The sequence below is a fragment of the Pinus tabuliformis genome, chromosome 7 (assembly GCF_031772625.1).
Source record: "Pinus tabuliformis cultivar Carrire ecotype Pingquan chromosome 7, CPIR1, whole genome shotgun sequence".
In the NCBI taxonomy this organism is placed as follows: Eukaryota; Viridiplantae; Streptophyta; class Pinopsida; order Pinales; family Pinaceae; genus Pinus; species Pinus tabuliformis.
Genome location: NC_142293.1, coordinates 1,183,768,822 through 1,184,345,537, shown reverse-complemented (window position 1 = coordinate 1,184,345,537; position 576,716 = coordinate 1,183,768,822). Strand labels below are relative to the sequence as shown.

At 39.6% G+C, this 576,716-nt stretch overlaps 1 protein-coding gene and 1 pseudogene across 2 annotated transcripts; both read right to left on the bottom strand.

The window, feature by feature from the left end:
- Positions 1-102,422: 102,422 nt before the first annotated feature.
- Positions 102,423-566,254, bottom strand: LOC149251678 (glutathione gamma-glutamylcysteinyltransferase 1-like). 2 transcript variants are annotated; one of them, XM_089459519.1, is made up of 9 exons: positions 565,976-566,254; positions 534,276-534,432; positions 511,070-511,308; positions 434,676-434,839; positions 412,492-412,543; positions 291,384-291,611; positions 290,758-291,270; positions 202,534-202,584; positions 102,423-102,884 (listed from the first exon to the last, which is right to left on the bottom strand). In XM_089459519.1, exons 1-9 carry the CDS (start codon positions 566,201-566,203, stop codon positions 102,789-102,791), a joined length of 1,728 nt encoding a protein of 575 aa, XP_089315645.1. In that variant the 5' UTR covers positions 566,204-566,254; the 3' UTR covers positions 102,423-102,788. The 2 variants fall into 2 exon arrangements, with proteins under 2 accessions (XP_089315645.1, XP_089315646.1); XM_089459520.1 differs by lacking the exon at positions 202,534-202,584 and having other exon boundaries at positions 565,976-566,252.
- LOC149251679 (DNA topoisomerase 1 alpha-like) lies at positions 500,303-509,735 on the bottom strand (annotated as a pseudogene).
- Positions 566,255-576,716: the final 10,462 nt, after the last annotated feature.

The following is a 576,716-nucleotide window of genomic DNA, read 5'->3' as shown; positions in this document are numbered from 1 at the left end:
CGAAACCTTGTGAAGGAAGAAGGGTTTACCTCTTTGGGAACCAAAGCTAGAAAGGTGGAATTTGTTTCCCCTCCTATTCTTGAATACCATTAAATATATTACACATTTGTATCAAAGAAATTTTAGTAATGTTCCAAGATCACTTTTAGAAGTGAAAGGTAAATCCATTTGTTCTTCGAGCTTAATTAGGAACTAGATGATTAATTGTCTCCAAGACCTCCCCTTGGCTAATTAAAGTAGGAATGTTGTTTGATAGACTTTCTATATCCCCTCTTATTATGCCCTTCCTTTTTTTAGTATAGGTCTTCTTAGTGCTTCAATTTCTCTTTTTTATTTTGACGTTAAAGGAATTTAGTCTCTCCATATGTTTTTGTCATTTCCTTGACATTGTCTTGTCAAATCCTTCCACCTGCTTGTCTATAGAAGAAATGAGTATTTTGGTCTCTTGCTTGTAATAATTTTTTTTTGGATTTTAACCCCCACCTCTCTTATTCTTCTCATAGAGATTTCTAGAATTTATGAAAGATTTAATCTTCCTCTATAATCATATAAAAAGTGACTTGTTCATTCTCTATATTTTCTTAAATGAGAGCCAATTTCTCATTTAAATGTTTAGCTCTTGATTTGCAGATTGAAAGTCAAACTTAATCCAATCCTTCAAAGTGATAATTATTTCTTAAGCTTCTACTACCAAATCAGAACCATGGAGCCAACTACCCACTAGCTCCAAGATTGGGGAACAAGGTAAAAAGGAAAGGGTCCTATATCCATAGAGAGGTAAAACGAAAAGGAATAGGGCAATGGTTGGGGATGTCATTAAGAGATAAATAAATGGGACAATTATCAAATCCATCCCGATAGAGGATTTGGAAAGAGAGTGAAAAATCACTTTCTAGAAAGGTGCTTTGATGCAGAACTTGTTAAGCCTTGCCACTATATGTTGATTTGGGGTAGCATCAGATGTGCTCTAGCTATGAAAATTGTTGGAGAGGCTAAAGCACATGAAATCTCCAAGACCCAGAAATGGTTTGGGTAATTTCTGCCCGATGAAGGAGATATTAAAATAATTAATATTTTTAATGGGTTCCTAAGTCTAAACTTAGGAAAATAAAAATATTAATGGGTATTAATATAAAACTGGGTTAGAAGGTTCTAAATGACATGGATCAAGCCAAATCTAATATTAGCCATTTATTATAGATGTAATCTCATCCGTTGAAGACTCAACAGAAAAAGTATAAGGGGAGGCTTGGAGATACACCAGAGTGATCAATTATTCGATTTTCTAGAGCGGGGTTTGCTAAGAGAAATTGAATCAGTGATAAAAGTTACAATGAGGGGTAGTGAGTATGAGGAAGAGAGATAGAGATAGTGCCGGAAGACCAACGTAGAAGCAGGGAGGCAGACGCAGAGCTAGAGGGAGCCACGCAGAGGCCATCAATGACTGCGCAAAGGCCAGAAGGGCTTGCGTCATCCACGCAGAGGATGTAGGAGTGACGCAGAGGGCCAGAGAGGCTACGTAGAGCCTCAGAGGTTTGACGTAGAGGGTTTCATGAGGCAGACTTTCAGAATAACTGCTTCCAAAGAGAGGTATTACTACCAGATTTTTATCTCTATTGGGTGAGCCAGTTTGGCACCCAGTGTACTAAAAAAAGCTGCTTAATGATAAAACCCTCAGAACTGTTGCACCAGTTTTCCCAAGTTGGGTTTTTCCGGGGATGATTGTCCAAAAATAATGGTGTCACTTGTGTGTTTGTCTCTTTCTTTCAGTTGTTGATCTATAGATGGTTGAGATTGTATTGTGTTTATTTCAGTGTTTATATGGTTAAATAACTTGTTAGTAATTAAACAAGTAGGCGAAATAAACTAGAGAATACAGATAAAATTTCTAACGGGTAATACTTAGAAATTTCAACATGGTATCAGAGCATTGCAGATCTCAGGAGAGATGAAGGCGCCAACTGAATCAGAGAATTTGCAGTAAAAGCAGTTGTCTCGAGTGACATAAGTTGTTCCTAGGTAGAAAGCAGCAGAGAAGGGTTGACGCAGAGAGGCTGTGTCATCAGTTTGAGCCAGAGGGAGGCCAACACAAAATAAGTGAGAGGCAAAAGAGGCTAACGAAGAGCCACGCCAACTTGTGCAACCAAGTAGGAGTGACATAGTTGGCTAGTGGAGCGATTCAACCACTGCCGGGATTGAGCCTAGAGGGTCAGTTCTTCAGTAGCTGGGGCATAGGAAGCTATGTGAAGATTATGGAGTGTGAAGCTAGTGGGGTGTTGTTGCTGTCGAGGAAAAACAATACCTAATGGGAGAGAACCAAGGTAGAGTGAGTCGCTACCTAGGCAGATTTCTAGCTAAGAAATCCAGATCAATATTGCAGAAGCAAAGGAGATCAGAGAGGTGTGATTCAATTGTTGGTAGAAGGAATTCCAGGAGGGAAGTAGAGACTCAAAGGGAGTCTAGAAGAGAACTTTGATAAGGGAAGTAAAGACTCATAGGAGTCGAAAAGAAGAGTGGAGATGGCCATGAACGGACTGAGGGATCAGGACAGGCTGGACGGGGCGTCCAACTTTGTCATCTAGAAGGCCAGGATCATGTATGTTCTGTGTGCCATGAGTGCTCATGTACCTCTAGAGAAGAGGTGGGAGACATCGATCTGTAGTCAGGAGGACTACATGAGATGTGGGGTAAGATCCTTGAGGTACCCAAACCCTTGGATCATATCTGGCTACGAGAGCCCTAAAGTGACAGTAGTAGGATGATGGATGTCGGTAGAAGCAGATGCAAATGGAGTGGAAGAGAGTGCTAGAGTGCAGTAGTCCCAGGCAGCAGAGAGAGGGTTGCAGCAGTGCAGGAAGGCACAAAGTTGTTTTCAATGGTGCAAGAGGCAGAGTTGTTGCAACATCGTAGAGGGAGCACAGGATAGCGTCAGAGAGAGATTCAACATCGAGAGGGTTTCTAGCCTGACAAGGATGTCAGTAGTTGGGTGGATCAATTAATTCTCATTAACTGAGCTACAGTGCAGTAGCAGTAGTAGTAGCACGGTGCAACATGATGAGAGAGAATTGCAGTGCAGATGCAATGTTGGGAGAAAGGACTAACAACAACACATATGTAGAGGGAGTTGCCGTATAGATGTAGCCGTGGCAGTGGCAGATCCATGGGAAATAGTAAGGATGAAATGGTGTAGAGGATGTTGGGCAGGAAGGCCTAGCATCAACATAGGTACCAGTGCTGTATAATTAGGGTGATGCTCAGTGGTGTTGTTGGGAAAAGTATCTATTCATAACGCCCCTATCCCACTCTAAGGTGTGACAGTGCCTTAGCAACAAACAAGGAAAACTACTTGAGTATTCTTCTTTATGAAATGTAAACGAAGAGGAAGGATAAACTAACCTGTGTCTTGTGCTAGTTTGTTGATCCAATCGCTCCTCTCTTCAATAACTCCCAGCTCCCTGCTCCCTTACCAGCCCAGCTTCACCAAATTCCTGCAAGATCACAGAAGAGAGAAACTACACGAAGATATAGATTTACATTCATAAAAAGCTTAGGATCAGATTAAGCTAAACATGCAAATATAACAAAACATCATTGATACACAGCATGTAGGCGAAACTCAAATAATTTTATTGATATGATAAGAAAGTCCAAGAGGAGATACAACCAAGTGAGTCCCGATCCAGCATCTACCTCCCAGCAAAGGAATCCCTTCCTCACCTCCAACAAAGCATAAATCACCCAATGCACTAATCTCAATCTCAAACCAACAGCAATTCTCTGCAAAGTACAAAATTCCAGCCTCTGGATCTCTGGGATGAGGGATCCATATATAGATGTAAGCAGAGAGGATGAGTCAGCTTATGTTTTGACTTGTGGCTTCTCTCTGTCAGTTCTTGCTTCCACTTGGAGGCTGATAGCCTCTTACTCATCCTTGGTCGAACTCAGTGAGGCAAGTGTCATTGAGGAAGAATCTGGAAGCTTCCATTGTCTGTACACCTCGCGGAATGACACTGCCATTTGGCATTTCTCACTCAGCGCACCCTAGTAGTGCATTTAGGTGCGTTGCAACGCACCTAGCTAGTGTACTGGGGTGCTTTGCAACGCAGGTAGCTAGTAGAGCATCTGAATTGATCCTAATTTGACTGATTCTGAGTAGTTTTTGGTGGAGAACTTCTGGGAGAAGCTGTCATTGGTTGACCTTGTTCCTTTAGGGGCAGGAACAACACTTTTAGGGACTTTGGATCCCTTGGATTATGGACATTTCATGCCCAAAGCTATAAGGCACAAAAATGTCTATAACAGTTGCCCCCTAAAGTATGAGGCCGTTTATCGGGTGAAATGCTTTATTAGGAGGATCCGAAGTTCTTTCAATGCTGGGAGGAGACCTGTAATAAGATACAATACAATACATTATTTTTCATACCGTTTTCATGATCTAGCTGAGGCGGGCATTCCCATGCTCAGCTTTATAAATTCATTTTTATGTACATAGGACAGACAATCGTCTGATGGTAGACTGATGATTCTGATGAAATCATCATCCTTTCTGTAGGATGATTATCTGTGCTGCAATGCTGTACATGTCAATGTCTTTATTTTTTCTGAATATATATCGCAGCTCGGATGGATGAAACTAGATCCGGGGTCTTCAATCTCGTCTGATCTTCACTCTAAGTACAAGTTGATCCATGTGAGAAATGTTTTGAAGTCGAACATGGAAAGACATCGCTTGATTACCAGTCAATGATGTAAACTGTTAACAAGCGCGAGAGGAATCACCGATAATGATAATGACCCTCAAGGTACTGCAGTACAATTCACGTGGTGTGAATAAAGGACTTGGCGTCGAACACCACACAAAATCTTTCGGTCGAAGGTCATTGATGTATACCTGTCGCCGGAAGTGAGAAACTTGCCATTGAGGCATGCAAGCTTCAAAGTACTGAAGGGGGTGTTCCTAGATCAACTTCTTGGATAATGAGTTGATGTCGACAAGAAGCGATCCGTCAAAGGAGGGCCTTAATGAATCCCACATCAATGACACGGAATGGAGTAAATGATTTTGATGGAGGTGAAAACGATCTGATGATATATGGTTCAGGGTGGCGGTCATGAAAGAATGAAGTATAATGTATGGCAGTGGATGGGACATGGGTGACTTCTCTGGATGACTTCTCTTGAACATGTCGGCGACACTTATGTGATGGATCGGTAGAATTTACCCCAAATGTGGATGGTATGGCGAGACCATGGTGATGTGACCGGTGAATGAAACAACCCAACCCGACTCAGGCACGGAGTGGAAGTGTCATGTTCAAGAGCGACTTGCTACCAATAAAGGTTCTTTGAGTTTCTTCCCAATTTTTCCCCAGTCATTGCTGACCAGTACCTCTTTATTTTTGTCAAGCTTGAGGAGGATAACATATGCTTGTTCTATAATTTTCCCTTCGGGTAAACCCATCGCTATGTTTTAACGAGCCTAGCGATAGTGAAACTCGTTCTCGTCTAAAGACAAGTTTGTCGCTATTAATGTTTTTAACGAGTTTAACGACAAAGATAACTCGGTCCTTTTCCTTTTTAGGGAGTCTGAAAAGGTACGTAAAGATAACTTCGGAAGTCCTTTTTCGTCATCTAATCCCTTAAGTTCGAAAAAGTATAAAACAATACAAAAGGGATGAATTTTCGATAATTTTAACGAGCCGAATAAAACAAGCGCTCGATCTTTTTGTGCAATAATCCCTCAGGTCCAAAAAGATTAAAATCTAGAGGAGGGATAGCGCTTCCGGTCGCTTTAACGAGCTGGAAGGCCAAAACTCGGCAATCTTTTCATATTTTACGAGTCAGATGAAAAGAGCTTAAAGAAGACTCGTCTTTTGAGGAACGAGTGATAAAATGGGTAGCAGTTGATTCGAGGTAAGGGTTGGAATTTTCCAAGCACAGCAGTGTCACAAGGATGGCTAGTGAAATCACTCTTCGCAGCTGTTCCTCAAAATGGGTAAACAATCAAATGGAGGTGAATGATCGGCCAATGGGAAAGTGGAGGTGACGGTGCAAACACGACCAAGGATTTAATGGCTGATAATGTTACATTCACGGTGGTTATTTACTGGAGGATAGTTCATTTTTTAACGAGCTTAAACGCGGATTGAAACACTTGCTCAGTCTTATGTTTATTTTTTAACGAGCTTGAACTATGTGCTAAAACTGCTCGATGATAAGTTTACATGCCCCCAGCATAATAACGCAAATCGAGGTGCATGCCCCCCCAAGCTTCATTGCATTCAACTCGGTGGTTGGAATGAAGGTTTACCTTTGAGATTTGGAAAGGGGATTGTTTCATTTTTTAATGAGGTTGACACAGTAAAAGAACTATCCTCATGACTCCTTGTTTCATTTTTTAACGAGGTTGACACGAGATAAGAATCGTCCTCGGAGTCCAAATCCATTAGATATAGAAGGTTTCATATTCCACTGTGGCCACTTCCGCCAGATTACTCGGGGGCGGTAGGGCAAAAGTACCCATTAAGGCAGGGTCTTTTAGGAGACCTACTCCGATATTTTGGAGCGAATGATTGCTTCCATGGATCATTGGAATGCTTCCCGTAACTTGAGAACCATTGGGGAGGAAATTTTGTTGGTCGATGATTGTAATCCCTCCTTGAAAGGGAAATGCAATCTTTCTAAAATAGGTCGATACAATAGCTGCCATGGCATATATCCATGGTCTTCCTAGTAGGATGTTGTAATCAAGATTCCCATCGATGACTTCAACATCTATTTCTACCGTTTTCCCTCCTAGTTCAACTTTCAAGTTATTTAGGATACCATATGGGGTATATGTCCTCCCATCAAATGCTTTTAATGTCGTCGATGATCGTGACAAGGTTGGAGATCCTAAAAATTTAAAAAATAAATAGCCGCCCCTTGCTTGCACTCCAAAAGGTTTGCATGCCCCCAGGTATAAAGTACGATTTCAAGGTTACCCCTCAATTTGCAGATAAAACATTTGTTCTACCAGGAAAGGCCTACCTCTTTCAGGTTATTCAAAGTCTGTTTTATTTGTGGTGGCAAACAAAACACTTCTTTGACGATGTCTACCGAGATAAACAAAGGTAAGCGGCGCTGACCCAGCTTACATAACTTTGACAAGAGAATCTTATTCTAGAATAACCCTCTTCCAGCATGGGCGGGGTACAGACTAGTCATATTCTCCCGTGGAAACCTACCCTATACCCAAAGTTTTCCTGCCGAAGCAGACCAGGACGCATGCCCCCTGGGTTCTAGTCATATCCTTCCGAATCACTCGTGCTCATCGGGAGGACGGACTGTGGATTGAGACATTTCTTGCGTGAAGAGACCATTTAGGGATGGCATATGACTATTTGCGATGCGTGATCCGGGAAATGAAAGCTGGTCCACGAGCTTGACCACTCTTCCTTCGTGCGGAAAACACATTACTCTAAAGAGTGAGGAGACGATGGCTCCCATGCAATAAATATAGTCTCGTCCAAGGAGTAGGTTATAATCCAAGGGTCCTTGAACGACCATCACGTTCATTTGAACGGTCTTCCCTTTCAATGTTATGGGCACATTGGGGAGGATCCCTAAAGGTCGACTGGTTCCTTTATCGAAGCCTATGAGATTTCTCATCTCAAGCAAAAGCGATGGCGAACCAAGCGCTTTCCAAGCAATAGAGGAAAGGATACTCACAGATGCCCCCTCATCAATGATGGTGCCAGCCATGACCATTCTGTATATTTGAACGATAATTCGTAATGGTATGCTTGCTGGCAAACGGGGTCTGCCTAGTTGGTTCTAGTCGAAGGATACAACTAGGTTGCTTGGTGGTGGGACTGAGTAGACGGCCGGGTATCGCTCTGACGAACTTCCTTCCTACGATAAAGGAATGGGTGGATTGCCCCCGTGTTCGTCGGAGTCTGTGTTGATGAAGAGAATTTGGACGGTGTCATCTTTATCCTCTTTAGTGACTGTATCATTCGAAGATAAAACCTCTGAAGGCAAGACCGGGTCAACTGCCGCCTCGACCTTTTGACTTTCATCTGGTATGGATTCAAATGGTTTATCTTCAATGATAGATGCTTCAGCTGACCACTTGAGCGGGCTAGCTGGATTCTCAACTAACGAAGGACTCGGCAAGAGTTTATTATATCCAGGAGGAAGTCGTAACGGTGAAACCGGACGATCTTCCAAGACTCTTTTAGCCTCGTCTAAGAAGGGACAACGGTGGAGGGCATGGTCGCCTTCGCACAATCTACAGGGAGGTCTAGTTCTCCCTTTTTTCCCTGGAACTTCACTTTCGCTAGTTGACGATGTACTTTCAACATGGCCATCAGAGGTTGACGACACCGGATTGTGCAAACGGGGAGACCAGTCCCTTAGTATCCGAGGGATGCAAGGACAATCTCTGTGAAAGTGGTCTCCCTTGCAAATGACACATGGCGATTTAGGCCTGGTCAGTGCTGTGTGTGGATTTTCATTAGACGACACTTGCTTTCCCTTATTTGCCTTTGGCTCCTTCCTCTTTTTCTCTTTCTTCTTCTTTTCCTTTTTCTCCTTAGGAACTTGGTTTTTAGCTTTACCAGTCCCGTCACGCGAAGAGGAAGGAAGAGAGGAAGAATTAGAGGAAGTAGAAGGTTGGTGGGAAATTCTGGACTCGTCTAACTGCTGATTCGACTGTTCATGAATAGTGGTGTTCTGAACGACATTGGTTGAGAAGAGCCAGACCGGCAAGCCAATTTTCAGTCCTGGAAGCGACAATGTAGCCATATGGGGCGCACCAACATCTCCCCAAGAGGAGAAGGGACTAGGATTTCCACCAAGGGGAATTCCTTGGTTGGTAGGCTCCATTTTCTCAACCTGAAGATCAACGCAGGAAAAAGGGTGTGAATATTCCGTTTAAAATAAATTTTAATGACGCTTGGACACAACTTGCTTTTTCAATTTTAAAGAGTCGAGAAAAAGCAAAAGATGACTCTAGTCTCCTTCGATTTTTAATGAGCCTGAAGTGACAAGTGCTCAAATGGACCTTTTCTGTTAAGGAGTCTGAAAAGGAACGAAAGGGACTGCTCTGGATTTCTAGGTAGAGGGTGTGCCAAACCAATCGCAAAACCGCAGAATACTTTTTAGGGTACGGGCGGTCAATCTTCCCGAATGCTGTGTTCAGTGCATTGCGATCAGTAGGGCGGCCGACACAGCTTCCTATGGATAAAGGTTTTGAGTCTATAGGGGTCTCCCAATATATACTCGATGGTACGTGGGAGCACAATCCATACTGACACTTATCGTCTCTCAGGAGGAATCACCCAACCATCAGTGAGGCCAACAGTTACCAGGTTTTACGACGCCGGAACACGTCTCTAGCCTAGACCTCTATGTTGTGCGTTAAGTTCCAATGCGTCGTTAAGTTCATTCAATTTATTTTAGGTTGATCTTTCTTAGAAGTTTTCCTTTTTGGATCACCACGAGATGTAGATACAATTCCTAAATGCAGTCTAAAGATGATAATCAAGCTTTTATCTCTTTTCAACAATGAAAATCCTAGCTACAAGGGGAAAAGAAAGACACAATCTTTTCTCAAAGAGCATAGAGCACACTGTAAATGCACTTTTCCTAAATCAATCCATACAAACTGTCAAAATGCAAATGCACTTGTGCATGTATTTGTTTTCACTTTCTTAATATTGATGCCTAAAAAGAAAGTTGTTGTACAAATTTGAATTCGATTTCAAGTGAAAAACACAAACAAGCTTCTTTTTCGAAATCAACAAAGTAGAGACGATTACGACACTTTATGATTTTGAAATAAACACTTGTTTCGACACTATAAATTCATAAATTCAAACAAACAGACAAAATTAAAAGCGTAATCAACTGTCAACAGCAAACAAACTCACTCCTAAGATCAAAACGACACTTACGACAGGTCTAGATCTAAGGGCGACAGTATGACTAGTTTACTTTTGTAATGGGAAACTGCAAATGATGTAACAAATACACAAAAACAAATACAGTTTCTTTTATACAACTGAGGCAGAATTAAGGCAAAGAAAAGGGGTTTTTAGATAGGTACACTCACTGATAACAGACTGCAAAAATCAGAGATAAAACTGAACAAAAAGAAGCAAAGAACCACAGCTGCACAGGGCAAAGGCTGATCAGCGCACATGTTGCACAGAGAAACTGAATTGCAGCGCAGGTAGCCCTCTTGGGACCTGCGTTGAAATGCAGAGTCTCTTCACAGAGCCTGCGCTGAAGCAGAAACGAGATTTGTCTCCGGGTTCTGGGTCACGGTTTGCAGTTTGATCTAAGGTTTTTGGCCGGATAAAAGCTATCAACAAGGTACAATTAGAGGGATGATTTAAAGGAGGACTAAGAGCTATCACAAAAGGGAAATTAGAGAATTTGTGGATCAGCTGTTCAGATCATAAACAGGCCCAGTGAATGGACTAGAGTAGCAGATCTCTACTTTGCATTTGTAAATGGCAAATGCAGTTCAATTCGCCACTCCTGAGTTTATGAGATGAACAACAATAGAAACACAAATAAACTAACTAGACACGATCCCCAACGGGGTCGCCATTTTGTTGTTGGGAAAAGTATTTATTCAGAACGCCCCTATCCCACTCTAAGGTGTGACAGTGCCTTAGCAACAAACAAGGAAAACTACTTGAGTATTCTTCTTTATGAAATGTAAACGAAGAGGAAGGATAAACTAACCTGTGTCTTGTGCTAGTTTGTTGATCCAATCGCTCCTCTCTTCAATAACTCCCAGCTCCCTGCTCCCTTACCGGCCCAGCTTCACCAAATTCCTGCAAGATCACAGAAGAGAGAAACTACACGAAGATATAGATTTACATTCATAAAAAGCTTAGGATCAGATTAACCTAAACATGCAAATATAACAAAACATCATTGATACACAGCATGTAGGAGAAACTCAAATAATTTTATTGATATGATAAGAAAGTCCAAGAGGAGATACAACCAAGTGAGTCCCGATCCAGCATCTACCTCCCAGCAAAGGAATCCCTTCCTCACCTCCAACAAAGCATAAATCACCCAATGCACTAATCTCAATCTCAAACCAACAGTAATTCTCTGGAAAGTACAAAATTCCAGCCTCTGGATCTCTGGGATGAGGGATCCATATATAGATGTAAGCAGAGAGGATGAGTCAGCTTATGTTTTGACTTGTGGCTTCTCTCTGTCAGTTCTTGCTTCCACTTGGAGGCTGATAGCCTCTTACTCATCCTTGATCGAACTCAGTGAGGCAATTGTCATTGAGGAAGAATCTGGAAGCTTCCATTGTCTGTACACCTCGCGAAATGACACTGCCATTTGGCATTTCTCGCTCAGCGCACCCTGGTAGTGCATTTAGGTGCGTTGCAACGCACCTAGCTAGTGTACTGGGGTGCTTTGCAACGCAGGCAGCTAGTAGAGCATCTGAATTGATCCTGATTTGACTGATTCTGAGTAGTTTTTGGTGGAGAACTTCTGGGAGAAGCTGTCATTGGTTGACCTTGTTCCTTTAGGGGCAGGAACAACACTTTTAAGGACTTTGTATCCCTTGGATTATGGACATTTCATGCCCAAAGCTGTAAGGCACAAAAATGTCTATAACAAGTGGTGGAGTATTACTAGAGCACATTCCTCGCTAAGAGGGAGTGTTGATTTGGGGTAGCATTGGATGTGCTCTAGCCATGAAATTTGGTGGAGAGGCTAAAGCACATGACATCTCCAAGGCCGAGAAATGGTTTGGGGAAATTATGCCCAGTGAAGGAGATATTAAAATAATTAATATTTTATTAGGTTCCTAAGTCCAAACTTAGGAAAATAAAAATATTAATGGGTATTAATATAAAATTGGGTTAGAAGGTCATAAATGACATGGATCAAGCCAAATATAATCTTAGCCATTGATTAGAGATGTAATCTCGGCCATTGAAAAATCAACAAAAAAAGTATAAGAGGAGGCTTGAGGGCCAGTTGGACATACACCAGAGTAATCAATCATTCAATTTTCTAGAGTGGGTTTTGCTAAGAAAAATCGAATCAGTGACTAGAGTTACAGCAAGGGGCAGTGAGTACGAGGAAGAGAGGCAGAGATAGTGCTGGAAGACCAACGCAGAAGAAGAGAGGCAGACGCAGATCTAGAGGGAGCCACGTGGAGGCCAACAGTGACTGCGCAAGGGCCAAAAGGGCCTGCGTCATCCACACAAAGGCTGCATGAGTGATGTAGAGGGCCAGAGAGGTTGCAAATAACCTTAGAGGGGTAATGCAGAGGGTTTCAGGCTGACGTAGAGGATAGGAGGGCTGACACAGTGCTTCAAATTGTGCTGGAGAGAGTTTCGTGGGGAAGACATTCAGAATATCTGCTTCCGAAGAGAGGTATTACTGCTAGATTATTTAGCTCTGTCAGGTGAGCTTGTTTGGCACCCAATGTACTCAGAAAAGCTGCTTAATAATAAAACCCTCTGAACTACTGCACCATTTTTCCCAATTTGGGTTTTTCCGGGGACGATTGTCCAAAAATAACGATGTAACTTGTGTGTTTGTCTGTTTCTTTCAGTTGTTGATATGTAGATGGTTGAGACTATATTTTGTTTATTTCAGTGCTTATATGGTTAAATAACTTGTTAGTAATTAAACAAGTAGGCGAAATAAACCAGAGAATACAGATAAAATTTCTAACGGGTAATACTTAGAAATTCCAACACTATATGTCTAGGTCCATTTCTCTTATTTTTCTATTGACATCAACCCTTGATTAATCTAATCTCTACTAGGTCCAATAAGGAGATGAGATCTTCCATTTTTTCCCTATTTGGATTCCTTATAATTATTCCACCTTTTTTCTCCCTTTGATGTAAAGTAAGTCAATAGCTAAAATGCTACACACTTGTCCCTGCAAAAAACACCCTCCAAAATTTCGTCTACACTTGAATTTTAGAGCCTAATTCAAATCCTACGATCATTCGTTCCATAGTCACTTTATGGTCCTTCGATGCTTTGTTAAGTATTCTAGTCTTCTTCTTAGTTTGTAAGTGTCAAAGTCACCTGCTCACACATGCTCAGTCTGTAACATGCTCATGAACACACTCTTTTATGCAAGCTTGAACAGGCATGACACACATCCAACAAGACAGTGCCTATGCAATTTTCAATCTATGTCGATAGTCAGTACACACTTTCAACGATAGTCCATCAATTTTGGTTGTGATTGTTCTTCTATTTCAGTGAGTTTTTCCAACTGTCTCTTTTGCACACCTTCGATTTCACAAGTATCGATTTCATGTTTACAATTGTTGCTTTTACTTATTTTCACTTTTTTAAGTGTCATTTTCATGTTATCTTTGCTTTGACATGTGTTGTTTTCAATTTCGTTCACATTTTGCAAGTGTCATTTGCACTTTCCTCTTACTATCGCAAGTGTCATCTTTTAGCATGACAAGTGTTGCACATCGTACATATGTAGTTATTGCTTGTTTCAAGGGGTACACTTGGTGTTAATGAGCTATTCTTATCATGTAGACATGTATCACACTCATTCCCAAAGTTTTAAGCATTTCCGCACAAGTGTCTTCATTCTCGTCTCAAAGTGTACCATCAGAGTTGAACTTGGGGAAAGCTGTCACAATGTCATCGCATTGAGGGAAGTATTTTTTTCATGCATTGTAATTTATCTATGTTGTGTCTTCAACTATTCTAAGTGTGTGATATGCTCTAGTTTTGTCCTTGTTCACTTTGGCCTCACTAGTCCCACACTTAGCCAAATCTAGAAAACTTCCTGACCAAGAAACCTGGCCTCACTCAACCTTCCTAAACTGCGCATTCCGCAGTATTATCACTCAAACTCAAACCTTGCCTCTTGGAACTATGAAATGCGTAGTACTTGCCTTCCAGAACTACACACTACTCAGTCTTAGTGCTCGATCCTGACCCTTGAGCTCCAAAACCACACAATCTTTTCCTCAGTCAGTTTCCTTTGTGCACTCTGTAGTCTTAAGCAACAAGCCTCCGCATTGAGCTCTTTCATTGTGCAAATCACAATCCTTTGGTATATGTCCCTCGAGGACTATGCAGTGGGCAAACTCAAGGCTCAAGTCTCAAACCTGACCCCTTAAGCCCCTCAACTGTGCATTTACCTTGCCCGAGCCCCCATGAACTGCGCATTTCGCAGTCTCAAGGCTCAGTCCTGGCCCCTGACCTCATGATATGATCAACTGCACAATTCCAAAGCCTGTCTCCCAACCTATCACTCGGTTACAACACAATTAGTGGTTGTCATGACACATGTTAGACTAGGGGTTTTATTTGACTGATCTCGTCTTGTCATGAGTGGATTTCAATTGCAAGTATTCTATCATGTTGTGATAAGATTCTAATGAAGGAGATGAAGAAGGAGACCCTGCTAGAAGACACCTTTGTAGTTTCAAAGACAAGTGGATCAATCAAGACAAACAAAGGGACACCAAATTACGACAACAATTGTAAATCAAGATCACATTGAAGACTCTCTATCTTCAAGCCTTATGGAGGAGGAAGAAGAAGAGCATGTTCTATCATTCAAGAAGACAGAAAGAAAGCAACATCAAAGAATGGATTGACATTCCCATGTCATTATGTAGTCCATGTCATGTCATTTCATGTCATGAGTCATCATTTTCCACGTCCTTTGTGGTTTATGTAAATTCAATATTGGAGAAATGCAATGTAAAGTGGAAGTCCAAGAGTCATCCATAGAATGTGAAAAGTCACGAAGGAGTCAAAGAGTCATAGAGAAGTCAAACAATCATGAGGTTATTCGAAGAGTCACAAGGGAGGTGAATGGTCAGCCCATTTGTTATATATACACCCTCATAGCTCATGCAAAGGAATTTTCACCTTGGCTCCTCCTACTAGGCATTAGAGAGGAAAACAATTCTTTTGGAGGAGAAAGTGGTTTCTCTAATGCTCCACTATTGGGGTTAGTGGTGTTCGTTGTCTTGATGTATCTTGTAACTTTTTCTTAATTCAGAGGCTCATAGAGCCAATGCACTTTCATGCATATGTTGTAAATATTGTAAGACTATTCTTTGAATGTCTGCGATGTATGTTTTTTCATATGTACTAAAGAAATTGAACTATTTCGGTGGATTTGGTACTTATCTTGTTGAAGGTGTATTGTATGTGTTTTAACAATCATTGCTTCTATGTGAACTATTTCACTAGTTGTCTTGTTGTCACTCACCGCATTGTGGGTTTCAAATAGTCAAAATTTCCCAAGGAGAGTGAAGTATGGAGCCCCTTTCCCAGGCCAAAGAAGAGCTCAAAGCTGAATCTGACCCTTGCCATTGCACAGTGCTTAGAAATAGCTTTCCAACAATATATGGAAGTCTAAAAATGGACTCATGGAGTAGAAGATAAAGCATTTTGAAGGTCTACCTTGGAAAAGCCCAACAAACCAAAAAATGGCTAAGTATGGAGGGAAAATCGCAATTGGCAATCGGTGGATTCCCGAGGCTCACACTTAAGGATTATCGGCGGTTCTCGACACCAAAGGTTGATATCACAATCTCGCAAACCGGCTGTCATCGCAGTCACTACATACTCCAAGAACTCGTGGGGGGTGATTTGCGATATAATGTTGTATCGTTGGGGAAGGACTAAAACAATTTAACATAGGAGAGGCAGACAAAACAGGGATGGGCGACCCCATTTCTCTCTCCTCCATGTGGCATCGGTGATTGGCATTCAGAAGATTGACGGGGTTTCAACTTAAAAATACCTGCGAACCACTGATATCTTGATAAAGTGGTACATCGTCGAGGGGTCGAGAAAACCAAATACAAAGGAAAAGCATGAAAAAATAAGGTCAGGCAGGCCTTTTTCTCTCCTCCAGGGGGGCCACATGGTGACCTCTAATTGGTCCTCATAGTGGACATGGCAGCTGATGTCACCAATGACGTGGCAGTATAAAGGTCACATGGCAGTACAGATGCTGATGTGGAAGGTGGACACATGTCACCTAATTTCAGTGTTTTCAAGGGTCCTATGGGGTCATTTCTAGGTGACACGTGTCACCACTCACAGGGTGACATGTGGCAAAGGTGACATCATCCCGCATATCGGCGATTACAACTTCTTAGCGAAAAAACTTAAGGGAAAGTGTATTCAGTGCCAGATGCGGGATTGCGATTGCGATAAGAAAAAGGGGCCCCAGATGCAATGATCCATAGGCTGTATTTCATAAGGTTCTTGCATCCGAGATATCGGCCAATGTGGTGTAAGGGGTTATTAAAGGTTTTTCAAGCAATAAAGGAAAAGGCCCCGGCACGATAATTGAAAGCCTCAGCGCCCAAAGGACTAGGTGTTCGGTTAAAGCCCTTAATCACATAAAAGAAGAAGTGGAAGAGGGTTGTATTCCCAAGGGCATAAATAGAAGTTGGGCTCGTCTGTTTCATGGTATTCCTATGTTAAAAGGCTAGCGTTCGAAAGGCTCCTGGGTACTCCATGAAACATGACACTAGACTTTTTAGGGCACCGATATTGTCTAACAGAAAGTTAAAAAGGCGTATGAGTTGGCAGCTATTTCAGAGGTTGTTAAAGACTGAGAGTGACCCGGAACCAGCTGAGAGACTATTAACCATGACTTAGCAGGAACATGTTAGGACCAAAGGATAGCAAAGAAGAGCAGCATGAAGATATTTCCAAAAACCATCATTTTAGTTGTGATGGATTAATTCTCTTTTGTTATTTTGATCACTGTATTATTATTCTGTTTTGCTTTCAAGAAAGGAATCTTCCTGTTGTAATGATTAGAGGATTTACATTGAGACAACCATTCATATAGAAATCTGTAAATTTCTACCTGAAGGTATTTCTGTAACTGCTTTCTTACCCTCCCTCTCATTATAAAAGGGAGGAAGAAACATTGAAGAAAGGTTCTGAATTCTAGGAAAAAACTGTATGTGCTTCTGAAGTTGTATGGATTCCAGATCTACATCTTTATTAATATGAATGAAACAATGGTGATTCCCATGTTCGAATATTACAATATGTTGTTTCTTTGTTAAACTTCCATTATGTTCGCACTTCCTCCATGATTTCAAGCAATTGTAGCTGTCAGAAATATCTCTTACATTCTTATAGATTCATTGGTGTTAATGATCCAGGTGGATGTTGGTGGACACCCACCTATCCCATTTGGACCCCCACAACTGTCTCTTTCAGTTTTTCAGTTTCCTTAATTATAGCGCAGTTTACTATTTTTAGCAGTTTTTTAGGTCCTAAACTTTCGGAGCCGTTTTGAGGCCCTAAACGATGTTTTTTAGATAAAAAAATCGTCTTTTCCATTGTAGTCCTCGGAGAGATCTTTCCAACGGGCTATCATGCGCGTCAAACGGAGATCGTATGCCAAAGTTACGACCCCGGGAAGTTGATGTACCAATTTACCCAAACGGGGCCCATAGTTTGGCGTTTCATCTTCTAGGGTTAGGTTTTGGAATGTTAAGGGTTTTCCATTGTTTCTCAATAATAAATAGGCCTTCGAGCCTCATTGTAAACACAGTTCGAAACAGTTCAGAGGCATGTAGCCGACACATCTCTTCTCAGAGATAAGCTACCATCGCCCTAGCTGGGTTATTTCTATTTGTAAGCATATTTCAGTATTCTCCATTAATGAAATAAAGTATTATTTCTGCTGCATCTCTGTATTTATGGTTATCTCTGTAATCTATTGCGTTCCTTCTTAAATTCGGATCAGTTAACTAGTTAATACATATGCATGTATGCAAGTATGAGATTATATATTTAAATGTGTGCTTCCTGAAATCATAGCATTCACTCTTCTTACATCCACCTGTCTATATTTAACTCAGATAAGTATAGAACTCTTGATGTTTCAAGATCTATGTGATGAGTTATTATTCTGTTTCTCTTCTTTCATTATTTTGCAAAATCTGATTAAACTGTAAGTCCTTGATTACTCGGCCTCCACTTTTTTTTTCCTTATTCTTGTGAGTTGTATATGTCAAAGGATACTAGAAATACATGGCTTATCTCCTTGGATGAAGGAACCAAACCATGCTGTTATGTGTATATTTGTAATTACTTTGTGTAGAAGATGCATATGATGCCTTCGGTTTCTTCAGGATCATATGAGATACATAGAGTTTAGATGTTCCCATGCACTGGTCTTGTAAGCAATCCAAGGTTGTCTCTGGGAGAGACAACATGTCCAATGATTCATTTCTATGTACATGCTCGTGTGTCTTTTCTAGATTAGTATTATTACTTATCTTTAAAAGGGTCACTTTTCTCTTCTCTTTCGGTAAAATAACCCTGATACATTTTGCAACCAATCATTCCAGAAGGCATACTCACTTGCTAATATGAAACTACCTGTGTATTACTCTCTCATGCTGAACATTGAAGCCAAGGCATATCTTTAAGAAGATGGCACCTAGGCATTATTTCCGAAAGGCCCCCCACACCAAACAATCTGAAGTATGATTGGGACTTTTCATCAGGGAGACCCCCTTGGTTGGTGAATTTTCAGCACCGTCAACAACACCCTAATTTGAATCTCGAAGAGATGACATTGTTCTCCACCATTCCACTTTTTCCAAATAAATGATAGGCATATCAATATTGACCACATTAACCACCTTCCCAATAAGAAGATCAATAATGTTGACAAATAACCAATTTTAAGTGTGTTGATTATGATTCAAATGAAAAAGGGAATTGTTCCAAAGAGTACAAAGACCCCTAGATGCTCCCCTTTAGTTAATTGCATGTCCCTCACTATACTCCAAATATTACTATATTGTTGGACAAATTCATCAACATCCAATTTCATCATCTAGAGTAGAAGTATATTGGTTTTTTATAATCTCATAAAATCTTCAACTAATTCCATTTTTTTGCACTAACTGAATCCTTGCGGTTCAAGGGAATTATTTTCACCATTTACTAGTTGATTTGAAAATATAACTTCTTGAGGGTTTTCTCCACTCTCATTCCTTATGGTTCTCATGCCTTTTATATACATCCTATCCAACTTAGTATGGGTTCCCAAATCCTTCTCTTTATCAACTATATCTTCTCTTTTTTCTTTGTACAACTTACTCCTAGTTTTTTACATTAACTAGCCTTCAACTACCTTTTTTTATTTCCTCATTTACAAACGGATGGCACCCCAAAGGTATAAACAAATTTAGAAGGAGAATTATTAATCTAATCTTCATGTTCAGGTTTATTTATTTCAAGTGAGGGTCAGGCTTTAGGGTTTCCTTCCAATATGGGCATTATTGTAGATTTTCTAGTGGCTATAACAAGATCATCAAGAGTTTATGGAGATGGAATATTATGTTGTTGAGAAAATATTTCACACATATTCTTATTAGGGTTGTGCTCTAGTATATTAGTTTGAATCCCATATTCCTAGGTTATTTCTATGATATATCTCTAATGATATGCCCGAGGGTTTGTTAATTTTTCTTAGGGCTATATTTTTCTTGGCTTTGATAATTGCATTTCTTCATTAACACATTAAGTTTAATCCAAAACATCATAACATTATTCAGATTTACATCATTATTCAAAAACATATGCAACTATGTAGAAAGAACAATATCATCATCATCAATGCAGCGGAACATAAAAGAACAATAGAAGAAAAGCATTCACACATAGAGACACCAAGATTGGTTGGAGACCAGGGAAAAACCCATTATGGGGAAAACCCTTTCAAATTGTTCTTCTTATTATATTGTCATCAAATGATTCAAAAAAAGAGAGTATAATGATCCATATCTTAATTCATACAACTATTCATCAAAAGCAACTACAACATCCATGAAATGAACCCAACAATGCTTATACTCAAAATCCTGATTCTGAAGCCTATACTGAATTATCATTTTATTCGGTCAGCTGTCGAACACTGCGGTCACAATTGACGAAAAGCATTCACACATAAAAGACACCAAGATTGGTCAGAGACCAGGGAAAAACCCATTATGGGGAAAACCCTTTCAAATTCTTCTTCTTATTAGATTGTCATCGAATGATTCAACAAAAGAGAGTATAATGATCCATATCTTAATTCATACAAATATTCATCAAAATCAACTACAACATCCATGAAATGAACCCAACAATGCTTATACTAAAAATCCTTATTCTAAAGCTGTAATGAATTGTCATTGTCTACAGTCAACTGTCAAACACTACGGTCACTGAGAAAAATATTAAGACAAATGAAATTCCATCATTTAGGTCCCAGTCGCATGGAAGAGTATTCATGTGTGCGACTGAGAAGCTTCTAGTCGCTATCTGGAGCTTGCAAGTGAGTGACTGCAGTCTGCAACTGAGATTCTGAAACCCTAGATGTCGGTCGCACGAAGGACGAGCTATGCGTGTGACTGGGATGATTCGGTCGCACAGATGAGCCTAGTAGCGAATGACTGTAGTCCATATCTCTCTGTCCCATGTCTGCGACTGAGGCCCAAAACCCTAAAACAAAAATGCGAGCTTCAGACCCTGCAATTTCATCTTTTAACGAGCCTCTTCCTCCACAGATGAGCCTCAAACCTGTGCGAGCCAAAAAATAAGATAGAAGAGTTTCTCATGATGATTTCCAAATGAGATATAGATCACTTGTATTTATAGCCTTCCAAGGTTATACAATTTTCTTTAGTGACGACCTGATCAAATATGCACATGTGGACTTCATAAGAGCACTTTCCCTTATCCGATTTCAGTGATATTTAAGTCGATTTTGATCTTCTTGAAAAGAGGAATTCAATGCAATAATTATCTCCATCAAATGAATTGTCCAAAGTGGAATTTGACCATAGTTTCATATTTTAACACTCCCTCTCAACTAGGGATAATTCCACCTACATCATGTCATGAGTATCCTGTCAACAAATCATATCCAGTCTCAGGTATCTAATCATCACGTATCATCACTGATCATCTTAATTCATCTCTTGCTTATTCATGCTTATCTCTTGATTGTCCCTGTTCATATGTTGAATATTCTCGAATCGAAAGAAAAAGAATTTGACATTGGTGGGGAGCTCAATCTACCACACTTTATTCATCGGGGAGCCACTATTACCACCTGGAATCTTTTCCAGCAAGGAGCCCAATGCTACCACCCGGGAAACATCAATGGGGATCCAATTCTACGACCCACATCATCATCAAAGATCATATCATCAGGGAGCACATATCAACCTAGAACCACATTGGGGAGAACACCTCAACCCAAAATATCATGGGAGATCTAAACATCTACGACCCCATATCAAGAAATAGGTGTCATAGGGGAGCTACTACTCAACCCATCCTATTGCCTACCAATATTCCCAACAATGACCCTCAAGATTCATGTGGTAGAGCACCTACATCATAATCAACTTTGGTTACACAACCCCAAGTACACTCTCAACCCGTTGTCCAAATGGGGAGCAGTGATCTCAACAAGTCCAACTTGTAGGTATGATGCCATCTGGGGTATACTCTACAAATACCAAGATAGGGGAGAAACATCTCCAACCCTATGGGTAACAGATAGGGGAGCAACATGTACGACCATATTGTCCAGAGATCCCTCAACTCCAAGAGCCCTCCATATCAATTCCTCACCCTGAGAGCTAAGACAAGGGGGAAGAGTTGGCTCAGTGTTCTCGATCAGTGATGCTCTCTATAGATCAGCAACATTTCATCATGCTCATATTTGGTAATCATCATGTCTCAATAGAAATTATCTCCTATTCATACAGGACATCAAATCAAAAATCATATTAGAACAAATATATATATATATATATATATATATATCACAAAAAGGATACCATAGTCATCCTCCCTCTAAAGGAGGTACCAACCATGAGCCTGAGATTGTATTATACAACAAATTTGTCTCAATATATGAAGGTATCTTAGTCCCATCTATATATGGGATTTATGCCAATCAAATCCACTAATTGTTTTTGCAATGTATCCCTGCCATATCCAATATATGCTCAAACATCTCTCCAAAGATCTTCTTCATCCTACCTCACAGCTAGCTATGCTAGCAACATCGTACCCAATGTCGATCGTATTACGAAATTCTCATCCAAAACATCATGGTAGATCTCATACTAAGGTAGCATCTGAATGTGCTCGACAATAACGATCCCAATCATAATCAATATATCCATGCAGTCACATATCACAGGAAGAGTTTCTTAGTCCAAATATTGTTCATTCCATGCAAATATCTTGAAGGGTGCTCAATGGAAACTCTATGTGTATGAAGTGGCTCAATCATAAACCGGCTTAGGTTCTATGCACAACATATATGTATACAAACGAGTGTTCAATTGGAACATCAATGCTTCAATCGACTATCGGTTGCCAAGTTGAGTTCAACAATTTCTCTTCACAACTTCTTGAAATTCAACCGGAATGTCCAAGTACTTGCATTTCCACTTTCCAACAATTCTTTAATAGATTCTCAATATAGATTTTCTTTTCCCAGCTTCAAAAATTGATTCATCATACCATGATTCATTATTTCGAGCTTCATAAGCCATCTCCCTCTTACTTAGATCATCAGAGGCTCATTACCTGTCAATAGTATATTGTTAACATATAAAAGCAAAACCAAAATAAAAATCATACCTTGTAACAATTTTGAAGTAGAGGTTTGGATCAACACATCATCCTGGCTTCACCAATAACTGTCAATGCGAACAGATCAAGATCGAGGAGCTTGCTTCATACAATCTCTTTGCAAGCATAACACTTTACCAAACCAATATGATCAACCTTACATAAGTCAATATTGTGTAATCAAATCAACTAAGTAAACTTTTAGATGCCATATCAAAATTAATATCAAACTCATCAATATCATTGTAACAAATTCATTAGACCAGGTGACAGGTAAAGCTCAAATCAAGTTGTGACTTTATCTATCAACAAATTATCATTTACCAAACAATATATATCTGAATTTCATCAAGTCATTCTCATGATCATAATATAAGTCACTAGATGCAAAAAAGAATAAGTTATGCAGTTTCCATCCATTTATTGTGAGATTACTTCATACTGAATCAAAACCATCAATACTTCAACCATTGAATCAAAGCTAATGATGTCAACACAAAATACCAATATAAGTCACTGAAAGTCACTATGTCCACATAGCATTGTTGTCAAGGAAAATTATCAGTTGTCAAATCAAATCATTAGTCATCAAGTCAAATCCCAAATTTGCTATCACAATGAGATCTATAGCCCAAAACATATCTCAACATCAAGTGAAAATTCTAAATCATTATCAAGCATCATGTCAGAATTCAAAATACTGCTTCTATATATCAGTCGACCAAATTTAGTCAAACCCTTGCAACTGTTATCAAATATCGTCATACACAAGCCTCAATGGTTAAGTCATAATGACATATTGATATGCATATCCCGGTCACCTGAAAAAACAAGTTTAGTCAACATATTCACATTATAGTAAGTAAATCATTCAAACTTCTCTGCTCATAGAAATTTATATTGTCTACTCCATGTCTGTAGGACTGACATTGTTCAGGTGTAATTTTGATTTTACACACAAAGCTTCACTCTTGTGTCCTATAGGCATAGTCACACGCATAGGCCTTCCTACGAGTGGTTGGGAGGCTATTGTCGCACCCTTGAGCTTCCATCTGTGCAACTAAGGCTTAAAGTAAGGGAAAACTCTACCTTCTCAGGTCATAACTTTGCTTCAGTGTAAGAATATCAGATATTTGTCTATTCATGCCCATAAATCATATTTCAGCAGTAAAGAGTCTTCTATACATATAGTGCAAATGATAAATAGGAGTAAGGATCTTATAGAGAGATTCCCCCTCTAAATGGGAAGCCACTTCAGTCATCTTCATTAAAGTCATCGATTTGTCTATAATATTGTCATGCATCAATAGATTTGTTATATCATAAATTCAAACATATATCCATCATGTTCATAACATGCTAGCATCATCTATTTCATCATTACATCATGACATCAATATTTCATCAAGGGTTAGAGTCAAATAGCTAATAGGAGTATAGTTCAAGAATCATGATCACAACATTATTTCTTTGTCACATAACTCAATCAAGTCAGGGCATTCAGTTTTACCATATGCCATAGTTACTAAGCACATCAAAACATAACCACGGTAAAAAGATCCTGAATATCAATCTCATTGTTACACTTCTATCATCATGGCTATCATGCTTTTCACAAACAATATCAATAGTATCAAGTTATCATTTACTATAATCAAGGAGTTAGCCTTCTTTATGGAATCAAGATATCCAAAATGATAGGTGTTAGCCAAACATCAAGTATACCAATATATCAAAGATCAATATTAAGTAGCTTCATAGAATCAAGAAATTCATCATGTTTAAGAAGTAAGATATTTGTTCAATACCAAGTGCACCATTTCATCATAAGAATCATGAATCCAAAACACTTTCATATGCATGAACCATTTGTGAAGGAGACACTCTCATCATACCTTAGGGCTTACCTTGCCATCAATATTTCAGCTGAAACATAACATTGGAGCAATATATCATCCATACCTTGTAGTATTCAAATACCTATGCACCTTCTTATTTGACATAGGAAACTTACAACACTTTGTCACTTTTTCATGAGGTGCCTAGATCTTATCTTCCTGCGCTAGCCATGATCCTCAAGAAGGACCCACTTATCATAAATCATAAGGAGGTTAGAAAAACCTAAATACTTAAATATACATGCAGGAAGTATAAGTAATACAATAATCAAATTAATAAGTTTAAACAAAATTAAAGACATGATGAAGCATTATAAATTGAAAAGTACTTATATTCAATGAGAGGTGATCATCTCCCTCTTGAACCAACCTTCAAGAGCCATCACTATCCATAATCTGCTTGATGCCCTCAATATATATTCATCAACTTCATCAGCAACCAAGCCTAATAGAAACTATCACATCTAGTGCTTCATCAAATTTGTCACAAGTGCTAGAGCATCTTCACATTGACCATGCTAGGGTTTCTCTAAAACCCTAACCTCATAATATCGATCAAACCCTAATACAAATATTGCCTAAGGTCTTCTTCAAACCCTATAATTCTTTTAGGTCTCCACCATCCTCTCTTTCATCCATCAATGGTGTCATCATAGGGGTGATCTCCATGACTTTTCTTCAGCCCAAATCTAATACCATGTTAATTTTTCTTATGGCTATATTGTTCTTTGCTTTGATAATTGCATTTCTTCATTAACACATTAAGTTCACCCAATAACATCATAACATTATTAATATTTACATCATTATTCAGCAACATATGAAACTATGTATAAAGAACAATATCATCATCATCAATGCAATGGAACATAAAGAAGAAATAGAAGAAAAACATTCACACACAGAGACACCAGGATTAGTTAGAGACTAGGGAAAAAACCCATTATGAGGAAAACCCTTTCAAATTATTCTTTTTATTATATTGTCATCGAATGATTCTACAAAATAGAGTAAAATGATCCATATCTTCATTCATACAACTATTCATCAAAAGCAACTACAACATCCATGAAATGAACCCAACAATGCTTATACTCAAAATCCTGATTCTGAATCCTCTAATGAATTTTTCATTGTTTGCGATCAGTCACTAAGCGAAATATTCGAACAACTGAAATTCCATCATTTAGGTACCAGTCACATGGACAAAGAGTCATGTGTGTGACTGGGAAGCTTCTAGTCACTCTCTGGAGACTACAAGCGAGCAACTGTAGTCGGCAACTGAGATTCTGAAACCCTAGATGCTGGTTGCACATAGGACGAGTTGTGCGTGTGACTGGGATGCTTCAGTCACACATATGATCCTGGTAGCGAGCGACTGTAGTCCATATCTCTTTGTCATGTGCCTGCAACTGGGGCCCAAAACCTAAAACAGAAATGCAAGCTTCAGACCTTGCAATTTCATCTTCGAGTGAACATGTTCCTTCGTGGATGAGCCTCAGACCTATGCGAGCCAAAAACCAAGATAGAAGAGTGTCTCATGATGATTTCCAAATGAGTTAGAGGTCACTTGTATTTATAACCTTCCAAGGGTGTCCAATTTGCTTTAGGTCGACTTGATCAAATATGCGCATGTGCACTTTTCTTCATAAGAACAATTTCCCTTATCCAATTTGAGTGATCTTTAGGTCAATTTTGGTCCTCTTGAAAAGATGAAATCAATGCAATCATTTTCTCCATCAAATGAGCTATCCAAAGTGTAATTTGACCGCAATTTGATATTTTAACTAGGTTGAGGTAGTCTTGAGGATGGCCTAGATCTTGAAGATTTAAGTTTATAACAACAGGAGGAGTTTGATTAGGTTGAAGAGGACCTACTTGTTTGTTTATGGGAAATTTATTCTTAGGTTGTTGCTATTGCTCATCCTTTTTCATAGATCCTTGCTCAAGTGGAGCCACTTTAGTGATTTTGTTTTCACAAAATGGCCATATTCATGACACATTTTACATTTAAATGGAAGTTTCTCATAGTCCATTGATAGAATGTGTTTCCAATTACCTAGGGTTTACTAAACAATTTTTGGTAGACCCTTCTCCAAATCTATTTTGACACAAATATAAATTCACAAGAAAACATTATATCTTGTGGCTCAAACCGATCAATGTACTTCCCCAAGGTATTGTCAATATTTTGAATGATATCCTCATTCCAACAATGCAAATACAAAAAAATGAACCCATATTGGTATTGTAGAGGGAATGCTATTTTTAGGATTGAAATCCAACATCCATTTGTTGAGATAAATCCCATGAGAACAAAAAAATAAGAGTCACTTTTGTAAATTGAAGCCCAATCTTCTTCTTTAAAAGGAAGGCACAAAACCCTCAACCACAGAAGGAGAGGGAAACATGGACTTGCATTAGTGGCCTCCAAATTTTGTCCACCCAAATTAACACCGGTCAAGGGGATTCCCATAGCCCTATGAACCATTCAATCAAACTTTGATTTGCTAGCTTTAGTGTCATATTGCAAGCATTTGAGGGATACATATGTACTTTAGGTATTTCATCTAGCTTCTTCCCAAAACACGATGGTGGGATTCTTGTTGACTTTCATAGGGAGGACACTAGAGATTGGAAGGCAACAATATTGGGGATTGGGGGGGGAGGAGTACCACTCCCTTTTGTGGGCACAACCATGGTAGAATCCAAACCTCTAAATTAGGGTTTCAGAGGTAGTGTAGAGCATGAATATTCTTCTTTAATTGACACTACCACACACTTGTCACCTAATCAATACCACCTCAGTCAAGAATTTTAGCTTCAATTTCAAATATTGTCATGTAAACAAATTGATTTTCAAGAGGCTATAATTCTAAAGAATAAATCTGCATTTGAGCTTGTCTACACCTTGTTAAAATCAAGATATTGTCAATTTTTTTGTTCATTGTTTTTTCTTTAATACCTAAATAAACATTACGCTAGGGTGCAGGTGGCATGGTTATTGTAATGTTTATTTTTCCATCATTTTTAATGCTCACATCTTTATTAAGTGAAGATGAAAGGGATGTAATGTTTAGAGCATATTTACTTTGCCATATACATGAAATAAGGGTGGTTGTAATATTTTTGTTGAATGGTGTTGCCATTGATCCCAATGTCAATCTTTGAACGCTCTTAATATTCATCTATGGATTGTATTGATTGGAAGCTCTAATGTTCAAGAAGCCCTAGAAGGATGAGAAGCCACTGCATTGTGGTCATGATGCCACTTTGATGAAGAAGTTGGATAACAAGGTCAATAAAATTTCAAGCGAGACCATCTTCATTTGATATACCTCATTGTGTTGATTCCATCGATAGGTGGCTCACCCCATAACTCCTCATGGTTGAGGGGATATGCCTTGTCAAATTTAGAGCCCCATTTTGTGGTCAAGAAGCCCCAAAAGGAAATGCTAAAGGTCGCTTGTTGATTGATTAAATGATGACAATTATTCTCAAAATTTTGATTTATTTATGGTGAGCTTATCCACCCTCCAAACGAGTATTATCCCAACCCAAATAAACTTGTAAAGAAGGCTCGTAAATTATAAAAATTTGGAGGTTAAGTCTGCCTTAAAGGATGTTTACTTGTTCGCTCCAAAATTTTCAATTTTGAAAATCTAACTTTTAAATTTTGCAAGGTAGGCTCCATGAGTTAAGGCCATGTCCACCCCTCTAAAAGCCACCTCCAACTCTATATATATGAGCTCGGTTTCTCCATGAAGTGCATTAATTCATTCACGAAATATCAATCAAGCTTAACTTTTGTTCTAAGGCGAGGGGCTTACACATCTGTTGAAGTAGAAGACCGAAGTATTATTGAAGTTAAACATAAATTTGTATGGATTAAATCTGAACTGAAAGGTCGAGTTCTGAGGAAAAGTCAGGCTCATTTTCTGAGGCATCCCGAGGGTTCTATTATGAGGATATTGGGATTAGTCTGAGGTGGATTGGAAAACTATCTCGAGGAGCATTTTTGTGGTTTTATTTCTAAGGCTATTTGTGGGTTAAGAGCATATGCACGGGCTTGATTCTACACTCTCTTATGGCTCATTAGCATCTATTCCTAACCGTGTTGGGGTGATATCATCACGGAAGAAAATTACAAAGCCAAAACTGTTGCAGTTGCATGGTATTTGATTCATTTATTGGTTCTAAATTCAAGTTTGGGACAATCGTTTGAGTCACAATATAGGTCACCGACATTTGGAGGTAGAGTACATTTGTTAATTTGAAATCCCGATAACAGCGATTTGGTTACCGTATATATGAAGGATGATCATTTGATTTGGTTTCGTATTGGACAAACAAACTATCCCAATGTTTGACTTGGCATTTTAACTCAATGTTTTGGCTTCATATTGGATAATTGGTCTAATACATCGCTTGAGCTATCTTTGCAAGTAGATTGATACATGGCTACACAATGATTTGAGCTATATACAAAATACCCATATTGAATATCGTTATAAGTCGTAGCCATTTGTCGAAAGCCTGAAACATTAGATTGATTCAGTCAGCGTGGAATAATGTATATGCGTCGGAGAGATCAAAGGGGTTATCCAATGACCAAGATTACCAACTTGAGATAAATGATGTGGTTTGACCGTGTATTTGGTTGCGTCAGATTCATGATTATAATGGTGACTTAAAGGATACCTATAACAAGCTCCGTAAAGCACCCTTCATCGATCCTCATCATTGGGTTTTGAGTATCTTTGTTTATGTAGCACCGCATTGATTGATATGTTGTCTCGCGTACGTTGTTTGGCTCTCTTATCGCTTGCACAATGTAGGAGTTTTTGTATTTTATATTTGTAGCTACAAGGAGCTACTAGGGCGTGTATACTGCATGACTGAGATCACAAAGTTTGTAGATTATTGACTTGCAAAAAGTTTGGTCAATTATGGTTAACCGTTGACAATTAGTTCAAATCTCATATATCTCATATATCTCATATAATGTAGTTACATCAATGGTCATCACACACCATAGAGATGTGATGATTAGCCCGATGTGCTTAATATCTTGAGGAATTTATTTGAGAGATTACAAGTGTTACTAATCATAGCTGCCATTTGTTTTCTCATGACGATATTCAGAGGCATTAGTCGAAGTTGATAAATTTATGATGGCTTTATCTGAGTTAAGTTTTTATAAAATGGAAATGCTTTCCTTTTGAGTTTGACGTGAAACAATGTGTAGTGTGTTTGGTCCCGTGACCAACAAATCTAGTAGGCCTTAGAGAGGGAAACCCTATAAGACAAAAGCTAGATAATGTGCTAACAATGGGGTAGAGGCCCAATGTTACCTCAACCAAAAGCCCTTGTTCTTTACGAACTTTCACCAATGGGAGGAGTCTTGGTAGGATAGGATCACTTAAAATATATATGCTAGGTATAAGGCACAAAGTGATCAATATAGAACTCATTCAAGAGAGAAACTCAATAATGGTTCAAGGCTTTAAAGAAGCAAAATGCTCTCAAAGAAAAACCCTAGAAAAGAAGGCTCAAGACATAGGGTTTAGAGATTTTTTGATGGTGATAGGTATTCACAAGGTCAAGGCTCAATAGAAATGGTTTCTTACAATGATATTCAACTAAGCCAAGGATCATGAAACTTTCAAGAAATGTCCTCAAGTTGAGGGGAAAAGAGATTAGGGTTTCCTTCTTGAAGCAACAACTAGGGCAAGAGATTTTATAAATGATATTTGAGTGGATGCTGACCAAACTTGAAGGTTAGATAACATAGACCCTAAGCTTGATGTTTAGGCTCTCAAATCACCAAAAATCCTCCTCCCTAAAATTTTGTTGCAAGCCTTAGATTTTCACCCTAGTCTTAAAAGGATCGATTTTAAGGAGAAAAAGTTATCGAAAAAATTTAGGATTTATCACCAATGACTTGGGCTAGTGCCTTGTCCGTTAGGATATGGAGTCTAGGATGTGATAGATAAGCCAAATTTGTTGCTAAGGAGGCCAAAATTGGATTCTCTAGGTATCAAAAATTTAACATTTACCCACTCAATGATAAATGGAGTTTGATGGAGAGTTATAAGAATTCCTCCACCAGGAACATTCATTACATGTTATACAATGAGTAATATATGAAATTCTCAACTAGATAGCCATCAAATTTATTTTCAAAAAATTAGGGCACAATCAGGCATAATGTAGAAGCAACAATTCCATACATTAGACAAATTCAAAATGATAATCTTCAACAATAGGCACTTACAAGATAACATGTAGTATATCCATCCATTCACCAAAGAAAAAGCTCCAAAAACAATCCAAAATAGCTTCCAAATATCAAAATGCATTCCAAAAATCTCCAATAGCCAAGAAGGAACAAGTGTGAGTTTCTCTCAAGAGGTCAAATTGTCCAAGAGATGATGTTGAGAGACTCAAATGAGGTTTCTTCTATTTATACATGTCTAATTAATGTTAATTTAGCCTAGAAGACCATCTTAGTTGTCAAATGATGGGTTAAAACTAATTGAGCTTACAAGCCAACCTCATAGCCAATGTTAAAACATAAGAAAACACCCACAAGAGGGGCAGAATAATGAAGTCATGCATGTGTAGGCCCTTCTAGGGCATGCGTTGGGATCCTCCAGTGCCAACTCGAGTGTAGAAGGCTCCAAAAATCAAGATCTAGGGGTTCGCCCCTAAATCTCCATGCAAATAATCTTGTGGACTACAATTTTGTGTTTTAAGGAACAAAATGGGTCTCATGGGTGTTCTGGTAATAGAATAAGATGATTTTGCTCTGATGTTGAGGGCTTATAGAATGTTGCTATCCCTCCCATGTCTCAAAGGGTGAGACAAACCTCATTTGGGCCTCAAAGCAACTACCAAACCACATGTACACTAGTAAGCCAACTAGGGCATGCTAGTCCAAGTGCATAATCTCATGAATAATATGTGGGCAAAGCGTAGACTGTTAAGGTGTTGTAGGTGCCCATGGAACGAAATGATGGGTTTCAAGAGATATAAGTCCCATGGCTCTCAATGCTTCACTTGTAGGTTGAGTATGTATGCCTTCATACACTTAGTAGTCAAATCGTTGCACGGAGGTGAGTCCCTTGTCCCACAAACAATGGGGGTCTCATACACCAATTTGGTGTCTGGCTTGGCCGTGACCTTAAAATTGGATAATAATAATAATAATATGCTCCTCCAATGAACTCAAGCCCTAGTTAAGTTTTCTAGCCTGTGATAAAAACCACCTTCCAAGCACACATAATTTCCAATGCCACATATTCACCATTAGGTACGATTAATCGTTAGTGCATTTAAGTGAACCAATCTTGTTAATCAAGGGACATTGAAACTTCATATGGGGCTTCTCTTCTAAATTTGGGGTTTTGATTATGTAATAGTGTTACCTTCCTAGGTAGGAGTGGCTAATAAACGATCTTGTTAGGTGTTCCTAACCATTAAGGGGAATACATGTTTTTAGTACACTCTTTATATAATAGGTTGCATGTGAGTAATGATGAAATGGATGGGGCCAAAGGCATCTCAAGGCCAAATGCCATAGATACAAAGATAGAAATAATGAGGACGCCCACATATTAGGTATACAAATGTGATGAAGGAGAAAACGTGGCTACATGAGTTACCCTAACCTTTGTTTTTCCACCCTTCTTTATTTTCCTTACGCCTTCTCTTGATTTTATTTGTATTATTGCTCAAATCTCCAGGGAATGGGAGCATGTTATGGATGATGTACAACATTTATTACCCCCTTAAGGTTGGGGTAGTTCATTTCCCACCACGGGTTGGGACATGCATGGGTTCCTTTAATGATGTGAGGGGTACTCATGGGCCCTAGGAACTAGGATGATGGCCATAATGATAATCGGTAGAGATCATGATTGGATTTTTCCCACGTGCTATATTAAATGTTCTAGACATCTATTTCATTTTATGATATTCTTTTCCTTTGTCTCTTGCTTGTGGCCATGATGTGCTTTTAACTTTCTTTTAGCTGCATTGACCTCTAAGGAAACATTTCTAGGCTTGACCCATACATGTGGACAAGGGGAGGTGGTGTGCCAGTGCCTTGTGGACTTAGTAGTCATGTGGACCCAAAGAAGGGAAATAGTTAAAGATGGCTTGTAATGTGTGTAGGGGAGTGAAAAATGTGGAACGCGAACATGAGACCATGCTACGAAAATCAAGGTTTCCCAAGTAGTTCCCTTCCTAAAGCCATAAAAAAATAAGGGAGATCCCATGGGACTAAGATTGAATATTAACCCCCCATTTAAGGTGAGGGAACAAAACCACGGTCAAATACCTTCCTTTCTCCAAGTCACCCAATAATCGATGCCCAAAATGCCCAAATAAAAAACATGCATAAGCACCCAATTGCACAATGAAAAACATGTTGAAATATGTAACTATGTTTGGTCTTCATAATGACATATGTTATCATGATTTTATGTATTTGATATTAAAGAGAAAATAGATTTATTATTGTCATTCTTGATGCATGGGTTTCATTCTCAAGGCTATTTAATTTATAAGTCAAGCACCCATTAAGTGCTTCTAGGGCTTGTCATTGAGTCAACAAGTCAATTGACTCATTGTCATGTATGGAAGACCCTTTTGGGCATGTTGCATATTGTAAATAAAATTTATTTAAAGTCAAAAGTGTCATATAGACCCTCCAAGACCTTGTCATCATCAAAAGAACAAGTCGGTCTTCATGAGTGGACAAATCGGCTTAAAGGCAACAATTCGACCTAGAAAGAAACCTATAAATAAGAGACTTCAATCTCGTTTGAAGATTATCCAATCAACTCTCAAGAAGTTCAATCTAAGAGTAAAAGAGGGCGAAAAAGGAAGCCAAATACCTAACAAAGAAGGAAAAGGAGAAAGCAAAGTTTTGAGATTGTCTTTGGGTTAATATCCTTACATGTGCAAAAGAATTAGGGCACCTATTGCAGCAACTAGAACAAATTGTAGACTTTCTACAAGAAGTTGAGTTAGGGTATACTTTGCAAGATGAGTTCCATAGAAGGAAAAACCAAGTCAAGCGAAGAATAAGGAAGAAATAAATCACCATTTTCTCCCACACGTGCAAGATCTAGGGTTGTTGCAATAGTCGAAATTGCATAACAAACTACTGAGGTCAAAGTTGTTGGAAAGATTGTTGAGGTCGAAGTTGCTGGAAAAGTTACTAAGGACAAGTTTGCTAAAAGAAGTTGTTGGAAGGCTCATCAAGGAGGAAGGATCGAATTAGTCTTGGAGGGGTATTTTACAAGGCTATTAGGTCTTGGAATTCGTCATTTGAAGTTCTATAAGAAGAGAAGAGTTCTTGTGAGTTTTCCTTTCAAGAGGAGAGATTTTGGCCTTAGCTGATAGCCTATATTGTGTCCTCTTGTCTCATTGTTCTTTCATTGTTTGGTAGTTGTTTGATGATAAGAGACTTAATAATAATCAAGTGAAAGAAGAAGCTAATCAAGTAAAAACACATCATAAGAAGTTATCGAAGTCAGAGAAATTACTTAACCTAGCTACCCTAGATTTTTCAACATGGAATCAAAGTTAAGGTGACAAGACAATAAAATGCAGCTTGAAGAGAATATCTAAGGAGAATAAAGGAGGAATACCCATCTCATCTCAAGGATCATACCATCTAGAAGCAACAACAACAAGAAGACCTGAAAGACTACTTGAAGAAGGACCCTACCTCCACTCAAAGAAATAAGGACTACACATTTAAAGCATCTTGAAGTCTCCATATTCTACACTTCTACATCCCAAGGAAGCAAGAAGAAGCATTGTCATCATCATCAAAGAAATCAAGGTGATCTACATCTCTAGAAGAAGAAGTATTGTCATCTTCAAGGAAGAAAACATCATCAATCATCAAGTTGAAGATATCATCATCAAAGGAGCATATTCATTAACAAGTAAGTAGATTTATGTCTATGTTTGAATCTACTTTCAAAATGACTTCATTCTACAAGAAAAAACAATAAATTGGTTGGGTCATCAAATTTCCTTGCGTGGAAGAAGAGGATAGATTTAATCCTCATAGAGAATGAAGTTATTGGACATGTTAAGATTTCATTATCCAAACCATGACAAGAGGAAGCTCAAGCATTGTCAAAGTATATGAAAGGGGAAATACGGGCTTAAAGAATCCTTATACAATCAATCAAGGATCCCCTCATCCCTTATGTAGAAAAGTTAGAAATCAAAAGAAATATATGATAAATTGGTAGAATTGTTCTCCGTAAGCACTACAGGAGAAGTTATATCTATGAGAACTGAGCTATACAAGATGAAGGTATTAAAAGAAGAAGGGATATCCTCATATCTTATGGGGGTGTCACAAATAAGAGACCAACTATAAGAGTTAGGGGAAATAATGTTTGATAAAAAAATGACCACCATTGTGCTCAATGCACTATCTGATGAATGGGGTAATTTTGCATCAAGTATCTATGGAAAGAAGGAAGCCACTCCATTCAGTGAACTTTGTTCATTATGTAATATTGAAGAAACTAGGTTGAAGGCAAAGAGTGATGTTGGATAAAATGAACAAGTTCAAGCATATGCTGCCATGGCCAAGAGAAAGGAAAGTTTGGAAAGTTTGGTCCTCAGAAAAAGAAGAAGATTGAGATGTCAAAGATACAATGCTATGAATGTAACGAATATGAGCACTTTAAAAGGAATTGTCCCAAACTCAAGAAAGAAAACAAGAGGATAAAGAAAAGAAATGAAGCTTGTGTCATCAAAGAAGTGGAAAAACTTTAAAAGAAGAAATCAAAGAAGGAGGAAGTGAAAGATCTCTACTATGACTGAGATAATCTCCTTCACTTAGTTCTTTTCATTTTTATAGAAAATAACATTCATGATGGAAAGCATCACTAGCATCAAGATGCATTAGAGTAAAAATAGAGATAACAATGTCATATAAGATTGGAAAGAAAGATGAACTAGAAATCTACATGGTTGTAGCAGTCATCATAGAAAGAAAGTAGTTCACGACATCTCCATTGGAAGCATATAAGGACAACTGAAGTAGCAGTACATATGGTTGGAAGAAATTGATCTAACATGATAGATGATAAAGAAATCATCATACATCATTTGGAAGGAGAATTTGCAGGACGAGGATAATCAAGATCCTCCATTGGCAACTTCATTAGAAGTTTACCTCTACTTGGAAGAAGCAAGTGTCTCGTTGATAGTCTATGGTCCACCTTGTGTGGGACCACTGGTAAGGTATGATGATGAAGGTGTGCAACATGTTGATTTGTTTGAAGTACTTTCATCTTCAATCAAGGAAAGGAAGCTGCTAGAAGGAAGTCTAGGTGACTAAAAGAAGGAAAAGTTATGTATATATTTGATAGATAAAGTCATGTCATCATATAATTGCAGATATCATGGTTGAATGTTCAATCTCATGAGTATGATCAAAGGAGAAGGATCTCTTCCATTAGAATGATGCATGTAGGCAATTTGCCTTGAACTATTCTACCTATTGAGAAGATAAAATCAACATAATATGATCTCATATGCAAGATGAGGTGGTTGATAGTGATGGTTCCTATGATAAAGGAACTATATATAGAAGTTCCCGAGAAAGAAATATTCAAAGAAAGGAAGAAGATTTTGTGAAAAGATGAAACTATAGTGAGATAAGATAAGTGATCAACATCCGATAACTAGAAGAATTAACTATGAAATATCCATAGAGAAGGAATGAAGAACTTGATAAGTCTGGAAAAGAAGGATACCCATGATATTGAATTTATTGGAGATGGAGTCATACATGTGCAGATATTGATGTTGCATAAAGTTGATGTCATGACGAAAGGCCATCATAAAAAGGTAATTTTGATTTGATGTTCATTTATAATTTTTGAAAACATTTGGTTGGGTTGTTACAGGACTACCAAAAGAAAGTTGTAGATGTCACCTACAACTAGTATTCATGTGATTGGATGGAAGATCCTGAAAGAAACATGACTTGGAAGAGGTAGTTATATGAAGCAAAACCAGATTTGGACTATAATCACTTTCCAATAAATCGAAGGATGGCATGACTATAGGTTCAACACCATGGTTTGTTGAAGGGAAAGTGCCAATGCCCTAAGATAAAGTGATGATGAAAAATGATACATGATGAAGAAGATGAAGTTCATGGCATTGGGAAGAGGAGCCATACAAACAACTGGTAGTACCATGATATCCACCAATGAGCAAAGAGATGATGTTGGAAACAAGTCCCTAGTTAAGAGGGAGCTTGGGAAAGTACCTGGTTAAGAGGGAGCTTGAGTATATTCCTTTTTATAGGAATAAGCATATCCTCCCTAGTTGAGAGGGAGAGATAGACACATCATTATTGTCTTCATGTTATGAAGAAAGAATGGAGGATTGGGTAAGGATTTGAGATTGATTTCAATACTCTTTGAGAATGTGGTAGGAATCCAATAGGAAAGAGTAGTCGAAGAGGAAATTCCTTGAGGATGTGTTATTCCAAGACAAGAATTTTCCTAAAAGGATATACCCTTTGAACACTTGGGTGGGGTATGTGCCTTGAGAGACAATGATTTAGTTGTTCATAAATCATTGGTCTTACAAGAGTTGTGCTCTAATCTTGTGGAGAGATAGAGCTGTTAGTCAAGCACTTGCTATGTGACAATGTTGTTGGTATAATAAGATGCACTGGTATGAGCTGATAAGATAGCTTATGAGATGGCTTATCAATCTGACTCTTCTTATGAGAAATATTCAATATGAAAATTGTTGAAAAATGTGTAACTAGGTTTGGTCTTCATAAGTATGAAATGTATTCTTTTAAATTATAAAATGAAAAGAAATTATTATTTTTGGAGCATGGGTTTCATGCTCAAGTTCTTTTATTTTATAGGTCAAGCACCCATTGAGTGATTCTAGGGTTTGTCCTAGGTCTAAGAGTCATTGTCGTATATTGAAGACCCCCGGGCACATTGTATCTTTTAAATAAAAACTATTTTTGTCTTTAAAGTGTCCAAATTCCCTCGAAGATCAAGTCGGCCTACAAGCTATCAAGTCTGCCTAAATGAAGAGGCCTATATAAAGATAGGAACTCGTCCTCCAAAGGATCACTCACTCATCTCTCATTCTATGCGAAGAAGTGGACGAAGAAGAGGTCAAAGGAGAGGGCGAAGAAGAGGTCAAATGAAGTCGAAGTGTTTGGGCTAGTTCTCTCTCCCATGTGCAAGACAAAGCTAGGGTTTTCGTGCAAGGGTCATCTTTGGTTCGACCTTTGAAGGAGGAGAAGAAATAAGTCAAGTGAAGGTCACTTAGGGTATATATCTAGCCCCAAGTCTCAAGGAAAGGCAAGCGAAGGGAAGAAGAGGCTCTAAGAAGAAGATCAAAGTCTTCTAGTGGGGTAGCAGCAATTGTCGAGCAGTCAAAATTTTAGATCTACAGTAGGTGGTCGAAGTTCTTGCAACAGGAGGTTGAGTTGATCTTGATCTTTGAGGGTATTTGTCTGATTCACTAGATCATGGTATTCATCAATTGAAGGATCTATAAGAAGAAAAGTGATTTAAGGGTTTTCCCCTCAAGAGGACGAGTTTTGGCCTTGGCTTGCAGCCTATATACTGTGTCACTGTTCTTATTGTTTTTGGTAGCTATTTGATGTATCTAACATTATAATAACGAGGAACAAAGCTAATAGAGAAAAGGGTAACACAAAAAATTATCAAGTTAAAAAGAATTAACATATTCATTGCCCTATTGAATTCTCAACATGGTATCAGAGTTAAGGTTGGAAAAGGGCATCATGAAGATCTCCTCTACAATGAAGTAGTTCATGAAGAAGTGTTCCAAGATAGAAAGCCATAACATGGAATGTATCAAGAAAGCATGGAGCCTCTTATTTTCTTCAAAGAAGGTATCAATTAAGGAAAAGGATGAAGGTCTCTTATCGTCTCTCTCTGGCACATTCCAAGATGAAGACATTTGGGTAATCGATAGTGGTGCATCAAGACACATGATTGTCCATTCCAAACAATTCAAGACCTTATCAAAAGGAAAATCCACCTATTTAGTGGAACTTGGAGATAACAAGATCTATCCTATAAAGAGTATTGGATCAACATCCATAAAGCCCTAGAATGGAAGAAACATCCACCTCAACAACATTCTATTTGTTCCAGGTTTGCATAATAATTTACTTTCCATTTCAAGCTTGGAAGATAAGGGTGATAGAGTAACTTTCATTGATGGAAGGGTTTGTGTGTGGAGTAGATGGAATACTTGAACTGAAGGAAGGTCATGAAGGAGTATGTAAGGGATGTGCATTGGGTAAAAAGACCAAGATACCATTTGGAAGTAGTGCTTCACGATCAAAAGAAATCTTGGATCTCATTCAATTTGATGTATGTGGCCCCATGACTCCTAAATCACTTGGAGGTTATCTATATTATGTCACATTTATAGATGATCATTCAAGAAAGACCTGGGTTTATTTAATGAAAACCAAGGACGAAGTATTCACAAAATTTCAAGAATTCAAAGCTGAAGTGGAGAACCTTACAGAAAGAAGAATCAAGATACTAAGATATGATAATGGAGGAGAATATACATCCAAAGAGATTATAACATTCTATAAGGAGTTTGGGATTAAGAGGGAGTTGATAGTCCCATATAATCCTGAGAAAAATGGAATTGCATAACAGAAGAATAGATCCATTGAAGAAAGTGTAAAAACAATGTTACATGATCAGGATCTACCTAAATTTCTTTGGGGAGAAGCCACGAAGACAGTTGTTTATATACAAAATCGAAGTCCCCATGGGTCCTTAGACAACAAAACTCCAGAGGAAGTGTTCACTAGAAAGAAGCCATATGTAGATCATATTTGGATCTTTGGGTGTCCTGTATATATCCATATACCAAAGGACAAAAAAGAAGTTGGATCCATTAGGCATGAAGGGAACATTTGTTGGGTATAGAACCTCATCGAAAGCCTATAGGATCTACATAAAATAAGGACATCACATATAAGTCAGTTGTGATGTCATATTTGATGAAATCACAACATTCAAGAAATCAAAGGAACTTTCCATAGACTCTGATGATGAAGAACTTTTGGTATTTGAGGAAGAAGTTGACAAGGGAGAGGAAGAATCACATCATGAAGAGGAAGGTCCTAGTGAGCATGTTCAACTTGTGGTCATCCCTGAAACAAGGAAAAAACCTAATTGGTTGGAATATATAGTACTTGATGCAGAAGGTCATGGGGTAGCGAAAGGATCATTTAGAGAAAGAAAGAAACCTAAGAGATATTTTGGGTATGTTACATACATGACAAAACTAATAGAAGCATAACCATCCACTTTTGAAGATGTTGTAAATAATCAGGAATGGAAAGATGCCATGAATGAAGAGTATCAATCTATAATTAAGAATGGAGTCTGGGAGATCCTACCTAGGCCTAAAGACAAATATGTGCTTACCTCCAAGTGGATCTACAAGATCAAACATGCGATAGATGGAAGTATAGATAAGTATAAAGAAAGATTTGTGGCTAGGGGCTTCTCTCAATTAGAAGGCATCGAATATGAAGAGACATTTGCTCCAACATCAAGATATACAATGATTCGATCATTAGTCTCTTTGGAAGCATCGATGGGATGAAACATCCACCAAATGGATGTCAAGACTACTTTTATGAATGGCACAATAGATGAAGAAGTCTATATAGAGAAACCCTTGGGATTCAAAGTTAAGGATAGGAAGACATATGTTTGCAGATTGGAGAAAGCATTATATGGCCTCAAGAAAGAACCAAGGGCATGGTATGATAGAATGGATGCATACCTGCAAAGAATAGACTTCACAAAATTTCTCCTAATCCAAACCTTTATATTAAGGTTGTATATGGAGAACATGTAATCATTATTTTATGAGTAGATGATCTTCTCTTGACAAGTGTAAAAGGTTGAATTGAAGGATGTAAGAAGCAACTAGAAGCATAATTTGACATGAAGGATCTTTAGCTGATGCATTACTATTTGGGAATAGAAGTATGGCAAGGACATGATGAAGTTTATTTGGGTCAAGGAAAGTACGTGATTAGGATGATAAAGAGGTTTGACATGATGGATTGCAAACACATGACCACTCTGAAGATCACAAATTTGAAGAGACTAAGGAATTCTGAATCAAGCCCTATGGATCCTTTCAAATATAGGCAACCTATTGCCTCATTGATGTACTTGGTGAATACTCGACCATACATAATCTTTGTAGTAAATGCTCTCATTCAATTCCAAGTGGATCCGAAGCATGATTATTGGGTAGCAAAAAAACATATTCTGAGGTATCTGCGAGGAACCATCCACTACTCTATGAAGTATGATAGAAGGAATGATGTCCAACTGATTGGATATACGGATTTCAACTGGGGAGGCAGTGAGAAAGATGGAAGGAGCACTACATGAGGATGTTTTAGTTTGGGATCCTTCATGGTCTCATGGATGAGCAGAAAGCAAGACACAATTGCTTTGAGTAGTGTTGAGGCTGAATATGTTGTGGCTTGTGAAGTAAGAAGAGAAGCAGTATGCCTGAGGAAGTTGTTATCCGACCTGTTTGAAGGACCGATGAACCCTACATTGATACTTTGTGATAACACCAGTTGTATATGTTAGAGTCGGTCTAGTAGCCCTCCACCAGAGATCAAAGCTCTTTGAATTTCATGATTAGGTGTCCCATCAATGTGATCATGTTGCATTCCGTTAGGCATGCCATAATCCTGGTGGAGGGAGTTTGTGTCGTTATTCCCCTCCTGTTTGGCACTGCTGGTTCAGGTTTGTTCAAGTAAATAAAATCCTCAAAGGGTCACTCATCTTGCTTTAAGTTTTAAGGTCTTAGGTCTAGGGTTGAGTCCATTTTTGTCTTGAGAGGTCATAAAGGACCAGCAGGCCAGAGGGATGTCCTTCATTAAACATTATTTCAAAAATTCTCATCATTGTACAGCTAAATTTTCACCTTGTTCTCAAAAACTCTGTTTTTGAAAACAAAGGTCATTATCTCATTTTTGTAAAAATTCTCAAAATTTCAAATTCTTCAAATGTCGAAGTGCAGCCTTGGTCTCCTTTGCCAAAGCATCCTAGAAGCTATCCCTGCAAAAATTTTCAGAAGAAATCATCATTTCAACCAATTTTTCAAAGAAAAGAAATCAAAGGTCAGACCCAATTAATTCAAAAAGTTTCAACACTCAAAACATTACAAAGTGGGTTTTGGGCAAGTAAAAATCAAAAGGAAACCTATAAAAGCACATCACTCCTCATTTGCAACTCATTTGCCTCTTACAAGCTAAGTGAATCCTTGCAAAGTTGATTTGAGGAGTTCTTGAGCAAGTTGAGCAGTTTTAGGGGCGCGCTACGCGTCAGGAGAGGCGCGCTACGCGTCAGAGGGGCGCTATGCTTTGGGCAGGGCGCGCTACGCGTTGGGGTTTCAGCTCAACAAACTGCCAGCAAGTCATCAAATCGATTTTTCTCTCAGGCAAAGTGCAGGTAGGCTTCTCCTCTATGCCTAGATTTGGTTTTGCAAGATGAAAAAGAGAATTAATATGTTCAAATGCTATGTAAATGATAAATCAAAACCCTCCCTTGTTATGGAAAATTTAGAGTTTCAATGGTACTAGGGTTTCAAATTTCTCTTGCTGTCCAAGGTTGCTCATTTATAAATCCCTTTTCCCTCATTTTCATCACCTTTCTCCCTCAAATTTTCCCTTGAAATCTCATCATTCTCCTCTTTAAAATTCCTAAAAGCATACTTAATTCCTAAACCCTACTTCACTTTAAAATCCCACAATTTTGTAATTTCCCATGTTTGTCTTCCCTAAATTCCTTCTTTGTGTTTATTCTCCCTAATTCCCACATGTTCCCCTATCCCTAACAATCCCCTTGTATTTATGTCCCCTTGGTGACAGCATTTGAAAAAGTCAAAAAGCAGTTAATTGGGTGCCAAGTCAGCAATATATTTCAATCATCTTGCCTTCATAACCATGTCAGAAACCGAATCAGATTATGAGCAGAGCTATGACAGTGATTCAACACTAGATGTAGAAGTTCCAAGGAGGCATCATAAGGGTGGTAAGGGTGGTCGGCATGTAAGGGAAGAGCCCACTTCATTGGCTCATTTGCAAGCTTGTCCACTTGCAATGTCATGTTTTCGGTATCAATCATGCTTTGGATATTGTGAGAGGATCTCACAAATTCAACACCATAGAGAGCTGGTCCGCTTGTTTGTCCTACATTTGCACAATGGCCATGTGAACCTTGCAGGAGTGGATTTCACCTTATCACCTGAAATGGTTGCTCAAGCCACCGGGATAGCAAATGTTGGGGAAGAGTGGACGAAGCACAAGATGCTAGACAAATTTCATTATCAACCATACATCAAACCCGGATGCATGAGGCACCTTACTGCTGTTTTTCCTTTCAGATTCCTAAGGGATGAGTATGCACCCTTGATGAGGCTCATTATGCGTTATTTCACTTGTGAGGGCAGATTTTCATGTTTATATTCGTACCATATCCGTTTGTTGATGCATTTCACCCGGGTACGAATGATGAACATTCCATTTTTCATGTGCCGAAATATAGAGAAGATGGTGCCCGTAGTGCAAAGGAAGAATCCCGCACAGCAGCTCAAAAGTATATATCATTATGCACTGATCGAGATCATAGTGATGCATCAGTTGGCATAGCAGGGTATTGCTTGGGAGGATTTCATTTCTCGCGACTTCTTCATGGTGCCACAGCCACCTCCCGAGGTTGTCCATGATGAGGGAGGGCCTTCACAGCAGTTTGATATTCCTGAGCCATACCATGTCAGCACTCCTCCTTATGTTACATATCAGAGAGGCCACAGGGCCTTATTTGCATCTGCACGGCGAGTATTATCTCCACATCAGGTGGAAGGGGTCTCGCCTTCTTCATCAGCACAGCGAGTGTTATCTCCACATCAGGTGGAAGGGGCCTCGTTTTTGACAGCAGCACAGGTACAAGAGAGAGGCAAGCACCCCAAGATTGATGAGGGGCCATCAGGTGATCCAGACATAGATATTGTTGACCTTGATATCAATTCTCCTAGCTTAGATCCAAAGGAGATCATCTAGCAACTAAGGGCTGAAAATGACTTGTTGCAGCAAAAGTTGGAAATGAAAAATTGGACAATCACATACTTAGAGCAGCGCAACAAGAAATTAGAGGATGAACACACTCTTGATGAGTTGCGGAGGATCCGAGAAGACTGGAACTTGGCTCGCAAGAGACTCGGTGATTTGATACCTAAGGAGCAAAGCTCTATGCTCATTCAGGTGAACACACATTTAGAGAGGTTGATAGCAAAGGCAAACAGGGACAAATATATGCTCCCGCTCCGCCACATGAAGAACCATTATTGGGCCCGCATGCATGTGTGCAAAGCAAAAATGAAGGTACTTAAAGCACGCTTGGCCAAGGCACTAAAACGGAGGAAAAGGCCTGATCCGCTTCAGATTTTGCCTGAAGCCACCTTGAGGGAGCATGGTGCTCAATGATACACCTCCAGCTCAAAATTCAGGAAATTTGGAGCAATTTTGGTCAATTTTGAATTTTTTGTGCCAAAAACAGGTTTTTGCCCTCAACGCGTAGTGCGCCGCGCGCTACCCTTAAGTTGGGGAGGTCCATTTCATGAAAACTCAGCATTTTTGGATTTTTCATGGCAAAATACACTTGCTCAGCCACTGCCAAGAAGTTTCATGGAGATTTGAGCCCCCAAAAGGTCAAAAAACAAGCAAAAAATGACCTTCTGCCACTTTTTGGACACACAGGAAGCAGTCTTGGGAGATTGCAATTTTGGAGGGGCAAATGGCCACCAAATTAAGAAATTCCACTTGGCCTGGAGAGTAGAAATCCAGACCTTTCCAACAAGCCCACGTGTGCCTCATTTGGGTGTCGGGAAGTGCCTCAAAAGTGGCCTGAAAGGCGCACTACGCGTTGGGAAAATTTGCCAGTTTTGCATCTTCAGCACAAGAAAACGCAGCAGTGACAAGTTTTGACTTTTTGGTTGGATTTTTCATCCTCCTTGATGTATTTGATGTAATTTCATGATTGACATGACACTTTTTACCTATTCTAGAAGATTCATTCATAAAATGGCAAAAAATTAATGAATGAATTGGTTTCCTAGCTTATAGAGGCAAGTTGTTTTGATTGCCTAGATTGTAGTGCTCAGTTTAGAATTGGTTGAAACAGCTCCTAGGATGATGAGCTCGACCCCTAGAGGAAAGGAAGTGTGTTAGCTTGCCTATATTATGTACTTTCTTAGTCATTTTCATGGTTGGACTCTTGAGGGATAAGCTTAGACTGTTTTACTCTTTGTATCTCTGCAATTTTGGCAAAGGAAAGACCAGGGTTTTGCAGCACTATTTGGGATTCCTGTGGTGTTTTGTGTTGATGGTGTGCTTCTCTCATGTACTTGTAAGTTTTTTATGTGTATCATTTTCCTACTTCTCTTTTCTGCACATTAAGTAAATGAAGTGTTAAGGTAGAATTCATGGTTTCTATGCTCTGCCTTTAAGTTTGCTTAATATCTATGTTTTCATCTGTCTAAGGAGAACTCTTGAAGGTTTCTTGCTCTCTTTAGCTCCTCACCGGTCATTTCTATCCATTCAATTAATTCAAAGACATCAAGACAATCTCCTACCTTGCCCCAAAAAGACCTCTGCAAAAACTGTGTCTCATCCCCGCACCCAAAATTGCTGTGCTCAGTTTTCCAACAAAACTCCAAAAATTTAAAATCAAACTTTCCCTATCAGTTTACTAGCCTAAAATCAGTGTTCTTTATTGGTCATCTCCGCCCTTTGAAGACATTTTTCCGAGATAGACTCGGAGAGAGCCCTCTCCTGTCCCCGTAGGGCTAGCTACGAGGCTAAGTGGTTTGATGTTGCCTTGGATTTTGTCTTTTTCAGCCTGAGGCCAAATTCAAGCGCTAACAGTATACATTTGTTTGAAGAACTAGTGTTTCATGGAAAGACAAAGCATATAAACAACAAGTATCACCATATTCGAGAGCTAATGCAGAATGGTGTGTTGCAGCTACAATACATCTCCACTGATGAGCAGGTAGCTAACATATTGATAAAGTCACTTTCGAACAATAAGCTCGTGTATTTGAGAGACAAGCTTGGTTTGGTTGATTTATCCTCCCTAATTTAGAGGGAGAGATAGACACTACATTCTTGTCTTCACTTGGGAAGAAAGAATGGAGGATTGGGTAAACATCTGGAATTCGATACTCTTTAATAATGTGGTAGGGAATTCAAGACAAGAGTAGTCGTGGACTGATATTATTTGAGGACTAGCTATCAATGATAAGAATAGTCCAAAGGAAGGTCATACTCGGTAAACACCCGGGTGGAGTATGTACCTTGAGATACAATGATGATGGTGTTTATAAATCTTTGGTCTCACCAACATTGTAATATGATCTTGTGGAGAGATACAGTTGTTAGTCAAGACCTTGCTATGTGACAATACTAGTTAAATATGATGCTAGACAGATGGGTTATCAATCCGACTCTTTTATGAGATCTCTTCAAATCAAGAATGACCATGTACCTCTTATGAATACCTCCGTAGTTAAGAGGGAGTACTGAAAAATGTGTAAATAGGTTCGGTCTTCATAAGTATGAAATGTATTATTGTAAATTATAAAATGAAAAGAAATTATTATTATTAGAGCATGGGTTTCATGCTCAAGTTCTTTCATTTTATAGGTCAAGCATCCATTGAGTGCTTCTAGTGTTTGTCCTAGGTCTAAGAGTCATTTTCATATATTGAAGACCCCAATGGGCAAATTGTGTCTCGTAAAGAAAAAATATTTTTGTCTTTAAAGTGTCCAAATTCCCTCCAAGATCAAGTCGGCCTAAATGAAGAGTTTCTTCTACGCTTGAAGAGGCCTATATAAAGAGAGGGACTCGTCCTCCAAAGGATCACTCGCTCATCTCACATTCTATGCAAACAAGTGGACGAAGAAGAGGTCAAAGGAGAGGATGAAGAAGAGGTCGAAGGAAGTCGAAGTGTTTGGTCTAGTTCTCTCTCCCATGTGCAAGACGAAGCTAGGGTTTCTGTGCAACAGTCATCTCTGGTCCGATCTTGGAAGGAGGAGAAGAAAGAAATCAAGTGATGGTCACTTAGGGTATATCTCTATCCCTAAGTCTCAAGGAAAGGCAAGTGAAGTGAAGAAGAGGCTCTAAGAAGAAGATTGAAGTCTTCTAGTGGGGCAGTAGTAGTTGTCGAGTAGTTAGTATTGTGGATCTACAATAGGAGGTCGAAGTTATTGCAATAGGAGGTCGACTTGATATTGATCTTGGAGGGTATTTGTCTAAGTCACTAGGTCATGGCATTTGTAAATTGAAGGATCTATAAGAAGAGAAGAGATTTACGGGTTTTCCCATCAAGAGGAGGGGTTTTGACCTTGGCTTGCAACCTATATATTGTGTCATTGTTCTTATTGTTTTTGGTGGTTGTTTGATGTATCTAACATTATAATAACGAGGAACAAAGCTAATAGAGAAAAGAGTAACACAAACAGTTATCAAGTTAAAGAGAATTAACATATTCATTGCCCTATCGAATTCTGAACAAAAATGTCCAAGTACCTTGTATGGATTACGAATACCTCCCTAGTTAAGAGAGAATGTTGAAATATGTAACTAGGTTCGATCTTCATAATGACATATATAATCATGATTTTTATGTATTTGATATTAAAGAGAAAATAAATTTATTATTGTCATTCTTGATGCATGTGTATCATGCTCAAGGTTATTTAATTTATAGGTCAAGCACCCATTGAGTGCTTCTATGGCTTGTCGTTGAGTTAACAAGTCAATTGAGTCATTGTAATGTATGGAAGACCCTTTTGGGCATGTTGCATATTGTAAAGAAAATTTATGTAAAGTCAAAAGTGTCATATAGACCGTCCAAGACCTTGTCATCATCAAAAGAACAAGTCATCCTTCATGAGTTGACAAGTCGGCCTAAAGGAAACAATTCGACCTAGAGAGAAGCCTATAAATAAGAAACTGCGACCTCATTCAAAGATTATACAATCAGCTCTCAAGAAGTTCGATCTAAGAGGAGAAGACAATAAAAAAGGAAGAATACCTAACAAAGAAGGAGAAGGAGAAAGCAAAGTTTTGACATTCTCTTTGGGCTAATATCCTTCACATGTGTGAAAGAATTAGGGCACCTATTACAGCAACTAGAATGAATTACAAACTTGCTACAAGAAGTTGAGTTAGGGTATACTTTGCAAGTTGAGTTCCATAGAAGGAGGAACCAAGTCAAGAAAAGAACAAGGAATAAATAAATGACCATCGTCTCCCACATGTGCAAGAGCTAGTGTTTCTACAATAGTTTGAATAACATATTTAACTGTTGGGGACGTATTTGATGGAAAAATTATTGGGGTCGAAGTTGCTAGAAAAGTTATTAAGGAAAATTTTGCTAAAAGAAGTTTTTGGAAGGCTCATCAAGGAGGAAGGATTGACTTGGTCTTGGAGGGGTCTTTAACAAGGGTCTTAGGTTTTGGAATTTTTCATTTGAAGTTCTAAAAGAAGAGAAGAGTTCTTGTGGTTTTTCCTCCCAAGGGGAGAGGTTTTGGCCTTGGCTGATAGCTTATATCTTGTGTCCTCTTGTCTCATTTTTATTTCATTGTTTGGTAGTTGTTTGATGATAAGAACACTAATAATAATCAAGTGAAATAAGAGGCTAATCAAGTTAAGTAAAAATACATCACAAACAGTTATCAAAGTAAGAGAAACCATTTAACCTAATTTCCCTGGATTTCTGGACAAAACATACCTTTTGGATAAGATTGCCCACCTTCTAACATGTGCTCTCGCTAGATGGGTGAGGAAAAATACAATTGATGCAGGGAATGGAGATAGAGTAGCACAACAGATTGACTACAAGGTGGATCTCAAGGGTTGTTGTCTACCAACTATAAGATGTAGAGGAGAAAGACTCTCCTAGGGGCACCCAATTTTGGTGGGAAATAGGTCTAGAACATGTATTGTGTAACAAAGATTGTGGTTTCAAAAATGCGCAACAAGGTCAAAATTTTATCTTAACCTTGGACCATAAAATTCATTTTTGTTGCACAGTTTGCAATGAAAGGTGGTGGCGCTGGAAAGGGGAAAATTGTAGAATGTTTAATTTATATATGGTACTTTTGGAATATTGAAGTCAATATTGATCGAAATTAAAAATTGGAAGAAGCACTAAGATTAGAACTTAGAGATGAACCTTGTTGAAGGCATGAAAAATTTACTGATGTATCTTTAATGTTAATTTTAGGCAATAATGGTATGTTCTATGATTTAGAGCAATTTTACTTCAATTTCTTTATTAGCCCAATATCAATATTTAGATTAGCAATCACATCAACAAGATAGTAAAATGTTGATAGAAGATAAACATAATGAGTAGAAGACAAGCCAAGACAAAAGGACGCAAGATGTGGTACCAGCAAGAGATAAACCCCAATGTGGGGAAACCCTTGATCAAATCTTCTTTTAGTCTTCAATAGTTCAACACAGAGAGATAGTACAATTTACAAATATGATAATTTATAATAGAAATAAAAGAGCCCTAACCAGAAAAGTCAACGTCGATCAATAGGGCATATTTGACCCTTAGCAAATCAGCTAACTTCTGTCAACTTCAGCCTCCAAACAACAAGATAAAACAACCCCCAAAATAGTCAAATTCAGCCCATTCAAAGTTTGGTCAAACAACCCACTTGCGTTAGCCCTAGTTGCAGTCAACGCTGGTCAACAATAAACGTTTAGCCTCGATTTTTGTGCCCATAAATGTGGTCTTCCCAAATAGAGATATCCCTCACAAAAAACGTAGCCAAAGGACGTCAACGCATGCTGGTCAACACTTGGTAAAACAGTCTAGAAATTCAATCTCCTGAAATTTCGGCCTCCTGAAATTTTGCTCTCCTGAAATTTCAGAGGTGTGGAGAGAGAGAGGCCCAGAAATCCATAGCCAATCAATGAGGGGAGAGAGAGAGAGAAGTGTGAAGATGAGTGTGTCCAAATGAGGCTAAGTCACCTTCTATTTATATGCAATGTTGAGGATGAATAGACGTGATTGTTGGGCTTCTGAACCTACATAATTTTGATGGTCGACCTTGATAATTTGACCATAATCAAAATAAATTCATAACTTCATTTGTACATGTCAGAATCAGATGATCTTCAGATCAATCCTATGCCTCTCGGAGAGAGGAATCCAAGAAAAATATCAACTATTATAAATAAGATGACCCATGTGGAGTTTGGCCCTAGTTGTCAATTTTAACACTCCCTCTCAACTAGGGAGAACTCCATCTGCTAATCCATCTACCAATATATACTATCTCTGCCATCAATGCATTGTTCTACATTGTTGTGCTATGCTAAACTATGAAGAAGAATAAGTGACCAAGAATGTATCATACCATTCTCTACTGACCCAAATTCAGTCCCAATCAAAGGAGAGTGTGCCATACCACTCTTACTGATCCGAAGTCAGTCACAATCAAAAGATAGTGTCTCATACCACTCTTACTAACATGAAGTCAGTTCCAATTGATCCAAGATCAATATCGATCATCCTAGCATAGGGATTAAGATAGTACACGGTGCATCAATCAGTAGTACTATGGTCCCTATCCTCATTTCCCTACTCATTGGCCAGATGAGAGGCACTTCCAATGAGTCCCAAACTGCATGGGTAGGATATCTCAATAGGAGAAGGATGAACCACTCATCCTGCCTACATGTTTCCAAGGGGTATTGCAGGGGAAGGCTGAACCACTCACCTTGTACACAACAAACCACTAGGGGAAGGTTGAACCACTCACCCTATGGTTGCTCCTTGCTCCAAGAACTATCCCAAGCCCCCAGGAGCTCCTAGAGCTCAATGTCCATCTCATGCAAGACCCTCATAAGAGGGTCTCTCCATGACTCTAAGCCGTTCTCGGAAGGCCAAGAACTTGACCTTGTCTAGGGGCTTTGTCCGAATATTGAAAACCTACTCATTAGTCTCAATGTGATGGAGCCTTATTGCTCGTTGTTGTACCATATCCGAGATAAAGTGGTACCTGATATCTATACGCTTGGATCGATCATGAAACACAAGATTCTTTGATAATCGAATCCCACTCTGGTTGTTGCAGAGGATCACGGTGGTATCGAACACATGTCCAAATAGCTCACTGAAGAGTTTCCTCAACCAGCCAACTTCACAGGAGGCCATACTAGCAGTTATGTATTCGGTCTCGACGGTGCTCAAGAAAACTGATTTCCACTTCCTTCTCATCTAGGATATCGAAGCAAAACCCAAAGAAAAACAACATCCAAAAGTGCTCTAGTGATCCACCACACTATTAGCCCAATCAACATCAGAATAACCATGCAGGTCAGCCTCACATCCCCGATAGTGTATCTCAGTCCATGAGTGATTGTACCCCGAGGATATCTAAGAAGATTCTTGGCATCACCAATGTATATGATGAGGCTCAACCATATATTGGGTCAATGTGTTAATTGAAAAACATATGTCCAGACGGGAGTTCACCAAGAACATCAGTGTTCCTATGAGTTGTCTATACTCATAAACATTTTCCAATTCTAGTCCAGCGTCACTACCACATAACTTCTTAAAGTTAAGTTCCATCGGAGTAGTCACAGGCTTGCAGTCCACCATCCCAAATCTTTCCAATATCTTCACAACATATTTTCCTTAAGAGAGGAAAATTTCACCTGCCTTTTGGCAGACCTCCAACCCTAGGAAATAGTGCATCAGTCCTAGGTCCTTCATCTCAAATTCAGAAGCCAACTCCCTCTAACATTTGTGAATGAGAGGATCTGCACCTGTCAGAAATAGTTCGTCCACATAAAGTACCAGTTAATATAGGTTGTCATTAATGTCAATATGGCACTAGCCGAGATGGAAAATATTATTGAGATGCTTGGTTCCAATTGATGATGTCATAACTCTTGTTTCATAAGGATTCCATCAATAAATATGTCAAGTAACTAATGAATAAGTCTTAAGAAGTGCCAAGTGCTAAGTATTTAGAAGCCCTTGATGACATATGGAGGACTACATTTGATGATTTCATATTCTTGATGAATGACCAGAATTGATGATGGCACTTGATGAGGTCTTGATAACATGGTTGGAGATCATTTGATGGTTGGAAGATTATTTTGGAGTTATACTAATGATGTTGCACTATGACTACACTAGTATATCATGACATTGTTCTTGCGTCATGCTACATGGATGTTGCACTCCTACATAATGACTATGATGCTATGATGACATTGATAACAATGGAGAAGCCAAAGAATGAAGAAGCCATGCTGTCCCAAACATTCCTCATGCTATCCCAAACTTTTTATTCATAAAATTTAAGGACATTCACAAAGAAAAAATATTTGGACACCTTGGAGGCATCTTTTGAAAATGGATCCTAGACCATCTTAAAGAGGATTTTTTCCTCTTTCTAACAAGCCTTTATTTACCCCGAAACTCCCAATAGTATGTGAGATATTGAATTTTTAAGTTAAGGAAATTATGCTTAACAGTGAGCCAACCTACACTCAGTCATACAAGTCGGCCTCACATCAAATAGACGTGTCCCTTCAGTGATAAATGAAATCTCTATAAATAGATGTCTAAACACTTCATTTTAATCAACAATTCATGCAAGAATTCAGAGATACGAAGTACAAGAGAAGACAAAAGGCCGAGGAGAAAAAGAAGACTATTGTTTAGGATGAAAAAAAAGGATAATTTTGTTTGGGCATAAAATCTTGGTCGAAGTTGCCGTATTTTCCATGGTCGAAGCTGTCGTAGTTGCCATGGTCGAAACTATCATAGTTGTTGTGGTCGAAGCTGCCGTAGCTTCCGTGACCGAAGCTTCCGTAGTTGCCGTGGTTGAAGCTACCGTAGTTGCCATGGTCGCAGCTGCCGTAGTTGCCATGGTTGAAGTTGCTTTAGTTGTCGTGGTTGAAGCTGTTGTGGTGGAAGTTGTCATAGTTGTCATGGTCGAAGTGTTGATTTATTGGGATTGGACAAATAGAGCTTGTTGAAGTCTTCTATTGAGAACATAATAGGGCAAAATTGGAGAACTTTGTGAAGCAACATATTGAATATTTGTGGAGATCATTGAAGACCATGATGCATTGAAGCGATTATGAGGTGACCTTGAATAAGTTTTGTTTGGGTAACATGAAGAGCAGTGGTGACACCTTCATGTGAAGAACAAGGTTGTCATTAATGATGTGACATGGAGACCAAGTGAAAGCGTAGCTAAAGATTGATAGGGCTTGTTGAAGAAAACATTGGGTGCCGTGAAGTATAACCAAACATATCTTGACAAAGTGAAGTTATAGGGTTGGAGCACTTGGGGTTGGTGCCTTGGAAAGTCCAAGTTTGTGTTTGTGAAATATAGGATTGGTGTCCTTGGAGTTGGTGCTCCTAAAATCAATGTTGGTGCCTTGGATAAGATAGGGTTGGAGCCCTAGAGGATCAGAGTCCTCAAGAAACCAGGTCGGAGCCTGAACTAGATATAGGGTTGGAGCCCTTAAGGTTGGTGCCTCAAAATTGACAAGGTTGGAGCCTTGGAAGTCCAAGTCGGTGCTTGGCAAATACAGGTTGGAGCCTAGGAGATTGAAAATCGGTGTCTTCACCTAGGGTTGGAGCCCTACATATATTGTACTTGATTTATTGAATAAATTAATAAAAGCATTTATTCTTATTATTCATTTTAAAGTGATATAACTGGTAAAAGTAACAATTGAAAAGAAATATTGATTCACCCCCTCTTAGTGTTTCCAACAATTGGTATCAGAGCCATTACCTTCACTCAAAGCCTAACAGCTTGAAGGTTGATCATTATAACACAAATGGCAAAGTCAAGGAAGAAAGTCTCCAATCCTCCTAAAGATGTGTCTCCCTCAACCACCGAAATTAAAGTCAATCAATTTATTAAGGCTCCATTTTTCAATGGAAAATTTGACATATGGGAGGCAAGAATGAGAAATTTCTTAAAGACTCAAGGTATTGAAGTCTGGAAATCAGTGGTTGTCGATAACATGATGGATGGAGAATCCAAGGAACCTAATACAAGAGCAATGAAAGCAATCTTGAATGGGATACCTGATTCCATGAAGGCCAATTTTGAAAAATGTTCATGAACAAAAGGCATATGGGATAAAATTCATGATCTTCACTCAAAAGGAGCATTGACAATGATCTCTAGTCAAGAAAATAATGGAAAACAAGAAGGAAATCCAAAGCCCATCAAGGAAGGTGAAGATAAGAGTGATAACATCAAGGCTAAAGAAGACCTAGAAGATGAAGGGAATGAAAAATATTTTGAAGAAGATCTCCTCACTAAACTTACAACTACCATGGAAGGGATTAACAATTTGAAAAAGGAAAACGAGGAACTTAAGAAGAAAGTGCAAGTTGGTGACCAGGACAAGACAAGGAAGGAAGTTGACCTTGTCAAGCTTCAAGTACAAGAAAGAGATGAGGAGCTGGCCAAGATTAAGGAAGAATTTCATCAAAACAAGAGAAAGCATCATGAAAAAGTCATATCCATGACAAATAAATTGGATAAGGCAAAGAAATGGGAAGATACCTTGTCAAGCCAAATTGAACAAAGGCACAAAAGCTTGAACAAACTTGAAGCAGAGATTGGTCAATACAAGGAAGAGGTCTCCTCCCTTAGATATCAAATAAAAGAAGCAAGGAAACAAGCACAAGGAGTCGAGACTGTTATGGAATATTTGACATTCATAGAAGGACAAGTTGATGAAGCAGAAAAGGAGAGAAACACCATGATATGCCAACTAGAAGAAAAGGATGATGACATCACCAAGTTAAAATCATAAATCACTTCTCTTAAGGCCGAATCATGTGAAGCAACCAAGATGATGGAAGAAATGAAGAAACAACTAGTTATGAAAGATGAAGATTGTGAAAAGTTGGAAGAAGAAATTGTCTTTCTTAGAAAGGAAGTTGACTTCCTCAATAAGAACTTGAAAATCTCTCAAACCCTAGATGACATCTTATATCATCAAAGGTCTCCCATTGATAAATTAGGGCTTGGCTATGTAGGTGAATCCTCAAACAAGAATGATGCAAAACCTAAAGCTTCAAAAAACAAGGATGTGAGGAAGCCTGGAAGAAATGTTGATGCTCCCAGTTCCAGCAAAGGCAAGGAGAAGAGTCAAGACAACTATGGAAGAAACCTTCCTACAAGAAGAAATGCATATGTTGTCAAGGATGCAAGAAGAAATGGTTATCATCAAAGGATCCCAAGGCAAAAAGACTTCAGAAGTACATCAAGAAAACCTTCTTCTCCATAGTACCAAAGTATATTTCTTGGTTATTGCTATTCTTGTACAAACTTTAGGCACATGGCAAAAGATTGCAGGGCATATCACAAAGATAATTATAATGTTCCCCGTCAATATCTGAGAAGCAATTTTGCAAGAAGTCATGAATTCTTATTCATGAACAACATAGAGTGCTTCAAGTGTCATAAAATTGGACATATGGCACATAATTGTAACTTGACTTGGGCACCTACTCAAGATAGAACTATGCCAGAAAAGAAATTTACACAAGTATGGAGAAGGAAGAAAATACAATCCGAAAATCTCTTGAACTCTCTAGCCAACAACACATGTTGTTGACCTAATCTTCGACAATATAATCATTTGATGGGGAAACTCTGCCAAAAGGAAGACCATGCATACAGTTAGGGGAGCTTATGATGATTAGGAATTCTTACATAAGCCATCTATGAATGAGTCTTATGAAATCCTTGATGAGCTATATGGACAATCATTCTTTGATAGATCATCTCTCAAGAACACTCCTTGAAGAATATAATCCTTATTCATCTGATGGATTATTATTGAAGATATCTTCCACTTGATCATTAGCAGGTAATATTTCATGAGGGGGAGTTGGTTCATCACATGAAGGAATTTAAGAACATCTACGATGGACCGCATTGCCAGAAAGAATAGCACCATGACAAGGGGAGTAACATACCTATGAAGAACTACTATTGGTAAAGAAAAGAAGCAGCTTGACAGGGGGAGTACTTGGGCACCCCGTTTTCCATTGATGTCAATGGGGGAAAAAATGTTGAAAGGGAAAGAATATTGCCATCAATGATAAAGGGAGAGATTGTTAATCTAGGTTGTTATTGATGTCAATATGGCACTAGCCGAGATGGAAAATATTGTTGAGATGCCTGGTTCCAAATGATGATGTCATAACTCTTGTTTCATAAGAATGTCATTAACCAATATGTCAAGTCACTAATGAAGAAGTCTTAAGAAGTGCCAAGTGCCAAGTATTTAGAAGCCCTTGATGACATATTGTAATGTCCCTTAATAATAAATAATAAAAATAATAAATAATATTAAATATTAAATATTAAATAATAAACAATAAATAAAATAATAATAAATTAATTACATGCTTTAAATAAATATAAATAAAAGAAATAAAACAAGAAAAATAGTAAAAATCAGTAAAACTATCAAAAAGTAAAAACAAAAGAATAAAATAAGAAAGCAGTAAGTTGCATGTTGACACATGGAGTGTGTGCACGTGGTTCCCCTTCTAATGTTTGCTCTATTTAATAGATGGTGAGGAAGATGAGAGGTATTCCATCATTCCATGATTCCACCATCCATTCTCTTAGGAGAATAGTGTTCTAAGGCAAAGGATTCCCTGGTAGTAGTACGTTGATTGAGGGCTCGGGGGTGGCCAGTTGTAGCAAGTTTTTGTACAACTGAGCCTACGGTTAGGTGGAGAGTCCTCCCCAAAACCTTGTTTTTAAATTCCATCATTCCATGATTCCATCATCCATTCTCTAGGAGAATAGTGTTAGGAGACAAAGGATACCCTGGCAATAGTACATTGATTGAGGGCTCGGGGGTGGCCAGTTGTAGCAAGATTTTGTGCAATTGAGCCTATGGTTGGGTGGAGAGGCGTCCCCAAGACTTTGTTGTAGTTAGCAAAAGAATTCAACTAGCGTTCCACAGGTAAGTTGTCTCTACTCATATCTTTTGAAATTTAATGTTAACTAGTTGATAAATTGTGTGTTGATTATAAATCACGTGATTAATCTAATTAATTACATGTTTTTATTTTGGGGCTGTTACACATATGGAGGACTACATTTGATGATGTCATATTCTTGATGATGACCACAATCGATGATGGCACTTGATGAGGTCTTGATAACATGGTTGGAGATCATTTCATGGTTGGAAGATTATTTTGGAGTTATCCTAAATTATGATGCTGCACTATGATTGCACTAGTATATCATGACATTTTTCATGCGTCATGCTACATGGATGTTGCACTCCTACATAATGACTCTATGATCTTATGATGACATTGATAACAATGGAGAAGCCAAAGAATGAAGAAGCCACATTGTCCCAAACATTCCTCATGCTATCCCAAACTTTTTATGCATAAAATTTAAGGACAATCACAAATAAAAATTATTTTGGACACCTTGGAGGCATCCTTTGAAAATGGATCCTAGACCATCTTAAAGAGGTTTTTTTCCTCTTTCTAATGAGACTTTATTTGCCCCGAAACTCCCAATAGTTTGTGAGATATTGAATTTTTAAGTTAAGGAAATTATTCCTAACAGTGAGCCGATGTACACTCAGTCATACAAGTCAGCCTCACTTCAAATAGACGTGTCCCTTAAGTTACAAACGAAATCTCTATAAATGGACGTCTAAACACTTCATTTTAATCAACAATTTAGGCAAGAATTTAGAGATACAAAGTACAAGAGAAGACAAAAGGCCGAGGAGAACAAGGAGACTATTGTTTAGGACGAAAAAAGGGATAATTCTGTTTGGGCATAAAATCTTGGTCGAAGCTGATGTATTCTCTGTGGTCAAAGCTACCGTGGTTGAAACTACCGTAGTTGCCGTGGTCGAAGCTGTCAAAGTTTCCATGGTCAAAACTACCGTAGTTGCCATGGTTGAAGATGTCGTAGTTGCCGTGGTTGAAGCTGCCATAGTTGCCATGGCTGAAGCTGTCGTAGTTGTCGTGGTTGAAGCTGTCGTGGTGTAAGTTGTCATAGTTGTCGTGGTCGAAGTGTTGATTTATTAGGATTGGAAAAATAGAGCTTGTTGAAGTCTATATTGAGAACAAAATAGGGCGGAGTTGGAGAACTTTGTGACGCAACATATTGAAGATTTGTGGAGATCATTGAAGACCATGATGCATTGAAGCCATTATGAGGTGACCTTGAAGAAGTTTTGTTTAGGTAACATAAATATTAGTGGTGACACCTTCATGTGAAGAACAAGGTTGTCATTGATTATGTGACATGGAGACTAAGTGAAAGCGTAGCTGAAGATTGATAGGGCTTGTTGAAGAAAACATTGGGAGCCATGAAGTATAACCAAACATACCTTGATAAAGTGAAGCTATAGGGTTGGAGTCCTTGGGGTTGGTGCCTCAAAATTGACAAGGTTGGTGCCTTGGAAAGTCCAAGTTGGCGCTTGGTAAATATAGGATTAGTGTCCTTGGAGTTGGTGCTCCTAAAGTCAAGGTTGGTGCCTTGGATAAGATAGGGTTGGAGCCCTAGAGGATCAGAGTCCTCAAGAAACCAGGTCGGCGCCTGAACCAGATATCGGGTTGGAGCCCTTGATGTTGGTGCTTCAAAATTGACAAGGTTGGAGCCTTGGAAGTCCAAGACAGTGCTTGGCAAATACAGGTTGCAGCCTGAGAGATTAAAGATCAGTGTTAGGTCCCTATAATATTAGTGATTACCCCATTACTATTGTAGTTATATCCCTTATTAATATTGTTGTGCCCCTATTGTCCCCATATTGTTATTACTGTGCCCCTTAAAATCCATCTATTGTTATTTTTGTGCCTTTATATTATTATTGTTAGGTCGGCTGGGTTATATTGTGACTCCTTAGACTCCTATATATAGAAAGGAGGTTTTGTCATTTGAATCATGAAAGAATCATTCATTTTTATAATGTAAAGGAGGTTTCCCCCTCGAAGAGGCTGAATTCTAAGGCGTTGATCTATCTTTTCTATCTTTTTGTGAGCTGGTTTCATAACATTTGGTATCAGAGCTTTGGATTCTAGGGTTTCGCTGCTCCAAATAGGTCATTGTGGCATTTTCGCTATAAATTTTTTCTGTGACATTTCAGAATCGAAAAAAACTCATTTGAGAAAAAATCACACTGAACCTCGGGTCTGAATTTCAGAGCTTTTCGCGCTATATTTGCAGAGATATGATCTGAGGAATTTGGTCTTTTTGTAGACTCCTGAATTGCATTCCAAACAGGTGACCTGGGGAAAATCGTCATAACTTTATCTTTGAGCATCAGATTGAAATTTAGTAAGAAATTATAGAAATAGAAAGGACTGTAGTTTGTTGTATATATTTTTCAGAGCCAAAGGTCGAAATAGGGACACGTGGCACGTCGTACAAGTTCGCTCTAGAGAACTAGTCTATAATCAGGTCACTGTGGGAGATTTGGCATAACTCTTCCTTAGAGAATCCAAATAGGATCAGACTGGTGGCATTGGAAAGAGGACACAGAGGGCTACTGCGGGTCGCAATTTCAGAACTGGATGATCCGAAATTACAGAGATACATCAAAGGCAATATCGAGCTCCTACAAAGTGAAAAAAGGTGTATAGATTTTTTTTAAATTTTTTTGCTTAAGCTTGGTTTGAAAATTTATTTTGAAGGAATTCAAAGGGCATAGTAGAGAATTATTATCGGTAACCAATGCCCTGAGGAAAGAAAATGCAAACACCTAGTAAGAAACCTGAAAGCTCTAGCATGACTCATGAAGAAGAGGAAGAAATGCTACATGATATACATCAAAATTATAAGACCAAGTGCAACAAATTTCACTGTCACAAAAGCTAACAGAAGCTAAGATAGATGGCGTAGAATCTAAGATAAAGGGCGTGGAAGCTAAGATGAATGGCATTGAAGCTAAGATTGACGATTTGAAGATAGATTTGAAAACAGATTTGACAAATTTTCTACAAGAAATACTTACTAATGGTGAAAGGGTAGTAAAAGAAACTCATGATGCGAACAAAAGAAATGTTAATCATGATTTCATAGACTCTAATGTTGGATCGAAGACCCACCATATTCCAAAAATCGATATGAGGAAGTTTGATGGCAAGGATCCCGCAACATGGATATTACAAATGGAGCAATTTTTCGATCTCAATAATGTGCAAAACACACAAAAGGTACGTATTGCAACTTTATATTTGGAACCAAATCAGTTTGTATGGTATCAATGGCTTTGCTCTCGTAAACAAATTATCACTTGGGCAATTTTTATGGAAGAATTGACAGCACATTATGAGGATACAAAAAAGCAACACTTTTTTTAGCCAATTGATAAGTCTCAAACAAAAGGGTTCAATAATGGAGCACATTGAGGAGTTCCAAAAATTGAACATAAGGGTAAAAAATATTCCAGAGGAGCATAGGATTGATGTGTTCATAGGAAATTTAAAGGATAATATCCAACATGATGTTCACCTTTGGGAACCTGATTCATTAGAGAAGGCATTCAGGTTAGCAAGAAAAATGGAAAGCAAAATTATGGCAACCAGGAAGCATACCACTCACAACTATAAAGATGGAAGTATTATTGCCCCTAGTCTTCCACAACCTATAAGGTTGACACCACAACAATTGGAAGAAAAAAGAGCAAAAGGGCTTTGTTACAGTTGTGATAGCAAATACACTAAAGGTCATAAGTGTGCTAAGAAGAAATTATTCTACATAGATTGTGAAGAGGAAGAAGAAAAGGAGCAAGAAAGGTCAAAAGAAGAGGATATACTCCAGGATCAAAACCTAGCTAAAGAAGAAATGAATCCGACCATATCTTGTAATGCATTGGCTAGAATTACCACTCCTCAAACCATCAAGATAGCAGGACAAATTAAGAAGAAAAAGGTAATAGTGTTGATTGATTCAAGAAGTACCCACAATTTTATTCATTGTAAGGTAGCAAAAAAATTGAATTGCTTCCTATATCCAGCACCAGAGTGTCAAGTGATGGTTGGAAATGGAGAAACAATAAATTTATCTAGAAAGTGCCATAATATCAAGCTATCCATGGGAGAATATGTATTGACTAGCCCAATGCTTTCCATTCCAATGGGAGGTGTTGATGTTGTACTAGGAGTCCAATGGCTACAATCCTTGGGTACAATAGCTTTTAATTTTCAAGAACTTTTCATGAAATTTTATGTGGAAGGAAAGGAAGTTGAATTAAGGGGTATTGCAAGGAAACCAGGAAAGATAATCAGCTCTAACGGTATGAAAAAGCTTCTAAAAAAGGAACAAAGAGGTGTAATTGCACAATTATGTTCGCTAGATGTTTCCACATCAAAATCATCTATTTCTCCAGATCTCCAAAAAGTCTTGGACAATCATTCCAAGGGATTTAAGACTCCCAAAGGTCTCCCACCTATCCGTGATCATGATCATGCTATTCATCTGATTCCAGGAAGTGTTCCTCCAAACATCAGGCCGTACAGATATCCCTATGCCCAAAAGAGTGAAATTGAACATATGGTTGCAGAAATGCTAGAGGCTGGTATAATTCAACCTAGTCAAAGTTCTTTCTCTACTCCCGTAGTATTGGTGCACAAGAAGGATGGATCATGGCGCATGTGTCCGGATTATAGGGAGCTCAACAAGCTCACTATTAAAGATAAGTTTCCCATTTCTGTCATTGATGAATTACTGGATGAATTGCATGGATCAATTTACTTCACCAAGTTGGATCTTCGTTCAGGATATCATCAAATCAAAATGAAGACTGAAGACATTCCGAAAACAACATTTAGAACTCATGAGGGTCATTATGAATTTTTGGTCATGCCTTTTGGCCTTACTAATGCACCTTCTACATTTCAAGGTTTGATGAATTCCATTTTCAAACCCTTCCTTAGAAAATTTGTGTTAGTATTTTTTGATGATATATTAATCTACAGCAAGTCTTGGAAGGGTCATGTTGAACATGTTGATAGGGTGCTACAACTATTGGAGGAGAAACAAATATATGCAAAAAGATCCAAATGTTTCTTTGGAGTACAAGAGGTGGAATATATGGGTCATATTGTATCTCATGAAGGAGTTAAGGTAGACCCTAGCAAAATTAAAGCCATTAGGAAATGGAAAATCCCCACATCCATAAAGCATCTGCTAGGATTTCTCGGGTTGACAAGGTATTATCGCAAGTTTGTTAAGAAATATGGGAGAATAGCAGCACCTCTAACAACATTATTGAAAAAAGATGCATTTTCATGGACTCCAGAAGCAACAAGGGCCTTTGAACATCTTAAAGAGGCGAAGTGCCAAGCACTGGTCTTAGCTGCACCGAACTTCACAAAAACCTTTAATGTGGAATGTGATGCTTCATGAAATGGAATTGGTGCTATTTAAATGCAAGATGAAAGACCCATTTCTTTTGAAAGTCGTCCAATCAAGGGAAAGTTTTTACACAAAGCTATTTATGAGAAGGAAATGTTGGCAATACTACATGCACTTAAGAAATGGCGACCCTACCTAATGGGAAGACACTTCAAGGTAAAAAAAGATCATGATAGCCTTAAATACTTTTTAAAACAAAGATTATCCTCTGAAGAGCAACAAAAGTGGGTCACAAAGATGTTGGATTATGACTTTGAAATCATTACAAAAAAGGAAAGCAAAATGTGGTGGCAGATGCACTCTCAAGAAAGGATGAGGATGTGGAAGCATTGTTGTGCGCCATTTCTATTATCCAACCGGATTGGATAAACGAAGCAAGGAAGGAATGGAAGAATGATGAAGAAGTGTGGGCACTTATTCGAAAGTTACAACAAGATTCTAGTACATCTAATACATTTAGCTGGCAAAATGATTTGTTATGGTACAAAGATCGCTTATACCTCTGTAAGAATTCCCAACTCAAACAAAAGATTCTTATGGAATTGCACACTTCTCCCTTAGGAGGGCACTCAGGATTTTTAAAAACTTATCACAGGGTTAAGAAGGAATTTATTTGGGATGGCCTTAATTCGGATATTCAAAATTTTGTGGCAGAATTTTTGGTTTGCCAACAAAATAAAGTTGAAACAATTAAGACCCAGGGTCTATTACAACCTTTATCCATTCCAAACCAACGTTGGGAGGAGGTTTCAATGGATTTTATCACAGGTTTACCCAATTCTGAGGGAAAGAGTGTCATCATGGTGGTAGTTGACAAACTTACCAAGTATGCACACTTTTGTGCATTATCACATCCATTTAAAGCCAGTACAGTTTCTACTGCATTTATGGAAACAATTCAAAAGCTACATGGAAACCCAAAGATTATTGTAAGTGACAGGGATCCCATTTTCACTAGAAATTTTTGGACATAATTACTTTCTTGTCTCGGTATTCAGTTAGCTCATAGCTCATCTTATCATCCTCAATTTGATGGGAAAAATGAGATAGTAAACAAATGTTTGGAAGGATATCTTCGTTGCTTTGTATCTAATAAACAAACACAATGGGTCAAATGGTTGCCTCTGGCTGAATGGTGGTATAACACTTCCTTCCACACACAACAAAAATGACCCCATATATGGCACTTTATGGATATCAACCACCATCCATCACATCATATTTAAGAGAAAATTCTAAAGTTCAAGTAGTGGAACATCACATCGAGCATCAACAAGAAGTCCTCCAACTCTTAAAGGATAACCTCGTGTTGGAGCAGAATAGAATGAAACAACAGGCAGATCAACATCGAAGCAAAAGAATTTTTGATGTAGGTGATTGGGTATTGTTACGGCTACAACCATATAAAAAAATGTCCCTCAAGTAAGCTAAGAAGGATAATAAATTATCACCAAAGTATTATGGTCCGTACAAGGTGTTGCAAAAGATTGGTACTATGGCATACAAATTGGAGCTTCCTGCAGCTTCTCGAGTGCACCCAGTTTTCCATGTTTCATGTTTAAAGGAGGTTATAGGCGACAAGCTCCTAGTTCAAACAATATTGCTAGAATTTGACGAGGAAGGAAAAATTATATTGGAACCGGAAGCAGTCACAGAAACAAGAAGTCGACAACTACGAAATCGATCAATTTCGGAGTATCTCATCAAGTGGAAGAACTTATTCGCTGAAGATTCCACATGGGAGGATGAGAATTTTATGCAGAACATACAGAACTACTCAAGCATTGAGGACAACACTTTTTTGAAAGAGAGGGGCATGTTAGGTCCCTATAATAATAGTGATTGCCCCACTACTATTGTAGTTGTATCCCTTATTAATATTGTTGTGCCCCTATTTTCCCCATATTGTTATTACTGTGCCCCTTAGAATCCCTCTATTTTTATTTTTGTGTCTTTATATTATTATTGTTAGGTCGGCTGGGTTATATTGTGACTCCTTAGACTCCTATACATAGAAAGGAGGTTCATTTGAATCATGAAAAAATCATTCATTTGTGTAATGTAAAGGAGGTTGCCCCCTCGAAGAGGCTGAATTCTAATGCGTTGATCTATCTTTTATATCTTTTTGTGAACTGGTTTCATAACAATTAGTGTCTTCGCCTAGGGTTGGAGCCCTACATATATTGTACTTGATTTATTGAAGAAATTAATAAAAGAATTTATTCTTATTGTTCATTTTGTGTTCTAAATATAAGTGATATAACTAGTAAAAGTAACAATTGAAAAGAAATATTGATTCACCCCCCTCTCAGTATTTCCAACAATACCAGAATGAGAGGTTTATCATTTTCAACCTTAAATTAAGGGTTTGGATAGGCTTCACTTCTGGTGAATGCCAACTTCATCGGATAGCTATCGATCCTCTCATACCAAGCCCGAGGCACTTGCTTCAATCCATAGAGAGATTTCTTCAACCTGCATACATGAGATTCTTGATCATGAACCTCAAACCCCTCGGGTTGTTCCGCATAGAATTCATCTTTGATTGAACTATGCAAGAAAGCGGTCTTGACATCCATCCGATGTAGGTTCCATCCTTGCGAGGCAACAAGGGATACGATCAAGAGATGGTGGTGTATCAGGCAACAGGTGCAAATATTTCATCGTAATCTACACCTTCCTTTTGAAATAAGCCTCAAGAAACAAAGAGAGCCTTGAACTTTTCTGCACTTGCATCAACTCCATGCTTGATTTTGTAGAGCCACTTAGAGGTGACAACCGATTTATCTTGGGGTCTAGGGACCACATCCCAAACATCATTCTTCATAATTGACTCGTATTCTTCATTCATAACATCCTTTCATACTTGATGCTTCACAACTTCTTCGAATGATGAAGGCTCATTTTGAATGATAGTGCTCATGGCGGTAACATATCCTTGATTCCTGTTCGGCTTCTTGCTTTCATGGAAAGTCCCCCTTGGTGCAATGTGTCTCTCGACATCTTTGAGAGTCTCCCTAAGCCATGAGGGTCTCCTTTGGAGGAGGAGGGCTCATGAGGGGGAGGATCAATAGGATCCATAGGTTCATCAACATCAGGCATCATTTCTTCTTCTTTTGCATCTTGATTTTTGGTGTCAGCTTCTTTGTCCTTCCTTAGGATAGGAAGGTTGTTGATCTTCCTAAGGGCCATATCTTCATCGAAGGTGACATCATGACTTATCTCAACTTCCTTTGGACCAACCACATAAATTTTGTATCCCTTACAATTTTCACTATAGCCAACAAAGATTCCTTTCTTCCCAGATGCACCTAATTTGCTTCTTTTCTCTTTCAGCACATGAAAATATACGGGACTTCCAAAAATTGTAAAATGAGAGACATCAGGTTTCTTACCAATGAACATTTCTTTGGGAGTCTTGGAGTCCAATGCTTGATGAGGGCCGATATAAGATATAAGATAGTACTCTTTTTTCTTATTGTTAACAACATTTGATTCTTCATACCTGGAGTTCCTTGATTTCTTGGAGGGTCGACCATTTCCTTGATGTCCAACATTCCTTTTTCCTTTGGCATTGGACTTGCCATTCCTTTGATCGTTGTTGTTGAAGTTGCCCCTGGAATGATTATGATCATCATCATGCAATGTGTCCATTCTATTTGGACACTCCCTTGCATACTGGCCAAACTTATTGCAAACAAATCTCCTGCCCTTCCCTCCTCCCTTAGATCCAGGCTTTCCATGGAAATGTCCTTTACAACTTACATTATTTCTCCTTTTGGCATGAGTGGAGAATGCAGTGGGGCTACCTCTATTAGAAGGAATTTCTTGCTCCACCATTCTTGTTTCTTCTTGAATGCATCTCGACATCAATTCTTCAAACCCTGGAATTCGATCATTGTTGAGGATGGTGGTTCTAAATACATACCACTCAGGTGGGAGTCCTCCAAGGGTGGTGAGAGTAAGTTCCTTGTTAGGAATGACTTCTCCAATCGAGAGTAGATCATTCTTGATCTCAGTAATCCTCAAGAAATAGGATTGAATATCCTCGTCCTTACCCTTCTTAATATCCTTCAACTTATTCTTGAGAAATAGAATTCGAATAGTATTCCTAACCTTGAACATGTCGACCAACCTGTCATAGATCTCCTTGGAGGTCTTCAATTCAGAGATGTAGGCCACCATATGCTTGTCAATGGAATCCTTGGTAATCTTCTTTGCTTTGACTTCAGCCCTATTGTACTTGGTCTTTGCAGCAACTGGTGCATTTGAAGGAGGTTCAGGGATTTTACCCTCCACATAGGCCATCACTAATTTTTCTTCCAAGGTAAAATCAAGAGACATCTTCCATCCATGATAGTTATATTTATCATGGAGCTTGTCTTCAGCCGAAAAGTAGGATGAGGAACCCATTGAACTTTTTGTCCTTGTCCAATTGTCTTTAGTGATTTCTCTTTCACTCTTTCTTGGGCTTTGTCTTCACCTCAACTCTGATACCATGTTAATTTTAGGCAACAATGGTATGTTCTATGCTTTAGAGAAATTTTACTTCAATTTCTTTATTAGCCCAATATCAATATTCAGATTAGCAATCACATCAACATGATAATAAAATGCAGATATAACATAAACATAAATAGTAGAAGACAAGCCAAGACAAGAGGACACAAGATGTGGCACCAACCAAGGACAAACCCCAATGTGGGGAAACCCTTGATCAAATCTTCTTTTAGCCTTCAATAGTTCAATAGAGAGAGATAGTACAATTTACAAATCTAATAATTTATAACAACATCAAAATAGCCCTAACCAAAAAGTCAATGTTGGTCAACATGGCAAATTCAACCCTCAACAAATCAATCAACTTCTGTCAACTTCATCCTCCAAACAACAAGATAAAACTGTTAGCACTTGAAATTTCACCTCAGGCTGAGAAAGGTAAACCTCAAGGCAACATCAAACCATTTAGCCTCGTAGCTAGCCCTACGGGGCAGGAGAAGGCTCTCTCCGGTCTATCTCGGTAAAATCTTCAATAGATGAGATGACCAATAAGGTAACACTGATATTAGGCTAGTAAACTGATCAAAAGGGTTGATTTGGGGTTTTTTTGGGTTTTTGGTGGCAAATTGAGGAGAGGGCAATTTTGGGTGCGGGGATTGGACACAGTTTCTGCAGGGGGTTCCTTGGGGCGAGGTAGGAGACAGTGTTGATGCCTTTAATTGAGGTGGATGGTCAAGAATGAAAGGTGAAGAGCTAAAGAGAGCAAACAATAACTTTGAATTCTCTTTAGACAATAGAAAACATTGAAATTAAACAAACTTAAAAGCAGAGCATGGCAGGCATGAATTCTTACTTTAACACTTCATTTGTTTAATGTGCAGAAGTAAAAGAAAGGAAATGAGTCACATAAAACGCTTACAAGTACATTGAGAAACACACCATCAACACATGAGTCCACAAGAATCCCAAAGAGGACTGCAAAACCCTGGTATTGCAGAGATACAGTGAATAATACAATGATAGCTTCTCCCTCAAGAGTCCAACCTTCCAACCTCTGAAAATGATTAAGAAAATACATAATATAGGCAAGCCAACCTCTTCCCTTGCCTCTAGGGGTCGAGCTCACTATCCTAGGAGCTGTTTCAACCACTTCTAAACTAAGCACTACAAACTAGGCAGTCAAAACAACTTGCCTCTATAAACTTGGAAAACAATTCATTCATTTAATTTTCACCCTTTTCATGAATGAATCTTCTAGAAGAGGTAAGAGTAAAAGTATCATAAAAGTACAATAATAATCCACCCCAAAAAGTCAAACAGGGTCAAACTGCGTTTTTCTGAGCTGTACACTGAAAATTGGAGAAATTTGTCTGACGGGTCGCACGCCTTTGGGACCATATTTGGGGCACTTCCCGGTGTCCAAATTGAGCAAGAGTAAGCTTGTTGGAAAGGTCTGTGAGTCTACTTTCCAACCCAACTGGAATTTCTGAATTTGGTGGTCATTTGCTCCTCCAAAATTGCAATCTCCCAAGACTGCTTTCTGCAACTCAAAAATGTGGCAGAAAGTCATTTTTTGCTTGTTTTTTGACTTTCTGGAGGCCTAAGACTTCATAAAATCTCAAGTCCATTGATGAGCATATGTAATTTCTCATGAAAAATCTGGAAATGCTGAGTTTTTGCAAAATGGAGTTGCCATGATGAAGGGTCGCGCGGGGGGTGAGACCCGTTAATGGAGAAAACCTGTGTTTGGCATAAAAAATTCACAAATGACAAAATTTTCTCCAAATTTCTTGAAATTTGGGCTGGAAGTCCCCAATCAAGTACCATGCTCATTCAAAGAGGCTTTGGCCAAAATTTGGAGTGGATCGGGCGTTTTCCTTCGTTTTTGTGCTTTGGCCAACCGTCCTTGGAGCACCTTCGTTTTCGCTGGTATTTTTGACATTTCTTTAAAACCATGACACCTCTACAAAAAGTGAATGAGGTTTTTCTTCCTTGGCATGTTGTGGACAAAAACCTCTCTCAGTTTTCCTAAATTCATCTTTTATTGCTCTGGAACATCATTTGAGTGCGACTTGTCCCGATGTGTGAAACAAGGAATTTTGTCGAAATGGAGCGAAATGAAGGGAATAGGGGGTTTCTAAATTCTTGGGGAAATTTTTGGAAGTAGGGAGGGATGTTAGGAAGCAGGAGAAAGTGTAATCTTAGAGATTGAGTGAGGGGAAGGGGTCCAAAAGGGCAAAACACAGGCCCAACCTAGAAAATTGCCAGGTTGTAGCTAGAAACTAGGGTTTGTGAAAAAATGAGGAATTTGGCGGATCTAAGGGATGGGAAGTGTTTGATAAGGTACTTTAAGGATAGGGGAAGGTGTATGAACATCAGGAAACAAGTTTTGCCGGTGATTTGACCATCCAAGAGAAATTGCCTTCAAAACCCTAGGAGAGGGAAATGACCTTGCCTAGGCACAACTGAAGCATGAATAAGGTGTAACATGACCCAATGGAACCTAATATGATGATAGCAACCCTTTGAATGATGATAGGCTCAGCTGAATGATGACATGGACTGACATTTGGACAACTTTGAAAAGTGTGAAAGCAAACCCTAGACCTAATGCCTAGTGACCAAATTTTGCTTGAAGACTCACTGAAATGACAAAATTTGACCTTGACACTCTGAGACCACTTTGTAAGAGCATATTTGATCACTGGAGGAAGGCTGGAAAGACTGACACTAACAAAAACAACCCTCAAAATAGTCATGTTCAGCCCAATCAAAGTCTGGTCAAACAACCCACTTGTGGTTAGCCCTAGCTACAATCAACGTTGGTCAAGAGTCAAAGTTTAGCCTCAATTTATATGCCCAGAAATGTGACCTTCCCAAATAGAGATAGCCCTCACAAAAAACATAGTCAAATACAATAGAAGTGGGTAATCCAAAATGAACCCATACATGTTCAAAGAATAATTTTGCAGTCTGTTCAGCTGTAATCTGTTTATTACAAGGTATCAAAATACACATTTTGCTAAACCTATCCACAAAAACATATAGATAATCATGACCTTTCCTAGATTTAGGCAGTCCTCCAACAAAATCCATGTAAACACTTTCCCAAGGGTGAGAAGGTAGTGGTAAAGGAGTGTACAAGCCTAGTTTTCTATTGCTAGGCTTGCTTTTAGCACACATAGTACATCCTCTTACATATCTAGAAACTGTCTCATTCATTTTTGGCCAATAACAAAACCTTTGAAACTGTGCAACTGTTTTACTTACCCCAAAGTGACCTGATATCAGAGAAGTGTGTGCTTCCCTAATTATCTTTACTCTCTCAGTTTGTGGAATGCAAAGTTTCCCACAATGGTATAAGAGTCAGTCTTTCACATGATAATCCAGTTCTTATACTCTTTTGCCTTGACTCAAAGTTGCATATACATCTTTAAAGTCTATATCTTGAGCATATTGTTCAATGTAGCTTTCATGTAATACAAAATTATGTTGAAGTATAGTAGATGCATTTATAATGGGTCTAGATAACATGTCTGCAACTTTGTTATGTATGCCCTTTTTATATCTGATGACTAAATGAAACTGTTGTAGAAAACCCATCCATCTGTAGTGTCTTGATTGCTGCAACTTAGTTTGGGAGTGTAGATATTGAAGTGGTTGATGATCAGTATGTATTCCTGTCTCTTTTCCCATTAAGTAATGTTTCCACTTTTTCACACTCTGAATTAATGCATACAATTCTTTATCATATGTAGGATACTTAACTACTGCAGGATTAAAAGTCTCAGAATGATAGCATATGGGTTTACCGTGCTGTGTCAACACTGCTCCCATGGCATAGTCACTAACATTTGTTTGGATCTCAAAAGGTCTTTGCAGATTAGGTAGTGCTAGTACAGGTGCTATACTAATATTTTCTTTCAAGGTGTCGAAGGCTTTCTGATGTTTTCCTCCCCACTGAAACACCTTGTTCAATCCTGTTAAAGCATGTAAGGGAGCTGCAATTGAGGAAAAGTTAGAAATGAACTTCCTCCAATATTGTGTTACTCCTAAGAAGCTTCTCACTTCTGTAGCAGACTTGGGATTAGGTCAGTTTACAATGACTGCCACTTCAGAGGGATCTATCTTCAATTCACCACCCCTACTATATGACCCAAGTAGTTTAGAGATGTTTTGCCAAATTCATGTTTTGGGAGTTTAACATAAATTTTTTCTCTTTTCAAAACATCTAATGTCTGCTTAACATGCTTTAAGTGTTCTTCACACGTTTTACTAAAAATCAGAATGTCATCCAGGTACACAATAACAAAATCATCAAGAAAAGATCTGAGTACATCATTCATTAATCTCATGAAAGTAGAAGGAGCATTAGTTAAACCAAAATGCATAACCAGCCACTCATACAATCCTTGCTTTGTTTTGAAAGCAATCTTCCATGCATCTTGTTCTGCAACTCTGACCTGATGGTATCCACTGTGCAAGTCTAGCTTGGTGAAATAAACAACTTCCTTCAATTGATCTAAAAGATCATCTATGCGAGGAAGGGGATAATTATTTTTGATTGTTATCTTATTCAGTGCTCGGTAATCAATGCACATTCTCCACGAGCCATCTTTCTTTCTCACCAAAACGATTGGTGACCCACATGGTGATGTGCTAGGCCTGATGAACCCCTTCTCGAGCAACTCCTGCACCTGCTTCTTGATTTCAACATTCTCTAACGCTGACAACGTGTACATCCCAATGTTAGGCAATGGAACATCTTGCCGTAAAATAATATAATGTACTATTTCCCTTTTGGGTGGCAGACCTTTAGGTTCCCGAAACAAGATATCATATTCTGAAACAACCTTTTCTAAATCAGCTTGCTACTTAGCATTACGGCCCTCAAATACATTGGTTTTTTCAGGTTTCTTTTCCTTTACAACCATTAGTAAGAATTGTTTGCATGAGTTTATCATTCTTTTCATCTGCCCTGAGTTTATGAGAGTATAATTATTCTTGAGCTTATAAGCTCTTACAAAGTATTCGATTCCATCTTTAACAAGTAGATACTTATTCTCAACTCTATAGAAGATAGCCTTCTTATCATACAAGTAAGAACTTCCTAAAACAATTCCATATATATCCAAAGGAATTATGTCTAACTCCATCTCATCTACAAATGTTGACCCAAAAGAAACCTTGAGTTTGCACTATCTAGTCACTTGTAGTTGTGCTTTATCATTCAACCATACTAATGGGTATGGTTTCTTATGAGGTGTAGTTGCTAATCCCAATTTTTTTACAATTGCTTCAGAAATTAGATTTACTTGTGAGCCACTATCAAACAAAGTATCAATCTTTTGATATTTGGAAACAACTCGAATATGGAAAAGCTCATGTCTTTTTCTCTCATTTTCTTCATCAATAACAGATTGAGCAGAATCACTAGTATATGCTTAAGAATTCTTACCTTTTATAACTGTGGCTGCAATAGTTGTTTCATCTCCCGAGTCTTACTCCAAATCTTTTTGAATAGCTGCAGCAGTCTTCTTCTCCTTGCCCTCGAACTTCTTAGGTCTCAGCTTTGGATGCAGAATCCAACAATGCTCATCATCATGCCCATCCTTTTTACAGTGTTAGCCTTCATTGCTTTCCACTTCTGCTTTCTTTTTTCCTTGATTTTGCTTGCAGTGGGTTTGGATGGTCCCCTAACTTCTAGATTTCCATTCTTTCGTCTAGCTTTTAGATGAGTAGCTTGTACAGATACCTCATCTATACTAGTGGAATTAAACATGAGGATGGGATGCCTCATGTAGTTGTGTAGACCACCAATGTACTTCAAAAGAGTCTCTAGTGAGTCTAATGAGAGCCCTAGAATCAATGTTCTCTTTCTAAATTCTTGAGTGTACCCTTGCACACTTTGCCCTTTCAACTGTCGAAGAGTTTGCCAACTCATCATGGCTTTTTGCATGTAGGCCAGTGGATAGAATTGCTTCTTGATTGCAGAAACAAAGTCACTCCAGACAGAGATAGTCCTACCATGTCTTCTCATATCAGCTTGGGTTCTTCCTTCCCACCAAACCAAGGCAGTGCCTCTTAGGCGTAGGCTTGCCAGCTGAATCTTACTCTTGTCTGAGTCAATGTTTTGTACCCTGCAATAAACATCAATTTGTCTAATCCAATTGTCCAACTTTTCAGCATTTGGCTCTCCATCATATATAGGCAAATAAAATTTAACATCCAGCTTGATCAAGGATGCCTTCTTGTTGTGCACAGGGCTATTAGGAGTTGTGAGAAAGCTTTCATTTTTCCCTTTTCCCTTGGAGTGGTCATGGAAGTGAGACTCATCTTCTTCTTTATCTTGTTTAGAACCTGATGAATCCTCATCCTTATGCTTTCTAAAGTCCCTATACATTTCTTCTACCATAGAATTTATAGCTAGGATATGAATTGAGGGTTTGGCCCCACAGAACCTTCCTCTGACATTGTATTCCGAGGATAGACTCTCCCAATTTAGGATTAGTTTTGACCAACTCTCCTTCTCCTAATTTGAGCTTTGATCTAGTGAGCATTCAACAGCTAAACCAACACAAGCTTGTCTAAAGATACCACTTGATCTGATAATCACCCTATGAGTGACCTCAGTTAAAAGATTTATTGAATAAAGATATTACAAACTCATGTGCTAGTGTGTGTCTATGTTATTTAGGCAACAGATCGATCAGATTGCAAATACACGACACTTGAAATGGAAAACAACAGAGAAATACAGTAAGCAATATAAGAACACAAGGATTTAATAAGGAGTTCACCCTATCCTCCAGGGCTATGTCTCCGGTCCAGCTCTCAGTGTTGGACTTTTTTTATTGTTTCTTAATGTAGAGAATTACAATGAAGGAGCTCAATGTGAGTCTCCTGAACAGAATTTGCTTGGCAAGGTGGTTCTTGGATGCCCCAAGCCACTAGAGTATACTGACTTTTTTCCTTACCAGCTCTGTGACCTTTTGGTCTTTAATGGAGAGAGCCCAATGTGGTGCTCAGTCCGGATAGATCCTCTCTGGGATGGCTTGAATCCCTCAAGCTCTTTGCTGCTTATTGCTGCCTTCGGTCAGCTCCGCCCTCTGTCTTCTGTTCTGCTTCTGCTTCACTGTCTTTCTTTGGTTTCTCTCTGTCTTATTCCTTTTTCTGTTTTTGTCCTCCTCTCGGGGTTCTCCTGTCCTTTTGCTTTACCTGTGCATGGCTTTAAGGCCATTCGTTCCCATGGTTATTCAATTCCTCTTCCACTTCCCGTCGGATCACCTGCTACAGCTTCGCTTGGAGTTCCTTGTTCGGCGTCATCATCAGGCTCACACGGAGTGGCCACTTGTCCTCCTGCAGCTGCGCCAACTCACTTCGTCGGTTCGATTCTTCTGTTACGTCGTGGAATGAGTCTTTCGCCAACTTGGCAGTCAAATCGGATGTCAAATCTTTACAAACTGTGGCTTAACCCCCCGTCGATTCCGCTTTCCCATCGGGCGTGATCTCAGCCATTAGATCTTGTGCCTCCAGATCCAACGCCATTTGCACGTTTCGCGCGGTTGACTTTCTCGATCGTTAGTGCGCAATCAGCGGTGGTTTTCTCTCTCCTCCGCTTGCCACGCATAGGGCGCTGAGAGGAATCGCTCCATTTTCGCCAATTTTGCTTACCGCTTGAGGGTGCCCCCGATCAATATTATCGGTTTTCCGGAGCGCGGGTCCTGCCTTGTCCTTTAGCCTTTTCCCCACGGTTTTCCTGGCTCTCCATGCGACCGAGTGCTCAGGGCCTTCCCATTTCAAGGGGTTTTTCCCAGCGATGCGCGATCAAAAACTACCTCTGTTTCCCAATCCGTACTTCCCAGGGGCTAGTTTTACCTCCTGCACAGTCTCCATGGGCCTCAGTCAACGTGCTTTGACCGAGGTCCTCGTCGCTCCATGGTGGCTGCTAACTGCCACTGTTCAAAGGTGTTTTGATGGTTGTTTCTTAATTCTTTGATGTCTGTCCCGACCTGATACAGTCATGGTCCTTCTGACAATTCTTCATGGATCCAATTCGGATCAAACAGAGGTAGGTGCTACGGAACGGAAGCGAAGCACTCGTACGCAGTGTACATGATATGACAAAGTAGTTGTGATTGTGCACCACATCAGCTAGACCATCAATGTATCTTGTATTCTTGTACTAGTGGATGTATGAGGGCCACTATCCCTGGTATGGGAGCCCTAGACTGTTGTATTATATGTTTGATTAATATAATGAAGTTGGGTTGTTGTATAAATATGTAAAAAGTTGTATATATTTTGTACACTAGTAGACTTACTGTTGTATATTGTTCTGTTGTGCAAATTAGTCGTGTTGTGATACTTGGATTGGTAGCGTCAGAAATTTAAGATTCTATCCTAGACTCCAGTTTTGTGGAAAAACAACATGCCTTGACTTAATGATGTTAATATTCCGAAGGAAAATGGTTGAGTAATGTAATAAAGAAGTGATGTTATGATTATGATCCTTGAAGTATGAAGATACACTTGTCAGCTGCCCTAATTATATGACACTAACCTTGATGAATGTTTGATGACATGTTCATATGTGACAATGAAGCAACTGATGATGACTTGTCATGACTATGATGTATATATGTTTGAGAACCTGATATAGTTTGACTTTGTGATCTGAAAGTTTTGTTGATGCATGACAATATTATGATAGACAAGTTGATGTCTTGATTGATGATGATTGAAGAGGCTTCTCATTTAGAGGGAGAGACTCTCCATGAGATCCCAACACCTATTATTATTTGTGATGGATGATTGCAGAATAAAGAAAGGCTTCTGGACATGAATAGATGATCATCTAATGTTGTTGAAGGAAGATACCATAGTGATTTCATGATACATTACAGGATGTTAAGAGATATGTTCCTTCCAAAATGACCTACAGAGAAAGCAGGAAGCCATGTTGATACCAAGCATACATTGTAATAATAAGCTCCATCATTCAGGTTGAACCTCCTATCTTTGAGGAAGCAATGAAAGAGCATGTTTGGGAGTGTTGAAGAATCTAGGGCAATTAGATTTAATGTGATTCTTCTTAGCTTGATAACTATTTGTGAGGTGTTTTAACATTACTTCTTAGCATAATCTTCACTTGTTATTATTATTAGAGTGTGTCTTCTTCAACAAATTTCTACCAAAACAAAGATACAAGAACACAAGATCTTGGCTTTCTGCCAGGGCCAAAACCTCTCCCTCTTGGAGAGGAAAACTTGCACAAAATTCTTATTATAGAGATTCCAATTGGCAAATACCAAGACCATGACCCTTGACCTATCATGCCACTCCAAGACCAAGACAATAATCCTCTTCTTTGTCACTACTGAGATCATCATCATTGTTGTTTCATCATTGAACCATCTTTACTTAGATCATTGCTGCACACTTAGATCATCTCTATCACCATTACTGTTCCAACATTATTGCACCTCGTTGCACTACTATGGAGATCTTCATTACTGTTGTGTCCTCACCGAAATATTTTCCACAACATAGAGATTTGAGATATATAATAGAGCTTCACTTAGATTCACCAAGAAAGAGTGTCACTTCAGGATCTTTCTCCTCACACATTTGCTGAAATAGTGAGGCTGATTCACTGTGTTAGTAGGCTGAGACCGTAACCATTATTAATACCTTCATTACTAATTGCAACAAAAATATGATGACTGCTTTCCTTGCACCGATATCATTATTGTAGACAAGTTTAGATTGCCACCACCGAGGAGTATTTGACTGCAGTTTTTCTCACTATAATAGCCCATGAAATTGCAGAGGCATCCGACAACCCTCCTGCACCCTATTCGAAGTCTGTACTTATCCGAGATTACAGTAATGTCCAAGTTCTATGTCACTGTTATGCGCAGTCCTTGACGGGGTATTTATAGTGGTTACTCTCCAAAAAATAAGACGGCATAGCTGCTCTTCTTCATCGTTTAGCTTAAAGACTTATTCTTGTAAATGTCTTGGAGGGTTGTTGAGACTTTGTACACATTATACATGAAATTGACTCTTTGACATCCTAAGGCTCACAATGGGAGCCACTAAATAAATAGACCTATTTCTCATGAAAACCATGTAGCAAGGAATAATAAATTCATTTTACAAAAATAATAATTACAATGTCATGAAGACCGAACCTAGTTACACTTTCTTCAACAAGGAGGCTACCATGGCTGAAGAATATGAATCAATTGTGAAGAATGATGTATGGGATGTTGTTCTAAGATCCAAGGAAAAGTTTATCATAACTTCAAAATGACTATACAAAATCAAGCATGGAGTTGGAAAAAGTATTGTGAAGTACAAAGCAATATTTGTGGCCCGAGGTTCCTCCCAGAAAGAGGGAGAAGACTGTAGTGACATATTTTCTCTTGTTGCACGATATAGTACCATTAGATCAATTTTTGCCCTTGTTACTAGTCAAGGATGGACTCTTCACCAAATGGATGTAAAAACGACATTCCTTCACGACATACTATAGAAAGAAGTATATGTTGAGAAGCCTCGGGGATTTGAAGTGAAGGACAGGAAGATTCACCTTTGCAAGATGAAGAGGGTATTATATGGTTTGAAGCAAACTCCCTGAACTTGGTATGCATGTACCAATAGTTACCTGGTGAAGCTTGGATTCACAAGAAGTAGTGTCGATCTGAACCTCTACTTCAAAGTGGTCCAAGGTATGCCTTTGATTTTGGTTTTATATGTTGACGATCTATCCTTGACAAATAGTGAGCCCCTGATGATCAAATGTAAGGAGGATTTCACATCCAAATTTGAAATGAAGGATCTTGGTATGATGCATTACATTTTAGGACTAGAAGTTTGGCAGAGACCTGGAGAGATTTTCCTTTCTCAAGTAAAGTATGTGAAGCTATTGGAAATATTTGGAATGAATTAATGAAGGTCTCTAGCTAAACCAATGGAAATTAACTTCGATAAGTTATGTGGAGATGCTACTAGACCTAACTTGATGAGCCCCTCTAAGTACCGCCAATTGATTGGGGCATTGATGTTCCTAGTGAACACACTTTCGGATATATGCCTTGCAGTGAACACTTTGAGTCAATTCATGACTGAGCCCGTTCATGCACTTTGGGTTGCTGCTAATCACATTCTAAGATATTTGCATGAGACGATCAATCTTGGTCTAAGACATACTTTTGGAGACGTGAGACTGCATGGATACACCGATGCTGACTACACTGGAAACGTTATTGATAGGAAGAGCACATCTGGGTGTTGTTTTAGCTTGGGATCTGCCGTGATATCTTGGATGAGTAAGAAATAGAAGTATGTGGCTTTCAGTATGGCAAAGGCAAAGTATATTGCTGCTAACATGGCTAGTTGTGAGGTAGTTTGGTTGAGAAAGCTCTTTGGGGAGCTGTTGGAGCAACTCCTAGATACAACATTGATATATTATTAGGTCTCTATAATACTACTGTATTCCACTTATTATTATTGTTAGTGTAGCCCCTTATTGTTATTGGTGTACCCATGTATCCCCCATGTTGTTATTGTTGTGTCCTTACATTATTATTCTTATGTAGGATCTGATTATATTGTGACCCCTTAGACTCCTATATATACCAAGGAGGTCTTAACATTTGAATCATTCAAGAATTGCTCATTTAGGTAATGTAAAGGAGGTTTCCCCTTTGAAGAGGCTAATTTTTACGTCGTCGATCTATCTTCTATTTTGTCAGCTGGTTGCATAAAATTTGGTATCCGAGCTTTGGATTTTAGGGCTTCACTGCTTCAAACAGGCCATCTTGGCATTTTTCCTATAACGTTTTTTCTATGAGGTTTCAGAAGCTGAAATTGCAACCATGTGGAGCCAAAATATTGGTGAACTTCGTGTACAAATTTTAGATCTTGGTTTGCTATATTTTTGGAGATACGATCTGAGGAAGTTTGGGTTTTTGTGGGCTTAAAAATTCAATATCAAACAAGTGACCTAGGGAAAATCGTCATAACTTTCTCTTTGAACATCGGATTTGAATTTCCTAAGAAGTGACTAAAAGTGCATGGACTACAGTTTTTCGTGTACCATTTTCCAGCCAAAGGTCGAAACAGTGACACATGGAACCTCATACAAGTTCGCTCTATTGAACCAGTTTATAATCAGGTCACCATGGGAGATTAGGCACAACTCTTTCTTGAAGAATCTAATCTTGTTCTGACTTGTGGGGTTGGAAAGAAAACTCAAAGGGCTGCCACAGGACAAAAGTTCAGGCTTTGGAGATATGCAATTGCAAAGATCCAACAGCTTCAACATCAAGCTCCTAAAAAGAAAGAAAAAAGTGTGTATTTTTTTAAATTTTAAATAACTTTTGTTTGAAAAATCAGTTTGAAGTGATTCAAAGGCCATATTGAAGCATAGATATCAGTATTTGGTTATAAAATTCCTCCCAAACAAAAGAATTCTACACCCATTAAACCCTCAGAAAGATCTATTATGACTCAATAAGAGGAAGAATTGCAAAATGTTAAATTATGGTATGTTCTATGCTTAGAGCAGTTTACTTATTTTTTTCTTATTAGCCACAGATTAGCAGTCACATATACATTAAGTAAAGTGCAGATAAAACATTAAATGATCAACAGAAAACAAGCCAAGACAAGAGACACAAGATGTGGTGGCTAGCCAGGGACAAACCCCAATGCGAAGAAACCCTTTGATCAAATCTTCTTTTATCTTCAATGGTTTAGCAGAGAGAAATAGTACAAAATCTGAATTTTGTAATTTTATATCAACAACAACAAACCCTAGATCAACAAAGTCAAACTTGGTCAAACTAGTTGAAATTGACCTCTAAAATGCTTGGTCAATTTCCGGTCAACTTGTCTTCGAACAGCCTGAAGAAACAACCCTTGAACAACCCCAAAAGTACAGTCAATTTGCAGATTTCTAAAGTCAACTTGCAACCCTAAACTAGGGAAATCAACACCGGTCAAACCAGAGGTTAGATCACCTCGGTTTTCGTGTCAAAAACTGCAACCTACTTAGGAGAGGCAACCACACCCAATCCACACCTCTGGATGGTGAACACTTGGTCAATGTTGGTCAAAGAGATGACCTGCTGCCCTAACATCCTTTTTTCTGCATCTTCCTTGCCCTACGATGTCTTCCTTTCAGCCACACGTGAGAGAGAGAGAGAGATCCTTTTATGCGTAGGGGAGAGAGAGAGAAGATGAGTGAGTGAAGTGTCCAAATGAGGAGGAGGCACCTTGTATTTATATGCAAACGTTGAGGATGAATAGACGTCACTGTTGGGCTTCTGAGCCTACATAAGTTTGCTCGCCGACCTTCATAATTTGTCCATAATCAAAATAAATTCATATCTCCATAAATACTTATCAGAATCGGATGATCTTTAGATCAATCCTACACCTCTCGACGAGAGGAATCTAGGAAAAATATCAGCAGCCATAAATAAGGTGACCCACATGGAGTTTGGCCCTAGTTTCCAATTTTAACACTCCCTCTCAACTAGGGAGAACTTCATCTGCAATCCGTTTGACCGTTGCTGCTATCTATCCATCAAATGCACTGTCCTGCACAACTTGACCCCACTCTGCTCTGCTTTGCTTTGCTTTGTTCTGCTCTGCTCGAACTATGAAGAAGAAGAAATAATTGAGGATGTATCATGCCATCCTCCACTGACACGAAGTTAGTCTCAGAGTGTGTACTACTCTCATTGATCCCAGATCAATGGAGGTCATCCTAGCATAGGGAGTATGGTAGATACAATGATGCGTCCATCGATAGTACTACTAAGGTCCCTATCCTCATTTCCATACTCATTGATCAGATGAGAGGTACTTCCCATGAGTCCCAGACTGCATGGGTAGGATGCCTCGACAGGAGAACTAATCATCCTATCCACAGGAGAACGAATCATCCTATCCAGTGGATGCCACAGAGAACTAATTATCCTGGCCTACAAGAGAACTAATCATCTTGTTCCACAGTTGCCACGGAGAACGAATCATCCTGGCCCACATGAGAACTAATCATCTTGTTCCACAGTCGCCATGGGGTGTCACAGGGGAAGGTTGAACCTTTTACCTTGTACATAGTGCACCACCAAGGGATGATGAGTCGCCCTATGGTCATATGTCACTCCAAGAAGTACCTTGCGCACCCCTAGAGCTCCCAGAGCTCAATACATCATACTCAACCCTCATAAGAGGGTCTCTGAACGATACCAAGTCGTTCTTGGAAAGTCAAGAATTTGACCTTTCCCAGGGGCTTTGTCAAAATGTTGGTGACCTGTTCATCTGTACTATGTAGGAGCCTTATTTCTCCTTGCTGCACCATATCTTGAATATAGTGGTACTTGATATCAATATGCTTGGAGTGATCATGAAATACGAGATTCTCTGATAAACGAATCTCGCCCTGGTTGTCACACAGGATTACAGTGGTATCCAATGTAAATCCAAACAGCTCACTGAAGAGCTTTTGCAACTAGATTGGCTCACAGGAGGCCATGCTAGCAGCAATGTACTCTGCCTCGGCGGTGCTCAAAGCCACTGACTTCTGCTTCCTACTCATCCAGGATATTGAGGAAGATCCCAAAGAGAAATAGCACCCGAAAGTGCTCTTTCGGTCCACCACATTGCCTGCCCAATCAGCATCAGTATACCCAAGTAGTCTCACATCTCCGACAGTGTATCTCAACCCATGAGTGATTGTGTCACGAAGATATCTCAACAGATTGTTGGCACCAATCCAATGTGAGTGGTGAGGCTCAACCATATGTTGAATCAATGTGTTGACTGTGAAGCATATATCTGGATGGGAGTTCACCAAGAACATCAATGCTTCGACGAGTTGACGATACTTGGTAGCATTTCGTAAAACAGGTCTGACAACACTATCGCTTAACTTCTTGAAGTCAAGCTCCATCAGGGTAGTTAAAGGCTTGCAGTCCATTATGCTGAATCTCTCCAATATCTTCACCACATATTTTCCTTGAGATAGGAAAATCTCCCTTGGTTTCTGCCAGACTTCCAGTCCTAGGAAGTAGTGCATAAGCCCTAGGTTTTTCATCTCGAACTCAGAAGCCAACTCCCTCTTATATTTGTGAATGAGAGGGTCTGCGCCTGTTAGAAAGAGGTCATCAACATATAGCACCAGTATGAGAGCCTTGTCATCTATAACCTTAAAGTAAAGGTTAGGGTCAGCTTCACTCCTAGTGAATCCCAACTTCATCAAGTGGCTATCGATCCTCTCATACCACGCTCGGGGTGCTTGCTTTAGCCCATAGAGGGCCTTCTTCAACCTGCACACATGAGATTCTCAATCATAAATCTCAAATCCTTCGAGTTGCTCCACAGAGACCTCCTCCTTGATTGAACCATGTAAGAACGCAGTCTTGACATCCATTTGATGTAGGTTCCATCCTTGCGAAGCAGCAAGGGCTATGATCAAGCAGATCGTGATATATCGAGCAACAGGGGCAAATATCTCGTCATAGTCTATACCTTCCTTTTGGGAGAAGCCACGAGCAACAAAACGGGCCTTAAACTTTTCCGCACTTCCATCAACTGCATGCTTTATCTTGTAAAGCCATTTTGAAGTGACAACTGCTTTGTCCTGGTGTCTAGGGACCACATCCCAAACATCGTTTTTCATGATGGACTCATATTCCTTGGTCATAGCATCCTTCCATACTTGATGCTTCACAGCATCTCTGAATGACGAAGGCTCATTTTGGATGATCGTGCTCATGATGGTCAGGTATCCCTGATACCTGTTCGGCCTCTTACTTTCACGGAAGGTTCCTCTAGGTGCAATGTGTCCTTCAGCATCATCAAGTGTCCCCCTATGCCATGAAGGCCTCTTTCTAGAAGAGGAAGGCTCTTGCGGAGGAGGATCAATAGGATCCATAGGTTCTTCCACATCGAGCATCGTCTCATCTTCCTTTTCCTTTGGTTCCTCGGTGTCAACTTCTTTAGATCCCATTAAAGTAGGAAGATTGTCTACTTTGCTAAGAGCCATATCTTCGTCAAAGGTGACATCATGACTAATATCTACTTCCCTTTGACCATCTACATAGATTCTATAGCCCTTAGTATTTTCGCTATAGCCCACGAAGATTCCTTTCTTTCCAGATGCACCCAATTTATTCCTTTTCTCCTTTGGCACATGAAAATATACAGGGCTTCCAAAAATTCTAAAATGAGATACATTAGGTTTCTTACCGATGAACATTTCTTTAGGAGTCTTGGAACCCAATGCTTGATGAGGGCATCAATTTTGTACATATACAGCGATATTCGTAGCTTCGGCCCATAGAAACTTCGGAAGTCTTTGATCATGGAGCATAGCACGAACAACTTCCATAATTGTATGATTCTTCCTTTTCGCCACACCATTCTGCTCAAGAGTATATGGTGTAGTAGTCTGCCTCTTAATGCCAGCCTCTTTTCAAAATTCATGAAACTCATTAGATTCATATTCAGTCCCATTATCAGTCCTTAAGGTCTTGATATTCTTTTCAGTTTGATTCTCGATCAAAGCTTTGAAGTGCCGAAACCAGGAGAACACTTCATCCTTCTTTTTCAAGAAGTATATCCATGTCTTGCGAGAATAATCATCTATAAAAGTGAGGTAATATAAATATCCTCCCAAAGAGTTCATAGGCATCATACCGGATATGTCTGAGTGAACGAACTACAATATATCGGAGGTCTTGCTTTGGCTTGAGGGGAATGGTCCCCTTTTGAGCTTTCATTCGACACATCCTGGACATACACCTTCTTGCTCTAATCTAAACTCGGGCATCCCGGTCACCATTTTTCTCACATCGGGTAGAGTTTTATAATGAAGGTGAGCAAACCTCCGATGCCATAGTTCGGACTGAAGAGATGTGTCACAAGACATGACACCCAACGGACTTCCTCCGACCTGATATAATGAATCAACTTGAAACCCAAGAGTAAAAGCATCTTTAAAGTTCTTTTTCCACACACGTACCTTGCCATCACTGAAGGCCACCTTGTAGCCTTTGTCTTCCATTGCCGAAATGGACACCGGGTTCTTTTAGAGATCAGGTACATATAATACATCTTGTAAATGGATTGTATTTCCCTGATTCAATTGAAGAGTGACATTTCCTACACCTTTCACGAGATATTTTGAATTATCTCCAAGAAAAATTTCCAGGTTGGTTTCCTTCTCTACTAAATTATAGAGAGCCTCTTTGAAACCAGTGAAGTGCCTTGAGGCACCACTATCAATAAGCCAATTTCCCAGCAAGTCCGGGGGAGCAGTAGTAGCGAGAGCCGCTAGTAGATAATATTCATCTTGCTTATTGTTAACAGTGTTAGATTCATACATGGAGTTTCTTTCCTTCTTGTAGGGTTGTCCTCTTCCTTGATTTATGACATTTCTTTTGCCTCTGCCATTTGACCTGCCATTCCTTTGGTTGCCTTGAGAGTGATTTTGATCTTCGTCCCGGTGTGAGTCCCTTTTATCAGGGCACTCTCTCGCATAGTGGCCCGTTTTATTGCAATTGTAACATCGTCCTTTTCTTCCACCCTTTGGTCTAGCCTTTCCTTTGAATTTAGCCCCGTAATTGTTTCTTCTTTTAGCATGAGAAGAAAAAGCAAAGGGATGACCTTTAAGTGCGGGCATTTCTTGTTCTTCCATCCTTGTTTCTTCTTGAATGCATCTAGCCATCAATTCCTCAAATCCAGGAATTACGTTGTTGTTGAGAAGAGTAGTCCTGAATATATACCATTCAGATGGCAGTCCTCTAAGAGTGGTGAGTGTCATTTCCCTATTAGGAATTACTTCCCCAATAGATAGGAGATCGTTCTTGATCTCGGTGATCCTTAAGAAATATGCTTGCATACTCTCATCTTTGCCCTTCTTAATTTCCTTCAGCTTATTTCTAAGGAAAAAAACTTGATTTGCATCATTAACTTTAAATAAACTCACTAGTCTATCGTAGATTTCCTTGGAGGTGGTCAACTTAGAAACATAGACCACCAAGCGCTTGTCGATAGAGTCCTGGATGATCTTCCTTGCTTTGACTTCTCCCTTGGTCCATTTGTTCCTAGCAGTAGCAGATGCATTTGATGGAGGCTTAACAATTCCACCTCTCACATGGTCCAACACTTCCTGCTCTTCTAATGTTAAATTGAGAGACATCTTCCATCCGTGATATTCAGAGTTCTCACGGAGTTTGTCTTCAGCAGGGAAGTGTGTTGAGGACCCCATGATTTCTTTAAGATAGCCTTGCCAACCTTCTCTTCAGTGATTGCTCTTGCTCTTGCTTGGGCTTTGTCTTCACCTCAGCTCTGATACGATGTTAAATTATGGTATGTTCTATGCTTAGAGCAGTTTAATTATTTTTCTTCTTATTAGCCACAGATTAGCAATCACATATACATTAAGTAAAGTGCAGATAGAACATTAAATGATCAACAGAAAAGAAGCCAAGACAAGAGACACAAGATGTTGCGGCTAGCCAGGGACAAACCCCAATGCGGGGAAACCCTTTGATCAAATATTCTTTTATCTTCAATAGTTCAGTAGAGAGAAATAGTACAAAATCTGAACTCTGTAATTTTATATCAGTAGCAGCAAACCCTGATCAACAAAGTCAAACTTGGTCAAACTAGTTGAAATTGACCTCTAAAATGCTTGGTCAATTTCCAGTCAACTTGTCCTCGAATAGCCTGAAGAAACAACCCTCGAATAGCCCCAAAATTACAGTGAATTTGCAGATTTCTGAAGTCAACTTGCAACCCTAAACTAGGGCAATCAACACAAGTCAAACCAGAGGTCAGATCACCTCGGTTTTTGTGTCAAAAATTGCGGCATGCTTAGGAGAGGCAGCCACACCCAATCTGCACCTCTGGATGGTGAACGCTTGGTCAACACTGATCAAAGAGATGACTCGTTTCCCTAGCATCCTTCTTTCTGTGTCTTCCTTGCCCTACGATGTCTTCCTTTCAGCCACACGTCTGAGAGAGAGAGAGGCTCCTTTGATGCGTAGGAGAGAGAGAGAAGATGAGTGAGTGAAGTGTCCAAATGAGGAGGAGGCACCTTGTATTTATATGCAAACGTTGAGGATGAATAGATGTGACTATTGGGCTTCTGAATCGGATGATCTTTAGATCAATTCTACACCTCTTGACGAGAGGAATCTAGGAAAAATATCAGCAGCTATAAATAAGGTGACCCACATGGAGTTTGGCCCTAGTTGCCAATTTTAACACAAAATGATATATCTAAATTATGAAACCAAATGCAACAAATTTCACTCTCACAAAGAGCAAACAATAATGAACTAAAAAGCGACATGGATGGTTTAAAAGTAGACATAAAAGGCGACATGAATGGTTTAAAATCATAAATAAAAGCAAACATGGAAGGTTTGACAAAGTTACTAGAAAAAATGCTTCCTAATGGCGAAAAGGTATTCCATGACATTCGTGAGGAGAATAAGAGGAATAAGAATTATGATTTTAGAGACTCCAATGTTGGGTTTAAGACCCACCACATTTCAAAGATCGATATGAGAAAGTTCGATGGCAAGGATTTGGTAATATGGATACTATAGATGGAACAATATTTTGATCCCCATGATGTGCAACAAACACAAAAGGTACACATTGCATCTTTATATTTAGAACCCAATTAAGTTGTATGGTATCGATGGTTTTGTTCTCGTAAACCATTTGTTACTTGGTCAATTTTTACGGAGGAAATGATAACACATTATGAGGATACAAAGAGAAACACCTTCTTTAGCCAATTGATAAATCTCAAATAAAAGGGTTTAATCGCAGAGCACATTGAGGTCTTCCAAAAATTGAATATCAAGTAATTGATATTCTAGAGGAGCATGGGATTGATATCTTAATAGGGACTTTGAAGAATAACATCGAACATGAGGTTCGCCTTTGAGAACCTGATTCATTGGAGAAGGTATTCAGAGTGGCAAGAAAAGTTGAAAGCAAAATTATGGAAACAAGGAAGTCTACCAATCTCAACTATAAAGATGGAAGTGTTGTTTCTCTTAGCCTTCCACAACCTACAAGGTTGACACCACAAAAATTGAAGGAAAAAAGAGCAAAAGAGCTTTGTTACAGTTGTGATAGAAAATACATTGAAGGTCATAAGTGTGTCGAAAATTTTTATTCTACATAGATTGTGAAAATGAGGAAGAAAAGGAACAAGAAACATCAAAAGAAGATATACACCAGGAACCTGTTGGAAATTGTAACTAGGTTTGGTATTCATTTAATATATTTGAGTCATCATGAAATGTACTTCTCAAAAGAATAAAGAAAATAGTTCTTATTATTGTAACAATGACTTATTAAAGCATGAGTTTTATTCTTGGGTCATCATTATATTCGTCAAAGTCCCCATTGTGGACTCCTAGGATTAATATTGAGTTTATAGAGTCATTGTACATTCAAAGAGACCCTTCTTGGTCTTTTGAATCATGTAAAAAGGTTAAGTATTGAGTCAATTATGATTTATGTATCCTCCACATCAAGTTGGCCTAAGGACCCTAATTCGACCCACAAGAAGCCTATAAATACAAGCTAGTCAAAGTCATTTTGTGCATCACATCTCAAGCTAGTTCGATATCTCAAGAGTAGCCGGGGAAGTGCGAAGTTTGTTGCCAGGAAACCAAAGGAAGTGCGAGCTTAGGGAAGTCTAAGGAGAAGAAGAAAATCAAACTTTTGGTGTCTCTCTCTCTGTTTCGTGCCCTAGTTTGGGAGATCGAATTCTTCCAATTCTCGCTATTGCCAGAAGCTACTACACAGTTGAAGTTGTTGGAAGGGGTCGAAGATCTCGGATGCTGACTTGGTGTGGAGGGAAGGTCTAATCTTTGTCTAGGGTGAAGAGTCTCAAAGAATATTATTGAAAGGAAGAATAATCTTCACTGGGTTTTCCCCTCAAGGGAGGTTTTTTCCTTGGCATAGTGCCTATATCTTGTGTCTCTTGTTTTGTGATCTTCATATACACATAATATGGTAATTTCTTGATGAAAGATAAGTTAATAAGAAGTAAAAGAATCCAACACACTCACAAGTAATTATCAAGAAAGGAAAATCACACCCTAATATAACTACTTTGATTTTCCAACATGGTAGTAGAGCTAAGGCTAGGAAGTGTCGAAGATCACTTTGTTAGCATGGATTCTCCCTCTATGATGAATTGCATAAGAATGGGTATCAACATTGCTGGAAGCTGGATCAAGAAGGTCATATACGACTTGTTCAACAAGGTCAAAAGTCAAGGATTCTTGGCTGCTCATACAAGTTCTCTTACTGATGACAATGCATGGATCATAGATAATGGAGCATTAAGACACATGATAGGAGAAAGTAAACAACTTCATACACTATCAAAAGGGACATCTTCTCATCTAGTGGAATTGGGTGACAACAAAACCTATGTTGTTATAGGCCTAGGATCAACATCATTGAAGATGGATAATGGATTGAAGTTTCACCTCAATAACATTCTATATGTTTCAGGTTTGAAAAAGAATTTTCTTTCTATTTCTTGTTTAGAAGATAAAGCGGAAAGAATTGCTTTTGTTGATGGAAAAATATTGGTTTGGGACTCTAACATTGATAAAGCTAGGGTTACTAGAGTCTGTGAAGGAAGTCTTTATAGAGTCATTACACCACCTCCTCAAGCTCTGGTTCATATGGAAATAAGTCCCATTGAGCTATGGAATAGGATGTATGGTCATCTACATTAAAAGGTCATCCCTACTCTTAGTCAACTGGTTCATGGTATTCCTAATATGAAGTTAGATCATGAATGTGTGTGCAAGGGATTATCTTTGGGAAAACATACAAGAAAGCCATTTCACAATAGTGAAACTAGGTCTAAGAGATATTAGACCTCATCCATTCCGATGTGTGTGGGCCCATGTCTGACAAATCACTTGGAGGTCATTTCTACTATGTGATATTTATTGATGACCATTCTAGAAAGACATGGCTCTACCTTCTCAAAACAAAAGATGAAGTATTTGATAAGTTAAAGGAGTTTAGCACTGAAGTGGAAACCCTAACCAAAAGAAAGATAAAAACTTTGAGGTCTGATAATGGTGTGGAATACACTTCTAAGGAATTGATTGCATATTGTAAGGAAGCAGGTTTGAAGAGGGAGCTCATTATTCCCTATTATCTCGAACAAAATGGATTGCTAAAAGGAAGAATAGGTCAATTGAAGAAGGCATTAGAACTATGCTCCTTGATCAAGGTCTACCAAATTTTTTATGGTTAGAAGCAGCTATGGCAGTCGTATACATTCAAAATGGAAGTCAGAAGTCGAGTGTGGATCACCTTCGAATCTTTGGAAGTCTAAAATATATCCATGTTCTGAAAGATAAGAGAAAGAAGTTGGACTCTACAAGTATCAAGGGAGTATTCGTTGGATATAGTCTCTCTTCAAAAGCATATAGAATCTACATCAAGGAAGAAAGATAGATTGAAGTAACAAGGGATGTCATATTTGATGAAAATCAAGCATATAAGAAATCAAAGGATATTCCTATTGATTATGATGACAAAGAAGTTCCCATATTCGAAGAAGAAGAAATTCATCATGAAAACTCTACTATATATCTCAAAGAAGAAGGACCAAGTGACACTATTCAATCGGTGGTCATCCCAACCACAAGGAAGAGGCCAAATTGGTTGAAAGATACATTGGAAGATGTTGAAGGACATGAAGTTGCAAAAGTACCCTTCAGGGAAAGAAAGAGACTGAAAATATATTTTGGTTATTCTGCAAATATGACAAAATTGATAGAAGTTGAACCATCTACATTCAAGGAATTTGCGCATCAAGAGGTTTGGAAGAAAGAAATGCAAGAAGAATATCAATCCATCATGAAGAATGGGGTTTGGGAAATCGTTACTAGACCTAGTGACAAATCGATTATTACATCTAAATGGATCTATAAGATCAAATATGCAGTTGATGGAAGTATAGACAAGTATAAAAAAGATTCATTGCAAGGGGCTTCTCTCAAAAGGAAGGCATTGATTATGAAGAAACCTTTGCACCTACAACAAGGTACATTACCATTAGATCGTTGGTTTCATTGGCTGCTACAATGGGGTGGAATATCCATCAAATGGATGTGAAGACTGCATTTCTGAATGGGGCCATTGATGAGGAAGTGTACATTGAACAACTCGAAGGCTTTGAAGTTAATAACAAGGACTCTTGTGTTTGCACACTTAAGAAGGCCCTTTATGGCTTGAAGCAAGCACCTAGGGCATGGTATGCAAGGATAGATGCATATCTACTTAGATTTGGGTTTGTGAAGAGTTTTGTTGATCCAAATCTCTACATCAAGGTTGTGAATGATGATCTTGTCATTATTCTGCTATATGTGGATGATCTATTCATCACATGTGTGGAGCAAAGAATTCAAGAATGTAAGAAGATGTTGGCAACTGAATTTGAAATGAAGGATCTAGGATTGATGCACTTACCTAGGTCTAAAAGTATGGCAGAAACCTGGAAAAATATATTTGGGGCAAGGAAAGTACATCATCAAGTTGTAGAAATTTGGGATGATGGATTCCAAGCCGATGACTACTCTTATGATCACCAATCTCAAGAAGTTGAGGGACTTTGGCTCTAGTCTCATGGATCCTACCTCCTATCGTCAGTTTGTGGGTTCCCTAATTTATGTGGTAAATACTAGGCCAGATATATGTTTTAAGGTAAACATTCTTAGTCAGTTTCAATTGGAGCCCCGTCACGATCACTGGATAATTGCTAAACATATATCGAGGTATCTTCGTGGCACTATATATCACAACCTAAAGTATGATAGTAAGGAAGTCAAGCTAATTGGCTTCACAAATTCTAATTAGGGTGGTAGTGAGATCGATGGAAGGAGCACTACCAGAGGATGTTTTAGTCTGGGAGTTGTTATGATCTCATGGATGAGTAGGAAGCAAGATCTCGTTCCATTGAGTAGTGTTGCGACAGAATATGTGGCTGCATGTGAAGTAGGAAAGGAGGTTGTTTTCTTAAGGAATCTTCTGGCAGATTTGTTCGAGAAGTCTCTGGGTCCTACTGTGATTAATTGTGACAATCAAAGTTGTATCAATATGTTTGGAGATCTCGTGTTTCATTTGAGGACGAAACATATCAATAATAAGTTCCACTTTATTAGGAACCTGGTGCAGGATGGGATCATGAAGTTGGAGTAAGTCTCAAAAGATGAACAAGTAGTAGACATACTAACAAAGGCTCTTATGAATAAGAAGTTTGAGTATTTGAGAAACCTGCTGGGTTTGTTAGACATTGTTGATTGTATTGATGATAAGGGAATGGAAGAGATTTGTTGAGGCTTTGTGAGTGAAGCATTGCTTGGGAGGACATCTAGCCGACACTTTGTGTTGAAGTCTAGGTCCCAAAGTATGGAAGGTTGGCGTGGGTCATAGAGCTCTGACCATGGATACGCACCTATGTCCATGGATTGGTGGTTATAAAGTGAGATTGGTGGTACTTAGAGGGGTTGAAAGCTTGAGTCCACTTTATTCCCACTTGGATAGATTGCCTTGATCAAGAATCTAGTCTGTGGCATTGCAGTGCCTAAAGTGTTGAGAGACTAATGGATATATTTCTCTCGTCAAGAATCTAGTCCATGGCATTGTGGTGCCTAAAGTTCTTCATTGTTTCATATAGTTTGAGATCTCCTATTGTATTTGTACAATTAATAACTCCCTAGTTAAGATGGAGTGTTGGAAATTATAACTAGGTTCGGTCTTCAATTAATGTATTGGAGTCATCATGAAATGTACTTGTCAAATGACTAAAGAAAAGAATTTTTATTATTGTAACAATGACTTATTAAAGCATGGGTTTCATGCTTGGGTCATTGTTATATTAGTCAAAGTCCCCATTGTGGACTCCTAAGATCAATATTGAGTTTATAGAGTCATTGTATATTCAAAGAGAGCCTTCTTGGGCTTTTAAATCATGTAAAAAGCTTAAGTATTGAGTTAATTATGATTTATGTATCCTCCACATCAAGTCGGTCTAGAAGAGATCAAGTTGGCCTAAGGACCATAATTCGACCCACAAGAAGCGTATAAATACAAGCTAGTGGAAGTCATTTGGTGCATCACATCTCAAGCTAGTTTGATATCCCAAGAGTAACTAGGGTAGTGCGAAGTGTAATGACCCATTTCGATCTATAAGCAAAAGAGTATTAGCATGCATACGATGTATGCATATAATAGCTACATATACATACATTGCATGCCTTGCACTAGTATACTTATTGAATAATTAGGAAAAATGTTTAAATGAATGAAAATGGGCTAAATATCTAAATTATTGAGAAGAGAGATATTACCTAAAAAATCGACACTCAAAATGCACATATTAAATACTTCGTACTTATAAGGTTGTTAAATAAAATTTACAATTCCAATCTTTCTAATGTAAATATTGATCACTATAGAATTAAAGTTATAAATTAATTATTGTTAATATATATATTTGTGTATATAAATATATATTTATAAGTTAAAATTTCTAAATTAATACAACAAACATTTGATATATATATATATATTCATTTGTTATATATTATAATTAAATTTTATAAAAGTTAAAGTTATTAAGTTTAAACATAACAAACATAACTATATAAACATACGTACCCTCACCTCCTGATTATACGTAAAGTTATGACTGTAAAATAAAAATCTGATGACGGATAGTCGAAAAGGGTGGTGATCGCCTAGGAAGGGTATTTATCTCGAGTACACATAACCATTTGGGGAGGGATTTTGGGGGTAAGAAAGACTGGAAGGAGAACATGAGATCTGAATCAGAGTTGAAGATTTGATTCATAGCTGGATATTCGAATCAAAACATGAGATTTGAGCAATTATTTTTGAAAACTTCGGGCACAAAGGCCAAAATACTCCAATTGAGAAGTATTTTGGCGTTGGGTACCAAGGTTGTGCTCAACTTGATTGGGAGGATTTGGTCATTTGGCATAGGGAGAAATTGGGGCTACATCAGCACAAAATCAACATCGAACTCAAAAACCAGGTATGTATATGTAATTAAATTGATAATTTATGCCTAGATTGTAATTGGTAAATCCTGTAGAAATTAGTGGTTTAAATTGCGTTTGGCCTTTAGACAAAGTATGTTGTCAGGAAGCCAAAGGAAGTGCGAGTTTGTGGAAGTCTAAGCAGAAGAAGAAAACCAAACTTTTGGTGCCTCTCTCTCTTTGTTTCATGCCCTATTTTGGGAGATTGAAGTCTTCCAAGTCTCATTGTTTTAGGAAGTTGCTACCTAGTCAAAGTTGTCGGAAGGGGTCAAAGATCTAGGACGCTTACTTGGTGTGGAGGGAAGGTTTGATTTTTGTTTAGGGTGAAGAGTCTCAAAGAATACTATTGAAAGGAATAATTATCTTGACTGGGTTTTCCTCTTAAGGGGGTTTTTTTCCCTGGCATAGTGCATATATCTTGTGTCTCTTGTTTTGTGATCTTCATACACACATAATATGGCAATTGCTCGATGAAATATAAGATAATAAATAAATAAAAGAAGTCAACACACTCACATGTAATTATCAAGAAAGGATAATCACACCCTAATATAACTACTTTGATTTTCTAATAGACCCAACCCCAGAGAAAGAAGAAATGAATTAAATCATATCTTGTAATGCATTGGCAAGAATTACCACTCCTCAAACTCTCAAGATAAAAGGATATATCAAGAAGAAAAAGGTATTAGTGTTGATTGATTTGAGTAGTCCCCATAATTTTATTTATTGTAAGATAGCCAATGAATTGAATTGTTTCCTTTATCCAACACTAGAGTGTCAAGTGATGATTGCAAATGGAGGAACTATAAATTGTTCTAGGAAGTGCCATAATATCAAGCTAACCATGGGTGAATATGTATTGAATAGTTCAATGCTTTCCATTCCAATGGGTGTTGTTGATGTTGCACTAGAATTCCAATGGTTACAATCTTTGGGGACATCAACTGTTAATTTTCAAGAACTTTTCTTGAACTTTTTTTTGGAGGGAAATGAAGTTGAAGTAAGGGGTATCTTAGGGAAACCAAGAAATATAATCAGCTCTAATGGCATGACAAAGCTTTTGAAGAAAGTACAACAAGGCATAATTGCACAATTATGCTCACTAGAGGTTCAAACATTGAAATCATCTATTTCTCCAGATCCCCAAAAAGTTTTGGACAATCATTCCAAGGTATTTAAGACTCTCAAAGGCCTCCCACCTATTCGTGATCATGATCATGCTATTCATTTGATTCCAGTAAAGTGTTCCTCCAAACATCGAACTTTACAAATATCCCTATGCCCAAAAGAGTGAAATTGAGCATTAGTTGCAAAAATGCTAGACGCTAGTATAATTCAACCTATTCAAAGTTATTTCTCCAATCCAGTAGTATTGGTGCACAAGAAAGATGGATCATGGCATATATGTATAAATTATAGGGAGCTCAACAAGCTTACTATTAAAGATAAATTTCCCATTCCTATTGTTAGTGTCAGTCTTTCCAGCCTTCCTCCAGTGATCAAATATGCTCTTACAAAGTGGTCTCAGAGTTTCCAAGTCAAATTTTGTCATTTCAAAGAGTTTTCAAGCAAAATTTGGTCACTAGGCATTAGGTCTAGGGTTTGCTTTCACTCTTTGCAAAGTTGCCCAAATGCCAATCTATGTCTCTATTCCGCTGAGTCTATCATCATTCATAGGGTTGTCATTATCATACCAGTGTCTAATGAGTCATTTTACACCTTGTTCATGCTTTAGTTGCACCCAGGCAAGATCATTTCCTTCTCCTAGAGTTTTGAAGGCAATTTCTCTTGGACGATCAAATCATCAGCAAAACTTGTTTCCTGATGTTCATACACCTTCCTCTATCCTTAAAGTACCTTATCAAACACTTCCCATCCCTTAGATCCGCCAAATTCCTCATTTTTGCACAAACCCTAGTTTCTAGCTACAATTTGGCAATTTTCTAGGTTTGGCTTGTGTTTTTCCCTTTTTGACCCCTTCCCCTCACTCAATCTCTGAGATTCCACTTTCCCCTGCTTTCTAACATCCCTCCCTACTCCCAAAACTTTTCCCAAGAATTTAGAAGCCCCCTATCCCCTTCATTTCGCTCCATTTCGACAAAATTCCTTGTTTCACACATCGGGACAAGTCGCACTCAAATGATGTTCCAGAGCAACAAAAAATGAATTTTGGAAAATTGAGAGAGGTTTTTGTCCACAACATGCCAAAGAAGAAAAACCTCCTTCACTTTTTGCACAGGTGTCATGGTTTTAGTGAAATGTCAAAATTACAATCGCCGGATCCAAGGCGGTTGGCCAAGGCACAAAAAAGGAGAAAGAGGCCTGATCCCCTCCATATCTTGGCTGAGGCCTCACTGAAGGATCAAGGCACTAATTAGCCCAGCCACAGCTCAAATCCCAAAAAATTTTGAGAATTTTGGATAATTTTGGCAATTTTTGGAAATTTACAGGTTTTGGCTCCTCAACGGGTCTCACCCCCGATGAGACCCTTTGTCATGGCAACTCCTTTTTGCAAAAACTCAGCATTTCTAGATTTGTCATGCAAAGTTACATATGCCTATGGATGAACTTGAGTTTTTATGGAGTTTTGGGCCTCCAAAAGGTCAAAATACATGCAAAATTTGACTTTCTGCCCCTTTTTTGAGTTGCAGAAACCAGTCTTGGGAGAATTAAGTTTTGACAAGGCAAATGACCTCCAAATCCAAAAATTCCAGTTGGGTTGGAAAGTAGACTCACAGACCTTTCCAACGAGCTATCCTGCACCCAATTCTGACACCTGCAAGTGCCTCAAATAGAGCTCCCAATGTGCGCGACCCGTTGAGTAGGGGTGCATGACCCGTTGAGCAGATTTTGCCAGAATTGACTTGTTCAGCCCAGAAAACACAGATTTGACTCTTTTTGACTTTTTGAGGTTAATGATGGTCCTCTTGCATGTAATTGTGACACTTTTTAGATACTTTTACTCTTGATTAACACTTCTAGAAGATTCATTTATGTAAAGGGTAAAAATTGAATGTATGAACTGGTTTCCAAGTTTATAGAGACAAGTTGTTTTGACTGCCTATTTTGTAGTGCTTAGTTTAGAAGTGGTTCAAACAGCTCCTAGGATAGTGAGCTCGACCCATGGAGGCAGGGAAAGAGGTTAGATCATCTATATTATGTACTTTCTTGCTCATTTTCATGGTTGGACTCTTGAGGGAGAAGCTATCATTGTATATTTTCACTGTATCTCTGCAATTTTTGGCTAAGGAAGACTAGGGTTTTGCAGTCCTCTTTGGGATTCTTGTGGACTCATGTGTTGATGGTGTGTTTCTCAATGTTCTTGTAAGCTTTGTTATGTGATTCATTTCCTTTCTTTACTTTTGCACATTAAACAAATGAAGTGTTAAAGTGAGAATTCATGCTTGCCATGCTCTGCTTTTAAATTTGTTTAATTTCTATGTTTTCTATTGTTTAAGGAGAATTCAAAGTATTATTTGCTCTCCTTAGCTCCTCACCGTCTTTTCCATCCACTCACCTCAATAATAGGCATCAATACGGTCTCCTACCTCGCCCCAAAGAACCCCTTGCAGAAACTGTGTCAAATCTCCGCACCCAAAATTGCAATTCCTCAATTTGCCACCAAAAAACCCAAAAAACCCCAAATCAATCTTTCTAATCAGTTTACTAGCCTAATATCAGTGTTACCTGTTTGGTCATCTTATCAATTGAAGATCTACCGAGATTGACCGGAGAGAGCCTTCTCCTGCCCCGTAGGGCTAGCTACGAGGCTAAATGGTTTGATGTTGCCTTGAGGTTTACCTTTTTCAGCCTGAGGTGAAATTTCAAGCGCTAACACCTATCATTGATGAATTCTTGGATGAATTACGTTGAGAAATTTACTTCACCAAGTTGGGTCTTTGTTCAAGGTATCATCAAATTAAAATAAAGATTGAATAAATTATGAAAACAACATTCAAAACTCATGAGGGTCATTATGAATTTTTGGTCATGTCTTTTGTCCTTACTAATGCACCTTCCACATTTCAAGGTTTGATGAATTCCATTTTCAAACCCACCTTTAGAAAACTTGTGTTAGTATTTTTTTGATGATATACTAATCTACACCAAGTCTTGGAATGATCATGTTCAACTTGTTGACGAGGTGCTCAAATGATTGGAAGAGAAACAATTATATGAAAAACCTCCAAATGTTTCTTTGGAAAACAGGTGGTGGAATATTTGGGTCATATTGTATCTCATGAGGGTGTTGAGGGTAGACCCTAACAAAATTAAAGTCATTAAGGAATGGAAAATCCCCACAACCATAAAGCATCTTCGAGGATTTCTCAGGTTGACAAGGTATTATCGCAAGTTTATTAAGAATTATGGGAGAATAACAACACCTCTAACAACATTACTAAAGAAAGATGCATTTTCTTAGACTCTAAAAGCAACTAAGGCATTTGAACATTCTAAAGATGCAATCTGGCAAGCACTGGTCTTAGCTACGTTATACTTCACAAAAACCTTTATTGTGGAATGTGATGTCTCAGCAAATGGAATTGGTGTTTTTTTAATGCAAGAAGGAAGACCCATTGCTTCTGAAAGTCATCCAATCAAAGGAAATTATTTACACCAATTTATGAGAAGGAAATGTTGGCAATACTACATGCACTAAAGCAATGACAACCTTACCTAATGGGAAGACACTTTAAGGTAAAAACAGATCATGATAGTCTAAATATTTTTTGGAACAAAGATTATCTTCAGAAGAGCAACAAAAATGAGTCATAAAGATGTTGGGTTATGACTTTGAAATCATCTACAAAAAAGGGAAGCAAAATGTTGTCGTAGATGCACTCTCAAGAAAGGATGAGGAAATGGAAGCATTGTTTTGTCTCATTTTTATTATCCAACCTGATTGGATAACCAAAACAAGGGATAAATGGAAGAATGACGAAGAGGTGTGGAAACTCATTCAAAAGTTGCAGCAAGATCCCAATACATTTGATACACTTAACTAGAAAGATTATTCATTATGGTACAAAGATCGCTTATATCTTCGTAAGAATTCCAAACTCAAGCAAAAGACTCTTTTGGAATTGCTCACTTTCCCCTTAGGAGGGCATTAAGGGTTTTAAAAACTTACCACTGGGTCAAAAATGATTTTTGGGGATGACCTTAAATCTAATATTCAAAAGTTTGTGGTAGAATGTTTGGTTTGCCAACAAAATAAAGATGAGACAATTAAGACATAGGGTCTGTTACAACCTTTAGTCATTCCAAGTTAGCGTTGAGAGGAGGTATTATCGCAAGGAAAGAGTGTCATCATGGTGGGAGTTGATAGACTTATCAAGCATGCACACTTTTGTGCATTATCTCATCCTTTTAAAGCTAATATAGTTGCTATTGCATTTATGGAAACAATTCAAAAGTTACATGGAAACCCAAAGATTATTGTAAGTGGCAGAGATGCCATTTTTACTAGAAATTTTTGGACAAAATTATTTTCTTGTCATGATACTTAATTAACTCATATCTCATCTTATCATCTTCAATCTGATGGGAAAACTGAGATAGTGAACAAATGTTTAGAAGGACACCTTTGTTGCTTTGTATATGATAAACAAACACAATGGGTTAAGTGGTTACCTCTCGCTGAATGGTTGTATAACACTTCCTTCCATACTGCAACAAAAATGACCCCATTTATGGCACTTTATGGATATCATCCATCATCCATCACATCATCTTTAAGAGAAACTTCTAAGGTTCAAACAATGGAAGATCACATCAGACATCAACAACAAGTTCTCCAACTCTTAAAAGGATAACCTCACTCTGGCACAAAATCGAATGAAACAAGAAGCAGATCAACATCGCAGTGAAAGAAGTTTTGCTGCAGACAATTGGGTATTTTTACGACTACAACCATACAAACAAATGTCCCTCAAGAAAGCTAAGAAGGATAACAAATTATCACCCAAGTACTATGTTCCTTGCAAGGTGTCGCAAAAAATTGGTACTATGGCCTACAAATTGGCATTGCCTGCATCTTCCTCATTACACCCAGTTTTCCATGTTTCATGCTTAAATAAGGTTATTGGTGACAAGCTCCCAGTTCAAACAGTGTTTCCAGAACTTGACGAAGATGGACAAATCATATTTGAGCCTGAAGCAGTCACAGAAACAAGAACCCGACAACTACATGATCGATCAATTTCAGAGTATCTCATTAAGTGGAAGAACTTACTCGTTGAAGATTCCGCATGGGAGGATGAGAATTTTATACAGAAGCATCCAAAACTACTCAAACATTGAAAACAATACATTTTTGGAGGGAAATGTTAGGTTCCTATAATACTAGTGTATTCCCCTTATTGTTATTGTTAGTGTAGCCCCTTATTGTTATTGTTGTGCCCTTACATTATTATTGATATGTAGGCTCTGATTATATTGTGACCCCTTAGACACCTATATATACTAAGGAGGTCTTATCATTTAAATTATCAAGAATTGTTCATTTATGTAATGTAAGGTTCCCCCCTCAAAGAGATTATTTTTTAAGTCATTGATCTATCTTTTCTTCTATTTTGTGAATTCGTTGCATAACATATATTGCGACAATAAGAGTGGGATCTGATCGACAGATAATCTCGTGTTTCATGACAAGTCCAAGCATACTGAGATCAAATATCATTACATACGTGACATAGTGCAGAGAGGAGCCATGAGACTCTATCATATTTCGACTAATGAGCAGATTTCAAACATACTCACCAAGGCTTTGCCAAAAGGGAAGTTTTTGGTCTTAAAAGAGTAGCTTGGACTGATGATTGTGACCCTCCTGGGTAAGGGTCCCGACTGATTGAGGACATTGAGCTATGCTCTTTCCCCCTATTTAAGCTCCCAAGGTGAGGAATTGAGCCTTAGAGCTCCTGGGGTTGGGGGAACTCTGCTTAATAGAGCATACCGTAGTTGGCATCTAGTTTCCCACCCATCTAGCCACTGGGTGTTGGTTGCTTGAGTTAAGCGTGATCATTATCATTTATGGTAAGTGGCATCATGTTCAAGCTAGAGATGCAAGTGTTCTACCACTGACTCTTGTGGGTCAAATTGGGAAATTCAACAAATAATAGGATATGGCGTGATCCTTACCATTTATGGTCAATGGTATCCCTCCTATTATTGCTAGACAGTGGGATAGGCATGATCCTTACCTCATAAGGTTATTATCCTCTTTATTATATGTGGATTCCTGGGTAGTAGCATTGGTTCCCCGTTGGAAGATGATTCTTGGGTAGTATCATTAGCTCCCCGCTGGCAAATGATTCCTGGGTAGTAGCATTGGCTCCCCCCTAGCAGTGATTTCGAGTGGTAGCAGTGGTTCCCTAATGGATAGACGGTGGTAGCTTGAGCTCCCCTATGATGTCAAATTCTTCTTCTTTTAGATTCAAGAGTGTTCAACAGAGCAACGATGAGTAGTGACAACAATTTATTTCATGATTACAAGATATTTGAGATGGGATATATCTTGCAATCGGTAATTTCTCCCTCGCTGAGAGGGAGTGTTAATGTGGCAGCTCAGGGACAAATTCCCTCCTTTGGACAACCTTCCTCATCAGGAAAGACCCCTCCTAGCCCTCGGAAGAATTTAATTTGGTTAAGGAAAAATGTATTTTTAATATGAAAACCCACATGTGCACAAAAGGGCAAGTTGACTTTAAAGAGAAATTGGACATCCTTGGAAGCTTATAAATACAAGTCAAGTGAACCTCATTTGGATATCATCATCAAGCATCTTCTTCTTCTCTCTTCTTTGCATTTCCTCGCACAAGTCTGAGATTGGTTCACGAAATTGGTTCGTATAGGTCCGAAATTGTAGGGTCCGAGCTCACACATGTGAAGTAGGGTTTTTGTTTTGTAGCCACAGGGTTGGAATAATGAATTCTCGGTTGTAGCCGCTCACATGACTAGTGCTTCATGCAGATGGAAGGCTTCATCTACACAGATGTTCTCTAGCTTTGTGTGGTTGTGACCTAGGGTTTTTTTGATAGTTGATCGCTAATTTTGACTATAGATTGCAGACTTGGAAATTTTGTTCTGGTTCAGATCTATATATTGGGCTCATTGTTTGCTTGGTTTTGCTAGATAGTCTTGAGATTGGTGAATTGGATCATTGTACTCTTTCTTTGCTCAACATTTTATGACAATTTAATAAGAAGAAGAATTTGGAAGGGTTTTACCCCTTGTGGGGTTTTTCCCTGTTCTCTGACCAAATCATGGTGTCTTTGTTTATGCATGCTTTTCTTCTGTTGTTCCTTTTATTATTGCGTTACATAGTTGATGTTATTGTTCTTTCTACATAATTTATATTGATGTTACGAAGATATGGGATGAATGCAATATATAAATGATGAGAAGTTTGTTAATGCATTTATCTAAAGCAAAGAACAATATTTCCCTAAGAAAAATTAACACTTTGTTTAGCAATATCATTCAATCCTTAACACTCTTGTATGACATGCAACCCAAGCTAAATCTTAATTATAGTCATATAAAAGGTTGTATAGTTGTAGAAATAAGATACCCTATAAACATTAAGTTTGCTTGCTCATGTATTCTCATTTGAAGGGCTTCCTATCCTTGCTCTATTGGACAAATTTCACAATATTTCTAGGTTAATTCTCTATATTTGTATGTCACAATGCAAAGCTTGCTAACTTCATTGGGATACCCATTGTTATGTCTCTTATTTCGCTCTTCTTCTTCTCTTGGGTGCCATAACTACAATGTATGCTGACTATGACTATTTCATTTTCCTGCATATGCTCATTTCTCATTTCCACTACAAGGATATTTTTTCATTGATATACTTTTAATATTCATGGCTCATTTCTCATTTCCACTTGAAGGATATTTTTTCATTAATATACTTTTAATATTCATGGCACATATCCATAAGACCTAATTATGTAGATATGGTGTGAGCGCATTTAACATGCATGCATTCTCAATGATCTCATTCTAGTTTCAATAGAGACCCGAATAATACTTAATATTAGGGTGTTACCGTTCAACAAAACATTGCAATTTAAAGGGAACAAAATTATAAATAATTAATCACAATAGTCAATTCTAACAAGTTGAAACATTACACTCCACTAGTGAGCTAGTACGTTTTTCAGAAAGGTTGAATGGAATCAACATATTTTTTATTAGGACACATGAATTACTAAATTTTTTTTTCTGAATTTTGTTTCTACAAAAAAATGCAAACTTCTCATTTTATTCTTGATAATGGGATCAACATCATATCAATTAATCAAAGCCTATATATATCACACATGAAATGGATATTATTGTGAGGACTCCAAATGTATGCAGAAAATGATTATGCTTATTTACATATAGATATTTATCACCTAAACTATTTTCCATCCATTCCTCCCTCCCTCTCAACCATGCACACAAACACAGATAAATGCTAACCAAAACATGTTTACGAAAATTAATTACAATTGCATTCTTAAAATTTAATGTGAAACTTTTTTATTATGTGTTAGACATACATTTTGCAATTTACTGGTATACAAAACAAAGACAATAAGCAAGATGATTCTAAATGGAAGAAACGCCCTAAAAGTAGTGTAATTTTAGAATACAAGTGAATATTAGAAGTCTCCATGCTACATTCCTCCTTTAGTATAAGGCCAAAGAAGGTTTGCCTATATGGCATGCTAGTGTGAATGAGAAAGATGCACGATAAGATACAAGACCATTTCAAGAGTTACATTTAATAATAGCCAATCATGCTAATATGACGGCCACCAAAGGATATCTTGGCCCCTTTTCTAGTTAGCCAATTTGACAGATTATCTATAAGAGATGTTGACATTCACTTCTATATGAAATACCCGCATGAATTGCTAAACTTCTTTAGTATCATCTCCCATCATTCCATGACCACCAAAGGGTCTTGGAGATCCTCTTCTAGTTTTCCAATTTGAAATTTGTACAATAAGCGAAGTTGGAGTCGCAAATGCAATACCTAAATGAATAGAACAAACTTCTTTAGTTCTCTCTCATGCTCACAAGTTCCTAGTCATGCGTTCAAACACGTAATAGTAATTAAAAGGAATAATAAGACCTAGTTTAGATGGAATTATGACATGTTTCAAAAACCTTACCTTTCATTATTGAAAAATCTGACAATTCTCTCTCTATCACATACACACACACACACAAGATAATACATGCCAACAATGGAATGATAACATTCTAGCAAAGTTACTAAATAATAAAAAATATGTTGCTTTGAAAAAATATAAAAAATAGATGTCAGTTAAGAAATTGAAATATATATGCCAATATGCATATAAAATTAATATGAAAAGAACAAGAAATCACACATACGGGGAAAGTTGTGTTGTGAATTTCCCTACACCTACCTGTTCAACAACTAAACTTCAACAAAGTTCAGATGTACTATTTTGACACATTCAAAGTAAAAAGCTATTTCAAATTATTTTATAATTTGCCTTGAATTTTATTATAAGGCTGTGGTTTGGCAATCAACATTTCATATTTGAGAAACCATCACAAGATTTGGATATTTGTGTAGCATGACCAGTGCGTATACTTCGTGAATAAGATGATTCAAGTGTTGATGAAGGAATTCATGGTGCAACATCATAAGAGTATCCCATATCCTAAACAAATAGCACAATAGGAACATTCTGGAGAATGTTTTGACAAAGATTTGCAATGTTGGGCATGATGGCTGAGATGAGAAGATTCCAGCTGTCTTATATTGTACGAGACAACTTATAAAAGACTAACAGAACATTCACCATTTGGACTTGTCTATGGAAAGGAAGTTGCGATGTTGGAGTTTGTAATACAAAGCTTGTGAATTGCATTAGCAAGGAGGATAACTGAAGAAAAATCACTTAATCAGAGACAAATATTTAACAAAGCTATAAGAAGACAAGTTTATAGCACAATTCACCTAGACACTGAAAAATCATAGGCAAAAAGCATGGCATGACAAGAAGATCAAGAAGAAAGACATTAGAGCCTTGCTAACTAGCATTTTTAATGTAAAAATATCTTAAGAATCCAAGAAAGCTCAAGATGCAATGGTTAGGGCATTTTAAAATTATTTATATCTTAGAGAATGGTGTAGTGAAGCTAAGACACTTGGACAGGGAATCCATGAAAGGGCATGCAAATGGTCAAGGGTTGAAGCCCTTCCAAAATGTAGAGTTAAAACTTAAACGTGATTAAAAATAGTTAAGGATATGATTTTGAGTACATGGTTTAGCTTTGTTTCACTTGTGTGTACAGTTTGTTGAGAGTGTATACAAATATGTCCCAAAAACTTGGCAGTTGAGGCGAAAGTCATATGAAGGGTCCCTGAGATACTGTTCAATAGAAGTGAAAGAATTATGTTGTGTTGAAACTTGAAAGTACAAGTGTATAATGTGCTAGAGTGCATGAAAGAAAGAGAGAGAAAGAAAGAAATCATAATGTATGAACTGCATTGGAGATTGGTGTGTACCAAAAGGCATCATGCCTGTCGAATGTCACATCAGAAGAAGCGAATGTACAAGGAATACCAACTTACACGAGAAAAGCTTAAAACTCTAAAGGCAGGTAGCAACATTAAATGTATAATAACAATGTATATAAAGAGTAAACGGTAAAGGGTACATCACCTTGTGACTAGTCAATGCATATAAGTATACTGTCACAAGGTTCATTGTAAATCATCATTCTTATCAGTCTTATCAATCATTTATTACCGAATACACCTTTATCTGCTTGCTGAAATATTCTTGCAATCTCATGATAAACAAGTTTGATTATCCCAATTGGTATTAGGGCCAAAGTCTTGGTTGAACTTGTGGATTAGTTTTGTACAACAACCACTCTGTTTAAGCATGTAATGAGACATGACACAAGAACTAGCGGAAAAGGCTTTAGCCATCTCTATATTCTATTCATAAAATGATATCAATATAGAGCACAGGAGTGTAATCACACCATGAACTGAACAGTGTCAACACATTGACAATTCATCAACAGATAAGGATAGCAGTCCATAAAGAGGTAAGTTTAGACTTTGTGATTGTCTAAGGACTTAACTGTTAACATTCCCCAACACCCACAATCATAAATCTGAATAATTATACCAGTATGGAAACAAGGACTAGTGCATAGATTGGCATCATCTTCAATCTTCAATATGAAACCTTTGAACTCAGCTTCTACAAAGATATGCTTAAAAAACCACCAATGTGGATGCTAAATGGTTTCTCTAAAATGAAATTTGAAAGGGAGCAATTGGTATTAGAGCCAAAGTCTTGGTCAAACTTGTAGATTAGTTTTGTACAACAACCACTCTGTTAAACCATGTAATGATATGACACAAGAACTTATGCAAAACACTCTAGCCATCTCTACATTATATTCATAAAATGATGTCAATATATACCACATGGGTGTAATCACCTTGTGAATTGAAGACTGCCAACACATTGACCACTCATTCAATAGATAAGGATGACGACCCATAAAGAGGTAATCTTGGACTTTGTGGTTGTCTAGAGGCTTACATGCTAACATCTTGTAATGTCCCTTTCTTAGAAGATCAATTTAATTATTCATTTCCAATTGGAGAGGAAAAGTAACATCAAAAGTGAAATGAATAAGTAAATTAAAAAGGGTTGTGAAGAGAAAATCCATGGTATTTTGAGGACCCATGGTATTAACCATGGTATTTTAGCGACCCATGGTATTTGGAAGGGAAAAATTATAAAAAGAAAGATGAGAGTTCATTCAAGACATGACTGGTTATTGATATTCTGATAATTGTTTCAAGAGCTCTTGCAGCTTATGATTCGAGGGGAAACCCTAGTGGAGAACCTACTTTTGGTGTTGAAACACACACCCTCGCTTGTGGCAATTATTCATTTTCAATTGGAGAGGAAAAGTAACATCAAAAGTGAAATGAATAAGTAAATTAAATAAGGATGTAAGAAGAAAATCCATGGTATTTTGATGACCCATGGTATTACCCATGGTATTTTAGCAACCCATGGTATTTGGAAGGGAAAAATTATGAAAAGAAAGATGAGAGTTCATTCAAGACATGACTGGTTATTGATATTTTGATAATTGTTTCGAGAGCTCTAGCAGCTTATGATTTGAGGGGAAACCCTAGTGGAGATCCTAGTTTCGGTGTTGAAATACACACCCTTGCTTGTGGCAATTAGTTTAAGTGGTGAAACATCCACGCTAGCTAGTCAAAAGGGAGAACTACTTCAGGTTCTTCATTGGCGCTCATCAAAGAAGAAGGGTTGAGGATCAGAGTCCAGAAGAAGGGTCTAGTTACAACCACTAAAGTGAAGCATTGAAACCCAATGAATCACTAAAAAGTGAAACACTTCCCTCAAAACTAAAGCCCAATGGAAAATCTAAGCAACTTTCTCCTGCACATATGCACTCATCCCTATCAGTGGTTGAACTGCCAAACCTTGCAATACCAGGGTCCCATGTTAGTCTCAAAATGAAACCACCATATTAACCTAGATCACTCTGGTCCTAATTTCCTACCTATCATGCTCATATGAGTTCTCCTCTCTTAGAACCCCATGCCAAAATATTTAGAAGTGCCAAACCCACAACCATGAAGCATAGGTGCTAAGGAATCTTGGTGAAGTCAAAGTCTACCAATCCACAACTAGACTTGATCCTTAATGATGAAAGGGAAAACCAGTCTTTCCATATAGAGAAAATCTCAACAACCCCTCTCCTGACAATCTAATAACGAAGTAGACCAATCACTATGTTAATTTTAGGTATGTTCTATGCTTAGAGCAATTTATTTCAATTTTCACAGTTAGCTCAATATCTTTTCTAGATTAGCAATCATATCAGCATTAAAGTAAACCACAGATAGAACATAAACATAAATCACAGAAGACAAGCCAAGACAAGAGGACACAAGATGTGGCGCTAGCCAGGGACAAAGTCCAATGTGGGGAAACCCTTGATCAATTCTTCTTTTATGTTCTTCAGTAGTTCAACAGAGAGAGAGAGAGATAGTACATTTACAACAGAAGTCAACACTTTCACTTATCTAGATAAGAGCATAGATCATCTCTAAAAAGATGATACATGAGATCAGTTGAAGAAATGTTGCTTCAACTGATTCTCCGAGGTGACTCCTTCACCTATCACTGTGTTGCATCTTGCCATCATGCTGCTCACCGTGCTGCACCATGTTGCACCCATCATTACAATGCTGGGCCTCATGACTGCTACACCTTATGCTGCACTATTGTCCCATGTGCCATTGTTGAACCATGTTGTCATACATCATGTCTCATGTGCTATTGTTGAACCATGTTATCATACAACTTGTCTCATGTGCTTGCAGCACCATGCTATCCATGTTGTCCATGCTGTCCACGCTTGTCATGCTGCACCACGCTTGCCATGCTATCTATGCTTGCTGTTGTCCATGCTTTGCTGCCTTGTCATAGTTGTTGTCCCACTCATGCCACTGCTGCACAATTGTCATAACTGTCCTATGTCATTGGGTTGTCCCATCAAAGTTGTCATCCCAACATGCTATTGTCCCATTGTCCTATTTGTTAGTGACATTGCAACTCCTATGTGGCAGTATCCAACACCTCTGTACTTCTGTTCATGGACAGAATTCAGTCGTTGGTTAGGGCACCCTCTTGTAACCTATAACAGTCCAATGATCAACCCATAACTCACCTTGAATTATGCGGCCTCTCTTTCTTTAAAAGGTAGGTGACCTCGTTGGTTGAGGAGACACCTACAGCACCATGTAGAGGGTTGTTTTGATCATCAATATTCAAAACAATACTTACAGGCTTGCGACTTTCACACAGAACTTGCTGCCTCTTCAAGCGGTCACAAGGGTGACCTTAACGTCCCTTCTCCTTCGCTGAGGTAGGCCTTGTATTGCTGCCTTCTAGCCCAACTCTTAGGCCCTCCTAATAGTAGCTCAGTCCTCCAAAAGACCCATGACTTTGTTGCGGCTAGGACGTATTAGGGTAGCATATATCCTTTTCTTGACTGTGGCTAGGTTACCCTTGAGATAGCATAGGTTAGGGCTGCCTTAGGATAGTGTTAGGGATGCCTTCCATCTGTGTGTAGGGCTACCTCTTTTCCTCCAACGTCTAGGGCTTCCACTCCTAGATTTCTCTTCCACTAAAACCCAAGACAAGTGGAGAGAAATCAAGATAGAAGTGAGTGTGAGAAATGACTCTCAAGTCATCTCCCTTTATACTAAAACATTGAGCACATGTGGGGTTTATTTGGTTGCTAGCTGACCTTGACGAATTGTCTTATAACACAAATAAATTCATAACTCCATGAATACTTATCGGAATCGGATGATCTTTAGATCAATCCTACACCTCTCGATGAGAGGGATCCAAGAAAAATATCAGCTATCATAAATAAGATGACCCACATGGAGTTTGGCCCTAGTTGCCAATTTTAACACTTCCTCTCAACTAGGGAGAACTCCATTCGCTGATCCATATGTCCGACTGTACTATCTCTTCCATCAGTGCCCTGCACTGCTCTGCTGAGCTCTGCTATGTTCTGCTGAACCATGAAGAAGAAGAATTGATCAAGAATGTCTCATACCATTCTCTACTGACCCAAAGTCAGTTTTATTGATCCCAGATCAATATCACTAGAGAGTGTCTCAAACCGTTCATACTGATCCTAGATCAATGGAGTTCATCCTAGCATAGGGAGTACGGAAGATATAACGATGCGCCCATCGATAGTAATACTATGGTCCCTAACCCCATTTCCCTGCTCATTGGCCAAATGAGAGGTACTTCCCATGAGTCCCACACTGCATGGGTAGGATGCCTCAACAGGAGAACCACTCATCTTGTCCTTCAGTCGCCATGGGGTATCACAGGGGAAAGCTGAGCCATTCACCCTGTACACAGCGCACCATTAGGAGAGGGTGAGTCGCCCTATGGTCGCTTGTTACTCTAGTAAGTATCCCAAGCCCCCCGAAGCTCCCAGAGCTCAATGCATGCAACATGCAGGACCCTCATAAGAGGGTCTCTCAACGACTCTGAGTCGTTCGGGAAAGTCACAAATTTGATCTTTCCCCAGGGCTTTGATAGAATGTTTGTGACCTGTACATCAGTCACAATGCGATGGAGCCTCCTCGCTCATCAACGTACCATATCTCGGATAAGGTAGTATCGATGTCTATATGTTGGAGCAATCATAGAATACGTGATTCCTCAACAATCAAATCCCCCCCGGTTGACACATAGGATCACGATGGTATCCATCATGTGTACAAACAACTCGCTGAAGAACTTCCACAACCAGGCAACTTCACATGAGATCATACTCGTAGCTATGTATTTGGTCTCAGCGGTGTTTATAGCAACCGACTTCTGCTTCCTGCTCACCCATGATATTGAAGCAGAAACCAAAGAGAACGAGCACTCAGAAGTGCTTTTGCGATCCTCCACACTGCCTGCCTAATTAGTGTTCGAATAATCATGCAACTTCACATTTCTTGCAGTGTATCTCAATTCATGAGAGATTGTGCCTCGAAGATATATCAGAAGATTCTTGGCACCAATCCAGTGAGGCTCAACCATATATGAGCTCATCATGATAACTGCAAAACATATGTCCGGATGGAAGTTCACCAAGAATATCAACACGAATGAGTTTATGAAACTTAGAGGCATTTCCCAAATCTAGTCCAGCATCACTACCATATAACTTTTGAAAGTTAAGATCCTCGAGGTAGTCATGGGCTTGTAGTTTACCATTCCACATCCAGAATCCAACTCCCTCTTACTTTTGCAAATGATAGGGTCCTTAGAAGGTGCGAGTATGAGAGGTCTATCATTCACAACCTTCGACCAATGGTTAGGATCGTTTCACTCCTAGTGAATCTCAACTTCATCAGACAGTTATCAATCCTCGCATACTACGCCCAGGGTGTTTTGCTTCAAGCCATAGAGGGCCTTCTTCCACCTATATACATGAGATTCCCGATCATGAATCTCAAACTCCTCAGGTTGTTCCAAACCTGTGGACCTGCTACATGAGGGGAATGGTCCCCTTGTAAAATTTTCCTTCGGTACATCTTAGATATGTACCTTCATGCTCTTCTTGAATTCAGGCATCCCTCTCACCATTTGACTCACATCAGGTAGGGCCCCATAAGTAGACCTCCGATGTTATAGATGAGATATGTCAATTGACATGATCCCCAATGGACCATCCTACAACTTGATACAAACTGCCAACCCTAAACCCATGAGAAAAAGCATCTTTGAAAATTCTATTTTCAAAGACGTACCTTTCCATCAATGAATGCCACCATGAAACCTTTGATTTGCTGAAATGGACACGAGGTTCTTCTTGTGATCAGGTACATAAAAGAGATTCTGTAAATGAATCGAGTTACCCTCAGTCAGTTGAGGGGTAACATTCCCTAAACCCTTTCCGGGATAGGTGGCATCGACTCCAAGTATAATCCCACGATTATTTCCATCTCTACCAAATTAGAGAGAGCACCCTTCTATCGGATGAAGTGCCTTGAAGCACTACAATCAATAAGCCAGACTCCCAGAGAATCTGAAGGAGAGGGCCAATACAAGATAATGCTTCTTAATCTTATCAAAAACAACATTTGATTCTTCATACCAGGGGTTCCTTGCTTTCTTGAAGAGTCGATCGTTTCCTTGATGACCTGCATTACCTGTCATTCCCTCGATCATTGAAGATGTCCCTGGAATGATTGTTATCTTCATCAAGAGACATGTCCCTGCCATTCAGACACTCCTTCACATAATGGCCAAACTTATTACAAACAAGGCATATGTCTTTCTTTCCACCCTTAGATCCAAAGTTCACAAAGAAGTGGTCTTTAGGTAGGCCATAAGAAGCTTCCGCTCCACCATTCTGATAATGTTCTCTGCTTCGACTTCACCCTTGGTGAATTTGAAGAGGGATGAAGAATCCATTGATCCTTTTGTCCTTTCCCAACTGTCTTCGATGATTACTCTTTCACTCTTGCTTGGGCATCGTCTTCACCTCAACTCTAATACCATGTTAATTTTAGGTATGTTCTATGCTTAGAGCAATTTATTTTAGTTTTCACAGTTAGCTCAATATCTTTTCCATATTAGCAATCATATCAGCATTAAAGTAAACTGCAGATAGCACATAAACATAAATCGCAGAAGACAAGCCAAGACAAGAGGACACAAGATGTGGTGCTAGCCAAGGACAAACCCCAATGTGGGGAAACCCTTGATCAATTCTTCTTTTATGTTCTTCAATAGTTCAGTAGAGAGAGAGAGAGAGAGAGAGAGAGAGAGAGTACATTTACAATAGAAGTCAACACTTTGACTTATCTAGATAAGAGCATAGATCATCTCTAAGAAGATGATACATGCGATCAGTTGAAAACATGTTGCTTCAACTGATTCCCCAAGGTGACTCCTTCACCTATCATTGTGCTGCATCTCGTCATCACGCTGCACCTCACCATGCTACACCATGATGCACCCATCATTACAATGTTGGACCTCATCCCTGTTGCACCTTATGCTGCACTGTTGTCCCATGTGCCATTGCTGAACCATGTTGTCATACAGCATGTCTCATGTGCTATTGTTGAACCATGTTGTCATACATCATGTCTCATGTGCTTGCAGCACCATGCTTGCCACTTCTATCCATGTTGTCCATGCTTTCCATGCTTACCATCCTTGCCATGCTATCTATGCTTGATGCTATCCATGCTTTGCTGCCTTGTCATAGCTGTTGTCCCACTTGTGCCACTACTGCACAATTGTCATAGTTGTACTATGTCATTCCATTGTCCCATCAAAGTTGTCATCCCAACATGCTGCTGTTCCATTGTGCTATTTGTTAGTGACATTGCAGCTCCTATGTGGCAGTATCCAACACCTCTATACTACTGTTCATGGACAGAATTCGGTCACTGGTTAGGGCACCCTCCTGTAACCTACAACAGTCCAACGATCAGCCCATAACTCACCTTGAATTATGCAGCCTCCCTTTCTTTACAAGGTAGTTGACCTCGCTGGTTGAGGAGACACCTACAACTCCATGTAGAGGGATGTTTTGACCATCAAAACAATACTTACAGGCTTGTGGCTTTCACACGGACCTTGTTGCCTCTTCAAGTGGTCACAAGGGTGACCTTAACGTCCCTTCTCCTTTGCTGAACTTGGCCTCGTACTGTTGCCTTCTAGCCTAGCTCCTAGGCCCTCCTAATAGCAACTCAGTCCTCCAAAAGACCCATGACTTTGTTGCGGCTAGGACCTATTAGGGCAGCATATATCCTTTTCTTGACTGCAGCTAGGTTACCCTTGAGATAGCGTAGGTTAGGGTTGCCTTCCATCTGCATCCAGGATTACCTCTTTTCCTCCAATGTCTAGGGCTTCCACTCCTAGATTTCTCTTCCACTAAAACCCAAGACAAATGGAGAGAAATCAAGATAGAAGTGTGTGTGTGAAATGACTCTCAAGTCATCTCGTTTTATACTAAAACGTTGAGCACATGTGGGGTTTATTTGGTTGCTGGCCGACCTTGGCGAATTGTCTTATAACACATAAATTCATAACTCCATGAATACTTATCGGAATCGGATGATCTTTAGATCAATCCTACACCTCTCAATGAGAGGGGTCCAAGAAAAATATCAGCTGTCATAAATAAGATGACCCACATGTAGTTTGGCCCTATTTGCCAAACTCCATGTGGATCATCTTATTTATGGCAGCTGATATTTTTCTTGGATCCCTCTTATCGAGAGGTGTAGGATTGATCTAAAGATCATCTGATTATGATAAGTATTCAAGGAGTTATGAATTTATTTGCGTTATAAGACAATTCGTCAAGGTCGACCAACAACCAAATAAACCCCACATGTGCTCAACGTTTTAGTATAAATAGAGGTGGCCTTCAAGTCATTTCAACACACTTGGGATCTCTTCCTCTCTCTACTTGTCTTTGGGTTTTCGTAGGACGAGAGATCCTATGGAATAACGTTGCCCTGATCCAAAGGGCAGCAAAGCCGGAACTACTGGAAACGCCGGAAAAGCCAGAACTGCCGAAAAAGCTGGAAAAGACGGACCTGCCGGAAAAGCTAGAACTGCTAGAAAAACCGGAAAACCCAGAACTATCAGAAAAGTTACAACTGCCGGAAAAGACGGAACTGCCAGAAAAGCCGAAAAAGCCAGAACTGCTGAAAAAGTCGGAAATGTCAGAAAAGCCAGAACCACCAGAAAAGCCGGAACTACCGAAAAAGACGAAAAAGCCAGAAAAGCCGGAACTACCGGAAAAGCCAGAAAATCCGGAACTGCTAGAAAAGCTAGAACTGCCGGAACCGCCGGGACTACCGGGATTGCCGGAATTGCCGGGAACAACTAGAACTGCCGGAACTGCCAGAACTGCCGAAACAGCTGGAGCATCTGTCTCCAAAGGAGAGCAGCATGCAAGGGACAACTAACTAACATTGGGACAGTTGTATGGTACTTAGCAGCAAATACACCAAGCATGCAATGTTACAACTAGCATGCAAGGGACAACTAGCATGCAACAACAAGCATGCTAAGGACAACAAGCATGCTAGGGACAACAAGCAAGCAAGGGACAACAAGCAAGCAAGGTGCAACCAACACATAGGTCAGGATGGAAACATGGTGCAGCAATGGCACATAATGCAGTACAGTGATGGGTACAATCATGATTAATGAAGCGTGATGAGATGCAACATAGTGATGATGGGTGCAGCATGGTGCAGCGCGGTGAGGTGCAGCATGATGACGAAATGCAACACAACGATAGGTGAAGGAGTCACCTTGGAGAATTAGTTGAAGCAGCATGTCTTCAACTGATCTCATGTATCATCTTCTCACCGATGATCTATGCTCTTATCTAGATAAGTCAAAGTGTTGACTTCTGTTGTAAAATTACTATCTCTCTCTCTCTCTCTCTCTGTACTAAACTATTGAAGAACATATAAGAAGAATTGATCAAGGGTTTCCCCACATTGGGGTTTGTCCCTGGCTAGCGCCACATCTTGTGTCCTCTTGTCTTGGCTTGTCTTCTGCGATTTATGTTTATGTTCTATTTGCAATTTACTTTAATGTTGATGTGATTGCTAATCTGGAAAAGATATGGAGCTAACTGTGAAAATTGAAATAAAGTGCTCTAAGCATAGAACATACCTTAAATTAACATGGTATTAGAGCTGAGGTGAAGACAATGCCCAAGCAAGAGTGAAAGAGCAATGATCGAAGATAGTTGGGAAAGGACAAAAGGATCAGTGGATTCCTCATACCGCTTCAAATTCACCAAGGGTGAAGTCGAAGTAGAGAATATTATCAGAATGGCGCAGCGGAATATGGCCTACCTAAAGATCACTTCATTGGAAGACCGGATTTCAGGGTCTTAATGGTAGGGACACATCACTTGATGATGATAACAATCATTCCAGGGACATCTTCAATGATCAAAGGAATGACAAGTAATGCAGGTCATCTAGGAAATGGCCGACTCTTCATAGAAAGCAAGAAACCCCAGGTATGAAGAATCAAATGTTGTTTCTGATAAGATAAAGAAGCATTATCTTGTATTGGCCCTCTCCTTTAGATTCTTTGGGAATTTGGATTATAGATTGTAGTGCTTCAAGGCACTTCATCGGATAGATGGGTGCATTCTCTAATTTGGTAGAGATGGAAATAATCGTGGGATTATACTTGGAGCCGATGCCACCTAACTCGAAAAGGGTTTAGGGAATGTTAACTCTCAATTGAATAAGGGTAACTTGATTCATTTAAAAAATCTCTTTTATGTACCTGATCGCAAGAAGAACCTGGTGTCCATCTTGGAAATGGAAGTCAAAGGTTTCAGGGTGGCATTCATCGATGGAAAATTACGTGTTAAAAAATATAATTTTCAAAGATGCTTTTTCTCATGGGTTCAGGTTTGGCAATTTGTATCAAGTTGCAGGATGGTCCATTGGGGATCGTGTCAATTGACATATCGCATCTATAAAACCAGAGGTCTACCTATGGGGCCCTACCTGATGTGAGTTAAATGGTGATAGGGATGTCTGAATTCAAGTAGAGCATGAAGGTACATGTCTGAGATGTACCGAAGGAAAATCTTATAAGGGGATCATTCCCCTCATGCAGTAGGTCCACAGGTTTGGAACAACCCGAGGAGTTTGAGATTCATGATCAGGAATCTCATGTATATAGGTGGAAGAAAGCCCTCTATGGCTTGAAGCAAAACACCCCGGGCATAGTATGAGAGGATTGATAGCTGTATGATGAAGCTGAGATTCACTAGGAGTGAAACCGATCCAAACCATTACCCGAAGGTTGTGGATGATAGACCTCTCATACCGGCATCTTATGAGGATGACCTATTTCTGACAAGTGCAGACCCTCTCATTTGCAGAAGTAAGAGGGAGTTGGATTCCGGATGTGGAATGATAAACTGCAAGCTTGTGACTACCTCGAGGATCTTAACTTTCAGAAGTTATATGGTAGTGACGTCGGACCAGATTTGGGAAATGCCTCTAAGTTCCATAAACTCATTCGTGTTGATGTTCTTGCTGAACTTCCGTCCAGACATATGTTTTGCAGTTAGCATGGTGAGCTCATATTTGGTTGAGCCTCACTAGATTGGTGCCAAGAATCTTCTGAGATATCTTCGGGGCACAATCTCTCATGGATTGAGATAAATTGCTGGAAATATGAAACTGCATGATTATTCGAATGCTGACTGGGTAGGCAGTGTAGAGGATCACTAGAGCACTTCTCAGTGTTGGTTCTCTTTGGATTCTGCTTCGATATCATGGATGAGTAGGAAGCAGAAGTTGGTTGCTATAAGCACCCCCGAAATCGAATACATAGCTACGAGTATGATCTCGTGTGAAGCTGCATGGTTGCAGAATCTCTTAAGTGAGCTGTTTGTACACATGATGAATACCACTGTGATTCTTTGTGACAACAAGAAGGGGGATTCGATTATTGAGGAATCCCGTATTCGATGATTGCTCCAGCAGATAGACATCAGATACTGCCTCATCTGCAATATGGTAAGTCGATGAGCGAGGAGGCTCCATCGCATTGAGACTGATGTACAGGTCGCAGACATTTTGTCAAAGCCCCGGGGAAAGGTAAAATCTGTGATTTTCTCGAATGACTTGGAGTCATTGAGAGACCTTCTTATAAGGGTCCTGCATGTTGCATGCATTGAGCTCTGGGAGCTCTGGGGTCTTGGGGTACTCACTGGAGCAACATACGACCACAGGGCGACTCACCCTCTCCTGGTGGTGCGCTATGAACAAGATGATTAGTTCTTCTGTGAGCCGGGATGATTAATACTCCTGTGGCAACTGTGGAACAGGATGATTAGTTCTCTTGTGGGCCAGGATGATTAGTTCCCCGTGGCAACTATGGAACAGGATGATTGGTTCTATTGTGGGCCAGGATAATTTGTTCTCTGTGGTGACTATGGAACAGGATGATTAGTTTCCCTGTGAGCCAAGATAATTTGTTCTTTGTGGCGACTGTGGAACAGGATGATTAGTTCTCCTGTGGGCTAGGATGATTAGTTCTTCATGGTATCCACTAACAGGATGATTCGTTCTCTTATGGATAGGATGATTAGTTCTCCTGTCGAGGCATCCTACCCATGCAGTCTGGGACTCATGGGAAGTACCTCTCATCTGATCAATGAGCAGGGAAATGAGGATAGGGACCATAGTAGTACTATCGATGGACGCATCGTTCTATCTACCATACTCCCTATGCTAGGATGACCTCCATTGATCTGGGATCACTATGAGTGGTTTGAGATACTCTCTTGTGACATTGATCTGGGATCAATGAAACTGATTTGAGATCAGTATGAGTGGTTTGAGACACTCTCTTGTGACATTGATCTGGGATCAGTATGAGTGGTTTGAGACACTCTCTTGTGATATTGATCTGGGATCAATAAAATTGACTTCGGGTCAATAAGATTAATGTGACACACTCTCTTCAAATGAAACTGACTTCGGGTCAGTAGAGAATGGATGAGGCATTCTCGATCAATTCTTCTTCTTCATGGTCCAGCAGAGCAGAACAAAGCAGAGCTCAATAGAGCGGAGCTCAACAACAAAGAGCATAGCAGAGCAATGCAGGGCACTGATGGCAGAGACAATACAGTCGAACATATGTTTTAATGAATGGAGTTCTCCCTAGTTGAGAGGGAGTGTTAAAATTGGCAACTGGGGCCAAACACCATGTGGGTCATCTTATTTATGGCAGCTGATATTTTTCTTGGATCCCTCTCATCGAGAGGTGTAGGAATCTGAAGATCATATGATTACGATAAGTATTCATGGAGTTATGAATTTATTTGCGTTATAAGGCAATTCGTCAAGGTTGGCCAACAACCAAATAAACCCCACATGCGTTCAACGTTTTAGTATAAATAGAGGTGGCCTTCAAGTCATTTCAACACACTTGGGATCTCTTCCTCTCTCTACTTGTCTTTGGGTTTTAGTAGGAGGAAAGATCCTAAGGAATAACGTTGCCCTAATCCAGAGAGCAAAAAAGCCAGAACTGCCAGAAAAGACGGAACTGCCGAAAAAGCTAGAAAAGCCGAAAATGCCGGAATTGCCGGAAAAAACGAAACTGCCGGAAAAGCCAGAAATGTCGGAACTACCGGAAAAACTGGAAATGCCGGAACTGCCAGAAAAGCCAGAACTGTCGGGACTGCCGAAATTGCCAGGAACAACCGGAACTGCAGGGAACAGCCGGAACTGCCAACACTGCCGGGAACTGCTGAAACAACCGCAGCATCTGTCTCCGAAGGAGAGCAGCATGCAAGGGACAACTAACAAACATTGAGACAGTTGTATGGTACTTAGCAGCAAATACACTAAGCATGCAATGTTACAGCTAGCATGCAAGGGACAACTAGCATGCAACAACAAGCATGCTAAGGACAACAAGCATGCCAGGGACAACAAGCAAGCAAGGGACAACAAGCAAGCAAGGTGCAACCAACACATAGGTCAGGATGGCAACATGGTGCAGCAATGGTACATAATGCAGTACAGTGATGGGTACAATCATGATTAATGAAGCGTGATGAGAGGCAGCATAGTGATAATGGGTGCAGCATGGTGCAGCGTGGTGAGGTGTAGCATGATGACGAAATGCAGTACAACAATAGGTGAAGGAGTCACCTTGGAGAATTAGTTGAAGCAGCATGTCTTCAACTGATCTCATGTATCATATTCTTAGAGATGATCTATGCTCTTATCTAGATAAGTCAAAGTGTTGACTTCTGTTGTAAACATACTATCTCTCTCTCTCTCTCTCTGCTAAACTATTGAAGAACATATAAGAAGAATTGATCAAGGGTTTCCCCACATTGGGGTTTGTCCCTGGCTAGTGCCACATCTTGTGTCCTCTTATCTTGGCTTGTCTTCTGCGATTTATGTTTATGTTCTATCTGTAGTTTACTTTAATGCTGATGTGATTGCTAATCTGGAAAAGATATGGAGCTAACTGTGAAAATTGAAATAAATTACTCTAAGCATAGAACATACTTAAATTAACAACATAACAGTACACAGGGAGAGAGAGTTCCTTAGCAGATCGAGCTATCCTAGTTGCAGAGTTTGAGCCAGAAGGAGGCAGAAGTAAAAGGGAGAAACAACAAAGATTTCTGGTGGAATTCTAGTGTCAGAAAACCAACATAAAGGAGGTCACATATTTCCATAGAGAGGTTGCGTTGGGCCTGCGCAGGAGCTTCACTGAGGCAGTTCAATTCAGCTAGAGAGGAGTTCGATTCATGTGCTAGAGGCTGGGAAAATTACCAGTAGGCCAAGCGAATTGATTCTGGTGGCAGAGACAGGAAGATTGACACACATCGAAGTAGATCTAGCTAGTGCGAGCTACAAGCTATGCAGAGGTAGCATAATAGCCTATGCAGGGGTTGTCGAGTGGTAGTTCGAGTGGCCAGGAAGAGGCTGAATTTCTTGTGGAGAAGGCAAATTGTCCCTCAGATTTTTGTAGCGATATTTTTGCTGGAGGCTTGCTAGTTCGGCATCCAGATATATGTACTCAGGTTTTGTTGTTGCATAATCAAATAAAACCCTCATTTGCTGCATTAGTTTTCCCTTCGAGGTTTTTCTAGGGACTTTTGTCCAAAAATATTGGTGTCATTTTATCGTGTGCGCATCTATTTTCTTAGTTCTAGTTTTATTTTCCGCAACATAATTTTATTGTGAAGAATTGCAGTGTGATTTATTTGTTATTTGTCATAACAAATAAATTTCATAATTAATCAATTAGAATAATAAATTTCTAGTTGTTGCAATTTTAGACAACCACAATGGTACCAAGCATTGGTGGCACACGTTGTAGAACGTTCAAGCTATCAAGAGGCCGCACAACATCATGTGTGGATAAATGCCATGGTGGAAGAATATAGCTCCATCATGACAAACGATGTTTGGGAGATAGTGTCAAGGTGTATGGACAAGTCAAGTGTGGGCTCTTGGTGGACCTATAAGATCAAGAATGCTGTAGATGGCAGCATGGAGAAGTATAAGGCTAGGTTCATGGAAAAAGGGTATGCCTAGAAGGAAGGCATAGATTATGAGGAGACCTTCACCCCAGTTGCCAGATATACTTCTATCCGATCGGTAATAACTCTAGCAATGCAGATGGGATGGTAGATTCACCAGATGGATGTCAAGTCAACATGCTTGAATGAGGTGATAAAGGAGGAAGTATACATCGAACAACTGGAGGGTTTCTAGACACATGAGAGGGGAATGCGTGTGTGCAGACTGGAGCCAGCTCTATATGGGCTCAAACAGGTTCCTAGGCCATGGTATGGTAGGATTGATAGCTACTCGTAGCAGATGGGATTTGTCAAGAGTGATGCAGATCCCAACCTTTACTATCTCATGGTAGAGGGTGAGCCCCTTATCCTAGTATTGTATGCGAATGACCTTTTTTTGATTGGGTCATCAGGGCTCATAGAGGACTGTGAGAGGAACCTAGTAGCAAAATTTTGACATGAAGGATTTGAGGCTAATGCATTACTTTGAAGGCTTGAAAGTATGGCAAAAGGACGGGGAGATCTTCCTTGGTCAAGGGAGATATGCTATAGAGACTCAGGATGCAGGACTATAGACCTATGTCTACACCTATGATTACGAATTGGAGGAAGAACGATGCATCAAAGGATGAGGATGTTGACACAACCTTGAAAACGGCTTATCGGTTCTCTCATGTATTTGCTCAACACTCGGCTAGATATTTGCTTCGCAGTCAACAATCTCAGTTAGTTCATGGTGGGACTCAATAGAGTGCATTAGACAGTAGCGAGGCACATTCTTAGCTATTTGTGTGGCAAAATCAAGTATGATTTGAGGTACACTCAAGGTGATGGTGTCAGAATATGTGGATTCATAGATGCAGATTGGGCAGGCAGTTTAGTAGACAGGAAGAGCACATCATGATGTTGCTTTAGCGTTGGATCAAGGGTTGTTTGAATACTATGGCACAATCCCATAATGACTACCAAGTATCTGGCTGATAGGTGTCTAAAGTCTCATGTTGTAAGCCAAAGTACTAGTGTCACAAAATTCTAGCAATCCCATTTGACTGCGGAAACTTGGTTCCAACAGCCCCCCGCAACATCTCAGGTACTTCATCCACTTTGTGGCTGATGTTGAAGGAGTCGATGCTGAGCAGGTTTGTTGGCCAACTGCACAACAAATCCCAGGTCTGTTAGAATCTCTCGTGTGAAAAAATGGTTTTGTTGTGGGGACCGAGATTGTTGTATTATGAGATTTTTCTGTGATAGAGATGTGGAAACCATGGAATCCCACCAAGGAAGAGATTAATTGGTGGTTTAAGCAGAAGGAGCATGAGTTTGCAGCAAAAGAAATCAGGAATAAAAAATTGAGCACAGAGAAATGGTTGCAGAAGTATGTGCTTACTGAACTCCATGATGTTTTCTTTGGAGAACTCTCGAATATTTTAACTGAGTGGGTTCAACGGTTGAAAGATAATAATTCAACCTATTGACAATGTCGAAGAAAGTGTAACTAGGTTCAGTCTTCATAATGACATGATCTTTGTAAATGATGAAATAAAAGAAATAAAATTATTTTGTATAGCTTCTTACATGGGTTTCATGAGCAAGAGGTTTATTTGTTAGTGGCTCCCATTGAGAGCCTTAGGATTTATTATTGAGTCAAAGAGTCAATGTCATGTATGAAGAGCTCTTCTTGAGCCTATGTTAATTGTATACAAGTCTATAGAAATGTCTAACAACCCTCCAAAGACAAGCACAATCCCTCTTGAAGAAGTCGGCCTCCAAACAATAGCAAAATAAGTCATGTCAGCTCACCTATGGAGACACACCCGTTCAGCGTGACACGTCAGCTCATTTATGGAGGTCAAACTACTATAAATACCCTGCTGAGATTTTCGCATAAGGACAGGTTCAGGATCTCGGATACCTTTGAAACTTTAGTGGTAATTACAGTGGGTAATTATTGTAACAACTTGGCTATCTCTGAGATTTTCGGAAGTCACCACAGTGGTTCAGTATTTTGGATAGATCAGCCTTTGTATTATTCGAATGGGTATCCCAGAAGTAAAGTCTCGGCGTCCTCACAATCATCATAATCACTGTCTTGGCATGCTAGACAATGTTGGCATATCTATAATCATAAGGATCTCGGTGCAGGAAGAGAACACTTTGTCTCGGCATACTTCTAGATGCAGTCATGATCTCAATATATTTGTGAGGTGGAGATCTCACAGTGACACACTCTGTCTCGGCATACCTCTAGATGCAGTCATGATCTTGGTATAGATCTAGTCATGATCCTAATGGAGATGTAGTTACAAGATGAAGATCTCAGTGAACTCATAGCTATGGTGCAACAATAATGATCTCGTTGTTTTGGCAAATGTTTCAGTGAAGGTGCAGTAATGATGACCTCGGTGAAGCAGCGGTGACGATGATGATCTCCCCAATGACAAAGAAGAGGATTGGTGTTATGGTCTTGGAGTGGCCTAAAAGGTGAAGGGTCATGGTCTTGGTATTCATTAATTGGAATCTCTATAAGAAGAATTTCGTGTGGGTTTTCCTCTCAAAGAGTGAGAGGTTTTGGCCCTGGTAGAAAGCCAACATCTTGTGTTCTTGTCTGTTTTGTTTTGGTAACTATTTGATGAATTAAGAAGACACACTCTAATAATAAAAAGTGAAGATTGTGCTAAGAAGAAAAAATTAAAATACCGCAAAAATAGTTATCATAGCAAGAAGAACCTTATTAAACTTAACTTGCCCTAGATTCTTCAACATGGAATCAAAGCTAAGGTGTTGAAGTCAAAGGAGGGAAACAAAAGGAGACATTCAAGGATCAAGTTTTAATAAGGAAATCAAAGCAAGTTGAAGGTCATCAAAGAAAAGCGTCAAGATCTACATTGAATAATCAAACCCTGATTTTGATCAAACCCTAGATCAAAGAAGTAGTCCACAACAACAAGAGCTTTTGTTTCGGTAGTCATCAACAAAAGGCCACCAAGACCCTCATCAAGTTCTCTACAAAGGAAGGTAGCTCGAAGGAACTCAAAAACGAAGATCACATCATCTTGGAGAAAGTTGAAACCATAGAAGTAGTTGTTAAAATTGGAAACTAGGGTCAAACACCATGTGGGTCATCTTATTTATGGAGCTGATATTTTTATTGGATCCCTCTCATCGAGAGGTGTAGGATTGATCTAAAGATCATCTGATTCCGTCAAGTATTCATGAAGTTATGAATTTATTTGTGTTATAAGATAAATTGTCAAGTCGGCCAGCAACTTGTGTAGGCTCAGAAGCCCAATAGTCATGTCTATTCATCATATACCTTTTAGTATAAATAAGAGAGGACTTGAAGTCATTTTGGAGACACATTCTTCATGTCTCCTCCTCTCCACGTCTTTGGGTTTTTGGTGAAGGAGAGAGACACTAAGAGTACGTTGGACTAAGTAGATGATGCCCTAGGCGCAGTAGCTGATGTCCTAGCTGCAGTGATGCCCTAGTCGCAGTTATCCGCAGTCATGAAAAGGAACTACAGTCAAGACATGTAGCCGCAGAGAGCCACAGTCATGAAGAGGAGCCACAGTGATCTCCACATGAAGCTGATCCGTAGCAAAGGGTTTGACTACACCTCCCTTTAGGAACAGTCATAAACTCGGGTGCTTGAGGAACAGACTAATTATTCGGTCTCCTAGCAGCCTCAGCATATAAGTATATATATACATGTATCTCGGTGTTGTCATAATAGTGCATTATCTAGGCACTTATTCCATACGCAGTCACAGTCTAGGCATCATTGTGAGGAGAAGATTTACAATGATACAGTCTCGGCATCAGTACAATAGATCTCGGTGCAAGGAGAACTTAGCCTCAGTGAAAGTGCATACACAGTCCTAATCTCATGGTAAAAGTAGGATCTCAGTGACTATATCTCGGTGTAATGAGAAGAAGCAAGATCACAGCCTCTACATAATGAGAAGGCACTGTACCATAGCCTCAGCATAATGAAAAAAGGAGAAGTGACAAGGATCATCTGTCTCAACCTGATGATGATGGAAGGATCTTATCATGTTCTTGAAGATCATAATCTTGATGAAGGTTACAACAGTAATGAAGATCTTAATGGAGCAGTCATGATGTAGCAGGGACCTAGCTGAAGGAGCAGTCCTATCACAGTTGTGATGATTAGTTGGGTACTGTGTGTAGATCTTACTTGTTGTTGGGCTAGGCTGCATGCCATAGCCAACAGCATAGATTGTGTTGAGGGTTGCACTAGTCAGTGTTGCAAGTATGGCAATATTGTAACCTCAACTTGATGAATGTATCAAGGATAAGAACTGAAGTTTAATGCCCCAGCCCATGTAGCTGTGACAGCTTGTACTGTAGGAGAAGGACAACATTCTCATGGTGCAGCACAGAGAAGGTGCAGAAAATGGACGAGGTGCAACACTATGTTAGGTGAAGTTGTCACCTTGGAGAATCAGTTGAAGCAGAATGTCTTCAATTGATCTCATGTATCATCATTTTAGGAGATGATCTATGCTCAGATCTAGATAAGTCAAAGTGTTGACTTCTATTGTAAATGTACTATCTCTCTCTCTCTCTCTGCTGAACTATTGAAGAACATAAAAGAAGAATTGATCAAGGGTTTCCCCACATTGGGGTTTGTCCCTGGCTGGCGCCACATCTTGTGTCCTCCTGTCTTGGCTTGTCTTCTGCGATTTATGCTTATGTTCTATCTGTAGTTTACTTTAATGCTGATGTGATTGCTAACTGTGAAAATTAAATAAATCGATCTAGCATATAACTTACCTAAAATTAACATGGTATCAAAGCTGAGGTGAAGACAATGCCCAAGCAAGAGTGAATCACCGAAGACAGTTGGTAAAGGAACAAAGGATCAGTGGATTCCTCATCCCTCTTCAAAGAAGTCGAAGCAAAGTATATTATCAGAATGGCGCAACGGAAGTTTTTGATGGCCTACCTTAAGATCACTTCATTGATATAAGGGTGGAAGGAAAGGCGGATGCCTTGGTTGCAATAGGTTCGGCCATTATGCGAAGGAGTGTCCAAATGGCAGAGACACATCTCTTGATGAAGATAACAATCATTCCAAGGACATCTTCAATGATCAAAGGAATGACAAGTAATGCAGGTCATCAAGGAAATGGTCGACTCTTCAAAGAAAGCAACAAACTCCAGGTATGAAGAATCAAATGTTGTTTTTGATAAGATAAAGAAGAATTATCTTGTATTAGCTCTGATTGTAGTGCTTCAAGGCACTTCATCGGATAGATGGGTGCACTCTCTAATTTGGTAGAGATGGAAACAATTGTGGGATTATACTTGGAGCCGATGCCACCTATCCCAAAAAGGGTGTAGGGAATGTTACCCCTCAATTGAATGAGGATAACTCGATTCATTTACAGAATCTCTTTTATGTACCTGATCGCAAGAACAACCTGGTGTCCATTTCAGCAATGGAAGTCAAAGGTTTCAAGGTGGCACTCATCGATGGAAAGGTACGTGAATTTTCAAAGATGTTTTTGAGTTCAGGGTTGCATCAAGTTGCAGAAAGTCCACTGGGGACCATGTCCATTGACACATAGCACTGGAGGTCTATGAGTCAGATGGTGGCTGGGATCCCTGAATTCAAAAAGAGAATGAAAGTACATGTTTGAGATGTACCGAAGGAAAATCTTACAAGGGGACCATTCCCTCATGTAGCAGGTCCACAGGTTTGGAACAATCAGAGGGGTTTGAGATTCATAATCAGGAATCTCACGTATGCAGGTGGAAGAAAGCCCTCTATGGCTTGAAGCAAAACTCCCCGGGCATAGTATGAGAAGACTGATAGCTGTCAGATGAAGCTGAGATTCACTAGGAGTGTAATTGATCCAAACCTTTACCTGAAGGTTGTGGATGATAGACCTCTCATACCGGCACCTTATGAGGATGACCTATTTCTGACAGGTGCAGACCCTCTTATTTGCAGAAGTAAGAGGGAGTTGGATTCCGAATGTGGAATGATAAACTGCAAGCCTGTGACTACCTCAAGGATCTTAACTTTCAGAAGTTATATGGTAGTGATGTTTGACCAGATTTGGGAAATGCCTCTGAGTTTCATAAACTCATTCGTGTTGGTGTTCTTGGTGAACGTTTGTCCGAACATATGTTTTGCAGTTAGCACGGTGAGCTCATATTTGGTTGAGCCTCACTGGAATGGTGCCAAGAATCTTCTGAGATATCTTTGGGGCACAATTTCTCATGGATCGAGATACACTGCCGGAAATATGAAACTGCATGATTATTCGTATGTTGACAGGGCAGGCAGTGTGAAGGATCACTAGAGCACTTCTCAATGTTGGTTCTCTTTGGATTCTGCTTCGATATCATGGATGAGCAGGAAGCAGAAGTCGATTTCTATATTCACCACCGAGATTGAATATATAGCTACCAGTATGATCTCATATGACGCTCCCTAGTTGAGGAAGCTCTTTAGTGAACTGTTTGTACACATGATGAATACCACTGTGATTCTCCATGACAACCAAAGGTAGGATTCGATTATTGAGGAATCCCGTATTCAATGATTGCTCCAGCAGATAGACATCAGATACTACCTTATCTAGGATATGATAAGTCAATGAGCAAGGAAGCTCCATCGTTGTGAGATGATGTACAGGTCGCTACACTTTGTCAAAGCCCCAAGGGGAAAGATCAAATCTGTGATTTTCCCGAATGACTTGGAGTCGTCAAGAGATCCTTGTAAAAGGGACCTGCAGGTTGCACACATTGAGCTCTGGGAGCTCTGGGGGCTTCGAGTACTTACTGGAGCAACATACGACCACATGGTGACTCACCCTCCCCTGATGGTGTGGGCTAAATAGGATGATTTGTTCTCCTGTGGGCCAGGATGATTCGTTCTCCGTGGCGACTATGGAACAGGATGATTAGTTCTCCTTTGGGTCAAGATGATTCGTTCTCCGTGGCAACTATGGAACATGATGATTAGTTCTCCTGTGGGCTTGGATGATCTGTTCTCCATGGCGATTGTGCAACAGGATGATTCGTTCTCCTGTAGGCCAAGACGATTAGTTCTCCGTGGCATCCACTGGACATGATGAATCGCTTTTGTGTGGACAGGATGATTAGTTCTCCTATCGAGGCATCCTACCCAGCAGTCTGGGACTCATGGGAAGTACCTCTCATCTGATCAATCCACAAGGAAATGAGGGTAGGGACCATAGTAGTACCGATGGACGCATCATTGTATCTACCATACTCCCTATGCTAGGATGACCTTCATTAATCTGGGATCAATGATACTGGTCTGGGACCAGTGAGAGTGGTACCCACTATGACACTGACTTCGGGTTAGTAGAGGACTGGTCTGGGACCAGTGGTACACACTCTGAGACTGACTTCGGGTTAGTGGAGGATGGTATGATACATCCTCGATCACTTCTTCTTCTTCATAGTTCAAGCTACGCTGAGCAGAGCAGAGTTGAGCAGAACCAAGCTGAGCTGAGCTAAGCAGAGCTGAGCTGAGTAGAGCAGAGCTAAGTAGAGATGAGTTTAGCAGAGCTGAGCAGAACAAGCAGAGCTGAGCAGAGCTAAGCTAAGGCGAGCAGAACTGAGCAGTGCAGGGCACTGATGGCAAAGATAGTACAGTTGGACATATGGATCAGCGGATGGAGTTCTCCCTAGTTGAGAGGGAGTGTTAAAATTGGCAACTAGGGCCAAACTCCATGTGGGTCATCTTATTTATGGCAGCTAATATTTTTATTGGATCCCTCTCATCGAGAGGTGTAGGATTGATCTAAAGATCATCTGTTTCCGTCAAGTATTCATGAAGTTATGAATTTATTTGTGTTATAAGACAAATTGTCAAGTCGGCTAGCGATTTGTGTAGGCTCAAAAGCTCAATAGTCATGCCTATTCATCATATACATTTTAGTATAAATAGGAGAGGACTTGAAGTCATTTCGGAGACACACACTTCATGTGATCTCCTCTCCACGTCTTTGGGTTTTTGGTGAAGGAGAGAGACACTAAGAGTACGCTGGGCTAAATAGATTATGCCCTAGCCGCAGTAGTTGATGCCCTAGCCACAACTGATGCCCTAGCCATAGTGATGCCCTAGCCGCAGTTATCTGCAGTCATGAAGAGGAACCGCAGTCAAGACATGTAGCCATAGAGAGCGGCAGTAATGAAGAGGAGCCACAGTCATCTTCACATGAAGCTGATCCGTAGCAAAGGGTTTGACTGCACCTCGCTTTAGGAACAGTCATAAACTTGGGTGCTTGAGGAACAAACTAATTATTCGGTCTCCTAGCAGCCTCGGCATATAAGTATATATATATACATGTATCTCGGTGTTGTCACAATAGTGCATTATCTAGGCACTTATTCCATACGCAGTCACAGTCTAGGCATCATTGTGAGGAGAAGAGCTGAGCAGAACAAGCAGAGCTAAGCTAAGGCGAGCTGAGCTAAGCTAAGTCGAGCAGAGCTGAGTAGTGTAGGGCACTGATGGCAGAGAAAGTACAGTTGGACATATGGATCAGCAGATGGAGTTCTCCCAAGTTGAGAGGGAGTGTTAAAATTGGCAACTAGGGCCAAACTCCATGTGGGTCATCTTATTTATGGCAGCTGATATTTTTATTGGATCCCTCTCATTGAGAGGTGTAGGATTGATCTAAAGATCATCAGATTCCGTCAAGTATTCATGAAGTTATGAATTTATTTGTGTTATAAGACAAATTGTCAAGTCGGCCAGCAACTTATGTAGGCTCAGAAGCCCAATAGTCATGTCTATTCAACATATATGTTTTAGTATAAATAGGAGAGGACTTGAAGTCGTTTTGGAGACACACTCTTCATGTGATCTCCTCCCCTCCACGTCTTTGGGTTTTTGGTGAAGGAGAGAGACAGAGTACGTTGGGCTAGGTAGATGATGCCCTAGCCGCAGCTATCCGCAGTCATGAAGAGGAACCACAATCAAGACATGTAGCCGCAGAGAGCCACAGTCATCTTCACATGAAGCTGATCCGCAACAAAGGGTATGACTGCACCTCACTTTAGGAACAGTCATAAACTCGGGTGCTTGAGGAACAAACTAATTATTCGGTCTCCTAGCAGCCTCAACATATAAGTATATATATACATGTATCTCCTAGCAGTCACAATAGTGCATTATCTAAGCACTTATTCCATACGCAGTCACAGTCTAGGCATCATTGTGAGGAGAAGATTTACAACGATACAGTCTCGGCATCACTACAGGAGATCTCGGTGCAGGGAGAACTTAGCCTCGGTGAAAGTGCAGACACAGTCCTAGTCTCATGGTAAAAGTAGGATCTCAGTGACTATATCTCGGCGTAATGAGAAGAAGCAGGATCACAGCCTCTACATAATGAGAAGGAACTATACCATAGCCTTGGCATAATGAAAAAAGGAGAAGTGACAAGGATCATCTGTCTCAACCTGATGATGATGGAAGGATCTTATCATGTTCTTGAAGATCATAATCTTGATGAAGGTTACAACAGTAATGAAGATCTTAATGGAGCAGTCATGATGCAGCAGGGATCTAGCTGAAGGAGTAGTCCTATCACAGTTGTGATGATTAGCTGGGTACTGTGTGTAGATCTTACTTGTTGCTGGGCTACGCTGCAAGCCATAGCCAACAACATAGATTGTGTTGAGGGTGACACTAGTTAGTCTTGCAAGTATGGCAGTACTGTAACCTCAAATTGATGACTGCATCAAGGATAAGAACTGAAGTTTGATGCCCCAACCCATGTAGCTGTGACAGCTTGTACTGCAGGAGAAGGACAACATTCTCATGGTGCAGCACGGAGAGGTGCAGCAAATGGACGAGATGCAACACTATGTTAGGTGACGCCGTCACCTTGGAGAATCAGTTGAAGCAGAATGTCTTCAACTGATCTCATGTATCATCATTATAGGAGATGATCTATGCTCAGATCTAGATAAGTCAAAGTGTTGACTTCTGTTGTAAATGTACTATCTCTCTCTCTGTTGAACTATTGAAGAACATAAAAGAAGAATTGATCAAGGGTTTCCCCACATTGGGGTTTGTCCATAGCTAGCGCCACATCCTGTGTCCTCTTGTCTTGGCTTGTCTTCTGCAATTTATGTTTATGTTCTATCTGTAGTTTACTTTAATGCTGATGTGATTGCTAACTGTGAAAATTAAATAAATTGCTCTAGCATAGAACTTACCTAAAATTAACACGGTATCAGAGTTGAGGTGAAGACAATGCCCAAGCAAGAGTGAGAGCAATCACCGAAGACATTTGGGAAAGGACAAAAGGATCACTGGATTCCTCATCCCTCTTCAAAGAAGTTGAAGCAGAGTATATTATCATAATGGTGTAGCAGAAGTTTCTGATGACACCAGAGGTCTACGAGTCAGTGGTGGCAAGGATGCCTGAAATCAAAAAGAGCATGGATGTACATGTCTGAGATGTATCGAAGGAAAATCTTATAAGGGGACCATTCCCCTCATGTAGTAGGTCCACAGGTTTGGAAAAATCCGAGGGGTTTGAGATTCATGATCAGGAATCTCATGTATACATGTGGAGGAAAGCCCTCTGTGGCTTGAAGCAAAACTCCCTAGGCATAGTATGAGAAGATTGATAGCTGCTAGATGAAGTTGAGATTCACTAGGAGTGAAACCGATCCAAACCATTACCTGAAGGTTGTGGATGATAGACCTCTCATACTGGCACCTTATGAGGATGACCTATTTCTGACATGTGCAGACCCTCTTATTTGCAGAAGAAAGAGGGAGCTGAATTCCGAATGTGGAATGATAAACTGCAAGCCTGTGACTACCTCAAGGATCTTAACTTTGAAAAGTTATATGGCAGTGATGTCCGACCAGATTTGGGAAATGCCTCTGAGTTTCATAAACTCACTCGCGTTGGTGTTCTTGGTGAACTTCTGTCCGAACATATGTTTTGTAGTTAGCATGGAGAGCTCATATTTGGTTGAGCCTCACTAGATTGGTGCCAAGAATCTTTTGAGATATCTTTGAGGCACAATCTCTCATGGATTGAGATACACTGCCGGAAATATGAAACTGCATGATTATTCGAATGTTGACTGGGCAAGTTGTGTGAAGGATCATTAGAGCACTTCTCAATGTTGGTTCTCTTTGGATTCTGCTTCGATATCATAGATGAGCAAGAAGCAGAAGTCGGTTGCTATATTCACCGCCGAGACTGAATACATAGCTACGAGTATGATCTCGTGTGAAGCTACCTGGTTGAGGAAGCTCTTTAGTGAGCTGTTTGTACACATGATGAATACCACTGTGATTCTCCATGACAACCAAAGGTAGGATTCGATTATTGAGGAATCTCGTATTCAATGATTGCTCCAGCAGATAGACATCAGATACTACCTTATCTGGTATATGGTAAGTCAATGAGCAAGGAAGCTCCATCACTGTGAGATGATGTACAAGTCGCTACACTTTGTCAAAGCCCCGGGGGAAAGATCAAATCTATGATTTTCCAGAACGACTTGGAGTCATCAAGAGACCCTTGTAAAAGAGTCTTGCATGTTGCATACATTGAGCTCTGGGAGCTCTGGGGGCTTGGGTACTTATTGAAACAGCATACGACCACATGGTGACTCACCCTCCCCTGATGGTGCGCGTGGAATAGGATGATTAGTTCTCCTGTGAGCCAGGATGATTCCTTCTCCATGGTGACTATGGAACAAGATGATTAGTTCTCCTGTGGGCCAGGATGATTCGTTCTTCGTGGCAACTATGGAACATGATGATTATTTCTCCTGTGGGCCTGGATGATCTGTTCTCCATGGCGATTGTGGAACAGGATGATTTGTTCTCCTGTAGGCCAAGACGATTAGTTCTCCGTGACATCCACTGGACAGGATGATTCGCTCTCGTGTGCACAGGATGATTAGTTCCCCTGTCGAGGCATCCTACCCATGCAGTTTGGACTCATGGGAAGTACCTCTCATCTGGTCAATGAGCAGGGAAATGAGGATAGGGACCATAGTAGTACCGACGGACGCATCGTTGTATCTATCGTACTCCCTATGCTAGGATGACCTTCATTGATCTGGGATCAATGATACTGGTCTGGGATCAGTGGTACACACTTTGAGACTGACTTCAGGTCAGTGGAGGATGGTATGATACATCGTTAAAATTGGAAACTAGGGAAAAACTTCATGTGGGTCATCTTATTCATGGCTGATAATATTTTTATTAGATTCCTCTCGTTGAGAGGTGTAGGATTGATATAAAGATCATCCGATTCCGATAAGTATTCATGGAGATATGAATTTATTTTGATTATGGAATTATTATCAAGCCGACCTACAACTCATGTAGGCTCAGAAGCCCAACAGTCGCATCTATTCACCCATGAACGTTGTGTATAAATATAAGAGGACTTTTCCTCATTTGGACTCACTCATCTCATCACATCTCTCTCTCTCTACTACGCAAAAATGAGTCTCTTCTCTACTGCACTGAAATGGGTCTCTCTCTCTCACACATGTGAAGCCGGAAGCTGTTGAATTTGAAGCTGCAACTGCAGAAGTAAAGATTGACTTGCGTAGCCTAGAAGATCTCCTCTTTGGAACTGCGTTATAGGTTCATCTGAACCTCCTTTGAAAGCCGCAACTTTTGGTGGTGGAATGAAGTCAATCCGACGAACGGTTTGCAAGATATCGACTGCCCTAGTTTGAAGCCGGAAACTGCTGAAACTGAAGCTGCCACTGCAGAAGTAAAGATTGACTTGCGTGGCCTAGAAGATCTCCTCATCTGAACTGCGTTGTAAGTTCATCTGAACCTCCTTTGAAAGCCGCAACTTTTGGTGGTGGAATGAAGTCAATCCGACGAACGGTTTGCAAGATATCGACTGCCCTACTTTGAAGCCGGAAACTGCTGAAACTGAAGCTGCAACTGCCGAAGTAAAGATTGACTTGCGTAGCCTAGAATATCTTCTCATCTGAACTGCGTTGTAGGTTCATCTGAACCTCCTCTGGAAGCCGAAACTTTTGGTGGTGGAATGAAGTCAATCCGACTGTCGGTTTGTGAGATATGGTCTGCCCTAGTTTGATAATGAAGCCACTAATGCTGATGCTACTGATCTAGGGTTTGCTACTGCTGATATGAATCAGATTTATTGTACTATTTCTCTCTGCTGAATTATTGAAGATAAAAGAAGATTTGATCAAATGGTTTCCCCACACATTGTGGGGTTTGTCCCTGGCTAGCCGCCACATCCTGTGTCTCTTGTCTTGGCTTGTTTTCTGTCGATCGTTTAATGTTCTATCTGCACTTTACTTTATGTACATGTGATTGCTAATCGGTGGAATATAATAAGAAAAAGAAGTAAACTGTTATAAGCATAGAACATACCATAACTTAACATGGTATCAGAGCTGAGGTGAAGACAAAGCCCGAGCAAGAACAAGAGCAATCATTGAAGAGAAGATTGGGAAGGCTATCCTAAAAGAACTATGGGGTCCTCAACACTCTTTCCTGTCGAAGACAAGCTCCGTGAGAAAGCTGACTATCACGAATGGAAGATGTCTATCGATCTAACCCTTGAAGGTCAAGGAGTGTTGGACCATGTAAGAGGCAATATTGTCGAGCCTTCATCAAATGCATCTGCTGCTGCCTGGAACAAATGGAAAAATGGAGAAGTCAAAACAAAGAAGATCATCCAGGACTCTATCGACAAGCACTTGGTGGCCTACATCTCTGAACTGGACACCTCCAAGGAAATCTACGATAGACTGGTGAGTTTGTTTAAAGTTAATGATGCAAATCAAGTTTTGTTTCTTAGAAATAAGCTGAGGGAAATCAAGAAGGGTAAAGATGAAAGTATGCAAGCATACTTCTTAAGAATCACCGAGATCAAGAACGATCTCCTATCTATTGGGGAAACTATTACTGACAGAAAAATGGCACTCACAACTCTTTGAGGATTTCCATTTGAGTGGTATGTGTTCAACACTACTCTTTTGAACTATAATGTAATTCCTGGTTTCAAGGAAGTAATGGCTAGATGCATTCAAGAAGAAACAAGGGAAGAAGTGCAAGAAATGCCCATGCCTAAAGGTCCTCCTGCTGCCTTTTCTTCTCATGCAAAGAGAAGAAAGGACTCACACCGGGACGATGATCAAAATCCCTCTGATGGCAAATCAAAGGAATGACAAATTCAACAACAAAGGTAAGAGGAGAGCTGGAGATCGAGGAAGAGGACAACCATTCAAGAAGGCTAGAAAGTCTAGAATGTATTAAATGCACCTGACCTCAAAAGGAACCTAGTGTGCATCTTGGCAATGGAAGACAGAGGCTACAAGGTAACCTTCAGCAATGGCAAGGTATGTATATGGAAAAATAATGTTAAAGATGCCTTTACTCTTGGGTTTAGTGTTGATTCATTATATCAGGTCGATGGAAGTCCGCTAACTGTCATGTCTTGTGACACAACGCTTCAGTCCGAACTTTGGCATCGGAGGTTTGCCCACCTTCATTACAAAGCTCTACCCGATGTAAGACAGATGGTAACAGGGATGCCTGAATTCCAAGTAGAGAAAGAAGGTGTATGTCCGGGATGTGCCGAAGGAAAGCTCAAAAGGGGACCATTCCCTTCAAGTCAAAGCAAGACCTCCGATATATTACAACTAGTTCACTCAGACATATCAGGTATGATGCCTGTGAACTCCTTGGAAGGATACTCATATTATCTCACTTTTACAAATGACCATTCTTGAAAGACCTGGATATACTTCTTGAAAAAGAAGGATGAAGTGTTCCCTTGGTTCCGACACTTCAAAGCCCTAATCGAGAATCAAACCGAAAAGAAGATCAAGATCTTAAGAACTGACAATGGGACTGAATATGAATCTAATGAGTTCCATGATTTTTGTAAAGAGGCTGGCATCAAGAGGGAGACTACTACACCATATACTCCTGAACAAAATGGTATGGCAGAAAGGAAGAACCACACAATTATGGACGTTGTCCGGGCCATGCTACATGATCAAAGTCTTCCTAAGTTTCTATGGGCTGAAGCTACAAACACTGCCGTAAATGTACAAAATCGATGCCCTCATCAAGCATTGGGTTCTAAGACTCCTGAAGAAAAATTCACCGCAAGGTGAACAATCTTCCGAATTTGAGGAGCTCTCAAGAAGCCGACAGCAGGGAACCGAAAGAAAAGGCTGATGAATCAATGCCTGATGTAGAAGAACCCATGGATCCGATTGATCCTCCTCCACATGAGCCTTCTAGGAAGAGGCCTTCATGGCTTAGGGGCCTAGTTGATGATGTTGAAGGACATGTTGCACCCCGAGGAACCTTTTGTGAAAGTAAGAAACCTAATAGGTATCAGGGATACCTGACCATCATGAGCACGATCATACAAAATGAGCCTTCATCATTCTCAGATGTCGTCAAGCATTAACTATGGAAGGGTGCTATGACCATAGAATATGAGTCTATTATGGAGAATGATGTCTGGGAAGTAGTTCCCAGACCCCAGGGCAAGACAGTTGTTACTTCCAAATGGATTTACAAGATATAGCATGCAGCAGATGGAAGTATGGAAAAGTATAAGGCTCGTTTTGTTGCTCATGGTTTCTCCCAAAAGGAAGGTATAGACTATGATGTGATATTTGCACCTGTTGCCAAATATACGACCATCTGCTCGATCATAGCCCTTGCCACTTCACAAGGATGGAACCTACATCAGATGGATGTCAAGACTGCGTTCTTGCACGGTTTGATCAAAGAAGAGGTCTACGTGGAGCAACCCGAAGGATTTGAGATTTATGATTGAAAATCTCATGTATGCAGGTTGAAGAAGGCTCTCTATGGGCTGAAGCAAGCACCCTGAGCATGGTATGAGAGGATCGATAGCTACTTGATGAAGTTGGAATTCACTAGGAGTGAAGCCGATCCTAACCTTTACTTTAAGGTTGAAGATGAAAAGCTTATCATACTGGAGTTGCATGTGGATGACCTCTTTCTACAGGTGCAAACCCTCTCATTCACAAATGTAAGAGGGAGATGGCTTCTAAATTTGAAATGAAGGACCAAGGACTTGAAGTGTGGCAGAAGCCAAGGGAAATTTTCCTATCTCAAGGAAAATATGTGGTAAAGATTTTGGAAAGATTCGGTATGATGGACTGCAAGCCTGTGACTACCTCGAGGATCTTAACTTTTAGAAGTTATATGGTAGTGATGTCGGACCAGACTTGGGAAATGCCTCTAAGTTTCAAAAACTCATTCGCATTGATGTTCTTGGTGAACCTCCGTCCGAACATATGTTTTGCAGTTAGCATTGTGAGCTCATATTTAGTTGAGCCTCACTGAATTGATGCCAGGAATCTTCTGAGATGTCTTCAGGACACAATCTCTCATGGATTAAGATACACTGCCGGAGATGTGAGACTACTTGGATATACTGATGTTGATTGGGCAGGCAGTGTGGTGGACTGTAAGAGCACTTTCGAGTGCTATTTCACCTTGGGATCTGCTTCGATATCCTGGATGAGCAGGAAGCAGAAGTCGGTGGCTTTGAGCACCGCCAAAGCAGGATATATTGTTGCTAGCATGACCTCATGTGAGGCAGTCTGGATGCGAAAGCTCTTCAGTGAGCTGTTTGGATTTACATTGGATACCACTGTGATTCTCTATAACAACCAGAGGTAGGATTCGATCATTGAGGAATCCTATATTCGTCGATTGCTCCAGCAGATAGACATCATCTGGGATATGGTAATTTGATGAGCAAGGATGCTCCATCGCATTAAGATGATGTACAGGTTGATACACCTTGTCAAAGCCCCGAGGAAAGATCTAATTTGTGATTTTCCCAAACGACTTGTAGTCGGCAAGAAACCCTTGTACAAGGGTCCTGCATGTGGCATACATTGAGCTCTGGGAGCTCCGAGGGCTTGCGATTATTATTGGAGCAACATACAACCACAGGGTGACTCACCCTCCCCTGGTGGTGCACACTGGAACAAGATGATTCGCTCTCTTGTGGGACAAGATGATTCGCTCTCTTGTGGAACAGGATGACTCGCTCTCCTGTGTAGCAGGATGATTAGTTCTTCTGTGAGGCCTGGATTGATGTGTTCTCCATGGCAGCCTGGATTGATGTGTTCTCCACGGCGATTGTAGCAGGATTGATTTGTTCTCCTGTGAGGACAGGATTGATTAGTTCTCCTGTCGAGGCATCCTACCCATGCAGTCTAGGACTCATGGGAAGTACCTCTCATCTGATCAATGAGCAGGGAAATGAAGTTAGGGACCATAGTAGTACCGATGGACGCATCGTTGTAACTACCATACTCCTTACGCTAGGATGACCTCCATTGATCTGGGATCAATGATACTGGTCTGGGACCAGTGGTAGGAGTTGTACCATACTATGACGCTGACTTCGGGTCGGTTGAGACTGGCCTGGGATCAATGGTACATACTCTGAGACTGACTTTGAGTCAGTGGAGGATGATATTGGTCTGGGACCATTGGAGTTGTACTCACTATGACGCTGACTTTGGGTTGGTTGAGACTGGTCTGGGACCAGTGGTACATACTCTGAGACTGACTTTGAGTCAGTATGATACATCCTCGATCATTTCTTCTTCTTCATAATTCAGACAAAAGCAGAGTAGAACAGAACAATGCAAGAGCAGAGCAGAACAAAACAAAACAATACATATCAGTGCAGGGCAGAACAAGACAAAGCAGAACAGGCAAAATAGAGCAGAGCAGGGCAAGGGTCAGGCTGTACAGGGCAGTGCATTTGATGGATGAATAGTAACGACCGATAGACAAATTGCAGATGAAGTTCTCCATGGTTGAGAGGGAGTGTTAAAATTGGCAACCAGGGAAAAACTTCATGTGGGTCATCTTATTCATGGCTGATAATATTTTTATTAGATTCCTCTCGTCGAGAGCTGTAGGATTGATATAAAATCCGATTCCGATAAGTATTCATGGAGATATGAATTTATTTTGATTATGGAATTATTATCAAGCCGACCTACAACTCATGTAAGCTCAGAAGCCCAACAGTCGCATCTATTCACCCACCAACGTTGTGTATAAATATAAGAGGACTTTTCCTCATTTGGAATCACTCATCTCATCACATCTCTCTCTCTCTACTACGCAAAAATGAGTCTCTTCTCTACTGCGCTGAAATGGGTCTCTCTCTCTCTCACATGTGAAGCCGGAAGCTGTTGAATTTGAAGCTGCAACTGCAGAAGTAAAGATTGACTTGCGTAGCCTAGAAGATCTCCTCTTTGGAACTGCATTGTAGGTTCATCTGAACCTCCTCTGAAAGCCTCAACTTTTGGTGGTGGAATGAAGTCAATCCGACGAATGGTTTGCAAGATATCGACTGCCCTAGTTTGAAGCCGGAAACTGCTGAAACTGAAGCTGCAACTGCAGAAGTAAGGATTGACTTGCGTGGCCCAGAAGATCTCCTCATCTGAACTGCGCTGTAAGTTCATCTGAACCTCCTTTGAAAGCCGCAACTTTTGGTGGTGGAATGAAGTCAATCCGACGAACGGTTTGCAAGATTACAAAATATTTTTCGGCGAAGGTCACATGAGACATCATTTGTCGACGCGTTTCGAACCAACCAGTGTGGTTTATCGTCAAGACAAGTTGAAGAACCAGATCCAGCCTAGCAGTTTAAATAGGCAGAGCAAAGCCCCCAGCGGTTAAAAAGACTAACATCTATTTTTGACTAGGAATCCTAAAAAATGCTACCCGGGGGGACCAGCCCTTTAAATAAATTAATAATGTGATAAAAATATTAAAAATAATAATTAAAAATATATAATAGTTAGTTCAATTATAACCTAAAATTAATTTATGTTAATAGTTAGTTAAAGACAAATAAATAAAATCATATGTAAGGGGAAAAATTACCCTAGGTGGGGGACAGTTCCTCAAAAAAAAAATAAATAAATAAATAAATAAATAATTATGTTCAATTAGTAAAAATAATTTATAAAAATAGTTAGTTAGAGATAAATAATTAAAAAATTATATCTAAGGGAAAAAAATATTTCTCATAGAGGGACCAATCCCTTAGAAAAATAAAATAATTAAGTGAAAACTTTTTTATTAATGAAACTTATATGATAATAGTTTGTAATGATAAAATTATATTAAATTATATTAAAATTATGTTAAAATTAAAATATAATTAAAACTAAATTATATTAAAATTAAAATTAAAATATAATTAAAATTATATCTAAAGTTAAAATTATATTATTACATTATATTAAAATTATGTTAAATTATATTACCTAGGGGGACCAACCCCCTAAAATAAAATGATTATATAATTCAAAAATTAAAATTTTTATTATTATTATTATTATTAATTTTTTTTTTTAAGTTAGGTTAGTAATTAAAAATACTTAGTGATAATATTTCGTTACAAATAAATTATTAAAAATAAGAAGGAAAATTAGGAAGGAAAAACAAAATGAGTAAAAAATATAAATAAATAATTAATTAATTAAATTAAATAAATACATAAATAAATAAAAATAATACTACTAAAAAAAAAACGAGGACTAGGACGAGAGTGCTGGGACCCAACATCGACTGATTTTTCAGCCATCATCTCTATTGAGATTACTCGGCCTCTTTTCAATCTCAAGCGCCTCCCTAAATTTCCGATGATGGGAGGCGCTTGAGATTGAAAAGAGGCCGAGTAATCTCAATAGAGATGATGGCTGGAAAATCAGTCGATGTTGGGTCCCAGCACTCTCGTCCTAGTCCTCGTTTTTTTTTTTTTTTTAGTAGTATTATTTTGATTTATTTATGTATTTATTTAATTTAATTAATTATTTATTTATTTATATTTTTTACTCATTTTGTTTTTCCTTCCTAATTTTCCTTCTTATTTTTAATAATTTATTTGTAACGAAATATTATCACTAAGTATTTTTAATTACGAATCTAACTTAAAAAAAATAATAATAATAATAATAATGTTAATTTTTGAATTATATAATCATTTTATTTTAGGGGGTTGGTCCCCCTAGGTAATATAATTTAACATAATTTTAATATAATGTAATAATATAATTTTAACTTTAGATATAATTTTAATTATATTTTAATTTTAATTTTAATATAATTTAGTTTTAATTATATTTTAATTTTAACATAATTTTAATATAATTTAATATAATTTTATCATTACAAACTATTATCATATAAGTTTCATTAATAAAAAAGTTTTCACTTAATTATTTTATTTTTCTAAGGGATTGGTCCCTCTATGAGAAATATTTTTTTCGCTTAGATATAATTTTTTAATTATTTATCTCTAACTAACTATTTTTATAAATTATTTTTACTAATTGAACATAATTATTTTTTTTATTTTTTATTTTTTTTTTTTTAGGGACTGCCCCCCACCTAGGGTAATTTTTCCCCTTAGATATGATTTTATTTATTTGTCTTTAACTAACTATTAACATAAATTATTTTTAGGTTATAATTGAACTAACTATTATATATTTTTAATTATTATTTTTAATATTTTTATCACATTATTAATTTATTTAAAGGGCTGGTCCCCCCGGGTAGCATTTTTTAGGATTCCTAGTAAAAGTAGCTGTTGGTCTTTTTAACCGTTGGGGGCTTTGCTCTGCCTATTTAAACTGCTAGGCTGGATCTGGTTCTTCAACTTGTCCTAACGATGAACCACACTGGTTGGTTCGAAACGCGTCGACAAATGATGTCTCATGTGACCTTCGCTGAAAAATATTTTGTAAACTTGATATGGATCACAGAAGCCTAAACTCTATGGTTTGCAAGATATCGACTGCCCTAGTTTGAAGCCGGAAACTGCTGAAACTGAAGCTGCAACTGCAGAACTAAAGATTGACTTGCGTGGCCTAGAAGATCTCCTCATCTGAACTGCGTTGTAGGTTCATCTGAACTTCCTCTGGAAGCCGAATCTTTTGGTGGTGGAATGAAGTCAATCCGACTGTCGGTTTGTGAGATATGGTCTGCCCTAGTTTGATAATGAAGCCGCTAATGCTGATGCTACTGATCTAGGGTTTGCTACTGCTGATATGAATCAGATTTATTGTACTATTTCTCTCTGCTGAATTATTGAAGATAAAAGAAGATTTGATCAAAGGGTTTCCCCACACATTGTGGGGTTTGTCCTTGGCTGGCCGCCACATCTTGTGTCTCTTGTCTTGGCTTGTTTTCTGTCGATCGTTTAATGTTCTATCTGCACTTTACTTTATGTACATGTGATTGCTAATTGGTGGAATATAATAAGAAAAAGAAGTAAACTGTTATAAGCATAGAACATACCATAACTTAACATCGATCACTTCTTCTTCTTCATAGTTCGAGCTGAGCTGACTAGAGCAGAGCTAAGCAGAGCCGAGCTGAGCTGAGCAGAGTAGAGCTGAGTAGAGCTGAGCTGAGCAGAGCGAGCAGCGCTGAGCAGAGCTAAGCTGAGCAAAGCTAAGCAGAGCAATGCAGGGCACTAATGGTAGAGATAGTATAGTTGGACATATGGATCAGCGGATGGAGTTCTCCCTAGTTGAGAGGGAGCGTTAAAATTGGAAACTAGGGCCAAACTCCATGTGGGTCATCTTATTTATGGCAGCTGATATTTTTATTGGATCCCTCTCATCGAGAGGTGTAGGATTGATCTAAAGATCATCCGATTCCGTCAAGTATTCATGAAGTTATGAATTTATTTGTGTTATAAGACAAATTGTCAAGTTGGCCAGGGACTTGTGTAGGCTCAGAAGCCCAATAGTCATGTCTATTCATCATATACGTTTTAGTATAAATAGAAGAGGACTGGAAGTCATTTTGGAGACACACTCTTCATGTGATCTCCTCCTCTCCACGTCTTTGGGTTTTTGGTGAAGGAGAGAGACACTAAGAGTACGTTGGCCTAAGTAGATGATGCCCTAGCCGTAGTGATACGCTAGCCAGAGTTATCTGCATTCATGAAGAGGAACCACAGTCAAGAAATGTAGCCGCGAAGAGCCACAGTCATGAAGATGAGCCACAGTCATCTCCACATGAAGCTGATCTACAGCAAAGGGTTTGACTGCACCTCGCTTTAGGAACAGTCATAAACTCGAGTGCTTGAGGAACAGACTAATTATTCGGTCTCCTAGTAGCCTCAGCATATAATTATATATATACATGTATCTCGGTGCTGTCACAATAGTGCATTATCTAAGCACTTATTCCATACATAGTCACAGTCTAGGCATCATTATGAGGAGAAGATTTACAATGATACAGTCTCGGCATCACTACAGGAGATCTCGTTGCAAAGAGAACTTAGCCTTGGTGAAAGTGCAGACACAGTCCTAGTCTCATGGTAAAAGTAGGATCTCAATGACTATATCTCGGTGTAATGAGAAGAAGCAGGATCACAACCTCTACATAATGAGAAGGAATTGTACCATAGCCTCAGCATAATGAAAAAAGAAGTGACAAGGATCATCTGTCTCAACCTGATGATGATGGAAGGATCTTATCATGTTCTTGAAGATCATAATCTTGATGAGCGTTACAGCAGTAATGAAGATCTTAATGGAGTAGTCATGATGCAGTAGGGACCTAGCTGAAGGAGCAGTCCTATCACAATTGTGATGATTAGCTGGGTTCTGTGTCTAGATCTTACTTGCTGCTGGGCTAGGCTGCAAGCCATAGCCAACAACATAGATTGTGTTGAGGGTTGCACTAGTCAGTCTTGCAAGTATGGCAGTACTGTAACCTCAACTTGATGACTGTATCAAGGATAAGAACTGAAGTTTGATGGCCCAACCCATGTAGTTGTGATAGCTTGTACTGCATGAGAAGGACAATATTCTCATGGTGTAGCACAGAGAAGGTGCAGCAAATGGACGAGATTCAACACTATGTTAGGTGAAGCCATCACCTTGGAGAATCAGTTGAAGCAGAATGTCTTCAACTGATCTCATGTATCATCATTATAAGAGATGATCTATGCTCAGATCTAGATAAGTCAAAGCGCTGACTTCTATTGTAAATGTACTATCTCTCTCTCTGTTGAACTATTGAAGAACATAAAAGAAGAATTGATCAAGGGTTTCCCCACATTGGGGTTTGTCCCTAGCTGGCGCCACATCTTGTGTCCTCTTGTCTTGGCTTGTCTTCTACGATTTATGTTTATGTTCTATTAGCAGTTTACTTTAATGCTGATGTGATTGCTAACTGTGAAAATTAAATAAATTGCTCTAGCATAGAACTTACCTAAAATTAACAGTAGCCCTGGTCTACACTACAAAAGAAGGCAAAGGATATTGAAGGCAATAAGGCATTGTCATCTTCAAGGATATAAAAACAAGCAAGGATCATCTCCTTGCCCTAGAAGCAGATCATCCGAGGATGCAGCAAGTCATCCTCATCAAAAGGAGCAACATTTTCTATTGAAGAAAGAATTTTTCATCTGAAAGAAGATCATCCAAGAGGAAGCTCTAATACATCTTCTTCAATCATCATCAAAATGATCAAGTGGAAAAGTTCATCTTCACTTGTCAAGTAAGTATCTTTCATCTTATAATCAAGTTTGATTAAATGACTTCATGTGTGCAAGGAGATCTATAAATAGGTTGAGTCATCGAAATTCCTTGCATAAGAAATAAGGATAGATATAGTCCCTGGAAGAGAAGTCATTGATGTCCATGGAAAAGTCTCTGAAGGTCAAGCATTGTTTGAATGCATGTAAAACGAACAAGGGACTCATAGGATTCTTATGAAATCAGTCAAAGATCCTCTCATCCCTATGTAGCAGGAGAGGAGACATAAAAGAGATATATGAAATACTAGAAGATATATTCTCTAAAAATGCAGTAAAGAAGGTCATATCACTTAGACCTGATCTACACAAAATTGAAGGTATCAAAGAATGAAGGAATATCTTCATGAGATCTCAATTGGGAGATCTGGGAGAAATGATAAGAAGATAATCATCATTGTTCTAATTGATAAGCAAGGTAACAAATGACAAGAAAGTTACCTCATTCAACTTGTGGTCTCTATGCTAGATAAAAAAAGGCAAGTTGAGGGCAAAAGTGTTGAAGGTTAAAAGACTCAAACATTTGCAGAAAGGAAAGGGAAGTTTGATCCTCAAAACAAGACAAAACAATATAGCTAAGATTCAATGCTATAGAAAGATTATGAAAAGAAAGCTCATATCACCGGAAAGATGGAGGAAGTTGAAGAAAAGGGCCAAGGAAAGAGGGAGTAATAGATCCCTACTATGATTGAGATGGTATCCATCACAAAAGGGTCTTATTATAAGCTCCTAATATTTTGTTAAAGATAAGACCATGATAATAAGATGCATCGTGGCATCATGGAAGCATTAGAAACAAGAGCTCGTGATATCACCATGGGGAATCATGAAGGACAGAAGGATCAAAATCCATGGTAGTCAAACATGAAGGATATAGCCCTTGGGAACCTCATTGGACATTGAAGGAAAGGAAGATGTCATCCAGGGCAAGGCTCATCATACATCAAGACAAAAAGGAAACATCTTCCAGATGGAGATATGCAAGACCCTCAAGATTCTCTAATGAAATCCTCATCGGAGGGTTCACTAATTTAGAAAGGAAGCAAGTGTTTCATCAGAAACTCCAACTTGTGGAATTCATGGATGATGTTATGATGACATAAGAGATGAAGCAGATCAAGGGCTTGAATATCTTTTCAATCAAGGAAACTGCCGAAAGAAGCTTAGAAGACCTAAAGGTAAAATGAGGTATGTATGCTCGTATTTAATATTATAAAGTTATGTTGTATGGTTGCAAGAAACATGGATCACTACTTCTATCTTGAGAAGCATGATCAAGAGAAAAAGGATCTCCTCCTCTGAAAGGATGCGGGAAGGCATAAGTCACACTAGAAGAAATCAACATAATATGTCCTCATGTGAAGTATGAAGTGGTTGAATACAATTAAGAAACTTTGATTGAAAGCTCGTAGAAATGGAATGTGCGAGAAAGGAAGAGATCGTGAGATATGAAACCATGATGAAGGCGATCAACATCCAAAAGACAATGAAGATTTGACTAGGAAGTCTCTCAGAAAGATATGAAGACTGTGATGGAAGTCTGAATAAGATAAAGACCCTTGACAATGGATATCTTTGGGAGATGTGTCAACATGTATGTCGAATATTGATACCTACATGAAGATGTCATGATGAAGAGTCGTCTCATAAGGTACAATTTGACTAAATTTTATGTTTTGATTTCTTGAATAATATCTGGATGAGTTCATGCAAGGCTACTAAAATAAGAGTTGTAAGTACAAGTACAACTAGCATTCATATGATGGATGGAAATTCTTGAAAGAAACATGATGAGGAAGAAGTAGCCATATGACGAAGGTTCCAGATATGTATCAAGAAGGCCACTTTCCATGAAGAGAGGAATGACATGACAAACCAAGAGGGAAAGTGATGGATAGCTAATGCCCTACAAGGAAGAATCTCGACTAAATTTCATGACATCAAGGAAAGAAATTAATCAAGCAGCTGAAGGACCCATGAAGAAGAAGTTGCTGATGAAAAGATGGTCCCTAGTTAAGAGGGAGCTCTGACAAGTCCCTAATTGAGAGGGAGCTTGGGCAAGTTCCTGGTCAAAGGGAACTTGGGTACATTCCTTTACAGGAATGAGCATATCTTCCCTAGTTGAGAGGGAGAGATAGACACAACATTCTTGTCTTCACTTGGGAAGAAAGAATGGAGGATTGGGTAATCATCTGGCATCCGATGCTCTTTGAGGATGTGTAGGGCATCCAAGATAAGAGTAGGCAAGAGGACCGATATTCTTTGAGGGTTGGGAACCCAAGACAAGTATAGTCTTAGAAGGTCATCCTCAGTGAACACTTGGGTGGGTATGTACCTTGAGAGACAATGATGAAGGTGTCTATAGTCATTGGTCTCGCCAACATTGTGCTCTCATCTGATGGAGCTGTCAGTCAAGGCCTTGCTGTGGAAACAATGTTGGTTACTATGATGCTATATAGATGGGTTACCAATCTAATTCTTCTTATGAGAAATTCTTCAGATTGAGAATGACCAAGTACAATTATGAATACCTCCCTAGTTAAGAGGGAGTGTTGAAGAAAGTGTAACTAGGTTCAGTCTTCATAATGACATGATCTTTGTAAATGATGAAATAAAAGAAATAAAACTATTTTTGTATAGCTCGTTGCATGGGTTTCATGAGCAAGAGGTTTATTTGTTAGTGGGTCCCATTGAGAGCTGTAGGATTTATTATTGAGTCATTGAGTCAATGTTATGTATGAAGAGCTCTTCTTGAGCCTATGTTAATTCTATACAAGTCTATAGAAATGTCTAACAACCCTCCAAAGACAAGCACAATCCCTCTTGAAGAAGTCGGCTTCCAAATAATAGCAAAAGAAGTCATGTCGGCTCACCTATGGAGACACACTCGTTCAGCATGACACGTCGGCTCATTTATGGAGGCCAAACTACTATAAATACCCAACTGAATTTTCGCATAAGGACAAGTTTAGGATCTCGACTACCTTTGAAACTTCGGTGGTAATTACAGTGGGTAATTACTGTAACAACTCGGCTATCTCTGAGATTTTTTAGAAGTCACCACATTAGTTCAGTATTTCAGATAGATCAGCCTCTCTACATTTTTCGGATGGGTACCACAAAACTAAAGTCTCGGCGCCCTCACAATCATCATAATCATTGTCTCGGCATGCTAGACAGTGTTGGCATATCTATAATGATAAGGATCTCGGTGCAGGAAGAGAACACTCTGTCTCGGCATACTTCTAGATGCAGTTAGGATCTCAGTATATTTGTGATGAGGAGATCTCACAGTGACACACTCTGTCTCAGCATACCCCTAGATGCAGTCATGATCACGGTATGATCTCAGTATAGATCTAGTCATGATACTAATGGAGATGTAGTTACAAGACGAAGATCTCAGTGAAGGTATAGCTATGGTGCAGCAGTAATGATCTCATTGTTATGATGAATATCTCAGTGAAGGCGCAGTAATGATGAGCTCGGTGAAGCAGCGGTGATGATAATGATCTCACCAATGACAAAGAAGAGGATTGGTGTCTTGGAGTGGCCTAATAGGTCAAGGGTCATGGTCTTGATATTCGTCAATTGGAATCTCTATAAGAAGAATTTTGTGTGGGTTTTCCTCTCAAAGAGTGAGAGGTTTTGGCCCTAGCAGAAAGCCAACATCTTGTGTTCTTGTCTCTTTTGTTTTGGTAGCTATTTGATGAACTAAGTAGACACACTCTAATAATAAAAAGTGAATATTGTGCTAAGAAGAAAAAGTTAAAATACCTCACAAATAGTTAACATAGAAAGAAGAATCTTATTAAACTTAACTTGCCCTAGATTCTTCAACAGACAAGAGGGACCAAGACAATGGACTCCAGAGGAAGTACATCAGTTGCAAGCGGTAAGTAATAAAATTTCACGTGTTGTAGATTTTTGGTTTGAGAGCATGTTGGAAGGTTATATTGTTGAATTTGCAATAGAAGCAATAATATCCTATAGTGCAGTGCAAAGGAAATTCCTGAAAGGACTGTGAACCTAATTCATAAGGTCATTGCCATTATCCATTAAGATGCTATTGTGTGACCACAAAGTTCTACCATTGGAGTCAGATAGCATGAGCCGCTAAATCGTCTACGCGGTAGGGGAAAGTGGGGAAGAACCAAGAGGTAGTGTGAAAGAACAGGAAGGAGAAAGGGCAGGAAAAATGCGGTGGAAGCGAATAGTAAGGGACTGCATAGGTGAGAAAGAAGAGATAGTATGGAAATAAGGAGTTTTGAGAGTGGCACCTTAAAGAGTAGACAGAGGATCTGACGAAGTGATGCAGGAGGTCAGTCATCGCCGAAGCCTGCCCAAGGAGAGGGGCAAGGAAAGGCCGCCAAAGGACAAGGAGTAGTGTGACTGACCACAGTTCTAAGGGAACACCAATTAGTACCCCGCGCACTGAAGTGGACAAATAAGAGCAGCACAGTCCACGTAGCACGAAGTCCCTGGACCTTGGACGACAAAGTCAGACCATGCTTAGTGTCGGATCCACAACCCCACGCACTTCTACAAATATAGAGGTAAGTACTAACACACTGTAACAAATAGTGTAGAAGGTAATTATAGTCAAGGGAGAGGAGGTGCTAGTAGTAGTGGAGTCGGTCAAGCACTAGGTAGAGCGACACAAGGTGCCCAAGTTTAGTTTGGTGTGCAGACAAGTGCACAATTTTCTAGTAGTATAGTGGGTGCGACTGAGAGTACTTCATCAGGATGTACTGCACAGAGTACAATGGCAGGTGTAGAGATAAGGATGCCTATGTTCCATGGTGCTGGGAATGAGGACCTAGAGTGACACTTGTGTGGGAGGCCATCTAGACAACCAAGTGGGTCCAAGATGAGGCAACAAATATTGCACAGTTGGAAGCTACTTTCATAGATCGCACATTGACATGGTACATGAAATTTAAGAGTGTGGCCCCCATTGGGATGCTAAATGACATTAATAGGCATTTATCAGGGAGTTTCAGAAGCTAAAATCAAAATCTCAATGTATTACCGAGCTGAAGGAGATCGAGAAAGGTTCAAGTGAGTCTGTCTGGGATTTTAACTAGCGATTTAAGATTTTGAGGGACGAGATGACATTTGAGATTCCAGGAATGTAGCATAAGAAGTGGTTCATCATTGGATTGCTGCCACATATTAGGATATCGTTGATGCAACAATGATTGGACTCACAGTCAGAGGCATTGCAGCTCACGTTGAATCTGGAAGCTTCACCAACCGAGAATGGAGAGAATAATGGAATGGCACAAATGCAGTCACAACTGGTTGCGCTGACTCTTCAACTACAAGATCTAACCAAAGGAAAGGAGAAGCGAGAAGAAGTGTTGTGTACCATTTGACAGGACAAAAGGTCAACACCGAAAGGAATGCAAGTTGTTAGACTATATGGCGACCAACGCAGCGAATCTGCTTGCGCAGAGTAGAGGGTTGTGGTGTGAAGTAATTTTTAAGGCTAGATTGTTATCTGCTATAGATAATTGCATTTTCAAACCTTTTCATCATTTACATATTACATTCACCCCATAACATCATAGCATCATTAGCAATTATGTAGAGAGAACAATAACAATAACAATGCAACGAAACATAAAAGAACAATAGGAGAAAAGCATGCACAATAGAGACACCAAGATTTAAGTCAAATACCAAGGAAAAACCCCACAAGGGGGAAAACCCAACCAAATTCTTCTTCTATTAGATATTCATCAAATGTTCAACTGAGATACAATGTATAAATATCATGAGACATAGGTATTTCATCATAAATCGCATTAGACCACTAAGGAACAACCATAGACCATACTAGATGGTTGTCCACACATCTCTGTCATAGAGGCAATGTCACATATCATTGTTAAGGAGGCACTATCACATCAACATTGTCAAAAAGACTCTATCACAATATCATTGTCAAATAGACACTGTAATAGCCATACAAGGTCAATGTCACATCACTGCCATTCAAGGTCACCACCATATTACTACTATTCAAAGTCACTGCCATACCAGTGTCATATAGGGTTACTGTCAACCATCATACAACTAGTTTACCGTCATATATCAAGGTTTGCTGCCATGTCAAGATTATTTCCGTACAATAAAGTAATTGCTATACTACCATATCAAGATTATTACCATATCAAAGTCACTGCCATATAATATTATCATTGTCAACACATGTCATAGCCATACAACATACTACCTTATATTATGAGGTCACTTCTCATGTATCTCAGTCACATAACTTAGTTATGTTATTCACGATCTCACTGTATATAGTTCACTATCCATACATCATGTTGTGAGCCACAAGAGCTACAAGGTACGAGTCATAATATAGATGCAAACAATAATATAAATCATACGAACTATAACCTAAGGTATTCGAACCATAACATAAAGTGTGTGAGCCTCAAAATAGATGCAAGCCATACCAAGAATATGATGTGAACCACAATGCTTCATATAGAAGCCACGAGCCATATAATGCTAAACACTATGAGGATGTGACCCATACTGTATAGAATGTGGATCATTATTAAGAGCAGGCCCTAATGTACATAGTGTGAGCTACTCATAAATAAATGTGACTGTAGAAATGAGCCATAAAGATCAAGGTATAGAAATATATGTGATGCACAAAGTATAGCGATACAAGATATAGAAATGTGACAATGTCACTGTAATGCTATGTCAATGTAATGCGATGTCACAGAGATAAATGAGCAACAATAATGCAATACCACAGAGCCAATGAGAATGTGAGTCAATGTTATAGCGAGACATTGTAGAATGCAAGCCACTATAAAATAGATATGGTCCACAAGCCACATGTATACAAAAAATGCGAGCCACATGTGAGACAAGTCGGACCTTTGTAATGTGATGCCACAGGGAATACAAATCGGATCTCTGTAAGTAATGCCACAGAGAATACAAATCAGACCAGTTAGAGATATATGAGCGAGCCACTATAATTGGGAGTGAGTCATTGATTGAGAGCAAGTCATAGAATTGAGAGTGAGTCATCGAGATTTGATACGAGCCTCAAATAGAAAAATGTGAACCATAGAACAATAGAAATGAGATATGAGAGTTCACTTTTTGGAGATGGATCGATCCATCATTTGTATACTAGCACATGCTCCAAAGATAGATGCCTTCAAAGTCAAAGCCGACCTTAGAGACTTGGAGGGAAATTATTTTAAATTCAAATTTGCTTATAACAATATCAAATATGTTTTTCACGTGCCTTAAAGATTGGTTTCCCATATTGATTTGATGATGGCTTGCCCCAAATAATTTTGTCACATTAATTAATAATAATATTACTTTACCCAATTTCAATTTTTCTTTTTGGGGGCAAGATGGGCTTCATTTGGGGTTTTTGGGAAATATGTCCCATAGCTACCCCAATTCTCAACACTCCCTCTCAGCTAGGGAGGAATTTCCATCTGCATCATAAGTCTCATCTTGGATGAACATGCCTATTGCATCATGTTTCATCTTGTCTCATCTCATCTCATCTCGTCTCATAGAAGAAGAACAATCCACAACCAATGGTAGGGGAGATCGATTAGATCTTCCAAACCCTAATGGCCTTCATCTTAGTTGACCAATTATATCTCGATCTAAAGAAGAAGAAGAATCATAGGGGAGCTCTAGCTTCCACCCTATATCCACAGAAAATAGGGGAGATTAATATGCCATCCTATATATCCGATCGACAATAGGCAGGATACCACTTACCATGAGAGGTAAGGATCACACTCTATCCTATTGTTTATTGATCTTCCCACCTTGACCCTCAAGAATCAAGTGGTAGAACACCTGCATCCACTACCTTGGGGGAGATACACACTTACCATGAGAGGTAAGGAATAGACACGCCCAAGGTACTTGGTGGAGATATACACTTACCACAAGAGGAAAGGATCAGACATGCCCAATACTCCTCACCCATTGGCCAAATGGGTGGCAATCCCTACCAGCCCAGCTTGTGGGTAGGATGCATACTAGGGTTACTTAGTAGGGGTAGATAAACACTTACCATTTCTGGTAAGGACACAATCACATTAGGGGAGATACACACTTACCATGAGGTAAGGATCAAACACACCTATTGTCCACGAGTTCCCTCAACCCCAAGAGCTCCCCAACGCAATTCATCTCCGTGGGAGCTCAAACATGGGGGTAGAGCATAGCTCAGTGTTCTCAATCAGTTGTGACCTTTTCTCCAAGAGGGTCACATCCACTAGTCCAAGCTGCTCTTTGAAGACCAAGAACTTCCCTTTTAGCAAAGACTTGGTAAGAATGTCTACTATTTGCTCATCTGTTGAAGCCTTAGTGCTTCAATTCCATAACAAATCAATGTCAGAGCCTCACTACTCCTCTACACCATATCCCAAATATAGTGATATCTAATCTCAAAATGCTTGGACCAGTTATGAAACACATGATTCTCAGAAAGTCAGATCCCATTCTTAATATCGCAACATATCATAGTGGTGCCCAGCACATGCTCAAGCAACTCTCCAAAGATCTTTGTCAACCATACTGCCTCACATCTAGCCATGCTAGTAGCAATATACTCTGCCTCTATTGTACCCAAAGCAAAAGACTTTTGTTTCCGACTCATCCAAGAAATTATGTCAGAATCCAAGCTACAACACCTAGATGTGCTTTTCCTGCCAAGAGCATTTTCGATCTCAGTCATTCATCGATGTATCCATCAAATTTTCGGCAGTGTGTCTCAGTCCATGATCAGTTTCGTGTAGATATCACATGTTTAGAAGCAATCCAATATACATGTCCAAGATCAATCGAGTTAAGAGTACATGATGCATAACAAGGATCCATCTGACTGCCCGCTCATCATGGGATCTATCATATCTAAATCTGAAGATGAGTCTCTCTCAACTGCTTCAATGAAATTCATCATTCCAAGCATACTTTCCTTAACAAAGAAGTTCTAAACATTTCTTTGTTACATTATTAATGTCAAGATGTTGATCATCTAGGCTTAGAGATCAACTTCCTCTATCACTGAACACTAAGATGATCTGATCCTGTCAGCATATAAAACCAAATATCAAAGACATACCTGCAACCTTAAAGAGAGGTTGGTGTCCGCATCAAATGTCCATCGATCCAAGCATGCCAGGTCCAGGGGACTAGTTTGAGTCCATATGGGACTTCCTTCAATCTATAATAATGAGTCTCATCTTATGTGCCTTCAAGCCATGAGTTAGCTCCAAGTGCGTCTCTTCCTTAAGTACAACATGAAGGAAGTCAACTTCACATATATCTGATAGTAATGCATCAGGGAACGAGAGCCATGATCTCATAATAGATTTCTCCTGTTGAGAGAATATTCCTTATCCTTGTTTCGTATCACAGAAGCATCTAAGACTGCAACATCTTTGTCATTAAGAATGGTCGTTGTATGAAGGACATACAATTCTCAACATCTCCTCATCTCGGAATATCTTGTTTGATTATATTCTCTCTGAATGGGAAGCCTCTTCATTCATAGATATCAACCAGAGAGACTAGGATTATACCTTCAAGGACTAAGCTCTTGCCTAATTTCAAGCACCGCTCGTAATCATGGGATGGCTAAACATCCTCCTCAATTTCGATATAGAGGACTTGGTCCTCACATTCATCAGATGTACCTGTAGACCCCAAAACCATAACAAGAGCAATAAAAGAAAATTAAATAAACATGAGGCAAGTCTATCTTTCTTCTCTAGATATGAGAGTGGCTCATTCATTTTCCTGCACCAACCCCCTTTTAGAGCTAATCCTTCATGCAATACTCTACATCTTGATAATCCTCAAGATGGATCACATCCTCATCCAAGAAATTAGTAAAAGCAGAATTCAAGTATCATGCAAGAAGAACAAACAATAGTCCAAAAATGATAATCTAAACAAGAGCAGTGCCATAAACAAAATAACATAAGTCTTGAAAGTACTTATCTTCAACAAGAATTGTCAACTCCCTCTTGATCCTGCACCACGAACCATCATCCATATGTCAATGTCATCTACAAAAGAAGAAATTCTTCCTCTTGAACACCACCTGTATCCTTGATCTTTTTCATCAATTATCAATGTAGACCATTGAATCACCATCATACCATTTCCTAGGGTTTCTCTAAATCTGTCATGTGCTTCTCATTGATCATTTCACACTAGAGTTTCAATACGATGGAGCCCAAGGCTTTTCCATATCAACTCCTAGGATTTCTCCCAAACCCTAGCCTCTAATTGGAAGAACAAAAAACTCCCTAGGGTTTCCTTCAAATATTAGCATTATTTTAGCTCCCTCACATCTTCATCCCTTTCACTCTGCTTGATCATGAACTCCATCATAGATATCTCCATGAAGGTGATCACAATGACTTTTCTTCGACCTAGCTCTGATCCCATGTTAATTTTTAGGGCTAGATTGTTCTTTGTTGTAGATAATTGCATTTTAAAACTTTTTCATCATTTACATATTACATTCACCCCATAACATCATTAGCAATTATGTAGAGAGAACAATAACATCAACAATGCAACGGAACAAAAAGGAAAAATAGAAGAAAAGCATTGCACAATAGAGACACCAGGATTTAGGTCAGAGACCATGGAAAAATCCCACAAGGGGGAAAACCCAACCAAATTCTTCTTCTATTATATATTCATCAAATGTTCAACTGAAATACAATGTACAAATATTATGTGACATAAGTCTTTCATCATAAATCACATTATACAACCAAGGGTCAATCCTGGTGTTAGTTTTTGTAGCATCAAACAAGTGTTGTAGTCTCAATTTGTGTCTAAGAGACTAAGGAACACAAGATTTCCAAAACCCATAAAAGGTTTCGTGAGATAAGCTTGTGAAATACCTTAAATTAATTATCCATCATTCAAATTTTTCCTTAGTCTAACTTAGGAAGACTGGTTAATTAATAGGAACTAATTAAGGAAAGGTTAAAAAGCTCTAGAAACTCACACAAATAGAGTTTGAGATGATCTTAGTCGTTGATAACGATTTAACGATGGTCGTTGGTGATCCAACAAGAGATTATAAGAGGAAGTTGAAGGGGATGAAGAAGATGCACTTGAGCAACGCAGTGACACATACAGAGAGCAAGTTCCTTGGTAGATCAAGCTATCTAGCTGTAGAGTTCAAGCCAGAAGGAAGTAAAAGTAAGAGGGAGTAGCAACAAAGATTTTTGGTGGAGCTCTAGTGCCAAAAAGCCAACAAAAAGGAGGTCGCATATTTCCACAGAGAGGCTGTGATTGGCCTGCACAGTGTTGAAGGCTCTAGTGCAGTAAGCATTAGATAGATTCTTCTATACTTGATAACAATTTCTGAAATGCTTTTACTATTTATCTTATCTTGGTCTTCTTCTTATTATGAGTGTTTGTGTTTACTTCATCAAACTACTACCAAAACAAAGAGATAAGAACACAAGAAGTTGGAATTCTACTAGGGCCAAAACCTCTCCCTCTTGGAGAGGAAAACCAGCACATAATTATTCTTATAGAGATTCTAATTGACAAACACCAAGACCATTATACTTGACCCTCTATGCCACTCCAAGACCAAGACACCAATCCTCTTCCTTTGTTACTAATGAGATCATCATCATAGCTGCTTCAGGACTGCTCCTTTATTGAAATCTTCAATGAGGTTTCCACATATATGACTGATGTTTGTCCATAACTTCACCGAGATCATGACTATCTCATGGTTGCACCCTTAACTGAGATTATAGTCTTATGATTGTGTCTTCATTGAAATCATATTACTACACTCTTGAGACAGAGTATCTTCCCATCAAGTTTATACCGAGACTATTTATGCCACTGTGGTTTAGTAAGATTCCTGAGATCATCCTTATCACTATGGTTATGACTGTGTTTCTTCCAATGAGATCTTCTCTGCCACAATGAGACTGTATCACTGTGCCATTGTAATTATCTGAGATGTCTGCACCCTTGTCCAAGATTCCCGCAATCCTGCACTTGTCCAAGATTCCTGTAATCCTGTACTTGTCTGAGATTCATTGTGCCATCCGAGATATGTACTCCCTGTGCCATTTGAGATATGTACTCCCTGTGCCATCCGAAATTGCAGAGTAATCCGAAGCTTTGTGCTTCCTGCACCTCCTCTACCCATCCACAGTTGCAAAGACTTGTCTGAAAATCTAAGCTTTTGTGGTGACCTCAGTGGGTTATTTATAGTTGTCACGTCTCTATAAATAAGCCGACATGACAGTGAAGTGTTGTGTCACTTGATTGGAGCCGACATGACAGTGAAGTGTTGTGTCACTTGATTGGAGCCGACATGACTAACCTTTGTGTCGTTTTGCTGGCCGACTTGACTGTATTTGACATCGTTTTGTTTGTTACTCTTTTCAAGAGGATTGTGCTTGTCTTGGAGGGCTAATCTAGTTACTAGGTAGACTTATATTCATTACATATATGCTCAAGAAGAGCTCTTTACAAGTCTTTGACTCTTTAACTTTCCTAGACCTATATAATGAGCAAGAAACTCACTCATATAATTTATAAAAATAATAATTATTTTTCTTGACAAGTACAAAGATCAAAATTACATTGACAAATTCGAACCCTAGTTACTCTTTTCTTCAACACTCCCTCTTAACTAGGGAGGTATTTACAATGGTACTTGGTTATTCTCAATTTGAAGAATTTCTCATAAGAAGAATCAGATTGGTAATCCCATCTGTATAGCATCATATCAATCAACATTGTCATAGTGCAAGGCCTTGACTAACAACTCCATCTCTCCATGAGACCATGAGCTACAATGCTGGCGAGACCAATGATTTATAGACACCTTCATCATTGTCTCTCAAGGTACATACCCACCCGGGTGTTCACTGAGTATGACCTTCTAGGACTATTCTTATCTTGGGTTCCCAGCCCTCAAAGAATATCAGTCCTCTTGCCTACTCTTATCTTGGATGCCCTACACATCCTCAAAGAGTATCGAATGCCAGATGATTACCCAATCCTCCCATTCTTTCTTCCCAAGTGAAGACAAGAATGTTGTGTCTATCATGTGTCTACATTTCCATTCATGGCCTTCATCTAGACTTACGGTTGTTAGTCCTGGTCTAGTGCATGACACATGAAATGAAAAAACACAATTGTCACTCCTTTGTAATCAAGGGTGATCTAATTCAAACTCCCTCTTGATCAAGGACCTGTCAGAGCTCCCTCTTAGCTAGGGACTCTTTTATACATTGGCAACTTCTTCTTTATGGGTTCTTTAACCGCTTGATCAACTTCTCTCCTTGATGTCATGAAATTTACTTGAGCTTCTTCCTTGTAGGGCAACAACCATCAATCACTTTGCTTCTTATTCCATCATGTCACTCCTTTCTTCATGGAAAGTGGCCTTCTTGGCATACATCTAGAGCTTTCTTCATATGGCTACTTCTTTTCTCTCCATGCTTCTTTCAATAGTTTCCATCCATCGCATGAATGTTGGTTGTACTTGTACTTACAAGTCTTGTTCTTGTAGCCCTACATGAACTCATCCAAATATTATTCAAGAAATCAAAACATCATATTAAATTAAATCATACCTTACGAGATGGCTCTTCATCATGACATCTTCTTGTAAGTATCAACATCTTGCACACTTATTGACATATCTCCCAAAGATATCCATTGTCAAGGGTCTTCATCCTTTTCAGACTTTCATCAGAGTCTTTATATCTTTCTGGGAGATTTCCTAGTCAAATCTTCTTGGTCTTTTGGATGTTGATTGCGTTCATCATGGTTGCATCCATTTCCCGGAGCTTTTCATCAAAGTTTCTTAGTCCACTACCTCATACTTCATATGAGGACATATTATGTTGATTTCATCTCGTGTGACTTATGCCTTCCTGCATTCTTTCAGAGGAGAAGATCATTTTTCTCTTGATCATGCTTCTCAACATAGAAGTAATGATCCATTTGCTACCTGCAACCATATGACATGACATTATAATATTAAATACAAGCATACATACCTCCTTTTACCTTTAGGTCATCTAGGCTTCTTCTAGCAACTTCCTTGATTGAAGAGATCTTCAAACCCTTGATCTGCTTCATGTCATCACATCATTATCCCATGAATTCCATAAGTTAGAGTTCCTGATGAAACACTTGCTTCCTCTCTAGATTAGTGAACCCTCTGATGAGAATTCCATGAGAGAACCTTGAGGATCTTGCGTATCCCCATTTGGCAAATGTTTCTTGATGTATGATGAGCCTTGTCCTAGATGGCATCTTTCTTTCCTTTAATGTCCAATGAGATTCCCAAGAGTTATATCCTTCGGTTTGATTGCCATGGATTTTGTCCTTTTTGTCCTTCATGATTCCCATGGTGATGTCACGAGCTCTTGCTTCTAATGCTTTCATGATGCCATGACGCATCTTATTATCATTGTCATATCTTATAACACAAGATATAGGAGCTTATGATAGGATCCTTTTGTGAGGGATACTATCTTACTCATAGGAGAGATTTGATACTCCCTCTTTCCTTGGCCCTTTTCTTTAGCTTCCTTCATCTTTCAATGATATGAGCTTCCAAAAGCCTTTTTATAGCATTGAATCTTAACTATACTTATTTTCGTCTTTGCTTGAGGACCAACCTTGCCTTTCCTTTCTACACATGGTCGAATTCTTTTATCTTTTAATACTATAGACTACAACTTGTGTTTCTCTATCTAGCATAGAGACCACAAAGCGCAGGGTGAGGTAACCTTCTTTGCTCATTGATATTTGTTACCTTGCTCATCAATGATGACTACCTTCTTATCATCTTTACTAGATCTTCATGAAGTTATTCCTTCATTCTTTGACACCTTTCCTATTGTGTAGGTTTAAGAGACCTTAGTTTAATTTCCGAGTATATCTAGCATTTCATATATCTCTCTTTATGTCTTCTCTTTTCTTATTTAGGTATGAGAGGACTTTTGAGTGATATCATATGAATCCTATGAATCTCTTGATGGATTCAAACAATGCTTGACCTTCATAGACATTTTCATAGATATCAATGATTTCCCTTTTCTATGAGGATTATGACAATCCTCCTTATTCTATGCAAGGAATTTCAATTATCTAACCAATTTATAAATCCCCTTGCAATCATGAAATCATTTAACCAAATCTGATTATAAAATTGAAAGATACTTACTTGGTGTGAAGAGGAGATCTTCACCTTGATGCTTCTTTTGCTTGAGCTACCAATCATTAGTATCCTTTCATCACAACTTACTTGGAGACCTTCTAGCACCATGACATTAGTGGTCTTAACATCACCGAAACTGCTCCATGACCTTCCCAATTCATCTTTAAGGTATTTTTGACTTCAACATATTGTTGACATGCTAGTGAGACTATGTTCTGATCCGACCATCATGCTATTGAGATCATATTCATAGACAGAATTTGAGACTGTGACAAGTATATTGATATGGTACTGCACTGAGACAGTGATGTCTATGTGCATAGAGTTGTGTAGAGATGAAATGTATAGAGAGCCCAAAATTGTCACTGAATAACATAAATAAACTGTGGGTGGCACTGTATAGAGAGGCCGCCTCATCACTGAAATTACCTTGATGTAATAACTATATTGAAACAGTGATGTAATCATGGATTGTGAGAGGTGTTCCTTGGATTACTAATGCAATATATATATATACCTGAGACTATCTTTTATGGCATGGAGAAAGTTCAGTGATCAAGAAGTGAGGATCACTTATATACTCCATCAAACTGAGCATGATTTAAGTGCATGACTGTAATTACTGAAGTTCATACTCCATGACAGTTGTATACTTTCTCCTTTAATCCTTTCAACCTGCTTTGATGTCCTTGAAGACAGATCCTTGTATGTCTCTTTTGTTGCCCTTTATTTGACTTCAGCACCTTAGCTCCGATACAATGTTGAAGAATTTAGGGCAGTAAGCATTCGACAGACTCTTCTATACTTGATAACAATTTCTGAAATGCTTTTATTATTTATTTTATCTTGATCTTCTTCTTATTATGAGTGTGTGTGTTTATTTCATCAAACTACTACCAAAACGAGGAGACAAGAACACAAGAAGTTCGCATTTTGCCAGGGCCAAAACCTCTCCCTATTCGAGAGGAAAACCCGCACATAATTCTTCTTATAGAGATTCTAATTGACAAACACCAAGACCATTATACTTGACCCTTTATGCCACTCCAAGACCAAGACACCAATCCTCTTCCTTTGTTACTACTGATATCATCATCATAGTTGCTTCAGGACTGCTCCTTTATCGAAATCTTCAACGAGGTTTCCACATATATGACTGATGTTTGTACTTAATGTTGGAAATACTGAGAGGGGGGGTGAATCAGTGTTTCTTTTTCCCACTATTGTTTCACCAGTTAAAACATATATATTCAGAACACAAGATGAACAGCAAGAATAAATGCTTTTATTAATATAAACTATGCAGTAAAATAGATACAATATATAGATGGTTACAATCAATTGCCAAGCTCCAACTTGGACTTTGGTGAGACTCCAACCTCCAAAGCACCAACTATATTTTGCCGAGACACCAATCTTGGACTTAGGAGCACCAAATCCAAAGGACTTCAATCCTTCCTACTTCTGAGGCATCAACCCCAGGGACTCCAATCCTACTTACTTCTGAGGCACCAGCCCCAAGGACTCCTATCCTTCTTGCTTCTGAGGCACCAACCCCAAGGACTCCAATCCTTCTTACTTGTCAAGATTCATTTGATAGTAATGTTCTGCTCTCAGAACTCTTCTCTGCTAAGTTTTGTTTATTTACAACTTCACTGTAGTCTCCAAACTACAGTATCAATGACAACCAGTCTTCTTATGAATAAGTCCTTACAACTCTGCACACTGCCCACGCGTAGTCTCCAATAGCCTTCATGCTCTCTGATAATGTCTTCACACAGCTCTAGTCAATCTACTGTTAGCTGCACTAAGCTCTGCATAAAGAACAACATCTTGTTCAAGCTTATGTTCTCGGCTAGCTATTTCTCCCCTTCGACTATCTGCTGTCCTGTTAGCCCTGCGACCCTCTTTCTGTTCTGTTGTTTTCTCCAACTGCTTCAACAGTGTTCAACAGCTGCAGCAGCCTTCACCAGCGTTCACCAGCAACTTCATACAATGCTTAACCACCTCTGTTGCTTCTGCTACCTCATATTCTGGTTCTTCGCAACAACAACAGCCCCACAGTCCTCTATTTTTACTGTTTTATGCATTCCCATGCCTCTATCCATTCGTTTCCTCTTACACCATCTCTTAGACTTCCTTAACGCTCGCTGTCATTTCCTCTATTCTCGCTTGCTTCTTCAGCTTCCTAGCTTTCGGTTTCCTCTGTCTATTCGTGCTCATAGGACACGTTGATTCAATGGCGAGGACCGAGTCATACGCAGAGGACACATTCAGAAAACTGTGACAGCGCTCCTGTTTTCTCATGATAGCAGGCATACACAGGGGCTGCTTCATTTAACGGACAGCCACATCCTATCGCAATCATAATCGCCATGATTCATCCTCCTAAACTATTGGGACCGTTCCTTAATGTATTTTTGCCTCAGAACCCAGCGGACAACAAATATCAAATACACAGGGAATCAGAGAAGAAACACGAGCGAAGCGCTAAGGGCGCACTTCAATTTTAATTCACCTGAGTCTATAATGTATCGGGTCCGCCTTGTAATCGCAATTGGCAGTCGCTAATGGCCGATGGCCGATGGACGCGATATGACATTAAGCCACCTTTCAATGTTGCATCAAGTCCGGTCTTACAATCGCAATCGGCCAGATGAGGCTTCCTGGGGTCTTTTATATATTGATCCCATGACATCGCCGATGGCCGATGGGTCGATCCTCCTGCGGACACGATATAATAATAGGGTGCTATATAATAGGACCATCGGGTCCGTATACATTATCGCAATCGCCACTTTTGGAGGTTCTTCTATAAGTCGAGCCTAAATCATTGTCGATGGTCGATGGCCGATGGCTGATACCGGATGCGATATTGTATTAAACTGTTTATAATAAGTTCGTCAGGTCCACAGTTCTATCGCAATCGGCGCTCTCATAATCCCACTCCGTTGTTTATATATATATATATATATAGATATTGCTCCGTTGTTTTAACTTTGTTTATATGCTCCTCCACTTATGCACCTTACTTTTGGCATATGTGATAGCTCTACTCCTCCAATAGCTCTCGATAGTGTTATCTGTGGATATATGGCTCCCGATAGCTCCCAATAGCTGTGTCTTCTTCCTCTGTGGCTCCGACGGCTGTGTTTGTTGCGTCCCATGTCTCTATTTGCTCCTCTATTTTCTCTATCGTTGTGTCCTCCGCTCTTCCTCTATGCTTCTTTGATAGGTCTTCCTTTGGATTGTTGCTCTAATAGCTGTTAATGCATATATAGATGGGTTTTGCCTCCGATAGCTCCCGATTGCATAATCTGCTTCCTCTGATGCTCTGTTTTGGCATTGTTTGCTATTAAATGCATCCATTGCTCCTCCCGTCTCCATCTGCTCCTCTGGTGGCTCTGTCTACTCCTCTCGTCTCCATCTGCTCCTCTGGCTTGGCAGCGTCTTTCAAAGACCTCCTTTCATATATGAACGCCTCTCTTGCTCTGATATCCTGTGATATGCTCTGTCTACTCCTCTCGTCTGGTAACTCCTCTTGCTTATGGCATTGGCTATCCTGATGGCCTTGCTCCTCTCTCTTCATGGATCTGTTCTGCTTCCCCTTGGCTTCATGTCATCCTTTAGTATCTAGAATATTGCCATATTGACATCAATGACAACCTATGTCAACGATCTCCCCCTTTGTTATTGATGGCAATATTCTTCTTCTCTCCCCCTTTGACATCAATGCAAAGGAGTGCTCTGGGACTCCCCCTATCAAGCTGATTCTGTTCTTCATGAATGGTAGATCTTCATGGGTCTGTGACTCCCCCTGTCATAGTGCTCTTCTTCCTTTTACTCAAGATAGAAGGATTGATGCTTTATCATCAATTAACACATTATTCCCTCTTCATGTCTCAGAACTGCTTTATCATGGCTTCAACAATGCTTAAAGATGCTCTACTTTAATGCTTTCATTCAGATTGCAAACGACCATACACCAAGTGTCTAAGTCCAAGCTTTTATGCTTCAATCCATATTGTTGTCTCCACAAGTAACATTGAGAGGCCTTCATAGTCTGAATCAAGAGAAAAATGCCCCTAAGATTGTCTTTATTGCTATCTTTCTTTAGATCTGAGTTCCTTTGTGTCTCTGTGCTTCCCCTTAAGTTACTGCCATCTAGTATTCAATCATCATTGCATTTGGACAAAAATGTGAGGGGTTGTGCCTTATTGTTGCTATATTTCTTCAGTGATCTGTATAATCTTAAGTTATGCTTGACTGCACAATATTCTCCTTCCTATGAGCCATATTTTCCTTGAGTTCTTGTACATATCTCTGCAGATTCAGATATCCAATCTGTGACTGTCCTTTAAATTTATTCTGCTGATCTACATCTTCATGCAATGCTTTAGTTTTGTTATATGCTGCCAGCTGCTCTTACTTCAAACTCCATTACAGATGTATCTGTTTGTTTGAAGACTGCCTCTATTAGTGTCCAAATTTATCTGTTCTCACATTAAATTCCTAATTTAAGGCATAAACTTTTGTGATAATAGCACCATGGTTGTTTGCCCTATTTCTTTAACAACAATCCAAAGAATGGTTACAGGATCATATGCTTCAATGGAGTGCTCCTGAGACATGAACTTCACCAAAGAATGATTGTTAATATATCTCAACAAGGATTTCATCGGGACCCTTTCACTAATAGCTTCAGCAATAATGATCAAGACTTACAGGCTCCCCCTAACTGTATACATCATCTCTTTTGGGCAAAGTCTGCCCATCTAATGCTTAGATTGTCAAAATTCAGGCCAATAACATATGCTATTGGCTGAAGAACTCAAGGGACTTTCGGATTGTATTTCCTTCCTTCTCCATACTTGTGTAACTTTCTTCTTTTGCATGGTTCTAGCTTGTGTAAGAGCCCATGTTAAGTTACAATCACGTGCCATATGACCAATGTTATGACACTTGAAGCATTCTACATTGTTCATGAATAAGAATTCATGATTTCTTCCTGCAAAATTGTTTCTTGGAGGTTGTCGGAGACTATAACATCTATCTCTATGAGATGATTGGGGACCATAACATCTATCTTTATGATATGCTTTACAGTCTTTTGCCATGTGAACTTTGGTACCTGGGAGATGGAGGTTTCCTTGAGATCCTTTGATGATAACCATTGCCTCTCACATCTTTGTCATCATCTACATTTCTTCTTGGAGCTGGTTTTCTTCTATTGTAGCCTTTATTTTTCTCCTTGAATTTGCTAGAACTAGGAGCATCACCATTTCTTTCTGGCTTCTTCACTTCTGTTTTGTTTAAAGAATTTTCATTCTTGTTTGAGGGTTCACCTGCATACCCGATACCTGATTTATCAGATGGACATCTGTGATAGTTGAGCATGTCATCCAAGGCTTGAGAGCTCTTCAAAATTTTGTTCATCCCTTCAACCTTTATTCTGAGGAAGACAATCTCTTCTTCTAATCTTTCATGCTCACTATTCTTCTTTGCAAGTTGTTCCTTAGTTTCTTCCTTGCTACGAGTAGCTTCAGCGGCTACTATTTTAAGGGAGATGATATCTGACTTCATTTTGAAGATTTCTTCATTCTTTGCTTGACTGCTCTCCATTTCCTTCTCAGCTCCTTGTGCTTGTTTCCTTGCTTCTTGTAGTTGAGATTTGAGAGAGGAGACCTCTATTTTGTACTGACCAATCTCTTCTTCAAGTTTGTTCAAGCTCTTGTGCCTTTGTTCAAGTTGACTTGACAAGGTATCTTCCTGCTTCTTTGCTTTATTCAATTGATTTGTCATGGATATGACTTCTTCATGATGCTTTCTTTTACTTTGATCAAATTCCTTCTTAATCTTGGCAAACTCTTCATCCCTTTCTTGTACTTCAAGCTTGAAGAAGTCAACTTTCTTTCTTGTTTGATCTTGGTCACCAACTGGAGCTATCTTCTTAAGTGCCCCATTTTCCTTTTTCAAATTGTTAATCTCTTCCATGGCAGTCATAGGTTGAGCGAGGAGTTCTTCTACAAAGTCTTTTTCATTCTCTTCATCTTCTAGGTCTACTTTAGCCTTGATGTCATCATTTTCATTTTCAGCTTCTATGATGGGTTAGGATCTCCTTCCTGATTGAAGGTCATAGTCAATGCTCCTTTCGAGTGAAGGTTATGAAGTTGGTCCCATATATCCTTTGCTGATCAATATTTTCCTAGATTGTTCTTTACAGAATCAGGTAGCCCATTCAAGATTGCCTTCATTGCTTTTGCATTGTACTTCTTAGATTCTTCATCCATCCTGCTATCAGCAATCACTGATTTCCAGATTTCAATGCCTTGAGTCTGTAAGAAATTCCTCATTCTTGCTTCCCATATATTAAAGTTCCCATTGAGCCTTGGAGCCTCCTCAAATTGATTGTCTTCTATTTTAGTAGTAGAGGGAGACACATCCTTAGGAGGATTGGAGACCTTCTTCCTTGACTTCGCCATTTGTGTTCTAAGGTTCAACCTTCAAGCTGTTAGGCTTTGAATGAAGGTACCTGCTCTGATACCAATTGTTGGAAATACTGAGAGGGGGGGTGAATCAATATTTCTTTTTCCCACTATTGTTTCATCACTTAAAACATATATATTCAGAACACAAGATGAACAACAAGAATAAATGCTTTTATTAATATAAACTGTGCAGTAAAATAGATACAATATATAGATGGTTACAATCAGTTGCCAAGCTCCAACTTGGACTTTGGTGAAACTCCAACCTCCAGAGCACCAACTCTATTTTGCCAAGACACCAATCTTGGACTTAGGAGCACCAACTCCCAAGGACTTCAATCCTTCCTACTTCTAAGGCATCATCCCCAACGACTCTAATCCTACTTACTTCTGAGGCACCAGCCCCAAGGACTTCTATCCTTCTTGCTTCTGAGGCACCAACCCCAATGACTCCAATCCTTCTTACCTGTCAAGATTCATTTGATAGTAATGTTCTGCTCTTAGAACTCTTCTCTGCTGAGTTTTGTCTATTTATAGCTTCATTGTAGTCTCCAAACTAGAGTATCAATGACAACCAGTCTTCTTATGAATGAGTCTTTACAACTTTGCACACTGCCCACACATAGTCTCCAATAGTCTTCATGCTCTCTGATAATGTCTTCACACAGCTCTAGTCAGTCTATTGTTAGCTGCACTAAGCTCTGCACAAAGAACATTTTCTTGTTCAAGCTTATGTTCTCTGCTAGCTACTTCTCCCCTTCGACTGTCTGTTGTCCTGTTAGCCCTGTGGCCCTCTTTCTATCATTTTGGACCCTCTTTCTATTCTGTTGTTTTCTGCAACTGCTTCAACAGTGTTCAACAGCTGCAGCAGCCTTCACCAGCGTTCACCAGCAACTTCATACAATGCTTAACCACCTTTGTTGCTTCTGCTACCTCATATTCTGGTTCTTCGCAACAACAACAGCCCCACAGTCCTCTGTTTTTACTGTTTTATGCATTCCCATGCCTTTGTCCATTCGTTTCCTCTTACACCGCCTCTTAGACTTCCTTAACGCTCGCTGTCATTTCCTCTGTGCTCGCTTGCTTCTTCAGCTTCCCAGCTTTCGGTTTCCTCTGTCTATTCGTGCTCACAGGACACGTTGATTCAATGGCGAGGATCGAGTCATACGCAGAGGACACATATTCAGAAAACTGTAACAGCGCTCTTGTTTTCTCATGATAGCAGGCATACATAGGGGCCGCTTCATTTAACGGACAGCCACATCCTATCGCAATCATAATCGCCATGATTCAACCTCCTGAACTATCGAGACCGTTCCTTAATGTATTTTTGCCTCAGAACCCAGCGCACGGCAAATATCAAATACATAGGGAATCAGAGAAGAAACACGAGTGAAGCGCTAAGGGCGGACTTCAATTTTAATTCACCTGAGTCTATAATGTATCGGGTCTGCCTTGTAATCGCAATCGGCAGTCGCCAATGGCCGATGGCCGATGGACGCGATAAGACATTAAGCCACCTTTCAATGTTGCATCAAGTCCGGTCTTACAATCGCAATCGGCGAGATGAGGCTTCCGGGGGTCTTTTATATATCGACCCCATGACATCGCCGATGGCCGATGGGCCGATCCTCCTGCGGACGCGATATAATAATAGGGTGCTATATAATAGGACCATCAGGTCCATATACATTATCGCAATCGCCACTTTTGGAGGTTCTTCTATAAGTCGAGCCTAAAGCATTGCCGATGGCCGATGGCTGATACCGGATGCGATATTATATTAAACTGTTTATAATAAGTTCGTCGGGTCCACAGTTCTATCGCAATCGGCGCTTTCATGTGGCAAGGCTTTACAACTTGCGATATAGCGACGGACGTGACATTACAATAGGCGCGATATAATAGGATCATCGGGTCCACAATTGTATATCGTAATCGGAGGTTTTAATGTGGCAGGGCCTTTACCACTCCTAATACATAATCCCGCTCCGTTGTTTATATATATATATTGCTCCGCTGTTTTAACTTTGTTTATATGCTCCTCCACTTATGCGCCTTACTCTTGGCATATGTGATAGCTCTACTCCTCTGATAGCTCCCGATAGTGTTATCTGTGGATATATGGCTCCCGATAGCTCCCAATAGCTGTGTCTGCTTCCTCTGTGGCTCTGACAGCTGTGTTTGCTGCATCTCATGGCTCTGCTTCCTTTATCGTTGTGTCCTCCACTCTTCCTCTATGCTCCTTTAATCGGTCTTCCTTTGGATTGTTGCTCTAATAGCTATTAATGCATATATAGAAGGGTTTTGCCTCTGATAGCTCTCGATTGCGTAATCTGCTTCCTCTGATGCTCTATTTTAGCATTGTTTGCTGTCAAATGCATCCATTCCTCCTCTCATCTCCATCTGCTCCTCTAGTGGCTCTGTCTGCTCCTCTCGCCTCTCATCTCCATCTACTCCTCTGGCTTGGCAGTGTCTTTCAAAGACCTCCTTGCATATATGAATGCCTCTCTTGCTCTGATATCCTGTGATATGCTCTGTCTACTCCTCTCGTCTGGTAACTCCTCTTGCTTATGGCTTGGCTATCCTGATGGCCTTGCTCCTCTCTCTTCATGGATCTGTTATGCTTCCCCTTGGCGTCATGTCATCCTTTAGCATCCAGAATATTGCCATATTGACATCAATGACAACCTAGGTCAATACTTAACTTCACCGAGATCATGATTGTCTCACGGTTGCACCCTTAACTGAGATTATAGTCTTATGACTATGTCTTCATTGAGATCATATTACTGCACCCTTGAGACAAAGTATCATCCCATCAAGTTTATGTCGACACTGTTTATGCCACTGTGGTTTAGTAGGATTCCTGAAATCATCCTTATCACTACGGTTTGGACTGTGTGTTTCTTCCAACAAGATATTCTATGCCACAATGAGACTGTATCACTATGCCACTGTAATTATCTAAGATGTATGCACCCTTGTTCGAGATTCCTGCAATCCTGCACTTGTCCGAGTTTCCTGTAATCCTGCACTTGTCCGAGATTCACTGTGCCATACGAGATCTATACTTCCTGTGCCATCCAAAATTGCAGAGTAATCTGAATTTTTGTGGTTCCTGCACCTCTTGTACCCATCCGTAGTTGCAGAGACTTGTCCCAAAATCTGAGCTTCTGTGGTGACCTCAACAAGCTATTTATAGTTGTCACGTCTCTATAAATAAGCTGACATAACAGTGGAGTGTTGTGTCACTTCATTTGAGCCGACGTGAATGATCTTTTGTCGTTTTGCTAATCGACTTCACTGTATTTGACATTGTTTTGTTTGCTGCTCTTTTGAAGAGGATTGTGCTTGTATTGGAGGGCTAATCTAGTCATTAGGTATACTTATATTCATTACATATATGCTCAAGAAGAGCTCTTTAGACATGTCTTTGACTCTTTGACTTTCCTAGACCTATAGAATAACCAAGAAACTCATTCATATAATTTTGACAAATTCCGAACCTAGTTACTCTTTTCTTCAACACACAAGAGCGTCATTGAGGCAATTTGATTCAAGCAGAGAGGAGTTTGATTAAGGTGCTAGAGGCCCGGAAAATTACAATTAGGCCAAGTGAAATGATTCTAGTGGCAGAACTAGGAATATAGAGGCACATCGAAGCAAATCCAACTAGTGCGAGTTACAGGCTAAGAAAAGGTAGCGTAGTATCCTACACAGGGGTTGTCAGGTGCTAGTTCGAGTGGCCAGGAAGAGGGCAAATTGCTTGTGGAGAAGGGAAAATTCCCTCATATTTTTGTAGCGAGATTTTTGCTAGAGGATTGCCAGTTTGGCATCCATATTTATGTACACAAAATTTATTGTTGCATAATTAAATAAAACCCTCATTTGTTACACTAGTTTTCCCTTCAAGGTTTTTCCTAGGACTATTGTCCAAAAATATTGGTGTCATTTTATTGTGTGTGTATCCATTTTCTCAGTTCCAGTTTTATTTTCTGCAGCGTAATTTTATTGTGAAGAATTGCAGCGTGATTGATTCATTATTTGTCGTAACAAATAAACTGCATAATTAATTAGTGCTAATTTTAGGTAACAATGGTATGTTCTATTCTTTAGAGCAATTTTACTTCAATTTCTTTATTAGCCCAGCATCAATATTCAGATTAGCAATCACATCAACATGATAGTAAAATGCAAATAGAAATTAGCCTCCTAAAATTCCGCTCTCGTCAAATTTTGAACATGTGGAGAAAGAGAGGCCCAGATGAGTGTGTCCAAATGAGGCTAAGTCACCTTCTATTTATATGCAATGTTGAGGATGAATAGATGTGATTGTTGGGCTTCTGAGACTACATAAGTTTGCTGGACGACCTTGACAATTTTACCATAATCTCGAAGAGAGGAATCCAAGAAAATTATCAGATGTCATAAATAAGATGACCCATGTGGAGTTTGGACCTAGTTGCCAATTTTAACACTCCCTCTCAACTAGGGAGAACACCATTTGCTAATCCATCTGCCAATCTGTACTATCTCTACCATTAATGCACTGCTCTGCTGAACTATGAAGAAGAATAAGTGATTGAGAATGTATCATACCATTCTCTACTAACCCAAAGTCAGTCCCAATCAAAGGAGAGTGTGGCATACCACTCTTACTAACCCGAAGTTAGTTCCAATCAAAAGAGAGTGTCTCATACCACTCTTATTGACCCAAAGTCAGTTCCAATTGATCCCAGATCAATATCGTTCATCTTAGCATAGGGAGTACCGTAGTACATGATGTGTCGATCGATAGTACTAAGGTCCCTATCCTCATTTCCCTACTCATTGGCCAGATGAGAGGTACTTCCCATGAGTCCCAGACTGCGTGGGTAGGATGTCTTAGCAGGAGAAGGATGAACCACTCATCCTGCCTACATGTCTCCAAGGGGTATCGCAGGGCAAGGCTAAACCACTCACATTGTACACAGCAAACCACTAGAGGAAGGTTGAACCACTCACCTTATGGTTGCTCATCGCTCCACGAAGTACCCCAAGGCCCCTGGAGCTCCTAGAGCTCAAGGTCCATCTCATACAGGACCCTCATAAGAGGGTCTCTCAACAACTCCAAGTCGTTCTTGAAAGGCCAACAACTTGACCTTCCCCAAGGGCTTTGTTAGAATATCGGCGACCTGCTCATCAGTCCCAATGTAATGGAGCCTTATTGCTCCTCGTTGTACCATATCCTAGATAAAGTGGTGCCTGATATCTATATGCTTGGAGCGATCATGAAACACGAGATTCTCTGATAATCGGATCCCACTCTAGTTGTTGCAGAGGATCACGGTGGTATCTAGCACATGTCCAAACAGCTTCACAGGAGGCCATACTAGCAGCTATGTATTCAGCCTCAGCAGTGCTCAAGACAATCGATTTCTACTTCCTGCTCATCCAGGATATCGAAGCAGAACCCAAAGAAAAACAACATCCAGAAGTGCTCTTGCGATCCACCTCATTACGAGCCCAATCAGCGTTAGAATAACTTGCAGCCTCACATCTCCAGCAATGTATCTTAGTCCATGAATGATTGTGCCCTGAGGATATCTCAAAAGAATCTTGGCACCAATCCAATGTATATGATGAGGCTAAGCCATATATTGGCTCAATGTGTTAACTGCAAAACATATGTCCGGATGGGAGTTCACCAAGAACATCAATGCTCCTATGAATTGACGATACTCAAAAGCATTTCCCAATTCAGGTCCAGCAGCACTACCACATAACTTCTTAAAGTTAAGTTCCATTGGAGTAGTCACAGGCTTGCAATCCACCATCCCAAATCTTTCCAATATCTTCACAACATATTTTCCTTGAGAGAGGAAAATTTCACCTGCCTTTTGCCAAACCTCCAACCCTAAGAAATAGTGCATCAGTCCTAGGTCCTTCATCTCAAATTCAGAAGCCAACTCCCTCTTACATTTGTGAATGAGAGGTTCTGCACCTGTCAGAAAGAGGTCGTCCACATAAAGTACCAGAATGAGAGGTTTATCATTTTCAACCTAAAAGTAAAAGTTTAGATCGACTTCACTTGTAATGAATCCCAACTTCATCAGATAGCTATCGATGCTCTCATACCAAGCCCGAGGTGCTTGCTTCAATCCATAGAGAGCTTTCTTCAATCTACATACATGAGATTCCTGATCATGAACCTCAAATCCCTCGGGTTGTTCCACATAGATGCCCTCTTTGAATGAACCATGCAAGAAAACGGTCTTGACATCCATTTGATGTAGGTTCCATCCCTGCGAGGCAACAAGGGCTATGATCGAGCAGATGGTGGTGTATCGGGCAACAGGTGCAAATATCTCATCATAATCTACACCTTTCTTTTGAGAGAAGCCTCGAGAAACAAAGCGAGCCTTGAACTTTTCTGCACTTCCATCAACTCCATGCTTAATTTTGTAGAGCCACTTAGAGGTGACAACCGATTTGTCCTGGGGTCTAGGGACCACATCCCAATCATCATTATTCATAATTGACTCGTATTCTTCATTCATAGCATCCTTCCATACTTGATGCTTCATGGCTTCTTCGAATGATGAAGGCTCATTTTGAATGATAGTGCTCATGGCAGTCAAATATCCTTGATACTTGTTCGGCTTCTTGCTTTCATGGAAAGTCCCCCATGGTGCAATGTGTCTCTCGGCATCTTCGAGAGTCTCTATAAGCCATGAGGATCCCCTTTTGGAGGAGAAGGGCTCATGAGGAGGAGGATCAATAAGATCCATGGGTTCATCAACATCAAGCATCGTTTCGTCTTCTATTGCACCTTGATATCCGGTGTCAGCTTCTTTGTCCTTCCTTAGGATAGGAAGGTTGTTGATCTTCCTAAGGGCCATATCTTCATCGAAGGTGACATTATGACTTATCTCAACTTCTTTTTGACCAACCACATAAATTCTATATCCCTTAGAATTTTCACTATAGCCCACATAGATTCCTTTCTTCCCAGATGCACCCAATTTTCTTATTTTCTCTTTCGGCACATGAAAATATACAGGACTTCCAAAAATTCTAAAATAAGATATATCAGGTTTCTTACCAGTGAACATTTCTTCGGGAATCTTGGAGTCCAATGCTTGATGAGGGCATCGGTTTTGAACATACATGACAGTATTTGTAGCTTCAGCCCATAGGAACTTCAAAAGGCCTTCATCATGAAGCAGGGCACGAACTGCTTCTACAATAGAGCGATTCTTCCTTTCATCACACCATTCTACTCAATAGTGTATGGCGTTGTAGTCTCCCTCTTAATGCTAGCTTCTCTGCAATAATCTTGGAATTCATTGAATTTGTACCTGATCCCATTATCAGTCCTCAATATCTTGATTTTCTTCTCGGATTGGTTTTCGATCAAGGCTTTGAAGCGTCGGAACCAAGTGAACACTTCATCCTTCTTCTTCAAGAAGTAGATCCAGGTCTTGCGAGAATAATCATCCGTAAATGTGACATAATATAAGTATCCTCCCAAAGAGTTTATGGGCATCATACCAGATATGTCGGAGTGGATCAATTGCAATATATCTGTGGTCTTGCTATTACTTGAGGGGAATGGTCCCATTGTAAGTTTTCCTTCGGCACATCCCGGACATACACCTTCATGCTCTACTTTGAACTCGGGCATACCTGTCACTATTTGTCTCACATCAGGTAGGGCCTTATAATGAAGATGGGCAAACCTTTAGTGCCATAGTTCAGATTGTAGAGATGTGTCGCAAGACATGGCTCCCAATGGACTTCCTCCAACTTAATACAAAGTGTCAACCTTGAACCCAAGAGTAAACGCAAATTTAAAATTTCTTTTCCAAACACGTACCTTTCCATCGATGAATGCCACCTTGAATCCTTTGTCCTCCATGGTTGAAATGGACACTAGGTTCTTCTTGAGATCATGTACATATAGCACTTCTTGCAAATAAATAATGTTACCTTGATTCAATTGAAGGGTAACATTCCCTACTCCCTTCACGGGATAGGTGGCATCATCTCCAAGTTTGTCACCTTCTCTATAAGATTAGAGAGGGCTTCCTTGTATCTGGTGAAGTGCCTTCAGGCACCACTATCAATCAACCAATTTCCCAAAGTGTCCGGAGGAGAGGTAGTGGAGAGAACCAATATAAGATAGTACTATGTTTGCTTATTGTTAACAACATTTGATTTTCATACCTGGAGTTCCTTGATTTCTTGGAGGGTCGACCATTTCCTTGATCTCTCGCATTCCTTTTTCCATTGCCATTGGACCTACCATTCCTTTGATTGTTGTTGTTGAAGTTGCCCCTGGAATGATTGTGATCATCATCATTCGATGTGTCCCTTCTATTTGTGTTGAAGGAAATGTAACTAGGTTTGGTCTTCATAAATGTACTTTTGATATTTGTATTTATTCAAGAAAAAAATATTCTTTTTATAATATATGTCAATGAGTTTCTTGCTCATTGAAATAGGTCTAGCACATGTTAAGTGTTATAGGTGAGTCAAATAGTCAAAAGGAAATGTTGAAGGCCTTAAGGGCATGTTACACTATGTATGAATATGTATTAAAGTCAAGAGAATACCTCCAAGCAAAGTCAAGTCTCCTCCTGTGCAAAGGCACCATCAAAGTAGCTCCTTCAAGCATAGAAACCATCCAAAGTCTACTCAACAAGTTGGCCTACAAACAGTTCAACAAGTCGGCCTACAAGTCGGCCTAAAAGGAGGGACAGTCCTCTATAAATAGAGGTTGTCCACTCCAACACAATGAAAACAAGGAGCTCTGAAATCAATGAAGTAAGGAGGCAAGTAAAGGGCAATAAAAGGACGAGAAAAGGGTCTCCAAAGACAACGAGAAAGAAGGAAGAAACACCGAGCCTTAGAGGTTTGTTCTAGGGCTTATTACAGTCACACGTGCGAGAAAAGAAGGGCTATCTGCAGTCATTACAACAGCACTATCACAATCACATATCTCTCATTGTTTGGGCTATCAAAGTAGGCCTATAAGGCCTCTCTCTCAAGCAAAGAAGAGGCTCACTCAAGCGAGGAAGAAAGGAAGACTCTATCATAAGAATCTGGAAGGAATCCTCCCACACGTGCGAGAAACTAGGGTTGCACTATAGTCATAACAAGTCTGCAACTACACATCAAGAAGGAGCTCGGTTGGACAAGAGAAGGAAGGTATCCTTATAGATGAAAGACTTCACTAAGTATCAAAGATATGTATCTCTTCTAGAGCTAGCATAACAAGGACTATCACTAGTTAGCGGAAGAACGATGTGTCGAAAGAAGGAGGATGAAGTCTCAGGGCACAAAGTGTCAAAAGAAGGAAGGACTTGACTTGTGCTTGGAGGATACTCTTGTCAAGGGTCTAGCGTTTGGCATTGATCAATAGAAGCTTCAATAAGAGAAATTGACGAAAGGGTTTCCCTCTCAAGAGGAGAAAGGTTTTGTCCCTAGCAGAGAGCCAACATCTTGTGTTCTTGTTCTTATGTTTCGGTAGTAGTTTCATGAAGCACACACATATGCATTAATAAGAAGAAGAGGAAGATTAAGCTAACAAGAAAAGGTAAAAAGGCTCCACCAATTGTTATCAAGTAATGAAGAATCACAATACACCTAATTTTCCCTAGATTCTTCAACAATTTGGACACTCCCTTGCATAGTGGCCAAACTTATTGCGAACAAAGCACCTACCCTTCCTTCGTCCCTTAGATCTAGGCTTTCCATGGAAATGACCTTTAGACCCTGCATTATTTCCCCTTTTGGCATGAGTGGAGAATGTAGTGGGGTTGCTTCTATTAGAAGGCATTTCTTGCTCCACCATTCTTGTTTCTTCTTGAATGCATCTCAACATCAATTCTTCAAACCCCGGAATTCGATCATTGTTGAGGACGGTGGTTCTAAATACATACCACTCGGGTGGGAGTCCGCCAAAGGTGGAGAGAGTAAGTTCCTTGTCAGGAATGACTTCTCCAATCGAGAGTAGATCATTCTTGATCTCATTAATCCTTAACAAATAGGATTGAATAATATCCTTCAACTTATTCTTGTGAAATAGAATTTAATTAACATTACTAGCCTTGAACATGCCAACCAACCTGTTGTAGATCTCCTTGGAGGTTTTCAATTTGGAGATGTAGGCCACCAGATGCTTGTCAATGGAATCCTTGATAATCTTCTTTGCTTCAACTTCAGCCCTATTGTACTTGGTCTTCGCAGCAACCAGTGCATTTGAAGGAGGTTCAGGGATTTTACCCTGCACATAGTCCATCACTTATTTTTCTTCCAAGGTCAAATCAAGAGACATCTTCCATCCATGATAATCAGATTTATCATGGAGCATGTCTTCAGCTGGGAAGTAGGATGAAGAACCCATTGAACCTTTTGTCCTTGTCCAACTGTCTTTGGTGATTTCTCTTTCACTCTTGCTTGGGCTTTGTCTTCACCTCAACTTTGATTCCATGCTAATTTTAGCCAACAATGGTATGTTCTATGCTTTAGAGCAATTTTACTTCAATTTCTTTATTAGCCAAGTATCAATATTTAGATTAGCAATCACATCAACATGATAGTAAAATGCGTATAGAACATAAACATAAATAGTAGAAGACAAGCCAAGGCAATAGGACACAAGATGTGGCACCAGCCAGGGACAAACCCCAATGTGGGGAAACACTTGATCAAATCTTCTTTTAGTCTTCAATAGTTCAGTAGAGAGAGATGCTACAATTTACAAATTTGATAATTTATAACAGCAACAAAAGAGCCCTAACCAGAAAAGTCAACACTGGTCAACAGGGCAGATTTGACTCTCAGCAAATCGGTCAACTTTAGTCAACTTCAGCCTCCAAACAAGAAGATAAAACAACCCTCAAAACAGTGAAATTCAGCCCAATCAAAGTCTAATCAAACTGTCTAGAAATTCGGTCTACTGAAATTCTAGCCTCCTGAAATTTCAGCCTCCTAAAATTTCGAACGTGTGGAGAGAGAGAGGCCCAGAAATCTGTACCCAATCAATGAGGAGAGAGAGAGAGAGAGAAAGAAGTGTGAAGATGAGTGTGTTCAAATGAGGCTAAGACACCTTCTATTTATATGGAACGTTGAGGATGAATAGACGTGACTATTGGGCTTCTGAAACTACATAAGTTTGCTGGCCGACCTTGACAATTTGACCATAATCAAAATAAATTCATAACTTCATTTGTACATGTCAGAATCGGATGATCTTTAGATAAATCCTAAACCTCTCGGATAGTGGAATCCAAGAAAATTATCAGATGGCATAAATAAGATGAGCCACGTGGAGTTTGGCCCTAGTTTCCAATTTTAACAATTAGTTAGAAGAATAAATTTCTAGTTGTTGCAATTTCAAAGGAATTGGCACATGGAATCAGAGAGTTGAAGATTAGATTGGAGGCTCAGTGGCGAGAGGGAGAAATTTTTCAGTTTTAGAGGGAGTTTTGAGTATAATTTCTTAGATCTACATAAACCACCAGAAAGTGCAAATTGCAAAGGCAAAGGGCTTGATTTTCAGTTGTAGCTAGAAAAAAAAATTGATGAGCCTCTAGAGCAGAAATTTGCAGGTGTGGATTTGCTTGATAGACAGTTTTGGGTGAGAAAATCAGTCAGTTCGATCTGGGCATAGTTGGTTTGCAACAAGTTTTTGCAGTAGCAGATTAGCGTTGGGTGGAAGAGAAAAACACAAAAAAATTATAATTAGGATGTCTTCAGTAGAAATCTCAGGTTTCTCCAACATGGTCGTAGAAAAATTCAACATTCAAGGGGCTATGGATTTGTCTTCCAGATTGGAGGATAAATTCCCTCAGATAGCTTGCCTCTCTAGCTCAACTTCACGGAGTGTCTGGTATATAGACAGTGGAGCATGAACTCATATGACAAGGGTTAGAAAATAGTAAATACTTCTCCAGCTATAAGGAGGAGCAAATGGACTTCCAGACTCAGATGGGAAAGAAGAGTAAATGTAGTCCAGTTGGAGTAGGTACCATTGAGATTCAAAGGGAGTCAAGTGCAAGCACTAGTGTTATAATGTGTTGCATGTGTCTGGCTTAGGTATGAACCTTATTTCAGTGTTTCAGTTACAGGATAAAGGATAAGATGTCCACTTTGTGGGGAAGAACGTGTTCATCAAACACCAAAAATGGAAGAAGGTGACGCAAATTGGAGTTCATAACAACAGAGTGTACAAGTTGCAGCTCGATTCTCCAAACGCACTAGTTAATAGTAGCAGTAGCAGTGGAAGAGACCTGAATGAGCTATGGCATAGGAGAATGGGGCATCTGCATTATGGAGCACTTAGAATGCTCAAGGAGACAGTAACAAGTGTTCCAGAATTAGGCACAGAGTATAATGATGTGTGCAGGGATACATACTTAGGCATTATGTTAAGGCAGCATTCCCATGAAGTGACAGTAGATCAGATGGTGTGTTACAGTTTATACACTCAGACATTTGTGGTCCTATGTCCACTAGATCTCTCAAAGGGTACGAATACTTTATCACCTTCTTTGATGATGATTCTAGGAAAACTTGGATCTATTTCTTGAAGACTAAGGATGAGGTCTTCAGTCGCTTCAAGGAGTTCAAGGCTCTAATAGAGAATGCAACAAGAAAGAAGATCAAGATATTTCACTCATACAACAAAGGAGAGTACACAGATAGTGACTTCACACGATTCTGTGCGAAGGAAGGCATCAGGAGGGAGTGGATAACTCCATACAATCCATAGCATAACGGTGTAGTGGAGCGGAAAAATAGGTCAACAGTTGGGGCTGCAAAAGTAATGTTATATGACCAAGATTTGCCCAAGTTTTTATGGGCAGAGACATGTAACACAATTGTGTATATCCAAAACAAGGTTCCTCATAGAGCATTGGGGAAGATAACACCAGAAGAAGTCTTCTCCAAAAAAAAGCAAGAAGTAAGTCACTTTAGAATATGTGGCGACAATATCGCTTATTGCCATGTCGCAGATGAAAAACGCACTAAGTTGGATCAGACTACAAAAAAGGGGTTTTTTGTTGGGTATAGTGAAACCTCAAAGGCATACATGATCTCCATTCCTAGTAGCAGGAAGATTATCGTGAGACAGGACGTAAAATTAATGGAGCACAGAGCCTTCAAGAGATCTCGCGAGTTGCCAGCAGATGATCAGAATGAGCTAATGGGAGCTCCATTAGTCCAACAGCAGGGGCAGTCGCATAGACAATCACAAGGATCTAGTAAAATCACCAAAACTAACACAACCTCAAGTGTAGGAGATCCTGTGAGTTCGCAGCAAACGGAGCAGTAGAGGCAAGATGAGGAATTGATTTGTTGATCTAGATTGTCATTGATCTCAATATGGCAATATTCTGGGATACTAAATTATGATATGAAGCCAAGGAGAAGCAGAGCATATCCGTGAAGTAACAAGAGCAAGAAGCCAAGGAGGAAAGCCAACAGGGAAGCCATTAGAAGTCATATTGGAGCAAGAGAAACAAATTGAGAATCAAAGTGTAGCTATCAAAAGTCATAGGTGCAACAAGCTAACAAAAAGCATATGCCCAAGAATAAGAGCCATATCGGAGGAACTGAGGAGAAATATTAGAGGAAGGAATACACTGTGGAAACCCTTTAAAAGTTCACAGCACATGGAATAGAACAAACCAAAGGAATTAACATCTCGGCATATATAATATCAACAGGTTTTATTATGTGTCACCGCTTGGAATCCCCGATTGCGATATGAGCATTGCGGACCAGATGGTTTCGTTTCATCCGCCTTAATACAATATCACATTCGCCATATCGCAAGTTTTTAAATCCTTGTCACAATTGAAACCTCTGATTGTGATTTGAGTTGCGGACCCAATTGCTCCATTATAATACGCCCTATTGTAATATCGCATCCGCATTATCGCGAGTTTCAAAGGAATGATGCATAAAACCGTCGATTGCGATAAGGCTTGTGGACCCGATGAACTGCCTATTGCGATAAAGGTGTGGACCCGAAGATTTAATAAAAATAGCTTATGGAATATTGCATCCGCTCCATCGACAGTAGGGGTATTGAAAATGTTACATCATAAAGCCAAATGTGAAAATTTTATCACTGCAGCAACTGATTTACTTTTCCTACTTATTTCATCATAAGTTATTCATGAAATTACTTCAACAAACATTAAAATAAATACCGCTACAGATATCACACCGTAATACAGAAACAAACATATGCACACATTGACACAGTTATTTTGGACTAATCTCCCTGGAAAAACCCAATGTGGGAAAACCAGTGCAGCAAGGGACGATTTTATTATTCGGTAATTTTCTTGTACAACAGGGTGCCAAACTGGCTTATCCACAGATAGACAAACTTCCAGCACTTTTCTAAACCCAGCGTAGGCCCTACTGACCTCTGCTACAGCCTGAAACCCTCTGTGTCAGCCTACTGAGGTTCTGCGCAGCCTCTCTGGGCTTCTGCGTCACTCTTGCAGCGTTTGCGTGGATGATGTAGGCCCTTCTGGCTCTGCGTAGTCTTCGCTGTCTCTGTGTGGCTTCCCCTAGCTCTGCATCTGCCTCTTCTATGCTAATCTCCCATCTCTCTATTCCATACTTGTTGCTTCCTGACTGCTCTCTAGACCACTAGTTCAATTTCTCAGCAAACCCCACTCCAGATATTCAACTGACTAGTCTCCCTCAGTGTGTTCTCCAAGTGCCCTTCAAGCCTCCTCTTATACTTTTTCTGTTGACATCTCAACAGCCAAGATTAAGTCCCTAATCAACAGCTAAGATTAGATCTAGCTTGATCCATATCTCTTGGACCATTCTAACACAGATTCATATTAATACACATTAATATTTTATTTTTCCTAAGTTTAGACTTAGGGACTCCATTAAAAATATTAATTATTTTAATATCTCCTGATTTGTTTAGAATCTGCCCAAACCCTTTCTGGGTATTGGAGACTTTATGTGCCCCAACCTCTCCACCAAATTTCGTGGCTAGAGCACATGTAATGCTACCCCAAATTAACACTCCCTCTTAGCAAGGAATGTGCTCTAGCAATACTCCTCACTGAGTATTACTCTGATCATCCAGCATCAGTACCTGTGCTGATGCTAGACCTTCTTGCCCAACATCCTCTTCACTGCTGCCTCTTGTATTGCTGCCCATGACTCTGCTACTAGCACTACTGCAATTGTATGACAGCTGCCTCTGCATCCGTGTTGTTGCTGGTCCTTTCTCCCAACACTGCACCCGCACTGCAACTTCCTCTGCATCTGTCTTGTTGTTAGTCCTTTCTCCCAACACTACATCTACACTGCAACTCCCTCTGCATTTGTGTTGATGTTGGTCCTTTCTCCCAACACTGCATCTGCATTGCAACTCCCTCTTCATTCGTGCTGCTAACACACTACTTCTGAAAGGGGTTCTTTACCATCCTTATCTTTTCCCTGAGGTAGTCAAATGTTGACTTTCCAAGGGCCTTGGTGAGGATATCTGCCACTTATTCCCCTGTAGGAGTGTAGCTCAATTGTACAGCTCCTCGTTGGACACAATCTCTGACAAAGTGACACCAAATATCAATATGCTTTGACCTATCATGAAATATTGGATTCTCAGAGAGTTTGATGCAACTCTGATTATCACACATGATCCTGGTCACCTCCATATTTCTTCTGAATATGTTTACCAGTAGTTTTCTAAGCCATATGGCCTCACATGAAGGTGTGCTTGCTGCCATATACTTTGCCTCAAACGAGCTCAGAGCCACAAACTTCTATTTCCTACTGCACCGGGAGATTATTCCTAATCCAATGTTGAAATAGTACCCAGAGGTACTTTTTTGATCCACTGAACTTCCTGCCCAATATGCATCAGTAAATCCACTCAACTTGATATCCTTCCCCTTGTTGTACAAGAGCCCATAATCAACTATTCACTGTAAATACCTGAGAACGTGCTTGGCTGCTGCCCAGTGAGCCCTCTTTGGTTCCACCATGAACTCACTGAGGGTATTGACAGCATAGCAAATATCTGGCCTGGTATTGACTAGATATATCAGGGACCCTATGAGATGTCAGTATAGGATGGGATCGACATCCTTGTCTTCTAACGCATCAATCTTCTTCCAATTGGTGATCATTGGCGTAGCCATAGGTCTACAGTCTCCCATCCCTAACCTTTTCAAGATTTCTATAGCATACCTTCCTTGCCCAAGAAATACTTCTACTTTATGCTGCCAAACTTCCAACCCTAGGAAATAGTGCATTTGTCCCAAATCCTTCATATCGAACTCTGTGGCTAGATTCTTCTTGCAGTCTTCAATGAGTCTGGATGGTCCTGTCAGGAAGAGATCATCCACATAGTAGAGATAAGTGGCTCACTCTCTACAACCAGATAGTAGAGATTTGGATCCGCGTCACTCTTTGACAAACCCCATCTTCTGCAAGTAGCCATCTATTCGACCATACCACACTCTTAGTGCCTGCTTCAGCCCATACAAGGCTTACTTCAGTTTGCATACATGAGACTTCTTCTCATGAGTTTCAAAGCCCTCTAGTTGTTCAATGTATACTTATTCTATTACCCTGTTCAAAAATGTCGTCTTGACATCCATCTAATGGATCTTCCATCCCATCTAGGCTGTAAGAGATATCACGGTCCTAATAAATGTATACCTGGCTACTGGGGCGAAGGTTTCCTCATAATCAATCCCTTCATTTTGAGCATACCCCTTACCCACAACCCTGGCCTTGTATTTTTCAATACTATCGTCTACAACATATTTGATCTTGTAGATCCATCTTGAACCTACCATATCTGTCTTGAGGCCTTGACACCACCTCCCAGACATCGTTTACCATTATGGAGTTATACTCCTCCACCATCGCATCTAGCCAGACTTAATGCTGAGCTGCCTCCTTGAAGCTGGTAGGCTCTCCATCCTGAGCTAATAACGCCTGATACATGTCTGGTTGTTTTCACTCTCTTTTATTGTTCCTTGGCTCTCCGATGAAGTTCTCTGCATCACGTAGAATCTGACGAAGTTCCCTGCTGGTTCTTCCTCTGCCAACAAGTGCTTCTGTTCGCTCCTCTTCCTCATCCTGAGAATCTTCTTGATCTGAGGAAGGATTCTTCACTTCCGTTGGTTGAAGAGGCATGACCAATGGATCCTCTTTCCACTGCTCCTTGGAAGGCATTTCGTGAGATCTTCTGAAAGCTCTGTCCTCCATAAACTTTACATCTCGTCATACTACTACCTTCCTGCTCCCTGGAAGATAGATCCTGTATGCCTTAGCGTTCTCGCCATATCCTGCAAGATACCCCATTTTCTGCAGTTTGGTCCAGCTTCTTCCTCTTTTCTTCGGGTATGCGACAATATGCCAAACTCCCAAATATCCTAAACTGACAGACTTCAGGTTTCTTCCCAGTGAAGACTTTTTCTGGAGTAATCCTGCCCAATGCCTGATGAGGAGTCCTGTTCTGAACATATACAGTTGTGTTGCATACTTCTGCCCACCAGAATTTTGGCATATTTTGATCATACAACATGGCCCTAGCCGCTTCTACAATAGTCTTATTTTTCCTTTCTGCCACCCCATTCTGCTCCGGATTGTAGGGAGTTTTCCACTCTCTTCTAATGCCCTCCTTAGTGCAATAATCAATGAAGTCCTTATCGACATATTCTCCACCATTATCTGAGTGCAAGACTTTTATTTTCTTACCTATCAAATTCTCCACTTGAGCCTTGAACTCCTTGAATCGACAAAACACCTCATCCTTGGTTTACAAAAAATAGATCTAAGTTTTCCTCGAGTCGTCATCCATGAAGGAAAGGAACTACTCGACACCGTTGAGAGCTTTGACAGACATAGGTCCACAGATATCTGAGTGTATCAATCCTAGTACACTCTTGGCCCTGTGGTTGCTCCTAGGAAATTCCACCTTGACATACTTTCCTAGAGCGCATCCCCTGCATACATCATCTCATCCCGTACTCAGATCCGAAACTCTTGTTACAATGCTCCTGAGAATTCTCAGAGCTCCATGGTGCAAGTGACCCATCCTTCTGTGCCATAGTTCGTTCAAGTCTTTGTCCCCATGACTACCTATTAGTGCCATTGGAGATTCTAGTTGTAATTTGTACAACCGATTACTTGTCATCCCCATCTGCACTTTCTTTTTCCAGCTCGGGTGTTTGACGTATACCTTTTCCTTGATGAAGTAGACATCATAGCCCTTGCCTTGTAGTTGTGACACGGAAAGTAAGTTCATCCCCAATCCTGGCACATGCAACTAACCATTCTCTCCATTCTGTCTAAAAAACTATGGTACCCTTTCCTACTGAAGTACACTTTGCCTTGTTCCCCATGGTGATCTGAAAGTTCATCTTCTCTTCTCGATATTATGAGAAACACTCCCTGATTCCCTTCATATGCCACGAGGCTCCACTGTCTATATACCATACTTTTGATGATGCAACACTAGTCATGCACACCACTTCTTCTTCCAACCTAGAAGCCAACATAGAGAAATCAAAATCTCTCTCTCTTCTACAATCTTCTGAAAATCTGCGTGAATCTCTTGAGGTGGATGCCTCTGCATCGCGGTCTCGACCCATAACTGATTTTCCCTTTCTGTTTCTAATTACTTGCTCTGATACCATGTGAAAATTCTATCACTGCAGCAATTGATTTACTTTTCCTACTTATTTCATCATAAGTTATTGATGAAATTACTTCAACAAACATTAAAATAAATATTGCTGCAGATGTCACACCGTAATACAGAAACAAACATATGCACACATTGACACAGTTATTTTGGACTAATGTCCCCGGAAAAACCCAATGTGGGAAAACTGGTGCAGCAAGGGAGGATTTTATTATTCAGCAATTTTCTTGTACAACAAGGTGCCAAACTGGCTTACCCACAGATAGACAAACTTCCAACACTTTTCTAAACCCAGCGTAGGCCCTACTGACCTCTACTATAGCCTGAAACCCTTTGCGTTAGCCTACTGAGGTTCTGTGCAACCTCTCTGGGCTTCTGCGTCACTCCTGCAGCCTCCGCATGGATGACGCGGGCCCTTCTGGACCTGCGCAGTTTCTGCTGCCTCTGCGTGGCTTCCTCTAGCTCTGTGTCTGCATTTTCTGCGTTGATCTCCTGTCTCTCTGTTCTGTACTTGCTACCTCCTAACTGCTCTCCAGACCACTAGTTCAATTTCTCAGCAAACCCTGCTCCAAAAATTCAACTGACTGGTCTCCCTTAGTGTGTTCTCCAAGTGTCGTTCAAGCCTCCTCTTATACTTTTTATGTTGACATCTCAACGACCGAGATTAAGTCCCTAATAAACGACTAAGATTAGATCTGGCTTGATCCATGTCTCTTGAACCATTCTAACACAGATTCATATTAATACACATTAATATTTTTTTTCCCTAAGTTTAGACTTAGGGACTCCATTAAAAATATTAATTATTTTAATATCTCCTGATCTATTTAGAATCTGCCCAAACCCTTTCTGAGTATTGAAGATCTTATGTGCCCCAACCTCTCCACCAAATTTCGTGGCTAGAGCACATCCGATGCTACCCCAAATCAACACCAAAGTGTTGCGATTGTGGGATTTTCATGAAGTTGCGATTGTGGAAGTCTTATAAAGTTGCAATTGTGATAGAGTGGTGGACCCCGGGCCGCCGATTGCGATAGTGTGTTGGACCCAACAAAGTTATCAAAACAGTTTAATATAATATCGCATCCAGTAGGGGCAATCAACAATCAGCGATGCTATGAGCACGACTTGTAAAAGACCTCCGAAGTTGCAATTGTGGGAGTTTCATAAAGTTGCAATTGTGATCAAAGCAGTGACATGACATGTGGGGGATGCCAAACATCTATTATAATGTGGGTATAGCCTCTCCTATGTCGTTTCCGTGAATAAACAAGTCTATGATATCATTGGATGAAAGGACCTCCGATATATATTTTAATATACAAGTCGGCCTCCTTTCCAATAAACATGTATTTTGGTCATTGGTGAAACTCGTATAAAAACGAGTTAAAACGCTTCACTTCAAGTGAGGATCTCGGGCATCGATTACAGAGTAGAAGAAAAAGTTCACAACTCGTGAACTTGAAGGAACAGAGGAAGCCGAAGGTCGAGCAGGAAAGAAGGAAGCTAAAGGTCAATCGAAGGAGAAATACACAGGAGCATTAAAGAGTTGAAGAATGAAGAAAGCCGAGACTGACTGCGCATAGGATCATTCATACAGCTCGGACCTGTGTTTGATAGTGATTCAGATGACAGTTCAAAAGATTATCTGAGTATGAACAGGGTTGTTTTTAAGTGAACGCACAATATAAAGCCACGACAGTCATTTCTCTGAAGTAGTCACTCCTAAAGCAGTAACCGCAATAGTGAGAACAGAGGCTCGAAACAGAGAATTATTTGGTGCAGACTTTTGAGGCTTAGTGCAGCTTATTGAAGACACATTGTTGAGAAGCCCTAGTTGTCCTTAGAGTTAATCTTGGAGACCATGATGCATTAATCATCATGAAGTGACCTTGGAGAAAGTGGTTGGGTAAATATGAAGAATAGTGGCGACACTTTCATGGTAAGACAAGGTTGTCATTGATAAAGTAATGTGGAGACTAAGTGAAGGCATTGTTGAAGATTGACAAGGCTCATTGAAGAAGATTTTGGGAGCTGTGAATTACTATAAAACATATCTAGACAAAGTATAGCAATGGGTTGGAGCCCAGAGGGTTGGTGCCTTGAAGGTTGGAGCCTCGAACAAACAAAGTAGGTGCCTTGAAGGATAGGGTTGGAGCCCTATATATTGTACTTGATTCATTATAAAGATTATATTAATAAAAGCATTTATTCCTATTGCTTATTTTGTGTTCTAAATATAATTGATTTAATTGGTAAAAGTAACAATTGAAAATAAATATTGATTCACCCCCCCTCTCAGTATTTCCAACATGGTCGATCCTTCCACCACTACTGGACGCAACAGTAGAGATGTTTGGGGACACGGAAAAGCTCATTGGAGCTCCTAGGACGAACAAGAGAGAACACAAACAACCAGACAGGTACCAACCATTGGTGGCACAGGTTGTACAACCTTCCAGTGATCAAGAGGTTGCACAGCATCAGGTGTGGATAGATGCCATGGTGGAAGAATATAACTCCATCATGACAAGCAATGTTTGGGAGATAGTGTCGAGGCCTATGGACATGTTAGTTGTGGGCTCTGGGTGGATCTATAGATCAAGTACGTTGCAGATGGTAGCATGGAGAAGCATAAGGCTAGGTTTGTGGCAATAGGGTATGCACAGAAAGAAGACATAGATTATGAGGAGACCTTCGCCCCAATTGCAAGATATACTTCTATCTGCTCGGTAATATCTATAACAGTGCAAATGGGATGGCATATTAGCCAAATGGACATTAAAACAACATTCTTGAACGGGGTGATAGAGGAGGAAGTACACATTGAACAACTAGAGGGCTTCGAGACACATGAGAGGCGCACGCATGTGTGCAGACTAAAGAAAGCTCTATACAAGCTCAAACAAGCTCCCAGGGCGTGTTATGGTCAAATTGATAGCTACTTGCAGTAGATGGGATTTGTCAAGAGTGATGTAAATCCCAATCTTTACTATCTCATGGTAGAGGGTGAGGCACTCATCCTAGTATTATATGTGGATGACCTTTTCTTGACTGGGTCATAAGAGCTCATAGAGGACTACAAGTGGAGCCTGGCAGCAGAATTTGACATGAAGGACTTGGGGTTGATGCATTACTTTCTAGGCTTGAAAGTATGGCAGAAGGACGGGGATATCTTCCTTGGTCAAGGGAGATATGCTACAGAGATTCTGAAGAGATTCAGGATGCAAGACTGTAAACCTATGTCTACGCCTATGATTATGAACTGGAGGAAGATCGATGCATCAGAGGATGAGGACGTTGACACAACCTTGCATAAACATCTTATCGATTCCCTCATGTATCTGATCAACACTCGGGAAAATATTTGCCTCCCAGTCAACACTCTTAGTCAATTCATGGTGGGTCCAAAGAGAGTGCATTACACAACAACAAGGTACATTCTGAGGTATTTGCACGACACAATCAAGTATGTTTTGAGGTACACTCGAGGTGATGGTGTCAGACTATGTGGAATCACAGATGTTGATTGAGCAAGCAGTTTAGTAGACATGAAGAGCACATCAGAGTGTTGCTTTAGCGTAGGATCAAGGGTTGTTTCTTAGTGCAGCAAGAAACAGAAGTCAGTGGCACTGAGCTCTGCAGAAGCAGAGTATATGGTAGCTAGCACAACCACGTGCAAAGTTATATGGCTTCGGAAGATGCTAGTGAGTCTGTTTAGTCAAGAGTTGGAGGTGACCAATATCTACTATGATAATCACAGTTGCGTCAGGCTCTCTAAAAATCCAATGTTTCATGATAGGTTGAAACACATAAACATCCGATACCACTTCATCAAAGACTGTGTGTAGCATGGAGCAATCCAACTACAATATGTTCCCACAAAAGAGCAGGTTGCAAATATACTCATGAAAGCTCTAGGGAGAGCTAAGTTCGTCTATTTCAGAGAATAAATGGGTATAGTGGAGAACCCTTTTCAGTAGCAGGAGGATCAGTGTCAAAGGCGCAGTCAGATCTTGAGAGATAGTTGCAGAGACTAGTTGTAGTCAGTTACTTGAGGGACGCAGAGATGGTTGGGCACAGACAGTAACTTAGTAGATAGTGTAGATACTAGTTGCAATCAGAGACTCAGGAGACAGTTGCAGAGCCAATACAGGGACATAATAGATCGATAGATTCAGTTGCAGTGGTTGCAGCAACAACAACAACATGAGATCAGATGTAGCGCAAGTAGAGTTGGCAGTAGTGCAGGGTGGGATAGTGCAATGTCAGCAACAATGCAGATGCAGGGTGATTCAGCTACAGAGTTAGCAGATAAATTAGAGTATGTGCAATGGCTTGAAGCTCAGTGACAAGATGTTACAAATGTCAGACATCAACAATGTGAGGGAAGATGTTACGAGAGAGAACACCTTCCTCACTAAGAGGGAGTGTTAGTTTTTGTAGCATCAGATGAGTGTTCTAGTCTCGATTTGTGTCTAAGAGACTAAGGAAAACGAGATCTTCAAAACCCAGAAAAGGTTTCACGAGATAAGCTTGTGAAATGCCTTAATTAAATTAATTTACTATCATTTAAATTTTTCCCAAGTCTAACTTAGGAAAGTTGGTTAATTAATAGGAATTAATTAAGGAAAGGTTAGCAAGCCATAGTGTTGGAATTTCTAAGTCTAACAGTTAGAAGCCCTTCATGTACTTTCTAATTTATTTCTGCCTACTTGTTTTGATTAATTAACAAGTTATTTACCATGTAAATACTGAAAATAAATACAAGTACATGCTCAACACATTACAAATCATCAACTGAAGGAAACAAAACAAGCACACAAGTGACACCGTTGTTTTTGGACCAATGTCCCGGAAAAAACCCAATGCGGGAAAATCGGTGCAGCTATCTGAGGATTTTATTATTATGCAGTTTCTGAAAACAATCTAGGTGCCAAAAACTGGCTCACCCAACAGAGAATAATCGCGGCAATAGTACCTCTAGTCAGAGACAGATGTTCCGAGTGAAACCCCACATAAACACTTTGATAACTTCCAGTTCCAATCTACCCCACGAAAACCCTAGCATCTGCCTCTAGGGACTGCATCAACCCTTCCTGGCCCAGTGTCAGCCCTGTTGACCTCTACTGGTCAACTACCCATGCAGTACATCCCCCTTTTCTTGGCAAAAAGGGGCAGCACCTGATCAGCATGTCCGTGCCATCCTGCCATCATCAGCAACTTGATCTTTTTGATTGTAAGCCCAGTCTGCATGTATTAATTGTAAATAATCTTAGCAGACATGAGTCATGTATGTAATTTGCCTAGGTGGACCTAACTTTCTGATGATAATCTACGTCCCGGAAGGTTTTTCGTCTCACCGATCCACGGATCGGCAGAGTTTTCCTTCAAACCTGACCCCAAAGCCGGGATGGACTTTGTCATTGGAATTTTAGGAGAATCCTAGTGTTTGATCTGCTAGATTATAGTTGAGTCGCAGAACTGGGTGATTTGTGAGGGTCTATGTTAAAGGGGTTTTCTCCCTTAAGATGTAAATTGTAAAAGTCATGATGTAATGTGTCCTGAGGGTCGAAAAATGTTTTAACTCCCCTCATGAGTCCTAAGTCCTAGGTCCTAGGTGATGTTTTCCGAAGGCTTAGTTCGAGGATCCATTTTAGAATAAATTAAAAAAAAAAAAAAAAAATTAAAAAATGAATAAATATAAAAAATTAAAAAATAAAGCAAAAAACCTAACTAATAAAATAATAATATTTTAAGTGAATAAATCGACGGATGAGATCAAGAGATGTCTTGATCCTCATCAACGTTCGAGATCATTTCTGCATGGATCACTCAAACTAGCCGTTGGAGGCATTTCCTTTACGTAGGGTGCTAGGGGTCATTTCAGTTTATCTGATCTGTGAGTCTGTACTGAAAAAGCTCTCTTGTAATCTGATTTCTGGTTAATAAAAGAAGACTTTGGGGTCCAAATCGTACTGGTGTTACTCTCTGGGATTGCTGTGAGATCTTTAATTTTCTGCATATTTCAGTTTTCAGCCATTAGTCATAGCTTGTTTTTAGAGTATTGTGAGCACAGGTATCTTGTTCACTTGTTAGGGTTTGAGTGTTGCTAGGGTTTCTGAAATAATGGCAGGTATCTCCATTATTTCTTGAGATCTAGTAGCATTCTCTCTCTCTTTGCTGATGGCTGCTTGAGATGTGCAGGAAAACCTTCTAGTAGAGAATATTGGTGGGCGTTTGGGGAAGTTCTCGGCTGAACCAGCCGACTCCCACAGGCTTTTCTTTGCAGAGCCCAGCTGATTTTGGCCCTGGGTTAATCATTTAAAGTTTATTTCTTGTTTTGCATGAGAGATTTTCTTTCTGTTCACAGCAGAATTTAAGTTTTCTGATATTTCGAAAATATTACTGCTGTTATTGCTAAATCTGGCATTTCAGGAGCCACAATTTGTACATTAATCAGCTGTCTAGGGTTTTATTTTTAAATTTTTGATTTTTTACAGTTTTCACTAGGGTTTTGTTTTTCTTTTGTGTTTGCAGGTATAGGGTTTTTCTTCAAGGGATTACGAAATATAAATTTGTGAGGAGCTTCACTGTTTTCTGGGCAGTCGGCTTGCCTGTTCACGCATATTATTACCCTGTGCTCGCTGCTCTTCAATGCAGTCTCACTCCTATCTATCTCAGCAGCCTGCCATTTTCCCACACCCATCCGAAAGCAAAATCGTTTCCCTTCATTGGCAAATTTTAAATAGCGGCGTGAAAAATTTTCTGAATCAAAAGCCTGGAAATCTCTAAAGCGGTTTTATGAATCTACGATTTTGCAGGCATCACGTGTTAAAGCCATCATACGCCTGAAATCGAAGTTGCCAAGCGCTGTCGTCTGGTGACTTAGCCTGCGTCTGCCGTCGACTGTGCACCAAACCGAATTTTTTGCTGCGTTCATATGTGAGAGCTCTCAGAAAACGCCCAGGAAATCGTGTTTTGATTGAGCCAGGTTCCAATGTTCGTTGCTTTCATCAGATTTCGGTCGCTGGAGGCTTCAAAACGGTGGTGAATAGATACATATGCTCAACGCATGAAAACGTCAGTTGCCTCAGCGTGAATATCCGTCTAGGCGAGGTATGTATGCGCACGTGCGCGGTGACAGGTAAATCGAATTTCCATTGTGCATATTTGAGTTTCTGCGTGGTTAAGCGTTAGTCTAGGGTTAAAGTCTCCGCCGTAAATCCTGCAAGCAGTGAAACGAAAGCACGTTTTTCCTTTGATTGGTTATGTTAGCCGTTAGCATATGGTAGTATATCACATAAAATAAAATCGAAAAAAGAAATTTCAATGCGTTTTAATTTTTAGCGTAGGCAAGAGTCGTATCATAGTTTGATTTTTAAGATTTTAACTTTAGTTTTTTTGGTTAGATTTTGTTTTTTGATTTCGTTTCTTTTAAAAATATATTATGAAAATAAAATTGCGGTTTGCCTTTTAACGTAGATTTTTTAAATTTATATAGTTTGTTTTATTTTTTAATGTTTAGATTTAGCTTTTAGTAGGATTAACTTTTAGATTTTCATTTTTAGATTTTATTTAAAAAAAAAAAAAAAAATTTAGACTTAGTTTTATTTTTAATATAGTTTAGTTTTAGATTCATTTTTAGATTTCATTTTTTAACTTTTGTTTAATATTTTATTTTATAAAAAAAAAAAAAAATTGAGAAATAAAAATTTTGTGGAAAATTTATTTTGCCAGTTTCAGTGGTTTTCATGTTATATCCTTCATGCTGAGATCTAAGTTTTCAAGTCGGGATACGAAATTGATATCTGGTTAATGGTTTATGATCCGTGGTGGTTTAAAGCATTCATTTTTTTTTTTGAAAATTCTCAATTGTTGGATATCGTTTTGGTCATTCTAAGAGCATTGTGATTTAGCTGATGATAGATGATTGTTGTTCATGGTCCATATTTTTATATCATTTAACAAGTAATCATTTTAATAACAATCTCTTAAGGCACTGGTCTGCTCAATTAATCAAATCCATCGAGTGCTTTTTATATCATATCTCGTGTCTCCCAACCAACTGGTCGATAGTTGGCCTCATCATCTCTCAGGGTCTACCCCCCTTAGCCGCGGGAGACAGGCTTAAACGGAGGGATCGGGGATCAAAGTGACAGCCCCCGGTCTGAGCGTTGTCGTGTCAATCCGCGCGACAACATTTTTTGGCGCCGTTGTCGGGGACACTTTGTTCTCGGTGTTTCAAACGACAATCATTCATCTTCTCATCTTTCTCATCTCTCAGTTGAGCTGGCAGAATCAATATTTTGGCATCTTTTCATCACATATCAGCAGTGCCTCTTGGGTTTGTTTCCTGTTTGGGTGGCGACTCCACTTTCTCATTTTTCCCAGACAAGAAGCTTTCCTCATATCTGCTTGTGGTTACTTTTTGGATCCTAGAATCAGATTCATTGTTCAAGTGGCGACTCCACTTCTCTCATCTCTTAATTCTCTTGAGTAGAAATCTCTTTCTATCATCCATTTGATCCCTTGTTGTTCATCATGGATTATTCATGTAAACCATGTCATTTTACTAATAATCTCCATGATCTTCCGAAAGAGGCCATTTCTAAATTGTTTAAGTTCTCGGGTGATAATCCGGTCGCTGTTAGACATCATTTAAACATGTTTACTTGTGTAATGACCATATATTGTAGACTTCCTCAATATAATCATGAAGATTTCAAGATGCGTCTATTTGTCCATTCTTTAGAGGGTGATGCCTTGAATTGGTTTAATAATTTTCCTAATGATTTTTTCACTTCTTTACAAGACATTCTCAATGCTTTTAAAGATAGATATGATAGTCCAAACAGCTTGCCTTCTGCCCCTAAAATTGTGCAACAGAAAGAAAGAGTTCAAGATCAGAATATGTCATCAACCGGAACTATTGCAGATCAAGTTCATGATAGTGAAAAATCAGGGATAGATGACAATGAAAAGGAAGAGCAAAAGCAAATAATACAAGATTTAATGACGCTGGTGAAAAATATGGAAAGCAACCAAACTAATCTTATCAATGATGTTAAAACTTTACGCACCCATCTGGAAAAACGTAATAAGGAGATTGAGGACACGCAAAATCAAGATGCTAAGGAAATTGAGGCCATGAAAACTAAACATGAAACAGAAATTGGAAACATGCAAGAGAATCATGAAGAAGAAATAAATTCCATGCAGCATTGCTTGATGAACATAAAGGAAGAAAATGTTAAAGTAATAAAAGACATGGAAGAACATCATGCTAGACAAATTAGTGCTATAAAGGTTGAACACTCTAGACAGATGGATGCCATTAGAATACAGGTTCGAAAGTTTCAGCAATTGGAAGATGAAAGAAACCTGGTAACATCAATAGATCAGGAACCTTCTCATTTGTTGCAACAAGCTCCATCTTATTATGAGGAGGTTATTAGTTCAGTTGAAAGATGGTTGATTGAAGATGGACTTAAGAATGATAAAGATCAGATGCGGGCTAAAGAAAGACATATCACGCATACTTCATCTGATAGTTTTGAGACAGAAAGTTCCAGATCATCAGTAATTCATCCTGCCAGAAAGAAAAAGCGCAAGAGGAAGAAAATGAGAAGAAGAAGATTTGACGCATCAGACAGCCGCGAGCAGCTTGATTTTCCGATAGGAAAGAGTCCTACCATATGCAAAATTGGACATGGCACATCCGACAAGCAGCCGACAGATTTGCCTGAAAGCAAGCAAATGCTCAGTATGCACTATATTGAACACATCTGATGCCGTAGGGCATCCTTTGTATCGTATTTCTAACCCTACTCGTTTTTTCCGCATTTTTATTTCTGCTTTAGATAGTTAATAAATGAAGAGCTTTTTTCTTTCCTGTACTTAATGTATATGCTGATTTTTGGATGGACGCTACTTATTTTTGTGTTGTATGGATGCAGATTCTGGATTCTCACATTCCTGCAAGCAGCAACGTGTCCCCAAGTAGAGCCAGATGTTGACCTCTACTGGTCAACTACCCATGCAGTACATCCCCCTTTTCTTGGCAAAAAGGGGCAGCACCTGATCAGCATGTCCGTGCCATCCTGCCATCATCAGCAACTTGATCTTTTTGATTGTAAGCCCAGTCTGCATGTGTTAATTGTAAATAATCTTAGCAGACATGAGTCATGTATGTAATTTGCCTAGGTGGACCTAAATTTCTGATGATAATCTACGTCCCGGAAGGTTTTTCGTCTCACCGATCCACGAATCGGCAGAGTTTTCCTTCAAACCTGACCCCAAAGCCGGGATGGACTTTGTCATTGGAATTTTAGGAGAATCCTAGTGTTTGATCTGCTAGATTATAGTTGAGTCGCAGAACTGGGTGATTTGTGAGGGTCTATGTTAAATGGGTTTTCTCCCTTAAGATGTAAATTGTAAAAGTCTTGATGTAATGTGTCCTGAGAGTCGAAAAATGTTTTAACTCCCCTCATGAGTCCTAAGTCCTAGGTCCTAGGTGATGTTTTCCGAAGGCTTAGTTCGATGATCCATTTTAGAATAAATTAAAAAAAAAAAAAAATTAAAAAATGAATAAATATAAAATAATAAAAAATTAAAAAATAAAGCAAAAAACCTAACTAATAAAATAATAATATTTTAAGTGAATAAATCGACGGATGAGATCAAGAGATGTTTTGATCCTCATCAATGGTCGAGATCATTTCTGCATGGATCACTCAAACTAGCCGTTGGAGGCATTTCCTTTAAGTAGGGTGCTAGGGGTCATTTCAGTTTATCTGAAGAGTGAGTCTGTACTGAAAAAGCTCTCTTGTAATCTGATTTCTGGTTAATAAAAGAAGACTTTGGGGTCCAAATCGTGCTGGTGTTACTCTCTGGGATTGCTGTGAGATCTTTAATTTTCTGCATATTTCAATTTTCAGCCATTAGTCATAGCTTGTTTTTAGAGTATTGTGAGCACAGGTATCTTGTTCACTTGTTAGGGTTTGAGTGTTGCTAGGGTTTCTGAAATAATGGTAGGTATCTCCATTATTTCTTGAGATCTAGCAGCATTCTCTCTCTCTTTGCTGATGGTTGCTTGAGATGTGCAGGAAAACCTTCTAGTAGAGAATATTGGTGGGCGTTTGGGGAAGTTCTCGGCTGAACCAGCCGACTCCCACAGGCTTTTCTTTGCAGAGCCCAGCTGATTTTGGCCCTGGGTTAATCATTTAAAGTTTATTTCTTGTTTTGCATGAGAGATTTTCTTTCTATTCACAGCAGAATTTAAGTTTTCTGATATTTCGAAAATATTACTGCTGTTATTGCTAAATCTGGCATTTCAGGGGCCACAATTTGTACATTAATCAGCTGTCTAGGGTTTTATTTTTAAATTTTTTATTTTTTACAATTTTCACTAGGGTTTTGTTTTTCTTTTGTGTTTGCAGGTATAGGGTTTTTCTTCAAGGGATTACGAAATATAAATTTGTGAGGAGCTTCACTGTTTTCTGGGCAGTCGGCTTGCCTGTTCACGCATATTATTACCCTGTGCTCGCTGCTCTTCAATGCAGTCTCACTCCTATTTAGCTCAGCGGCCTGCCATTTTCCCACACCCATCCGAAAGCAAAATCGTTTCCCTTCATTGGCAAATTTTAAATAGCGGCGTGAAAATTTTTCTGAATCAAAAGCCTGGTAATCTCTGAAGCGGTTTTATGAATCATACGCCTGAAATCGAAGTTGCCAAGCGCTGCCGTCTGGTGACTTAGCCTGCGTCTGCCGTCGACTGTGCACCAAACCGAATTTTTTTTTGCTGCGTTCACACTCAGAAAACGCCCAGGAAATCGTGTTTTGTTGAGCCAAATTTTCGTTGCTTTCATCAGTGGTGATTTCGGTCGCTGGAGGCTTCAAAACGGTGGTGAATAGATACATATGCTCAACGCATGAAAACGTCAGTTGCCTCAGCGTGAATATCCGTCTAGGCGAGGTATGTATGCGTAGATCTTTCACGCGCGCGGTGACAGGTAAATCGAATTTCCATTGTGCATATTTGAGTTTCTGCGTGGTTAAGCGTTAGTCTAGGGTTAAAGTCTCTGCCGTCAATCCTGCAAGCAGTGAAACGAAAGCACGTTTTTCCTTTGATTGGTTATGTTAGCCGTTAGCATATGGTAGTATATCACATAAAATAAAATCGAAAAAAGAAATTTCAATGCGTTTTAATTTTTAGCGTAGGCAAAAGTCGTATCATAGTTTGATTTTTAAGATTTTAACTTTAGTTTTTTTGGTTAGATTTTGTTTTTTGATTTCGTTTCTTTTAAAAATATATTATGAAAATAAAATTGCGGTTTGCCTTTTAACGTAGATTTTTTAAATTTATATAGTTTGTTTTATTTTTTAATGTTTAGATTTAGCTTTTAGTAGGATTAACTTTTAGATTTTATTTAAAAAAAAATAATAATAATAATAATAATTTAGACTTAGTTTTATTTTTAATATAGTTTAGTTTTAGATTCATTTTTAGATTTCATTTTTTAACTTTTGTTTAATATTTTATTTTATAAAAAACAAAAAAAAAAAATTGAGAAATAAAAATTTTGTGGAAAATTTATTTTGCCAGTTTCAGTGGTTTTCATGTTATATCCTTCATGCTGAGATCTAAGTTTTCAAGTCGGGATACGAAATTGATATCTGGTTAATGGTTTATGATCCGTGGTGGTTTAAAGCATTCATTTTTTTTTTTTGAAAATTCTCGATTGTTGGATATCGTTTTGGTCATTCTAAGAGCATTGTGATTTAGTTGATGATAGATGATTGCTGTTCATGGTCCATATTTTTATATCATTTAACAAGTAATCGTATTAAGAACAATCTCTTAAGGCACTGGTCTGCTCAATTAATCAAATCCATCGAGTGCTTTTTATATCGTATCTCGTGTCTCCCAACCAACTGGTCGACAGTTGGCCTCATCATCTCTCAGGGTCTACCCCTCTTAGCCGCGGGAGACAGACTTAAACGGAGGGATCGGGATCAGAGTGACAGCCCCCGGTCTGAGCATTGTCGTGTCAATCCGCGCGACAACAAGCCCAATAACCCCTGCGTCAACCTCTGGAGGCACTGCGTCAGCCTATAGAGCCTCTGCGTCACCCACACTAGCTCTCTAAGGCAGTGCATAGCTCCTAGTTACTTCTACGTGGGCCCTAGGTGGCTTTACATTGTCTCTGGCTGGCTTTGCGTCCCTCTCTCTCAGCTTCTGCGTTGATTCTCCCAGTACCCTTTCTGCCTCTCTGCTTCTGTATTCACTGCCCCTCAGCTGCAACTCTGATCACTCTTTCGACTTCCTCAGCAAACCCTGCCCCAGAAAATCGAAATCTTGATCAACTCAGTGTGTTCTCCAAGTTACCCTCAAGCCTCCTCTTATACTTTTCTTGTTGACAATTCAGCGGCCAAGATTAAGTCCCTAATCAACGGCTAAGATTAGATTTGGCTTGATCCATTACTTTTGGACCATTCTAACTCAGTTTTATATTAATTCACATTAATATTTTATTTTCCCTAAGTTTAGACTTAGGGACGCCATTAAAATATTAATTATTTTAATATCTCTCAAACTGGTTAGATTTTGACCAAACCATTTTTGGGTCTTGGAGATCTCATGTGCTTTAGCCTCTCCACCAATTTTTGTGGCTAGAGCACATCTGATACTACCCCAAATCAACACTCCCTCTTAGCGAGGACTGTGCTCTAGTAATACTCCTCACTGAGCATCACCCTGATCATCCGACATCGGTCCCTATGCTGATGCTAGGCTTGCTGCCCAACATCCTCTGCACTGCTACCCATCGCCATGCCACTGCCACTGCTGCATCTGTACAACAGCGCCCTCTACATCTGTGCTGCAACCCATGGCCCTGGGACTGCCACTCCTACATCTGCACTGCAACCCCTCTCATCATGCTGCCCATAGCACTGCCACTACTAACTGCTGCACTACAACTCAGTTACTGAGAAGTAACTAACTGATCTCCCAACTCTGACATCTTTGTTAAGCTATAGACACCCTCGATGCTAAAACTCCCTCTGTCACAAACAAGTGCTCCCTCTTTGACCTCTGCGTTGCTGCAACAACTCCATGCATCTCGCACTGTTGCCTCACGTTGTCCTGAGACTCCTGCAATATAGCCCTCTCAGTCACTCCATCCGCATCTATCTTTATCGACATCCGCCAGTCTTACTACTCCTCTTCGGGGCTCTCGTAGCAAGGTATAATCCAAGAGGTTGGGTACCTCGAGGATCTTGCCCCTCATCGCCTGTAGTCCGTCTGACTACAACTCGATGTCTCCCCACTTCCGCTCAAGTGGCGTGTGAGCACTCATGGCACAGTCATCATTTGTCTCCAATTCCTTCTCCGCCCTTGCTGGCGCAGCCTTGGTCTCGGAAGCCTCTCCCTTGCTCTTCTTCCTCGGACACTGGCTCGCATAGTGACCCAGTTCCCCACAGTTGAAGCATTTGACCTTGGAGAGGTCCTTCTTCTTCCATTTCTCCTACTTTCCCTCAAATGCTAGGGCAGCATCCTCCTCTTCCTCCTTCTTGATTCTGATCCCCTTGCCGCTGCTTCCCGCCTTGCTTAGCCTTCTGATCTCTTCTTGGCGAAGAGCCGCCCACATTTCCTCCCAATCTGGAAGGGTCGCCCTGCCCAGTATGCTTTGGAAAAACACCTCCCAATCTTCTGAGACTGCGTTCAGGGCTGTTCTCACCATCAATTCTTGATCTGGCGTGGCTCCTATGGAAGTCAGCTGATCCCGGATCTCCTTCAATCACCCAAGGAAGGGCTTGATCTGTTCTCCCTTCTGCATCTGGTATGACCGCAACTGATTTTCAAGTAGCATCTTCCTATGCATGGAAGTATCTCACCATCACTTCTTGATCTGGCATGGCTCCTGTGGAAGTCAACTGATCCCGGATCTCCTTCAATCAATCGAGGAAGGGGTCAATCTGTTCTCCCTTCTGCATCTGGTATGACTGCAACTGATTTTCTAGTAGCATCTTCCTATGCACGGAAGTATGCTGATACAACTTCTTTAGGGCCTTCCACATCTCATTTGCTATATTTTTCTTGGCAATGTGTGGTACCACATGGTCCTTGACCCCATCAAGGATGATGCTCTTGGCCCTCGCCATTGCATCTTTGTACTTATCGTTATTAGCCAGGTCAACTAGGACCACTATTGTCCTCAAGGCAAATTGCTTGAGACAGTTCCTGTCTAGAACGAATAAGATTTTGGCTTTCCAAACTATGAAGTTTGAGGCTCCATCCAGTCTATCCTGGTCTCTTACCCCGTTCACTGCCATCTCGCTGCTCCTTTACTTCCCTTTTGGAAGTTCTCGGTGTGACTCCCTCTGAGCATCAATTTCCTTCCTAGAAACCCCTCTGCCAATGTTAAGATGGCCCCACTGCGATCCTTAGTGCAGCTGCACCACTGATTTGGATTTCTTGGAGAGAAATCCTCCGTAGCAACTCCCTCCTCCTTGGTCTTGCCCTGTTAGGTACTGTTCTGACTACAGTACCCCACCAGCTTCGCTCTGTAACTTACCCACAGCCTCCTAAGCCCCAATAAACTGAAGGTTAGAGCTTATAGGCTCTCCACAATCCCGGCACCAACAAAATTTGCAACACCTGGCCACGAGCATCAATCCTTCCTGACTGAGAAAGATGACTGGGCACTGCCTAGGTTGAGTCTACTCCCCTCTGCCACTGCATTGATTCTCTTCCCGACTCAAACTTGATGACGCAAGCACTGTGTCACCCCTTCCTTATTGCTTCTCTACTAGGAACAACTTCTGTCACTCAGGACAACTATTTTCTGCTGTTGCTTCTCTGCTTGGCTGATGTCCTCAGTTCTCCTGTGATCTGCAACCACACTCTGATAACATGTTGGAATTTCTAAGTCTAACTATTAGAAACCCTTCATGTACTTTCTGATTTATTTTTGCCTACTTGTTCTCAGTAATTAACAAGTTATTTACCATGTATATACTGAAAATAAATACAAGTACATGCTCAGCACATTACATATCAACAACTGAAGGAAACAAAACAAGCACACAAGTGACACCATTGCTTTTGGACTAATGTCCCCGGAAAAACCCAATGTGGGAAAGCCGGTGCAACTATCTGAAGGTTTTATTATTATGCAGTTTTTGAATACAATCTGGTGACAAAAACCAGCTCACCCAACAAAGAATAATCTCGGTAGTAGTACCTCTCAGTCGGAGACAGATGTTCCAGTTGAAACCCAGGGTAAACACTTCGACAACTTCCAACTCCAATCTGCCCCACAAAAACCTCAACGTCTGCCTCTAGGGACTGTGTCATCCCTTCCTGGCCCAGCGTCAACCCAATAACCCCTACGTCAACCTCTGGAGGCACTGTGTTAGCCTCTAGAGCCTCTGCGTCACCCACACTAGCTCTCTGAGGCACTACGCAACACCTGGCTGCCTCCGTGTCGGCCCTAGCTGGCTCTGCATACCTCTCTCCTGGCTTCTGTGCTAATTCTCCCGGTACCCTCTCTGCCTCTCTGCTTCTGTATTCACTGCCCCTCAGCTGCAACTCTGATCACTCTTTCTACTTCCTCAGCAAACCCTGCCCCAGAAAATCGAAATCTTGATCAACTCGATGTGTTCTCCAAGTGACCCTCAAGCCTCCTCTTATACTTTTTTCATTGACAATTCAACGGCCGAGATTAAGTCCCTAATCAACGGCTAATATTAGATTTGGCTTGATCCATGTCTTTTGGACCATTCTAACTCAGATTTATATTAATTCACATTAATATTTTATTTTCCCTAAGTTTAGACTTAAGGTCTCCATTAAAATATTAATTATTTTAATATCTCCCAAACTAGTTAGATTCTGCCCAAACCATTTATGGGTCCTGGAAATCACATGTTCTTTAACCTCTCCACCAATTTTTGTGGCTAGAGCACATCCGATGCTACCCCAAATCAACATCTAGAAACTCACATAGATTCAGTTTGAGATGATCTTAGCCATCGATAATGATTTAATCATGGTCCTTGGCAATCCAACGGAAGATTACAAGAGTAGGTCGATGGGGATAAAGAAGATACACTTGAACATAGCAGCGAGACACAGGGATAGCGAGTTCCTTGGCAGATCAAGCTATCCCATTGTAGAGTTTCAGCCAAAAGGACGCAGAATTAAGAGGGAGCAGCAACAAAGATTTGCGGTCAAGTTCTAGTGCTGGAAAGCCAGCAGAAAGGAGGCCGCATATTTCCACAGAGAGTGTTAAATTATGGTATGTTCTATGCTTAAAACAGTTTACTTCTTTTCTTCTTATTAGCCATTGTTTAGCAATCACATAAACATAAAGTACAGTGCAGATAGAACATTAAAAGATCGACCGAAAACAAGCCAAGACAAGAGACACCAGATGTGGCAGCTAGCCAGGGACAAACCCCAATGCAGGGAAACCCTTTGATCAAATCTTCTTTTATCTTCAATAATTCAGCAGAGAGAGAGAGATAGTACAATATCACTAATCAGTGATTTACAACAGCAGTAATGAAACCCTTGAACAGCAATAGCAAAAGGGATCAATCAGCTCCAAAAATGTCCTCAAGATAACCTAGGAGAAATCAGTCTCAATTAGACGTAGTGGCAGCCCAAAATAGTAAAAGTAAGATGGTCAAAACAGCAGTGAATGCTACAGCATACTACAGCCAGCCCTAACCAGTCAACGTTGTCATAAATGTGCCCTCAAACAATCAACGCAGACTTGTTCATCTCTTCGGCTAGCCTAGGAGAGGCTGCCCACACAATGTCGTAGTAAATGGAGGCAATATGCTGGTCAACGCAGGCCTAAACCACTTGTTGCACCTTCCTGCGTCCTTGCTGCCCTAACTACATCCTCCTCCAATACTGCCCTAGTTGCGTCCTCTTTCCCACGTGAGATCTGCATCCTCCTTCCTTTGTATGACAACGAAGAGATGAGAGGATGATATGAGTTGAGATAATGACTCAAGCTCTCCTCTATTTATATGCAACGCTGGGCAAGAGTGCCACACACTTCACTGCTGGCCGACCTTGACAATTTGTCAAGTAATTACAAATAAATTCATATGTCCATAAATACTTGTCAGAATCGGATCATCTTTCGATCAATCCTACACCTCTCAACAAGAGGAATCTAGGAAAAATATCAATTGCCATAAATGAGGTGACGCACATAGAGTTTGGCCCTAGTTGCCAATTTTAACAGAGAGGCTATGCTCGGCCTGCGCAAGAGCTTCATTGAGGTAGTTCGATTCAGCCAAAGAGGAGTTTGATTCAGGTGCTAGAGGACGAGAAAATTTGCAGTAAGCCAAGAAAATTGATTCTAGTGGCAGAGCCAGGCAGATTGAGGCACATCGAACCAGACCCAGCTAGTGCGAGTTACAAGTTGCACAAAGGTAGTGCAATAAACTGCGCAGGGGTTGCCAAGTGCTAGTTCGAGTGGCCAGTAAGAGGTTGAATTGCCTGTGGATAAGGGAAATTTCCCCTCAGATTTTTGTAACAACATTTTTGCTGGAGGATTGTTGGTTTGGCATCCAGATTTATGTACTCAAATTTTGTTGCTACATAATTAAATAAAACCCTGATCTGCTACATTGGTCTTCCCTTCAGGGTTTTCTGGTGACTATTGTCCAAAAATATTGGTGTCATTTCATTTTGTGTGTGCATCTATTTTCTCAGTTTCAGTTTTATTTTCCGCAGCATAATTTTATTGTGAAGAATTGCAGTGGATTTATTGGTTATTTGTCGTAATAAATAAATTGCATAATTAATTAGTTAGAAGAATAAATTTTCAGTTGCTGAAATTTCAAAGGAATTTTCACACCTGGATCATACTAGATGATAGTCCACACATCACTATCATAGCCACACATCTCTGTCATAGAGGCAATGTCACATCATCATTGTCAAAGACATACTATCACAACATCATTGTCAATGAGACACTGTAACAACCATACAAGGTCACTGTCACATCACTTCCATTGAAGGTCACTACTATTCAAAGTCACTGCCAAATCACTACCATATAGGGTTATTGCCAACCATCATACAACTAGTTTACTATCATATATCAAGGTTTGTTGCGATGTCAAGATTATTGCCATATCACAAAGTAATTGCTATACTGCCATGTCAAGATTACTGCCATATCAAAGTTCATTTCCATACAAAGTTTATTGTAATATGATATTATCACTGTCAACACATGTCATAGCCATACAACATATTGCCTTATATTATGAGGTCACTTCTCATGGATCTCAGTCACATAACTTATGTTATTCATGGTCTTACTGTATATAGTTCATTGTCCATACATCATGTGGCGAGCCACAAGAGCTACAAGGTATGAGTCGTAATATAGATGCAAGCCATAACATAAATAATACGAACCATAACCTAAGGTATTTGAACCATAACATAAAGTGTGTGAGCCTCAAAATAGATGCGAGCCATACCAAGAGTATGATGTGAACCACAACACTTCATATGTGAGCCACGAGCCATATAATGCTAACCACTATGAGGACGTGACCCATACTATATAGAATGTGGACCACTGGTAAGAGTGGGCCATAGTGTACAGAGTGCGAACTACTCAGAAATAAATGCGACACTGTAGAATTGAGCCATAAAGATCAAGGTATAGAAACATATGTGATGCATAGAGTATAGCGATAGAAGATATAAAGATGCCACAATGTCATTGTAATATGTGTCATAGAGATAAATGAGCAACAGTAATGCAATACCACAAAGCCAATGAGAATGTGAGTCATTTTTATAGCGAGCAATTGTAGAATGTGGGCCATTGTAAAATAGATACGGTCCATGAGCCACTCGTATACAAAAAATGCGAACCATAGGTGATACAAGTTGGACCTCTGTAATGCGATGCTACAGGGAATACAAATCGGATCTCTATAATGCGATGGCAAAGGGAATACAAATTGAACCAATCAGAATATCAACACGCTATCGTAATTGGGAGAGAGTCAATGATTGAGAGTGAGTCACATAATTGAGAGTGAGTCATTGAGATTTGATACGATGTAATGATCCAAATTTACAACGAATAACAAAGATATGTACAAGGAAGCAACAACAATAAACAAATTCCAAACATGCACATCAAAATACACAAGAAATTGAGCCAAACAAACTAATGCAGGAATCTAAGTACATAAACAACAAGGAATAATAGAATCTAGGCCTGCTATGCGAGCTAAGCAAACCCCAAGTGAGATCTCACTAATCCAACTGCTAGAAATGGCTCCCACAAAATCTGCACACTGCCCAGAAATTTTGCTAACTGTTGTTGGAAGGAAACTGAAATTATGACCTCAATAATGCCTGAATCGATCTGAAATTGCAGCCACAGACTCCTCTCCTATAACCCAGAAAAGACCCAGAAAAGGTTTGGCCTAACTCCAAGCCAAAATCGCACCCACAATGTGATGCAAACTGCCCAACAAACCAACAATACACCCTACTATAAGAATGTATGATTCTGGCCTGAATACTACCCAGAAAATTCTATAAAATTAGCTATAGACTCCTCACACCCAGACCAACAAAACCCAGAAATTGTTTGGGTTGATTCCAACTGACCCAAAACACCCAAATTTGGATGAAATTCCTAGCAAATGGGTTCTGCGTCCCACCTAGAATATCTGTTGCAATTTAGCTCCAATTTCCTCCCTCAGCTGCTGGAATTTCCCTTGCAAAATTCCTCCGGAAATGAACAAGAAATCTCAACACAACTCCTGCACAAAATCTCAACTTTAATTTTTCGACCGGAGATGGCCCAAAAAAACCCCTACGCAGACCCTAGTGACAAAAATTCGACCCTCTTGATAGCAATGTTCTTGGCCTCTAAAAATCAACAAGAATCCTCGCCCTCCACTGACGAAATTTCCTACAAAATCTCAACCCCAAAATCCACCAAATACCTGCTCTCCAAAATACTACAAATTCCACAACTGCATCCTCCTGGAACTCGCACAAGCTGAAAGATCTCTGCAAATCGGCCCACAAATACCAAACTTTGCTCACAAATTTCTCTTCTAGAGTGATGCTCAAAGTTCACTGAACAAGATTTGGAATTTCCGCTTGGAAATTCCTTGTGCTAAACAACGTTGGTTGACTTGGCTAAGCAGCTCAAGCAAACTCACCAAATTCTGAAAATGAAACACCAAGATAGAATGATCAAAATGAGGCTCTTGTCTTCCTTTTATTATTGCTTTCCCTTCCTCATACCATGGGTCGATTTCTCTCACACTATGATTTGATACCATGGTTTGGTTCTCCCCATGGTTTGATTTCCATTTTGGTAATTTGCACAACTTATGTTCACTTTAATTTTTCTTTTTTTCCCAAGTCCCAACTAGTATCCTCCACAATATCCCAACGCTGGGAAAGGAGATCGAAGGAGGTAACCTCAAACCACTTAGGGTTCAGCAGCTAGCCTTGCCAAACCAAAGAGAGCTCTCTGAATACTAGCCAGAAGATTCAATAAAATTAGCTATAGACTCATCACACCCAGACCAACAAAACCCAGAAATTGTTTGGGTTGTTCCAACTGACCCAAAACACCAAAATTTGGATGATATTCCTAGCAAATGGGTCCTGCGTCCCACCTAGAATATTTGTTGCCACTTAGCTCCAATTTCCTCCCTCAGCTACTGGAATTTCCCTTCCAAAATTCTTCGGGAAATGAACAAGAAATATGAACACAACTCCTGCACAAAATCTCAACTTTAATTTTTCGGCCGGAGATGGCCCAAAAAAACCCCTACGCAGGCCCTAGTGACAAAAATTCGACCCTCCTGATAGCAATGTTCTTGGCCTCTAAAAATCAACAAGAATCCTCGCCCTCCACTGACGAAATTTCCTAACAAAATCTCAACCCCAAAATCCACCAAATACCTGCTCTCCAAATACTACAAATTCCACCACTGCATCATCCTGGAACTCGCACAAGCTGAAATCTTTTTGCAAATCGGCCCACAAATAGCAAAATTTGCTCACAAATTTCTCTTCTAGAGTGATGCTCAAAGTTCACTGAACAAGATTTGGAATTTCCGCTTGGAAATTCCTTGTGCTAAACAACGTTGGTTGACTTGGCTAAGCAGCTCAAGCAAACTCACCAAATTCTGAAAATGAAACACCAAGATAGAATGATCAAAATGAGGCTCTTGTCTTCCTTTTATTATTGCTTTCCCTTCCTCATACCATGGGTCGATTTCTCTCACACTATGATTTGATACCATGGTTTGGTTCTCCCCATGGTTTGATTTCCATTTTGGTAATTTGCACAACTTATGTTCACTTTAATTTTTCTTTTTTTCCCAAGTCCCAACTGGTATCCTCCACAATATCCCAACGCTGGGAAAGGAGATCGAAGGAGGTAACCTCAAACCACTTAGGGTTCAGCAGCTAGCCTTGCCAAACCAAAGAGACCTCTCTGAATACTAGCCATAAAATTCAATAAAATTAGCTATGGACTCATCACACCCAGACCAACAAAACCCAGAAATTGTTTGGGTTGTTCCAACTGACCCAAAACACCAAAATTTGGATGATATTCCTAGCAAATGGGTCCTGCGTCCCACCTAGAATATTTGTTGCCACTTAGCTCCAATTTCCTCCCTCAGCTACTAGAATTTCCCTTCCAAAATTCTTCCGGAAATGAACAAGAAATCTCAACACAACTCCTGCACAAAATCTCAACTTTAATTTTTCGGCCAGAGATGGCCCAAAAAAACCCCTACGCAGGCCCTAGTGACAAAAATTCGACCCTCTTGATAGCAATGTTCTTGGCCTCTAAAAGTCAACAAGAATCCTCGCCCTCCACTGACGAAATTTCCTACAAAATCTCAACCCCAAAATCCACCAAATACCTTCTCTCCAAATACTACAAATTCCACAACTGCATCATCCTGGAACTCGCACAAGCTGAAAGCTTTTTGCAAATCGGCCCACAAATAGCAAAATTTGCTCACAAATTTCTCTTCTAGAGTGATGCTCAAAGTTCACTGAACAAGATTTGGAATTTCCGCTTGGAAATTCCTTGTGCTAAACAACGTTGGTTGACTTGGCTAAGCAGCTCAAGCAAACTCACCAAATTCTGAAAATGAAACACCAAGATAGAATGATCAAAATGAGGTTCTTGTCTTCCTTTTATTATTGCTTTCCCTTCCTCATACCATGGGTCGATTTCTCTCACACTATGATTTGATACCATGGTTTGGTTCTCCCCATGGTTTGATTTCCATTTTGGTAATTTGCACAACTTATGTTCACTTTAATTTTTCTTTTTTTCCCAAGTCGCAACTGGTATCCTCCACAATATCCCAACGCTGGGAAAGGAGATCGAAGGAGGTAACCTCATACCACTTAGGGTTCAGCAGCTAGCCTTGCCAAACCAAAGAGAGCTCTCTTTATAAAGCTCACAGCCAAATATGACTGGAGTGGGAAAAAGATATTAGGCTGGTATATTTAGATCTAGGGTTTTGAAATTTAGGATTTAAGGATTTTCTCAAGGAAAAAGGGTTAGATGGAATGAGGGGATTTATGAGGAAAGTTTGAGGGGTATATGGAGTATGAATGAGGATGTTAAAACAAGTTAAAATCTCCTTGAACACATTATTTCCCCTAATTACTACTCCCGTAATGATTAACTATAAGTGATGCCATGACTCTTTTGACCATTTTGATGACTTGACCTATTGATGACATCTAATGGAGTATGAAACCGACCATGAGATGAGACTGAGATGGTGATCAAGACATTTACTGATGACTCATCATAATGAGTGATGACACAACCAAAATGGCATTGGACCATGAAATGGAGGGAGTGGTTACATACCTAGACATATTAACCAGTGATCCAATTTTTATTTGAAATCCTTTTGAAACCATAAAAATTCGACCTAAGACCCTATCAAAAAACTTTGAAAGAGCACATTTGATCACTAGTGACTGGCAGGACTGATAGAGACTAACACCAACCATTTCTTTTTCTCCAAAATTTATTTAATATCTCCACAACTTATTTCTCCTAAATTTATTTATCTAAATATATATTAAGAGCCAAAATTGCAAAATTGGGAATTTCCCTTACCAAAATTATTAATTGGGGACATCACAATCCTTCTCGCCAAAAATTGTTTGTCCTCAAACAATGCTTGAACAAGTGCCCTCTCTGACTACTAATCACCACTATAACCACCAATAATACCAGGGTCCCAAATGTGCCACTGAGTCATCCCCAATCTCAGCACTGTCCTGACATGAAGGAATCCCTCGATACTAAGATCCCAAGCCATCCTGATCAATGTGAAGCACACCTTGCTCCACTCACTGTCCAACCAGATACAGGTGCTAGAAGCCCTCTGTATACTATCAATAAGTAGAGCATCATGATAATGTAGGACTTTGTCCAAATCCCCATGAAGTTGCCCTATCGAGTAGTCCACCTCATGCACTCCAAGAGTAAACTCATAAAGACACAACACAATCCCTGTGGGGATGAAGTCTCTCCCGCATGAACTTCCCCTAGTATCCTCCTGCTGACCAACCTGCCATGCTGAGGAAGTCTCCCATGCTATCAGCGAGTCGCTAAAGCCCCAGGGAAGATCTGAGTGATCTCCCACTATTGTAGCCAGCTCATCCCTAAAGGTCGTTTAATTGTCAAGTACTATGATTCTAGGGTCCTATTACCGCTCAAACTAGCAAGGGTCCAAGGAGGGGATCCTATAGAGCTACTACTATGTCAAGTGGCAACAATGGAGCGATAGCCCATTGTCACCTTAGCTAAAGCTCCCTGCCCTTTACGGACTTTTATTGATGGGAGGAGACCCAGTGTAAGAGGAATCACAAGGGTGGATAGATCGATGATGGGAGAAGGAGTGATACCTAAAGCCTATTTGCAAGAGAGACTCAATCAATTGACTTACTTGCTTTAGAAGCAAGGTGGTAAGATTTCTAGGAAGGGCTAAGAGGATACTTAAGCCTAGGTTTGGAGAATTTCCCTTGACAAGATGTATTCCAGACCTAAGGATCCCTAAGGAGAAATGAATTCTATTCAATCCTTGTAGAATTTGAGTTACAAAGTTGCGGGACCACAAAGAACCCGAGTTGACCCAAACTAGGTCAAGGGTGTGGAGTTGATCAACAATGGAGAGGCTTGACTAGGTTAGGGAGGAGAATAGGATCAAATCAGCAATTTTCTTTGAAATTCAAATGCAATTATCCAAATGAGGACACTAACCCAAAGCAACCTAGGGAGAGGAACGATCCTTGAGCTAGGACTTGTCATATCTTGGGATTCCAACGTCGAATTAAGCTCAAACTTGCAGGACCCTTAAAAAATATCCCAACGCAGTTGTGGACAAATTTTCGAGGGCATTTGATGGCTATAAAGGATTTCACTTGATGCCCTTGGAGACCCTTTATGTTTAGGTCTAGAATTGAAAGAGATAAAAAAAGAGAGGTAATGTTGACCACCAAAGGGATGCGAGGATCAGCCCCTTGCTTCTTGGGCCTAATGGAGTCAAGATACGCCTAGATTGAAGATTTTCTCATGCTAAGGAGCCCTAATTTACCTTTGCTAGCCTTTCCAAGTGCAGCAACTAGGTTATTAGGGATTTATACTTCAAATTTGCAAAGGACATGAAGTTTTGAAGGCTTTTTGACCTAATAGGTTTCTTTAGGAACATTCACCCATTCCCTCAAAGAGAAACACATGCATTTAATCAATTATTCAAGGTTTCAAAGAAGAATTCCGCATTATTTAACCCATACAGAAATAATGATAACAATATCATGCATTACACAAGATAACAAGAATAGCATTAAAATTCACTTACATGAGAGAGAGAAAGAGAGAGTGTATATCCATTCATCAACTTTGCATTAGAAAAGAAGCCCCAAAGACAATAGCAAAAATCCAACATCATAGCGCATCAAGAAATATCCAGTTAGATTTATATCTTTAAAGATCCATTTCTGTCATTATCATGAATTTGTTGCTGATAATAATTCTTTCACTGATCATTCAACAATTCCTCTTTGCATAAATGCTTTTATAAAAATATAGAGAAGTTGCCATAAATTTAATTAGCAATGAATTATTGATATGTTCTAATCAGGATAATGAGTTATTAATTGATCACATCTTCAACAACTCTAAAAATTCCCGTGCTTTTGAATCCAATCTTTTCCGGCATTGAAAAGGAAGAGAGTGTTATTGAGAATTATAAAGTTATTTATGACCATAATTTTAAGGTTGACAATATTTAGTTATTTTATCTTTTATTAAATTCTCATGTTCTTAATTCTCAAAGTCAATTTATATTTCATGATGAAAGATTTTCTTATACGCATACACGTCATTTTGCATCTACTAAAAATCATAATGATTTCATTTCTTTAGAATGAGAATCCATTCCAGTTTATGATTATGATGTCATTCAAGTTCCCATTTCTGGTCACAATCCTGAATTCCATTCACATTCACAAACAGATGGTGGTATTAATCTTAATTGTATTATCTCAAGCATTTCATGTGGAGATGAAATTTCTTCAAATTAATCCAAAATTTTGTCCAAGAAAGGAAGTGTGAAAATCTCTCAAGAGATACGAATGCAATCCCTGTGATGATGAGAGGAATGAATGAGCCTCTCATCTATTTATAAAATCCATAAGCGAGTTCGAATACCCTGATTAGCCTAATAATGCCCTAAATAATACAATAATGTACACTAATGACATGACTTGGTGACAATCCCACCAAGGTAGCTCCATAATACAAAGATAAGCCTCATAATAGGGAAAAATAGTAGATACAATGAGTCGTTGGGCCATTGATGAGGCCTAGTGAAGTCCAAAGTGTGCCTAGGTGAAAGAATAGGCTCCAAACATAGTGATCAAGGGGGTGGCTTTTCATTGTGTAGGTGGGTATTTTTGTTTCCTTATCATGGACACATTTGGGCATGGATTAGTGGGGGGATTCGGCAGAAAGGGCGGATTTGGTCTGTACGTTGTCCAATTTGATGGTTAACCTTGTATCCTAGTCCTGTAGGATCTCCTCTATTGGCTACTAGCTTTAGGGATGGCACTACATGGGAAACCCTGATTTCGATTGTGTGGTCCCGCTTTCCAATTCCATATACACCATTCCCCTCTTCTTATTATAACCCCATTCATCACTTTTTCCATTTGGGTCCTCATTTGTCCACTGGGTCCACAAGGAGTTAACCTCCCCTTCTCCATTGTCCACACTTTGGGTCAAGCCTAGAATGATGCCCTGAAGGTTGATGCAGCGGAAAAAGAATAGAAAAAGCATAATTTGGCCACTCTCAACAAGAGATGTACCATAAAATGCAAAAAATGTCTGGGACATACAAATTTAGCATGTGGGCAAAAGCCAAACATGAGCTCTACCCCTATCATTATGGCCATCACTCTGGTTCCTAAGGAACCTCATATTGGTCCCTTACATCATTAAGGAACCCATGATTGTCCCAACCCTTGGACAATCATATCATGCTATATCCTACATATCATGCTCTCATCCCCTGGAGCCCTGAGCATTTATAAAAGAAAAATCAATCAAAGGCAAAAGGCATATGAAGAAGGGTGGAAAAACAAAGGTCGAGGTAACTCATGTACCACAATTACTCCCTCCTACATTCATAAACCCAAGTGTGGGCTTCCCTTTTCTTAGCTACCCTTGTACTGTGGCATGTGGCCTAGAGCCTTCCCTTGATGCCCCATTCCATTCCATCATTATATCACGTGCCACCTACCATTTGACGACTCTACCATGGACATGTCACCCTCTTTAAAGGTTGAAACCATCTAATAGGGTCCTTGTTTAACCTTCTTATTGAACTTGGAGACACTTGTACATGCTAAAACCTAGTATGGAAGGGCATGCCACTATGAAGTGTCCACTTGGTTTCATGATTTGTAAGCTCTTTTACTCGATTACTCTAATGATTTGTTGTACTGGAAGGCAAGGAGACGCATTGGATCTTATACAAGATTGCAGGTGGGTCTCCAATTGGGGTTTTGGTCTCCCTATATGAGGTCCAAGCCCTCCAGACGGTCATATTGGCACTTGTAGGGTGAGCGTTGAGAACCATGGACCTCCACCATAGCAAAAAGCAGTTGCCACTTCATAGATCCCTCAACAGCATTCATTGATTGCTCATGTTACACCTTTTTGGATGAGGATGATGCACTTGGACCACCATGCCCAGATGGGTTCACACTTGCACCACACACTTGGCCAATGTTCCAGGGCTTAGATGAGGATGTATCTCGCCATGAGAGACAAGGGGAGGGCTTATGTCATCATTCTATCCCTTACAGAAGGTATACAGGCATTATCAATCCACATGGAGACCCATGAGGATGTCATTGTGCCCCCACACCCACTTGGGGACACCACATATGATTTTCTTGGATATCAAGGGACCACCCCCTTGATCACTATGTTTGGAACCTATTCTCTCACCTTGACACACGTTGGACTCCACAAGGCCTCTTTAATGGCCCAACGACTCATTGTATCTACTATTTTGCCCTCTTGAGAGGCTTGTCGTTGTATTATGGATTTATTCCCCAATTTTGAACGAATTCCAACGGTGGAATTTCAAACAAATTAATGCCCCAGCTATCACACCAAGAGGGAACACTTGAAGCTACTTTGACTTGGGGATTTCTTGAAGGTTTGCACTTTGTAGTTCATCATTCAAAACCTTTTCTCTTAACTATAGGTAATCATTGGATGAGCCTTTACCACGGTATATCTCTCAACCCTTGGTCTCTTATAGTATTTCCCAAGGGGTATTTCGTGGAGAGTCACTCTAGCTTCTCCCAAAGCTCACACTTTAATTGAATCTTTCCATTGAATGAGCCATCTTTTCCTAACTTTGAACCCTAGTATAAACACATCAATCACAAGAGACGGATTTTGGATGTTTGAACTTGGGCATTTATCAGTTTTGAATATTCCTAAACCCAAGGTCATCCTTCCCTCAAGCCTTTGATGGAGAGCCCTTCTTTTGCTTCTCAAAAAAGCAACCTATTATCTGAGCCTCTCTTGTGAATGGGCATTGGAAATCACATTGTGCATCGTTATTGACCTCATCATTCTAATGATTTCCTATACTAGGACTCCTCCCATCGGTGAACGTTTGTAAAGAGCAAAGGACATTGACTGAGGTGACAATGGGTCCTTGTCCCATAGCTGCCAATTCATCTAGTAGCAGTCCCTTTGGAACCCCTCCTAGAACCCCTACTAAATTAAGTGGTAACATTTTTGGCGTCATTGTCGGGGACACGAGACGTGTATCTTGTTCCCCATACGACAATATTGACATATCATTCTTGGCGACTCCATTGGACGAATGAAGCCCTAGTTCTTTGTTGAAATACAAAGTCAATGCTTGTAGGGTGAAGCAAGCATTTGTTAAGGCAATTTCATTCACCCTAGCGAATCCCATGCCATTAATTTATAGAGCCCAACAACATGTTGACCACATATATTCTTGCCCTAGACATGACAGGGACCCCACCGTATCCCACAACAGAATGCATGAAGAATGTGCCAATATTCGATGGGGATCCACATCCAAAGCCAATCACGTTGTAAGGTTCATAAGGTATGTTTCAAGGCAAAATATAAATCAACCTTGTGCGCAAATGGAAATGTTTGTCCTATCCATTGCCCCAAACATTGAATGGCTTGAGTTATGTGAACCTAAAAACATTTCTTCTCTCTCAATGTTGGTTGTGCACTTCCTTTTGCATAAAGGGCCAGATTTGCAAACTAATGAAGACATATGCCAAATATTGGGCATGGCCCTTCAGGAGGAGGAAGTTATTGAATATGGTTATATGCTTGAGGAAGAGTATCCTGATCCTTCTCCAAATCATCAAGATCAAGTTATTGATGCATACCTCGAGGATTGTGCTAAAAAAGAGACTCATGAATTGGAAAGCATGTCCTTTGAGGATGATGAAGAAGATCTGGACCCCAAGAGCCTCCAGGTGTTGCAAGAAAGGATGATGGAATATGAAGAATCTTGCAAGCAACTTGTGGCTACATATAACTCCAAAGATGTTTTCTCCCACTTATATGAGCAGTCGAAAAGGCTCTATAATATGAAATGTGAATATAACAAGAACCCTATTGATGCCCTTCTCCTTGAAGTATTCTATCAAACTCATGTAGTGGAGACCTTAGATAACATTCTTCGAGAAAAGATGAAAGAGGAAGAGTCCTCCCTGCCTAACAAAGAAGAGAATGAATTGTAGCTTAGCCAACATCAAATACATAGTGAAGAATGGGATGATTCTAAGGGAGATCATGATCATCAAATGGATGAAGAATCTATGAGTGATTTTTGGGCTACTGATTGGGGAATTGGGTATGATTATAAAAATGAAGGCCCCATAGTATCTCAAATCCATAAGAATGAGCCCAAGGAAGAAGAAAATGTTGCAACCCTTTCAATTAACAATTTTGGTCCTTGTGAAGCCCTACCTAATGATTGGAAAGGTCTCTTCTTTATGTTCCAAGATGGAAAAAAAATTGGTCAAAGAAAAACTTTCCACCATTGTGGATAATTCCAATAGCCTTTATGCGAAAGGGATTAAGGAAGATGCTTCCTTTTGTTGAGAAATCTATAGGACAATGACTAGAATGATTTCTCTTTCCTTGATAACTGCTTGGGATGTATTTCAACCTTCTCTTACTTATTAACTTCTTTACTTATTATTATGTTTGTATATCATCAAACAGCTACCAAAACAAGAAGAACAAGAACACAGAATATAGGCTACAAGCCAGGGCCAAAAGCTCTCCAATTGAGAGGAAAACCCGCAAATCTCTTCTATTCCTTATAGATTCTTCAATTGACGAATTCCAAGATCTCTAGACCAAGACCAATACCCCCCAAGACTAAGTCCAACCTCTTCGAATGATGTGCTTTCCTTGAATAAGTCAAACCCAGTCAAATCTCTTCTACTAGCACAACTTTGACCCCTAGCTGCAGAATTTCAGCCTCCACTGCAGACTTGAAATTTTTGACCCTTTAGCAATTGTTGTTGCCACACGTGTGAGCATCATTTAGCCTTCCAAGGCTTCTTCAGACCTTCGCTTGGCTTTCTCTTCCTTTTGGAGCTTGAGGATGGCTTCTTGTGACCTTCGCTTGACCTTCTTTCCTTCCCTTCCTCAAGATCGAACTTGTAGAAGAAAACCCTATATTTTCTATGGAAACCCTAGCCTTCCTTCGCACGTGTGAGAGAGAAATAGCCCAAAAAAAGTCTCCTTTGTCCTCTTCTTTCTTCACTTGCCTTTTTTTGTTCCTCCTTCACTTGGATGAGAGAGTGATGAATGTACTTCAAGGAGGTCGAGTTTCCTCCTTTATATATAAGCTTCTCAAGGTCGACGTGGCACCTGAAATCAGGTCGACCTGGTCTTGAAGGGTATTTTGACACTTTTAAGGACAAAAATAATTTTCTTTACAACAATGTGCCTGATGGGGTATTCAAATTATGCCAATGACTCTTTTGACTTCTTGACCTAGGATCAACCCTAGAAGCACTCAATGGGTGCTTGACCTATAAAATAAAAGACCTAGAGCATGAAACCCATGCTCCAAAAATAATAATAATAACTTTCTTTCATTTTACAATTTACAAGAATCAAAGGTACATTTCATATTTATGAAGACCGAACCTAGTTACAAATTTTTCAACTCTCCCTCTCAAATAGGGAAGTATTCATAAATGGTACATGGACATTCTCAATCTAGATTGATCTCATAAGAAGAGTCAGATTGGTAACCCCTCTGTTTAGCATCATAACAACCAGCATTGTCATATAGCAAGGCCTTGACTAACAGCTCTATCTCTCCACAAGATCAGAGCACAACATTGGTGAAACCAATGATTTACAGACACCATCATCACTGTCTTTCAAGGTACATACCCCACTTGGGTGATCACAGCGTATGACCTTCTTTGGACTATTCTTATCTTGGATAGCTAGTCCTCAAAGAATATCGGTCCACGACTACTCTTATCTTGGATGCCCCACCACATCCTCAAAGAGCATCAGATGCCAGATGTTTACCCAATCCTCCATTTTGTCTTCCCAAGTGAAGAAAAGAATGACGTGCTTATCTCTCCCTCTCAATGAGGGAAGATACATCAACCAAACCAATCTTGTCACTCAGATATACAAGCTTCTTATTAGGAAGAGATTTCATCAATATGTCAGCTACCTACTCATTGGTGGAGATACACTGTAGCTGCAACACACCATCTTGTACTAGTTTCCAAATGTAGTGATAATTGTTGTTGATATGCTTTGTCTTTCCATGAAATATTGGGTATTCAGACAATCGTATACAACTGGTGTTATCACAATGTATCACTGTAGGGTCCATTAGTCCTTCAAAATAGGTTCGATAGCAGCTTCCTTAACAAGACAGTTTCTCTACTTACTTCATAGGCTGCAATGTACTCAGCCTCATCATTACTCAAAGCAACAGTGTCTTTCTTTTTGTTCATCCATGAGATCATGGAGGATCCCAAACTAAAAAATCATCCTGTACTGCTTCTTCCATCCTGCTCACTGCCTCCCCAGCCGGAATTTGTGTATCCAATCAAGTGGACATCATTCCTCCTATCATATTTTACGCAGTAGTGGATTGTTCCTTGCAGATATCTTAATAAGTGTTTTGTTGCTATCTAATGGTCATGCTTTGGCTCCACTTGGAACTAGCTAAGAATATTTATTGCCAAACATATGTCTGGTCGCGTATTCACCAAGTACATCAGTGAGCCAATCAATTGCTTATACCTGGAAGGATCCACGTGGCTTGATTCAGAACTCCGTAGTCTTTTCAAGTTTGTGATCATTGGGGTTGTCATTGGTTTGCAATCCATCATGTCAAACCTCTTCAACATCTTGATCACATACTTTTCTTGACATAGATAGATTTCACCAGGTCCTTGTCAGATCTCCAATCCCAAATAGTAGTGCATCAGCACTAGATCCTTCATGTCAAATTCTGCTGCTACATGCTTCTTACATTCTTCAATTCAACCTTCCACACCTATCAAGACAAGATCGTCCACATACAGAAGAATGACTACTGCCTCTCCCTTCACAACCTTAACATAAAGGTTTGGATCAGCAAAACTCTCTGAGAAGCCTAAACTTTGAAGGTATGCATCCATCCTAACATACCATGCCCTTGGTGCTTGCTTGAGGCCGTATAGTGCCTTCTTCAACCTGCAAACATATGCCTTTCTGTATTTAACTTCAAATCCCAAGGGTTTCTCTATATAGACTTCCTCATCAATTGTGCCATTTAGAAATGCAGTCTTGACATCCACTTCATGGATGTTCCATCCCATTGATGCTACCAAAGAGACCAGCAAATGAATAGTTACATACCATGTTGTTGGAGCAAATGTCCCTTCATAATCGATGCCTTCTTGTTGAGAGAAGCCCCCAACCACAAATCTTGCCTTATATTTATCAATACTTCCATCTGCTGCATGTTTGATCTTGTAAAGCCACTTGGAAGTTACCACAGTTTTGTAGCCTAGGTATGATCTCACATACTCCATTCTTCATTATAGATTGATATCTTCATTCATGGCATCCTTCCATTCTTGGTGATTGACAGCATCTTCAAAAGGGGATGGCTCTGCTTCGATTAGTTTTGTCAGGTAGGTTGCATACCTAGAATATCTTTTGGGCTTCGTGCTTTCCCTGAATGTACCTTGAGTTGTTCCATGACCTTCTACAACTAAAAGTGTAGACTTCAACTAGTTATGTCTTTTTTTGGTTTTGGGAATTACCACAGGTTTTATTGGTTCACAGGGACCTTCATCTTCAGGGTTTGATTCTTCTTCTTCCCTAGTAAATTCTTCTTTGAATACTGGAAGTTCTTCATCATCAGAGTCCATAGGGAGATCCTTTGATTTCTTGAATGCAATACTTTCGTCAAATATCACATCTCCACTGACTTCTATTCAGTGTCCTTCCTTTATGTAGATCGTATAGGCCTTAGAAGAGTTATTGTGGCCCACAAAGGTTCCCTTCATGCCAGATGGATCCAGCTTCTTTCTTTTTTCCTTAGGTATATGTATATAACCATGACAACCAAAAATTCAGAGATGATCTACGGTTGGTTTCTTCCCAGTGAACACCTCTTCGAGAGTCTTGTTATCTAGAGACCTATCAGGACTTCGATTTTGTATGTATACAACTGTCTTTGTAGCTTCACCCCAAAGAAATATCGGTAAGTCTTGATCTTGTAACATTACTTTTACACTTTCTTCAATGGATCGATTATTTCTTTCTACAACTCCATTTTGTTCGAGATTATATGGGAATATCAACTCCCTCTTAATCCTAGAATCTTTACAAAAACCTATAATTTCCTTGGATGTATATTCTCCTCCATTATTAGATCTTAATATCTTGATTCTTCTTTCTATAAAGTTCTCTACTTCAGCTTTAAATCCTTGAAATTTTGTAAATACTTCATCCTTGGATTTCATTAAATAAAGCCAAGTCTTCCATGAATGATCATCTCTAAATGTGACATAATATAGATGACCTCCAAGTGATTTAGGAGTCATAGGACCACATAGATCAGAATGAATAAGATCCAAGATTTATTTTGACCGTGAAGCACTGCTTCCAAATGGTCTCTTGGTTTTCTTACCCAATGCACATCCTTTGCACACTCCTTCGTGATCTTCTTTTAGTTCGAGGATTCCATCTACTATAGAGATTAGAGTTGGAAGAATTTTGAAATGGAGATGACCAAATCTCCTATGCCAAAGTGCAAATGGGCTGATTTCAATGTGAACTAAAGCTTGAGCAAGAGGGGATAGAAACCTATAGAGTCTTCCTTCACGAATCCCAATTACTCTAGCATTTTTTATGCTTGATTGTTTATTCCATACTACAACTTTTCCATCAATGAAGGCCACTCTATCACCTTTATCTTCTAGACTTGAAATGGAGAGTAAGTTCTTATGCAAACCTAGAACAAATAGGATGTTGATGAGATGAATATTGCCTCCATTCTCCAACTCTATTCAAGTTGATGCAATTCCGCTCACAGGATAGCTCTTATTATCTCCAAGCTCTACAAAGTAAGAAGACTTTCCTTTTGACAATGTTTTTAGTTGCTTGTGATGACTGATCATGTGCCTTGATATTGTTGTAAATTGTAACTAGGTTCGGTCTTCATAATGACATCTAATTATGATTTTATGTAAGAGATGTAAAGAAGAAAAATAAAATTATTGTAATGCTTGCATCATGAGTTTCATGAGCAATAGCTTTTATTTTTAGTATAGGCTCCCATTAAGATCTTTTGGGAATTTTTCCATCTAGTCATAAAAGTATAAAAATTCATTGTCATGTAATGAAGACATGTTACACATTGTAAAGAGTCACACTTGTCTATGTAAAGTCACCCTGCAAGACCTTCTCACTAGCCCTCAAGAAATTGGCCTACAACAAAGGAAGAATCAAGAAGATGAAGTCGGCTTCTCTCCAAGATAAAGTCAGCCTATTCCTTGAGATCATGTCGGCCTAAAGGACATGGGCAAACATGTATATATACAAATACTAAGCCTCACTTGAAATCATGTCATTCAGTCAAGCAAGTCTACAAGGAAGTGTGAAAAACATATGACAAGAAGCCTCTATCTTACCAAGACAAAAAGTAAGAGAAGCGAAGTTAATTTGTGAATTGCTCTGGGTATTACATCCTCCAACATGCGAAGACAGAAGATATGAAGGCACTAGAAGTACGTCGAAGTGTTTGCAGCTGCATGAAAGTGATCATAAGTCGAGAACAGGACCTTTGATAGAAAGGGACGAGAAGAAGAACATTAGGTCTCTCTTGTTGAAGAATCAAGGGCAATTATGTATAGTAGGATTCTTCTAGACTTGATAACAACTTTTGAAGCACTTTTACAATTTATCTTTGTTAGCTTGATCTTCTTCTCTTACTATTAGTGTGTGTGCTTACTTCATCAAACTACTACCAAAACATTAGGATAAGTACCCAAGATGTTGGCTCCAAGCTAGGGCAAAACCTCTCCTCTTGAGTCTTGAGAGTAAAACCCTTAAATCTCTTCTTATAGCTATTTAGATGATAAATACCAGGACCCTTAACCAAATAGATTCAAAGTTACCTTCAAGATGTTTCTCAGTATCTTCTGCACTGTTTGATCTATGATTCACTGTCTTGACATCATTGTACTCCTTATGTTTTCATTATCCTGTCACTGTCTTCGACATCTTCTCTTCTTGACTTGCTATAGTTCTTTGATTCCTCGTCGGTTATACCAGAGATAAGTTATGCCACCAATTAACATTGCATTGAGCACTTGTTACTGTGTGAGTATATGCGCAGTCCTTTTATTAGTCCTAAGATATATACATTACAGTGGATGATTTTCGCACTTCTAAAGGATGTCACTGAGGATCCCTTTCAGGCTTTCAAGATATATATCCAAGTATGATTGAGAGGTTTCCAAGATATCCTTATAGGCTTCCGAGAAACATACTGAGCTTCGCATATAGAATCTGAGAGACACACGGAGACTCTGCCTTCGAGATATGTTCGAGCTTTAATTACAGACCTTGAGCTTCTAAGAGATATACCGAGACTTTGTCCTTTCAGATATGCCCATTGTGTATTTGATTACTGTAATGTGTGTTCCGAAGACTTCTTCTTCATTGATTCTATGTTACCCTTATATGTATATAGGTCAACGATAATGCCTCAAGCCAACAGGAGACCCTTTGAATCTAAGCCGACATGTCAAGGAGATATACTGCAGTTTGTAGAGTGAATTTGCATGATGATAGTGACACTTATCTTGGAGCGTACCCTTTGATCTTTGACCTTATGACTTTCATAATATTTATGATGAAACATAAAAATCCTAAAGACATCAAGAAGAAGTCTTTGACCTATTGTAAACCTATGAAACCAGATTCGTCCTATAGGCCCCACGAATCCCGAATCCAAAGTGTCTGACACAGTTCTCTCGAGATTCATGTCCAAAAACCATGATACGTCGTGTCCTATTTTGACACGTCAAATCTGACTGCATGTCACAATTTTGGCAGCATGCACTGTTTTCCAGGACTCGTTAGGTGGCAAAAGTGACCTGCGCGGGTATGAAAAGGCCGCATTTGGTCATTACAGCCACGCATATTTTCATTTGGCAAGTGTTTTGGTAGCTTAATGATCAAGTCTAGGCCCTAGTATTGATATGCTATTCATGGTAATGTTAAATTCTTAAAGTAAAAGGATAAAAATGAAGATTAAGGAGAATCCTTTTATTTAAATTTTTAACATTACCATGAAATGACTCAGGATGTTTGAGAGTGGTTCCGACCTCATTGGATTTCATATGAAGAAAGTAGAATTTTAGATTTCAATCAAAATCCAGCAGACTTATCAGTTTTTCAGGATTTTAGGATTGGGGGGTTGCAATGTTTCCACTGAATTTTGTCATGTATTAGGGTATGGAACTTGTATTTAATCAAGAGCACCAATCCCTCTATGTACCTTGATGTTAGTGACATTGGTTGTCGAACTCCTGTATCATGACCCTCCGAAAAATGTACGCATCACTCAAACAAAATCTTGACTTGACATGTTATGCTTGTTCTATCTTATGTTAATGCTTAAAGGGTGATATTAATGACAAAGATACCTCAGGATATTAATGCTTAGAGGGTGATATTAATGACAAATATCCTGATTTTCCAACAAGACCAAAAAATTAGACATTTCTCATGGTGGCAAGAGGGCCAAGCATAAGAAATAGATAATAGATTGACATGTATTTGAATTTTGTATGTACTATGCATGCTAATAGCTATAGATGAAAATCTATATTTGAAATCAATAAATTTGTATCATTAATTAAAATTTGTGTAAGAAATATCTAATTTTAATATATATATATATATATATATATATATATATATTAATAAAATAATATATAACGAATCCTACGTGTCTTGTTTTGAGTTGTCAACGTGTCCGAATCCGACACCACGAATCCCGAATCCTAAGAATCCCGAATCCCCGTGTCAGGTGACTTAGTTGTAAACACATCTTGCTCATGAAACCCATGATGCAAGGAATAACAATTTTCTTCATAAAATTATAGTTACAAGTCATAATGAAAACCGAACCTAGTTACTTTTCCTTCAACACTCCCTCTTAACTAGGGAGGTATTCATTAAATGGTACATGGCTATTCAACACTAAAGAGATCTCATAAAAAGAGTCAGACTAGTAATCCATCTGTATAGCATCATTATAACCAACATTGTCACATAGCAAGGCCTTGACTAACAAATCTATCTCTCAATAGATCAGAGCACAATGTTGGCAAGACCAATGATGATAGACACCTTTATTATTGTCTATCAAGGTACATACCCACTCGGGTGTTGATTGAGTATGACCTTCTAGGACTATTCTTATCTTAGGTTCCCAGCCCTCAAAGAATATCGGTCCTCTTGCCTACTCTTGTCATGGATGCCCTGCACCTCCTCCAAGAGTATCGGATTCCAGATGATTACATAATCCTCCCATTCTTTCTTCCCAAGTGAAGACAAGAATGTTGTGTCTATCTCTTCCTCTTAATTGAGGAAGACATGCCCAAGTTTCCTTTGACAAGGAACTTGTCCAAGCTCCTTTGTAATTGGGAACTTGTTATAACTCCCTCTTAGCTAGGGACTTGTCCATTCATCAACAACTTCTTCTTTGTGGGTCCTTTAGTTACTTGATCTCCTTCCTTCCTTTGATGTCATGAAGTCTTTGTTTGAACTTCTTCTTGGTAGGGCACTGGCCATCGATCACTTTCCTTCTTGGCTTGTCATGTCATTGCTCCTTCATGGAAAGTGGCCTTCTTGATGTAGGTCAGGTTCTTTCGTCATCTGGCTACTCCTTTGTCATCTGTCTATGCTTTAGAAAACTTATCACATAGATGCTTAGTTGTACTTGCTTGTTCCCATTCTTCGATTTAGTAGCCCTTCATGACTTTTATCTTGACATTGCTCCAACATTAAATAGTGCTTTTGTTGGATGGCTTCTTCATCATGACATCTTTGTAGAGTTGAATTAGTTATATGCACCTTAATATCTCCAAGGCCTTCATAGGTGTCAAGGGTCCTTTGATATTTTTCTTCCTTTGTCAGAGTTGTCATGCCTTCTTTTGGGAGATGTCTTTAATGGATCTTATCAGATAGTGATTCCTTATGACCATGGTGTTCTTCACATGCTTGATCTCTTTCTTCATTTTCTTCTTCTTGAATGGTTTAGATAACAACCTTATACTTCCTCATGAGAGCACTTTCTTCTTTACTTGCTTCTTAGACTAGTCAGAATTTCTTCTTTAACTTGCTTCTTAGTCAGCAATCTTATACTCCTTAAGGGAGTGTTTCTTTATGTTGACCTTTATTGTAGTACATGCCTTCGAGCAAGTCATTGGTAAAAGAGATTCCTTTTTATACTTGATCATGCTATAGAACTGTTCCCATGACCCAATAATATATATGACTTTAACACTTGATGCATACATACCTCATCTTGATTCTGCTTTGATCATCTTGGCTTCATTTGGTGGTCTTTCTTGATTGATGTAGCTTTTCTTGCTTCATCTATTCTTGCCTGCATATCATCCTTCCTTGTATTCCATGAATGGGATTATTGTTGATACATCAGCTCTTATTTATGAACCCTCTTTTGAAGATTCTTGTCCTAGGATCTTGAAGATCCTCATCCTGCAAATGTTTTTTCCTTTTGATGATGGAGGCCTTCTAGGATTTACAAGATCAATTATTCTTTTATCATGGATGAGATACTATAATAGGTATGCTCCTTTACATGAATATTTTGAGCTATATGTACACCATGCTCCTATATTCTAGAAGATATTTCTAACCATGCATTTTGTTCTATTTCTACTTGCTCCTTCTATCTTGTCTAGTGACATGAATTTTCTTATAATGTTAATGATTCCTCTACTAGCTTTCCTAATGTCTACCTTCATGAACTCAAAGGAGACCTTATTCAATGACATCAATTGTCTACGAGGACCATAACCATCATCATTATTTCATGCAAGGATCTTGTCATGAGTATTATGACTATCCTCTAGCATTTTCATTCCCTTGCAAACCGAAGTTATTAAATCAAAAATTTATTAAACTGAGAGATACTTACTTGGCATGTGAAGAGGAGATCTTCACCTTGATGCTTGCTTGGGTTGCCCGTCATGAACCACTAGTATCCTTTTACCAAAACTTCTTTGGAGACCTTCGAGCATTATGACTTTTGTGATCGTGACATCACCAAAACTACTTTATGATGTTGAGATCATCTTGACTTGTTAAGTTATGGTATGTTCTATGCTTGTAACAGTTTACTTCTTTTTCTTATTATATTCCACAGATTAGCAATCACATGTACATAAAGTAAAGTGCAGATAGAACATTAAACGATCAACAGAAAACAAGCCAAGACAAGAGACACAAGATGTGGCAGCTAACCAGGGACAAACCCCACAATGTGTGGGGAAACTCTTTGATCAAATCTTCTTTTATCTTCAATAATTCAGCAGAGAGAAATAGTACAATAAATCTGATTTATATTAGTAGTATCAAACCCTAGATCAGCAGCATCAGCATTAGTGGCTTCATCATCAAACTAGGGCAGACGATATCTCACAAACCGACTGTCGAATCGGCTTGATTCCACCACCAAAAGTTGCGGCTTGCAAAGGAGGTTCATATGAACCTACAACACAGTTCAGATGAGGAGATGTTCTGGTCCACGCAGGTCAAACTTCACTTCTGAAATTGCAGCTTCAGTGTCAGCAACGTCCTTCAAACTAGGGCAGTCGATATCTTGCAAACCATCCATCGGATTGACTTGATTCCACCACCAAAAATTACAGCTTTCAAAGGAGGTTCAAATGAACCTACAGCACAGTTCAGATGAGGAGATCTTCTGGTCCACGCAAGTCAAAATTCACTTCTGCAATTGCAGCTTCAGTTTCAACAGCTTCCTTCAAACTAGGGCAGTCGATATCTTGCAAACCGTCCGTCAGATTGACTTGATTCCACCACCAAAAGTTGCGGCTTTCAAAGGACGTTCAAATGAACCTACAACGCAGTTCAGATGAGGATATCTTCTAGTCCACGCAGGGAAAATTTTACTTCTGCAATTGCAGCTTCAGTTTCAGCAACTTCCGGCTTCACATGTGTGAGGGAGAGACCCTTTTCTGCGCAATAGAGAAGAGACTCTTTTCTGCGCAATAGAGAGAGAGAGATGTGATGAGATGAGCGAGTCCAAATGAGGAAAAGTCCTCCTATATTTATACACAACGTTGGTGTTTGAATAGATGCCACTGTTGGGCTCCTAAGCCTACATGAGTTGTAGGTCGGCTTGATAATAATTCCATAATCAAAATAAATTCATATCTCCATGAATACTTATCGAATCGGATGATCTTTATATCAATCCTACACCTCTCGATGAGAGGAATCTAATAAAAATATTATCAGCCATGAATAAGATGACCCACATGAAGTTTGGCCCTAGTTAATTTTAACATGACTCTTAATCATCTTCAAGGTACTTTCGACTCCTTTTATGCTAGAGATATTGCTATCTCACAAGTGGACTTTATCACACTCAATGTTCCCAGGAGTGTATGAGCATCATTCAAACTATGATTGTGTTATTGAGAGATTCATATTCTGATCCGAGCACCATGCTATTGAGATCATGTTTAGATCTTAGACCAAGAAGATTTGACTATGCTATCTCCAAAAAAATATGAAGACTCTGATGGAAGTCGGGAAAAGATAGAGACCCCTGACAATTGATATCTTTGGAGATGTGTCAACATATATGCAGGATGTTGATGCCTATAGGAAGATGTCATGATGAAAAGCCTTCACACAGGTAATTATGATTTAAGTGTTCATTTCATATTTATGAACTAGTATCTAGATGGGCTTATGCAAGACTACCAAAGGGAAGAACTATGGAAATCTTCCTAGATAACCACATTGAAATATGAAAGACATTTCCGGAAAGGAAAGCATGATCAAGGTAGCATAACATGAAGCAATACCAGATATAGACCAATAGTTCACTTCCTGATGAGTGGGATGATGACCTGACTAACTCATGGATGAAAGTGATAGATGGTATGTGCCCTATGTAGAAGTCCCCAAAGCAAGAAGACTCCTTGAATAAAGGAAAATACATGACATTGGAAGAAGGAGTTCCTCTAGCAGCTAGTTGTCCCAACATAGGAGTTGTTGTAGGTCCCTAATTAAGAGGGAGCTTGGAAATTCCTAAGCCACGAAGGAGCTTAGGTATAGGTAAAATTTGTCCTCCCTAATTGAGAGGGAGAGAGATAGACACATTATTCTTGTCTTCACTTGAGAAGACAGAATAGAGGATTGGGTAATCATTTGGCATCGGATGCTCTTTGATGATGTGATAGGGCATCTAAAATAAGAGGAGTCGTGGACGACCAATATTCTTTGAGGGTTGGGGAGCCCAAGATAAGAATAGTCCTCATGGAACACACCCTGAGAACGAGGGTGGGGTATGTTTCGAGAGAGACAATGATGATGAGTGTGTCTATAAATCATTAGCTCTCGCCAGCATTGTGCTCAGATCTCGTGGAGAAATAGGGTTATTAGTCAAGGCCTTACTATGTGACAATGTTGATTGATATGATGCTAAACAAATGCGTTACCAATCCGATTCTTCTTATGAGAAATTCTTCAAATTGAGAATGACCAAGTACCATTATGAATACCTCAACAGTTAAAAGGGAGTGTTGTACAGTGTAACTAGGTTCGGTCTTCATAATGACATGTAATTATGATTTTATGTAAGAGATGTAAAGAAGAAAACTAAAATTATTGTAATGCTTGCATCATGGGTTTCATGAGCAAGAGATTTTATTTTTAGTATAGGCTCTCATTGAGAGCTCTTAGGAATTTTGTCATCTAGTCATAAAAGTATAAAAATTCATTGTCATGTAATGAAGACATGTTACACATTGTAATGAGTCACCCCTATCTATGTACAGCCGTCCACCAAGACCCTATCACTAGCCCTCATGAAATCGACCTACAAAGAAGGAAGAAACAAGAAGATGAAGTCGTCTTCTCTCCAAGGTAAGGTCGGCCTATTCCTTTAGATCATGCCGGCCTAAAGGACATGGGCAAACATGTATATATACAAGTACTCGATCTCACTTGAAAGCATGTCATTCAGTCAAGAAAGTCTACAAGGAAGTGCAAAAAACATATGACAAGAAGCCTCTATCTTACCAAAACAAAAAGGAAGATAAGCGAAGTTACTTTGTGAATTGTTCTAGGTATGACATCCTCCCACGTGCGAAGCAGAAGATACAAAGGCACCAGAAGTAGGTCGAAGTGTTTCCAGCTGCATCAAAGTGATCATAAGTCAAGAAGAGGACCTTGCTACAAAGGGCCGAGAAGAAGTACATTAGGCCTCTCTCTTCAAACCTCAAGGAAATCGAGATTCTCAAGGAGACCGAGATGCTAAGGGTAGCTGAGAAGAGGAACACTGAGATTCTAAAGAAAGCCGAGAAGAGCATGAACAAGAAGGGCAAGTGTTGGAGTGTAGTGACCTGGTCTTGGGAGGACTCTAGTGTCAAGGGTCATTGTCATGGTCTTGGTGTTCATCAATTGAAGATCTAGAAGAAGAATTTCGTTTGGGTTTTCCTTTCAAAGAGTGAGAGGTTTCGGCCTCGGCTAACAAGCCTATATACTATGTCTCTTGTCTCTCTATTTGGTTCATGATATGGTAATTGTCTTGATGAAAAGAACACAATAATAATTACAAGAAAAGGGAAGATTCTAATTAAGATTCAAAAGGCTATCACAAGTAGTTATCATAAGAAGAGAAATCACTTAACCATTGATGCCCTAGATTTCTCAACATGGTATCAGAGCTAAGGTGCTAAAGTCAAGAAGGGGAATCTAATCAAGAAGACACACAAAGATCAAGTTTCAAGGAAGGATCAAAGCGAGACAAAAGACATCAAGCAAAAAATCAAAAACCCTAGATCGGAGGAAGCAGAAAGAAACCCTAGTCGCATCTTCGAGATCATCATTCGTCCATTATCTAAGAAGTGGAAGCTTTCTTATCCTTAAAATGAATCATCCAAGAAGCATCAAGTTCATCTCCACTAAGGAAAATTGGTTGAAGATTCTATCTTCTCAAGTAACTACGTTTTCTCTTATAATCTAGCAAAATGACTTCATGTTTCAAGGAAAGTCAGAAGTTGGTTGGGATATCAAACTTCCTTGCATGGAAAGGAAGGATGAACATAGTCCTCGAAGTAAATGAAGTCATTGATCATGTCCATGGAAAGATCTCCAAGCCATCCGAAGATCAAGCTCTATGTGAATATATGGAAAAAGTTCTAAAGGCTCAAAATATTCTTAGGGAATCCATCAAAGATTCCCTCATTCCTCATATAGTCGTGCTGGAGACATCAAAAGAGATATATGATAAGCTGATAGAACTATTCTCTGAAAATCCAATGAGAAGGATCATATCACTTAGATCTGATCTATATAAATTGAAGGTATCAAAGAATGAAGGGATATCTTCATGCCTTTCAAAAGCATCTCAAATAAAAACTCAATTGCAAGGCCAAGGAGAGATGGTATCTAATAAGGAAATGATCTCCATCATTCTAAATACACTAACTGATGAACAAGGTATCCTCATATCCAATAAGAAAGAGGAAGCTATCCCTTTCACCAATTTATGGACTCTATGCAAGATAGAAGAAAACAGGTTGAAGGGACAATATGTTGACGAACCTAGAAAAAGGAGTCGAACAATTACTAAAGGAAAAAGGAAGTTCGCAAATATTTAATCCTCGAAAGAAAATTAAGAAATGGCTAAGGCTCAGTGCTATCTATGTCAAGAATATGGACAGCATAAAAGAGATTGTCCTCGAAGGGACAATAACAAAAGAAATCAAGAAAAAGCCCATATTTCCGAAAGAGGGGAAGAGCCTGAAACAAAGAAGCCAAAGAACGAGAAAGTAAAAGATCTCTACTACATCAGTCTAAGTTAACATCTGCAGGATAGGACATGCAAGATCCTCAAGATTATCTGATAGAATCTTCACTATAAGGTTCACCGATCATGAAGGGAGGCAAGTGTCTCATCAAGAATTCAAACTTGTGGAATTCAAGGTATGATGGTATGATAACATAACAATGAAGCAGATCAAGGGGATAAAGCTACTTCAAAAGAAATTGTTGCAGAAGTCTGGATGACCCAAAGGAAAGATGAGGTATGTATATATTATGGAAGGCATGTCATATGGTTGCACACAACATACATCATTGCTCTATCTTAAGAGGCATAGAAAAATAAAGGATCTCCTCCCTCAAAGGGATTCAAGAATGCATGGATCACATATTTTCTAGATGAAATCAGCATAATATGTCCTCATATGGTGGGTGTATGCTATGTCACAAGGTTCGTCGAAATTTAACCTTGAGGTTCGAATTTTGGCGAACCTTATAAATTTCTTTAGGTTCGGCGAACCTCATCAAACCTCATAGCCATTGACCAAGTCCATAGATCAAAACTCATAATTTCATGTCACAACTCAGGCTTTTAATTTATCCCTGTATTTTCTATGTCTGTGATAGCATTTTTTATGTTTACCTATGTTTATTTCTTACTATTTTATCTTATAGTTCATTTATATATATATATATATATATATATATATATATATATATATACACGCACCTAATGGCGAACCTCATCAAAAAATTCAAACTCAAACTAAACCTAATCATTGTTGAACCCGAACTCGAACCCAAACCATGTGACATTGGGTGTATGAGGTGGTTGACCACAATAGAAAAACACTGACGCTCCTGGGAATGAAATGTGTGAAGAAAGGAAGGGAGAGATTGAGAAATATGCAACAATAGGTAACGATAGTCGACATCCAAAAGACCAAGAAGATTTGACTATGATATCTCCCAGAAAAATATTAAGACTCTGATGAAAGTCTGGAAATGAAGGAGACCCTTAACAATTCATAGCTTTGGAGATGTGTCAACATATATGCAGGATGTTGATGCCTACAGGAAGATGTCATGGTGAAAATCCTTCACAAAGGTAATTATGATTTAAGTGTTCATTACTTATTTATGAACTAGTATCTGGATGGGCTTATGTAGGACTACCAAAGGGAGGAACTATGGAAATCATTCTAGATAACCACATTGAAAGATGAAAGACCTTTCCGAAAAGGAAAGCATGATGAAGGTAGCATAACATGAAGCAATACTAGATATAGACCAATAATTCACTTTCTGATGAGTGGGATGATGACCTGACTAACTCATGGATGAAAGTGATAGATGGTTTGTGCCCTATGTAGAAGTCCCTAAAGCAATAAGACTCCTTGAATAAAAGAAAATACATGACATCGGAAGGAGGAGTTCCTCTAGCAGCTCATTGTTCCACTTGAGGAGTTGTTGTAGGTCCTTAATTAAGAGGGAGCCTGGAAGCTAGTTTCTTACTTGATAGAAACTTGGAAATTCCTAAGCCAAGAAGGAGCTTAGGTATGAGTAAAATTGGTCCTCCCTAATTGAAAGGGAGAGAGATCGACACATTATTCTTGTCTTCACTTGAGCAGATAGAATAGAGGATTACGTAATCATTTGGTATCCGATACTCTTTGATGATGTGATAGGGCATCTAAAATAAGAGGAGTCATGGAGGACCGATATTCATTGAGGGTTGGGGACCCCAAGATAAGAATAGTCCTCATTGAACACACCCTAAGAACACGGGTGGGGTATGTTCTGAGAGAGACAACGATGATGAGGGTGTCTATAAATCATTAGGTCTCACCAGCATTCAGCTCAAATCTCCTGGAGATATAGAGTTGTTAGTCAATGCTTGGGTATGTGACAATGGTGGTTGATATGATGCTAAACAAATGGGTTACCAATCAGATTCTTCTTATGAGAAATTCTTCATATTTAGAATGACCAAGTACCATTATGAATATCTCCCTAGTTAAGAGGAAGTGTTGTAAAGTGAAACTAGGTTTGGTCTTCATAATGACATGCAATTATGATTTTATGTAAAAGATGTAAAGAAGAAAAATAAAATTATCATAATGCTTGAATCATGGGTTTCATGAGCAAGAGATTTTGTTTTTAGTATTGGTTCCCACTGAGAGCTCTTAGAAATTTTGTGATCTAGTCTTAAAAGTATAAAAAATTGTCGTCATGTAATGAAGACATGTAACACATTGTAAAGAGTCACACTTGTCTATGTAAAGTCATCCCCCAAGACCTTGTCACTAGCCCAAAATGAAATCGGCCTACAACAAGGAAGAATCAAGAAGATGAAGTCGGCTTCTCTCCAAGGTAAAGTCGGTCTATTCCTCAGATGATGTCAACCTAAAGAACATGGGAAACAATGTATATATACAAGTACTCGGCCTCACTTGAAAGCATGTCATTCGGTCAATCAAGTCTACAAGGAAGTGCGAAAAACATAACACAACAAGCCTCTATCTTAGCAAGACAAAAAGGAAGGGAAGCAAAGTTAATTTGTGAATTCTTCTGGGTATTACATCCTCCCACGTGCGAAGGCAGAAGATACGAAGGCACCAAAAGTAGGTCGAAGTGCTTGCAACTGCACCACCCCTCTTCCACCTAAGTGAGATCCAATTCCTAGCAAACGGGAAGTCCCAACTCATATCCGCTGAGATGAAGCGAATTAGTGGTTACCACTTGTTCCTGCTATGCAACTCTAGAGACAGAACCGAAACCATCTACTACTGGTTTGATCATAAGTTGAGGAGAGGACCTCGCTAGAAAGGGTCGAGAAGAAGTACATTAGGTCTCTCTCTTGAGACCTCAAGGAAACCGAGATTCTCAACGAGACTGAGATCCTCAAGGTAGCCGAGACCAAGAAGATTGAGATTCTAAAGGAAGTTGAGAAGAGCACGAAGAAGAAGTACAAGTGTTGGAGGCTAGTGACTTGGTCTTGGGAGTACTCTGGTGTCAAGGGTCATTGTCATGGTCTTGGTGTTTGTCAATTGAATATCTAGAAGAAGAATTTCGTTTGGGGTTTCCTATCAAAGATTGAGAGGTTTTGGCCCTAGCTAACAAGCCTATACATTGTGCCTCTTGTCTCTCTCTTTTGTTCACGATATGGTAATTGTCTTGATGAAGAGAACACAATAATAAGTACAAGAAAAGAGAAGATTCTAATTAAGATTCAAAAGACTATCACAAGCAGTTACCATAGGAAGTGAAATCACTTAACCATTGATGCCATAGATTCATCAACAGGGTATCAGAGCTAAGGTGCTAAAGTCAAGAAGGGGCGTGTAAACAAGAAGACACACAAAGATCGAGTTTCAAGGAAGGATCAAAGCAAGACAAAAGATATCAAGCAAGAAATCAAAAACCCTAGATTGGAGGAAGAAAAATGAAACCCTAATAGCATCTTCGAGATCATCACTCTTCCATCATCTAAGAACTGGAAGCTTTCTTACCCATAAAAAGAATCATCCAAGAAGCATCAAGTTCATCTCCACTAAGGAAAATTGGTTGAAGATTCTATCTTCTCAAGTAAGTACCTTTTCTCTTATAATCTAGTAAAATGACTTCATGTTTCAAGGAAAGTCAAAAGTTGGTTGGGATATCAAATTCCCTTGCAGGGGAACGAAGGATGGACATAGTCCTTGAAGTAAATGAAGTCATCAATCATGTCCATGGAAAGATATCCAAGCCATGTAAAGATCAAGCTCTATCTGAATAAATGGAAAAACACCTAAAAGATCAAAAGATTCTTAGGGAATCCCTCAAAGATTCCCTCATTCCTCATATAGTTGAGTTGGAGACATCAAAAGAGATATATGATAAGCTGATAGAACTATTCTCTGAAAATACAATGAGAAGGATCATATTACTTATATCTGATCTATATAAATTGCAAGTATCAATGAATGAAGGGATGTCTACATGCCTTTCAAAAGCATCTCAAATAAAAACTCAATTGCAACACCTAGGAGAGATGGTATATGATAAGGAAATGATCTCCATCATTCTAAATGCACTAACTGATGAACAAGGTATACTCATATCCAATAAGGAAGAGGAAGCTATCCCTTTCACCAAGTTATGGACTATATGCAAGATAGAAGAAAACAGGTTTAAGGAACAATATGATGAAGAACCTAGAAAAAGGAGTCGAACAGTTACTAAAGCAAAAAGGAAGTTCGGAAAAATTTACTCTGCATAAGAAAATTAAGAAAATGGCTAAGAGCTCGGTGCTATCTATGTCAAAAATATGGATACTATAAAAGAGATTGTTGTCGAAGGGACAATAACGAACGAAATCAAGAAGAAGCCCATATTACCGAAGAAGTGGAAGAGCCTGAAACAAAGAAGCCGAAGAAGGAGAAGTAAAAGATCTCTACTATGACTAAGATGATCTCCTTCAAATATTCTTCTATATAGGTAGGAAGCTTTATAAATAGGATGAATCATATTAGAGAATGGCATCATAGTAAAAGAATTAATGATATAGGTAACATGTAGAATGTCTAAGATAAAAATCTATAGCTATATAGGGTATAGCTCTTGAAATCCTCATTGGAAGATACTTATGAAGAAGGAAGAGGTCATCTAGGACAAACTCATCATACATCAGTCTAAAAATAACATCTGCAGGATAGGATTTGCAAGATCCTCAAGATTCCTTTATCAAATCTTCACTGTAAGGTTCATCGATCATGAAGGGAAACAAGTGTCTCATCAAGAATTCAAACTTGTGGAATTCAAGGCATGATGGTATGATAACATAACAGTGAAGCGGATCAAGGGGATAAAGCTCCTTCAAAAGAAACTATTGCAGGAAGTCTGAATCACCCAAAGCAAAGATGAGGTATGTATATATTATGGAGTTCATGTCATATGGCTGCTGACAATATAGATCACTTCTCTATCTTAAGAGGCATAATAAAAGAAAGGATCTCCTCCCTCAAAGGGATGCATGAAAGCATGGATCACATATTTACAAGATGAAATTAACATAATATGTCTTCATATGGTGTATGAGGTGGTTGACCACAATAGATAAACTCTAAAGCTTTAAGGAATGAAATGTGTGAAGAAAGGAAGGAAGAGATCGTGAAATATGCAACAAAGGGTAAAGGCAGTGAACATCCAAAAGACCAAGAAGATTTGACTATGATATCTCCCGGAAAAATATGAAGACTCTAATGGAAGTCTGGAAAAGATGGAGACTCTTGACAATTCATATCTTTGGTGATGTGTCAAAATATATGCAAGATGTCGATGCCTATAGGAAGATGTCATGGTGAAAAGCCTTTACAGAAATTATGATTTAAGTGTTCATTGTTGAAGAAAGTGTAACTAGCTTCGATCTTCATAATGACATGATCTTTGTATTTGATGTAATAAAAGAAAATAAATTATTTTTGTAATCTTGCTACATGGGTTTCATGAGCAAGAAGTGTCACTAGGTAAAAGACTTCTTCTTGATGTCTTTAGGATTTATTTCTATGTCAAAGAATCATGTCATGAGTCCATGTAAATGTATACAAGTCTTCAACAAGTGTAGCAGCCCTCCAAGACCAAGATCAATGCCTCAAGAACAAGCACAAGAAGTCTGCAAGTGAAAACAACCAAGGAAGTTCATGTCGGCTCAAAATATGAATTAAATACATGAAAGTGATGTCGGCTTGGGAAAAGAGACACATCGGTTCACAAGTATATGTCGGCTTGAATATATGCACACAACCACTATAAATACCTTGTTGGGTATCCACAAATGGGCAAGAGAGAGAATCCACATATACCTCTATAGTCTTCGTGAATGAAGCCGCAGTCAAGGTGAATGGAGCCGCAGTAAGGTGAATGAAGCCACAGTCAAGGTGAATGGAGCCGCAATAAGGTTAATGGAGCCGTAGTCAAGGTTAGGGGAGTCACAGTCTAGAAGGCAGAGAGCACACATGCTAGATCTCGCATGGAGAAGCAGGATCTGACTGCACCTCGGCTAGGGTATAAGGTGCAGTCATGACCAGAACTCATAAGTATGATATGGATGCATATCAGATCAATATTCTACCTATGGATCCATGCTCGGATGAACGAAGAAGTATAGATCTCGAATGGGGTAACTGCAGTAAGGTCTGAACTACATGGAGACCTAGCCCTTGGTATGACAGTCTTCGTATTACATGGATAAGGTATGACAATATGCAATCATGATACTCCTATAGAATACTTGGTATAAGGATGAGCATGTCATGGATCTATTCTATAGATCACATGCCTGTTTATAAGGAAAAGCAGTACCAAAGCTACAACAATCTAATAATCATTGTCTCAGTAATGATAAGGATATAAGGTATAGTCATCATGCTGAAGACCTCATTGGAGACCTTGTTGACATAATGAAATGACTGTCATAATAGAAATCTCAGTATATCAATGAGAGCATAGAAATCACAGTGAAGATCTCAATGGAGCACGTTGACATGGTGACGAAGCAACAATGAAGATCTCAGTGATACTAATGGCTTCAATGGTGCAGCAATGAGGATGATCTCAGCAAGCTACAGAAAGGAGGATTGATATCTTGGTCTTGGAGAGGCAGAATGTGTCAAGGGTCATGGTCTTGGTATTCGTCAATGGAATCTCTATAAGAAGAATTTACGTATGGGTTTTCCTCTCCAAGAGGGAGAGGTTTTGACCCTGGCAGAAAGCCAATCATTTGTGTTCTTGTCTCTTTTGTTTTTGATAGAAGTTTGATGAAGCTAACATACACATGCTAATAATGAAGAAAACATCAAGCTAAGATAAATTGTTTAAATACTTCACAAATTGTTATCATGTAACGAAGAATCAACTTAACTATGCATGCCCTAGATTTTTCAACATTCATCCCTTATTTATTAAATAGTATCTGGATGAGCTTATGCAAGACTACCAAAGGGAAGAACTATGGAAATCTTCCTAGATAACTGCATTGAAAGATGAAAGACCTTTCCGGAAAGGAAAGCATGATGGAGGTAGCATAACATGAAGCAATACTAGATATAGACCAATAGTTCACTTTCTGATGAGTGGGATGATGACCTAACTAACTCATGGATGAAAGTGATAAGATGGTCTGTGCACTATGTAGAAGTCCCCAAAGCAAGAAGATTCCTTGAATAAAGGAAAATACATGACATCAGAAGGAGTTCCTCTAGCAGCTGGTTGTCCCACCTGAGGAGTTATTGTAGTTCCCTAATTAAGAGGGAGCCTAGAAACAAGTTTCTTTCTTGATAGAAACTTGGATATTCCTAAGCCAAGAAGGAGCATAGGTATGAGTAAAATTTATCCTCCCTAATTGAGAGGGAGAGAGATAGACACATTATTCTTGTCTTCACTTGAGAAGACAAAATAGAGGATTGGGTAATCATTTGGCATCCAATACTCTTTGATGATGTGATAGGGCATCTAAAATAAGAGCAGTCGTTGCGGACCGATATTCTTTGAGGGTTGGGGAGCCCAAGATAACAATAGCCCTCATGGAACACACCCTTAGAACCCGAGTGGGGTATGTTCCGAGATAGACAATAATGATGAGGGTGTCTATAAATCATTAGGTCTCGCCAGCATTATGCTCGAATCTCATGGAGAGATAGAGTTGTTAGTCAAGGCCTTACTATGTGACAATGTTAGTTGATATGATGCTAAACAAATGGGTTACCAATCCGATTCTTCTTATGAGAAATTCTTCAGATTGAGAATGACCAAGTACCATTATGAATACCTCCCTAGTTAAGATAGAGTGTTGTAAAGTGTAACTGGGTTCAGTGTTCATAATGACATGTAATTATGATTTTATGTAAGAGATATAAAGAAGAAAAACAAAATTATTATAATGCTTGCATCATGGGTTTCATGAGTAAGAGATTTTATTTTTAGTATAGGCTCCCATTGAGAGCTCTTAGAAATTTTGCCATCGATTCATATAAGCATAAAAAGTCATTGTCATGTAAAGTAGACGTGTTACACATTGTAAAGAGTGATAAAGGAAGAGATCGTGAAATATGGAACAATAGGTAAAGGCAGTCCACATCCAAAAGACCAAGAAGATTTGACTATGATTTCTCCCAGAAAAATGTGAAGACTCTGATGGAAGTTTGTAGAAGATGGAGACCCTTGACAATTCATATCTTTGGAGATGTGTCAACATATATGCAGGATGTTCATGCCTACAAGAAGATGTCATGACGAAAACCCTTCACAAAGGTGATTATGATTTAAGTGTTCATTACTTATTTATCAAGTAGTATCTGCATGAACTTATGCAAGACTACCAAAACGAAGAACTATGGAAATGTTCCTAGATAACCACATTGAAGGAAAGCATTATGGAGGTAGCATAACATGAATCAATACCAGATATAGACAAATAGTTCACTTTTTGATGAGTGGGATGATGACCTGACTAACTCATGGATGAAAGTGATAGATGGTTTGTGCCCTATGTGGAATTCCCCAAAGCAAGAAGTCTCCTTGAATAAAGGAAAATACATGATATCGGAAGGAGGAGTTCCTCTAGCAGCTAGTTGCCCCACTTGAGGAGCTATTATAGGTCCCTAATTAAGAGGGAGCCCGGAAACAAGTTTCTTACTTGACAGAAACTTGGAAATTCCTAAGCCAAGAAGGAGCTTAGGTATGAGTAAAATTTGTCCTCCCTAATTGAGAGGGAGAGAGATAGACACATTATTCTTGTCTTCACTTGAGAAGACAGAATAGAGGATTGGGTAATCATTTGGCATCTGATACTCTTTGATGATGTGATAGGGCATCTAAAATAACAGGAGTCATGGAGGACCGATATTCTTTGAGGGTTGGGGAGCCCAAGATAAGAATATTCCTCATCAAACACACCCTAAGAACCCGTGTGGGGTATGTTCCGAGAGAGACAATGATGATGAGCATGTCTGTAAAACATTAGGTCTCGCCAGCATTGTGCTCAGATCTCGTGGAGAGATAGAGTTGTTAGTCAAGGCCTTGCTATGTGACTATGCTCGTTGATATGATGCTAAACAAATGCGTTAACAATCTGATTCTTCTTATGAGAAATTCTTCAGATTGAGAATAATAAAGTATCATTATGAATACCTCCCTAGTTAAGAGGGAGTGTTGTAAAGTGTAACTAGGTTTGGTCTTCGTAATTACATGTCATTATGATTTTATGTAAGAGATGTAAATAACAAAAACAAAATTATTTTAATGCTTGCATCATGGGTTTCATGAGCAAGAAATTTTATTTTTAGTATAGGCCCCATTGGGAGCTCTTAGGAATTTTGTCATCTACTCATAAAAGTATAAAAAGTCATTGTCATGAAACAAAGACATGTTACACATTGTAAAGAGTCACACTTGTCTATGTAAAGTCATCCTCCATGACCTTGGCACTGGCCCTCATGAAATCGGCCTACAATGAAGGACGAATCAAGAAGATGAAGTCAGCTTCTCTCCAAGGTAAAGTCAACCTATTCCTAAGATCATGTCGGCATAAAGGGCATGGGAAAACATGTATATATACAATTACTCAGCCTCACTTGAAAGCATGTCATTGGTTCAAGCAAGTCTACAAGGAAATACAAAAAACATATGACAAGAAGCCTCTATCTTAGCAAGAAAAAAGGAAGAGAAGTGAAGTTAATTTTTGAGTTCTTTTGGGTATTACATCCTCCCATATGCGAAGGCGGAAGATACGAAGGCACCAGAATTAGGTCGAAGTGTTTACAGCCGCATCTAAGTGCTCATAAGTCAACAAGAGGACCTTGCTAGAAATGACCGAGAAGAAGCACATTAGGTCTCTCTCTTGAGACCTCAAGGAAACGAGATTCTCAAGGAGACCGAGATCCTCAAGGTAGTCGAGAAGAGGAACACTGAGATTCTAAAGGAAGTGAAGAAGAGCACGAAGAAGAAGGGCAAGTGTTGGAGGCTAGTGACTTGGTCTTGGGAGGACTCTAGTGTCAAGGGTCATTGCCATGGTCTTGGTGTTCGTCAATTGAAGATCTACAAGAATAATTTCGTTTGGGTTTTCCTCTCAAAGAGTGAGAGGTTTTGGCCCTGGCTAACAAGCCTATATATTGTGTCTCTTGTCTCTCTATTTTGTTCAAGATATGGTCATTGTCTTGATAAAAAGAACACAATAATATGTACAAGAAAAGAGAAGATTTTAATTAAGTTTCAAAAGACTATCAAAAGTAGTTATCATAAGCAAAGAAATCACTTAATCATTGATGCCCTAGATTTCTCAACATGGTATCAAAGCGAAGGTGCTAAAGTCAAGAAGGGACATCTAATCAAGAAGACACACAAAGATCTAGTTTCAAAGAAGGATCAAAGCAAGACAAAAGATATCAAGCAAGAAATCAAAAACCCTAGAATGGAGGAAGCAGAAAGAAACCCTAGTAGCATCTTCGAGATCATCATTCATCCATTATCTAAGAACTTGAAGCTTTCTTATCCTTAAAAAGAATCATCCTAGAAGCATCAAGTTCATCTCTACCAAGGAAAATTGGTTGAAGATACTATCTTCTCAAGTAAGTACCTTTTCTCTTATAATCTAGTAAAATGACTTCATGTTTCAAGGAAAGTCAAAAGCTAGTTGGGATATCAAACTTCCTTCCATCGAAAGGAAGCATGGACATAGTCCTCGAAGTAAATGAAGTCATCGATCATGTCCATGAAAAGATCTCTAAGCCATCCGATGATCAAGCTCTATCTGAATATATGGAAAAAGATTGAAAGGCTCAAAAGATTCTTAGGGAATCCATCAAAGATTCCCTCATTCCTCATATAGCAGCGCTGGAGACATCAAAAGAGATATATGATAAGCTAATAGAACTATTCTCTAAAAATACAATGAGAAGGATCATATTATTTAGATATGGTCTATATAAATTGCAGGTATCAATGAATGAAGAGATGTCTGCATGCCTTTCAAAAGCATCTCAAATAAAAACTCAATTGCAAGACCTAGGAGAGATGTTATTTGATAAGGAAATGATCTCCATTATTCTAAATGCACTAACTAATGAACAAGGTAACCTCATATCCAATAAGGAAGAGGAAGCTAAAGCTATCCCTTTAACCAATTTATGGACTCTATGCAAGATAGAAGAAAAAAGGTTGAAGGGACAATATGATGAAGAACCTAGAAAAAGGAGTCACAGTGTTACTAAAGGAAAAAGGAAGTTCAAAAAACTTTAATCCTCAAAAGAAAATTAAGAAAATGGCTAAGCCTCAGTGCTATCTATGTCAAGAATATGGACACTATAAAAGAGATTGTCCTCGAAGGGACAATAACAAAATACATCAAGAAGAAACTCATATTACCGAAGAAGTGGAAGAGCCTGAAACAAAGAAGCCGAAGAAGGAGAAAGTAAAAGATCTCTACGATCACTAAGATGATATCCTTCAAATATTCTTCTATATAGGTAGGAAGCTTTATAAATAGGATGCATCATATTAGAGAATGGCATCATAGTAAAATCATTAATGATATAGGTAACATGTAAAATGTCTGGGATAAAAATCTATGGCTATTTAGGGTATAGCTCTTGAAAACCTCATTGAAACATACTCATGAAGAAGGAAGAGGTCATCTAGGACAAACTCATACATCAGTCTAAAGATAACATTTGCAGGATAGGATATGCAAGATCCTCAAGATTCTCTAATAAAATCTTCACCTTAAGGTTCACTGATCATGAACGGATGAAAGAGTCTCATCAAGAATTCAAACTTGTGGAATTCAAGCTATGATGGTATGATAACATAACAGTGAAGCAGATCAAGGGGATAAAGCACCTTCAAAAGAAGTTGTTGCAGGAAGTCTGGATGACCCAAAGAAAATATGAGGTATGTATATATAATGGAAGTCATGTCATATGGCTGTAGACAACATAGATCACTGCACTATCTTAAGAGGCATAATAATAGAAAGGATCTCCTCCCTCAAAGGGATGCAGGAATGCATGGATCACATATTTACTAGATGAAATCAACATAATATGTCCTCATATGGTGTATGAGGTGGTTGACCACAATAGATAAACTCTGAAGCTCCTGGGAATGAAATGTGTGAAGAAAGGAAGGAAGAGATCATGAAATATGCAACAATAGGTAAAGGCAGTCAACATCCAAAAGACCAAGAAGATTTGACTATGATATCTCCCAGAAAAATATGAAGACTCTGATGGAAGTCTAGAAAAGATGGAGACCCTTGACAATTCATATCTTTGGAGATGTGTCAACATATACGCAGGATGTTGATGCGTACAGGAAGATGTCATGGTGCAAAGCCTTCACAAAGGTAATTATGATTTAAGTCTTCATTTTTTATTTCTAGTAGCATCGGATGTGCTCTAAGTCTCAAATTTTGTAGCGATGATTGGGCACATGTATTCCAAAGAACCCAGTAAGCGTTTTGGGAAATTCCACCCAGAAACAGTTGTATTAAAATAATTAATTATTTTTAATGGGACACTAAGTCTAAACTTAGGAAAATAAAATAATTAAAGGGTATTAATATAAATTGTGAGTGTAACTTCTAGAAGAAGACGAGGATCAAGAAGAAATGATCTTAGCCATTGACTAGCATCTAATCTGGGTCGTTAAATGTCAACAAGGAGATTATTTAAGGAGGTTTGAGTGTCACTTGGAAAAACACACACACAGAATTCAGAAGATCGAATTTCTGAAGACAAGCAACTGCTGATGAGAAATTCAAAGTGAGCTTTTGCAATGAGGTGTAGGGATAGCTTTGGTTGGAGATTTCTCCTGATCTAGGAATACTCAGCAGAGGAGGCAGAGAGACATCCGGGAGAGGCAGCGCTGAGCTAGAAGAGGCTGATGCAGATCTATGCAAGCCCATGCAGAGGTAGCGTAGGCTGCGCAGAGGCAGCACAAAAGCCTTCAGGGAGTACGAAATTTGCTAGAGGATTCGATTACTGCAGCTGGAAGCCGAGATGTGAGACCGGGAGAGCAGAAGTCAGAATCTCAGAGGAAAATCGATCAGCCGGAAAGAGTAATGCAAATCCTAGGCAATGTGACGTTGGGCTGACGCAAACACTATGCATAGGCAGCGAGCAGTTGTTCATTCAAGGGTTGGATCAGCCAGGACTTCTAGTGATATTGTGAGGTAATCTCACAAATCTCTTTGTCAGTGATATTCTCTGTAATAGGATTGTCAGGAAGGCATCCAGAAGTTGTATTCAGAATTTACTATTGCATAATAATAAATCCCTCAGAGCTGTTGCACGGGTTTTCCCGCATTGGGTTTTTCTAGGGACATTTGTCCAAAAATCAATGTGTAGATGTGTGTATGATTATTTCTCTCCTATGTTGCATTTAGTTTCCGCAGTTTTATTTTGGTGTAGGCCACAGTGTATGTGTTAAGTTTAGGTATGTTCTATGCTTAGAGCAATTTATTTCAATTTTCATAGTTAGCTCAATAACTTTTCCAAATTAGCAATCACATCAGCATTAAAGTAAACTACAGATAGAACATAAACATAAATTGCAGAAGACAAGCCAAGACAAGAGGACACAAGATGTGGCGCTAGCCAAGGACAAACCCCAATGTGGGGAAACCCTTGATCAATTCTTCTTATATGTTCTTCAATAGTTCAGCAGAGAGAGAGAGTACATTTACAATAGAAGTCAACACTCTGACTTATCTAGATAAGAGCATAGATCATCTCTAAGATGATGATACATGAGATCATTCAAGACAAGCTGCTTCAACTGTTTCTCCATCGTGCTGCATCTCGCCATCACGCTGCACCCATTCACTGAGTTGCTCTTGTCATGGAAATGCAACTAGTCATGGTTGTACCCATCACAGTGCACTATGCTGCACCACTCACAGTTGTACCCATACATGTTGTTGTACATACTGCCTCCCCTATGCTGCAATCATTACAGTTGTACCTATACATGTTGTTGTACATACTGCCTCCACTATGCAACAATTGTACCTATACATGTTGTTGTACATATTGTTTCCACTACAACAATTGTACCTATACATGTTGTTGTACATACTGCTTCTGTCCCATAATATGTCCAGCATATCATACCCAAACATGGCCCTGCTGTCACCTACAACAATAGCAGCTAGGTGACCTTTCAGGACAACAACCAACTGTAGTATTGATCCTAAACTAGGATCCAACACCCCTGCAAAACACTGTTGAACTGATGTTTGCTTCTGCGTTTGTGACAGCCCTGGTTAGGGCACGTGCTGCAGCCCTAAACCCTTATGACAGTCCACAAACCAACCCTCAAAGGTTTGCAGCATTCCTAGTGAAGCCTCCTCTTTGTCCACGCTGCCTTCTGAGGGGCTAGTCCACCTTAACAGCCCTCTACGCAACTCTTTCTGTGTGCTAAGGCCTGCGGCCTAGCACTGTCATGAGACAGTCCCTACGCATGCCCAAACACACCTTCTTCTTCAGCGTTTTGTCCCTCTAGCTCTTCGGCCTTCACTACCCAGCAACTCGGCCCTTGAATAGCAACTCGGACTTGTCTTGATAGCCCTCAAACAGTGCTAGGATAGTCCGCAAATCAACCCAGCAAACTGTCCTCTTCTTGATCCTCTCTTGTTGCGGCTAGGGCATCTTCATACCACCCTTAGGTAGGGCAGCATAGGGCTTCGGGCTTCCTCTAGCTGCGGATTAGGGCCTTCCCTTTGCTGCAGATTAGGGCTCCCTTTAGCTGTGGATTAGGGCCTCTTAGATCTATGGCCAGATCTCCTACAAGTTTGCGCCTAGGACTCTCCTAGATGGCCCTTCTTTAGGCTGCATAGAAGGCATCTCCTCTAAACCTCCTCTTCCACCAAAAACCCAAAACAAGTGGAGAGTGAAATCACAAGAGGTGAGTGTTAAATGACTTGAAGTCCTCCTTTATTTATACTAAAACATTGAGCACAAGTGGGGTTTACTTGGGTGCTGGCCGACCTTGACGAATTGTCCCATAACACTAATAAATTTATATCACCATGAATACTTATCGAAATCGGATGATCTTTAGATCAATCCTACAACTCTCGATGAGAGGGATCCAAGAAAAATATCAGTTGCCATAAATAAGATGACTCACATGGAGTTTGGCCCTAGTTGCCAATTCTAACACTCCCTCTCAACTAGGGAGAACTCCATCCGCTAATCCATATGTCCGACTGTACTATCTCTACCATCAGTGCCCTGCACTGCTATGCTCTGCTTTGCTGAACCATGAAGAAGAAGATTTGATCGAGAATGTCTCATACCATTCTCTACTGACCCGAAGTTAGTTTCATCTTACTGACCGGAAGTCAATTTTATTGATCCCAGATCAATATCACAAGAGAGTGTCTCAAACCACTCATACTGATCCCAGAACAATATCACAAGAGAGTGTCTCAAACCACTCATACTGATCCCAGATCAATATCACAAGAGAGTGTCTCAAACCACTCATACTGATCCCAGAACAGTTTGTTGATCCCAAATCAGTTTCGTTGATCCCAGATCATTGGAGGTCATCTTAGCATAGGGAGTACGATAGATACAACGATGTGTCCATCGATAGTACTATTATGGTCCCTAACTCCATTTCCCTGCTCATTGATCAAATGAGAGGTAGTTCCCATGAGTCCCAGATTGCAAGGGTAGGATGCCTCGACAGGAGAACTAATCATCATGTTCACAGGAGAACGAATCATCCTGTCCATTGGTCGCCACAAAAAAACTAATCATCCCAGCCCACAGGAGAACTAATCATCTGGCTCACAGTTGCCACGAGGTATCACAGGGAAAGGTTGAACCTGTCACCCTGTACATAGTGCACCACCAGGGGAGGGTGAGTCACCCTGTGGTCGTATGTCGCTCCTGTAAGTACCCCAAGCCCCCCAAAGCTCCTAGAGCTCAATGCATGCAACATGTAGGACCCTTATACGAAGGTCTCTCAACGACTCCAAGTCGTTCAGGAAAATCACAGATTTGACCTTTCCCTAGGGCTTTGACAAAGTGTCTGCGACCTATACATTAGTCTCAATGCGATGGAGTCTCCTCGCTCATTGACTTACCATATCCCAGATAAGGTAGTATCTGATGTCTATCTGCTTGAGCAATCATCGAATAAGAGATTCCTCAATAACCGAATCCTCCCCTGGTTGTCACAAAGAATCACAGTGGTATTCATCATGTGTACAAACAGCTCACTGATGAGCTTCCACAACCAAGCAACTTCACACGAGATCATACTCGTAGCTATGTATTTGGTCTCGGCGGTGCTTATAGCAACCGACCTATGCTTCCTGCTCATCCATGATATCGAAGAAAAATCCAGAGAGAACCACCACTGAGAAGTGCTCTAGCGATCCTCCACACTGCATGCCCAGTCAGCATTCGAATAATCATATAGCTTCATATTTCTGACAAGTGTATCTCAATCCATGAGAGATTGTGCCCTGAAGATATCTCAGAAGATTTTTGGCACTAATCTAGTGAGGCTCAACCAAATATGAACTTCACTAGACTAACTGCAAAGCATACATACAGACGAAAGTTCACCAAGAACATCAATGCAGATGAGTTTATGAAACTCAGAGGCATTTCCCAAATCTGGTCTGGCATCACCACCATATAATGTCTGAAAGTTAAGATCCTCGAGGTAGTCACGGGCTTGCAGTTTACCATTCCATATCTGGAATCCAACGCCCTCTTACTTCTGCAAGTGAGAGGGTCTGCACCTATCAGAAATAGGTCGTTTCTCAGAAGGTGTCGGTATGAGAGGTCTATCATCCACAACCTTCAAAAAATGGTTTGGATCGGCTTCACTTTTAGTGAATCCTAGCGTCATCAGACAACTATCAATCCTCTCATATTAGGCCCGAGGTGTTTTACTTCAAGCCATAGAGGGCTTTCTTCCACCTGTATACATGAGATTCCCAATCAGGTTGTCCCAAACCTATGGGTAATGGTCCTCGTTTAAGATTTTCCTTCGGTACATCTCAGACATGTACCTTCATGCTCTTCTTGAATTCAGGTATCTGAGTCACCATCTGACTCACATCGGTTAGGGCCTCATAAAGTACATCTCAGGTGTTATAGATGAGATATGTCATGATCCCCAATGGACCATCCTGCAACTTGACACAAATTGCCAACCCTAAAACCATGAGTAAAAGCATCTTTGAAAATTTCATTTTCAAACACGTACCTTTCCATCGATGAATGCCACCCTATAACTGTTGACTTCCATTGCCAAAATGGACACCAGGTTCTTCTTGTGATCAGGTACATAAAAGAGATTCTGTAAATGAATCAAGTTACCCTCATTCAATTGAGGGGTAACATTCCATGCACACTTTCCAGGATAGGTGGCATCGGCTCCAAGTATAATCCCACGATTGTTTCCATCTCTACCAAATTAGAGAGCACCCTTTTATTTGATGAAGTGCATTGAAGCACTATAATCGATAAGCCACACTCCCAAAGAATCTAAAGGAGAGGGCCAATACGAGATAGCGCTTCTTTATCTTATCATAAACAACATTTGATTCTTCATACCTAGGGTTCCTTGCTTTCTCTGAACAGTCGGTCATTTCCTTGATGACCTGCATTCCCTGTCATTCCTCTAACCATTAAAGATGTCCCTGGAATGATTGTTGTCATCATCAAGTGATGTGTCCCTACCATTCGGACACTCCTTCGCATAATGGTCAAACTAGTTATCTGCCTTTCCTTCCATTCTGAGATCCGGTCTTCCCAACGAAGTGATCTTTAGGTAGGCAATATTTCATTGCGCCATTCTGATAATATTCTCTACTTCGATTTCACCCTCAATGAATTAAAGAGGGATGAGGAACCCATTGATCCTAACTGTCTTCGGTGATTGTTCTTTCACTCTTGCTTCAGCATTGTCTTCACCTCACCTCTGATACCATGTTAAGTTTAGGCATGTTCTATGCTTAGACCAATTTATTCCAATTTTCATAGTTAGCTCAATATCTTTTCCAGATTAGCAATCACATCAGCATTAAAGTAAACAGCAGATAGAACATAAACATAAATCGCAAAAGACAAGCCAAGACAAGAGGACACAAGATGTGGGACTAGTCAGGGACAAACCCCATTGTGGGGAAACCCTTGATCAATTCTTCTTATATGTTCTTCAATAGTTCAGCAAAGAGAGAGAGAGAGAGATAGTACATTTACAACAAAAGTCAACACTTTGACTTATCTAGATAAGAGCATAGAACATCTCTAAGAAGATGATACATGAGATCAGTCGAAGACAAGCTGCTTCAACTGATTCTCCATCGTGTTGCATCTCGTCATCATGTTGCACCCATTCATTGAGCTGCTCTTGTCACGAAAATGCAACCAGTCATGGTTGTACCCATCACGGTGCACTATGCTGCACCACTCACAGTTGTACCCATACATGTTGTTGTACATACTGCCTCCACTATGCTGCAATCATTACAGTTGTACCTATACATGTTGTTGTACATACTGCCTCCACTATGCAACAGTTGTACCTATACATGTTGCTGTACATACTGCTTCCACTGCAACAGTTGTACCTATACATGTTGTTGTACATACTGCTTCTGTCCCATAATATGTCCAGCATATCATACCCAAACATGGCCCTGCTGTCACCTACAGCAACAGCAACTAGGTGACCTTTCAGGGCAGCAACCAACTATAGTATTGATCCTAAACTAGGATCCAACACCCTTGCAAAACACTACTGAATTGATGTTTGCTTCTATGTTTGCGATAGCCTTGGTTAGGGCACGTGCTGCAGCCCTAAACCCTTATGACAGTCCACAAACCAACCCTCAAAGGTTTGCAGCATTCCTAGTGAAGCCTCCTCTTTGTCCACGCTGCCTTCTGAGGGGCTAGTCCACCTTAATAGCGCTCTACGCAGCTCTTTCTGCGTGCTAAGGCCTGCAGCCTAGCACTGCCATAAGACAGTCCCTATGCATGCCCAAACACACCTTCTTCTTCAACATTTTGTCCCTCTCGCTCTTCAACCTTTGCTACCCAGCAACTCGGCCCTTGAACAACAACTCGGACTTGTCTTAATAGCCCTCAAACAATCCTAGGATAGTCTGAAAATCAACCCAGCAAGTTGTCCTCTTCTTTGTCAGGCCAGGTTAGCTCAGAAATTAATGAGCGCAAGAAACAACTGGATGATTTTATTCATTAGACTATTATTATTTATACATTTACAAAACGGATCAGTTCATCTTCTAGATGACTGTCCGGCTTCACCTCATCCGTTTCGGATTAGGTGTCAACATTCCCCCCCTTAATCTGAAGGGATGTTGGTGAGTCCAAGCATCGTTCTGAATCTTTCAAGCTTTTCTCTTCCAAGCGCTTTGGTGAAGATGTCTGCAATTTGCTCGTTTGTGGAACAATGACGGAGATGGATTGTTTTGGCCTCAACATGATGTCGGATCAGATGATATTTAGTATTGATGTGCTTAGTACGATCATGGAACTTTGGGTTCTTGGCCAACTTTATTGCAGAGGTGTTATCAATCATGAGTGGAGTAGATTGTATTTGTTTTACTTGCAAATCTTCAAGAATTTTCCTGAGCCACACAATTTCTTTCGTTGCTTCAGCTGCTGCCACGTATTCTGCTTCTGTTGTGGAATCTGCTGGTACTGATTGTTTGCGTGATCTCCAGGAGACAGCTCCCGATCCAAGACTCATAGCATATCCTGAAGTAGATACCCTAGTTTCTTTGTCTCCATCGAAGTCTGAATCAGAGTATCCAATCAAGTTGAAGTCGTCCACCTGTGTATACTTGATTCCAAGGTCTTGAGTTCGCTTCAAGTACCTTAGAACTCTTTTTGCAGCAGACCAATGTCCCTCACAAGGCTTTTGCATAAACCTGGAGAGGATTCCAACAGCAAATGAAATGTCTGGTCTGGTAGTAGTGAGGTAGATGAGACTTCCTACAAGTTGTCTATACTTTGTTGCATCCTCAAATTCCTTTCCTTCAATAGATGTGAGCTTCAAGTTTTGTTCCATTGGAGTAGAAAGGGGATTGCACTCTGTCATGCCAAATCTGTTTAACAAATCTCCAATGTATTTCTTTTGAGAAAGAAATATGGACTTTGGATGTTGGGTTACTTCAATGCCAAGATAGTAATGAACATAGCCCAAATCAGTCATTTCAAAAAAAATTCCTAATTCTTTCTTTATGGATGCAATATAGCTTTCATTGTTCCCTGTCATTAAAAGATCATCTACATATACCACAAGATATACAACTGTTTTGCCAACTTTCTTGACAAATAAAGTTGCATCATCAAGATCAAAATGTTTGAAGTTGAGTTTCAGAAGATGCTCAGTTAGTTTTTCATACCAGGCTCGTGGTCCTTGTTTGAGGCCATACAAGGGCTTCACAAGTTTGCATACTTTGTGTTCATGTCCTTTCACAGCAAATCCTTCAGGCTGGGACATAAAAACATTCTCTTTTAGATCTCCATTCAAGAATGCAGTTTTTACATCCATTTGATGGACTTTCCAACCGTTCTGAGCAGCTAGTGCAAAGAGTGTCCGGATGGTGGCCCATTTTGCTGTGGGAGCAAAAGTTTCCTCATAATCGACCCCTTCCTTCTGTGCAAAACCTTTTGCCACAAGCCTGGCTTTGTGCTTGTCAAGTGAGCCATCAGCTTTGTACTTGTTCTTGTAGACCCACTTGCAGCCAATTGGTTTGGTTCCAAATGGAGGATCAACCAGCTTCCAAGTGCCATTCTTTATGAGGGCATCATACTCCTTCTGCATCGCTTCTTTCCATTCATCATGAGAAGCAGCTTCTTTGAAGGAAGTTGGTTCAAAATCTGTAGACAAGTTCAATTCACAATCATAAGTAACATCCATATCAACAGGTGAATTAGAGTTATCTACATCACCTCCATCTTGTCGGTTTGACTTTCTGGTTCCTGTTTTTCCAATTTCATCAGGATGAACACTTTCAAGTGTCTTTGTCAGCCACTTTGGGGGACCTTTCTGAGATGGTCCAGGCTATTCTGTTGATTGAGTTGGGTCTAAATAAAGATTGAGTCTCCCAATTCTATCAATTACATCACTTAAAGCATCATCCATTGTTGGAGTGTCATGCAGGGGAGATTGTTCTTCAGAAGAAGATTCCACATGTTGATCTAGTATAGGAATCCCCCCTTCAAGATGTGGAATCGGATTATCAAACTCTTGAAATGATTTCGGTTTTGTGAATCTATCCAAGCGATCAAGTTGCCGCTCAACAACACTGTCAGATTTGGATGATTCAAGAAAGATGACATCTCTAGATAAAACAAACTTTTTATTTACTTCATCATAAAGGCGGTATGCTTTAGATGTGTTTGAATACCCCAGGAAGATACACTTACGACTTCTAGCACCAAGTTTGTTTCTATGTACCTTTGGTATTAAAGCATAACAGGTGGAACCAAATATCCTGAGATGTTTTACCGAAGGAACATGTCCATACCACAATTCATAAGGAGTCTTGTTTCTTATAGCACTAGATGGACATCTATTCTTTATATATGCAGCACATAGAACAGCATCAGCCCAAAACATTGTCTTTACATTTTTGAAGAAAAGCATGGATCGTACCATATTCAAAATTGTTCTGTTCATTCTTTCAGCTACACCATTCTGTTGTGGATTATAAGGCACAGTTGTTTGATGTTTAATCCCATGTTGGCGAAGATAGTGTTCAAATTCATTTGATGTATATTCTTTTCCATTATCAGTGCGAATAGACCCAATATGAGATTGTGCATCATTTTCAATCCATTTATGAAAATTCTTGAATGTTTGAAAAACATCGGATTTGTTCTTCAAAAAATAAACCCAACACATTCTGGTGTAATCATCAATAAATGTCATGATATATTTATTCCCATTTGCAGAAGGAACAGGCATTGGACCACATAAATCTGAATGAATAAGTTCAAGCTTCCTATGTGCTCTTGAATGTGAATCATGAAAAGACTGTTTGCTATGCTTTCCTAGAATGCAAGCATCACATTGTTTATGTTTTCTAGGAATTGTAGGCAAACCAGCAACACCATTTTTCTTCAACAAGCGGAGACTATCATAGTTTAAATGTCCAAATCTAGCATGCCATAATAAACTTGATGGAAGTGCACCTTCTTCATGATGAGAAATATATGAGAAATGCTGTGCATGAGCAGAGGTTCCTTGCAGTTTAAGGAGTCTTTCTTCTTCTATACCCCTCATGACAAGTGAGTGGTCAGATGCCTTTCTTACCTCAAGCTTGCCATCAAACATGTGAATGGAGTGACCTTGCTGGCGGATGTGGACCAGGGACAGCAAGTTTCTCTTCAGCTGTGGGAGATATAGAACATGATCCAGAAGAAAGTCTGCAAGACCAGGCAGTTTAAGCCTGATTGTGCCAAGCCCTGATGGCTTGATTTTTGACTGATCTGCAAAGTATACTGCTCCATCAACATTGTCAGTGAAATCTTCAAAGAAATCTCTCCTATAAGTCATGTGACAGGTTGCTCCTGAATCAAGCAACCAGTCATTTTTCGAAGAAGCAAGTGAAGCATTAAACAAATCTTCATTTACTCCAATGTTACATTGTGCCTCAATATAGTGAGCGGATTCAGGTGCTTTACCTTTGTCTGAGTCATCAGTTTTACCTTTCTGCTGGTTTCTTCTCTGCTCAACCTTGTCCCATGGTAGCTTGCATGTAGAAGCATCATGTGATCCATTTCGTTTGCAGCGAATGCAATGCAGATCTGCCTTTTCTGCTTAGGAATGTCTGCCCCCCCTGCCTCTGAAGTATCTTCCTCTTCCTCTTCGTCCACCTCTTCCTCTTGCAGAATCTTGAGCAGGATGCTTTTCTTTGTGAGCAAGGCAAACAGTCTCTTCAGAAGATTCAGAGACTGTTTTCTTTCCAAAGGCTTTCTCTCTTTCAGCAAACTTTTTCACAAGAGAGTCAAAGGTTATATCTTTAAGGTTTCCATTTGCTTGTAAAGACTCAAGATAATTAGAGTAGGTAGGATAGAGTGCTTTGAGAAAGGCAATAAGAGAGATATCCAGCTCAACCTTAGTGGATTTAATATCATGCACTATAGACTTTATTTCAGATGCAAGAGTAAGAGGATCATTATTTTTCAGTTCAAGAGTGAAGAGTTTAATAATGAGCTGAACAACTTCAAGTGCAGAATGTGTATCATAGAGTTCTTTCAGCTTTTGTAAAGCTTCAAAGGCAGTGGAATAGGATGAAATATGACGACTTACTTCCTCACTTACGGATGCTGCGATCAATGCAAAGGCTTTGTTGTTCTTGTTTTCCCAAATGGCGAGTTCTTTGTCTGATGTGGGCTGCACAGGGTCTTTGTCTTCTTCTCCGACACACACACCTTTCCACAGCTCATTGTAGATGAGGGTGTGTTTTACCATCCGAGACCATTCAGAATAGTTCTCCTTGCCAGTGAGAACTATTCCGACCATTGAAATGATTGAATGCATTCTGTAAAAATATCTCTGCTAAAAAAAACTTCTGTTGATAAAAGACTTCTGCTGGAGAAAAAAATTCTTATGCCACAGCAAGACTTCTACTGAAAAAAAAAATCTTATGCCACAGCAACACTTCTGCTGGAAAAAAAAAAAATCTTATGTCATAGCCTTATGCATTCTGTAAAAAAAAATATATCTCTGCCAAAAACACTTCTGTTGAGAGAGAAAAAAAAATCCTTATATGATAGCCTTATGCATTTTATTTTTCTTCTAACATTCCATCAGCATATATATATCACTGCTCACATATATATCATTGTTCAACAAAACAAGGGCGCTCAAATATATATCACTGCTCACATATATCACTGTTCAAAAAACGAGGGCGCTCAAATATATATCACATGAAAACGCTGTGGTATCCAACACATATCGATTTCTCATTAGCTATACTATACCCCATCTGAAATGGCTCCTCCAGTACTCGGCCTTGTCTTTGCCCGTTGACATATGCTGGAATGAAATAAACCAACAACGATGAGATCGATAAATAATTTAGGTTGAAACGGAGGATGAAATTGATGAGTTACCAGTAGAGATGTGCATCAAAAGTTGGGTTTTCTTGCAGCATTTGCCGAATTCTAGAAGGCGAATAATTGCCTTTGTGTTGGTGTCCAAAGCGACATCGTATATGACAGTCCCGAGAACAGTCTTTAAAAAACGCAGCGATACCAATTCTATCAATTAGAACAGTCTTTTAAAAAAAACACAGGGGTTCAAATGCACCAGGTTACCATGTCTTCAACGCAGTCACCATCAGTCACGCAATAACATGGAGACACCGCGGTCACTCACCATATCACCGCATCAGGTCGAGAGATCGCCTTTCTCACACCACCACAGTCTCGGCTGCAGCAGAAGACAGAAGGTCTCATGGTCGTCTTTTGCAAGATGGTATTCGCAGTGATGGTCGCCAGTTACTCGAATGCAGACTTGCCTTTATGAAGACCGGGGCGGTAATACAAAGGTCATTGTATCATGTTGTAATTGGCAGCAGATACTCGAATGTCCACTGGCTACAGCATTCTCACTCGCGATTACTCCAAAATTTGCAATCTATCAGATAAGGCTCAAGAACCAGAACTGAAGGAAGAGTTGAATAACGCAGAAGGGGAGATGAATAACGCGGAAGGGAATGAGAGCGAGTGCAGGCCGTAGGGCAATCAGTGATAGAAACGCTCAGGTGTTCAATATCAAAAAAAAACGCTCACATTCAGCAGCGCATTCCACGCTCATCAACGCATAGAGCTGGACAGTCATGTCAGTCCAGGGGCGCTCAGATCACCGCCAGAAGCACGCAGTCTCAGGACAGAGGTAGGTTTCATGAGGCAGTAGAAACCTGGCAGAGGCAGGAGCTATTTCTGGGACCTGTGCTCTGATACCATGTCAGGCCAGGTTAGCTCAGAAATTAATGAGCGCAAGAAACAACTGGATGATTTTATTCATTAGACTATTATTATTTATACATTTACAAAACGGATCAGTTCATCTTCTAGATGACTGTCCGGCTTCACCTCATCCGTTTCGGATTAGGTGTCAACATTCTTGATCCTCTCTTACTGCGGCTAGGGCATCTTCATACCACCCTTAGGTAGGGCAGCGTAGGGCTTCCTCTAGTTGTGCATTAGGGCCTTCCCTTTGCTGCGAATTAGGGCTCCCTTTCGCTGCGGATTAGGGCTCTCCTAGCTGCGGATTAGGGCCTCTTAGATCTGCGGCCAGATCTCCTACAAGTCTATCGCTAGGGCTCTCCTAGATGACCCTTCTTTGGGTTGCGTAGAAGGCATCTCCTCTAGACCTCCTCTTCCACCAAAAACGCAAAACAAGTGGAGAGTGAGATCACAAGAGATGAGTGTTAAATGACTTGAAGTCCTCCTTTATTTATACCAAAACGTTGAACACATGTGGGGTTTATTTGGTTGTTGGCCGACCTTGATGAATTGTCCCATAACACTAATAAATTCATATCTCCATGAATACTTATCGGAATCGAATGATCTTTAGATCAATCCTACACCTCTCAATGAGAGGGATCCAAGAAGAATATCAATTGCCATAAATAAGATGACCCACATGGAGGTTGGCCCTACTTGCCAATTTTAACAATATGTATTTCAATGTTTGTCGTAGAAAACTACAAATAACTTGTTCAAATAATTTAACAAGTAGGTGAAATATAATCAGTTTGTTGCAGTAGGAATCGGGTAGCTGATTTTTCACATGGTATCAAAGCACAGATAGTGAATAGAAGAGCTCAGAAGCAGAAAGGAAGAGGGAGTTTGAAATTCCTGCAAAGGCAATAATTCGAAACCCCAGGAGGCAGCGCAGTTCGAAGGCCTGAAGGGCGAAGTCTGAGGAGAAATCAATTTCTCTGAGAGAGTTGGTAGAGAAATTCGGTTTCCAGTTCAAAAACTTCCAAAGGCAGAACCAACAGCGTATTTTCCTTGCAGAGCAGATCTTCAGCTGGAACATAGATATTTTGAAGCGGTTGTCAGGAGAATAGCATCAATGGGAAATGAGACAGACTGAGGGAATTTCTTCCTCAGAGAGTTCCTAGCCACATAATTTGAATTCTCAGTTGCTGAGCAGCAGCAAGGGGCAACAGATTTACCGACTCCAGCAGGGAGTGCATAGGCTAGCCCAGAGGAGAGAGGAGGCAATTTGACATTTTTGCAGAGATGGCCACGGATAGGCAGGATCCATGGAAGAGTAGCAAATTAGACCCAGTTGCTGTAGATTTCTCACATGGATCAATATCCTTGCTACTGGAGCCCAACAGAATCAGCAGCAGGAGAATCACAGTGTCAGCGGACGTAGCTAGTCATTCAAATGATAGTTGCATAGCTAGTTGCAGTCAATTTCCGGAAGACAGTTGCAGAACTAGTTGCACGCAGAGCTTCGCAGTCCAGTTTCCAGTGTAGGAGGACTATGTGAGTTGCCAACAGGGAATAGAGAGATTTCCCATCGGGAGATCAAGACTCGAAGGGAGTCTAGTTTGAAAGGGAGCAGCCCTATGGAAGCTAGTACTCCTGCATCTGGGGAGATTAGACTCATTATTGCAATAGTTGTAGTAGCAATGCAGAAGCATCAACGGAGCAGTGGCAGTCACAGTATGAGTATATCATATTTTTCCATGTTGACAGCCATACCTCTAGGAGTGAGGTGGGGTGATTTGGTTTCATAGCCCCAGAGCGCTACAGTTGGGCAGGATCCTTGAGGAATCCACCTCTCGGATCAATTCCTTGCTACAGGAGCCCAGATTAGAAGTAGCAAGATAGACCAATGTCAATTGTTGCAGAGGAGTGCAGGAGTGACAGTTATGGTGGCTAGGAGCGCCAGAAACTGAGCAGCGCAAAGCAGAGTTGACAGCAGTGCAGTTGGCACAAAGTAGAGGTTAGTAGCAACGCAAAGGATTCAAAGGGTCAATGTAGACACTAGCAACAGTCAGACTCCAGCAGCGAGATGCATCATATTGAACACCAATTTAGTAATTTGGGACGCTTTTCCGTTACAGATGCAGTAGAAGCAACAATTTACAGTGCAGTTGCAATTGGCAGTGGCAGTGCCAGCAGCAGCAGCACAGATGCGGAAATTCAGAGGGACTTTCTATATGGATGTAGTGTTAACAATGGCAGGATCAACAACTGTACAAATGCAGCATTTGTGCAGAGGTTGGTGGACAGCATGTCAGACATCAGCAACACAAGGGGAGATGTTACAGAACAGTGTGATGCTTCAGTTGGAAGCATTATTAGAGCACATTCCTCACTAATAGAGAGTCTTGATTTCTAGTAGCATCAGATGTGCTCGAAGTCTCAAAAATTTGTAAGGAGGCTTGGGCACATGTATTCCAAAGAACACAGAAAGCGTTTTGGGAAATTCAACCTAGAAACATTGGTATTAAAATAATTAATTATTTTTAATGGGACCCTAAGTCTAAACTTAGGAAAATAAAATAATTAAACGATATTAATATAAATTGTGGGTTCAACTTCTAGAAGAAGACGAGGCTCAAGCAGAAATGATCTTATCCATTGATTAGCTTCTAATCTGGGTCGTTGAATGTCAACGAGGAGATTATTAACGAGGCTTGACGGTCACTTGGAAAAACACAGAGAGAGAGTTCAGAAGAGTGAGCTTTTGCAGTGAGGGGCAGGGATAGTTCCGGTTGGATATTTCCCCTGATTCGAGAATACTCAGCAAAGGAGGCAAAGAAAGATCCAGGAGAGGCAGTGCTGAGCTAGAAGAGGCTGACGCAGAGCTACGCATGCCCACGCAGAGGTAGGGTAGGCCGACGCAGAGGCAGTGCAGAAGCCTTGAGGGAGTCCGAAATTTGCTAGAGGATTCGATTTTTGCAACTGGAAACCAGGGTGTGAGACTAGAAAAGCAGAAGTTTGAATCTCAAAGGCAAATCGATCAGCGAGGAAGAGTGACGCAAATCCTAGACAGTGTGATGTTGGGCTGACGTAGACACTAGGCAGAGGCAGCTAGGGGTTGTTCATTCAAGGGTTGGAATAGCCAAGACTTCCAGTGATAGTGTGAGGTAATCTCACAGATCTCTCTGTCAGTGATATTCCCTGTAATTGGATTGTCGGGAAGGCATCTAGAAGTTGTATTCAGAATTTACTACTGCATAATAATAAAACCCTCAGAGCTGCTACACTGGTTTTCCCGCATTGGGTTTTTCCGGAGACATTTTTCCAAAAATAACTGTGTAGATGTGTGTATGATTATTTCTCTCCTGTGTGTATTTAGTTTCTACAGTTTTATTTTGGTGTAGGCTGCAGTGCATGTATTTTAGTGTTTGTCGTAGAAAACTGCAAATAACTTGTTCAAATAATTTAACAAGTAGGTGAAATATAATCAGTTTGCTGCAGTAGGAATCGGTTAACCGATTTTTCACATCGTATCAGAGGGCAGATCGTGAATAGAAGAGCTCAGAAGCAAAAAGGAATAGGGAGTTCAAAATTCCTATAGAGGCAATAATTCGAAACCCTAGGAGGCAGTGCAATTCAAAGGTTTGAAGGGCGAAGTCCAAGGAGAAATCAATTTCTCTGAGAGAGTCGATAGAGAGATTCGATTTCCAGTTCGAAAACTTCTAGAGGCAGAACCAGCAGTGTATTTTCCTTGCAAAGAAAATCTTCAGCTAAGATGCAAATATTTTGCAGCAATTGTCAGGAGAACAATGTTAGTGGGAGAGAAGGAGACACAACGAGGGAATTTCTTCCTCGGAGAGTTCCTAGCTAGGCAATTTCAATTCTCATTTACTGAGTAGCAGCAAGGGGTAGCGGATCTACTGACTCCAGTAGGGAGTGCGTACGCTAGCCCAGAGCAGAGAGGAGACAATTCAACATTTCTGTGGAGATGGCCACGGATGGGTGGGATCCATGGAAGAGCAGCAAATTAGACACAGTCGCTGCAAATTTCTCACATGGATCAATATCCTTGTTACTGGAGCCCACCAAAATCAGTAGGAAGAGAATCACAGTGTCAGCAGACACAACTAGTCATTCAAATGACAATTGCATAGCTAGTTGCAGTCAGTTTCAGGAAGACAGTTGCAGAACTAGTTGCAGTGACACAATCAATGTGAATTGCCCAATAGCAGTATGCAGGTGTAGTTTTAGCCAAGAGATTACCAGTGCAGAGCTTCGCAGTCCAGTTTCCAGTGTTGGAGGACTGTGTGAGTTGCCAGGAGGGGATAGATAGATTTCCCATAGGGAGATCGATACTCGGAGGGAGTCTAGTTTCAAAGGAAGCAGCCCTATGCAAGCTAGTACTCCTGGATCTGGGGAGATTAAACTCATTACTGCAATAGTTGCAGTAGCAGTGCAGAAGCATCAATAGAGTAGTAGCAGCCGCAGTATGATTATATCATATTTCGCCATGTTGACAACCATACCTCTAGGAGTGAGGTGGGGTGATTTTCTTTTGTAATCCCAAAGAGCTACAATTGTGTAGGATCCTTGAGGAATCCACCTCTTGGATCAATCCCTTGCTACGGGAGCCCAGATCAGAAGTAGCAGGATGGACCAGTGTCAGTTGGTGCAGAGGAGTGTAGGAGTGACAGTTGCAGTGGCTAGGAGCACCAGAGACTAAGCAGTGCAGAGCAGAGTTGACAGTAGTGCAGGTGGAACAGAGCAGAGGTCAGCAACAGCGCAGAGGATTTAGAGGGTCAGCGCAAAGACTAGCAGCAATCAGACTCTAGCAGCGAGATTCATCATACCAAACACCAGTTCAGTAATTTGGGATGCTTTTCTGTCACTAATGCAATAGAAGCAGTAGTTTGCAGTGCAGTAGCAGTTGGTAGTGGCAATACTAGCGATAGCACAAATGCAGAAATTCAAAGCGAGTTGCAGTACGAATGAAGTGTTGACAATGGTAGGGTCAGCAGCAGTACAGATGCAACATTTGCACAGAGGTTGGTGGACAGTATGTCAGACATCAACAATGCAGAAGGAGATGTTACAGAACAGTGTGATGCTTCATTTGGAAGCATTACTAGAGCACATTCCTCGCTAAGAGGGGGTGTTGATTTCTGGTAGCATTAGATGTGCTCTAAGTCTCAAATTTTGTAGCGAGCTTTGGGCACATGTATTCCAAAAAACCCAAAAAACATTTTGGGAAATTCCACCAAGAAATAGTTGTATTAAAATAATTAATTATTTTTATTGGGACCCTAATTCTAAACTTACGAAAATAAAATAATTAAAGGGTACTAATATAAATTGTGAGTGTAACTTCTAGAAGAAGAGCAGGATCAAGCAAAAAAGATCTTAGCCATTGATTAGCTTCTAATTTGGGTCATTGAATGTCAACGAGGAGATTATTTAAGGAGGCTTCAGTGTCACTTGGAAAAACGCACACACAGAGTTCAAAAGATCGAATTTCTGAAGCAGAGCAGTTGCCGGTGAGAATTTTGAAGTGAGCTTTTGCAGTGAGGGGCAAGGATAGTTCTGGTTGGAGATTTCTCTTGATCCAGAATACTCAGCAAAGAAGGTAGAGAGATATCTGAGAGAAGCAGCACTGAGCCAGAAGAGGTTGATGCAGAGCTACAGAGGCCCATGCAGACGCAGCGTAGGCTGACGCAAAGGCAGCGCAGAAGCCTTGAGGGAGTCTGAAATTTGCTGGAGGATTTGATTTCTGTCGCTGGAATCCGGGGTGTGAAACCAGCAAAGTAGAAGTTTGAATCTCAGAGGCAAATCGATCAGTTGGGAAGACTGACACAGATCTTAGACAGTGTGACGATGTGTTGACGTAGACACTGTGCAGAGGCAGAGAGGGATTGTTCCTTCAAGTGCTGGATCAGCTAGGACTTTCAGTGATAGTGTGAGGTAATCTCACAGATCTCTATGTCAATAATATTCTTTGTAACTGGATTGTCGGGAAGGCATGTAGAAGTTGTATTCAGAATTTACTACTGCATAATAATAAAACCCTCAGAGCTGCTGCTCCGATTTTACTGCATTGGGTTTTTCCAGGGTCATTTGTCCAAAAATAACTGTATAGATGTGTGTGATTATTTCTCTCCTGTGTTGTATTTAGTTTCCGCAGTTTTATTTTGGTGTAGGCTGCAGTGTATGTAATATGTATTTCATTGTTTGTCGTAGAAAACTGCAAATATCTTGTTCAATTAATTTAAGTAGGTGAAATATAATTAGTTTGTTGCAGTAGGAATCGGGTAACCGATTTTTCACATTCATTACCTATTTATGAACTAGTATCTGGATGGGCTTATACAGGACTACCAAAGGGAAGAACTATGGAAATCTTCCTAGATAGCCACATTGAAAGATGAAAGACCTTTCCAAAAAGGAAAGCATGATGAAGCTAGCATAACATGAAGCAATACTTGATATAGAACAATAGTTCACTTTCTAATGAGTGGGATGATGACCTGACTAACTCATGCATGAAAGTGATAGATGGTTTATGCCCTATGTAGAAGTCCCCAAAGCAGGAAGACTCCTTCAATAAAGGAAATACATGACATCAGAAAACAGAGTTCCTCTAGCAACTGGTTGTCCCACTTCAAGAGCTGTTGTAGGTCCCTAATAGAGTGGGAGCCTAGAAAAAGTTTCTTACTTGATAGAAACTTGGAAAATCCTAAGCCAATAAGGAGCTTAGGTGTGAGTAAAATTTGTCCTCCCTAATTGAGAGGGAGAGAGATAGACACATTATTCTTGTCTTCACTTGAAAACACAGAATAGAGGAATGGGTAATCATTTGGCATCTGATACTCTTTGATGATGTGATAGGGCATCTAAAATAAGAGGAGTCGTGGAGGACCAATATTCTTTGAGGGTTGGGGAGCCCAAGATAAGAATAGTCCTCATGGAACACACCTTGGGAACCCGGATGGGGTATGTTCCGAGAGAGACAATGATGATGAGCGTGTCTATAAATCATTAAGTCTCGTCAACATTGTTCTCGGATCTCGTCGATAGATAGAGTTGTTAGTCAAGGCCTTGCTATGTGACAATGTTAGTTGATATGATGCTAAACAAATGGGTTACCAATCTGATTCTTCTTATGAGAAATTCTTGAGATTGAGAATGACCAAGTACCATTATGAATACCTCCCTAGTTGAGAGGGAGAAATGTAAAGTGTAACTAGGTTTGGTCTTGATAATGACATCTAATTATGATTTTATGTAAGAGATGTAAAGAAGAAAAATAAAATTATTGTAATGCTTACATCATGGGTTTCTTGAGCAAGAGATTTTATTTTTAGTATAGGCTCTCATTGAGATCCCTTAGGAATTTTTCCATCTAATCATAAAAGTATAAAAAGTCATTGTCATGTAATTAAGACATGTTACACATTGTAAAGAGTCACACTTGTCTATGTAAAGTCATCCTCCAAGACCTTGTCACTAGCCCTCATGAAATCGGCCTACAACGAAGGAAGAATCAAGAAGATGAAGTCGGCTTCTCTCCAAGGTAAAGTCAGCCTATTCCTGAGATCATGTTGGCCTAAAGGACATGGGAAAACATGTATATATACAAGTACTTGGCCTCACTTGAAAGCATGTCATTCGGTCAAGCAAGTCTACAAGGAAGTACGAAAAACATATGACAAGAAACCTCTATCTTAGCAAGACAAAAAGGAAGAGAAGCGAAGTTAATCTGTGAATTGTTTTGGGTATTACATCCTCCCACATGCGAAGGCAAAAGATACGAAGGCACTAGAAGTAGGTCAAAGTGTTTGCAGCTGCATCAAAGTGATCATAAGTTAAGAAGTGGACCTTGCAAAAAAAGGTCGAGAAGCAGTACATTAGGTCTCTCTCTTGAGACCTCAAGGAAACTGAGATCTCAAGGAGACAGGGATTCTCAAGGTAGTTGAGAAGAGGAAGACTGAGATTCTAAAGGAAGTCGAGAAGAGCACGAAGAAGAAGGGCAAGTGTTGGAGGCTAGTGCCTTGGTCTTGGGAGGACTCTAGTGTCAAGGGTCATTGTCATGGTCTTGGTGTTCGCCAATTGAAGATCTAGAAGAAGAATTTCGTTTGGGTTTTCCTCTCAAAGAGTGAGAATTTTTGGCCCTAGCTAACAAACCTACATACTGTGTCTTTTGTCTCTCTATTTTAGTCATATATGGTAATTGACTTGATGAAAAGAACACAATAATAAGTACAAGAAAAGAGAAGATTCTAATTAGGATTCAAGAGACTATCATAAGCAGTTATCATAAACAAAGAAATCACTTAACCATTGATGCCTTATATTTCTCAACAAATGCTCCACTATCGATTACCCAAATGTTCTCATCTTGAAATGTGTAAGTTAGTGCTGAGAAGAGTCCTTCGTCCTTTGTGTTGGTTACTTTCTTCTTTGGAGTAAATAGGAGATTCCATGCTTCTTTTATACCCTTCTTGAAATGACATGCTACCTTTGAACACTTCTCGTTTAAGTACGATCATGCACTCTTTTGAGAGATCATGTCCCAGTTGGAGCCAGATGTTACCCACCACCCTGTGGGTGATGTCCATAAGAAAAAAAAAATCTCCTAGACTGTCCTCAGTCGACAGCCAGCAGCCACCAAATAGCTCGAAGTGCCACCATCTCTGCCACCTGAACCAACCATTATTCTCCCTCACCCATCAGTTATGATCGTATGTTTGAAAGTGGGCCTTCCAACCCCGAAGGTATGGCTTTTCATTGTGTAGTTAAGTATTTTTGTTTACTTATCATGGACACTTTTGGGCCTGGATTAGTGGGGGGATTTGGAGGAAAGGGTGGGCTTGGTCTGTACTCTTGTCTCCTCTATCCAATTTGACGGTTAAACTTGTATACTAGTCCCGTGTGATCTCCTTTATTGGCTACTAGATTTAGGGGTGGCACTACATGAGAAATACTTGGAGCAGATACTTGGAGGGGTCCCATTTGAAGTATGTTTCTTGAGGATGCTTCCACTATTGAAGAACCTGTTGACCCTACCACCTACACCTACCCACAAGTCAGTGAGAAAAGCCTTCAACCCCACAAAGTGTGGTTGGTGGCAGGGAACTCAGAGAAGGGGTTGTCACACTAATCCTGAGTCTTTCTGTTTGAGCTATCTCCTAGGTTAGCTAAGGGGAGTGATCCCTAATGAAAAGTTAAGTTAAAAGATGTGAGTTTCTAGGAGAGTGTTATAGTGAAAATGGATTACTTTTCAGGATTTATGAGCAAATATGAAGTGAGCAACTTGAAATAACAATGCCAATCTAATATGATTAAAAACCATAAAACCAGTGCCTTATAAGGAATTTTCTCAACAATTTAAAAATATATTTGTTCAAAGTAAAATGCAATGCTCTCAAAAGAGAAAACAAAGTAACCCTGAAATGTAAATAAGAATTGTTAGCACAAGATATGTAAGATACAAAATGCTTTTGAGATAATCAACTTTATAAATTTAAACATGTGAAACATATCTTGCCAAAACCCAAAAAATAGTAATTAACTTGGAAATGTAAAAGAAAAGAAGTGCTAAACCAAGACATCAATATGCAATTAGACTTGAAACATGAAAAGAAAACACTTGTTTGAAATGATTACAATAGACTTTGCATATGAAAACTCAAACCATCAAGAGACAAGTAAATGTAATGTAAAGTGCCATTGGTTAATTTTATTAATTAGCTTTACAACAAAATTACAATTTAACTATTCAATCCTCAGACCTCACCCTTGCCCAATGATATGGATCTCACAGTGAGAAGTCAATAGAGGAGTAGAGGATCCCGAAGATGTCTACTTCAACCAACTTATGTTGGAGGTAAAATTTTAATGAGGCTTGGGGCCTTCCTACATTAAAATTCCTAGATGAAATGCAAATTGTGTTAATTCCCCAAATTAAAATAATGATACATGCAAATGCTTCAAAGAGATTGATTTGCAATGCTTGAAAATGAAATAGTGTTCAACATAAGTTGCAATTATAACTTCAATTGGAGGAATAAAATTAGCTTACAAGTGTTGCATGTGTTTCATCAATGAATTAAAATGATACAAGTAATGTTCTTATTGCTCCAATATTAAAGATAACAATATAGCATAAAATTGAAGCATGTATTCAAGTGCTCATGAAACAATTTACCAAAGTAAATGGAAACGAATCAAAGTTCGTTAAGAATATAAAATCTTGCATGTAAATAATGAATTTCCGAAAGTAAAGCGTAAGCTTGTAGCTCCAAGCAACAATGAGAAAGAAAATGCAAATCTCAAATGAAATTGTAACAAACTTTAACTTAATGAAATGTGATAGTGAGGTTGTGTTAATTCCCAATTAAAGCATGCATGTAAGTGAATGAAGTATGAAAGCTTAAACCATGCAAATGTCAATCCACCCAAGAGAAGACTCCCTCTAAATGGGGGAGATAGGATACCATGGGAGAAATCCCAAGCTCCCACAAGCAAGTTAGATATTTTATTTATATTACAATGAGAAGAAGGCCCTTCAAAGTTCTCAACTATACTTCAAGGAGAGTCCTCACAATAATTGCTTGAAACTTGGACACTAGACCCCTCTTTTCTTGAGAAAGTAGTGACAAGATCTTACAAAACTTATGCAAGGGAAACAAGATGTGAGTTTCTTCCAAATGCCCGCGGCTTAAAAAGGAAAATGGGCAGCCCTCTAGTGAACTCGACTTGGCCAAAATAAGCCTCAAAAGGGCTCACGACATCCTTGGAAATCGAACCCCCAACACTTGACAAAGGTCCTGCAAACACTTGTTAGATCTTGCAGGAAGATGCTCTTCAAAATTTGCCACACAAGAGTTAGCAAACAATCCAAGCTCGCTGCAAAATAAATTGAGTATTAATGGAAAAATCAGCAAGATAAAATGTATATGTACAATTATAATTTACAAAAGGCTAAGTTAAAGAGTGAGAGTAAACTCTCGTCTTTGCTTAGCCATCTTCAAACTCTTAGATAGCAAATTAAAGAAATGAAGTACAATGTTTTTTTTAAAAGAGATTTAAATTTAGAAGTTCTCGGCTTGTGTACAAGCTTTGTGCCGAAATCCCTGCAAAACCACTTTGTAAGATAACACTATGAAGGTTCAAAGAACAAATAAGAGCTCTTTTAAGAATGTATCAAGAGTGGGTTGGTCTCTCCAAAGATTTCCCCTCACGCTTGATTCTATAATTCCAACAAGATGTTCCCTCTACAAAACTTCAATCAAGAATTAGTTCCATATAGATTTAGTAGTAAACAATGATAAGAAACTCTAGAGATTTATTCAAAACCAACTAGAGCATTTTATACCTAGTGCATACTTCTAAATCAAATGTCAATGCAAGATAGCTCTACATTAACAAATCTACAAGAGCATATGGAAGCAATTAGATCAAAGCATGAGTAAAAGGAATTATACCAATGCTCAACAATTCATCACACTCGAAAAGGAAAAACACCTCATGAATAAAATCCCAAAGTCTTTATTGATATTTCTGAAAGTCTACAAGGCAGCAACGCTTCCACAAGCACAATAGCTAGTAACAATATTATACAATGTGAGAGCCCATGGCTCTATTGTATAGAGAGTTGGGAGCAAATCCCAATGAAAAATGACAATGACAAATGGCATTAGAGCCAATCCCAATGTATAAGTGATTAAATAAGTGGCATGAGGTGACAATCCCAAAGATAAATTCGAATTTGTTGAATGGAGCTCCAATGCCATGTGTAAAAATCGAATTCTGGCAAGTGGACATCATTTTCTTCTTCCCTTATGTGCCAGATTCGAATTTTATGGTGGAATGACAAGTGTATATGGGTGGTAACCCATGTGGGGACAATTTCCCACAAAAATATCCACCAAAGATTCTCCCAAATCCTTCCAAATGTGCATTAACTTCACAAATTCGAATTTCCAATCAGTTTTTTCATTTAATTCCAGAAATTCGATTTTATTTGAGCACATGTCCTTTCCTTGATTTTAAGAGTCCACAACACCTTGGGGCTTCACTTTAGCTACCCCATAATTTTCCACCTCATTTCCACAACATTTAGCATGTGTGGATATTTATTTTTCTCTATTTATTTAATTTCTGGCTTAATTAATTGCCAGATTTCCCACTAAACTTAGGAAAAGTGGGTTTTGAGGGTCCAAAACACATTATTAACCACTCATAGTGTGTTATAGTAGAAAGTTGAGGGTGAGAGGTGTAATTTTGATTACTCATACCCCATACAACTTCTCTAGATTACACTTATTACAATTTAAATACAATTTTTTTGGCAATTTTTTACCTGCGAGAAATCTAAAAAATTTAAAAATGACTACCTAAACCTAACCAAATTCCACGAAAATTTTTTTGTGATCTAGTATGGTAATATACATTGACTCTAGACACTAAGATGTGTCAGGGGCTCAACCTTCAAACCGTCACCCCGGCTTTGGGGTAAAACGTGAGTGAAAAAACCTAAAAAATTATCCTCCTCTGAAAACGAAGGGATAATTAACGAGATATAAAAATTAAAAAAAACACTCCAAGGTGTACTCGTTCGCTGATCAAGTCCCAACATCCTAGGCCTGTTACAGACTCAAAACTCATCATTACTAATGTTGTAACATGTATTTTGTTGTTTGTTTTATTCATTGTTTCATTCAAAAAATCACTTGAAAAATATTTTGAAAAAAGATAAAGGCAAGAGAGAGATGTAATAAGTTGTATATCAGAAATCAAAACATAAAAGAAATGAAGAAATATATCGGATTTTACAAAGGAAACAAGTTTTAAAGCATTAACACCGGACCTGAAATAATATATGTTGCGTTTAAAAGTTCGGCGGGTCCGCAATGAGTATAGATGGTTGGTTCCGCTGACAAGCGCCGATTGCGATTTGCGATTGGGTTCCGAACCCAATATTATATATGCCATATTTTATAATGACGGCGGGTCTGAAAATCCTTTATGTAGGTTCCTTTGTCAATTGCAATGAGCGATGGGGATTCTAGACCTGATAGTTTATGTGCTATACTTTATAATTCAACCCGTCCGTCTTATCGCGGATTGTTAAGATTTTATTTGATCTTCATATATATTTTGTCTACGCTATTTTATATGAAGTTCTATTCTAAAGGATTATAATAGAAAGGCCGGACTCGAAGCATATATATATTATATTTTAAAGCCCCGGCGGGTCCGCGGTCATCCCATAGCACTTTATATATATATATATATGACATGCCGATTGCGGGCCGGATCCGATAGTGATATATATTATGTTATATAAGTCTGGCAGGTCCACAAGGCATACAAAAAGGCAGTTTTCAAGTTATAAGGCAGATTTTCTGGCGGACCAAAAGCGGTAAGATGGTTTTTATTGAAACTCACCCGATACCACTTATCATTCAAAAAGTAGCAGCCAAGTGGAGAGAGGAAACCGCCCATTTCGGGCGGGTATTCTCCAGGCTTATATCTCGCCCAAAACCTTTACAGACCGTTTGATCTTAAAGGCACAGATCTACGGTGGGGATGTATCGGTGGAAAGGCATACCTCAGAAATTGTGGGGAGCTCGTATTGGAAGCAGAAAAAGCATGTTTTATCATATATTTTCATTATAAAAGGTTTACAATAGAAAAGCATAGATATAAAAGATTTACGCGTAAGTCCAACACTTCCATAGTTATGCAGCCTAAGGGTGCATAAGTTAAGTTTTACAGGGATTATTGGGCCGATTGAGATTTGTGATGGAACGGAGTGCTGAACGGGTGGATTTGATAGGTTTATAAAGCAAGATTTACTCTTTTGAGTTCTGGATTAATCAGAAGTTCGCGTTAATTTCGTTGTGTACTCTGGAATATCAGGGTTAGAGTCGAAACTAAAGAGGAAGACAGTCTGATATGTTTCTTGACATTTTGGCCAATCAGAATGCCCATATAAGCCCAGAATTATACAAACTAAACTGAAGCATAAAACTTCTGATACGCAAAGAAATGTATATATATATATGTATTATTGATTAACTGACAGATGATGATTGATTACAATGGGGTTTCTGGCTTATATACCGCCATGGCACCCTTTGGGAAAGGGCATGATCTTATGATCGTGCCCTTTCGTCTAACTAAACCTAAAATTAAACAATAAACCTAAAATTAACTAATTTTTTACATAACATTGCCTTCCTCTCGAAAGAATGCTTTGTCCTCAAAGCATACGCAACGACGGATGTTGTTGACAAAATGCTTCATTCTCCCAAGAAGTGTCTTCTTCGGTAAGTCCTTCCACTTGATTATATATTCCAAGATGATCAAGGTCCCACACTTTAAAAGGTCTTGGATTAATCTCTCAATTTCCCTTTTTTGGTGATGTGAATATCGGTATGGCTTGATGTTGACAGGGTCTGATCTTGCCTTGACTTCTATTGTATGCTCAATTTCCCTATTAGGCGGCATCTTCATAGGTAGGTCTTGAAATACTTTTTCATGCTTCCGAATCAGATCTTGTATCTCTGGTGACTCTTCTCTGGTCATATTTGCAGATAGCATTTCTAATTTGTGACATTGTACTACATAAGCGGATGCTCCTCTTCGACTCAGCTTCATCATCTGAGATGATGATACAACTTGATTTTCTGGTGCTTGGAATCCGTGTAGTTTGTACTTTTGACCTCCCCATTTGAATTTTATAAATTCTACTTGATGGTTGGTGGCATAAGTACCTAAAGTTCGTAGCCATTGGATACCTAAGACTACATCTACTCCTCCCAACGGTACTGTGAAGAATGGAGACTCTAAATTAAAGTCTTGAATCTGCAAATTGACCTTATGGCATTTCCCCACCTTTTCAATCTTCTTACCATTAGCTACCATCACTTTCATGTTTGGTAAGGGAAATGAAAAGATATTGAGTCTCTTTGCCACGGTTGCATCTAAAAAATTGTGTGCGCTTCCAGAGTCGATGAGAACCACTACGTTGTTCTTCTTTATGTGTCCTTTTAACTTTAAAGTCTGAGGTTGTGACATACCTGTCATAGCTGATAATGACACTTGTGGAATACTTCCATCATCTAATTCTGGTGAGAATTTTGGGGCGTCTTCTGTGTCTTCTATGTCATAATCTTCACTGTTTGAATCATTGGTTGTTTCACAATTATATAGGTTCTTTGGTTCTTTACCTTTAGCACATCTATGTTTGGGGTCCCACTTCTCACCACAACGTTTACATTTACCCTCTTTTATCCTTTGCAATTCCGCATTAGATTTTTCATCTTCACGACGATGTGGTGGAACATATCTTGTATTATTTGAGTCCACATACTGGGGTATCCTTCGTCTTGCATAATTTTTTTCCGCTTTTGACCAAAATATTGGTTCGGATTTCTTTTCGGTTGTTTTTGCTTTTCGTCTTGCTACTTCTATAGATGTAATATCATGCATCTCAAGTTCTGCTTGTAAATGGGTTTTGAGTCCCGAGATGTATGACTGAATTAGACGAGATTCTGATAACCCAGGTACTCGTGTTACTAGGGTTTCCCATTCTTGAGTGTATTCGTCCACACTTCCTTTTTGTCGTAATTTGATGAGTTTTGAAAAGAACTATTCTTCCTTTACACCTTGGAATCTTTTGAAGAATGCATCTTTAAATTTCCTCCAGCTAATGACGTGTGTTGTCTTTTTCCACCACATATACCAGTTATATGCTTCTCCCTCCATTTTCATGGATGCATGCCTGAGTTTTTCGTCATCGTCATTGATGTCATATATCTCAAAGTATTTTTCTGCTTTATTTATCCATGCAACATTGTTTTTTCGTTGCCATCGAATTTAGGCATCTCAACTTTGGCCCTTCGCTAGTATGTTGCTAATGGTTGAGCGAAAAAAGGGTGTTGATTGGTAAAGTTATCCCAGAGTTGCTTGTTTGTAAAGGCTGTGTTACTCGCTTCTTGGTGGGGTGTTGCTGATTTTTTTGGGGATTCAACTTTTTCATGAGAGTCTATTGACTTTGTTGAATCTGACGAGATGTGTTCTTGATTCTCTTCACCTTCTTTTAGTAGTTGTTCAGGTGTACAATTCGACCTTTTACACAGAGTTTTCAGCATTGTTAAAACCTCTCTGATGTCTGCTTCTGTCTGAACATGGTAATTTTCCATCTTTATTTTTATTCGATTTGTCGTATCGTGAAGATTTTTGATTTCATCAGCTTGCTCCCCAAGCTTGATCTAGAATTCATTTAATCTTTTATTGACCTCGTCGTGGTTGTTATTTATCTTATGCTCCGCATCCAACAATTTTTTTTGGAAATCCGCCATTGTCATTGTTGACATTGAGCGGGCTTGCGGAGGCGTATATTTATTTGCCAGCTAAATTATTTTCCCTCTCTTTTTTTTTAATTATCTAAAATAAATTTTATACATATAACTTTTAATTAATTAAAATAAATTTAATTAATTAAATTAACTTATATATATATATATATATATATATATATATATATAACTTTTTAATTAATTAAAATAATTTTAATTATTAAATTAACTTTATATATATATATATATATATAACTTATAACTAAATTAAAATTATATGTTATAAAATTTATAATATATATTATATATAACTTATATATATTTATATTATATAATATATATCTATATATATATATAGATATATATATATATATATATATATATATATATAAATTAACCATTATATATAATTTGCCGGTATAAATATATATTATATATATATATTATATATTTCTACCCCGAACAGTCACGTTGACTGACAGAACCTTTGACCTTTCAAAAAAAATACAATTTAGCGAATATCACCGCAGCTTTTAACCTTGGCTACGGATCAAATTGCGGATCGATGGAATGGCGATAGGCAACAAGAGTCAAACGACCCACGCAGTAGTCAGAACGACCCACGCGGAAGTTTAACCAGAATACGTAGGGTCGGTTGGGAAGGGACGATGAACAACGCGACGGACGTGACACAGTTCAACGGCACTCAAAAATCGGCGACGGGTATAGCGGATTATAGTGGAACAGCGGCTAGGGGGTCTGGCATATGGTCGACGAATGGCATATGGTGAACGATACAGCGTAACACAGCAGAGAAATGACCGTGGAGGATAAGGCGAACAGCAATGGAACCAAATTCCTGAAATGTCGAACTTGTCTCTGATACCAGATGAAGCATAAAACTTTTGATACGCAGAGAAATGTATATATATAAATATGTATTATTGATTAACTGACAAATGATGATTGATTACAATGGGGTTTCTAGCTTATATACCGCCATGGCACCCTTTGGGAAAGGGCATGATCTTATGATCGTGCCCTTTCGTCTAACTAAACCTAAAATTAAACAATAAACCTAAAATGAACTAATTTTTTACATAACATAAACGCGTTTCATTACGGCTAAAACAAATTAAGCATCATTAGGGCATTTACAGAGGAATTCGACAATGGATCAACAGAGCAAGCCAACAGTTATTATCCCCTTCTGAATCCAGTTATGTTCTTGTTATTTCATGTTCTTTGAGGTGTCTTTTACCCTCTATAAAATTATGTAATAGTTTTTACTTCATATAGTTAAAAAAGCAGTTAGATAATTTGGGCAGTTTCAGAAATCAACAACTGTTCCACAATGTATAAAAAGAGGAAAGTTTACTAAAAAGGGGTTGGAATTTTGAAGAACCCGGAGACCTAAGTTGCAGGAAACGTGGCCCTAGGGGTCGTTTCCCCAGGGGAAACGAAACGAAACGCATTTCCCCGTACCGTACGGCCTGGAAACGCGTTTCCGGCATACGGGCCACGTTTCCCCAAAAAAACAGTTGTTTTTTAATTTGTTTTTAAATTTTTTTAGGGTTTCCAAGATGTTCTAGAAACCTATTCTAAAGTTATAAAAGAGCAGTTTGTCTCATTCTCTCATCACACTTATTCAGCAACTCGTTTCTCTTGGAGAATGGCAGTTGTTTCAGCTAGGGTGTTTTGAGCAGTGAGCAAAGTAGATTTCAGCAGCAGGAGAAAGAGATTTCAGCAGCAAGAGAAAGAGATTTCAGCAGGAGATTTCAGTAGCAGCAGATTTGGCTCAGCTACAACCATATTTCTCTTCTCTTTTCTGGCATTTCGGGGTAGTCTCAGCCACAGATAATTAATTTGGGTAAGCCACATTCATTTTTTTAGTTTTTTCTTACTATTTCTTCAATTTTTCTAAGGTTTAGGCAGCCAAAAATATGAAAAACGTTTTTTATTGATAAATTTGTTTTTTAAATTTATTTTTGCAACAGATTTGGCTCAGCTACAGCCATATTTCTCCTCTTTTCTGGCATTTTAGGGTAGATTCAGACATAGAAAATTAATTTGGGTAAGCCACATTCATTTCTTAGTTTTTTTCTTACTATTTCTTTAATTTTTCTAGGGTTTATACAGCCAAAAAAATGAAAAACTTTTTTATGATTTACAGATTTGTTTTTTTAATTTATTTTTGCAGCAATGGCTTCCAGCCAAAGTGCAGCTGCAACTTCAAGCCCTAGGGCCAACCCAAGCGCTGAATATTATCCTCTTTGGAGGCATGTGACGAAGCTTCAAAGATGTGGAGGTGGTGGCTCATGGGAATGGCGATGCAATCTTTGCAATAATACGTACAAGGGCTCCTACCCAAGAGTGAAGGCGCATCTATTGCATGGAGGAGGACAGGGGATTTCAAATTGCACAAAAACATCAGATCCGTTGGTAAGGAGGGCATATCAAAGAGAGCAAGATGAGGCGGATGGTACTAAGAGAAGGCATGATGACCTTACTCAAGCTCCATCTAACATTGAGCCAAGGATTGTAGCTGAAGCAAGAAAGAGGAGAGCTGGGCACACTCAAGAACATGAACAACCAGCACCCAAAAATACCAGAGGCCCAGGGGCATCCCATTTAGTTCAGGATAGCAGAATTGCTAGATTGGTGAATGTGCAAGCAAGAGAAGAAGTTGATTCCAGAGTGGCTAGGTGCATTTATGCATGTGGTATCCCATTCAATGTCGTTCGCTCTCCTTACTGGCAAGATATGATAAGGGCAGTTAACAAAGCTCCTCAAGGGTACAAGGGGCCCAACTATGAGAAAGTCAGAACCCAGCTTCTCAAAAATGAGAAGGAACTTGTGGAGGACATTTTAGCTCCAATTCGTTCTTCCTGGAGTAGCTCTGGGGTTACCATAGTCTCAGATAGTTGGACAGATATGAGGCGCAGACCATTGATAAATATCATTGCCACTTCCCCCAAAGGAGCAATGTTTATCAAGGCAGAAGACTGCTCAGGAGAGGTGAAAGATGCACAGTTCATTGCTGATGTTATTATAAAAGCTATTGAACAAATAGGGCCTAACAGGGTGGTGCAAGTTATCACGGATAATGCACCAGTTTGCAAAGCTGCAGGTTTAATTATTGAGGGGAGGTATGACCACATCTTTTGGACACCATGCATTGTCCATAATCTGAATCTGATCTTAGAGGAGATCGACAAAAAAGTTTCTTGGATAAAGGAAGTCACAGGGGAAGCAAGGGAGATTATCAAATTCATCACCAACCACCACCAGTCTCAGGCCATATTTCGAGAGTACTCCAAACTGGAGTTGTTAAAAGTTGTTGAGACAAGATATGCCTCAAACTTCGTGATGTTGCGCCGCCTTGTTGAGGTTAAGCATGCATTAGTTTCTATGGTGGTGAGTCAACTTTGGATTGAGTGGAGACAAGCATATTCAGAGCGGGGATCTATGGTGCGTAGATTGTGCCTTGATGAGGATTGGTGGAGCAAGGTAGATTTCTTGCTTAAAGTTCACAACCCCTGCATTTGAGCTTCTCCGGAGTGCTGACACTGACCAACCTTTCTTGGGAGAGGTATATGATGGCATGGATTCCATGGTTGAGAAAACTATGGAAATCATTTCGCAGGAGTCTCCACAACTTTTGTTTGTTGATGATCATTTTGCTAGTTTGATCAAGAAAATCATTGTTGACAGGTGGAACAATTTCAATACACCATTGCACACTTTAGCACATGCTTTGAACCCCAAATTTTATGATGAGGAGCTTATTGCTAAAAGCAATGGGAAGAGGAAGGCACCCCATAAGGATAGAGAGGTGGCTACTGGGATGAAAAAAGCACTTATGAGAATGTTTCCTTCTCATCTACATAGGGAGGTAAAGGAGGAATTTGCCAGTTTTGCTGCAGGAATAGATGATTATGCGGATATATCAGCTTTGGAGGAGAGAAGCAACATGAATCCAGTTAGGTGGTGGATTTGTCATGGAGAAAATGGTGTACATTTGCAAAGCCTTGCCATTCGTATTCTTTCACAAGTGGCAAGCTCTTCATCAGCAAAAAGGAATTGGAGCACTTATGGTTTTATTCATTCTGTGAAGCGCAATAGGTTGGGCTCACAGAAAGCAGAGGATCTTGTTTATGTGCACTCCAACCTTCGCCTTGCATCTCGTAGTGGTCCAGAATACAACAGTGGCCCTTCTAAAGAATGGGATGTGGATGCAGAAAATCCTGATTTGGATCTCTCTCTTGCTGCCCTGAATATTGAGGACGATTCTGGAAGTGGAATTGGTGCATCATCTTCTTCAGCACCACCATCCACTGTTGAGCATTCTGCTGCTTCTATTTTTGATGAGGATTGTTATGATGAGAATTAGTCATTTGTGACTTGTCTCTATAGTTCTTACAGCCTTATAGTCTTTATTGTACTTGCAGCCTCATATACTAATATAAATAAACGCTGATTTTGGATTTTCCAGTTCCTATATTTTTATTTTCATTATGTGATTATTCATGACTCATGAGTAAATGTGATGTAAATTTAATCTTAATGTTTAAATGTAATAAATTATAATCATATAATGTAAATGTATCATTAATGCTTTATGATTGCACATATATATATTAATAATTTTTAAATATTTTTAATATATATATATATATATATATATTCGCATTTCCCCATTTCCAAAATTTGGGGAGGTCGCGTTTCGTATCGCTTCCCGTTTCGGAAACTCGTTTCCGTTTCCCCGTTTCGTGCAACTTAGCCGGAGACTAGGCCACTGTATTCCTGATATCATCGTTAATTAATAAAAGAATTAGAAGTTTCCATGAGTTGTTACATATAATTGTGTAAGCTTATTTGTCATGTGTCATGCTATGTTTTCTTCTTTTCAAGTATAGTAATGAAGCAGCAGGTCTTTATTTGCTTATGTAGATAAGGTTAAAATTCCTTAAAAGAGCGCTCCTATACTTGAAGTCCTCACTTCCTTTCTAAATTATAGATAATAGTTTCTGCGAAATATCAGCATATTGTCTATGATTCAATTCTCATTATCATAATTCCTCTAAGTTACAGATAGTAGTTTTTGTGAAAGATCAGCGTATTATCTTTAACTTCCCCTTCAAACTTTCTTCATTCATCATTTATATCTAGCAACAAATGGCATTCTGAGATGTTCTGGTCATACATGTATTAAGAGTTAAAGACCAAGTTTTCCAAGTCCTTCATTTGAGAACACAATAAACAATAAGTGACAGTAAGTAATATTTATTAATGTCTTAAGCACAATTTCCCCACAGCCAGGAAATTGGTTTCTTAAGGAACAACATTAATTGGCGCCGTTGCTGGGGAGAGAAGATAAGAAGATTTTTCCCTGGGTTTCAATATTTTCCTCTGGTTGTTCAGTGAGGAGGAAATATTTGGCTGTTTTGAATCAAAGCAATAACTCTGGCTTCAAGAAGGCCCCATACAAGATCAGACACTTCACAAAAGAAGGTTCAAGCTCTTTCAGATCCTGAAAGGCTATTTTCTAAGAGGGTTGGAAGGTCTAAGATTCCAATTACACCAATTCCTACATTGTCTGCATCAGGCAGCAATTCACTTAAACATTCATCTGATAAAGAGTCATCTTTTTCATCATCTTCATTTCAAGAACCTAACTGTCAAGAGCAATCTTTAGAATCTGTTACTTTTCATTTATCTGCTATAATCATTCAACCTCAACCAATAGCCATATTACCACCTTTGCATACTCCATTTACTTCTAAATCAAGTTCCACATCTGTTGGTAATCAAAGTTCAATAAACATGGCAGCACATGCATTCTTAGTGAATAGGTATGCACCTCTTCAACTACCACAACCGTTCAATCAAATGCCACAGGATTACCTCAAAACTCTTCCTCGTTTTTCAGGAGAAGATGAACAGACAGTAGAGAATCATGTAGTAGTATTTTGTAATTTTGCAGAAAGCCTAAATGTTGAACATTTAGATGTTGTTCTAAGACTCTTTGTTCAGTCCTTGGATGGAGAAGCAAGGAAATGGTTCAAAGGACTTCCCAATAATACCATTCCTTCTTGGGAAGAGATGGAACGTGTGTTTATTCAGAGATGGGGAGAAAAAAGAGACCATGGGTATTCATTAACAGAGTTTAATGCCATAAAGAAGAAGTCTGATGAAACTGTGGCCGAATTTGTCAGAAGATTTAACAAATTGTACAACAGTCTCCTAGCAGAGATTAAGCCTCCTCCTGCTAGTGCAAAAATAACTTTTGCAGGGGCTTTTGAATTAAATTTTGGATTCACATTAAGGGAAAGAAAAGCTCCAACCCTTGATCAAATCCAAACAGATGCTTTAGAGATAGAAGCGAATCTGGTGGCTGCAAGAAAAACACCAAAAACATAGCCTACCCAAGACAAGGGAAAGGCAAAGATAGAATCCTCTCAAACTCAATCATTGGAGGATATGTGTAATGTAATTAAAACTATGTTAGATAAGCTAAATAGGTTAGAGTTAGAGAATAAGAACTCTCAGAGACAAACACAGTATAATAAGAACTTTAATCCCCAATTCAGAAGACAACCTTTGCAAATCTTGCAAAAGGAAAGAAAAGATCAAAATCAAAGTCAAGCACCATTATATATAGAAGCAGATCCTGGTGAAGAACAACCTGAAGATCAAATTTCTACATTATATGCAATTGATGAAGATGAACTCAGCATTGAAGGGGAGGTGTATGTGTATGATGAAGCAAATGTTATTCATGATGAAAATGAAATTGATGAATATTGGAAACAATTCTCTAATTTTATGCAGGCTGAACTACATAAGAAATATGACCTGAGATCTAGGAAAAGATCAAGAAATCAAGAAAATGAAAGTGAGCAGCAACTTTCAACTTCCTCACCAAAGGCGACTCCACAAGAATCTAAGCCTGCAAAACAAGTAAATGAAGGAAAGCAATAGCAAAATGTAAATGGCAAGACATAGATACTTTGAGGTGAGCCTTCTTAAGATCAAACTAGAAAATTTCCTTTGGAGAAACTTGTTTCAATTCCTCAAGTATTTCCAGTCATGAAGAAAGGTGAAGGTGAGAATGACAAGACTGCTAAACAGGGTCACTTGTTTAGCCTTACCAAGGAGTTGGAAAAGGTAAGAATACAAGTTCCCCTTAGAGAATTGGCAAAAACACCTACTTATCAAAAGGAGATCGCTGAGTTTATTAATTTAAAAGAAAATGAGAGTGACACTGTAAATCTACAAGAAGATACACCAGTAGTGGTTTTTGGTCCACATGTAGAGGAAGTAAATTCTTCAATACCTCCTCTCTATATTTCCCTATTGGTTCATGATTTCCTCCTACATAATTGTATGTTTGATTCAGAAGCTTCACATAATCTTATGCCTCTATCAGTAATGAAGCAACTAAATCTACAAGTGACCAAACCTTACAAGGATTTGTATTCTTTTGATTCAAACAAGGTCAAGTGTCTGGGAGTTATTAAGGATCTGGTAGTGTCACTAGCCCAAATTCCAGCTAGAAGCTTGGTCATGGATGTTGTAGTAGCAGATATTCCTGCAAGATTTGGAATGCTTCTATCTAGGTCCATGGGGGCTAAATTGGGAGGCATTTTGAAACTAAATTTTACACATGTTGTTATACCAATTTTTGGTGGGGAGGAGAGGAGATTGTACAGAGAAACTAGGTTTGTAAAGACAATTACAAAAAACGGAGCAAGAAATTCACCTGTATATAGTCAAGTGAAGGATTACTTTGCTTGTTTCACACTGCATGATAATGCAGAGCTAGCTGAAGATAATCAGAAGCAGCTTGCTTCAGCCAATGTAATTATAGAGCTGCAAACGGAAGAAGTGTGGAAATGTTTCTTTGACAGAGCTTATTCCAAGGAAGGAACAGGTGTTGGTTTTCTTCTAATTGCACCTGGAGGTAATATGTTCCCTTTTTCTTTCAAATTAGAGTTCGAGGCAACTAACAATGTGGCAGAATATGAGTCCTTGATTATTGCTCTACAAACAGCCAAACAGATGGGAGTCAAGTCAATTTCTGCTTTTGGAGATTCGGAGCTAATTATTAAGCAGATAAAAGATCACTGCCAAACAAAGCATCCTAGGCTCCGGGCATACAGAAATGAGGTATGGGATTTGATTGAAAACTTCTTTGAAGCTTTTAACATTCAATTCATTCCAAGAGATGAGAATAAATTGGCAGATTCATTGGTTGTGGCTGTTAGCACTTTCAAGCCTCCTATTAAACCAAGACTAAGGTATGAGGCAGAAATGAGACACAGGTTTTCTGTTCCTGATAATGTTAAGCACTGGCAAGTTTTTGAAGATGACCAACAGATTAAGGAGTTTTTGACTATGGTTGAAGAGTTCCAAGGCACAGAAATTGATCAGGATGAAGAAGAGACAACAGAAATTGCAGAAGCTGGTGGTTTAAAAGATTCAATAGCAAATCAGAAGATCTTTCAATTGAAAGATAATATTCTACTAAAGGGACTTGTTCCTCTTGAAAGGCTTTTTAATTCCAATGATGTAGATGTGGACTCAAGGAAAATCTCACAGAATGAACATATTCAGGATCATAACATTGGAACTCAGGAGAATCCCAAGTTAGTCAAATTATATGCTGCAGTTTCACCTAATTTTCAAGAAAAATATATTAAACTTTTCAAGAATTATGTTGATGTCCTTGCATGGTCCTATGAAGATCTCAAAAACTATGATGTAAATATTATTCAACATAAGATTCCTTTGAAGGAGGGGGTTAAACCCTACAAACAGAAGCTTAGATAGATAAATCCTCTGCTTCTACCATCAATTGAAAAGAAGGTCAAGAAGTTGCTTGATGCCAAAATCATAGTCCCACTCAGGTATTCTGATTGGGTGGCTAATCTAGTACCTGTGAGAAAGAAAAATGGAGAAATAAGGTTGTGTGTGCACTTCAAAAATCTCAACAGGGCTTCTTTGAAAGATAAGTATCCATTGCCTAAAATGGATCATGTGCTGCAAAAGGTAACGGGATCTTTTAGAATATCAATACTAGATGGATTTTCTGGTTATAACCAGGTGGCTGTAGATAAGGAGGATCAGAAGAAAATAGTGTTCACAACCCCCTAGGGAACATTTATGTATGCCAAAATGCCTTTCAAATTGACGAATGCAGGTGCTACATTTCAAAGAGCTATGGACATTGCTTTTGTTGGAGATAAGTTTGTAGTAATATATTTGGATGATATTACTGTTTTCTCAAAGTCTGATGAAGAACATTTGGATCATTTGAAGAGGACTTTTGATAAATGTAGAAGATTTGGACTTTCCTTAAATCCCAAGAAATCCATTTTTGCTCTGGAAGAAGGAAAACTATTGGGACACATTGTTTCCAGAGAAGGAGTGAAGATAGATCTAGCCAGAGTACAAGCTATGTAGAAAATACCATTGCCCAGGAGTAAAAAGGATATCCAAAAGTTTTTGGGAATGATAAACTTCCTAAGAGGCTTGTTTCCAACTATGTAGAAATTTTAAAAGAAATTACTAATATGCTAAAAAAAGAGAATGAAGTGAGTTGGACCAAAGAAGCTAGAGAATCATTTTCCAAGATTAAAGAGGCATTACAGGCAGCTCTAGTCTTAATCAGTCCTAATTACCATAAGCCATTCCAAATTTTTTCATTTGCATCATCACGTTCAATAGTTGTTGTCTTACAGCAGAAGAATGATGAAGAGAGAGAGCAAACAGTTGCATTCTTCAGTAACATTCTTAGGGATTCTGAGCTGAAATATAATATCGTTGAGAAACAAGTGTATGCTTTGGTAAAAGCCCTGAAATCTTTTAGAACTTATGTGTTGCAGTCTCAAATCATTGCTTATGTGCCAAATGCTACAGTGAAAGATGTATTACTACACAGAGATATAGAAGGCAGAAGAGGAAAGTGGATTGCCAAGATCCAAGAATATGATTTGGACATAAAACCCACAAAGTTGGTGAAAGGACAAGGATTGGCAAAAATGTTGACAGAATCAAACTTTTAGGCATTGGGAATTAACTTGTTGGCACCTGTGGATGAAAAAGCAACTGAAAAAAGTGAAGGAGAGCAAAATCCAGGTATGAAGATCACGTATAAATTTGTGTGTTCAGAATGGTATAAGCATATATAATTCATTATTTGTGTTTTCTTTCTTGTCCTCAATCCTTAGATAGAACAAAGTATAGGGCATTAAAGATCAAGGCACAGCCATATGTGATTGTGGAAGGAAGATTGTACTGGAAGGATCCTGCTGGAATTTTATTGCTATGTTTAACAGAAGATGAATTTACAGAAACAATCAAAGATTATCAGGAGGGGTTTTGTGAAGGACACTACAGTTGGAAAGTAACTGCACATAAGATCCTTCAGGCAGGATTTTATTGGCCTACTTTATTTGGTGATACATATAAGTTTGTTAGAAGTTGTCAGAAATGTCAACTTTTTGCTGAGAAAAAGAGATTAGCTCCTTTACCTTTGATTCCAGTTTTCATAGAGGAGCCATTTAGACAATGGGGATTGGACTTTGTTGGAGAAATCAATCCACCTTCAAGCAGACAACACAGGTGGGTTCTCACAGCAACTGATTACTTCACCAAATGGGTAGAGGCAATTCCTACTAAGAGAGCAAATGATCAGATAGTAATGAAGTTCCTGGAGGAAAATATTTTCAGCAGATTTGGATGCCCCATTAAAATTATAACAGACAATGCTCAAGTCTTCAATTCAAGTAAGTTCATTGCTTTTTGTCACAAGTATAATGTTATTTTGTCCCATTCAACAGATTACCATCCTCAGGGAAATGGATTAGCTGAATCTACTAACAAAAATTTGATGAAGATCCTTAAGAAAACCATTGCAGAAAATCAAAGAGATTGGGATTCTAAGTTAAAGTTTTCTCTGTGGGCTGCTAGAGTAACTACAAGAAGATCTACAGGGAAATCACCTTTTGAATTAGTATATGGAACTCAGGCTTTGTTTCCAAGTCAACTTGTGAAGCCAGTGATTGCAATGATTCAGGAGGCGAAAGAAGAACCAAATGCTTTGGTAAGAAGAATGAACAAAGTGGTGGAGCTAAGCGAGAACAGGGACAAGGTAAGAGACAACTTGATTATGTATCAATCCAAGATGAAAAATATTTTTGACAGAAAAGCCAAGGAAATCGATTTTAAAGTTGCAGACTTAGTATTGAGATGGGATACCAGAAGAGAAGATAAGGGTAAACATGGGAAGTTTGGTCCTCTCTGGTATGGTCCTTTTAGAATTTCTAAAGTGAGATCCAATAATACCTTCATTCTTGAGAATCTTGATGGTGAAACTCTATAGCTGCCTGTAAATGGGCAATATTTAAAGCACTACTTCCAGTTCTAAAGAATAAGCATCATTTCATTGTGAATATTAGAGTGAAATCATTGTACAAATGCCAAATTATTTCAATTTATGCAAAGCAATATATGACTCCATGCCCGAAGTGAAGGTACTAATCTGCAGTTCTTAGTGCTTTTGTGGCAAAAGCACTATCCTCAGGTGGAGCCAGATGTTGTAACATGTATTTTGTTGTTTGTTTCATTCATTGTTTCATTTAAAAAATCATTTGAAAAATATTTTGAAAAAAACAAGGCAAGAGGGAGATGTAATAAGTTGTATATTGGAAATCACAACATAAAAGAAATGAAGAAATATATTGGATTTTACCAATGTTGCACGAAGCGGAAGCACGGAAGCGGAAGCGGGAGCGCGGAAGCGTCATTTTCCAAAAATCTAGGAAGCGAAGCGTCCGCGGAAGCGTCTGCTATATATATATATTTTTTTATATTTTTTTGCATTTATACTCAAAACAAACATCCCAAATACCAAATTAATTGTAGAAGACATGAAAACATGCATATTTTTGCATAAATCAAGATAGATATGGCATCCATGATTCCAAAACTTTGTTCTATTAATATGGCGCTATTATTCCAAAAACTTTGTTCTAGAATCTGGATCATAAATTTAAATGGTATTATATACTTTGCAACATGTTACTCACTTCTTCTCCATTTAAAATATTAAAAATGATTATGTTTTGACAAGATAATAAATAAAGAATTATTAAATATATTCATAATTTATTTATGTAATATAATAAATAAATAATTGTTAAATATATTTATTTTTGTACTCGAATATATATATATATATATATAAAATAAAAAATTTATTATATATATAGATATATTATAAAAATTTATTTATTTTATTACTTTCAAAAGCATTAAGATTATATGAAAATATAAATATAATCGTGATATATTGTTTTTCTATTTATAACACTATAACAATAATTTTGAAGTTGAAATTAAATTAAGCATTAATTTTCCAATTCAATTCAACATTATCATCACAATGGACCAATTAACCAATATATCTCAAAAATTAAAAATTAAAGCCTCACATAAAAATTACGAACAATTTTCCACGCAGTTTTGTTATGAACGAAACAGCTCTTACTAACGATAGTATGTTATTTCGTTGTCCGAGAGTCCGAGCGAAAAAATGACAGCGAAGTGGGACACGTTTGAATGCCATTGGCATTTAGCTGAATTTGCTATTTTTAATGGAAACGTTGGGTTGAATGGTTACGGTAAGGAATATCACTTGTAATTTAATTTCTTCATGGAGGCTCGTTGACAGACTCATGGCAGGACGCACCTGGTTCCCATTCTAAGCGCCTGCGGATGGAAACAAAATCACTCAGAGGCGGCCTGCCAAGGAAATTTGCATAGGTTTTAAACTGAAAAAAGTCATAAGAAATGGATTTTCGTATCAATTATACCTTCGAGTCTCCGTTTAAACACATGACTATAAATAACGATAACTATAACAGTCTTATTAAAAGGCCCTAAGCTCTACGTAATTGGGCCACGCGTAATTTATTTCCCACGTCACATTAACGAAACGAAATTTATACAACGGGATTTCAACATATTTCTCATAATTCAAGAAATAATTTAACAACACTAATCCTTAAATGTCTAGCGTAAATAGCTACGCAGAGTCAGCAAAGAGGACCAAGATTTCGTCATATTTCTGAGATTATTTAACGAAACCAATCCGTATATATCACGCGTTAAATGTCCACGGCAAATTCAGAAATTACAAGTGAATAAAAAACCGAAGTAACATCATCTTTAAATTGTCACGCAAAAATATTCATGGCTACCCAACCCGAAAGCGCCCTCCGAAGCGCGGATCCGGGCCAACGCTCCCAGAATTCCAGGAATCGTTTTTAAAAACAGGAATCGCGCTTCAGCAAATTTGGAATCGCGCTTTGGGGAGAGGTTCCGGAACGCTTCCGTACGGGACGCGATTCCGGCCTCGGATCCGGGGGGGGGGGCGATTCCTGCAAACAAGTTTTAAAGCATTAACACCGGACCCGAAATAATATATGTTTCGTTCAAAAGTTCGGCAGGTCTGCAATGAGTATGGACGGTTGATTCCGCTGACAAACGTTGATTGCGATTTGCAATTGGGTTCCGAACCCGATATTATATATGCCATATTTTATAATGACGGTGGGTCCGAAAAGCCTTTATGCAGGTTCCTTTGCCGATTGCAATGAGCGATGGGGATTTCGGACCCAATAGTTTATGTGTTATACTTTATAATTCAGCGCGTCCGTCTTATCGCGGGTTGTAAAGATTTTATTTGATATTCATATATATTTTGTTTACGCTGTTTTATATGAAGTTCTATTATAAAGGATTATAATCGAAAAGCCAGACTCAAAGCATATATATATTATATTTTAAAGGTGTTAAATTGGCAACTAGGGCCAAACTCCATGTGGGTCAGCTTATTTATGGCAGCTGATATTTTTATTGGATCCCTCTCGTCGAGAGGTGTAGGATTGATCCAAAGATCATCCGATTCCGATAAGTATTTATGGAGATATGAATTTATTTTGTTTATATAATTATTATCAAGCCGACCAGCACTTATGTAGGCTCTAGAAGCCCAACCGACGTGTCTATTCATCATCCTCATTTTTAGTATAAATAAGAGAAGACTTTAAGTCATTTGATACACATTCATTATGGGATCTCCTCTCCACGTCTTGGGTTTTTGGAGAAGGAGATGCACTAATGAAGGATGCCCTAAAATGATGCCCTAATCCAACATAGATCAAGGAGACTTATACGCTGTTCATAATAGAGACATACGAGAATTATGAGCGCTGGCCCGACAGTTAACGTGTAACACAAGTTATTAGTAACGTGCTTTGCGTACAGAGTTGGAAAACCGAGTCATAACATTTATCATCCTGTTGTAAAGTGAAACTTTAATAAATGAAGTAATGAGGACGAGGAAGCTCCACGCGTCCGGAACTAAAGGCTTGGATCCTCGGTATTTGAAGGGCAGATCGGCACTACAGCAGAGATACAGAGAGATACAGAGGTCGATTCGATGGAGCTCTCAGTGTTCACGGTGCTGGTAGGAGTAGGGTATTGGATTCAGGGTTTTCGATGTTTCCCATGGCTGGCCGTCAATTTCTACTTGATGAACACTCTCAGGGTCGATTCAACCACCCTTCAAATTCTTCAGACATCCGCTACTTTGCCCATGGTCGCCAAACCAATTTACGGCATAATCTCTGATGCGGTCTACATTGCCGGAGCACATCGCCTACCCTATATTATCATTGGAGAAATCCTAGATGGAGAAATCTACACGCACGCAAAGGCAATATATATATACGCAGGTGGACTTCAGGAATGTATAGATTCATATACATGCAGGTAACCGCACAGCTTTCACACTCTGGTATACACGCAGTCACTCAGGCAATTTATATATATATATATATATATATATATATATATATATATATATATATATATATATATATACGCAGGTGGACTTCAGGAATGTATAGATTCATATACATGCAGGTAACCGCACAGCTTTCACACTCAGGTCAACAATCTCAGTCACGTTATATTGCAGTTGTAACATGTTCTCGTCATAATTGTGATGACATCGCAAATCCTACAGGAGTACGGAGAGTACCGTAACACAGTCTCGACATAACCACAATTGACCTCGGTGCAATGAGATATTAGTTACAGTCTCAGTTAAAGATCAGATGCTGCCCTAATTTCTTATCAAAGGATATCAATGATTATCACAGTCTCAGATTGATGAGAAGGAATAGTATCACAACCTCTGCATACTTCCTAAACTCTGCCACAGTCTCAGCATACTAATGGTGAAGAAGATCCACGTGATATCTTTGTATTAGTCTTTGTATTAGTCTTGGCAATAAATGATGATCTCTGAGGTGCTGCAAGGATGATGATCCCAATAGCATGATGATGGGCATGTTGATAAGGAAGCAACAGTGAGGGTCTCAATGATGATGAAATAATGGTGCAGCAATAAGGACAACCTCAGTCTCAGCGCTGGAAGTCTGGGCATAATTACATTCATAGCAAGGTCAAGATCTCAATGAAGTTGTGATGAATGATGATGAAAAATGCGACACTGTGGGCGAAGTAATCATGAGCAGCATGATGAAGATCATGGGCAGCACAGTGATGTATGAGAGCATGAGCAGCATGATGATCATGGGCAGCATGATGGTGCTACACAGTAAGGTGTAGCAAATGGACGAGATGCAGCACGATGATAGGTGAAGGAGTCACCTTGAGAATCAGTTGAAGCAGAATGTCTTCAACTGATTTCATCATGATATGAAATGATCTATGCTAGATCTAGATAAGTCAAAGTATTGACTTCTGTTGTAAATGTACTCTCTCTCTCTCTCCTTCTCTGCTGAACTTTGAAGATAAAAGAAGATTTGATCAAAGGGTTTCCCCACACATTGTGGGGTTTGTCCCTGGCTCGCGCCATATCTTGTGTCCTCTTGCATTGGCTTGTCTTCTGTGTGTTATATTTATGTTCTATCTGCAGTTTATCGTAATGCTGATGTGATTGCTAACGATGAAAATTTTATAAATTGCTCTAGCATAGAACATACCCAAAACTTAACAAAAGGCCCAGTGGGTCCGCAGTCATCTCATAGCACTTTATATATATATATATATATATATGACATGCCGATTGCGGGCCGAATCCGATAGTGATATATATTATGTTATATAAGTCTGGCAGGTCCGCAAGGCATGCAAAAAGGCAGTTTTCAAGTTATAAGGCAGGTTTTCGGGCAGAGCAAAAGCAGTAGATGGTTTTTATTGAAACTCACCCGGTTCCACTTATCATTCAACACGTAGCAGCCGGGTGGAGAGAAGAAACAACCCATTTCGGACGGGTATTCTCCGGGCTTATGTCTAGCCCAAAACCTTTACAAACCGTCTGATCTGAAAGGCACAGATCTACAATGGGGATGTATCGGCAAAAAGGCATACCTCGGAAATTGTGCAGAGCCCGTATTGGAAGCAGGTGTGGAATCTGGGTACAAGAAAGACGATGAGAAGATAGAAGTAGAGTTAAAAAACTCTGTTGACTGATGATATCTGATGGTACAAGTGTCCTCTGGATCATCCTTGGGCATGGAGTCTTCATATAATCATCAGGTGCCACTCCAGTGGTCAACAGTACCACATGTCCACTCCGGAGCCTTACGTGTTTAAAGGGTGAGTAAAGCCTTCGGCAGGCCTTTAAGGCTAAATGTCCCCACTTTGAAGCCCTTCTTTCATTATCATCAAAATAGGACTTGGGTTTAGCTTGCATGACTTATGAAGCCAATAATCTTAAAGGGCCTTTAGAGGCTTCACACTACCACTTTGAAGGGCCTTTGGAGTCCAGATGCTCCTAATGGCCACATTTACATTGATGGAGTTGTCCCTCTTTTGATGGGTTGTTTTAATGTAAAATTGTAGATGTGGCATGACTAGCCTACATTGATTGTGATTTAAACTAATTATAGAAGAGGGCCTTTTGCCCCTCCATAGGCCAAATTAGGGGCTTTTAGACTAAGAAAATAATATTTTAATGTCAAAGAAGTTGAACATCTCCTCTATAAATAGAGATGCATTTCCTCTCATTTTCTCATGTTTGGATTGGGGGAGAAATCCCTTAACAAGTCTGAAATTTCTAAAATTTGTTGGAGTACTTTTGAATTGGATTTGTGTGCTATGTATGAAAGACTAAGGTGCCCTTATTGACGAGACTAATTGTGGATGCTTTCTCAAGTTTGATGAGTGACACATGGCTAGGGTTTATGGATGAGCATTGATTTACCTAGTAAGTGTTCTTTTTAAGTAGTTGTAAATTTATTTATTGGATATGTTTTTACCCTAGTGATGAGGGTGCATTTTCTTTATGTTATTCTTGGATAGATCTTATCTTGTAAATCCCAAAGAGTGTTTTAGTGGTGAACCTTCCCTTGATTTTGTCTTGAAAGCTTTTTAAAGGACATAGGAGGATCTTGTAGTGTTAGTAGTGGAAAACCCTAGGTATCACCTTATAGGAGGATATCTTAAGGTTAATATTGGAAAACCTTAGGTATCACCCAATATCCATTGTTTACCTTGAGAGAATCCATGGTTTGACTCCATATGCCCAATGAAAAAAACTAGTCTCTGGTCCTCCCATCACACTTGATACTCTAAATTCCTTGAAAACCATTTTGTTGGGTTTGCTCATGTGGTCTCAATCAATGTTTTACGACTCCGACTCCGACTCGGCCGAGGATCGACTCCGACTCCGACTCGGAAACGGTAATGACTCGGCCGGCTCGATTTCAATGACTCGGTCGTTGTAAAAAATACATTAAATATTTATTTTTTTTATTAAAAAACATAATTTTAAATATTTTAAACATAATTTTAAAGATTTTCATTCATGTTTCCAAACACACAGCATTATAATATAGATGGAAGACAACAGATGATCAAAGTAGGCTCATGAACCAATCCACTATATCAAAATGGTACCCAATGGCAATACATAGTCAACTGTCATACATGATCAAAGACTCAAAACAAAATACAAAATTACAAATAACCAAGGAGGCTAGAAATGGCCTCTACAACAAAAGTAAACTGTGATGGTGACCAGACTGCAATACTAGTACTACTGGCTAGTAGCTACTGCCAGAGGAGCCAAGATCATCTCGACCAATCTCTGGATCATCATCATCAGAGTCAGACAAGGGGCCCCATGGCTCCTCATCATAGAAATAGCTTAGAGTGAGGAAAGATTTGGCATGTTTCTTTGGTTGTTAACCTTTCACCTTTTGATCTTGATTCAGTTCTAAGCCTCGCCCTAGATGAAGAGTGCAGAGGTGGTGTCACTGGGGCAGCTGATGAAAAAATTGTGTTTTTCTCCTTGGATTATGATACGGTATGCAATTGCTGCACTATAATCCATGCTATTGATATGCAGTTTGATCTCTCAGATTGCCATGTTTTCTGTAATAACAATTTTTTTAATGCTTGTTCCATTGGTGGCATAGGAAAAGTGTCTTACGTTAATTATCAAAACAGGGGTAAAAATTAGGCTTTAGAGTTCTAAGAATTAATTGGAGATTTTCAATCATGTGAAGGACAAATCTAACTCTTTGAATAGCGAAGTCTCAGATTGTTAAACTCTTTTGTTTTGAGTAAGGCTTTTTGCATATTATTACACTTTTACTGAAACGTTACTTTAGAACACTGCATTGGGGAAGATCTTAGGGGTTATTGGGTCTTTAATATCTACAGGGCCTGTCATCTACTCCTGAAGGCTGAAACATAGTGACTTTAATAAAATAATTATGGTGTTAGTATGTTCACACTTAGTATTTCACTAAAGCAAGGTAACAATCAAGTGCAATTTTCTCTGATAAACTGCATTAAACATTTGAAAAATTACCAAAAAAATGAATTTTTTCTAACTTTTTACGCTGCCCAGCCGTCCCAAGTGTGACTCGGCCGAGTCATAACGGACCCGGCCGGGTTGACCGAGTCATGTGTGACTCGGTCAACCGAACCGGTTAGGTGGCCGGGTCACTCCTCAGGCTAATGACTCGGTTCGACTCGGCCGAGTCGGTTTCGAATCGGCCGGCTTGGAAAACAGTGGTCTCAATTGGATTATTATATTATTTGTCATCCATCTTTATGCTTTCAAAGTAGAAAAAGTGGAGAATCAGATCACATGACCATTTTACTGATGAGGCCCTATTTGACAAATTGGGGTTTGAAACCCTTCAAGAGCATTTTGAGTTATCAAATGATGTTTTTATGAGGTAAAACTTTGTCTTTTTACTGCCACACTTTTTTTTCCTATTCTACACAATAAATCTTTCAATCAGAATCCGTATGCAAAAGTTATGCCACTCAGAAGTTGATCTTCTTGTTTTTTCCACCATTATTCAAGAGGATGCCACATCATCCCCCATTATTCATGGAAAACAGGCTAGCCATGTGATCATGATGAAGAAGACTCTACAAGAGTCCATATTGTATCTCTAGTTAAGAGTTGAAAGAGTCAAACCTAACCACTAGTAGGCTATCGGGTTGTGTTATAACTGAGCCACTAGGAGGAAAAGGGGTTCCATTATTTTCAAGGGCATTTTGTTCCATAAATGAGAAAAATAGCCGAGACGGATAGGGAGAGAGCACACAGAGAAGATTCGTGCATTGTAGTAGCCCACGGGTTATAGGTCTTATTTCTTTGTGCTTGCAGCCATTTTCTATTAAAGAAAAGAGAGCATAGCGGCCTCACTTTCTAGTTGGTATTTCTCCCATAAGGGTTTCGCAGGATATATCTTGTGCCAATTGCGGAGTGAGTTTTTCTTAGTTCGTTGTTCTCTATTTTCTGCATAATTATAATTTGCATGCATACACAATAAACAGTAATTTACAGATCCAAATATCTAGAGAGAAATAAACCCTCATAGTGTAGATTTCAGATTTTGAGGTAAAATTTTATCAGATCTGTTGTGACGAATTGTCCAGTGAAATATTCACGATAGTTTACAAGTCATCATGTCACCTTGAGATTCATTGTCTTAAAACCCTAGCAATATTAACCTAGGGAAGTCCCCCCTAAGCCGAAGGAGAGCCACACTAAAGAGTAGAAGAGGGTTGGTGAGGTGATAGTGGCCCCCTCTTAGTTTCACCTAGATCACAATTGATCTTTTTGGACTTCATCTCTGTAAGTGTGAGTTTGTGTGATAACAGGTCTCTCAACAATGGTTGCTATGAGAATACTTGCTCAGCAGGATGTAGATTATAACACCACCTTTCAGATATGATGATGGAAATGGCATGGTCCATGGAAAGGATATATGAGCTAGATACTCAAAGAAAAACAAATGAATCTATTGCAATCTGCAAGAATAAAAACTAGCAATTGTATTGTTGAATATGACAGTCTTGACAAAGTATTATTTAAGGAAAGAAATGTGAAAAGAAGCATTTACCTCTTCTCGCAGTCCTGTGAAAAGGTTATCAAGAGAAACAAGGCGGTGTATATCTTCCTGCAACTCCTTTTTCTGAATCTCATGCCATGTTTGAGGAGGTAGTGCAAGTAATAAGACTGTCAACAGATCTTTGCTCGCTGGATACCACTGAAGAAAGTTTGCAGATGAGCTCTCTCCATCGTTACAACATGGGGGATTTTTAATTTGTGCAGCAGTGGGAACTAACACATCAATGCCTTGCTCACTACCATTTGCAAGTACAGTTCCAGAAACAACTGCCATAGAGGCAGTGTCACATGTGCTCATATTTCTCATACAAGCCCTCTTACAGAAATGCTCTTTGGCTTCACCAACCATTCCACATAGGGTGGCTGCACCTTGGCAACAACAGTTTTTAACTATCTCAGAGAAATTAGCTTCAGCAGAAAAAGTGCAGCAGGTGGTGGCAGATGAGGCCCACTTATCAACAACCTTGTACATTTCTGTTGCCCTAATTTGTTGCAATATTTCTCCCTGATAAAGAAATCATTAGCAATATTAGAGTGCTAACTTTTAGCATTTAATGGTGGCATTGAGACAAAAGTATTACAATAATACTCAGATCAAAGAACAGGGAGAAAAATGACCTTGATAGCAAGGCGTTCAGCTTCTTCCTTATCTACAGTTTTCTCGGCATTCTCCAACCTTCTGACTTCCGCAATCCACTTCATGAAATCAGTAAGATTTGCTGGTAGTGATTCAAAAATTGAAGAAAGAACCTGTTCTACACTGTCAATACCCTTTTCTTTCAGACGCTGCGGAACCTGCTCCATAAGATACTTTGAAATGCTTTTCCAACTTTCATGTTTGCAGGACTGTAGAGAGTAGAATATCATATACACATCAACAGCTGCACTCAAGCAATTGACACTTTGCAAGTAAAACAAGAAATAAATCAACCTCAACTTAGAGGAATGGAAAATTACTTAAACAGGTAAAAGAAGATTTGCAATCAAAAACTTTTCCAATCAAGAGAATGAAAGAATGGGATATTAACCATGGTCTGAACAATTTGGTATAAACCAAGGGCAGATAGATGGTTGCCAATGATTGAGTACATTGACCAACATTCAATATTTTATCTTAAATGGAATACCGTCTGAGCTATACCCCGTCTCTACAATATTTATACAGAAAGTAGTCCATACCTGTAAGAAACCAATGTCAAGGGAACATATTTGATTGATATTATCCAAAATTAATTTAAGCTCTTTTAATTATTTGAAGTCATGAAATTTCAAATGAATATCTTTTCAATGCTCTTGTGACATTATCCTGATATTATTTTATTTTGTTTGAATACATGCAGTTTGCAGAAAAAAGGATTTAGAAAATGGATGGCCTGGTGCATGCCAAATGTTATGAAAATAAAAAACTATATATATATATATATATATATATATATAATGATGATAATTGTAATAACGATTAATTAATTAATGATTAGTATTGAAGAGGCGTGTCTCTAAATGGCATGACCATTTGTGAAGGGGTACCTGCCTAGGCATAAGCAGGTTCTCACGCTCATTTGTAATCATATCACTTTTATTCCAATATTTTTATATATTACATTACTGTACTATCATGGATATTTATATATACCAGATATTCTAAGTATTCTTGTTGTGTATATGAACTTTGTTCACTACATTGGTATCAGAGTTGTTCCATCCTCTAGCTGCTCAAACGTTACACAGAGCCAATCTGAATCTGGCCTTTGGCCATCAACCTTTCATCAACCTTGTTGCCGTCACAATCAAGCGTTTCGCTACACAGAATTTGGAGGTTCTCCATTTTTTCGCCAAGCCTTTGGCCATTATAAAAAAAATAAAATAAAGAAAGAATATATTTAAAAAAACACACACACACATTATTAAAAAAATATAAAAAAATTAGTAAAAAAAAAAAAAAATAATAGAAAAAGAAAACAAAAATTACAATAAAAAAATGGAAAAATATTTAGAAATAAAAATAAATGGGACCAAATAAACGAAAGTCAACCTAAAAAAAATAACAAATGTGGGCAGACCGTCTGCCAGCTACTTTTTGCAGTCGCACACTGCTGCCCAGCCAGAACTGCCTGAACCTCTGCCTGCCGCCAAACAAAACCACCACAGCCCGATTCTGCACGTGATTGATAGACCCTATTGTTCGCCTTCCCGTCACCGTTGTTGAATCCTGCCTTGTCACTTTCCAACTGCGTTCTCCACAAACGCTCACATTCCCACCTGCAGCCGCTTACCCCACCATTCATCCAACCGACAACTGTCGTAGGCTGTAGCTACCTCCCGCAATTGCCGCCACCTCCCGCCATTGTCGCCAGCCTTGTTTAACTGGCTATCGTATGAAATAATTCGAGCAATCGTTGCCCGACTGGACGCCAGGCTTCTCACCAACACTGTCAGCCTCTCTTCATTGCAGCAGCCTTCTCCTTTGTCGCCACTTCACCATTTTTGTTGAAGTCACTGCTACCACTACTATCGCTGCCACTGTGTAGATCATCGCAGATCCGATTTTAGAAATTCATACACTGTTCGATCCATCCGTATTGCAATCAGTACAGTTGCAAGTAAATTGACATTGTTTATTAAATACCTTAACTCACACCATTTGATCAAAATTGTATGTAGATACTCGATATATTAATTAAGGTATTAAGGTATTAGTTTTATATAAAACTATAAAACTATTAAAAAGGAAAAAGAAAAAACATATAAAAGGGTGTTATTATATAAAAAGTAGTTGAAACTTGTAAAGGGGGTAATATATATATATATATATATATATATATATATATAGAGGATTATATATATATATATATATATATATTGTAAAAATTAAAAGGGTTACCATTAACCTTAAGGTTGAGCAAAATGAAATCAATCACTAACAAAAAGGAATAGAGTCTAATTCAAAAATGAACGAAGAAACTATCTATTCCATACATAATTCTACGTTTTGGACCAGATGTTCGTTTTGTCGAACAAAATATGAGTATTCATTGATTTTTAAAAATCGCACAATATTTTGTCCAACATGTAGGAAATTGTTTACTTTGGAAGAATATCAAGGTAATCCACATACACAAATTAAAAGATTAAAAGAAGAGCTCGTAGAACTTCAGCAAAAAAATGAGGCATCAAAAAAGAAATATAAGATCTTGAAGCTCAGTGTTACGAAGCATCAATGGAAAATAACGGAGAACTTTTGCGTCTAAGGACCATAGTCAAAAATTACTTACAAAGATCAAGAATGCCAAGGCTACAAAACAAAAATTAAAACAAGAAAAGGAATCTCTCAAGAGGAATTTCAATGAGAGTCTATCAGAGAAGGAAGAAGAAAATTTGCGCTTAAAATAACTTAATCAAAAGTTTAAAAGATGAAAAGGTTGAATGTCAAAACATTGAAAATAAGGTTGATGAATCAAACATTGAAGAACTCTTATGTCTCAGAAATCATAATCAAAGTCTACTAACTCAAATTAGGAAACTAAAGAACAATAAGAAATCGTTGAAAAACAAACTAGAAGAACTTATCGTGGAGGAAACATCGAAGTCTTCAAATGCAATAGTCCAAATTGAAGAAAAAGGAATGAATATTGATCCAGTAAATACTACAACACAAGATGATGACAAACCAGTGGAAGTAAAAACATATTCAAATGTTGCAATTCAAACGATAGACATTTCAAGTGAAAATCCAGTGATTAACCAAGTGACTTCCATAGCTAAAGAAAATCAGATACTTCAAGTAAATCAAGAAATCGACACAACAACATTAAGGGGAAATCAAATCACAAGAACTCCTTATCTACACCCGAATCACAAGAATAGACATCTCAATCAGTCTGTGTATCTGTATCACTTAGAACAAAAACAACAGACTTATGCTCCGAAGAATAATGATATCAACACAATCCAATCTGACGATAACAATTTATCCCAGCTACCAAGTAATTGCAAAGTTCCACAGAAGATTGATTTAGGATGGTCAGATCCTATCTCAACTCCACAATTTTATTTATCACTACGTGGATCTTATCATCATGTACCAACAAAGATGACAACTCGAAGAACTCCAAAAGATACGAAATAATTAAAAGACAAAGAAATTGATGATGCGCCTCGTTAGCTATAAGCTTTGAGGACAAAGCTTTTTGAAGAGGAAGGCAATGTTATGAATAAAATATATATATAAATTATATAAATATAAATAATGATGATAATTGTAATAATGATTATTTAATTAGTGATTAGTATTGAAGACGCATGTCTCTAAAGGGCATGACTGTTTGTGAAGGGGTACCTGCATAGGTATATAAGTAGGCCCTCACCCTCATTTGTAATCATATCACTTGTATTCAAATATTCATATATTATATATCACAATCTTATCGTGGATATTTATATATACCAGATATTCTGAGTGTTCTTGTTGCGTATATGAACTTTGTTCGTTACACCAAATGTGCACGCACACACACACAAAATAGATAAAATAAGATAATTTTATTAATGTCCAACAAATGACCGCAAAATTAGGCCAATAGTACTACTGAGTGCAATAGTGCTGATACAATCTAGGAATGCAAAAGCAGCTCTATATAAAGCAAAAGACAAAATGTAAAGTATTGATTTAAGCTAAGGCCTAAAGACTGAACACTGATAGCAAAAAGCATATCTAGAAGAAAATGTACAAGGAGAGTAGATATAGAGTATGGAATATAAATGAAGCAAGCATAACAAGGTCTGGTAGAGCTAGCTCCCTTAATATCCAATGTCCAAATGGAGGAAACTTTGCACAGAAGGTTGTTTGGAAGAGGATCTAGAAGAAGATCTGGATTGTGCATTGTGTTGATTCCTGGTAGAGGCAGCACACGACTAAGACCTGAATGAACCCATCTAATAATTGGTGTGGGTTCTCAACATTGCTGAAATTTTTGGGAAGTAGAGATGCCTCCCTAGGCCCTAACTAAAATGGAATTGGAAGCAAGGCTTCCCTCGGTGTTTCTCTTTGTACTCTTAACAAAAGGTAGTACCACTACAAAAGGATGTGAATGTTTTGATGGGCACTAGTCTTGCAGTAAGAAAGATAGTCTGTGAACGGAGTTTGAGGGCCTCCCTCATGTATAAAGCCAAGCATCTCTAGTTGGGATACCAAAATAAACTAGAGAGGATCTATGACTACTTGAACAAACAATTAAGCTTCCCTGGGATCATGTAATACATGAGGCAATGAAGATGAATTGCTCATCTATTTCAAACTCCTAAAGATAGCACAATCAAGCAGATCATGTTTAACCACTCAAGCTCGTGCTCAACCTCCAGTAGAAGTCGTCCTTCATAGATTATAATTTAATTAAACTTCCATGACGTCAATTTGTCTATGTGACAAAAAGCTTATACTCAATGTAGAATTCTTGTACAAAAGTAAGAAAGTTGGAATGCAAAAAGAAAGTGAAGAAAATAGATAATATTCCATATGTATTATTAGCTGAGATGTTGCACTACTTATCTAGACATGCAAGTCAAAGAGGGGCATTTATTCAAGTTGGGTTAATCTGTGACATCCTGTCCTTGAGACACAACATCCTTGTTGCCACATTTGCCATGTTCTCTACCAGTGAAATCTCGAATATTGCCTCCCAACCAATGTCTTCTAATGCTAATCCGTTTTTGATGTAGTTGTATGCTTCAATGTGAAGTTGGAAGTGTTGCTCTGTTTCTACTTCCTCTTTCCCACACACCTTGCATGTTTTGCATTCCCACTTTTCCTTTGGTGCTTATCATCTTCTTGGCTCACATCTGAGCCTCTGTGATTTTGTCCTTAATTGGGCTTGTCTTCTCAAAATCTAGCTAGTCTTGTCAGGGGAGCTCACAAGGCAGGAGCTAGACCAAGTGACAACACTATGAGGTGTGGCCCACTATCACCACAGTCACTACCTCTTACTCTTTGATGGACTCTCACCACAAGGGAGGCTTCACTATGTTAGGTCATCTAACGGATATATCAAGTCCAAGGGTTGGAGGTGACAAGGAATAGGCTTAGGGGAGATGCTCCACTTAAGAACATGGCTTAACTAACTCAAACAAAGTAATGTGTATCCTCCAAGAAGCCTAATTAGGGCACAAAGTGACCTAGGGTTTTAGAATAGGCAAGGTTAACAGGCTTACTAGGTTCACAAAGGCCAAGAAAAGGATTGAACTTATAGATATGATCAACTTTAGAAACTACAAGCCTTCAACAAACCCTAAGTTGAAGCATATGACAAGACTAGGGTTTAGCTAAGGCAAAAATTACCGAGGGCAAAGGGCATCAAGCCTAAAAGGGAGAAATTAGCCACAAGAAAGAAGTGATTTTGAGGTAATCACTTCACAATCACATGTTGAATCCCTCCACAAGGTTAACCCTACTTAAATTCCAACCCTAGACTAGCGGCTTTTCTTGAGAGAACGAAAATCAGAAATAAGGGAGAAAAATGTGATTTGAAGGTGATTCAAGGTATGATCAGCAATGTGAATAAGGCCAATGCCTTGACCTTGGGTAATGGATTCTAAGGGAGATCTACTTAGGAGAAAAGACTAAACCCTAGGATGGAGTAAGGGAATAAAAAACCCTAGTTTCAAACCCTAGCTATCATTTTATGAGGGAGCAAAGTCAATGAGGAGAGCTTAACATGAAGAATCACTCATGGGATTGTCACACAAATTCTACAAGGGTAACACATACAATACCATTGCCATTATCTCATGGAAAGATTTTCAATAATAACTAGCACATAGAAACACTAACAATAGCCATAAAATATATTCCAATACAAAGAATACTTACAAGAAAAATGCATGAACCAATCCTTTATTGCTCCAAAATGACATCTCCAAAACAAGAGAATAGCTCCATAAGCAAAAACTCCACAATAGATCACATCTCCACAAGATACAAGACAAATTTCAGCTAGGCCAAAATCTCTAAGAGGGCCGAATTGATCCACAAGTGATGATGAAAATGAAATGAAGGTGACCTCTATTTATATGAGGTCTACCTCAAGTTATTTTAGCCTAATGAAGCCCCTAATAACAAGTTTGACATAAAATGAACTTGGGTTACAAGCCAACCCACTAGCTAATGACAAATTAGACCATAAATGACCATAAATAAATAGTTGGCGTCATGCCCTTTTAGGGCTTCAAATGCCATGCCAAAGGGCACTAAGGTGACTAAATGTGTCAAATTGCCTAGATCATCCAAAATTTGAGGCAATGTCCTCAAATCCACCTCAAATCCTCCTTTGGGGTCCCAAGTGCAACTAGGGTGCCATCATGTGGTCTCCATGGGTCTCCAACTGTTAAATAAGGCCTCCTTCTCTCCAGCGTTAGAGCTTATTTAGGTGCAACAATAGCTACCTATTCTCTAATTGGGAGACCATCCTCATTTGGCCTCTAAATCAAGTATTTCCCATCAAGTTGTGTCAAGGCCAGCCTGGGACCACACTAGGTCCAGCAATGTCAACATGAAGAATCCTCTATGCTCGGTCAAAGTAGACCAATGTCCTGCGTCTGGATGGTACTCTGGGACATGTAACATCTACTCATGTTGTCAAGAGGCTCCAATTTCTCAACGTTGCATCTATTAAGCCATATATTTCTCTGAAAGGCCTGGGTACCTGTGGAGTAGGTGCCCTCAAGGTCTAGGTTGTTGTCGACCATCTGACACAAACAATATGAATTCAAGTGAAGGAAACCATCCATCAGAGACTAAAATCAACAATGGATGTAAGTGGACAAAACTTGAACGTTAAGTGTATGTTAATACTTCAAACAAGGATCACCTTCTGATATCTAACTAGACCAAGTCTCGTAAAGGTGTTCCCTACCTTGATACAGGTGGCTAATGGCCAAACCTATTAGATGTTTTCAACCCTCAAGGGGAAATGATAGTTACAAGGTCAACCCCTCAATTGCTTGGTGTTTGTAACGACCACTAGTCATATACGCAGCAGAAATATTAAAATACTTCGTAGACAAAGACATCCATCATAGAATAGTAATTGTAAATTGTATATTGTATAAAAGAATTGATGTAGGATGATTACAAATGAGAATGAGGGTCATGTATATATAGCCAAGTAAGTACCCTTTCACGAACAGTTATGTCCTTACGGACATACCCTTTCACGAACAGTTATGTCCTTATGGACATACCTTTTCATTAATTGCTAACTAATTAATCATTAGTCTTATTTGTTATCTTTTACATTATTTGTGTTTATTTTTATATAAATTTAGTTTGTTACATTGCCTTCCCATTCAAAAATCTTTGTCCTCAAAGCTTACTAATGACAGATCAGATCTCTTCTATCGTTCAAAATATTTTCTCATTTTCTAAGATTTCTTCTTTGTTGATACAAGACAATATGGTGCCCTAAGCGATAGACAAAATTGTTGTACTGAAAATGGATCAGACCATCCTAGATTCATATTCTAGGAAATCTTCCGACCCTTGGAGATGTGTAGTGAATAGTTATCGTATGACTAGATTGAGCTTATTTCAGTATTCTTCGAAACATAAGTTTGTTTATGTTCTGCATGATATAGATTTGTACATTTATTAAGGCATCTACTCTTGTGATTCAGATGTAGATAAGGAAATTTTCTTATTTGAACTTCCTTAAACGTTTTTATGGCAATTCCCTGATTTCCATCAGGCATTGTTGTTGTTGACTTAACTATTGAATCCTTATTAGGGGTGTCCTTTGTTTGAACGACAACCTCTGAGTACGTTTTTACTTCAATAGGGTTTGGATTTGCTTAAACCGCAACATTAGTCACATTGATGTTTGTTTCTTCGGTTTGGACTGCTACATCTGCAAATTTTGATGCTTCCTTTCTGACAAGTTCTTTGAACCTATTCGTCAATGACTTCTTTTTGTCCTTAAGTTTTTTAATCTGTTTGAGCAGATTTTGATTATGATTTTTGAGACATAAGCATTCCTCATTCTTTGAGTCAACTTTATTTTGGCCTTCACACTTCTCCTCTTTTAAACACTTGATTTATTCTACTAATGTTTGGTTAAGGCCCTTTAAACGTAAATTTTCTTCTTCTTGTTCCAATAAACGCGCCTTGAGTTCCTTCTTTGATGCTTTAGCTTTCTTGACTTGTTCGAGTAGTTTTTCTTGGTGATCTCTGAGGCGCAAAATTTCTTTGTCTTTGCTCCAGATGACTTCTTTAAGCTCTTTTTGCTTCTTTGAGATAGTTTTTTCATTATCTTGAAACATAATGTCTAAGATATCCTTAACGTCTTCTAATGAAGATTTTATTGATTTTGATTTACTTGTTATGTCTCGAAACGTGACCATCTTCCCTTTATAAGGAAACGTCAAAACTTGTTTCTCTATGTTTAACATGAATGTACCCAAATCCTTAAACTAGGTTGACCGAGTATGATGTCAGTATTTTTATCTGTCCCTACACCATGAAATTGAGATTTGTACTCATAATGACCTGTTGTCACTTGTAGATCACTAATTTTATACTCTTTTTGGTCAAAAATATGTTTCTTTACACCAGGGCTTAGCTTTGGAATTAATCGTTGATTTGCCAAGTTGATGTTGATATAATTTTTATCGTTGTTTGGGTTGATGGCGATGTTAACTTCTCTTCCTTGGATACTTCCCTTTAATGTAATTACTCTGTGATCTATAATTGAAAGACCATTATAGGAACACTTTTCTTCCTTCATCATTTTAGAATTGAGCTCCATCATTTTTTTCAATGATTGATCCCATTTTGTTTTGTCAAGATGACTTTAAGTATTATGTAATCACCTTTTTTGTATTTCTTAATATAAACCCTTTATATACTTTAATATAAGGTTCTTTTAAGTAACCTTCTATAATAATACCTGCTTTGTACTTGTATATATTTTCAATAATTTTATGACTTGAAATTTTCTTTAAAATACCCCTTTATAATATAAAAATTCTCTTTACGTATCTTTTATTTATAATCTTTTCTTTTTCTTTTTGAAAAGTTACAACCCTAGTGAAACGTGGCTATTCACCTCTTTGGGGTATAATATAAAATATATATCCACTTATGTGCCTATGACTTGGTTAATTTTCTCTACGTAAAAAGTAAGACTTATTATTCACGTATAGAGTTTTTGTATTCCTTTTGTTTTTCTTTTACCTTGAAAATACCATGGACAATTACCATGGGTTGCTAAAACCACAGGCTTGTAAACCACTTAATGAAGAATCAAGATAATATTATATACTCTTCCTTCTCTTACGTATAGTTTTAAAGATATTTGGAAAGATTCCCTCTTAACTTTATCATGCACTTTTTATCAATAATGTAGAACCTTTTTATATATATGAATGTTCTCCTTCAAAATTTACATTGGACTATATATATATATATATATTTTTAAATCTTTCAATTTTTTTATAATCTTTATATGTACTTCTTTTATTTTCTTTTTTCTCTTTTCTTTTTTCTTTTTTGCTTTGACTATCTTATTTTTTTCTTCCTTTTTTTTTGTTTAATGGCCAAAGCCTTGAATGACGAAACTGGTGAAATGGAGAAACTCCAACTTTGTGTAGCGAAACGCTTCAATTGTGACAACAACAAGGTTGACGAAGGATTAATGGCCAAAGGTCGGATCAGACTGGTTCTCTTCAGCAGTTGAGCATCCAAAGGATCGAACAGCGCTGATACTAATGTAACGACCACTAGTCGTATACGCAGCAAAAATATTACAATACTTCGTAGACAAAGACATCCATTGTAGGATAGTAATTGTAAATTGTATATTGATGCATTACTTTTTGGGTTTGGAGGTGTGGCAGGAGGAGGGGCATTTCTTCCTGGGGCAGGGGAAGTATATTGTGGACATCCTTAGCAGATTTCACATGGAGGATTGTAGACCCATGTCAACACCGATGATCACCAACTGGAAGAAGCTTCATGCTTCGGATTCCGAGTTGGTGGATCCCACATTGTACAGGCAGCTGATTGGTTCCTTGATGTATTTGGTCAACACTAGACCAGATATCTGTTTTGCAGTCAACACGATGAGTCAGTTTATGTGTGAGCCTAGGAAGGTTCACTGGGTGGCTGCAAAACACATTATGCGGTACTTGCAGGGGACAGTGGATTATGGTCTGGACTACAGGCAGGGAGATGGAGTGAGATTGGCAGGGTACACTGATTCTGATTGGGCAGGTTGTGCTTCTGATGGAAGAGCACTTCAGGGTGTTGTTTTGGGTTGGGTTCAGCAGTAGTGTCATGGTTCAGCCGGAAGCAGCAGTCAGTAGCACTGAGTTCAGCGGAAGTAGAGTATATGGCAGTCAGTCTAGCTAGTTGTGAGGCCATCTGGCTTCGCAAGATGTTGTTTGGCTTATTTGGTCAGCCGTTGAGACCTTCAGTGATTTACTGTGATAATCAGAGTTGCATTAAACTCATGGAGAATCCAGTATTTCATGACAGGTCAAAGCATATCGGGATCAGATATCATTTCATCAGAGACTATGTTCAGAAGGGAGTTGTGAAGCTTGAGTATATTTCCACTGATGAGCAGGTTGCAGATATCCTTACCAAAGCCTTACCACGAGGCAAGCATGTCTACTTCAGGGACAAGATGGGTGTGGTGAGGAACACCTTCCTCGGTAAGAGGGAGTGTTGAAATTTGGTACCGGAGGACAGGTGGTTCCCTTAGGCTTTGATCTTTGGCATACGGAAAAGTGTCCAAAAGAATTTAATTTTTCTCCTAAAGTGACTTTATAATTTTATAAAGTTAAATCTAATTTAAAAGTGACTTTAAGTGATAAAGTTATTAAGTCTAATTTTAAAGTAAATGAAAAATTAGAAAGGAAAAGTGACTTTGGAAATAAATGACTAAGTGGGTCTTTATTAAAGTGGGGTGAATTAAAAAATAGAAAGTGAGATTTAAATGAGCATTTAATCTCAACCATTGATCTAAATCTATTTCAGCCATTGGATTTAGAGATCACCCAAAAGTCACTTGGAGTTATATTAGAGGAAAAGGTCATTCATTCTTTCATGAGCAGATTGGGAAAAGGAGAGCAAGAGAGCAAGAGAGATTTCTGAGCAGGGAGGAGAAGGAGACAGCAACTTGGCACACATTCCAAGGCAGCAGTTGAGCAGATTTGTACAGCTAATTCAGCACATAGTGAAAGCCAGATTTTCGCACAAAAATCGAGGAGCAGTTTGTTGATTTTTCTGCACACAAAACGGAGACCGTACAGCATTTATTGTTGTCTTGTTTGCTGTAATTTCCAGATTGCTGTGAGGCACGGGAAAGGAGATAAGTTGTAAATTTGTTTGCTGATTTTTTGCTGAATAATTCTCACTGTAAAAAGGCAATTTTCTGAAATAAAGAAGAGCTCTCAAACTGGTTTTCCCCAAGAGTTGTAGGGGGTTTTTCCAGGGTCAAGTTGACCAAAAATATCAGTGTTTTAATGTGTTTTAATGGCTGTTTTTGATTGCTGATTTTTAATTCTACAATTTCCAGCATTCTGAAAATTTTCCAAAATTTGTGTTTTCAGCAATATTTATTTTTTTCAGTTTGTTAAATGTATGGTTATAGGAATGGGCATTTAACTACATGGGAGAAATAAGGAGAAACTGAAAACCGGGGTGGGAAAACAGAAATTTTTACATGGTATCGGAGCTTGAGTGCTGAAGGGCAGTTTGGGACAGCAAAAGGAAAAATTACAGTTGCTGATTTTTCACTCAGAAAATTCCAGCAAGCTGATTTTTTCATAAACAACAGTTTTATCTTTACTACAGCAGTGCTATTTTTCAGTTTTAGGATAGCAGGATGTCATTGGGATTGAGGGTGGAGGATAGGTTGGATGGGCATACAAATTATAGTGTTTGGAAGGAGAGAATGCAGAGTATCTTTGAGGAGGCAGAAGTCTGGGATATCATGGTGCATACTGCACAGAACCCTGTTGTTGTGCCCACTGATGTTACTCAGTTGGCTGAGTATAAAAAGAAGAACAATAAGGGTAAGAGGCTGATTCTAGACGGAATCAAAGACCATTGCATTCCTCATGTGAGAGGAAAGAGCAATGCCCATGAGATGTGAACAGCATTGTCCAATCTCTACCAGAGTACCAATGAGAACCGGAAGATGGTCCTGAAGGAGAAGCTGAAGAACATTAAGATGGGGAATGATAGTGCAGCTGGATATCTCACAAAGATTACCAATGTGAGAGATGAGTTGGCAGCGAATGGAGAGGCCATTCCACCCACTAAGTTGATGTGGATTGCAGTGAATGGCCTCCCCCGTTCATGGTTGAACTTTGCTGATGGGGTTTGTGCACGTGAAACCCTTCCCACATGGGAGAGGTTTTGGGATGATTGCATTCAGACAGAGATCAGGAAAGGACAGCTTGGGGCAGCCAAGCCAGTTGAGCAGGATGAGGACGTAGCACTGGTGGCAGGAGGCAAGAAAGGCAAAGGGAAGAAGCAGGCTTCCACAAGCGGTGGTGGGAGCAAAGGCAAAGGTAAAGGTAAACAGGGGAACACACAGAAGGACTATTCCAAGGTGAAGTGTTGGAATTGTCAAAAGATGGGACACTATGCAGTTGTGTGTCCGGAGAAGAAGAAGAAGAAGGGGAAGAACCAGGACGTGGCAGCTTCAACAGAGATTGAGGACTTTGTTAGTCGTTTTGACCGAGAGTTTGCGTTCACTACATGTGAGTCCTCTAGTGCACGATCACCTGCCACACAGGTTCAGAGGGAGCATGCTTTTCCCTCGATTAGCGGAGCATCTACAGGTATCTGGCATGTGGACAGTGGGGCTTCACGTCACATAACAGGAGTCCGTGAGTACTTCTCAGAGCTTTCAGAGAGTGGCACTGATATTGAGGTAGTACTCGGTGATGACAGAGTTGTTAGAGCAGTCGGGGTGGGGACAGTGACATTTCAGAGGGAGTCCAAACCTCCCTTGAAGGTGTCAGAGGTTCTTTATGTGCCAGGGATGAGGAAGAACCTCATATCCGTCTCAGCTTTGGAGGACAGAGGATATGAGGTACTGTTCAGGGGAGGACAGGTGTTGATATATCCCAGGGGCACTCCAGCTGATTCAGCTAGAGTGATAGGTGTACGCCATGCAAAGGTGTACAAGTTTGCATTTCAGCCCCTTTTGGCATTGAGCAGTAGTACCGACAGCAGAGCTAGCAGTTCTGAGCTGTGTGAGATTTGGCACCGCAGGATGGGACATATGTATCATGGAGCCTTGAGGACATTGCGAGAGATCACTACAGGTGTGCCAGATTTCAGTACTGATCACTTTGATACTTGCAGAGGTTGTGCGATGGGCAAGTTTGCCAAATCCCCTTTTCCCAGCAGTGACAGCAGAGCGACGGGGATACTTGATTTGATTCATTCCGATGTGAGCGGTCGGATGTCTCATGTTTCCTTGAGTGGATATGAGTACTATGTGTTATTCATTGATGATCACTCCAGGAGGACCTGGATTTATTTTTTGAAGACCAAGAGTGAGGTCTTCAAGCGGTTTCAGGAGTTCAGAGCTCTTGTGGAGACTCAGACAGGTCGAAAGATCAAGTCCTTGAGGTCGGACAATGGAGGAGAGTACACCCTTGGAGAGTTTGTTGACTATTGTGCGGAGGCAGGCATTAGGAGGGAGTTCACTGTTCCTTACAACCCCCAGCAGAATAGGGTTGCGGAGAGGAAGAACAGATCCATCATAGGGGCTACCAAAGCCATGATACATGATCAGGGGTTGCCATTGTTCTTGTGGGCAGAGGCCTGCAACACAACTGTTTACTTGCAGAACAGGAGTCCGCATCGTGCCTTGCGGCACATGACTCCGGAGGAGGCTTTCTCTGGGAAGAAGCCTGATCTTGGTCACCTTCATATCTTTGGATGCATTGCATACTCCTATATACCCAAGGAGAAGAGGACCAAACTAGAGCCCCCCGCAGAGAAGGGTATCTTTATGGGCTACAATGAGACCTCAAAGGCCTTTCGGATTTACATTCCTGCACAGAGGAGAGTTGTTGTCAGACGGGATGTGAAGTTCGAGGAGGACAGGGCCTTTAGGAGGTCACGGGAGTTAGAGTATCTGGATCAGCCAGACCCTCAGCAGCAGTTGAGTCAGTCGCAGGGATCCAGTGGGTAGGGATCAGGAGGATCCGGAGGTACATCTATGAGGATGTCAAGTCCATCAGTGAGCAGTGGCTCGCCGAGCCAGAGGGGTGGTTCTCCGGGCAGCATGCAGAGCAGTTCACAGAGCAGTTCACTAGGGAGTCCACTGATGGACAGTTCACACGATACCTCAGCTTCTACAGGTTCAGGTGCAGGCAGGAGGACAGCAGACAGACAGTCAGGAGTTCAGGCTACTAATGATGATGAGGAGGAGGAGTTTCATTCTCCAGTGGGAGAAGTGCGCTCAGGGAAGAGGAAGCCCAAGTGGCTTCAGGACACCTTGAGAGATGCCACATCTGTTGCTGAGCCGAAGAGGCCGGTCAGAGAGAGTAGACCACCTGAGAGGTTTTGTAGCTATATGGCGATGGTTACCAGCATCCTTGACTCTGAGCCTTCTAGCTATGAGGAGGCAGCTAGCCAGCAGGTCTGGAGAGAGGCCATGCAGGAGGAGTATTCTTCTATCATGAAGAATGATGTTTGGGAGGTGGTGCCGAGGCCTGAGGGCAAATCCGTGGTTACTTCCAGATGGCTTTACAAGGTAAAGCATGCTGCAGATGGCAGCATTGAGAAATTCAAAGCAAAGTTTGTGGCTAGAGGGTTCTCCCAGGTAGAGGGAGTTGATTATGAGGAGACCTTCGCTCCCGTGGCTCAATATACTTCGATCCGCTCCATTATATCGATAGCAGCAAAGATGGGTTGGAAGATCCACCAGATGGATGTGAAGACCGCATTTCTCAATGGCTTCATACAAGAGGAGGTGTACATTGAGCAGCCACAGGGCTTTGAGGTGCATGGGAAGGAGACCCATGTGTGCAGATTGAAGCAAGCTCCCAGACCTTGGTACTCCAGGATAGATGCATACTTGCAGGGGATGGGTTTCACAAAGAGTGAGGCAGATCCGAACCTTTACTTTATTGTGATTGGTGAGGAGCCTCTCATTCTGGTGCTGTATGTGGATGACTTGATCATTACAGGTGCAGAGAGACTCATAGAGCACTCCAAGAGAGATCTTGCGGCGGAGTTTGAGATGAAGGACATCGGCTTGATGCATTACTTTTTGGGTTTGGAGGTGTGGCAGGAGGAGGGGCATTTCTTCCTGGGGCAAGGGAAGTATATTGTGGACATCCTTAGCAGATTCCACATGGAGGATTGTAGACCCATGTCGACACCGATGATCACCAACTGGAAGAAGCTTCATGCTTCGGATTCCGAGTTGGTGGATCCCACATTGTACAGGCAGCTGATTGGTTCCTTGATGTATTTGGTCAACACTAGACTAGATATCTGTTTTGCAGTCAACACGATGAGTCAGTTTATGCGTGAGCCTAGGAAGGTTCACTGGGTGGCTGCAAAACACATTTTGCGGTACTTGCAGGGGACAGTGGATTATGGTCTGGACTACAGGCAGGGAGATGGAGTGAGATTGGCAGGGTACACTGATTCTGATTGGGCAGGTTATGCTTCTGATAGGAAGAGCACTTCAGGGTGTTGTTTTGGGTTGGGTTCAGCAGTAGTGTCATGGTTCAGCCGGAAGCAGCAGTCAGTGGCACTGAGTTCAGCGGAAGCAGAGTATATGGCAGCCAGTCTAGCTAGTTGTGAGGCCATCTGGCTTCGCAAGATGTTGTTTGGCTTATTTGGTCAGCCGTTGAGACCTTCAGTGATTTACTGTGATAATCAGAGTTGCATTAAACTCATGGAGAATCCAGTATTTCATGACAGGTCAAAGCATATCGAGATCAGATATCATTTCATCAGAGACTATGTTCAGAAGGGAGTTGTGAAGCTTGAGTATATTTCCACTGATGAGCAGGTTGCAGATATCCTTACCAAAGCCTTACCACGGGGCAAGCATGTCTACTTCAGGGACAAGATGGGTGTGGTGAGGAACACCTTCCTCGGTAAGAGGGAGTGTTGAAATTTGGTACCGGAGGACAGATGGTTCCCTTAGGCTTTGATCTTTGGCCTACGGAAAAGTGTCCAAAAGAATTTAATTTTTCTCCTAAAGTGACTTTATAATTTTATAAAGTTAAATCTAATTTAAAAGTGACTTTAAGTGATAAAGTTATTAAGTCTAATTTTAAAGTAAATGAAAAATTAGAAAGGAAAAGTGACTTTGGAAATAAATGACTAAGTGGGTCTTTATTAAAGTGGGGTGAATTAAAAAATAGAAAGTGAGATTTAAATGAGCATTTAATCTCAACCATTGATCTAAATCTATTTCAGCCATTGGATTTAGAGATCACCCAAAAGTCACTTAGATCACCCAAAAGTCACTTGGAGTTATATTAAAGGAGGAAAAGGAGGAAAAGGTCATTCATTCTTTCATGAGCAGATTGGGAGAAGGAGAGCAAGAGAGATTTCTGAGCAGGGAGGAGAAGGAGACAACAACTTGGCACACATTCCAAGGCAGCAGTTGAGCAGATTTGTACAGCTGATTCAGCACATAGTGAAAGGCAGATTTTTGCACAAAAATCGAGGAGCAGTTTGCTGATTTTTCTGCACACAAAACGGAGGCCGTACAGCATTTATTGCTGTCTTGTTTGCTGTAATTTTCAGATTGCTGTGAGGCACGGGAAAGGAGATAAGTTGTAAATTTGCTTGCTGATTTTTTGCTGAATAATTCTCACTGTAAAAAGGCAATTTTCAGAAATAAATAAGAGCTCTCAAACTGGTTTACCCCAAGAGTTGTAGGGTTTTTTCCAGGGTCAAGTTGACCAAAAATATCAGTGTTTTAATGTGTTTTAATGGCTGTTTTTGATTGCTGATTTTTAATTCTGCAATTTCCAGCATTCTGAAAAATTTCCAGAATTTGTGTTTTCAGCAATATTTATTTTTTTCAGTTTGTTAAATGTATGGTTATGGGAATGGGCATTTAACTACATGGGAGAAATAAGGAGAAACTGAAAACCGGGGTGGGAAAACAGAAATTTTTACAATCATGGAGGCATGGGTGTTAAATTGGCAACTAGGGCCAAACTCCATGTGGGTCAGCTTATTTATGGCAGCTAATATTTTTATTGGATCCCTCTCGTCGAGAGGTGTAGGATTGATCCAAAGATCATCCGATTCCAATAAGTATTTATGGAGATACGAATTTATTTTTTTTATGAAATTATTATCAAGCCGACCAACTATTATGTAGGCTCTAGAAGCCCACCGACGTGTCTATTCATCATCCTTGCTTTAGTATAAATAGAAGATGATTTGATGTCATTCGTAGACACATTCTTGAGGTGATCTCCTCCTCTCCACGTCTTGGGTTTTTGGAGTAGGTGAGAGACACCATGAGAATATAAGCTGGCCTATGTTGCCCTAGTTCTAACGCACAACAATGGAGACTCCTATAACGGGATGCCCTATACGCAACGATGGAAGACTTCTACACTCAATCAACGTAAATACATATACGTTGTTCATGTCATATAGCCGTTGTCAATACACGCTGTTCATATGACATATCGCTGTTCATATGAACATTTCATACGTTGCTCATACACGCTGTTCATGTGACACTTTATACACTGTTCATAAAAGACATTTGACGCAGAGCACAGAGATCTTCATACGCAGCCATAACTGACATCAAGGTATGGAGCCGCTATCAAATCCTGTAGCCGCAGTCATGTATTGAACCAAGACATGAAAACTGCAGTCATACATTAGAAGATCCGCAGTCAATAAAGGTTGTAATGTTCTCGGATGCATAAAATTTATATACAAGGCATAAATATTAATTCGCAGATCAGAAGATCTATCCGTCTCCTAGCCGCAGTAAGGGAAGATATTTATATGATGTAATATAATACGCAGATCACGCAGTCATGAAGAACTCACTCACTGTCTTGAAGATTGTTATACGCTAGCCATAGACCTTACACGCAGTTCATGGAGACACAGTCAGGGTCATAGAATGATGAACCTATGATCGTATCACAGTCTTCTAGACGCAGACTGACCAAGGCCGTAATTCATGGAGGTATATATGCAGCATTTTAGCCGCAGTCACCAAGCTACGATCTTTGTGATGCTTAACCGCAGACAACAGAGAAGGCTTGCTTAGTACAAAGGCTGTTAACCTACAGCCAGGCTGTGTGGTAGGCCGCAGGCCATACCACCATAGCAAAGGATAGTGTGGGAAGTTTTGAAGTCTTGTTGTGCCTTAACCTTCAGTGTAATCACATCAGGAAAGGTTGCTGAGATTCAGGATTGTTCGGATGACTGTTTGAGAACTGCTACAGCAGTCTGAGGTGCCCTAACCAGTCACCTTCACAACAGCTGGGACAACAATATTATTGGAGCATGGACAGCAACATGATAGATGAGATCATGGGCAACAAGATGCATGGGCAGCATGATATACGAGATCATGGACAGCACATTAGTATGGGCAGCATGATGACGATGATTCATACTAGCAGGGGCAACATATGCACAGGCAGCATGATGACGATGATTCATACTAGCAGGGGCAACATATGCACAGGCAGCATGATGACGATGAGTCATACTAGCAGCAGCAGCATAATGACGATGATGTATGGGCAGCATAGTATGATGCAGCATGATGGTGCTACACGGTAAGGTGCAGCAAATGGACAAGGTGCAGCACTATGATAGGTGAAGAAGTCACCTTAGAGAATCAGTTGAAGCAATATGTCTTCAACTGATCTCTGTAGATATCATAAGTCAAAGTATTGACTTCTATTGTAAATGTACTCTCTCTCTCTTTCTCTGTTGAACTTTGAAGAACATAAAAGAAGAATTGATCAAGGGTTTCCCCACACATTGTGGGGTTTGTCCCTGGCCCGCGCCACATCTTGTGTCCTCTTGCCTTGGCTTGTCTTCTGCGATTTATATTTGTGTTTTATCTGCAATTTATCTTAATGCTGATGTGATTGCTAACTGTGAAAATTTAAATAAATTGCTCTAGCATAGAACATACCCAAATCTTAACATGGTATCAGAGCTGAGGTGAAGACAATGCCCAAGCAAGAGTGAAAGAGCTATCACCAAAGACAGTTGGGACAAGACAGAAGGATCAATGGGTTCCTCTTAATTCACCTAGGGTGAAGTTGAAGCAGAGAATGTTATTAGAATGGTGCAGCAAAACTTCTGATGGCATCACTTCATTAGGAAGTTCAGATCTAAGGGTAGGAAGGAAAGGTAGATGTGTTGGTTATGAGTTTGGCCCTCATGCGAAGGAGTGCCCGAATGACAGAGATGCGGGTCATCAAAGACAATGGTCGACTCTTCCACGAAAGCAAGAAACCCCAAAATCTCTTTTATGTACCTGATCACAAGAAGAACCTGATGTTCATCTCGGAAATGGAAGTCAAAGGTTACAGGATGGAACTTATCGATGGAAAGGTACGTGTTTGAAAATCTTTCAAAGATGTTTTTGAGTTCAGGGTTGTATCAAATTGCAGGAAGTCCACTGGGGACTATGTCCATTGACTCAGCACTGGAGGTCTATGAGTCAGATGGTGACTTGGATGCCTGAATTCAAAAAGGAGCATGAAGGTACATGTCTGAAATGTACCGAAGGAAAATATTATAAGGGGACCATACCCCTCATGCAGCAAGTCCACAGGTTTGGAACAACCTGAGGAGTTTGAGAATCATGATCAGGGAATCTCATGTATACAGGTGGAAGAAAGCCCTCTATGGCTTGAAGCAAAACACCTCGGGCGTAGTATGAGAGGATTGATAGCTATCTAATGCAGCTGAGATTCATTAGGAGTGAAACCGATCCAAACCATTACTCAAAGGTTGTGGATGATAAACCTCTCATACAGGCACCTATGTCTAACAGGTGCAGACCCTCTCATTTATAGGAGACAGAGGGAGTTGGATTCTGAATGTGGGAAGATAAGCAGCAAGCCTGTGACTACCTCGAGTATTTTAACTTTCAAGAAGTTATATTGTAGTGATGTCAGACCTGATTTGGGAAATGCCTTTGAGTTTCATAAACTCATTCGCGTTGATGTTCTTGGAGAACCTCCGTCCGAACATATGTGTTGCAGTTAGCATGGTGAGCTCATTTTTGGTTGAGCCTCACTGGATTGGTGCCAAGAATCTTCTGAGATATCTTCAGGGCACAATCTATCATGGATTGAGATACACTGCCGGAAATATGAAACCACATGATTATTCGAATGATGAATGGGCAGGCAGTGTGGAGGATCATTAGAGCACTTTTCAGTGTTAGTTCTCTATGGATTCTGCTTCGATACAGGAAGCAGAAGTCGGTCACTATAAGCACCGCCAAGACCGAATACATGGCTACGAGTATGATCTCGTATGACGCTGCATGGTTGCGGAATTTCTTATGTTAGCTGTTTTTCTCTGTGACAACCAGAGGTGTGATTCGATTATTGAGGAATCCTGTATTCGACAATTGCTCTAGCAGACAGACATCAAATACTGCCTTATCTGGGATATGGAAAGTCGATGAGCAAGGAGGCTCCATCACACTGAGATGATATACAGGTCGCTAAAGCCCCGGGGGAAAGATCAAATTTGTGATTTTCCCGAATGACTTGGAGTCATCAAGAGACCTTTGTAAAAGGGTCCTGCATGTTGCATACATTGAGCTCTGGGAGCTCTGGGGGGCTTGTAGTTCTACTGGAGCAACATACGACCACAGGGTGACTCACCCTCCCCTGGTGGTGCGCACTGGAACAAGATGATTCGCTCTCTTGTGGGACAAGATGATTCGCTCTCTTGTGGAACAGGATGATTTGCTCTCCTGTGTAGCAGGATTGATGTGTTCTCCTGTGAGGCCTGGATTGATGTGTTCTCCATGGCGGCCTGGATTGATGTGTTCTCCATGGCGATTGTAGCAGGATTGATGTGTTCTCCTGTGAGGACAGGATTGATTAAGTTCTCCTGTCGAGGCATCCTACCCATGCAGTCTGGGACTCATGGGAAGTACCTCTCATCTGATCAATGAGCAGGGAAATGAAGTTAGGGACCATAGCAGTACCGATGGACGCATCGTTGTATCTACCATACTCCCTAGGCTAGGATGTCCTCCATTGATCTGGGATCAATGATACTGGTCTGGGACCAGTGGTAGGAGTTGTACATACTATGACACTGACTTCGGTTTGGCTGAGACTGGTCTGGGACCAGTGGTACATACTCCGAGACTGACTTCGTGTCAGTGCAGGACTGGTCTGGGACTAGTGAGAGTCGTACATACTATGACGTTGACTTCGGGTCGGTTGAGACTGGTCTGGGACCAGTGGTACACTCTCTGGGACTGCGATATTGGTTTGGGACCAGTAGTAGGAGTGGTACCTACTATGACGCTGACTTTGGGTCAGTTGAGACTGGTCTGGGACCAGTGGTACGCACTCTGAGTCTGACTTCAGGTCAGTGGAGAATGGTATGAGACATTCTCGATCAATTATTCTTCTTCATAGTTCATCAGAGCAGAGCTAGCAGAGCCAGCAGAGCTAAGCACAGCAGAGCTGAGCTAGCAGAGTTGAGCAAAGCAGAGTAGAGCTAGTAGAGCCAACAGAGCTGAGCAGAGCAGAGCTAGCAGAGCCAGCAGAGCAGAGCTAGCAGAGCCAGCAGAGCTAAGCAGAGCAGAGCAGAGCCAACAAAGCTGAGCAAAGCAGAGCAGAGCTAGCAGAGCCAACAGAGCTAAGCAAAGCAGAGCTAGCAGAGCCAGCAGAGCTGAGCAAAGCAAAGCAAAGCCAGCAGAGCTGAGCAGAGTAGAGCAGAGCCAGCAGAGCTGAGCAAAGATGGGCAGAGCAGTGCAGGGCACTGATGGCAAAGATAGTACAGTCGGACATATGGATCAGAAGATGGAGTTCCCCCTAGTTGAGAGGGAGTGTTAAATTGGCAACTAGGGCCAAACTCCATGTGGGTCGACTTATTTATGGCAGCTGATATTTTTATTGGATCCCTCTCGTCGAGAGGTGTAGGATTGATCCAAAGATCATCCTATTCCAATAAGTATTTATGGAGATACGAATTTATTTTGTTTATGAAATTATTATCAAGCCGACCAACTATTATGTAGGCTCTAGAAGCCCACCGACGTGTCTATTCATCATCCTTGCTTTAGTATAAATAGAAGATGATTTGATGTCATTCGTAGACGCATTCTTGAGGTGATCTCCTCCTCTCCACGTCTTGGGTTTTTGGAGTAGGAGAGAGACACCATGAGAATATACGCTGGCCTATGATGCCCTAGTTCTAACGCACAGCAATGGAGACTCCTATAACGGGATGCCCTATACGCAGCAATGGAAGACTTCTACACTCAGTCAACGTAAATACATATACGCTGTTCATGTCATATAGCCGCAGTCAATACACGTTGTTCATATGACATATTGCTGTTCATATGAACATTTCATACGCTGCTCATACATGCTGTTCATGTGACACTTTATACATTGTTCATAAAAGACATTTGACGCAGAGCACAGAGATCTTCATATGCAGCCATAACTGACATCAAGGTATGGAGCTGCTATCAAATCCTGTAGCCGTAGTCATGTATTGAACCAAGACATGAAAACTGCAGTCATACATTGGAAGATCCGCAGTCAATAAAGGCTGTAATGTTCTCGGATGCATAAAATTTATACACAGGGCATAAATATTAATTCGCAGATCAGAAGATCTATCCGTCTCCTAGCCGCAGTAAGGGAAGATATTTATATGATGTAATATAATACGCAGATCACGCAGTCATGAAGAACTCACTCACTGTCTTGAAGATTGTTATACGCTAGCCATAGACCTTACACGCAGTTCATGGAGACACAGTCAGGGTCATAGAATGATGAACCTATGATCGTATCACAGTCTTCTAGACGCAGACTGACCAAGGCCGTAATTCATGGAGGTATATATGCAGCGTTTTAGCCGCAGTCACCAAGCTACGATCTTTATGATGCTTAACCGCAGACAACAGAGAAGGCCTGCTTGATACAAGGGCTGTTAACCTACAGCCAGGCTGTGTGGTAGGCCGCAGGCCATAGCACCACAGCAAATGATAGTGTGGGAAGTTTTGAAGTCTTGTTGTGCCTTAACCTTCAGTGTAATCACATCAGGAAAGGTTGCTGAGATTCAGGATTGTTCGGATGACTGTTTGAGAACTGCTACAGCAGTCTGAGGTGCCCTAACCAGTCACCTTCACAACAGCTGGGACAACAATATTATTGGAGCATGGACAGCAACATGATAGATGAGATCATGGGCAACAAGATGCATGGGCAACATGATATATGAGATCATGGACAGCACATTAGTATGGGCAGCATGATGACGATGATTCATACTAGCAGGGGCAACATATGCATAGGCAGCATGATGACGATGAGTCATACTAGCAGCAGCAGCATAATGACGATTATGTATGGGCAGCATAGTATGATGCAGCATGATGGTGCTACACGGTAAGGTGCAGCAAATGGACAAGGTGCAGCACTATGATAGGTGAAGAAGTCACCTTAGAGAATCAGTTGAAGCAATATGTCTTCAACTGATCTCTGTAGATATCATAAGTCAAAGTATTGACTTCTATTGTAAATGTACTCTCTCTCTCTTTCTCTGCTGAACTTTGAAGAACATAAAAGAAGAATTGATCAAGGGTTTCCCCACACATTGTGGGGTTTGTCCCTGGCTCGCGCCACATCTTGTGTCCTCTTGTCTTGGCTTGTCTTCTGCGATTTATATTTGTGTTTTATCTGCAGTTTATCTTAATGCTGATGTGATTGCTAACTGTGAAAATTTAAATAAATTGCTCTAGCATAGAACATACCCAAATCTTAACAATGGGTTGTTGAGAAATCTAAAGGGCTAAAGATGTTAATGATTTCTCTATCTCGATAACTGCTTGTGAAGTAATTTCATTCTTTAGACAATTCAAACAAGATCTTTTATATGTTAGAGATTATTAACTTCATCAACCAGCTACCATGCATAATAAACAAAAGAACAATAACACAAGATGTAGGCAGCAGCCAAGGCAAAACCTCTTCAAACCTGAGAGGAAAACCCACGGTAATTCTTCTTATAGTTTCTTCACTTGACAAAATTTCCAAGACCAATACAAAGACCCCTTTTGATCAATGTGACTCCAAGATCAAGGCTAGATCATTCTGCTACTGCAATTCTTTGACCTGCTGTCCCATGGATCAGATCTGCTATCATGGATGGATGATCTGACTTCCTTCTTCCTTCCTCTTCTCCTTCCAAGCTTCCCTTGTCCAAAATTAATCCACTAGCCTAGTAGATCTCTTCAACGCTTGCTTTCAACAAGATGATCTGCTCTCTTCAAGAAGACTGTTTAGAAACCCTAGCAGCAGATCTGAAGATGACACTTTCCTTCCCACGTGTGGGTGATCCACTTGGTCTAGAAACCTTCTCCTTGCTTCGCTAGGCTAGTAGATTCCTTCTAGGCATACAACTAAATCCTTTAGGCTTCAAATCAGCTCTAATCATGAAGATGTCATGGGACTGTAACACAACCCTAATGGTGACTAGTACCTTCGCACATGTGGAGGGTTTAGGGCTCTTCTAGCCCTCCTAAACCCTTGCTTCAGCAGTCGTTCTTCTTCCCATGAATCTGCCTTTAAGATAGACCCAAGACTGAGATTTTTCCTTGATGATGAGGGCAGATTAAGTGATGCCCTACCCTCGCACGTGTGACAGACTTCTGCGGCTATGGACAGGCTTCTCTGCGGTTGTGGACAGACTTCTTCTGCGGCTCCCTTACTTCGCACTCTTGGACAGACTTCTTCGCATGGAGTGAGACCCAATTGATCTTGTGATAATGTGCTAATGAGAGAGGAGAGACCTATATTTATAGTCTCTTTAACATTGTTCATTAGGCTGACATATATTGAGTTTAGGCTGACTTACATAGTGATATCTAGCCGACATGAATGGATGTATATAAATATATTTAGGCCGAAAATATATTGCTTCCTTTTCCTTCGCTTGGAGGAGTCTTTCACTAGCCATTTGATCTTGAACTTTGAAGGAATTTTGCCACATGATTTTGCCCTTGATCTTGGAGTCATACATTGTACATTTACAAGTGTAAACATTTACATTAATGACACAACCTATCACCTAGAGCTCATAATGAGAGCTACAAAGACAAATACATTTTTTAGCATGAAACCCATGACTCAAATTCACAAAATATTTTTGCTAGATACAATATACATCATTTTCATTGGAATGTGTCATTATGAAGACCAAACCTAGTTACACTTTCTTCAACACTCCCTCTTAACTAGGGAGGTATTCATACATACATGGACCTTGGACAATTTTTCAAGTTCACAGAAGAATTCTCATAAGAAGATCAGATTTGCAATCCATCTGTTATAGCATCATTTCAACCAACATTGTTTCCATATAGCAAGGCCTTGACTAATAGCTCTATCTCTTAGTCAAACCAGAGCACAATGTTGGTGAGACCAATGACTAATAGACACACATCATCATTGTGTCTCTTAGGGTCATACCCACCCGGGTGTTCTCCGAGTATGCCCTACTAGGACTATCCTCATCTTAGGTTCCCAGTGCTCAAGAATATCCGTCCTCTTACCCACTCTTATCTTGGATGCCCTACCACATCCTCAAAGAGTGTCGGATGCCAGATGATTACACAATACTTCATTCTTTCTTCCAAATTGAAGACAAAAATGTCGTGCCTAACTCTCCCTCTTAACCAAGGATGAGTTCCAAGTTTCTCTTTTCTCAAAGACTTACTTATGTTCCCTTACTCATAGGAACCTTCCAGAGCTCCCTCTTAAACAGGGATTCTATCATCATTACTTCATAGGGTCTTCTAGTCGATTGATGATCCAATACCTCGATGTCATCAATTTCTTCATATGTAGGGTTCAGCCATCTAGCACTTTCCTTCATCATGTCATTCCTCCTTTCCTAGAAAGTATCTTCCTTAGATCTGCATCTGGGGCTTTCTTCATAGGGCCATCTAGCTTCATCTCCTTTCAACGGTGATTGCTCTAGATCACGAGGTACATAGTTGTGACATCATTCACAACTTTTCTTACCATGGCCCTGCACACATACCCAGACTTATCCAAAAGGTGAGAAACCAAAAACAAATCACATATTACCTTTTAGGTGATGGCCTTTTTCCAGTGACATCTTCTTGTAGGTATCAACACCCTGCATACATGTTGACATATCTCCATAGATATTTGTAGTCAAGGGTCTTCAACTTTTTCAGACTTCTATTCGAGTCTCCATATCTTTCTGGGAGATTTCCTCGTCAAATCTTCTCTGGATGTTGACTGCTTCCATCATGGTTGCATATTTCACGATCTTTATCATCCTCACATCATTCATTCCCAAGAACTTCCAAACAGAGTTCCTTAATTGTAGTCAACTACCTCATACTCCATATGAGGACATATTATGTTGATTTCATCTTTAAACCTTTCAGAGGAGGAGATCCTTTTTCTCTTGATCATGCTTGATTCATGCTACCTGCAACCATGTGACATGATATTATAATATTAAACAAAAGTATACATACCTCATTTGTCTTGAATCATACCATGATTCTTGCAGCGGACTTCTTGAGGGTAGTCTGACCTACAATGTAGTTGACTTGATCCTTACAAGTTCTCTTCACCTGGATTATTTACAAAGGATATTTGCTTATGAACATTCTTCAAAGATTCAAAGAACCAGAGTGTTCTCATCTTAGAATTTCCTACACACAGCAATTTTATTTCTTCCTAGAATCCTTACATAAAGAAGTATGATATACATGAATCATAACCATTAACAGTATTTCCAGAGGATTCAACATATCCTCATTCATCAACTGTTCATCAATTGTTCATCAATGGATGGCAAAGAATACACAGTCAGTTCATTCTTTTAAAGGAGTTACTTAAGTAACACAAAGAAAATGTTCATGAATCTCAACATGCTATGCTAACTAAGACCTATGAAAGAAAAACAAGAGGTGATATTTTAATCATAGTAAAGATCCTCAGGCTCCTCCTTTTTCGGCTTCTTTTCATTGTCTTTAGTTTCCTAAGCGACATGAGCTGCTTCATGTTTCCTCTTGCCATTCTTCTTTTGCTTGGGACAATCTCTTCGGTAGTGTCCATATTCGTGACATCCAAAGCATTGAATCTTTGACATGTCTTTCTTGGGACGTTGTTGTTGACCAGTTCTCTCAAACTTCCCAAACTTCTCTTTTCTTTTGAACCTGGCAGCAAATTCTTGCTCCTTAGGTCCAACTGCAACATCTTTCTTGGACTTTAGTCGGGCTTCTTCCACTTTGCATATTGCCCATAGATCATTGAGTGAAGATGCCTCCTTCTTAGACCATATGCTTGCTGTAAAGTTTCCCCATTCCTCAGGTAGTGCATTCAGCACTATCGTAGTCATCTCTTGATCAGACATGATTTCTCCTTGTTCCTGCAATTGATCTCTTATTTCAGAGACCCTCATGAAATATGAAGTTATACCTTCTTCTTTGTTGATCTTCATCTTGTATAACTCATTCCTTAGAGAGATCCCTTCTCCTGTAGTGCTGACAGAGAATAAATCTATCAATTTGTCATAGATTTCCTTGGTTGTTTCAAGCTTGGCTACATAAGGAATCAGAGAGTCCTTGATAGATTCTATTAGAATCTTTTGAGCTCTCACTTCGTTCTTGTTATGCTTAGCCAATTCCTGACTATCAGAAGGAGCAACAATTTTCTTTTGCACATAATCAATAACTTCTTGTTCTTTCAAAGTGAGGTCAGTCCTCTTCTTCCAAGCAAGGAAGTTGGCAACTCCAACCAACTTATTGCTCTCCTTGCAAGAAGACATCCTTTTCAAGATTAGGTTTGCTCAAATAAACAAGATACTTACTTGATGTAATGATCCTTGAAGCTTGAATTTAGATGGCTGCCTTGAAGGAGCTTGAGGAAGCTTGACTTCCCTTGAATGCTAGGGAACCTGAGATCAGCTTGCCTTATCCTTGAGGATCTGCTTTTCAACTGAAGTAAGAGGATTCTTGATACCTTCCTCTTATAGATCTTTCACCTTGATAGATCTTGGGATTTCAGAATATGGATCTGAATTCTGAATCTTGCTTTTGCCTTCACATTCAACTGCTTTGCCTTTTTCTTGATGTTCTTTATCAGCCCTTCCTTGATGTGCTAGTGTTAGGTCACTATAATACTAGTGATTACCCCATTACTGTTGTAGTTGTATCCCTTATTAATATTGTTGCGCCCCTATTGTCCGCATATGTTTATTACTGTGCCCCATAGAATCCCTCTATTGTTATTTTTGTGGTTTTATATTATTATTGTTAGGTCGGTTGGGTTATATTGTGACTCCTTAGACTCCTATATATAGAAAGGAGGTTTTGTCATTTGAATCATCTAGGAATTGTCATTTGTGTAATGTAAAGGAGGTTGCCCCCTCGAAGAGGATGAATTCTAAGGCATTCAACTATCTTTTCTGTCTTTTTGTGCGCTGGTTTCATAACATTTGGTATCAGAGCTTTGGATTCTAGTGTTTCGCTACTCCAAATAGGTCATCGTGGCATTCTCGCTATAACTTTTTTCTATGACGTTTCAAAAGCGAAAAAAACACACACAAAAAGTACGTATTGCAACTTTATATTTGGAACCAAATCAATTTGTATGGTATCAATGGCTTTGCTCTCGTAAACAAATTATCACTTGGACAATTTTTACGGAAGAATTGACTGCACATTATGAGGACACAAAAAGCAACACTTTTTTTAGCCAATTGATAAGTCTCAAAAAAAGGGTTCAATAATGGAACACATTGAGGAGTTCCAAAAATTGAACATAAGAGTAAAAAATATTCAAGAGGAGCATAGGATTGATGTGTTCATAGGGACTTTAAAGGATAATATCCAACATGATGTTCAACTTTGGGAACCTGATTCATTAGAGAAGGCATTCAGGTTAGCAAGAAAAATGGAAAGCAAAATTATGGCAACCAAGAAGCATATCAGTCACAACTATAAGGATGGAAGTGTTGTTACCCCTAGCCTTCCACAACCTATAAGGTTGACACCACAACAATTGGAAGAAAAAAGAGCAAAAGGGCTTTGTTACAGTTGTGATAGCAAATACACTAAAGATCATAAGTGTGCTGAGAAGAAATTATTCTACATAGATTGTGAAGAGGAAGAAGAAAAGGAGCAAGAAAGGTCAAAAGAAGAGGATATACTCTAGGAACAAAGCCTAGATAAAGAAGAAATGAATCCGACCATATCTTGTAATGCATTGGCTGGAATTATCACTCCTCAAACCATCAAGATAGAAGGACAAATCAAGAAGAAAAAGGTAATAGTGTTGATTGATTCAGGAAGTACCCACAATTTTGTTCATTGTAAGGTAGCAAAAGAATTGAATTGCTTCCTATATCCAGCACCAAAGTGTCAAGTGATGGTTGCAAATGGAGGGACGATAAATTGCTTTGGAAAGTGCCATAATATCAAGCTATCCATGGGAGAATATGTATTGACGAGCCCAATGCTTTCCATTCCAATGGGAGGTGTTGATGTTGTACTAGAAGTCCAATGGCTACAGTCCTTAGGTACAATAGCTTTTAATTTTCAAGAACTTTTCATGAAATTTTCTGCAGAAGGAAAGGAAGTTGACTTAAGGGGTATTGCAGAGAAACCGGGAAAGATAATCAGCTCTAACGGTATGACAAAGCTTCTAAAAAAGGAACAAAGAGGTGTAATTGCACAATTATGTTCTCTAGATGTTTCCACATCGGAATCATCTATTTCTCCAGATCTCCAAAAAGTCTTGAACAATCATTCCAAGGTATTTGAGACTCCCAAAGGTCTCCCACCTATTCGTGATCATGATCATGCTATTCATCTGATTCCAGGAAGTGTTCCTCCAAACATCAGGCCGTACAGATATCCCTATGCCCAAAAGAGTGAAATTGAACGTATGGTTGCAGAAATGCTAGAGGCTGGTATAATTCAACCTAGTCAAAGTTCTTTCTCTGCTCCAATAGTATTGGTACACAAGAAGGATGGATCATGGCGCATGTGTCTGGATTATAGGGAGCTCAACAAGCTCACTATTAAAGATAAGTTTCCCATTCCTGTCATTGATGAATCACTAGATGAATTGCATGGATCAATTTACTTCACCAAGTTGGATCTTCGTTCAAGATATCATCAATCAGAATGAAGACTGAAGACATTCCGAAAACAACGTTTAGAACTCTTGAGGGTCATTATGAATTTTTGGTCATGCCTTTTGGCCTTACCAATGCACCTTCCACATTTCAAGGTTTGATTAATTCCATTTTCAAACCCCTCCTTAGAAAATTTGTGATAGTATTTTTTGATGATATACTAATCTACAGCAAGTCTTGGAAGGAACATGTTGACAGGGTGCTACAACTATTGGAGGAGAAACAATTATATGCAAAAAGATCCAAATGTTTCTTTGGAGTACAAGAGGTGGAATATCTGGGTCATATTGTATCTCATGAAGGAGTTAAGGTAGACCCTAGCAAAATTAAAGCCATTAAGGAATGGAAAATCCCCACATCCATAAAGCATCTACGAGGATTTCTCGGGTTGACAGGGTATTATCGCAAGTTTGTTAAGAATTATGGGAGAATAGCAGTACCTTTAACAACATTATTGAAGAAAGATGCATTTTCATGGACTCCAGAAGCAACAAAGGCCTTTGAACATCTTAAAGAGGCAATGTGCCAAGCACCGGTCTTAGTTACACTGAACTTCAAAAAAACCTTTATTGTGGAATGTGATGGTTCAGGAAATGGAATTGGTGTTGTTTTAATGCAAGATGAAAGACCCATTGCTTTTCAAAGTCGTCCAATCAAGGGAAAGTTTTTACACAAAGCTATTTATGAGAAGGAAATGTTGGCAACACTACATGCATTTAAGAAATGGCGACACTACCTAATAGGAAGACACTTCAAGGTGAAAACGGATCATGATATCCTTATATACTTTTTAGAACAAAGATTATCCTCTAAAGAGCAACAAAAGTGGGTCACAAAGATGTTGGGTTATGACTTTGAAATCATCTACAAAAAAGGGAAGCAAAATGTGGTGGCAAATGCACTCTCAAGAAAGGATGAGGATGTGGAAGCATTGTTGTGCGCCATCTCTATTATCCAACCAGATTGGATAAACGAAGCAAGGGAGGAATGGAAGAATGATGAAGAAGTGTAGGCACTTATTCGAAAGTTACAACAAGATTCCAATACATCTGATACATTTAACTGGCAAAATGATTCGTTATGGTACAAAGATCGCTTATACCTTTGTAAGAATTCGCAACTCAAACAAAAGACTCTTATGGAATTGAACACTTCTCCCTTAGGAGGGCACTCAGGATTTTTAAAAACTTACCACAGGGTTAAGAAGGATTTTTTTGGGATGGCCTTAAATCGGATATTCAAAAGTTTGTGGTGGAATGTTTGGTTTGCCAACAAAATAAAGTTGAAACAATTAAGACCCCAGGTCTATTACAACATTTATCCATTCCAAGCCAACGTTGGGAGGAGGTTTCAATGGATTTTATCACAGGTTTACCCAAGTCTGAGGGAAAGAGTGTCATCATGGTGGTAGTTGACAGACTTACCAAGTATGCACACTTTTTTGCATTATCACATCCATTTAAAGCCAGTACAGTTTCTGCTACATTTATGGAAACAATTCAAAAGCTACATGGAAACCCAAAGATTATTGTAAGTGACAGAGATCCCATTTTCACTGGAAATTTTTGGACAAAATTATTTTCTTGTCTTGGTACTCAGTTAGCTCATAGCTCATCTTATCATCCTCAATCTGATGGGAAAACTGAGATAGTAAACAAATGTTTGGAAGGATATCTTCGTTGCTTTGTATCTGATAAACAAACACAATGGGTCAAATGGTTGCCTCTGGTTGAATGGTGGTATAACACTTCCTTCCATACAGCAACAAAAATGACCCCATTTATGGCACTTTATGGATATCAGCCACCATCCATCACATCATATTTAAGAGAAAATTCTAAGGTTCAAGCAGTGGAACATCACATCGAACATCAACAACAAGTCCTCCAACTCTTAAAGGATAACCTCGTGTTGGCACCGAATAGAATGAAACAACAGGCAAATCAACGTTGCAGCGAAAGAAGTTTTGATGTAGGTGATTGGGTATTCCTACGGCTACAACCATATAAACAAATGTCCCTCAAGCAAGCTAAGAAGGATAATAAATTATCACCAAAGTATTATGGTCCGTACAAGGTGTTGCAAAAGATTAGTACTATGGCATACAAATTGGAGCTTCCTGCAGCGTCTCGAGTGCACCCAGTTTTCCATGTTTCATGTTTAAAGAAGGTTATAGGCGACAAGTTCCTAGTTCAAACAATATTGCCAGAACTTGACGAGGAAGGAAAAATTATATTAGAACCGGAAGCAGTCACAGAAACAAGAACTCAACAGCTACGAAATCGATCAATTTCGAAGTATCTCATCAAGTGGAAGAACTTATCCGCTGAAGATTCCACGTGGAAGGATGAGAATTTTATACAGAAGCATCCAGAACTACTCAGGCGATGAGGACAACACTTTTTTGAAGGAGAGGGGCATGTTAGGTCACTATAATACTAGTGATTACCCCATTACTGTTGTAGTTGTATCCATTATTAATATTGTTGCGCCCCTATTGTCCCCATATTTTTATTACTGTGCCCCATAGAATCCCTCTATTGTTATTTTTGTGGCTTTATATTATTATTTTTAGGTCGGCTGGGTTATATTGTGACTCCTTAAACTCCTATATATAGAAAGGAGGTTTTGTCATTTGAATCATCTAGGAATTGTTCATTTGTGTAATGTAAAGGAGGTTGCCCCCTCGAACAGGTTGAATTCTAAAGCATTCAACTATCTTTTCTATCTTTTTGTGAGCTGGTTTCATAACAGCTACCGACCCTCTGATACCATGTTGAGAAATCTAAAGGGCTAAAGATGTTAATGATTTCTCTATCTTGATAACTACTTGTGAAGTAATTTCATTCTTTAGACAATTCAAACAAGATCTTTTATATGTTAGAGATCATTAATTTCATCAACCAACTACCATGCATAATAAACAAAAGAACAAGAAAACAAGATGTAGGCAGCAGCCAAGGCAAAACCTCTCCAAATCTGAGAGGAAAACCCATGGTAATTCTTCTTATAGTTTCTTCACTTGACAAAATTTCCAAGACCAATACAAAGACCCCTTTTGATCAATGTGACTCCAAGATCAAGGCTAGATCATTCTACTACTGCAATCCTTTAACCTATAGTCCCATGGATCAGATCTGCTCTCATGGATGGATGATCTGACTTCCTTCTTCCTTCCTCTTCTCCTTCCAAGCTTCCCTTGTCCAAAATTAATCCACTAGCCTAGTAGATCTCTTCAATGCTTGCTTTCAACAAGATGATTTGTTCTCTTCAAGAAGATTGTTTAGAAACCCTAGCAGCAGATCTGAATAGGACACATTCCTTCCCATGTGTGGGTGATCCACTTGGTCTAGAAACCTTCTCCTTGCTTCGCTAGGCTAGTAGATTCCTTCTAGGCATACAACCGAATCCTTTAGGCTTCAAATCAGCTCTAATCATGAAGATGTCATGGGACTGTAACACAACCCTAATGGTGACCAGTACCTTCGCACGTGTGGAGGGTTTAGGGCTCTTTTAGCCCTCCTAAACCCTTGCTTCAGTAGTCATTCTTCTTCCCATGAATCTGCGTTTAAGATAGACCCAACACTGAGATTTTTCCTTGATGATGAGAGCAGATTAAGTGATGCCTTACCCTCACACGTGTGACAGGGTTCTGCGTGTCAACACTCTCGAAGACGAATTAAAGACACAAAGGGAACAGGTCCTAAATCTTAAAATCAAGGTTGAAAAATAAAAACGAATTGAAGAATCGCTCAGGAAGGAATTAAAGGAAATAAACAAGGAAAGAGAAGGATTGGAAGCTGAAATCGTTTCTTTACGAAAGGAAGTAAAAAATGGAAAAACTCTTCAAAACTACGCCAACAGCTCAAAGACTTTGGATGAACTCATCAGCAACCAGCGATCATGCAGCGACAACATTGGTCTTGGTTACAAAGCAAAATTCGAAAAGGAGTCAAGTCCTTCTATGACAACTAAAAAAGATGGATATGCAAAATCTACCAAGCAAGTAGATCTTCCAGCTAGATCGAGAGATCAAGATTCAAGACTCACAGGAAGAACCTTGGAAGACGATTCCTCGAAGAAGATTTCCTCCTAGGTATCAACCTATCTTTTATAGTCATTGTTATTCATGTGGAAGGTTTGGACATAGAGCTGCAGAATGTCGCATGTATGTTTGGAATGAATATAATTCCAAGAGATCTCTCAAACATGAATATTCCAGAACTTAGCAGAATATCAACAAATTTGATCATTTGAGAGATGATCTCGAATGTTAAAAATGTAACAATTTTGGACACTTGGCCAAAGATTGCAGACTTGGAAGTTCTTCAAAGGAATTCTCGCAAAATCAAAATGAACAAGTATGGCAAAGGAAGACTGGAAGGTGTGCTCTCGCTCTCAAGGCTCAAAGCAACAGAAACGTATGGTATGTTGACAGCAGTTGCTCAACGCATACGACTCGAGATAGAAATAAGTTCATATCCTTGAAAGAAAAGAAGGATGGAACATTGTCTTTTGGAAATGACAAGTCTTCAAACATCATAGGAGCAGGTATGGTTACTCTTGGAAGCAAGGATGCATTAGCAAAGGATGTGTTGCTAGTCGAAAATATGAATCACAATTTTCTCAGTGTTGGACAGATATGCGATCAGGGACACATGATGTTATTCAACTCGAAGAAATGTGAAATCAGGAAAGCCAAGTTTGGTAAAATTGTGGCTACAACAAGCAAAGCTCCAAACAACATATATATTTTGGATGAGACACCTAAAGGGTGTTTCTTGGCAAAAGAAGACGAGAGTTGGTTATGGCACAAACAAATGGTACATATAAATGTCAGCAATTTGGTCAAGATCAGCAAAAAGGAAGCAGTTAGAGAAAAGCTGAAAATCTCAAAACCTACCAATATGATATGTGAATCTTGTCGACACGACAAACAGACAAAAGTCGAGTTCAAGACAAAGGAACATTTTGTGTCATGTCCATTGGAATTAATACATACTGATCTATGTGGTCCTATGAGAAAAAAAGGTTTAGACGGTGAATTATACTTTATGTTAATGATAGATGATTACACCAGAATGACAGCTGTCAGTTTCCTGAAGAAAAAGTCTGAGGCATTCGAATGTTTCAAAATCTACAAGGAATTGGTTGAAAATGAAACAGATTTGAAGATCAAATGTCTAAGATCGGATAACAGCGTAGAATTCACGTCCAAAGCATTTCAGCAATACTGTGACGAACATGGAATAAAATGGCAATTCTCAATAGCCAGCACATCAAAGCAAAATGGAGTAGCTAAAAGAAAAAACAGAACCTTACAAGAGATGGCTAGAACCATGTTAAAAGAATCAAACTTAGAAGATAAATTCTAGGTTCAAGCAATTGATATTGTCGTATTCATTATAAACAGAGGCCTTCTCAGCAACAATTGTAACATGACTCTGTATGAATTATGGAAAGGAAGACTAGCTAACGTCAAATACTTCAAAATATTTGGAAGTAAATGCTACATCAAAAGAGAAGACCAAAATTTGGGCAAGTTCGATTCCCGTGTTGACGAAGGTATTTTCGTTGATTATTCGTGCAAAAGAAAGGCTTATAGATGCTACAATCTAAGGCAAAAACAAATAGTTGAAAGTATAAATGTTACTTTTAACGAACACTGTGTTCTAAAGGATAACAATGAGATCGTCTCTTCAAGCAAATCTGAGGGGCTTGAGGTAGAATCTGTGAAGGATGAAGAAGAAGCTCCAGAACAAGACCAATCAAATAAGGAAACACCAGTCAACCAAGAAGAAATAAGAAATGATCAGCAGGATGTACAAGAAGTTTCTCCAAAAGGTTCAAAAGAATGGTATCAAAAGAATCATCTGTCAAATCAGATCATTGGCAACATAAACGAAGGAATTGGAAGCAGAAGAAGTCAACAGCTTCGTTCAACACAACAAGCCCATCTTTCCCTTTTAGCGACTTTTGAGCCTAGCAATGTTGAGAAAGCTAGTCAAAATGAAAACTGGGTAGCAACTATGAATGAAGAACTGGATCAAATTGAGAAGAACGACACTTGGGAATTGGTTCCACGACCAAAGGATAAAAATGTTATTGGAACTAAATGGGTCTTCAAAAACAAATTGAATGAGGACGAACAGGTTACCAGGAATAAAGCAAGATTAGTCTGCAAAGGATATGCACAAGTTGAGGGAATCGATTTTGAAGAAACATTTGCTCCCATTGCTAGAATGGAAGCTATCAGGATGTTTCTCGCTTATGCATGCTCGAGAAAAATCAAGGTCTACCAAATGGATGTTAAGTCAACCTTTCTAAATGGTGAATTGGAAGAAGAAGTTTACATTGAACAACCCGAAGGTTTTCTGCTCACTGACAAAGAAAACTACGTTTGTAGATTAAAGAAGGCACTATATGGTCTCAAGCAAGCTCCTAGGGCTTGGTATGATCGTCTTGATAGGTATCTACATCAACAAGGATTCAAGAAAGGAAGCGCTGACAACAATCTCTATGTGAAAGTGGATCAAGATAACTTAACGATTATCAAGGTATATGTGGATGATATAATCTTTGGAAGCAATGATGACAGATTAAGTAAAGACTTTTCCACAAAAATGCAAAGTGAGTTTGAAATGTCTATGCTTGGCAAGCTGACATACTTTTTGGGGCTTCAGATTTCTTAGCAGGATAAAGGAATATTCATATATCAAACCAAATACATCAAGGAAATGCTCAAAAAATTCCAGATGGAAGATTGCAAGCCAGTCCTTACCCCCATGATAACAGGTTGCAAGTTAAGCTTAGAAGATTCATTAAAGGATGTGGACCAAAGATTGTATAGATCCATGATTGGTAGTCTCCTATATGTGACAGCCTCCCGGCCTGATGTGATGCAGGCAGTTGGACAAGTAGCAAGATTCCAAGCAGCACCAAAATAATCTCATATTATTGTCGTCAAAAGAATTCTTCGATATCTTAAGGGCACAGCGAAATATGGTCTATGGTATCCCAAAGGAAATGATATGGTTATCCAAGCTTATACAGATGCAGATTGGGCAGGAAGTGTTGATGATCGTAAGAGTACCAGTGGAGCAACATTCTATCTAGGTGGTTGTCTTGCTTCATGGTTAAGTAAAAAGCAATATTCAATCTTGTTATCCACAGCAGAAGTAGAATATATCACAGCAGCAGCTTGTTGTACACAAGTTCTTTGGATGAAGCAAATTTTGCAAGATCTTCAAGTCAAGTTTGATGAGCCTATTCCCATATTTTGCGATAACAACAACGCCATCAGTATCTCCAAGAATCCTATGATGCATTCCAAAACGAAGCACAATCCGATTAAATATCATTTCATTAGAGCGCAGGTCGCCAAAAGGAATATCAAGTTTGAATATGTTGGCACAAAGGAACAAATTGCTGACATCTTTAAAAAACCATTATCTCGTGAAGCATTTGAGTATCTTCGCCAAAAGATTCGGATTCTCCCAAGTTTTCATTAGACTCTTTCTCTTATCTACTTGACTAGAAAGGGGGAGTGGAGGTATGTACAGGTCCGCAAGATGGCTATTTGTTAGAGGGAGTTACCCTTTGCCATTGATGACAAAGGGCGAGAGAAGGCAGTAGGAAGAGGTGTCCTTATGTTGCCATCAATGCCAAAGGGGGAGATGTTGATCAGTTGTTATCATTGATGTCAACCCAAGAAGCACCAGGGGCTACCCCAATCTTGCATGGGCATTTTGACTTGACAACTCATATTATTTTGCGTCGAAGATCTTCTCAATGGATTCTACTTGTCGAGATGTTTCATGGTAAGCCTCCCAGTTCTTCACGGTTTGAGAGTTATTTGCGTTTGAAGTCGGAAACCCCCATTAGTGGGCTAAAACCCCAGGGGTTGAGACATGAACTTATTCCCCAACAATTGTCAATATATGACAGGGATTCTCACCGTAATCTTACCTCATATAAGTTGAATAAATTGAAAAATTCAAAGATAGTAAACCAATCATTGACTTTACACTCGGGTAGGACTATATGCACTGAGCCAATCATTGATTCTTTAACATAAATATTTAACTTAAAAGTCATTTAGATAGATATATTATTCTTAAAATAAAAATTATTTATCTATAAGATCTTCATCATTTTAAAATAAGTGAATCCCACATAAATCTTACAATCCTCCTTCCTTAAATTACAAGGCTCATTTAATGTAAAATTTTTAATCCTTAAATTCCTAGTAATGCCTACTCTAACGTCTACCTAATGGAGCCCTTCAACGATTATTTTTTAAGAAACTTAAAAGTATCTAATCTCCAACGGTCATCTCTTAAAAGAGCCCCTTCTAGGTCTATAAAAGGAGACTTATTATACCTTAATCGGTAGAAAAATAATGAAGAATTTGTGAACACTTTGCATCTGAAATTTCGGTCACCCTAGGAGCATTAACGCAGAAATCTGAAGTTAGGGGTTTTGGGAATCATTCTTGCATTTTGGAGTTTCGGTTAGGAAAGTCTCTTTGCAGGTCTTCAAGAGTGAAGGTTTTAAAATGCAAGACGGCTCACTTTAATGTACAGCAAGTAAAATGTTTTAAAAGCAGCCTATGTTTGATTCAAATTCTATACATGCAATAAAGTCTTAAAGAGCATCAAAACTAGGACAGCGAAAGATCTCAAAAGGCTACAAAGTCTATCTCAGGTTGAATTGCAATGTTGTGTAAACAAGAAGATGTCTTGGCTTGATCTAACATACTCGGCCTTCCATTAAGGCCTGACCTGTGTACAAAAGAGGTGAAAATCCAAGATCTCCATGGTGCAGACCTGATATATTTTGACTTCAGAAATTCACCGAATTCTTGCAGACCTGTTTTATTTGTCTCAAGCATAAACAACAAGGAGTATGCCAATACTCGTATATTTTGAGCCCTCCTTGCAAGCCAACCTATTAAAACAAGTGATTATCTGGACAGCATACATCAACAGAAATTAGCATGATCATCCTACAGTGAAGCAATTGGGTATTCTTACATCAAAGGTTTAGAATCATTTAAGTCAATTTGAACAAAGTCTGACATAAGTCCTGAACAGCAAGATACAGGTAAGTATTTTTAATTTTATAGTATTATTATTGTACCAAAATTGTTGTATATATATTTATGGTATAGTCACATTTATTAGTATTGCACTAACCATCGTTGCAGGCAAAGGTAAGTTCTGTTAAAGTGTTGGTTATTTTCCTTTGGGGATTGGGTCTTCGTTTGGGCTTGTTTCATTGCAGGTTTAACATAATTCAAGCACCCTCAACTGCTGCAATAGAACAGTTGCATGAAGATAACATTTACCAGTGACATCAAGTAAGGCAGCAAGACATCAAACAGTGAGACCTACAGGACTGTCTTCAGTTCAGTACAACTTCATCATCAAGGACAGTATAAACATATTATTAAAGGACAGATCGTTGCGGGACAGTGCAAAAGATTGGCATCTCTCAGTGTTGCAGTACATCAGATACATCAGTTTCATCACCAAGTTTAAAATCAGCAACAAGGCAGAAGAGACAGGTCATTAAACAAGTCATTGTATAAACATTGTAAGTCTTGTAAGTAGTTTGTCCAAGAGTCGGTGTATTTGTCAAACATTATACGTCATTGTAAATGGGTCAGTATCCCCTGTAAGGGAGCCCACATTTGTAAGGAATTTGTGTCATTGCCTAGAGTTGAAGAAGGAAAATTTGTTTTGGGAAAAGGGCTTTGGTTTGTTGTTGGGACAAGGGTTCTTAGTTTGTCGGGACAAAGGTTTAGGTCCTAGTGTGTCAGTTAGTCAAAGAAAATCATTGTAACGTGGATCATTGTCCCTGGTACGGGAGTCCACACTTTTGTATTTACTTTTGTCTTTATAGGGTGGCAGGGAGGTGCTAGGCAGGTGCATGAAGTCGCCTATAGGTTGGAGCCTGTGAACACTTCAAGGTGGTAGGTTGGTCTAGGGTGTTGGGGCATCCATCCAGTTGATTACTGAAGAAACTAGGGCATTGGGGCGTCCTTCCAGTGGGCGTTGGAGAAGAATGATTTTCTAGAATTATAGGAGGTTGCTGCTTTCCTTTCAGTCGGAGCTGAAGATTAAAGAATTTATTAGAAAAGCATTTGGTGGTTTTTGACCGGGAGAGGTTTGCCACCTAAAATTTTTGTGCCTACTGTGTTCTTTTATTCACTGTTATTACTGCATAAACATAAATAATAATTGAAGATTAACTAATGCTCTGAAAGATTTAAAATTGCTAATTATTAAGGAATATTGATTCACCCCCCCTCTCAGTATTTCCAACATATTATGCCCAAATCAACCACCCAATGAGTGCCAAAGCGCCTCCTAGATTATAGACCTATATATTGTTGATCAATTGTTGTCATTGAAGTCAACCCAAGCAGCACCAAGGGCTACCCCGATCTTGCAAGGGCATTTTGACTTGACAACTCATATTATTTTGCGTCAAAGATCTTCTCGATGGATTCTACTCGTTGAGATTTTCCATTGATATATGGTATGCCTCTCAGTTCTTCACGGTTTCAGCATTATTTGTGTTTGAAGTTGGAAGCCCCCATTAGTGGGCTAAAACCCCAGGGGTTGAGACATCACCTTATCCACCAATGGTTTTCAATATATGACAGGGTTTATCACCGTAATCCCAGCTCATATAAGTTGAATAACTTGAAAATCCAAAGATAGTAAACCAATCATTGACTTAATACACTCATGTGTCACCTACAACCGCACCAAAAAGGGTTCGTGTACAAATTCCTAAGAGCTTAAACAAACAATTTATCAATAACTATTAAATTAAATTAATTTTATTATTAAAAAAAATTATAGAAAATTAAAATGTGTCCCTCTCCGAAACACTATAACACATTCTAATCACAGAGTACATGTAATCCGTTTGCTTAAGGCTTAAGGTGATATATCATTTAGTTAAATAAATATTTTTTTGAACTCCAACGGCATCCTTACTTAAGGTTTGACGTATTAATTTAATAGTGTTTTATTAGGAAATTGTGTTCCAATTTTTAAGGCCTCCAACGTTTATTATTGGAGCCCCTTCTATGTTCTTCAACGGTCATCCTAGATGTATAAAAAGGTGACCCTGCCTCACCTATTTTGGTATGTACTTCAACGGATGATTAAGTAAAAACGCTCTGAATTTTCGTCCACACCTGAGGAGCTGTAACGCAAGTATCAACAGAGGTGTAAGGTGTGTTTTTGGTCTCTTGGAGGTTCGGTCTAATTGCAGGGTGCCTTGCAAAAGGAGAGCGAAGAACTTCTTGATAATATTTTCTGAAATCTCACAGGATTAACAAGAAGGATAAGGTTTTGTCTTAAGCTTGATCTTAATGATTATTGGGACTGTTCAGAGTACAAGTGATGCAAGAGCATTCAACTCAGCAATTTAATTACATTTTAGTTAACTTAGGGGGTCTTGTGGTTTCAAGGAAGTTGGATTCCTATGTATGTAATTATTAATGTTTTGAGTGATTACAATAGGAATTAATTAGATATTGTGAGGATATTTGTAAATGCTCTCGAATGTAGGAGAACATGAGTGATGATGAGTGATGACGAGAGAGTTGGAAATCAATTATAAGTCTTAGACTAGGAAGTGGTGTCATGATTCATGGAACTAGAAAGGATTCTTAGGGATTATTGGAGTTAAAAGTTGACTTAGAGGACATTCAGGGTTTAGTTCAGCAGATTAAAGATCTGAACCAGAATTGATTAAACAGAACATTTTGTATAAATGTAAGCCTAAAAGGCATAGTAGTCAGGTAGAGAGTCAGCAGTCAGCCAATCAGTTAGTTAGAGATTAGGTAGGATTTGACTGTAAGCCTACGAGCAGGAAAGGAAAGGCCACTGATATTGAAGATCAGGCCGAGAAAGAAATCCCTGTGTAAATGGTTGTTTATTAATACAGATAACTCGATTCTGAGTTTGTGTGATGTGTATTTGAATTATAAGTTGTGTGTGAATTTGAGTAATTTTGCGTAACATAGGTTGCAGGTGTGCAAAATCAGAGAAGAAGTGCAGAGAGAAGTGTTATGGTTTTACACACAGACAATATTGGAGAAAACCTTTAATGTTATAGCGAACGTCAAGGAAGCATAAAGGCGCGAGCGGAGATCGAGATTAGAACAAGTGAAGATCGTGAGGTGAAGACAAATACATAGGCAGAAAGCCGAATGGGCGATTACACATTAAGAACCAAAAGAACATAACAGTGTTCAGGAATCGTTGGATCCATCAGATCAATGGATGAGATTGTGTGCTATAGATGGATAAGATTAAGTCGCACAAAATGAAGTCAAGAAGATATATGGCAGAGATTAAGTGATAACCCTTTATTAAGCGAGTTCTTTAAAGCTTCGTATTGAGCACGTGGGTGGTATTCGCAAGGGGTAAGCAATTTCTCGCACGCCCTAAAGGTGGTAAGCGGTCTTTCAAAATTTCACATGATTACCTTTAGCGGTTGACACATAGCAAACGATGGAGAGAGAAAACCACTTTTCTCGCGTGCTTCCAATCTAATATCGGTCATGCAAATATCTGCACGAGAATGCATGATAACCATTAGATCGAGCAAGCTTGATCAATGGTGGAGATCAGCCAAACTAGTTGGCGATCGGGTGACACAACAGCCATTGGATTGGATGAAGCAGATCAACGGTAAAGATCGTCCGGGTTAGTTGATGATCGGGTGACGCGATAACCATCGGATCGAGGAATGAGATTGACAGTGGAGATTTAACGCACTAAGGAGAGCATCGATGTATGTGCAAAGGTTTGTGGAATGGCGGAAAGGTAAAATTTTAGGCATGGTTATGAAATATTTCTATTACATGGGAATTATAGTAGAAATAAGCGGGATTAATATATTATGGGTTAAGTTTGGGTATTAACCAAAGTCTGAAGACCACGGTATGGTTGACATGCTTGGTTAATAAAATCAATCGAAGGGTTGACTTATAAGGATTAAGAGAGAACTGAATATATTTTCGCTTAAAGACTTAAACTTTGATAAAGTGGGTTTTCACCATTGATATTAGTGTTTATCTTGGGACACACATAGTGTGACATGCAATATTAATTTGCATACTGTGGGTATATGCGGCTCAGGCTGCATCATTGGGTTATATGTGGCTTAGGCTAGCATCATTTTGGTATCAGAGCAGAAGAAGATTCTGCGTTCAGAAGGAGGTACAGTTATGTTGAAGATTGGAGAGTTTGTGGTCTTATTCTTGTCGTACAAATAGCGGCAGAAGAAGGTGAGAAGATTGCAGCAACCTAAAGCAAGGAGTGCTCATATGGTTCCAAAGAAGAGAGAACCAGAGAGATGTCGAAAGACTAAGCTCAAAGGAGAGAAGCTTGGTGAGGTATCGTGTAGCAGAGAGGACCTGTTACAGCAAAGGTTTTGTTGCAACTCACAAAAAGATCATAAAGGCAATTCCACATAGGATGTGGGTAGAATTGCTAAGGGATGAAGGAAGCATATGACCAGGAGGTCATAAATTTTTGTACCTCGGGAGTCTGATGCAGGAGCATCGAGACACCTTTAATCAAAATTTAACTTTAGAGCTATGAAAGGGGAAAAACGTGGACAATCATTGAAAACTAGGACAAATTCGTTTTAAACAAAGCTAAATTGATGGAATTGATAAGTCTCTGGAAGGCTTAATTAAATGTAATTATCTGCCATGCATGCGTCATAGAGAGATTTAGGGGTTTGATTGAGTGATTCTAGGCGATTTGTGGGAGGAAATCGTGGATCCTAGATGATCCACGCATTTTGTAATTTCCTATATAAAAAGAGCCTATGTTGTGAGATAGGGAGGATACAGTATAGCCGCAAGGGTAATTTGTGGTTCGGGCCGTGAGGCCTTAGTTTGTAATCAAATTATGTATATAATCGAAATATACGTGTTATTGTACATCTGTGTGTTATCTGAGTTTTGTGTGTCTCTGTATGGTTTAAGTGTTGTTCTTTACTATAAGTTGTGAATTATGAATGTGCGAGTGTAAAGGACGAAGTTCCTATGAACTTCGCCTTAAACAAGTACAACAGAGATAGATCTGTGTTATAACGTAATTCCACCGATAAGCGAACAGAGAAGACTTTCAATCGAAACTGGAGTCGATTGAGTAACGTAGCAGCACCATCGGATCGTCTAGATCGACGAATAATATTGGTGGAACGAGAGAACCCTGACAAAAATCGTGAGAACCTGGAGGAACCATCATAGCCGTCCGATCAGACAAACCCAGCAAATCCAACAGATCTAACAGTCATCGCATGGTAACAAGCACTGAAGTTTAATTCAAAAAACAGACGCGATAAATTATAAAACTGAGTTAATAACTCAGTTAATCGTGGTCGTCCGCTTGAAGGAGTCTAATCCGACGGTAATCGCATCGGAAAATGCACGGGACTTAATTCCAAAATCAAACGCGATAAGGTTTTATACAACAAGATTAAAACCTCGTTGAGTTCCAACCATCCAAACCGTTCAATGGTTGATTGATTGGACGGTAATCGTGCTCGAATGTGTGTGTGGGTTAACATTTCTGGTAGACCCAATATGTTGTGAACTAAAGTTTATTTCCTTTTGGGTTCCGGCCATAAACATTCAACGAAGGACCAACAGTGATTGGTCGGGTTTTGTTGAAGTCTGCTGATTTGAAGGCTACTGATATATACGTGTGCCCATAACCCACAAGTCCACACGTAAATTATGTAAAGATGCAGCTTTCTTGTATCAAAGCAGTTTAGCTGTCATCAACAAGACTCGTGTTCAAAATACAGGACTGTTTTGTCTTGTGGTTCGGTTAGATTGCAGATCCATTGGAGCAAAGCTACAGCTACACTATTACAATTCAGATCTGTGATTTAGGCTTGAAATCCTCCCTCAAAACATCGACAATCATTAACTAGTAAAGGAGAGTAAGTTCAGGCCAGCGTCTAAAGACGTCACTTGAAATTCTTTTAAAAACCATCCTGTTGCAGAACACTGTGTAGAAAAAAAATGAAGGTCTGATTGTAATTAAACAAGACTCTTATTTCGTTGAGACACTGTAAAATTCTGTCAAGGCTAGTTTTTTTTGTGTTTGGACTATGGCTAGGGCACACATGCTGCTACAGGAGCATGTATTGTAGTCAACTTTGTATATAGTCTTGTAAAGAGTCTAGGTCTATATCAAGAGTGGGAAGTCTAGGTCTCTGTTGTTGCAACAAGTCAACTACAATCACAAACAACAAGCACATTTCAGGTACGCATTGTATTCATTTGATTTTATTTAATTATTATTATGTGCTTACATGTGTGTTTGCGGGCATAGGTAAGTTAAAGGGTATTTTGTTTTTCCTTTTGAGATGAGGTTTCGAAGGGCAAATTTGCATGCAAGTAGAAGAAGGTTCAAGGACAGCATCAAGCGAGCATTCAAGAGCTGAAGTATCAAATCAAAGGAAGCATTGTAGTGGGACATCCTTTAAAGACATGAGAGCCATCCGTATATTGTGAAGAAGTGTCAAGGCCAAGAGTCATCATTGTAAAGTTGTCAAAAAGTCATTTATAAAAGTGTCATCATTGGAAGAGTCATTATTGTAAAAGAATCAATATGCCTAGAGTCGAAAAGGCATTGTTGGGAGGTATAGGAGTCTCTATTGGGATGATATCATGGTTGGGTTGTAGGTCATAGTGTGATTGGGTGTTCAGTCAAAATCATTGTAAATCATATTGTATCATGGATCGTTGTGTTGGAATTTCTAATTCTAATTGTTAGAAACCCTTCATGTACTTTTCTGATTTATTTCTTACTACTTGTTCTGATTAATTAACAAGTTATTTACCATGTAAATATTGAAAATAAATACAAGTACATGCTCAACACATTACAGATCATCAACTGAAGGAAACAAAACAAACACGCAAGTGACACCATTGTTTTTGGACCAATGTCCCCAGAAAAACCCAATGCGGGAAAACCAGTGCAGCTATTTGAGGGTTTTAATTATTAAGCAGTTTCAAAATACAAACTGGGTGCCAAAACCGGCTCACTCAACAGAGAATAATCTTAGCAGAAGTACCTCTCCGTCGAAAACAAACGTTCCAGCTGAAACCCCAGATAAACACTCCAACAACTCCCAGCTCCAATCTACCCCACAGAAACCCCAACATTGGCTTCTAGGGACTGCGTCAGCCCTTTCTGACCCAGCATCTGCCCAACGTCACCCTAACTTGCCCTGCGTCAGCCTTTAGAGGCACTGCGTCAGCCCTTAGAGCCTCTGCGTTACCCACGATGGCTCTTTGAGGCGTGAGCCCTGGCTGGCTCTACGTGAACCTCTGGCTAGCTCTACGTCTGTCTCTCCCGGCTTCTGCATCGATTCTCCCGGTACCATCTCTGGCTCTCTGCTTTTGTATTCACTGCCCCTCAGCTGCAACTCCAATCACTCTTTCAACTTCCTCAACAAAACCTACCCGAAAAATCGAAATCTTGATCAACTTGGTGTCTTCTCCAAGTGACCCTCAAGCCTCCTCTTATACTTTTCTCGTTGACAATTCAACGACCGAGATTAAGTCCCTAATCAACGGCTAAGATTAACTCTGGCTTGATCCATGACTTTTGGACCTTTTTAACACAGTTTTATATTAATTCACATTAATATTTTATTTTCCCTAAGTTTAGACTTAGGAACTACATTAAAAATATTAATTATTTTAATATCTCCCAAACTGTTTAGAATCTACCCAAACCATTTCTGGGTATTGGAGATCTCATGTGCTTTAGCCTCTCCACCAAATTTCGTGGCTAGAGCACATCTGATGCTACCCCAAATCAACACACCCTCTTAGCGAGCACTGTGCTCTAATAATACTCCTCACTGACCATCACCCTAATCATATGGCATCAGTCCTGGTGTTAATGCTAGGGTTGCTGCCCAACACCACTGTTGCATCATGTACTGCTACTCATGGCCTTGCCTTTGCCACTGTTGCATCCGTACAGCAGCACCTCTCATCATGCTACATCATGCTGCCCATAGCACTGCCACTACTAACTGCTGCACTGCAACTCAGTTACTGAGAAGTAAATGACTGATCTCCCAAATCTGACATTTCTATCAAGCTAGAGACAACCTCGATGCTGAAACTCCCTCTGTCACTCACAAGTGCTCCCTCTCTGACCTCTACGTTGCTGCAACAACTCTATGCATCTCGCACTGCTGCCTCACCCTGTCCTGGGAATCCTGCACTGCAGCTCCCTCTGACGCTCCATCTACATCTATCTCTACTGACATCTGCCATCAATGCTACTCCTCTTTAGGGCTCCCGTAGCCAGGTATAATCGAAGAGGTTGGGTACCTCAAGGATCCTGCCCCTCATCGCCTGTAGTCCGTCTGACTACAACTCGATGTCTCCCCACTTCCACTCAAGTGGCGTGTGAGCACTCATGGCACAATCATCATCTGTCTCCACTTCCTTCTCCGCCCTTGCTGGCGCAGCCTTGGTCTCGGAAGCCTCTCCTTTGCTCTTCTTCCTCGGACATTGGCTCGCATAGTGACCCAGTTCCCCACAGTTGAAGCATTTGACCTTGGAGAGGTCCTTCTTCTTCTGTTTCTCCTGCTTTCCCTCAGATGCTAGGGCAGCATCCTCCTCTTCCTCCTTCTTGATTCTGATCCCCTTGCCACTGTTTCCCGCCTTGCTTGGCCTTCTGATCTCTTCTCCGCGAAGAGCCGCCCACATTTCCTCCCAATCTGGACAGGTCGCCCTGCCCAGTATGCTCTGGACAAACACCTCCCAGTCTTCAGATACTACATTCAAGGTTGTTCTCACCATCAATTCTAGATCCAGTGTGGCCACTATGAAAGTCAGCTAGTCCCGGATCTCCTTCAATCGACCGAGGAAGGTGTCGATCTATTCTCCCTTCTACATCTGGTATGACCGCAGTTGATTTTCTAGTAGCATCCTTTGCACAGAAGTATGCTAGTACAATTTCTTTAGGGCCTCCCACATCTCATTTGTTGTGTCCTTTTCGGCAATATGTGGTACTACATGGTCCTTGACCCCATCAAGGATGATGCTCTTGACCCTCACCATTACCTCCTCATACTTTTTGTTCTCAGCTGGGTCAACTGGGATCGCTATCGTCCTCAAATCGAAGTGCTTGACATGATTCCTATTTACAACGGACAGGATTTTGGCCCTACAGACTACGAAGTTTGAGGCTCTGTCCAGTCTGTCCTGGTCCCTTACCCTGTTCATTGCCATCTCGCTGCTCCTCTACTTCCCTTCTGGAAGTTCACAGTGTGACTCCCTCTGAGCTTCAATTTCCCTCTTGGAAACCCCTCTGCCAATGTCAAGATGCTCCCACTCCGATCCTTAGTGCCGCTGCACCACTGATCCTGATTTCTTGGCTAGAAGTCCTCGGCAGCAACTCCCTCCTTAGTCTTGCACTGTTAAGTAGTGTTTTGACTACAGTACCCCACCAACTTCACTCTGCAACTTACCCACAACCTCCTAAGCCCCAGCAAACTGAAGGTTAGAGCTTCTAGGCTCTACGCAATCCCGGCACTAGCAAAATCTGCACCTCCTGGCCACAAGCGTCAATCCTTCCTAACTGAGAAACATGACCAGGCACTATGTAGGTTGAGTTTGCTGCTCTCTACCACTGCGTTGTTCCTCTTCCCGGCTCAAAGTTGATGACGCAAGCACTGTGTCACCCCTTCCTTGTTGCTTCTCTGCTAGGAACAACTTATGTCACTTGGGATAGTTGTTTTTTGTTGTTGTTACTCTGCTCTGCTGATGTCCTCAGTGCTTTTATGATCTGCAACCACCTTCTGATACCATGTTGGAATTTCTAAGTCTAATTATTAAAAACCCTTCATGTACTTTTCTAATTTATTTCTGCCTACTTGTTTTGATTAATTAACAAGTTATTTACCATGTAAATACTGAAAATAAATACGAGTACATGCTCAACACATTACAGATCATCAACTGAAAGAAACAAAACAAACACACAAGTGACACCATTGTTTTTGGACCAATGTCACCGAAAAAACCCAATGCGGGAAAACCGGTGCAGCTATCTGAGGGTTTTAATTATTAAGCAGTTTCAGAATACATTTTGGGTGCCAAAACTAGCTCACCCAACAAAGAGTAATCTCAGTAGTAGTACCTCTCAGTCGGACACAGATGTTCCAGCTGAAACCCCAGATAAACACTCCACAGCTCCCAACTCCAATTTGCTCCACGAAAACCCTAGTGTCAGCCTCTAGGAACTGTGGCAACCCTTTCTGGCCCAGTGTCTGCCCAGCGTCACCCTAGCTCGCCCTGCATCAGCCTCTAGAGGCACTGCGTTAGCCCTTAGAGCCTCTATGTCACCCATGCTGGCTCTTTGAGGCACTGCGCAACCCCTGACCGCCTCTGCGTGAACCTCTGGCTGGCTCTGCATCCCTCTCTCCCCGCTTCTACGCTAATCCTCCTAGTACTATCTCTGCCTCTATGCTTTTGTATTCACTACCTCTCAGCGGCAACTCTAATCACTCTTTCGACTTCCTCAACAAACCCTACCCCAGAAAATCGAAACCTTGATCAACTCAATGTGTTCTCCAAGTGACCCTCAAGCCTCCTCTTATACTTTTCTCGTTGACAATTCAACGGCCGAGATTAAGTCCCTAATCAACGACTAAGATTAACTCTGGCTTGATCCATAACTTTTGGACCCTTCTAACACAGTTTTATATTAATTCACATTAATATTTTATTTTCCCTAAGTTAGACTTAGGGACTCCATTAAAAATATTAATTATTTTAATATCTCCCAAACAATTTAGAATCTGCCCAAACCATTTTTGGGTATTGGAGATCTCATGTGCTTTAGCCTCTCCACCAATTTTCGTGGCTAGAGTACATCCGATGCTACCCCAAATCAACACGTTGTCCCAAGTACGGGAATCCACACTCTTGTCTCATTTCTGTCATTATAGGGTGGCAGGGAGGTGCTAGGCAGGTGCATGAACTCGCCTACAGGTTGGAGCCTGTGAATACTTCAGGGTGATAGGTCATTCTAGGATGTTGGGGCATCCATTTTGTTGACTACTGAAGAACCTAGGGCGTTGGGGCGTCCTTCCAGTGGGAGCTGGAGAAGAATGTTTTTCTAGAATTCTAGGAAGTTTTAACTTTCATTTCAGTTCGGACTGGAGATTAAAGAATTTATTAAAAAAGCGTTCGGTGGTTTTCAACCCGGAGGGGATTTTCCACCTAAATTTTTTTGCCTACTGTGTTCGACTGTTTACTGTTTTTACTGCATAAACATTAATAATAATTGAAGATTAACTAATGCTCTGAAAGATTTTAAAAGTGCTAATTGCTAAGGAATACTGATTCAACACCGCCCCCGCCTTCAATGTTCCCAACATATATGAGGAAATTACAAGGTGTTAAATGAGCCCTTAGAACTCACTTATCAATCTGTAAAAGCAGAGTAAATCAATTTCCAACAAGCTAGAAATTGTTTTTTATAAGAATTGAGAGTGCATTTTTCTAGGCCAAGCACCTAGATAATTTCTAGATTTAAAATATGATGTACTTATGGCTTGAACCTTAAAAACTTGAATCTAAAAATATAAATCAGCAAGTGTAAACTAATATAGTCATGGAATAAGACTTCAATAAAGCGCTTAGCTATTTGAAAATTGAGAATGTGAATCTTTGGTTTTTGTTGCAGATTTATGCAAGTACAGCCAACAAACAAGTTCAAATCAGCAAAATATTAACAATTGTAAAATGTACTCAACATAACCATGTATCTATCCTCAGAGTAGAACTAACAATAAATTCAAGTTCTCCGAGGTTTTATCTTGCCAGTGAGATAAGATCAATTAAAAATCAGCAAGTAAATAAATGCTACACTAAGGCTGAAAAATAAAAACTTATAGATTTTTGTAAATAAGAGTGGTTGTTGGATAAATACCTTGTGCCTAACTTTCCTCACCTTTGCCAAGGTGTGAAACTTGCACCTTCTTAAGTCGATCCTATATATGATCAAGGGAGTGGGTTTGGTCTCTTGGAAGAGAATTCGCCCCCACTATTGACTTAGCACCTTCTCCAACTTTCAAACTCAACTAGAAGTGGCCCTCTTGTAAGGCATTTGCTGGTCTTTAGGTTGACTGAGTAGTGAATACCAGCTTTCCCCAAATTTGAAGCTCCCTTTTGGAATGGTTCAACTGTTTGAAGCGATCCACTTGCAAAACAAGAGGAAAAAGTGGGGTTGCCACCTATTTTGTCCTCTCCACATGACTTGTAGCCTCTCGGTTACTCAACCTGTTAAATTTGTGTAGTTTTACTTGTGTAGAAATTCGCACCAAGCCCTACCTTGGACACTTGGCCTAAAGGGGTTGAATTAGGTAGGAGAAAGGAAAAAATATTTATGCATAAAAAGTGATTTGATAAACAAGTGACAGAGGGCTAGTGCCTAGCTCCTTGAGAGAATGGAGCCTATGAGTTGATTAGATAGCTAAAAGTTGCTAAGGAGGAAGGACAATTGATGCCCTAACATCAAAAACCCTTGTGATTACCTATGCAATGGATCAAAAGGTTTTATGGGAGAGCTAATCAAAGTTCACCACTAGGATTATCATTCACATGCTATTCATGAGTAATGCATGAAATAATGATATCCATATTCTATCAAATACATTTTCAATAAATTAGGGCACAATAGAAAACACTTGATTCAATATATTCCATACATTAGACATAAAGAAAAGATTTATCCAACAAAATGTTCACTTACAAGATAACATGCATGAAATTCCATCCATTTATCCAAGACAATAGCTCCAAATATCAAAATTCTTTCATAGATCCAAATTCATCCACAATGGAAACAAGCTGAAACTATCCTAAGAGAGACTAAAATATCCAAGTGATGATGAGAATTCAAGTGTCCTCTCTTCTATTTATATGAGGACGAATCGATACAATTAACCTTGTTACCCACCATTTTGTGGGTAATATCCCTAGGAGAAAAAAATTTCCAAGATGGTCCTTAGCTGGCAGCGAGAAACCCCATGCAGCCACCAGCTAGCTCATTATGCCATTTCTCCGCCACCTGAGCCAGCCACGTGGTTCCTCGCCCTTCTGCCATGATCATACGTTTGAAGGTGGGCCTCCTGAATATAAAGGTATGCTTTGTGATTTGGAAATTGAGTATTATAGTTTGTTTATCATGGACACTTCTGGGCATGGATTAATGGGGGGATTCGGCAGAAAGAATGGGCTAGGTTTGTGTTTTTGTCCCCTAGACCCCTTTTAGGAATTAACCTTGGATTCTAGTCCCGTGGGATCTCTTTTACTGACCATTTGGTTCCAGGGATGGTATTTCACGGGAAACCCCGATTTTGGTTGCATGGTCCCACTCCCTTATCTGCTTATATTACCCTCTTTCCATTCATTATTACCCCATTCATCATTTTTTCCCTCCTGGGTCCACATTCCTCCGTTGGGTCCACATAGGGTTAGCTTGCCCCTTCCCCTTACCCACACCTTGGGTCATGGCCTATAATGAAGCTCGAAGGTTGATGCAACTGAAAAGAAAGTTAAAAGTATATATGGCCACATTCAACAGGAAAATTACCACAAAATGCATAAGGTGGCCGAGACAAAAACATTTAGCACGTGGGAAAAATCCAATACATGAGCTAGACCCCATCATCATAGCCATCACCCTGGTTTCTACAGGTTCTTTGAGCCTTTTTCATCATATAGGAACCCATCACAGTCCCAACCCCTTGTGGGCAATGAACCGCCCCACCTTAAAAGGGGGAATTCACTGCTATACCTTATACATCATGCTCTAACCCCTTGAGCCCCAAACAGTTAATCAAAGAATCATAAAATGGAAAAAGGCATAAAATAAGGGTGGAAAGATCAAGGTCGGGGCACCTCATGTACCATGATTGCTCCCTCCTATACATTATAAACCCAAGTGTGGGCTTCCCTCTTATTAGCTACCCTTGACCCAGGGCTACCCCTTCTCATCTCCTACTTCATTCACCTATTTGTCACATGCCACCACCTTTTGAGGGATGAAACTTGGATATTATCCCCTTTAGAAGTAGGAACCACCTAATAGGATTATTGGTTAACCCTATTTGGAGTTTAGGAGACATTGGAACATCCCGAAACCCATTATGGAATGGCAGGCCATTATGAAGTCCCCACCTGTCGTCCATGATTAAGTAAGCTCATTTATTCGATTTCTCTAATGACTTGTTGTGTTGGAAGGCTAGGTTACACATTAGATCTTATGCAGGATTACAGATGGTTTCCATCTTGGGTTTGGTCTCCCTATACGGGGTCCTAATCCTCCAGAGGGCTACACTGGCACATATAGGGTGAGCATTGAGAGCCACGGGCCTCCACAGCAACAGACTGCACTCCATGGATCCCCACAACCATTTAGAGATTCTTCGTGGTTCACTTATTGGACAAGAAAGATGCGCCTGATCCATCATGCCCAACTGGCCCCAGATCTACACCATACACTTAGCAGATGATCCAAGACTTGCACGATGATGTGGCATTACCTACACAATCATCCTAGCCCTTGCAAACACTCTATAGGCATCTTCGATTTGTTTGGAGACCCATGAGAACACTTGTGTGCCCCTACAAGTCATTTGGAGCACCATAGGTTATTACAAGGGGCTAACCACTTGTCCACTACTTTTGAGGTCCTATTCTTCATTATGGCACCCATGGACCTCATTAGGCCTCTTAGAGGGCCCTAGGACATGCATAGATTTTTATTTGACCTCTTGAGAGGCTTACTTTTTCACTTACGAGCTAGTTTGGTGGGCTTGTCACCAAAAGTTAGAATATTAGCACATTATTTTATTTCTGGGGCTTATGTAGGGCAAGGTGGCTAATTCGAACTCTTAATTTGTGTATAAATACAAGTGGGATGAACTCATTTGCTCATCATCACTTTGGCTTGGATCTGTTACCTCTCATGAAATTTTCGCACTTTTTCTAGAGGATGAATTGGAGCTTTATGGATGACTTTTGATGTGTGGATATTGGTTTATCTTCTCTTGAAGCTTCTCTATTGTCAATTGTGAATGGCTGGATATACTCTATTACATGTAAGTATGTGTTTTTTATGTTATTCTTGATTACTTTTGTCATATACGTTGGATTGGGATTTTCGTTGTTCTAGGACTCATTGTTGCATGCATTTACTGCTTAAATTTGTGGAATTTGCATCTATTATAGCATCTCTCAATGTATGGGCCATGTAATAGGAGCGAAAACTCCTAGAGGTAATTCTATCAATGAATTCCACCTTGAAAATCCATTCCTTTTGCACATCGAAGTATAAATGCTGCAAGGTTGCTTCTTCTTAACCTAGAAGGCAAGTGAAGTGATTGTGAGGCCTCCTTGACTAGGAACCAAGAAATCCTACTCATATTCATCATAGACTCTATTCTCCTAACAATTAAGGCATTGATCTATCAAGGGTGGTCACTAAAACTCATATTCTTTCACCTCCTTCCAGGTCTAGCCACATTGGGGTACCTAGGGCATCAATTTCCCGACAAGCTAGCCATCACGAAAATTCGATCTCCTAGCGTCTCCTCCACTGGCCTTTCCTCTAGCTCTCCAATTTTGAAGACATTCGGAAGGTGGAGTTGGGAGAAAAGCCAAGCTTTAGCTCCGAGATCAAAACTTTCTCTGCCATCCCCAAGTCTAGTACCTCGTAGGGTAAAAACAACACCTTTGAGTAAAACCACTTTCTTTTATCCTTTCCCCACCTTGTCTAGGGTAAGAATATCATTGGCTACTACTTTCTTTCCTCATACCCTAGACTAGGTCCACTTGACCCTGTTCCTTTGGAAGACCATTCTTCAAGAACCATCCAGGATACCAATTCTAACAAGGATTTTAGGGATTGGGGAACTCCTTCATAAGACTTATCCCATAAAACTAACCCTCAAATCCTCTCTTCCTTTCCCTAAGATACATAGTACCTTGCTTAGAAAACAAGCAAGCTCCATCCTTCAAAATATTCTAGGAAAGGTTTTATTGGGTCACTCATATCCATTGACTTATCCTTCATCGGTGACTCCATACATACCAAGTCTCCTCCCATCAATCGAAGTCTGTAAATAGAAGGGAGCCTTAGTTGAGGTGACATTGGACTAAGTCTCCATTTGTTGCCTTTGGCCTAGTAGATACCCTTTAGGGATCCCCTTTAGGTCCCCTTCTAGTTTTAGCGCTAACATTTTGGCGTCGTTGCCAGGGACACGAGACATGTGTTTTGTTCCTTGTACGACATATCGACATATCATTATTGGCGACTCCACTGGAAGAACGAAGCCCTAGTTCTTCATTGAACTTTAAAGTTAATGCTTGTAGGGTGAAGCAAGCATCTATCAAGGCACTTTAATTCACCCTAGTGACTCCATTATAATCTTAACATGCAAAATCATAGAAAATGGAGATTTCTCTTGGTCCTATATTTGAAAAAATCAATAACCAAGAGATTCAAGAGCTACAAAAGAAAGTGGTGGAGTATGTAGAATCTTCTCAAAACATGTTGGAGGGCATGGATATGGAATTCATGTTGAGGTTTTATAGGTCGCATGAAGTACAACTTGACATAGTAAGGTGTTCTTATGAAGAAGATCCTAGTCGTCTCCTTGACCTTGCTCACGTAAACTTGTGCTGTGATTATTTTGGATAACCTCATCAATAATGTTAATTTTCGGTATGTTCTATGCTTAGAGCAATTTATTTCAATTTTCATAGTCAGCTCAATATCTTTTCCAGATTAGCAATCACATCAACATTAAAGTAAACTGTGGATAGAACATAAACATAAATCGCAGAAGACAAGCCAAGACAAGAGGACACAAGATATGGCGCTAACCAGGGACAAACCCCAATGTGGGGAACCCTTGATCAATTCTTCTTATATGTTCTTCAATAGTTCAGCAGAGAGAGAGATAGTACGTTTACAACATAAGTCAACACTTTGACTTATCTAGATAAGAGCATACATCATCTCTAAGAAGATGATACATGAGATCAGTTGAAGATATGCTACTTCAACTAATTCTCCAAGGTGACTCCTTCACCTATCGTTGCGCTGCATTTTATCATCATGCTGCGCCTCACTGCACTGCACCATGCTACACCCATCATCACTATGCTGCATCTCATCACGCTTCATTAATCATCATTGTACCCATCATTTTATTGCATTATGTGCCATTGCTGCACCACGTTGCCATACTGACCTATGTGTTGGCTGCATCTTGCTTGCTTGTTGTCCCTAGCATGCTTGTTGTCCTTAGCATGCTTGTTGTTGCATGCTTGTTGTCCCTTGCATGCTAGCTATAACATTGCATGCTTGGTGCATTTGTTGCTAAGTACCATTCAGCTGTCCAAATGTTAGTTAGTTGTACCTTGCATGCTGCTCTCCTTCGGAAACAGATGTTCTCGTTGTTCCGGCAACTCCGCCAATTCCGACAATTCCGGCTATTCCCGACAGTTCCAACAATTTCAACTGTTCTCGACAATTCTGGCTTCTGCCCTCTACGTCAACTTTCCCGGCAGTTCCGGCAGTTCCCAGCAATTCCAGCTGTTCCCGGCAGTTCCGGCAATTCCGACTATTCCCGGCAGTTCCGACTTTTCCCAACAGTTCCAGCAGTTCCGGCTTTTCCCGGCAGTTCCCGCTTTTGCCCTCTACACAACATTCCCAGCTCTTCCGGCTTTTGCCCTCTGCGTCAGCTTTTCCGACTATTCCGAAAGTTCCTTGCAATTTCGGCTATTCTCAGTAGTTCCGACAGTCTCGACAGTTCCGGCTTTTCCTGGTAGTTCCAGCAGTTCCGGCTTTTCCCGACAGTTTCAACTTCTGCCCTCTAGATTAGGGCAGCGTTATCCCTTAGGAGCTCTCCTCCTACTAAAACCCAAAGACAAGTAGAGAGAAAGAGATCCCAAGTGTGTTGAAATGACTTGAAGGCCACCTCTATTTATACTAAAACGTTGACCACAAGAGGGGTTTATTTGGTTGCTGCCCAACCTTGACGAATTGTCCCATAACACAAATAAATTCATATCTCCATGAATACTTATCAGAATCGGATGGTATTTAGATCAATCCTACACCTCTCGATGACAGGAATCCAAGAAAAATATCATCTTCCACTAATAAGATGACCCACATGGAGTTTGGCCCTAGTTGCCAATTTTAACACTCCCTCTCAACTAGGGAGAACTCCATCCGCTAATCTATATCTCCGACTGTACTATCTCTGCCATCAATGCCCTGCACTACTCTACTCTACTGAGCTCTACTTTGTTGAGCTCTGCTCTGCTCTACTGAACCATGAAGAACAAGAATTGATCGAAAATGTCTCATACCATTCTCTACTGATCCGAAGTCAGTTTCATCTAAAGAGAGTGCGTCACATCACTCTTACTGGCCCAAAGTCAGTTTTATTGATCCCAGATCAATATCACAAGAGAGTGTCTCAAACCACTCATACTGATCCCAAATCAATGGAGGTCATCCTAGCATAGGGAGTATAGTAGATACATCGATGCGTCCATCAATAGTACTACTATGGTCCCTAACCCCATTTCCCTGCTCATTGATTAGATGAGAGGTACTTACCATGAGTCCCAGACTGCATGGGTAGGATGCCTCAACAAGAGAACTAATCAACCTGTCCACAGGAGAACGAATCATCCTGCCCCACAGTCGCCACGAGAAAACTAATCATCTCGGCCCACAGGAGAACTAATCATCCTATTTCACAGTTGCCATGGGAGAACTAATCATCCCGACCCACAGGAGAACTAATCATCCTGTTCCACAGTTGCCACAGGAGAACTAATCATCCCGACCCACAGGAGAACTAATCATCCTGTTCCATAGTTGCCACGGGAAAACTAATCATCCCGGCCCACAGGAGAACTAAGCATCCTGTTCTACAGTTGCCACGGGAGAACTAATCATCCCGGCCCACAGGAGAACTAATCATCCTTTTCCATAGTCGCCACAGGGTATCACAGGGGAAGGTTGACCCTGTCATCTTGTACATAGCGCACCACGAGGGGAGGGTGAGTCGTCTTGTGGTCATATGTTGCTCCAGTAAGTACCCCAAGGCCCCCAGAGCTCCCAAGGCTCAATGCATACAACATGTAGGACCCTTATAAGAAGGTCTCTCAACAACTCCAAGTTGTTCGGGAAAGTCACAGATTTGACCTTTCCCCAGGGCTTTGACAGAATGTTTTCAACCTGTACATCAGACTCAATGCGATGGAGCCTCCTCGCTCATTGACTTAACATATCCCAGATAAGGCAGTATCTGATGTCTATATGCTGGAAAAATCATCGAATACGAGATTCCTCAATAATCAAACCCCCCTCTGGTTGTCACAGAGAATCACAGTGGTATTCATCATGTGTACAAACATCTCACTTAAGAGCTTCTGCAACCATGCAGCTTCACACGAGATCATACTCGTAGCTATTTATTCGGTCTCAGTGGTGCTTATAGCAACCGATTTCTGCTTCCTGCTCATCCATGATATCGAAGAAAAATCCAAAGAGAACATGCACTAAAAAGTGCTCTAGTGATCCTCCACACTGCCTACCCAATCAGCGTTCGAATAATCATGCAATTTCATATTTCCGGCAGTGTATCTCAATCCATGAGAGAATGTGCCCCGAAGATATCTCAGAAGATTCTTGGCACCAATCCAGTGAGGCTCAACCAAATATGAGCTCACCATGCTAACTGCAAAACATATGTTCGGACGAAAGTTCACCAAGAACATCAACGCGAATGAGTTTATGAAACTCAGAGGCATTTCCCAGATCTGGTCCAACATCACTACCGTATAACTTTTGAAAGTTAAGATCCTCGAGGTAGTCATTGGCTTGCAGTTTATCATTCCACATCTGGAATCCAACTCCCTCTTACTTCTGCAAATGAGAGGGTCTGCACCTGTCAGAAATAGGTCGTCCTCATAAGGTTCCGGTATGAGAGGTCTATCATCGACAACCTTCGGGTAATGATTTGGATTGGTTTCACTCCTAGTGAATCTTAGCTTCATCAAACAGCTATCAATCCTCTCATACTACGCCGGGGGTGTTTTGCTTCAAGCCATAGAGGGCTTTCTTCCACCTATATACATGAGATTCCCGATCATGAATCTCAAACTCCTTGGGTTGTTCCAAACCTGTGGACCTGCTACAGGAGGGGAATGGTCCCCTTATAAGATTTTCCTTCGGTACATCTCAAACATGTACTTTCATGCTCTTTTTGAATTCAGGCATCCCTGTCACCATCTGACTCACAGACCTCTGGTGCTATGTGTTAATGGACATGGTCCCCAGTGGACTTCCTGCAACTTGATACAACCCTGAACTCAAAAACATCTTTGAATATTCTATTTTCAAACACGTACCTTTGCATCGATGAATACCCCTTGTAACCTTTGACTTCCATTGCTGAAATGGCACTAGGTTCTTCTTGCGATTAGGTACATAAAAGAGATTTTATAAATGAATCGAGTTACCCTCATTCAATTGAGGGGTAACATTCCCCACACCCTTTCCGGGATAGGTGGCATCGACTCCAAGTATAATCCCACGGTTGTTTCCGTCTCTACCAAATTCGAGAGAGCACCCTTCTATCCGTTGAGGTGCCTTGAAGCACTACGATCAATAAGCCAAATTCCCAAAGAATCTGAAGGAGAGGGCCAATACAAGATAAAGCTTCTTTATCTTATCAAAAACAACATTTGATTCTTCATACTTGTTCCTTGCTTTCTCTAAAGAGTCGGTCGTTTCCTTGATGACCTGCATTACCTGTCATTCCTCTGATCATTGAAGATGTCCCTGGAATGATTGTTATCATCATCAAGTGATGTGTCCCTACCTCAGACACTCCTTCGCATAATGACCGAACTTATTACAACCAAGGCATCTGCCTTTCCTTCCACCCTTAGATCCGGACTTCCCATTGGAGTGATCTTTAGGTAGGCCATCAAAAACTTCTATTGCACCATTTTGATAACATTCTCTGCTTCGACTTCACCCTTGCTGAATTTGGAATCCATTGATCCTTTTTTTCCTTTCCCAACTGTCTTCGGTGATTACTCTTTCACTCTTGCTTGGGCATTGCCTTCACCTTAGGTTTGATACCATGTTAATTTTAGGTATGTTCTATGCTTAGAGCAATTTATTTCAATTTTCACAGTTAGCTCAATATCTTTTCCAGATTAGCAATCACATCAATATTAAAGTAAACTGCAGATAGAACATAAACATAAATCGCAGAAGTCAAGCCAAGGCAAGAGGACACAAGACGTGGCGCTAGCCAGGGACAAACCCCGATGTGGGGAAACCCTTGATCAATTCTTCTTATATGTTCTTCAATAGTTCAGCAGAGAGAGAGAGATAGTATGTTTACAACAGGAGTCAACACTTTGACTTATCTAGATAAGAGCATAGATCATCTCTAAGAAGATGATACATGAGATCAGTTGAAGACACGCTGCTTCAACTGATTCTCCAAGGTGACTCCTTCACCTATCGTTGTGCTGCATTTCGTCATCATGCTACACCTCACCGAGCTGCACCATGCTGCACCCATCATCACTATGTTGCATCTCATCATGCTTCATTAATCATGACTATAGCCATCATTGTATTGCATTATGTGCCATTGTTGCACCATGTTGCCATACTAACCTATGTGTTGGCTGCATCTTGCTTGCTTGTTGTTGTTGCATGCTAGTTGTCCCTTGCATGCTAGCTGTAACATTGCATGCTTGGTGTATTTGCTGCTAAGTACCATACAACTGTCCCAATGTTAGTTAGTTGTGCCTTGCATGCTACTCTCCTTTGGAAACAGATGCTCTAGCAGTTCCGGCAATTCCCAGTAGTTCCGAGAATTCCAGTTGTTCCCGACAGTTCCGGCAATTCCAGCAATTTCCGTTGTTCCCGGTAGTTCCAGCTTCTGCCCTCTGGATTAGGGCAGCGTTAACCCTTAGGATCTCTCCTCCTACTAAAACCCAAAGACAAGTAGAGAGGAAGAGATCCCAAGTGTGTTGAAATGACTTGAAGGCCACCTCTATTTATACTAAAACGTTGAGCACAAGAAGGGTTTATTTGGTCGCTGGCCGACCTTGACGAATTGTCCCATAATACAAATAAATACATATCTCCATGAATACTTATCGGAATTGGATGATCTTTAGATCAATCCTACACCTCTCGATGAGAGGGATCCAAGAAAAATATCAGCTTCCATTAATAAGATGACTCACATGGAGTTTGGCCCTAGTTGCCAATTTTAACGTTAAATTTGGCAACTAGGTCCAAACTTCAACTTGAACAGCACATATGATGCAGCTCATATTTTTATTGGATTCCTCTCTCCGAGAGGTGTAGGATTGATCTAAAGACCATCTCATTCTGACATGTACAAATGGAATTATGAATTTATTTTGTTTATGGACAAATTGCCATGGTTGGCCAACAAACTAATGTAGGCTCAGAAGCCCAACAGTCACGTTTATTCATCCTCAACGTTTGCATATAAATAGAAGGTACCTCCTCCCCATTTAGACACTTCACTCACTCACGTATCTCTCTCTCCTTCATTGATTGGATACAGATTTCTGAAGCAGCTCTGCACTCGTGCGAAGAAGCGCAGTTTTGTTCCTGCCTTGACCAGCATTGACAAAGGCACAAGAAGGGTTTTTTACCAGCGCTGACCAACAGCGTTGACCTATTTGACTGCGGTTTTGTGAGCGTTATCTCTGTTTGGGCAGGGCGCATTTCTGGGCACAGAAAATGAGGCAGACCGTACTATTTGACCAACGTTGACTGCAGAAGGGTTTGACTACAGCGTTGACTTTCGTTGACCAAGTTTGACTAGATATTTTCAGACTATTTTTGGGCTGATTTGACTTGTTGTTGGAGGCCAAGTTGACCAAGTTTGACTGAGTTGTTTTGGAGGTCAAATTCTACTCTGTTGACCAATGTTGACTTTCTAGTTAGGGCTTTCTGTAACTATTGTTTGTTGGGACATATTTCACTGTGATTGGGCAAGTGAATATTGCGTATTGTACTCTCTCTCTGCTAAACTTTTGAAGAATAATAAGAAGAATTGATCAAAGGGTTTCCCCACATTAGGGTTTCTCCCTGGTCGGTGGCTATCTTGTGTCCTCTTGTCTTGGCTTGTTTCTACTGTAATTGTTTATGTTCTATCTGCATTTTACTATCATGTTGATGTGATTGCTAATCTAGATATTGATATTGGGCTAATAAGAAAATTGAAGTTAAATTGCTCTTAAGCATAGAACATACCATTGTTATCTAAAATTAACATGGGATCAACGCTAAGGTGAAGACAAAGCTCAAGCAAGAGTGAAAAGAGCAATCACTAAGATAGGTTCAATGGCCTCCACATCCTACTTCAAGTTCAATGACAAGCTTCATGATAAGTCTTATTATCATGCATGGAAGATGTCTCTTGATTTGACTTTAGAAGAGCAAGATGTTATGGAATATGTGCAGGGAAAGATCACTGATCCTCCTTCTAATGCACCAGTTGCTACTAAGAGAAAGTATAAGAAGTGTGAAGTCAAAGCAAAGAAGATCATCAAGGACTCTATTCATAAGCATTTCGTTGATTACATCTCCGATTCGAACACATCAAATGAGATATATGACAGGTTGGTTGGCATGTTCAAAGCTAGCAATGCAAACCAAGTTCTTTATCTCAAGAACAAATTGAACGACATAAAGAAGGGAAGAGATGAAGATATTCAATCCTACTTCATGAGGATTACTGAGATCAAAAATGAACTTCTTTCGATTGGAGAAGCTATTGCTAATAGGGAGCTTACTCTCATTGCCCTTGGAGGACTCCCTCGTGAATGGCATGTTTTCAACACTACTATTCTTAACAACGAAAGGATTCCAGGTTTTGAAGAATTGCTGACTAGATGTTCTCAAGAAGAAACAAGGATGATGGAACTAGATATGACTTCAAATAGGAATGATCCTACTGCATTCTCCACTCATGCTAAAAAGAAGAATGATGTAGGTTCAAGGAACCAATGTCAAGGAAGACCGGATTTCAAGAATGGAAGGAAGGAAAAATGCTTCATTTGCAACAAGTTTGGCCACTATGTTAGGGAGTGTCCTAACAGAAGGGATACACCTCATGATGATGACAACCACAACAACAACAATTTCAGGAGAAACAACAATCAAAGGAACAGTAGATTCAACAACAAAGGAAAAAGGAATGCTCCCACTACTCAACATGGAAATGGGCTCCCTCCCAAGAGATCAAGAAACTCCAGGTATGATGAATCTAATGTTGTTGATAACAAGCAAAAAGAATTTTATCTTATATCTGCCCTCTCTACTGCATCTCCTCTGGACACTTTGAGAAATTGGTTGATTGATACTGGTGCCTCAAGGCACTTCACTGGGTATAAGGAAGTTGTTTCAAATCTTATTGAAAAGGATACAAATTTGGAAATTATCCTTGGAGACAATACCACCTATCCCGTGAAGGGAGTTGGAAATTTTACTGTTCAATTGAATCAAGGTAACACCATTCAACCACAAGAAGTACTGTATGTACCCAATCTAAAGAAGAACTTGGTATCTATCTCGGCAATGCAGGACAAAGGATTCAAAGTGACATTCATCGATGGAAAGGTACGTGTGTGGAATAAAAATTTCAAAGATGCATTTACACTTGGATTCAAGGTTGATAGCCTATATCAAGTTGGAGAAAGTCCATTGGGAGCTATGTCTTGCAACACATCACTTCAATCCAAATTATGGCACCGAAGGTTTGCCCATCTACATTATAAGGCTCTACCCGATGTAAGGAATATGGTGACAGATATGCCCGAATTTAAAGTAGAACATGAAGGCGTTTGTCAGGGGTGTGCCGAAGGAAAGCATACAAGGGGACCATTCCCCTCCAGTGATAGCAAGACTACCGACATATTGCAATTGGTCCATTTTGATCTATCTGACATGATGCTCGCAAACTCTTTGGGAGGATATTTATATTATGCCATCTTTATGGATGATTTCTCTCACAAGACTTGGATATATTTCTTGAAGAAGAAGGACAAAGTATGTTGATTTTGGGTAGCATCAAATGTGCTCTAGCTCTGAAATTTTGTGGAGGGACTAGAACACATGAGATTTCCAAGACCCAGAAATTTTGTGGAGGGACTAGAACACATGAGATCTCCAAGACCCAGAGATCTCCAAGAGCTTGGAGCAGCCATCACTGCCCAACACTGGGAACAACATAGTCACCTATGGGGTCTCTTCATCTGTCTCTGGATAGAGGTACTTCTGTTGGTTTTATTCTCTAATTGGGTAAGCCGGATTTGGCACCCTAGTTGTATTCAGAAATCTGCTTAATAATACAAACCCTCTATATGTTGCACCGGTTTTCTCGAATTGGGTTTTTCCGGCGACAATTGTCCAAAAACAACTGTGTTGATGTGATTGATTCTTGTGCTTGTATATCACTGTTATTTTCTCTATGTAATTATGTGATAACTACAGTAGAATTTATTTTAATGTTTATTGAAGGGTTTTGTAAATAACTTATTGTGAGAAATAAGTAGGAAAAATAAATCAGTTACTGCAGTAGAATTTCGTGTTAGAAATTTTCACATGGTATCAAAGCAGAGATCAGGCAACGGGATTGAAGAATCTGCTATGAGTCAGGAGCATGATGTCGGGGCATCAAATCAGAGGGACTCACACAGATCTCCAAAGAAAGAAGAGAGCACGAAGAATATGGATCATGATCATTCTATGTTAGCTTCCAGACTAGAAGAAGAAGTCGCTTGCCTAGCAAGTTCTACCTCCTCTGAGGTTTGGTATATAGATAGTGGAGCTTCCAGGCATATGACAAGAATACAAGAATGTTTTTTGAATTATCAGGAAGAAAGGATGAACTTCCAGATCACCATGGGAAATAAGTCAAAATGTACCCTCGTAGGAAGAGGTACTGTAGTCTTTCAAACAAAAGCAGGGGATCGGCTTCGAGCAACCAATGTGCTGCATGTGCCAGGATTGGGGATGAACTTACTCTCTGTATCTCAACTTCAAAACAAGGGTTATGATGTTTTCTTCATTAAGGAGAAAGTATATGTCAAACACCCGAGTTGGAAAAAAAAGGCCCAGATTGGAGTCAGAAGTAACAGGCTGTATAGATTACAGCTAGAATCTCTAATGGCACTGATAGGCAGCAGTGGGGAAAATGATTTGAATGAACTATGGCATAGGAGGATGGGATACTTGCACCATGGGGCTCTAGGAATTCTCTGGAGAATAGTATTAGGAGTTCCAAAATTAAGTACTAAACAAGGTGATGTATGCAAAGGATGCGCACTAGGCAAGTACGCCAAGGCAGCGTTTTCCAGAAGCAACAATAGGGCTAAGAGTGTTCTAGGATTAATCCAGTCAGATATCTGCGGACCCATGTCCGCAAAACCTCTTAGTGGTGTTGAATACTTCGTCACCTTCATTGATAACCATTCCAGAAAGACTTGGATCTACTTTCTAAGAACCAAGGATGAGGTTTTCGGTCAATTCAAAGAGTTCAAGGCTCTAGTTGACAATCTGACTGGAAATAAGATAAAGATATTGCGCTCAGACAATGGTGGAGAATACATCGACAAGAACTTCATTGATTTTTGCGCAAGGGAAGACATCAGAAGGGAGTGGACAGCCTCCTATAATCCAATGCAGAATGGAGTAGCAGAAAGGAAGAACCAGATTATTGTTGAAGTAGCCAAGGCAATGTTTTATGATCAGGACATGCCCAAGTTTCTATGGGCATAAGCATGAAACATGGCAGTGTATGTCCAGAACAGGAATACTGCTAAGTGGTTTGCTCAGACGGAAGGGATAGACTATAAAGAAACCTTCACCGCAGTAGCCAAGTATACTTCTATTAGATCTATGATATCCCTTGCAGCACAGATGGGGTGGGAGATTCACTAGATGGATGTCAAGAGGGCATTCTTGAACAGAGTTGTTAGCGCTTGAAATTTCACCTCAGGCTGAGAAAGGTAAACCTCAAGGCAGCATCAAACCATTTAGCCTTGTAGCTAGCCCTACGGGGCAGGAGAAGGCTCTCTCCGGTCTATCTCGGTAAAATCTTCAATAGATGAGATGACCAATAAGGTAACACTGATATTAGGCTAGTAAACTGATCAAAAGGGTTGATTTGGGGTTTTTTGGGTTTTTGGTGGCAAATTGAGGAGAGGGCAATTTTGGGTGCGGGGATTGGACACAGTTTCTGCAGGGGGTTCTTTAGGGCGAGGTAGGAGACAGTATTGATGCCTTTGATTTGAGGTGGATGGTCAGGAATGAAACGTGAAGAGCTAAAAAGAGCAAACAATAACTTTGAATTCTCTTTAGACAGTAGAAAACATTGAAATTAAACAAACTTAAAAGCAGAGCAAGGCAGGCATGAATTCTTACTTTAACACTTCATTTGTTTAATGTGCAGAAGTAAAAGAAAGGAAATGAGTCACATAACACACTTACAAGTACATTGAGAAACACACCATCAACACATGAGTCCACAAGAATCCCAAAGAGGACTGCAAAACCCTGGTCTTCCTTAGCCAAAAATTGCAGAGATACAGTGAATAATACAATGATAGCTTCTCCCTCAAGAGTCCAACCCTCCAACCTCTGAAAATGACTAAGAAAATACATAATATAGGCAAGCTAACACCTTTCCTTGCCTTTAGGGGTCGAGCTCACTATCCTAGGAGCTGTTTCAACCAATTCTAAACTAAGCACTGAAAACTAGGCAATCAAAACAACTTGCCTCTATAAGCTAGGAAGCCAATTCATTCATTAAATGCATGTTATTTCATGAATGAATCTTCTAGAAGAGGTACATAAGAGTAAAAGTGTCATAAAAGTACATTAATTACATCAAAGAGGATAATAATCCACCCCAAAAAGTCAAACAGGGTCAAACTGCGTTTTTCTGAGCTGTACACTGAAATTTGGAGAAGTTTGTCTGATGGGTCGCGCGCCTCTGCCTAACGGGTCGCGCGCCTTTGGGACCACTTTTGGGGCACTTCCAGGTGTCCAAATTGAGCAAGAGTAGGCTTGTTGGAAAGGTCTGTGAGTCTACTTTTCAACCCAACTGGAATTTCTGAATTTGGTGGTCATTTGCCCCTCCAAAATTGCAATCTCCCAAGACTGCTTTCTGTGTCTCAAAAATGTGGCAGAAAGTCCTTTTTTGCTCCTTTTTTGACTTTCTAGAGGCCCAAAACTTCATAAAATCTCAAGTCCATTGATGAGCATATGTAACTTCTCATGACAAAACTGGAAATGCTGAGTTTTTGCAAAATGGAGTTGCCAGGATGAAGGGTCGCGCAGGGGGTGAGACCCGTTAATGGAGAAAACCTGTAAATGGCACAAAAAATTACCAATTGACAAACTTTTCTCCAAATTTCTTGAAATTTGGGCTGAGAGTCCCCAATAAAGTACCATGCTCAGTCAAAGAGGCTTTGGCCAAAATTTGGAGTGGATCGGGCCTTTTCCGTCGTTTTAGTGCCTTGGCCAACCTCCTTGGATCCGGCGATTGTAATTTTGACATTTCTCTAAAACCATGACACCTGTGAAAAAAGTGAAGGAGGTTTTTCTTCTTTGGCATGTTATGGACAAAAACCTCTCTCAGTTTTCCAAAATTCATCTTTTATTGCTCTGGAACATCATTTGAGTGCGACTTGTCCTGATGTGTGAAACAAGGAATTTTGTCGAAATGAAGCGAAATGAAGGGGATAAGGGGCTTCTAAATTCTTGGGGAAATTTTTGGGAGTGGGGAGGGATGTTAGGAAGCAGGGGAAAGTGGAATCTCAGAAATTGAGTGAGGGGAAGGAATCCAAAAGGGCAAAACACAGGCCAAACCTAGAAAATTGACAAGTTGTAGCTAGAAACTAGGGTTTGTGCAAAAATGAGGAATTTGGCGGATCTAAGGGATGGGAAGTGTTTGATAAGGTATTTTAAGGATAGGGGAAGGTGTATGAACATCAGGATACAAGTTTTGCTAATGATTTGACCGTCCAAGAGAAATTGGCTTCAAAACCCTAGGAGAGGGAAATGACCTTGCCTAGGCACAACTGAAGCATGAACAAGGTGTACAATGACTCATTAGACACTGAGATGATAATGACAACCCTATGAATGATGATAGACTCAGCTAAATAATGACATGGACCGACATTTTGACAACTTTAGAGGGAGTTAAAGCAAACCCTAGACCTAATGCCTAGTGACCAAATTTTGCTTGAAAACTCTTTGAAATGACAAAATTTGACCTTGACACTCTGAGATCACTTTGTAAGAGCATATTTGATCACTGGAGGAAGGCTGAAAAAACTGACACTAACAAGAGTAATAGAAGAAAAAGTATACATTGAAAAACCAAAGGGTTTTGAGACACATAAGAAGAAATCTCATGTATATAGGTTGAAGAAAGCTCTGTATGGGCTTAGACAAGCACCTAGAGAATGGTACAGTCAAATTGATGGCTCCTTGCAAAAGATGGGATTCGTCAAGAGTGACGCAGATCCTAACCTCTACTATCTGGTTGTAGAGAATGAGCCTCTAATCCTAGTTTTATATGTGGATGATCTCTTTCTGACAGCCTCATCCAGGTTCATCAAAGATTGCAAGGAGAACCTAGCCACAAAATTCGACATGAAGGATTTGAGACAGATGCATTATTTCCTGGGGTTGGAAGCTTGGCAGCAGAAGAGTGAAGTTTTCCTTGGGCAAGGGAGATACGCTACAGGGATTTTGAAAAGGTTCAGAATGCAGGACTGTAGACCTATGGCTACTCCAATGATCACCAACTGGAAGAAGATTGATGCATCCGAAGATAGAGAAGTCGATCCCACCTTGTACAAGCAACTCATAAGGTCCCTAATGCATCCGAAGATAAAGAAGTCGATCCCACCTTGTATAGGCAGCTCATAGGGTCCCTGATGTATCTGGTCAATCCCAGGCAGACATTTGTTACGTTGTCAACACCCTCAGTTAGTTCATGGTAGAACCAAAGAGGGTGCACTGGGTAGTAGCCAAGGATGTTCTCAGATACATACGAGGAACAATCGAGCATGGACTAATGTACACCCAAGGCAATGACATCAGGTTGAGTGGGTTCACTGACGCAGATTGGTCTGGATGTTCAGTAGATCGGAAAAGTACCACTAGGTACTGTTTCAACACTGAATCAGGTATGACCTCCTAGTGTAGTCGTAAACAGAAATTTGTGACTCTGAGCTCGGTTGAAGCTAAATATATGGCAGCTAGGGCAGCTTTGTGCGAAGCCATATGGCTTAGGAAATTGCTTGTGAATCTATTCAGGAGAAAGATGGAAGCGACCAGTATTTTGTGTGATAAACAGAGTTGCATCAAGCTCTCTGAGAATCTAGTCTTTCATGATCGATCGAAGCACATTGATATCAGATGCCACTTTATCAGAGAATGTGTCCAATTAGGGGCAATACAGTTGAAGTACACCCCAACAGGAGAACAGGTGGCAGACATTCTCACCAAGGCTCTAGGAAGAACAAAGTTTGTTTACTTAAGGGAGAAGATAGGGATGGTGAAGAATTTGTTCCAGTAGCAAAAGCGGATAGTATGCGCACTTGTAGTGCAGCAGTTAGCAGTTGCAGTGTTATGGGAAGCATGATGCAGAATATTCAGAGGGAGTTGCAGTATAGATGTAGCAGTGAGAGTTGCAGTGTCATGCGCAACAGTACAGGTTGAAGTAGTGCAATGGATGAAGGATAGTTGGCCGAACATCAACAACGCCGAGGACTGATGTCATGGATCAGTGTGTTGCTTCTATTGGGAAGTATTGCGAGAGCACATTCCTCGCTAAGAGGGAGTGTTTATTTTGGGTAGCATCAGATGTGCTCTAGCTCCGAAATTTTGTGTAGGGACTAGAACAAATGACATCTCCAAGATCCAGAAATCATTCAGAGAAATTGCCCCCGGATGAGGATTTATTAAAATAATTAATAGTTTTTATGTGTTCCTAAGTCTAAACTTAGGAAAATAAAAATATTAATGGGTATTAATAAAGATATGGGTGAGACGCTTCTAAGAGACGAGGATCAAATCTGTTTTAATCTTAGTCGTTGATTAGAGACTTAATCTCGGTCGTTGATTCATCAACAGGAAAAGTATAAGAGAAGATTTGAGAATCATTTAGAGACACACTGGGCAAATACTCAGTAACCAGAGGGAAATCGATTCTCAAGGAGAAGGACTTCGATTTCAAAGGGAGAGTTGCAGGGTGACACAGTGACGCAATGTCGCAATGATGCAGAGGGAGAGCTCTGACGCAGTGACACAGTGTCGCAGTGACGCAAAGGGAGAGCGGTGACGCAGAAGGAGAGCTCTAATGCAGAGGGAGAGCTCTGATGCAGTGACGCAGTGTCGCAGTGATGCAACTCCTAAAGGACGTGACACAGTTCCAGTGCAGAGCTTGGAGCAACCATCGCTGCCCAACACTGGGAACAACGCAATCACCTGTGGGGTTTGTTCATCTGTCTCTGATAGAGGTACTTCTGCCAGGTTTATTCTCTGATTGGGTGACTCGGATTTGGAACCCTAGTTGTATTCAGAAATCTGCTTAATAATACAAACCCTCTATATGCTGCACGTTTTTCCTGAATTGGGTTTTTCCGGGGACAATGTCCAAAAACAACTATGTTGATGTGATTGACTCTTGTGCTTGTATATCACTGTTATTTTCTCTATGTAAGTGTGTGATAACGGCAGTAGAATTTATTTTAATGTTTGCTGAAGGGTTTCGTAAATAACTTATTGTGGGAAATAAGTAGGAGAAATAAATCAGTTACTGCAGTAGAATTTCATGTTAAAAATTTTCACAAAGTATTCTCATGGTTCCGTTCTTTCAAAGCTTTGTTCGAAAATCAAACCGGGAATAAGATCAAAATATTGAGGACTAATAATGGAACCGAATATGAATCAAATGAGTTCAATAATTATTGTAGAGAAGCTGGCATTAAGAGGGAGACTACTACTGCATATACTCCTGAGCAAAATGGTGTTGCTAAAAGGAAGAACCGTTCTATCGTAGAAGCCACTCGTGCCATGCTTCATGATCAAAACCTTTAGAAGTTCTTATGGGCTGAAGCTGCAAACACTGTCGTGTATGTTCAAAATAGATGCCCTCATCAAGCGTTGGACTCAAAAACTCCCGAAGAAGTTTTCACCGGTAAGAAACAAGATGCTTCTCACTTTATAAGTTTTGGTAGCCCCGTATATTTTCATCTGCCGAAAGAAAAGAGAAGAAAATTGGATGCTTCTGGGAAGAAAGGAACATTTGTGGGCTACAGTGAAACTTCCAAGGCAGGTAGATCTATGTGCCTAGTCAAAGAGAAGTGGAGATAAGTCATGATGTCACCTTCGATGAGAATGTTGCCCTTGGGAAGATTAGTAACCTTCCTATTCCAAGGAAGGACAAAGAAGCAGATTCAGGAAAGTCGAGAGAACCGCAAGATGAGTCGATGCTCGATGCTGAAGAACCAATGGATCCCATTGATCCAACCCCTCATGAGCCCTCCTCCTCAAAAAGGAGACCCTCGTCGCTTAGGGAAACTCTCGAAGATGCCAAGAGACATGTTGCACCTAGGGGGACATTTCGTGAAAGTAAGAAGCCGAATAGGTATCAAGGGTACTTAACCGCAATAAGCGACATTGTTCAATCTAAGCCTTGCACATTCGACGAAGTTGTAAAGCACCAAGTTTGGAAGGATGTTATGAACGAAGAGTATGAGTCGATTATGAAGACTGATGTCTGGGATGTGGTCCCTAGACCCAAGGAAAAATTCGTTGTCACCTCGAAATAGCTCTACAAGATCAAGCGTGGAGTTGATGGAAGTGTTGAAAAGTTCAAAGCTAGATTTGTTGCTCGACGCTTCTCTCAAAAGGAAGGTGTGGACTATGATGAGATATTTGCACCTGTTACCCGATATACCACCATCCATTCGATTATAGCCCTTGTTGCCTCGCAAGGATGGAATATACATCAGATGGATGTCAAGACCACCTTCTTACATGGTTCAATTAAGGAGGAATTCTATGTAGAACAACCTGAGGGGTTCGAAGTTCAAGATCATCAGACATATGTATGCAAGTTGAAGAAAGCCCTCTATGGGTTGAAGCAAGCTCCCCGAGCTTGATATGAGAGGATCGACAGTTATCTGATGAAATTGGGATTTACAATAAGTGAAGTTGATTTGAACCTTTATTTTAAGGTTGGGAATGACAAACCTCTCATCTTGGTACTTTATGTGGACGATCTCTTTCTCACAAGTGCAGACCCTCTTATTCATCAATATAAGAGGGAGTTGGCTTCCGAATTTGAGATGAAGTACCTAGGATTGATACATTACTTCCTAGGGTTGGAGGTCTGGCAAAAGCCGGGTGAGATTTTCCTTTCTCAAGGAAAATACATCGTGAAGCTACTTGAAAGATTTGGGATGGTGGACTGCAAATCCGTGACTACTCCAATGGAACTTCACTTCAAGAAGTTATGCGGAAGTGCTGCTGGGCCTGATTTGGGAAATCCTTTTGAGTATCATCAACTCGTGGGGGCACTAATGTTCTTGGTGAACTCCTGTCCAGACATATGTTTTGTAGTGAATACATTGAGTCAGTTTATGGTCGAGCCTCATCACATACACTGGATTGCTGTCAAGAATCTCTTGAGATATCTCCGGGGCACAATCACTTATGGATTGAGATACACTGTCAGGAATGTGAGGCTCCATGGTTTCTCTGATGTAGACTAGGTTGGCAATGTGGTGGATCGCAAAATCACATCTGGATGTTACTTATCTCTAGGTTCTGCTTCGATATCCTTTATGAACAGGAAGCAAAAGTCAGTTTTCTTGAGCACCGCTGAGGCTGAATACATTACTGCTAGTATGGCCTCCTGAGAAGCTGTTTGGTTGAGGAAGCTCTTTAGTTAGTTGTTTGGGCATGTGCTAGATACCACCGTGATCTATTGCGACAACCAAAATGGGATTCATCTTTCTGAGAATCTCGTGTTTCATGACCACTCCAAGCATATTGATATCAGGTAACACTTTATTCGAGATATGGTATAAAGGGGAAGGCTCCGTCATATTGGGACTGATGATCAGGTCGCAAATATTCTTATGAAGGCCATGGGGAAGGTCAAATTCTTAACCTTCCATGAATGACTTGGAGTTGTGGAGAGACCCTCTTATGAGGGTCTTGTATGAGATGGACATTAAGCACTGGGAGCTTCGGGGACTTGGGGTACTTCTTGGATCGATGAGCAACCATAGGGTGAGTGGTTCACCTTCCCCTAATGGTGCACGATGTACAAGGTGAGTGGTTCACCTTCACCTATGATACCCTATTGATATATGCATAGGCTGAGTGGTTCACCTTCTCCTATGGCATATGAGCAAGATGAGTGGTTCACCTTCTCCCACTAGTACATCCTACACATGCAGTCTAGGACTCATGGGAAGTACCTCTTATCTTGCCAATGAGTAGACAAATGAGGATAGGGACGATAGTACTACCTATGGACGCATCGTGTACTACCGTACTCCTTATGTGTTAGGGTTCAATCCTAACCCCTTTATTTATGTAATAAACCCAATAAGGTCGAGTCATAGTCATAGTTAGTTAAAGAGTCAATAAACCCATATTAATAATTGTAAGTGGTTGACCCGCATTTATGAAAGGGACCACAGTTAGTTGCAAACGGGCCATAATTAATAAGTAAAGTGGTTAACCCATGTTATGCAAAGGACACTAGTCGTTAGGTTGTTGAAAGCCATTTAGCTATAAATAGTCGTAGTTAGAAGGGAAAGATCATCGAGTCTTATTTTGTAATCGAGCTCTGCTCTGCTGGAGGTTGGTCCCTCGAAGAGGCACGTGAACATTGCATTTATCTCTGAATAATAACATACTTGTTTTTCTCATTTTATTCTGTGTTCTGGGTTGTATTTCTTCGCATATTTGGTATTCTATAATTTCTTGTAGGTCAAGCACATAACAAGTGGTATCAGAGAACTTTCTAGGGCTGGTGGTACCTCCATTTTTTGCATAAATATATTTAGGCTAGAGACGTGTTCTGGCGTCTTTAAACCACGGGCTCTGTCATTGAGCGCATAAACCTGCGGATTTGGGGAGGAATGCACGCAGGAAATACAAGAGGTGGTCACGCTTGTTGGACTCCCTTGTAACCCCTGTGGGTACCCCTTCGAGTAGTAGCGCATTAGATAGAACCGCGCATGGACTGCACTTCCACGTACCCTTTGGGTATATCAGAAGCCCCCTAAGATCACCTAAAACCTTGCCTTAGATAAGTCGTCAGTCATCTTGCTGCTACAGTACACTAAGAACAACACTCGGGGAAATTACTCGCGCATACGATAGGGTAGTCGGGTAGTACGGCTAAGGGTACGTTGATCCTCCTTAGTGCCCTGAAAGATTGGGTCGAGTGCTATTGTTGGACCTTTATGTATAATGCAATCTGTAGCACCTGACACTCCTTTGTGACCATAGTTCCCTCTGCTCTCTAAAGATCGCTAATTATCTTATCTTTCAGATCAGATCCAGCAGTTGGGGTTCTACCACCGCAGTACACTTCAGATCTAGCAGTTGGGGTCTGTCGCCGCCACACCAATCAGATCCAACAGTTGGGGTTCTATCGCCGCAGTGCAACTCACTTTCAGCAGCTGGGGTTTTACTGGAAGATTCGACTCTTTGCACAATAAGGCTTGCTATTGCTATAGTATGGGCCCAAATTTCGTAGGGCATTGGGCAGGATCAAGTTTTTTGGAATTCAGCCACTACAATATTGATCAGCGAGGAGTAAAACTCGGTTCGAAGTAAAAAAATAAAAATAAAAATCTGAGGCCTTCCTGGGATGCTTACAAGAGACTTATCCCATAAGATTCAAGACGACGAGTTGATCGCAGTGGTACCATTCACTTGTCAGCTTCAATTTTCTAGTGGTCCCAAATTTTTTCGAAGTGACTTCAAGTGACCGAGATTTGTGTATGGTAGAAACCAGAGCTCAAGTCATGGCCAATGAGAAGATCGAGCGCCTTGAAACAAGGTTGGATGATTTCAAGGAACAACTGGACAAAATTTCAGCATCAATTGCACACCTCACTAAGAGCACGCCAGGGTTTCATCAGGAGGCGCATAGTATTGATGAACACCTTGAAGGAGAATCTAGCCATCATATTCACTTCCATGGAAATCACCAACATTCCCACCCTCAGCCACCCAAGCTGGACATGTATAAATTTGATGGCTCTAATCTGGCAGTATGGGTAGCACAAATGGAACAATATTTCATTCTGAATGATATCCGCGATGATCAAACTAAACTACGTGTAGGAGCCCTTTACTTGGACCAAGAGAGATGGCAATGGTGACAGTGGCATGTCAAATGTTATCCAGGGAACATAACTTGGCACGTGTTCTCAAAAGCCCTTTGTGACCGCTTTGACAGAGAATCTAAGTTTTTGGGTCGTCTTACTAAGCTCTGACAAACAGGCCATGTGTTCCACTCCAATATTGGCACTATCGAACTTCACCAAATCTTATGTGATTGAATGTGATGCTTCAGGTACTGGTATTGGTGTTGTCTTAATGCAGGAAGGTCGACCCTTGGCTTTCACCAGCCAACAACTCAGTGGGAAACATCTAGGTCAATCTACCTATGAGAAAGAAATGATGGTCATCTTACATGCAGTAGATACCTAGTGACCATACTTATTGGGGCAGAGTTTCCAAATCCACACAGATCATCAAAGCCTCAATTTTTTTTTTTGGAGCAACGTCTCTCCTCGCCACAGCAAAATAAATGGTTGACCAAAATGTTGGGATATGATTATGAGATAATTTACAAGAAAGGACGTGACAATGTAGTAGCGGATGCTTTATCACGCAAATTTGAGGATGAAAGCGCCCTACTATCAATCTCTCTTCCCATACCAGATTGGATTGAAGAAGCCCGCAAGGAATGGTTTTCACACCCCTCTCTCTCCCAAATTATTAATAACTTGAGAGCAGATCCTAATTCCTCAGTCGGCTACAGTTGGAAGGATGAGCTTCTTCGCTACAAGGATCGAGTAGTTATATCGCTGGCATCCACCCTCAAAACTCGCATTTTGGCAAAGTTGCACTCATCTCCCACTGCTCGGCATGCAGGCTTTCAGAAGACTTATGCTTGCACTCGTCGTTCTTTCTTTTGGACGGGCATTAATGTGATGTGTGTCAACGCCACAAAGGAGAAACAGACAAGTTACAAGGAATCTTACAGCCATTGCCACTCCCTGCCTCCGTCTGGACAGATGTTTCCATGGATTTCATTACTGGTCTCCCAAAGTCTGACAACAAATCCGTCATCATGGTGGTTGTGGACAGACTTTCTAAATATGCTCATTTTTGCGCTCTACCCCACCCATTTACCCCCACTTTGGTGGCTCAAGATTTCATGGACCAAATCTTCAAACTGCATGGCATGCCAACTTCCATTGTGTTCAATCGTGACCCGACTTTCACCAGCAAATTTTGGCAAGAACTTTTCAAGCTACAAGGCACCCAACTCCAACTAAGTACTGCCTATCATCCCCAAACCAATGGTCAAACTGAACCAGTCAACAAATGTTTGGAGACATAACTAAGATGCTTCACTTCAGAAAAGCAGCATCAATGGGTACAATGGCTAACTTTAGCTAAAAGGTGGTATAATACTACCTATCATGAAGTGACCAAGATGACTCCATATGAAGCAGCGTATGACCAACTCCCACCTTCACCTATTTCTTATATCCCTAGATGCTCTAAGGTGCAAGCAATTGATCAACTCCTACAGAACCGTGTCGCCATGCTAACTCGTCTCAAAGATAATCTCCTTCAAGCTCATAACCGAATGAAGCAAGGTAAACCAGCATCATTCAGAGCGCACATTTCAAGAAGGGGATCAGGTATTCCTGCGGCTACAACCGCATAAGCAAACATCGCTCAAAGAAAAGGGTTGCCAGAAATGAGCTCCAAAATTCTACGGACCTTATCAAATACTTCAACGCATTAGAGCAGTAGCCTACAAGTTGGCCTTGCCACCAACTTCAAAAATCCATCCAGTCTTCCATGTATCATGCCTCAAGAAAGTGGTGGGGAACAATTGCAGAATTCAAACTAGTCTACCCGAATTGGATGAGGAAGGTTCACTCTGGCTCCAACCAGAACAGGTCCTCGACACTCATGAAAGACATTTGTGCGACTGCACGATCAAGGAAGTCCTTGTCAAGTGGAAAGACACCTCTCTAGAATATGCGACCAGCCACTATTCTTCAGCAATTTCCACAACTTCAGCCTTGAGGACAACGTTGCTTTTGATGGGGGAGGGCATGTTAGGGTCCAACCCTAACCCCTTTATTTATGTAATAAACCCAATAGGGTCGAGTCATAGTCATAGTTAGTTAAAGAGTCAATAAACCCATATTAATAATTGTAAGTGGTTGACCCGCATTTAAGAAAGGGACCACAGTTAGTTGCAAACGAGCCATAATTAATAAATAAAGTGGTTAACCCATGTTATGCAAAGGAACACTAGTCGTTAGGTTGTTGAAGGTCATTTAGCTATAAATAGTCGTAGTTAGAAGGGAAAGATCATCAAGTCTTATTTTGTAATCGAGCTCTGCTCTGTTGGAGGTTGCCCCCACGAAGAGGCAAGTGAACATTGCATTTATCTCTGAATAATAAAATACCAATGTTCCACCAAGACGTGGGTGCGGGGAGACGCACAGGGGGGACGTGTGGGAGTACCCTCAAATTTTAGGGAAATTTCGGGGGTGCGGGGAGTCGTCGAGGTGTGTAGATATATATATATATATAATTCAAGTTCATATTCATTGTTCACTGTTCAATAATGAAAGCATAAAAATATTAAATAGACAATTGAAATTTGAATCATTGATCCATCCTCATCATTCATTTTGATACATACATCATTCATATGACATACTCAAGTGACAAGTCTCATTATTGAATTAATTATTATTCATACATACCATGAGATTCGAAAAACAAAAATAAAAATCAATAATAAAATATTCAAATACATTGATCGATATCATTCATCATTCAATGGTTCATCATTCTACAATCTACATTGATTTAAAAACTAAATTCATCATCCATCATTCTAGAATCTAAATTGAAAGCAAAACATACTAGTATATTTTCAAAGTTTGAACACTAGATCTATATAACTCAAAGTTTCAAAGTTCAAACTCAAAAATAGTTAAGAGTGAAATGGAAATGACTTTGGGTTGAAATGAAATGAGCTTTTAAAGTTTTAGTTATTTAGTTTTAATTTTAATTTTTTTTTTAGACTTTTAAGTTTTAGTTATTTAGTTTAAAAAAAATAAAATTTAATGGTTTTGAGTTTTGAATTTTTTATTTTGAATTTTGAATTTTTAAGTCTTATTAGACAAATTTAAAGGGGGACGCCCAGGCGCACCCTTTTTGGGGAGTCTAGACTCCCATACTGAAGGGGGACGCCCAGAAGCACCCTTTTTGGGGAGTCTAGACTCCCACACTGGGGAAACGCACCCCCTTGCGTCTCCCCAAGACTCCCCAAAAAGGGTGCATGGGGAAACGCACCCCCAAGAGACTCCCGGTCCCGGGTGCGTGGGGTGCGAGGGGTGCGCGCACCCGACCCTGGGGGACGCGTCCCTGTCGAACACTGTAAAATACTTGTTTTTTTCTCATTTTATTATGCATTTTGGGTTGTATTTCTTCGCATATTTGGTATTCTGGAATTTCTCGCAGGTCAAGAGTATAACACTATGCTAGGATGTTGATATTGATCTAGGATTAATGGAAACTGACTTCGGGTTAGTTAAGAGTGGTATGACACACTCTCGATTACTAGAGACTGACTTTGGGTCAATGGAGAATGGTATGATACATTCTTGATCATTTCTTCTTTCTTCATGGTTCAACAAAGCAGAGCAGAGACAGGGATGGTACAAATTGTCAAACAGACTGGCAGGTGAAGTTCTCCCTAGTTGAGAGGGAGTGTTAAATTTGGCAAATAGGGCCAAACTTCACCTTGGACAACTCATATGATGCAACTAATATTTTTATTGGATTCCTCTCTCCGAGAGGTGTAGGATTAATCTAAAGATCATCTTATTCTGACATGTACAAATGGCATTATGAATCTATTCTTTTTATGGACAAATTGTCAAGGTCGGCCAACAAACTAATGTAGGCTTTGAAGCCCAAAATTCACGTCTATTCATCCTCAACATTTGCATATAAATAGAAGGTACCTCCACCTCATTTAGACACTTCACTCACTCACATATCTCTCTCTCCTTCATTGATTGGGTACGGATTTCTGAGGCAGCTCTCCACACATGCGAAGAAGAGCAGTTTTGTTCCTGCATTGACCAAAATTGCAGGAGGGGTTTTTTACCAGCGTTGACCTGTTTTATTGTGGTTTTGTGAGGGTTATCTTTGTTTGGGCAGGCCGCATTTCTAGGCACAGAAAATGAGGCAGACAGTAATATTTGACCAGTGTTGACTGCAGAAGGGTTTCACTACAACATTGACTTCCGTTGACCATGTTTGACTGGATATTTTTGGACTATTGTTGGGCTGATTTGACTTGTTATTGGAGGCCAAGTTGACCAAGCTGTTTTGGAGGTCAAATTTTGCCCTGTTGACCATCGTGGACTTTCTCGTTAGGGCTTTCTATAGCTATGGTTTGTTGGGACAAATTTCATTGTGATTGGGCAAGTGAATATTGCATATTGTACTCTCTCTCTCTCTCTCTCTGCTAACCTTTTGAAGAATAATAAGAAGAACTGATCAAAGGGTTTCCCCACATTGGGGTTTGTCCCTAGCTGATGCCATATCTTGTGTCCTCTTGTCTTGGCTTGTCTTCTACTGCTATTGTTTATGTTCTATTTGCATTTTACTATCATGTTGATGTGATTGCTAATTTGGATATTGATATTGGGCTAATAAGAAAATTGAAGTAAAATTGCTCTTAAGCATAGAACATACCATTGTTATCTAGAATTAACAGAAAGGGAATACCTCCTCTGAGGATGACGAAGAATTGGATCCCATGAGCCTCCAAGTCATGCAAGAAAGAATGGATGAATATAGTAGGTCATTCAAGGAGGTAGTAACGGAATATAATTCTAATGAAGTTTTCTCCTACTTATATGATGAAGATGTGAAGCTTCATAAGATGAAAGGTGAATATAAAGAGAACCCTACTAATCCTCTCCTCCTAGAAGCATAGCACCAGAATCATGTAACAAATACCTTAGCCATTGTTCTTCAAGAGAAGAGAGAAGAAGAGAGGTCTCACTTGTCAACCAACCAAGATGAAGATGACCTTGAGGACTTCGGTGATGAGCAGGAAGATGATTCCTCGTTGGGGCTGCCAAACAAGCAAGATGATTTTGAGAGCACATGTGTTGAGGACAATGAAGTTATGGAAAGTAAGGCCAAGAATGACCTTACCTTTCTCAAGGATATCACTCCTGATGACTCTCCTTTTGAAAACCTTGAAGAAGGTGATCCCGTAAGCTCCTTGGAGAATGACATTGGAGATTATCTCCGCATTGAAAAGGAGAAATGGGAGATCATTGGGCTCCAATTTTATTGTGCTCGCATTTATGATACTGACAAGGAAGATGAGATTGGGATTGGTTTTTCCTTTATCCCAGACATTACTTGCAATGACATATCCATCCATGCCTTCGGGAAGGAGAATTATTATTTTCCCTTGCATGAAGAAGGACAGTTGGAAGTGATTGATTCTCCTTTTAACAAAAGCCCAATCTTTGATGCTTATAATGAGGAAAGAAATGAGGCTCCCACCTACCCACCTTATGACTATGTATTCAAATCACTTGAGCTTTTAGATTATGGGGAGGGAAATCCCGTTGAATATGATACTTCGCCTTCCCCTTTACCTTTCCCACTTGTTCACCACCTTGATTCTTCCTCAAGTAATTCCCTCATCTCTTTTGATATGACCTCGAGTAACCATGCCCCTTTTCCCCTTTCTAAATATGGTGTCAAGAAAGAACCCTTCATTGAGTATACTTTATCCCATTTGACCCATCCTCAAGATTATGATCACTTCGCAACCTCCCCTCTCCGATGTGACCATCACAATGAGCAACCTATTTGTTGCACTCCTTTCTCTCACCACTCGTTCCCCTCTCATCACAACCATGTGACATCCTCAAAGCATGATATTATAAACAGTGATTGCGATGAGGAGTTCTCGAGAGTGATCATTCATTCCACAATTGTGTACCTAGAAGGAAAGCCCGAGACCTCTAGATTGACAAGTTTTCTTTCTCTAAGGACTTCCCTTTACCTCGAAGGGAGATCATATTTCCCGCCTCCCACCTGCTTCATCTGCCATGTGACTATGTCCACATTCGATTTGGGGGTTGCTACATGAGTAATCATACTGGCAGGCATATGTATATTGATGTGATAATATGTTGGTTGCATTGGCTTTATGATTACACTTGGTATTATCCTTACTATATGCATGTTAGGGTAGAATGCATTACATATTCATTTTCTCATTAGAACTAACATCATATGATAATTATTTAATATTATATCTCATTATTAATCTTATTTTATCCACACTCCTAAAACTTTACAAAAAAATTTAAATTAATTCATTACATTTTTTTAATAATTATAGCTTCTATTGTGGCAGCTGACCGATGTTTGGTCTGATAATTGGCAAAGATACACTCAGGCACTCACAGAATCTCATATCAAGTTACATGAGACGGATGATGAGCTTATATGGGCACCGGCCAAATCTGGCTCTTATGCTCCTAAGCTTGGATACATTAAGCTCATTGAAGACAGACAGCCTGAAACCCTCAATAGCTGGTGGTCGGATATCTGGAAGCTACACGCTCAGCCTAGGACCAGACTATTATTGTGGAATATTTTGGCAAATAAAATACCTACTGGGGACAACCTTAAAAAAAGAGCCTTCGCAGGTCCGAACTGGTGTGTTCTGTGCACAAAGGCAGAGGAATCTACAACACATCTCTTTATGACTTGCGAGACCACTGGTATGATCTGGCAGCAGGTTACCCAGTCCCTCAATATCCCCACTGTCTGGCAGGCAAATGACTTACAAGCTGCTTGGGCGCACTGGTGGACTGCCGTGCCCTCGGAAAAGGCTAGGAACCTACCTCTTGTTGTGTCTTGGTATATTTGGATAAATCGCAACAATATTATATTCGAGCAGGGCAGGGTACACTGGCAGCTCCTCTCGCCCACCATTTGCGCTGCCTACTCAGAAATCCCTTTTGAGTCGAAACCAAATCCTCCCAGGCATATTCTGCCCGAATCATCAACAGAGACATGCCTTGGGCCTATTTTGATGGGGCCGCATCAGAACGCGGTTGTGGCGGGGGTATTCTTTTTCATGTTACAGATTCACATTTTTTCCACCTGAGATTGGGACTCGGGAGGGGCACCAATAATCATGCAGAGCTTATCACTCTGAGACATCTACTATACTTTGCACTATCTAAACATTATCGACAAATACAAATTTTTGGAGACTCAAAGATAGTGATTGACTGGGCCAATAATAATTCTGTCTGTCATACTTATTCTTTGAAACATATCTTGGAAGAAATTGTTTTTCTCAAAACATTTTTTGACCGGATCACTGTTTCTCATATCTACAGGGAAAGAAATTCAACTGCTGACCGGCTCTCGAAAGAAGCGGCGGATCGGCCTTTAGGTGATTGGATGATTGAAGAATACAGTCCAGATGGGATGCACAGGTTTTATCATCGTCCGTATATTGATGGTCTCCAACAAGGGGGCGGCTTCCCCATCTAAAAATTTTGGATATACAGAACATTTTGTACATATCGGCTTTACATGACAGTCACTGTTATTTTTGTTTCAGTACATGACCGGAGGTTATACCTCACTCTTTGCTTCTCTACTGAACTCTAAGTTATATTTCTGTTTATATTGTATGGATACAGTCCTTTCGTATCCAAGAGACACCTACTGAATGTATTTTTTGTAACATTTCAGAACTGTGGTCAATACCACACATATGCATATGCCTTGGCATCTACAACATGTAATCTCTATTACTACTTCATAATAGAAATTACGAACTCTATTTTCCCCGGAAAAATTATAGCTTCTATCATAAGCATTCTCTTGGTCAACCATTTTATCTTGAACATGCTCTTTGTCGGTTTTTAATTTTCCCTATTTATTCCTAGGTATATCAGTTTTCCTCACACGCTTTTGTCCTAATGATGAAGCTCAGTTACAAGTTCGAAACATCAATCTTCAAATCAATATGGATGGGATGTATTCGGAAAATTTATTACAACAAGCTACCAATCCCAGAAATCTAAAATCTGAAATTTGCATATTTTATTTTCTGTTGGTTTTATGGCCTAATGATAAAATTGGCAACTAGGCCCAACATCCACCTTAGAACAGCTGATATGATGGAGATGATTATTGCATTGGATTCCTCTTTCCGAGAGGTGAAATTTTGATATAAAGATCATCTCATTCTGACAAGCAAAAATGGAATTTTGAATTTATTCTTTCTCATGGACAAATTGTCAAGGTCGGCCTCAGTGATCAATTGGTCCATTATGATCTATCAAGTATCAGGTATCGGGTATCAGGTATCAGGTATCAGAATATTCTTCAATTGGTCCAGTCTCATCTATCAGGTATGTTGCCTGTGACATCTTTGGGTGGATGTATGTATTATGTTATTTTTGTGGATGACTTCTCTGGCAAGACATGGATATATCTCTTAAAGAAGAAGAATGAAGTATTCAAATGGTTTCGTTCCTTCAAAGCCTTGGTCCAGAATCAAACAGGGAAGAAGATCAAAATATTGAGGTCCAATAATGGGACCGAATATGAGTCAAATGAATTCAAAGACTATTGTAGAGAAACTAACATTAACAGGGAGACTACAACCGCATATACTCCTGAACAAAATGTTGTTCCCGGAAGGAAGAATCGTACTATCACAGAAGCCACCCAGGGTATGCTTCATGATCAAGGTCTTCCGAAGATCTTATGGGGAGAAGCTGCCAACACTATTGTGTATGTCCATAACTGATGCCCACATCAAGCTTTGGACTTCAAGACACACAAAAAAGTATTCACCGATAAGAAACCTAATGTTTCTCATTTTAGAATTTTTGGATGTCCCATATATTTTCATATACCAAAAGAGAAAAGAAACAAACTAGATGCATATGGGGAGAAAGGAACATTTGTGGGCTACAGTGAAACTTCAAAGGCATATAGAATCTTTGTGCCTGGTCAAAGGGAAGTGGAATTAAGTCAGGATGTCACTTTCAATGAAGATTCTGCTCTTAGAAGAATCTAAGATCTTCCTATTCCTAGGAAGAACAATGATGTTGTTGATGCAGAAAAGAAGGATAAACCTCCGTCTAATGAACCAATGCCCGATGTTGAAGGTCTGATGGATCCCATTGATCCACTTCCTACTGAGCCCACTACTTCAAGAAAAAGACCTTTATGGCTCAAAGATACTCTTGAAGATGTTCAGAAACATATTGCACTGAGAGGGACATTTAGTGAAAGCAAGAAGTCAAATAGGTACCGAAGGTATTTAGCTGCCATGAGTACCATTGTACAATCTAAGCATTGTACATTCGAAGAAGTCGTAAAGCAACATGTTTGGAAGGATGCGATGAACGAAGAATATGAGTCTATCACGAAGAATGATCTCTGAGATGTGGTTCCTAAACCCAAGGACAAGTCAGTGGTCACTTCGAAATGGCTCTACAAGATCAAACATGGAGCTGACAGAAGTGCTGAGAAAGTCAAGGCCAGATTTGTAGCTCAATGCTTCTCTCAAAAGGAAGGAGTAGAATATGATGAGATATTTGCACCAGTTGCACAATATACCACCATCCATTCGATCATAGCCCTTGTTTCCTCGCAAGGATGGAACCTTCATCAGATGGATGTCAAAACTGCGTTCTTGCATGGTTCGCTTAAAGAGGAAGTGTATGAGGAACAACCCGAGGGGTTCGTGGTTCAAGATCATGAGACACATGTATGCAGGTTGAAGAAAGCCCTCTATGGCTTGAAGCAAGCCCCTAGGGCTTGCTATGAGAGGATCGATAGCTATCTTATGAAGCTGGGATTTATAAGAATCGATGTTGACCCGAACCTATACTTCAAGGTTGAAAAGGACAAACCTCTCATTCTAGTCCTTTATGTGGATGATCTCTTTCTGACAGGTGATGACCCTCTCATTCAACAATGCAAGAGGGAGTTGGCTACTGAGTTCGAGATGAAGGACATAGGACCGATGCATTATTTCCTAGGGTTGGACATCTGGCAAAAGCTAGGTGAGATTTTGCTTTCTCCAGGAAAATATATTGTGAAGCTACTTGAGAGATGTGGGATGGTGAACTGCAAGTCCGTGACTACTCCGATCGAACTCAACTTTAAGAAGCTATGTGGAAGTGTTGTTGAGACCAAATTGGCGAACCCTAATCGTCAACTTGTGGGGGCCCTCATGTTCTTGGTCAACTCATGTCCTAACATATGCTTCATTGTGAACATGTCGAGTCAATATATGATCAAGCCTCATCACATTCACTAAATTACTGCCAAGAATCTCTTAAGACATCTTTGGGCAAAATCCACTATGGAGTGAGATACACTGTCGGGAACTTGAGGCTACATGGATATACAGATGCTGACTAGGCTGGCAGTGTGGTGGATCGTAAGAGCACATCTGGGTGTTTGCACTAAGCATCGTTGAGGCCGAATACATTGCTGTGAGTATGGCCTGTTGTGAAGCAATTTGGTTTAGGAAGCTCTTCAGTGAGTTATTTGAGCACGTGCTAGATACCATTGTGATCTTCTGTGACAACTAGAGTGGGATCCGTCTATCAGAGAATCTCGTGTTCCATGACTGCTCTAAGCACATCGATATCAAGTACCACTTTATCTGGGATATGGTACAATGGGGGGGCAGTTAGGCTCCAACACATTAGGACAGATGGGCAGGCTACAAACATTCTCACAAAGCCTCTCGGGAAGGTCAAATTCTTAAAATTTCGAGAGAGACTTGGAGTCGTGGAACGACCCTCCTATGAAGGTCCTGTATGAGTTGAACACAGAGCTCTGGGAGCTCCTAGGAGCATGGGGTACTTCTTGGAGCTAGCTATGAGTGACCATCGGGTGAGTGGTTCACCTTCCCCTAGTGGTGCACTAGATACACAGTGAGTGGTTCACCTTCCCCTAGTGGTGCACTGGATACACGGTGAGTGGTTCACCTTCCCCTGTGATAACCCATTATGGATGACATGTGTATAGGGTGAGTAGTTCACCTTCCCCTACCCAGGCACATGTATGTAGGGTGAGTGGTTCACCATCCCCTACGATTGACATATGCATAGGATGAGTGGTTCACCTTCTCCTATAGCATATAAGCAGGATGAGTGGATCACCTTCTCTTGCTGATGCCTCGACACACATCCTACCCATAAAGTCTGGGACTCATGGGAAGTACCTCTCATCAAGCCAATGAGATGGGAAAAGATGGCCCAGAACCATAGCACTACCGATAAATGCATCGTGTACTATTGTACTCCCTATGACTAGGATGCATGGTGTTCAACAACTTGATCTAGGATCAAGGATTGACTTTAGTCAGTGGAGAATGGTATGATCTTATGACCCACTCTCGATCACTTCTTCATTATTTCTTCATGGTTCAGCAGAGCAAGGAAGTGATGGCATGGATTGTACAGGATGATAGGTTGGCAATGTTAGAGAATCTAGGGCAAAGTTGTGTAAAGTGATTCTCCGTTGCTTGATAACAATTTGTGATGTCTTTTTACAATTTATCTTCTTCTTCTTATTAATGTGTATGTCATCAAACTACTACCAAAACAAAATAACAAGAACATAGAATTTGGCTCTCTATGAGGGACAAACAAACCCTCTCTACTCTTGAGAGGAAAACCCTTTGTAAAATTTCTCTTATTGAAGCTTCTTATTTGAATAACTGCCAAACCCTAGACTTTTTACTAGGATATCCTCCAAGCATAGGTCAAATCCTTCCTCTTTTTGCACTGTCACTTCAGGCACATCTTCCAGCACATCTTCCGGCACTTCTTCCAACAATTCTTCTAGCACTTTGTCTTCCAAGTTAGGAAACCCTAGAACATTAGGGCTTCTTTACTTCATTATAGAGATGACCTCCTTCGCTTTTCTTGGGATACCTTGTAGACCTAAATGTACATTCAAATGAGGCTTCTCATGCTACTGCTCTTAACTGTTGTCAAATCTGCAACAATCTACTTCTGGAATATTCGCACACGTGGGCAGAGACCCTAGAACAGTCCTCCTTTCTTCGATTTCTTTTCCTTCCTTCTTCGCTAGATGGGGAGGCCTAATAGACCTTGTGTATTAGCCCAAAACAGAAAGAATATACCCCTACAACTTCACTATTGATCTGGCCACAGACTGTACCTTATCTCTTCGCATGTGTGGTTGTAGCTGCTTAAGGAACAACCTCTTAACTTCATTGTTCTTCCTCCTTGCTCCGCTACCCTAGTAGACCTTTTTCTCGACTTGCTTCAATCCTCTTATCTCCTCTTTGCTTGTGGATTTCAAAGCTTGAGTTCCAAGTTGAATGAGGAGTGGACAGCCTCTACAAATAGAGGTTTGTCCCTCGTCTTTAGGCCGACTTACAGTTTGCATTATAATTCAATTTTTATTCATCTTTTTGCTACTTGGAGACTTCGTTGGTGCTAGGAGATGATTTCACCTTGCTTGAAGTTGTTCCCTTGACTTTGTACATTGACATACATGATGTAAGATGCCCTCAAAGGGTCTTATCATAATTACATTTTGACCTTGACTCTCTAGAAGCACTTCAAAATGTGCTTGACCTATTTTCAATTTGCAAGAAACTCACTGACAAATAATATCAAAATGAATTCTCTTTTCTTGAATAAGTACAAATATTAAAATTTCTTTTATGAAGACCGAACCTAGTTACATTTTCTCCAACACTCGCTCTTAACTAGAGAGGTATTCATACAACATTACAAGGTGTTTGGCAATTTTCAATCTTGAAGAATTCACATAAGAGAACCAGATTAGCAATCCATCTGTTATAGCATCATATTCATCAGCATTGTCATAGTGCAAGGCCTTGAGTAGCAGCTCCATCTCTTTATGAGACCATGAGCTACAATGTTGGCGAGACCAATGATTTATAGACACCTTCATCATTGTCCCTCAAGGTACACATCCCCCCCGAGTGTTCTCAAGTATGACCTTCTAGGACTATTCTTATCTTGGGTTCCCAACCCTCAAAGAATATCGATCCTCTTGCCTACTCTTGTTGCGGATGCCCTACTCTTGTTTATCTTGTGTCTACATTTCCATTCATGACCTTCATCTAGACTTACAGCAGTTAGTCCTGGTCTAGTGCATGCCCCATGAAATGGAAAACACAATTGTCACTCCTTTGTAATCAGGGGTGATTCAAAAACTCCCTCTTGATCAGGGACTTGTCAGAGCTCCCTCTTAACTAGGGACTCTTTCCTTCATCAACAGCTTCTTCTTAGTGGGTCCTTCAGCTGCTTGATCTCCTTCCTTTCTTGATGTCATGAAGTCTTTGTTCGAACTTCTTCTATGTAGGGCACCATCCATCAATCACTTTCCTTCTTGGATTGTAATGTCTTGCTTCCTTTGTGGAAAGTGGCTTTCTTGTCATTCATCAGGTTTTCTTGTCATCTTGGCTACTCTTTTGTCATCTTGTCCATGCTTCAGAATATTCTTCTCATGGATGCTTCGATGTACTTGCTAGGTTACATGCTTTGACCTAGTAGCCCATCATGACTTCATCTTCAACATTGTTTTTCCTCTTGTTGGATGGCTTCTTCATCACGACATCTCTGTAGAGTGGAATCATTTATCTGCACCTTTTGTATCTTCAAGGCCTTCAAAGGTGTCAAGGGTCCTTTCTTCTTTTATCAGAGTTGTCCTGCCTTCTTTCGGGAGATGTCTTATCAAGGCATTTTGTGAGATAGTGATCCTTGGTGATCATGGTGTTATTCACATGCTTGATCTCTTTTTTCATTTGCTTCTCCTCATATAGATAGGTCAACCATCTAATGCTTCTTGTGAGAGCATTCCTTCATTGCTCATTTTCTGGACTTGTCAGCATTTCTTCTTGCTTCTTAGTCAGCGATCTTATGCTCCTTATGTGAGCATATTCTTTTGTTGACATTCATCGCATTGTGGTACGTGCCTTCGAGCATGTTCTTGTTGAAAGAGATTCTTTCATGCTTGATCATGTTATAGAACTATACCCATCAATTTAATAATATATAAGTGATAACATGACTTTAAACTTTGATGCATACATACCTCATCTTGATTCTCCTTTGATCATCCTTTGGTGTGGCCCTTCTTGCTTCATCTTAGCTTGCTTGAATATCATCCTTTTCTTGAATGCCGTGAATGGGATTCCCAATAAGACATCTGCTTTGGTCCATGAACCTTCTTTTGAAGATTCAGTGTTGCGGGGGAGCGCCCCCCCCCCCCCTCGCTCCCGCTCCCGATCCGCGCTCCGGGCGGGAGCGGGTCGGGAGCGCGCTCCCTAAAAAAAATTTTGCTCCCTGCCTTTTCGGGAGCGTTTTCGGGAGCGTTTTGCCTTTTTTGCATTTTTTTTTTGTAGTAATGTTCGAAATGCAATTTTTTTTGAAAGAAACAAATAGTTTTTGAGTGGGGCAACTTAATGATCAAGTCTAGGCCCTAGTATTGATATGCTATTCATGGTAATGTTAAATTCTTAAAGTAAAAGTGACATTTTCTTTAATTTTCATTTTCATCCTTTTACTTAAATTTTTAACATTACCATGAAATGACTCAGGATGTTTGAGAGTGGTTTCGTCCTCATTGGATTTCATATGCAGAAAGTAGAATTTTAGATTTCATTCAAAATCCAGCAGACTTATCAGTTTTTCAGGATTTCAGGATTGGGGGATTGCAATGTTTCCATTGAATTTTGTCATGTATTAGGGTATGGAACTCATATTTAATCAAGAGTACCAATCCCTCTATGTACCTTGATGTTAGTGACATTGGTTGTCGAACTCCTCTATCATGACCCTTCTAAAAATGTACGCATCACTCAAACAAAATCTTGACTTGACATGCTATGCTTTTTCTATCTTATGTTAATGCTTAGAGGGTGATATTAATGACAAAGATCCCTATACAGATACAAAGGTAATGACAAAGATACCTCTGGATATTAATGCTTGGAGGGTGATATTAATGACAAAGATCCTGATTTTGCAACAAGACTAAAAAATTAGACATTTCTCGTGGTGGCAAGAGGCCCAAGCATAAGAAATAGATAATAGATTTACTTCTCTTCTCTAGTTTCTAGTAGCTTTTATAACTATTGACTCTTTCATATTTATTATGATATTTTTTTAAACAATATATGACAATTTAAGTTTGAAGTTGGCAATTATAACTCATTAGTAATGAATTATGAATATGATGCTTCATGAAAGTTGAAAGTTGTTTCATTTCGTTTCATTTTATAACATTTCATTTCATGTTAGATATTATTTGTTGTAATGGTTACACTTAGCTTACAAGTACAACTTTGGTGATCAATGATGATAAATGTTATATATTGAATTTTGAAAGCTTGAAACTTTAAGATTGATGAATCATGAGACTCAATATGTTGTATGTTACTATGTTACTAACTTGCGGACGTGGTTGATGAAGATTATAACTTCTAGATGATTGTTGTTATATGGTTCAATCTATGCTTTTTTATGTTTTTTATATCTAATTCATCATTCTACATGTTTTTGTTGACATATATGTATCAAAAATTAAAAAATATAAAAAATATATATATTTTTAAAAAATCGCTCCGGGATTCGCTCCCAAACCGGGAGCTTCTGAAAATGGTCGCTCCCGCTCCCCGCTTCCGCTCCCGCTCCCAAGTAACATTGTGAAGATTCTATCATAGGATCTTAACGATCCTTACCTTACAAATGTTTCCTTTATTTTTGATGATATCATGATCAATTTTCAATTTTCTTATCATGATCAATTTTCTTTCATCATATATGAGGTCCTATACTAGGTATGCTTCTTCTACACGAATATCTTGAGCTATATTTGTCATGCTCCTATATTCTAGAAGATATTTCCACTTATGCATTTTCGTTTTTATGATAAATGCTACATCCACATGGGTGTCTACAACTCTATGTACATCATGCTGCTAGATTCTAGAGGGTGATTCTAGCCATGCAATTTAGTTTATTCCTACATGCTCCTATTCTACTCAAAACTTTGAAAGAAGTCTCGAAGAAAATATTTTGACCTAGTCATATAAGGGATCCAGAGGATCTTCCTTCTTTTTCTTCTTTCCTTCTTCTTTCATCCCTTGAGTTATGTGAGCTTCTTCCCTCTTCTTTTTGTTATTGTTGCCCTTCTTAAGCTTAGGACAATTCCTTTTGTAGTGTCCATATTCTTGGCATACAAAACATTGGATCTTGGACATGTCTTTGTTGTTTTTTCTTCGTGGACCAAACTTGCCAAATTTACCCTTTCTTTTGGCCATGGTAGCAAATGCTTGCTCCTTCGATCCCACATCTTCTTTTGCCTCAAGTCTGGTTTCCTCTATTCTGCATAAAGACCACATTTCACTGAGAGTGGTTGCTTCCTTCTTGGCATATATACTTGATGTGAAGTTTCCCCACTCCGCAGGTAGAGCATTGAGTACAACAGTTGTCATTTCATTGTCAGACATGACTTCCCCAAGCTCTTGAAGTTGATCTCTCATTTCAGAGATTTTCATGAAGTAGGGAGCTATTCCTTCCTTTGTTATCTTCATCTTGTATAATTCATTCCTCAAAGATATTACTTCTCCGGTTGTGGATAACAAGAATACCTCTACTAGTTTGTCATAAATTTCTTTTGATGTCTCAAACTTGAAGACATAAGGAATGAGAGAGTACTTCATTGATTCTATGTCCTTGATTGATTCCATCAGAATCCTTTGAGCTCTTGTCTCATCCTTATTGTACTTGGCTAAGGCTTGAGTCTATTCCTTAGCAGGGATAATGATGTTCCCTTTGACATGCTCTAGGAGTTCTTTCTCCTTGAGAAGTAGATCAGTCCTCTTCTTCCATGCAAGAAAGTTGTTGGTGCCTACCAATTTATTGCTTTCCTTGCAAAAAGACATTGATGTATATTCAGAATGGAACATGTACTTACTTGATAGATTTTTAGATCTAATGGAATTGCTTCCTCCTTGAAGGCTTGGTGGCTTGTCTTCCTTGGATCTTGATGCTCTTCAAGTTGCCTTCTCCGAGTGGACTTGCTTGGTGATGAGGTTTGCTTGAAGATTTGTAGCTTGATGTAGGTCCTACTTCAATCTGCTCTTCTTTGTAGGTGCCTTTATATACGGCTCTTTTTCTAGCTTTGTAGACCTTTTTGATGAATGATGGATTGTAGACCCTTCTTGTTCTTTAAGTGATTGAGACTTCTAGGCTTGATGCTTCAACTTTGTAGATGCTTCTTCTTATAGAGTCTTCTTGAGTTGCCCTTTCCTTGATGTGTCACCTTAGCTCTAATACCATGTTAGAGAATCTAGGGCAAAGTAGTGTAAAGTGATTCTTCGTTGCTTGATAACAATTTGTGATGTCTTTTTACAATTTATCTTCTTCTTATTATTAATGTGTGTGTCATCAAACTGCTACCAAAAAAAAATAACAAGAACACAGAATTTGGCTCTCTGCCAGGGACAAACCCTCTCCACTCTTGAGAGGAAAACCCTTTGTAAGATTTCTCTTATTGAAGCTTCATATTTGTTGATTTGGGGTAGCATTGGATGTGCTCTAGCCACGAAAATTGGTGGAGAGGCTAAAGCGCATGAGATCTCCAATACCCAGAAATGGTTTGGGCAGATTCTAAACAGTTTGGGACATATTAAAATAATTAATATTTTTAATGGAGTCCCTAAGTCTAAACATTGAGAAAATAAAATATTATTGTGAACTAATATAAAACTGTGTTAGAAGGGTCCAAAAGTCATGGATCAAGCCAGAGTTAATCTTAGCCGTTGATTAGGGACTTAATCTTGGTCGTTGAATTGTCAACGAGAAAAGTATAAGAGGAGGCTTGAGGGTCACTTGGAGAACACACTGAGTTGATCAAGATTTTGGCTTTCTGCGACTCGGTTTGTTGAGTAAGTCGAGAGAGTGATCAGAGTTGCAGCTGAGGGGCAGTGAATACAGAAGCGCAGAGGCAGAGATAGCACCAGAAGGATCAGCGTAGTAGCTGAGAGTGAAGGACGTAGAACCAGCCAAGGGTTCACGCAGAGCCAGCCAGGGCTCACGTAGAGCCACCCAGGAGTTGCACAATGCCTCAGAGGGCCAGCGTGGGTGACGCTGAGGGTCAAAGGGTTGATGCAGTGACTCTAAAGGCTGACACAGGCCAAGCCAGAGTGACGCTGGGAAAACGTTGGGCTAGAAAGGGCTGATGTTGTCCCTAGAGACTGGCGTTGGGGCTTTGTAGGTCAGATTGGAGCTGTGAAGCTGCCAGAGTGATTATCCAGGGTTTCAGCCGGAACATCTGTCTCCGACTGAGAGGTAGTACTGCCAAGATTATTCTCTGTTGGGTGAGCAGTTTGGCACCCAGATTGTATTCAAAAACTACATAATAATAAAACCCTCAGATAGTTGCACTGGTTTTCCCGCATTGGGTTTTCCGGGGACATTGATCCAAAAACAATCGCGTCACTTGTGTGCTTGTTTTGTTTCCTTCAGTTGATGATCTGTATGTGTTGAGCATGTACTTATATTTATTTTCAATATTTACATGGTAAATAACTTGTTAATTAATCAGAACAAGTAGGCAGAAATAAATCAGAAAGTACATGAAGGGTTTCTAACAGTTAGACTTAGAAATTCCGACATTATTTGAACAACTGCCAAACCCTAGACTCTTTACTAGGATATCCTAAGCATAGGTCAAATCCTTCCTCTTTCTACATTGTCACTTCGAGCACATCTTCCAACACTTTGTCTTCCAGCACTTTGTCTTCTTAGTTAGGAAACCCTAGAACATTAGGGCTTCTTTACTTCATTATAGAGATAACCTCTTTCACTTTTCTTGGGATACCTTGTAGACCTAAATGTACATTCAAATGAGGCTTCTCATGCTACTTCTCTTAACAGTTGTTAAATCTGCAACAGTCTACTTTTGGTATCTTCGCACATGTGGGCAGAAAACCTAGAACAATCCTCCTTCCTTCAATTTCTTTTCCTTCCTTTTTCGCTGGATATGGAGGCCTAATAGACCTTGTGTATTAGCCCAAAATAGAACGAATATACCCCTACAACTTCACTGTTAATCTAGCTGCAAACTGTACTTTATCTCTTCGCATGTGTGGCTGTAGCTGCTTAAGGAACAGCCTCTTAACTTCGTTGTTCTTCCTCCTTGCTCTGCTGCCCTAGTAGACCTTTTTCTCGACTTGCTTCAATCCTCTTATCTCCTCTTTGCTTGCGGATTTCAGAGCTTTTGCTTGAGTTCCACGTTGAATGAGGAGTGGACAGCCTCTATAAATAGAGGTTTGTCCCTCCTCTTTAGGCCGACTTGATTGTCTTTAAGGCCGACTTATAGTGTGCACTATAATTCAATTTTTATTCATCTTTTTCTTGCTTGGAGACTTCGTTAGTGCTAAGAGATGATTTGACCTTGCTTCGAGTTGTTCCCTTGACTTTGTACATTGACATACATGATGTAACATGCCCTCAAAGGGTCTTATCATAATTACATTTTGACTTTGACTCTCTAGAAGCACTTCAAAATGAGCTTGAACTATTTTCAATGAGCAAGAAACTCATTGACAAATAATATCAAAATAAATTCTATTTTCTTGAATAAGTACAAATATAAAATTTCTTTTATCAAGACCGAACCTAGTTACATTTTCTCCAACAGGCAAGATGATGTTAGATGGTTTGGTAGGTGGTATTCTTCCTAGTTGAGAGGGAGTGTTAAAATTGGCAACTAGGGCCACTTCCACCTTAGTACAGCTCGTATGATGGAGATGATTATTGCATTAGATTCCTATTTTCGAGAAGTACAATTTTGATATAAAGATCATCTCATTCTGACAAGCAGAAATGGAATTTTGAATTTATTCTTTCTCATGTACAAATTGTCAAGGTTAGCCTCAGTCAAATGTAAGTTCATGAAGCCCAATGGATGTATCTCCTCACCCTCAACGAAGTGTATAAATAGAAGTGGCCCTTCTATCATTTGGACATCATCAACTCATCACATCATCTTCTCTCTCTTCTCTTGATTGGTTCGTACAACTTGGAGGCTCTCTCTCTTCTTTGCACATGTGTAAGGTTGATTTCATGAGGCCGAAATTTCTGTGATTAGGGCAGCATTGACTTGGGCACTTTGACAAGGCGTTGACTTTTGTTTTTGGGACAGAACTTCAATTTTTTAGGCCGCATTCTTTGGCACACAAAATCAAGCGAATTGGGGGTTGTTTGACCATGCTAACTGCAACGTTGATTTTCTGTTTGACCGCAGAAATTACAAGGATTGTTTGGGTCAACCAAGTTGTTTTGGGTTGAATTTGATCCTCTTTAGAGGTCGTACTACTCTATTGTTGATGGCGCTGATTAGAGGATGATTTAGGGCAGCTTTGACCAACGTTGACTTTCTAGTTAGGGCTGCATTGACTATTAATTTGGCAAATCTCTTTTGGGCTTGTACTTATGATATTTGTACTCTCTCTCTCTATTGAACTATTGAAGAATAATAAGAAGATTTGATCAAAAGGTTCCCCACATTGGGGTTTGTCCCTGGTATCCGCCACAGCTTGTGTCCTCTTGTCTTGGCTTATCGTCTGCATATGATTTTAAGTTCTATCTGCATTTACTGTCAATGTGTATAATTTAATGTGGTTGCTACTAGATATAATTGGAAATTGTCATCGGGCTGCTAAAGGAACATTGAAGTAAATTGTCTTAAGCATAGAACATACCATTGTTATCTAAAATTAACACCTAACATATAGCATGTGCGATCCTGAGACGTCGAGAAAGCATGTTGCCCCGGGTTTTTCCATCTATTCTATGTGTAGGTGATAAGTCTACAGTAACCAAGGGATTGTTGGAGTTCTCATGACCTCCCATTCGAGTAGCTTCACCCACTTCTTCGAGAGATCATGTCCCAATTGGAGCCAGATGTTACCCACCATTTAGTGGGTAATATCCCTAGGAGAAATTTTTTCTCCAAGATGGTCCTCAACCGACAACCAGCAGCCCCTTATAGCCACCAATTAGCTCAGTGTGCCATTTCTCCGCCACCTGAGCCAACCATGTGGTCCCTCGCCCATCTGCCATGATCGTATGTTTGAAGTTGGGCCTCCTGAATCTAAAGGTATGCCTTGTCATTTGGAAATTACGTATTGTAGTTTGCTTATCATGGACACCTCTAGGCATGGATTAATGGGGGGATTTAGCGAACAGAATGGGCTAGGTCTGTGCTTTTGTCCCCTAAAGCCCTTTTAAGAATTAACCTTGGATTCTAGTCCCGTGGGATCTCTTTTACTGACCATTTGGTTCCAGGGATAGTATTTCACGAGAAACCACAATTTTGGTTGCGTGGTCGCACTCCCTTATCTGCTTATATTACCCTCTTTCCATTCATTATTACCCCATTCAACATTTTTTCCGCCTGGGTCCACATTCCTCCATTGGATCCACATAGGGTTAGCTTGCCCCTTCCCCTTGCCCACACCTTGGGTCATGGCCTGGAATGAAGCCCAAAGGTTGATGCAGCTGGAAAGAAAGTTAAAAGCATATATGACCACATTCAACAAGAAAAGTACCACAAAATGCAAAAGATGGCCTGGACAAAAACATTTAGCACGTGGGCAAAATCCAATACATGAGCTCTACCCCATCATCATGGCCATCACCCTGATTCCTACAGGTTCTATGAGCCTTTTTCATCATATTGGAACCCATCACTGTCCCAACCCCTGGTGGGCGATGAACCGCCCCACCTTAAAAGGATGAATTCACTGCTATATCCTATACATCATGCTCTAACCCCTTAAGCCTCGAGCAGTTAATCAAAACAAATCATAAAAAGGAAAAAGGCATAAAAGAAGGGTGGAAAGATCAAGGTCGGGTCACCTCATTTACCACGATTGCTCCCTCCTATACATTATAAACCCAAGTGTGGGCTTCCCTCTTATTAGCTACCTTTGCACCCCAGCATGTGACTTAGGGCTGCCCCTGCTCATCCCATACTTCGTTCACCTATATGCCACATGCCACCACCTTTTGAGAGATGTACCTTGGATATTATCCCCTTTAGAAGTAGGAACCACCTAATAGGATTATTAGTTAAACCCATTTGGAGATTAAGACATTGGCACATCCCGAAGCCCATTATAGAAGGGTGGGCCATTATGAACTCCCCACCTGTGGTCCATGATTAGGTAAGCTCATTTACTCGATTTCTCTGATGACTTGTTGTGCTGGAAGGCTAGGGGACACATTGGATCTTATGCAGGATTGCAGATGGTTTCCATCTTGGATTTGGTATCCCTATACGGGGTCCTAATCCTCCAGAGGGCTACATTGACACATGTAGGGTGAGCGTTGAGAGCCATGGGCCTCCACAGCCACAAACTGCACTCCAAGGATCCCCACAACCATTCAAAGATTGCTCGTGGTTCACTTATTGGACAAAGAAGATGCACCTGATCCATCATGCCTGGCTAGCCCCAAATCTACACCATACACTTGGCAAATGATCCAAGGATTTCACGATGATGTTGCATTACCTACACCATCATCCTAGCCCTTGCAGGCGATCTACAAGCATCTTTGATTTGTTTGAAGACCCATGAGGACACTTGTGTGCGCCCACAAGTCATTTGGAGCACCACAAGTTATTACAAGGGGCCAACCCCATGTCCGCTGCTTTTGAGGGTCCTATTCTTCATTGTGGCACCCATGGACCTCATTAGGCCTCTTAGAGGGCCTTACGACATGCATAGATTATTATTTGACCTCTTGAGAGGCTTACTTTTTCATTTATGAGCTAGTTTGGTGGGCTTGTCACCAAAAGTTAGAATATTAGCACATTATTTTATTTTTGGGGCTTATGTAGGCCAAGGAGGCTAATTTGACCTCTTAATTTGTGCATAATTACAAGTGAAATGATCTCATTTGCTCATCATCACTTTGGTTTGGACCTCTTATCTCTCTTGAGTTTTTCGCACTTTTTCTAGAGAAAGAATTGGAGCTTTATGGATGAGTTTTGATGTGTGGAAATTGGTTTATCTTCTCTTGGAGCTTCTCTATTGTCAATTGTGAATGGTTGGATATACTCGATTACATGTAAGTACATGTTTTTTTATGTTATTCTTGTTTAATTTTTTCATATATATTGGACTAGGATTTTTGTTGTTCTAGGACTAATTGTTGCATGCATCTCAAAAATGTGTCTTCTTCCTTCTTCTGACATTTTTCTACCCTGGCAATTGCTACAGAAAATTGCGTCCCTCCTGAAGACTTCTCAGTGTTGGATCTGCTGCTGCGCTGCTCCCTCTGCCACTGAAAAATCACGAACTGGAAATCTTACCTCTCTGTCAACTCACTCAAAGAGAGATTTTCCTCGAGAATCTTGCCCTCTTGGCCTAGACTGCGCAATCCCTCTGGGGATTCGATCTGCCACCTACGCAGCACTTCGATCTCCCTCCTCCTCTTCAACATTGGGCTCTTCCGGTCTGCTTTCTTGCTTCACCTGCGCTCCAATACCATGTGAAAATTTGGTGAGCCTAATCCCTATTGCTGCAATCTAATGTTATTTCTCATACTTGCTAATTCTCTTACATATTATTTACAATATTATAGAGTAAACATCAAAATAAATACAACTGCAGCCTTCACAACATAAATAATATGTGGAAACAAGAATTGAGCAAGAAGAAATAACACACACACAAGTGACACCGTTGTTTCTGGACAAATTTCCCAGAAAAAAACCCAATGCGGGAAAATCGGTGCAACAGTTGAGGGTTTGTATTATTATGCAGTAGTTTCTTAATACAATCTTTGGATGCCTTACTTGCTATCCAATACAGAGAATCCGACGAGTAGAGAATTAGTGAGAAATACCTCATACTATCACTAGAAATTCAATATTGATCCATGCTCTGGATGGCAAGCCCCACACTGCCTCTGCATCATAGCTACTAGGCTATGCGTCACCCTTCTTGCTGGTCAATTTGCCTCTAGAACTTTGACTCTTCTGCCCTTCCAGTCTCACACCCCGACTTCTAGCTCTAAATCTCGACTCTCCAGCAAATTTTGAATCTCCTGTCAGGCTCTGTGCTGACTCAGCATGGTTCTACGCTGCCCAACGTGTCTCTACGTTGCTTCCTTTGGATCTCTCTTTGCCTCCTCTGCAATGTATCCCTGGATCAAGAAACTCTCCAACCATAAAACTATCTCTGCCCCTCACTACAAGAAATCTCCTAGATGACCTCTCCAGCAACTGTTGCGCTGCTCTCTTGAGAAAATCAATCTCTGATCTCTCACTCTATGTGTTTTCCAAATGCCCATCAAGCCTCTTCTTATAATCCTCTTGTTGATCAATCAATGACCCAAATTATATTCTAATCAATGGCTCAGATCATTTTGACTTGATCCTCGTCTTCTTCTAGAAGTTTCACCCCGAGTTTAATTAATACCCTTTGATTATTTTAATTTCGTAAGTTTAGACTTAGGGATCCATTAAAAATAATTAATTATTTAATAAAATTGTCTCCGAGTGGAATTTCCCAAAAGGATTTCTGGGTATTTTGTAATACATGTGTCCTAGCCTCCCTGCAAATTTTGAGGCTTAGAGCACATTTGATGCTACCAGAAATCTACATTGTGTACTTTCATTGTCCAAGGAAGATCTCACCTAGTCTTTGCCACAGCTCCAATCCCATGAAATAATGCATCAAGCCAAGATCCTTCACCTCGAACTTTGAAGCCAACTCCCTCTTGCACCCGACAATGAACCTCTTTACCCCATTAAGGAACAAATAATCAACATACAGCACCAAGATCAAAGGATCACCATCAAAAACCATCAAGTAAAAGTCAGGATCCGCATCACTCTTAGTGAAGCCCAAACTCATCAAGTTTCCATTAATCTTGGAATACCATGCCCTCTATGCCTACTTGAGTTCGTACAAAGCCCTTTTCAATCTACAAACATGGGACTCCTTTCCATGTATCACAAACCCTTTTGGTTGCTCTATGTAGACTTCCTCCTCGTGAAACTTCCTAGTCCAAGGAACCCCTACTGCAGCAAAAACTGAATTTACTCTCCTACTTCATTTTAATATACATTATTAAGTTATTTTTTGAATACGAAGGAAAATTACTTCTATAGCCTACACTACTTTAAATTTGATTACATGAAACAGAAAACTGAGCAAAGAACAAGATACATAGGACACAGTTATTTTTGGACAAAATAGTCCCCGGAAAAACCTAATGCAGGAAAACCAGTGCAACATCTCTGAGGGTTTTCTATTATTAAGCAGTGATTATGAATACAATGTTGGTTGCTCCTAACAAACTAGTGACAGAGAAAATATAATGGCAGAAAACTAAGTGAGTTTTACCTCACTTCACCCGGCAGATTCCGGTTGATCCGGCAGCAGAACTGACTAACCCCAGCTATCTCTGCATTGGCCCTGCGTAGGCCCTGCGTCAACCTTGCAGGCTCTGCGTCAGCTTCTGCATTGTCTCTTATGCCTTTGCAACTTCTACGTCAACCTCTCCCAGTTGTTCCGGCAGTTCCGGCTTTCTACGTGAGAGCAGCTTCTGCTTCTGCGCTGGCCCTTCTAGCTCTGCGTGGGCCCAAATTGGCCCAACACCATTCCTTCTAGCTGTTGTGCTGCCTCCACTAGTGTCTCTCCACCTCTCTGTCCAGTACTCCCGAACTATCCCTACCCCTCTGCTGCAGAATGATCACTCAGTTCGAATTCTTAGCTTCCTAGCCCCAGAAATCAAACTCCAGATCAATTTGTTCTCTCTATGTGTGTTTCTAACTGAACCTCAAGCCTCCTTATATTTTTCTCGTTGAGACATCAACAGTCGAGATTAAGTCTCTAATCAACGGCTAAGATTAAAAACTTGACTTGATCCGCTTTCTAGAACATTCTCACCCATATTTTGACTAATACCCATTAATACTTTAATTTTCCTAAGTTTAGACTTAGGAACCCCATTAAAAATATTAATTATTTTAATAAAATACAATCTGGGTGGAATTTCACCAAACGATTTCTGGGTTCTTTAGAACTTATGTGCCTCAGCCTCTCCACCAATTTTCATGGCTAGAGCACATATGATGCTACCAAAAACTAATACTCCTCAATCACACCATTGAGGAAAGCGGTCTTTATATCCATCTGATGTAAACTCCAACCCATAACTAAAGCAAGAGAAACAATAGTCCTGATGGAAGTGTACTTGTTGACTGGAGCAAAAGTCTCCTCATAGTCCTCTCCCTCTTTCTAAGAGAACCCTCTCGTCACAAACCTCGCTTTATACTTCTCAATGTTGTTGTTTGTTGCATGCTTGATCTTTTAGATCCACCTGGAAGTTACCGCTAACTTACCCTCTAGTCTTGGAACTATCTCCCACATCATTATACATGATGGACTAATACTCTTCCACAATGGCATCCTTCCAAACTTGTTGGCCTGCTACCTCCACATAACTGGAAGGCTTGGAATCAATGATTTGGCACATCAATGCCATATAATTCGAGAACCTCTATGGTAGTATGCTCTCCATGAAAGTAACACTAGGAGTTGCATCCCTCGTTGCATCTTGCAAAATGTCACAAAGCCATGCTGGCCTCTTCCTAGTCTTTGCAAAATCTCTAGGTAAGTCCACTGGCTATGTTGGCTCTACTGATTCCTCTTGATATTCTAAAGGATAAACAACAAGACTAGAGAGATTTGTAGCCACATCCTTCGGAGCCTCTTACTCCTCACTCTCAATCTCCATATGAGACTCTCTAGAGTCTAGACCTCCTGAAGGCTACCTCCTCATCAAAAGTAACATCCCGACTAACCTCAATATGATGTTGTTCTGGAATGTATATCTTGTAGGCTTTCGAAGTTTCTTTGTATCCCACAAAAGTACCCTTCTTCCTAGATGGTCCTAACTTCTTCCTCTTCTCCTTGGGCACATGGATGTATACTGGATAACCAAAGATCCTCAAATGACTGACCTCTAGTTTCACTCTAGTGAATGCCTCCTCAAGAATCTTGTCCTCCAATATCTAGCAACGACTCTTGTTCTAAACAAAAGTTGTCGTGCTAGATGCCTCTGCCCATAATAACATGGCTAAATCCTAATCATGAATCATCACCTTGACAACCTCCACGATGGACCTATTCTTCCTTTCCACAATCCCATTCTGCTGAGGGTTGTAAGGAACTATCAACTCCCCCTTGATCCATGCCTCCTTGTAGAAATCACTGAAGTCCTTGGAACTATACTCTTCTCCATTATCTGACCTCAAAACCTTGATCTTCTTCCATGTCAAGTTCTCTACTTGAGCCCTGAACTCCTAGAACCTGTTGAAGACTTCATCCTTGGTATTCACAAAGTAGATCCATGTCTTTCAAAAGAAATCATCAATGAATGTCACATAGTACAAGAAGGCACCCAAAGATGATACTGTCATCGATCTGCACACATCTAAATGTACTAGATCCAAGATCTCTTTGGACCTACTATCACTGATGAGAGAATATCCCTTGGCATTTTTGCCAAGTGCACAACCCCTACAGACACCCTCATGCTCTGCCTAGAGCTCATGAACACCTATAACAATCCTCCTTAATGATGGAAAAGCCCTATATGCAGGTGAGCAAATCTTTGATGTCATAACTCACATAAACTAATATTGTCATGTACCAATGCTTGGGTTGGATGTCCTAACAATTTTCACAGTCCTCCCTCTCAAACACCAATCGCTCTTGCTGAGTCTATGCTCAAGCCCTTAGCCCATACAAGAACCTCACCATCTACAAATGCAACTTTGTAACCTCTATCCTCCAACTTTGAAATAGAGAGCAGGTTGTTCTTCAATCCTACTATATAGTATAAAGAATACCTCTCTCACGTGTAAAGAATCTCTGGACTCCAGCTGAAATGATGTTGTCCCAACTGCCTTCATTACATACTTGGCATTATCTCCAAGTTCCACCTGCAATGGTCAATCCTTCTCTGTCAAATCTGTGAGAGAATCTCCTGAACCTGTCATGTGCCTGGAAGCACCACTGTCCACTAACCGAATATCACTACTATCTGTAATAGTTCCTATAAGAGCAGAGATAGAAATTTTCCTTTCGAAATCCATCTACGGATCTCATCAAGTTTAGATTAGTGTCTTCTTTTTTGATAGATGCTCATCACCATCATATACATCGGTTGTTGATGCATTCTGCTTTCCCTTCTTTTTCTTCTAAGGACATTGGAAGCCATAGTGACCAAATGTATGACACTAGAAGCAACTGTCTTTGAAAGATCCTTCTTGTTCTGATCTGGAACTGGAGTTGATCTTCCACCTGTAGTTTTCTTATCAAAATTTCTTTTTCTCTTTCCTTTCCTTGCATGAGTTGCAAGGGTTGGGTTTCATCATCCTGAGGTCTCTGCAACTTGTTCTTGGACAACAATCTGACCTCCTCTTGGACACAACCAATCCAAAGTTGATCAAACTTGCGTAGCTCAGCTCGTGTGCAAATACCTTGTACAAATGGATCCCATGAAGGAGGAAATCCATTAAGAGTCATTGTAACAAGATCTGCATCATCAATGGTATCTCCAATGACTCTAAGTTGATCTATCAACTAGGAGACTCTCATGGGATAAGTGGTAACTGAATCTGATCTAGACATCATGATACTACGGAGATGATCCCTCAAGGCTAATTTCCTTCTAGTGATCTTACTCTTGAACAATCCCACAAAGGCATTATACATTTCTTTGGCAATCTTCAACTCAACGACATGTCGAATCAAGTGGTCCTTTATGCAATCTATCAAGATCCTCTTAGCCTTTGCTTCATTCTTCTCATGTTTGGCTTTCTCCTTAGCATCTTGTGGTTCTAAGACATTCTCCTTCCCATAATATGAATCTCATTTTCATCTAAGACAAGGAGCATCCTTGAATTCCAAAATCTGAAATTTGTAGCACCATACAACCTGTCTTCTACTCTATGACTAGGCACCATCTTGACAAGAGATCTAAAATTTGTACAAGTTATTGAATATTGAATTCTAAGGTTAAAATCAATGGTTGAACTTCAACAAAGCTCTGATACCATGTTGACATTCTATGGCAAGTGCAATAGAATACAATACTCTGATCTAAGGAGAAATTGCCTTTTCAGCTAGGTTTACAAAACAAAATTTGTCTAAAAATCTGAGCCAATTTGACAAGTCAAAATACCAATCAAACCTAGTCAAACTATTATTGGTCATTTCTAGTCAAACCAATCAAAAAATCAATGGTCAACTGTAGTCAAACTTTTAGCCTATAGTCAACTATTCATGCATGCAGTTGCAGTCAAATCTAGTCAAATTGTGGTCAACTCTCCCCACGTGTACCTGCGGTCAAGGCTAGTCAAATTGCAGTCAATTTTGGTCAAAGCAGTCTGGTCAAACTTGTCCTTCTCACATGTGTGGCCTCGAAGAGAGATAGAAATGGTATAGATAATATCCAGACAAACAAATTTCTTCTTAGCCAAATTTCTCTTCCACTACAAAAGATCAATTGAGTTTGCTATGTTGATTCACCCCTAGCCAAATCAACATGGCCCCATGTTAAAATTGGCAACTAGGGCCAAATTCCACTCTGCACAACTCCTTTGTGGAAGTTAATTATGGCATTAAATTCCTCTTTTCAAGAGGACCAAAATCGACCTAAAGATCATCCAATTTGGTTAAGGAGAAGTGTAATTTTGAATTTATGTAAAATTAACAAGGTCGTCGTCTCCTATATGTCGGCTCAAAAAACCCAAAAGTCACGTCTCTTCAACCCCATCGATTTGTATATATAGAGGAGCCTTCTCCCTCATTCTGGAAACATCAACTTGCTGGAAAATATGTCTAAGGCAGTCGTGGTCTTGAAGGAGGTCGAAGGACTATTTGTGGGTTATCTTCTGCTCTAGGGCCGAGTCTCTCCAACTAGGATAGCCGTAGGTCTGAGGAAGGTTTGTTTTTGGGTTAGTCTCTGCATAAGGGCCAAGTTCCCTCAGATAATCAGTCGCAGGGTTTTTAAGACTATTTCTATGGGTAACTTCTGGATTTGGTCGTACTTGTTTAAGGAAGAATATCTCCTTTCTGTGTACACACATCAAAGACATCTCCACAGATAAGTCCGCAGGCATGCATCAGGTCAGAAGAAAGGGGCCGAGAAGGGTCAGGTCAGCCACAGAAGGATCAAAACAACCACCCATGGACAACCTCTTTCTTCACAAGGGTAGCCGCAATTGAAAGGACGGTTTCTAGGTCAATTGAATGAAACTAGAGTGGACTGTAAGAAACCCTAATTTCCCATTGTTGATAGAATGATAACATTAGAGTTTTGGGTTGCTCACTTGTCCAATGGCATTCATTCTGGATCCTCAAATTGGCAAGGCATTTTGTCTCTAATCATTGTCCTTTCTCTCTCTGTTGAACATTTGATATTAATAATAATAAGATGAATTGATCAAGGGTTTCCCCGTCTTGAGGTTTTTCCCTGGTTTGAGCTATATCCATGTCTACACTTGTCTTAACATGACTTCTGCTCCTTTTGTCTATGTTCTTTCTTTAGTTACCATTATGATAATAATGTCTTATGTGATTGCTAATGAAAATTGGGCTAATATGGATCCCTGAAGTAACTGTACTATGCAAAGAACATGTTAACTCAAAAATTAACATGGTATCAAAGCTAGGAGAAGTCAAGCCCAAGCAAGAGTTTCGGATGACAGATTCTCTGAGGTTCGTATGGTACTGAGGCAATGCGTTTGGGAATTTTGCTTGGCTCTCAGCTTTAATCGACTCTGTCTCATGCAGTGTTGTCAATCTGACTTTCAAGCTACACTGGTTTTGGCATGGCAATGATAGACAGCAGGCAAGACACACTTGATTTGAGTTTCTGCAAGGTACACTCGGTGAAAAGGATGCCTCGAGTTTAAAAGCAAGTGTTGAACCCCTTGTATACAAACATGTTCGAAGTGAAGGAGATGAAATGTATAAAGTTGGACACTTATTTGATGATGAAAGAGACCAGAAATCTCCAAAAGCTCGTAGGAAACACCTCAATTCACAAATCATGGAAAAAGCATCTGCTACTAAAGATTTCCCTAACAGTGACAGTTTCACGGAGGATAGAGATGTTACAGATTTCGCTCTATGGCATCTTAACTTGGTTAGAGTCTATGTTTGCATGGCTTGGCTCAAGGGATTATCTTCGCATGACAGTGTCACAGGATCTTACCTTCACTTATGGCACTATGGCATAGGTCTCATATCCCTGCGTTTGTTCTCATATCTCTGCATTTAGTAAGTCAAATGATCACAATAATAAATATGTTTGGGAGAATATTACTAGATGGTCTCTATTCACTAGTCAAAGTCTCAGGCTTCAGCATCACTGTAATCACATGTGATCCCACCTACCTCAGTGTCGCGCTTATCTTTCTGCATTACTATAATCCTTGATGACTTTTGCACAATAAATTGTACAGAGACTTTGATCTGTATAATCTCACTCTGGCATTTTACACTGTTCTGAAATCTTGTTGTATAAATGGCATCTCTATGTCTCGTCTCATAATAGTTGACCTCACAACAGTATTACGGTCCATCTCAGATCAGTGGTATGGTTTGTCTTATCACAGTTGTATGGATGGCTTTCATTGGCATCGTAGTTATGACTTCACTATCATCACAATTAAGAGTTGTTTGGCAACATAGTGATATGGCATCTCAGTTGTATGGCATTATAGTATGGAATGGCATGTCTCAATTTTGAGATTTTCAACTATCTAATTTTACGAAAAGACTCAGGATTTCGCATCTCTTCTTGGATCAAGAATTCGCATCTCTTTCTGGCACAAGCACTCACATTTCTTATTGCCTCGAAACTCTCACCCTATGACATAATGGATTTGGTCTTTATTAAATATGGATTCGCTTTTGGTTTCTCTATTATTGAATTTGCAACATTGTAATGCTCTCAGTATTCAAATGTTGTTATCACTCCTTGTTGATCTCTCTCATCTCTGGAATAGTAAATGGTCTCGTTTTGGAATCACTGTATATTGCACAGGTTTCCATTTATGGTCTTGCATTGATATAAGACACAGGTCTCGCATTTCTTGTAATTGGCACAGTTTTCCTCTATATGCATCGTGATTCCTTTTCATGGCTCAAGACATTGTGAGATCTAAAGGTTGTACACAAATTTGATTGTTGGTTCCTCATCTTGATACCTTTTTAAGGCTTCCATCCGTTGTCTGAAGAATCGCACTGTCTCCATGGTTCGGATAAATTATATGACAGATTGTGTTATCACGTGAGTCTATAGCTCGATGTTTAATATTTTGGCTCGCACAGTGAACAGTATCTTGCTCAGTATTTCGATGACTTGTTTCAGCTTTCACGGTGTCATCGTTGCCTATTGTGGTATTATATACTCTAGGGCATTGCTTTTCTAGAAGGCCCAACAACCTATAGTAGCTCATTCTCTATGACTTAATATGAATGGACAGTAACATGAGATTGTGATCTTTGCTATGGTAATAAAACGTTAAGGATGATCTCGCTGCATTAATGATTGTTTCAATTGAGGAAATAACCCTAATTCTGTAAGGGTTTTTGTTAATGATATACATGTATGACGCAGTGATCTCTACTTCTTGATGTTAGTGACATGATTCTCATTACAGTGCTCCTGTGACAGAATTGACAACATAAACATGACAAAGGTGGCAACGATGATATGACAATGGTAACAGTATGGAGTCATATTTTATAGCCTCAGATCAAGCATAAATTTGTGAATCAATGACTGCTGGACAAAACTGTATTATAGCCCAATTGTGATCTCAGTTGAAAATATACCAAGAAAATCTCCAGTTTGTCGCCTCAAGGCAAGACGTTTCCTAAATAACAGTTTACATTGTTGAGAAATCTAGGGCATCATAAATTAGGTGATTTCTCCATAATTAGTAACTGCTTGTGCGTGTTTCCTATTTGTTTAGATTAGGATCTTCTTCTTACTTAGGTTATTACTATTCCTCTTTATCAAACATCTACCAATGCATAAAAAAGATATACAAGAGCCACAGAATGTAGGCTATGAGCCAAGGCCAAAACCTCTCACTCTTTGAGAGGAAAACCCACACAAAATTCTTCTTATAGAGATTCCAATTGACGAATACCAAGACCAAGACCCTTGACCTATTTGCCACTCCAAGACCAAGACACAAATTCTCTTAACAGTCAACCTTCTTCTTGACTCCTCTTCCACTTCGACCTTCTTCGCATCAAGACATTGTCACCACCGAGATCTTATCACTGTCTTCACATCGAGATCTCCTTTACTGTGAGACCTCCTCGCTGTCATATTACCGAGACTTTACTTCTGTGACGGCACCAAGTCCTTTTTCTTAAGATAGCACTGATATCTTTCCTTTAAGGTAACATCGAGACCTTTACTGAGATTCCACCGAGCTTGTATCACTGTGGAGAGACTTCATTACTATGTGTATACTACAAACTCTTGTTGTAGTAGCACTGAAGATAAGATCACCTATCTGAGTTCATTTTTCCGAAATTCTTGTCAGTGTAACTGTGATCTTAATTACAAAGGTAAATCGAACTCCTTGACTCTTCATCGAACTATAGTCTCCTTTCAACATCAAGTTGTAGTCTCCTCACCGAACTGTGTCACTGTAGTCTCCTATATGAATCACAAAGATATCCGAACCTGTCTCTACACTAGGTCACCCAAATTCAGAGAGATCTGAACTTGTTTTCCTGCGGTAATGTGAAGACCCTTTACACATATATATAGTGGTTTGTCCTACATAAATAAGTCGACATGTGCATCCGAATAGGTGTGTCTTCATTAGGTGAAGCCGACATGAGTTCTTCACTTTAACTTGAGGCCGACTTGAAGAGGAGAATTTTGTGCTTGTCTTTGGAGGGCTACTTGACGATCCTATAGACTCATATACATTGTAACATGCCCAAGAAGGGTTCTTCATGACATTGACTCTTTTGACAAATCCTAAAAGCTCACAATGGGAGACATCTAAAAATAAAATCCCTTGCTCATGAAACCCATGAAGCAAGCGAATAGTAATTTTATTTTCTTCTTTACATCATTTACAAAAATCACAATTATATGTCATTATGAAGACCGAACCTAGTTACACTTTTCAACATACAAGACCTGGAAGGCATTATTGAAAATAAACCAGCTTGACTCCTTAGCATTCTCACAACAATAGTTGAATGTGCCTTCGACTTTGACACCTTGAACTAAGGGTGAAGTACCTTAGGAGTCTTGGCATCTTGTTTCAGAAAGTACAAAAGCAGATAGCAAGAAATGGGGATGTGCACTTTACTCAATCTCTGATAGACCCTTACCATATTGTGGGTATATCTATATCCGAATCTCTGGAGGAATACAAAGAAAAAGAGTTGAATCAATTAAGAAATATTTTTCTGTCGATACGACTTCAGTAGGTACTGTCCAAGCCTACATTTACAGGTTTCACCAAGGAAAGGAGATGGTTGCAGTGACCTTGTCCTTTCTTCTTGATGATGTTATTAAACCTAAGCAATAGCTGATGACAGTCTTCCTCCACCCTATTCGACCATATCGTCAAGAGGAACAAAGGATGTAGAAAAGACACGTGTCAGCTCCTCTTCATGCAGAAATGGTTGAATGGATTAATAACTCATTGATTATTTCAAGAAGGTTGTCCATGTGGACTAATAACCAGTTGCAGATGTCTCATTGGGCAAGGTCTCTTTTCAAATATTCAGAGGGAGCTATGATTCAGAGGGAGTTGATGGAAAGTTGTTAATCCAGACATCTTGTAGATGCTCTGAGGTACGCTATCAAAATTGTTGAAGCACAGTATTATGAATAGTAAAATGCTATAATTCATCTCATTTCATGAAAGATAGAAGTCTTGAAGCTTCGTTTAGGCTATATGCATAAAGCAGTTAGCTTGACTTACTATGAAGTCATGTAAGTTAGCTCTTCAGTGAGCCATTTTATATTGCAGAAGAAGATTCCTAGAATCTTGTATTTCACATACCACTTCATATGGTACAGCAAAGGGCATTCCTGTCTTATGGCATGTTTGAATAAACAGGTCTCATGATGAGCAGGTTGACATTGTGCGCCTTGGAAAGACAAGTTTAGGCCATGATCTCCCTGGGTAAGAGGGAGTAAGATCAGTCAAATATTTTCTTCATTAAGAAATGCAAAAAGCTAAGGATTGCTAAGTGCTACCAAGATCTTTGTTGTAAATCAATATGTTTGCTATGAGGCTCCCATTGATCTAGTCTTGACTTTCAAAAAGTAGCTTGGCAGTATTTCCCTATATGAAGGGATCCTTGATTAAAATTGAACATTGAGCTTTGGGAGCTCCTGGGGGCTTGGGATAATTATTCAGCTATGAGCAACCATAGGGTGAGTGGTTCACCTTCCCCTTTTGGTGAGTTGTGTATAGGGTGAGTGGTTCGCCTTCCACTCTGATACCCCATGGTGATTGACATATGTGTAGAGTGAGTGGTTCACCTTCCCCTATTGTTGATAACATATGCATAGGATGAGTGGTTCACCTTCTCCTATGGATACCCCAGTAAGAGATGCATATAGACATCTGTTGACATGTCGGTGGGACGTGGTTCATCCTTTCCCCACATGTAGGATGCTTATTCCCTATGATTTGTGATTGACATGTCGGTGGAATGTGGTTCATCCTTTCCCCACGTGTAGGATCCTTCCTACTATTGTTGGTTTGCATGCATGTAGGACGTGGTTCATCCTTTCCCTACTCTCAGTGTTTTGCATGCGTGTAGGATGTGGTTTATCCTTTCCCTACGATGATTGTGATATGTGACTGTAGGAGGTGGTTCATCCTTTCCCTACGTGTGATTATGACATGTGTTTGTAGGATGTGGTTTCCCCTTTCATTACGAGTGGTTGTGAGCAACATGTGATATATTCTTTCCCTACTAATGTTCTTGCATCATCCTACCCATGTAGTCCAACGCACATGTGAAGTACCTCTCATCTGGCCAATGAGTTGGGAAAAGTGGTCTAGGACCATAGCACTACTGATGGACGCATCGTGTACTATTGTACTCCCTATGTCTAATGATGTTTCTTCAACCTGATCACTTGGGATCAAGTATAACTAGAGTTCACCCTTTGGTTATGTGGACTGACTTTTGTCAGTGGAGAGTGGCAACGTCTTGTGACTCACTCTCGATTGATTATTCTTTATTATTCATATCAGTGTTTAGAAAAGCAGAGCAGAGATGAGATACAGAGATGATTTATGTCAATAGGATGGCATGATGATTGATGATGGATGGATTGGTAGGTGGAATTCTCCCTAGTTGAGAGGGAGTGTTAAAATTGGCAACTAGGGCCAAATTCCACTTTGGACAGCTCCTTTGGGGAAGATAATTATGGCATTAAATTCCTCTTTTCGAGAGGACCAAAATTGACCTAAAGATCATTGAATTTGGTTAAGGCGAAGTGTGATTTTGAATTTATGTGAAATTAACATGGTCGGCCTCCCCTATATGTTGGCTCAATAAACCCAAAAGTCACGTCTCTTCAACCCCATCGAATTGTATATATAGAGGAGCCTTCTCCCTCATTTTGGACACATCAACTTGCTGGAAAATATGTCTGAGGCAGCCATGGTCTTGAAGGAGGTTGAAGAATTGTTTGTGGCAATGTTACCACACTCGGAATCGGCAATAAATCGGCGAGGCAAAAGAGCGAAGAGTTTTAATCGGATCGGGAAAAAATCAGCAAAAAATCGGCAAAAAATCGTTGAATTCATTAAATAAAAATATACACATATATTGAATTAAAAAAACCATTTTTAATTAATATTGGGTAAAGGCATGTCCAAACAATGCATAATATCAATATATGTCCAAAATATCATGAATAAATAAGTATCTCATATATGTTATGAGTCCAAACATGATCCAAAGCACTGAGTCTTGAGTGACGAGTCCTTAGAAGCATATGCTTCTAAAAGTTTACAAAAAACTGCATACTAATCAGAAAAAAATCAGCAACTAAGAGTCTAAGACTCTTAAGAGTGAGAACTAGAAGCGATTCCTTCCACTCCTTCGCTTTCTTGACTCTCAAAGTTCTCCAAGTCATGAAGGCTTAAAAGAGGAGGCTCATCTAATTGAACCCAATCTGCCTCATTTGTAGCTTGCAAATCTATCTCTTCAAGGTCGATTGGTGAATGATCCATACTTGTCATTATCATGAGACATTGAAAAGTGAATTAAAGTTTCACTTTGAAGTTTGAACTTTGAACTTTGAACTTTAAAAGTTTAAAGTACAAACTAGATTATGAAACCTTCAAATTCAAGCTCTCGAGTCTCACCTAGTATTTGTTCGTTGCGAAATTGTAGATTGTAATGGACAAATACAAGGTCATTCAAGCGTTTTTGTGTCAATTGGTTGCGCTTCTTAGAATGTATTTTCTCAAACATGCTCCAGTTGCGTTCACAACCTGAAGCACTGCATGCTTGGTTTAAGATTCGAATGGCAAATCTCTTCAAATCTGGTGTATCACTACCAAAGTTTTGCCACCAAAGACCTAGCAAGTGGTAAGGCCCGTAAGGGTTTGTGAGTAAATAGTAAAAACTTAAAAAGAAAAGAAAATTTAATAAAACATTTAACATACAAAATAAAGTTTAAACAAATTTAATGAATTGATGAAGCCTTCAAGCTGGGTACCTGGCAACATCTTAGACCTTTGTCTTATAGCACTAGTATAGGCAAACAATTTAGATGGTGCCCTATAATCTTGTAGTTGGGAAAAGACACGACTTTGTTGTTCTGGATCAGGGAAGCACCTTTCCACGCATGTCATAAGTCCTCTGCCAACCTCCCCATCCTCATTAAATTTGCTCTTATCATAAAAATATTGTGGGTTTAAGAAGTACCCAGCAGCATGTAAGGGGGAATGCAATTGCCTATCCCAACGTGCATCTATAATGTCCCAAAGAGGCATATACTTTGTCTCATCATCCCCATATCTTCTTTTGATGGCCTCCTTTGCAAGATCCATCGCCTCATAAATGTAACCCATATCGGGTTTGTCACCATCAACCATCCTGAAAGTTCAAGCATTCAAATTTAAAGAAATATGAAACATTGTAAATAAAAAGAAGCTTGAAATGAAATTTAAAAAATGAAAAAGTTAAAAGACTTGAAGTACCTGAGAACTCTAACAAGGGACTCCGTCACAGCAATAATCTCTTCGGCATCTTTCCAGAAACCATCATTAAACACAAGTGCAGCAATTTCGATGCCTTCAAGGGTCTTGGAATGTTTAGATCCCATCCACTCAGGGCCCAAGAACATCCTCTTCAGATTTATCTTTTGCTCAACCACAGATTGCAAAGATATGAAATTTGTTGCAAATCTAGTCACTGCAGGTCGAACAATTTCTTTACCTTCAGTGTATATTCTCATAGTGTTTAGGACAATAGTGTGGTATAGGTATTTGGTTACGGATTTTGCCTTCTCCACAACCTCATGTATCCAATGAAGCTTACCAATGTCCTCAAGCATTAAATCTATGCAATGGGCAACACAAGAGGTCCAAAAAATAGTGGGGTGCCTCATCTCAAAAAGTCTACCAGCAGCCATATAATTAGCTGCATTATCGGTGACAATTTGTACAACATGTTCTTCTCCCACTTCTTGAACGACTTCCTCCATCATTTCACAAATACGTTGGGCAGTCTTAACCTTGTCTGAAGCATCCACTGATTTGAGAAACATTGTGCTTGCGGGACAAGATACAAGGAAATTTATTAAAGTTCTATTCCTCTGATCTGTCCATCCATCACTCATGATGGTGCACCCTGTTTCTACCCATGATGAACGAAACTCAGATAGCACAAGCATGACATCTTCAACACTCTCTAACAACAAATTTGTCCTAAGGCTCTCTGATGAAGGGGCTTTGAACCCTGGACCTACAATAGCAATTGCATCAATCATAGCTTGCCAATAAGGACTTCTAGCACAGTGGAAAGGTATGTCAGAATAGTACCAAAAGTTAGCAATGGCCTTCCTTGCCTGACTATGGATATTTTTTTTCCAACCAGTGGCATCCAAGGTAGGTTGGGAACCGGGTTTTGTGCGGGGAGCAAAAAAGGTGTTTATGTTTCCACCTCCAGTGTTGAAGGAAGGAGTCGAAGGACTCGTATGGCTTTGAGTTTGACTTGGCCTTGGAGGCATGTGTGGAAAACTTGGGAACGGCATTGAGGATTCAACAGAGTGAGGTGACATGGGGCTAGTGGTAGAAAAACTATCAACTCCAAGAGTTCCTATTTTAGTATTTTGCTTTGCTTTCTTGGCATTATGCTGATCTAACATCTCAAGGGCCAAGGCTGCTTAGTATTTGACATTATCATCAACCTTGTTGCAAAGACCTATATCATGGCCAAGTATTTGTGCAAGGTGGAACTTGAATCTATAAATGCCTCCACTGCATTCCCTTTTGCAAAATTTACAAAGGAGCTTGGATTTTCCAAGAATCTTGTCACAATAAGCCCAAGCAAAGTCCATCTCTCTCGGCGTTGTTGTTGCTTTGAACTTGTGTTTAATTTGTGGCTTCTGTTAAGATTTGGAGTCGTGGCTTGACTGGCTTCTATTTAATTTGTGGTCCCTGTGAAAAACAATAAAAAATCAAATTTAAAAATGATCCAAAAATTTAAAATATGCTAGAAATCTAAAAAATTAAATGACAATAGATGTCAGTAAACATATATATTATAGAGAGTCTTCTCCCCAAGAAATTTTCTCAGAATCACTAATCAAGCAAAACTGCGTCCATTGTCAGATCTTACTGGCCTGTACATTCAAGATTTGAAGCAACACATCTGAGAGACAAACCACTAAAACAATGTTCAAACTTCAAACTTCACCCACTGCACTACATATCATATGTCCTTCATTGATTACTAGATTATGTGAGCCCACTTTCCTCCACACAACTCATAGAGGCATAGTGCAATGTTATCTGAAAAGTGCCACCCTTGAAAGTAGTCAAGATATGACTATTTTCTCTGAATATATATTCCTTTGCAAGGCAATCGAATTCTCTAAATGTTTTCAGAAAGCGAAGAGGTTTGGGTTTTAAGGAGTGTTGGTTAATCTTAGAGCATCTAGTGAGCATTTAAGAGTTGTGTGTTTTAACTTTTATCATGTGATTCTTTGAAGTATCCATGTAAATGAGGTTACCTTCCTTTCTTCCATTATGTTCTCAAAGTTTCTCTCTTACCAAGTAAATAAATTTACTAGAGTACACCCTTTTGCTTCTGGAATCTACATCTAATCATTGGTTTATTACTTCATAGAAAGTATCAAAACTGTCTTATTTTTTGTCTCATGCACCAGTCAATTCGGATTGACCTTCTATTTTTTGTATTCAATCTTCAAGCTCTTTAACTGAAATAAAATATTTCGCTAGAATAGTTTCCCAATATTATTTTTGTGATGGCATCCAATCAAATTGTGACGTTGTTTAGTGAGATAGGGAATTATAACTTTTGTACCTTGTTTTGCTAGGAGTATTTAACTATTTATTCACAGCGTAGACAAGTCAGGGAATGATAAGACAGAAACAGACACGAGTTTGCATGGCTCTCGTCAAACTCTATTACTGGATGCTGATGTCCTGGCATGACTGAATCAGCTACAAGAAAATAAGAAATCCAAGCAGAAAATGGAAATATATCTGCAAATATGTATATTATTATGGCCTCGAGAGCTTCTAATATGTTACGCTTTTACTCAAGATGTCAATGGATTGGAATATTAAATCAGAAATCAATGTCAAAGTTTCAAACCCATATTTTCTAGACCTAGTCACAACGACAGATTGAGATAGTTTTTAATATCTGGATCTTTGGCTTCCTCAGACATGGCTTGACCGCGCTGCCATTGTTTACGCATAGATTTAGAAAATTATTACATCTTGTTTCCATCGCTGTTGTGGCAGTTATTGAACTTATTTTTATCGAAACTGTACAGTGAGACCAAGTTACAACCCACGCTTTCAATCAGCAAAATGCTTATGTGTTAGTTTATTTCCTCTAACGTGTAAAGTGGAACTCGACCACTACCCATGTGTTCAGACTCCAGAGTCCAGACTTGCCATGATTTCCTAAATTTCAATAACAGCTTAAAAAATAAAAATAGACAAAAGTTATAGTTATACCGAAACCCACGAGAGATTGAGGAAAACCCAACTAACTGGAATGCGGCTTCTGTGCGAGTCTGCGGCGTCTCAGCAGCACCTGCATCTGTCTCGGCAGCGTCTGTCTCAGCAGCGAAGTGAAATGGACTCTGTCTCAGCAGCGAAGTGGAATGCGTATGGACTCTGTCTCAGCAGCGAAGTGAAATGGACAACAATCTCAGCACCCTCTGGACTCTATCTCAGCAGCGAAGTGGAATGCGTTTGTCTCAACAGCATGAACAAGCAAACGACAATCCAAAACCCGATAAAGCGATAATCCAAAATGGCGGGACTCGGGGAAAAAACGCGAAATCGGAAAAATCGGCAGAATCGACAGACTCGCTAGTCAAACTCGCGTTGACCACGAGTCAAACTCGGTCAAAGCGATTTGACTCGCAAAGTTTCAAATCGGATCTTTTCACCGCCGACCAGATTACGACTCGCGATTAATCGCCAAAATCGGCGATTCCTGTTTCACTGGTTTGTGGGTTATCTTCAGCTCTAGGGCCGACTCTCTCCAAGTAGGACAGTCACAGGTCTGAGGAAGGTTTGTTTCTGGGTTACTCTCTGCATAAGGGCTGAGTTCCCTCAGACAATCAGCCGCAAGGTTTTCAGGACTAACTGTATGGGTAAATTCTGGATCTGGTCATGTTTATTTAAGGAAGAATATCTCCTTTCTGTTTCCACACTTTAGAGCCATCTCCACAGATAAGTCCGCAGGCATGCATCAGGTCAGAACAGAGGGTCCGAGAAGGGTCAGGTCAGCCACAGAAGGATCAGACCAGCCACCCATGGACAGCCTCTTGCTTGACAAGAGTAGCTGCAACTTAAAGGAGGGTTTCTGGGTCAATTGAATGAAACTAGAGTGGACTGTAAGAAACCCTAACTTACCACTGTTGACAGAATGATAACATTACAGTTTTGGGCTGCTCACTTGTCCAATGAAATTCATTCTGGATCCTCAAATTGGCAAGGCATTTTGTCTCTAATCATTGTACTTTCTCTCTCTGCTGAACATTTGATATTAATAATAAGATGAATTGATCAAGGGTTTTCCCCGTCTTGAGGTTTTTCCCTGGCTTGAGACATATCCATTTGTGCTCTTGTCTTGGCATGACTTATGCTCCTTTTGTCTATGTTCTTTCTTCGGTCGCTATTATGATAATAATGTCTTATGTGATTGCTAATGAAAATTGGGCTAATATGGATTCCTGAAGTAACTGTTCTATGCAAAGAACATGTTAACTCAAAAATTAACACCCCATGGGTAAATGTATCATTTCCACTAGTCAAATCAGCATGACCCCATGGGAGAATGTCTGCCCAATGCTGCAAAAGCATCAACACTTAAGTTGCATATTTTTTTGTCAAGTGAATTAACTATTTTTCATTACTCATTTTCAAAAGAAAGCGTCCCATTGATTGGATATATCCTAATGTGAATATTTTGCTTCCAAAAATAGAGAATCAATTGCAACAATGTGGCATCCTAGAAAAAACTATGTAAGAAAATCAACCCATGAAATAGGGCGGACTTCACTAAATAAGGCAAGGTTTGGCCAAAAGACAGTTCTGGAGAATTTTCAGTGCATTTTAGCCTTCTCCCTTATATATATACTGATATAAATACATATAACCTGATTTTGATTAAAGACTGGTTTATTAGCATGTCCTTGTCCTTGTGGTACAATGGAAATAATTATAATGATGGTGCATGTGGCAATTAATTATCAGATCAAAATCATATACATACGGAGTTTTAATATCATTGCATCCATACTTTCATCATCATATTCAATAGAAAAATTTGGAATAGGGTGATGTATTAATTTGCACAATATTATAGACATGATTGTTCCAGTTGGTATACATACACGTAGCTGCTGAGAATGATATTTCTCCATAACATGCATGACTCTGTCCACTAATTTTGGTATTACTTGCCTAGAGATTATGTGTCTATGAAGGTATGTGTGTATGTATGTTAGATCCATTATCCATGATGGCCACACGCCATGGTAATGGAAATCCAACTAGGTTAAGAGATGGATCATAACCTATATTAACAAAACCTCATTCTCACCATTATGTGAGGAGAGATTCAATGGCACTAAAGCTGATAACATGTGTCCATGTAAGCAATCTCCTTGTGAAGGGATGGTGTCAACGTAAGCAATCTCCTCATGTATGGTGGGTAACATCCATGTGGCAATAACCACCAAAGAAGGGTTTCTATGGAAGATCTCGTTGGTTGCATAACATCATTTATCACCCCAACTTGTCCATTATGTAGAAAATAATAGATATAACCATTACACCCCAGTAAAGCTTGAGAAGTTTTGCATCCTGCTAATCCCATCATATCAAGTTGCTTGTATCCATGTGTTTCAGGCCACAAAGGTGGTACCCTAACAACTTATAGCCTTGGCCCTTGACACGTCATTTAATATTATACTGTAAATAGCTGTCAAATTTTAAAAAACAATCAAATATCTATTACAAGTAAATAGGGATTGAGGGTAGTTAAAGATGCACAAGATGAGGTTGTGATTATTTTGATCCATTACTAAGTCCCGCAAGGATAGAGTTCAAGCTGTAAAGAATTTTTGCAGACCCACAATGTTAGGTTGTGGGCCATTTTTGGATGTGCAAAGCTGCAGAGTTCAAGGTTGTTGTGGACATGTAGAGATTTGCTGTGGAGATTTTGACATTGTTGTGGATTCCAAAGTTCAGTTGCAAATCTTAACAAGTGTCATAAATGGATTCTGGATTTTGATAATGTGAATGCCAACAAATTGTTGAAGACCTATTGCAATCCAGTTTTGGGAAGATGAAACAACAACATGGAAGCCAATTGGACCAGAAATCGACTGGTCAAAAGATAAATCTATATAATTTCATACCTTTTTATTACATGCATAATATTACATTATATAAATAATTAAATGGGTCTTTGACAGTGTGAGAACCGATTATTTTTTTATGTGTTATACTATATTTGTTGGGGAAGTTAATGGGAGATATAGCATTGCACTTCAACTCTCTTTCTTTTCTTCATGTGATTATCATCGGCTTCATTAGGTCTTTGTGTTGATTGTTGTGCTTGTTCTATATTTCCATTCATGATCTACAGTTAGGTTAGCTATAGGATCCCAATCAACACGATATTTTATGCACAATATTTAAGCAAACCAAATATGCAATGTTGATGATAAGAAGAATGTAAGAAACAATGTGAAAACAAATAAAATAAGTTCTTTCAAAATCACAAGTGCATTCGGTCTGCTTTTATTACCAGTGTATAAAGTAAGGATGGACCTTCGCCGCGCTTGGAGATTAACATAAACCTAGGATGCATAGCTTGATCATTTTAGGGCACTTGTAAAAAATATTCAAAAATTTACATGTAAGCAGTATGAGAGTATTAATCAAATAAAATATCAGGTAGAGACTATTTAGTAACATTGTTAGGATACTCTTTAGTAACATCATACCAATCTCACAAAGCAGCAAAATTAACATAAAACACTAGCTAACTATACATATATATAGTGAATGCATTATCCCTTTTTCTAAGATCTTTAATAGTCAAGGAAAACATTATAGTAGCTTAACTAGGACAAGATCAAAACTAGTAGCTTAACTAGCTAATGACATGCCATCATATCTCTGTCACCTGCATCAGTCATATGCTTCTCACCCATCTGGCAAGAGCACATGGATGAAGGTGGGGTTATGATCAAAAGGTAATTTATTCATTTTTCAATAGGGTGCTTATGCTTGTTTGTATTTGGGGATTTGATATAGATCATGGGATGAACTGGAAGAAGGGTTTTGACTGTGATCTTGTTCTCTCACCTTAAATAAGGGGGTTAATCTTTGACTCTAGTCCAATGAGACCTCCCCTAATGGCCCAATGGGTATAGAAGGGGCACTACTCAAGAAGCCCTGATTGAGATACTGTAGTTCCATCTATCCCCATTGCATACTTACTACTTTCCATCATATATTACAAGCCCTTATCTCACATCCATTCTTTGGGTTCAACTAACCATTGGTTCTCTAAGATTTGGCACCCATACATCCTCATGCATGGGTACAGCTCGGAACTTTGCCCTGGGAGGTTGATGCAACTAAAAGAAACAAAAGAGCATATCATGGCCATAGAATAAAATAAAAAGAATATCAAAATGAAAAAGATGGTTGGGACATACATATTAGTGAATGGGCAAAAGCCTAGCATAAGCTCTACCTCACTCATTATGGCCATCACCCGATTCTTGAGCACATATTGTTGAAGAAAGTGTAACTAGGTTCGGTCTTCATAAATGTAATTTTGATCTTTGTACTTGTAAAAGAAAAGAATTATTATTTTTTATCAATAATGGGTTTCTTGCCCATTTGATAGGTCAAGCACATGTTTAAGTGCTTCTAGGAAAGTCAAAGAGTCAATGTAATTGTTGAAGACCCATGTGGGCATGTTACACTATGTAAATCTATGTATTAGATCAAAGAACTATCTCAAAGAGATCCTCCAAAGCAAAGACAAGTATCCTCTTCAATTCGGCTCAAAGAAATGAATTTTTGGTGCACTTAAGGACATGTTGGCCTCACTAGCTCAAGTCGGCCCAAATAGGAGGGACAAACTCCTATATATAGGGTCATTCAACCTCACAATTAGACCATCAAGTGATCTCTGAAATCAGCAAAGATGAGAGTCAAGAAAGAGGTGCGAAAAAGGAGAAGAAAGGTGCTTCTAGGGCAGCGAAGAAGGAAAAGTAGAAACCGAGTTTGGGGGGGCTGTTTTAGGGCCTAATTTTGTCACGCGTGTGAAGAAAGGAGGGCAGTTCTGCAGTCACAAGTGCAGCAACATAATAAAGTTCGACTGGGCTAAGAAGATACTCCAAATAGGCCTCCATCTCAAGCGAAGGAGGTCACACATGTAGCGAAGGAAGCGAGTGAGTAAAAAGGCCTATCTCAAGCCCTAGATTAGCCACACGTGCGAAGAAATCAAATCTGCAGTAGGGTTAAGAGGAACAACCTCTAACTCAAAAATATATCGGAAGAATAGCCTCAATTCTCTAGTCTAAGTATCAAGGAGAAGGAAGATTGCCAAGCGAAGGAAAGTAAAGCACCAAAAAAGAGGTCTCTAAGGAGATCTAGGGTTTCTGCAGTTGTCGGAAAAAGAGCAAAGGAAAGTGCCATCAGTTGCCAAAGGAAGTGTGAAGGAAGAGATCAAGATGCAGTGCAGAAGAAGGTTGTGATTGAACATAAGGGAAGGTACAAAAGAGAAATTGTGTCTTGTGATTGGAGGATCTACTGGTCAAGGGTCTAGGGTTTGGCATTTGTCAATTGAAGCTTCAATAAGAGAAATTTGCAAAAGGGTTTTCCTCTCTAGGAGAGAAAGGCTTTACCCTAGCTGAGAGCCAACATCTTGTGTTCTTGTCTCTTTTGTTTTTGGTAACTGTTTGATGAAGTAAGGGAACACACACTAATAACAATAACAGAAGATTGTGCCAATAAAAAAAAGGTTAAAAGTACCTCACAAATAGTTATCATCGTCAGAAAAATCTCATCCTACCCTAGATGCCCTAGATTCTTCAACACATATTGGTCCATTACATTAATAAAAGGAAGCCTTGCATGTCTCAACCCTGATGAGCAATGAAATGACTAATCCTTATGGCGTAATACAACTGTTATACATCATTCAAAGAAAGTTATAACCCTTGAGCTATGAGCAGTAATACAAAGAAAAATAAAGCAAAAGTAAAAGGCACACAAAGATGGGTGGTAAAACAAATGCCAAGTTGGTAACTCATGCATCCACGATTGCTCCCTCCTCACATCTATACACTGGGGATGTGCATCCCCATCATGTTGGTCCCTTTGACCATGGCACTTGGCCATGAAGTCTTCTCACCTTTGTACCATCATTATTATTCACTAACACCTATCAATTGAAGGGTGGACTAAGGAAATGTTATTTCCCTTTAGGGACCTATTACCGCTCAATCTAGCAGGGCTCCTAGGAGAGGTACCTAAGGGACAACTACTAGACCAAATGGCAACAATGAAACACAAACCCACTGTCACTTCAGTCAGTGTCCCCTGCTCTTTACAGACTTTCACCAATGGGAAGAGTATTAGTATAAAAGGAAATCACTTGAAAAATAGGATCAATGGCAAGGTATGAAGTGATTTCCTAGGCCCATTACAAGGAGAGGCTCAAATGATAGCTCAATGCTTCAAGAAGAAGCTAATGGCTCTCCAAGAAAGGCTTATGAGGAGACCTAGACCTAGGAGAAAAGGTTATTCAATTACAAGATATACTCCTAGACCTAGGGCTACCTAAAGAGGTGAGACCTCTCTAAGGGCTTTGCAAGATGATAACCATACAAGGTTTTAACACCAATAGAGAGACCTAGGGAAAATCCAAGCGAGGCCTAGAGCTTACAATGATTGTAAGAGAATGATCTTCAATGTGACTACTAGGTCAATCTAGGAAAAATGAGAAGATTGAAAAGATTAACTTCCTTTAAGTTTTCAAGTGCAAGTGACCTTCAATGCTACCACCAACCAATGATGTTTTCAAGTTCAATGCTACCTTCAATGCTCCATATTTTGATGTGAGGGGTTACAAGTTTAGCCCCCATTCTCAATAACTTCTTCTTCATAGTTCAGCAGAGCAGTGCAGGGCACTGATGGCAGAGATAGTACAGTCTGGCAGATGGATTAGCAGATGGAGTTCTCCCTAGTTGAGAGGGAGGGTTAAAATTGGCAACTAGGGCCAAACTCCATGTGGGTCTACTTATTTATGGTAGTTGATATTTTTGTAGGATTGATCTAAGGATCATCTGATTCCGACATGTATTCATGGAGATATGAATTTATTTGTGTTATGGGACAATTCATCAAGGTCGGCCAACAACCAAATTGCCCCCACTTGTCCTCAACGTTTTAGTATAAATAGAGGTGGCCTCCTAGTCATTTAGACAATCATCTCTTGTGATCTCTCTCCACTTGTCTTTGGGTTTTGGTGGGAGGAGAGATCTAGAGAGGATATGTTGCCTTAGCAGAGATTCCCTAGATCTTGACGCTGTCATGAAGAGAGATCCCTTTTCGCATATGATATGATCGAGTTCATTATAATCTCTGGCTCGCATAAGGTATATCCGTATATGTCATAATCCCTGGCCTGCATATGGAATAACCAGTGACTCGCTGAAAAGCACAGTCACGCTAGCATCAAATTTCCGTAGAACGTATGTAATTACAACACACTGTAATACATGTATGGCATTAATATGTATGGTATACTCTGTGATTTGTAATTAACATCGCAGTCATTGTATAAACTCGCATTGCACTCTGTTTACATTATATATTATCATCACACTGTGTATGGCATCATATGGCAAACAACATATGGTAGACAGTGAACAACATGTATATACATGATATGGCAGACAATGTTTCATTGACATTGCAGACAGTGTCATGGTATGGAAAAGAACATGTATATACATGATATGGCAGACAATGCTTTGACATGGCAAATAGTGAACAACATGTATATACATGGTATGGCTGACAGGAGTTTGGTATGGCAAACAGTATATATATTATATGACATGGAAAACATAGTATCCATGACAGGGTAGTCTCCCCAGTGACATGATATACTAGACGTGGCAGACAACTTGAACTATTGAAGAACATAAGAAGAATTGATCAAGGGTTCCCCCACATTGGGGTTTGTCCCTGGCTAGCGCCACATCTTGTGTCCTCTTGTCTTGACTTGTCTTCTGCGATTTATGTTTATGTTCTGTCTGCATTTTACCATCATGCTAAATGTGATTGCAAATCTGGAATTGATATTGAGCTAATATGGAAAATTGAAGTAAATTTGCTCTCAGCATAGAACATACCTAAACTTAACAGATTAATGGTTAATGTGATTGCTACTATAAATAATTGGAAACTGTTATTGTGTTGCTAAAGGAACACTGAAGTAAATTAGGCAAGCATAGAACATACCATTGTTATCTAAAATTAACAAAGTACCCTATCTAAGCCTATTAAAATAAACACCTTTGAGCTATTGACTTAGAATATCTGTTAGTTGACTTTTACCGAGAAGCCTCCCTTGTGGTGAAATTCCACTAAAGAGCAGGAGGTGAAGTGTTGAGGTGACAGTTCCCTCCACCCCTTTCTTGTATTGTGGTCTAGCCCTTATCTTGCGAGGCCTCTCACAAGACTTGCTAGATTTTGAGGCAACAAACCACATAGAAGTAATTGATCATAATGTAGTTACTCATCGTCAACTCCAATCGTAGAACCCTTTTTGTCAATGCCATACCATACCCATAAGCTACCACAACATTGAATCGCTCAAAGTCTTCTATGGGAATGCCTCTTCTGGCCACCAATGTTGCGTCAATGAAGTTGTGGATTGCCCCATCATCAATCAAGACAATGACACATTGTCCTTGTACTACTCCCCTGACCCTAAAAGTGTGATATCTATGGATGCCTAACAGAGAAGCTATAGTTCCACCCTTAGTCTCCAAACATTGTTGCTTATCATCCATACCGCTATGCTCATCGTCGTGCACCTACACTGCCTCCTCTCCCCCCTCACTATCTGAGAGCACCTCATGCAATGCACCTTGCACTTCCGTACACACCTATGAGCAATTTCCCAAGGTTCTTTACAACTAATGCAGAGTTCCTCCCTAGTCTCATCATCCAATTATTCTTTCCCATTCCATTCCTTCTGGAAGGGATCCTTGTATTTGTTCATCTAAGGAAAGGTTTAGGATAGAATTTATTCTTTGGTACCACATTCTCCATGTCTTGAGTTTTGATGATAGCATCCTATAGAGATTCTGGTTTGAAGGCCTTAACCCAACCATGTAGGGTTCGGATAATCCTTCAACGAATAGTAGCATAATCAGTCTGTGCTCTGATACATTTGTAATGTTCCCTATTGATTAACTTCCCAAGGGAGGACGAAGTAACCTATCCAACCTTGTAGGCTATGGTTATTGATAAAAGGGGAAACCCATTATCCAATGTTTTGGGCAAACATTAGGTAAATTTGGGGTATTTGGGACAAAAAGCCAGAATTGGGGGCTAAACTTGTAACCCCTCACATCAAAATATGGAAATGAGACACCCATGAGGAATCTATATATAAGAGAGATGGAATCATTTTTATCATCATTATGGATTGGGTTATTTCTATTCTTGTGAGTCTGAGGCTCTGAGGATTTTAAGACCCCTTTTTCTCTTGGTTAGTTTTGGGGGAGATGATCCCATCATCCCACCCTAGCTAACCTTCTATCTTTCTCTATTCCTCTATCTTTCATCTGGTTTTGGCAAGCAAGAAAATATTTGTGGGTTGATTATCTTGAGGAGACAAATCTGTGACATCCACATACATCTTGACGCTTTTGTGTGGGGGCAATGAGGCATTTTGAAGGTTCTATCTGAAAGCAATGAAGCAGACTGCAGGGTCAAAATCAGGCCGAAGTCTGGATCTATACATTGAGTGGTTGTCAAGCAGTGCAGGAAGGTTCTGAGACCCCTTTGGGTTGTGGATTCAATCATATGTGGCCATTCTACAGGTTGAGTCAGTGGCAACCAACAACCAGTGACAAGTCTGGCTAGAGGACTAATGTTTGAAGTTGACTATAAAATCAGGTCAGGTTAGCAGTCTAGTACAATAACTAGTAACCTAGCAGTCATTTGTACTTCAATTATTGTGATAATACTGAAGGATTGTGGGTCAAATCCCTGGCAGACTGGCAGTCTATTGTTTCAATTGTTTAGTGTTATGACTAAAGTAGGAAGCAAATCCATAAGGGTTACAAATTGATATATATTGTTAATGTCACTTATTTGTTCATTGTTGCATCCCAATTGTCATTGGCAAAGATTGTAGAAGATGTTATTTTTGGTGCAATATTATCTTGTGGTTTATAACCCTAAGGGAAAAAATCCCTGAAGGACACTATAGTGGTATCAGAGTTGGCTCTCCTGCCAGCCTGGAAGGTTTGTTTGAAGCTACTAGAATCAGTTTTGGGCAAGGAGTACATAGAGTCGTGGCAGAAGTGTGAATAGTATCACAAGAACCTAGAAAGAGAAGCTGAAGCCTAGACGAAGGCATGCCCAAATGATTGGTCTTGGCTATATCCTCCTAAAAAGAATAAAGGAGATCAATCTCTTGAACATGGTCATATGGGATACTTGAAATCTTCACCTTATAATAGTGATGAGAATAAGTCTGGGAATCGAATAAATGATGTTCAACCCGCTATTAGTAGGAAGGATATCGAAATAACTAAAAAAAGCACAAAGTTGATAAAGGGCAATACAGAGGGGTTTGAACTGGGTAACAATACAAAAGATTCAAATTCTCTAGAAGTGTAAATGAGGACTGTAGAGACATAATGCCAAAGATGAAGTCTATAGGTTTGTCAAGTAAGAAGTTGATGTTGGATAAAAGTGATTGCAATGACCCCATATCTCTTAACGATGATTTCAAAAGGTCAAATTCAGTTCATGTTGATCCCCAAACACTGGTATCAAGCAATGGGGTTTGTCTTCCCAGAACTGAGGGGCAGAGTAATGTTGATAGTGTTGAGAAAGTTCCAATGAAAACCTTGCAATTTCAAAGCACTAACCAACCAGTCACTGGATGCCTACCCGATATAGTGACTCCTTTTGCGGACCAGCTTAATTCAGGAGAGTAATAGCAAGATAACAAAGCATGATATAGATAAAAAAAATTGTCATGCTATGCTGACAAAGCTTTCCAGGCAAAGCAAACTAATCATTAATGTAAATGAACCAGCCCACAAGAGTGATAATAACATCATCAAACAAACTACTTTGCCACTGTAGGTAGAAGGAAAGAAGTTAGATGCAAATGCAATGGGCTTGCATGATGGAGCTCAGAGACCCCCAAGCAAACATTCTGAAACTCTACTTAATACAGAAGATAATTGTGTAGAGCCTGGAACTACAACTCCTGACCCTATAAATTTCATTCAAGAGAGAGGGGTGGCAGCAGAGACGGCCCATTCCATGACAAGTTCTTTGGAAATAAATTTGTCATCTTCATCAGCGATGCAGAATGATCCATCTTATCCATGGGAATGAGTTGGTACACCAAGAAGCTTGTCATCCTCTATGGGCATATCCAGTCTAACACATTTTCCACATCATAAACCACTGGCAATCCCCTAGTCTCAGTTTTTAATATTTATGGAAGGGAGCTTTTGAAGTTTTGGGTAGTGTCTGTGGACGTTGTGTTTGTGATGGAATACTGGCACATCCATCTAATGAAACATCTCCAAAAATTTATGAAATGACAGAAAGGGTCAGTCCACAACTGCACATGGAGCAAGTATAGTGGTGCAATGCATGGCCAAAACGGTTCAATAAAGGACCCCCTACAAATGAAAACATGGGTCTATATTCTTTCCAACAAAAGATAAAAGATGCCAGAATTCATACACGAAGCTTTTGGAGGAAAATAATCATGATCTGGCAATAAGGATGTATTTGGATAGTGTGGAACTATTAATCTTTTCCTCTATCCAGTTACCAGAACATTTTCAGATTATTCATGGGAAATTTTATTTTTAGGGGGTATTTCGTGATAAAGGTAACAGCCAATCTATTTGTAAACTACAAGAAATTTTGGGTCCAAGTAAACATGTCAGGTCCAATGTAGTGTGGGCTGATTCAGGTGTTCCTTCAGTGACAAGGGTGTTTATGTTGGCTGATATGAATAAGCATGGTAGTGGAGAAGAGTGCACACAAATTGACACCAAAGGTCAGAAAAGGAAATTTGCTCTTGGCTTTCAATCCACATGCAATAGTGCTCTGCCACCATCTTCATATCATCTTCCTGAGAACCAAGGCCTTGAGCATTTCCAGGCTGAACCTGACAGGAAATCTGAAGCTGAAAAGGAAATGTTTCCAAAAAGTCGGCCTCATGCTTATTTATCAAGGGAAGAAAGTAGCTGTGTGAAGCGCGCTGATGGGCCTCACAATTCTCATCAATCAACTCCTTTATCTGGCCAAAGCGATTGTTCTTCTGGAAGCAAAGAGCACTCAGTTTCTCTGCTTGCACGTGGTAAGAAGAAACGCAATAGGTATGAGCATTCCATTAGCATTAATAGGACTTGAATCTTCAAGGAAAGCCACATTGCCATGCAAACTAGAAGAGAGAAGGAAGTTAAAGAAATTGTGAGAAAACATGCAAAAGTGAGAACAGGAAGGCACAGTAAGACAATAATTTATGGAGGCTCCTATAAGGTTGAAGATTCAGGGTTGAATAAAGGGAAGTCAGGATAATGTCTACTCAAGTACAGGTTAGAGAGATTACCGAGCCAGCATGAGCTAGCATCTGATATACTGAAGTCTACAGTCTAAAGGAATCCCAACTCATCTCTCCGGCAAGGTCTCATTAACTTGGATATTTCTTCAAAAGGGGGAACCTAACTGTTTATCCTGTGAATAGCAATATTGGACAGAGATAAAGGTTGGAAGAAATTGATGAGAAAATACCCCAGGCGCAAATTAAAGTTGAGCATGACAGTATGCTTATACAGGAAGAAAAACAGTTGCTGCATAATATGAAGGAGACATTTGGCCACATTGATGAAATTCAAGAACATAGTAAATTCTTGGATCAAGGAATGGATGCCTTTGAGAAAGCAGATCCTTCAAGCATACGGAAATGTGCAGGCTATAAAGGAAGAGTTTGGTACCTTGAATCTTGGCTTAAGACAATGGCAGAATCAATGAAAAGTTGCAGATCCCATTCAGCAAGAAGCATTCAAGGCCCCAAAAAGGCAGGAATATGAGCCACCTTCAATCACCTGGGATGGACTAATGTCAACACCTGCAGTACATGAGTCTAATGGGGGTTTTATTATGGATGCAAGCCACAATCTTGGAGGACCAAAAATTGACTGGGGTATCAACTTTAATTACAGTAGTGGACAGCCTGCACCTGACTCTATTACTGACAAAATATATGGGAGCAGTGTTCAAAATATTGGTATTGGCAAAATATCACCGAGGGTCCAGAAAATATCTTATCGGCAATATCGGCAAGCATAAAAAATAATTTTTTCAAATTTTTAAACATAGCCGATATTTTGCCGATATTTTCAAAATATCACGATATTTTGCCGATATTTGCCGATATTTTGAAAATATCGCGATATTCTGAAAATATCGCGATATTTTCTCGGCGATATATCATTTTGCCGAAAATATCACGATATTTTCGAATATCGCCGATATTATCAACAGTGTATGGGAGCACTCAATCCATTTCAAAAATCCAAATGGCAAATAATTCAGATGTCTATTTATCTAGATTGGGGATTACCAAGTTTGGCAATTTCACTGTAGAAGTTGCTGATCCTATTTTTTAATACATCGGGGTTGCTAGATTACTTGGCAATCTCATGAACGCAGGAAGGTTGTCAATAAGTAGGGAGGGCAGTTTTGAGACTGATTCTGATCAAATTCATGAGAAGGATGAAATTTGGGCTGTATTAGCTTGGCCCTCAATTATTGTTAATGAGAATAAAGATAAAAACGTTGAAAATCTGGTATCTATCGCAAGCATTTTAGAAGAACAATGGGAAACCTATGATCTATATGGTTATGAGGAGTGTGAATTTGAAGGAGCCATCAAAATGGTTGAACATTTACATGGTCTGACTTCTGTGAAAAATCCAATGTGGAATTCTATTGCAGCAATTGGTATTATTTTTCCTAATCGTTAATTAACTTAACAATTTATCTGCTACAGCAAATATCGAAATAAACACACTTCAACCTTCACAAATAAAGTTTTGCAGAAAAATAATGCGCTGCAAACTGAGAAATGCTAGCGCACACATAAAATATGAGACAATTATTTTTGGACAAATGTCCCTGGAAAAACCCAACTTGGGAAAATTAGTGCAGCATTGAGGGTTTTTATTATTATGCAGCAATGAAAATTTGAGACAATATGGATGCCTTAAACTGGCCATCCACAGCAAGAAAATCTAGGCAAAATTATTGAAGGGAATTACCCTTCCTCCACAAGCAATCCCGGCACAACCTGACTATAGAGAACTCAGTCTTATGAAGCCTTTGCGTTGCACTGCATAGTCTCTATGACGTCAAGCCTTTGACTAGTCTCTGATGAAGTCATTCTACCTCTTGCTATTGAGGAAATCGTCTCTTTGGCCCTCTCGAACTTCTACCCGGCCATTGGAACTGAGAACGAATTTTCTCCACAACAAATCGAACTGCCCTATCTGAAGCAACTACGCAGTCCTCTGTGTTGCCTCACTGGGAAAACTCGGCCCTCTTGTTGTTGCCTCTCTGGATCTCGAAAAACTTCCTTCGGATCAATGTCCTTGCCCCTCACTCACTGCTTCGATCTCTGGCTTTCTGACAGCTGACTACTGCTACTCTGGAAATCGATCTACCAAGGAAATCGAACTGCTCAAGTCTATTCTCCATCACCACATCGACCTCTTCTTATAATCCACTGTTGGCGCACCAACAACCAAGATTAAAACTTAATCAATGGCTAGGATCATCTCTGGATTGATCTGTGTGAGTTTCTAGATGATTCTCACCTTATCTCAATTAATATTGATTAATCAACCATATTCCCTAAGTTTAGACTTAGGAAATATTTAAAAAATCAATTAATAACCTAATTGAGACACTTCTGGGTGGAATTTCCAAAAACGCTTTTTGAGTTTTGGTGAACTTATGTATTCTAACTTCTCCACCAAATTTCATGGCTATAAAACATCCGATGCTACAAAAACTAACACTCCCTCTTAGCAAGGAATGTGTTCTACTGTTGCGCACACTGCCACAACACTTGTCTCTGTATTGTTAGAAAATCAAAAAGGCAGAAAGACCTTATATTTGATACTTACTTGTGATGTTCTTGATTTCTTATTATGTTTCTTTATATCTTCTTTCTTTTAGTTCATCAAGCAATTACCAAAGCAATAGCACATAAATCAATGGACATCAGATATAAGCACACAGCCAGGGAAAAACCCCTCTCTAGGGGAAATCCCAGTCTGTAATTCTTCCTTCAATAGTTTTCCTGAGATATTCCAAGACTCTAGACCTTGACACAAACTTTCCTCCACACCAAGTCAGCCTTCTTACTCTTTCTACTTGACCTGGCAGCAGCAGCAATAGTAGCGACACTTTCTTTGACCCAGCAATTTCAACCTAGCTTTGGAGACTTCGATCTTCACTGAAAGACTTTGATCTTCGCTCAGAAACTTCGATCTTGGCCCAATACAGCTTCTTGAGGTAGCAGCTTCCAGCACAGCAACTTCGACCTATAGCAGCAGTAACATGCAGCGACAAGTTATGGCATCAACTAGAGAAGTTCGATCTTCCAAACCAAGGCACGAGAGAGAGAGATAGATGCACCAAAATTTTGATTTCCCTTCCTTCATTTAAACCAAACTCGCACTCCTTTTCCCTTCTTTCCTCCACTTCGCACTTTTTCCCTGCTTCAAGAGATATCGAACTAGCCTGTTGTGAGTGTGCAAATGAAATTTGAGTTGCTTCATTTATAGTCCTTTGGTGAGGTCAAATAGCCTTCTTTGAGGCCGACTTGATCATCTTAAGGCCGACTTGGTGTGGAGGCAACATAATTCATATTTGACTCAATACTTAACCTTTTTACATGATTCAAAAGCCCAAGAAGGGTCTCTTTAAAAGTACAATGACTCTATTGACTCAGAATAAATCCTAGAATTCCTCAATGGGGACTTTGACCTAAAACATGATGACCCAAGCATGAAACCCATGCTTTAATAAGACATAATAATAATAATAATTCTGATGACTTAAACATATTTAATGAAGACCGAACCTAGTTACATTTCCCAACATGTATCACCTTTGTCACATTGTTGATGTCTGACAAGAAACTCTGCTAGAAATGACTGCGCTACTTCCTCAGTCACAGCGCTGCTCCCTCAGTGTCACAGTGTTGTTTCCTCAATAACTACGTTGTTTCCTCAGTCACAGTGTTGCTCCCTCAGTGTCACAGTGTTGTTTCATCAATAACTGCGTTGTTTCCTCAGTCACTGCGGTGTTCCCTTAGTCACTACGCTATTCCCTCAATCATCGTCCAACCATTGCGCAACTATGATATATGTTGCATCTGTGGTGTTGCTGACAATGCCATACTGTTGCCAACACTTCATTTTCACTACAACTCCCTCTCATCTGTTGTTGCTGCAACCGCAACATTTGCAACTGAAAAGCATCCAAAATATTGAATCCACTATGTTCAGTATGATGCATCTGTCTGCCAAGTCATTGACTGCTACTAGCCTTTGCACTGTCACTGAAGAATTTGCGTTGTTGCTGACTCTGCATTGTACCATCTGCACTGTGCTCCCAACATCTAGCTGCTACTAGTCTCTACAACTGTCACTCGGTCTCTGACTGCATCAACTACCACTGGTCCATCTTGCTACTGAATATTGTGAGCCCTGTAGCTAGGTAATGATCCATGAGGTGGACTCCTCAAGTACCCTGACCAATCTCTGTAGCTCTCTAGGACTACAGTACCAAATCTCCCCACCTCACTCTTGGAGGTATATCTACGAACATCGCGAAGTCTTCCTCTAACTTGGAGGATAGTCTGTCAATCTTTGTTGAAGCTACCTACTGGTCCTGCTTCTCCTCCTTATCCTTCTTCCTGAAAGGACACTGGGTGCTGTAGTGACCAAGCTCACCACATCTAAAGCATTTGACCTTTGACAAGTCCTTTTTCTCTGCTCCCCCTACCCCTGCCTAGGACCCTTCGATGCGAGGGCCACATTCTCCTCCTCCTTCACCACCTTCGATCTGCTGCTACTGCGACCACTAATGGAGCTCTTTAATAGAGCTTGTCTCAACTCCTCCTGCTGCAAATCGGCCCACATCCTATCCCACTCTGGTAGATTATCTCTGCCCAATATGCTTTGGACAAAGACCTGCCAATCCTCTGAGACACTATTGAGCGCCAATCGCACTAGTCTCGGACCTTCTAAATCCTGGTAAGGAAGGGATCTATGCCTTCCCCCTTCTGCATCCGGATGCATCTTAGCTTCTCCTCAAGAAACATCTTCCACTGCTCGGAAGTTCCCTGGTATAACGTGGAGAGAGCATCCCACATCTGTTTGGCAGTATCTTTGCTAGCTATATGTGAGACTATATGATCCCTGACTCTGTTTAGAATCAACCACTTCGCCTATACCATCTCCTTTTTGTATTATTTTTGTTGATCTGCATCCTAGGGAACTACCACTACATTATCAATGTAGGCTTTCAGGCCATATTCATCTAGAAGGAAGGACATCCTAGCCTTCCAGATGACATAGTTGGAAGCTCCATCCAACCTATCCTGATCTCTAAGCCCTACAGTGGTCATCTCTGAAAATGTCGAAAACTCCCTCTTTCCTTATGCTCAGCTGCTATTCGCACTCCTTTCTGGAGCGCGTGATCCTGCAAGCTACTACTGCGAATCTGCAACTGGAAATTCGAACTTCCGAGAGTCGAAGTTCCCTAAGGAAAATTTTCCCTCTGTCGTGTGTGCTCTTCTCTTCAACCTGACGTTGGTTCTACTCTAGTGAATTGTTGCAATACCCTCTGCATCAAGCCAAAAATCTGCCCAACAAAAAATCAGAGTTGCTCCCTCCGCCTCTGGAAACACTCGATCTGGAAAATCGAATTTTTCTACCTCTCTGCTTAGAAAAATCGAACTTCCTCAAGTAACTCGACCTCCTAGCAAAGGACTGCACTGCTCCTGGGAATTTCGGCCTGCTGCTCTTTACTAAACAGCGAAATTCTTTCGCCTTTAAGATCCCAGCTGATCAACTGTGTTGTGATACCATGTGAAAATTCCAATGTGGAATCCTATAGCAGCAACTGGTATTATTTCTCCTAATTGTTTATTAATATAACAATTTATCTCATACGACAAATATCGAAATAAACACACTGCAACCTTCACAAATAAAGTTCTGCGAAAAAATAATGTGCTAGAAACTGAGAAACGTTAGCACACACACATAAAATATGAGAATTATTTTAGGAAAAATGTCCCCGGAAAAACCCAACTTGGGAAAACCAGCGGAACAGTGAGGGTTTTTATTATTATGCAACAGTGAAAATCTGAGTACAATCTGGATGCCTAAAACTGGCCACTCACAGCGAGAAAACCTAGGCAAAATTATTTAAGGGAATTACCTTTCCTCCACAAACAATCCCAGCACAACCTGCCTACAGAGAACTCAGTGGTCGTCAGCCTCTGCGCTGCACTGTGCAGTCTCTATGATGTCAAGCCTCCAACAAGTCTATGATGAAGTCGTTCTGCCTCCTGTTGCTGAGGAAATCGTCTCTCCAGCCATCTGGAACCTCTGCCCAACCACTAGAACTGAGAACAAATTTTCCCCTCAACAAATCGAATTGCCCTCTCTGAAGCAACTCTGCAGTCCTTTGCGCTACCTCACTGGGAAAACTCAGCCCTCTTGCTGCTGCCTCTACAAATCTAGAAAAACTTCCCTCGGATCGCTATCCCTGCCCCTCACTCACCGCTTCAATCTCTAGCTTTCCAGCAGCTAACTGCTGCTACTCTGGAAATCAAACAGTTCAAGTGTGTTCTCCATCACCACACCGATCTCTTTTTATAATCCACTTTAGAGCACCAACAGCCAAGATTAAAACTTAATTAATGGTTAGGATCATCTCTGGATCGATCTGTGTGAGTTTCTAGATGATTCTCACCTTATCTCAATTAATATTGGTTAATTAACCATATTCCCCTAAGTTTAGACTTAGAAAATTTTAAAGGAAATTTTAAAAATCGGTTAATAATCTAATTGAGACACTTCTAGGTGGAATTTCCATAAACAATTTATGGGTTTTGGAGATCTTATGTATTCTAGCCTCTCCACCAAATTTCGTGGCTAGAACACATTCGATGCTACAAAAACTAACAACTTCTAACATCAAGGAGAACAAATTTTGCAGCCCCTGAACTTACAATTGTTTGAGGACAAGCAATTTCGAAAAGGGGAGATTGTAATGCTCCCTATTCATTAATTGCCCAAGGTAGGGCAAAGTAGCCTATCCAACCCCGTAGTCTATAGTCATTGATAAAAGGGGAAACCCATTATCCAATGTTTTGGGGCAATATTGGGTAAATTTGGGGTATCTGGGGCAATAACCCAGAAATGTGTGAAAATTCCTAAGCCGAAATCCCTACTACAACAAACTGATGTTATTTCTCCTAATAGATTAAATCATACAAGTTATTTACTATCTTCTACAGTAATTTTCAAAGTAAATACAGGGAACCTTCACTTAATTAATATATTTGTGGAAACAAAATACTGAGCAAGAAAGAACAATGCAACACATAGGACACAGTTATTTTTGGACAAATAGTCCTTGGAAAAACCCAATGCGAGAAAACAAGTGCAGCAACTCTGAGGGTTTATTATTATGCAGGAGAAATTCTTAGTACAATTCTAGGATGCTCAACTAGCAACCATTTACAAAGAAAATAATAGACAAAAGACTGGTAAAATGATCTCATCCTATCATTGGAGAATCAGTGACTGATCCTTTAGTTCTGGAGGATCTGTGTGGCTTCTGCGCAAAACTACATCACCCTGGGCAGCTTCTGCGTCACCCCTCCTGGGTATTACGCTGCCTCTCTGCTCTGGATCCTCTACTGGCTGAGAGATCGACTTTCCTACCTCCCAGACTCACCCTGGCTTCCGGCAACCGAACTTCGAATTCACTCAGCGAAAACTCGACTTCCCCTCACTGACTACATTGTCTTTGCGTCAACACTATGTAGGTCAGAATCAGCCTTCCTCTAGACGTCTTTTTGTCCTCTCTCTACCTTGTACTCTCCGGAAATTCCTTCTCCCAGATTCTCATTGGTCCTTTGCTGCAAGATCTCCTCAATCGATTTTCCTCCTAAGAACTTCTCACCTCATAAAATTGATTTTCTCCATCTCTCTGTGTATTTTCCAAATGACCCTCAAGCCCCTTCTTATATCTTCCTGTTGGACAACCAACGGCTTAGATTACATCTTGATTCTTAATCAAAGGCTCGGATCATTTTGGCTTGATCTGTGGCTTTTTCTAGAAGATTTACCCCTAATTAGATTAATACTCATTAATATTTTAATTTTCCCAAGTTTAGACTTAGGAACCCCATTAATAATATTAATTATTTTAATAAAATCATTTCTGTGTGGCATTTTCCAAAATGCTTTTTGGGTTCTTTGAAATACCTATGCCTAATTCTCCCTGCAAAATTTGAGGCTTAGAGCACATCCGATGCTACCCCAAATCAACAAAATGGGGGATAAACTTGTAATCCCTTACATCAAAATATGGATTTCCTAAGAAAGCAGATCCTTCAAGCAAACAGAAATGTGCAGGCTATTAAGGAAGAGTTTGGTACCTTCAACCTTGGCTTAAGACAATGGCAGAATCAATGGAAATCTGCAGATCCTGTTCAGCAAGAAGCATTCAAGGACCCAAAAAGGCAGGAATATAAGCCACCTCTGATCACCTGGGATGCACTAATGTGAACACCTGCAGTACATGAGTCTAATGGGGTTTTATTATGGATGCAAGCCACAATCTTGGAGGACCAGAAATTGACTAGGGTATCAAGTTTAATTACAGTAGTGGACAGCCTGCACCTGAATCTATTACTTACAAAATATATGAGAGCACTCGGTCCATTTCAAAAATCCAAATGGCAAACAATTCAGAGGTGTATTTATCTAGATTGGGGATTACCAAGTTTGGAAATTTCACTGTAGAAGTTGCTGATCCTATTTTTTAATACATCGGGGCTGCTAGATTCCTTGGCAATCTCATGAATGCAGGGAGTTTATCAATATGTAGGGAGGGCAGTTTTGAGACCGATTCTAATCAAATTCGTGAGAAGGATGAAATTTGGGCTGTATTAGCTTGGCCCTCAATTATTGCTCATGAGAATAAAGATAAAAACGTTTGGTTAAAAGCTGGTATCTATCGCAGACGTTGTAGAAGAACATTGGGCAACCTATGATCGATCTGGTTGAGTGTGAATTTGGAGGATCCATCAAAATGGTTGAACATCTACACAGTCTGACTTCTAACATCAAGGGAACAGAACAAATTTCGCAGCACCCGAACTTGCAATTGTTCGAGAACAAGCAATGTCGAAAAGGGGGGGCTGTAATGTTCCCTGTTGATTAATTGCGCAAGGGAAGACGAAGTAGCCTATCCAACCCCGTAGACTTTAGTCATTGATAAAAGGGAAAACCCACTATCCAATGTTTTCGAACAACATTGGGTAAATTTGCGGTATCTAGGACAACAAGCCAGAAATGGGGGTTAAACTTGTAAACCCTGACATCAAAATATGGAAATGAGACCCCCATGAGGAATCTACAAATAAGAAAGACGGAATCATTTTTATCATCATTGTGGATTGGCTTATTTCTATTTTTGTGAGCCTGACGCTTTGAAGGTTTTAAGGCCCCCTTTTCCCTTGGTTAGTTTCAGTGAAGATGAAACCACCCTAGCTAACCCTCTATCTTTCTCTATTCTTCTATCTTTCAAATAGTTTTGGCAAGCAAGGAAATCTTTGCAGGTTGATTATCTTGACATTTGCACACATCCTGAGGCTTCTGTGTGGGGGCAGCGAAGCATTTTGAGGGTTTGTCCACAAGCAATGGAGCAGAACACAAGCAAGGCGTACAACTGCAAGGCTGAAATCAGGCCACAGTCTAGATTTCTAAATTGTATGGCCGTCAAGCAATACAAGAGGGTTCTGAGATCCCTTTGGGTTGTGGATTCAATCATACATGGCCGGTCTACAAGTCAAGTCAGTGGCAGTAAACAGCTAGTGACAAGTCACAGCTAGAGGACTGATGTTTGAAGTTGGTTATAAAGTCAGGTCGGGTTAGTAGTCTAGTACAATAACTAGTAACCTAGCAATCATTTGTACTTCAATTGTTGTGAGAATACTGAAGGATAGTTGGTCAAATTCCATATGTGTGGAGAGCTGGTTTATGTTTATGAACTGTGGATGATTTGAAATAAATTCCTGGGAGTCAATTGTTTTCAATTGTTCAGTGTTATGGCTACAGTAGGGAGTAAATCCATAAGGGTTACAAATTGATACATATTGTTAATGTCAATTATCTATTCATTGTTGCATCTCAAATGTCATCGGCAAAGATTGTAGAAGATATTATTATTTTTGGTGCAATATTATCTTGTGGTTTTATAACCTTGAGGGCAAAAATCCCCTAGGGACACTACAACATCTGTCACCATGACTGCAATCCTTTGAAATTCTAAAATATAAGCATCTGTTGTACCTGTTTTTTTGAGTTGTGCGAAATCTCTAAAATGTATCTCTAGGTCCTTATCAATTCAGTTAAACAGCCTCTGTGTGGAATCCAGGTATGAAGTAATGCTCAAATGCCCCAAAGTGACTAGCCCATGGTACCACCACTCATGAGCTTCTCCCTCCAAATGCAGTGTAGCAAATTTGATGGCCTCTGTCTCCAACATAGGGTTGAGTTGGAAATATGTGTCCAACTTTTGAACCCACACTCTGGCAGTGCATTTGGATGAACCATCAAAAGAAGGAATGGACAATTTCCCCAACTTCTGTGGAAGTTCAAAATTCTGAACGCCCCTGTTGCACTCTCTGGGATTGTTCCTGTATTTAAGGGTACAAAAATCCTGTAAGGACATGGCTACATTCAATTCTTTGCCAAGAGCCAGATGCTCCCTCAAATAATCAGAAAACCCTTCACCTTGTCCTTGTTGTCCCTAATTTCCTGTTGGCTGTTCTTCAAAGCGCTGACATAAGAGATGTCTAGGAGTCACTCTACTCGTTGTCTGAGGTTTATTTTGAATTGGGATATGGGTGTTGCTCCCTTCAGCATGGTTCCTACTGTTACCATTTGACCCTCTTGAACCATTGTTGCTAGCATTGTTTTGGTTCCCTTGATTATTAGTTATAAGCAGGGTGATAAGCTGAACCAATTGTTGTTGCACCCGTTGCAAGGTTCTTTCGAATATTCATAGTGCTTCCCCCAAGCTATTCGTTCCTATCCCCCATGTCTTCCTCTTCTTCTGATTCTGAGTGAAGATTGTTATCACCCTTTCTCTGTTTTCTGTAGGTGATGTATTCCATATCAAGATAAAATGAACTCATAGGCTGGAAAGAAAACCCTTGCTTTGACACCACTGTAAAATTCCCTCTTTCTAGACAAGCAACTCAACCAATATACCGAAAACAAAATATCACAGCAAATAAATTCAACCAATATAACAAATTTGTTTATTAATACCACTGTAAAATCCCTTCTTGCTAAACAAATAACTCAACCATCATATCACAAGCAAAAATACCACAGCAAACAACTCAGCCAATATATTCTGATCTGTTTTATTAATCTGACCTAGAATTACATGTTGGAGCAGCCTTTTGAGTTACAAAAATAGATTTCTAGAAGCCCATAAACAGCCATGGCTAATGGCACGATTTGTTGGGAAAATAGGAGATGATGAAAGCACTGAAATGTCCCCTTACACTACAGTAAATAACTACGCAGGAGCAGTTTTGATGGCTGGTTTAACCCTCCCTTTTGATGCCACGGACCAGCAAATGATGGCTTGAACTCTTGAGAAAAAAATGGCGCTAGATAGGGCAGCAAAAATTTGCGCTGAAACTACCCACAAAAAATACCCTCAACTTGCTTATAATCACTAGTACGACCTCCTCAAGTGATCTCACAATGGGCAAATGAGTGAATCAGCCCCCTTTTTCCACACAAACTGCAGATGGACAATACTACCTCCAAAATCCCAAAATCTTTGGTTGTACCCATGACCTGGCAATGAGATGAATCTTCAGCTATAAATACTTGTGAAAGATCATAGTGATTTTTCCTTCCAATCAGCTAGGGTGGATTTGTTTCACCACCGAAACCAATTCGCTCAAGGGTTTCACCCTTAGCACTCCAAAGCCACAAGAACTCTCCAAATCAATATAAGGAAATGATTATGCATACCAAAAGAGTGAGCTCCAACCTCTCTTTTATCATCAAATACCATGTGTCATCAGAATACCATAGGTCTCTCTAAGTGATTATTCGGAGAGCGGCACTACAGTGGGATATTTCTTCACATGCCTAGAAGGATTGGTACTCCAGCAATGACTTGATTGCACCTAATCATCTATCAAGTATGGAGTTGAGAGGGCTCATCCAGAGATGAATATTTTCAAGTGAATATAAGGATGCTTGGACCTTTTTGGAGGGTTTGGGGACGGAATTTTGGTCACCCTATGCTGCAATATGATTTCCGACTACTATATTTGATATAGTATCATCAACATCTGCTATCCCCAGTCCATAATGCAAAATAGGTGTTGTTTGACTTGGAGGATAGATACTTCATAGTGTGCGGTCCATTTTTCTTTCGTATAATCTGCAAGCTTTTGGTTGATTAGTGTTATATCAGCAGTTCCCATCTATGCACAGTTTGGCCAAGAGTGGGATTTCGAATGGCCTTCGCATTATTTGTCACCTCTCAGAGTCAATGAAGCAAATATTTTGGGAGTGTCAATTTGCTTACAGTTATTGGAGATATCTATAGCATCACTGTTTAGTTTCACGTCAAGGTAAGCTTCACTAATGTGTTGTTTGGAGATTGTTGTTACCTAGTTTATTCCACCACCAGAAGGATCTGGCAGTTGCCAGTGCTTGATGGTTTCAGCCTTATTCATTCTTTGGAAGATCAGGTGTGAGTCTGTTTGAGTGTGAGATTACCTTACTGCCTGCTTTTGGTACTATATGCTGTGATGAGGTACACACCATCTGCTCCTACCAAACGGGACAATATTGATCAAGGATGCCCAATATTTAGAGCCCACAGCTTACTCTGATTTTATTTGTGTTCTAGTCACATTGTGGTTATATATGCCTTTATTTTCAGTTTGTAGATATTTTTCTGTAAATCTAAGACATATTTTTCAAATTTAATATGTGTGTGTGTGTAAAAAGAAGAACAAGAAGATATGGTGACAATTGATCATCCTATCCCAACTCTTTCAATTCTTTGATATTTACATCAATGACCATCCATATTGTCCAAAGAAAATTTTATTTGGTTTTCTTCCAATTGAACTTATACATGGGCTATTGATTTCACTATATAGTTACAGGATAAGAGCCAACATGAACTAATTAAAAACTCATGATGAAATCATGAAAGCAACTTATCCTTGCGAATAAGCATCAAACACATTTATCATATAAAATTTTGCTTTTGGAGAATGGAAATCAAGAAAACAAGTATGTACATATGGAAAAGTCATACCCCCTGTGTTGTTGAGTCGTTTCATCTATGGTACTCATTGCCTCCCAAAGAAGTGGAAGTGGAACCCAATGGGGAGGATACTTAAATCGTGCAACATCCAAAATAAGTGCCATGTCTTTTCCAGCATGGTATCCACCAATTGGAGAAAAATGGCCAGTCCCTGTCTGCAAACCCAAAATAAATAAAGGAAATTTCACAAAAGATACTTAACATGTACTATCCAAATCATAACGACAATTCACTTGTGAATGAATACCAAAAAAGACAAAAAATAAAAAATACAATATCATGTCTGCCAAACATCTTTCTTTTATTTTTCCAAAACGGAAAGAAACTCCAACATTCTATTATTAAAAGAAAGTATGGAATGCAAACACCTGGTTTGATGTTTTCAACCTACATTCATTGCTCAATTTAGTATACTTTTTAAAATGCATAACCCTTCTCTATATTATTTGTACAATTTAGATGTTTAATTAACTACTGTAAAATTCCAAATTGAAATCTACAACTAATAATAGACACATGAACTAGGCTATAGCAAATAAAATCACAAATATGCATGCACCATCAAAAACACCAAGAAATTGGCAAATAAGTTGAGCCATTTTATTAATTCATATGCATAAATCAAGTACGATAGGATGACGATCATAGAACCTAGGCTTGCTACTGCAAGCTCACCAAACCCAGGTGGAATGATGTAGTCTCAAATGCTGGAAATGGCCCCAACTGATAGCTCACACGACCCAGTAAACTGCTACTGCTCCTAAAGTGGCACTGGTGATTTAGGCATCCAATCTGCTCAGAAAATTCCGGGAAATTAACTGGAGCCTCCTCACAAGGAATCCAAAATAACCCCAAAGAATCTCTTGGGCCCAAGTGGTGGAAATGTTCCCAGTGTGAATTGTGCCCTCCTCCAACAATTTCTGCCATTGTTTTACAAAACGGGCGGGTTGAAACGGAAACGGCCGTTTCGGACCGTTTCATTAGCCCACAGCTTGACCCGGCTCGGCTGACCGAGTCAGCAATGACTCGGCCGAGTCATCCAATGACTCGGCCGAGTCATTGCTGACTCGGTCAACCCGGCCGGGTCCGTATTGACTCGGCCGAGTCATGGAAAGGATGGCTGGGCAGCGATTTTAATAAAAAAAATTCATGTTTTTGCTGATATTTGGTAAAGGTAAGTAGGGGTCAAGCAAATTTTCACTTGGATGCATCAGTGGGGTTGCACATCAAAAGAAAATCACACTCAAATAGCCAATGTGATGCAATCTTACACACTCTATGCACTCTTTTGCTACATTGTGCTTCATTTCTTGTTGTTTAAGGTTCCAATCTTTCCTGTTAGTTTGCCATTCACATTTTTTTGCTTGCCCAGTGACCTCTTGCTTACCACTATCTCATGGTATCCTCATTCACCATAGATGCCTATACCACAATCAGTATTTGACGGTATCCTTGCAAACATTTTTGCACAACCTTCAGATATGATCTGTTGGGTAAAATGAAAAACACGCAAACTTATTAATTTCCAGGATGTAAAGCTGGCACTCGGGGTCATACTAGTCTGTGGACTCTATAACAAATTGAAGATTAAAGGAATCAAAGTTAATTGTCTGACACAATCAAAATTAACTGTCTGACACAAGGCAAAGATTAAATGCTAGTCAAATACTCAAGTGCATGGCTCTTTAAAGTCTTTCAGCAAACTAATTCAGGCAGCTTTAGGGAAACCTGATTCAGCATTTGATTTTTGAACCTTCTATCTACTGGATATAACCGTGTGAAATGTTCATTTATGTGACTCACCTCTTAATATGGAATTGAATGGTTGTCTTCCATGTATATTATAATGTTGTGTGTTTGGAAACTTGAATGAAAATCTTTAAAATTATGTTTAAAATATTTAAAATTATGTTTTTTTATAAAAAAAATAAATATTTAATGTATTTTTTACAACGACCGAGTCATTGAAATCGAGCCGGCCGAGTCATTACCGAGTCCGAGTCCGAGTCGGAGTCGATCCTCGGCCGAGTCCGAGTCCGAGTCCGAGTTGTAAAACATTGATTTCTGCTACTGGATGCTAGATGGAACTAGGAATTCTACCCCCATAAGTGCTCAGAAAATTCTGCAAAATTAATCCTAACCTCCTCTCACCATACCCACAAAAACCCAGAAAAGGTTTGGGTTGAATCCACCGACCCCCGGTGACCACCGACAAGTGCAAGTTGCCCAATCTGGCCAGAAAATGCCCCATGTCTTGATATAAACGAATTATGCCCCAAATCTACCACGAGAAATTTCTCCCAACTCCGGCTAATTCTCAACTAAGAAATACCTCCTATCTCTAGCCCTTATCTCTCCACAAATTCTTCTCCCTTCTTCCCTAGTGCGAGCTAAGCAAGAAACAAATTCACTACAAAATCTTCAGCAATGTGTGGGAAAAACACCTGCAAATCATCCAAAACTCTAACAATCTATAGCTGATATCAACTGGGGTGCTTTGAACAACTTCTGTGCCCAAGGAAAATACACACCAGCTGGAAATGATTTGCAATGTAGCTCCTTTAAAAGTCCTGAGACAGACTTCTCTCTACTCTCCTAGGGTGACACTTGGAGTTCACCGAAGGTAGAGGTGGAATTCCCGTTTGAGTATCCCTCATGCTAAACAGCATTGTTGACTTGGCTAAATAGCTCAAGAAAACTTGTGTTTAGAAGTTAAATTGTCAAAAGATGCAAATGAAGGCCTCTTCTCCTTATTTATAATTGTTGGCCTCCTTTTCTCCCTTGGTGGCCCCCACTCTTTCTCTCTCCTAATTCGCACCCCCTCCTCTTTTCTCTCTCCTCCAAGAGTGTGAGTTCCCTTCTTCAGCCAAATTTCTCTCTCTTGTGGGCCCCATGTTCCACTACAGCTGCAATTTCCCTTTTTCCTCCTAACTCCCAACGTCGGAATTGCCTCCTCTTCCAAAAAATGTCTCTAATGTGTAAAATCAAAATTGGGAATATTACAACTACTATGTTGTCTCAAATAAATTATCCCATCACGTCATGCGTTCTCAAGTTCAATCTAATGTGATTATTTTTGTCAATGTTGTGTACCACCATTGATTTCATGAAATGTGGTGTCTCTAGTCCATCAAAATACATGGTACAAAACCCAAACCTTTAATAAAGGTATGTCACAAAATACAAACCTAAAATAACGGTGTCTCAAGAATGAAGTAAAACTGACACAATGTGACAAATAATCCTACATCAACATATTACCCTTCCTTTTCAACAACCCTACTTTTGATTCAGCTTTCACGTATAATTTCAATGGTAAAATATTCTAAAAGTTGAGTGTGATTTTTCCTCTTAAACAAGATCAGAACTTTGCTGTTTTTCTTCTCCCTTTTTTCTGTCAAATCCATCCTTATTTTCAACCTTCTCTCTTTCAAATCTGGAATATCATTTTTTAGCCTCATACAACAGCGTTCCAGTTTTCATATCACATGGTACTAAGGAACAAAATAAAAACAATTAAATCTAATGAGTGATTGGTCCCAATGTACCATAGACAAGATAGAATCATGAGCATAATTCAAACATTACTTTGGGTTATCAAATAACTTTTGTATTATATGCATAATTTGTTGAAGAATGTAATGAGTGTCAGTGTTCATAATTATATTTGAAATGTATTTGTCAAAAGAAAGAAAAAGAAATTTTATTATTAAATAAATTGACTTATTAAAGCATGGGTTTCATGCTTGGGTCAATTGTTTTTAGGTCAAAGCCTCCATTGAAGGCTTCTAAGTTCTAGGGTTTATGTCAAGTATCCTTGTCCATGTCATATTGTAAAGAACCTTTCTTGGGATTTATTTGTCAAAGAAGAAATTTATTTTATTGTAAAATAGGTTAATTAGGCCTCCTCCACCAAGTTTGCCTCAAAATAGACAAGTCGACCTAAACTGGGCAGCAGAATCCCTATATAAAGGCAACAACTCAACCTCATTTGTCAGTCACTCATAACAAGTTCGATCTGCAACTTCTGGGGCCAGAAAAATTGTGAATTTCAAGGAAGAAGAAGAAGAATAGCGAAGGAGGAGGAGGTCTCTCACAAGCATAAGAAGTCAAAATTCTCTTTCTTTTTCCCACATGTGTGAAGTTGTGAAGCTGCTGGAAGGGTCGAAATTCTGCAGTTGCTGGGAAGGCCGAAATTTTGAAGTTGTTGGTGAAGTTGGGGCCAAAATTTCTAAGTCGATGCTGGGTTGAAGCTATTGGACAAGAAGGGACTATTAAAGTGAGCTAAAACATATTGAAAGGTTGACTTGGTGGAGGAGGAAGGTATGTTGGTATAGGGTCTTGGTCCATCTCATTTGAATTACTGAAGGAAGAGTTCTTGACTGGGTTTTCCCTTATATAGGGGTTTTGCCCTGGTTGTGTGCCTACATCTGGTGTTCTTGATCTTCGTGTTTTGGTTTTGGTAATTGCTTGATGAACTAAGATAAAAGAAGAACATAAGAAAGATTATAATAATAATCACAAGTAATTATCAACAAAAGAAAATCTTTCTGCCTTTTTTATTTTCCAACATGGTATCGGAGCAAAGGTGAAGAAGGAAAAAGGCAAGTCAAAGGTCTATTAATGAAAAAGATCATATAAAGAGACAAGCCTACTATCTACAGGAACTATGAAAAACTCAATGAAGGGAGAAAAACAAATTAGAAGGAGCCTCCAACTACAGGGCCTGGAAAAAGAAGATAGACCTCATTCTCGAAAAGAACAAAGTTTTGGATCTAGTTCAAGGAAAAATCAAGCCTACTGATGAATCAAGTGATGCAGAGAAATTAAAGTCTAGAGAAATCGAAATCGTGGCTATGAACCTAATAGTGGATGGAGTTGGGGTTAACCTAATTCTATACATATGCAACATAAAATCCGCTCAAGAAATGTATGAGGCTCTCTCTAAATTATTCAAGATCAAGAACATTGGTCAAATAGCAAGCCTCGAGAATGAACTAAGAAGTGTTAAGATGACAAATGATGATATTGTTTCATCATATTTTATAAAGATATCCAGAATCAAAGACAAACTTCAAGCAATAGATGAAATTGTACCAGAAAAAAGGGCTCGGATTACTACCCTTCTTGGACTACCAACACCATGGAGTGCCTTTGCATTAGGAATCAACACTTGGAAGGATACTCCAACATTCGAACAAATGTGGAATGTATGTGGTCAAGAAAAAGCCAGAGTATCAGTAATAAGCAACGAGGAGGAGGAAGAAGATAACACCTCAAATACCTATCCTACTCATCACAAGAAGGGAACCTAAAAAAAGGTTCAAAGGACTAAAGAAGAAAATGGACCTATTCAAGATTGAATGTTACAAATGTCACAAGATGGGTCACTACAAAAGCCAATGTCCAGAAAAAACAAGAAATAAGAAGAGAGAGGGAACATGTGAATGTTGTTGATGAAGATCCATCTAAAACGAACAAGACCGAAGAATCATAAGTCAAGGACTTATACTACTAAGTCCTCTCTCTCTCATAACCCACTCAATCCTTTATCGTTTTTTTGAAATGTTTTTATTTATGTTTAGATTCCTAGAGATTATAGGTCTAACATAAATTGTTAGAACATTTTTCATTTTTATAAAGTTGTAGGTATCCCTCAAGATTGGATTAAGAGGGAGCCCTCACTATTTTACCAAAGATAAGTATCTTACTCCTTGTTTTATCTTTTATGTTTGGTTTCCTTGTCCTATCAAAATGTGTTTGTATTGTATGCTAATAACCTTTTCTTTATATTTTCCTTGGTTAGGAAACCCTACAGAATACACAAAAGTTATGGAGGAGACTTCAGAAGATAAACTTGAAGCATGGAAGAAGTTATGTTGCAAAGGAAGCCCTTCAAGAATTGATGTCATACAAGGTTTGTTAAGGAACAACTCGAGGTATGTCTTAAACTATAAGCTTTGTTATAAAGTTCTCTTCATGCAAAAGGTACGGTCATTCTTCTTTTTAAATTTGCTTTACATTACTGACATCGTTATGTCTAGGTTTTTGAATCATAGAGATTCTTGTTAGGGTGATTAATCATTAGATTGAATCTACCCTCATTATATTATCATTATTGTGGAACCTTAAAAGGGTTCACTGTAAAAACACTAACCTAAGGGTATGTCGATACTAATATTGAAACCCTAGTCTGCTTAGGATTGTTGATGAAATCTAGAATTCCTATTCTTTTGATGTTTTGAAATTGTTATAGAAACCCTATCCCTTAGGGTTTTTTGTTAATATCTAATTCATGTATTGAAACCCTAGATCTTTAAGGTTTGGTAATCCAGGGTTTATGAACTAAACATGTATAATATCTATAGCAAGGTCCTATGAATGAATCCCTAAGAATCTATTTGTTTGTCTAATCGAAACCCTAGCCTGATCAAAATTGTTATATGTCTAACTATGATGTATTGATATTGGTGTGTATTGCTAATGCATGAAATCCTAGAAATGTATTTGCAAGTATGCTGACCTAATTATTCATACTCATAGATTGTGAATTCTAGGGTTTATAACAAAGCCCTAGTAATTGATATTCTAGGATATGATAATATTGTTTTCTGATATGATTTATTTTTTATAATAAAATTTAGGGTTTGCAAATAAACCCTAGTAGTGTCTAACATTGTTGAAACCTTAGATGCATGGTACGATTGTTATTAACTGCTAATATCTAAGGCTTTGTGTCTCAAAGTTGGAATCTAGGGTTTGCAGTGAATCATAATAGAGTCTAACATATCTCTAAAAATAATATTGAGGTCCTAGATAGAATGAGACTAATTGAGTTGCATTATATTGTAGTTAAAGGGTCTATTACAATAACCCTAGCAAGAAGTATGTATCTCTTGCTGATCATGAAACTAAGTAAGTATTTGATGTCTAAAGTCTAATTGCTTCCATTATATTGACATGATTATGATATAGTTAACTTCATGCTTTTGTATTTGGTTGTACTTGTTTAAGTTGTGTAGGTACATAATCTTCAAGATGTTGGAGATATTCGTAAGTAAAGTTGACTTGATAATATCGGTAAACATCATAAAGAATGAAGATGATCAAGATGACCTTGATGTTATAAAAAGGAATGAATCCATGATAGGTTCTATGATGTTGATTATGATATAGTTAACTTCATGCTTTTGTATTTGGTTGTACTTGTTTAAGTTGTGTGGGTACACAATCTTCAAGATGTTGGAGATATTCGTAAGTAAAGTTGACTTGATAATATTGGTAAACATGATAAAGAATGAAGATGATCAAGATGACCTTGATGTTATAAAAAGCAATGAAGCCATGATAGGTTCTATGATTTTGATCTCCCCAAATTAAGAGGGAGGGCATATTATGATAGTCATGATGGATGCCTTGAAGAAGAAATTGGAGAATGAATGAAAGTACTACAATGTATTGGGGATGTCTTGGTGTTGTTGAAGAAAAGAAAGAAGAAAAGCTTTCGACTAGTTACATATGAATAACTTGATGTAAGTAGCATCAAGTTGATTAAGGACCTCGAAAGTTTGTGTTTACTTGTTTGTATATTCGAAAACTTATTGTTGATTAGGGTTTGTGTTTGTACAGGTAAATCTCTCCATGAAGAAGAATGAACAATTGGGAAGCATGCTTGGACAAATGGATATATCTAGTTTATTAGGGAGAGATGAAGCATCTAATGGCGGATGCTTGGGAGGACATCTGGTCGGCCTATATGTGTTTGATGTCTAGATCCCGAAGAGGGAGGGTGGCATTAGTCTTGGAGCTCTAACCTTGGATATGCACCTAGATCCTTAGGTTGATGGTTAGTTAGTAAGCCTAATGGTACCTAGACTAGTTGAAAGCTTTAGTCCATCTTAGTCCCACCTGGATAGATTACCCTGGTTAGGAATCTAGTCTGTAGCACTGAGTGTGTTGAACTCTTCATAGTTCATTTTGGAGATCTTCCATGTACCTCTATAGATATAGGTAATTATGAATACCTCCCTAGTTAAGAGGGAGTGTTGAAGAATGTAACTAGTGTCGGTCTTCATAATTATATTTGAAATGTATTTGTCAAAAGAAAGAAAAAGAAATTTTATTATTAAATAAATTGACTTATTAAAGCATGGGTTTCATAATTGGGTCAATTGTTTTTAGGTAAAAGCCTCCATTGAAGGCTTCTAGGGTTTATGTCAAGTATCCTTGTCCATGTCATATTGTAAAGTACCCTTCTTGGATTTGTTTGTTGAAGAAGAAATTTTTTTATTGTAAAATTGGTTAATTAGGCCTCCTCCACCAAGTCTGCCTCAAACTGGACCAGTCGGCCTAAACTGGGCAATAAAATCCCTATATAAGGGCAGCAACTCGACCTCATTTGTCACTCACTCACAACAAGTTTGATCTACAACTTCTTGGGCCAGAAAAAGTGTGAATTTCAAGGAAGAAGAAGAAGAAGAATAGCGAAGGAGAAGGAGGTCTCTCACAAGCATAAGAAGTCAAAACTCTCTCTCTTTTTCCCACGTGTGAAGTTGTGAAGATGCTGGAAGGGCCAAAATTCTGCAGTTGTTGTAAAGGCCGAAATTCTGAAGCTACTCGTAAGTTGGGGCCGAAATTTCTGAGTCAATGTTGGGTTGAAGCTGTTGGACAATAAGAGACTATTGAAGTGAGCTAAATCATATTGGAAGGTTGTCTTGGTGGAGGAGGAAGGTTTGTTGGTATAGGGTCTTGGTCCATCTCATTTAAATTACTGAAGGAACAATTCTTGACTGAGTTTTCCCCTATATAGTGGTTTTTCCCTGGCTATGTGCCTACCTCTGGTGTTCTTGATCTTCGTGTTTTGGTTTTGGTAATTGCTTGATGAACTAAGATAAAAGAAAAACATAAGAAAGATTATAATAATAATCACAAGTAATTATCAACAAGAGAAAATCTTTATGCCTTTTTTATTTTCCAACATAATTCACCATAGATACACTCAAATGTCAATATGATAGAATGAGAAGAGTTTCATAGGTACCTTTCTTGTCTGCAGTATTGAGATAGATGATCTTACATTTCAAAATTTAGCTTTGAATTCTGCGTTTATAGGAGTGGCCTTCACACTCTCACTAATCACTATTTACACACTGAGCAGTCCCATTAACCTACTTTTTCCCATTCATCTACTTTTGGTCATTTGTTGGACATTAATAGACTTACCTTACCTTTCCTCCCCTATTTCTCTTGAAATTTTTATTGATGTGATATTTTTTCTTGAATTGATATCAAATGTTCTTTTGAGATATATTCTACATTCTCAAGACTTATAGTTTGTTAAATGACACTAATATCATCCATCGTCAAGAGCAATGAAGGAATTATTAGAATATTGTCCAATCAAATATATTACTAAATTTACCAATATTCAACTTACTACATTAGATAAGGCATTTTAAACTATATATTGATTGATTCATGCAAAGTTTTCATATAAAAAGATTCCCACCTACTGGCTAAACCTGTCATAACAAGAACCAAATGGACTTGATCATATACAATTTGTTTGATGACAAGTGTCAATGGTGCCATGAAGGAGAAGAACAAGGCAAACTTTTCATATTTGAGTGTTCAGCTAGGTGTTGTTATTGTGTTTCACCAATGTTATAATGTCCAATATGGCTAGCATGTGCATATCCTGTCTGTTGATGATCCCACCAAGGGAGTTAAGGGAAATTTGTTCAATCAAAATTTCATAACCCTATTTCATGAATGTCAATGGCCAAGTAATGTTGGATTACCAAAACTAGTCCCTAGGTGAGTGTGTTGTAAGATCTTTAATCCTAGGTATCACTACCATCCCTTGAGGCATTGTATGATGCTTCTCCAACACTTCAAAGAGAACGTCCAACCCCACTTGATGACTCAACTAGGCACTTTAACCTAGGACATTGACCACTTATTAAGGAGCATTGACCTTGGGATGCCACAACACAGTTGATGACACTCTTCTCTCCCTCCATGAACTTGAATGCTACCTTCAGATGCTAGAATGGTTCCTTGAGGGTTAATGTTTCCTAGAGTTAACAAAACCCCTCTAAGTCGGAATTTCACCTACTTGATCAAAATTCCCTCTTCTCTAAGGAGATTTGATGATGATGATGACATCAGGCCCTTCTAGAAGGGATGTTGCATGGGAGTCTTTCGGATAACAGGGGACGTAGCTATTTCAACAATTTTTGAAGTAGTCTTCTTCTTTCTTGGAGCTATGGCATCGTCAAAAGAACTACCAAGAGATTTAATGGGATTATTATAATGAGTAGCCAAAAGAGAAGTTATTTTGTCGTCCTAAATGTTCTCTTTAAAGGGAATGAAGCTTCGTCTTCAAATATCAAGGATGTCAACTCAGCCTAAGGATAAGGCTCAAAAAGACAAGGCAAAGCAGGCCTTCCTAAGACCTATCTAGGGCACAAGTGACCTAGGGTTTAGTGAATAGGCAAGGAAAAGGGCTTACCAAGGTACACAAGGCCAAGAAAACGTTTGATAAATAATATATATGATCAATAATTGGAACAAGAAGCCTTCAAAAAGTCCACAGTTGAACCCTATGGCTAGGTTAGGGTTTACCCTAGGGAAAAATTGCCTTGGGCTTATGACGTCAGCGATAAAATGGAAGAATTCACCATGGGAAAGAGATAATTTTGAGGCAATAAGGCACAAACCACGTGTAGAGTCCTCTCAAAGGCAAATGCACTCCTAGTTGAATTCATCCCTAAGCATAGCCTAGCAACTTGCTTGAAAGGCTGAAAATTGAAGAGATATAAAATTTAGGTTTAGGAAAGTTTTTATGGTGTGATCACATACGCAGAAAGACCAGTGCTTGATCTTAGGTGATGAATTCTGGAGGGAGATCTACTCGGTGAAAAACCAAACCCTAGTATGCAGTAAGGGCAAGAAAAACCCTAGTTTTCATAACCTTGGCTATCAACTTATGAGGGGATAAAAACATTGAAGAGAGCTTTATTACCGCTCAAACTAGCAGGGGTCCTAAAAGGGCATCCTTGAAGGGCTACTACTAGGTCAAGGGCAACAATGGAGCAATAGCCCATTGTCACCTCGGCTAAGGCTCCCTACTCTTTACAGAGTTTCACTAAAGGGAGGAGACCCATTATAACAAGGATCACGAAATAATGGATCAATGATAGGATGAGAGATGATCCTGGAAGCCTGTTAACAAGAGAGGCTTAGATATATGGCTTGCTTGCTTTGAAAGCAAGATGAAAGGCTCTCTAGGAAGGGCTTAGGGGAATTTTAAGAGCTAGGGTTTGAGTATATGACTTCTTAAGAAGATTGTTAGCTCCAAAAATCCAACTTGACTTCCAAGTGGTCTTTGTGAAATTGGCTTCAATAAGTTGTGGCACCACATGAGACCAAGTAGACCCGACGTTAGGTTAAGAGATGGGGTTGCGAAACCAATGATGTGCTTGACTTAATCAGGGGGGAGAATGCGATCAAGGAAGGAATTTTCAATGAAAGGTAATGCAATGATCCCAGTGAGATTTCTAGCCAAAGGTAACCAAGGGCAAGATTCAATCTCGAAGCTAGGGCTTGGGATATCTCAAAATCCCACAGTCGGAATTTCTTCAAAATTGGAGGGCACCTAGGAGACACACCAGGGCAGTAGGATCCAAGAGATCGAATTTTTTTGATGTGTGGTTTGCAAGAAATTTGATTCCCGTCTAGACCCAATGGGGCTAGACCTAGAAAAGAAAGCAAGAGGGGAAAAATTTAGGGTTTTAGGGTGATCACCTATGGCAGACCAATGCCTAATCCTTTGGGCAGATTGGAGTCAAGAATGATTGTGAATATGGATTTTAGTTTTCTAGGTCAAGGAGGCTTCAAAAACTTTACACTTTGTTTTGAAAAATAGATGGCTTATCAAGATGAATTTCAACCATGAAACATCCCTAGGAACATTCATTCATTATACATGACACAAACATGAAGCAACACTATCTACAAACAAAATTTCCACAACTTCGCATAAATGTATGCAGTAAATTAGCCCTAGTATAGCGAAATCCCAGCAACAATGTATGTGACAAAATAGAAAGAAGTAATAGCATTAAATTGGACTTACATGTATAAGAGTATATCCAACCATCAAAAATTTTCCAATCAAGAAGTTTAAGACGGAGAAATTGATCCAAACATCAAAATTCATTCCATGCTCCAAAATTTCGTCCTCCAAGAAGGATAGCAGAGTTCTCTTAAGAGATACAAGTCCAAACCAAGTGATGATGCTAAAATGTAATCACATCACTTGTATTTATACATGTCCAAATGAATTTGATTGGTCTAATGAGGCCTAATACAACCCCTAGAATAAAATAATGTGCAAAATAACCATCTTTTGGTGACAGGCCCACCAAACTAGCTCAAAATCAAAAGAGTAAGTCCCTCAAGAGGTCGAATGATCAATAATACATGTCGTTGGGCCTTAGAGGAGGCCTAATGAAGTCCATAGGTGCCATAATGTGAAATAGGACTTCCAAAAGTAGTGGACCAGGGGTTGGCCCCTTGTTCTCCAAAATAATGAACTTGTGGTGCTCCAAATGGATGTGGGGGCACACAAGTGTCCTCATGGGTCTCCAAACAGATCGAAGATGCTTGTAGACCATCTGCAAGGGCTCAGATGATGGTATAAGTGATGCCACATCATCATAGAGGTCCTGGGTCATCTGCCAAGTGCATGATGTAATTGTGGGGCCAGTTGAGCATGGCAGTGTTGATAATATCGGTATCGGGAAAATATCGGCGAGGGTCCAGAAAATATCTTATCGGCAATATCAGCGAAAATATCGGCAAAATATCGTCAAATATCGGCAAGCATAAAAAATGCATAATATATTCATTTTTTTTCAGATTTTTAAACATATAAAGCAATAACAACATGAAATAAACACATTGGCACATAAATATGAAGAAAACACTGATATATATGATGTCAAATAGAAATGATACATCAAAGGCGATACCAAATCCTGCTGATCCTTGATAATTGTCCATTCAAGGACTCAAATGTGGAGAACCAATACAAAATAACATCACATATATAAAAATATCTCATCATCATGAGTTATATGTAGCATAACAAATAAAACTAGCAGCTATCTATCTGAAATCACTGCCCTCTCCCCCTTTTACGGGAAAACATGATGGGTTGTTTGCCAGGCTTGCCCCTAGTAGTAGGAGGCCCTGACCCTGCCTCTGCACCTAATGTCAAATAATGAGTGCTAGGTATGGGGCTATGCTCTCCTATATCTATAGTAGATGGTGTTGATGCTGATGCTCCCGCAGTGTCCTCCTCCTCCTCCTGCTCCTCCTCTGAGTGTTGTTGCTCCTCTGACTCCGAGTCCTCCTCTTGCTGCCCCTGCTCTAATGGATCATCTGCCACTGGCTCTAACCATGAAGGTGACTCCTCCAAGAGGGGCTCCTCAGACTCCACCCTCCACGGAGACAATACATCAATATTGTCTAAGCTAAGTCACATGACACGAGGACACGAGACACGGAGGACACGTAAATACGAGTATTCAATACGAAATGCAACGACCTGGAAACAAGACACGGGGGACACGTTTTATATATATATATATATATACCGAAATATAGTTTTTTATCCATATTAAATTGCAGGTTGCACCTTATATAATCAAATTAAAATGTAATTACTTCTCAAAGTTCATAGTTCACTTTAAAAAAATAAATAGAATCAAAATTTACTATTTAGAAATTAGAATGTGATATGCTTGGTCTTGATTCTTGAATATTCAATGTTCATTGTTCATGTACAACTTACAAGCACATAAGAAAATAACTAAAGTCTAATCCTATTGATTTCCTTTGCCCCTCTTGCGAGAAAATGCCACAGATTTCCCTTTCCCTCTAGATGTAGATGCTGGTGCTGGTGGAGTTGGCAGTGGAGTTTGCTATGCTCTAGAAGCTGAAGAACTAGAAGTAGGAGCTATAGGAGGTAGACCACGTCCTCTATTGGTGGCAGGGGTAGCCTGGGCAGGTGGTGTCACCTGGAAACATTACAATCTCCCAATCCTGAAATCCAAAAAAACTGATAAGTCTGCTGCATTTTGAATGAAATCTAAAATTCTACTTTCTCCATATGAAATCCAATGAGGCCGGAACCACTCTCAAACATCCTGAGTCATTTCATGGTAATGTTAGAAATTTAAGTAAAAGGATGAAAATGAAGATTAAGGAGAATGTCACTTTTACTTTAAGAATTTAACATTACCATGAATAGCATATCAATACTAGGGCCTAGAACGCTCAAACCCTCCTTGGCAGCAACCACATAGCTCTCCCCTTCCTTCTCCAGCAATCAAAAATGAAAATGATATGAAAAAAAACCAAAATCAGATTTTTGTAGGCCATGCGGAAATTTTTTACAGTCACCAGGCGATATTTTCGATCATCGCGCGATATTTTCGATCATAGCGCGATATTTTCAGAAATATCGACGATATTTCGGAAATATCGCGATATAAAATATCGCCGAAAATATCACGATATTTTGTTAGCGATATTTCGGCTCGCCGAAAATATCGCGATATTTCCAAATATCGCCGATATTTCAGCGATATTATCAACACTGGGGCATGGTGATCTAGGTGCATCTTCCTCGTCCAATAGGTGAACCACGAGAAATCTATGAATGACTCTGGGATCCATGAAAATTGTCTGTTAATGTGGAGGCCCATGGCTCTCTATACCCACCCTACATGTGCCAATGTATCCCTCTGGAGAGTTAGGACCCTGTATAGGGAGACCAAACCCAAGATGGAGACCATCTACAATTCTACATAAGATCCAATGCGTCCCCTTGCCTTCCAATACACCAAGTCATTAAAGAAATCAAGTTAAAGAGTTTACAAACTATTGACAACAAGTGGGCACTTCATAATGGCATGCCCTTCCATAATGGGCTTTGGCATGTGCTAATGTCTCCAAGCTCCAAGGGGGATTAACCAAGTACCCTATTAGGTGGTTTTTACTTTTAAAGGGGATAGTATGTTATTGGTACATCCTTCAAATGGTTGTGGCATGTGAAAAAGTGATGGAACAGAGTAGGGGATGAAGGGGCAATCTTGGGTCACATGCTAGGGTACAAGGGTAGCTGACAAAGGGAAGTCCGCACTTGGGTAAGTAATGTATAGGAGGGAGCAATCATGGTACATGAGTTACCCCAACCTTGATTTTTACACCCTTCTTCATATGCCTTTTGCCTTTTATGAGTTTTCCTTGGATAACAGCTTGAGGCTCAAGGAATGAGAGCATGATGTGTAAAGTATAGCAGTGGATACCCCCTTTAAGGTAGGGCAGTTCATTGCCCACCAGGGGTTGGGACAATCATGGGTTCTTGAATGATAGAGGAAGCTCATCTAGGGCCTGTAGGAACCAAGGTGATGGCCATGGAAATGTGGTAGAGCCAATGTATTGGTTTTTTCCCACATGCTAAATATGTTTGTCCCGACCATCTTTTGCATTTTGTGATACATTTTCCTATTGAATGTGGCCAATTATGCTTTTTCTTTTCTTCTTAGCTGCATCAACCTCCAGGGCATCATTTCAGGCCTAACCTTAGATGTGGACAAGGGGAGGGGAAGCCTAACCCTATGTGGACCCAATGGAGGAATGTGGACCTGGGTGAGAGGAATGATGAATAGGGTTATAATGAGTGGAAGGGGAGTGATATATGTGGATGAGGGAGCAGGACCACACAACCAAAACCAGGGTTTCCCATGTGGTACCATCCCTAAAGCTCAAAGGTCAGTAAAAGAGATCCCATAGGAATAAGGTCCAAGGTAGCATCTAAAAGAGGTCTAGGCGACAAGAGCACAGACCTAGCCCACTCATTCCATCGAATCCCCCCATTAATCCATGCCCAAAAGTTTCCATGATAAGTAAACTACAATACTCAATTACCAAATGACAAGGCATACCTTTAGGTTTGGGAGGCCCACCTTCAAACATACAATCATGACAGATGGGTGAGGGACCACATGGCTAGCTCAGGTGGCCGTGAAGTGGCACAACAAGCTAGTTGGTGGCTGCAAGGGGTTGCTGGTTGTCCACTGAGGACTGTCTTGGAGAAAAATTTTCTCTTAGGGATATCACCCACAAAATGGTAGGTAACATTTGTCTCCAACTGGGACGTGATGTTTCAAAAAGTGGGTGAAGCTACTCGAACAAGAGGTCATGGGAACATCAGCAATCTCTTGGTTAATATAGACCTGTTAGCTGCATATATCAAAGACTGAACCCACTAGGCAGCATGTTTCTATGGTGTCTTATGATCACCCATGCTTGGTGTTGGGCCATAAAATCAACAGAAAAATAAATATGCAAATTTTAATCTGAATGCAACTAATCTACCATGAGAAATATCCTATGATGTTAATCATAGATCCAATGCAACCAACATGTTAGTTGATCAGTAGAGAAACATGTACTTCTATGATTATTCATGCAACAGATCCAAAAACACAAATATGAGGGATTGCGAGGGCAGGAGGTGGGAAAATAAGAGACCCATATGCCATGGAAAAGAATCCCGAAAGAAGGGAAAGACACCAACCGAGATGATTGAATTTGCTCCTCTAACCAAAATATGGAAATGTCAATGACCAGGTACATAAATCTTTGATGAAGAACTATCTCGGGCCTATCATCCTCGGGGTAAGAAGGACTGGATGATTCAGACACATTTAAGATGATAATATCTTGGTCATTGGGAAAACAAGAGGCAGAGTCATCATCATATTTGGGGAAAAACCATGATTCCTGGTTTTTCATAGGGGAAACTAGTTCTTCTTCAAAACTAGGGGAATGAACCTTATCACGAACATCCATCTTCGGGATAGGGACATAAGGGGAGGAATGCTCAAACATGAAGAAAAACCCTTTGTCAGTGGTATGGCTAAAGGAAGCATTTTCCTTAATCTCTTTTACATTAGAATCATCAGGATTACCCATAATTTTGGAAGACTCTTCTTTGATTGGATCATCTTGGAACATAAAGAAGAGACCCTTCCAATCATTAGGAGGGGCTTCATAAGGGCCAACATTGTCATTCGGAAGGGGTGGATCATTTTCATCTTCCTTGGGCTCATTTTTATGGATTTGGGATAGCATGGGGTCTTCATTTTTATAATCATACCCAATTCCCCAATCAACAACCCAAAAATCACTCATAGATTCTTCATTCATTTGATGATCATGATTTCCTTTAGAATCATCTCGTTCTTCATTATATATTTGATGTTGGCTGAGCTGCAATTCATTTTCTTCTTTGTCAGGTAGGGAGGACTTTTCCTCCTTCATTCTTTCTCGAAGAATGCTTTCTAAGGTCTTTACTACATGATTTTGACAATATGCTTCAAGGAGAAGGTCATCAGTAGGGCTCTTGTTATATTCACATTTCATGTTATGGAGCCTTTCCGATTGCTCACAATAGAGGGGGAAAATATCTTTGGAGTTATATGTAGCCATCAATTGCTTGCAAGACTCTTCATATTCCATCATCCTATCTTGCAACACCTGAAAGCTCTCGGGATCCAAATCTTCTTCATCACCCTTGGAGGACCTGCCTTTTGGTTCATGAGTTTCTTTTTCGGCACAATCCTCAAGGTGTGCATCAATCACTTGATCCTAATGATTTGGAGAAGGATCAAGATACTCTTCCTCAAGCATAAAACCATATTCAATAGCTTCCTCCTCTCGAAGGGCCATGTCCAACATTTGGCACACGTCTTCATGAGATTGGAAACCCGACCCTTCATGCAAGAAGTGCACGACCAACATTGAAAGAGAAGGAATGCTTTTAGGTTCACATGACTCAAGCCAATCGATATTGGGGGCAATGGATAGGACAAATAATTCCATTTGGTCACAAGGTTGAGTTATATTTTGCTTCGAAAGATACCTCATGAACCTTACAATGTGATTGGCTACAGAATGTGGATCCCCATCGAACATTGGCATATTTATCACGCATTCTAATGAGGGATACTGCGGGATCCCTGTCATTTTTATGGCAGGAAAATATGTGGTCAACATGTTGCTAGGTCCTTAATGACATGGGAGTCACCAGGGTGAATGAAATTGCCTTGACAAATGCTTGCTTCACCCTACAAGCATTGACTTTAGAGATCAATGAAGAACTAGGGCTTCGTTCTTCCAATGGAATTGCCAAGAATGATATGTCAATGTTGTCATATGGAGAACAAGTCACACATCTCGGGTCCCCGACAATGGCACCAAAAATGTTACCGCTCAAACTAGCAAGGGTCCTAAAAGGGGATCCTTGAAGGGATACTACTAGGTCAAGGGCAACAATGAAGTAATAGCCCACTGTCACCTCGACTAAGGCTCCCTCCTCTTTACAAACTTTCACCGATGGGTGGAGACCTGTTATAATAAGGATCGCAAAATAATGAATCAATGATAGGATGAGAGGTGATCCTAGATTCCTATTCATAAGATAAGCTCAGATATATGGCTTGCTTGCTTTGAAAGCAAGATGAAAGGCTCTCTAGGAAGGGCTTAGGGGAATTCTAAGAGCTAGGCTTTGAGTATATGACTTGTTAAGAAGATTTTTAGCTCCAAAAATCCTAATGGAAACTTGGCTTCCAAGTGGTCTTTGTGAAATTGGCTTCAATAAGTTGTCGGACCACACAAGACCAAGTGGACCCAAGGTTAGGTCAAGAGACTGAGTTGAGAAACCAATGATGTGCTTGACCTAATCAGGTTGGAGAATGGAATCAAGAAAGGAGTTTTCAATGAAGGTAATGCAATGATCCCAATGAGGTTTCTAGCCTAAGAGAACCAAGGGCAAGATTCAATTTCGAGGCTAAGGCTTGGGATATCTCAAAATCCCACTGTCAGAATTTCTTCAAAATTGGAGGGCACCTAGGAGACACACCAGCGCAGTAGAAGCCAAGTGATCGAATTTTTTTTATGGGTGGTTTGCAAGAAATTTGATGCCCTAATAAACCCAATGGGGCTAGACCTAGCAAAGAAAGAAAGGGGGGAAAATTTAGGTTTTTAGGGTGATCACCTATGGTGGACCAGTGCCTAATCCTTTGCGGAGATTGGAGTTAAGAATGATTTTGAATATAGATTTTGATTTTCTAGGTCAAGAAGGCTGCAAAGACAACTTCACTTAGCATTAGGGTAGAAGAAAAGTAGCTTCAAAGACTTTATACTTCGTTTTGCAAAATAGATGGCTTATCAAGATGAATTTCAACCATGAAACATCCCTAGGAACATTCATTCATTATACATGGCCCATACATGAAGCAACACTATCTAGAAACAAAATTTCCACAACTTCGCATAAATGGATGCAGTAAATTAGCCCTAGTATAGCGAAATCCTAGCAACAATGTATGTGACAAAATAGAAAGAAAGAATAACATTAAATTGCACTTACATGTATAAGAGTATATCCAACCATCAAAATTTTGCCAATCAAGAAGCTCCAAGACAAGAGAAAATGATCCAAACATCAAAATTCATTCCATGCTCCAAAATTTCATCCTCCAAGAAGGATAGTGAAGTTCTCTTAAGAGATACAAGTCCAAACCAAGTGATGATGCTAAAATGAAATCACATCACTTGTATTTATACATGTCCAAATGAATTCAATTTGCCTAATGAGGCCTAATACAACCCCTAGAATAAAATAATGTGCAAAATAACCATCTTTTGGTGACAAACCCACCAAACTAGCTCAAAATCAAAAGAGTAAGCCTCTCAAGAGGTCGAATGATCAATAATACATGTTGTTGGGCATTAGAGGAGGCCTAATGAAGTCCATAGGTGTCAATGTGAAATAGGACTCCCAAAAGTAGTGGACGAAGGGTTGGCCCCTTGTTCTCCAAAATAATGAACCTGTGGTACTCCAAATGGTTGTGGGGGCACACAATGTCCTCATGGGTCTCCAAACATATCGAAGATGTCTGTAGACCATCTGCAAGGGCTCAAATGATGGTATAAGTAATGTCACATCATCATAGAGGTCCTAAGTCATCTGCCAAGTGCATGATGTAACTATGGGGCCGGCTGGGCATGGTGATCCAGGTGTATCTTCCTCGTCCAATAACACGAGCAATCTCTGAATGACTTTGGGGATCCATGGAATGTTGTCTATTAATGTGGACGCCCATGGCTCTCTACACACACCCTACGTGTGCCAATGTAGTCCTCTGGAGGGTTAGGGCCCTGTATAAGGAGACCAAACCTAAGATAGAGACAATCTGCAATCTTGCATAAGAGCCAATGCCTCCCCTTGCCTTCCACTACACAAAGTCATTAAAAAAATCAAGTTAAAGAGTTTACAAACCATGGACAACAAGTAGGAACTTCATAATGGCATGCCCTTTCATAGTGGCCTTTGGCATGTGCTAATGTCTCCAAGCTCCAAGGGGGGTTTAACCAAGTACCCTATTAGGTGGTTTCTACTTTTAAAGGGGATAGTATGTCCTTGGTACATCCTTCAAATGGTGGTCGCATGTGATAAAGTGATGGAAGGGAGTAGGGGATGAAGGGGAAATCCTGGATCACGCACTAGGGTACAAGGGTAGTTGACAAAGGGAAGTCCACACTCGGATAAATAATGTATAAGAGGGAGCAATCGCGGTACATGAGTTACCCCAGCCTTGATTTTTCCACCCTTCTTCATATGACTTTTGCCTTTTATGATTTTTCTTTGGTTAACAGCTCAGGGCTCAAGGAATGACAGCATGATGTGTAAAATATAGCAGTGGATACCCCCTTGAAGGTGGGGCAGTTCATTTCCCACCAGGGGTTGGAACAATCATGGGTTCCTGAATGATAGAGGAGACTCATCTAGGGCCTATATGAATTAGGGTGATGGCCATGGAAATGGGGTAGAGCTCACATATTGGCCTTTTCCCACGTGCTAAATTTGTTTGTCCCGACCATCTTTTTCATTTTGTGGTACATTTTCCTATTGAATGTGGCCAATTATGCTTTTTCTTTTCTTTTTAGCTGGATCAACCCAGTGTTGCACGAAGCGCCCCCCCCCCCCCCCCCGGTTCCAAGCCCCGAAGCGCGTCCCGTACGGAAGCGCCTAGGAAGCTTGGCCGGAAGCGCGGAAGCAAAATTTTTAGACGCTTCCTGGAAATTTGGAAGCGTTGGCGCTTCCGAAGCGCCGAAGCGCGCTTCGTACGGCGCCTCCCAGACGCTTCCCAGACGCTTCCCAGACGCTTCCGTACGCTTCCAGAAAAGCTTCCGGAAAAGCATTTAGAAAATCGTTTTTTTTTTCAATTTTTTTTTAAATTTTAGGTGAGTTTGCTTGTTGGGGGTGGGTCCACCTTGGGTTAGGGTGACAAATGAAAGCAAAAAAAAATATAAATATAGCAGATGCTCCCTCATGGTAATGTTAAATTCTTAAAGTAAAAGTGACATTCTCCTTTATTTTTCATTTTCATCATTTTACTTAAATTTTTAACATTACCATGAAATGACTTAGAATGTTTGAGAGTGGTTCCAGCCTCATTGGACTTCATATGGAGAAAATAGAATTTCATATCCTATTCAAAATTCAGCAGACTTAACAGTTTTCAGGTATTCAGGATGTTAGTGTCGGTCTTGAGCCCTCCATCGGTGATCAATAGCTCTTTGCATATGCATAGGTAGGTGTCTCATTAGTGTCAGTTTTGCATCCCGCTAGGCATGCCATAAAACTGAATGGAGGGCTGGTCTTTGTTCCCTTCTTGGCTTTGCTGGAATCAGGTCATACCATTTGAAAAAAACCTTGTGTCACACTTGTTTCACTTTTGTCTTGAAATTCCAAGTCTAGGTATAGGGTTTCGGTCAAAATCATTGCCAGGTCATGAGTCAAAAGTCTGATGGTCTTCAGCAAGCCAGAAGGAGGTTTGTAATTACGTTTTATTGATAGTTTTCATCTGCTACAGCTTATTTTTACCTTGGTTTTAAAAAACTCTGTTTTTAAACCCAAGGTCATGTGAAAATGGCAACAATAAAGGAAATTTTCAAAAATCTTCAGAATGCCGGCAACAACCCTGGTTTCTTCCTTAGAATCCATCAGAGAATCAACTTGCAAAAAGAACCAAGTGAAAACACTCAAAAAATCAATTTCAGGCAAAGTGCAACTTAAAAAACAGTGTTAAATTAAATGCCAAAACATGCAACATTTGAAAGTGGGTTTGATGTTTTAATTTTTTTAAATGTGGACCTATAAAGACCAAAAAGCCCTCTTCATGGCCTCATTATGCATTGACAAACTTGCAAGACACAAAAAGAAGCAAAGAAAGGCGATTTGGCTACGATTTTAGTCATTTCTGGAGGAGCGACTAGTTGAGTTGGAGGTGCGACTAGTTGGGCAGGTGCGACGAGTCAGAGCTGCTCTCACAGTGTAATTTTTGAACTGGAGCGACGAGTCAGAGGGGTGCGACTAGTCGAGCTGGGTTTGCCAAGAAACGTGCCAAATCACCCAAATCGCCCTCCCAAATTGCTAAATCGACCAGGTAAGCTCCAAATTCATCTGTGATAACAAGGAATAAGTGAATGATGACATGTCTCATGGTTTTCTTCTTCAAAAATTTGCAAGATAAATGGTGAATTTAAATGTTGTCAATGTAGGCAAATCTGCTAGGGTTTTGTTTGTTTTTCAAGGTAAAAATCCCTCTTATCCCATCCTTGTTCCCTTGGCAATTAAATTCACAAATGTTGCTGCATGTTTATCTTATTATTTCATTTATATCGTTTGCCAGAAATACAAGGTTTCCATCCCATATTCCTTCAAAATCTTTCCCTTCCCAAATTTCTTCGCTAAACCCTAATATCCTTCATGTTCCCACAAACCCTAAATTGCCCTTCTCCTTCCCCACAGCAAGCAAATTACATGGACCTGCAGCAAGAAAATAAAACAAAAAGAATAAAATATATATATATATATAAAAATTGATATGAAAAGAAAAATAAAAATAAAATGCCAAAATGACCCAAATATGAAAAACAAAGATATTATTGGGTATAAAAAAGAGGCAAGCTGCTGTTATGAAATTTATAAAAAGAAAAATCAAAGATTGCAGCTGTGTATATATTCATAATGGACATATTGCTGTGTTTTTGGTCTATAAAATCGTGTTGCTGTGCTGCCCAAAATAAACTCTGTTTTCCCTTTTTTATCATTCCCTTGAAGTTGTCAAATCTCCTTTTGATAAAAATACAAGTGAAGCTCTCTTTCCCTTATCACTAAATGCATATGAATCCCGTCCAGATAGCAGAGTTTGCTTCATTAAAGGATAAAAATCAAATGGATAATGCTGCCCCATACCCCCTGTCATATATGTTCTTTCTCTTGGTCCCTATCATACATGGTTTCGTTGCAAATGATTTCTTAAAAATGATAAGATGGTATGTGTTACATTTTGTGAATTTTCCCTAAAAATCCCTGTTTTTATTTCCCATTCCTTATTAAAAATCCCTCCCCTCACAATTCCCTTATGATTTTTCCCCTTGAAAACAGCATACTTCTCAGCATTTTGCAGGCAGAGGCAGCAGTTCTATTTACCTTTCAGCTTGCTCATCTGGTTCCAAAACCATGTCAGACACCGAGAGTTATGAGCCTAGTGATGACCATTCATCAGCTACAGAAGTGGTGGTACAGCAGAGGGTTCCTAAGAGGGGTGGTCATCATAGGAGACAGGAACCTACTTCTTTGGCAGCATTGCAGGCTTGTCCTTTGGCAATGAACGGTTTTCGGTACATGTCATGTTTTCAGTTCTGTGAGAGGCTTGCTCACATTCAACATCATAGTGAGTTGGCACGTTTATTTGTTTTGCACCTTCATGATGGGCAGGTCACTCTTGCAGGGGTGAATTTTGTGTTATCTCCAGAGATGATTTCAGAGGCTACCGGGATACCGAATGTAGGGGAAGTGTGGCCCAAGCGCAAACTGCTGGACTTTATCTTTTTTGAGCCATATGTCAGGCCCTCATTTGTGAGCCACTTGTCAGGAATCTTTCCTTCCAGATTCCTCCGGGCGGAGTATGTTTCGATCATGAAGCTTATCATGCAATACTTTACATGTGACAGAAGATTTTCACTGGTCTCCACTTGTCATATTTGCATGTTGATGCACTTTACCAGGGTGAGGATGATGAACATCCCGGTTTTCTTCTGCCAGGACTTTCAGAGGATGTCATCCGTATTTCAGAGGCGGACCCCAGCCCAGCAGCATAGGAGTCTGTGCCATCATGGTCTCATTCAGCGCATTGTTTCCCATCAGTTGAGGCAGCAGGGCATTTCATGGGCAGACTTCATTTCTCATGAGGTTTTTACAGCGACATCACGGCCACAGCCAGAGCCACAGAGAGGTCAGCCAGAGCCACAGATCATTCATGAGGAGGGAGGTCCATCACGCCAGGCAGAGATTATTGTGCCTACACATGTTGTTTCCCCACTACAGTGTACATATCAGAGGGGTCATAGGACCTTGTTTGCAGCAGCTCGACGAGTATTTTCTCCACATCAGGTGGAAGGGGTCTCGTCGTCATCATCAGATCAGCGAGTGTTATCTCCACACCAGGTGGAAGGGGCCTCGTTGCCGACAACAGCACAGGTAGCAGAGAGAGGCAAGCAGCCCATGATTGAGGATGAGAGAGCTGGCGATACATGTCATGATTTCATTGATTTTGATGCTCATTCTCCTTCTTCTGATTTTTATGAGCTTATCAGACAGAGAGAGGAGGAGAACCTCGTGTTGCAGCAGAAGCTCGAAATGGCTCAATGGACCATCACTTATCTGGAGCAGCGCAACAGACAATTAGAGGCGGAGAAAGAACTTGACGAGCTATGGAGGATCCGTGGTAATAGAGGCTTGAACCGTAGGAGGCCTGGGGACCCATTGCCTGCTGACCGGGAGTCCATGCTCATTCAGGGGAATGCCCACTTGGAGAGGCTGTTAGAGAAAGCCAACCGGGACAAAAGGCTGCTACGAAACATGAAGAACCATTACTGGGCAAGGTTGCACGTTTGCAAGGCAAAAATGAAGATACTCCAAAGGAAGTTGTCCGAGGCCCGCAAGAGGAGGAAAAAGACCAACCCGCTCCATATCTTGGCTGAGGCCTCTCTTACTCACCATGATACTGACTAGCCTTCTTCTAGCAGCAAAACCAAGAAATTTTGAGGATTTTGAGGCATTTTTGGCATTTTTTTGGAATTTTACAGGTTTTGGCCACTCGACTCGTCTCACCCCGTACAAGACGAGTCGTCGATACAGCTCAGAATGGGGAAAACTCTACATGGTTGGATTTGTCTTGTAAAAGTACACTTGCCTATGGAAGGGTTTCAAATTTTGTGAAGATTTGGGCAGCCAAAAGCTCAAAATACAGCCAAATTTTGACTTTCTGCCCCTTTTTTGAGTTGCAGAAAGCAGTCTTGGGAGATTTGATTTTTTAGGGGTCAAATCAACTCCAAATTCAGAAATTCCGGTTGGGTTGGAAAGTAGACTTCCAGACCTTTCCAACGAGCTATCCTGCACTTGATTTGGACTCCGGGAAGGCCCTCAAACAGCGCTGCCAAAAGGTGCGACTAGTCAAGCCAGAGGTGCGACCAGTCAAGCAAAATTTGCCAGTTTTTGACCAGTTCGGCCAGCTAAGCACAGTTTTCACTTGGGTTGATTATTTAGGCATGTAATTGATGGATTCTTGTGTAAATTTCATGGCATTAGATACTTTTACTCTTCTTTACCTCTTCTAGAAGCTTCTTTGATGTAAAAAGTTAATATTTAATGCATGGATAGGCTTCCTAACTTTTAGAGGCAAGTTGTTGCGCTGGCCTATTATCTAGTGACTGATTTAGAATTAGTTGTAACAGCTCCTAGGAAGCTGAGCTCGACCCCTAGAGGTGGGGGAAGAGGTTTGACCTTCTATATTATGCCTTCTCTTTCTCATTTTCAGGGTTGGACTCTAGAGGGAGAAGTGCTATTGTATTTTTGACTTGTATTTTCTGCAATTTGAGGAAAAGGAAGGCCAGGATTTTGCAGACTTCATTGTGGATTCTTGTGGATTATTATGTTGATGGTGTGTCTCCTACTGTTATTGTAAGTGTGTTTATGTGTTCCATTTCTTAATCTCTTGCTGCTATTTAAACAAAAGAAGTGATAAAGTTTGAATTCATGCATGCCATGCTCAGCTTTCAATTTTGTTTAAAATTTATGTTTTCCACTGTCTAGAGAGGATTCGAATTCATTGTTCGCCCTCTTTAGCTTCTCTTCTTTCTTCCTTGATCATCTCTTTCAGCTAAAGGCATCAGCATAAACTCCTACCTTGCCCCAAAGACCCACCTGCAAAAACTGAGCTCAATCCCCGCACCCTGAATTGCACTCCCTCCAAATTGCCACCAAAAAACCCAAAAACTTTAAATCAAATCCCCTTATCAGTTTACTAGCCTAAAATCCTTATTCCTAATTGGTCAAACTCATCTCATTGAGAAATCCACCAAGTTTGACCCGAGAGAGCCTTCTCATACCTCGTAGGGCTAGCTACGAAGTGAAATGGTTTGATGTTGCCTTGAAGGTTTACCTTCCTCAGCCTAGGGTGAAATCTCAAGCGCTAACACAGGATCAATGGGATTGTGGCATTTCATTAGATTATATCAAGTATGAAGGTATGCGATTAGCATTTAATCAAGAGCACCAAGCCCTATATGTACCCTGGTGTTGGTGGTGTTAATTGTTGAACTCCTTTGTCACGCGGCACGCCCTTAGCAAAAAATTACCTTTCAATCAAGTCAAAATCATCGATCAAACATGTTAAGCTTTTTCTACCATATTTTAAGTCTTGAATTAGGTAGTTTGATCAAAATTGGGCAATGTTGACTAATATCCCTAGACAATCGAGGTAGAGGCAAAGGCTAGACAAGAGGAGAAGAATCTAGATTCTAGATCATTAATGTACAATGGATGTTATATCTATCTTGATTTATGCAAAAATATGCATGTTTTCATGTCTTCTACAATTAATTTGGTATTTGGGATGTTTGTTTTGAGTATAAATGCAAAAAAAATATAAAATATATATATATATATAGCAGACGCTTCCGCGGACGCTTCGCTTCCTAGATTTTTGGAAAATGACGCTTCGGCGTCCCCGCTTCCAAAAAACGCTTCCGCTTCGCTCCCGCTTCGTGCAACATTGGATCAACCTCTGAGGCATTGTTCCAGGCCCAACCCTGGGTGTGGACAAGGGGAGAGGAAGGCTAACCCTATGTGGACCTAGTGGAGGAATGTGGACCCAGGTGGGAAGAATGATGAATGGGATTATAATGAGCAGAAGGGGAGTGATATATGTGGATGAGGGAGCGGGACCACGCAATCAAAGTCAAGGTTTCCCATGTAGTACCATCCCTAAAGCCCAAAGATCAGTGAAAGAGATTCCACTGAACTAAGGTCCAAGGTTAACATCCAAAAGAGGTTTAGCGGATAAGAGCACAAACCTAGCCCACTTTTACCGACAAATCCCCCCATTAATCCATGCCTAAAATTTTCCATGACAAGTAACCTACAATACTCAACTACAAAATGACAAAGCAGACCTTTAGGTTTGGGAGGCCCACCTTCAAACATAAGATCATGACAGATGGGTGAGGGACCACATGGTTGGTTCAGGTGGCAAAGAAGAGGCACAACGAGCTAGTTGGTGGCTGCAAGGGGCTACTATCTATCGGCTAAGGGCCGTCTTGCAGAAAAAAATTCTCCTAGGGATATCACCCACAAAATGGTGTGTAACAAGCTTAACATGAAGATTCATTTAAGGGCTTGTCACACATTCTTAAGCATAATGCATACAACACTTTACCAAGATCTCATAGAAAAGTATTTAACAAAACTAACACATACAAACCCTAACAATAACCATTCCATGTAATAGCCATAAAAAGATATTCAACAATATAGAATAGTTACAAGAAATGCATGAAATAATCCTTTACTATCCCAAAATGACGTATCCACAACAAGAGAATGTCTCCAAAAGCAAAATCTCCACAAATGATCATATCTCTGCAAAGATAGAAGTTTATCTCGATTCTCATCTAGGTTGAATTCCTTTAGAGAGACCAAATTGATCCAAAAGTGATGATGAACAATACAAATGAGTTGACCTCCATTTATATGAGGTCTACCTTAATTAATTTTGACCAATGACGCCCCTAAGACAAGTTTAACATAAGATAACATTGGGTTACAACCCAACCATTAACCAAATGACAGAACAAGCCATAAATGCCCACACATCTAAGTCATAGCCTCTATATTTATTAACTGCGTGCCATTTTAGGACTCCAAATGCCATGTCATGGTGTGATGAGATGTGAAAAAGTGTCATAGTGCCAGGTTCATCCAAAATTTGAGGAATATCCCTCAAATCCTCCTCAAGTCTTCCTCTGGCATCCCAGGTCTAGCTCGGGCACCATCATGTCATCTCCATGGGTCTCCCACTGTCAAAATAGGGCCTCCTCTCTTTAGCGTTAGGGCATTTCCAAGTACAACAAACCCTCCCTAGTCTCTCAATGGGAGACCATCCTCATCTGGGCTCTAAATCAAGTCATGCAAATCAAGTTGTGTCAATGCCAACATGGGGGCATATTGGGTCCAGTGGTGCAATATTCAAAAATCCTCTACACTAAGTCAAAGTAGACCAACGTCCTAGGTCCTGAGGGTGCTTTAGGACATGTAACATCTACTCAAGTCATCATGAAGCCCAACTCTCTCAATGATGCATCCACTAAGCCATCTATCTCTCTAAAAGGCCTAGATGCCTGTGGAGTGAGTGCCCTCAAGGCCTAGGCTGTTATGGACCACATGACAAAACCAACATGAACACAAGTGAAAGCAGCCATCCATCAAAGACCAAGATCATATGAGCATCTAAGCGGACCAAACTTGAATGTTAAGGGCATATTAATACTTCAAACAATGATCACCTTCTGATATCTAACTAGACCAAGTCCTATAAAGGGCTTCCCTACCTTGATAAAAGTGGCAAACGGTCAACCCTATTAGTTGCTTCTAACCCGGAAGGGTTAATGGTAGTTCTAAGGTCAACCCCTCAATTAATAGGTGTTAATGTAAATGTATGACAATGGAGGGGAAAAGGCTTTATGGCCAAGTACCATGGTCAAAGGGACCAGTTGATGGGGAGTCCACATCCTGAGTGTATGAATGTAAGGAGGGAGAAATCATGGAGGCATGAGTTACCCTGCTCAGCCTGCTTTTTCCACCCCTCTAGTGCACCTTTTACTTTTTGTTGATAATGCTTTGTATTACGCTGCATAGCTCAAGGGTTAGAGCATTCTCTTTATGATGTAGCATTTATGTTATCCCTTAAGCTGAGATAGTCCATCACTCATCAGGGTTGGGACATGCTAGGGTTCCTTTTGATGTGAAGGACAACCATGTGCCCACAGACAGGGTAATGACTAATGAGGAGGGTAGAGCTCATGCTAGGCTTTTCCACCATGCTAGCTTCTATCTCGGCCATCGTTTGCATTTTTATTTTCTCTTTTCCTTTTCTTGTGGCAATGATATGCTTTTCCATTATTTTAGTTGCATCAACCTCCATGGCAATCTTTTCTGACCCTACTTAAGGAGTTTGGACATGAGGGTTCCAAATCCCAATGAACTAATGACAAGTTAGACCCAAAGAACGGGGGTGCTACATGGGACTTGTAAAGTGGCATGGAAAGTGTGAAGTATCATGTAGGGAATAATGAACATGTTATCTTGATCCGGGTTTCCCAGGAAGTGCCCCTATTCTTACCCTAAGGCCTTAAGGGAGATCCCACTAAACAAAGGATAAAGATTAACCCCTCTAGTAAGGTGAGAGAATAGATATACAGTCAAGATTGGTCAATCTTCTGGATCACCCCTCTAGCCATACTAAATGCCCAAAACAAACAAGCATAAGCACCTTATTTCAAAATGACCAAAATACCTTTTGAATAGAAGCCCACCTTCATCCAAGTGGAAGTGTCGAATGGTGAGAGGTATGTGGTTGTTGCAGATGGCAGAGGCACATGGCATATTATCATCAAATAGTGAATATCAGGGGATGTCGACTTCCTAATTGTCTGGCTGGCTAGCAATTGGAAGAGAAAATTTTCCCTCCTATGGGGTTACCCATTTTGGTGGGTAACATCTAGCTCTGAATCCGAGACATGAACTCATTGTAGAGCATATCATCCATATGCTCGAACAGGGAGTTCATGAGAACTCCAACAATCCTCGAGCTCATAGACCTACTACCTGCACATCCAAGTCAACTTGTTTGGGAGCATGTGCACTGGGTGTTGGTTATCACCCTAGTTTTATATGATGATAGTAAAATCCATACTAAAAATAAAATCTATCTAAATGCAATTTAATCTACAATGAAACACAACAACATGAGAATGTAAGGTTTTAGAATACGCACACAATATGTAATGCAACTAGCTATATGCACAATCAAATTACTTTCCATCAAGCAAAGTGAGGCAACTCACCCTTACCAGTGAAGGTAAGAGTTCACCATCAATCTTAGCAATGTAAAAGTATCCAACCACTACTTTGTCATGGATCCTAACTAGGATAGCCTTCTTGTCCACTAGAACGAGATCACCTACTTGGTATTCTCTTTTTGGTTTTGGACCCGCTACCTTTTGGGAAACATTTGTTTCTTTTTAGTATTTTTGATATGACAGATGTCTTGGGAGGATTAGATACTTTCAACTTTAGAGGCCCTATGGATTGACTTTGACATATACCCATATGATTTTTGGTAACCCTTGGATTTTCAATGGTCTTGGGGAACGAGAAAGGCTCCATGTTTTCTACATGATCAGGCATTGGCAGTTCCCTATACAAGACAAATGGCGACCCATCAAAAGTAGGTATGGTTCAATATGATAGGTCCATCTATAATCGTCCTCCAATTGAGATACACCAATTTCTTGACAATAACATTTCCCAAGCATCAAGCACATCAATAACTACAATATCCATCAACACTAACATATCTTTATTGGCTACCAGAAGACACATTAACATCTTTAATAAGATCGAACACAGGCATAGCTTTCGAATCAAAGCCACATAAATTTTTATAAGGCCTGGTGATATCCATGTCTAATTGATGCACAACTCTCGAAGGCAGTACATTTGTTGAGGCACCTGAATCAACCATACAATTATGCAAAATAAGATCATTTATCACCAAGGACAACAAAAATGGTTTATGTCATCCATTCTTTTTATCAATATACATGTTTTGTAGAATTACTAAAGGATCCTCATGCTCGTTTTCAAAGTTAAAAGCCTTCCTAACTTGCCCTATTTGGGTTACACGTTTGGCTATCTCCAAAAGAGGAACCTGTACATTCACTATAGCAAAACCATTGGTCAAATCCACATCCTAAGCCAAATCAGAATTTTGAGGCTTTGACTTAGGCATGTTCTTCAATGGTGCATGAGGTTCATCCTTCTTTTAGGAGGTAATGTTAGAGCTTGAACTTGCTTGGCCTTGGTTAGAATTTCTTCTAGTGTATTGCAATCCCTTAAACCTTCCATCGTTTTCCAGGGCCATGATCGACTCATCGTGATCATTTCTATCACGGATTTGATCAATCTTTGGATGGAAGTAAGAGACACCAAGCAAGATATTAAAGGAACCACAACCATTGATGACATTTATGTAATCGAAGACTTCCTCTTCCTCCACTTGATTGTATGGACACTCTTGCTAGGTATGATATTCATCACAAGGTTGGCACCAAGGATACTCCCCATGTCCTACCAGGTTGGTCACCACAAGGGTGTTTGAAACATTCCGTTGTGTAGCATGGTTTCCTACATGTGCCTTATTCTTGAGAGGTCTTTCCTTATTAAATTGTGGCTTAGGAGGGAAGTTTTGATGAGTTCCCCTTTACCTTTCCAACATAGGCAACTTGTTAATCATTGGCATTTGTCCTTGCATCAGCTCATTAGTAACTTTATCAAACTTTTGCGCAAATGTTTGCAAGGAAGGATCCACCTAGGCACTAGGATTAGTTTTAGGTTCAATTCTTGCCCTAGGATGGGTGAACAAGTCAATCCTAGTTGCATTCATATTTGGCTCAATCTCATCAGTCAAGGCTTTAGCTTCATCCAAGGATTAAGGCTTTTTGTCTCTAAGGGCACATGTCAAATACCTAGGGAAAGCTCGCACATATTTATCATAGATGATATCATCGATTGGCCTATAACGATCACAAAGCTCCTTGACTAAATTTTCAAATCACTAAGTAAATTCCTTAATAGTTCAATCTTGGTCTTAGTGGCTTCAAGAAATTTCTTAAGGAGGATGACCCATTCCTTGACTATGGCCCAACATTTGTTGAAGGCTTGCTGAAAGGTATCCCAATCTGTAATACCACCTTGGGGTAAGCTAAGGTACCATTCTCTAGCACTTCCTTGTAAAGTTAAGGCAAAGAGCATCACGACAACATCCTCTTTCATGATTATTTAGCACTCACGGCCGAATAAAACTCATGCATGTGTTTTTTGCAGTGTTGGCATTTGTACCATTGAATTTAGGCAATCGTTCATTATACTTATCTGGCAAGCAATGCAGAGCAGCAAGGAATTTGCTAACATCCAATGGCCTAAACGCAACTATGAGCCATGGCTTGTCTTTGAGATCAAATGTGATATAGCAACTTCAGCAATTTTTCAAGTAGCCTTCTTCTTTCTTGGAGCTATGGTATCGTCAGAAGAGCTACCAGGAATTTTAATGGGATTATTATCAGGAGTAGCCAAAAGAGAAGATATGTTCTCGTCATAAATGTTCTCTTGAAAGGGAATGAAGCTTAATCTTCAAATATCAAGGATGTCAACTCAAATCCTCCCCGGCAACAGCGCCAAAAGATGTTGCCTCAAAATCTAACAAGTCTTGTGAGAGGCCTCAAAGACAAGGACTAGACCAAGGGGCAACACAAAGAGGTGGAGACCCATTGTCACCACAGCCAACACCTCCTAGGCTCCTACTCTTCAGTGGATTTTACCCACAATGGAGGCTTCCCTATGTAGGTCACCTAATAGATATTCAAATTCTAACTCTTGGAGGTGACAAGGATAGGTTAAGGAATGACACTTAGCCTAAAGACAATGCTCAAAGCAAAGAGGACAAGGCAAAGCATGCCTTCATAAGACCTATCTAGGGCAAAAGTGACATAGGGTTCAGTGAATAAGCAAGGAAAAGGGCTTAACAAGGTACACAAGGCAAAGAAGAGACTTGATAAGATAGATATGATCAACAATTGGACAACAAGCCTTCTAAAAGCCCCGAGGTGAAGCTTAGGGCTAGGTTTGGGCTAAACCTATGGCAAAATTACTTAGGGCTTCTGACTTCAGCCCTAAAATGGAAGAATTCACCATGGGAAAGAGATGATTTTGAGGCAATGAGGCACAAACCATGTGTAGAGCCCTCCCAAAGGCAAACGCACTCCTAGTTGAATTTGGCCCTAACCCTAGCCTAGCGACTTGCCTTAAAGGGCCAAAAATTAAAAAGAGAGAAAATTTAGGTTTAGGAGAGTTTTTATGGTGTTATCACCTATGTGGATAGGCCAATGCCTGATTTTCGGTGGAGTCCAGAGGGTGATCTATTCATGGAAGAACCAAGCCCTAGTATGGAGTAATGCCAAGAAAAACCCTAGTTTTCAAAATTCTAGCTATCATTTTATGAGGGGATAAAATCATTGAAGAGAACAAAATCATTGAAGAGAACTTAATTTTGTTTTCCAAGGCACAGTTAGAACAATATTTTCTTCAACGGGTAATTACTTCTAATGATTAATTAGTCAAAATTTATCCATTACTCAGAGCATGATCAAGCAATTACATAAAGAAAATAACAACTATCAAACTTGAAATGAGTAGTTAAATCCACAAAGAGACAATAAACAAGAGACAAAAATTAGGTTTGAGGCTAGGGCAAAACCCACAAAGGGGAAAACCCAAAACTGCTTTCCTTATGAGAGAGAATCCAATGTCCATCAAAATATCCAGAAATGGAATGATAATCATGATAACTGACCAAAAAAATGCCAAGAAACAAGCCTCTACATTTTCCATGGATTTCATCCTCCTTTTTCCTCTTCTACCTCGCAGAAAAAGAGAGATAATGATCCAAAAACGAATTGCCCAAATGAGGAGCAATTGACACATATATAGAGTCATCATAGCGGGTCGAATGGATGCCTCTAATGTTAATTTTTCTAAGTTCTAAATTGTTCTTTGATTTTGACAATTGCATTACATCTTTTACACATAGAATTCACCCCACAACATTATAACATCATAACAACAATAGCAATTGTATGGAAAGAACAATAACATCAATACTGCAGCAGAGCATAAAGAAACAAAGGAAGAAAAAGCATGCACACATAGAGACACCAAGATTGGTCGAAGACCTAGGCAAAACCCCACGAAGGGGGAAAATCCGAAATTCAATTCTTCTTCTTCTATTAGATTCCATCAATTGTTCAACTAAGATACAAAGTTCAACCATAAAGAGATGCATACTACAAGGGTACAACTTGCTTCCAACAAGGCTTCTGCATATATAAGATTTAGGGCTTCTCTTTAGGGTTACAGGGGACTAAGTCTCTGATAAATATAGGTGCCACAATTGCAATACATGTATTCAAAGATGATATGATGATGTATGTGATGCCATACAAATAGGTGTCACCGTTGCCATGTATAATGAAGCCACATGTTTTAGATGCCACAAAATATATCATTAATGATGACCATATACTATTTCATATGATCTGGCCAATACTGCTATGCACATGAAGCTATAAGAAAACATGCGCTCAGGAACTGTGACCCAAACATAGAGAAGTTGTGCATATACCACCGAGAAGTCATACCAATCATAGTGATGTGGTGCGTGGCAAACAGTGATGAGTGCCATACCATGTCTACATATGGTGTTGGTGTCAAAATTCAAAACTGGAATCCTATTGTAGCAACTGGTATTATTTCTCCTAATTTTTAAATAATTTAACAATTTATCTGCTACAACAAATATTGAAATAAACACATTGCAACCTTCACAAATAAAATACTACGGAAAATAATGTGCTAGAAACTAAGAAATGCTAGCACACCCACATAAATTATGAGAATTATTTATGGAAAAATGTCCCCGAAAAAACCCAATGCGCGAAAACCAGTGCAGTAGCTGAGGGTTTTATTATTATGCAGCAGTGAGAAATTCTGAGTACAACTAGATGTCGAAATTTGACAATACTACAGAGAAAAATACTAGCAAAAATCTAGTGAGGAATTTCCTCACCCCACAGGCAAACCCCAGCACAACCTGCCTTCAGAAAACTCAGCCTTCTGACCCTTTGCGTCAACCTCTGCACTGCACTGCGCAATCTGCTTGATGTCAAGTGTAACGACCCACATCTCTAAATACACATATTATATGCTCCTAAATAAAAAAATAAAAAAATTAATTAATTAATTAATTAAATAACTAAAAATGATATTAATAAAATAGAATAAAAATTAAGTATAAGTATTAATAATTAATTAATCTAAAGCTCTAAAGTTTACATTAAAAACAAACATAAATAAAGTAAAGGTATACATGAATATCAAAAGGTCAAAATGACAAACAAATATGATAAAGTACATATAAATATTATAAAGTGACAAGGGATATGTTATATGGTTATAATGAAACGTAATAGTGTTATAATAATAATAACACATATATATAATGTTTAAAACGTTATAATACCTTCATGCTATTAAAACTTTATAATAAAATATAAAGTTTAAAACCTTATATAAAAGGTGACGCATAAACCAAACCTGGTGATATAAACAAAGTACATGTATAAACAAAACAGATCAGATGAATAAATGTCTGAGAGTCTGAAATGCATGCGAAGGCGTGGCGGGAGGAGGAAGAGCGGTGGCTGCAGGAGGAGGGCGGCCACCGCCAAGCCCGCAATTATAAAACCGCATAGCTGAGCCGGAAACAGGGGTGGGAAAATCAGGAGGAAGAGAGCAGAGGGAAAATCAGGAGGAAGAGAGCAGGGGAAAATCAGGAGGAAGAGAGCAGGAGAAAATCAGGAGGACAAACCAGGAGGAAGAAAATTGACCATTGGAAGAGCTTTAAGCAGTCTGAGGTTCTGGGCACGGGGGACAGTGAGCTTCTATTGGGAAGCTTACTGGATTGAGCAGCCAGGCTCTGCTCAGTCTGGCTGGGTGGAAATTGGTCTTCTGGTAATTGGATTAAGTAGCCGCAGCATCATCACCAGAGCAGGCAGCAGGCAGCAGTTCAGGTAGGTATTCTAAATCTTTTACGGTTCCTGTATTTCAGCTTTATTTTTCGGTTCTTACATCAAGCCTCTAACTGGTCTCTAATGAAGTCGTTTTGCCTTTTGCTGGTTGGGAAAATGCTTCTCCGACACTCTGGAAATCCTTCCCGACCTCTTGAACTGAAGACGTCTTTCCCTCTCAGCAAACCGAGCGTGCCTCTAGAAGCTAATGCACAGCCCCTACGTCAAGTTCTTTGTGGCTCTTGTACCTCTCTGCAAATGCACTCATTGGATCTGGAATACTTCCTCCAGCCTCATTGTCTTTGCCCCTCACACACTACTTCGATCTCTAGCTCTCTCCGACAACTGACTATTCCTACTCTAGAAACCGATCTGCCAAGAAATAGAACTGCTCAAGTGTCTCCAATGTCTCTTCTCCATCATCACATCGACCTCTTCTTATAATCCTTTGTTGGAGTACCAACAGCCAAGATTAAAACATAATCGATGGCTAGGATCATCTCTCAATCGATCTGTGTGAGTTTCTAGACTATTCTCACCTTATCTCAATTAATATTGATTAATTAACCATATTCCCTAAGTTTAGACTTAGAAAACACTAAAAAATGGTTAATAATCTAATTGTAACACTTCTAGGTAGAATTTCCAAAAACAATTTCTAGGTTTTGGAGATCTCGTGTATTTTAGCCTCTCCACCAAATTTCATGGCTAGAACGCAGACGATGCTATAAAAACTAACACTCCCTCTTAGCGAGGAATGTGTTCTAGTGTTGCACTCCCTACCACAACACACTCTCTCTGCATCATCTCCTGTCATGCTGCTGATATCTGGCCATACTGCCCAGCAACCACTGCGCAACTCTAAATACGTTGCATCTGTGTTGTTGCTAACACTACCTTACTGTTGCCAACACTGCATCTGCACTACAAGTCCCTCTCATCTATTGTTGCTGCAACTGCAATATCTGCAACTGAAAAGTGTCCAAAATACTGAATCAACTGTGTTTAGTGTGATGCATATGTCTCCCGAGTCTCGAACTGCTACTAGCATTTACACTGTCACTGAAGAATCTGCGTTGTTGCCAACTCTACACTGAGCCACCTGCTTTGCTGTCAACACTGCATTGCACTCCCCAGCGTCCGACTGATACTAGTTGTTGCAACTGTCACTTGGTCTCTGACTCAATGTGGAAGAAGTTGAAGTCAGGATTAAATTAGCAAGGGTCCAAAAGTTGAAAAACTTGTTAAAGTCGAGAGTTTTTTTAAAAAGTCGGCAAAATTAAAAAAACACAAAAATATTCTTTTTTTTATTTTTTTTAGGATCTAGAGTATCCACAACATCAAATAAATGCATTTCCACATAAACATGTAAAGAAAGCTAATATATAATATGTATATGAAGTCTAGTGCTACATCACATATCAAAATAGTGAATCAACTCCTGAATCTTGAGTCTTGTCTGAGTCTCAACTCTCAAGAGTCAAAATATCAACAAAAAATATAATCGATGTATATCATGAGTCATCTACATGTCATAAAGTAATGAGTCATCTACACGTAGTGGTCAACATCTGGCTCTACTTGGGGACACGTTGCTACAACAGAGGAATGTGAGAATCCAAAATCTGCATCCACGCAACACACAATATAACATAAGTAGCGTCCATCCAAGAAATCATCATATAACGTTAAGCACAGGAAATATATAAGCTCTTCATTTATTAACTAGTCTAATAACATGAAAAACACAAATCTAACTACAAAATGAAATACTGAAATAACAGGGCATAAGGTTAGAAATACAATACAAAGATGCCCATGGCATCAGATGCATTCAATATAGTGCATACTGAGCATTTGCCTGCTTTCAAGCAAATTTGTCGGCTATTTTTTGGATGTGCCATGTCCAATTCTGCATACGGTAGGACTTTTTCCTGTTCGAAAATCAAGCTATTCGCGACCATCTGATGCATCAAATCGCTTTCTCATTCTGTTTCTCTTGCGTTTTTTCTTTGTGGCAAGCTGCATTATTGATGACATGGAACATTCTGCTTCAAAACTCTCAGATGAAATATGTAAGATATGCATGACATGTCTTTCTTCATTCTGCATCTGCTCTGTCAAGAATGATGGATCAGTCGCACAGGTATCATGAGTTATAACTTGACCCTTTTTTATTTCTTCTTCGATCATGTCATTCTTAGTTAAATCTTCGTTAATGGAGTTAGCCTCTTTCTCGGGATATTCACAACAAAACGAGACTTGTGATTTCCTCTCTTCCAGCGTTTTATGTAATGAACCCATTTCTCTGGCATGTCTTACTATTAACTTCCACTGATTGAGTTCAGTTTTCACGAATCATTCTTGCAGAGTGACATGATTAGCTTGCATAGCCATTATTTGATTCTGAATAATGGACATCTGATTAGAATGATTAACCTCCATTATTTTTAATCTGTTTTCAATGATATGTATTCCATCTATATTTGTGACACATGGTACCTGCTTTTCTTCTATGGGCAATAATCTATTCTGAAGAGATATTTGACCAACTTCCATGTCCTTTATAATTTTATCATTTTTTGCTTTCATGCCCATGAAACAGTTTTGCATATAGTTTATCTCTTTCTTATGATTTCCCTACTGATTATTATAATCAAATCTCATGATGGTCATTTCTTCATCCATAGTTGACAACTTGTTCTAAATCACACTTATTTCTTCATGATAACTTGCTTCCATGGCAGTCACTTGATTTGAATGATTGAATTCCATGATCGTCATATTTTCCCCTAGCGATAATAACTTGTTTTGCATAGAATTAATTTCCCTGTCATGATTAGCTTTCATGGTTTCCATTTCCTTAGCATGCCGACTTTGCATGTTGGTTACGTGATCAGAGTGTTTAATTTTCATGATTTCCATCTCCTTATCAAGTTTTTCCAGGTGAGTGTATAAAGTTCTCATATCCTTGACGTAATCAATTACAAATTTTTTTTTATTAAGCTCCATATTTTTTACCAGCCGCATTAGTTCTTCTATAATTTGCTTATCATTTTCCCTTTCATTGTCGACACTGATTTGACAACTTGTCCCTGTTTTCCCATTGTCATGGATTTGATCTGCAACGGTACAAGTGGATGGCACATTCTAATATGGAGAATTGTCTTGAAATCTTTCATCCACAGCTGGATCCTTCACAAGATCACTTTCATTCTATTTGCATAATTTTAGGGGCACAAGGCGAGCCACCTTGATCACCATACCTATCTGTAAAAGCATTGACAATGTCATGTAAAGAAGTGAATGAATCTTTAGGACAATTATTAAACCAATTCAAAGCATCACCCTCTAAAGAAAAGGCAAATAGATGCATTTTGACATCTTCATGATTATACTGGGGAGAACTACAATATTTGATTAGTGTATGAGAAACCCTGCGCAGATGCTTTATAACAGCAACTGAATCACCACCTGAGAACGAAGGCAATTTATGAATGGTCGCTTCCTAAATATATCATGGAGAAAATCAATAAAATGACACGGGGTAAATGAATCATCCATGATGACTTGCTTGAAGGAATAATGAGAGACCAAATGGATGATAGAGAGAGACCCCTGCTCAAGAAAATCAAGAGATCTACAAGAAGCGAGCTTCTAGTAGAAATTCTTGTAAAAAATGAAAGAAGTGGAGTCGCCACTTGAACATGAATCTAACTCTAGGATCAAAAAGGCAAAAAACAACCAGATATAAGGGAGGGCTTCTTGATTGAGAAATAATAAATGGAAGAAGTGGAGTCGCCACCCAAACAAGAAACGAACTGATAGGGTGATGAAAAGATCAAATGACGCCAAAAAATGTTGTGCCGCTTGACAAGCTAATGAATGGCGGAAAAGATGAGATGATTAAAATGATGTCGAAGAAACCAAGGACATAAAAAACTTTGTCCCCGGTGGCAATGCCAAGGAGTGTTGACTTTGTCGGCTCAAATGAGAGATGAGAAAGATGAAAGATGAATGTCGAAGAGCCAAGGCCCAATAAATTGGTCCCCGACAACGGCGCCAAAAAATGTTGTCGTTGCCGGCTGAAATGAAAAGATGAGAAATGAGAAGAATGATGAGGAAATGTCGTTGAAACGCCGAGAATAAAATATCCCCGGCAACGGTGCCAAAAATGTTGGTGTTGCCGGCTAAAAATGAATAAATGAGAAATGAGAAGGATGATGAGGAAATGTCATTGAAATGCCAAAAATAAAATGTCCTCGGCAACGGCGCCAAAAAATGTTGGCGTTGCCGGTAAAAATGATAAAGATGATATGAAGAGAATGAAGATAAAATGTTGTTGAAGTGCCGAGAATAAAATATCCCCCGCAACGGTGCCAATGTTGTCGCAAAGAATGTCTAGGCACCGCGACAACGGCTCAGATCGGGGGCTGCCACCCTGATCCCCAATATCTCCGTTTAAGTTGTCTCCCTACAGCAGGCTAAGGGGGGTAGACCCTATGGAAAAGTGGAATGAAGAATAACTAGTTGGAAACCAACCAATTCGGGAGACACAGTGAAGCGATCAAGTACTTGATTAAGATTTAGCAAGACCTATAGGATTTGATTAGATTTTAAACAATTGATACCAGTGCCTTATGGAGTCAATGATCTTGCTAAGGAAATTAAGACCAAGTAATCAATTAGCAACTGCTGCTTAGATGAATGACTATTTTATATGAAATGCAGATCCTAAAACTAACGTGAGATGCAACAATCTTGGTTAATTTTAATTAAGTATCTATTTAAATGTGAACCCTTCAACTCTTTCTGTGTTGAGCCTGATTTCGTAGTAATTGGCAGAGAGAAGATCAAGAGAAGCACACTAAGGTGTGATTAATGATACCTCTCCTGAAATTCTAACATACCCGGTGCCTCCGGCGTTGCAGAGAACTGTGGCTCTGATGACTACAAAGTCATCGTTTTAAGTACTATTAAAACAGGCTTCTCAAGAAAAGACAGATGGAGATCTATCTGCCTATCGACCAAGCTTATGCTTGGAAGTAAATTTTATCTATGCAAAGTTAACTTATGTGCAAATGCACCGAAAGATGAGATGAAGTTAGACTTGAGAATGGGAAAACACTTATGCTGCAAAATCCCTCAATTATCCAAATGAAATGCTCGCCTTTTCTTAGATGAAGACTTAGAAAATAAACTCTTGAAGATACTATAGTTAAAACACCAGCGTATTTCAAATCTTCTTGATACAATTTAGCTCAAAGAGAACAAAAACAACTTTGCAATTCGATGTCAATGTCAACAAATGCTCAAAAAAAAATACTCAGTTTATAAAACAAAGGATATGCATTTTATCACAATTCTATGACAGAGTACTTAATTTTCAGAAATTAATTTTTAGAACAACAGTAAGAAAAACTTTACGACAGAAGCAATATGACAATGAAAACAGTGAGCTATCAATGATATCTTTATGCCAAAAATTTACCGAAATTTTTCCAAACTTGCCCACATGAATTATAAAAAAAATTCAGCCTTTTGTGATGTGATTTCCGGAATTATATCATATCTAATATACTTATTACAGTCAACAATTAAAACATGAAATACGCCTAATGATGAATGCCCAACTCAAGAAATTAATTCCCTAATGTATTAGACAACTTGGGATCTGATTTTAGGCTAACCCACATGAAATTTTTCCATTGTTATATTTCAAACTTCAAAAACAGAATTATTCAGAGATAACAGTAACCCAAAATGTAGATCTAGGCCATATTCTTGATACACATCAAACATAAAAGACTTATTAATGCATTTAGCAATTTTTTAATTAATTTCAAACCACTTAGATGTGTTTTTCACCACTATTAGAAAGGTATATGATTGTTGTAGCAAACAGTGAGGAAAACGATGGTTTAGAGATCAAACTCTTAGGCCCTAGGCCTTGAAGATCACTTGCCCAAGTTGCCAAAAAAAATCTCAATATCTGAAACACAAATTTTTACCAAATTTTCTGCAAAAACCCACCAATGATTAGCTTCAGAAAAACAAATATTCAAATCAAAAATGGAGCAAGGGAATCTATGGCCAATTAGAGCTAGCACTAGGCCCAATAGAACTAGCGTTGGGCTAGGAGAAGGTAGATCTGGGCTTAGGAGCCCCAAAACTTGAAACCCTTGTTCTGAAAAAAATTATTTTGCTTCAAATCTTCAAATTTATTGCAAAATCTTTAATGGTTGGCCTTGTAAAAAGATTTGGGATAAGATATTGCCCTCCAGGGCTTAGATCTGTCTCAAAACACCCACATCTGCTTGAAAAATCTCAGATCTGAAGATTTGCTTGGTTGATTTTTCAAATCTATTCTCGCAAACAATCTTTGAGCCCAGATCTTGTCCTCCAGGGTCTAGGTCTAGCTCAGATCTGAAGAATTACTTGGCTGATTTCTCAGATCTATCACTGCAAACAATCTTTGAGACCAGATCTTGCCCTCCAGGGTCTAGATCTAGCTCAGGTTTGAAGATTTTCTTGGCTGATTTCTCAAATTTATTTCTGCACAAGTGAAAAGAAGAAAACCCAATACCCAATATGTACAAAAATAAAGAAAATCCCAAAAACCCAAGAGTTAGAATTCAAAATTGTGTTACAAAATTTCAGATCTACACAAGTAAATAACAGATCTATACAAATAATTTACACATCTATATAAATAATTTACGGATCTATCAGATCTGAGTATGAGTCCAACTCCGCTCCCAGATCTGATAATCTAAAGTTCTTAATAGCGATATCTATCAAGATTTCCACAAAATATTTAAGAAATTTTGAAATTTTAGAGAGGTACTAGCCCAAAAACACCATGCAGAAAAAGATTATCGTTAGATAAATCCTTAGGCTTATATGAAATAGGCTCTTCAGAAAATATGAATTGAAAGTTGGCTGGTCCAACCGAGAACTATCCCCAAACGCTCAATGAGAACCTGAGAGATCTTCTGCAAACACTAGATCAACCATCAAATCAAGTAGAGAAATAAAACAATAATAAAATTCTGAAGAAATAGAGATACCTACTACTTCAATCAAAATTAAAAATGTTACCATAGATCCAACAAACTGAATAAGATACCTGTATTCAGATTATTTTAAGAGAGCTATTGATTGATAGTTTTCACATAATATTAAGCAAAAAATAAAACAATGTTACCATAAATTCATGAAGAGGAACACTACGGCACGTTGAAACCCCACAGATTTTTGCATTAATTCAAGAAAAGTATACAAGAGAGCTTAGGAGCTTAGTACACGATCCAGAGATGAGATGATCTCAACTGACAACTGACCTCCTATTTAAAGATAAATCTTTCAACGGCTAGTTCGAGTGATCCTTGTCAAAGTAATCTCGACTGTTGATGAGGATCAAAATTTCTTTTAATCTCATCCGTCGAAATTTTAATTATTGAAGAAATTTCGTCCGCATGGGGTAGCTCAAGTGGCAATGGCCGTGGAAATGAAGTCTCACCGAACCGGAGATCTTGGGTTCGATTCTTGTGCTACCCTCCCTGGAAATGGGGTGAATAACGGACATGTAAAAACTCGAAAATGAGAAGGTCCCACCTAAGCTTACAAAAAAAAAAAATTATTGAAGAAATTTCAAATGCATTTTAATTAATTCAAAATTAAATTTTTTATTTAATTTCCTCAAAATTTTGACTTTCACTTAACCCCAGGGATCAAAGGCTTAAAATTTAGCAAAATAATCAATTAACTTTAGTCCCTGAACCTCTTAAAATTTAATTTTTAAAGGACCCATGAATTTTGCCTTTGGAAAATTTAAATTTACCTAGAACTTATAACTAATTAAATTTCTGGCTTAGGACTTTAATTAATTTTGGCTAGAAATTTTAATTAATTAACCTATGAAGGGATAAATTATTTTTCTAACCGTCAAGACACTTTACATCATGATTTCGCATTTTTTACATCTCAAAGGGGAAAACCCATTTACAAAAGACCCTCACAGACTACCCAATTCTGCGACACAAATATAATCCAGCAGACCAAGCAATTTGTAATAAAATAACCTAACCAAATAGTTAGGATTATTCCCAAATCACTTTTCCATAAACTTGATCTAGCACACTAAGACTCCCCTAAAATCCCAGTGACAAAATCCACTCCGGCTTTGGGGTAAGGCTGAAAGAAAACTCTTTCGACCATCCGAGAATAGATCGGTGAGACAAAAAACCTCCCGGAATGTAGGTCGTCACCAGAAAAATAGGTTTACCTAGACAATTACACACACAACACAGATCTGCTGAGATTATTTACAATTTACACATGCAGAAAGAGTTTACAATATAACATGATAATCAAGTTGATAATGATAGTTGAACGGCACGGACACGTCTATCAGGTGCTATCCCTTTTGCAGAAAAAGGGGGTGTACTACCATGGGCCGTTGACACATAGTGATCAATAAGCAGAAAGCAGAAGTCTGTTGCTATAAGCATCGTCGAGACCGAATATATAGCTACGAGTATGATCTCGTGTGAAGCTGCCTAGTTGTGGAAGCTCTTAAGTGAGTTGGTTGACTTTGTACACATGATGAATACCACTGTGATTCTCTGTGACAACCAAAGGGGGGATTCGATTATTGAGGAATCCCGTATTCGATGATTGCTCCAGCAGATAGACATCAAATACTACCTTTTCTAAGATATGGTAAGTTGATGAGCGAGGAGGCTCCATCGCATTGCGACTGATGTACAGGTCGCAGACAATTTTGTCAAAGCCCCGGGGAAAGGTCAAATCTGTGACTTTCCCGAATGACTTAGAGTCGTTGAGAGACCTTCTTACAAGGGTCTTGTGTGTTGCATGCATTGAGCTTTGGGAGCTCTGGGGGCTTGGAGTACTTACTGGAGCAACATACGACCACAGGGCAACTCACCCTCCCCTGGTGGTGTGCTATGTACAGGATGATAGGTTCAACCTTCCCCTGTGATACCCCGTGGCGACTATGGAACATGATGATTAGTTCTCCTATGGGCCGGGATGATTAGTTCTCTCATGGCAACTGTGAAACAGGATGATTAGTTCTCCTATGCGCTATGATGATTAGTTCTCCCGTGGCGACTGTGGGGCAAGATGATTCGTTCTCCTGTGGACAGGATGATTAGTTCTCCTGTCGAGGCATCCTACCCATGCAGTCTGGGACTCATGGGAAGTACCTCTCATCTGATCAATGAGCAAGGAAATGGGGTTAGGGAGCATAGTAGTATTATCGATGGATGCATCGTTGTATCTACCGTACTCTCTATGCTAGGATGACCGCCATTGATCTGGGATCAATGAAGCTGATCTGAGATCAGTATGAGTGGTTTGAGACACTCTCTTTTGATATTGATCTAGGACCAATAAAACTGACTTTGGTCAGTAGAGAATGGTATGAGACATTCTCGATCAATTCTTCTTCTTCATGGTTCAATAGAGCAGAGCAGTGCAAGGCACTGATGGCAGAGATAGTACAATCGGACATATGGATCAGCGGATGGAGTTCTCCCTAGTTGAGAAGGAGTGTTAAAATTGGCAACCACAGTCAAACTCCATGTGGGTCATCTTATTTATGGAGCTGATGTTTTTCTTGGATCCCTCTCATCGAGAGGTGTAGGATTGATCTAAAGATCATCTGATTCCGATAAGTATTCATGGAGTTATGAATCATTTGTGTTATAAGACAATTCGTCAAGGTTGGCCAGCGACCAAATAAACCCCACATGTGCTCAACGTTTAAGTATAAAAGGAGATGACTTGAGAATCATTTTACACACACTTCTATCTTGATTTCTCTCCACTTGTCTTGAGTTTTAGTGGAAGAGAAATCTAGGAGTGGAAGCCCTAGACGCTGGAGGAAGAGAGGCTGCCCTAAACACAAATGGAAGGCTGCCCTAGATGCAGATGGACGACTGCCCTAGACACACATGGAAGGTTGCCCTAAACGCAAATGGAAGGCTGCCCGAAACACACATGGAAGGTTGCCTTAGACGTAGATGGAAGGCTGCCCTAGACACACATGGAAGGCTGCCCTAGACGCAGATAGAAGGCTGCAATAACGCAAACCTAAAGCAGCCCTAACCCTGGATGCCCTAATGCAATCCCAAGGTCTGAAATATAGTGCGAATTTGGAGCAAGGAACGCTGAGGTAGGGCCGAGTTTGTGCACTGTTTTGGGTCCGGATTTTAAAGAAGAAGAGTTGCAGCTCTTAGTCATTGCATGAAGCAAGAAGGATGGCTTGAGGTGACACATTGGAGTAGTCTTACCGTGCAAATCAGGTCTCAGAATAGTGGTGAGTTTCATGATTGTTTTAGGTGTATATCTTTGTTTATAGGGATGCAGTAAGGGACTATTACAGCAGTTGTTGGGAGAGAAAGGGCCTCCTAACTAGGTTGCAGTCATCTCTAAGGACAGCAAGGCAAACAGGGGTATTCTCCCTATACGTTAGACTTGTTGGTGTGCCCAAACCAGTCAAGTACATGCACAGAACCCTAGGCAGAACTCAACAGTAGCATGCAGCGAATTGAGGGTTGTTTGTGGACTAATAGTTAGATGCATGGGATAGCAAGGCAACTAGTACAGCAGTGCTAATATATGGGACATCAAGCTACATAGTGTTGTCAAGACATATGGGACAGCAAGGTACATAGTGTTGTATAGATACATGGGACAGCTGTGACATGGCAGCAAAGGCACATGGACAGCAGTAAGCATTGGGACAACAGCAAGACATAGTGCTGCAATAGCAATTGGGACAGCAGCAAGACATGGTGCTGCAATAGCAATTGGGACAGTAGTATGGTAAGCAAGGTGCAGCAAGCACATGGTGGCAAAACAAGGTGCAGCAATGGCACATGAGGGTACATGATGCAGTACAGTGATGGGTACTGTCATGATTGATGAAGCATGATAAGATGCAGCATTGTGATGATGGGTGCAGCATGGTGCAGCACGGTGAGGTGCAGCATGATGACGAGATGCAGCATGATGATAGGTGAAGGAGTCACCTTGGAGAATCAGTTGAAGCAGCATGTCTTCAACTGATCTCATGTATCATCTTCTTAGAGATGATCTATGCTCTTATCTAGATAAGTCAAAGTGTTGACTTCTGTTGTAAATGTACTCTCTCTCTCTCTCTCTCTCTCTCTCTCTTTTGAACTATTGAAGAACATATAAGAAGAATTGATCAAGGGTTTCCCCACATTGGGGTTTGTCCTTGGCTAGCGCCACATCTTGTGTCCTCTTGTCTTGGCTTGTCTTCTACGATTTATGTTTATGTTCTATCTACAGTTTACTTTAATGCTGATGTGATTGCTAATCTAGAAAAGATATTGAGCTAAACTGAAATAAATTGCTCTAAGCATAGAACATACCTAAACTTAACAACATAGAATTCAACAAAGACTGAAGAGATATGAAAGTAGTGGCAAATCGTGTAATGGAAGGACGCACCAACTCTTTGTTGTTGGTGAATCTTCTCATCAAGCTAAGCATAGATGCATGATTATATATAAATTTTCTTATGCCCCTGGATGATTCAACAATATCCCTCACAATAAGAATCTTACCTATATCCTCCAACATCAAGTCAATGCAATGAGCAGCAAAAGGTGTCCAAAACAAGTTAGGATACCTCTCCATAAGCAACTTGTCAGCTATAACATAATTTGCAGCATTGTTTGTTATGACTTGGACAATGTTGCTTGGGCCTACTTCCTGAATGAAGATGTCCAACAACTCACATAATAAACATGCATCTTTAATACGTGCAGATGAATCAACAGAGTTCATAAACATTGTCCCTTTGGGACAACTAACCAAGAAGTTAAGAAGGGTTCTACCCTTCTAGTCAGTCCAACCATCTGATATGACTGTGCATCCAATGTGTTCCCATGATGCCCTAAACTCCTCCAATCTAGAAGTGAAATTAGTCTTTTCATCTTGAAGAAGAGGCCCTCTCCAGTCTGCAAAGGTGGGGGACTTTGTACCCCGGGCCAACGACAACAGCAGCATCAAACATAGGTTGGTAGAATGGGTGTGTCTTGGAAATGTTGAAAAGAACATCACTCCATAGAAGACACTTACTGACCAACCTGTCAGCTTCTGCGTTTTTCCTTTTTTTTAAGTGTCGATTTGATGCCAAGTTGTGCACCAAGTGTGGTTCTAGGAACAAAAAAAAGATGAAAAAGTTGAGGGGTTGGGACATATGGGTGTGGAAGGTGATGTTGAAGAAGCACTCTCACTTACCCCACTCTTGAGGCCCCTACAAGTTGGATTTTTAGTAATGCCTTGATGCCTTTGCCCTCCTCTTTATCCATCAACAATTGAATGGCCTGTCGGATGATTTGTGGAGATGAATTTGGGCAAAGGTCTACATTTTGCCCCGGAATTTGCCCCAAATGGAATTTTACTCTGTTGATGCCTTCTGACATATGCTTGCCACACAACTTGAAAGTCAAATACATTCTATTGATCCCACCAGATTCGGGTATACTATCAAGTTCACCATATTCCCACGTAACGTCCAAAAGCCTTGGCATTTTGTTTTAAACTTTGAACTTGAATTTGAACCTGGGCACAAAAAAAAAATTGAAAAAAAAAATCCCATCACATAAGAAGCAAACACAAATGCAATTGTTGATTTTAGATTTTAAATTCCTCTTCTCACTCACTTGAACACACTCAAATTCAGTAAACAAGGGTTTGAGTTTTTGTCATTTGATTCTTGAAAGTTGAAGTTTTGCTTCAATCTAGATTCTAAACAATGTTTTGATTCAAAATTCTAGGCAAAAATAATATAAAAACAATCTAATAGAATTATAGAAAGATTTAAGAGCCATTTGTGTAACAAAGACTAGAGAGAAGTTAAAATACATACCTGGCAACAGCAATCCGGCACTTTGAATCTCTCACGTTGAGTAGTGAACAAATCTCCAAGTCCCCACCATAAAACTAGCAAATCTCCTCCTTTTGGGCAATAGAAAATAGCTACTCTCTTCATAGGGACAAATGGGAGCAAAAACAGCAAGCAAATGTGTTTTTTTTGCCCTTTTTGGCCTCTTATCCGCGGCCTGGGAAAGATGGACAACTTTTTTTGTCGACTCCCGATAAAATCAGGATTAATTCGATTTATTCTCGATTTTTTCATCAGTGAAAAAGTCGGCAAAAAGTCGGCCAATTTAATTGTTTTGATGAAAAAATTGGATTTTGGGATTTAATCCCGACTTTTTGCCAACTTTTTCCACACTGCTTTCAACTATAGATTAATCCACAAGATACTTAACCAATTTGTGATAAGAACTTAGAGCAATTTATCCAATTACCAATTAACCAAAGATGATTCTCAACAAGATATTTTTTCATCTTATTATTCAATGCTAACTATCAAGAGATACTCAATTGGATTCAATCAATGCTTAAAACCACAATATCTTAAATGTCAAAACAACTTTAGACAAGATTAGAAGATTTAGGGCTTAAGTGACTAATTGTCAAGTTAACAAATTCTCAAATCCAACTCAAGACAAGCCAATGTTAGATCCGCTGTAATACTTCGGAAATTCAGCATTTATTAGTCTTATCTCATCAGTAGGAAAATATCTTTAAATCATTGAATTTGCCAAGCATATGAAACAGAAAATTTCCCAATGATTAGCCAAGGTAAATTTATGATTTTCAAACCTCTCGAGTCTCAAAGATAACAAATGACTATTATGACAGCAGTATGAAATTTATAACAGGAGTAGGGAAAACACCTTAGATCCAAGAGACAATAAGCTAATGATGACTAGATATGATCAGTGAGATGCCCAACAACTTGCCAAAGTAAAATATGAGTTTTAAACCACTTTAAGATGCAATATTCAAAAATAAATCAGATCTGATATAACTTATTATAGCAGCAAGTAAATCAGCAAATCAATAAGTTATTGATGCTACAACAAGTGCGCAAAATGCACAAAACTAGAAAAAAAATGTCAAAACTAAAAAATTTAGTTTTTAAGCCTTTTAAGGTAAATTATTTAGAAAATTACAGATCTGATTTAGTGATTTACACAGAAAATTCCAGCAAGCAAAATTTTAGATCTAAGCTAGATCTTTGATGCCAAAGTGGCCAAATTTCTAGAAAATTTAAATTTTGCAATTTTAGAGTATTTTGACCAACTAAATGTGATTTTATGGCTTATGTATCACTTAAGTAACCTCACACGTGGATTTGGAATTTGTCGGATATGGGGATTCGAGTGTCGGATTCGGACACGTTGACCCCCCAAAACAAGACACGTTCAGATACGTTATATGTTATTTTATATATATATATATATATATATATTAAAAATTAGATATTTCTTACACAAATTCTCATTAATGATACAAATTCATTGATTTCAAACATAGATCTTCATCTAGATGTAAGTTTTACTATTTACAAAGTAAGTTAGTAACATTATAGCATGCATAGTACATACAAAATTCAAATACATGTCACATAAATGATAAATCAATGAATCATAAATTCTAAATTCATAAATGATAAATCATAATACATATTCAATTCATCAATGATCCAATAGGAGAAAGACAAGATAGTAAAATAAAGACACTGACAGTTGTATTTTTCTCATTAAGTCATCAAAATCAAAATGTGTTACATAAATAGTGCAATGCCAATGGCAAATAGAAATAGAAAATACAAAACAACTACAAGTATACAAGCCTTAAGGCAGTATGTAGCCCATGACTCATGAGTCATCAATCCTCATATTCATCATCAAAATCAACATCATTGTCCTCATCATCATGGTCACCACTTCTCTCCTCTGCATCCTCCTCCTCCCCTGTATCCAAAGTCGTCTCTACATCTGTTGGTGTGGAGGATGACCCCTCTACAGTATCATCATCATCAAATCTACATTAGATCATTAAGATCCATGTTGGCCAATACCAACTCAACATTGTTGTCTAGACCCATATCATCAGGAAAGACATCCCACATCTTTGTCTTTCCCTTCAACCACCTTTCCCTCTGCCTGTAAATAAGACGAAGCTTGGTGTGCACATACACCATTGTCTCTGCCCTGGACTACTCAAGCCTCCTCTTCTTAAGACTATACAAATTCCCATATGTGTTCCAATTCCTCTCGCAACAAGAGGATGAAGTCACCTAAGAGAGGAGCCTCATGGCTAACTGCTGTAGAGGAAGGCTTTTTGCCCCATGATTTGCCCACCAAGAATAGGGCTTCTTAGCCCCCCTGTCTCTAATCACATCATATCTTGCAAATCGACCAGTGCCAGTGGAAAAGGCTACAAAGGCATCCTCCACCTCATCAAGCAATGCTTTATCCTGAAAAACCCGCCTGAATGCATCTTTCCTCCCCTATGAGATTTCACCATCCATGTGAGGAAAGAATCTACGGGAAGGTCCACCATTCAGCCACTCATGGCTGTAGTATTTTGGGTTCAATGAGTAAGCCAAACGATGTAAAGGTGTGCAATTCTTGTACCATCAGCTGACAATAATATCATGTATAGTACCACAGAAGGCCTCTAGTGATGTCTCATACTCGGGGCACTCACTCTTTAGAATAATGCTCCCCACAGACTCAATCATGGAATCCCATCCCTCACAAACCTCTCCTAGGATGGGTTTGTCTGTATCTGCAAATAGAAGCAAAGAAATGATAGGGTCCATGATCTGAATAATTACATCTACTCTCCCCCACCAAGCATCATCTAGCACTGTGTCCTTCACTCTTTTAGAGGCTACTTGATCTATCTTTCTCCAAAAAGACCAAAACTCTAAAATAACCATGGCCCCAAGAGCGGTCTTGACCTCCCTCAACCTCTTCAACATGATGAATTAAGAGGGAAACCGTGTACTCGCAATCTTCAACAATGATAGATTGTTGTACTCCTTGTAGATAGTGAGGGCATTTGTATGGTTTTGTACGAAGTTACGGATATGTCGTGCATCCTCAATAATGTTACCAATCCAAAGCACATCAGAAGCAATGAATTTCAATGCTAAGTTCAATGAATGGACAATGCAAGGTGTCCAAAACACTTGTGAATATTTAGCTTCCACAACCATGCCAGCAGCCTTGCAAACAGGTGCATTATTTGTAATGATTTGCACACAAGAATCAACACCTACATCTTCAATAACTTTAATAAACAACTCACCCATATATTGTGCATCTTTGTATTCTCCAAGTGTATCCACTACTTACAAGAAAACTGAACCATTCAAGGAAGACACCATGAAGTTAATGAGTGGGTGTCATGTTGGATCTGTCCATCCATTAGAAACAATGCTGACCCCAGATGTTGGCCATGATACTTTAATAGGCTCAAGCATTTTTTGCGCCTCTTTTTTTGCCTTCGTCAACAATGTGGTTCTAAGTTTCTCTGAACCAGGAGGCACATACCATGATGGAACCCTGTGAGCTAGAGCTCGACACATCTCAATAAATAGAAGTGAGCATGCAACATTAAAGAATATGAAGTTTTGATAGAAAAAAAAGGCAATGGTGAGATCAAGCTCTTCCCATTTCTCTTTTTGAAAAATCTTGTCCACTGAACTAAGTGAAATTGCATTTCTTTTCGCTGCTTGTCCCCCACTAGAACTCTCAAATGGGAATTTGTTGCTGCCTTTCCTCAAAAATGGAAAGGGGTCATCATTCTTGGTTTTTTTTTTCTTATTTTGCAGCCACATTTGCCATACCAACAGTGAACTCCCTTTCCATTTCTTTCCTCTTTGGTAAAGGAACTTGTGTACAAGCTCCAACTCCACAACCTAGTAAAGCCAACAAATGGTTTTTCACACAGTAATATGTGCTTGTGAAACTACTGTGGCAAAAGTTGCATCTCCAATTCACATTGCCTCCTCCCTTCACCTTGCTTTTTGGCCCATTCTCTCTTGTGACATATTTCCACAAGGGATATTTCGCAATGTTACCTTTAGGAGGAAGTCTTCACTCAACATTACTTGCAATAGAGGGAATCCTTGCAGTAGACTCTGATGAAATTGGGGGAGGAGGGGCATTTCCAATGGGGACGTTCTTCCCCTTACTTTGCCCCCTACCTACTGCCCTTGATTGAGCCATGAATACTGTAAAAAAATAAACAAAACATGCACAAATTTGTAAAAGAAATGCATATACAAATTGTTGTAATACAAATGCAAAAAAATAGAGAGGAAATGCACTTACCTGTTGCTTGAATCTCCTTGAAAACGCTCCAAACCCTTGGCTCCTTGCTCCAAACTCCTCACAGCAAACCCACAACTCACCTATTGCAAAAGAAATGACAGAAAATGATGCAAATGAGAGGCATTTCTGCCCTTTTATGGTCGTGCGGGTCCCAGTTTGCTGGATTCGTGTCCGGATTTCGTGACACGATGTGTCCGATCAGGACACGATCCAGATTCGATCGTGTCCCAATTGGACACGACGTGTCACGAAATCCGGACACGATTTAGGTCAAATCATACCGGATTCGACAATTCGAACACATGGCCCTCTAAGAGCGAATTTGGTTTCAGAGTGTATCACTGTTATGAAACAAAAATTACAGCAGTATAAAAACAGTGAGAAAACTAGGGTTTAGAGATTAAACCATAGGCCCAAGGCCTTGTCAATTACTTGCCCAAATTCGCCAAAATTTCTCCAATGTACTTGGCACCTGAAAACACAAGACTTGAGCCAAAATTGCTGCAAAAACAAATTGTTAGAGATAAAATGTCAATCCTTTGAAGAAATCCTTGTTTGCAATGAGATCTATCCCTTTTAGGGCTTATGGTCTTCTTAATGCTTGCAAAATAGATCCCAAACACTAGCCTTTTAAGTTGGGTAAGGGCTAGGGCCTTCAGAAAATAGGCTTTTTCCCCAATTTCAAAATAAACCTAGAAAAATAGCCTAAAAACCCTAGACGTCTAGGGTTTCTGCGATCTCTAGTGTCAATTTCTTCTTCAATCCTGAAACAAATTTAGAACAGAAACTCAAATACCCAATATAAAAAATTTAAATTTCAAAACCCCAAAACCACAAATACTGTATAAAAATTCAAAACCCCAAAACCCCAAATATATACAAAACACTAAAAATCTCCAAAACCAAAGTTAGAAAAAATAATTTACAAGTTAGATCTACAAAAATATTCACAAGATTTACGAATATACAAGGGTTTTGAAAATTTTAAACTTTTGAGAAAAATATTTTTATGGGGTTTTTTTCCTTTGAAGAATGGCTAAAAATACTTTAGAAACCCCAATGTATACTATAGCCTTAGCGAAGATTTAATCCACCATATAAATATTTGGAATCCAAGCAACAGTTTCTTATCCCCAAATTTGTGAACTTGGAGGCCAAGGACTAAAATACCTACAAGCATTATGAATTTATCTCAAAAATAATTTGTTAGATCACATAGGGAATTAAACCACCTAAGATTAGCCCAAAACTATCAATAATATGGTTTTGTCTCCATCTAATGAAAAAACAAATCTTACCAATATTCAGCGAAACATAGATATGCATGTAGTCAGCACATACCACAAACCAATAAGCAAGAACACCTTGAATTGCACCCCAAAGTCTTTATTATGATTGAAAAAATAGATCCCAGCAGGACAATAGTTAAACAGTTGCTTCAGCGGAAGTTTTTTAACCAGAGATCAAGATGTTAAAGACTCAAATGACTCTCTAATTTATAGATTTATCCTCCAAGTGGGAAAATAGCAGCTAATTTCTTTGATCCTCGTCAAAATAATCGTGGCCGAACATAAACACTTCAAGATCTTTTAATCTTGGCCCTTGATTTTTTATTTTTGAGGAATTTTCGAATTTATCATTTAATTCTATTTTTATTAGCTCATAATTAATTATTTTGAGCTAATTTCCTCAAAAATTTGACTTTGAATTAACCACCAAGGTCCAAGGGTCCAAATTTTCTTGAAATATACAATATTTCCTTGGTGAAGGACCTTTAAAAATTGATTCCTTTAAAACGCACGAATTTTTCCACTTGGAGAATTGTTTTTCCTAAGACAACTTAATTTTCATTTTATTAATTAATTTTCTAGCTTCGGATTTAATTTTTTTTTGCCAAAAAAATTAATTAATTTACACATGAGGGGATTTAATTATTTTTCCACCCTCTAATACATAAGATTTTACATTTACAACCCTCAAAGGGGGAATACACATTTGGCATAGACCCTCGGGCACATAATGTTAAGAAATCTAGGGCAAGGATAGTTAAAAGATTTCTCTGCTTGATAATAGCTTGTGATATACTTTTACTTCTTAGCTTATAATATTTTCTTCATTATGTTATTATTGTGTTCTTTTTCATCAAGACAATTACCAATATACACAATAAAAGACAAGTGACACAGTATGTAGGCTTGTCAGCCAGGGCCAAAACCTCTCACCTCTTGAGAGGAAAACCCGATCAAAATTCTTCTTCTAGATCTTCAATTGACAAGTACCAAGACCATGACAAAGACCCTTGACTCTAGTATCCTCCTAAGAACCTTGTCACTAACCTTGATGCTCTGCCTCTTCCCTTCCTCGACTTTCTTCTTGATCTCGAACTGCTCTCCTCGGCTCCTTCTAGAGAAACTCGGTCTCTATCCTTCACACTGCTTCTTCTTGACTTCCTTTAGAGAAACTCGGTCTCTATGATCTCACTAGTTTCCTCTAGAGAATATCGGTCTCTAGATCTCTATCTCTGTCACCTAGAACAAGTACCCCAGAAGAATCCTTTCTTCGTTATCCCAAAAGAAACTCTGCTTCATTGACCCCAAAAGAAGCCTCCTTCGCTGCCCCAAAAGAATACTTCTTCGCTGCCCCAGAAGAAACTCCTTCGTTGCCCCGGAAGAAACTCTCCTTATCACTTCTTCACACTTCTCTTTATAGCCCTTCTTCGCACTTCTTCACCGAATGCATGTCGAGTTGCTTGCCTTCAAGTGAGGCCGAGTGAGGCTACTTATACAAAACAACTCATGACCCTTAGGCCGACATGATGACAAGTTGTGAGGCCGACTTCTTCTATCATATTCTTCCATCGTTGTAGGTCAACTTGAAGAGGATAACTGACAAGGTCTTGGAGGATAATTTACACAGACAAATTTGACCTTTTACAAAGTGTAACATGACTTCATTACATGACAATGACTCTATTTTATGACTAGATGACAAATAATTCCTAAAGACTCTCAATGGGAGTCTTGACTCAAAAATAAAATCTCTTGCTCATGAAACCCATGAAGCAAGCAATACAATACATTTATCTTTTAAGTTTTTCTTTACATCACAATACATAGAATCATAATTACATGTCATTATGAAGACCAAACCTAGTTACACTTTGCAACACATAACCTATCTGTGACATCATATGATCTAGTAGACCAAGTGATTTGTAATAAAATAATTAAGCCAACTAGCTTAAATTATTCTCGAATCACTTTTACATTAGACTCGACTAAAATCACTAGGACTCACATAAGATTTCGACAATAAATTTCACCCTAGCTTTGGGGGTTTAAGCTGGAGGGGAAAAACTCTTTTGATTAGCCGTGTTTAGAAACATTGATAATAGCAAAGTTAAAAAGCTTCCTAGGATGAAAATTGTCACCCAAATCATAGGCTTACCTAGCTTGTTACATATACTCAAGGTCTTGCTATGATCATTTACATCATATAACTTGCAGAATGGGATGACCATGACATATGGATTGTTGATAGGTGATCCGATCCAGTTGAACAAAATTTGGTACTTTCGCTTCCTTGGAACTCTCACATTTTGAGTGCAACACACCCAATAGTGGAGTGAACAATTCTAATCTAATGTTGAGTTGTGATGTAGGCTCCATTAATGAAGGGAATTTTTGTGATGAGGAGCCATCTTGATTGGTCTCCACTCAACATTAGAGCTCTATATAAGTAGACAACCATGTGAGAGACAAATTACCAACATAGCAAGCTCAATTGATCTTTTCTAGTGGAGGAAAAATTTGATCAAGGAGAAATATGTTGTTGGAAATCATATTTATCATTTCTTCATCATTCTCTCTCTCTTTTGGAGGCCGCACATGTGAGGAGTTGAACGACTTGACCAACAGAGTTGGTTGCAGCTTGATCGAGTTTTGACCAACCGCAGGTGTGATCCATACAGAGTAGTTTGACCAAATTTGACTGCTCCTGCAAGTTGACCAGAGGGTTGACCACAACAGCACATACGGATCGTTGGTCGTAGATCGCAAGTTTGAAACAAAGTTTGACCACAAGACAGTTTGACCAGGTTGTTGACTGATGTTGAATTTTGATTTTTGACTGGTTTGACCAATAGTTGTTTGACCGAGTTTGACTGGTATATTGACTTGTATATTGGCACAGATTTCTAGACAAATTTCTCATTTGTAAACCTTGTTGAAAGACAATTTCTCCTCCAGTAAAGACTGCTAGGTTTTCTCCCAAGGTTGGGCTTTCCAAGTGAGAAATTTTGTGTCTACTATGCATGGATGTCTTTCTATGATCTTCATTATTTCCGCTACATTTACAGTTGAGATTTTGTGTGTGTAATTATTCAATGATATCGTTGGCTTGAAAAGTACTAGTTGAAAATCATTATGACATCATTATTAGTTCAAAAATTGTATTCTACTGCATTTGCCATAGAATTTCAATAAAACCAATTTGGCCAGATCAGCTAATATGGATCTCACACCATTGGAACTATCGTCCATGTGGGTTTGCACCCAACCTTCAAGCTTCGCGAGCTCTCAAAGCAATTAAGAAAATCAACATCCAACCTGTCCAAGAGCAAGCTGTAATCTTCTTTTTAATGTCATGGGCTATCAGAATACCATGGGCAATTACCATGTGAAGCAACAAAACTTATAGCTTGTTGACTAAAATGTAAAATACACAAATGTATTTTGTAAATAATATTTTATTAATATATATAAATATACAAGGATGATTTTATGTTACAATGAGACCCTGCTTATATACCTAGGCAGGAATCCTTTCATGACTGAGCATGTCTTTTAGACCAGTGTTGCGAAAAACGCAAATTTATCGGAAAATCGTGATTTTTGGAGTTTGGTGATATTATTCCCTGATTTTTACGCTAAATTTTTGTTTCACAAAAAATCACGAAAAAAAACACGATTTTTTCGTAAACACTGTGATTTTTGGGAAAAAATCTTTGGAAAAATCAACGATGTTTTTGATGAGGAGGAGGAGGTGACACAACCTACCCAGGCTACCCCTGTCACCAGTGGAGGACGTGGTCTACCTCCTGTAGCTCCTAGTTCTTCAGCTTCTAGAGCACAGCAGAGTCCACTGCCAACTCCACTGGCGTCTACATCTAGAGGGGCAGAGGAAATCAGTAGTATTAGACTTTAGTTATTTGGTTCATTTCATTGTATATGACATTATGACTAATGATATGAGATACATTATTATATTTTTTGTTGATATTTTGAAGCTAAGTTGGGACTCAGGAGTCAGGACTTACTATTCAAGACATGATTCATTGACAATTGTTATGTGTGATCATATGATGTAGCACTAGAAATGATATTACACATATTATATATTAGTTCTTTTATCATATTTATGTCTCAATGTATTTATTTTATGTTGTAGATGCTTTAGATATTAAAAAAATTGAAAAAAAAATGATATTTTTGTATGTTACGATTTTTTCCCGATTTTTGCCGATTTTTTTTATTTTTTCCGATTTTTTCCCCTCACGGATAATATCCCGATAACGATTACTGCAACATTGTTTTAGACATGCTTTTTCACTTAACTTAAAGACAATTTAACACAATCATTATTTTGATTTTTTATTATTTACATAATTTATATTTATTTTATTTGTTATGAATTATATTCATAACATTGCCCCTCTCTTCATAAGCTTTGTCCTCAAAGCTTTATCGATAACAATTTCTTTCATGTTGCATACGTCATTTTGGCATGTTGATTCCCTTCTTTGCGAACCCGTTTCTTCTTCTTCTTTTTTTAAATTAGATAATTTAATTATTTAAATAATTTTAATTAATTAAATTATATTAATAATATAACTATACGATGAGCAAAAACTCAACCCACAATATAATGTAACTATGATGTAACATGTATCGAGCCACGCTATAATGACCATGCAAAACTCGACCCGTGCTATAATGACCACGCAAAACTCGACCTACACTATAATGACAATGGCGTATCAATCGCACTTATATATATTGACCGTAACTGTGTAATGGAACTATGTAATTATGTAATCGAACCAACACCGCGCCTTTTGACCAGGGTTACAATGTTTGACTGATCGATTTACCGTCGACAGTAAATCGCTATCCTACTCTTTATGATATCCAAAATGGTCATATTTGTCACGTCCATCATCTCGCCTGTCATAACCCCTATCTCTGTACCTATTAAGTCCAGAAGGGCTTCGGCTACTTGTTGATTTGTGGTAGCACTGGATGTGCTCTAAGTCTCAAATTTTGTAGGGAGGCTTGGGCACATGTATTCCAAAGTACCCAGAAACCATTTTGGGAAATTCCACACGGAAACAGTTTTATTAAAATAATTAATTATTTTTAATGGGTCCCTCAGTCTAAACTTAGGAAAAAAAAATTTCTACGTAAATACTAATTCTATTAAAAAAGAGAAAATTTATGTACAATGAGGTCGAGACCTCAGAGGGGGCAGATGCCAGCCCTCAGCCAGATATTCAAAGATATACATTTCATGCTTTCTGCTGATTTCACATTACAGACTTCAAAAGATTTTGTGTTGGACCATGACCCCCTGAGATATTTCTATTCTGCTTCTAACATGACATAGCTAACATCTTTAGAAATTTTACTAAGATGCATACTATCATGCCCGCCATTAATCAAAAAGACAAAATGGTACCCATCAAACCCACAGTTGTAACAGTAAACAGAGAGCAGGTTGGCTAGCGCCACGAGCTTAAACAAGAACATAAACCAGACATAGGACCATAGACTTGGAAACGAAGACACATAGTCAAAATTACACAGAGCAGAGGCAAGAATGCCACCCGTCGATGATAAGCCGGCCTTAGTCTGCATGTCGCGGAGAGTCAGACATGTCCTTATCCACCTGGCTAGACGAAGCGACCCAGGTGACGAAGCCATTGTCATCATTTCCTTCAATGCCGCCTTCAGGAGTAGTCACCAGATTGAGAATGCAACCTGCACGCTGAGACGGCCCACAGGCCAGAATCTCGTTCTGAGTTGAGTCGACCGGATGCAGAGGCTCTTCAGATTCAGGGGTGTCATCCTGCATATTGTCCGTGTTAGACACCACCCCGGCCATTTCCCCTTGAAGAACGCTATCTTCCTGAGATTGAGAGGAAGTAGCATGAGCCGAGCTGATAGGATTACTCTCTTCCTCAACAAGAATAATTGTGATGCTTGCCGTCAATACAGGCCTGTTGAGCCTACTGTGGAAGGTGAACCTGGTAGTCTGAAAAGAATTGTGCGAAAGAGACCCAGCTTGACCCGGGGGCGGAGAAGAAGGGGAGGCTGATGCAATGGGAATGACATTCTGCGGAGCAGGCCGAGAGGTTCTTCCTCTATTCCCAGTGTTGCTTCCTCTGCGCGGGATTCCTCGACGGCGAGGCATACTTAGGATAACAGGCTGACTGAGAAAGGGAAGGAGGCGGAGCTGACGGGTGAGAATTTGAGCGCAGAGGAGCCCAATAACATCAATTAACCAGGCGAGCTTCCAAATACGTTGAGCCAGGCAAGGGTGCGGGAAGAATTCCGAGCGGAGGTGAAATAAACCAGTGACAATGGCATGAATTAAAAACGAAGCCATACATAAAATCTTACCCAAATGCTCTTGAACCAGGCGCTCATAAATGCTGAACTGTGTGACCAACATACCGTTCTACAGCGGATTCAATTCGCGTGCCTTTGAAGGTGTCTGCCAGCCCGAGGCGCATGCGATGGGGGCCGTCCGCCAGCCAGGTGCAGGGCCAGCTGCTTGCTCTGTGCGGCCCCTCATAAATAACATTGATTGCCACCCGCATCCGGGTTCTAAACTTAGGAAATTAAAATAATTAATGAATATTAATGTAACTATGGGTGTAACTTCTACAAGAAGATGAGGATCAAGCAGAAATGATCTTAGCCATTGATTAGCTTTTAATCTGGATCGTTGAATGTCAACGAGAAAATTATTTAAGGAAGCTTGAGGGTCATTTGGAAGACATAGAGTTCATCAGTCAGATCGAATTGTTGAAGCTAGAGACAGCGCAGTGATTCCGTAGTGATCACGCAAAGAGGGGCAGAGAGAGTTTTGGTTGGAGGATCTTCTCTGAAGCCAAGAATACTCCACAGAGAGGCGGAGAGACACACAGAGGAGGCAGCGCAATGCCCAGATAGGGTGACACAGAGCCAGGAATGGCTCACGCAGGGCCCACGTAGAGCAGCACAAAAGCCTTCCACACAAAGGTCCGAAATTCGTTGAGGAGGTTTGACGTTCTGAGCCGGGAGGGTTGGAGTTAGCTCCTAAGAGAAAATCGATCCAGCAAAGTGGTGACATAAGGCCTTAGAGGCTGTGACGCAGGCCCACGCAGTGACTACAAAGGGGCAGTGCAGAAGTAGCCTCGGACTCGTTGGTTTCGCTGTCAGATCAATCAAGACTTGCAGTGTAGAGTGAGGTAATCTCACTAATTTCTTCTACCGAGTGATATTCTCTATATTGGATTGCCAGCAAGGCATCGAGAGGTTGTATTCAGAAATAACTTCTGCTTAATAATAAAAACCCTCAGATTCTCTACACTGGTTTTCCCGCAATGGGTTTTCTGGGGACGTTTGTCCAAAAATCACTGTGTCATTTGTGTTGTATCTTTCTCTTGTTCAGTTTCTTGTTTCGGCATATTATTTAAATGGTGTAGGTTGCAATGTATGTATTTCAATGTTTGTCGTAGGAAACTGCAAATAACTTGTTCATGTAAATCTAACAAGTAGGAGAAATATCATTAGTTGCTGCAGTAGGGATTCTGGTTTAGGAATTTTCACATGGTCTCGGAGCTGCAGGCGAGACAAGAAGAGCAGTGCTAGAGAACCCAGCGCTGAGCAGAGAAGGAGGTCAAATAGCTGCAGGAGACAGCAGTTCGAATCCCCAAAGGGATTGCGCAAGCCAAGCCAGGAGGGCTGAATTTTCGAGGAAAATCTCTCTCTAAGTGAGTCGACAAAGAGGAAAGGCTTCCAAATCAAAATTTTGTCATGCTAGAGGGAGTAGCGCTAAGCCTTAGCGTGAGGAAAGAGCTGGTCGGACATTGTTTTTTTGCAGGCAGTTTGTTGGGCAGAAAATCATCAAAAGAGACAGGAGAAGCATCGTGAGAATTTTTCCTCAGTAGACTTCCCGCCAAGAAGTCCATTTTCTTATTGCCCGAGCAGCAGCAGTAAGAAACAGAGAGGAGCATTTCTACATTTTCGTGGCAGAGATGGCAGCGAGTGGACTGTGAGATCAGGATAGGTTGGATGGGGGATCCAACTATGAGATCTGGAAGACAAGGATGTTGTGTCTTCTAGATGAGCATTTTCTCAAAGTCTATGGCGACAGCGTGGTGGTTGAACCCATGGATCCAGATCAGCTGAAGAAGTACAAGGGAGAAATAGCGAATGCCAAGAGGATGATCCTTGACGGAGTAAAGGATCACGTGGTATGTCACAATCCTAGCAGAGGGACTGCTAAGGAGATGTGGGATGCCTTGGCAACACTGTATCAAGGATCTTTCGAGCCGCGGAAGATGTACTTACAGCAGAAATTGAGATCTGCACAGATGCAGAAGGGGGAACGCATTTGATCCATTTCTCACAAAGCTTCAGGAGACCCGGGACGAGTTAACAGTTGTGGGGTCTACACCTCAAGGTTCCGAGATGGTGAGACTGGCCCTAGATTCAGTCTCAAAAGAATGACAAGTCTTTGTCCAGAGTATCTTGGGCAGGGTGAGTTTGCCGAATTGGGATGAGATGTGAGCAGCTCTTAAGCAAGAGGAGTTGAGGAGAGATCTAGTCAAGTGTAAGCTTGACGGAAGCAGCGACAGTGAGTCGAAGCCCAAGGAGGAGGAAGAGAATGCAACCCTTACATCCAAGGGGCAACAAGAGCAGCAGAGGCAGAAGAAAGACGTCTCGAAGATCAAATGCTTCAGGTGTGGTGAAATGGGTCACAACGCAACACAGTGTCCTCCCAAGAAGAAGGGAAAAGATGACAGGCATGATCTGAAGGTTGTACTCGCGAAGATCGAGGAGGAGTTTTCCATCACAGCCGAGATACCTCAAGGAGGGAGTTGGGTTGATTTACAGTTGTAGTTCGAAAGAGCTACAAATGAGCAAGATCCTTAAGGAGCCCACATCTCGGATCAACTCCTTGCTACGGAAGCCCAGATTAGTAGTAGCAGGATGGACTAAGCGTCAAATGGTGCAGAGGAGTGTTGGAGCGATAGATGCAGTGGCTAGAACGCTATGTCTGAGCAGCGTAGTGCAGAGTTGCAGCACTGCAAGGAGACACGGTGCAGTAGCAACAGCAGCGCAGTGGCTTCAGAGGGATAGCGTGGGACTAGAAGCAGTCAGATCTTCAGCATCAAGATGCATCTATGCTGAACACTTGTTCAGATTTTGGGATGTTTCTCAGTTACAGTGTAGATGAAGTGTTAGCAATGGCAATGCTAGCAGCAGCACAGATGCAGCACTTGAGAGGGGGTTGTAGTACGGATGCAGTGTTAGCAGCAATACAGTTGCAGCAGTAGCGCAATAGTTGGTCGACAACATGCCAGACATCAGCAGCACAGAGGACAATGTTATGAAGCCAGGGTGATGCTTTGGTGGGAGGCATTGCTAGAGCACATTCCTCGCTAAGAGGGAGTGTCGATTTCTGGTAGCATTGGATGTGCTCTAAGTCTCAAATTTTGCAAGGAGACTTGGGCACATGTATTCGAAAGAACCCAGAAATCGTTTTGGGAAATTCCACTTGGAGACAGTTTTATTAAAATAATTAATTATTTTTAATGGGTCCCTAAGTCTAAACTTAGGAAATTAAAATAATTAATGGGTATTAATCTAACTGTGGGTGTAACTTCTAGAAGAAAACTAGGATCGAGCATAAATGATCTTATCCATTGATTTGCTTCTAATCTAGGTCGTTGAATGTGAACGAGGAGATTATTTAAGGAAGCTTGAGGGTCATTTGGAAGGCACACAAAGAGTTGATCAATCATATCGAATGCTGAAGCTAGAGACAGCGCAGTGATTTCATAGTGATCACGCAGAGGGGTACAGAGAGTTTTGACTAGAGGATCTTCTCCAGGGCCAAGAATACTCAGCAGAGAAGCAGAGAGACACATAGAGGAGACAGTGCAGTGCCCAGAGAGGGCGACACGGACCCAGGAAGGGTTCACACAGGGCCCATGCAAAGCAGCGCAGAAGCCTTCCACGCAGAGGTCTGAAATTTGCAGAGGAGGTTTGACATTATGATAAGGGAGGGATGGAGTCAGCTTCTGAGAGCAAATTGATCCAGTAAAGAAGTCACACAGGGCCTTAGAGGCTGCGACGCAAGCCCACGTAGTGACTGCATAGGGGCAGCGCAGAAGTAGTCAGGGACATATTAGTTCAGCTATCGGATCAGTGGAGACTCACAGTGTAGAGTGAGGTAATCTCAGTAATTTCTTCTACCAAGTGATATTCTCTATACTAGATTGCCAACAAGGCATCCAGAGGTTGTATTCGGAAGTAACTTTTTCTTAATAATAAAAACCCTCAGATTTGTTGCACCGGTTTTCCCGCATTGGTTTTTTCCGGGGACGTTTGTCTAAAAATAACTATGTCATTTGTCTTGTATCTTTCTCTTGTTTAGTGTCTTGTTTCGGCATATTATTTAAATGGTGTAGGCTGCAGTGTATGTATTTCAATGTTTGTTGTAGGAAACTGCAAATAACTTGTTCATGTAAATCTAACAAGTAGGAGAAATATCATTAGTTGCTACAGTAGGGATTCCAGTTTAGGAATTTTCACTCCTTTCCCTATAGTTGTTTCGATCATAAGAGCTTCAGCTCTGTAGTTGCTTGGTCAAGATGGGCTTCGCTTCTGCATCATTGAGTGGTGGCTTCCCTTTTCTTGCTCTATTCAGACAAATTTGCAGCTCCTTGATCAGGCTCTGTAACTCTACCATTTTCCCTTCAAGTCTTTCCATTTGAGCACCATGTGACTTTGAGACAGATCGTTGATGGTTACACAGAATTGCTACCTCCTTGTTTGCACGTTGATAATCAGCAACCTTCTTTGGTGCAATGATACCAATTGTATCCTGAAGCAACCTATCCAATGTGATAGATGCATTCTATGTGCGGAAGACTTTTGTTGTAAGGCCAGGCATAATTTCCTTAAGATGAGCATTTAGCTTGCTTGTGTCAAGCTTATCAAACAAGTCATCCCCGCCACTTTTACCCTTTTTGAAATCACCAATCGCCTAGTAGACTCGTTCATCTACCTCAACTATGTTAAAGTATTGAATTGAATCCTTACCTAGGAAGTCAAACTGCAGAGATTTTGGTTCAAGTAATTGCACATTCTCCACTTTTAATGTGCAACAACCAACTATATCAGCCTCATCGTCATCCTTCTCATTTCCAGCTCTCAGAGCAAGCCTATCAATAGGGTAAGTTGCCACAACAATTTGTCTCTTGGTTTCATCCTTTGCTTTAAAATGTCTTGTATATGTTTCTCGAATGTTATCTATCTACTCCTTCAACATTCTTGCTTTCTCGTACTTTTCCTTGTCACTTTGACCTTTCAAAGAACTACTCGCAGCTAAGAATACATATTTGAATTGCTTTGGATTGATTGGGTCATTTTAAAAAGCCAACCACGTGACAAAGTTATCATGTCTAACCTCTTTCCACATGTGGCCAGGTATTGTACACTCCGGAATCGGAGCCTTTGACCAAATATTAATTGTACTATCCTCTGCATAAATTCTCTTCTTCAATTTACCCATCTTAGGATGCTCTCCACGGCCACAGAATAATCTTGGGGGCTCAACTCTAAAATTGCAAACCTTCTCTTTCACTCCATCAACAATTGCCCATGTGTATTTTTCCTCTTGCTTTAGTTTTTCTTCTTTCAAAGCTTTCTTTTCCTCTGCACTCATTTGTTTCTTCTTCTCTTTTTCCCTGAGATGCCAATCATAAATTGGTGTAAAATCGCAGAGTTCAAACTTTTGAATAACATGCTTTGGCCTAAGAATTTTCTTCCAATCATGCCAAAAGTTCTCTATGAATTTCGGCTTTGTTGCATAGTTAGTGTCCTTCATGACAGCAAACATAATGGCAACCTCCTCTTCTTTAGGAGTTAGATCAACTGGTTTGCCATTGTAAAGCAACTTAACTCCATGAGGCTTGTAAGGCGGAGGGAAAATCACTCCATTGTGCTGCAAAGTTGTCCACTTTTGACCTTCTCCAGATCTAGGAGGCAATTTCCCCCATTTCAATTTTTTTTCACTACTTGTTATGCTCTTAACTGGTAGCACCTTCTTCTTGAAATCCTTTGACCTTCTCCAGATCTAGGAGGCAATTTCCCCCGTTTCAATTTTTTTTGCACTGCTTGTTATGCTCTTAACTGGCAGCACCTTCTTCTTGAAATCCTTTGGCTTTGCTATAGAAGGCGATGGCTTTGCTAAAGAAGGTGATGGCTTTGCTAAACAAGGTGATGGCTTTGGCAATTCAGTTTTCTTCAAGTGTTGTGTAATTGGAATATCATCCTCATTTTCAATATAATCATCGGGATTTATCTTAATCTTCTCCGTCCTCTCTTCCTTGACAACTTTTTCGATTGAGGAAGGTAGCTTTGCTAAAGGAGGTGATGGCTTTGCCATTTGTTCTTTCTTCATGCGCTGAGCAATAGGAATTCCATCCTCATCATCACTAAATTCATCAACCTCTCCCTTAACCTCTGGTTCTGCTTTCACTTTGGGTTCTGGTGATACCCCTGATGACTTGGCCATTTTGGTGACTGGAGAGCTTAGACTCTTATACCACTAATCTGAAGGTTTCTTCTTGGAATTAATTTCAATTTTAACAGATTGAGTTTTTCCATTTTTTTGTTTCTTAACCAATCCATTTGGTTTGTTCTTTAGTGCTACATTATTTACATCACTATCCATAACGGAACCTGTATTGTCTTGTTTTAGATTGTCTCTTGTTGATAAAGGTTTCTCATCTTCAGAGTCATCACTATCCATGAGGGAACTTTCATTGGGAGATTTTGGTTTGTGTCTTAACGCTAAAGGATTTTCATCCTCAGAGTCAACACCATGCATAGGGGAACCTTCACTGGGTGGTTTTGCCGATTGTTTTACTTGAAACCTCATACGCAAGGGAACATCATCATCTGAATCATTCTCAGACTTCTCAGACTCTATTTGCATTGATTCTTTAGGCTGAATACATTTGCTAGTAGGCAGCAAATTGCAACTTTTTTTTGAATCTCTATGTTGGAAATACTAAGAGGGGGGTGAATCAGTATTTCTTTTCAATTGTTACTTTTACCAGTTAGATCACTTATATTTAGAATACAAAATGAACAATAAGAATAAATATTTTTACTAATTTCTTCAATAAATCAAGTACAATATATGTAGGGCTCCAACCCTAGGTGAAGACACCGATCTTCAATCTCCCAAGGTCCACCCTGTATTTGCCAAGCACCGACTTGGACTTCCAAGGCTCCAACCTTGTCAATTTTGAGGCACCAACCTCAAGGGCTCCAACCCTATATCTGGTTCAAGCTCTGACCTGGTTTCTTGAGGACTTTGATCCTCTAGGGCTCCAACCCTATCTTATCCAAGGCACCAAGCTTAAGTTTAGGAGCACCAACTCCAAGGACACCAATCCTATATTTTCCAAGCACCAATCTAGACTTTCCATGGCACCAACTCCAAGGGCTCCAACCCTATAGCTTCACTTTGTCAAGGTATCTTTGGTTATACTTCACGACTCCCAATGTTTTCTTCAACAAGCCCTATCAATCTTTAGCTACGCCTTCACTTAGTCTCCATGTCACATCATCAATGACAACCTTGTTCTTCACATGAAGGTGTCACCACTGCTCTTCATGTTACCCAAACAAAACTTCTTCAAGGTCACCTCATAATGGCTTCAATGCATCATGGTCTTCAATGATCTCCACAAATCTTCAATATGTTGCTTCACAAAGTTCTCCAACTCTGCCCTATTTTGTTCTCAAGAGAAGACTTCAACAAGCTCTATTTGTCCAATCCCAATAAATCAACACTTCAACCACAACAACTATGACAACTTCGACCACGACAGCCTCAACGACGACAACTACGACAGCTTCAACCACGGCAACTACGGCAGCGTCGACCACGGCAACTACGGCAGCTTCGACCACGATTTTATGCCCAAACAGAATTATCCTTTTTTCTCATCGTAAACAATAGTCTCCTTGTTCTCCTTTGCCTTTTGTCTTCTCTTGTACTTCGTATCTGTGAATTCTTGCCTGAATTGTTGATCAAAATGAAGTGTTTAGACGTCTATTTATAGAGATTTCGTTTATAACTGAAGGGACATGTCTATTTGAAGTGAGGCCAACTTGTATGACTGAATGTAGGTCGGCTCACTGCTAGGAATAATTTCCTTAACTTAAAAATTCAATATCTCACAAACTATTGGGAGTTTCGAGGCAAATAAAGGCTCGTTAGAAAGAGGAAAAAATCCTCTTTAAGATGGTCTAGGATCCATTTTCAAAGGATGCCTCCAAGGTGTCCAAAATAATTTTTCTTTGTGACTGTCCTTAAATTTTATGCATAAAAAGTTTGGGACAGCATGAGGAATGTTTGGGACAGCGTGGCTTCTTCATTGTTATCAATGTCATCATAGGATCATAGAGTCATTATGTAGGAGTGCAACATCCATGTAGCATGACGCATGAACAATGTCATGATATACTAGTGCAGTCATAGTGCAACATCATTAGGATAACTCCAAAATAATCTTCCAACCATCAAATGATCTCCAACCATGTTATCAAGACCTCATCAAGTGCCATCATCAATTGTGGTCATTCATCAAGAATATGACATCATCAAATGTAGTCCTCCATATGTCATCAAGGGCTTCTAAATACTTGGCACTTGGCACTTCTTAAGACTTCTTCATTAGTGACTTGACATATTAATTGATGACATTCTTATGAAACAAGAGTTATGACATCATCATTTGGAACCAGGCATCTCAACAATATTTTCCATCTCATCTAGTGCCATATTGACATCAATGACAACCTAGATTAACAATCTCCCCCTTTGTCATTGATGGCAATATTCTTTCCCTTTCAACATTCTCTCCCCCTTTGACATCAATGGCAAACGGGGTGCCCAAGTACTCCCCCTGTCAAGCTTCTTTTCTTTACAAATAGTAGTTCTTCATAGGTATGTTACTCCCCCTGTCATGGTGCTCTTCTTTCTGGCAATGTGGTCCATGATAGATGTGCTTAAATTCCTTCATGTGATGAACCAACTCCCCCTCATGAAAGATTACCTGCTAATGATCAAGTGGAAGAGATCTTCAATAATAATCCATCGAATGAAAAAGGGCTATATTCTTCAAGGTGTGTTCCTGAGAGATGATCTATCAAAGAATGATTGTCCATATATCTCATCAAGGATTTCATAAGACTCATTCACGAATGGCTTCTGTAAGAATGCCTAATCATCATAAGCTCCCCCTAACTATATGCATGGTATTCCTTTTGGCAGAGTTTCCCCATCAAATGCTTAAATTGTAGAAGATCAGGTCAACAACATGTGTTGTTGGCTAGAGAGTTCAAGAGATTTTCATATTGTATTTGCTTCCTTCTCCATACTTGTGTAAATTTCTTTTCTGGCATAATTCTATCTTGAGTAGGTGCCCAAGTCAAGTTACAATTACGTGCCATATGTCCAATGTTATGACACTTGAAGCACTCTATGTTGATCATGAAAAAGAATTCATGACTTCTTGCAAAATTGCTTCTCGGATATTGATAGGGAACATTATAATTATCTATGTAAGATGCCCTGCAATCTTTTGCCATGCGCCCAAAGTTTGTACAAGAATAGCAATAACCAAGAAATATACTTTGGTACCTGGGAGAAGAAGGTTTCCTTTATGTACTTCTGAAGTCTTTTTGCCTTGGGATCCTTTGATGATAACCATTTCTTCTTGTATCCTTGACACCATCTGCATTTCTTCTTGGAGGAAGGTTTCTTCCATAGTTGTCTTGACTCTTTTCCTTGCCTTTGTTGGAACTGGGAGCATCAACATTTCTTCCTAGCTTCGTCACATCCTTGTTGTTTGAAGCATTAGGGTTTGCATCATTCTCACTTGAGGATTCACCTACATAGCCAAGCCCTGATTTATCAAGGGGAGACCTTTGATGATTTAAGATGTCATCTAGGGTTTGAGAGCTTTTCAAGTTCTTATTCAGCAAGTCAACTTCCTTTTTAAGAAACACAATTTCTCCTTTCAACTTTTCACAATCATCATCTTTCATAACTAGTTGCTTCTTCATTTCTTCCATCATATTGGTTGCTTCACACAATTGGGCCTTAAGAGAAGTGATTTCTGATTTTAACTTGGTGATGTCATCATCCTTTTCTTCTAGTTGGCATATCATGGTGTTTCTCTCCTTTTCAGCTTCATCAACTTGTCCTTTTATGAATTTCAAACCTTCCATAACCTTCTCAGCTCCTTGTGCTTGTTTCCATACTTCTTCTAGTTGAGATCTAGGGGAGGAGACCTCTTCCTTGTATTGACCAATCTCTGCTTCAAGTTTGTTCAAGATTTTGTGCTTTTGTTCAAGGTGGCTTGACAAGGTATCTCCCCGTTTCTTTGCCTTATCCAATTGATTTGTCATGGATATGACTTCTACATGACGCTTTCTCTTGTTTCGATAAAATTCTTCTTTAATCTTGGTGAGCTCCTCATCTCTTTCTTGTACTTGAAGCTTGACAAGGTCAACTTCCTTCCTTGTCTTGTCCTGGTCACCAACTTGCACTTTCTTCTTAAGTTCCTCATTTTCCTTTTTCAAATTGTTAATCTCTTCCATGGTAGCCATAAGTTTAGTGAGGAGATCTTCTTCAAAATCTTTTTCATTCTCTTCATCTTCTAGGTCTTCTTTAGCCTTGATGTTATCACTCTTATCTTCACCTTCCTTGATGGGCTCTGGATTTCCTTCTTGTTTTCCATCATTTTCTTGACTAGAGATCATTGTCAATGCTCCTTTTGAGTGAAGATCATGAATTTTATCCCATATGCCTTTTGCTAATGAACATTTTTCAAAATTGGCCTTCATAGAATCAGGTAGCCCATTCAAGATTGCTTTCATTGCTCTTGTATTATGTTCCTTGGATTCTCCATCCATCATGCTATCAACAATCACCGATTTCCAAACTTCAATGCCTTGAGTCTTTAAGAAATTCCTCATTCTTGCCTCCCATATATCAAAATTTCCATTGAACAATGGAGCCTTCATAAATTGATTGACTTCAATTTCGGTGGTTGAGGGAGACACATCTTTAGGAGGATTGGAGACTTTCTTCCTTGGCTTCGCCATTTGTGTTCTAATGATCAACCTTCAAGCTGTTAGGCCTTGACTAAAGGTACTGGCTCTGATACCAATTGTTCGAAATACTGAGAGGGGTGAATCAGTATTTCTTTTCAATTGTTACTTTTACCAGTTAGATCACTTATATTTAGAACACAAAATGAACAATAAGAATAAATGTTTTTATTAATTTCTTCAATAAATCAAGTACAATATATGTAGGGCTCCAACCCTAGGTGAAAACACCGATCTTCAATCTCCTAGGCTCCAACCTGTATTTGCCAAGCACCGACTTGGACTTCCAAGGCTCCAACCTTGTCAATTTTGAGGCACCAACCTCAAGGGCTCCAACTCTATATCTGGTTTAGGCTCCGACCTGGTTTCTTAAGGACTCTGATCCTCTAGGGCTCCAACCCTATCTTATCCAAGGCACCAACCTTGAGTTTAGAAGCACCAACTCCAAGGACACCAATCCTATATTTGCCAAGCACTAGACTTTCCAAGGCAACAACCCCAAGGGCTCCAACCCTATAGCTTCACCTTGTCAAGGTATGTTTGGTTATACTTCACGCCTCCCAATGTTTTCTTCAACAAGCCCTATCAATCTTCAGCTACGGCTTCACTTAGTCTCCACATCACATCATCGATGTCAACCTTGTTCTTCACATGAAGGTGTCACCACTGCTCTTCATGTTACCCAAACAAAACTTCTTCAAGGTCACCTCATAATGGCTTCAATGCATCATGGTCTTCAATGATCTCCACAAATCTTCAATATGCTGCTTCACAAAGTTCTCCAACTCTACCCTATTTTATTCTCAAGAGAAGCCTTCAACAAGCTCTATTTGTCCAATCCCAATAAATCAACACTTTGACCATGACAACTATGACAACTTCCACCACGACAGCCTCAACCACGCCAACCACGGCAGCTTCGACCACAGCGACTACGGCAGCTTCCACCACGGCAACTTCGACCACGTCAACTACGAGAGCTTCGACCCCAGCAGCTAAGGCAGTTTCGACCACAATTTTATGCCCAAACAGAATTATACTTTTTTCTCGTCCTAAACAATAGTCTCCTTGTTCTCCTCGACCTTCCGTCTTCTCTTGTACTTCATATCTCTGGATTCTTGCCTGAATTGTTGATCAAATGAAGTGTTTAAATGTCTATTTATAGAGATTTTGTTTATAACTGAAGGGACACGTCTATTTGAAGTGAGGCCGACTTGTATGACTGAATGTAGGTCGGCTCACTGCCAGGAATAATTTCCTTAACTTAAAAATTCAATATCTCACAAACTATTGGGAGTTTCGGGGCAAATAAAGGCTCGTTAGAAAGAGGAAAAATCCCTCTTTAAGATGGTCTAGGATCCATTTTCAAAGGATGCTTCCAAGGTGTCCAAAATAATTTTTCTTCGTGACTGTCCTTAAATTTTATGCATAAAAAGTTTGGGACAGCATGAGGAATGTTTGGGACAGCATGGCTTCTTCATTCTTTGGCTTCTTCATTGTTATCAATGTCATCATAGGATCATAGAGTCATTATGTAGGAGTGCAACATCCATGTAGCATGACGCATGAACGATGTCATGATATACTAGTGCAGTCATAGTGCAGCATCATTAGGATAACTCCAAAATAATCTTCCAACCATCAAATGATCTCCAACCATGTTATCAATACCTCATCAAGTGCCATCATCAATTGTGGTCATTCATCAAGAATATGACATCATCAAATGCAGTGCTCCATATGTCATTAAGGGCTTCTAAATACTTGGCACTTGGCACTTCTTAAGACTTCTTCATTAGTGACTTGACATAATTGATGACATTCTTATGAAACAAGAGTTATGACATCATCATTTGGAACCAGGCATCTCAACAATATTTTCCATCTCAGCTAGTGCCATATTGACATCAATGACAACCTAGATTAACACTCTGGCCATTGTGTTTTTTGTAGCTCCTTTTCGCAATATAGACTCCTCATGTGTTAGGATATTTAGACACATAGGAAATAGTCAAGTATAACTTGGTCTAGTGTATAGTTAGGTAAAGTGTGTTTCTTTGCTATGTGTTTTTTTTAACTTACAATCGGACGGTCACGATATGTTCTAGACATGAAATGATCCAACGGTTCATTCTCTCCTCGATATTACCAACACTTGATCCATGGCTTAACACCCGATTGGTCCATGATCTCTATTTAAAGAGCATGGAGGGTCATTTGTAAGGTGACCGTTCATGAGAGAAGCTTATGTAAATTTTCTTTCTTTTACATTAATAAATTGCCTGAAGTGGCCGCGTTGGCTCGGACCGTGGACTGTTTCCCTCTTAGAGGGTTTTAACCACGTCAAGAACACTGGTGTACCGATCTGTGATCTGTTTGTGAGCGGTGTTCTTTGGTGTTCTATCTAAGGAATTTACCCTGTAAATTCCTACATCATGACTTAAAGGTTTGCCATCTTTAGAATCATCAATGTCTTCTTCACAATTTTCATCATTGTTATGATATTGTTCATCTTCTTGTTTTTCAAGATAGTCCTCATCCACAACATCTTCATCTGGATCATCATCTTGACTTACATAGTCTTCATCGATATCATTTTCACCTTCATCATTATCTATTACATCTTCATTTCCATTATGATCATTCTGATCAAAATCTTCTTCTCATGCTTCACCTTGTTTCATTTCTTCACTATCGTTATCATCTTCCTTATTATCGATTTCCTTTAGATGTGTTGTAACTTCTGCACATGATTTTTCTAATCGCTGAAATGCTTCTTGAATTTTACTAAACTGCTCAATGAATTCAGGCCGAAAACTTAACAGCGTATTGTGCGGCGGATAACATTCAAAGACTCGCATGGCTCTGATACCGCTGAAGCAACAAAACTTATAGCTTCTTGACTAAAATGTAAAATACACAAATGTACTTTGTAAATAATATTTTATTAAGATATATAAATGTACAAGGATGATTGAATGTTACAATAAGACCCTGTGTATATACCTAGTAGGTGTCCTTTCATGATTGAGCATCACTTTTAGACATGCCTTTTCACTTAAGGACTATTTAACACAATCGTTATTTTGATTTTTTATTATTTACATTATTTATATTTATTTTATTTTGTTATGAATTATATTCATAACACCATGCTCCATGGGTCTTTTTTTTCCTTTTAATAAAGTGACTTCATAAGGTTTTATTCCTTAATTAATTAAAACTCAATTAATAATCACTTTTAATTTAATTACTCAATATCATCTTAGAGATCACATTAAATAATTAAATTAATTGTCTCCTGACTTCTATTCCCAGAAAGGGCCATTACAACACCATCCATTGGGACCATGTTTTCCTTTCACAAGGATATAACATACACACAGAGATATATGAGGCCAACTATTCAATCAGGATCTAGGTGAATGGAAAAGACAACATTCCCTGCTCATGGAAGAAAGTCAAACTCACTTAGAATAACTAATGATAATTATCTATTAGGAGAATTTGTACAGTTGTTGAGTCAAATAAGAAACAGAAAAGAAAGCATACTAATTATTACAGACAAATGGGAACTAGTGAATCACAAGATTGAAGAAAGTAATGTTAATGAACGAGCGAGACATATTACCATCATCTAGGAAGGAGACAAGGTAGAAGAAAATGAAATATTTCTTCCAACTAAAACATCTATTTTGAACTATAGAAGTACAGCACTGCTATAGCAACTAACGAATACAAATAAAAATGCTGGCATAAACCAGAATGCATGCATAAACCACAATTTAAAAATAATTGTATAAAGCCTAGGGAGAAAAGCACAACTAGAAATTGATCTAAAGTTAGTTTGACCATGCTATCTAAACATATTTGCAATGCACGAGCCTAATAAATTGTCATTACAGCTAAAATATTATATGGCTGTCTGGGTGATCAATATGTAAAAAGGAGGTTCAGAAACAAAGAGAATCAAATAACCGAAGGTTACAGAAAATTAGACATTCTAATAGACATGAAGTATTAACTGTTTATTTCTGAACACAAGGAAACCAATGGCAGTCATAATTTGAATTCTAACTTCGAATCATCAATTATACATATAATCTGTAAAATGCATGAAAGAGCATAAAGCGTTTGAATACAATCTAGCTACAAATTAATGTGCTGGAACAATATAAAGTACACAAAAACAAACCTGCTTTAATGGAGCTCTATGATAAGATGCAATCACATGGCAATCTTCAGAGGAAGCACACCTTTTCAGAAATCTCCGGAACTCATCAAGGGAACTTTGATTACTGTGTAACGCTTCAACCTTCGCTCCTGCACAGTTAGCTAGGCATGCAACTTTCCCAAATGTGATACCATCAACTTTCACCTTTTCCAAAGGTTCACAGCAGTCAAGCATAGATTCATCAAACCAGCGCCATGGCCCTGAAAAACCATTTAAAATTTTTCTTTTAACAAGAATGAAACTTTTAGGAAGTTAGTAGACAATGAAGAATATTAAGTGATGAGTATGAGACTCTCATAGTTGAGAAAAGTGTAGCATAGTTTCATGTTACAATAATATGACAACAGGAAAATGTTGATTTGTAGTAGCATCAGATGTGCTATAGCCATGAAATTTGTTGGATAGGCTAAAGCACATGAAATCTCCAAGACCCAGGAGAAATTCCACCCATTTAGAGAGATATTAAAATAATTAATATTTTTAATGGAGTTCCTAAGTCTAAACTTAGGAAAATTAAAATATTAATGGGTATTAATATAAATCTGAGTGAGAAGGTTCTAAATGACATGGATCAAGCTAAATCTAATCTTAGCCGTTGATTAGGGACTTAATCTCGGCCGTTGAAGACTCAATAGGAAAAATATAAAATGTTGATTTGGGGTAGCATCGGATGTGCTTTAGCGACAAAATTTGGTGGAGAGGTTAGGGCACATGAGATCTTCAATACCGAGAAAGGGTTTGGCCAGATTCTAAACAGTTTGAGAGATACTAAAATAAATAATATTTTTAATGAAGTCCCTAAGTCTAAACTTAGGGAAATTAAAATATTAATGTGAATTAATATAAAACTATGTTAGAATGGTCCAAAAGACATGGATCAAGCCAGATTTAATCTTAGTCGTCGATTAGGGACTTAATCTCGGCCATTGATATGTCAACGAGAAAAGTATAAGAGGAGGCTTGAGGGTCACTTGGAGAATACACTAGAGTGATCAGTCATTCTATTCTCTAGAGCGGGGCTTGCTAAGAGAGACAGAATTAGTGATCAGTTGCAGCGAAGGGCAGTGAGTACGAGGCAGAGAGGCAAGGACAGTGCCAAGAGACCAGTGCAGAAGCAGAGAAAGGTAGACGCAAAGCTAGAGGGAACAACGCAGAGGCAGCAGAGACAGCGCAAAGCCAGAAGGGCCTGCGTCATCCATGGAAAGGCTGCAGGAGTGACAAAGAGAGCCAGAGAGGTTGCACAAAGCCTCAGTAGGCTGACGCTGAGCTTCAGATTGTGTTGGAGAGGGATTTCATGGAGCAGGCTTTCCGAATACCTTCTTCTGAAGAGAGGTATTGCTGCCAGATTTTTTATCTCTGTCGGGATAGCCAATTTGGCACCCAGTGTACTCTGAAAAGAGCTGCTTAATAATAAAACCCTCAGATAACTGCACCGGTTTTCCTGCATTGGGTTTTTCCAGGGACATTAGTCCAAAAATAACGGTGTCATTGGTGTGCTTGTTTCTGTTTCCTTCAGTTGATGATCTGAAATGTGTTGAGCATGCACTTGTATTTATTTTCAGTGTTTACATGGTAAATAACATGTTAATTAACAGAACAAGTAGGTAAGAATAAATCAGTAAAGTGCATGGAGGGTTTCTAACTGGTAGACTTAGAAACTTCAACATGGTATCTGAGGGAGGTTGCAAATCATAGGAGAACTAAGGACATCAGCGGAGCAGCAGCAGCAAAAAACAATTGTCCCGAATGACAGAAGTTGTTCCTAGCAGCAAGGAAGGGAAGACGCAGTGCTTGCGTCATCAAGTTCGGGGCCAAGAAGAGGCTACGCAGATGCTGAAGGAGGCAAAGACAAGCTCACGCAGAGCCACGCAGAGGCCAGGAGGGCTGACGCAGTTGGCTGAGGGAGCTAGTTTGTCGGTGCCGAGACTGCGCAGAGCCTAGGAGTTCTCACCTTCAGATTGGTGGGGTTTAGGAGGCTGTGGGTAAGTTGCAGAGTGGCACTGGTGAGGTACTGTAGTCAGAACAATACCTAACAGGGCAAGGCCAAGGAGGAGGTAGTTGCTACCGAGGGTTTCTAGCCGAGAAATCCGGATCAGTGGTGCAGTTGCACAGACGATCAGAGTAGGGGGCATCTTGACACCGACAGAAGGGATTCTAGGAGGGAAATCAAGGCTCAAGGGGAATCACATCAAGAACTTCCAGGAGGGAAGTTGAAGAGCAGCATGGCACTACACGGAGTAAGAGATCAGGACAAACTGGACAGAGACTCAAACTTCGCAGTCTGGAAGGCCAGAATCTTATCCGTACTTGACAGAAATTGTGTCAAGCACTTCGCCTTGAGGACGATAGCGATCCCAGTTGACCCAGCTGATAACGACAAGTACGAGGAGGCAATGGCAACGACCAAGAGCATCATTCTTGACAAGGTCAAGGACAATGTAGTACCACACATTGCCAAGAAGGAAACGGCAAATGAGATGTGGGAGGCCCTAAAGAAATTGTACCAACATACTTTTGTGCAGAGAAGGATGTTACTAGAAAATCAATTGCGGTCATACCAGATGAAGAAGGGAGAAACGATCGACACCTTCCTCGGTCGACTGAATGAGATCCAGGATCAACTGACTTCCATAGGAGTAACGCCAGATTAGGAATTGATGGTGAGAACCCCGAATGCAGTCTCAGAAGATTAGGAGGTATTTATCCAAAGTACACTGGGCAGAGTAACCCTTCCACATTGGGAGGAAATGTGCGCGGCTCTTCACCAAGAAGAGATCAAAAGGCTAAGCAAGGCGAGAAGCAGCGGCAAGGGGATCAAATTCAAGGAGGAGGACAATGTTGCCCTAGCATCTGAGGGAAACCAAGAGAAACGGAAGAAGGACCTCTCCAAGGTCAAATGCTTCCACTGTGGGGCGCTGGATCATTATGCGACCCAGTGTCCAAGGAAGAAAAACAAAGGAGAGGCCTTTGAGACCAAGGCAGCACCAGCAAGGGTAGAGAAGGAAGTGGAGACAGACGATGATTGTGCCATGAGTGCACACACGCCACCTGAGCGGAAGTGGGGAGACATCGAGCTGCAGTCAAACAAACTACAGGCGATGAGGGGCAAGTTCCTCGAGGTACCCAGCCTCTTGGATTAGACCATGCTGCGAGAGCCCCGAAGAGGAGCAGCAGGACTGGCGGATGTGGGTAGAGATGGATGCGGATGAAGAGGCGAGAGAGCTACAATGCAAAATTCCCGGGACAACAGGAGGTTAGCAGGTTGCAACAGTGCGAAATGCACATGGTTGTTGCAACAGTGCAGAATGGCACAAAGAGGTGTGCAACGGTGCGAGATGCAGGGAGTTGTTGCAGCAGTGCAGAGGTCAGAGAGGGAGCACTTGTCAGCGGCAGAGAGAGCTTCAGCATCAGGAGTACTCTAGCCTGACAAAGAAGTCAGAGTTGGGAGATCAGTTACTTACTTCTCAGTAATTGAGTTGCAGTGTAGCAGTTAGCAGTGGTAGTGCTATGGGCAGCACGATGCAACATGATGAGAGGAGATGCAGTGCAGATGCAACAATGGCAGTGGCAGGGCCATGGGCAGTAGCACGAATGCAGAGGGAGATGCAACATAGGATGCAGTAGTGCAGATGATGATGGGAAACAGGCCTAACATCAGCACAGGGACCGATGCCAGATGATCAGGGTGATACTCAGTAAGGAGTATTGCTAGAGCACAGTCCTCGCTAAGAGGGAGTGTTGATTTGGGGTAGCATCGGATGTGCTCTAGCCACGAAATTTGGTGGAGAGGTTAGGGCACATAAGATCTCCAATACCCAGAAAGGGTTTGGGCAGATTCTAAACAGTTTGGGAGATATTAAAATAATTAATATTTTTAATGAAATCCCTAAGTCTAAACTTAGGGAAATTAAAATATTAATATGAATTAATGTAAAATTGTGTTAGAATGGTCCAAAGGACATGGATCAAGCCAGATCTAATCTTAGTCGTCGATTAGGGACTTAATCTCAGTCATTGACATGTCAACAAGAAAAGTATAAGAGGAGGCTTGAGGGTCACTTGGAGAATACACTAGAGTGATCAATCATTCTATTCTCTAGAGCGCGGTTTGCTAAGAGAGATAGAATCAGTGATCAGTTGCAGCGAGGGGCAATGAGTACGAGGCAAAGAGGCAAGGATAGTGTCGAGAGACCAGCGCGGAAGCAGAGAGAGGCAGATGCAAAGCCAGAGAGAGCCAAGCAGAGGTAGCAGAGACTACGCAGAGCCAGAAGGGCATGCGTCATCCATGCAGAGGCTGCAAGAGTGATGCAGAGAGCTAGAGAGGTTGTGCAGAGCCTCAGTAGGCTAACGCAGAAGGTTTCAGGCTGACGCAGAGGCCAACAGGGCTGATGCTGAGCTTTAAATTGTGTTGGAGAGGGATTTCGTGGAGCAGGCTTTCCGAATACCTGCTTCCAAAGAGAGGTATTACTACCAGATTTTTTATCTCTGTCGGGTTAGCTAGTTTGGCACCCAGTGTACTCAGAAAAGAGTTGCTTAATAATAAAACCCTCAGATAGCTGCACCGGTTTTCCCGCATTGGGTTTTTTCAGGGACATTAGTCCAAAAATAACGGTGTCATTTGTGTGCTTGCTTTTATTTCCTTCAGTTGATGATCTGTAATGTGTTGAGCATGCACTTGTATTTATTTTCAGTATTTACATGGTAAATAACTTGTTAATTAACAGAAGAAGTCGGTAGGAATAAATCAGTAAAGTGCATGGAGGGTTTCTAACTGGTAGACTTAGAAGCTTCAACATAAGAGGAGGCTTGAGGGTCAGTTGGAGATACACTGAGATTGATCAGTCAGTTCAATTTTTTGGAGCGAAGTTTGCTGAGAGAAACCGAACAAGTGATCTGAGTTGCAGCGAGGCGCAGTGAGTACATAACAGACAGGCAAAGATAGTGCCAGAGGTTCAGCGCAGTGATTGAGGAGGCTACCCAGAGCCAGCCAGACTGCGCAGAGGCTGAGGGGCCTGCGTGGATGACGCAGAAGGCCAAAGAGCTAATGCAGAGAGGCAGAGGGCTGATGCAGAGGGTTCCAGAGCTACGCAGAGGCTAGCAGGGCTGACGCAGAGCCTTGGAGAAGCACCGAAAGGATTTTCGTGGGGCAGACTAGTGCTGAGAAGCTGAATATCTGCTTCCGAGAAGAGGTATTACTGCCGTGTAGAAATCTCTGTTGGGTGAGCCAGTTTGGCACCCTAGTTGTACTTAAGAAAGCTGCTTAATAATAAAAACCCTTAGAACTACTACACCGGTTTTCTCGCATTGCGTTTTTTCGGGGACGATTGTCCAAAAATAACAGTGTCCCTTGTGTGTTTATCTATTATTTCAGTTGATGATTTGTATATGAGTTGAGACTACATTTGTGTTTATTTTCAGTGTTTATATAGTTAAATAACTTGTTAAGGAATAAACAAGTAGGTGAAATAAACCAGATAATGTAGTAGGAATTTCTGACGTGTCAGACTTAGAAAATTCAACATGGTATTAGAGCATTGCAGATCACAGGAGGACTGAAGACGTCAGCATAATCAGAAATATTTGCAGCAGTAGCAGCTGTCCCGAGAGAGAGAGCTGCTCCTAAGCAGAAAGCAGTAGAGAGAAAGTGACGCAGAGGGTCTGCCTCATCATTTCAAGCCTGAGAGAGGGCCAGCGTAGAGGCAGAGAGAGAAAGAAGAAGATCACGAAGAGCCACGTCATCCTACTCAGTCAGGTAGGCTTGACGCAGTTGGCCAGAGGAGTGATTCAGCCTTTGCCAGATTGCGCAGAGCCGAAAGGCTCAGTTTCTTTAGTTGCTGGGGCATAGGGAATTGTGGGCACATTGTGGATTAGGAAGCTGGTGGGGTGTTGTTGCTGTCGAAGCAGAACAATACCTAACAGGACAGAACTAAGGTAGAGGGGATCGCTGCCTTGATGGATTTCTAGCCAAGAAATCCAGGGAAATCGAGACTCAGAGGGAATCTAGGAGAGAACTTCCAGGAGGGAAGTCGAGACTCAAAAGGTGTCCAGAAAAGGGGCGGAGATGGCAATCAATGGATTGAGGGATCAGGACAAGTTGGACGGGGCCTCCAACTTTGTCATCTGGAAGGCCAGGATCCTGTCTGTTCTAGATAGACATTGTATCAAGGGCTTCGCCTTGAGAACCGTGGCTATCCCAGTTGACCTAGCTGATAATGAAAGGTATGAGGATGCAATGGCGAAGGCAAAGTGCATAATCCTTGATGGGGTCAAGGATCATGTAGTACCGCATATTTCCGAGAAAAACACGGCAAAGGAAATGTGGGATACCTTGATGACATTGTATCAGGGCACTTTCGTGCAGAGAAAGATGTTGTTGGAGAATCAGTTGTGGTTGTATCAGATGCAGAAGGGGGAGCAGATAGATCTATACCTCAGTAGGTTGCAAGGGATTCGAGACCAACTTACTTCCATAGGGGCCACACCGGATCAGGAGTTCATGGTGAAGACCGCCCTAAATGCAGTCTCTGAGGATTGGGAGACATTTGTCCAAAGCATTTTGGGCAGAGTTGATCTTCCAGGATGGGAAGAGATGTGGGCAGCTCTTCGCCAAGAAGAGATCAGACGGTTGACCAAGGCAAGAAGTAGCAACAAAGGAGGTCGAATCAAGAAAGAGGAAGAGGAGGATGCGGCTTTGGCATCTGCAGGACAGCAGGGGAAGAGGAAGAAGAAGGACATCTCCAAGGTAAAGTGCTTCCATTGTGGGGAGCTAGGTCATTATGCAACCCAGTGTCCCAGGAAGAAGAATAAGGGAGAGGCTTCTGACTCCAAGGCAGCTTCAGCTAAGGCGGAGAAAGAAGTCGAGACGAATGACGATTATGCCATGAGTGCTCAAGCACCTCTAAAGAAGAGGTGGGGTGACATCGAGCTGTAGTCAGGAGGACTACAGAAGATGAGAGGCAGGATCCTTGAGGTACCCAAACTCTTGGATCATATCCGACTACGGGAGCCCCGAATGATAGTAGCAGGATGACAGATGTCGGTAAAAGCAAGATGTGGATGGAGCGACAAGGGAGTGCTAGAGTGTTGGGATCTGTAGCAGTGCCGTGGGGGTCGCAGCGGTGCGAGATGCACAGAGGTGTTTGCAGTAATGCGAGATGCACAGTGGAGGTTGTAGCAGTGCGAGAGGCACAAAGATGGTTGCAACAGCGCAGAGACAGCAGAGGGAGCACCAAATAGCAGCAAAGGTAGCTTCAACATCAGGAGGCTTCCGGACTAACAAGAATGCCAGTATTTGGGTAGATCAGTTACTTCTCGGTAACTGAGTTGCAATGCAGCAGTTAGCAGTGGTAGTGTTATAGGTAGCATGATGCAGCATGTTGAGAGGGAGCTACAGTACAGATGTAGCAGTTGCAATGGCAGATCCATGGGCAGCAATACAGGAGGCAGCAATGCAGTGAATGTAGGGCAGCAGGCCCAGCATCAACACAGGTACCGATGCTGGAGAATCAGTCTGATGTTCAGTAGAGGAGCATTACTAGAGCACATTTCTCGCTAAGATGGAGTGTTGATTTGTGGTAGCATCGGATGTGCTCTAGCCATGAAATTTGGTGGATAGGCTAAAGCACAGGAGATCTCCAAGACCCAGAAATGGTTTGGGGAAATTCCACCTGGTTAGAGAGATATTAAAATAATTAATATTTTTAATGGAGTTCCTAAGTCTAAACTTAGGAAAATTAAAATATTAATGGGTATTAATATAAAACTGGGTGAGAAGGTTCTAAATGACATGGATCAAGCCAAATCTAATCTTAGTCGTTGATTATGGACTTAATCTCTGTTGTTGAAGACTCAACAGGAAAAGTATAAGAGGAGGCTTGAGGGTCAATTGGAGATACACCAAGATTTATCAGTCAATTCGATTTTCTGGAGTGGGGTTTGCTAAGAGAAATCGAACAAGTGACCTGAGTTGCAGCGAGGGGCAGTGAGTACATAACAGAGTGGCAGAGATAGTGCCAGAGGACCAACGCAATGATTGAGGAGGCTACCTAGAGCCAGCCAGAGACTGCGCAGAGGCTGAGGGATCTGCGTGGGTAACGCACGCAGAGGCTGAGGGGCCTGCGTAGGTGACACAGAAGGCCAGAGAGCTGACGCAGAGAGGCAAAGCGCTGACGCAGAGGGTTCCAAAACTACGTAGAGGCTAGCAGGGCTGACACAGCCTTGGAGAAGCGTCGGAAGGATTTTCGTGGGGTACACTGTTGATTTAGGGTAGCATTGGATGTGCTCTAGCCACGAAATTTGGTGGAGAGGTTGGGGCACGTGAGATATCCAATACCCGGAAAGGGTTTGGGTAGATTCTAAACAGATCAGGAGATATTAAAATAATTAATATTTTTAATGGAGTCCCTAAGTCTAAACTTAGGGAAAATAAAATATTAATGTGTATTAATATGAATCTATGTTAGAGTGGTCCAAAAGACATGGATCAAGCCAGATCTAATCGTAGCCGATGATTAGGGACTTAATCTCGGTCGTTGATATGTCAACAGGAAAAGTATAAGAGAAGGCTTGAGGGTCACTTGGAGGAGTACAAGAGATGATCAGTCATTCTATTCTCTAGAGCGGGGTTTGCTAAGAGAGATAGAATCAGTGATCGGGAGAGAAGCTGAGAGGCATTGAGTACAGAGAAACAGAGAAGGCAGAGATTGTGTCGGGAGAGCAGCGCAGCAGCCAAGGAGAGTGACGCAGAGCCAGCAAGGGCTCACGCAAGGCCATGCAATGGCAGCCAAGTGTTGCGCAGAGCACCAGAGGGGCCAGTGTAGCTGACGCAGAGGCTCCCAGCGCTGATGCAGGACCTCCTGGGGCTGACGCAAGCCAAGAAAGGTTGACGCAGGGCCAGCGTGAGACAAAGAGGGGCTGGCGCAGTCCAGATTGGGCAGACGCTGGGGTTGCAGGAGCAGTTTTGTGCTGAAGCACTGGCGGAAGGATTTTCCAGGGTTTCAGCCAGGAGATTTCTCTCAAACTGTGAGATATAGCTGCAAAGGAAATTCTCTGCTGGGTAGGCCAATTTCAGCACCCAGATTGTACTCTGATATTGCTTAATAAGAAAACCCTCAGATAGCTGCACAAGTTTTCCCGCATTGGGTTTTTCCAAGGACATTGGTCCAAAAATAATGGTGTCATGTGGTGTGTTTGTTCTTGTTTCTTTTCGTTGCTCATTTGTAATATGTTGAGCATGCACTGGTGTTTATTTTCAGTATTTACTTTATAAAATATTTGTTAAAGAAAAATAACAAGTAGGTAGGAATAAATCAGAAAAGGTGCATGAAGGGTTCTAAACTAAGTAAAATTAGAAACTTCAACATGGTATCAGAGATTGATTGCAGATCACGGGACAACTAAAAGACATCAGCCGAGTGGAGCAATAGCAACAGAGAACAGTGGTCCCGAGGTGATAGAAGTTGTTTCTAGCAACGCAAAAGCCAAGTGTGACGCAGAGCTAGCTAGAGCCACACAAAAGAAGTTGAGAGTTACGCAGAGCCCCAGAGAAGCCACCGTTGCTAACGCAAAGGGCCAGAGGGCTGACGCAAGGCATCCCAGGGTTGACACAGACCCATCTGGGGTGATGCAGAGAGAGTGTGAGGCAGAGAGGGGTTGAAGCAGTTCATAGAGAGGTAGTTGCTGGAGTCTAGAAGGCTGTAGAAATACTGTAGAGTGGAGCTGGTGAGGTACTGCAGTCAGAACAGTACCTGACAGAGCAGGGCCAGAGGAGTTGTTACTGAGGGTTTCTAACCGAGGAACCCGGATCAGCAGTGCAGTTGCACAAGACGATCAAAGTAGGGGGCATCTCAATAAGCGACAAAAGGATTTCCAAGAGGGAAATCAGGACCCAGAGGGAGTCTGGAAGAGAAATTCCAGACGGGAAGTAGAGACTCAGAGGAGTCGAACAGAGAAATTCCAGGAGGGAAGTAGAGGAGCGTCATGGCACTACACAGGGTAAAAGACCAGGATAGCCTGGACGGAGCATCAAACTTCACAGTTTGGAAGGCTAGAATCTTATCAGTGCTTAACAGGAATCGTGCCAAGAACTTCGCCTTAAAGGTAGTAGTTATCCCAATCGACCCCAATGATAATGACAAGTACAAAGAGGCAATGGTGAGGGCCAAGTGCATTATCCTTGACGGGGTCAAGGATCATGTGGTACCACATATAGCCGAGAAGGAAACGGCAATTGAGATGTGGGAGGCTCTCAAGAACCTGTACCAGCATACTTCTGTGCAGAGAAGAATGATGCTCGAGAACCAGATGAGGTCATATCAGATGAAGAAGGGTCGATCGATTGACACCTGAATGAGTTATCTGATATACAGATAGAAGGTTGCAGGATAAGGTTGGAACATATAATACATCATTAAACTGACCACTGTCTAGATGAACAGTTCCAGTCCCGACAACATTAAGAGATCTATCATCACCAACATATATATTTTTGGTGTTACAATCATTTAAAGAAGAAAACATGGCTTGGTTTTTGGCCATGTGATAAGAGGCTCCAGAATCAATGAGCCACTCATGAGAAGGAGAGGAAGAAGATACATTTAATGCATAACTAGACTGAGATGATTGACAACGACATGCAGAAAGTGCCATTCCGGAAGTTGAAGTTGAAGTATGCTCCACATGGATGTTATGTTTCTTCATTGCGGCTTCCAAGGCTTCCATCTTCTTAAAGCATTTAGATTCTAAGTGGCCATCTCGATTACAAAAGTTACAATGTCTATCAGTCTTCTTCCATTTGTTTTTATTGGTCTTATCATTTTGCTGAAATGATCTTTCATTTTGAGGCTGAGTTGGTTTAGGACCATTCTTTTGAGGATATGACTTCTTAGGATTCTTTGAATTTGGTTGCTGTTGGGCGGCTAACGCTTTCGTGGAAGAGTTTCCAAGATTAAGAAGACCAAGGTGTAAGAGTTTTTCTTGTTCTCTTATTAAAGAATCACAAAAAGAGTCAAAGGAAGGGGCCTTGTAGTCTTTTCCTTGACAAATGAAAGCTTAAGTATGGGGGATTTACGCAGTGCATTATATTATCATTTTTGGGATTCAACTGCGTTAAGTAAGTCATTCAAACGTATGACCATTTCCATGAGAGGTAGTCGTAACTGACTAATTTCTCATGATTTTTGAATAGTTCACTTAGCACTCATTGCATCGGGTGATGCTCACAGGGGTGAAGAAGTGGGATTGAAACTAGTGAAATGTGGAGAACGAATCACATAGCATCAATCATCACTTCCGGGGCTTGCACCCGGTAACCAGGACTTCCCAGGAGGTCACCCATCCCAGAACTCCTCTGGCTCAAGCGCGCTTAACTCTGGAGTTTTTCCCACAATCAAGCCCACTTAGCTTGCTACCCCATTTGCAAAACCTTAGCAAGTATTGTGCCTCATGAACCATTCAAGTAGAGATCCCTTGACTCTTTTTGAATTTAAGTATGGGGGATTTACGCAGTGCATTATATTATCATTTTTGGGATTCAACTGTGTTAAGTAAGTCATTCAAACGTATGACCATTTCCATGAGAGGTAGTCGTAACTGACTAATTTCTCATGATTTTTGAATAGTTCACTTAGCACTCATTGGAAGCCATGGAAGTTGACAAATTGTGGGCACAGGCTAACCTTGATTGGATTTTTGAATATTACATGTGATGTTCTTACTTTGCTAACGTTGTTGGTTAACATTTATTTTTCGAAATACGTCTAGCTATCATTAAAAAAAATATATTCCTCAAAAAATCTTTTCAAGCATTGTATTTGTAAATTATTTTTGTAAATAAATTTCATTTTATTTTCTAACCCTTGTTTTGCCGCTGGTGTTTTGGGGTTTTGGGATTTATTTTCAATTTTGTATATATTGGAGTTTTGGGTATTTGTAAATTTATTTGTGCAGGTGATTTCTCAAGAAGATTTGTTGGATTAGAGTCAGATCTAGGTCCTTGAGTGTAAGATCTAGTCTCTAGAATTTTTCCCAATGTTGCAGTGGATTGAAGATTTGAAGCAAATTCGATTTTTTGGTGAGGGTTTGAAATTTTTTAGGGCTTATAGGCCTAGCGTCCTTCTCCAAGCTAGTCGTCCATCCCTCCTTGCCTCTGCGTCAGCCTTTTCTACCCTCTTAAGCTAGCCCTAATTAGGCCTCGGTTTGCCCTATTAACCCTTGCCATGAGCATTTATGGCCTTTTCAAGCCTAAGGCCCTCAGCCTTCCCTCCTAAAGCTTGCCGCAGGCCTAATTAAGCCTCGGCCTACCCTCTGTCCCCTCTTCTTCCTTCGGCCCCTCTTCTTCCCTCCACTCAACCTCTCCGCTGGCCTTTTCCCTCTCATTCTCCCTCTCGGCAGCCTTCCTTACCCTCTGTCGTGGGCTTCCATCCCCTCCTCATACCTTCTCCCTTCTCCCTACCCTAAGCCACAGCGTTCTAAGGCTTGCAGCAGGCCCTCAGGGCCTCCTCCCCTTGGTCATAGACCATTTGGTCTTCGCTGCCTTAGCCGCTAGCCTTTTCAAGCTCAACATCCCCTCTCCTAGCCTCATCTTTTCCCTTGTTGCCATTCTCTATCATTGTGGGTGTCGATTTGATTTTTTGAGCTAATTCTTGGTGGTTTTGCAAAGGAATTGTGTCACACATTTGTGTTTTCAGGTGCCATAGTTATTGGAAAAGAATTGGCAAGTGGGCTAGTTTCTTCAAGGCCCCAAGGCCTAAGGGTTTGACCTCTAAACCCTCTCTTATTCACTGTTTTGCTACAACAGTCATATTATTTCCTAAACAGTGACATATAGTTCATCTAATTGCCATAAAACTTACTCACACATTGCTAAATACATTGATAAGTCAATAAGGCAACTTTTGGCATTTTTGTTCGAATGAAATTTTAAGTTTTGGTGACTGTCATCTCTGCATATTGAGGTCTGATATAATAGTGACAAATTGCTTCATAAGAAGGCCAAAGTACTTAAGATCTTGTGTTTGGAAAAAATAATTTGGCATTGAGATTTCTATCGCTTGCATTGGATATCTTACTTTGCATCTAAGAGTGCTCTAAACATAATTAACTTACTGTTGTCATAACTCTATCTTGACATTGGAATACAAGTTACATAAGTGCTATCATTGCTTTACATTCCAATTGGTTACTTGTTTTCATGGTTCTAAGTGCTATTGTGGAGAAGGTTACTAAGCATTGGTTATTTGGAATCTAACATTTTCTTGTCTTTTGTAAGCTCTTTTTCATAAGACCATTGACTTTACACTAAATTCACACATACAAAGCACTCAATCCATAATTGAATATCATTATATGTCTCTTAAGTGAATTTGACTAATCTTATTGGCATAACTCTAATTGTGCAGCATTGAACATTTTTGTGATCTTGAGGTTCTAAGAACCTAATTGAATAGCAATATCTTGACATCTAAGTGTTATTTGTTTAAAGGCCTCTAATCTATTTGAATTGGTGTTAATTTACATTGAGCATATCTGGAATAATATTGGCATTTATCTCATTGAAATATCTTGGAAGCTTTTAATTGAAGCAAGAGCATTGATAATCTTGTGGTAATAATCGTTGGTATCTTGTTAAGCATTGGTTAAATTATTCTAAGTGCTTCAATTATCATTGAATAAGTTATTACGGGATTTTGGCACATCTTGTAATTGTTGAATAATTGTATATTGTAGGTATCTATTGTATCTTATTAGCACTTGGTAACTTGGCACACTTTCTTGTGGTTAAGATTGTATCTCATTGATAAGTACTTGTCGATATAATTTAAGATCAAATCATAACTAAGTACTTAAGCGACTTAAACAATCTTACCTCAAGAATCACTCAATCCATCTTGCATTGCATTTTAACTCTAATTGCATTAATAACTTACCTCCAAGCATAAGCTTGGTTGACAGATATTTAGGTCCACCCTTTCTCGATTTAGCTTGAGGATCCTAGCACCTCTTTAGTAGTTAACACGGTGACCTTGCAATCTTTAGAGCCACAGCGTCTGTAGCGCCAAAGGCATCGGGTGGTTGGAAGGTATCTTTAATCAAGCCCTTGCTTGCTTCCCGTTGGCTTCCATCCTACAACCTACTCTAGAGACAAGTTACAAAATAGTTAAGAGGAAGGTTATACTTAGAAAAGGCATATAATTAAAAATAACCAAGATTCTTGAATCACATCTAGGTCTTAATATTTGCATAGCATATAAGTTAGTGAAGCATCCAAACAATGATTCTTCATTTGGCTACTTGGCATCTAATTAATAATAAGCAAGAAGTTGACTCCATAAGGCACTAGCCTCACATTCAGATCTAATCTAATCTTTAAATCTTGCTAAAATTAACCAAGTAGCTAAGCCATTCAATCGTGTCTCCCGGACTTGTTGGTTGCCAACTTCTTCTTCATCTTCACATTTCCATAGGGACTACCCCCCATAGCCTGTCGTTGGGAGACAGCTACAACAGAGAGATCAGGGATCAAAGTGACAACCCTCGACCTGAGTCGTTGTCACAACGCCTATACAATATGAGTGACAACAGACCTCAAGATCCAGCAGAACGAGTCATAGTTCAAGAGATGAAGAAGAGACCAGCATGGCTTAGACCCATATTAGAAGAGGCAGAAGGACATGCATCTCCTAATGGCACATCTAGAGAGGTGAAGAAACATAAGAGGTTCTCAAGCTATTCAGCTCTCATGACAAAACTCATTAATGAATAACCTTCCACATATGAAGAAGCAATTAGCCAGCAGGTATGGAAGGAAGCAATGAATGACAAGTACCAATCAATCATGAAGAATGATGTATGGGAGATTGTGCCAAGGCTTAAAGGGAAATCAGTGGTAACTTCCAAGTGGATATACAAGACTAAGCTTGTTGCAGATGGTAGTATTGACAAATACAAGGCGTGATTCGTGGCTAGAGGGTTCTCCCAGAAAGAGGGAGAAGACTATGATGAGACCTTTGCTCTAGTTGTCAGGTACACCTCTATTAGATCCATCATTTCTCTTGTTGCTTCATTGGGATGGAAATTGCACCAAATGGATGTGAATACTGCTTTCCTCAATGGTGTGATTGAGGAAGAGGTGTACATAGACCAACCTCAAGGCTTTGAGGTATTTGGAAAGAAATCTCATGTTTGCAGGTTGAAGAAGCCTTGTATGGACTCAAGCAAGCTCCAAGAGCTTGGTATGCTTGTTTCAACAGCTATATGACGAGACAGGGATTTACCAAGAGCAAATCCGATCCAAACCTTTACTTTATGGTTGTAAAGAATGCACCTATGATGTTATTATTATATGTTGATGACTTCTTTTTGATAGGTGTCAAGCCTCTTATCATTCTGTGCAAGGAGCAGTTGGCTTCTTGAGTTCGATATGAAGGATCTTGGTTGATGCGCTATTACTTGGGATTAGAAGTATGGCAGAAAACTGGCGAAGTCTTCCTTGGTAAAGGAAAGTATGTGTTAGAGATCCTTCAGAGATTTGGTATGATGGATTGCAAATCCATGGAAACTCCCATGGTGACTAACTTGAATAAGTTAAGAGGCTCTAACTCCAGATTGTTAGCTCCATCAGTGGATCGACAGCTGATTAGTCCATTGATGTATTTGGTTAACACCAGGTCGGACATATGCTTTGCTGTGAACCATAGTTTTTAAAACCGGCCTAGCTAACCGTTTACCGGTCTAACCGGCCGGTCAACAGGGCCACCGATTGGAACTGGAGCAAAAACCCGATTAAGGAGGCTGCTTCGTGAGAAATTGGCCCTAACCAATCCTAACCGGCCGGTTTAGGACAGAACCGGCTGGTTTGTAGCAAACTGGCCGGCCGGTTACCTGCCATGCCCACCAAGGACCCACAGAGCGGCTTTTCCAATGAAGTTTAGGGGTTTTGGAGGGAAAGTAAGGGTGTTTTCCATCCAAAAACACCCTCTCCAAGCCTTTAAGAGGCCCCTCTCCCTCTCATTTGTCTCACACATCTGATTTTGAGTGTTTGTGAGTGTTTGTGAGTTTGTTTGGGAGCTTGGAGAGTGTTGAGTTTTTGCTGAAGTAGTCATCTTGGAGTTGGAGTTGGAGCTATTTTGGAGATAGTTTGTAGATGTCAGTGGAGTTGGCATCTTCAAGAGGAGGCTAAGGAAGCTAGTTTGCATTTCCAGGTAAGGATTTTCACTTGAAAATTCCTCATTTGATTGTTGTCCATGAATTAAATTTTTTTGTGTTATAAATTTATAAACTTCTCACTTCTATCATCTATGCTATCAAATCTCTAGTTCTATTCTATCAAATTTTGTAGCCTGCATGTGCATTTGTTTTCCTAAATTTAGCTTTGGTTTTCCATGTTGCTTAGCTACAATTTTTTTTTAAATGGATGTAATATTCCTAATTAGCCATGGCTAATTGGAATATTCAATTTTGCCTTCTATAGTTATTTATAAATAAAAAGGTGAGGAAAGGGGGGGCATAACTCACTTTATGAATAAAGTCACTCCCTAGTAGCGCAACGTTATAACTTAAAAGGGGAGCCAAGGGGGCCCAAGGACCACGTAGAGAAAGGGCCCACGTAGACACTTGGAGGGACTACGCAGATGGAGAAGGAACACGTGGCAAGAGAGAGGCTACGTTGGAGGAGGTGGACCTTAAGGTTTTGAAAGAAGCCAACGCTATAAAGGAGAGAGGAGCCTCCTCATTTTGATCATTCGATTATGTTGCATTTGAGCTAGTCACTTCGACTTAGAGCACGCTGGCTGTTTAGCCTATCTGCAGCACTGTTTAGTGCATCGAGTGTCTCCGTTCGGAGATCTCACCCTTAGCCCCGGGGGACTTCGAGTGCCTGCTCGGGCAAGGTAGTTTCAGCAGTATTTTGGTAGGAGAAGCTGAGCATTCTGATGACTGTGCAGTCTTGAGAGGGGAGGACGCAGTTACTTTTGGTAGGAGCTCCGGATTAGGGTTTTGTGGAGGATTTGAGCCTGGAGATTGAGCAAGGGATCAGCCCTTGCATATTGGAGGATTTTCGCAGAGTTACGGATAGAGTTTTGGTGGATTCTCTTCAAGAGCAGCGCAAAGCCTTGAGGGATTGCGCAAATCCCCAAGGGGGTGATTTTCGGGGGTCAGCGATTTTAGAAAAGCTTTCTAGGCTTTTCTGGGTTTATTGAGCAAAGGTTGATTCTAGAGTTTCAGCATTTTCTGAGGAGGGGAACAACCCCAAATCCTCATTTGATTCCAGCAGTAGCAGCAGCACAACAGTTCTCCAGCAATTTGGACGCAGTTCAGAGAGAGGCCATTTCCTTACCATTCTGAGTGTATTTCTTCACTTGCCTAGTGCAAGTCGAGGTGTTACTTGTTTGATCACCTCTTGAACTCTTTCCCATTACTCGGTATAATAAAATGGCTTAGCATTCCTCTCTGCATTTCTCGAGTACTTGCTTATATTCCATGTATACGTTATTGTATGTTGCACTACTGTTATTTTTGTTTTATCTCTTTGAGCACCCCGGCTACTATATTGCTTGTGTTTGAGGGATACCCCTGATAGGGGATATTTACAATGGCAGATTTCTTTGCAAATTGTAATTATTTCAAGCAAACATGGCTCCAAAAGGAAAGGACAGTGCATGGGCTCATTGTGATGTAATTGATGGAAAAATGATATGCAAATTAAGAGGCCAAGTAACGCCATGTGGTGCACCAAATGCAGTGTTAGGTCCTATTAGGACAGAATACATTTCCAAGATTGAAAATTTTTATGAGGATAAGGCTAGGGAGAAGGCCATCCAAGATGACATTGCAAGGAAGAGGGAATTATTAGAAGCCATGAAAGAGAGTGGGTATGATGATTATGAGATTCAAGACTCAACTTCTATCCCTTCCACCAATGACCCCTTTCACTATGTTCATCCTTCTTGTGGCCAACCATCAAAAGGAACAAAGAGAACAAACATCCAAAGTTTTTTCTCATCTTCTGCCAACATTGCCTCTTCTAATCCCACTTCCTCCCTGCCAAGTCATCAACCCACCTTGGATCAACATTGGAAAAAACAATGCAAAGAAACTTCTCATCAATACATTGCTAGATGGTGGTATGATTCAGATATCCTATTTAATGTTGCTCGCTCACCTTATTACCAAGCTATATGGGACTTTGTTATAGCTGCAGGAAAAGGCTTCAAAGTCCCTAGTATGCAGGACTTGAGGGGAGTTCTTTTGCAAAAAGAAATATCCTCCATTAATGAGTACTTGGTTGAATTTAAAGATTCATGGCTCAAAACAGGTTGTTCCATCATGTCAGATGGATGGACCGATGGAAAGAACCGCACTATCATTAATTTCCTTGTTTCTTGCCCTCAAGGAACCATGTTTTTGAGATCAATTGATGCATCTGATAAGGTGAAGGATGCAGCCCTTCTATTTGAGCTTTTGGATGACATTATTCAGGAAGTTGGGGAGCAAAATGTTGTGCAGGTCATCACCGATAATGCCTCAAACTATGTTCTTGCTGGAAAGATGCTTGAGTCCAAATATAAGACCATATTTTGGACTCCATTCACTGCACATTGCATAGACCTCATGCTTCAGGACATAGGCGGAGTGGAGTGGGTAAAAAACATTGTAGAGCATGCCAAGTGCATTACAAAATACATTTACAACCACTCATGGGTATTGAGCCTAATGAGGAAAAACACTGGGGGAAAAGAGCTTGTTAGGCCTGCAATTACGAGATTTGCAACTCACTTCCTCACGTTGCAATGTCTCAATGGTCAACATAAAAACTTGCAGAAAATGTTTTCTTCTGAAGAATGGTCTGAATCTCAGTGGGCTCATAGACAAGATGGAAAAGACACCAAAAAGAAAGTGTTTGACAATTATTTTTGGAAAAGGTCTGTAGAGCTTGTGAAAATTACCGAGCCCCTTGTTAAGGTGCTAAGGATGGTGGATGGGGAAAAATTGGCCATGGGCTACATTTATGAGGCTATGGATCAGGCAAAGGAGCAGATATGAGCAGCTTACAAGGACAGGTTAGCTAAATATGGCCATATATGGGAGATCATTGATAACAGATGGAACAATCAACTCCATCATCCTATACATGCAGCTGGGTATTTTTTGAACCCAAAGTATCATTATAAAGATCAGCTAGGAGATCTGCATGATGGGAAGGTCAGAGCTGGATTGATTGATTGCTTGGAGCACATGGTCCCTACCCATGCAGACCAGTTGGAAATACATAGACAACTATCTGTTTTCACTATGGCAGGTGGTACCTTTGGCAAAAACTTGGCAAAGATGGCAAGAGATGTGGATCAACCAGGTAAGCAATTCCAATTTCCAATTTGTTTTTCTTTTCAAGTTAAAATTGTTTATGTTCTTTACAATTCAGCTTATAAACTAAGTTACTAATTAATGTCTTTTTCTTTGCAGCACATTGGTGGGAGTCATTTGGGGGTCAGTGTCCTCAATTGCAAACGTTTGCAATTAGAGTCCTCAGTCAAACTTGCAGTGTTTCAAGTTGTGAGCGCAATTGGTCTGTTTTTTAGCGCATACACAAGAAGAAGAGAAATTGTTTGGAACAAAAACAGTTAAATGATCTTGTTTTCGTGCAATACAACCTTCGACTGAGAAGGAACCAAATGATGAACAAAACCCCTGATCTAGATCCCATTGTGTTGAACGATATTGATCCAACATCAGAATGGGTGGAGGAAACTGAAGATCCTATGTTTGAGGCTGATTTTGATATCGACATGGCTTTAGTGGGGGATGAAGCAGATTTTTTGGTGGCATCAAAACCAAGATCAATAGCAACATCAAGGAAAGGCAAAGAACCAATGGAAGGCACTAGTCGTGCAGGTTGACAAACTCATGCTTCCATTAGGTCCACTTCTATTATTATTGCCGGCATTGCTACTAAGGTAGCAAATCAGGCTGAGGCATCCTCAGAGTTTGAACCAGATGATGTCTATGTAGCTCCTGATGATGATCCTGTGGCTAGTAGTGCTGATGAACTTGATGATTGATCATGTGCACACTATAGACTTGTAGTAGGCCAATGGCCTCATAGCTTGCAGCATTGTTTTTGGACTTTATAGGCCATTTAGAGCCTCATTGTTTATGTATTTTGTTATTTTGTCGATGATATGTATTGCACTCGGTGCCATTTTGATATATCCACCTTTACATGGTATATAAATGAGCAAACTTTGCATATTTTGTCTCTATTGGCTTGAAATCATGGTTTTAAATCTTAAATAGTTTTGTTTCATTAAAAAATAATTATTTAATGTATTTTTCTAAAAACGGTTCGTTTAGACCAAACTAGTCTCGGTTAGACCCGTTCCGGTCAACAAACCGGTTCATTAGGTGCACCGGTCCGGTCACCGGTTCTGGTTTTAAAAACATTGTTGTGAACACATTGAGTTAGCTCCGGGTTGAATCAAGACATGAGCATTGGATTATAGCAAGCACATTTTGAGATATTTGCGTGGTATAGTGAATTATGGCTTGAGATTTGTTACAAATAAGGATGTACAACTTCAAGTATATATGGATGTTGATTGGGCTAGAAGTGCAGAAGATAGGATGAGTACCTCGAGAGTATGCTTCAGTTTGGGATCCGTTATGATATCATGGATGAGCACGAAGCAGACATCGATTGCACTCAGCACTACTGAAGCAAAGTACATCGCAGCCAGTGAAGCTTGTACCAAAGCAGTATGGCTCTGGAAGTTGTTTGCAGGATTGTTTGGCCAAGAGTTGGAACCTACATTGATACAGTGCAATAATCAAAGTTGTGTGAAGATTTTAGAGAATCCCATGTTCCATGACAGGTCGAAACATACTGAGATCAAATACCACTACATCTATGACATGATGCAGAGGAAAGCAATAAGGCTCGAGTACATCTCCATCGATGAGTAGACAGTTAATGTTCTGACAAAGTTGTTGTCGAGAGACAAGTTCGTGTACTTCGTAGACAATCTGAGGCTCATGGAGATTACCACTCTCGTTGAGAAGGAGTGTTGATATGTATGCAGCAGGAATGGAAATTTTCTCGATAGGGAGAACGGATTTAAGAGACCAAGAGGACTCAAAAGACAAGGTTGAGTGAGTGTCTCTTAGAGGAGGACCCCGATCACACACCAGGAATGGTGGAGTGAGAACCTGGACTCTGAGCACACACCAAGCATGGTGGAGTGATGTCTTTCAGCATCTGGACCCTAATCACACACCCGAAAGGGTGGAGTGAGGTCTTGGACCCTGATCACACACCCGATAGGGTGGAGTGAGGTTCAATTTAGCATCTATACCCGATCACCAACCAAGAAGGGTTGAGTGAGGTCTTGGCCTAGAGTGCTCACCAGGAAGGGTGAGTGTGTGCTTGCTAGTTGAGGGTCTCAGCATTTTGGCCTAGGAAGAGGCCATGGTATTCAAGGAACGATCACTCTAGAGGAGTGAGTCCTTATATGTTGATGACATTGGCATGGGTTTGGTACCACCCCATATATGGCCACTAGCAGATGTTGATGATAGATAATAATGTTGGTAATGATGGATAACCTTTTTGTTTAGAAAAAATTGTTCAATTTGAGAACACCTATGACAATGATTATGAATACCTCCATGGTTAAGAGGGAGTGTTGAATTTGTAACTATGGTCGGTCTTCATAATGTACGTCTGGTCACTTGACGTAATTGTATTTATCATTGTAAAGCATAATTATAAATCCTTTAGTCAAAAGAAAAATTATTTTGAGTCAAAGTCCCATTGTGACTTTTTAAAGACGAAAATTTGAATTTTTTAATATAAATTTTGGCTCAAAAAGTGACAAGTCAGCTTCCCTCCAATTCAAGTCGGCCCTGACCAAGAGACACATCCATTCACCCAAGAAAGGCAGCTCGACCTCCTCCATTTGGTCATTCACATTCTCTCACACAAGACAGTGTTTAGGCAAGCAAGTGAAGGACAAGAAAGACGAAGTAGGACAAAGAAGAAGATTGAAATACCTATTTTGTCTCTCTCTTGCAACTCGCACGTGTGGATTAGTCTCTCTCTGTGGTTCGCATTTTTCTGGGGCAACTGTTGTAGGGGGTCGAAATTTCTGGGTTACTGGGGCAACTGTTGCAGGGCCAAAAAATTTGGGACAACTAACTATTGCAAGAGGGCCAAAATTTTGGGTCAGAAGGGCAAAGCGATGTGAGGGATCAGATTGGGTGACTTGACTTGGAGGAGAAAGCCAGGTTTGACCATAGGTCTAGGTGTGTCTCTCATTGAACAAGAAAATTTTCTCTATTGAAAAAGGTTGTTGGGTTTTCCCCTTTGTGGGTTTTTCCAAGGTAAATCTTGTCTTCTTTTGTTTGTTGTGATATCTATTGTTCCATTGTTCTTTATGATTTAATTTATGAAGTATAATTGTTGAATGACATATTAGAATAAGTTAAAAGAAGATCTACATCAAAAGTAATCATCAGAATTTCATAGATACTGTGCTAACCCTAATTGCACTAAGAAAATTAACACCCATAATAAGATAAGATAATTTTTTTAATGTCCAACAAATGACCACAAAAGTAGGTCAATGGGACTAAAGGATACATCTCGTACAAATACAATGTGGGAGTGCAAACGCAACTCCTAGAAAATGCCAAAGCTAAATCTAGGATGAAATGAAGTAAAGAAGGATACAACAATAGCACAGCCTCATAAACATGTATATAACTAGATCAAAGGCCCCAGTGATGTGCAGGGCTAAGTGAATAAGTCCAGGGTTGGAGGTTGACGCAATCCATAGATTGTTTTGACTTACAAATGCTGGTCATAATAAAAACATTATATTAAATTCAATTAGCTATTTCCAATTCGTGTGATGTCTCTGAAACAATTATCAACTGACACTTTTATCTTGTTCCTTTGTATTGCGCATCTTGTCATAGTTCTTTCTTATCTATTGACATTACAATTACCTATGTTTTGTGACTTGTCATGTATGCATGTTCTTTGAGTAACCCCTATAATAATCGAAGTGCTATTTAAAACTATTCAAATATAAGAAACATATCATTAATTTCATTACATTCCTATTTCTTCACCTAAATGTGTCAAGACATACATTAAAATATAAGTTAGACTCACCCTTCCATTTTCTTCCAGGATCGATTGCAAGAGCATTAAGAACCATTGAGAGAGAAGCCAATCCACAATAGGCAGGTTCAGATTGTGTTTGGAAGTATGAAATTAGTTTAAAGAATCCCTCCATGGTCCCATTTTGTAGAGCCTCATGAAAAAGTTCCTAGAAATGTAAAATTTTATAATCAACATTAACAACATAAAATTGAACAGAAAACAAAAACAGTTGTAATAGATAAATGCACGTAGCCATTGACTATGTCACAATTCCTTTATATAGATAAATTCAATATAAAATTGTTAACATGTAAATGGTTTTTCTGTATTGGAAAACATAGCTCCAACCAAAATCCTCCAATTCCATCGAACAATAGTTCACATAGCTTTCCAAATTTGTACTCTTCTATTGTGAAAAGACAAAAAAGTGATATGAGAAACATGAGATATTGCATTCAAAAGAAATAAAATATGTTATGTTGTAACCACATAGTAGTGAGGAAACTATTGCCAAAAAAATTGTATAGGAATTTATTACTCCACCTTGGGTGTAAAATTGAAATCAACAACCCAAGGTATCTGCAGTCAAAATATATATATATGGAACCTGACAAATAGACCAACACATTTCTGAAGAGAGACAACCGCCCCTTTGCAAAGAGTTGACTGTCGTTGGATGCATTCTTCAGGCCTCTCATGGTTATTATGTCTCCTGTTGGTACTCCAGCATGGCCTGGTGTCAGCAATTGAGCAAATTTTGAGGGCATACTTAGGGTCAAAGTATGGTGGTGAGAGAGGTCCTCCTTTGGTGACCTTGGGGTGCCAGCACTATGCCCAAGGATGAGGGCAGGCTTCGTTTGATTGATGTTGCATTGCAAGGCAATATTCTGGCAGCCAAGTAGCTAGTACAGTGTCTGGAGGGTTCCACACCTTAGCAGGTTGTGTTTTGGAACCGGGTACAGAATATGCAGCAAATTGGCAGGATATAAGGGGCCTTTGGTTTATGTGACATTATTTCCACTCCCCATCTCTTTAAGGTACCGGGTTCATTTATCTCAAGAGGAACTTTTCAACTTGAAAATTTGTTGCAAGGTTGGTATGGTGACAGTGGGATGGCAGTTGAGCTGTTTGGGATCTAGCTTGTTGATCAATTTGAAGCTGGAGGGATTTGGGTGATTCTATTGTGGAGGTGCCAAAAATCCATGTGTGGCTAAGCCAAAAGAGCATCTTCTTCATGCAAGATCTATGGGATCCTGTTGCAGGCCTCTTGCTTAGGAGTATGCACTTCCTTCCATTGATCACCTCTCAATCATGGAGTTGCAAGCCCGAGTTTTGGAGCCCAATTTGTTTGAGAAGAACATTGGTATGCCTAAAATGTTGTAGATAGATTGAGGGTGGAGCTTTGGTTGCGTGCTTCCTCAATATGCCTCCCACCATTTGTACTTAGTTGTTCATCTGAGACATTCCTTTTCTCAAGTTGTTCATATTGGATCTACAAAGTGTTTAGATTGTGTGGCTTTATTATAAGCTAAGGGATTTTGCTTGGCTAGTCATTTATCAAGGGTCTCGTTGAAGGCTAGGTTGGCCAGGAGTGATCTCTCAAATGGCCTCCATCCAGTTTGTCAGCATCTAGAGATTGCCAAGCATGTCCTGTGGGACTGTCAGTTCATCAAGTGTTGTTGGAGTTGGTTTGAGGAGCATCATTATGCACTCTGCTTCAGGGCAATTGGTGTGCTGCTTTGTTTGGGGATGATCATTCTTTTATTCGCAATGCTTTTTCGAGTCTTTGGCATTTCCTCTGGATCATGGTGTTACTTGTGTTATGTAAATTCAGTTGTAAGTTTGTTTTCAATCAGGGGATTAGCTGTTTGTCTACATTCAGTTCTTTGTGGAAAGATGAGATTCATCATCAACTCTTGGCCAAGGGAGCCTTGTTGATCAAAGATGACCAGTCTTTGGATGGAACATAGTATTCTACTTTTATTTCTGCTCTAGTAACTCCCAGGAAAAGGTTATGAAGTCCATTGTATATACCCTTCCGCTTTTTGCATTTCTGATTGTAAATATTTTTCTAAAAATATAAGATGTATTTATTTAAAAAAGAATCAATGTACATGAGTATGAACTAAAGGCAAACCCAACAAGTTATTCAGATGTTGATTAATATTTATTGAATTTGATTGAAGTTTCTCATCATTGAAAATTTTGGTTGTTCAAAACAACACATGTAGAAATGTATTACAGAGTAGAAACGCCCTTAAAAACTAACAATTACAATGCCACAAATAATGCATGCTTGATTTTGGTGGAAGAAAAAGATGATTACTGTGAGTTTGAAATAAAAATTCAAATAAATGGTATTTCAGTGAGGGAAATTTGATATTTTATGTATCACATCCACCCTAACAAGGATGATGATGTTGTTGTTGAATGTTATAGACTTCCTTTAGATCTAATCTTTTTCCATGAAATACCAATGCATATGCTTGTAGGATGTTTAGGCAGTTCCATGTTCCAATGGGTGTCTTTGATTTCTAAACTGCAACTTGCGACTCTTCCATTAGTTATTTTAAGGATCATAATGTTTATATGTAACAATCCAACCTAGTATGTAAGGCACTATTATTTCCAGTGAGCACAATACCTTTTTTGCATGGATATTTCCTCTAAGCTATACAAGAGCACCATGAGAGAATTTCATGCAAAGTCTGTTAAAAACTTTGATGGAAGGCAGTAATTTCTGTGTAGTTTCCTTTACACATACCAAAAACTATATATCCAGGCAGATAATTTATTTTTCAGCACAACCTGTTGTTAGAGAAACATGTACTCAAATAAAGTTCTTCAATCAAACCTTTGGGTCAACTAGCTAATTGAATTCAATTGTTTGATATATATTTAGTCAAAAAGATAGTTGAATTAGGTATATGTTTTGTTCTTGTAGTTAAGTAATTTTCTTTTTGATACTTTGCATATATGATCACGGAAGGCATAGACCGCAGATCACATAGATAATTAGAGAGTGATTAAATAAGTATTGTATCACTTGATTTACATTTCAAGAACATATACAGAAAGTTTCTCTCCATTTTCTCGATGAATGAATCGGTATGTGAATTTTCTAATTCTCAATTACTACATCCGATCTGAATTAGCATTTGTTCTATGGTCATTCTTACTCAAACTCTAGCTACCAATTATGGAAAAATATGGAGAGAAAATGCATAACCTAGGAAGAGATAAGGGATTCAGGGAAGCTAATGATTAAAAATATCTCAATACTTATGAAAGAAGAAATAATAGCTTTAATTATAAGAGAAAGAATTTGATTTTTAACCAAACTACATCATAAGTTACTAGCAGTACTGAAATAATTGTAGATGGTTGATTGGGAGTCATCAATTAGGAAATTTCCTAGATTTTCAATTGGATCAATGAAAAATTCTTCATAGACTTTCTCTCGTGGTGTTCTGGTATGCTATCACTTGACTTGCATTTCAAGCTCACAATACAAGAGTTTCTCTCGAATTTTGTCTCAAAACGAAAGGGCACGCAGATTTCTCTAAGTCTTAATCACACTTGATTTGAAAATTAGTTCCAGTGTTGTTCTTACTTGAACTTGAGTCGCCAATTACAAAAAATTATGGCCAGCAAATGGATAATGCAAGATAAGATAAGATATTGGTGAGAGAAGATGATTGAAGAGTTCAACTACAAGCACAAGAATTTGATCTCTGACCAATATATGTAAAAAGTTACTAGAAGTAGTTCTGGAGAAATTATAGATGCTTGATTGGGAGTTGTCAATAACAAATTACCTAGATTTTCAACCAATAACCAATAAAGGTACAAGGAACTCTCTAATCAAGTGAAGAAAAATCTATCACAGTGGTTTTGTTATAACCTTTGCTGACCCCATCTCAATTTTTCCCTCAAGTCTAACGTTTAAAAAGCTTAGTCTAGGTATTGTTATCAATGGTTATATATTCATTTTTCGGGCCTTTCATTAGAATAGAAGAAATTTTCCCAGCCTTGTCCCCTGTCAAATCCCCCCTTAAATCCTATTACCTGCTAAGTTACACCTAGTAGGATATGAAGACTCCATGGCTCAATGCACAAGGCACTTGACAAATTTTCAAAACAGGCATTTCTCCCCTTCTTCTCTCTCCTCTTCTACTTTCTTATCTAAAATTCTGTACCCCTATGGGGGAATTGTAATAAATGTCGCTAGCACGATGAACTTATATAATAGGTTTAGACGACCTGGGACCCACTTATTAAGTGAGTGCATTCTAGAGTGTTTTTTTCACTCAACCAATTACTTTCGTTCTTCAGCGATAAATAACTAGTCGAGTTTTTTGACTCACATACTTCCAAAGCTAGAGTGCGGTTTAATAAATGAGTCTTGGGTTGGCCCAAACGTCTAGGGTCATATAATACCATGCTATGTCATATCCAAAGTCTCATGGAATTTGACTAGGTTTTTCTAGAATTTTTTAATTAATTAAAACTTCTCACATCACGGGATTTTTAATTAATTTCCTATGTGATGTTGTAAATAAGTGGCACTAGGATATGTTGGTGGCATGTAAGAGCTCAAAATTCATGCTCAGAATGCCAACATTATGCTAAGACCAACTTTTGGGGTCAAAAAATGACTTATCTCCCATGAAAATCCACGTTCTCTCATAAAAGTGGCAAAAAAGACAAAAATATGCAAAAAATTAATAAGTGAAGAACAATATTAAATATGTTTTTCCAAGTCAAAAAGTCAATCAAAATGACATTGAATCAAAGTGAAGTGTTCAGTTCAAAGATGAGTTGGAAGGCCACCTTGGCATACTGAGTTTCTTTTGAATGAGGGCCCATTTGACTGCCAGTTAAGGGAGGGCGTACTGCCCAGTCAGCAGGTCAAATTCTTCTTTGGATACACACAGATTTGATGGGCCAATCAGCATTTACTCCATGGAGCAGTTAGTTGGTTATAAGGCTGAGTTAAAACATAGACATGTGTGGATATCTCCCACTCAACCTTACACTTGTTACACTGCCAGAAAGATGCATATGCAGACAGCTAAGAAGACTCCAACGCACAGCAAGAAGAGTCCTCACGCAGGCTGAGAGAGACACATGTTTGGCACATTTTTGTTAGCAGCTAGTTTAGTAGGATATTGCTCCCACTTATCTCCACTAAATTTCCACATGGCACATGAAGGAAACACGCAGGTATGTGGAAGGGATACGCTGGTATTCTTGAAGATAATACACTGCCAGCACTCAGTCTATCCACTCCAGCGCAGATCCTTTTGACTGCCACTTACAGCACTTTACCATCAGTCTTTGCTACACTTGGAGATTCAACCTTCACAGGGATCATCGATCTTCTACACTTGTCATTCTTCTTTGGAATTGGGATTTTCTCCCACAATTGTATAAATCAGAATCTTGGGCTCATTGTTTCACATGGTTGGAAGCTCAATGTTTGGGTGTATTATGCTAAAATTTGTATTCATTTGCTATCAATAATAAAGAAGAATTTGGAGGTCTACCTTGTGTTGTGTTGTTCTTCCTTGGCACTTGAGGTAACATTATGTGTTTATTCCAATGATTTTGTTTACTTGCTTGCAATCATTTTGTGTCTTAGCCTAGAGGGGGCATTGTTTGTTGGAAAATATAACTAGGTTCAGTCTTAATAATTGTCATTGTACTTATGTCATTAATAATTATATATTTTATGTAAAATGCAAAAGAAGAAAAAGAAATATTATTTTCAAGCATGTATTTCATGCTCAAGTCAATTGGTCATCTAGGTCAAGCATGTTCTTCATGCTTCTAGGGTTTGTCAAAGTCAAAAGAATATTTGTCATGAGTCAAAGAGTCAATTCCCATTTGAAATTTGAAAAGAAAAAGGAAAAAGAATTTTTAAAAGTTGTAGTTTGGGTCAAAAATCCCTCAAGATGCCAAGTCGGCCCTACCTGTCATGTTGGCCCTGACCAAAGGACATGTCTATTCGAACCCCTCTAAACAGTATAAATAGAGGGTGAGTTGAGCTCATTTGGATACACAATTTTTGGATGATTTGGTCTGAAATTTCGCAGAAAGACAAGACAAGGAGGGTTGAATTCTATGAGAATGAAGCTTGAAAGAATAAAAGTTCTGCCTTGAAGATTATTTCTACTACTACATATGTTGTTGGTCCCTCGCTGTTGATGGATCTGTTGAACAGAAGGAGGGTTTGACTTGGCATCTAGAGGTTGAAGCTTTCTTGTTGTCACGGGTCTTGGATATCTTACTTTGATCTGATTCTATAAGAAGAGAATTTTCTGGGTTTTCCCCTTGGAAGGGGTTTTGCCCTAGCTTGGAGCCTATCTCTTTTGTTCTTTTGTTTTTTTGTGATCTTCATGTTCTTGTATTATGGTAATTCCCTGATGAAAGAAGAAAAACACAATAATAATAATGCCAACAAATCTCACAAGTAATTATCAAGAAGGAAAATCAGCCTTAATCAACTGATTTTCCAACATGGTATCAAAGCTTTGGTTTGAAGGAGGCTGAAGATCACTCTTTTTCGCAACCTTGAAGAAGACAGAACTCAGAAAATTAACGATGTGCAAAAATCTGTGAAACCCTACGCTACAGTGACTCTACGCATTGTTACATTGGCTCATACACATCGACATCATTGTTATAAGGTTCATCTAAGGCTTGATGGCATCAAGGTTTTTATCATATCACAGTGGCTTGCTCTAGAGTTTAATGACTTACAAATAATGTCAGTAGCTCGATTATCGACTTTCGTGGTTCACTTTTTGCTTCTGTGATTTATATTCATACGCACATAGGCATTGAGACTCTGTGGCTCACTGTTTTCACAGTGCATGGTCATATTTGGCTCATAGCAGTGGATCCATCAGCACGGTTATGTTACAGTGATTTAGAATAGCATTATGCAGTGGTTTTGGAATCATGACTCGCATCAACAGCACAGTATGACCAAGGTATAGATCGCATTCATTACACAATGGTATAACTTCATTAGATCAGAGGCAATGTAATAATATAACAGAGACATCGAAATTAGTCATAGGCATGTACAGTGACACCATTTAGCATTATCGTGCGGCATATCTACACAGTGAACGACTATATAACAAAAGCATCACACTCGACATTGCATTTAAAATAGAACAGAGGCTTATCTATGACTTCGCTCTTTTATCCTCTATTGTACAGTAACCACTCTTTACTCTATGGCACTGGCTCACTCTATGTTCAAATTTAACTATATGATTTGTGGGCTCGTGAGAACTTGCATTAGTTGAAGTAAGAGTTCTAAGAATGATTAATGTATTATATTTGTTATCGAAGGATTGGAACCTGACCACAAATAAGTGGAGGTCAAGAATCTGTGACGGAGGTATCGGTTTGATTCAAATATACAAAGATTAATATATAATACAGTGCAAGACCGATGGCAAAGTTTTGGAAGAATATAGCGCTCATTTGATAATGGAACTTTTGGCGGAGGCTATATTATAATATAATGCAGGCCGAAACAGTTGAGGTGGTAAGACGGTCAGTTCCGATTTCAAATCTAACATGATTAGCATACACAACACACAAATTATATGGCTACAATGTATATGAAGTTTGGTCGACGATTGGGTATGTCGACCAATGCTTTGTTTTCTGGTTGAGTCATAGCCATGGCCCCTGTGGTATTTGATTGTTCATATCAATGGCATAGTGCTACTCTTGTTTGGCAAACTCTGTGGAATTATTAATAATTGATGTAGATACAAACTATATGGATGCAGAAAATAAATGTTGCTAGTCACGTACCCATTTTTGGAGCCAATCGAATCATATGACATCAAATTGAAGTTATATGCACTATATGGTTCTTAAGTTGAAGAACTTAAGGCATCTTTTCTTAAAGAGATTTGGCAACTGAAAAAGGACCAGATCCTGCGAAGAAGATAAAGTGGCAAAGCTTGTTTTTTGAAGAAGGCATACTGTATAGCAAGAAGTGAATGACGGATTGCTTTGATGTCTCTTTGAAACAGCCCCCGATAATCATGGAAGACAGAGGTACATAGTCTTTGCATATGAGGTATGCCTATAGTATGGTTAGGGTTTTGCAGTTAACAATATACTTGTACGATTTTGCTATTCCTTTATGGTAGGTCTCGATGACTATAAAGTTGCTAGGGTTTGTAGATTTGTGTAGTCTTGAAGACTCTTGATATTTAGGGCTTATGAATCCTGGATCCAATTAACCCTTGGAACGAAAACCCTAACCCTAACTATTTGTTTTGTCTAAAGAAGCATTAGCTCTTCGGTAATGATATCTAGGGTTTTTGCAGGGCTAAATGATCCTTGAAACCTAGTTTTATAAGAAGAATCTAGGGTATGTGTTAAAACCCTAACAAGGGTTGAATTGGATAAAACCTAGGACTTGAAGTCAAAAGCCCTAGAGTTGGATGTTTTCCGCTAAAGTAAAAACCCTAATAAGGGTTAGGTCAAGGAATATCTAGGGTTTGTAACTAGAACCCTAGAAATTACACTTTTGAATAATCATAGAAACCCTAGATTGATAGGATTGACATCATGCTCTTATACTTGTATATTTTGCTTGGTTGTACTTGTTGGTGAAAAATGCAAGTACATAGTGAAGGTTGTCAAAATTGTGAAAGCAAGATGAGAAAGATGGAAGAACAAAGTAAAGCAGGGCTCATGCTTGATGATGACTTAGTGATAATTATGAGTATCATGGAAAGAGGGAGTTGCAGGAACCCTAATGATAGTGAAGCTTCCATCTGATAAGCATATTCGAAGAGCACTTTGATGATTGAAAGTTGAAGCCAAACCTTGTTGCTATATGAAGATAGAACGTGCAAAAGAATGTTGACTTCAGAGGGAGCAAGTAGCAAAATTTGACATGACACTCTGACCAGAAGATATTATAATATGGCAACCCTGAAATGCAAGGATCCTTTAGGGTTTTAACCCTATGGTGTTAGAAGTTGAATGTCCTCTAAGGTTTGGCCAACCCTACGTAGTTGGAACATGGAAGTTCCTAGAGGTTTGACCTTAGTGATGGCAAACCTGTGCTAGTCTGTATACCATGAGGTTGAGGTGTCGACTAGATCATGATGACTAGTTATTGTACCTTAGGCTAGGCAATCTATATGATGGTAGATAGAGTTGTTGTACCTTAGGCTAGGTAGCATGTATGATGGTACATAAGATTGTTGTACCTTATGCTGGACAGCCTGTTAATGTTAGATAACAATGGTATGTTCTATGCTTAGCACAATTTACTTCAATGTTCCTTTAGCAGCCCAATGACAATTTCCAAATATTTCCAATAACAATCACATTGACAGTAAATGCAGATAAAACATAAAAACATATGCAGAAAATAAGCCAAAACAAGAGGACACCAGATTTGGCGGATTCCACAGAAAAAACCCCAATGTGGGGAAAAGCCTTTGATCAAATCTTCTTATTATTATTCACTAGTTCAACAAAGAGAGATAGAGAGTACAATAATCAAATTCACTTGCCCAATACACAGTCAAATCAAATCAACCCTGTAAACTTTTGAAGTCAATTTCAGCCCTAACTAAAAAGTCAACGTTGGTCAAAACAGCAGCAAAACATCACCAAAGTAGCTCGGTCTTCCTTGGTCAAACTCGGCCTTAAGAGGAGGTAAAATGCTGCCCAAAACAGCTCGGTCAAACCCAGTCAAAGGAGAGAGAATGTAAGGTCCTCATTTACATAATATATATACGTCTATCCTAACAATTATGTCAGAATCCTTAATTTACCTTGAATTTATCATTAACCAAACATAGAATTTGAAAAATTAAGTGCAAAGGAATACCTGGAAATTAGCTTGAAGACGTTCCCAATTTGCTCCCGCTCCCCATACCAAAAGACCAAAACCTCCCAGCCACGCTGAGCACAGCCTTGGTACTCAACTCCAAAATACTTCCCAATTGGAGTATTTCGGTCCCCCGTGCCCAAAAGCTTCAAGAATAATCGAATCCCCAGCTCTGATTCAGATCTCCTATTCTCCTTCCAGTCTTCCTCTTCCTAGAAAATCCTCCCTTCTGCCTCTGCGTGCTTGGGATAAATAACCTTCCTAGGCGGTCACCACCTTCTTCCACCGCCCTCCTCAGATTTTATTTGGTAGATTAACTTTACGTGTAGAATGAGGTAAGGATATGAATATAAATCTTAAAGTCTTTGTCATGTTTTTAAACTTTAATGATTTTATCTTTTATAAAAAAATTAATTATAATAACAAAATTCAATAGTTATCAAATGTTTATGATATTAATTGAAAAACTTTGACTTATATAAATATATATTTATATACATATATATTAACAATATTTAACTTATAACTTTAAACTCTATAATGATCAATATTTATCTTAGAATGATTGGAATTATAAATTTTATTTAACACCTTATAAGTACGAAGTGTTTCATATATATCTTTTGAATGTCGGATTTTAGGTAATATCTCTCTTCTTGATAATTTAGGTGTTTTAGTCCCTTTTCATTCATTTAACTTTTTCCTAATTATTTAATAAGTATACTAGTGCAAGACATGCGATGTGTGCATATGTAGCTATCATATGCATACATCGTATGCATGCTAATACTCTTTTGCATATAGATTGAAATGGGTCATTACAGAGAAAATCTGTTGTGATTTTCTCTAGTCAAAACAGAAGTCAACTTGAAGTCAACATTGGTCAAACTGTCCCAAACACCTTGATTTCTATGCCAATAAATGCAAGGCCTCAAGAGATCAAAATTATGCCCCAGAAAACGCAGTCAAACTCAGTCAATGAAGCCTTGGTCAGCGCTGCCCCAAAACCCTAAAATTTTCGACCAGTAAATAGTCCCAGAAATTCATCCTCCATCCACACGCGTGAGAGAAAGAGAGATGATCAAGCTGTACAAACCAATCAGATTAGGATAGGGATGAAATGATGAGTGAGAGATATCCAAATGAAGGGAGAGGTCACTCCTATTTATACAATTCAATGAGGGTGGGAGGACACATCTATTGGGCTTCATGAGCCTACATTAAGTTGAGGCCTACCTTAACAATTTGTGCATGAGAGATAATAAATTCAAAATTCCACTTCTGCTTGTCCGAATGAGATGATCTTTATATCAAATTTGGACCTCTCAAAAAGAGGAATCCAATGCAATAATCATCTCCATCATATGAGTTGTCCCAAGGTGGAATTTGGCCCTAGTTGCCAATTTTAACACAACCTCTATGATGGTACATAGGGTTGGTACCTTGGCAATAGCCTAGATGGTACCTGTTATCCACCATTTTACGGGTGATATCCATAGGAGAAATGTTTTTTTCTCCAAGATGGTCTTCAGTCGACAACCATCAGCTATCTCATTGTGCCATTTCTCTGCCATTTGAGTTGTCCATATGGTCCCTCACCCATCTTCCATGATCGTATGTTTGAAGGTGGGCCTCCTGAACCTAAAGGTATTGTATTGTATTTTGCCTATCATGGAGACTTTTAGGCATGGTTTAATGGGGGGATTTGACGGAAGGAATGGGTTAGGTTTGTGCCCTTGTCCCCTATACCCCTTTGGAATATTAACCTTGCATTCTAGTCTCGTGGCATCTCTTTTACTGGCCATTTGGCTTTAGGGATGGTATTTCACGGGAAACCCCGACTTTCGTTGCGTGGTCCCGCTCCCTTATATGCTTATATTACCCCATTTTCACGCATTATTACCCCATTCATCATTTCTCCCACTTGGGTCCACATTTCTCCATTGAGTCCACATAGGGTTAGCTCGCCCCTTCCCCTTGCCCACACTTTGGGTCAGGCCTGGAATGATACCTGGAGGTTGATGCAGCAAAAAAGAAAAACAAAAGCATATTTGGCCACATTCAACAAGAAAATGTACCACAAAATGCAAGAGATGGTCGGGACAAACACATCTAACACGTGAGCAAAAGCCAATACATGAGCTCTACCCTAGTTCCTACAAGTTCTATGAACCTCCTTCATCATATAGGAACCCATGATTGTCCCAACCCCTGGTGGGCAATGAACCACCCTACCTTAAAGGGGGGTATTCACAGCTATATCTTATGCATCATGTTCTTACCCCTTGAGCCCCGAGCAGTTAATCAAAGAAAATCACAAAAAGGGAAAAGGCATATAAAGAAGGGTGGAAAAATCAAGGCTGGGACACCTCATGTACCACGATTGCTCCCTCCTATACATTATAAACCCAAGTGTGGGCTTCCCTCTTATTAGCTACCCTTGTACCCCAACATGTGACCCAGGGTTGCCCCTTCTCATCCCCTACTTCATTCACCTATTTGTCACATGCCACCACCTTTTGAAGGATGTACCTTGAACATATTATCCCCTTTAGAAGTAGAAACCACCTAATAGGATTCTTGGTTAACCCCATTTGGAGTTTAGGAGACATTGGCACATCTCGAAGCCCATTATGGAAGGGCAGACCATTATGAAGTCCCCACCTGTGGTCCATGATTGGTAAGCTCATTTACTCGATTTCTCTAATGACTTGTTGTACTGGAAGGCTAGGGGACACATTGGATCTTATGTAGGATTGCAGATGGTCTCCATCTTGGGTTTGTGAAGCGATCAAAGTTCCTTCTAAAAATTAATTACTCCAGAAAACTTGGAATATAAAGATATCCATGAGGATACAAATATTATATATTGAATGTGTGAATAAGAATAAGAATGATTTGCGATGAGAACGAGAGGCTTGCTTATATATCAAGCATCTTTTCATGAAGAGTCATGTCTCATTTAGACATGCCTCTTCAACCTAATTACTAGTTAACTAATCATTATTTACGATTATTATTGTTTACATTATTTTACATTATTGATATATATTTTATTCGTTACATTGCCTCCTTCCTCAAAAAGCTTTGTCCTTAAAGCTTGTCGATGAAAAAGGCTTGATCTCTTTTTTGGCTTCGAAAGTATTTCTGTCTCGAAATAGTCATCCTTGTCGATACAAGTTGATATGATCTTCTTAGTGACAAACAAAATTGTCACACTAAGAAGGGATCAGACCATCCCAGATTAATCTTCTACATAGTATTCTGATCACTGGAATTTTGTAACGACTTGTTGGCATAAGACTAGATTGAGGTTACATCACTATTATCTGGAACATCAATTTGTTGTTTCTGGTCTGAATGGTACTGATACGTAGCATGTTTGATTGGTCTACTCTCGTGATTCGGATGTCGATATGGAGTTTTTTTTATTTTCTTCTGGTGAAGATGTTGTTGAATTGGTTATGGAACATTCACTTGGGATGTCCATTGTCTGAACTGCAACATCTAAGTGTGTCGTTTCTTCAATTGACTTGTCTTCTTGAGTTGTCATATTCACTGGATCGGTATTCATTCCCTTATTTTCAACTTGGACTGCTACGACTAGAGATTTTGATGCTTCTTCTTGAGTGAATTGTTCCAACTTATCTTTTAATGCTTTCTTATCATCCTTAAGCTTCTTAATTTGAGTGAGTAGACTTTGATTATGGTTTTTTAGTCATAAAAGTTCTTTGATTTCTGATTTATCAACCTTATTTTCAGTGTTTTGGATTTTAAGATTTTCATCTTTTAGATCTTTGATTTGTTCTAATAAATTTTTATTAAGGTTCTTTAAACGCAAAATTTCCTCTTCTTGTTCTGATAAGTGCTTCTTGAGTTCTTTCTTTGTGACTTTAGTCTCCTTCACTTACACAAGTAATCTTTCGACGTGGTCCTTGAGACGAGAATTTTCTTCGTCCTTTTCCATTATTTCTTTGTGATGCATATCCACAAATTTAGCATATTGTCGCTTAAGTATTGTGATTTCTTGTTTTACCTCTCTTTGGAATTGTTTTTATTCATTACTTAGAAATTCCATTTTTTCACTTTTTTTATCTTCCCCCTTTTATTTTATTGATTTAATAATCCTTTTAAGTATATATAAAATTTATATTAAATTAATATATATACTATATATCTCACCTCTTTTGACTTGAATGTAGCACTTCCCGACTTTTGAATTTGGACTTTGTGTATTAATTTTTTAATTTTTTTTAATATTATAAATTTTTATGATGTCACCACACTTAATAAATATAAAGGTCACGTCTTTTCATATGACAAGGTCACGATGTTCACCAAACTTTTTAAGTAAAAAGTAAAACTTACCATTCACGTAAAAAGATTTTGTATCCCTTTTGTTTTTTTCTTTTACTTTTAAAATACCATGGGTTGTTTCTAAAACCACGGGCTTCTCCACGTAAAAAGTTTTAAATCACTTGGCATGAGATTTGTATCCCTAATGTTTTTTCTTTTACTTTTAAAATACCATGGGCAATTACCATGGGTTGTTTCTAAAACCACAAGCTTCTACCAGGTGATTTTAAATCTTTTTCTTTTTTTTTATATAATTTGATTTTTTTATGTTCTTTTATTTTTATTTTTTTTACTTTTTCTTCTTCTTTTTTTAATTTATTTACCTATATTTATTTTTTTTTGGTTACTTTTTCTTCTTCTTCTTCAATTGTACGGCAACACGGTTGACGAATTTCAATAGCCAAGGACCTGGATCGGAGAACGAGCTCTGTGCACCGGTTAAGCAACCTAGAGGACCGAACTGCTCTAATACCAAATGAAGTGAATAAAGTTCCTTCTAAAAATTGAATACTTCAGAAAATTTGGAATATAAAGATATCCATGAGGATACAAATATTATATATTAAGTGTGTGAATAAGAATAAGAATGATTTACAATGAGAACGAGAGGCTTGCTTATATATCAAGCAAGTGTCTCTTCATGAAGAGTCATGTCTCATTTAGACATGCCTCTTCAACCTAATTACTAGTTAACTAATCATTATTTACGATTATTATTGTTTACATTATTTTACATTATTTATATATATTTAATTCGTTACAGTTTGGTCTCCTTATACAGGTTCCTAATCCTCTAGAGGGCTACATTAGCACATATAGGGTGTGCGTTGAGAGCCATGGACCTCCACAACAGTAAACAACACTCCATGGATCCCCGAGGATGGTCAGAGATGCTCAAGATACTCCCATTGGACGAGGAAGATGCACCTGGTTCACCTTTGCCCAGTCGGCCCCACAGATGTACCATGCACTTAGCAGCTGACCCAAGACTTGTAAGATGATGTGGCATCCCCTACACCATCATTAGAGCCCTTGCAGACGATCTACACAATTCTTCGACCCATTTGGAGACCCATGAGGTTATTATTGTGCCCCCACACCCATTAGGAGCACCACAAGTTTATTGTTTGGAGAACAAGGGGCCAACCCCTTGTCCATCACTTTTGAGGGTCCTACTCTTCATTATGGCACCCATGGACCTCATTAGGTCTCTTAGAGGGCCCTACAACCTACATAGATTATTATTTGACCTCTTGAGAGGCTTATTCTTTCATTCATGAGTTAGTTTGGTGGGTTTGTCACCAAAAGTTAGACTATCAGAATATTAATTTATTTTTACGGCTTATGTAGGCCAAGGAGGCTAATTCGAGTGCATAAACACAAGTGAGATGATTTCATTATCTCATCATCACTTTGGATTGGATCTCTTATCTCTCTTGAGAATTTCACACTTTTTCTTAGTGGATGAATTGGAGCTTTATGGATGAATTTTTATGTGTGGATTTGGTCTATCTTATCTTGGAGCTTCTCTCTTGTCAAATTGTGGATGGTTGGATATATTCTATTACATGTAAGTACATGCTTTTAATGTTATTCTTGTTTTACTTTGTCATATATATATTGGACTAGGATTTTTGTTATTCTTAGGCTAATTGTTGCATGCATTTACTGCTTCAAATTGTGGAATTTGTCTCTATTATAGCATTTCTCAATGTATGGGCCATGTATTGTGAACGAAATCTCCTACGGATAATTCTATTAATGAATTGATCTTGATAAGCCATCACCTTTTTCACATTGAAGTATAAAAACTGCAAGATTGCTTCTCTTTGACCTAGAAGGCTAGCGAAGTAGTCTTGAGGCCTCCTTGACCAAGAACCAAAGGTCCTCACTCATATTCATCATAGACTCCATTCTCCCAAGATTAAGGCATTGATCTACCAAAAGGTGGTCACCTTAAACCAACTTCTTTCACCTTTCCTAGGTCTAGCCAAGTTGGGTCACCTAGGGCATCATTTTCCCGATGAACTAGCCCTCCAAAAAGTTTGATCTCCTAGCCCCTCCTGTGCTAGTGTTTCCTCAAGACCTCCTCCAAATTTGAGACCATTTCGACGGTGGAGTTGTGAGAAAAGCTAAGCCCTAGCCCCGAGATCAAACTTTGCCCTAGCATCCCCAACGCTAGTACCTTATTGGATCAATTCAACACCTTTAGGTGAAAAAATTTTCTTTGATCCTTTTCCCCCACCTTGTCTAGGGTAAGAACATCGTTGGTTGCCATACACTTTCCTCCTACTCTAGATTGGGTCCACTTGGTCCCATGTGGTCCCATTCCTTTGAAAAGACAATTCTTCAAAAACCATCAGGGATACCAATTACAATAAGGATTTTAGGGATTGGGAAACTCTTTCACGAATCATATCCGCTGAACCTAACCCTCAAATCCTCTCATTCCTCTCCTAAAAGCCATTGTACCTTTCTTATAAAGCAAGCAAGCTCCATCTTTCAACCTCTTCTGGCAAGGAATAATTTGGATCACAACACATCCATTCATTGATTTATCTTTCATTGGTGACTCTATAATATACCGGATCTCCTCCCATCAGTGAAAGTCCGTAAATAGAAGGGAGTCTTAGCTGAGGTGACAAAGGGCTAAGTCTCCATTTGTTGCCCTTGGTCTATCATTTGCCCTTTAGGGATCCCCTTTAGGTCCCCTGCTAGTTTGAGCAGTAATGGTACCTAGATCCCTATAAGATGTTGGAACTTGGGTTGGTACCTTGCCAATAGCCTAAATGGTACCTAGATCCTTGAAAGATGTTGGGTTGGTACCTTGGCAGTAGGCTAGATGGTATCTAGATCCCTGGAATAGTATATGTTGGTTATGATGTTGATGCTTGAGAATGGCTTATCAATCCAACTCTTCATATGAGAATATTTCAATTTGAGAAGTATCCTTGTACCGGTTATGGAATTATGAATACCTCCCTAGTTAAGAGGGAGTGTTAGAAAATGTCACTAGGTTCGGTTTTCATAATTATCATTATACTTATGTCATTATAAATTTTATGTAAAATGAAAAAGAAGAAAAAGTAATATTTATTTCAAGCATGTGTTTCATCCTCAAGTCAATCGGTCATCTAGGTCAAGCATGTTCTTCATGCTTCTAAGGTTTGTCAAAGTCAAAAGAATATTTGTCATGAGTCAAAGAGTCAATTCCCATTTGGAATTTGAAAAGAAAAAGGAAAAAGAACTTTTAAAAGTTGTAATTTGGGTCAAAAATCCCTCAAGATGCCAAGTTGGCACTGCTTGTCATGTCGACCCTACCCAAAGGACATGTCTATTCGATCCCCTTTGAACAGTAAAAATAGAAGGTGAGTTGAGCTCATTTGTACACAATTTTTGGATGATTTGGTCTGAAATTTCACAAAAAAGACAAGAGAAGGAGGGTCAAATTCTATGAGAAGGAAGTTTGAAAGAATAATAAGTTCTGCCTTGAAAATTATTTCTATTACTACATATGTTGTTGGTCTCTTGTTGTTGAAGGATTTGTTGAACAAAAGGAGGGTTTGACTTGGCATCTAGAGGTTGAAGCTTTCCTGTGGTCATGGGTCTTGGATATCTCACTTTAATCTGATTCTATAAGAAAAGAATCTTTTGGGTTTTCACCTTGGAAGGGGTTTTGCCCTGGCTTGGAGCCTATATCTTGTGTTCTTTTGTTTTTATGTGATCTTCATGTTCTTGTATTATGGTAATTGCTTGATGAAAGAAGAAAAACACAATAATAATAATGCCAACAAATCTCACAAGTAATTATCATGAAGGAAAATCAACCTTAATCTACAATTTTCTTGATTTTCCAACACTGTTATCTAAGGGAGAAAATCTACAAGTATTTGTAGATTTTCTTGGGTTTTGCTTATATCCTAGGCTTGGTTAGGACTTGCATGTTCTTGGTTGAACAACTTGTCCAATCTTGCCATCATATGAGCAAGCTAAATTTGATGTTAATCTTTGTATTGCAAGGTTGCGCTTATTGTGGTGCGGGTTACCAAGAGTCTTGTCATTCGGGACGTTGTTGGCTAAACTAGCCACCTCCAAGCTAGCCAAGGAACTCATGCTCAAGCTCACTAGGGACTACCTAAAGGATTCCAAAAAGATCAAGAGAGGACCTTCAAATAGCCCCAATATTATTCCTTCCTTCTATCGCTCAAAACAACATTCTTTTGGTTACTTTGTTCATGCTACACTTTGAATATCTAACTGTTTAAGCTTTTGATTTGACTGTTGTTAAAACAACAACCCATTTTGCTCAATAGAAACCAAGTTTACTTGGTTTTCTCTTAGGCAAAGTGGAGTAGGACTTGATTACTTCAATTTGAGTTTTAGGATCTAACACATGCTTATAGTTTGGGTTTGTTTTTCAAGCTGATTTACCACGTTCTAACTCACTTTTGTTGGCTGAATTTTTTTTGGGTGGTCCTGGTTTTCCAAGGATTGCTGATTGTTGTGCTCAACACTTGAAGCTCAAGGCACTCAAGAGAACACTTTGGGACAAGAAACATCAAACCATTGTTTGCTTCCTTGAAACCCCTTTAAAAAGGCCTTCCTTACACTAGATTCTCAAAGAAAAACATTGCCACTTTTGTGGTGGAGTTTTCCTTTTGGGTCTACCCAAAATATCTTTGTAACTATGTGTAACCATTGTTAGTTTCCAATAACATCTTTTCTCTTTTTGAAAGAGGATTTGTTGTAATATTTGTTCTCCAAATCTTTCAATTTCTCTTCAAGAGGAATCATTTCCAACATCTATTTGGTAACCCTTTTTCTAAATTGTAACTATTTGGAACGAGGCATTTTAGTCCTTTTTTAAGGGACTCTTCTATAAGCCTTGTTACCGCTCAAACTAGCAAGGGTCCTAGCGAGGCACTTGCTAGGTCAAGAGCAACAATGAAGCTAAATCCCATTGTCACCACAGCTAAAGCTTCCTACTCTTTACAGACTTTCACTGATGGGAGGAGACCTGATATATAGAGAATCACTTATGAAGGATAGATTGACTAGGATGGATGTGAGGTGATCTCAATGACCCTTTCCTGGGAGAGACTCAAGAGTGGGACTTGCTTGCTTCTTAAGCAAGGTGCAAGGTTCTTTGGGATAGGGGAATAGGGATTTGAGGGATTGGCTTAAGGAATGTGACTTGCAATGGAACTTCCTAAACCTTAAAATCTTAGTGGAACTCGGTTTCCCAAGTGGTTTTTGAATAGTTGATTTTGATAAGATATGGGACCACACGGGACCAAGTGGACCTAGGTTAGGTCAAGAGGAGGGAGTTTAGGAACCAATGATAAGATTGACCTAAGCAAGGAAGAGAAGGGGATCAAAGAAAGGATCTTAACTTAGAGGTGTTAAAATGATCCCTATGAGGTACTAGCCTAGGGAAACCTAGAGCAACAATCGGTCTAAAGGCTAGGGCTTGGGATATCTCGCAATCCCACTGTCGGAATTCCTTCAAATTTGGAGGAGACCTAGGAAACATGCCAGCGCAGAAATTTCCAAGAGATCAAAGTTTTTCTATGGGTAGTTTGTCGGGAAAATGATGCCCTAGGATGCCCAATGTGGCTAGACCTAGAATAAAAAAAGAAAGGTGGAGAAAAATGGTTCTTAAAATGATCACCTTATGGTAAACCAATGCCTAATCCTTTGGGGCGATTAGAGTCAAGAAGAATAATGAGAATGGACTGCGTTTCTAGGTCAAGGAGGTTTCAAGGACTACTTTGCTTAGCATTAGGGCAAAGGAGAGCGACCTTAAAGCTTTATACTTTGTTTTTGAAAGATGAGATGGCTTATCAAGATAAATTCAACCATAGAATTAACCCTAGATAAATTTGTTCAACATACATGGTCCATACATAGAGAGAAGTTATCTAGAAACAATAATTCCACAATTTCGCAATAATGCATGCAACAAGTAGCCCTAGTATAGCGAAAATCCCATTATCAATGCATGTGACAAATGAAAAGGAAGAATAGCATTAAATTTGTACTTACATGTGAGAGAATATATCCACCCATCAACAAATTGTCAATCAAGAAGCTCCAAGACAAGAATAGATAATCCAAACATCAAAATTCATTCCATGCTCCAAAACTTCATCCACCAAGAAGGAATAGCGAAAATATCTAGAGAGATACAAGTCCAAACTAAGTGATAATCATCAAATGAATTCTCATCACTTCTATTTATACACTTCTAATGAGTTCAATTTAGCTACTTGACCCTACATTAGCGCCTAAATAAAAATAATGTGCAAAATAACTAACTTTTGGTGACAAGCCCACCAAACTAACTCATAAACAAAAGAATAAGCCTCTCAAGAGGTCAAATGATCAACAATACATGTCGTTGGGCCTTATAAGAAGCCTAATGAATTCCATAAGTGCCACAATGATGAATAGGCCTCACAAAAGTAGTGGACAAGGGGTTGACCCCTTGTTCTCCAAATAATAAACCTGTGGTGCTCCCAATGGGTGTGAGGGCACACATGTAACCTCATGGGCCTCCAAGTAGGTTCAAGATGCCTATAGACCATCAATAAAGGCTCAAATGATGGTGTAAGTGATGCCACATCAGCATACAAGTCTTGGGTCATCTACCAAGTGCATGGTACAACTATGGGGTCGGTTGGGCATGGTGAACCAAGTGCATTTTCCTCATCCAATAGGTGAATCTCGAGCAATCTTTGAACATCTCTGGGGATCCATGGAGTATTGTCTACTGCTGTTGAGGCCCATGGCTCTCATCACACACCCTACATGTGCCAATGTATCCCTCTGGAGGGTTAGGACCCCATATAGGGATATCAAACCCAAAATGGAGACCATCTGCAATTGCATAAGATCCATTGTGTCCCCTAGCCTTCCAGTACAACAAGTCATCAAAGGAAATTGGGTAAAAAAACTTACAAACCATGGACAACAGGGGGGCACTTCATAATGGCATGTCCTTCAATAATGGGCTTTGGCATGTGCTAATTTCTCTAAACTCCAAATGGGTTTAACCAAGTATCCTATTAGGTGGTTTCTATTTTTAAAATGGACAGTAGGTCCAAGGTGCATCCTTTAAAGGGTGGTGGCATATGATAAAGTGATGGATGGAGTAGGGAATGAAAGGGGCAACCTTGGGTCACATGCTGGGGTACAAGGGTAGCTAATAAAAGGGAAACCCACACTTGGGTACATAATGTATAGGAGGGAGCAATCGTGGTGCATGAGGTGCCCCGGCCTTAATTTTTCCACCCTTTTTTATATCTCTTTTGTCCTTTATGATTTTTCTTTAATTAATTGCTCGGGGCTCAAGGGATAAGAGCATGATGCGTAAGATATAGCAATGGATACCTCCTTTAAGGTAGGGCGGTTCATTGCGTACTAGGGGTTGGGACAATTATGAGTTCCTGAATGATAAAGGAGGCTCATCTAGGGCCTATAGGAACCAAGATGATGACCTTTTGCCCACGTGCTAAATATTTTTGTCCCGACCATCTCTTGCATTTTGTGGTACATCTTCCTGTTGAATGTGGCCAATTATGCTTTTACTTTTCATTTCAATTGCATCAACCTCCAGGGCATCATTCTAGGCCCGACCCAAGGTGTGGGCAAGTGGAGGGGGGAAGGCTAACCCTATGTGGACCCAGTGGAGGAATGTGGATCCAGGTGGGAGAATGATGAATGAGGTTATAATGAGTGTAAGGGGAGTGATATATGTGGATGAGGGAGCGGGACCACGCAACCAAAACCAGGGTTTCCCAATGTAGTGCCATCCCTAAAGTCCAAAAGTCAGTAAAAGAGATGCCACGAGACTAGGGTCCAAGGAGAACATCCAAAAGAGGTCTAGGGGACAAGAGCACAGACCTAGCCCACTCTTTCCGTCGAATCCCCCCATTAATCCATGCCCAGAAGTATCATGATAAGCAAACTACAACACTCAATTATCAAATGACAAGGCATGCGTTTAGGTTAGGGAGGCCCACCTTCAAACATATGATCATGACAAATGGGTGAGGGACCACATGGTTGGCTCAGGTGGCGGGGAAGTGGCACAACGAGCTAGTTAGTGGTTGCAAAGGGCTATTGGCTGCTAGTTGAGGACCATCTTGGAGAAAAATAAATTCCTAGGGACAAAATGGTGGGTAACATCTGGCTCCAACTGTGACGTGATCTCTTGGAAAAGTAGACAAAGCTACTCGAACGAGAGATCACAAGAACTCCAACAATCTCTTGGTTACCTTAGACCTGTTACCTACACATATAATAGATGAAAAACACTAGGCAGCATGCTTTCGCAACGGCTCTTAATCGCACATGCTTGGATTAGACCCATAAAATCGACTCATAGAAGTAATCTTTCAAATGAAGCTTTTAAATCTAAGTGCAGCTAATATATCATGAGAAATATCATATGAGATTAATTCTAATGCAAAATCAGCATGCAATGCATCCTACTCTACCATGCATATGGTACAATGTCAAGTCTCAAGGAAAGGGGTGATACAACTTAACTTGATCGGCTCGGGCCAAAGTTTGTCATTGAGTCTAGTAATGTAATAATAGTCTTCTCCAACTTTTCCATGAATCTTGACAGGCATTGGGTCTCTATCAACCAAGACCAAGTCCCCGACCTTATATTCCCTTTTAGGATTCCACTTTTTGCTCGTCTTGTGATTTGGTCGTTTGAGAATGCAGACCTCTTGTGATGGGAGAATAGGAGAAGGCTTCTTGATTTCATGTGTTTCATAGTATGGGATTGGTCTAGGCTTGATCACATGAGAAAGGTAGGTAGGCTCTCTATAGAGGACAAAAGGGGTACCATCGATTTGTGGGATAGTAGCATATGACAAGTCCATTTGGAGATGGCCTCCAATCGTGGCTCCCCACTTCCTAGATAAGAGCATCCCCCATACATCAAGGACATCTATGACCACATCCATGAGAAGCGATATATCAAGGTTTTTGGCCAAAGAGGCCTTTAGGTCTTTTATGAGACCTTCCACCTCCACGGGCTTAGAGTTAGAACCAATACCCTTTTATATGGGCAAGTGATGTTGAGACCCAATTGCTTCATAACTTTTAATGACATGATGTTTGTGGAATCCCCTGAGTCTAACATACAATTGTGTAAGAGGAGGTCATTGATAGCCAAAGTGAGCATAAATGGTTCATACCTAGGGTTTCAATTAGGAATATGAATGTTTTGTAAGTCTTCGGGTAATTCTTCTTCCTGAATACCTAGGGACTTCTTGATTTGTTGTTGTTGCTCAAGAAGTTTTGCAATCTCTTTCAAAGGAACAGGTATGTTATTTTCCCTATGGCAACCCCTACGTCAATGTCAAGCCTAGCCTCTTTTACCTTCTCTTTCTTCTTGATGTTTTCTTTCTTTGGAGGATCCTTTTTTGGATTGGCTTTGGTTGGGGGATCCTTTTTGGGAGGAATTTTAGGGAGAGACTCCTTGGGAGGGGCTTGCTTGGTCAATGAGTTTTCTCTAGGTGGTTCTTTAGAGGTTGTAGGGTCTTTGTTATTGTCCTTTCATGAATATTGGACACCTTTGCACCTTCCCTTGCTATCAACATTAAGAATGGATTCTTCCTTTTCTTCCTTAAGGGTGACCTCACTAATGGGAGGGTGCGTGTACGAGCCTCCTAGCAAAATGTTGAAAATGTTAGATTCCACAAGGTTAGCTTGCTCATCTATTTCTTCATCATCAGTGATCACTTCCCTCATCTTCGGAAGACGAGTCTTGCTCAACTACATTAGTTGGAGCCAAAGTGTTTGGGATTTGAGATGAGCTTGGCTTATCCTCTTCATTTTGCTTTTTGGGAAAGGGTTTTCCTTTTGGAATATAACTATATTTTTGGGCCCTTTCCAAGGCAGTGATTTTATTCATGATAACACTATCTCGTGAGTTGACTTCTTCACTAAACTTCTCCATTTTCGTAAGTATGACCAGAAGGGTTTGGCAATATGATGGTGGAGGTGATGATGCCAGTCGGGTGCATGCTAACGTGTACTGTCACATCTTTAGGCCATGACATCCAGGGATGTGTAGCGGCATCCATCGATGAGCAGTGATTTGCAGGTGGGCATGGAGATGCAAGGTGGTGTGTCGTAGTGTGTTGGATTGCACTGTGGAGTAGGAGAAGCGGCTCACATCGCATTGAGTACACGCAGGGAGTGACGAGTACAGTGACACAAGCAGAACATGAGACAATACAAGATGGTACAACAGTAACAAGGGGTATCCAATGGTGTATAGGAACAGGTCAAGGTGACAGTGGCATGCCAAGGAGTGCAGGGATACTTGGTGGTATGCAATGGCATATGGTGCGGCACAGCAAGCTCTTGGAGCGCTACCTCCAAGGAGACTTATGGACAGGGACATTAGGTGTACCATTGGGAGCAGTTCACCTAAGATCGATGAGGACGTTGTTGAGCATCTGAGGACAGCACGTTTAGCAGAGACAGGTCTTCGATTGGGTTATCAGCAGACCTGAGGTGGAGAGAGGGACATCCATAGGATTACTCTTCAGCACCCCGGTAGACTCTTGATCATACCCTTCAGGACCTACCCATCCATCATCCTCCAGTGTTGCTTACAGTCGCAAAGTGTTTGGTTGTTGCCCCTTGATGCTTTCCATTCAAGTAGCAGGGCATGGGAGGCTCACTCTAGGTAGTCGGATGAGACACCGTGTCGTCGACAAGGAGGAGACTCTCCAGTTGAGACACTTGGTAGGTGCACGAGTTGACGATACAGGCTCAGGGATGACATGGTTTATGGCCGAGGTAGCATATGTTTACCCCTGCGCTCACACTTAGGGAGGTGATTGCGAGGGTGCTACATGATGCACTTTCAGCGAGATAGTCTGAGGCATTACATGAGCATGAGGGATAGTGGATGGTAGACTTCGTCTGTAGGAGGGTGTCCAAACTCCGAGCAGTGTTTGGACGTATCATCAGGAGTTGCGATAGTGGATTTCACTGTGTGGCCTAGTAGGAGCAAGGCAGGTTGGCATGCGTGGGATGGATTCTTAATACTTGGGGACCACCTATGGGATACATGCAAGGTTCAGAGATGAGGGTCAGATGGGCTCTAGCACAACGACAACCCATGAGGTATGGGAATTGTGAGTTCCCAGCATGGTGGGGAATCCAGGGATCCAAGTGGCGAGTGGCGAGTGGATCATTCCACTTCTTGTTGGGCAGAGTTGCGATGGAGAATGATCTGATTCTTTCCCAGGCTAACACATGGGGAATCACTGAGACCTTCATCATATGTCGAGGCAGGTTGCTATTTAGGATCGAGGCTTGTCGTCGAGTGGTGGAATCGAGCATTGTTGAGTTGCCCTTGCAGGTTGGGCATAGCGTTGATCGTGATAGATATAGTGGCCAAGCATTACCAAAGAGGAGGATCCCGTACTAGTGTGTTGAGCAGTCGAGCATGACCAGGATGTCACGATGTCAACAAGATAAGTTCATTCTGCAATGGGCAGGTTATTCTGGCATAGAAGCGCTTAGCATTTCAACTACCCATAGAGGTGAGCTGGTTTCTACAAGGGAAGGTCATCCAGATCTTCCATTGGGTCTTAGTGATTTGTTGATGTTGTGGGAGACTACACCAATATGGCAGGGTGATTAGCAGGAGGAGATAAGGGGAAGCTCATGCAGACGAGGATTCAATCCCACAAGGATTGGATTACATCTTTAGGAGTCTACTCCTGAAGTGCACGAGAGAGACTATTCAGCAAAGCAATTTTACGAGGAGATGATCAAAATTTTATTCTACCATTATGCTCTACTTAGTGGCAATATGCAAAGGGCACCTAGTGCCCATGCCAGGTTGGGCAGAAAAGGGAGTGAGGGATGCGTCATGTTGATCAAGATGGCTTAAGATCCTAATATTGACAGATTCCTCCATGACAAGACAATGCAGAGATCGAGGATGACTCAATGGCACATTTGGGACCCTAGTATTAATGGCGGTAACAGTGTTGATCGACAATCAGAGAGGGTGATTGTTCAGCCATTGCTTGAGGACAAGCAATTTTTGGCAAGGAGGACTGTCATGTCCGCAATTTTATTTTCCACATTAGAGGCAATTTTGGAAAGTGGGGACATTTCTGGTTTTGGGACTTAAGAGAAAAAGGGAAATTGCAGCTCTACTGGAATGTGGGGGCCACAAGAAAGAGAAATTTGACCTAAGGAAGGAACTCGCACTCTTGGAGGAGAGAGCAAAAAAAGGAAGTGCAAATTAGGAGAAAAAGAGAGAGTGGGGACCACAAGGGGAGAAGAGGCCAACAAATTATAAATAGAGCTAGAGGGCCTCACTTTTGGCATCTTTGGTCATTTTACAATTTCAACATTAGTTCTCTTGAGTTGCTTAACCAAGACAACCATGTTGTTCAACACAAGGAATTTCCGAGCAGGAATTCAACCTCTAACTTTGCTAAACTTTAAGTTTCACCCTAGGGGAGTAAGAAGGAGTCCATCTCAGGGCTTCTCTAGGAGCTACATTACAGACTATTTCCAGCTAGAACGTGCTTCTCTTAGGGCACAGAAGGAAATTTGAAGGGGTTGAGAGAAGTTAGCAAATTGTGGAGTTTTGGATGGAGAATTTGCAGAGATTTATCTATAGGGAGGATGAGATTTTCCTTGATGATTTGCAAGGCCGAGAGTGTTGCATTTTGGAGGGCCGAATTTATCTATTTTAGGGCCTGCACAGGGTTTTTGGACAGCTACTACGTAGACATTTTGACAGGGAGATTTGGGGAGTCCGGGCTAAGGAGAAATAAAAAGGTTTGGAGGACTGATTTGCAAGGGTTGGAGGAGATTTACCAGGAATTGATTTGGCCTCCTACAGTAGGATTCTTTCTATAGGGCGTTTTTTCCTTCCAGTTGAGGCCACACGCACATCTTGGGGGTCACCGTGCCATGTTGGATTCAGCCCAAACCCTTTCTGGGGTTTTGTGGGTTTGGTGAGAGAAGCCAAGGATTAATTTTACAAAAAAATTTGAGCAATTCTGAGGGAATAATTCCTAGTTCCATTCAGTTGCCAGCAGCAGAAATTGTTGGAGGGCGCAGTTTACCCCGGATAATTTCCACCACTTGGGTCCATGAGATATTTATGGGTTTTGATGGAGGTGGTGCGGAGAGCCTACATTTAATTTTGCAGAATTTTTGGAGTAGATTTGAAGGCCAAAATCTCAGTTCACCTACAGCAACAGTGGCAGTAATTTACTGAGTCAGTGCAGAGGTTTTTGGTAGAGTCATCCAACACTTGGGCATCACAATTCCAACATGGGTTTTGCCTAGCTTGTTGTAGCAAGCCCAGGTTCCTCTGATCTCATTTATTGTACTCATATTTATAAAAATTAATACAATGACTCAAAGTTTTTGCCCATATTTTCGTGTTCAAATGTGTATGGTTATGCATTTCTGAATTTAGTTGCTATAGCTAGTTCATTGCTTTTGTTATCTACCGTATTTTTCCATTTGGAATATTACAGTTTGGGATTTTCTGTGGTTGTGGGTCAATTGTGTTGGAAAATGTAACTAGGTTTGGTCCTCATTTAATGTATTTGAGTCATCTTGTAATGTACTAGTCAAAAGAATAAAGAAAAAGAATTATTATTATTATTATTGTGACTTATTAAAGCATGGGTTTCATACTTGGGTCACCATGTTTTAGGTCAAAGTCCCCATTGAGGACTTCTAGGATTTATTCTGCGTCAATAGAGTCATTGCACTTTTAAAGAGACCCTTCTTGGGCTTTTGAATCATGTAAATAGGTTAAGTATTGAGTCAAATATAATTTATGTATCCTCCACATCAAGTCGCCCTAAGAACATCAATTCGACCTCACATGAAGCCTATAAATACAAGCAAGTCGAATTCATTTGGAGTACTTTATCTCAAGCAAGTTCGATATCTCTAAGGAAGTCGGAGAAGTGCAAAGTGTGTCTAAGGAAGCCAAAAGAAGTGCGAGTTGGGTGGAGTCTAAGGAGAAAAAGAAAAACGAAATTTTGGGTGCTCTCTCTCTTTGTTTCGTGCCCTAGTTTGGGAGATCATAGTCTTCCAAGTTTCGCTGATGCCGGAAACTGCCTGATGTCGGTAGCTGCTACATAGTCGAAGTTGCTGGAAGAGAGGTCGAAGATCTAGGAGGTTGACTTGGTGTGGAGAGAAGGTTTGGTCTTTGTCTAGGGTGATGGGTCTCAAAGAATACTATTGAAAGGAAGAGAATTTTGACTGGGTTTTCCCCTCGAGGGGGGTTTTGCCTTGGCATAGTGCCTATATCTGGCGTCCATTATTTTATGTGCTTTTGCTTTGGTAATTGCTTAATGAACTAAAAGAAAGAAGATATAAAAATTAATAAGAAGTCAAGAACATCACAAGTAATCATCAAGTATAAGAAAATCTTTCTGCCTTTCTGATTTTCTAACAAATCCAAAGAACAACACCGAGCAATGGTTCCCTCTTGGAGGAGACATTCTGGCAACATACCCTTCTTGAAGTCTGATTTTGAACAGCAAAAGACTACTTGAAAACAAAGGGGTTGTTGGACAACAGTAACCCACTCTGTGAACCGTTTCATAAGCAATTTGTGGCAGCGCATTAGGATGGCACTCAATCTAGGCACCAGACCCCTTTGTGTAGTCCTAAGGCATCACATAGACAGTCGAAAACAAAAGGTACTGAGACTAGTTCAGGTTTAGGGTATTGGGATAGTAGGGTTTGGTTGATGTAAATGCCAATGTTGTGTAATTCAATTGTTTTGAGAGGACTATGGATCTAAACTACTTATGTACTGTTGAATTGGTTCATGGGAACAAACTATTGAATACATGAATATTCTATCTCGTTGCATTTTGATATTATTTCTGATTGTCAAATTGGAGTATATTGTTGGAATACAAAACTTGTCAAGTGCTCGTTCCTAACTCTAAAGGCAATTTACCCTAAGGGATATTACACCCTAGTGGCTGAAATCCCACTAAACTGCAGGAGGAGTGTTGCTAAGGTGACAGTGGCAACCCTTCCTCATTGTTGCCATAAGCTCTGACCCCTCACATGGTGAAGCCTTTCACCAGAGTTGCTAGATTTTGGGGCAACAATCCCCATCACTAGATATTCCATACAAAAATCGTTGGTTTTGACATTTACAATGGTTTCCATGCGGAACCAATCTTTTTTCGATTTGGAACCTTCAATTGGACAAGTACAACCCCAAAACCAACGTGGTTCTCATAATGTTCCATGTGAGATTAATTGGAAGCCTATAGGACTATGTATGGCCAAAATAGAGGCACAAACCATTGTCTGCAAGTTGGAGGTGACTTTGGACCTCCAACCAAGCCTATATAACTTTGTTTGGGGCATCCTCACGTGATAAAACATTTTTACTCATGGCATGCTACCACTGCCACAACCACTATTGTATCCTCTATGACTTGAATGATCTCAAAAAGGGTCCAAAATAGTTTGAAAGGGATGTAATAGAGACTAGTGAAAAAATGACCTACTCCACCTTGTAATGGAACAGATGGAAAGGGGGCTTAGAACACCAGTTAAAGGAAATTAGCAAGGTAAGGGACCAGTGCGCCATTGAAAAGGAAAAGCATATTCTCAGTCTAAGAGAATGCGAAGTTAAGACTAGGGCCTTCATTGTTGTTCACCAAGGGAAGAAAGTCGAGAACCAAGATGCCTCCAGTATTGCATTGCTAAAATCTCTTGTAAGGTGAACACTGAATAGCAATCCATCTCAAAGTTTCCCCTGCTCTTTTGGTGTCACCTATGCCCAGCAGTATGGAGACTTATGTGGACTCTACCCCAGGTAGCCTCTCCAGCTAAGTTGCACGAAGCACCAAAACGTTTCAGAGTTTCCAAAACGGGTACGTTTAGAAACGTCACCCCCCAAAAATAGAAACGCCGACTCAAACGTCATATATGTCTATATATATATAATTATAAATAAGTGAATAATACACCATCTTGCAAGAAAAAAGGGAATAAGACCGATAGATGACAATTTACAAGGAAAACCAAGTCTATTTTAACACTCATAGATGATTACATGATGGTCTAGTTTCGACCGAGTTTTGGAGTTTTGGGTACAGGTACGTCCCAAAATGTCAGGTTTCTAGAAGTTTCGTGCAACATAGCTCTCTAGTATCTCTGGGGACACTCCTTTTGTCCATCCTACACGTTGTTGGAGCCTCATCAGACTATTTGGACACCACTATAGATGTAGAAAGGAACGGGACAAATAAGCAATACAAATGGACCTGAACATTGATGCCTGCTCCAGGCTTAGTTAAATTTCTTGTTTTTAATTTTAGTTTATGGCATGTATAGTCGTTTTGTGCTTTTATTGGAATAGTACGTTATGCAGTAAACCTGCACTTCTGCAGGTAGGTGTTTTTGGACAAATAGCTGCAATTATTTTTTGAATGGAACTTATGTAATAGAAGACCCAGAGGCAAGGCAGTTATGCCTGCCTTTGTAACTTCAGCTGCATGGTTTGGCCGCAACCCTTTTTAGTACAAATCATTAATCATTACTGTGAATAAAGAACGACGAAAGGAATCAAGAAGGTATACAAACGTAAATGCTGATAAATATATCCAAATTGAAGAATCACGTCCATGACGAGGACATGCTCATGTTTCAGTTCATTTAAGATTTTGAAAGTCAGTATTTTCAGATTTTGGACAAAATAAGTTCTGTACACATCATGCACTTTAAGTATTCACTTCACCAATTGCGACACACTGAAACTTCACCAAGTGACTTGTTGGACTTGATAAAGCTGAGGCGTCCTGATAATTGAGCATTTAACGCTGATTGCGTAACTATGTTTTGAGGACTATGCTACCATAAAAACGTGTCACCCTAACTTTACCGTCCAGTTGAATAGTAAGGCTAACTAGAACCAAATAATATAGATGCCTTCCAAAAATTTCAAATGTGTTTTGCCTTGATTAAGCGATCTCTGCAAATGATCAGCCTAACCCTTAATAGTTTGTCACAAACGAATTGTGTAGAGAGAAAAAGTTAAGGAAATGCATCGTGGGTAACACCAATGTCAACTCAACTTGCCAATGAAGACTCGCGAAGCAAAATGGAGGCAAAATATGCGTTTAACCTGAAGTCTCAATTTTAGCATTCGAGAAGACTAAAACTAGAGTATGGCATTAATATTTCGCGCGAAATGACTGAGGTGACAAAAAAAATTGGCAATTTATGTGCATATTTAGAGTAGCTTTTTGAAATACTACCTGCACTGAGAGTAAGATTCCAATTTCCAGTCTTCATTGTTAATAGCAATTGTTACCAATTTACATCCAGTGCACAAAAGGAAGCCACAGTGAACAGTATGAAAAGCAAGAAGAACGAAGAGATTGGTGAGTCAGTAGTAGATTACCTTGCCTTCGAGAGAGGAGAAATCCACTGCCGGAGGGCACGGGAGAAGGCGCCTGTAGAGCCCTGCAACCGCCATTCCTTCACTTCCACTGCAAATGAAAATCAATTCTATACACCGAGTCAAATGCGTTCCGAGAGTACCCCGGGTCCCTGTCTTCAGATCGAGGGTGCCCAAATTATAAGAGAATACGAACATACAAAAGCTGCACGCACCGCATATCGATAACATAAATGATAGGGATTGACGTCTTAAAGAGGGGAACAATTTTGACGATTTTATTTTAGTTTTCCCATGGACATTTTTGTCTTTTACGAATGGGCTTCCACTTATTATGGTCATGGACTTGGATGTAAATGAAAGTTGATTAAGTTAACTCGGTAGTGATAGTCCTTTTTGACAAATTTGAAAATATTTTGATATAAATTTTAAGGTTTTATAAAAACTTCATGATAATTTGGGTTTTATGAAGGTTGGGATGATGTTTGAGAATTGTTTTTAGATCTTAAAATTATAAAAATGGTGAAGAATTTTATTGGAATTTTAAATGGTTTATTTTAATTTATAGATGAAATAGATTTTTTCACCGGAATCTCACAAAATAATTTCAAGAAAATTGTGATTTTTTTATTTAAAATACATTTTTGAATGCATAAATGCATTCAGCACCATGAAAAACTCTTTGGGGCACTTGAATTTTACAGATTAAACAACTTAAACTCAAGTTTTTAAAAATCTATGTCGGTTTTTTGTTAAAATTAACTAGAAAAAGATTGCGAAGGGGAGAGCATGGAGAGCTTGGAAAACCCTAGCGGTAGTTAGGGTTTCGCCCTAGTCGGTTGATCTATGTCTAGATCGAGTGATTTTTTTACATATTTTTGCGGCTTTTGGAACAATGGTGAATCTTGATGTCACTATGATGAAGACAATCCCTATTGCTGACACGCCGGTTGGATCGGCTGGTTCATATTTTGCCTCTTATCGCTGCATTTTGAAGTTAGGCTCTGCTCTCCCAACAGTTCAAGAAATTCCTTCTCTTGATATGGATCTGGACAAAGAAGCATGTAGTAGTGAAAAGGTTTTCTCGATGCAAGGATTGGTTTGTCGATTTAATGGTTTTTGGTCATGGTTGAAGGATCTGCATAAATGGATATTTGAATCTTGGAAGCCCCATACATCAAATGATTTGAATATTTACCCCATGGCTCGGGATTTTTTCGTTGTTGTCTTTAACAACGTCAAGGATAAGAAGGTAATTTGCAAATTTGGTTCATGATTTTGGGGTAGCATTGATTTATTCATGCAGCCATGTTCTCCCACTTTCGATCTAGTATCGGCTTCAATCTCCATGGCTCCAATTTGGGTAAGACTCTTGAATCTGCCATTGCATTTGTGGAACATTCAAACGTTAACATATATTAGAAACACTATTGGAAAATTTTGTTGTCGTTGTCTGAATACTGAGTATTATTATAAAACAACTTATCCATACAATTGTGTGGAAATGGACTTCAGTAAGGGCTTTCTATAATCACCTCCTCCCACATTTACCCACTTTTACAAGCTCTCCAAGGTAAACATGAGACGAGTGTCACTATGACATGACCCAACCTCCAAGTTCCAGTTATGGAAGTGGGGTCGACACACCGAAAACTTACAAACATCCCTAAGGAGCATTGGATCACCCAAAAGTCAGTCCACAACCTCTGATGACTAGATCCTGAGTTGGAATTGTTTTTCACAATATTAACCCCCAACCGCACCCACAACACAACATGCATTCGGTTATGATGTTATATCCACACGCATAAGCCTGCTTCCATGCGGTTATGAATTAAATTTCTTAGTTCAGTGCGAGCAGTTCTGAGATTTAAGCAACTTTTCCAGGTTAGTCCCCAATCCACTGCCCAAAACTACCTATAACTTTCCAGAATCATAATTAACATGACAACAATTTTAAACCTTCAAACTTGAAGCAAGAACTTACCTTAGATTGCCTCATATGCATCAGATGTTTCATTAAAAATATGGTAAACATGTGAGCTACAAGTCATGAATGCATATCTGATCATAAACTTCTGAATTTCATGTAAGAATCACCAAGAAGGCTCCAAGTCCTTTCTAACTAGTTGTAATAACACATGTTAACCCATGCATTCATCGGCCATTCAATAACTTATCAAAACATGTCAAGAGCCATAGATAGAATACAACATATAACCAGCAAATAACCAAAATAGAAACCATGGCAAATCAACCATAATATCAACACCATAACTAGTACAAGTGCTCATAGATCACATTAGGAAAATATCTCATATTAACGTATGAAAATGCCAACCAGGTTATGGATTTCCACATACCACCCGACCATAGATTGGCCTGAACCAAATCTCTCTTTCATCCAATCACCCTCGTGCCATATTCCAAGCGTGAATGTGGTATTTCATGAGTTAAACCAAAACCAAAACCAAACCAGGGCTTCTAGAGGCCAAACCACCTCAACCCTCAACCATAGTGATCTCACCTATACAGTCCATAAATCACTTTGTCTCTACCCAAGTTGTACAGGGCTCTAAGAACTAGTACCTCAACCCCCAACCTCCCAGGGCTCCAGAGCATTTGTTCCAACCGCAACTTTAGGAACTAGTAACTCAACCCACCACCCAACCTACAACTCTAGGAACTAGTAACTTAACCCAAACTATTACAGGGCTTCCAAAGCATTTGTTCCAACCCACAGCCATAGGGAACCTAAGCACCAATCAAAAAAAACAAGTGGGAAACCCACAACACCATGGTTATCTAGGAAATGGCAAGGCAAAGCTGAAAACCATTGTCAATCCAAGCAAATATCCATGCCAATGACAACACATAACCAAGGAATCACATGCATATACCATGCATCCAAAAATCAACAAGGAAATCACACATGCAACTTGTTACCTGCAAAGTATCCCTATTATAGCTGCTAATCCAACTGTTCCCTTGTGCTCCCTTGCTTTCCTTTGTTCTCTTTCTCTAATCCAAGTGAATACATGAGTGCTCCAAGCATGCTCCAAAAATGTTCCAAGTGTGCAAGAGTGTGAGAGAATGAGAGAATGAGAGAATGAAATGAGAGAGCCAAAACTGAACTGACAATATTTGTGAATTGTTTCTCTGAAGCCTTTTTATCATTGAAGCCTCTATTTTCTTCATTTTCCTTCACTTTTCCTCTAATTTTCCTTGAATGTAATTTGTGTCTCTTCACCTTCCTTTTCTCTTATTTTCCTTTATTTCATAATTAAATGGCAATTATTGCCTCTTTGCCTTTGCCAATTTCCATAACCATTAATTAATCACAAGTGATGCCCACTATAATGTTTGTCCCATGACCTTGGTTTTATTTTATTTACATGGAAAATCAACCAGGGGTTATTACACTTTCCTGCTAAAATAAATTTGAAGGCTAAGTTAGATTATGAAAATGTTGCTTTCAAGTGCAGAGCATGTTATGAAACAAGGCACATGTTTAAAAACTACCCAAGCGTTATGGCAATAAAGACTGAAGAAGATATTGGAGGTCAAATGGTGGGAAGGAGTGAAGGGTGACCACTATAGGGTATATAAAGAGGACAAGTACCAAGAATTAAAAATCTTATAAAATAAATCAAAAGAAGGCATTATCAAATAAAATGCAATGGGGATTAATCAAGGGAAGAAAGAATAAGAAAACATATTTGAAGTTGGTGCTGACAATGAAATTGCACTAGAATCAAAATAGGGAGAAACGCAAGAGGATTCTCTAGTCTTAGGAAAAGAGGAAGAGTAACTAAAACATGTGGAAAATTGACTCATGCAAGAAGAAAATAGGCAGAAAGCTAGATAGACAACCTCTTGGGCTTACCAGGCAGATGAAGAAGATCTCAAGAACCATAATCAGAATGTTCAATCAAAATCAACGGAAAACACTAGATGGATACAAATCAGGAAGAAAGGGAAAAATGTCTCACCAAGAAAAACCAGAAGTCAAAGCAAAATAAAACCAAAATAACGATTAATTTATGTATTGTCGATACATAGAATTTTTAGGAGTTTTTTGGCGAGTATATACATATAATAATTTATATAGAATAGTGTGCTCCAGGGAGGGAAAATAAGAAGATTTATTTGGAAATCTTGGACAATAGAAGATGTAGATGAAGAAATTGATGTAACAGGTTTTGGCCTGCAAACCAAATCTCTTATAATATAAAACCCCATAGTCGTTCCTTATATATATATATATATATATATGTATATGTATATGTATAATCAAATAAAATAAAAGATGTCTTGAAAAAAGGTCCTTTTGTCTATAAGTTAGAATATGCCATTTTAAATTAATTGTAGTTTTGACTTCTTCTATCATTAAACGTTAATGATTAATGGAAATTTTGTTATAAAATTTATTGCTACTAATGAAAAAGATTAAAAGTGGGAACAATTTTGAATAATTCTTGAGGGAAAGTTTTGAATCTTTCTTTATTTTCCTTATTTATGGTTTTTTTCATAGTAGGCCTCTTATTATCTTTTTCTTGTTTTGATAATGCTAATGCATATAAATTCGCATTGCAAAAGAGTCATTGAAATCATTCTATTTGGTTACTTTTGGTTAAGTAATTTATTTCCTCCACAACCACATATATTTTGCACTTCCCCAATAATTATATGTGACCTTGAACCTATGGGAAGTATTGAATATAGAGGCTTTATTGAAGGTACGATGCCAAATGTTCTAATGAGGGATGCTCTTTCCTATAAACTCCCAACCTTTAATAGGAAGAGATGGCTTCAATAGGTTTGGTGAAAATAAATAAACATTGCAATCATGTGAGGAGGAAAGCAAAAGTGATAGATTTGGAACTAAGAGAGGGCATCAAGCTCCATGAGATAGTGGGGCTTAAGGATTAAACCATTGTGGGCCATTTCTCGAGAAAGAGGACAACTATTGAAAACATAAAATCATCAACATAGGGAAAATTGATATGTTTGCTCGATTATTCCCCATGCAATATGATTTTAAGCCTAGTTTGTATGGATTCTTCATTTAGGATAATATGCAAACAAATTCACTAAAGATCGATGGACATGGGGTTTTAAGCTCTCTCTCTTTGAAGAAGTGGCACCTGTAATTCAATGCCATGGATATTTTTCGAGTATGGGTTAGGCTTCCGGGTAGCCATTAATTTTATTGTTGAATGAAGTCTTCGAGGAAAGTGGGAATGCATAACTTTGTTTTATGACATGGACAAATCCTACTAGTTACATGGAAATGGCAAAAATTATTGTCAAATTTTAGCTCCAAATGTTTTGGAATACTTATTTATGATTAAAAAGAGCTTGCTAACTTCATTTAATCCATATATTATAAATGAATCCTATTTAAGTGTGGTTGATGCCACCTATATAGGCATCTTGTGAAGGCTTGTTTGCTTCCACTCAGGTGGAAATTTGAGGTTTGCAAAGAACACAAAGACATTGATAACCCCCCCATCCCTCTCTGTAAACAGTTTAGGATGTTCAAGCTCCACATAAGCACAACCACTTTATTATTTCTATTGAAGAGCTTGGCCACATAGCACAATAAGTATCGTGTGCCCCTCATTTGCAGACATCATTGCTTGGGTAAGAAAAATTCTATGTCTTCCTTTGTTGCTTTATAAATGTTTAAAATATTTGCTTTAGCTCTTGGAAGTTGTAAATTTCAAATCTTGCTCAAACCCATAGGGGTGATTTCTTGACTAGTCTCATATAAACACACTCAAGTGCCACCCCTTTCTCCCATCTTTCTTAATATAATAGGTTAATCTCTAGAGAAAGTTCCTTCTCCCAATACCTTTATGAATTCTCTAACCCTTTCTTTACATTTGGCAACTATTTAAGATCTCCAATCCTTTAAAGTTGCAATGTATAATCTCAAGCCTAGGACTATATGAGTATCCTTCTTCATATGAGGGATACATGGAGATTTAGGATCTTTATAAGAAAATGATACAAAACCATCCTAAAGAGATTGGAAATATTTCTTATCGTTGGCTCAGAAGCAAGTAAACTTTGAGCTTTGAAGTGCTAAACAATTATCTCTAATTGGGTGTCTTAGAGCAAACACTCCTAGATAGATTTCCAACTTATTATCTTCTCTTTAAATTGTTTTTTTATTGTCCATTTCCTCCAAAAAAATTGGTCATAAAATGATTTATTGATTTTGAAAACGCCTTTGTCATATTACTATAAGAATTTTTTACCAAAGGAAATGAAGTCAAGGAACTATCCATTTTTCTAAAAGGATGGGAGTTATAGTTTCATTGATGCTTGTTTATCTCTTATATTATTTTCAATCTTGGATATAATATAATATGTTGATATTACCTTTTCATTTTTTAAGAGGTGGTGTTCCTCTTATACAACAAAATAAAGCAAAATGCTTGAGATAAGATCGTTGGATGCAGACCTATACTTTCACGGGGGGGGGTTGGTAGTGCAGCGGACTAAATCAATATAAGACAATTTCTTACATATTTAAACATTCATGGATCATAACTAAACAATCTCACATGTAGAACACACGATATAAATGAAAATTCCTTTATAACAAAATTTTGTAGGCACCAACCTACTAATACAAATTTTGTAGGCAACAACCCACTATTGCAAACTTTATAGGCACCAAAATGCTATTACAAACTTTGTATGCACCAACCCATAGGAGACACCAATCCCCCTTGTTGCAAGATTTATATGCACCAACCTATATGAGACACCAACCCATCCACTGCAAGATTTGTAGGAACCAACCTACAAGAGACACCAATCTCCTCTACTGCAAGATTTATATGCACCAAACTACAAGAAACACCAATCCCCTTTGTTGGAATATTTGTAGGCACCAACCTATAGAAGGCACCAATCCCCTCTTCTACAAATATTCATAGGAACCGAACTACAAAATACATTAATCCCCTATATTATAATATTTGGTAGGTACCAACCTACAATAGACACCATTCCTGTCTACCACAAGATTTGTAGGTACAAATATTCGTAGGCACCAACATGTTGGACTAAGTCTTCTTTCTACGTCTACCTTGACCAAGTTTTTTAGTTGCTTCCAACTTCACCTTGTCTACTTGCTACTTTTTCCTTCACTAAATCTGCTTGTAGCTTCTTACTTCACTTGTTTTTGGCCTCTTCCCAAGATCAAAATTATACAGCATGTTAGGTATATAATTTTGCATATTCAATTCTAAATTTTTTACCTAGGGAACTTCTATATGTCTCCTTAGATATTTGAATTTTTCACAGTCTAAAAATTCCCAAAAAATAAGTTATAGTGAAAATAACAAACTAACCTGTTTAAAGATGATTTTAGGACTATTCAAAAACCCTCACTTCCAAGAGGCATTTATCTGAAAAGTGAAACAAATTCTAAATATTTATCAAGATACTTAGAGATATCACCTATGTCTTCTTGAGATTTAACAGTCTGAAAAATATCATAAAATAATTTATAGCAAAAATGTTAGGAGCATTCAGGAACCCCAACTTCCTTAGGTCATATCTCCAAAACTATAATGAACCAATGTATGAAAATTCTTTCATTGGTACACAAATACCCCCCCTCTATCTCCTCCATGTTCCACGGTCTAAAACATTCGAGAAGAAAAGTTATAGTGAAAAAGTCCAGCTAACCTATTTGAAGCAAATTTTAGGAGCATTTAGAAACACTAATTTCCTTAGATCATATCTTTGAAATTAGAGTGAACCAAATTCTAAAATATCTACCACAAGTACATCAATATCTTCCATATATCTCCTACAAGTTTTCTAGCTTGAAACATCCTAGAAGAAAAAAAATAGAAAAAATGCCAAACTAACCCGTTTGAAGTTGATTTTAGAGGCATTCAAGAACCTTAACTTCCTAACATCATATCTTCGAAATTACAATGAAAAAAATATGAATTTTCTACCATTGGTACACAAATATCCCATATTTATCTCCTCCTAGATTCATGGCCTAAAACATCCTAAAAGAACATTTATAGTGAAGATACCAAGATGACTCGTTCACTCCACATATCGCATTTTTGCTCCAACGTTAAGACCCCAAAGAGTATTCCCTAGATTTTGTTGTGCACCTTAGATCTCGTCTTGCTTGGATTGTTTTCAAATGCACCCATTTATCCTTTATTTATAGTGTTTCCATGTTCACTTTTGTGGTTAACTGGTAAAATTGGCTGGGCTAACTTGTACTTTATGTCTGGACCAACTTGAAAAAATCTTTCATAACTTGTCATTCATGTGGATTTAGACAGAGCACCATGTACCCTTGGAAAGGTATTAGAATAAGTTATTCAACCTTATATCTTACGCTCCCATTTGTGTTAGGTATTTATAGTAATAAAACCTTCAAATATAGGGTATCCAAACTGGGCATTAGGAAAAAAGTAAGTATTCAAATAATATTTCCAACAATATTTATCTTGGACATATGTAGTCTCTCCTTAGTTTTGACATCAACGAAAAGAAAATTTCCAACAATCTCCCCCTTTTCATTGATGGCAACCCTTAGTCAATTCTACAACAATACTGTAGTACTCCTTAACCTTTAGTTGGGCATCTATCTTGGTCTCCCTTAACTCTGGCATTCTCGATATCCCCCTGTCCTTGACATTAATGACAACACAATATTCAACAAGGACTAAGGTTAATTAAAAAAAATCACAAGATGTGGCCAAGGTTGAAGATAGGAATAAATATTAAAAATGGTATTTATAGTATAGGTTTCAACAAAACCAAAACTAGAGATGATACATTCATGACATAAAATTTCCAACTCAGCAAAGAAAAGTATGAAACATCATTAAAATGGATGAATAAAATGAAGCACATTTGTAGAGAACTCTAAATGATCATTCCATTTAGCTCATAGAATATTAGAGGAGACAAACACTTGAAATATTGTGCTTTAAAATCAAAGTCAAAGATTGCAATAGCCATGAGCTCCTGGGAGTTCTTTGTGAAGCTTTAAAAAATAACAAATAAAATGTTTGTAGAAGTTCATAATATGTGCAAAAAGATGAAAGATTTTGTCCTAATGGATTCGAATGGGGCTTCCATGGACCATATACAGAGATGGTGAAGACATGGAATAAAGAAAAAAGATATAGTTGAGAATTTACTTTTATTACTCAAATGTTTGGGTAATGCAAGGGTTGGATTATCACTAATTTATAGGAAGATATCAAAGGATTTTTAAAGAGACTTTCTTTATTTACTATGTCAGAAAAAGGGTCATCTCTTTCTTTATCGAGGACTCTTTTAAATGTTGGGATTTTGAAGACCCTAATTGTTGTAACTACTTCTTTGATCTTGGGAGTCATTTAGGATTAGTTATCTTTTGCAACACATCTTGGATCCATTCTTCAATATATTCTCGTAATGGTGCTACTGTTATTCCATGCTTGACTCAAGAGGCCAACAACTCATCCTCGATTTCTCTTAATTCAAAGATAATATGATGGAAACCTCAACACTTAGCAACATTCCCCCTCACACCTATTAGATTGTTGCAAAAAATGTTGACAAATATTTCATTCATTCTTCCATTGTTTCTGAGTAACTTGCCTATTGTGCACAAGCTCAGGCTACACAATCACACTGTTAATACCAAGTATCCAACATGTGCTTACTCATACTCCTCCTTTCGGGGGAAAAAACTACTTTGTTGCAATGTCAACTCACTCTTCCCTATTGCAGGAACATACTCGTCCTTTACAATGTTAGCTCATACTCCCCCTTTAACATCAAGGGCAAAGGGTCTTATTACTTGTGTCTAAATTTCCTTTATTTTGGACAACACATTACACCCCCTAAATAATGGGTGGTTCGAAATGTGTTTACCAAATATGTGTCAATTTGATTTTGCTGAAAATATCTTTCAAAACAACATGAATCACAAAATCTTGAATTTTGAAATTGTTATATTCCTGGATCACGCAACTCCACCTAAGACTGCTACCAGTTATACATAATCCATCCATAAACTCTGACTTCTCTTGCAGTGTAATTTATGAATTTCACTAAGTGCGAAGTAACTATCAATCCCCTATTGTCATTGCGACAAACACCCTCCTAAATTTTGCCCACACTTGAATTTTGGAACCTGCTTATGATCTCATGATTAATCACCTGAAGCTATTCATGTTCACTTCGTGATTGGTTGATACTTTTCTTATGAGATTCTAACTATTGAAGTCACTTTCTTACACATGCTCAACCTTTAATGCATTTACAAGCGCTCTTATTTCCAGCAAGCCTAGCAATCAATGTGTACCTGAGAAAGTCAAGCACTACACAATCCTTGTTGATAGTCATTGCGTAGATGTGGTGGACAGTGACTGCGTATTGTTAAAGGATAGTGATTGCATAGTTCTTTGTGGATGATGATTGCATAGTCCCAAAAGATAGTGCTTACACAATCTCTGGTGACAATGATTGTGTAGTTCCTGGAGGCAGACACTGTGTAGTCCCTGTGGACAGTCAGTGCACAATTCCAAGTTGACAATTGTCTCATTATAGTTGCAATTGTGAGTTTTCTCAACTGTCACTTTTGTGCGCTTTGGTTTTTGTTAGTTTCGTTTTCACTATTGTGACTATCATTTTTACTTGCTTTCAATTTCACAAGCGACTCTTTTTCTTTTTCTTCGGTTTGGCATGTGTTACT

Bases quoted from the DNA above. Each gene is read 5' to 3' on its own strand.
- LOC149251678 (XM_089459519.1), bottom strand. From the start codon at position 566,203: ATGTTATCGATATGCGGTGCGTGCAGCTTTTGTATGTTCGTATTCTCT. The intron at 412,544-434,675 runs GTATGACTTTTC...TATGCATCCTAG, and splicing joins ACGACTCAACAACACAGGGG to GTTTATGTTAATCTCCAAGC. The intron at 102,885-202,533 runs GTGTGAAAATTC...CTATTCATTTAG, and splicing joins TATCATCTAGTATGATCCAG to GTATTGCATTTGCGACTCCA.